Consider the following 494,019-nt stretch of genomic DNA (forward strand, 5'->3'; position numbering starts at 1 on the left):
ATGAGGGGTGAATGGTAAAATAATACTAGCATAGAAGGATGCGACATTGCGACATCTTTACGTATCACGCACCCTCGAGATTAAAGGGTGACATGTGTCTTTCAGTCAGTTGGAAGCAGGGGTGTTTTTATAGGCATGGTGTATAAACTACTATTAAGATCCGTATTATTGGTATTATTTTGACTCGCCCAAATGTGCTTGAATTTGAGATACCTATTTACAAAATTTACCCAAATTACAATCCAGGAGAGGAATATTGGAAACATGATCGCAGGAAGCAGCTACAATCAGAAGAAGAGACCGGTGCATTACAGATAGACATTGCCGTCAAATTAAATTTAACTAAATTTACCAACAAAATGATTATGTTGTTTATTTCTTTTAATGTATTTATGAAATATTTTCCATTTAACTGTGTTAAGCCTGTCGAGTATGTTTTAAAAATCTATATACACTGTCCATTGAACTCTCTTTTAAAGTAGTTTTCTTATCTAAAAATAAGTTTCTTTTATTTTAATAATGTTGTCTTTCTCGAAATGAGGTTTTTTAAACTTTGAGTTAACTCACTGGAAATAATATTGTTAGCTGCATATTTAAATATTGGCACTACAGTCGTTTGGTTAGCTCGTATGCCGCCAGAGGTGCACTTTGTCGGCCAACAGGGTAACTACTCCAGTTGCCGTGCGTATCGGCCGGTAAAGAAGGGATTGACTGGACCTGCTGGACACCCGGGAAGAGGCGGTCCCGGCTCCAATAGCCAACAGCGAACTTGCGGGATTTTGAACTGCGCAATGCGCAATATAACCTTACTGAATATTGGATGTTATTATTGTCATAGACCGTGAAGACAATATTGTATTTCATAATAACCATTTACTTAGCATTTTATTATTGCTAACAATAATAAATAACAGTAGTAAATGGTACCTATTGTTATTATTTTGTAATATATTATCACTAAATAAATTATTTTTAAATAAGATTGGTTATTTGAAATGAATAATAATTGATTATTTAAGAACGCTCTTAGTTGGCATATCTATAAAATTTTAGATAAAAAAAAGGATTCTATAGGGAGACTTCGGTGTACTTAAAATGACACAAAAGTATTAAAAAAAGGTTGGAGAGAGGCATTATCGACATTATTCGTCAGAAAATTTACAAGGTACAAAATTTCCATTAGAAGTGTAATATTCTATACATAAAGCACAATACAGGATCGACTCTTAAAAATCTCTTGACGAAAACAATCAATCGAATGGAAGATGAGAAATAGGGGAGTACTACGAAATAGTGAATTTGAAAGAGAGAAAATTCCTCACTTGGCATAGACCAGGGGTCGGCAACCTTTTGAGTCGGAAGAGTCCAAAATTACAAGTTTTTAAAGAGCCACAATTTTTTTCTTGCCAATAAATAAAGTTTTTTGATAAAAAAACTAATATATTTATTTGTAAGAAAAAATATCTATTTATGTATTCATATATAAGTAGTGTTTTTCACAGCAAATTAGATAATGTATGGTATTTTTCGGTAATTACTTATTATTTAAGGAAAAAATTAAAACAATTAAACATTTACTTTTAACACTAACTTGTACTTCCATAACAAACAATTGAGCAAACAAATTCATTGGGAGCGATGGCTTTGCATGGTTATTCAAGTAGAAAATTTAAACTTTACTAAACAATGTAACTTGTACTTATGTAAAAATAATAAAAACACAATAACATACAATTGAGCAAACCAATTCAACGGGAGCGTTGGCTTTGCATGGTTTTAGAGAGTTTGGATAAATTTGGCTCATAACTTGTTGTTTTAAGTTTCAAACACGGCTCTAAATTTTCATTTGTTAATTGGCTTCTTACTTTACTTTTAATTATATTCATGCAAGAGAACGCTTGCTCGCACGAATATGTCGATCCGAAGATAGTCAGCACTCCAAATGCCAACTTCTTCACCTCACTGTAGCAATCTGGAAGATTATTCAATACGTCTAATATAATTGCCTCAACTCGTGGCATTTCTTTTAAAGCTGTCCACTTTTGTTGCGTTGCGTACACACATTTCTGGATCTCCAACTTTTCCAACTTGCTTTTCAACTCTGTAAATTTTCCACTCCACAAAGCTTTACTTTTCAAATAGATCAATTGCATTTGTAGAGATCCAGTATCAACTCCAAATGGCTCAATGTGGATTTCATTACTATTTGTGTTGAGAGGATTTACTATGAATGCTAGAGTGCTTTTGTTGGTTTTGAATTGCTGAAATCTGTCATCAAATTCATCTTTAATTTTGTTTATAACTGTGCTGAAGTAATTCGTGTCAACAGTTGCACTGGTTTTATCGCGATATTGCTTTAGAAATTGAAAATGAAGTAATTTACCGCTCTGAATATCTTCTGCAAAAATAATTAATTTTTCTTCGAAACAAACCAATTTTTCTACCAAAATATATGCTGGGTTTCCCTTTCCTTGCAGTTTTAGATTCAGCTCATTTAATTTCCCTGTGATATTCACCATAAAGTAAAAATTTTGCAACCATTTGTCGTTCTCTAATTCAGGGTAATTTGCCTTTTTCATTGACGAATGTATTTATTTCATTCAAACACAAAGCAAAACGTTTCAACACCTTACCTTTGGAAAGCCATCGCACTTTATTGTGAAGAAGGAGGTCGGAATACTGAGTCTCTATTTTGTTTAAGAATTCTTTAAACTGACGATGGTAGAGTGCTTTTGATAAGATGCTGTTAACAATCTTGATTACCAAATTCATGACCTCAACTATTTCGGCTGGAAATGTTTGGGCACAAAGCACTTCTTGGTGTATTATGCAGTGAAAGGTAAAAATTTCGTGGTTTATTTTGCTCTGAAGAATCGTTGTTGAATATTAATAGAATATTGGCTATTCAGTTGCTATTGAAACGATTTTATTTAGATCGATCTTATTGTCTTCGAGGCATTTTTGAACGGCATTCGCTATATCTACGCCAAACTGTTGTGAGTCGAAAGCGAATTAAACCTATATAGAAAAATGCGATGACAGCGTTATTCGAGAGATTCCGACGGACTAACGACAGTGACAACGAGTGTCACGGGGGAGGGTGCGGTGAAAAGTGAGTACAAGTGGCTGAGAGATAGAAATGGCGCCTAATCCTCGTTCATCGATTGCATATGGAACTAAAGAGCCACAGCTTCACATCCAAAGAGCCGCATGTGTCTCACGAGCCGCAGGTTGCCGACCCCTGGCATAGACCAATCTTGGATCGAAGCTTTCACATCTCCACTGGGGGAGATGATGATGAACTGATCATTAACTAAAAACCCTCAAACATAGACTAAATTAGACTAGACAAGGCATATTCATTTAAAAATAACCCCAACACAGTTTTGGTTTGGTTCACATGCACATTTATGAAAAGGCCCACGCATTATGACGCAATGCGAAATGGACACTGTGCATTGCGTTTTACCTTTTGTTGGTCTATTTTGCTTCTCAGCTATGCTGGGCAAGTTCATTTTTTCAATCACAATAATAACCGAGTTTCAAATATTTAAATTTGAATTATGTCCATATTACAACTCCTCTGACAACAAATTCTCCATGGTTTCGCTTACGAGTTTGAACGCTTCTACAAGGAGTTTAAACAGAGTTAGGTTGTTAAGTTCATCTCCATATTTGTGACGTACGCTACGTGGCGTTATTTTTAAAATGAATTTAACTAGACAGGGCTAATCTAGTATAATACATCAATGCCCTCAAACAAATAGCTCTGACATCACAGCTTTTTCTTTCTGGAAATCCAAGGTCAATGAAACTATTTTCAATATGCTATGTCATATCTGTCATTAATAATAATAATATTTGGATGATTTGTATAGCGGCGTTTTTTTGTGAAAAATCACCTAAAGGATGACTACAGAGCTTTGAAATATTCATTAACCTGTAACAAACTATATACATAATTTTGTTTGTTCTATGTTATTGAAGAGCGTTGAAAAACTGAGTACATAAATTAGTTGTCATAATGAAATAAATATCATAATTTTTCTAAAATTGCTTTATTAAATTTGAAATACAGTGCTTTGGCTTCACCAAAACATAATATGACATACTGACATTACAAATTGTAAAAAGACACAAATTATTATTTTCCTGCAGTCAGTAACACAAACCACATACAATTCTACCAAGTAGTTTTATAATTCATCTTGTATGATTACAATAGGGGCCATCTTCATACGTTTACTTTGCGTATCGGTTCAGATTCAAAGGAAAGAAACCTCTAACATAGGTCATGCATCAAAATATCTCAAACACACTCTTACCTCTATAATTTACTCGCATTGCTTTCAATGTTTTTTCTTCTCTAAGCAAGAAACCTAAGTCAGTTTTGAAGTTCACTTCTACAGTCATAGATTTACTATAGACACAGGCTTCTGCCCAGGGTTTTATTATGTATGAGAATACGTCTAACATTGTGTGAATTTTTATAAAATAATAAGGTTGGGGTGTTTTGCACAAATCCAAATGTAACATTATCATGAAATGGCGAATCAGCGCCATTTTGTTGTTTATTTTTTTTTTAAGATCCCCGTTAAACGCAGATTCTACTAAAAGCACAACTGTCATGTTGTTATGCTTGTCGGTTGATCACAATTTGATATAAAGCTGAAAGAGACCTAGAATTGGCGTTAAATGGGGACCTTGCAAATGTCAAAAAACCCCCGAACCTAAGTGAACTAGTTTTATTATGTACTATGTAATATAAAATGTACCCTACAGTAGTTGAATGTATCACCTTTAATAATAAATGGAAAAGATGTTTTTGACATATTGTAGATGGCAATATATTTTAGAATTTAGTTATTTATTTAGGCAGTGAATTATTTTCTTTATTTATGATAGTATAAAAAAAATTATTTCGATGTACCCTGCGCAAAGTACTCATAATTTTCATATTGCAATAGACATAACTTGTTTTTTATTTTCATTGTTTTGTCGTAAATATTCTGAAAGTAATAAGTCTTTATTAGTAAATATTCAGAGTAATAGATGCTTAGTAATGGTATTTTTATTTACTTTATTAGATTCCGCATTGACCAGAGTTGGTGTGGAACTATGGCATCTCTAATTTTAAACTTTATGTGATTCCGCACTGGTCAGAGTTGATTTGGAACTATGGAATCTCCAATTTTAGAAGGGGATGAACGGGGAAGGTCGGACTTTTTAGATTAGTCAGTAACATGGCTAAAGTCGTTGTAGGCAATTTTTAGATTCTGAATGATGGTCTCTTGTCAGGACGATACTGAGAGATTTTAAACTTTGGAATGAGGTTCAAATGCATAGTGAATCGAATTAATTTAATTTTTTTAAAAATAGAAGATTTAACGACTTCTGCACCCAAAGCAATGAGCTTATTTTTTATGTGAATACCGCACAAGAGTCATAACTGCTCCCAATTTTCTGGAGGTAGTGAGACTATGACACCCCCAATTAGGGTATAATTATGAGACTGAAGGTAGTAGGGAGGGAAAAGAGATGGAGAAGAGGAAAGTGTGAAGTGCCTGTCTATTCAGATCTGGTCACCAAAAACTTCAAGCAATATTTTAATATTGAATGGTGGTTTTTCACAAGAGTATCTTCCACTCTGGAATGTGCCGCAAATATAATGTAATTAATTATTTTGGATTAATGAATTGTGAAACAACACAAATGAATTAAATAGTGTTTATTTTCGCGACCTCCTGATTCGTAGTCGAGAGTACGTACCCTCGACCACGGAGGGCGTCAATTGCTCACTCTGGAGGTTTTCATAGTTTTTCAGAATAATTTGCAACAAAACTACAAGGAATCTTTTATTATGTTTGCTTCTATAAAGGAATAGGGTTGGTCGAGTACTTTACACAGGGAATAATCATTCTGCACACAATAATGGCTAAATATCAACAGTTTACACATAGAAACTGTTTGGTGTTACTTTTTGGGTGATATTAACCAATCGGCTTGCCCATTAGGGTGGTATGCACTTTTTTGATACACACTACACAATGCGCCAATATCAATAAATGCGATTAGTTGTAATTTAATTAGTATTTCCACATACTAATTTAAAATAGAATTTACATGCCGATGGGTTAACAGATTTCATCCATATTGTAAATGTTAGAAAAAAGATTATCGCCGGTTTATTCTTGATAAGTATTCACAACAACTAGACAAACTACATTATAGTCTGGAAGTATCTATGTGAACTAAATGCAATGTGGCATTCAAAACCAAATCACCGCATACAATGAGAGCATCATGTTACTGAGTACTTTTCCAAAAGTGCATTTCCTAAAATACTCCACAGAATTGTTAACACTTACAACATAAATTCATTTTTACAATGTCACACTAATTGCCAATATCCCGAAGATGCTCACTAGAATAAATTAACCATTGCATGTTATATGTCACATTAGTAAATATTGTTACATTATACATGTCACAATTTTAAACACCACTGTGCACCTATGCCACATAGGTAAACGCACATGTACATTGTGTATCTATGCCACATTGGTAAACTTGGGTATATTATGTACATATGTCACATGGTTAAACACGGGTACATTATGCACCTATGTCACATTATGTTACTATGTCACATGGGTTTACGTGAGTACATTATGTATCTATGTCACATGGGTAAACACGGGTACACTAGGCGCCTATGTCACATTGGCAAACACAAATACATTATGTGACTATGTCACATGTGTACATTATCAACCTATGTCAGATACGTAAACATTGGTACATTATGTAACTATGCCACAAGGGTAAACACGGGTACATTATGCAACTATGTCACAAATACATTATGTTTCTATGTTGTGTATTATTTATGCAAACTATATGTAAAATTTCATGACACACAAGTAACTCTGTTTCATGAATGTCACAAGTAAACACCGTTACATTATTGTACTCACCTAATACATACAGAGATGTTACATTCACCTTAATTACTTGTTAATGTATATTTCTTCCATAAACTAATGATTATTATTATTTATCCAATAGTAAAGACAGACATAGACTTTATTGACAAGGTTCTAACATTAACTCGGTTAACAAACTAAGCAATACTCTGATTGGTATGAAACTATCTTTGTACATTTATGTATAGATTAAAATCATCGCTGGAACTTAGGTTATAGTTAATCGAGGATTGTTAGTTAAATAAACTAGGCTAGGAATTAAATAATTATATGTACAAAAAGTATTTGAATACACCCATTTGGCAATAGCTATACAACTAACACTGTTACTGCGATATTTAATATCCATTTTGTATGTATAACACATCACAAGAATCTATTTCTTAACATTTTTGGTCACAATTGCACCATAACATTCCTCATAGTTGGCTGGTAGTAATCTGTTGGATATAATATAATATGCTCTCTGAGAAACCAATATACACCGAGCTCAAATCAAGACTAAAGAAAGATGTAACATTATTATTAACATTAAATGAAACACTTAAACTTTGTATACATCACTTTATTCACACAAATACACCAGTCAGTTTCGGCTCAAATGTGTCTTTATCATTGGGGCATTTTGAGGCTAAAGGGAGAGGGAAAGGGAAAGAGATGGGGAAGAGGAAGGTGGGGAAGTACCTGGCTATTCAAATCTGGTTAAAGCCATTTCAAGAAACGTTTCAGTTCTGAATGGAGGTCTTTCACAGAGCTATACTGGAGTATCTACCAATCTGAATGTAAATACATATTATATGTAAACAGTTTATAAATAGCTGGGTTATACATATGACAAAACTGCATGTTAATATAAGTAAAGTAATGTACACAAAGGGTTTCATTTAATAATGCGCAATCACAAAATTACTAATATCCAAAACAAATAATTATACATTTATTTAATCTCTCAAAATTATTATTTGATAGACAACATATTTTCATGTTTTAGAAAATCACAAACTGTTCTTTGAAAAAATTATTATTGGATAGACAACATAATTTCATGTTTTAGAAAATCACAAACTGTTCTTTAAAATTATTATTGAATAGTCGACATAATTTCATGTTTTAGAAAATCACAAATTGTTCTTTGAAAAAATTATTATTGAATAGTCAACATAATTTCATGTTTTAGAAAATCACAAACTGTTCTTTGAAAAAAATAATAATTTGGCACTTCAAAATGTTTTCTTGAAATTCAAAAGATTTTATTTATTTCTTCAATTATGCACATAAAAGTAGACAAATTAATCTCTGTTTAAAATTATCCATGTGCATAATAAACCGGAGGTTAATTATACAAAATGAAAAGATCTAAATAGAAATTGAGGAGAGAAAAGATAACACAAAGGCTCTAGAGGATTATACATTCAACTATTATCATAATATCTATACAAACTGTGTATTATTATTTTGTTTAACTATTCCCTTTATAATTTGATCTGGGTGTATAAGGAAAAAAATTATTATTTTCTAATAAAAAAAAATTTCTTAGGGTACAATTCTTAATAGGTAGGTAGTCGATTAAAAATAGGGCGATTAGTACTTACTCAACACAAAATATTGGCAGATGTTATAGATGAGATAGAAGATAAAATGATTATAATGAACAATACATAATCAATTCTCTACAGTGACATAAGCCCATCGTACAAGGGGATATTCACAAGCGACTTGAGTTTTGTACACATATCTATTTTTCTAGGGTTCGTACACAATGCAACTGACAGTGCTAGCATACGCATCTGCTGTACTCGTTTAACAGAATGGCCTTCGAACACGATTTCAATGTTTTGAAGGTGGAAAAGTATCCATGTTTATAACTTTAATTTACTGGAATACTTAAGGATTTAGCGGAGAAGGCATTGATTGAGGTTGGAAAAAGTCAATTTGACATCATTCTCATATAGTTCCTTGGCGGCCACGTACACAGTTCATGTTTGTTTCGTTGCATGGGTTAATCCAAAATCTTATTTTAGATTGTTTTTTATGCCTATAATAAAAATAAAGATGGACTCCATGGCTAAAAAATATTAAAAAAAGGTCAGCATATTAATAGGCGACTTGTTGTCATGCAACATAAAATTTAGAATGGAATATTCTTTGCGCCAAATCAGTCGATAAAAATAGTTAATTTTTGTTATTTAATAAGAAGGCAAATAATCAAAATCGTTTTCATCACCTTCAACAGAAATGTCATCAAGCAGCTTACAGATACCAATGTAAGAATTCTAGCCAGCTACCATCAACATATATAATATATTTGCTGTATATTATAAGGGGGTATTTCACTATCTCTGATTATGTTCTGACTAAGCACTAATCCGCGGATTAGTCATTTTTTCGTTTTCACTATATCTGAATAACGCTAACGCTCGGGTTAAAGTTCGATTTGACTAATCAGTGCTCGAACCTCACGTTAGGCGCTATTCCTCGAATCAAAGATGGCGTCAAAACATTCCGAGTTTGACAGCGGAGAAGTGAGTCGAATTTTGTTGCGAATTATTATGGATACCGAGGTTTTCGATTTACAGAAGCAGGTGAAAGGGCGGCGATGCGAAGGCCGCGAGTTTTAAGAGCTTGAATGAATTTGAATGCTTGTATGATCCATCCTGAATTATTTGATCGTGTTCAAAATAAGAAAAAATGTATTAATTTGACACAAATCTATCTAAAATGACCTGATAATCAACATAACATAACCAAAAAAATGCACACTTTGCGGTGTGCGGACTGTAGCGGGAAACTTGTCAATTGGCGTTGACGTTACCATTCCATAGACATTGCGGCAAAACATGACAGCCGTTGTAGTAGATTGGGTAGCTGCAAACATTTGGCGATGTTGCCAGACTATTTCGAGTGTTATCTATCCGGAAGCTCGGCAACAATGGTGAAACGGTCGCCGTTGAATAACGAAGTTATTCTGATCTTTAAAGCCAGCCAACGGCTAGCTAGTCAGATATTTAGCCCGACATAGTGAAATACCCCCTAAATATAATGGTATTGCCAACTAGGTCATGTAAACCAACATATAACATGACTTTGAATCATTCCAGTTGAATATGTATTCCAAATCAAGCCTTGTTTGGATGAAAATGTAACTATTCATTAACCTTATCAGCGGCTATCCCCATATGCGGATGTTGCATAAAGTTTCACTAAAACGCGTACATTGTGTCAAAACATGCCACGTGATGGGTCCATTGCATTGAAAAGTCCAGCGTTGTAAAGGTTCATTCATTATTTTTTACATGAACTTTTTTCTTGTATACATATCCTCTATTATTTCTTTAAATATTTTATGTCAAGTAGTAATCACCCATTTGAATAGAGATTTGAATTTAATCACAGAAATGAACAAGATATAAAACACACTTGGATGAAATAATATCAGTTCACATACACATACAATGAAATAAATAGTTACAGTTAAATATACATTTATTTATAGAACTTGCTAACATAATCAAATATAAAAAGTGCAACACTCATTCCTAAATGAAGTAGGGAAATATGTAAATGCAACTGAAAATTTAATACAGGAGAAACAATTATAGATTATAAGCAAATTAATTATGTGTAATTATAAACATTGTTTGTGTGTTACATATTACCAATTAAGCTAATTATATCGCTCGCCATGCATTCCCATGGTAGTGTATGGCGAGCGATATGCTGAAATAGGCTAAGCCATGATGCGTATAGTGTAATGTGTCGCCTACCTTAACCTGTTATATATACCACCAATCTCCCCGCTCCTGTAATAACATCAAAGTAAAAATGAGACAATTATGTAAAACAACTCGATATTCGGGTTTTAAAATTTTTAAAAAAGGGTTTTAAAATTTCGGTCTGTAAAAATTTATCTGCAAAATTGATTACAGGTAACGTTTTTTTTAAACAGTAATAAAATCGTCATGTGAAAAAAATATAATTTTAGCAAAAATAAAGGCGATTTGCAATCCACATGGGTAGTCAATCCTGTGTGCACAGTAACAAAACGATTGTTTAGAGGTTTAAAAAAGCATATAAGAAGATAAATATAAATATTATAGAATAATTTCATATATTATGATATGCATATCAAATTTTGTGCGTAGTGGGTTACAATTGAAAAATGTTATATATGTAAAAAAAAAAAAACTGAAGAAATTGCATATTAAATGACTGAACGAGTGTTGCACCATTCCATATCAGTAAAACTTCTAGGAAAACAATATCAACTAAGCAATATAATGTACACACTTTAATAATATACAGCGTTTAAATAAGTTGAGTTATATTTGTACAAACTTTACGCATATATTATGTAGCTGTAGAATTACTATTCTTGGTGTTAATTCCAGTGAGAGCAGTCACTTAACATCTAGTGGTAAAGGAACTTTCTTTCTTCCAACACAGAATAATGTAATATCGATAGCTACTGTATGTCAATTGTTGCATTTGTGCAAATAGCTTATATACACATACATTCCCAAAAGATAGGTTAGGTTCCTAAGGATAGTGCCACACCTGATGTAAAATATGCAACAAATTTCCGGTGACTCTTTGTATGTATGTATTATCAGCCTATTCTGGTACCGTATTGCATTCTATGCAAAAGACAGATTGACAGAACAGATAGCCTAAGACAAGAATCGAGTACAGTTCCTAAGGTTTTCTATGGGAAGAGCCATCTAGGCGAGTGAGTGAATCTATACATACAAATAAACGCTATTCGAATCACCCTTCTGTCAAATGTAAAATATTCTTGTCAGAATTGAAGTAAATTTTGAAAAGGGAATATTATCATAATTTTTGAGGTATTTCTAGAAAGAAGGCTTCTTTACCAATGAGAACGAAGTTGATCTGCATATGATAATTATACAATATAACATAATTTAATAACATTATAACATTTTAAACACTAAATACAACAACAGTCACGATTTCACACATTAATTTAAACAAAAGGGATTAAACGCAAGGGGGATTAACACGAGGGAAGAAGTAAAGAAGAAGATAAACAAATCATACACAAGTTAGCTCGGAGCCAACACTTTACAAAGTCTCGGGTTTCCTTGCATATTGCTGTCATATTACTCTAAAGTGTAGTTATTTAAGTGTATTTCTATATACCTAGGGAACTGAATATTTCACAATTTTTGCGTGAAATAATTGTGTTTTTGGCAGAAATTCTTTAAGAAGGTGGCATTATTTTAGTATCCCTAATAATATGTTAGTATTTATTTATTTTTACAGTATATACACACCCAGAACATGACATTATCTAAATAGGAACCCAGCTATTTGTCAGTTTGTTTCTCATTCATTTAATTCTTCCAATACTAAACCAATAATATGTGTTGTTCTTTGGCAAGCCCTCATTTCTTGGATTGTGAAAAATGTAAACTAAAATCATTTTTCTACAATCCACCATACATGCTTACAAATAAATTCAACAATTCCATCACAATTCCTCTCTCGCAATGGATGTTGAATGCACGAGTCCATGTCTTTGAGGTGTGTTGTGCTAAATTGGATAGAGATTTTTGCATCAATTCCAACATTCCTCTTAACTTTTAAAAATAATAAGCCAACATTAAGCCTGATCAAGAACACAGTATCAGCAATGGAGAGAAATTGAGGAGTCGTGCCAATTCTATTTTAGCCTTCATCATAACACATCCTGTGAGCAGTCGTCGTCATAAAATGGCACCATCATACATTTTAAAATGAAATATGAATTAATTGCTCACCCTATGCTTCTATGGTGATGATATTTTAAGGCAATGTTAATATGATTGCTTGACAATTATAATGGTCCAAACGAGTCAGGCAACCATTCAATATATATAGAAACTTACTGAGAGAGCTAGTAGTAGTACAGATACAGTTGTTAGGAGAGGAAAACACCAACAGCTGTAGAAAATGTAAGAAACTCTGATTCATCTATGGTGGATCGGAACAAAACTCCGATACTTCGGGAGAGAAATAATCACGTCGCCAAACACCCAATGACAGTCCTAGTAAACTTTACTTTACTGGGCTATTGGCTTAGTGCTTACAGGAATGCTTGGGACCACCGGCTCTATTCTATGTTAGTAAAAATATTATGTTAAAAAGGGTATAAAAAAATGAACTAAAATTCCATTATAAACACTTTATTGCCATAGTAAATGAAAAGTGAATAAGAAAAGGTATAAAATAGGGAACATTCATGACAAAGGTTCTGAATGTTCTGTTTAAAATAGAGAGGGAGTTGTGATTGAGCGCCAAGCGCCGTCACGCTTACAAGAAAACAATCAATAAAATATAACCTAAATATTCATTATATATACATATATATTATAACAGTGTTCATAAAAGCAACGAAACAATCAATTCTTTCATTGAACAGAAATCAACGAGAGCTTTATAGAGAGAGTATAAATGTATATAAGAACAAAATTCAAAAACAAATAGTTGGATACCATTACATTACATTTAAATATAATAAAATAAGCATTGGAAGTCAACCAGATCCTCAAATTCTCTCCTTGGCTGAATATTTGATAGTAAAATGAAATGTTTTTCTGGCTAGATTCAGATGAAAGTATGAAGGAATCTACGATATACACACACGGGCTTACCTGGATTTTCTGCTAAAGTTGTACCATAATATTCATTATTGGTCAGAATGCAACAGAGAATATGCAACGACAACTAAAATCTAAAGAGTTTACAGCAGTCTACCAGAACTAATGCAGATTTAACAACATTACTTATCCAATCATGGTGCAATATTTGAAAATAACAAATATAAATCAACAAGTAAAGTATTCTAACGGGCTACCTTATACGTACAAGAACTTCTCTTTACACACTCACACGTACACACGCATATCTGCAGACTATCCACTGTATAAACCTATTCAATATATTGACAAATACAATAATACCTAACCTAGGGGTATGAAAATTCATTTGATTTGATCAATACTTTTAATATTATACACAAGCATTTTTCTTTTTAATTGATTGAAAGTTCGCATTTCATTTTACACAAATAATCTTACTGTAATTATATAATATAATAAATTCAGTTTCATCAGATATTGATGTTAGAATAATAATACATAAAAGTGACTCAACACTTTCATTTCAAAGGGACAACACAGACAGAATAGTTAATAAAGGCGGCTAGGGACCTAAATTGAGGCCAGAGAATTAATTAAAAAAAACATTAATTAGAAACAGCAAATCATTTATAAATATTATTGATAATGATAAACACATATTTTTCATTTATTGAATTTAGGTGAATATGAAATTTTGTAGAACTGTAGCATGGAGAGCTATAACTAATTTTGTAGAGTTATTACAATTCGGAGAGCTATAGATAACTAAAAATAAGTGCTAGTATCTTCAATAGTTCCATTAAAAAAAGGTTACAAACAAGAAGGTCATAAAAAAACAGTTATTGAGTACTTAAAACACAAAATTATCTATAAACTCTCTGGAAAAAAAAAATGACCACATTCAATCGTTCTTCATTTCCAGTTAATCGATGAATCTTTAATTTGTGTTTGTATGGAACCAAGACATTTTTGAAAAACATTTAAGTTGTTTTCATACCTCCAGGAAAGCTAAAAAGCGTACAAATATAAACACATTAATATACATACAAGTTTTCCAAAAACAGAAATAGTTTATTAATATCCTATAACAATGCTTTCCCATTGCGCTATGTTTTATTAGTACTTGATACCGATACGGGGTGAGGGACTACTCATTCTACAGACAATAGACACAATGACATAGCCTATGACATAGCACACGACTGACATGACCCTAATGCTGCGGTACGCCTAGCTAATAAATGCACAGGATCTAGAGTGACGTAACCAAAAAATACTGACATCCCAACTTCCCCAACCAAACAAATAGTCATCGAATTTGGAAGACCTTCATAATTTACTTCAACGTCCTGCCATAGAATTTTTTTAATAAAAATTGCGAAGACAGCATTTATAAAAAAAACATGTTTTTGACTTTGATTGCATAATTTTAATTAGATAGACAGCAAAATATTTATTTTTGAATGTAGTAAAATTGTAGATAATATGGTGAGACTGTAAAATAGAGTTACCAGAATCGTAGTTCAGATTTTGGGGTAATTCGTTCGGTTTTCAGTGGGAATGTCCCGATTTAGAAAGTGTAAACCTGGAAATCTAATATGATTTAAGATTTTCACGGCCAAAAGTATTTTTGTTATTTGTTTTTGGGGTATTATGCCGTGTTGCGCTAACTCCTTCTTTAGCCAACATTTCGGACAGCATTGCAGTGTCCATCATCAGGGCAGATGTGTTATGCAATGCTGTCCGAAACGTTGGCTAAAGAAGGAGTTAAATACCCCAAAAACAAATAACAAAAAAAACCTGGAAATCTGTTTTTCCTGATTTTTGTCGATATTTTCAAAATCGAGCAGTATAATCAGCGCCATTTTGAATTTTTGACATTTGAACGGCTCTCAAATGCCGATTCTCAACCCGTTTCAGCTTTTGATCAGCTGTCAAACATAACAGCATAATACATGAACCAAACACATTTTTTAACATATTACAAGTTTTATAGACAAGCAAATCAATTTAATTATATATGTATGTATATATATTTTTTTTGTAATTAAACTGGTTGATGGAATGAATGAAATAAATCATTTCCAGGACTTTAAGGTTTTTTAAACTAATTGTTTATTTATTGTAATAAAAATGTTTTTATTTGTACTTTTCTACTATAAAATCCTGATATGCTGTTTCAAATATCTGGCAACCCTGCTTTAAAGTTGATAATTAAATTGATTTGCTTTTGTAAAATATCTCATTTCAACCGAATGAATAATACAACTATATCAAAATAAAATAATACAAAAAGTATTTTGTAATTCTCTGAAAATAAAAGCGTAGAAAGATGGTCAATCAAAATGGAGAATGTTATTTCGCTTACGATAACAGTCGGTAAAATATTGGTGATGTTTATATATTCTGCGCTAACTTAATTATTTGTTAATGGCGTGTGTCAGGCGTATTCCATATTAACCTCTATTATAATTAATTGTTAATAACTATGTTTTTATAAATAATCTAACACCCAGAATGATGGCGGCATAAAACATTAATTTTGAAACAGCTAAAATAATGTTCATGGGGGTACTACGCCACATAATTTTATACCTAAAATATAATACTATGTATTTGACATGAGAGTTGTTTATTCCGCGATACATGCAGGTACACGACACACGTACATCACCGCTACTGTATAAAACATACACAAGTTATTTATTGTGTCATAGTGTTTCAATATAATAGCATTATTTAATTATTGATTGATTTCTAGGTACTGTCACTGCTCCGTTTGTATTGTTAGTTAACTGAAGACACTTCTATTTACCCGTAGTTTGGAACACATTCCTTTGTTCGTGTTGTTTCATTCACCACTGTTAAGTCTCCCTCCGTGTGACGCATCACCAAAGCACTGAGTTATTACTCATTAGTGGGCGCACTTCTGTCGGAGTACTTCTTCTTCTTGATCTACAATCTACGATTAAAGAAACACAGTAAAAGAGAGATAAAAAAGGTTGAATTCTCATTCAATAAAGGTGTTAAAAATGTCTCACTTTGTACACTAATAAATGTACGAAATTTAATATACATACAATGTAGAGTGAAGATTTAAGATTTAACATATAAATTAAGCAGACTGATAAAATATACAGTACAATCTAAACAACTAAAATCACATAGTAGAATATTCCTACCATCGATTATTCATTATAACTAGCCTCCAGCCGTCAAAATGAATAATTTGAAACATGATTTCAAATTACTAAAAATTACACTGTTCACTACTTGATGTGTTAAATTTGAATGCATTATAATTATTCTCACACACTCGAGTCAAATACTAGAATGTAAAGACGGAAGCAAAATGCCGAATTGATTCAGAATAACTTCACACATTAATTCCTTTGGCTCGTCGCTTTTGCTTGACCAGATTGCGCCTGGCAATACTGCCCAGTCACTGAGCGAGTGTTCCAAATGTAAACTTTTGTTAAACATGTTTTTATTAAAGAAAGATAAAAATATGTTCCTTGATGTTCCATAATGTTCCAGCTCAGTGGTGGCATTATTTGAGCTGACGTGATGTTCCGGCTCTTGGCCAGTCTGTGAGCAGACTGTCAGCAATCTGCCAACAGTGTGACAGGGGTCTGGCTGACGGTCTGCTCGTGCAGACTGCGCCATTACTTGATGAGCTGGATGGCGCTCTTGGAGCGACGGAACATCTTGGCGCCCCTGGGAGGGGGCGCCGGAAGCTCGTGCTAGTTGCTGTTGCCGTTGTTGGCCGAGCGAGGCGTGCTGCCGGGCGGCGGCTGCGGTGCCCCGTCCGTGGTGCCATAGATTTTGCCCGCCTTTTTGGCCATGGAGGACAGCAGCTCTTGGGAGCACTTGTGTGCTGAACGGAGTGAAGTGGCCCATTCTTTTAAGCCGATTTCATCCTGAAAGTGTTCACAGTTTCATTAAGATTCATTCTAAATATCCTTTATATACTAACCCCGTTTCTTATAAACGCGGTGTAATATTACGCATAACTTCAGAATAATGAAGAACTTGACTTATTACCAAGCGTTTGTTTGGTTAAAACAGTCTTAAACCAGGCTCAAGGCCGGCTTTACCACACCAGCGTTGAATGGGTGTGTAAGAATCTAATTAGTAAGACCGATATTATTTACTATTTTAAATTACATTGCAATGGCACTGCGAAGGAAACAGCGTTTCATTTTTTGATATAAGTGAGGAAGATGTATGATAATGACTGCATTTTTCCTTTTGATGAAGCAGACATACGCATATCATTCGTTTCAAAATTATTTAATATATAAGAAAGAGCTGCAGCATTATTGACATAAAGAACAAACATTAGTTGCCACCGCAGTGGGTAACCAGCCATAACCAAAGGAATTATAAAAGCACCCATTAGTAGGATGGCTAGTTAGTTAGTTAGTAGGTAACAGTAAACATAACGCACATTATTAGTCAGCACCAGTTTGGTTTCGCCCTTGGTCCTCAGTACGATGCACTGCTCGCCCTTGACCTGCGTGAGGTCGCGCGCCACCTCCTGCACCGTGTCCAGGAACACCATCTCGGGGCGCCGCTCCAGGGACCCCTCAGGGTGGAGCTCCAGGCGGTTGGGGTACAGCTTAGCGTAGCGTGTCTGCCAGGCCGAGGCGAAGGGGCCCCCGCCAAGTTTTTTGATGTAGCCATGCAGGATGCAGTCAGACTCTGTAAGTAAAAGTTTATTATATTTCTCATAGATCATGGGAGAGTTAAGCTGTCTCTGCAATTAAGGTTCTTGGAATCATGTTTGATACTAGGCTGACATTTGGACATCAGGCTCATATTTAAATAGGTTGTAGCACTTTATTGAGAATGCAGGGCTTTGTCCTGCGCACAGCAATGAATTTTAGAGATACCCATGTTCTCATAGTTTTATTCAATTCCTTAGTAAGGAGTGGACTTGAGAGTGGGTCGGTAATTTGGAGTCCCCAGCTGAGATTTCTCTACATGAGGTTAATACTAATAATCTTAATCTATCCTACCAAGTTTCTTTTGGGTATGCTCGAAATGAATATCTACGGGTCAGAAGGGATGTACACATCGCTATCAGGGGCGGTTCTACACTTTACTTGAGCTAAAATGTTAAGATTGAAAAATGCAACGAGGCAAAATCATTTTCAGTTCCAACCGATAATAATATCACCGAAAATCAAAGCAAATAACAGTAATAAGAGTAATACTATATTGTTACTCTAAGAATTAAGTTAAACTCAACCGGCTCGAATTTTTTTTCTTTGTATCACGTGTCATAAGTCACATGGTGCGAGCGAATTCCATATCACTCATCGAGAAATGTTACCTGGGAACATCAATCTATACAAATAAAAAGGTAAATGTTACCGATATCGCTGAAAATTTCAAAGTTCATTTTTATTAGTGCCACGAGTGTTTATACAGTGGTTTGAACGGATAGAAGAAGTTGGGAACACCCGAGGAATAGTTAATGCACCGGAAAACAGAAGCGAGTCGAAATAATATTGTTTAAAGTCATTTTTGCTCCTCTTTGTTTTGTATCTGGTTCATTCAATATTGTGAAATTTCAACTAATTTGACTGATGTTCTGCGTAGAGTTTTATTCAGAGACGTACGAAATATACAACATTTTTTTACCGCAAGCGTAATAATATCTGCCCTAAATCCTGACTAGAAGAATGTAGAGGCTTTGGTTTAGGAGAAACAAAATTAGTATAATGTATACAAATGGTAGGCCCACCAGCTAAAGATACTAAATCAAATTCGAGTCGAATGTAATCCATCTCTGAAATACAACATAATGCACCTAATTTTTGGAATGCAGAAAAAGGGTGAACTCTTTTTCTTGCACTACTAATGTAGTGCAAGAAAAACTCTCCTACAGAACGGCCCACTACAAGTGTAGTTTTTAGCATTTGTCATGTTCATCGCTAAATATTTAGTAAATTTAACAGTAACACTTCGAAGTAAAAAATCTGTTGCATAAAGTTCTTTATTTTCTACCACATCCTTTTATCAGATTCTCCTTTTTACGTATAGTTTTTTTACTAAGTTGTATCCTTTCTCACTTGATCATTTTATTCAGCGCACGCATACAGTCTTAGTTGTACTTTCGCCGTGTGAGTGTTGTGTTGCTGGCCTCTCAGCTGTACACTGTTTATTGTTATAATAATAATAATAATAATAAATTCTTTATTCCAGGATGTGGGGAGGTTAGTGCAATCCCACACATCCCATAGAGGATATAAGTACAAATAATATTTACATATAGTAAAATAAATAAAAAGAGATTAATAAATTAAAAAATTAAATAGAAAATGAAATTAAGTTAAAGCAGAGAAGTACGGGAATCCATCGGATCTGAGATTGTGGGAGCAAGTATCTTTCTCCAATGGTCTTCAATGCTCGATCCTGAAGTCAGATGGGATTCTATGATAATAATGTTTCTGGAATGGTTTATCCTTTCCCTCAGTCCTGCAATCCTGGTTCTTAACAGAGCTGTAAATCCTGGAACTCGCCCTTCTGCAAGTTATATTAGGGTGTCCGTTTTTTTATTACTCTTGGAGTGTTTGTGTGTTAATATTTACTTTTGTGAAGTGTTTCATTTGTATTTATTATTATACGGTGCATATTATTTGTGAATTCAACAATATTTTATTGTTTCTCATATTTGAGTGTTAGTGGAACTATTTACATTTTCTTTTTATTCCTTAAAAATCAATGAAGAAACCATTGAAAACTTTGTTTAGATTGCGATTCAGATTTTTCAATGAGTGATTACGAAGATTATATTCCTGAACATTTGGAGAGTTTAGAGGAATCTTCAGAAAAAAACGGAGATGATGAAATTAAAGAATTTGAATGCTTAGACGAAGATCCCTCCAATAATATTAATTTTACAAATTTCTCTCAGACATGGGGATGTGGCATTAACTTCCAGCCAGATGTAGTTTCATTCAACAATCAGGATTAAGAGATTGTCAACTTAACCAAGAGAGTTGTGAGGCTGATTATTTTGAGCTTTTACTAAGCTAAGATGTCGTGAGCAGTGTTGTAATCGAAACAAACCGATAATTGATACTGTGAAATTTCAAAAAAAATTTGCTCAAATTCTAAATTGCACAGATGGAAAAATGTTAATGTTGATGAAATGTACATGTTAATTTTTTTTCAATTCAATTCAATTAGTTTATTCCTTTAAAAACATTACAAAATTACATTTTATTTCGTTTTTAAGTACATTTGTAAAATGGTATTACATAATAAGTGGTGTATAAACTATACCAGCATCAATAGAGCTTGCCTTTTAAAGGCAGCTTCACCGATGCTAAATATGTCGATATCCGAATTAATTCTGTTCAACAGCAAGACTGCTCTCCCCACCGGCATGACCATTGGCAAGTTGGTCCTGCAGGCCGGGAGATAAAACAGTCTATGCTGTCGGTGACGGAGATAACCATCAGGAACATAGAGACTAATACTCTCCATGATAGTCGGATTTACTAACCATCCACGAATCAGTTTGAAGAAGTGTGATACAATATGCACATCTCTTCTGACCCGTAGATGGTTCATACCGAGCATGCCCAAGAGAAAGTCAGTAGGATAGAGCCACGGGTAGTAGCCATACTCCCTCAGGTAGAGGAATCTCAGAAATTTCTTCTGCACTCTCTCCAACATGAGGGAATACTTCACCTGATGTGGGCTCCAAACCACCGACCCACTCTCAAGCCTACTCCTAACCAACGCAATGTATAGCACTTGGAGAACCCGGGTGTCTCTAAAATTCATCGCAGTGCGTAGGACGAAGCCCAGCATTTTCAGTGAAGCACTACACGTCATTTCGATATGAGTATGAAATGTCAGCCTACTATCAAACATGATGCCAAGATCTTTCATAGTGGAGACACGTTTTAAACTTCGGGCATTCATGGTATACCGGTAAAACCAAGTATGACGTGCCCTTGTGAAAGAAAGAATGAAACATTTAGAAACATTGAATTCGATCCGATTCCGTTTACTCCAGTCAACAATTCTATTAATGTCCGATTGGAGTCGAATGCAGTCTTCTAAAGTTTTAATTTCCAAGAATAGTTTTAGGTCATCAGCAAAAAGAAGTGACCTGGAATGCAGAATATTTTCTGTAATATCGTTAATAAAAATTAGAAAGAGGAGCGGTCCTAAATTAGAGCCCTGTGGAACGCCTGAGAGTACAAGGAATAATTTTGACATGAATATTCCATGAGATACAAATTGCTTTCTTCCAGTAAAATAGCTTGCAAAGAATATGAGAAACCGTAAAGAAAAACCTATAGTTGACAATTTATTCAATAATATGTCATGGTTTACGGTATCAAATGCCTTCGAGAAATCATTATATGAGCAATCTACTTGGTAGCCCTTATCTAAAGATTTGGAAACATAATCTGTGAGTACCAGTAGGTTAGTATCTGTTGATCGACCTTTTCTAAACCCATGCTGTTCCAATATTAAGAAAGGCTCTACTTGAAACAGCACATGTTTATGAATTATCGATTCGAATAACTTAGCCGGGGCGGAAAGTATTGCCACTGGCCTTAAATTTTCGACAGATGTCTTTGATCCACTTTTGAAAATGGGACAAATTTTTGAGACTTTCCAGGAATCAGGAAATACACCAGTATCTAAAGATAGGTTGAATATAAAACTTAGTGGCATTTTTAAAAATTCAACACATCCTTTTAAAAAAAATACTGGAAGAAAGTCTGGCCCAAGTGAATGTGTATGTTTCATGTTATTAATTGAAGATTTAACATCTGATTCATCAATATGACTTATATCAATATTTTGGGCTCCCTTCACATTCATCTTGGAAGCAGAAATGGGATTTAGTAATGGAGGCTCATTACTGTACACTGATTGGAAATGAGTTGCAAATGCATTGGCTACATCCGCTCCTCTAACTTCCCGATCACCATGCATCATGATGTCTGTTATACCACCATCTTTGCGCAGTGATTTTACGTAGTCCCAAAATGCCTTGGGATCATGCTTGATATCACTCTCTATTGAGTCGACATACGTTCGGAATGCTATATGAACATTTCTTCTAACAACTGCTCTGAGGTTACTGAACATTTCATACTCATTTTGGTCACCAGTAGCTTTCCATTTTTTATGGTGAGCATGTTTTATCTCAATGCTCCTGATGGTATCTCTAGTGAACCACTTCGGATACCTACGTCCACCTCTGTTGGGAGGTTTCCTAGGGAAGCAAGCGTCAAATACATTATATATACATGAATAAAAATGGTGTAGCGCCTCATTAACGGTATCGAATTTAGAAAGTTCATGCCAATCCAATTGGCTCATCATCTGATAAAGTTTGACAAAATCACCCCTACCAAAAATCCACCCCCGCAAAGTGCCGTCTGTAATTTTAGGTAATTTGGTAGTCTTCGGAGGCTTTTTACAAGAATACCGGAACTCTAATGCGGGGTGATATTTGTCCTCATATACGAGGGGAGAATCGCTATGTATGACATTTAATTCAATGTTACACAAAACTAGATCCAACATCCTCAACTCAGAATTGGGAATACCATTATTCTGGGTGAGCCCAAACACTTCGCATAAAAAATTGAGGTCATTTTCAACATCCTTGCCGCTACGCACTGAATGGATGTTGAAATCTCCCAAAACAATAATATTAATTGATCATGCTTATGGCGAGAAGTAAAAAAGGCAAAATCAATCAATATTGGTCGGTAGACAAGTTAATTTCATTACCGATATTGGAGAAACAATGCCAAGAGATAGATATTTATCTATCCTAAGCATGCTTCATTTTTCAGATAGTGAAAAACAACAAAAAGGTAACACTATAAATAAAGTTAGAGATTTTGTGGATTTGGTATGCAGTCAATTCAAAAACTATTTTTATCGTTATGAGAATTTATGCATTGACGAGTCTTTGGTTTTATTCAAAGGCAGATTGTGCATCAAGCAGTATCTTCCGACGAAAAAGGCACAAATTCGGCATAAAGCTTTTTGTTATTTGTGATTATCAAACTGGGTTCGTTTTACAATTTGTTATTTATTGCGGTGATAAATCTAACATAGAAATACCGAATATGGAAGAAAATATATCTGGGAATCTACTGACTTCTGGGAAAGTGGTTGTTTCTTTACTAGCGGATTACTTACACAAAGGTCATACAGTTTACACAGACAACTGGTATACGAGTCCCTTTCTATTCAACTATTTGCACAGCAAAAAAACTAATGCCTGTGGCACTGTCAAAAAGCCCCTAAACAATATGCCACTATTTGGAAATGTAAAAAAAGGAGATGTAGAATGAAAAACATCTGGGTGCCTACTTGCAATCAAATGGCACAACAAGAGGGAAGTGCGTCAAAAACAGCTGGAAAACCAAAGATTCAAGAGTTAAACCCAATTGTGTAATTAATTATAATAAGAATATGGGAGGTGTTGATAGGTAGGACCTGTTAATTACATTCATGTAAAGTGTTCGCAAAACTATCAAGTGGTACAAAAAAAATTGCTTTTCGGACAATTGACGTAATTTTAATAAAGCCCACGCAATGTACAAGTTACGACCAAAAAAAGAAGTAAGCTTAACTGATTTTCATTCGGAAAACAACTTCTTACAAAACATCATGCTCCTGGGTTAGCAAAAAAAGTAAATCGAGTTGGCGATTATCTAACTTAATATTCTAACTGCCAATCATTTTCCTTCGGATGTTCCACCGTCTTCAAATTCTATGAGAAAATCAGTTTATCGGAAGTGTCACGTGTAAACATTCATCGCTAAATCCTAAACGCCGATTTCAGACACGTTATTGGTGTTACCGTTGTCAAGTTACCTAGTGCACCACTACATGTTTTCGTGTATATCAAACTGTAGAAAAGTTTTAATAATTAAAAGTGCCCGTGGTGCCCAACAATCTTGTGGTCACCCTTTCTAACGCAGACAAGTGGCATTTCGTAAGTGTATGTGTATCGGCTGAATATTTTTCTGCATTGCATTAAAACAATTATCATAATTACTGAGTATATAAAACTCATCATAAGAGTTGATAATTTAATGGCCAAAGTTACATTCTTCATGTGAAAAAAAGAATTTTTATGACTTGATAAGAAATAAACAATCTGTGAGTGTTCCATTCCGGGATTTTGTCATTTGAAGGAAATTTTTTTATTCACATTTCATCTAACACATAAAAAACATTGAGTGTACATAACAATTCTTACAACATTTAAGAATAGTGTAAAATAAATAAAAACCTTCAGGTACACCTAAATAATATTCCAAACCTGGAGTGAGCATAAAACATAATTTACAAAATCCTGCCGTTTTGAGCAGCCAATTCATGCGAAATGTGCTAGTCTTCTAAGGGTTAAATACCTCGTTACATCTTTAACTTTGTTCATTTCTAAAACTTGGTGAAACTTGGTGGTAGTTGAGGGTGTTCAAAATAAATAATGTTTGCATGATTTTTATGTATTCAACAGATAACGCAATAGAATCGTAAATTACGCATACTACCAAGGACTAAATACTCATTACTGTGACAGCAACCGACAAAATAAACCTAACTCTTTCCCCCTTCCGTGAAATGAAGAGTAACTCCGGAGTATCAGAGTAATTCCTTTCCACTCAACTTAAAGAAATACCTTGAGCAAAAATACTTTTTTGTTCCTTTTCCCTATAAAACTTTACAGACCAGAGAGAGAAGTCAGTAGTTTTTTGTACAAAGTACTTACAGCCTGTGATATTTACAAATGAGTACTTACTGGGTACGATAAATACGCCTCTCCTCTACTACAAATTGTAAAACTGTGCCAAAATGAACAATTTTGTGATAATTTAAAAATAATTAACTGAATTGAATTGAGGGTGGCTACATAGAAATTCAATGCCATCCGGATACCTCCAATGATACATCCACAGGGAACTGGAAGAAAAAGACTTGCCTTTCTCATCAGTGTCAAACTTTTGCTTTTGCTTGGACTTCTTCTTATTCTCCATCTTGTCGGCCTCCAGGTTGATGGTCTCGAAGACAGTCTCTGCCACTTCCTCCTGCCACCTCTCCGAGATCACGTGCGTGAAGTTCTTGTACAGGTCCTGGTCCGCTTCCGTCAGCTGGAAAACAAAACGTATTGGCTTTAAATCAATATCTACATAATACATGTGAATCGTGTAGTTGTCAAACCTGCTCAGGAATCTGTAGATAGTAGCGATGAGTGGTTCATGAACGAGCCGCACAATTGAGCTAACTCATTTTGATGAGCTGTATTCATATGACTCCTAATAAACCGTACCACGACTAAATTGAATGGTTGCTCTTTTTTATCAAGAGATATTTTAGATAAATAGTGCCATTAAAATTATTAATTAATTGCTATTTCATACTCAGAGATGTGACGGCATCCGACAGTCTGACATGTGGACTAAGACATATATACCTACACCTACTGACTAGCTGGCATGTTATTTTTCTGGTGGTACGAGGCTGCGTACTGGTACCAACAGTCATACGGTCATCCATACGCTTACGCTGGGAGCAGTATCGAGGGAGCTGTATCGGAGCAGGTGTATCGGGGGAGCCATATTGTGAGAGTCGTACCGAGGGAGCCGTATCGGGCAAGCACAGTATTCTCATTGCTCATACGCATTGAGCTTACGGTTGCCGTTCAATTAAGCGTTTTGTGGAGGTTCACTTCTAGAACGCTTTACACTAAATAACCTAACCTAATTACTACGCTTGTCAGAAATTAATATTCCTGGAAATTTAACAAATTTGTGTTTCATTCTTGAAAATAGTTATGTACAGGTTCTGTCAAAAATATATAATAAGGCCTGATTTTGAAGAGTAGGATAGTTTTCTCTGGAAATATTTTAGCAGAAAGAGAAGCTACAACGAGCTTTCAGCGGCAAGATCAGAAACCTTATCCATACAGGGAAATTGCAAATGAGAAGATCTAATTTTCGTCCATCAATCTGTTGCTGGAATTAAAATTAAAATTAAATGTTAAAATTAATTCTGAATATCATACCTTGATTCCTTTAGTGTCCTCTTCATCAAAGGAGCCGATATCGAAGGCATCCGCTGCATTAACCTCCCCCCGCGGAGGGATGAGGGGGGGAGTGTATTTCTGGTGGTAGACCTGTTGCCAGTCTATGCCCGCAAAGAAGGGGTGCTCTTTGACCTCGTCCGCACTAGAAAAAACAACGGTAATTGCATTAAAAAATTACTTTACAAAAGAAAAAAGTTCATCATTCGTCTGGTATGGAATGGCACAGAACTGAACCCATTAACTCTCCACCGCCAAGAGATCTTCGGCCCCTTGCACAGTGGAATTATTCTGTAATGCATGTAAAACAAATGATTGCATATTGAATAAAGAAACAGTTTTTGAAAATTGACACCCAAATCTCTGACTTATTGAACCAGCCTCACTCTATGTAACAAAATTCTGTCCAAATAAAAAAAAAAAACAAATGAATAAATATAGCGTGCACTCACTTCAACAACGATCGGTGCGAGACATTGTATAAAGGCACTGTCAAATATTTTATCAGAGAACAATAGCAGATTGAAAAAGCCTTTGGCGAAGCTTAATGCCAAATCAATATTTGGCATTAAGCTTCGATTAATGCCAAATATGATTAATCTTCATAACGAATTTTTGTACATTATGAATACCAAAAAATATGCATTAGATAAATTGGAAGTTTTCCTATCGCTTCGCTTGAGTAGAATACAAATACAAAATTAAATTACTCAATAAAAAATATAAATGCAAACAAATAAAAAATTAATTTTTTCAATAGAAATGTGTGAATGCATAAAGGAAACAACTTTAAAAAAAATACAGTATTATAGCTAAGATTATGTGCGACAGTTTCACTTGATTAACTTTTTTGCTTTCTTATAAAATTATTTACAAAATAAATAAAAACCAGTTTTTTTTTTTTTTTGTTTCTAGACTCCGTTTGTAAAGTCCGCCCAACTATTGAATTTGGGAGCCACATTTGGGCTGGTGCCCCAAAATACTTAATAAACCTGCTTGAATCTGTGCAAAGGAGAGCGATCCGTCTGATTGACAATCCGTTGTTAACAGACCGATTGCCTTCTCTAATGCATAGACGCAATGTAGGCATGCTGTGTCTGTTCTACAGGTATTTCAATGGAGCCTGCTCCAAGGAGCTGGCAGCATTGATTCCTGATGCACCGGTGCACGTGCGCGAAACTCGACGGACACGAACTGAACACCCGTTCACGGTTGACGTTGGCTTCATGAGAACGGGCCGTTTTTACGACTCGTTTTTGTGTAAGTCGGCTCGTATGTGGAACGAGCTACCGGCATCTGTTTTTCCTCCCTCCTATAATCTGAGCCTCTTCAAGGCCCGCATTAACAAATCCCTACCTACAGCCCCTGTAGGAAGGGATGTAAGGGATGCTGTCTGTACACTGCACAGACAGGGACACTCTTGTGAGGTGTCACATAAAAAAAATAAATAAAATAAAATAAAATAAAAAAAGCGATTTTAATGCCAATTACCTATGATATAAGGTATACCAAGAATATACACATTTTTGGCTTGTAGCTTCCTCTTAAAAGATGATTCTCTTAGCTTTCATGCATGAAAGGGAGAAATTAAAAAGATTCTCCTTGAAGTATTCAAATAAAATGTTACTTTTGACATACCCATTTCCTTTGCATCCAAGTCTTTTGTCGATATCTCTTTGCAAGAGTCCTTCTAATAAACTCCTTAGGCTGCCGCTAAAACTATCGGGTAATTCTACATTCTGAAACATAAAAAGGAAAATAAGAAGACATACAAAAAGGAAAAATCAAATCCCATGAAGAAAAAATATTATAGTACCATCGTGACCTTAACTTCGCCTAGAGACCCTAACTTCGCTGCTTTGGTTTAATTTATTTTTTGGTATTTGTTTATATATTATGATACAATCAGGTTTGTCTTTTAAAAGAACGATTGTTGAATATAAAAAAAAAACATTTTTCCACAAATTTGATGTTAATTTCTTGTGAATACATCAAACAATTGTTTAGAGATTGGCAGGAGAGTGGTGCTTATTCCGTTGTGAGGAAATTTGATTTTACTATAAATCTTAAAAATGTATGTAAGTTCATGTATAGGAGTTAAAAATAAATGTAAAAGATTCAGCCTTTTAAAATAGAAATCATTAGGTGCCTACCTACAATACCTCATTTTTTATTCAAATAAACCGTGTACTAGGGCGTGTTGCCGCTAAAGTGGTATGGCTTTTATTTATTACTTCAATCTTATTCAAATAAAATTAATATCCTCGTCATCAAGTCAATGACTTTGGATTGCTGTTTTTTACATGTGTTTTTAATAAAATAATTCCTAAACTTGGCTGGCAAGGAATGCCTAAACAGCGTGTGGATGATATTTTCCATTTTTTTTCTTGACATAAATTTCTATGATTATGGCAGAGCTCAAATAAGAGTGTAGAGGTATTTTAACTTTTGATAAAATTTGTATAATTCGTAAAACTTAACTTGTTAAAACTTTCATCTAAGTTAAATCCAGGTAAATTAGTTTAGGTACTGTAGAATGAGTTGACTTCGGACAAGTGAATTGTGCATGACATACATGTACCATGTACCTTTGAGAAGAAATGGTTAGCAGTTATCAGTTGGATGCCGGCGTCCGTGACCGATGTACGTGTGTTGTTAATATAAGGCCAGTCTTCATAAGTTTGCTTAAAAATTCAATTTATCAAGGTTTTAATTTTCTGAATTTTTAAGTGTGGTGTATAAACTACTGTGAATATCAGTATTATTATTTATCAATAATATTTGTTTTTTTTTTAAATAATAATTGATTATTTTAGAACACTTCTAAATAATCTTTGCATATCTGCAATTTAGTGTAATTTTTATATAAATTGTATTTTGTAAAGTTCATAAAGAAGATTGGAGGTTGGGCTTATTAATGTTACTCTCCAGAAAATTTAGAAAGGTCGTGTCAGAGGTACGAAATAAGAAGTTACCCATTAGAATCATAATAAATCATATGAATCATATTTTACTTAATACATTATAATGCCTGCATCTCTGCATTTCTATTAAGTATTTTTTGCATTTTATTCACTAAATCAATAATCATTAGGCATGTATGTTATGAGATGGTATATAATTTTCATACAATCATAAATAAATGTGTTTTAAATAGCAACTTTAAACCCCTCCCCCTCCCTAAATATTTGTTTCAATAAATTAATAAAAAACGTGAATATTGAATGCCAGTTGTCATAAGACTTGACCTCTGATGTTTAGTATGGTTTAGAGCAGGGGTGTCAAAGATAATGCCCGCGGGCCGCATGCGGCCCTCGGACCCTATCAATACGGCCCGCGAGCCGTATGCGGCACTCAGGTCCCATCATTACGGCTCGCTACCACGTGACAATATTATGTCACGGAGGACAGAACCGCACTCTTTCATTGTAGATTTTAGATATTCAGAGGACAGTCGATGCCTACGCATGTTTAAAATTGCAAGCGATTGATTTACAGTGTATTTTCAAGAGACGCGCGCATCGGACGCGGTGCGCCGTGCACCGAGCGTGAGCGTAACCTTTTCTCTTACGCCGGCTGGTGGCGCTGGTCTGGTGCACGACTCGTACTCACGACGCCCCCTCCCCCCCGACCCCGCACCACAAGGGTCGCAGTTGCCGGTCGCCGGCGCAGTCAGATTTAAGCCTTAGCATCGAGCGGTCGCGTCGAGTGTTTATATTACTTACGTACTCATAGTTTGTTGTTCATTCAAGTTCTATAAGTTGATAGTGAGTGCAGAGTTTTTCAGACAAAATGGGAAATTGCATATTTTTTCATGGAATGGAAAGGTAAATCACTTTGTTTGATTTGCAATCAAACAATTGCTGTTTGTAAGGAGTTTAATTTAAAGAGACATTATGATACGAATCATAAAGGAAAATTTGAAGGTTACACTGAAAAGATAAGAATGGACAAACTATTATCTTTAAAATCTAACCTTCACGGCCAACAGTCGATATTCACCAAAGCTAAAACTGAAAGCGAAGACGCCTTAAAATCCAGTTCATTATTGCATTAGAAATCGCCAAGAGATCAAAACCTTTCACTGATGGTGATTTTATTAAAGAATGTATGTTAAAAGTGGCTGATGTTTCATTCCCATCACAAAAATCAACCATTCAAAATATTCCGCTGTCAAGAAACACTGTTGCTTCAAGAATAAGTGATTTATCTCAAAATTTGGATTATTGATACTGCTCAACTTGCTGTCTTTATACGAGGTATTAATAGTAACTTTGAAATATGTGAAGAACTATTGAAGTGCGTTTCATTGACAGGCACCACTACAGCAAATGATATTTATTCTGCTATTGAGCATTTAATAGTAGAATATGAACTCGGCTGGAATAAATTTTGCAGCATAACTACGGATGGCGCTCCTGCCATGGTTGGCAAACATTCGGGTGTTGTGACTAAATTAAAACAGAAAATATCAGAAAATTTTGTGGGAATTCACTGCATCATTCACCAGGAATCACTCGCATCCAAATATTTAAAAATGGACCATGTCATGCAACCGGTGATTAAAATAGTAATTTTTATAAGGAGCAGAGGTCTAAATCACAGGCAGTTCAGGCAATTTTTACAAGATTTGGACGAAAAGTATTCCGATGTACCTTATTTCACGGAAGTTCGTTGGCTCAGTCGAGGGGCAGTTTTGGAAAGATTTTTTGAGTTACGTGACCCTATTCAAGCTTTCATGTTAGAAAAAGGCAAGCCAATTGATTATGACAACGACTGGTGGCTTGATTGTGCATTTTTGGTAGATATGACAAAACACATGAATGACCTCAATATAAAGTTACAGGGTAAAGACTTGATCGTCACTCAAATGTATTCGCATTTACAAGCCTTCGAAACAAAATTAAGACTGTGGGAAATTCACATAAAAAACCAAACACTCGATCATTTCCCTCACATGAAATCATTTGGCACAGTGAACCAGACTCAGTATTCTCAACTTTTGCTGAATCTGATCACAGAATTTAACAGTCGTTTTGAAGATTTTCGCAAAATGCATAATATGGAATTCCCACTTTTCAACAATCCATTTAATTTTGATGCTGCACTGGCACCAATTCATTTGCAAATGGAATTGATAGATCTCCAATGCGACAGCATTGTAAAGGATAAATTTAAGGAAGTTGATGTTACTACATTTTATACACAATATATCAAGAGTTTGAATAACTATCCAAGTATAAGAAATCATGTGGCACGTATCCTGTGTATGTTTGGTAGTACGTATTTATGCGAGCAGATGTTTTCCGTTATGAAAATAAATAAAAACAAACATTGCTCACGGCTTACGGATGAAAATCTCCAATCGATTCTAAAAGTAACTACGACGAATATGACACCCGACATCAATGAACTTGTCAAAAACAAGAGAAGTCAGGTGTCCGGCTCAAGATAATTTACCTTGTTACCCTTCTTTTTAACTTACTGAATTTATAATAAATAGATATCTAACTAAATAAAGATTTGAACAATTAAGTATGGGTTTTATTTTTTAAATATTGAGTCCGGCCCGCTTACGCACGCCAAATGTTATAAACGGCCCTTAAGAATATCCAGTTTGACACCCCTGGTTTAGAGAGATAATTACATAGCTGTCTGGAGTGTCCACACTTGAGGCGGTGACAATATTTATGCTTAAAGTATTATGTAATTTTTATTTGATCTTTCCAAATGCAAAAATATATTTTCATATCACAATTCGAAATAATAATATCAGTATTTTGAATTTTTTAAATTATTTTTAACTTTAAAAGGCTCATATGTCCAGATCACGATATGTATCAGAGCACTGTCTTACAGCAATCCCTTGAATAAAATTAGTTTTACCTTTTAAAGGCTCATATATGTCCAGATCACGATAGGTATCAGACCGCTGTCTTACAGGAATCTCTTTAATAAAATTAAAGAAACAGGTTATGGGTTGTCTTGTTTTCTTATAGGTTTATGACCTTTATAATGTGCCCTCGTGGGTATTTTGGCCTCAAATCCAAAATTAAGTCTTGTTATAAAAAGACTGCACTATCGTACCTCTTATGTGGTCTTAACCACTCAGAACATTAGAACGTCAAAAGACGTAAATATGATAATAGCGGTCAAGACATTAGAACGTCTTTTCACGTAAACGCGCGAGATTTTACAAAAATCGATTTATTTCCATCACTCGTATATGGATTGCCATGATTTAAAAAACAGAGTATCGATAATGAATAACGCTACGCGTCTGTATTCAACAATATCTATGGAACGTAGAACTGCATTATCTAAGCCGATTGAATCTGTCATCTTGTTCGTTCATAATTTATTGCGTTTCTAAATAATTTATTAAAAATATTTTAGTTTGAACCGTTAATATTTTGAGGTGACTAATAGTTTTTAATTATATTTCTTCAATATATAAAGTGTTATTTCTTTGTGATACTCAGAAAAAAGTACATTTTTCACGGCTTTGAAATAATGGTTATCGATTCTTACATATTTTTTACGTTTTCATAAAATATATATTTAGAAACACAAATATTTACTTATAACAACACAATGCGATATTGGATTTCATAATCTTTCCAAAACATTTTTTAGAATGAGGCTACGTTTCCCAAGACGTGAGTTATGATGCTTTTAGCAAAACTCGTAAATAACACAAAAATTATCACGTTTTGACAGTTTTCAAAGGAACACATTGTATATAAATGTCTTTGTCTGAGAGGTTAAGGGACCCTTGGTTATGTTTTTTTAATCCGCCCTTGTTACACATCTGCACTGTTCTAATATCAGATATTAAAAAAAAAACCCAAAATCCAGGTGAAGTTCAGTGTCAGAACGGTATGTAATTAATGGCAACAGGATAAAATAGAACACTGATAGAAAATAGGTTAGGTTTGTAATGTGTTCGTTCTTTACATTACTTTTCTTCAATGTTCTGTTTTGTCATTGAACCATTATTTATTTATGAAAATCAATTATTCAGATAAAGCAGGTTTATACATGCAAAATATTCACCATGGTGAGGGTCATCCTGTCAATCTCGTGCTTGTCCTTGGTCTTGTGCTGGCGGAAAGGTGAGTGACCCTTCAGCAGTTTGTAGAGCATGCAGCCAAAGCTGAACCAGTCGGCCGAGGAGTCGTAGGCCGTGCCCTTGGACAGAACCTCCGGGGCCATGTAGCCGTGGGTGCCCCTGGAATAATGAAACTTTACAAGTTAGGTCTATTTATTTATATTTAGCATGGAAAGGTGTAACTGACTTGGTGGCCCCCAAATTGCGCCTTTGTTGCGAGACAAACGGAAATAATTTAACATGTATATTATTTGTAGTCATAATCTAATAATTTATTTATATAAAGAAGAATATTTGATTTGAATATAAATGAGTCGTGTAATTTCTATACCCGCTATATCAACTTTCATTGATTTTGAGAAAACCGCAAAAAACTGTCACATCTCTAGCGTACATAAGTAAATGCATTACAATTTTTTATATAATGAATTGGAGTAATAAAATTTCGAAAAGCATTTATTTTTCTATATATGTCTAGCAATAATTAAGTTATTTCGATAAATAAAATGGATATAGCGGATTTTGATACTCACTTCGTGATTTTGAAAGTCAACTGAGCCGACATGGCGGGTTTAGAAACTCACGCGTAGATCATTTTGACACACAAGCGTGGCGTCAGAGCGGCGGCCATATTGTATTTTGGCAAAATAACTGCTTGTGATTCGTTGAATCCGATATAGCGGGTTTTGATAGTAACTTTCTGTATGATATAGCGGATTTGGTTTCTCACTCGCAGTTTAAACATGGTTTTTGGTCGCGATAAGGAGGGTTTTGAAACACAATTTTAGGCTCCTCTTGTTGCTCGCAAAAATGTGAACAAGATGTCATACTCAGATCATTTTGTCAAAAAATCGGATATAGCGGGTATAGAAATTATAGGATTCAAATCTACAGTTTTATTCTGAGATTAATGAAATTTTGCACACTTGACCTTCAAAACAAGATGAAGACCAGGCAACGCCGGGGACCTTGGTTTATCGGACAAACCGAGAAGAATAATTAATCATTAACTGACTCGATTCCTTTAGCGTAGGGAGTGTGGCGAACCCATCGCTCAGGGAGTGGAAACACGACCTGCAATAGCCATCCCAAGCTAAGGTGTGGGATACCGTGCTCAGGGCTGAATGACACTGGGGAACAGTGTCACGAACGGTTCCTCCGAGACACAAGGTCGCATCTCGGAGTATACAGACCTTACCCCGGCATTCGGGGCTCTGCTGGGGTGGACCTTTTATTTCCCTAGATACTCGTGGGACCAAATATGGACTGCAAAAACAAAGACAACACTGACGAGGGACCTTTAAGGAACCTAGGGGGAGTGGAAGGAGGAGTTGAGGCCGCCTCGGTGGACTCATCCCTCTTGGGGCCTTTGAGGAACCAAGAGGAAGTGGAGAGGAGAGATGGGACCACCCTGGTGGACTCTTCCCTTGAGGGGCCCTCTGGGAACCGTAAAGAAGGACCTCCGACGGACGCAACGCGGCGGGATCCCCCAGGGGATCCAGACGTGGAAATGCAGGGACCATCAGGGGACCTGGAAAATAGCGCATGTCGGGATAAGGAAGGCCACTTTCACGGTGCGCCCTCCTAACACCGAGGAGCGTAAATAGGAGGAATGACCCAAGGATTAGGCAGTAATGGCTAAAAACTTACAGTTCATTCAAATAAACTTGCACCGCAGTCCGGCAGCGACTGCAGTGCTTAGCAGTAGAGTCACCCGGGACAGTGTGGACGTCGCGCTGATCCAAGAACCCTGGACTTATAGGGGGAAGGTCAGAGGACTAAACATGAACCAAGGTCTACTCTATTATAACGAGTCGGGGGACAGACCCAGGGCCTGTATTCTCATCAGAGGGATACCTGGCACACTGCTACCCGAACACTGCAGTAGGGACTTAGTGGCTGTGAAGCTACAGGTCACGCTGGACCAAAGAAGCAGGGAAGTAGTTGTGGCATCAGCATACATGCCCTATGACTCTGTGGAACCACCACCCTCAAGGGAAATAACGAGACTCGTCCAGGACTGCAGGGAGAAGGGTAGGGAACTGATACTCGGAGCAGATGCTAACTCGCACCACACTGTGTGGGGGAGTACGGACATCAACAAACGAGGACAGGACCTCCTGGAATACCTGATGACAGTGAACCTTGAGATTCTTAATAGAGGTAGGGAACCCACCTTCGTTATAAGTAACAGACAGGAGGTGATAGACCTGACCCTAGGAACATTGAGAGTCTCAGTATGGAGAGTATCGGACGAACCATCCCTGTCGGACCACCGACACATAGAATTTAAACTAGAGGGAGAAACAAGCAAAACGGGGACCGATACATATAGGAACCCAAAAGCAACTGACTGGACTAGATACTCGGAGGAACTAAATATAGGAATGACAAGATTCCCAGCTAAATACGGCTGCCCCGAAGAAATTGAGGACGCAGTAGAAGTACTGAGGGACTCAATGATAAGGGCATACGAAAATAGCTGCCCTCTGAAGACAAGTACCAGGGACAAAACACCGTGGTGGAGCAGAAGACTGCAGGAGCTACGGAAAATAGTAAGGCAAGCTTTCAACAAGGCCAAAAAGTCAGGAAACTGGGATACCCACAAGCAATACCAGAAAGAGTACAAGGTGGCAATCCAGAAAGCCAAAACATGCTCCTGGGAGAAATACTGTGGGGAGGTGGAAACCATCCCACAGACTGCAAGAATCCAAAAAATTCTTGCAAAAGACCCAGGGGCAGCAAAAGGCCCATTCAAAAAATCAGATGGAGGATTTACCAACAGTTGGGAGGAGGAGTTGGAGGTACTGCTGGGGAAACATTTTCCCGGCTACAAAAAGTTAGAAGCAGATGACACTGGTCCACCACCAGCCCGAGTTACACGGGAATGTAAGGACTGGGACACTGCGGCTAAAATAGTTACTCCCTCCAGAGTTAAATGGGCAATCAGAGGGTTTGACCCTTTTAAAAGCGCAGGAGAGGATAGAATCTTTCCGGCACTTCTACAGAGGGGCCTAGATACAATCCTACTTCCGGTGACGAAGATCCTGAGGGCATGCTGTGCCCTCGGATACATCCCCATACCATGGCGGAAGACAAGGGTAGTGTTCATACCCAAACCGGGGAGAGCTGACTACGACCAACCAGGTGCATTCCGCCCAATTAGCCTCACCTCATTTCTTTTGAAGACAATGGAGAGGCTAATGGACAGGCACATAAGGGACGGGGCACTGAAAGAGAAGCCCCTCCACGAGTTACAATTTGCTTACCAAGCAGGTAAGTCAGTCGACGCGGCACTGCACAGGTTGGTGTACAAACTGGAGCAGGCACAAGCGACTGGGGAACTGGCGGTAGGGCTATTCCTGGATATAGAGGGAGCATTTAACTGCACCACTATTAAATCCATTGATGAAGCGGCAGAAAGACATGGACTCGACAAAACCACCAGAAGGTGGCTGAGGAACATGCTCTCAGGCCGGATACTTACGGTGACAAGGGGTGAGGTAAGCATCAAAGTGCTGGTGACACGAGGGTGTCCACAGGGAGGGGTCTTATCACCCTTGCTGTGGAGCCTGGTGGTGGACAACCTCATCCGGAAACTCAACAACAGGGGCCTATATACGCAAGGGTATGCGGATGACATTGCAACCATAATAAGGTGTTGGGATGCAGACACAACCCGAGGCCTTATACAGTCAACACTGGCAACAGTGGAAGAATGGTGTGAAGAAACAGGACTGTCAGTCAACCCAGACAAGACAGAACTAGTAATCTTTACGCGTAAAAGGAAACTAGAAGGATGGAGCAATCCAACCTTCTATGGAAAGGAATTAGAACCCTCTGACACGGTTAAGTACCTCGGAGTCATCATAGATGCCAAACTGAGCTGGAAAAACCAGGTGGAAACTGTAGGCAGAAAGGCCTGTGCTCTGATGTGGGCAACTAGGCGAATCTGCGGCAGAACGTGGGGTCTCAAACCTAAAATGATGCAATGGCTTTACACAGCCGTTGTAAAACCAAGGATCATGCACGCAGCCCTGGTCTGGTGGAGGAGAACAACACTGAAAACAGTGATGGTCACACTCAATCACATACAGGGACTTGCATGCAGAAGCATCACAGGAGCCATGAGAACCACTCCAATACTAGCCATGGGAGTGCTGCTGAACCTACCCCCACTAAACATAGAAATAGAGGGGGCGGCGATGGCGGCAGCCTACAGGTTACATTGCAATGGCCAATGGAGAGGAGAGTTGCCCAGAAACAGTCACACGGAGATAGGAATAAGACTGAGGGCAATTAGTCCGACGGCTGGGATGAAGCAGGACGGCAAGCAAGCCGAATACTTCTTCGGACAGCTGTTTAAAGTGACGTACCCCACAAGGGAGGAATGGGACTCGGTCCCAGGTCCAAACTCCAAACAGGAACTAATCTGGTTCACAGATGGGTCCAAGATGGAGGAAGGAACAGGGGCCGGGGTCTGTCTACAGGGATCTAAGAGGGAACTCAGTATACCTCTAGGAATGCACTGCACTGTGTTTCAAGCTGAGATGAAAGCCATCTTAGCCTGCGCACAGGAGAATATGAGTATCGGGTACAGAAATAAGAACATAAATATATGTTCAGATAGCCAGGCGGCCTTAATGGCACTGGAAAGTAACCGATGCGACTCCAGACTGGTGATGGAATGCAGGACTATCCTTATAGAACTGGCGACCATCAATAAAGTAACCCTGCTCTGGGTACCAGGACATAAAGGTATTGAGGGTAACGAGCGGGCTGACGAACTAGCAAGGAAAGGGGCGAAAGCACCACTTGCGGGATCCGAGCCGGCCGTAGGAGTAGCAGCTTGCCACACCAAACTACATATCAAGAGGTGGGTCAAATCCCAACACTGGAAGGAATGGAAGAAGGCACCCGGAATGAGGCAATCTAAAGTACTCATAAACGGACCGGACCCTAACCGAACCAGGCAACTACTCGATATGGACAGAAACTCACTGAGGGAACTGGTAGGACTATTAACGGGACACTGCCATCTCAGGAGACACATGCAACTGTTGGGAGTGGAAAACACCAACATCTGTAGGAAATGTGAAGAGGAGGAAGAGACTCCAATTCACCTATGGTGCCAATGTCCCGCTCTGCTGGGAATAAGGCTCAGATACCTGGGAAGACACAGTGTGGAACCAGAAGACATCGCCACATATCCAATGACAGCCCTGGTGAACTTCATTAAAGGGACCGGGTTACTGGCAAGGGAATGAGGTAAAATGGGAGATAGTACAATGGGCCTATGGCCTAAGTGCTCGCGGGGAACTTAAGTAAACCGCCTCCGACGAAAAAAAAAAAAAAAAAAAAAAAAGACTCGATTCCTTATCCAAGTTTATTCAGAGTGAAGAACTCAAGAAGATTCATCTGAAGCTGAGAAATATGTGAAAAGTCAACTTACACACTGGCGTGAGGCTTTTTCTTTGAGAAATCGCAGGCCAATCCCAAATCCGATATTCTGACGTGCCCATGCTCATCCAGCAAGATGTTGGCGGGCTTCAGGTCTCGGTACACTATGTGCCGTCGGTGCATGTGCTCCAAACCTGCAATCAAACAACATTATTATTATTTATTGGATAATTTGTATAGCACAGCTTTTGTGAGATATCACCTCAGGGGCGCTTTACAGTTGATGCAGGTATTACAGAAAATATAAATATTACAAAAATAGAGTGAAGTTAAGTTAAGTAAAATGAAGTATATGAACAGGTGACACGAAAATAGAAGATGGAGACTCTGCAGCAAGAATCCTAGGTGGTGAAGAAACTGGGCCAGCTGCTGCAGCGAAAGAGTCCACCGCGTCCACCAACAGTGCCAGCACAAGGTACGTCATCCGTCCAGGTATGTGTCTGCTGCTAATAAAGCGCTGACACACTATCCTCTCACAGATACCAGACCTTGGCAGCACCGCTGTGACGTTCTACGAAGATAGAAGATGGAGACTCTGCAGCAAGAATCCTAGGTGGTGAAGGAACTGGACCAGCTGCTGCAGCAAGAGAGTCCACCGCGTCCAACAACAGCGTCCAGGTATGTATCTGCTGCTAATAAAGCGCTGACACCTTACATAGATAAGAGACCCTGGCAGCACCGCTGTGACAAGTCTATCATTTATCTCAATGTAATCCTATTCCTGGTAATAAAAAGCGACGGTCGGGATAATAAATTACCCAGGGCTTAGTAAAAAAACTTGCCAGGGTTCAAACTTGCCCAGTTTCCGAGAATTTCGTTGAAAACATCTGGGGTGCATTTACCGATCGCCGTTCGTTTCGAATGTCCAATATTTTTGAGCAAATTTCCGAATATTCACTTTTAAAACACTGCACTCAAATCACATATTATAAAGTTCTAATAATTATTAAGTTTATTTTTATTTAAGTTCAAATGTTGATTGATTGATTTTAAAAATAATTTCAAAGGGATGTTGCCTCATTTCCCTTGAAAATACTAAAAAAAAACACAAAGCGGTTGGAGGATGCGTTAGGACATGTATTAATAAGACACGGCAAAGCACACTAGGTACAGATTATAACACAAGCTTCCTGCGTGACAGCACAGAATCTCCCTTGGGATGCATTAATGTCTCTTTGGTGGTCACACAAGGTCTCCTGTTTGACATGTCATGGTATTCATATCGATAACTCTTAGAACTATGCATTTCGCTAGATGTCATATGTCCTCACAAGTCATGGTATCTAGTGATTCCTAAAGGCGGATTTACATTATTGTGTCATGACGCGTTCTGATGTGTTGGAACGCGATATGCCATTTTTTTAATCAATACATCCGTGGTTTTCGTAGTGTAAATACGTCTACAATGTTTTCTTCCGACTCGGATAGTTATTTTGAAGAAAATCTTACGTTTTTGCTTATGTTGAAACTGCTTTAATGAAACCTACCCAGTATGACCTCGGCAGCATAGAACTTCATCTCAGGCTCGTTGAAAACCCCGTGCTGGCTGAGGTGGTAGTGAAGGTCGCCCCCGTTCATGAGGTCCAGGATGAAGCACAACTTATCGGGCGTGTGGAAGGCGTATGTCATGCACACTATGAAGGGGCAGTCCACCTGCAAATAATAACAATTTCATTATTATAAATATTCAGAAAAAAGTTTCGTGAAAATATAAATGGTTTATAGCAACTCTTCAAGAGTGTGTGGGACTACTTTATTTCCCCCCACATGTGGCAATACTAACGCGAATTAATCCGCTGCTATGCGCAAGCGAGCGTGACAACAGGAATCTTCATTCCCGTTTTAGCGTTCGATTCAATCGCCAGTACTACCTTTTTTCTGCCACCGTCACCGCGCTCTGCGTAAATTATAAAATTCGTTGAAGTGTGTTGAATTGCACGGACCATGTCATGGAATATGGAAGAGTATCAAAGAAAGGCCCACCCTTCCATGATCATCTCCGATGGGCTAAAATAATATTTGGAAGAAACACAATCCTCAATACAATTTTTTAAATCAGTCATAATCAAAAGCTTGCGAAACTGCTGAAAAATTACAACTTCAGATGAACATGAAAGTGAACTGTAAATAATTTGAAATGAAATGATTTTTGTTGGAATTGGCGTGTAATGTGTAGGAATGACCGAGGTATGGAAAGAAGGAAAACAGGATACCACTCCATCTCTGCGAAGGAGCACCCATCACAATCACAATACAGTGAGTTCCATAGCGATACCTTGAGGTAATTATCGCGACAACAAAACGTATGAGTACTTAAAACGATGCACTTTCAAGATAGTCAACGTAATTATTTTCAAAGATTATGTACACGAAAAACACAAACAACTTGCTTTCGAAGTAGTCCCAATCGTGTCCCAATCCATCAATCCTTCTTCAGTTTTTAAAACAAATGCATTCGAATTTACACATGTTCTTCTTGCCATTGTTCCAAATTTCAAATAATTTTCCAGCAAGGTGATGGTTAGGAATTTGATGGCGATGGTTGGGTTCTTATGGTAAGAACTGGATAAATGACATCCCGGTAGGAACTAAGCATATTCTCATTTCAAAACCAAACACGCGGAAATCGCAAGAATTTCGAGGAATGGTAATAATTTTATGACATATTCGAAATTTGATAGTCTATTGAAAAATTTTATATCAGGGATATCATTTTAGTGTTGAAATTCGATAAAAAATATGGTTGTGAATGAAAAGAAAACTATAAAAACGTTGAAGATTGCGAGGGAAACCCATTAAGCGCGTAATAATTAACGGATGAAGTGCCGACATCCCCTAACTTTTTTATATCCGCGGAGATGGCTACAGGGCGTCGAGAAAATACAACGCTAATATTGACGGAAAATTTGTTTTTTTCATTAAGGCGATGCCATACGTAGTAATGCAAAATAATGTGTTTTTGATTTGAAAATTTGGTCGCCTAGAAATGTTTTAGATGGTTTAATTAAATACTGCAAGTAGAATACATCTTGATCTTTGAAATAATCGAGTATTTTTTAGATCTTTTTATAAGCCCAGAAAAAAATAATGTATAAGGCCTATGAAAACTGCTTAATCTCCTACTTACGAACCCATTTTCGGTTCTGATTTTATTGTATAGTGTGGAAAATTAAGTTATCTATAAAATGATCGAAAAAAAATAAATATTTATGACTGAACATCCACAAAATAAAATAAAAGGCACTTTTTGACCATGTTTTTTCTTGCATAAATCAAAACAGGCGGATGGTGTTGGTGGAATTTAAACCTTATCGCCATCTACGTAAGGGTTGTTATTGATAGCGGCTCAATTTAAAATATTACTCGACGTAGTGCATCGCCTTAACTGTATTTGTAACCAGCAATTTAAAAAAGCACTCAGAATTCTAAAATTCAATCGATATTCTAAACTACGAATCGTAACAAAATTGAAAATTTTACAACCCTAACAAATAATACATATAAATAAAAAGTATTTAAAAAAATAAAGATATATCATACGTCCCCAGTGGTTCCAGCAACACCGTATATACGAGACGGAGCACGTACCACGTAATGTGTTGTGAAGTGTGGCAGTGTTACCAGTGATCAGTGGCGACGTGTGATAGAAATTTTTTAATTTTTTTTTTTGAAAATATTGTTTTTAATTTTTTAAATGTCTAAAACTGTGTCTAAATGTCTAAACTAAAGACCAAAATGACACCTTTTTGATAAACCAATTTCGAACCTGTTTGAACCACTACCGGTGTGCACAACTACATTCAAATGAGCCCTCTCTAAAATGATTTGCATTTACTAGGTGTCTATAATAAATTATTGATCAAGTGTTTGATATAATGTCCCTGGTAAAATATGACTCTATATTAAATTAGCCAAGTCCCTGGCGTTGCTTCGGCTTAACAAAGAGTTTTCAAATTTCAAATGTAGTAATTTTCCTCTTATTTTGAACCTAAAGTGTGCAAAATTTCATCAAGAAGTATCAATCTCGGAATAAAATTGTAGATTTGTTGAAAACAAATCCACAAACGCAAACTGGAACACTCTTCCGTATATATACAGGTGTAATAACACGTACCTGAAAGATTTGAAAAGATTCTGAAAGCGACTCCTTGGTTACGCTGATACGCACTCTGTCTCTTTCCCGGAGCATGGTAACAGACGCGACAGGGCGCGAATTTTTTTAGATTGTTTTTAATTGAAAAAAATATATCATCGCACAGCAAATGAAATCTACAATGCTCAGGTTGTTAAAAATCCTTCACACTATATGTAGATAAGTCCGTTTGTTTTTGTAATAAGTATTTTTCTCAAAAAGGAACATTCGAAATTTCATAAAATCACAAAGCTTGAGCGCCCTCATTAAATAATAATGTACGCCTGCTGCCATTTACTCTGACTACATTCACTTTTTATACTATGCCATTAAAAATGATTCACCAACATTTAGAGAGGAAAGTTTTAGTGAGCATAAAATGTTTATCACCCCTGCACACACACCAACTTGCGAGAAGTAATGCTAAGAAAGACTCTTTCAATTCATTATGAAGCCAACACTTCGCCAGCACTTCGCTCCACTTCGATCGAAACTTTACGCCAGGTGACCCGAGTTCGAAACTATACGCCTGCCTCTGAGAGCTCCGTTGTACATATCATTCTAGTCAAAGAGTCCGGGGTGTAAAGTGGACTAACTTTGAGATAGTAGAAGTAAAAACGATAAATAACTTTTTTCGAAATTTAATTGTTTTAAAAAAAATATTTTTCCATTGTAATTTTGTACAGAAACACCTTGGATGTATCGTTTATGAGAGGTTACAACTATGCACGTAAAATATAGTGTTTGGGTACCTACGTAAATCGTTATGAATGACAATGCAATATTTAGGCCGATTTTCCGATTTATAATTAAGATTTTTACATGTAAACATTTTTATCTACATACTAGCTGTACCTCGCCACGCGTTGCTGTGGGATAGTCTGTCTGTGCGGATAGAGAAACAATAGCGGGTTTTGCTTTTACGTCCAACAGATGGCACTGTTTTAAATAAAAAAATATTTTTTACCTGTCACGTGTGACATCTATATAACACAGGTATATAAAAACACACGCGTTTCCAAACCAACGTTGTGTCAAAATTTCAAAGCAAACGGTCAAGAAATCTCGTTGATTTTGAATAAACGAACATTAACATTTTTATTTATATAGATTTATTTATTTACGCCTTTTACATGTATACATTGTTTTAGGTAAGTTATTTAGGAGTACAATAATAAGTGTATAGTACATAACATAATAAGCTGACTATGAACAATATTATAAGCAGGTATACAAGTTATCATACTCTGTAGTTAGTAACGGAGCTAATTAAAAAAAAACTGTATTATAATAAGGTAAAATCTACGAAAATTCATGACACCGAGAATGACGCCAGAACACCATTCGCTTTTCTTTCGATACGTTTTAGTTGTAGTCAGATTGTCAGTTCGCTAATTCTTTTACCTCATAAGGATTAAATCATAGAATCAAAGGTTTTTATTACAAATATCAACGATCATAATACTATCGAAATATACAAGTATATTATTGTTATTCCCATCGCTAGTGCAGGGTTTTGGTCATATATTGTAGCCCGGAAAATCTCGGAAAACTGTTGTTTTGATAATGTAACGGACGTACTGCTCCGGGCTCGGCCGCGGTCGCGCGTAAGCCGTGTGAGCGTGGGACCACAGCCGGCGGCCTATAAAACGGGCACAAGCCCCTCAGAAAGCAGAGATAGCCAGTAACCATCACCAGCTCTACAACTCTCTCTCTGCTCTGCCCTCTACCTCGCTCCGACTTCTGCCTCTGCTCGCCTTCTTTTACTCTGACCACGGACTTGCCTACCCCTTCGGACCAGACCCGGGATCAGCATCCAGAACAAGCGATCGGACCAGCTCTACAACGGCTACAGAGACGCCCCGCTCTACCCCTCCACGCCACTGAAGGACGACATCTTCCGCCTCCACGGATTGGGATCACCGGCCCATTACAGTCTTGTGTATCTCACTTCTGTCTGATACAGATAACAAGCAATAACCGAATGTATTGACTTCATTTTCGATGGCGAATAAAACAATATGCGCTATCACCAGTGGCGTTACTAGTTATCCGTTTCATCCAGGGCTTCACCTCCACCATTGTCCGCCCTTCGTATCAGACCATGCAGAAGACCCCGCATTCTGAATTTCTACCGACACAAAACATACTTAAAACTATCCACCTTAACCAATAAACGTGTTTTAATTTTTACATGATACACTGATACACTGATAAATAACCATTTGCATCACAGACATAGGAATTAATAGACGAGAAGATAATGGCGAGGGGTAAAATCAACTGTTGAAGAACGAAGGGAGTAAGGCTGACTGTGATTCGTCAATAAATCAATCTGACAGTAAATAGGCATCTCGCATTATAATATCACCATTTACTTCTTAAAAGTAAAATCTGCTTTAGAATGAATAGACATTTTTACATGGGAGCGCAAATTACTCGCCACGTTATGAACAAATTTGCGAAGTCCAAATTCGGCAAAAAAATTCGGTTGCATTTTCAGAGTCGAATATTTCGTTTAAGTATTTAGTTAAGACACTTTTATAAATGTTCATAATTTACTTCCCAGCAACCAACCAGCTTTGTGTTTCACGTCCAGACGTTTCTCGATGTGATAGTATATGTTTCTAAAACTGATCTATATTATACGATGTGAATATGCTTAAAATAAAGTAAAATAATGCTTATATATGGAATGTAATACGACAATTGGGTTTATTCTCTTTTTCAAATCTATTTTTACAAGTTTTCATAGTACAAGTCAACATTTTGCCGTGTTATTTCGTAAAATGAACCGATGATGCCTCGACCATAGTTCGCACAAGAATGATGACGTCACGTTTTCAAATTTCACTTGAGGCCATATGCAAGCCCAGCCGGCTCAATGGAACCGGTATGGGGAGTGGGGATAATATGCTTTTAATCACTTAGGGCAGGTCTACTAATATTCATATGTCTATGATTTGCATAAATTATATGTACCGAAAAAGCCCTTAAAAATTAATAAAATAAGTATACATTGTAATTATCTTACGGTAGTAAAGGAAATCGTAATCTTTGACGGACAGAAGTTTTTTTTATTGAAAACTCCCGATCTTAAAGAAGACAATTAACAATATACCATTACATTATAATCTCTATTCAGATGCCGAGTTGAAAGAATAAGTATATGAAAAACCGTGATCCCACCTGATCTATTCCATAGAACGAACCATTTGAAAACGGAAAGGAACTGTAGCGCGTTCACACACGGAGAAAAATGATTACAGCGTTTTCTTAAATGTGACTGCATGCCCATTTCCTAGTAAAATATTAGTCATTCAGAATATATCTGAACACGTTTTCACACAGGTAGCTTTGTCCGAATAAATGTAATGGACGAGATACGAAAGTATTATTATTTTTAAGACCACGTGTTCCGACTTCCTCATAACATATTCGTGCTTAACTGATAGTTTGTTATAAAATTTGTCAAATCATTCTTTATGGGCCTCCAGTTCCGTTTTAACAGGAAAACGAATAATTTGACCAGACAGAAAGGTTTCTACGTGCACTTGCTCTATTATATGGTCGATCCTCTAATTCTATATAGAATAGAACGAAGGTTGAAGTTCTCAACATTGAGTTTATATTTCTATCAGGCGTTCTATGGAGTAGAAAGCCTGTTCTCACTTCTTACTAAACTATTTCATAGATTCTATGAAATTGATCATATAATAGATGAGGAAGGACGTGCCATTAGTAATACTTAATGCCTGTTACCACTGAATTTAATAATGTCAATACTAATATAAGTTACATAATCAATGAGCGCAGGTATAAAATGTTTGTGTCATATTATTATAATTATGTGTTTAAAAGCAACAATGTTTCGATTCAGAATGGTGGAATTTCATCACGGCGATACTGAGAGTAAGTGATATAAAACTGAGAGATGGTACGCAGACTAACTAACCCGGTCTAACCACGTATTTTTACGTCCTCCCTTTACAACCTTCACCTGAAGGAAGTAGGAAGGAAGGAAAATCCGCCACACTCCAGTAACTCTAATTAATCATTTACGAGTTCGCAAATTAAATCCAGACCTCCCGAGCAGTCCCGTGGAAGGACGGACTTAATAGCAGAAAGACTGGTGGAAAGTTTGGAGTCGCATATACTGCTACTACAGGTTTTCCAATAAGAGGTGTTATTTGATATTCAATCGTAAAAGATCAATGGTTTCGTTGCTTGTGTGGCACGTAGCGCCGTCTTGTTGAAAGTAAACGTTGTCCAGATCAATACCATCCAATTCCGGCTATAAAAAATCTTTAATTATCTCTCGATAGCGCAATCCATTCACCGTAACTGTTGCTCCAGCCTCATTTTCGAAAAAGTAAGGTCCAATGACTCCGCCGGACCATAAACCGCACCAAACAGTCACACGTTGAGGATAGAGAGGCTTTTCAACAATAACTCTTGGGTTTTCCGAGCCCCAGATGCGACAATTTTGCTTGTTGGCGAAGCCACCGAGGTGGAAATGGGCCTCATCACTCAAGACGATTTGCATTTGATTGACTCAAGTGAATTTTAATAATTTCAATGCGTTGTTGAAGCGTGTATCGTTCCATTTTTTTTATTAATGGCGTAGTTTCTACTTGTCAAATGTCAAAAAATGACAGCTCCAAAAGTAACATCTACCGAAATAGCGGGCTATTCAAAATAACACCTCTTATTGGAAAACCCTGTACTATATAACACGAGCATGTGCCTAGCATGGTGGTCGAAAAATCCTCAATGCATGTAACAAACAATTCAATGAATAAAGAAACTCAATTCAATGAATAAAATAAAAAAATAAAAAATTTATTTTATTTGGAAAACCAACAGTTTTTATTACAAGGTATGGTGTAGTAAGTGTTAAATTATTTAACCAATAATAGGTTTTCACTAAGGTATTTTAATTATTTAGTGAACATATATAATATTTATGTTAGAAAAAAAGTTACAATTAGCCTATAGGGATGGGATGGCGGAAGGGAGGGGGATGGGATGGATCTAGTCTGTGTAATGTGTAACATGTACTATGTGAATTAATAAAAAAATAATAATGATAATATAATTATTTATTGATTTTAGGTTTGAAATTGTGGGGTGCTGAGTTAAATAAGTCTAATTTACTGTATGAAGTATTAAAATTGTATGAAGCACGGTGAATAAAAGCATTTTGTTTTGAGTTAGTGTTACATTGAGGGATGTTTAATGTGTGATTTTGTCTGGTTTGTCTGATGGGTACTCTTAATTGAATTCTTTCAAGTAATTCCGGGCAATCTATCATCACAGAGGTGGCAATTTTTTGTAAAAATAGTACGTCTGCGGAGTTTCTACGACTTTCCAGTGACGAAATCCTGAAAAACGCTGCTGACTCCTCGTGACTCAGATGAGGACGATAGGCCCGAAAATCAAGGTATCGTAGAAAACGATATTGCACTTTCTCAATCCTTTCTATGTGTGACTTATACCTCGGATTCCAGACTTGAGAGGCGTACTCCAGAGAACTGCGTACGTACGCAAAGTACAGCATTTTCATGGTATTTACTTTTTTAAAATTTTTGCATGTTCTGAGTACAAAGCCAAGTACCTTGGAAGCTTTTGCAACCATGGATTCGATATGGCGCTCAAAAAGTAATTTTGAATCTAACACTACTCCCAGATCCTTAGCCTCTGTCATTTTGCTCATTATTGTGCCGTTAAGGGAGTAATTAAAAGAAATGGGATTTTTATTTCGGGTGAAGCTGATGGTGCCACATTTTTTTACATTTATTTGCAGGTTGTGTTCTGCACAATAAATATTTAGGCGATTTAGATCTTCTTTAGATATTATCCAGGACTTCAATAAAAGCTTCGACCAAAAGCTGAAATGGAGAAAACTGCAACAATCCAATAAGTATGGAAAGAGTCACAAATACTGAAGCAGTGTATGAAGCACGGAAAGTAATTATATCTGAAGTAGAACACATTGATTCCGGTCCACATTTATGTCATATTATACTCTTCAGTTCGATTTGGGAACCATTTATTGGATAACCAACCTCTGTCATAAATCACCCCGAGTGATTCGCTAAGCTTGGCGACCCGTTCAGGGTCTTGGCAGCGGATGCGTCTGCCCACCAACTGCGTGACGGGCCGAATCGGGAGAGGCCGGTTGAGGGAGGCCTTTTGACCTCTCCAGCAGAACTCTCTCGGAACATCGCCTTGCACCGCAATAGGACGGATCGATTCACACGTCCGTCACTCTTGGACACACTGACCCTTACGGCCGTTGTTCCCAACAATCAATCGATCAACCAATTTAAGCCAAACTACTGGATTAAGCTTGCCTCAGTAAATGACTAGTTCAAAAATATTCGCGACGCCAAGACATGTATTACAGTATTTAAAAAAAATATATGCCTTAATAATAAATACAATAATTAATTCGTCAATATTAATTTAGCATTAAAAGTTTTTACTTTGATGTCATTTTACTGTCTATGAACGTGGGCGGGGCCACTTAAGATAACCAACAGTAAAGATGTTTAGAAACAGGCGAATCGAACGTTACTGAACAAATCACTTAGCTGATCGGACCCTGAAATTGATCGTTCGAAATGATGGGAACAACGGTCGTTAGATTCCTACCCAGCCATCGTCTTCATCGCCTTTTGTGTGGAGCGAATGTAAAAAAAAAAAACAGAAATATCGTCCGGGCTCGGGTGAAGCCGGGTAGTAACAACAATGTTCTATGAGTTACAACTCGCATGTGCTAAAGATATACTATTGTGATTTTTTAAATTAATGGTCATAATAATTATGCGGTATAATTCCTAACAGCAGCACGTCATCGGTAGTCACGATAGAAGAATATATTATTATAACGACACTTTAGTTGGACTGGCGTTCAATTCTAACGGATCGAATTTCATGCGGTATGACGTACTTCATACTAGGTGTTTAACGTTTTACAGAGCTGTTAGAATTTCTGTAATATGTACATTGCAAGCATAATATACACGCCATAATATATTATAAAGTTCGTAATTAATGAATTCATAAAACATTACATTTAGTAGATAGTAGTAGTGACTCGTTTATTCAGAAAACTGGATAAAACAGTTTTTTTTACAGGAAGCTCTCAGAGCCTATTTCATTTTTGGGAATGCCGTTTGGAGGCTCTTTTTGATAAAATGTTGGAGTGATCATGTGTCTTAAAGATACCCATGTTGTAAGAGAGAGGAAACACAGCTGCCGACAAATCGTTCCATAGAAGGAGTCGTAGAAAATACCCATTCTCATGTAACAAATAATGTCTACGTGTACAAATGTTGGACGCGCATTTGGCATTTTTTCCGATTATATACCGGTAGTCCAGTAATTGGAAGCTGAAAAGGGGGTGTTTTAAAACAACTTCTGGTTTAGGTAAATCTGATTTTTTTCCACATTAAGGCGATGCCATACGTAGTAATGCAAAATCATGTGTTTTTGGTTTGAAAATTTGGTCACCTAGAAATGTTTCAGATGCTTTAATTAAATACTGCGAGTAGAATACATCTTGGCCATTGAAATAATCGAGTATTTTTTAGATAAGTATTTTTATAAGCCCAGAAAAAATAATGTATAAGGCCTATGAAAACTGCTTTTGAAGTTTAAAATCTCCTACTTACGGACCCATTTTCGGTTATGATTTTACTGTATAATGTGGCAAATTAAGTCCAATAATAAAATAAATAAAATAAAAGGTACTTTTTGGCCATGTTTTTTTCTTGCATAAATCAAAACAGGCGGATGGTGTTAAGCGGAAATTTAAACCTTATCTCCATCTACGAAAGGGTTGTTATTGATAGCGGCTCAATTTAAAATATTATACGACATAGTGCATCGCCTTAACATTTTTGGGGAGCTGATTACGAATCCGAGTTTACCCAACAAAAAAGGTCGGAATTTAAGTTGTAGTTGAAAAACATGAAAAATGTTATTTCCAGGTTTTTTTTATCACAACTCAAAATCAATCTGCATCAAGCATAGATGTCATTGGAAAGCATGTTGGGAAGATGTTGCTTCCGTTGAAAGGGACTAGATTGACAAAAAAATGAGAGTAGGTACCAGGATTACGGAAAAATCAAATAAACAATAGGAAGATAGAAATTAACATGTTGATGTTGGTATACGTATAATGTGTTTTTTTTAAATAGTTATAATAATACGTTGGTAACATAATCAAATAAAACTGCACAGCAATTGTTATTTTTTCAAGCGATATTATTATATCACCTACGCTAATTGGAAATATATGAGAAATTTCATCGACACAATTCATATTAAATTCAGAAATTTGATAATCAAAACGTTAAGCTAATTACAATTATTGATAATAACGACGCGGGGAACATAATTAAACATCATTTTCATTATAATTTATAGAGCGAATAATAGTGGTTTGATAATAATTATATTGCGCTGTTGATTAGCACGGAATAGGGGCTTCAAAAGTAATGTTATCGTGATTCAATTTTGGGATATTATACCGTGTTGCGCTTCCTTCGCCTTTAGTCAATGTTACAGTCTCCGTCATCAAGACAGATGTGCAGATTGTGGTGAATTGTGTGTTTGTGTGTAGAAGCGACACAAGAACTAAAGCTTAACCCGTCGCGACGCACAGAGGGGTAACTATATAAAGAAAGTTGGCCATAATTCGGAAACATTTACTTTGTTAAAAACACAATAAAAATTGTATATTATGAAAGGTCGATAGTCATCACATCAATTTACGTCGTTTTAATAATTCCACCCCACCACCTCCCTAACGTACTACCTTACCGATCGTTGTGTGAATCTCTATTGTGTGTTCTCGACGCTTTTGTTTTTTACATGTTATAAGGTTTTGAGAATGTTATAAGTAGAGTTACAATGAAATATTTTTGGATATATAATACATACAAGGCATGCAATTTATTTTAGAACATTAGATTCAATATAGTTTTTAAATTTCCAACCATACGCATTTATCGTTTTTACGACTCGTTTTTGTGTAAGTCGGCTCGTATGTGGAACGAGCTACCGGCATCTGTTTTTCCTCCCTCCTATAATCCGAGCCTCTTCAAGGCCCGCATTAACAAATCCCTTCCTACAGCCCCTACCTTATTCCGCCTCACAACGCCGCCCAACCGGGTGGTGACATAGTTTCCCTGTCTGTACACTGCACAGGCAGGGACGATCTTGTGAGGTATCACATAAAAAAAAAATTAAAAATAAAAAAAATTAAAAAAAATTAAGTGTTATTTTTTATCTCTGCATAAGCATCATCATTACACGCATTTAAGTAGGTACTAGGTTTCGTCGAGTTAACTTATAATTTCTATGGTACCATAAATTTTGGTTATTCCTGTTAAGATTTTTAAAAACACTGAATATTTGAGCCATTTTGTTTACAATCACTTTAAGCTTTTTTGTGTGTTAAAAAAGGATTTTCTTAAAATCCTATTGTGTATTATAAAAGTGTTTAAATGGAAATATTGATGAAAAGTGATAAATTCTTTTTTTATTTTTCGGAATGACTTTATTGAGTAAAACCTCAAATTGTAATATTTAAATATTGAAGACAATATTAGTGATTTCTACACGAAAATCTGAAACAGAAAAAGCCCAGCTGGTAGAGCACTGTCACGGAAAGACAAGGGTCCTGGGTTCGAGTCCCAGATGTGACCGTTTCCTTTTCTGATTTTTCTGTTTCAGATTTTCGTGTAGAAATCACTAATATTGTCTTCAATATTTAAGTGATAAATTCGTTCGTAAGGCCTGCAATCCCATTTTTAACCGGATTACCAATAATTTGAAGAGATTCTTAATTTTTTATTATTAGTTTCATCTTCATTTATAAATTTGTGTTAATAATATGACAATAATTAGGATTCGGAATGAAACAACATGCTTGGCTAGCCTAACGAAACGGAAGAGAGATTTTATTACATACGAGTATAATAGACAAGTTTATCATAGACAAGTTAAGTATGTTATACCTACCTAACTACATGGTTTGTTGAGGATATTATAACAATTAGCAATTCTCATTTAACTCCATGTAATTTGTGAAAAAATATAAAATCATACCTCTAAAATACCTATATAGCTAAATACCTAAATAAATATATTTTATTATGAATCAATTCACTCAATAGTTTTAGCCAACTTTTAAGGTAAAATACTCCTCTGTGCGACGTGTCCGTTAATATTAATGGGGACTTTTGTGGATTTCGATTGCCTCCGTAATAAGAGGCGTGCTCGATGCGTTTTGGGTCTTCCCACGACTTCAGCAACAAATCCAAAATAATGGCCGGTTTCAAGTGCTACGCAATTGCCGACAGGATGGCCGAGTTTACACGCAAGAAAAGGTTCCGAGCTCCTTTTATATCCGGATCAGTTTATAAACTTCATCTGTCTCAAAAAGAAATTTGGTTTTTGCGGGCAGTTTTTAAAAAGGGACGAAATGCAACCCGTCATAATACCCCAAATATAAATGCGACCCGTCATAATACCCCAAATATAAATGCAACCCGTCATAATACCCCAAATATAAATGCAACCCGTCATAATACCCCAAATATAAATGCAACCCGTCATAATACCCCAAATATAAATGCAACCCGTCATAATACCCCAAATATAAATGCAACCCGTCATAATACCCCAAATATAAATGCAACCCGTCATAATACCCCAAATATAAATCACCATATTTGGCCGTGAAAATCTCAAATCACACTTATATCCAAAAATAACGTTGTTTATAATATTCTAGTTTCGTGGAAATCATCAAAAAATAATACCTACACGCGGAAAAGCTAACGATGGGTCATAAAACGGTTTTCATTTTTCAATCTTCAATCTATTGACTGGGAAATGCTTACTAGGTCATGGCATAAAAATGGAGAATAGTGCGACAGATTCATATTATCTTCAAAAGTTTAAATTGGTGCCACGCGTATTTATTGCACGTCTGCGATATTCCAATATCCAAACTGACATTCAAACTTATTTTTATGATAATAACTTGGGAATTCGCGGTTACAATGCAAACGCGCCGCGGGGTTGTTTTGCGAATAACAAAAGATAAAATCAATGACTATTATTATGATGGCCTCCGTGGTTGAGTGGTTACGATCCTTGGCTACGAATCCGGAGGTCACGGACACAAACATCAAAGTGCGCAAGTAGATAAAATTTACTTGGCTATTTGACAATTTATAAATAATATATAGTCAATTTGTGATACGTTCCAGAGCGATAGATATTTTCGGAATTTCCCTGGTGAAAGACCACCATTCAGAAACCGAAACGTTGCTTAAAGTGGCTTTAGCCGGTTTGGTGACCAGCAAAGATATTAGAAGAACGAGATATGCTATGTTGGCCGCCGGACCGTAGGCGGAGTACTACCTAATTAGGGTACTTTGAACGGTATCGGGACGTGTACGCACAGAAATATGTTCTATGTATTAGTGCGGATACCTTAGCGTAAACGAAGGTGTGCAGTAGTATTGGTGAACAAAACCGGCGACACTGGGCAAAACAATTCCGTACAGTATGAACTGCTCATAGCACATCTCGTTTTTCTAATATCTTTGGTGACCAGAACACTTTGGTGACCAGTCAGGAACTTCCCCACCTTCACCTATCCCATTTCCTTCTCCTCTTCACTACCTTCAGCCTCAAAACATACCTCCAATTGTGTATGTCATAGTATAACAGGTCTCAGACGGTTGGGAGCATTTGGGACTCTTGTACAGTACTCACATAAAAAATAATCATTTAAAAATCCAGTTTTAAGCAAAAAAAAAAGCAGGTTTTCCTGCATCCTTTGCAATGCGCTGATCATTGTAGCATTATCAACAATACTCCTCCTACATAACGATAAAATAGGTCCAGTAATTATCCTCTGTTTAAATAAGTAAGTAATTACCTACGTGGCTTAGCAGGTCTATTCACCAGTGGTTTCACCGTCATTTAATTTCGATCTGTTCTTGATATTATTCTATTCTATAAAAATTGTGGAACTTTTCATGAGTCACTATTCTAGAAACTGTTCCAAAATACAGCGTTTTCTAAAGTCAGGTCTGGTGTGGATTCTGAAATCGGAATAATAGAATCCTAAATCCTGCCCGCTATCGGGGCCATCTTACCTCGAGGACAAGCCACCCACAGAAGACCTCTGCCAACATTACTTCCACACTAAAAGCCCGAAAAGTGGGTCAAAGGACCTATTTAATGAATCCTACACCATGCAGTGGCGGAGACAAGAGGATATCACTGCTCGAATACAGGGTATATCACTGGGAGAAACAATAATAATAAAATAATTTGTATAGCGCCGTTTTTGTGAAAAATCCTCTAAAGGGCGCTGTACAATATAAGTATTGATAATGTAGGCATTTTGAATGGAAATTGGCACCAAAACATACCGAAAAAACTGAAATTTATTTTTTGTTAAGTTTTGTTCGTTTTTAAATCATTATTTAGATGTACGCAAATTTTTTCATACATCTAGTAGGAAAATATAAAAAATACAAAAAATACAATGTACAAAAAATAACAGTTACATTTTAAGGGAAAAAGATAAATACACAAGTAATGTAAAGAAAACTTCCGATACGTGAGAGTACCATAAGAAGCATTGGCGGCTAGCGCTAAGGGGAGTTTACACACCCAATTTTTCTATCAATCTAAAAATAATAATTATAAACCGATAATAATATCACCGAAAATCAAAGCTAATAACAATAATAAATGTAATAATATATATTGTATATAAAAGTATTAAATTAAATTCAACTGGCTCCAATTTTCTTTTTTTGTACACGTGTCATTAGTCACGTGGTTCAAGCGAATTCCCTATCACTCTTTGAGTAACGTCACCCGGATACATCGATTATCTATACGGGTAGGGCGTGAATGTTGACCATAGTATTGAAAATTTTCCGAAACATGAACGGCGCTCGCCAATACCTCTTAGGATCTTCGGTGAGATGGCGCCACTTTAGTTAACAGTTCGCATACCGATCATTCCAGCAGGTAGGTGCGCTTCAAAATTGCTAGTTGCTTTGCTAGTATCCCTGACGTAGGGTAGGGATAAACTGGCAACATTTTTAGCGCACCACCATAGACATATGAATATTAGTAGACCTGCCCTAAGTGATTAAAAGCGTATTATTCCCCACTCCCCATACCGGTTCCAATGGAGCCGGCTGGGCTCGCGTATGGCCTCCCTTGAATCTCGAGAATGTGGCGTCATCATTCTTGTGCGAACTAGCGTCAAGCTATGGTCGAGTTCATTTTACGAAATAACACGGCAAAATAGTGGCTTGCGCTATGAAAACTTGTAAAAATAGAAGTGTAAAAGAGAATAAACCTAATTGTCGTATTACATTCCATAGGTAAGCATTATTTTACTTTGTTTTAACCTTATTCACATCGTATAATATGGATCAGTTTTAGAAACAAATACTATCACGCGATGGACGCGAAACACAAAGCCGTGCACAAGAATCAGGGATGTGCCTTCGCCTTTTGCGCTTTGATAAAATACATATAGTATCATTTGGAACTCCGTCGTATTAATAAAGGATAATAAACCAATAATTTTTAAATTTATTCCACTTTAATGGCGTTATTACTAAACGAGTTTCGAACTTTACACAACTCATAAACAACACTTAATATAGGATAAATGGTTGGTTAACATTTTCGGATATATCATCCAGAATCATTCTTCTAACGTTAACGCAGCTCCCATCCGTGTTCATGTAAATCTCATTGATGATTGAGATTGTCAACAATTTTTATTCGAATACATGCTTGAAAATAAAAGTGGAAATCATAATAAATATCTCAATATTACGTTGCGGTTTGTGTAAAAAGTTACTAAAATGTCACATGAGTTTCATCTGTCTTTGCTGCTTTGATTGAAAATTAGCGAAATTTCATTCCACTAGCAGCGGTCGGCAGACTTTCAAAGAGCCAAGATGTCAAGGAAACAGGATAACAAATGTATCAGAAAGCCATATAATAGGAGGGGGAGTGGTTGCTATAGAATTTCTGACAGTTTTCATGGCTAGAAGAAAATAGAGAGCTCTAGAATATCTGAAAAATCTATCTCTAAATGAACTAAGTTGGCTACACTGATGCTGTTTCGGGTTAAAGTTCGTTCGGCGGCTCCATCTCATGGCGCTGGTTGAGTGGAGGTGAAATTGGAGTTGAATATTTATAATACCCACACTCAGGCTTCGCCTTCGTGGGATTTTTTTTGATTATGTACATTTATTTCAATATTTTTTATACATTTTTCAATATTTTATGTAACCATGTATGATTAAAAAAAATTCAATAATAAATAAAAAAAAATAAAATAAATAAAAATCTCTCAAGAACCGCAAACGCCTGTGCAAAGAGCCGCGGTCTGCCGACCCCTGCGACTAGCCATAGGGTGAATTATAATAAGAAGCTTTGAATATGAGCTGAACACTCGGATATAAGAATGAACATTAGCGCTAGTGCAATAACACTAATTTCTAATTTTCAAACCGCTGACGTGCAAATTGCTGGTACACTGATTAAATTAATATAAATCTTAACACATAGGTACTGGGCGCCACTGTAAATCAACCATGGGTCAGAATAGACTATCCTGATACATCAAGAATTACTAGAATTTTTCAAATATTTTTTTAAAATATTGCTTTTGATATTATTATGAACATTCATATTCGGAAATCATTCCATCCTCATCGTTTCGACGTCATTTCGCAATGATTCACTCCGTATAAAAAGCGCACAGTATTTCCGAGAGAGTGTGTGAGAGACGGTCGGAGTGATGAGATCAGAATCGATCTGCATCCGGGGGATATTGGAAACCACGTGCAGCGAGAACGCTGATACATAATATATTAAACTGCTAAGGTCGGAAAAATGATTTTCATATGCAACCGATTTTTTTATTTTATTTTTTTTTTATTGACAATTTTTTTTATACATACAGACATACAGGTACATATAAAATTATATAAAACATAAGACAGTAATAAAAAAATTCCCACAAAGACGAAGCCTGAGTGTGGGCATTATAAGTTAAACGAAAAAAGAAATATATATATAGTACCTACATATAGTTAGATTAATATGATTTTACTGGAATTTTTGCGTATTTAATAAGTAACAGTTAAAGTTGAAGTTAAATAGAAGTTAATTTTTTAAATGTAGACGGTAATGACATATTTTAGGTATCATATTCGTAATATAAATTATATAAAAAATTCATTCACTTACAGATTTTTTCTTACCCAGCTTTTAACATTTATTTTATACAAGATTAGGTTTTGGCACATCTTGATGGAACTCGGCAAGGAATTAAACAATTTTGGGCCAATATAGTTGATGTGTCTTTGGGCTAGCCTAGTTTTGCAGTGAGGCACTGTGTACACGCATATGTTGTGTCTCTGGCTAGAACGATTTGGATTAAAGTTGTATTTACTATTTCTAGTCGCTTTTACCTATTCTGCATTTCTGGGCTTCGTAAATTTGATCCGAGTTCACGGGTTTAAGGCGATGCCATACGTAGTAATGCAAAATCATGTGTTTTTGGTTTGAAAATTTGGTCGCCTAGAAATGTTTCAGATGCTTTAATTAAATACTGCGAGTAGAATACTTCTTGGCCTTTGAAATAATCGAGTATTTTTATAAGCCCAGAAAAAAAATGTATAGGCCTATGAAAACTGCTTTAAAGTTCAAAATCTCCTACTTACAAACCCATTTTCGGTTATGATTTTATTGTATAATATAGAAAATTAAGTTATTTATAAAATTATCGGAAAAAAATTAAATATTTATGCCTGAACATCCACAAAATAAAATAAAAGGCACTTTTTGGCCATGTTTTTTTCTTGCATAAATCAAAACAGGCGGATGGTGTTAAGCGGGAAATTAAACCTTATCGCCATCTACGTAAGGGTTGTTATTGATAGCGGCTCAATTTAAAATATTACACGATGTAGTGCATCGTCTTAAGGGTAAACTTAAAATTATTCATAAACTGCTCTTTCATAGATGGCGCTAATTTAAAGGAACAAATACTTTTTGTTATTGATAGCGGCTCAATTTAAAATATTACACGATGTAGTGCATCGTCTTAAGGGTAAACTTAAAATTATTCATAAACTGCTCTTTCATAGATGGCGCTAATTTAAAGGAACAAATACTTTTTGTTAGGTTATGCTTTAAAATATTAAAATGTGTAAGTTATGCTTTAAAATATTAAAATGAATGTTTATTTTGCACTTGTACATACGAAATATAAATACGTATAGGTACCATTGTGTCCGTATAAAAACACAATTCTTTCAAGAAAAGCACACAAATACAATATTGTATTGGTTCACCAATACGAGATGTGTATTTGTTTGCCTTTCTTGAAAGAATAGTGTTTTTTTTTCGTATTCGGACAAAACTATTTATTCATATTCCGTATTTAAGCTGGCCTCTCAGAAGCTGGGCGTACTGTACAGGGCCCGCAGATACTTTTATAGTACACAACTGCTGACACTGTACAAATCGCAAGTGCGCCCTACTGTCGAATTTGGCAGCCATCTCTGGTCCGGAGCCCCTAAATACCTGAAAAAAAACCCTTGACTCTGCAAAAACGGGCGGTCCGTTTGATAGATTCCCCAATCTTAACAAACGGACTGCAATCTTTAGAGCACAGGCGTCAGGTAGGTATGCTGTCCTTGTTCTATCGGTATTACAATGGAAGATGCTTTGAGGAACTAGCGTCATTGATCCCTTCGGCACCGGTGCGTAGTCGGGATACACGCCAAACGCGCGCCCAACATTTGTCACATGAGAACGGGTCGCTTCTACGATTCGTTCTTAAGTTCAACAGCTCGGCTGTGGAACGAACTGCCGGCCTCTGGGTTTCCTCCCTCCTACAACATGGGACTCTTCAAGACCCATGTTCACTCCTTCCTCTCCACAAAAAGACCCTCCACACAGCATCCCCAAAGATGACACAGGCCCTGAGGGAAATTATTTTCTTCAGGGCCTCCTGTGTGGAGTTAATATAAAAAAAATAATAATAATTAAATTAGCGCCACCAATGAAAAAGCAATTTACGAATAATTTAAAGTTAATCTTATCCCTTTTTACTTTTATCGAATGGTTTTAAGAAAAGGCGTAACTGGTTATATTATTTTGAAAGTTGTCATCACCAGGGTATGGATTGTTGTTGCTTTACACGGAGATAAATGTTTATTGCCAATTTATTAAAATCCGGTTAAAAACGGGATTGCAGGCCGTTTCCTGTTAAACTTTTGGCTCATACCTAATATATCGGAACACGTGTCCCCCTGAAAATATAGTCTCTGCAGAGTCTCCATTTTCTATCTTCGTCGAACGTCACAGCGGTGCTGCCAAGGTCTGGGATCTATGTGAGGATATTGTGTCAGCTCTTTATTAGCAGCAGACACATACCTGGACGGATGACGAACCTCGTGCTGGCACTGTTGGTGGACGCGGTGGACTCTCTCGCTGCAGCAGCTGGTCCAGTTTATTCACCACCTAGGATTCTTGCTGCAGAGTCTCACCTATTCCTGTTCTTCATTTTACTTAACTTAACTTCACTTTATTTTTGTAATATTTATATTTTTTTGTAATACCTGCATCAACTGTAAAGCGCCCCTGAGGTGATATCTCACAAAAGCGGCGCTATACAAATTGTCCATATTATTATTATTATACGATGACGAAATGTGAAAATATAATGATTTTTATCCGACATCGCGATAATACATTCAAGTTTAACAGGAAACATATAAATTAATTCAGTGCCAGTTTTAACCGGATTACGATTAATTTTAAGAGATTCTTAATAAATTAGCATTATTTTATATCAGTATACTTTATCCGTTTACCTATGTATCTTCGGACAATAAAAACCGAATATACATCTACCAAATATTATCATTATTTTTTTCCGTCCATATTTTGTGGTTTTTTGTGCATCTTTTAACATTTATAAACAAAATTAAAATACTTATCATTCTTACTTCACTTTTCGAGAATATTTCAAGGTTTTTAGAGTACATTTATGGAGAATCAAGTATTTTAATACATATTTCAAAATTAATTAACGCATCCGTTTTCTTATAATACCATTTCAGTATGTAGTCATAACCGAAATAAGATCAATAAAAAGCACCTCAAACGAGTTTCAAAATAATTACGAATAGTTTGATAGAAAGAACCATTTCAACAAAACGGAAATATTATTATCTCCCATTTCTAGATAAGTATTAAACCAACAATATCAAGTGACTGCAGCAGTTTGTTGAATAAACGCAAACACTGCAAATGGGACTTTTTGACGCAACAAAATGCTATTTTCAATAAGCTGCCAGAGATTGACTTGAGATCCCGTAATGCCGAGGCATTGGCGGCGGTAAGCACTGATCACTGAACACTAAATACCTAGAAGCATCATCAATTTTCATTATTAAAAACAACAGCATTTTTTTCTAGATAAATTAATACGGAAACAAAAACATTTATATACTGATTTGTAGGAAAAACTGATGCCGTCAAATTACATTTTCTTCTTCTTCTTCATGTGCCGCATCAGGTCCCCCCGACGTTGGCGATCACTCTAGAAAATGTCTCTTTGTCTTGCGCTGCCCGGAATAGCTCCTCCACACTTCTAATGCAGGTCCACTCTCGTATATTTGGCAGCCAAGACATTTGTCTCCTACCAGGCCCTCTGCGACCCTCTATCTTGCCTTTCAATATTAACTGGAGCAAGTGATACTTCTCCCCTCGAAGTACATGACCCAGATATGAAATTTTCCTGATTTTTATTAATCTAAGCAGTTCTCTCTCTGCTCTAGCCCGTCTGAGAATTTCTGTGTTGGTGATCATGTCGGTCCATGGGACTTTGAGTATTCTCCGGTGAAGCCACATTTCAAAAGCCTCTAACCTGTTCATGGTATTTACTTTCAAGGTCCATGTTTCACATCCATACAACAAGACCGACCACACATAACATTTTAGCATTCTCTGCCTTAGTTTAAATTACATTTTAATACCTTTTAACTCCTAGGATCCAGACGCACTAAGCCGCTACCAAGTAGCAAGTAAGTTAATAATTACTTGAATATTGATAGGAAGGTCCGAGTAGACTATTATAGTCAAAATTGATTGCGTACCCTTTATTTTTCCCTATTGACTGCCTAATTATTTATTCGCTAGTTAAGAGCAGCTCAGTGCGTTGGGCGGGCATTATAGGGATGGTAACAATGAAATTGATTATCTGACCTTTTTTCATGTATGAATACCGTACAGATTCCCAGCTGCCTGGAGCCAGTGGCACTAGCATCCCCAATTGGGATATGTTGTAAGGTTGAAGGGAGTGAAGGTAAGAGGAAGATCGGGAAGAACATGGCTGTTCAGATCAGATCACCAAATAACACAGCGAATAGCGGCCTTTTAGCGAGCGATACTGACAGTGTCTACCATTCGGGAAACTGCCGCAAATATAAACGGAGAAAAATAAGTATTGCTAGTTTATTCAAAAATATCTTAAAATTATTGGTAATCCGGTTTAAAACGGGATTGCAGGCCGTTTCCTGATAAACTTTTATTAAATTGCTCATAGCTTGAAACACGTTTTCATCCACCTTGATAATATACAATGACAAAATGCGGAAATATTAGGATTTTTATGAAGACATCGAAATCGTGATAACACATTCGTATTTTACTAAAAAAAATATTAGGAAACCTATCAATTCGTTCATTCGTTAAAGGCCTGTAATCCCGTTTTACAGGATTACGAATAATTTGAAGATATTCTTAATAAATTAGCGATATTTAATAATAGTAATAAATCCTAGAAAATCTTTGGTCCATACGAATACCGATTTATAAAAAACCTTTCGACTCCTAGCTCCCAAACAAGCCAATAAAATTGATTATCTGTTCAAGAAAAAAAATCGACAATGTTGGACGACAACCAGAAATAAGTTAAGGCGATGCACTACGTCGTGTAATATTTTAAATTGAGCCGCTATCAATAACAACCCTTAACGTAGATGGCGATAAGGTTTAAATTCCCGCTTAACACCTCCGCCAGTTTTGATTTATGCAAGAAAAAAACATGGGCAAAAAGTGCCTTTTATTTTATTTTGTGGATGTTCAGGCATAAATATTTTTTTTTTTGATCATTTTATAAATAACTTAATTTGCCACATTATACAATAAAATCATAACCGAAAATGGGTTCGTAAGTAGGAGATTTCGAACTTTAAAGGAGTTTTCATAGGCCTTATACATTATTTTTTTCTGAGCTTATAAAAAGACTTATCTAAAAAATACTCGATTATTTCAAAGGCCAAGATGTATTCTACTCGCAGTATTTAATTAAAGCATCTGAAACATTTCTAGGCGACCAAATTTTCAAAACAAAAACACATGATTTTGCATTACTACGTATGGCATCGCCTTAAGATTGGGCTCATAACAAACACTGCACTTCTATCGATTCATCGGTTCGGTTGCCGTGTAGTGGCTATAAGGAGAACGCTTTCTATATTATTTCTCCAACTATCTGTTTGACGTAAACACAACACAGCTAATCCCACCACAGGCAATGAGGCAAGAATGGTAACCAGAAAGGTCTGAACGCCAGGGGAAAATAAATGATTATCGCATTCAATAATAAATAATGGCTCCCGTTTATTCAATCCGGAGGCATTCAAGTGCAGATTGAAATATTTTTTCAGTCGCCTCAATTATTGATCTAAATATTTACTCTGTAAATGATTTATTGTCCGATTAAATAATCACAGTCCAGTTTATAATGAGGGAAAATAATAGAGACAGTGAAGCTTTTCAGGAAGGGTGGTATATTTTAAAAACATTAATTCCACAAGAATTAAAACTAAGAAGTGATCCGAAAATTAAAAAAGGTTTTTAAAGGGTCTACGTTTTCAAATTTTGTTATTAGAAAAAAAAATGGCTCACCTTACTTTTTTGCAACTAACATTAACAAAGAAAAAATATATAAAACACACACGCATTTATTAATAAACGTTATTGTCGCCTCAAAGTCGTTTCGTAATTAATAATAATTTCAAATTGCGGACGGTCAAATTTCAATTTGGTTTCATAAGGCACACATTTTAATCCTTATGTGGTTAACTTCTAGATTTGATTATAGAGCATGGTGATTTCTCTTTCTAACACGGTTTAGATCATATTTGTCACCATGAGAGTGAGGGAGATAAAACGATTTCTGTGAGACCATATGAGTTGAACCCGAAAGCGAAAAAAATTGCCTTACGGGTTAAATACATTATAACGGATATCAGAAATCACATTAATTCTGCGGAGACTGATTGATACGCCCAGTTCTGCGACTTCTACGGAGAAACTCGATAATCTAGGCCGCAAACAGCTGAAAAAACTTACGTTATTAGCGTTGAAACATTTCTTTTTTATTCGCATTAAATAAAAACAGTCTGGTAAAAAGTGTACCAACTTCGGAATCTCCCCGGGAGCAGGCTGCGTGGGAGGATATCCTTTCCCACGGATACTAATTTAATCGGGTTTCCCCGCTTTCCCCTTTATTTCTTTTCCTTCATATTATGCTGATGGAATATTATTTTATTATCCATAAATGCGGCCCACTGATCTAGCAAGTCAAAAATGATACCTACACCAAAATACCTGCAAACACTATTTTAAAAAACCAACACACATGAATTTGTTTTTTACATTAATTTTTTAAGAATATTTTATGAATTTAATGAGGGTCAAATTCAAAAGAATAAGGTAGGCTACACATTTCGCTAAACGCATCGTGGCTTGGCGTATTTCAGCATAACACTCGCCATACACTAACAATGGGAATGTATGTCGAGCGATATGCTGAAGACACGAAAACATGTTACTAAAAGCTTGCATAGATAATATAAACAAGTCAGTGAACGCGAATAAGATTTGTAAATAGGTACTTAAATACCTACATACATAATTATAATGGGACTGACAGATTACGCTATACGCATCATGGCTTTGCCTATTTCAGCATATCGATCGCCATACATTCTTAATGTGAATGATGGCGAGCGATATGCTGAAATAGGCCAAGCCACGAGGATATATTACGCTTATAGCATGGTCTGTAGCAAGGCTTACACCATTTATTATTTTCTATAACATTTTTTTAAAATTTCAAATAATGAATTATATAAATGTTCCAAACAAATGTCACTATCTCAATAACAATTCTTTTTTCAAACTTTATACAGACCTACCATAATGTAAAAAAATGCTAATTCTTATTCACAGTTTAAAAAAAACACGAAATTTCACATTTGAAGAATCTATAATGAACCATAGTCAAAAGTAACCATCTAGTCAAAGTAAGGCTTGCTTGAATAATAAAATGGATGCTGCAGATTTTTGAAAACGGAAACGAAACACACAAACAAATTTATAAACAGACGAAATGCCAAACGGTCGAATTAAAACAGTACTTAGCTACGCTCAGTCAACAAAGGGAGATTATGGCATGGAAATGTACCGACTTTTGACGAGCTACGACCAAACTGCACGGACCATCAAACGGTGGAGCCAGTGAAGGCTGTGCGTTTGGTGTGTAGGTAGAAACAAAGTGAAAGATGCGACTTGCTGTGCGGGTGAACGAAGTTGGCTCTACTTTCAAGCTAATAATGGTTCATGGCCCATCTCCTGTGTTTCTATTATATAGTATATTATATACACGTGCAACACCTCTGTCTTCATTCAGAAGTGAGTACAACCATTAACCAAAAGCGGCCGCTACACTACTCGCTTCGACGCTTCGACGAAGTCCTCTACGAAGTTAGCCGAAGTTCGAAGTGCGTGCCCACACACTCGTGCAACTTCGCGAGTAACTCAGTCCAACCAGTCAGTGATTGGTTTATTTATGCCGTGACGCTTCGAGTCCTTTGACTCGGGCGCATTTACCGACAACAATCGGAAGTCGGGCGAAGCGAAGCGAAGTTCGTGACCACACTATCGTATTCGGTCAACTTCGATCAACTTCGCGAGTAGTGTAGCTGGGCTATAAGAGTCTAGATTTGATAACACCTTAATATTGTTATTATTACATCTAACCGCCTTCGTGGTAAGTGGATATTTATGAAGACTCCTTCTAATAGTTGGATGGATCGAAATTCGGAGGCCTGCCTTATAAATCTTCCAGTGCGTATAAACAAATCTTCTCTGTTAAAAATGTGTTAATTATTTAATTTCGTTATTACTAAACGAAATGTGTGCAGAAACAATGCACGTTGATGGAGGAAGTCCATGTCCGCCCAGAATAGCTGACAGGATCAAATTAATCAGACATTGAGAGAGGGCAACGTAACAAGCAACAAGCCGATGCCATGGAGCGCCCACTCTCATCAGCGTAGGCACTTCTCGGCTGATGTAACTCTGATAAACTAACTAACCAACTAACAATCACGCCAGTTTCACACATAACTCGGGGTCTTTCGAATATACGTAAATAAATACAGTTCGCGCCATGTCTTCGGAGCGGTATTAAATTATACTTTTTAACAATTGGAAAATTAACAAAATACAGGGGCACTGCTCTTCGCCAGTGATGCACAATACGCGACCCGCGAGACATTAGATAAATAAAATAAATGAATTAATTTATTGGTTCGACCATTCGCCAAAAAATTTTCGACACCATCGTTATCTTTGTGCCCGCGGCTGCCTTATGTACCCATATGACTAAAATGTAACCGTGTACTTTCTGAAAACGGAAGTAAGTATTGAAATTTCTTATTTAATCTTTCAGATTTCCGGGTGCTACGAACAATTCATTTAATGCTTTTCGTTGTGTTTTACAAAATACTTGAGCGTATTGCGACAAACTTGTCTGAATTCAATATTTTAAATCCGCCCCCAAAATTAAAAGCACTTTTTTTTACAAATTATTTTAAAATATTTTTATTTTATATAAATCGTCAGCGTTTTTTGGTTTGCTTTATCAAATAATGGTTACGTTTTTACAAACTACTAAAAGTCACTCACCTAAATTTTATTTAACAACCGTATAAATCTTGTACATTTTAAATATGACATCAATATTAATTTTTTTTTTTTTTTTTTTAACTTTATTTTTTTTTTAAACTTTTTTTATTTTAGCATTATTATTATTATGAAATTTGATATTTTAGGTAGATTACTCTGTTTTTTAAAAAATTTATAATGGGTATTTGATATTTTAGGTAGATTACTCTGTTTTTTAAAAAATTTATAATGGGTACCCCATACGGAGTCAGATGAGTATTGCTGATTTATTAAAATCCTGTTAAAAAGGTGATGGCAGGTCATTTCTAAATAAACTATTAGACTTTCATAATATATAGGAACACGTGTTCATGCAGCTGAGTTTATCCTGTTATTATATAATGACAAAATGCGAACATATTTGAATCACACGTGTATATTAGGAAATCTGTAAATTCATTAGTTAAAGGCCTGCAGTCCCGTTTTTTACAGGAATACGAATAATTTGAAGAGATTTTTTAATTAATTAGCAATATTTTACATCAGTAAGTTTTCTCTCTACTTTGCTTTGGGTAGTTGGGATGTTTGAAGGGAATTCGCATGCCACCACTACAAGGTTTATCAAATAAAGTTCGGCTAGCGAATATATTGAAATTTTGGCCCTAAAGGGGTTGTTCATCAGTGCTCTAGACGCTCATTTTACGTCCATCCGTTCTACATGTTCAAAATATTTAAAGCCAGTGTATTATAAAATCAATTTTAATATACTAATTTATCGCCTATAAATCACGTCGGTTCAATTATCATATTCGAGTTTTTTGTTGTTGTTTAAAAGCATCAAACATGTTACACTAAACAGTCCCTCCCTGACTCCCTGGAATAAACACAAGCGTGTTTCGCATTTCCCCTCTGAATCGAGGTGAATACATAATTTATGAAATTATTGGCGGAATGCTAACGATATTTGGCCACTTGTAAATGATTAATTGCATCACAAAACGTGCATGGGAAAAACAGAACGAATCATTTGCTGATTAAACGATGTATTACGATTGGGGCGGATTAGAGACTTTAATTACTGCATCAAAACGTTGGCATATAATGTTTTGTAATCAAAATTAATGATGTCGTTATGGAAAGATGTCTGACTTTCAGCAAATTCGTCATCCGGTAGCATTATAGTAGTAAAATAATGTTCAAAATAACATCACAATCAGCTTTACTACAAGCTTTTGTTTGCATATAAGAGAGAGTTGGTAGAACGAAGAGAGGGTGAATGGTATAAGAAGTCGGGGACAACCGAGGAAGACATGGCACTATTAAGACGAGACAATACCCTAAAATAAAGCCAGAATCTTAACGACGTAAGTGAAGCAGCCGTGCACAAAAATATGCGACGCGCGGTCCTGGTGTATCGCACAGACCTGCGATTGAATTTGCCCTATCAAATCTCTTAAGTAAAAACAACCTTCGTCGAGAGGAGTGTTCATCAAGAAAATATATGTTTTGTAAATGACAGACCTACTTATTATAAAGTACCTACTAATCTGATTGAGCGAAGCAGCAAATCCCCTCGAACGGTGAGCTCTAACGTCTCTAGGATGTATATCAATCCTTTGTTACAAAAAAAAGCTGCGATCGTGACAAACATAATATGTCGTCCTTACAGTTTTTTCTGTCTTTAATTTCAACGATACTTTAGAGCCTTTAAAGATTCCTATATAAAAACAGACGACCCAATATGATTTTATTCAAAAAATAGTGTCGAGAATTCGGGCAAAGCCGGGTAGTAAAGATAGATCACTTGAACGGTGAGCTTTAGCGTAATGAAAATCGTACAAAATTCTGTTCGCATGCGCTAAATCGTTCGTTCCATGTTTTTAATCTGTTCAATAAGAATATAGTTATTTCTTGTGAAGCTGGGTAGTAACTATATTGGTACGTATACATTTGCGAACCGAAACGCAAACCGAGCCACGAATTATTCATGAAAGGAACGAAGCAACTGCATGCGGCGTTCGCCATTAGCGGTTTCCTCGTTCCTTTCTCATAAGTTGAGGTTAAGTTCGGCAGTTCGGCTCGCGTATGTATACGTAGCATAATAACAACAAGCATCTACGAATATATATTTTAAAGTTATGAATGCTGACTTTTATAGCCCGCCAGTGTAGAGTGTAGGCACTTAAAAAGCAGGTACCTCTGCCAGTCCCGTTAAAGTTTTTTAGTAATATAGAGAGATACCTAAATACCGGTGGGCGAGGCAATATTTTTACAGCACGAAAAGAAAACAACTTTGTATCTGGCTTTGACTCAGGATGACGTCACCGCTTAAACTTTTCATGAAATAAATATGTGAAATTTAAAATTAAAACTTATGGTAAACCTTGAAAAAGAGTCCTTTAAAACAGTGCTCCTCAACCTTTTCTCATCTACGACACACCAAAAGCTAAAATATATAGATATTAAATTGATACACAAACATACATATAACTGTAACATATTTATTTTTACGCAGTCTTAATAATTATTATAAGTTCTTGGAACCTTTTAAGCATGACCGCTTATCATTTTTAATTAATACAAGCGTTGAAAAACTTTGCTCACATAAATATGTCGTTGAAAATGGAAGTAGTTTTAAAAATGCTTTGACGGAAATGTGAGGGTATTCTTTTTTAACGTAAATCCAGAAAACATCTAATTGATCTTCGGAGAAGAGAAGTTTTAATGTCATGTAATTATTTAAATCTGTAAATTCCACTCGAATTTGCAGAGGCAGTGCTTCCGTTGCTGAAAAATAGACAATATTATGAAAAATATTTTGTCATTGTGTATTAAATAGATAATGAAATATTGTAAAATGTCAAATACATTGAATTTGATCGCGGCACACCTGTGTCCGGCTCACGGCATACCAGTGTGCCACGGCATACCAGTGTGCCACGGCATACCAGTGTGCCACGGCATACCAGTGTGCCACGGCACACCGTTTGCGGAGCACTGCTTTAAAACATCGTATCATTTTTTTGCAGCGGAATAGTGACATGTTCCAAAACGTACATTTTACAGAGGAGCTAACTTAATATTTGTTTTGTGCAACTTTTAAATTTGTGTATCTATGTATTTTTATGAATTTGATGCAGCTGAAATAATGTATTAAATAATATATTTATACAAGTAAAAAATGAATACTGACATGTTCCGGAATGTCAGTATTGTTGGAAACTAGTGAATTCATTTCAACATTTCACTAATGTTTTTTTAACTGCAACTGGGTTATTCTATCCATTGGACTCATTGTTGTATACAGTATATACTAGTATAGACTAGTCAATGATTAGACTAGTCATTTTTATGCACACTAACGAACTGCCACAGATCTAACTAACGGCTTGAAAAAGTCGTTTTTGACAAATAGTGGATATGTCACTATTGTGTTGCGAACACTCGATATTGGGCCGTTAATGCAAGCGGTTTTTTAAAATGGTTCCATGATAACTCAACACAGTGACAATTCAACACACTTTTAAAAAGTGATATAGTCATTAGAAACGATGAAAAATTTATATAACTTTTTAAAGATGTGATGATTTGTCCGGTCACCTTTTTAAATATAAAATATATTATCTCAGGAGTCTGACCGTTTAGATATTATAAACATGTTTAATTTTCAGATTCAACAGTACTTGTCGCCTTATACCGAGGCTTGTATATGATTTTGGGATAATGCATATTAACGTCCGCCATTTTTTATACATGATATAGGTACACACATTTAGGAAGTTGCAAGATGAATCGAGTGCAAACAGTAACGTGATATACACACATTTCGGAAATTGCAAGATGAATTGAGTGCAAACATTAACGTGATACACACACATGTCGGAAGATACAAGACGAATCGAGTGCAAACATTAACATGATATACACACATTTCGGAAGTTGCAAGATGAATCGAGTACAAACAGTAACGTGATATACACACATTTCGGAAATTGCAAGATGAATTGAGTGCAAACATTAACGTGATACACACACATTTTGGAAGACGCATGATGAATTGAGTGCAAACAATAACACGATATACACACATTTCGGAAATTACAAAATGAATCGAGTGCAAACATTAACATGATATACACACATTTCGGAAGTTGCAAGATGAATCGAGAGGAACCATTAAGACTTTCAAAAAATTTCCATGGTTGTTCTTAAAATTTCTATTTATTAATTTTATTTTACCCATTTGTATGTAGAAGTTTACAAATGCTTAATTTATTATTAATTATATTTATACATTATAATATTTTTATTATTTATTACATTTTGGCTTGGTCTTTTTTTGGTAGCCTAATTTCGGTGCACGTTCTTGTATTATGTTTGTGAATGTCCTTGTTGTATATAATTTTCCTGCAAAAGTATTTTGGAAATAGGTTGTTTATTATTTTATGGATAAACATCATCGTGTTTAAGGTCAGCATCTGTTTCACTAATTATTTGTTAAGTTAATTCCTTTACCTTTTTAATAACTTTTGAAAATCTATTTCGACTTAGTATATTCTCGATGCTCTATTTTGAGAAAATTCAACATATTTTAGTCTCTGTCATTACACAAGAAAGGAATCGTAGCAGTAGTTAAAATTTGGAGCAATACTGGAGTCATACAGTGATGGTAGTTTCGTGGATATTTCATGTCGGTAACATTTTCAATATTTCAACCATCAATTTCAATTTTGCTTTCATGGCGTGTCTTCTTATGTCCAATTATCCTACATTTTGTATTTAATTTAAGTTTATTTATTTTTAGCCATCTTGATACATTATTCAGCTCATTCTCATTTATAAGTCACTGGCTATGAAACTTAGTTACAAACAACAAGTAATAAGTTTAATTCTGAGTGATAGGAAAAGATTAAATGCACAAATTAAGTTGTCACGGGCCCTTGGGGTGATTTTCTCACGAAAACGGCGCTATACAAATAATCCAATCACTATTATGATATATTATTATTGATTAAAAATATTTATTAATTCTTATAAGTTATCTGAATTATATTAAAAGTCACACTAAAAATGCTTTGCATTTTACTTTAAAAAACGAAGAACTAATACAATTTATGTAGGAACGTGCAGGACGAGGAGGATGATAGTTTCGTTATACTTTTGACGGCCGGCGTGGTCTAGTGGTATACGCTTTCGACTACAGATCCGAAGGTCGCGGGTTCGAACCCGGCGTGCGCAAATAAATTTTATTTGATTAATTTGTGTTATTTCACAATTAATTCATTTAAAATAATATATAGTATATTTGCGGCACGTTCCAGAGTGGAAGATACTCTCAGTATCGCCCTGGTGTAAGACCACCATTCAGAATTGAAACGTTGCTTGAAATGGCTTTAGCCGTGTTTGGTGACCAGATCTGAATAGCCAGGTACTTCCCCACCTTCCTCTTCCCCATCTCCCTCCCCTCCCCAATACCCTCAGCCTCACAACATACCCCAATTGGGGATGCCATAGTCTCACTGGCTCCAGACGGGAGCAGTTGGGACTCTTGTGCGGTAATACTGTAAAAAAAAAAAAAAAAAAAAACTAGCACAAACCCGTGAAATTACTAATAGTCCAGTCAGTGGGGGATAAAAAAGGGCTCCACCTTGCAAAAGGTTAGGTAGTAGCGATTTTCACATATGTTGTTAAGATTGGGACTCTAAAGAAAAAAAAAAGTTTTCGACCTTGGGAGGGTCGAACTCGATCCGCCATCTTGGATTGAAGGTGCCAAAATTTGTTTTTTTCAAAATAATTGTGAAGTGGTAGTTTTTACAACCAAATTGTTGAACGCAAACTTAAAGACAACTAAATTACCTACATTTTTTGTAGAAAGTTTTTTTTTGTAAGTCTAATAGGTAACGAGTTACAGCGGTTGAAAGAAGAAAATTTTGACAAAAAATTGTAAAACTCCAGTTTTCTTGATAAATTTTGTACGAACATATTACACAATATCATTTTAACGTATTTCTACGTTACAATATACTTATATAGCATCATCCGTGTGCTCGATGACGTTGATTTGTTATAGTGGGATCCTAGTCTACAGCTGACTTGGCAACACTGATTGAGTCGGGGTGGTTACAGGACGTTGCCTGGATGCTCGGTCACTCAGTGTGCTCGTGCGCAAAGGTACGAAATCATCATTTTATGGTGTTTTCGAACAACTTCCAGAAGGCGTGCAACTTGAAGGTAGCAAAATTAATGTTGTAGATGGAGGATATCTTTTACATAAAGTTGTATGGAATCGGAATGATTATTTTGGGTCAATTTGCGAGAAGTACGTTCACTATGTAAGAAATCACTATGGATCATATGCAGCAGTGGCGGTTTTCTCTAAAGTGCGTTTGTGCGGCGAACCCCCATTAAAAAGATGAGAAAATAAAACAAACTTGTTTTATAATAATATAAGCACATTATAGATAGCACGCTATTAAAATTTCGCCTTCAAAACCCGCGCCACCGAAAAATACGATACATATTCCAAATTTTGTGCGAGTTGAAATCCGCGCCAAACTCTTCATACAAAAGAATTTTAGCCGGTACAGATCCCTATGACGGTGACATATACAAAATTTGGTCTTTCTTTGCAAAAGTAAGACAAATTGTGTGCGCCGAACACGCGTTATGTTATCACGTGACCTCCGAACATTGACGAATGTAACCGAAGAAACCCGAGAACTTCGCGGTCGACGTTTGACCTTTAGGGAAGCAAGTGTTATTTTTTATGTTATATTATGGTATTTAACTTTGTAGTCATTTTTGTACATATTTTTGTTTTCTTGTTTCTGCATTTCTCCAACCGTTTGCTTATGGCATTTGCAAATCTACTACCTATTGAAGTAGACTTAGTAAATTTATTTCGTGCCACCTTTATTTGTTTTTTTTTTTATGTTTTAAATATCTATTATATGTATATTCTACGAAATTATTCTTCTCGAAAAAACAATAATAATTAGCAACATACATTGAGTGCTATAAAAACATTAAACAATTTAATTCCTATAAAACTTTTCTCATTATCTAATATTTGTGTCTAGTGAAGTGATTTAAAAACAAAAATATGTAGGTACCCCTCCCACTAACTTTATTTAAGTTGTGTGACTGCTGCCGTATTCGACTATTTGACGAAGGACAACAGTAAGTAAATTTTAATTAGATATGTTTATCTTCTCTTGAATTTGTGAACCCCCTGTTAAAAAGACCACGAACCGCCACTGATATGCAGTCATTGTTTTCGATGGATATCCGCTTGATGATGGTGAAAAAAATACGAAAACCGCAGAAAGACTTCGCCGATCGAAGAAGCACATGTCTGCAGATGTTCTTTTCGATGAAATAATGCCAGTTCAAGTTTCACAAGAACGATTTTTAGCCAATGAAAATAACAAAGTCCGTCTGATTTCGATGCTTACAAAGCAATTTATACAGGATGATTTTACAGTTAAGCAGGCTGAAGAAGATGCTGATGAGTTGATTGTCAATACTGCGATTTCCTTGTGTTCATCATATGACGCTGTTTTCATTATTGGCGAAGACGTTGATCTCCTAGTTCTGCTGACATCATGACAGCATTAGCACCACAACAAAATAGTATATATCTTCGCAAACCCGGTAGAGGCAAAACTTTTGAAAGATTGTATCCCGCGAATAGTGTGAAATACAAAGAGGCGGCTGAGAATATTCTGTTTCTTCATGCCTTTAGCGGCTGCGATACAACATCGTCCTTCTTCAACCAAGGAAAAAATAAATTTTGTTCGCTTGTGCAAAACGACACAAGACTCAATGCCATGATAAGAATCTTCAAACAACATGATGCAACACCAGAAAAATAGCAGTTGCAGGAACACGCTTTCTTGTTGCTTTATACGGGGGTGACATGGATAAGGAAACCTTGGAAGAAGTCCTCTACAAACGTTTCGCAAAGTCGACAACAAAAATCAAATTCAATCTTGCCTCTTTGCCACTAACGAACGACGCTACACGGTACCATGCATTTAGAACGTATCATCAAGTCCAAAAATGGTATGGAATCCAAAAAAATCCAGAAAACTGGGCCTGGAAACGTGACATCAACGGGCTTGTTCCAGTAAGAATGACAAAGAAACCAGCACCCGAGACTTTATTAAAATTTATTTCATGCAATTGTAAAAAAGGATGCGGCGTTGCATGTGGCTGCAGGAAAGCTGGATTGAAGTGTTCTATTGTATGTGGGTGCTGTAATGGTCAAACATGCCGAAATTCGCCAGAGGTTCACATCGATGTCGAGGACGAAGAAGAAGAGATTTTGTCAATGGAAGCCCAAATATCACAGGCAATGAGTTAGATGATGACATTGATGACGAAGACTGTTATTAAGTAACATAATTTATAGTAACATAATTCACAGTAATGTAACATAATTTACTGTAGCATAACGCTGGTATATCTGTGGAGTTGACCTACTGGGGATACCACAATAAAAAAAATGCGCAATGTTCTCTACCTCATGGTGGTGTGGAAATGAGTTAACAAAATTATTATAATTATGTAATGAATAACCCGCAAAAATTACAAAGTTGGGAATTTCATCACTTTTTTGAAAAATATTCACATTTCCGCCACTGTAACTCGTTACCTATTAGACTTACAAAAAAAAACTTTCTACAAAAAATGTAGGTAATTTAGTTGTCTTTAAGTTTGCGTTCAACAATTTGGTTGTAAAAACGACCACTTCACAATTATTTAAAAAAAAACAAATTTTGGCACCTTTAATCCAAGATGGCGGATCGAGCTCGACCCTCCCAAGGTCGAAAACTTTTTTTTTTCTTTAGAGTCCCAATCTTAACAACATATATCAAAATCGCTACTACCTAACCTTTTGCAAGGTAAAACTCCCCACTGACTGGACTATAAGGCTACAAGGCCAAACTTTTCAAAATAAAATCAAAATTGACTAGAGGGAATTTATTTAATCTAACTTTTATACAAATATTTAGTAAGTTAGTTAGTTATTTCACTGCAGTAGCAAATTAACGCTAAATGCAAGTAGGCAACGGCCACTTGAATAAAGTTTAAAAATAGTTAATCTTAGATTTGATCGAATATTTTCGTTCGGCGTGTTCAGCACAAACGAAATTGGAAAAACGATGACACGAATAACATTAAAATATGCATCGAATGCACATAGGTAAGTGCAATATCGTATATTATACCGGGGGGAGGGGATTTTTCATCCGTCGGGGCGTAAATGTCCGCCGCAATGAATTCATGCACATTTAAGCGGACATGTTATTAAAATTTTCAATTTATTTCGGCCGCTGGGCACTTGTGTGTGAGCGGCTGAAGTTCGACTTTCAAACCTGCCCATAACAATATGCAAAAATGGTAAATTTAATTTATGAAATCACTTTCGCAAAACGAACTCAATTGAATTTGGCGTTTCAAAAATACAAACGCCAGAGTAGTAGGATACTTTCAGTATCAACATGTAATCGACACATGAAATGGATAGAGCTGTGTTTCGTGACCAGATCTGAATAGCCAGGTAATTCACAACCCCCCTCTCCCCCATTCCCACCAGCCTCAAAACATACTTCAATTGGGGCTGCCGTAGTTCCACTAGCTTCTGACAATTGGGACTTTGATGCGATATTCATATAAAAAATCGATAAAATATGTAGACAGCGTAGAGCGATTTTTTACCTACATTGATATGATTTGACCGTGCTAGATCCTAAAACCAAAAACAGATACCAAAAAGTCAAATAGAGTCTGAATAAAAGAGAACAGCGTTAAAATAGATGCGTCAGTTTCATAATAATTATAATTAATAAATAACGTAAATGATTTTTTAATTAGACCTAATTGTATAGCTGTGCATAATCCACTAACGAACCCATGTCTCACGCCAGAAACTTGTAGGGTTTGCAAATCCTCGCGGCTGAAATGCCGACATGCAGTTGCCGCCGTGAAAATTATGCATGCAATTCACCTAAATCATTCGCCAACTGCAATTCGGGCAAGTTCCGCCATAAAACACAGCGGAGGGAGATTACGCCACAAAAACACAATGGCATAATATGCGATATAACACATATATGTGCAAATGTACAATATGCAAGAATTTCGTATGTGCGCCGAAACGGGAACATGCAATAATCATCTCGCAATGGGTAGCGTTTTGGACATGTTTCGGTTGAACGTTTCTCTTTTTGGCACACTACACGAGATCTACAAACACGCCACGACCGAGTTATATTAATGGTTAATGGAATTTTATTACCAATATCATTATATTCGGAGGCAGTCTCCGAAAACAGCTTAGCAATTTCTGGGTGATACTGAAAACATCCTAAATATCAATAAGAATAACTTTGTTCACTAACTTAGAGGAAAGGCAACCAGGGTTAATGTTGTTACACGCAATTTCAGATGAAATAGTGCCTTTGTCAGTGCCGGTACGGGTCAGCATATATCAACATGAATCGTAAATTCATTGATACTAATAATTCTATGAAAAGTCCAAAAAAGTCAATTTCGAGTTTTCTCTTATTTGATAAATAAATACCTAAATTTTCTCTGAAATCATAAGATTTACAAGTAGGTACTTATGTACACACCTACTTAATTAGAAACAATAAATACTATACGTAAGATTATGTTTCAATATCAAATAAGAAGTAATACAATTAGTCCAAAGAAATGTGACAATCTCAATGACAATTCTTTTTTCAAACTTTCTTCGTGTCGGTAGGTACAATAATATTGATTATTCCGATTTGACACCTCCTAGTGGGAACCACGATCGCGAGAACTCTGGCGAGATAAAAAGGTAGTTATCCCACATGGCCACCATCTTGAACCGGAACCGGAACGTAACAAACCAATTTAAATTTAGACAGATTAAGTACGCTAATGTAAAAGCTCCCTCAGAGCTTGAAGAAGCCGCCTTGGCCGCATCTAGGAAACCCCTCCACCTCTACCGTATTACTTATTAAATTGTTACGCGCCGGTTGTGCGTAAGTTGAGGTTGTGAGCCGGCCTTATGCCCGGTTTAACCATGCCTAAGTCGTGTTTTTTACTATTCCGACCTTATTTTTATTTTATTTTATTTTATTTTTTTTTCTTTATTCATGAAATATTAATGTGTACAGTTTTTACATGCTTTTCGAATACCACACTAGACACACGCCCGTATTATGGTAGTCGAAATTTATATACATAGGTTTATATAATTATATAAATGTAATATTTGATAACATGTTAATCTAAGTATTTTTTTTCTTACATGCAATGTATGTGTATAATAGGTGACACTTTTACTGGTTCCCAGTTCAGTAGATTGCTCAAGTTTACATCAACCGTATTTTAAACTGTTGATATTAATGAGATAAAATGAACACAATCAGCAAATAAATAGGTTACTTTACTTGTTAAAATAATGAAAATAAAGTAGAAATTATGAAAATGAACTTGTTGAAATAATGAAAATAAAGATTAATTAATTAATTATTAAACTTTTTGAAGTGAAACTTCTTTAGGCGCGTAATGAATTTTCGGGGACGGAGTAAAACCGAGTCACGATCGAAACGAAAATGCGGGTACCCCCACCACCGATTAAAGTTCATTTGATCTAGTCAAAGTTTTGAAGTAACATATAAATGCTTCTTAGCTCATCCCGACAACTGGCGTTGGTGGTGTAATGGTCAGCATAGTTGCCTTCCAAGCAGTTGATCCGAGTTCGATTCTCGGCCATCGCACATTATTTTTTTGTTTTTAACGCCTTTTTCATTCAATATCTTATTTTTTAGTAGGTCAGAACATTTTCTAAAAGAAAATAATATTGCAAAATAATAAAAACACTTATCTCACTGTGATAAAACATTACTCCGCTAGAGCGCGCTTTGCGTTATTGTGTTGGATTAAAATTATTATCTAATCCGTATATTATGATAATTGTATTACATTTATTTAATTAATTTATTTATTTTGATAATATGTAATAATTTTCAAAGTTTTGAAGTAACATATAAATGCTTCTTAGCTCATCCCGACAACTGGCGTTGGTGGTGTAATGGTCAGCATAGTTGCCTTCCAAGCAGTTGATCCGAGTTCGATTCTCGGCCATCGCACATTATTTTTTTGTTTTTAACGCCTTTTTCATTCAATATCTTATTTTTTAGTAGGTCAGAACATTTTTTAAAAGAAAATAATATTGCAAAATAATAAAAACACTTATCTCACTGTGATAAAACATTACTCCGCTAGAGCGCGCTTTGCGTTATTGTGTTGGATTAAAATTATTATCTAATCCGTATATTATGATAATTGTATTACATTTATTTAATTAATTTATTTATTTTGATAATATGTAATAATTTACAGAAAAAAAAATTAAAACTATCTCCCTCTGATAAAATATCCGTTCGCTAGAGCGCACTACGCGATCTTGTGTGGGATTCTATTTCTGTACATTGTACATTATTTTTAAAAATATATTATATTGAAGTGAAACTTCTTTAGGCGCGTAATTCGGGGACGGAGTAAAACCGAGTCAGGATCGACACGAAAATGCGGGTACCCCCACCACCGCTCACCGTTCACTGTCCCTCTCTCACCATATGCGCTTGTTGAGGTGGGGGAGCCGCTCACGAACGTTCTCTCTCTTCTCTTCTTTCCTCTCTCTCAGACACCAGCGAACTGCGCCACGCCAAGCATCAGCTGCTTGGTTAGTATACTGCGTCGTGAGTGTAATACGAGTGAAATACGTAATTGATTGTGGTTCATACGGTTTAACAAAAGAAGTTTCACTTCTGTCTTGCGTAGGCTTGACACACCCACTTTTTTTTTTTTTTCTTTACAGAATTGAATGAAAAACAAAAATGACTAATAAAGAAAATGAGCTTAATTTAATGATGGCAGGCATTCCTTGAAAAAGTTCCTTCCCTTTATAAATAACCAATTTTGAACACTTATGACATACAAATTGTGAGTTTTTGATTTTCTGATATCAATACTCAGCGAGTTGAATATTTTGGGAGCAATATAAGAAAACTGCCGCTGGGCGAAAGCTGTTTTCGTTTGGGGAATTTTACATTTTAGGTGTGACGAGTAACGGGTGTTAATTTTTTGTTGTGTTTTATTCACCAAGTCATTTTTCCGTATGTATATGAGAATGGTCTTAACATATAATTGTCGAATATCTAATATTCTAAGTTTTCTAAAAAGTGGTTCTGATGGGTTTGTTGGCTTACATTTGAATATTATCCTTAGTAACAGTTTTTGAATTAAAACCATGGGATGAAGAATCGTTTTTGCACAACCTCCCCATCCCACTATACCATATGTAGTAATTGATTGAAAAAGTGCAAAGTATACACATCTTAGTGTTTGTAGGTTAAGGATAGATCTGAGAGAGTAGAAAATGTAGCATAATTTGCGAAGCCTTTTTGTTGTAGAATTTATATGGGCCTCCCATCGCAGTTGATTGTCTATAATGACCCCCAAGTACTTAATTTCGTTTGATATTATAAGGTTATCGCATGAACAATTTTTGTGAGGTGATGTAGCCATGTTGAAGTTCTGTGAACATGAATGTATGGTAAGTTTATGATAGTTTTGAGGGAGATTAGGTTTGCGTATGGAAAAAAGTAAGTATTTAGTTTTCTCTATATTTAGAGTGAGGAGGTTGGAATCTAACCAGTGTTTTATTTCATTTATACCATGATTTGCTTTTTCAAATGCTGAATTCAAATTTTCATCTGCAAATATGATAACTGTATCATCGGCAAAAGATATTATAGTGCCACCAGTATCCAAATTGCATAACGAGTTAATGTATATTAGAAACAGAAGTGGGCCCAACACACTGCCTTGGGGCACGCCATATTTGATTGGCAAACTTGTACTTCTATACTCTTTAGCGGAGTTAATAATAGTTGACTGGGACCTATTTGTTAGATAGCTCTCAAACCATTTAAGAGGAACACCTTTTATTCCTATCTGTGAGAGTTTTTTCAAAAGTATGCGGTGAGATACAGTGTCAAAGGCTTTAGCCAGATCCAAGAATACAGCGAGGGGCTTGCGACTTTTATCGAGGTTATCAGAAATTAATTTAGTAAAAGCTGCAATTGCATCTGATGCACTAAGACCTTTGCGGAAGCCGTATTGGTTTTTTGACAGGATTTTATTTTCTTCGAGAAACTTGTAGAGCCTTTGTTTTACTGTTTTTTCGATTATTTTAGAGATTGGACTCGGTAGAGATATTGGTCTATAGTTATTGACGATTGATCTGTCCCCTGATTTAAAGATAGGAATAATTGTTGAATGTTTTAGAGTGTTTGGGAAAAGGCCAGTTCGAAAACTTAGATTTGTGATGTATACAAGGGGCTTAGCAATGATTGGTTTAAGGTGTTTAATTAGTTTAGTGGATATATTGTCAACTCCCGTGGAGTGTGTATTTTTGAGTGAATTGATGATTTCAGTGATTTCTTGTTCTGTTGTTAGTGTGAGATTGAAAGGGTCATAACTCAGATTATCGAGAAAGATGGTATTTGCAAGATTATTTTCAGACTTGCTATTTCTTTTTAAAATATTATTTGCTAGATCCGATCCGATTGTAGAGAAGAATTGGTTGAAGTGATTTGCGATTGTTTCTGAATTTTCGGTTGCATTTAGTGTTTTATTTGTGATGGTTATTTTATTTATGGGTGTGGTAATTTTGTCGGTGTAGCATATTTCTTTGACAATGTTCCAGATTTTTTTATTATCATTCGCAGCTTCCTCTATCTGTTTCCTATAATAATCTTCTCTGGCCGTACAGGTTATTTTTTACAGGCATTTCTGTATCTTTTATAAAATAAGAGAGATTCGTAATCAGTGGGGTTATTTTTACAATATTTATGAAGTTTATCACGTTTGCGGATACAGTGTAAAATACCAGTAGTTATCCAAGGTTTTAGTTTAATTGTACGACTACTTTGATTGTTGTGTGTGTGGGATGTGGCATTTTTCAGATGCTTATGTAGGATGTTGATGAGAGATTCACACGCTAAGTTTGGATCGCTAATTTTGTAGAAATTTGACCAGTTTTCATTGGAAACCAGTTTGAAGAGAGTGTCATAAGAAATTTTCTTTAGTTGTATAGTGGATGCTGGTAATTTTTGAATTTTATGAGAAATGGAGGTGATAGTAGCGTAGTGATCTGTCACAGTGCACTGATATATGAGAGATTTGATATTTAGCTTACATTTGACAAAGACGTGGTCTATGCAACTGGCGGATAACTCTGAGACACGAGTAGGGGCTGTAATAGCTGGGATAAATCCTTGAAGAGTTAATAAATTTATGTAGTCGTTTGCTTGGGGATGCATTGTATTTATAATATTAATATTTAGGTCACCAATAATTAGAACATTTTCATGATCTCTAATACATGCCAGAAACTGATTAAGCGAGTTTAAAAATGGTGTTATATTGGAAGTGCTCGGTGATCGGTATATAGTTAGAACAGTAACGCAATTTTCTATTTCAAGTTTAAGACAATTTGAGTGAGTTATTGTGATTTCCTTTATAGAGTATTGTATATGATTTTTTATGTATATAATAACGCCGTCATTTTGTAATTGGTTATTCTGAGTACTGTATTGATTATAGTTTTTTATGTTTTTAGGAATATAGTTATCTCTGATCCAGCATTCGCTCAGAATAATCAAGTCAAAGTCTGAGTCAAGTTCTGTAAGTAGTATCATTAGTTCATTGAAATTTTTGTTCATGCTTCTGATATTCATGGAAAATATTTTTAGGTTGGATTTATTTAGGGTTTTTTGAACTTCTACAGAACTACTTGTTTCGATACATGGAATCTGCGACAAATTGTCTAAAATATTATTTATATTATCTTCCATTTTTTAAATTGGTGTAGGGTGTTGGTAGTTAAACTTTGGATGAAGACTAGAAGCTGAACAAAACTTGGCGAGCAATTTAGAAAACAAGTTGTATGTAGAGTTTTTACTGTTGGCAATGTTAGAAAATAATGTTGATGTTTCAAAGCAATAGAAATAGGAATAGTATCTTTTACCGGATTCTTGATTCTGACACTAGTACAATATATGTGATACCTCAAAACAAGTACAATAAAAAATAATAATACGATACAATAAAAGTTTTACACATGATAATTTTAGAACTATAATTGTGATGAATTTGGTGAGAGTAGTGCCAGTGTCTCCGCATTGGAAACAAGAATTGCAGGTGTTCCGATATCTCTACGTACGTAGATCTGCCCTGATTTGATCCACGAATACTTAAAAAAAATTTCCTTTGTAGCTTTGCGGGCCAGGTACCACAAGTGGTTAGCACGAAATGTCAGGTGTTCCGCAACGTAGACTGGTGAGCTTGGTCCGGCAATCCCCAAGTTCAGAGTGTTGAGCTTCTCCTCGGGACTGGATGCTTGTTTGTGGAAGGCTTTTATATCCGATAGTAATTGTTCTCGATCGCGATTCGAGGTCAGTTTAAAAACAATAGGTCCATTTTTGTGTTTTTGTGTCCTGTAGGACGCTTCAATGTTTGAAGTATTTACTTTTGATTGAATGGTTTGGCATATATTGTGGAATATATTTTTCAAACTTTCTCCCTTTATTTCGGGTATTCCCCTCACCTCTATATTTTTGGCTCTTGCCGACCTTTCGACATTTTCAAGCTGGCCTTCTAGTAGGTCAATTCGGGATTCTAAAGAGGAATTTTGTTTTGTTAACACCATATTTTTATCTTCTAACTCCCGCACGCGGAGGAGAATATCTTCATACTGCTTGCTCATGAAGGTTATTGTATCCAGTATTTTATTATTTTGTAAGATGATTGCATTTTGACTTTTCAGGATTTCGCTGTTCTCCGATCCAATGGGTTTATCACAACTGATATCGTAAACCGGTGACTGCGCCTGGGAAGAAGTGCCAACCGCTACGGTTGCGCACTTCTTGCATTTAATTTGAGTGCGCCGTTCCATTGTCAGTCGTCGATAAGCGGTTTCTGTGATTCCACCGCAGAGAAGATGGTATGCTCCTTTACATACTAGGCATACAAATGTAGTTCCCGTCGATTCGGGACATGCTAAGCAGTTAGGCATAGTTAGAGGATTTTTAATATTTTTAATTTATTCAATTTTCGATGGATTCTCTGGGCCTTGAACGCGCCCCGCAACTTAACAGTCGTGCGTTAGAGATTAAATAAAATAAAAATAAAATATAAAATTTTTAGTTGGTTTGGTTGGGGCTCGAACGTACGCCGTTGATATAACTTTCAGCGTGACCGATTTATCCACTGAACCACTTCCGAGTTATGAGTAGGCGAGATAATAGATCTTCATATATTGTAATTCAGCTTGAGAGATGACAGTGCTGTTTTTGCTAAATCTTTCACTTTCAATATTTGATAGTTTTACTTTTATATTAATAGAATTGGATTTAAAACTTAAAAAAAAAAAAACTGGGTGATTTAACACTGTTACACTTAGCAAAAAACAAAATTGAGCACTTTTGATGTAGTTTGAACGTAATCTTGAAAACAATTAATTTTGACAGTTCCGTATTATTTAAATTCGTACACTTTTAATGGAATGCAATGCAGAATTTAACTTATTAATCACGTAGATTGTGGATTTTTAAAGTCTTTATCGTTTGATCACTTAAATATATAGGTTTGATTACTTTTTACTGCAATTTTTATAAATTTAACAGAGCTCAGCAGTTGTTGACAATAGCGTGCACTTGAGTGGTGGAGAGTCTTTAAAACCGCGTTATATTTACACCGCGTTTATGCGGTGTTTATAGCGCAGACCCGTAAAAATCAGGAGATGATTGGAATTATTGACAAATCAGTTCCGATTTTGAAAATGGAAATCATTGTTCAAATATAATATTATAGGTAGGTACTTAATCGATTCTTCACACGATCGGTGAGAAGCGGGACACGGGAGATGGGACAGAAGGTTGGTCCTTCGAACCCTTAACACAATCTCTTGGGATCCCATCCTACGATTGAACGGCAGATCAAAGAGGAGGCTCTCAATTTGACCGCTACCGTTACGTCGGAGTCGGAAGGCCGGTCAAGAGGATTAGACATGGTACAGGTATATGAAAGTGGTTGCAGTTTGGACTCACCCCCGTGCTGACGAGTGACAGCATGATGCGCTCGTTGAGGGCCAGCGTCTCGCCCTGCTTCATCTTGATGCGCTTCTTGTCCAGGCACTTCATGGCGTACATCTTGCCGGTGTCGGCCTTGCGGCAGCCGTATACCTCGCCGAACCCGCCGCGCCCGATGATGCGGTGCACGCTGAAGTCGTTCATCGTCAGCTGATACTTAAAAAGAGTTAACAAGTTACACACAACACACATATACGAGTACATAGAGTTAGACCGCTTATAACTGTGACTAATGGAGGCGTTGTCCGGGCTTTACGCACAATTATTTATTATTAGGGGAAGCTTTATTAGTGATTTATAAACGACGCATTACCAGAATTTTTAGAAAACAGTAATCAAATGACCTTCTTCTTTTGTTTCGAAGGTCATAAAATTTCATCTAACTCGGGTAAAACTGTAGATTTGTATAAAAATCAAATCCAAAAGACAATCTTTGTATAAAAATACACGGAGAAAAATGAGTAATGTCATATCATACTAATGAAATTATTAGTCATCCTGTTGAAAACGGGACTGATAAAGTGTTGGTAAATTCCTAATAATATTGGAACACGTATTCATCCACCTGCGCTGGTCTTAATAATATATCAGGACGAAATACAAAAATGTTAGGAATCGTATGAACACGTGTTCGGACATCGTAACAAAACATTGGTATTTTACGTAAAGTGTTTTTAGAATACCTATCAATTCATTCGTTAATGGCCCACAATCCCGTTTTTAACAGGAATACGAATAATGTGAAGAGATTTTTAATAAATTAGCAATATATTGTTATCCGGAAGTTTTCTCCGTATATATTGTAAATACTACACAGGAGATTTAGTAACAGGAATTAGAGGTTCTAAAGCAGGCTCAATGTTCGTAGGTCATGCCTTGCGGCAGAAGGAACAAGGAAGGAAAAGGTTAAAAGAAAGATAAGAGAATGGCACAGATTATTTCCCAAGTTTGAATATATTAATATGACGCTCACAAATCTCTTGTTGGTAGGACCATTACCCAACCTAGCGACTAGGCGGGTATACATCCCTGATATACCATACCCAAGATGACCATCAGTCCTGCGCGGCGACTACGTCCCCATAGCCCCTATTGTCACGCAAATGATCTCGGCTACGTTTATTAAAATGTTAATTGAAAAAAATTTGCACTGAAAAATAAAACGGAACTGAAATTTCGAAATATCCACCGGTAAAACTCGGTGAAAAAGGCAGAGTTTTCATTTTACACTTAAATAGTGGTGTCGCGAAGCTGAGACTCCACTATATTTTTTTATAGGTGGTGCAGAGCAAAGCCCTATGCCACACGCCCAAAGGACCAGTCCCAAACTACACCGAATGCTAGGTTATGGGACGATTTATGCATCCGACAAACCCGATGGACAGTGCAATAGTCAAAGGTATAAATCTGGGCTTCTGAGTAGAAAGTAAATAGAAAACTGCATGAGTAATTATTATTCTATTATGATAAAATTAATAGTTCTATGTTGACTACTGCAAGTTAATTATTTATTAGGTTAGATAACTAGATAGATGCTTTGGCTTCAACTTTGTAAGATTGTTCAAAGAAATGAATTTCATTAATTTGAAAGGTTCCAAATGCGGATAACTATAATATTTTCACCGCGGCAAAGGACCTTTACCTCAAGTTTATGCACACGTCGAGGGCTTAATGTCAATAAATGATATCTACAAAAAAATACAAAGAATTCTAGGGTTTAAAGTAAAACAACGTTTTCTACAACAAAAAATTACCAATTATAAGAGTGGGTATGTATGTCTAAGTGGATGTTAAGGTTGTTTGTCTTTGCCCTCAAATTATTGAATTTTTTTGTTGTTGAATACGTTGTTTGACATTAAGCCCTAAAATTTTTTATATATTTTTGTAGATAAATTTGTTGACTTTAAGCCCTCGATAAAATGGAACTAGTCGAACCATCGCAAAAATACACAGATCGACACTGGAAAGGCAATAGTGCGTAAGCGACAATTTAGTCAAAAATGAGCTAGTTAGTGTAGTTAACTCATTTTTGGTAAAATTATTGCTTACGCCCTTTTGCCTTTCCAGCGTCGAATATGTTTTGTCATTGATGCTTTGGGTGAAGATGAACAAAAGATTAGGTGTGACCAATAAATCTTACCTAACCTAACCTAAAAATAACATAGCAATCTCAGCTGCCAGAATTAACATTTGAAAAAAGAATTTGATATGAACCTGAAAATCTAATCAAGATACCATTGTGAGATTAATAAAAAGGAATTGGGTTATTGGAAAGTAATGGCTAAAATGAGTGCCCACTTGAAAAGGTGGATGAACTGTGTAGAAGAGGATTAGAGAAGACGGAAAGGACCTATAACTGAAGGCGAATAGCGAGAGACTGTAACGCTGAGACCATTTGTGGAAGAGGTCAAATCCCACACACAGATGAGCATAGTGATGAGAAGGAATTAGAATATTGGAAAGTAATGGCCAAATGAGTGCCTACTTGAAGAGGTAGATGAACTGTGTAGAAGAGGATCGGAGCAGGATGGGGAGGACCTATAACTGGAGGCGAATAGCGAGAGACTGCAACGCTGATACCATTTGTGGAAGAGGTCAAATCTCACCCACAGATGACCATAGTGATGAAAAGGAATGAAGTTAATACCCATGTGAATTTTTCCAATGAAAGATAACGCTGTGTACGTATTATTAAAAGTTGGGTATGTGAAAAAGGTAACTTGAGCAATATTTGTATGGTAAGTAGCAATATGATCATTATAAGTTACAACTCACCTGTATATTTAACTCTAAGTTTTTCCATTGGCAGAATCTCGTGTATTTGTCGCTGAAACAAATGGATAAAAGATTAAAACTTTGTATTAGATCTATATAATATAAAAGTATACAGTCTGGCATTATAATATGACATGTTTACCTTTCTAAAAAATTCTTAAAAGGTTCTTCCCGGAGATGTTGAAAAATTTCTTCTATGTAAGGCTGCAATGACAAAATAAAGTTAGTACAAACACATACAAAACATGCATATTAAAAATGACAGTGAAAGAAGTGCAACAAAATAGTATGTTACTTAAGTTGAGATAACAATTATTTTACAAGCAATAATTATTAGCCTGAAACACTCATCCACATTGAAAAATCTCCTGATAAAAGATACATGACGCCAACGGGACTTGAACCCGTGTCCTTTCTTATTAATAATTAATTATTGCTTGTAAAATAATTGTTACCCCTTGTGCTATGCATAAAAAATCTTGTCTTAAACATTAGTTTACCAAAAAAAATAATAATTAAGTTGAGATGTTTAAACCCTTACATGACTGACGATTGGCGTCATTTTGAAAATTCGATATTTTAACGGTCCCCATTTGATTCTGTCTGATTTCCATTTCGGCGTTTGATCGATAGTTAACAGCATCAGCGTTATGATACATCTGATCAAACTCTAAATCTGACCAAGAATCAGCAAAGGTAACGGTACGGTAAAAAATTGCGGTAATCAAGTTTTATTCAATTCTAGAAGCCACATTATATTCAAAGAGAAACTGCAACAATGCATATTGTAATATTATTTCATCAGAGAAAGAGTGTAAATAATATTGGTTTCCATTTTCTATGAATACCCCTGATTGAATTTAAACGGATCACAATTGCAAGGCTCCCGTGTTTGTCAATAGTTCGATACGCAGAGGGTGAATTATAACAGACATATTGAATTTTTAGTAAAAAATACGGCGCGAGGTTTTTCCAATGTTTATCAAATCACACTTTTTAACAAGATTGTCTTTTTTATACGCGCGCCCGGGGTGTTATTTTATATGATGGAAGGATGGGTGTGAGTAAAAATATATTGTGCAAAGATAAAATTAAACAAATAAATTGTGGACTTTTTGGTGAAAAGGGGAAATTCTTTGATAAAATAATTTTATTAACTTCACACAAGAGGCCCTGAGGAAAATAATTTCCCTCAGGGCCTATGTCATCTTTGGAGATGCTGTGTCAAGGATCTTTTTAAGGAAAGGAAGGAGAGGAAGGTATGAGGGATGGGTATGAATCTAGGGATCAGATCTTCTTTCCGCTGCGGATCAAGGCGATGGGTCGAGAGACCAGTTAAAGAGGTCAAAGAGTTTCCCCAAACCAGCCTCTTCTGATCTGCCACGCCGCTGGAGGTTAGGCGCATCCTGAACACACTTCACCCGATGAACCCGGGCACCCCTGCTAGATCACCAAACGTAGCGAACCACGCGGGGTGACCTATGCAAGGGGTGTTGGTTATCTAATAAATAGTTCCCGGGGTAGCGGTACCCAAACCCGCCTCCCAAATTGATAATTACAACAAGTATTAGTTGCTTTTAAAAAAATGGGAACACAGCGTTAGAAGAAAAATTAAAAGGCACATATTTATAACCATTTTGATGGCATCAGATAAGAACTAAAGAACCACTAAAATAATAATACCACTAAAACTTATATTTGGTGCACGTTTCGGCACTCAACTTCGAAAGATCAGAAACAAACTTTACCACAGATGTTACGATTACATTTTTCGGTTAGCAGAATGTCTTGGTATAACAAAATACGAGTAGATCTATGAACAGTAGACATCGCTTCGAAAAAAATACCAATGTTTCTAATTTTCCCTTATTTGATAAAGCAAAACCAAAATTTGCTCTGAAATCAAAAATTTTATAAGTAGTTAAATGCCTACCTGCCTACTTAATTAATTATGTATGTTTTTTAAATTTCAAATAAGGAATTATAAAATTTGTCCAAAGAAATGTCACTTAATGACAATTCTTTTTTCAAACATTCTTCAGGCAGGTAGGTACCATAATTTGAAAAAAAATGCGAATAATAAACTCCAAATAAACATAACGATTTCACATTTGAAAAAAAATCTTAACTGAATCATTAAAACCTCGACCATCCTGAAACGGAAGCGGAACGTACAAATAAATTTCCAGACAGACGAAATTCAAAACAGTCGACTGAAAACGCTTCGCTACGCTCAGTCAATAATAGAAACAGAAGAAGAAATGGCATAGCAGCGTGCCGACTGTCACCGAGCTAGGACCCAACTGCAGGAACTATCAAATCAGAGGAGCCAATGGAAGTTATGCGATTGGTGTGTAGGTAGAAAAAAAGGGAGGCGAAGCTGTACGCAGATGCGAATTTCAATAGAATGTTGAACGATGTTGGCGTCACGCGTTGTGTGCGGGGTTTCATACTAATAATGGTTAATGGCCCATCTCCCTTGTTTTTGTTGTCTATGGGAATAAATCAGTAAAATTAGTAATCGGATGATTTCTTACCTCGAATAAATTAACAGGTACCTCTTTCTTGCTTAAGTGTTTCTGAACGTGCGCTAGACACTCTTTTGAATAATCCTGAAAAATAAAACAATTAAATAAAGTACATTTAGGATACGATTTGACATTTTCACGACCAAAAGTATTATGACGGGTTGTTACAATTCTTCAAATTTCAAAGTTAATTTTCAGGTTCTGTGAAAGATTTTTTCAAGTTCTGTTTTTATTTCAGTTCTGTCAAGCAACTACCCTATGCTGATATAATAACAGAACTTGAATAGGACTTTCACAGAACCCGGAAATCAACATAGAAATATGATGAATTGTTAAAATCCTTAGTGATTTATTTTTAACCAAAAAACTTTTAAATGTGGTCACTGCTCACTCATCCGAACAACTGCCAAACCCACCACCCCGACGCTATCTGTCCACTGGTTAAAGTAAGACATGCACGTCTCTTAACATCCTGTATACTTCGTTTTTAAATGTAATGTTACGAATTCGGTAAAATTGCAACATGTAAAGAGTACAAATATAAGTCATCTTAAATCAAGAAAAGCATTGGAAGTACATAATAACAACCCTATGAACGAGTAGCAAGATTTTGATAGAAGATAACAAGTTGAGTGTTGATAGCTAAGTAGTGCGACTCTCACACCCGACGTGTATTTGTTCGCACCTCTTGAGTCTTGATCACATGTATCATTAAGTTTTAGCACTCCGGGGAAACGGAATTTTATGCCAGCCTCTGTTTAAGGCGATCCACTACGTCGTGTAATATTTTAAATTGAGCCGCTATCAATAACAACCTTTACTTAGATGGTGATAAGGTTTAAATTCCCGCCACCATCCGCCTGTTTTGATTTATGTAAGAAAAAAACATGGCCAAAAAGTGCCTTTTATTTTATTTTGTGGATGTTCAGGCATAAATATTTAATTTTTTTTCGATCATTTTATAAATAACTTACTTTGCCACATTATACAATAAAATCATAACCGAAAATGGGTTCGTAAGTAAGAGATTTTGAACTTTAAAGCAGTTTTCATAGGCCTTTACATTATTTTTTCTGGGCTTATAAAAAGACTTCTAAAAAATACTCGATTATTTCAAAGGCCAAGATGTATTCTACTCGCAGTATTTAATTAAAGCATCTGAAACATTTCTAGGCGACTAAATTTTCAAACCAAAAACACATGATTTTGCATTACTACGTATGGCATCGCCTTAAGTACATAGTGCGTAAAGCCCTGTTACCGCCGCAATCCTAATGGATTCGACACGACGCGTATATTGGTCTTTACCTACCACCGCTTGCGGGTTTGCTCGATCGAAATAAAATTAAACAATATCAATAACGATACGTAATCGTAATTATTATTGCTTTTATAGCGTTCGTAAATGGACCGCACGCTTTTCGGTATACACCGTTGGTCAGCAGAGGCGTGCGGTGATATTGCATTTTCACAAGTTTTCTGGATTAAATTAAAAATCTAAATTACATGTTTTGTCGGAACTGAATAAAATCCTAAAAAGATGCTCTCACACACATCTTCTGTTAGCAAAATTAATAAAATAAGCATTTTACTTTACCTAGCCCAATTTTTTAAAAATTAAACTCAAAGTAATCTGCCATTTTGTTAATCGTGTAGATCAAACATTACGATAAAACCTGCATTTATAAGCGTAAATCATCAAAAAAATCGATGCCCCCTTGTTTCTCAAACGATGAGATTTCAATAGGTAAGTTTTCCCCGAAAAAATAAGTACCTAATGTTACGACAAGAACATTTCGCAAATTTCGAGTGCATTATTTGTTTGGAAAAGACCAGAATTAGAATTAACTATTGGAAGCAAGTCGTCGATGTTTATCGTGTGTATCGGACATTATTTCGAATAAAAATTGTATTTGAAAATTGATCTCCGGTGACTTTAGGATGTTTTTCTTATTTTTTTTTTAACATTTTTTTTAATTCTTCCATATGTCGTCATTGTAACAATATAACAACATTATTAGTAATGTTTTGGGTATTTAGAGCAAATGAACGAAGAAAGAAGTGTAAGGAGAATATATGACGCAAATGTGAATGGCAGAAGAATTCGGGGATGCCAATCAAACGATCACGAAGACGTGAACCAGATACTTGAGTCGGACCATGTCAAGAGTCAGCATAATAGGTAGTATGAATTATTATGAATTAGACAAGGAGTGTGTGCCAAGACCGAGTTGTTTGGCGGTCAAGCAGCTGTAATAAGAGTGATAAAGACCTTATACGTATCCTTCGACGCCCTTATTTAAGGAAAAAAAATTGTTAGACGTAAGACAAATGCATATATATGCACTCATAATTTACTATACGAACAATCCCAAGCTTCATAGTCGTGTAGATCACAGTTACACGAAAAGACAAAGTATGATAGTACCAAAATATAATACATCGTTTGGACAACATTTCCGTGTAATCCTGTCTTCTAAGGTGTATAATGGGTTTAAGTAGCAATGCAGTAACGTTAAAAAAGACCCTCTTCAAAAGAAAATTACCGTACGGTTGATAGAAAGTGGCAGAATTAAATCGGAAAGCTTCCTGAATGAAATCATTGTCTGACTGAAGAAAGACCCGTAAGTGTAGTAATTCTTACTTTATCCCTATTATCGTGTATATATATTTTTATTTCGTTTTTGTATTACGATATATGAACAGCATTGTATTATTATTTTAATATTTTCTTATTTATGTTACCACCATAATAGGGGGATTTGCGTAGTTTGGTGTATTAAAAAAAATGAAGTATTTATTTGACATAACGTAATTAAGGCAAGACACATTAGTAAAATAATAGCAACACAGAATTCGCTTGGCCCTTCCCCTTTACGTACGAGTATATTTGCCGAAGGTATTCGTAATGTTAAGGAAATCCAAAATAAGTTTTTGGGCACTCTGCATTCGGCATTTACCAGAATCTGGCTAGTGTACAGAAGATATTCTCTCCACTAGATTAATTGTAGTCATAGTTATATTAAAACAAAAGCAAAATTAAACTGTTGAACAACTTACATGCGAGTGCGCCAATAATTCTTTCATAATAAAATTATCGTAGACATTCTTTGCGATTTTCCACCTCTCGTCTGGACACTCCTGTTTTTCATATAATTTAATCTGAAACAAAAGAAAAAAAAACATTATTAGTTATTATCACAAAGTAACAAAAAAAATTAATACCCACATTAGTATATTAAAGTATAAGTGGATAAACAGGTCTTTAAAACACGCGCGATTTTTCGAGCACGATGGCGTAGCCGAGTGCTCGAAATAAAGCAAGTGTTTTAAAGACCAGTTATCCACGAATACTTTACGCTATTTTTTTTATTGGTACACTTTGAAAACATAAATATTGATCAAATATGATTTAAGATTTTCACGGCCAAAAGTATTTTTGTTATTTGTTTTTGGGGTGTTATGCCGTGTTGTGCAAACTCCTTCTTTAGCCATAAAAGAAGGAGTTAGCGCAACACGGCATAATACCCCAAAAACAAAAAAAATAAATATTGATATTATTATTAAAAATTTGGAAATAAGAACTATTAATGAATTCGTGATGTGACATCACAATATCTTGTTGTCATGGAAATAAAAAACACAAACATTAATTTGCAATCTGTCACATAAGATTAATAGTTGGATTTATAGTTAAAAGTTGACATTTAGACTTCACATTTTGTTGATTTGTTGATGTTGCCATGGTAACTTTAAAAAACGCGCGTTCCATAAAGTGCGATTTAAACACGCTAGAGCGTACTTTAAATGAGTAAAAAAGGGCACCAATAAAAAAATAATATAATTTGGCAATATATGCGTTATAAGGTCGTCAGCAAATGGTAGTTACTGATAAAAACAAGGTTACATTATTATATGGCAATGATACTATCATTATTTGATAAACAGAAAATAATGAATATTTCGTTATTTATTCTGTATCGCAACTTCTACTTGCTACTTCTGATCGCGTCCGCGAATACAACCAGAGAGTAAAAATAGAATCACGAACAAAATATCCAAAAAATTCCGCCCTCAATTCAGCGAAATTGCAATCAAACGTTTTGTCTGCCTCAAAAAGTGTACGGTGCTCCACACGAGTGTTGGTTGAAAAAAGAATCTAATAACTTCTGTGAAAGCCTCGGCGAGGGGGGTTGGTGTGAAGAGCTCCAAGGAGGGGAGAGTGTAGAGAGGGGGGAGTCACGAGCTCTATAATGAATTAAGTCAATCAGAGTCCGTCGTTCAATCTGCTCACAATGTTCGTTTGTTTAGCCACCGCGCAGTGTCGGTTGAGTATCAAACTCGATCTCTACATTAGCTTTGTGCTCTTGTGAATGGAACTACTCTCAAACATTGGGTGAAAATGATTTCGTTTGTAGATTTATCGATAGAGGTATGTTTTACTATTAGTTCTCGTTGTGTTTTCGTCTTACTTCTTCTCCCACATGAGCAAAGGCTAGACGGCACAATCAGGTTCTTCTCTCATATGAGGAAAGGCTAGATGGCACAATCAGTTTCATCTCTCATATGAGTAAAGGCTAGATGGCACAATCAGTTTCATCTCTCATATGAGGGAAGGCTATATAGCACAATCAGGTTCTTTCCTCATATAAGTAAAGGCAAGATTGCACAATCAGGTTTTTTCTCTCATATGAGTAAGTCATAGCACAATCAGGTTCTTGCCTCCTATGAGTATAGGCTAGATGGCACAATCAGGTTCTTCTCTCATATGAGGAAAGGCTATATAGCACAATCAGGTTCTTTCCTCAAATAAGTAAAGGCAAGATTGCACAATCAGGTTTTTCTCTCATATGAGTAAGTCATAGCACAATCAGGTTCTTTCCTCATATGAGTATAGGCTAGATGGCACAATCAGGTTCTTCTCTCATATGAGGAAAGGCTAGATGGCCCAATCAGGGTAAATATCTAGGATCGCAACGCAGTTTTAGAACACAAATTAAGGTATTATCGCTACAAGCAAAGTGAATGCACGCCTTCTTACGCTATGTTATGTGGAAACCTTCCGAGACTTATAGACTAGATGACTGGCTCTTTACTAGGGTTGAATTAGGGTCGGTTTTTTAAGATTGAGAGATATTCGACAGTGGAAAGGCCAATTTCGCATACCACTAACCAATAAACTAGTTTAGACGAACACCGTTTGTTCAAGTTTCACATACATATTCAACTTCACATATCTCAGACACCGTGATATACCAAAAACCACCTCGATCACAAGGCCGGGACACTGGATCAAATCAGCCTTCTAACTTGTATGCGAACCTCCAAAAATTATTTTTTTAAACTAACTAAAACATTTTAAGGTGTTTTCATAAAGAAGAATAAATTTAAAAAAAATTAAAACGAAATTTTTTGCAAAATTCCATACAAGTTAGGAGGCTGCTTTGAATGAGTGTCCCGGCCTTGTGATCTATGGGGTTTTGGATAAACTGGGTTAGGTTGCGAGTTGGGATATTATGTACTACATTAAAAAATGTATTATTACGTTGGCACATTAGCGTTGGTTCATTATAAATTTTCTCCGTCGACACTGATATTCTAAAAACACCCGACGTCTTTTTCTAGCCATTGACAACTATAGAAAAATATCGCCAATTGTCGCCACGCAGTTCTCGAACACTGGGAGCGCTACGGAGTAATGAAAATTTGATCGCTTAGAAATAATTTAGATACTTTTACTATACTTTACTGCAAGGAGAACACGTCTCTTAGCCTTTGAAACTAAAGAGTTTTGTTTTGATAAATTGTTTTATGCCCAGACGAAAATTAAAGTATCAGGCTGCCTCTAAAGTTCAAAATTTCTCTACTAATGTATAATGTGACAAGTTATTTAGAAAATGGTAGTAAGGCATTCAAATATTTGTGTCTAAACTTCGCAATATAAAATAAAACACTTTTGGCGATGTTTTTTTTTCTTGCAAAAATCAAAACAGGAGGGAATTTAAATTTGTTATTGTTATCGGTCCGATTCCAAATGTAACACGTGGTGCGTCGCCTTAACTCCCAATATAAACAGGCAAAATAAATTTTTCACAGATAAAAGTAATAATTTTGATTCACGAGTATCTTCGGTTCCGCAGACAAAAGATTTAGCAAATAAAAAGTAAATTACGGGTTTCCACGGCACCAGTTACCTAATGCCTGGCATCTGTGTTTTAATATTATGATCCTCGCTGTGGATGGTTTACTGCCGGACGGTGGTCGAGTTGTGAATCCAGCGGCGGAGAAAGGCGGCGAGGCGGGCCTTTAGGGAGGCCTTTGCCTCTCTTGTGAATTGATTCAAACAATATGTCGTGATTATAGTTGTTCGTTTTCAGAATTCATTCTGCTAAACTCCGCTGGAAACATTGCGGAGGGGTTAACCTCGTTGTTGTTGGGATATTTGTGGATTATTATACCACAGTATTATTCATGGCCGTATTAGCATTAATTAAGGATAATTCCAAGAACATATAGAATAGAAAATTAAAACGTTTACTAAAATCACATTTATAATTCAACTTTTCAAAGATTGATAGCTTGTGGTATGTATGTTGTGCCGTGTAGGGACAGGTGAGGACTTTTAGGATCATTTAATAGTAGTTTCGATTAAAAAAGCAAAAGTAGTGTCTTGACTTGAAAACCGATAGAGGTCATCTGGTGCTTAAAACGGTTCGGGAAAGTGGTGGTTGCCCTCGACTGTCCAAAGTTACAGTTAGTTTTGTTAAAAGTGGTTACATTACATGTATCGTTACCGACGTTAAAAGAAAGAAGAAAACGTGGTGACTTGATTGAGACTTTCATCATTTTATCGGAACATTATAGTTGCCAGTAAAAATATAAATCTCCGTGGACACTCAAAAAAATTAATAAAACACTTTTTGCATCCAACTTTTTATTTATTTTAATATTACATTTAATTACAATAATGACGTATTGCCCATCTCACTATGTGTGTAACGCCTGCGTTGAGATTGAAATTTGCAAAGATAGGTTTTTGTTTATCCTAGGAAACACTTCCTTGCAAATAGAGTAGCGGATGCATGGAACAACACAACATGTCATCGATTCTAATAATGTAAACCAATTTAAAGCTCGATTGGATTCTTATTGGGAGAGAAGAAGGGATTAAATTATTTTTTTTTTAAACTCAGTTACTGTTAAACTTATTGTAAAATCAGAAATGAGCACATCAGCAGAATTCTGCCTGCTCGCTAAATAATAATAATGTACGCATATTCTGCGTAAGTGTTGTCGAATTCTAGGTTCATATGTTAAGTTTATATTACAAAATAATGTACAGATTATTTCCTATTTCTCTATTTAAAAAAAAAACTCAATATGTCAATAATCTGCAAAATCTTTTTTTTTGTTTGAAAATTTTATCGCTTTGAAATATTTAAGATGATTTAATTAAATACTGCGAGTAGAACACATGAAACTTTGAAATAAAGGCAAAGATGTATTTTTTTAAGCTCAGAAAAAAATTAAGTATCAGGACAATAAAACTAACTACTCACAAACCCATTTTCGGTTATGGTTTAATTGCACAATGTGGCAAATTAACTACCATTGCTTATCGCTTACTAGTTAAACGCTTCGACCTTAAACGCTTATCCGCCCGTACGCAATACTCTACCCGTAAACCAATGTAAAGAAACGCATTCTCATTAAACGCTTTCTCGTTCCCGCTATTGGCCGCCCGTAAACCGATGCAAAAAAACGATTATTTATTAAACGGTTACCATTACCCACCCGTCAACGACCAGCCGCCCGTGAACCGTTGCAAAGAACGCTTCCACCAGCCCGCGATTCCACCTGCCCGTAAACCGATGCAAAGAAAAGCTTATTTACTAAACGCTTTGTCGTTAGACGGTTACCAGCCTGTACGCAATTGGCCACCCGTAAACCGTTGCTGAAACGCTATCACCCCTCCGCGATTGGCCGCCTGTAAACCGATGCAAAGAAACGCTTTCTCGTAAAACGCATTTACATTAGCTCCACACAGAAGCCCTGAGGAAAATAAAATTTCAGGGCTTAAGTCATCTTTGGGGATGCTGTGTGTGGGGAGGTCTTTTTAGGGAAAGGATGTAGAGAATGTTCTGGGAAGGAAAAAGGTATGAGGGGTGGGTAGGAATCTGGGAGTGTGTCGATCAGCCATCCCCATTTTTTTCTACTTTTTTTTTCTTTTCTAAGGAGAGAGGTGAGTAAAGTTGGGAGCAAGTGTTTCCAGGAGTGACGGATGCATGAATCTATCCCTCCCAGTGCGGTGCAAGGCGATGGATCAAGTTGGATATTGTTATATTGGACACGGTTAAAGCCATTTATGGCAGGGTTTTTTTTGTCATGTCATTATTTTTAAACGGTTTCTAGTAACCGTTCATTTTGGGTAACCGGAACGCTTTCGGTTTTTTTTAAAAGAAACCGAAACGCCCACCTCTAATATGTACTCATTTGGCTGGAGTTTGAATGAGCGAATGCATTTCAACTTCTATTTTTTAAGACAAACATTCCTGGTTTACGAATACACAGACAATACGAAAAACTCACACTACACACCATCATTAATCAATTGTGGGTGCCTTGGTTAGCAGAGGAATTTATCTCGCGATGTCTGGGTAGCCCGATGCATTTATCCATTCAGATACTAATCGGTCACAGTATGGCGGAATTCCTAGGTGATAGAGAAAGAAACGCAATGTAACTGGAGTCCGGTACAAGATGTTAGTAATTTCATAACTTCGTTTCATGATAAAAATACACAGGCGGAAAATACACGTGAAAATTTACATGAGGAGAAAATTAATTACATATAAAATAAATGTAGAAAGTACACTGGATAAAAACAAACTTTACAGTCCCAACTTTCCGAAGCGAGTGGACTATGGCATTTCCATTGGGGTATGTTGTAAGACTAATAATATAAGAAAATGGAGAATGAAATGGGACGGGGAAGAGGAAAGTTTTTCCCGTCTTTCAACATCAAACACGGAACAGTCACATCAGTCACTCCAAGAAACGTTTCGACAAAGTCTGAAATCTAAGACCCGCGTGTGAAAGGATCCAATAATAAATAAATAATAAATACATAATAAATCAATAATTAATAAACAATAATAAATAAAAAATAAATAATAATAATGAATAAATCATAAATAAATAATATAAATAAATAATAAGTATTTAATAAATGTTCGGGAATAACTTTTTTCATTTGAACTATTTTGGTTATGCCCATCAGTGTAATATATCGTTGAAGAAGGAGATAATACTAATAAATCAAAACGAAACATGAAACAGAATAAGAAATAGAAATATAAAAAGATAACGGACACAACTGAACGGAATTGAACCGAAATTGAAAGTAATAGCCGTTTGTTGACCAGATCTGACCAGCCATTTTCACCTTTCCCGTCTTCTCCCTCACCAACTACCTTCAGCAGTTGGTATGGTATTCACATAACAAAAACATAATAGTAAGGTTGCGATGATGTAAGATAGATATATATATATACATATACCTTTAATGCAAGTGTTTAGGCAGTAAGTTTAAGGGGTAATCCATTAATAACATGTTTGAAAATTGCAGTCACGGTGAGTTTGGATAATAAATGGCTGCGGGGTGCGGCTGCAGACTGTGCCGACTGCCGACCTCTGTCAACCTTTTGTTCATGTACCTCTCTCCGTTTTAAAACGGAAGGAAGCTCCACCAGAAACTATATCCAACTTCAATAGACCATCTACTGTTAGTTTTAAAAGATTTTATCTTTACCCTTTCACTAAGAAGACCGCGTGTGCGATATTTTAGCACGAAAATAAGAAATTTGCCATTTTAAACAGAATAACGCCATATTCGCAATTTTCGGACATGTTAACTCTTTGTACTCCGTTTTCGCCGTCATGGCGACATAGGAAACGTTCTAACAACTCCGATGGCGCCGCACCGGCGATATAAACAATGGGTATGCATTTTATTGTTTAAAAAATAAAAGGGTCCTTTTACATGATTCTATTCAGTTGTATGATTACGATTGGTTGTGCTTTTTGCTCTGTTTTTCGTACACAACAATAATAATGCATTCATTTTATTTGAATATTTTTTACTGAACAATAAATATTCTCAGACCAGGCTCAATGGAAAACTCCATATTTTAAGAAAAGGTCCCAAGCGGGACTGTGTGGTCTGCTCGAAAAGGGTAGTAAAAGGTGGCAGACGGGAAACCAGTGAGTACTGTGACACGTGTCCTAACAAGCCACGTATGCATTTAGGTGTCTGCTTTCTAAAATACCACACGTTAACAAATTATAAAGACTAGAATATGCAATTTTTATTTATTTATTAACAGTCTTTTATAATAATAAATATATATTTCGTAACATAACTATATCATTTTATTTACTGGGTTACCAAAATTTTTTTTTCTTGTTTTCTAAAAATATCGTAATTTTCCACATATTTTTAAATTACGTTCTATGGAGTAGCTGGTATACCATATAAAAAAATAATTTGGAGTACAAAGGGTTAACCATTTGATTTAATTTTTTAATTTCTTAAAAAAATGGGGTTCCGCAACTTTTTTTCTGCAAAATGCTAGAAAGTTAACATAACATCACTTTTGTTGTAAAAAATTCACCGCTTTTGATGAAAAATAACACCACTTATCCCAAAAATAATGCAAATTTCACCAAAACAGTGCGAAATTTTCGGTACCCATTAGTGAAAATGAAAAATAAACAAATTTCCATTTTTTGTATCAAAAGCTCTACAGAAACATTAAAAATAATACAAAGTTTTCTTACATTTTCAAAAACATACAAAAGCTTATGTTAGGTTTATTATAACAATTGAAAAATATGTCAGAACTAATATGGAGCCCTTTCTTATTTTTTTTCAAAGCTTTAAGAAATTATGTAGCGAAATGAAAAAGGTTTTGACCCAGAAATTAGTGAACAAAAAGTGTGCATATTTCACGTTTTTCTGATCTGTACTTTATAATTAACGATAAATAAATAAAAAAAATATACAAGTACTTCGTATATTTTTCTTCTTAAAAGGCTGTTTTTTTATAAAATCGCCACCTTAGTTACGTAAGGTTCTAACTGACATTAAAAAAAATGACCTTTGAATGCAAAACCAAATTTTTGTTAGTTACAAATTTAACCAAAATACTTTACAGTGTTTTATTTCCCTATGACAAAGTTCTAACATCACTTTGAACCGTTTGCAATTGCCATTTTGTTTGCATCTGACAGTTGATCGCTTTTACGAGACGCAGTTTAGTTCGTCACTAGGTTTAGGTGAATAGGGTTCTAACTTCGTATCATGTTCTGAAATGTCAAAGTTTGCAAAGACGAATTCTCATAATCTATTTAACAATTTGGGATTTTAAGGTTTACTGTTGTGTATTTTATACTAAAATATTTAATTAGAACGCGGCCATATCTTGGAATGGCATTAGGGATAGGTAGTTAGAACCTTATGTAATGAATTATTATGCTGGTTGTATATTAGTTCCATAGTTATGTTAAGTTAAGTTAAGTTATCGGAGTGTCCGTTTGAATCGGGATTCAGGCCTTTAACGAATGAAATAACAGAATGCCTGGTAAAATTTTAGTAAATTTCGAATACATTATTGAACAAAATAAAGAAACACGCGCAAGGAAATTTTATTTGATTAATTTGTGTTATTTCACAAATTACGTATTTAAAAAAATATACGGTATATTTGCGGCAAGTTCCAGAGTGGAAGATACTCTCAGTATCGCCCTAGTGTAAGACCACCATTCAGTATTGAAACGTTGCTTGAAATGGCTTTGGCCGTGTTTAGTGACCAGATCTGAATAGACAGGTACTTCCCCACCTTCTTTTCCCCCGTTTCCTTCCCCTCCCCGATACCAGCCTCACAACATGCCTCGATTGGGGATGCCATAGTCTTATTGGCTCCAGACGATCGGGAGCAGTTGAGACTCTTGTGCGGTTTCACATAATTAAAAAAAAGTATTTAGAATTTCAAATAAAATTAATCACATGGAAAAACATATAAGTCATTTTTCTTATTTTATTTTTATTTTTTTAAGTATAAAATTTTTGGCTCTATGCATTGTATTCCAAAGAGTTAAGAAACTCGCTGTTTAATCGTATTATGCAGTACAGTACATTTTGTATAAATAATTAAAAATAGCAATACACAATTATTAACATTTACAATACGTTATTAATATTAAATCCCTACTTATTACAGAAACACATCAATTCTTTTGAAAAAAATTGTATACCGAGTAACCCGTGTGCATTGTGCAAGTTTAAACAGCGCAACTTTTTCACAAAATTTTCCGCTTTCTAATGCACGCGGCCGACCGACCCGTGAGGAAGTGATGTAAATTCTGTCAGAACCCGCCGACCAATCACAGGGCGTTTAAATCACTTGCTGTTTTAATCGTTTTTAAATGATGGTTTATTAATTCTACATATATGTAATAAAACTTATACATTTAGAATCAGCGTTTGTTGATGTATATGAGAATATATATATTTAAGCCATAATATTTTTCACTAAAGTTCTTATTGTATAACTAAATAAACCGAATCTTAACTTATGGGAAAGGAACAAAGCAGCCCCAAATGGCGCGAAACGCCGCTTGTAGTTGCTTCGTTCCTTTCCCGTAATTCGTGGTTCGGTTCGCTTTTAGGTTCGCAAATGAATACGCACCATTATCTTGACACTCATTTTTCTGACCATCCGCTGCACATGTACAAAATACTTAAGCGTCCCTTTCTTGACCTTATTAATAATTGTTTTTTCACACATATTCTTTTCACACGTTTCAGGAATCTCATTTCCACAACATTCAGTTTGCTATGCCTCACTGTCACACATCAGGGTTGGTTTTATAACTCCATTGCAGACTGCGGTCCTCCACTGACAGAGTTTACTTCGTCACTAAAATGAATAATGAAAAAAAAATGAACTTGAAGCATAAACCATAACGCCTGATTTTCACGAATTAGTGGAACATATACATACCTTGGAAGTCATAACATATTACTATTTTTGGTTGTATTAGATTCAAATGATACGGTGATTTTTTACGGAAATTAGAATATGTTGGCGGAGAAATAATTTAGGTAAAGCGGAAAATCAATTTAAGGTTCAGCACTCAAATCATATTTGAAAAATGGCCCTAAACATCACCTTTTTGCCCGCTAACGCAAATAATGATTTATCTGTGAATTCTTTACTGGTAGTTAGTTTTGCCTGTGGGGAGACGAATGATTTATTTTAAGCTAAATACATAGTTTATAATACAATCTCGGAAAGAAATCACAACATTAGAACTTAATGTTTGTCTCTCTCGGGTAATCTTTTGACCTTCTAACATCCAAAGTAAACGAAATGTCAGTATGTCACCGCTCAAATATACAAGCGTTCCGATCACGCTATAATTTCATCGAACACTGAACGACGCTTAAAAGATTTGTGCGGAAATGGGAGAATTTGGGAGGAGATTATTCAAGCCGGGATTATAGTCGTTTCACAAAATTAAAATTCAAGAATTATGGATTTGCGCGGCAACAATTTAGGCGGCAGCAGAACGTTGTTAAATTGCATTATATTACAGCAGGGGTATCCAACAAAACTGGAAGCGAGTTTTTAATTTAAAATATCAGGTGCTAATAAATAAATTGAAATTACACGATGGCTTATATACAAACACATAATATATATATATTCATTCTACAATCTATCAATTTAATCACCTTTCAGACAAGACATTATATATCCTTATTCCCTAACTTTGCGGTATAGTATGTACATAATTAATTAGTGTGATTATTATTTACTAATATTTTCTCAAATGTTTCATCTTCTTGTTTCATCTTCTTGAATTGTTTTCAGAAGATATAAAGAATCACGCGTACATAACAATCACCACAATGCATAATAAAAATTTAAAAATTGTATCGGTGAACTGCAGATCCGTTCGCAGCTCAGAAAAATTCATCCATGACCTGTGTGATACACATGATATTGTTCTAATTCAGGAAACTTGGCTACTCCCGTCGGACTTAGAATTCTTATCCCACATACACCCGGAATACAACAGCTTGGGAACCTCTGCCGTCAATACATCGATAGGGCCAGTGTTGGGCCGGCCACACGGAGGAGTGGGGGTGCTGTACAGGCAAAGTCTCAGGGCTGCCACGATCCCGTTGAATAACTGCCGATTGGCGGGTATCGAGGTAAGCCTAACTTCCGAAACTTTATGCATTTTCACCTTGTACATGCCGACTTGCACAGCAGATCACTTCGAAGAGTACGTTGACTGTCTCGCCACCGTGCAAGCAACTATTAACGAAAAGGATTACACCAACTCCATAATTATCGGAGATTTTAATGCAAATCCAGATTCACTTTTCGGAATAGAACTTAAATCCTTCTGTCAAGAATATGATCTTATATGTGCTGATACCGAAATGTTACCAGAAAATTCATATACATATATTAGTGACGCACACCACACCACTAGGTGGCTGGACCACTGCTTGGTGACAAAAAATATCTTCAAGCAGATTCTAGACATGAAAATATATTACGACGTGGACTGGACAGACCATAGGCCTCTCGAACTTACCATACAAACGGAAGGAATACCAACTACCGAAATATATACATGTATGAAAACTGACCGAGCAACTTGGAATCCAAAGAATGAACGTGACATTCAGAGTTATAATATAACCTCACAAGTTTTTCTACAAAATATTCAACAAGATTTTATATCGAATGAGAGAATTGGCAACCCTGCAATTGCGAACATCGAGGCACTATATACCCACATAGTGGACGCACTACGACACGCTGCGATTGAAGCATTTGACAATCGTAAACAAAGATCACAACGGCATAAACAAATATGTGGTTGGAATGACTTCGTCGCGCAAAAATACGCAGAATCGAGACGCGCTATGATGATCTGGATCGAAAATGGTAGGCCCCATGAGGGCTCCATCGCGGTGGAAAGAAAGTTAAAGCGTGCAGCGTTCAAACTAGCATTGAAAAAATGTCAAAACGACTCCGAACAAATTCAAATGGACAAAATAGCTGGAGCTTTACATAGCCGTGACTTTAAACAGTTTTGGAATAAGACAAACAAACACTGCAACATACGATGTAAAATTCCGTGCAATATAAATGGAGAAACGAACACTAAAGCTATTGCTAACATTTTCGCAGAACACTTCGCCACCTCTTCTCCGACCTCTCCAATCCCCGCAAGCGAACCACCACTGAGTCGTTTAACAAATGAAGACAGCGGCTTATTGATCACAGCAGACATGGTCATTACCGCCCTGAGACAAATGAAAACTGGGAAATCAGCGGGTCATGACGGACTGAGTACCGAACATATCAAACACGCTGGAGGACCGATTTTTCTACTGCTGGCGAGTTTATTTACCGACATCTTGAAGAACGGATACTTACCAACTAATATGACAAGAACTATTATAACACCTGTTCTCAAATCTAAATCGTTGGACTCTACCTCTCAAGACAGCTATAGACCTATCTCAATTGCCACCACCATCGCACGATTATTCGAACGTCTATTATTAAACAGTATCGGACCCAGTCTGGAAACCCATGACAACCAAATGGGATTCAAAAAGCAAACTGCTACCGATACTGCTATTTTTACGGTAAAAAGAACCCTGGAATACTACAGGAATAAAAAGACTACCTCATATGCATGTTTCTTAGACCTGAGCAAGGCCTTCGACAGGGTTTCTCACCCTATGCTATGGGCTAAACTCAGAGAAAGAGGCATATCATCGGAGGTCATACATATCCTCGACTCGTGGCACAGACAGCAGGAAAACTTAGTAAGATGGAGGGATGATTTTTCCGAACCTTTCCTCCTAAAGAGTGGCGTCAGACAGGGAGGATGCATGTCACCGATATTGTTCAATCTGTACATGGACGAACTCACCGAAAGGCTAAACAATGCAGGAGTAGGCTGCCACATCGGAGGACAGTGTCTGAATAACGTCAGTTATGCGGACGATATGGTCCTGATGGCACCATCTATAAGGGGACTGCGCATTCTTCTGAAAATCTGTGAAGAGTATGCTGAAGAAACAAATATGTTATATAACCCTGCTAAAACGGCTCTATTGGTCATAAGACATGGGCAAGGCCCGAAAAATATTCCTCCAGCTACCTTGAACGGTGTGAACTTGAAGGTGACCGAAGGAACTAAATACCTTGGGCACATAATCACCAGTAATCTGATGGACGATGATGATATTGATAGACAAAGGAGAGCTCTCAGCGTTAAAGCAAACATGCTCAGCAGAAGATTTCGCCTTTGTAGTACCGCAGTAAAAAGGACGCTCTTCCTTTCCTTCTGCGCAACGTTGTACACGTGCGAACTATGGGCAAACTACAAAAAGAGTAGTATAGAAAGACTACGGGTCCAGTACAACAACGCCTTCCGCACAATGTTTTGTCTCCCCAGATACTGCAGCGCTTCCCGTATGTTCACGGAGGGGCGAGTTCCCGGATATGCAGCCCTTATTAGATCCAGGGTGGCAGGAATGAGGGAAAGGATAAGAAGCTCTGGAAATATCCTCACTATGGAAGCCCGCCTCACTCCATCCTCCAGCATTGACGCACACTGGAGAAAAATACTAGCTCCTAATATAGTCACGGCTCCCTAAAGGCTTCAACTTTCTATTATTCTATTATTTTATCATTTTATTCTATTTTATTCTCAATTTATTCTGTTTTCTTTTCTTTGGTTTTCTGTTCTATCTTTTTGTTTTTGATTATATATTTTATTGTATCTCTATATGGAATGTGTGGGACTGCACTAACCTCCCCACATACCGGAATAAACACTTTATTATTATTATTATTATTATTATTATTATTATTATTATAATTCTCTAACTTCTCCATCCTCTTCTTGCAACCCAAACTAGCTATATATCATTTTCATTATTTTTCTTTTTTATGTTATAGTAATGTATAGATTCTATGTCCGCAAACTGTAAAACTGCCATAACACAGGGTCATCACTAGCATGGAGGGTGAAATATCGCAAAAAAACACATGTACTCTCTAAATCATGTATCAATAAAATAAATATTTTTTAAATTTATAGCGACCGGGACCTTCTACAAACGAGGCCGAAGAGTTTAATAGATAATAACATTTTTTAGATAAATTATATAATTAGTACACAACTGCTGACCCTGTACAAATCGTAAGTGCGCCCCACTGTTAAATTTAGCAGCCACCTCCAGTCCGGAGCCCCAACATTCTTGAAAAAACACATGTGCAGAAACGGGCGGTCCGTTTGATAGATTTCCACATTTTAACAAACGGATTGCTATATTTAGAGAATAGGCGCCAGCCTTGTTCTACCGGTATTACAACGAAAGATACTTTGAGAAACTAGCGTCATTGACCCTTTCGGCACTGGTGCGTATTCGGGAAACACGTCAAACTGTTCACTCCTTCCTACCCGGAGGTAAATTATTTTTCTCAGAGCCTCCTGTGTGAAGTAAATGTAAAAAATAAAATTGTATCGAGTTTTTTTTGGCAAAAGAACAAGGTGCAAAAATCGCCTTTATATAGATGGGGTCGTGGATATTCATTCACATTTCGTAAGAGGATTGTGGAAATTATTTAATTTTACTAACCGATGAAAAAAAATCTTCACACTCCCGCCATTGTGCATTTGTGTCTAATACCGGTGACCGCCTTGTTGACGAACCCTGTTACAGAGCATGGAAATTATATGATTTTGTCTAATACCGGGACCGCCTTGTCGACGAACCCTGTTACAGAGCATGGTAATTATATGAATTTGAATTATAAGGATTCTTGCTGCCGAGTCTTCGCCGAACGTCACAGCGGTGCTGCCAAGGTCTGTTATTTATGTGAGGATACTGTGTCAGCGCTTAATTAGCAGCAGACACATACCTGGACGGATGACGAACCTCGTGCTGAAACTGTTGGTGGACGCGGTGCACTCTTTCGCTGCAGCAGCTGGTCCAGTTTCCTCACCACCTAGGATTCTTGCTGCAGAGTCTCCATCTTCTATCTTCGTATCACCTGTTCCTGTACTTCCTCACCTGTTCATGTACTTCATTTTTAACTTAATTTCACTTATTTTTGTAATATTTATATTTTTGTAATACCTGCATCAACTGTAAAGCGCCCCTGAGGTGATATCTCACAAAAGCGGCGCTATACAAACTGGCCAATAAATAAATAAATAGTAGCTTATTAGAAGGGTTGCTAATTTATAAGCTTATAATGCGAGTCAGAGTAGGGGTGGGTGGGTTGCTGTTTGACCTTCGTTCTGTAACAGGTATTACATAATATTAATAAATTACTTTGTTCAAAACGTAGACGACATTCAAAATAAATATGAATAAAACATTCATCATTAACATCAAACACGTAACGCACATACATACTTGCTAATCCGTACAATTATTATTTACGTTAAACGCAAGGTACGATAAAATCTACGCATTCGCAGATGAAGTTAATTTAATTATTTAATTAAAATATATTTTTTGCAAGTTATGCTTTGAAATTTAAAGACGAATTATTTGTGTATCAAAATCGCAACAGCCAGAGGCCGTACCCAAAAAAATAAATCGCTTGCCCGGGGAATTAAACCCGCATCCTGCCGATTATAAGTCAAAAACGAAGACCGATCGCTCAAAGAGAAACCATTTGCCGATGTGAAAGAAATTAAACAAAAAAATCCAAAAACAATAAGAAACATCAAGATTGATGAGTTCAAACTAGAGGTGAGTAAAATAGTGTGAAACCGTTTAACTTCTGAAACGGGTGTAGTTTCCAAAATTGACCTACGTACACATTTGAGAAAAAGGGAAGTCAGATATATATGTATTTATAAAGTAATTCAAAAGAAAACAAAACCATTTCATTATTCAATAAGCTGAAACTAGAATCTATTGATATGAACTATTATATGTAATAAGAAAATTGGAGTGTCAATAATAATTAATTATTTACGTTACCTAATTTGCTTCAAAAGAAAGCAAAACACGAACACTTTACTATGAAAGTTTTACGAATATAAACCACAAACTCTTATTTTGCTGTCGGGAGTTATGAATTTGCAAATAAACCAGAAAGCCAAGACAGAATAAATAAATGAAATGTGCCACTCCGGACGTTTGTGCGATAAAGCCAGTATTTTTTATACAAACGGTTCCGGCTATGAAAAATCAAACAAAAAGTCGAATCAGCAAAAACAAACTAAGTAATATGTATTAACTCCAGCGAGGAAACCTTGTTACAGAAAACGTGTATTTTTCTTCACTATTAGTGACTCCTGCGGCAGTGCGGCCGTTGGGGTGGTTTGAACGACTGGATATTAGCTTACAGTGGCGTAGCGGGTAATTATATTTACCCCTTATTATTATTGAAAAACCTTAAAGCTCATGCTGTTAAAAATATCAATAATCTATATGTATTAATAAATAGAGTGCCTGTTGCGGGGTGTTTTTTTATATATAAATATTCAGTTTTATTCCACTTGACCTTCGAAACAAGAGGAAGGTGACTATATGAGATCTTTACATGAGATTTCGGAAAAACCACCCCAACCGCTTTCCTACCCCTTAAAGTAGAATTTTGACACTTGAAATTTTACACACTCGACGTTAAAAAGAGGAAAATTACTGTCTACATCTGATTTCGAAAAACTGCACGTGAAACCCACGCAACGCCGGGGACTTCTGCTAGTTTTTTTTAAATATAATATGGTAACACTAACTTAAGGTAAGACAAGCATGTAGAAGTAGATACTGACGTTGTCCTAATGCTGGCTGTTAGGCCGGTTTGTTCCTACGTGCTATCCATGTAAGTCCACGGTATTTAAATCAATTTTATTATTTGTAACCCCGTGCATACATTCAAAACCTTTAATTTAAAAGGTTGTTCATAGTGAAGCGACTGGCGGTGGTGACCGTTGATAATTATAGGTTCCAACCATCCCTTTGCTTAACGACGGATGAAACAACCGACCATTAAAGGGAAATCTAAAAACAAAACGCTTCATAAAAAAGGGAAAATCTTTAGAAAATCAAAATGAACGGATTTAAAACAAAAAATTAGGAAACCAAAAAACATGCGAAAACACAGAAATATGAGTACCTGAGAATCAAAATGTACATAACTCCAGAAATTTAATATTCGGCAAAAGTGAGGAAACTTCATTACCACGTTTTGAAATTAAAGTTGATTTTTAAGAAGCAATAAATTTTGGAAAAAAAATTAAATTTTAATATTTCACACAAAAATTAAAACGAACATAGTACACGCAGAAAATTTACTCCTACAATATTTTGTTAATTTATAAAAAATCTGGTCAAATTATTCGTTTTCCTGTAAAAACGGAACTGAAGGCCTATGACGAATGATTTGACAAATTTCATAACAAACTATCAGTAAAGCACGAATATGTTATGAGGAAGTTAAATATCATTAGTATATTTTGAAATTTAACTTGATTTTTAACAAGCAATAACTTGGGAATTAATAATTATTAAAATTAAAAATATAATTTTCCACATTGAAATTATCATAGCGAACATAGTTGCACTCAAAGTTAAAAACAGTGGAAATGGTGATTTTGATTTTCTGGTTCTCATGTAGGTACATTACCAATGTAATTTATACATTGGTATTTTTACGGGATCTAAATTTTGGTTCTGTTTTTTAAAAGAAAATTCTAATCGGTGTTCTATTTTGAATATTTAATAGCTAGTCCGTCCACCGATAAAACAATATTTCCATAAAGTAGCTAAAACGTGCTTTATTTTCTGCTATTAAAATATCTACCTAGAAGAGAGGCTCCCCCTCGGTTCAGGCGGACGAGCGGCCACTGTTTCCGTACCTTATTATTATCCGATCGAAGAAAGTGTGACGGAAAGTCGCCAACACTATCTCCCGACTCACGACTCCCAACTCAATAAAAGTCCGGCAGGAGAATGCCCTGCAAAGGATAAAGTTTTCCCATCGCAGGCGGCCAGGCCCGCCATAGAATAGTCACCACGACCTACGGCATGGGAGAACTACTTTCTAAGCATAATCACTTTTAGTTAGTTCCAGGGGCGGATTCCGGATTAACCATTCGGAGGGCTTACTCGAACCCCACAACTCTTTTAAATGTGAAAAGTTAACCATGGTAAAGAGATCGTAAAATAGAAGAAGTGAATGATACCTTTTTCAAATAATTATGGTAATTTATATTTCTAAAAGATGCTGTCAGAAAGTCGGAGTATTTGTGTGTATTTTCGCGTAATTCCAAATAAATGGTATATTTCTGAACGCATCCGAAAACTAATAACTATTTTTGAAAGGTGATGAAATACATCTTCAAATAATTGTACTATTAGAAATAAACATATGATTCGTTAAATACTAAAATTTTGAAATAAACGTCAAAATTTTAAAAATGACTCACAGGCAGTGGCGGCTCGTGACTTTTGGGTGTACTATAGTGCTAATATTTAACAAAATGGCATTTCTGATGTTTTTATAGCTGAAAACGATTTTTTATTTTTTTTAGAAAATCGATTTTTTGTATGAAGATTTTCAGGAAATTTCAGCATAGCGAATTCCTGAAAATCTTCAAACAAAAAATCAATTTTTCGAAAAAAAATAAAAAATCGTTTTCAGCTACAACAACATCAATAATGCCGTTTTTTGTAATATTAGCACTCTAGTAACCCAAAAGTCACGAGCCGCCACTGCTCACAGGTATATATTTTAATAATTCTTTGGTTAGCTTCTATATTTGAATGCAAAGCTTGGTATTTTTTCTTTCTTACGCCGTTTAGTTCATATTTCTAACTATGACGGTAAGAGGGACGCAACGATTTCTATGATACCATGTGACCATCCGAAAAGCGAACAAATCGACTGTACAGATAATAACTGATTAGCCTGAGGATTTAAGGAAAAGATTTTTTTAAGCGCAATTCTGCTTAACGGTTAAAACAAAATAAAAAACCATTATACTTGCCATGTCATATATATTTTTATCTTTTTGTATTTAGTTATGCTATTATCCATGTATTATGTTACACTTACATACATAAACTGTCAATTTACTCTGTAAAAGCCCGATAGAGTGTTAATGAATAATAAATAAATAAATGTCGTATTATAAAGTTTTTAGTTATAAACATTAGTTGAAACCGAGTACTAATTTAAGAAACAACTGTGGACAGGTTACCCCAGTGAGGTGTCCGCAAAACCTAACAATAAAAATACACATTTACAGTAATTCATTATCATGCTTACCACAAACGCGCGCTATATTATTTATTTAAATATTTTATTATTACATTTAATTACAGTAATGACGTATTGACCACCTCTTTAGGTGTGAACCGCCTGTGTTGAGATGGCAATTTACCGTGAGGTTGTTAGCTAGGTTTTTGTATGAAAATGACAGATAAAATAAAATCAGTATTTTTTTAAAAATTATACTATTCAAGTATGAATGTAGAAGCTTAAGACGAGGCGAGAAGTAATTAAATTTCAGTTTGACAAAAAGACATGGTGATAAATGGTAACAAAAAAGCAGGTGAAACATTAGTCAAATGTACATACATGTAGTACATAGTATAGATATATAAACAGAGTAGGCACAAATATAAATATGTTATAATATACTCCTAATGGATATGTTTATCGGAGGTAATCAATGATTTTACTTTTAATCTGTGATACTTATTAAGACATGCCTTTTTATAATAACAATAACCATTAAAAAAAAATTAAAATCCCAACTTACACTTATATAAGAAAATTTTACCAATACACATAAATACATGTACCATTTAAACATAACCACGTAAACATCTCAGCACAGGTTCTCCAAGTGAGGTGTTCACGAAACATATAACATTACCCACCACAGTGTCACCTACTCAAACCTACCTCACACCCAGCATAAAAAAAATATAAAAAAACACCATATTAACAACAGTTCTAAATTTATGTATTATAAACAAATGTAAATATTTGGTAGACACTGTAATGTATGTATAGAAATAAATAAATATTATTTTTTACTCAAGCATAACTAATTAGTCAATATTATTACCACGTCTCCTTATAGAAATGATATTTTACTGGGCCATTTCTTAGCCTATGGGTTCTACCGCTCGGTAGTAAATCCGGTCCTGTGTACTTGTGCAATAACTCCGTGAACTTATCCAATTCAATTTGAAAAACGCCGCGCGCTGGCAAGGCTCACGCTCTGCAGTTATCTGTTCCGGGAGGAAGTTAAGACACGTGCATTATTTTCCCTTTGACCGAGTTCCGGCTTTTGCTTCTATCCAATATCAGGCTATACAGTTTATCCACGCGCCCTGTTGCTGGACCAACTTCCAGGACCAAAATTCCACTTGGGATAGTCGCCGCGTTATTCCTAATCGGAACTGACGCGAAGGAAATCAAAATGATACTTTAATCTCGACAAATTTATTAATAAAAGTAATGAAGTATTCTGATGAATTAACAACATTTTGATAAGCATTATACGAGGATTTTATAATAAAATAAAAACTGCGTGTAATATAATGGTACGTATACATTTGCGAACCGAAACGCGAACCGAGCCACGAATTACGGGAAAGGAACGAAGCAACTGCAAGCGGCGTTTCGCCCCATTTGCGGTTGCTTCGTTCTTTTCCCGTAAGTTGAGGTTCAGTTCGGCCGTCGGGCTCGCGTATTTATAAGTAGCATAAGACATGTTATAGGTAGAAGTACGTAACATTCAAATTATAATATACGCTAAGGTTATCTGAAGACGTGTAATGTGCGTAACGTGTTATTTTCATTTTATTTTATATTATAGAAACAAACAGTACACAATTTACAGAGATGAAACAATGTACAAGAATAAGATACTTCATGTTGAGTACCTATGATATATTTCCTTGTAATGTCTGCTAAGTGGTATGTTTATTCCTTAATTACCAGGTGACGTGTGTAGTATAGGAGTGTGTGTAATGTATGTGTGAGTGTTTGTGTGTGTCTGTATGTATGCGCATTGAACAGTTTAAATTATTGACATGATGCCACGTTTGAATTTGGACAGTGAATCCGAAAAAATGTCAATGTTAGAGTTTAGACAAATATTATTTAGAGTATGAAGAGCTCGGTTAATTGGCGAATTTGATGCTGCATTTGTTTTATAATTAAGCGTGTTGAATAGCACTGTATGTCGTGTATGTTGAAGTTAATTTATGTTGCATATATGGAGAAATGATTACGTAAATAAAAGAATTATAAGAATATTTTTGCTGTTTACTTCAATAGATGTATAATTAATAAACCGGTAGAATAGCGTAGGTATAGCCCTCGCCTCGATATAGATACAGCATAATTTCCCGGAAAATGACTGTTCACACAGATGTAATGTTATAGTAGAATTGTAAATCTTACCTCTTCATAAAAGTGCAAATGTGGAACGGGTTCACTGCAGCACGTTTCACAGAAATCTTTGAAGAGAAGGTAACCTGAAAGCAACAAAAGAATACATATTAAAGTAGGGCGGATGCCAAGTGTTCACAGTGCACAGACAAATGAATTATCCGCCTCCGATTATTCTACGAGAATTCGGCGTATTTGTTTTAAATATTTTCAAGAAATTAACTTTTTAATTTGGTCGTAATGATCCAACATCTGACTTTGTCAGAAAAATAGTGTTTCAAACTCAAAAGTACAGCATAAAAATGGTTTTAAAGCTAGGTTCGCCCTGAATCTTCATCAGCGTTATATAAAAACAATATGTTCAGGGTGAACCGAAACCGGTTGGTTTTATATATTGAAAATATATACAATAAAGTGGCATTAAAAACAAAGTTATTGTATTTTTATTTTTTTACCCGTGTCAGTTTTACCTTCCGAAAGGATTATCAAACATTACTTTGGCGGGGCAACAAATATCAAAATTAACCGAAAACAATTGATAAATGAACACGCATTCACAAATACGATATTAAATAAATCTAAACATAATAACCCATCCTTTTTATCTCCTTCCACTCTCACTCCTTCAGCCTCACAACATAACCCAATCGAGGATTCCATAATCCCACTAGCACGGAACAATGGAACTCTTCTGCGGTATTTATACAAAAATTAATAAAAATAAAATTATGTATTGAAATTAAGTTATTGAGTAACTTAAATAGTCAAGGAAGTAACCAGTTTTGGTGTCAAGAACGGGTAAATATGATAAATATTTTCAGAGAAAACAATTTTATCGGAAATTTTTTTTTGATTGGTGTCATTTTTTACTCTGACGAATTCGCTTATTTTGAGGTATTCATTACTGTTACACGAGTACACCCTTTTATTTATTATTTTATTGAAAAATAAATTCGAATCACTCCAAATGCTGTGGAAAGAATTCGATTGAAATTGGAGAGAAAGAGAAGGCAGAATTTATTAAATTGAATACTCTCATATTTCGCTCGGAAAGATAATACGAAAATTCTTAGCAGAATATCAACATTCCGGTGATTTCGGAGGAAAACTAATATCGGAGATTATTTTATGCATTACTACACCAATAAAAACTATATTTTAGCCTGTTGAACATACATAATAGGCTAAACGTGTACACGACAAGATGTCTAGTAGTGTAGAGCACAAGAAAATGAAACCTATTTAACTAATTTGGTTTAAGAAGAAAAGATTGAATTGAGTGTGTAGTTTGTAAAAAGTCTTCAAGCCTCAATTGACTCAATTTTGCAGGAGACGATAAAAACCAATATTTACAAATTCGTAAAACTGATTAAAATCTTGAAGTTTATATGAAAATGGTTATTTTTTTTCCAGAATGTTGATGTAAATATTGGTTTTTATTTACATCAACAAAAACCAATATTTACATAAACATTTTTTTTCCAGAATGTTGATGTAAATATTTCAATTCTACTTATACGATTTGAGGGTTGAGCAATTTCATCTGCGGTTTCCTCGAAATAACCTATAAAAAATTTCCTCATAAATTTAGCTTTTAGTATTAAAAATTACTTTACCACTCTATGAAATAAATAAAATTCTATGTGGTATAAAAAACTAATCTGTAATAATATGAGATAAATAGATTTGTGAAAGACTGCGTTTTTTCAATGTTTTCCGTTAGTCCAGTAGTCCAGTGGACCAAAGGGACCCGCATCATCCATCGTTTAAGGTTCGGTGTCATTTATCACTCGCGCGGTGAACGTTTTCAAACTAGCCCATCTAAGAATTTCTGACAAATATTTTTTCTCCCTTCGCAAAAAATAATCAATATGGCCACCGCGAGACGGGTCCTTTTTGATCTCACCGCCGAAAGAAAGGGTTCCGCAAAAAGTACGACGTAATTGAGTGATAATGTGTCAGCGAGAAGTTTGCGACAGATATGTTTTATAACGAAATGTCTATTTAGTCTAAATTAGACTGTAAACCTTTCTGATTTGTTTATAATAAAAGTGATTTTTAAAATAAAATTTAACGAATATACATATTCGCTTACTAATACATAAGTTTTTTTATATTCTCGTGACCGCCGCGTAATTAAAATCGATGTGCTCTATGTAATGCCTATGCAAGCAATCAACAAATCTACGATATTATAAGATCCACCTTTAAAGGTTCTACTTTTTAAAACATTATTTAAAGGGAGCAGCGTACTAAAGATCCGGGAGCGTTCAACAAAAAATCAAAAGTTATTGTAGCAAAAAAAGGTAAACCCAAAAGATAAATTTACCTACGAATCTCGTTAAAGATCTCTAAAAAAAATTAAGTTCCTACCTAGTAAAAAAAAAAGTCTTACAGATTTTCTTTTTCTTTATTCAGTGTTTTTATTGTTTTTTACAATTTTTACAGGTGTTTTAAAACCAAGCTAGGCACGTGCCCGTGTTATGGTGGTTGATTAAATATACAGTGCAAAAAAAATAACAAATCAAGTATGAAATAAAGAAGAAATTAAAATAATATAAAAAGTTTACAATTTAAAAGGAAATAAAGAGTATATAGTTTAAGATAGCATGTGAAATACTTTAAAATTGATCAACCAATTAGTGCAATTAGATGCCACCCTATTATAGATGATATTCGTGGATATACAAAAAGATTAAAAAATATATAGCTTCTTTTGGCCGCCTGCACAGATATGAAAACCTGGGCAGATGCGAAAAGCGTAAAACTTATATTTTGCATCGGTTCGATTTAAAAAATTCATATTATATTTTTGACAGTGAACGTGGATGTGGTAAATTCGTCATGGGACGTTTTATGATTCAATAATGCTTTGCTATGATTACACTTTTTAAAATATTGTTGGTTGTTACCAGACCAATTTATCCCCAAAAGCGGTGACATAAACTGGTCGCCAACATCTACAGATTTAACCCTCCAGACTGCTTTCCACCCACGTCAACCCACGTCGCAGTCAGTTGAGAAACTAAACATAATATTAGAACAGTAAAAACTGCACCTAAAAGTGTTTCAAAGTTATAAAAGCTCGCATTGTTTATTCGCTTAAAATAAATGTATGAATAACTTGCATTTTAATTTCCCATAAGCGATGAATATTGCAATCAAAATGACCGAATACGCTGTAGTTCAATCTATTCTTAACCCTTTCACTGTTGTATATATGATGGGGGATATCATTTCCAATCAAAATGACCGAATACGCTGTAGTTCAATTTATACTTAACCTGTTAACCGGGGAGTTCAGTTTTGAATTACGCAGCATATAACGGGCGCGAACTACTTCATTAGGACGTATCAATACGTCACGCCCGGTGGACGATAATTTAATTTAATTTAGTTTTTTATTTATGCATCAAAAAAAGTGAAAACATCGAATTAAAAAAATAGAATATTTACAAACAATTATAAAGATTACAAAAAAATATAAAAAAAGTTATAATTACAGAACAATAAATAAAAGCACACTGATAAAAGAGAAACATTGAGTTTAAAAAATTAAAATATGTAAAAATTAAAAACTCAATTTCCGTGTGATATGTTCGGAAATATACGTCCCGCTCGTTTCAGGGCGCAACATATATTTCTAGGACATATTTATACGTCCTACCTGTACCCGATACTGTTTACGTTTGACGTATTTATACGTCCCGCCCGGTTAACACGTTAACCCTTTCAATGTTATATATATTTTTTAATCAAATATTCTGCATGTCATCTAAAAAAGATTTCATACGATTTACATAAAGTACACTGTACTTATAAATAAGACTTTTTGGCATATTTTTAAATGGCATACTGTGTACACCATTTAACAATGACATTTTTATTATAATAAGATGGAGTATTATAATAAATTAAAAAAGGGTTTAGAATTGAACAACAACATATTCCGTCATTTTGATTGTACATCACCCTACTTTGTTATATCCATAGTTTACGGGACACCCAGTGTAATTAAAACACTGTAAGGCTGCGTCTAAACAGGAGAAATTTTCTCCTATTTATACGCCGCATAAGAATTAAATAAAATTATTTTTGAATACTGAACAAAGAAAAATAATAATATTATTGCAAGAAAAAAACTCTCATTACAGCGTAAAAAGGAAATAATAACAAGAATTGCAACGCCTTTGTGAGGGGGGCCGGCACACAGTGGGCTGAAAATCGCCTTTCATAGTCATAGAGACTTGAATTTTCAAGGGTATTTTTTTTGGTTAGAAATGGATTCTGCTGATCATTACTATGCTATAAAATTTCGTACGAAGCAATTGCATGTACAAATGAAGGAGTTATCATTTTTTAAAGAAAAATTTGTATGGTACTGACATTAAAAATGACGCTATCTCTGGAATCATAAGGTTGGCCATTCTATCCTTACACACAGATCTACTACTATTTTTTTGACATACTTCGTATTGTGGCGCAATTTGCGATTTTTTTTTTTTAAATCCTGAAATTTGATAAAAACAATTTTTAATGTTAATGATTCATTTTATGCATGTACACGCAATTGCTTCGTACGAAATTTTATAGCATAGTAATGATCAGCAGAATCCATTTCTAGCCAAAAAAAATACCCTTGAAAATTCAAGTCTCTATGTCTATGAAAGGCGATTTTCAGCCCACTGTGTGGCAGCGCGGGAAAGCGCGTTGCGAAAAAAACTGAATAAATAAGCAGTGCCAAAGATAGGAGCACCGTCAAGATAAAAGATAAAAAAACAGAAAGGCAAAAAGGTTCGGAGAAAGACGAACGTGAAAAGAAGAGGGCGGGCGCACCATAATGAGATTATTCTACAGGGCCATCAGGAAATACATTACAATTGAACCAGTCAATACGTGGCAGTGTGACGCATGGCTCATCGCTCAAATGGAAACACGCATATTATCAATTATTATTTTTTTTGGTAAAAGGCGATGCACTACGTAGTGTAATATTTTAAATTGAGCCGCTATCAATAACAACCCTTACGTACACGGCGATAAGGTTTAAATTCCCGCTTAACACCATCCACCTGTTTTGATTTAAGCAAGAAAAAAACATGGCCAAAAAGTGCCTTTTATCTTATTTTGTGGATGTTCAGGCATTAATATTTAAAAAAATTCGATTATTTTATAAATAACTTAATTTGCCACATTATACAATAAAATCATAACCGAAAATGGGTTCGTAAGTAGAAGATTTTGAACTTTAAAGCAAAAAAAGTTTTCATAGGTCTTTACATTATTTTTTTCTGGGCTTATAAAGAGACTTATCTAAAAAATACTCGATTTATTCAAAGGCCAAGATGTATTTTACTCGCAGTATTTAATTAATGCATCTGAAACATTTCTAGGTGACCAAATTTTCAAACCAAAAACACATGATTTTGCATTACTACGTATGGCATCGCCTTAAGACAAGATTTTTTTATGCATAGCACAAAGGGTAACAATTATTTTTTATAAGCAATAATTATTAGCCTGACACACTCATCCACATTGAAACATCTATGTAGTCCCGTTGGCGTCATGTATCTTTTATCAGGAGGTTTTTCAATGTGGATGAGTGTTTCAGGCTAATAATTATTGCTTATAAAAAATACGCATATTATATTTTAGGTGGTTTATACTCTCAGATTTGAAAAGTTGCTTGTATTTGGGAGGGAACCATTTATTGAATAACCAACACCTCTGCCATAGGTCATCCTAAGTGATCCGCTACGTTTGGTGACTTAGCAAGGGTACCCCGGGTTTATGGGGTGAGGTTTCTCTAGGTCTACTGCGACCATTTGACCTCTCCAGCACGATTCTCCCGACCCGTTGCCTTGCATCGCAGTGGGAGGGATGGATTCGTACGTCCGTCCTCCCGGAACAAGCAGTGGCATGAATTGCTCTATAATTATAGTCTGTGCAAGTTTGGGCACGAATTTACGTACATCGGAAAATTACCACTTATTATTATCATCACCGCTGATTGTTGTGGCCCAATGAACAAGTGAGCGCACAAGTTCCATACCAAATTAATATTAATAAAATCATAGATAATAGAAACAAGGGAAATGGGCCATGGACCATTATTATTATATGTTATTTGCACAGTGACGCCCTGTATATGTTTGTACCAAACGCAAAACTATCATTGACTCCGTCACGCCCATTAGTTTGTTCGTGGCTGGGTGACAATCTTTCATGCCATATCTCCCATTGTTACTATTATCTATGACAAAGCCGTAGTATTAAAACAACATAATACGAGTACCTTACAGTGTTCACTGTACCCACGGTCAGTGGCGGCTCGTGACTTTTGGGTGTACTAGAGTAACTACAGTGCTAATACTAAAAAAAATGGCATTACTGATGTTGTAACAGAAAAGTATTCTTGTTTTTTTTTTCGAAAATTCGAATTTTGTATTAAGACACGGCCAATCTGAAATTTTCCGAAAATCTTAAAAAATGTCGAATTCTTCAAACTTAGCACCCTATCACGCTCACGCGTCACGAGCGGCCACGGTGTTCATGCATCCAGAATCTTTTGAAATCTTGGAGGCTAATAACTTTTCATAACCCAAGTTAATAGTATATATAATGTTCAGAAAAAAATTGCAGCATAAAATGTCAAGCCCTTTAATAAACGAAATTGCACGTACTACATAGACTAAATACATCAATGACGTACTAGTATAATATAATATTATTTTTTTATGTAACGTTGGCACCGTATTGTTAACAACCAGGTGAACTTTTGCACTTCCATTTACATGGACTCGCTGTGGTATAACTTTGGAAAGAAATATATTCTTACTATGGTACGTATAAATTTGCGAACCGAGTCACGAATTACGGGAAAGGAACGAAGCAACTGCATGCGGTGTTTCACGCCACTTGCGGTTGCTTCGTTCCTTTCCTATGAGGTGAGGTTCAGTTCGGCAGTTCGGCTCGCGTATGTATACGTAGTATTATGTTGGAACTATTATGTTACAATAATGCGTCACGAGTGGAGGTTTTCTCTGAAGTGCGTAAATGCAGTGAAATCTCTTAAAAAATAAGTCAAACTTGAATTATAATTTTAACACACTAAAGTTAAAAATGACGATAATAATGGTATTTCATGCCATTTTTGATTTGCCACGAAAATAACATGTTCGTGCGCAGGGAGATGTTTTGAAGTTTTATTGGCTGAAGGTAGTGGAGAGGGTAAGGAGATGGGGAAGAGAAAGGTGGGGGAGTACCTAACTAATCAGATCTGGTCACAAAACACGGCTAAAGCCATTTCAAGCAACGTTTCAATTCTGAATGGTGATCTTACATCACGGCGATACAGAGAGTATTTAGGACTCTGGAATAAGTACACTATATATTATTTTAAATGAATAGATTGTAAAATAACATAAATTAATCAAGTACAATTTAGTTTTTAAAGTTATTTAGGATTTTAACCCGCGACCTTCGGCTAGTCAAATAGCCCAATTCGAAAAAAAAAACTTTATTTATTGTACGAAAATGGAAAGAAATCTTTAAGGAATGCAATTTCAACTATCGAAAGAACTCTCATGGCAACACTGATAAAAATTACTAATATTGAATATTGAAAATTTTTTAAATCTCTTTAAATTATTTTTAATACGGTTATTAACTGGATTGCAGGCTCTTAATGAATAACTTGATAGGTTTCCTAAAAAACTTTTAGTGAAATAGGAATGTATTATCACGATGTCGGAACACGTGTTCACAAAAATCCTAATATTTTAGAATTTCGTCATTGAATATTATGAAGAAAAATGCAGGTAGAACACGTGTTCTCATATATTAGGATTTAAAAAAAAATTATCAGGAAACGGCCTGCAATCCCGTTTCTAACCGGATTACTAATAATTTGAAGAGACGTTTAATATATTGGCAAAACTAGCAACTAGCTAGAGGAACTAGCATCATTGATCCCTTCGGCACCGGTGCGTAGTCGGGATACACGCCAAACGCGCGCCCAACATTTGTACACGGTTGACATTTGTCACATGAGAACGGGTCGCTTCTACGATTCGTTCTTAAGTTCAACAGCTCGGCTGTGGAACGAACTGCCGGCCTCTGTGTTTCCTCCCTCCTACAACATTGGACTCTTCAATACCCATGTTCACTCCTTCCTCTCCACAAAAAGACCCTCCACACAGCATCCCCAAAGATGACATAGGCCCTGAGGGAAATTATTTTCTTCAGGGCCTCCTGTGTGGAGATAATATAAAAAAAAATTATAAAAAAACTCATGTTTCTCCGTGAAGTTACTGGTGCATGCAAATTGTTAATAATATACACATACATAAATATATTCGCGGTGGAAAAGTCTTATTAAAATGTGTAATTTATTGTTTTGTTCCAATCATTAAAATGAGCTAAATGGTTGCATATCAGCATTTTCCCAAACGTTTCCAGTGATTTTTCAAGTAATTTAAAAGCAACTTTATTATCATAACATTGAATGGTAGGAGAAGGAATATGAGTTTTTTTTCTTTAGGTTAAGATTTCGTAGCGCACCGAAATCTGACAATTATTAATTTAGCTCTATAATACGACAGAATATGATTGATCGCCCATTGCATGCAAAGTGGCTGATAAGAGAGTAAAGCATTAACCATACAATAACAATTCTTTCGCATACTCTATCATAATCTTCTAGCTTTAAAGCGCAGCAGGAGTCAATTGCCTACACGAGTTTACCACAGTGGCAGAGATTAAAATGTAAAACGAAGCTTGGGGGGTCTATGAAACCGAGCAGTGGTAGTCACTGGAGGGGCGCCATGGTGGAAATTTCAGAGGCATGAATACCATTTGGACAACCTGGTAGTCGCCCCGGGGCCCTCTCGTCAAAAGGGTCCTCGGTAGAATATTGATATTCATTTCCACACAAAAGAAGATACGACCAGTTGTCGGGAGTTTCTAATCAAATACAATAAGCAATATTACCGAATGGGCCTCCTACACGGAGAAAAAGGATTGTTGCTTATTTATAAAAAATCTCTTCAAATTATTCGTAATCTGGTTAAAAACGGGATTGCAGGCTGTTTCCTGTAAGCTTTTAGTAAATTCCTCATATATCAGAACATGCATGCTTTCACCCATATTTGCCTTGATAATATATAATGACGAAATACGAAAATATTAGGATTTTATGAAAACGTGTTCCGACATCGTAATAATACATTCGTATTCGTATCATTTTTTTTCTTGGTGTACGATTTATAAACGTGAATGAAACAAGGAGATTGTTCCAAGATAGAATGGTGTTTTGATATATCCTCTCTGCTTACCCCTATGAAAAAACGGTGTGATGGCTAGTCAGTTAGGTTATACGTACTATGTTTTAAGTGTATGCATTTTCTCTGAACTAAAAAACCATTCCTGGTTTCACCCGTGTTTTTTTTACAAATCCACACAGGAGGCCAAAAGAAAAAGCATTTTTCTCAAGGCTTATTTCATATCTGGGGATGCTGTGTGGTGGGTCTTTTCAAGGAAAGGAAAGGAAAGGGTGGGTAGGAATCTGGGATTCTTAATATATTTGCAATACTCATTTTCTCCGTGTAGCCTGTGTACGCTACTCATACAGTCTATGGTTAAACAAATAATTATTAGAATACAAAATACAGTAATCTGCATACCTCATAAGGTTCGTGAAAAACAGTTTTGCCGCGGGGCTCAAGTTTTCCGTCACGCCACTGGGCAACAGGGTAGTTGCACGGTACGTGCAGCCTGCGAGAGTAGTTTACGTAGACAGGCCACTTACTCTCTTTTTACACCCCGCCGCAATGCACACTGCACAGGGTACTCACAGAGTACACACAGAGCACCCACCCCCTACCCTCCCGTTGTTCCAACAACAACCCCGAAGAGGTCGCTGGATAATAACCTACCCCCGCACAAGGACGCCGTGCTTTGAGTTTGGGGAGGATAAAAGGAATAGGGAGGCCACGAACCGGCAGTAAAATATTATATACATCTCCGTTTATTTTGGATTCGGTAACGATATGGAATAAATTACTCTGCGAGTGCCACCGTGAGGGCATAAAGTATTCCATGTGCTACTAAATAAGCAGAGTAAAAATGGAGCTTTATTTTCATCAACATAAACAAGTCAAATTGAAAATGCATAAAAAAAATTAGATAGTAAATTATGGTAAGTATCTAATAATGTTGCAAATATATGTAATGTTGCAACGATTCTTACTTACACTGATGATTATGATTATATATTAGTTCCGTGAGGATCGTACGAGAGGTCATAGTTCTAGTATCTTCTGTCTTTTTCATTTTCAAATAAGACGTGTAAGAAGGAAGAGGACGAACATCAATTAATTTACTGGTTACATTGACAACTGTACATACGACTGTAATTGATTCAATAATAAGGAGAAATCTCTCTGAAGAATATATAATAACATATTATTTTATTTACTTATTACTTGCGTACATTATTAATATTTTTTACTTTTATCTTATTTATGGTTCTTACAATCCAGCTTGAATCTGTCAATTGGTGCAGACTTTATGGTTTCTGGCAGCGCACTATAATATTGTATTCCTCTGTACAGTAAACTATTCTGTGTATTAGCTTCGTCCATTTTGGTGGCGTAATTTATTGTTTATTGTTTATTGTTTATTGTTGTTGTTATACGCCCATAGGGGCTTTTACATAGATTATAAATAAGTTTTACATAAGTTATCGAGTTAGAATTTATACTAAGAGTTATAAAAGTGAAGAATTTTAAAAAAATATACAAGTAGTTTTTGAAGAATATGGCGTAAAGAAACATTTTAAACAACATAATATTTAACAATAACAAAGAACAAAATATAATATAAAACATTACAATAACATATCTAATCGTTAAATCTATTACAATAATTTGTATGATTCCACAAAGTGTTGGTTTAATTTGAATTTAAGATTATAAAGGGAATCATGGAATATATCTATAATACCACCAAACTTGTTGCCCAAATAATGCATCCTATTGGTAAGTGAGTTTGACTGATAGTTGGTTTTATATGTGTCGCAAAAGAATGTTGTATTTTGTCTAGTATTTCTTGTCGGTACATAGAGTTTAATAGCAGCAACGATGGCAGGGCTGTCAATAAGGTTGTTCATGACTCTGTATAATAAAATTAGGTCTGAAATGGTTCTTCTGTCAGACAGCGTAATTAAATTAAGTCCATTCATCAAATTTACATAATTAATGTTTTCTATTGGAATTTTAAGCTTGAAATTTAAGTACCTAAGAAATTTGTGTTGAACCCGTTCTAATTTGTTAGAGTGTACTTTATAGAAAGGAGACCAAATAGGTGAATTATATTCCACTTGGCTTCTAACTAGTGAAATGTAGAGTGTTTTCATGCAATCCAATGACTTAAAATCAGTTAGGGTTCTACAAAGGAAGCCAAGAATCTTTAAAGCCTTATTAGTTATATCATCTATATGCGCTGGGAATGTTAAGTTTGATTCGAATATAACTCCCAAGTCACGAATTTGTGATACTGGTGTTAATTTAACATTATTTAAATTATATTCATGTAAGATATGAGAATGAGTTCTGGAAAATCGTATTACTTGACATTTCTCAATGTTCAAAAATAACATATTTTGTTCGCACCATTTAAAAAATTTATCTAAATTAGCTTGTAAAATTAGGCAATCATATATATTTCGTATTCTTTTAAACAATTTTAGATCATCTGCAAAAAGTAGGACTTGTACATCTTTAAATATGTTTACAATGTCATTAATGAATATTAAGAATAATATTGGGCCAAGGTGGGACCCTTGCGGGACACCACTTGTGGCCTCGAATACATAGGATTCTATAAAATTAATCCTGACACAAAGAACTCTATTACTGAGGTAACTAATAATCCATGTCAATAAACTACCTTTGATGCCTAACAGTCGGAGTTTGGATATAAGAATATGATGTCGAACCTTATCAAATGCTTTACTGAAATCGGTGTATATAGAATCCACTTGTTGTTTCAGACTGAGCGATTCAGATATGTAATTATTGTAGATAGTTAAATTACTTAAGGTAGATCGACCTCTGATAAAGCCATGTTGGTTAGGAACAATAATATTGTTGATAGGTTTTACAATGGTATCTAATACTAATGACTCGAAAAGTTTGGGTAAAGCAGACATAATACAAATAGGTCTGTAGTTAGATATATCGCTTTTGTCGCCTTTTTTATGAATGGGCGTTAAATAACTCTTTTTCCACAGAGCCGGAAAACAGCCAGACGCTAAGGATTTGTTAAAAAGTTTATGTAAGGGATATATCAAACTATCAATGCAAGTTATTAAAAATATGGGAGGAATACCATCCGGTCCAGCAGATTTATTACTATCTAGTGCTTTTATGCTTCTTTCTATGGAATTTAATTTTATGAAACATTGACTTATTTCTTATTTAGTGTCTAATTTCATTGCATGTTCTTGTATTATATTTGTGAATATTCTTGTTGTTTATAATTTTCTTTGTAAAGTATTTTGGTAATATGTAGATAAATTATAAAATTAAAAGTATTAATTACTACATTATTTTTCACCCATTATTCGGATATGGTTAACGACTAAAGCCATTTCAAGCATCATTTTGATTCTGAATGATAGTTTTACAATTAAAGCTGGTTAACAGTTAAAAAAAGTTATATACAGTACCTAGTTCAAGTACAATTATGTACCTACTGATAGATGGCATAACAAATCGGAATAATTAGTTTCGCAATCTTCGCACTAGGAGACTCTAGTCACAGTTACTGTTGTTGTGGAACTCAAATATTGGCTAAAGTGAAATCAGAGGTCAATAATTCGCACACCTCAAGCGGAGGGAAAAGTTTCAATTAGGTTGAGGGAAAGATAAATGGATTGCGTTTGAAATGGAAGGGTGACTTGTTTACTTAGGAAGGATCAAATTGTCATTGGCTTTTGAGCACCAATCATTATTCTGTCAGCGACCATTCACAGATCGGGGTCAATGGTTCCAGCCTGTACGTAAATCCAAGAAATAGGTTAACGAGATGTTTTCGAAACACCGAAAATCAAAGTTTCGAAAAAAGATTTGAATGTGGATATCAAAAAAACGTCTGAACGAACTATTTATTGGTTAAAAAATACCAATTTCATGGTGGCTTTACAAAGTTTCTAAAGTAAATTTACATGTTCCCAGTCCCGACTGAAACATATATCGCCAATTTATATATACAAACCATTAGACTCCTGGGTCCCAGACAGGTCAATGAACTTGATTAACTGTGAAAATTTTTGATCAATTTCACCCGAAGTAAGATAAATTTGAATTTAACTTCAGGTACGCAGGCATAAGTAAAACATTTATATCGGCTTATCTCTTCAGTGGTATGCCCTGTCGTGTTTAATTAATTTGTGATAAATTACCGTAGAAACCCCATATTCGATTTAATCCATCTATGTATGTATTATGCACTTTACTTATTTGATTAAATATAATTGTAAAGCTGCTCATGTCGACACAGGAATTTCCTAGCGAGATGAGCGGCGGTGGATTCTGAGGATTCAGCCGATATATTTGCGGTCAGGAGTAAGTCAAGGAGGGTTTATGTCCCCCATCCTATTTAATGTATACATGGACGAGTTGTCAAGTCGCCTGGACATCAGAGCGGTCTGTCGTGTTAACAATGTATGTATAAACCATATAAGCTACGCAGACGACATGATCCTCCTAGCTCCGTCGATCAAGGGATTAAGATTACTTCTAAACATTTGTGAAGAATATGGAAAACAGCATAATATGATGTATAACCTGAAGAAGACGGAATTGATTGCGTTCCACCACGGAAAAAATCCAGATGCTCCCGTATACCTTAACGAGGCAAGAATAAATGCATGTTCGAACGTAACGTATACTTGGGGCACATTATTAATCAAGACCTATCGGACGATGGCGATATCGAACGACAGAGGAGAAGCCTAAGCATAGTGTCTAATATGATTGCCCGCAGATTTTGCAAATGCAGCAATACCGTTAAAAAAATACTGTCTAACGCATTCTGTACTGGCCTGTATACGTGTGAGACATGGTGACACTACCGAACTTGCTCGATGGAACGACTTCGAATTCAATATAATGACGCCTGTAGAATCATATTTGGATATCGAAAATACAGAAGCGCATCGACAATGTTCACGGAATTAGGACTTTGAAGGTACACCCACCCTGTCCCACCCCGGTATAGGTGACTTATGGTCACCCCTTCGGAGCTCTCGCATGAATCTAATTTTTTTGAATAAAAGGCTCTACAATTTATATAAATGAAGCTAGGCCTTCAAAGTCCCCGCATACGGTGTTATGAAGCGGTATGCAAGCGCTTACAAGTACTAAACTAAGGACAACACAGAAAAATAAACAACAAAAAAATCAAGATTAAGTGTCAGGCAGATAGTTGGTGGAGGGGACCCACACTCCAGTACCTGTAAACACATAAAAGTAAAATAAACAATAGAGTGAAGGGGGAGTTTCGCCGAACCACGACTGGCAGTCCTGTTGAGAAATTGGTGGTGGTTGGGGCGACTGGTGCAGGTCAGGACTTCCACACCCCTTAGCCGACCACCCGGTGGTGCCCTGAAGATAAGTATTGGAAAAAGAGGGATAAAACCCTAAAGAACCTAGGGGAAAGAAGCGTCAGGAGGTCGGAGGCAGGGTGGAGGTTACCCCAGCCCGCACAGTCACCCCTCTGACCACCAACGCTCATCAGGGGTGGCGCAGGTGATTGGCGGAGTCCCCCGGTAAGAAAGAATAATAAGAAGCTCCAGTCGTGCATGCGGGGACGAGGCCCGTTATCCAACCCCTAATGGGGAAAATAAACAAAACAAAACAGACAACGGATTAGGACTAAATGGATTTGCCGGCCTGATGAGACACCGGGTCACTGGAGCCAGGATGCGGCTAATGTCCTCCGCCAACGCGTTGGTCACCGCAGCCTACCAGCACCAAACGCCACTCCTGAGTGAGCGCTGGGCCCAAGCTCACTCAAGACCACTCCTTGCATAGTTCATTACTCTGTTTTATTTATTCTTCTTCGTATATTTTTTTTAATTTTTCACATACCTATTGTACAAAAAATATGTATATATATATGGGACGTGTGGGATTGCACTAACCTCCCCGCATCCTGGAATAAAATTTATTATTATTATTATTTTAATGTACCATTTTATTAATGAATAAATAAATAAAATGTTTTTATTTCTTATCTAAATGTAAATTGTTTTGTTTTTATGTTGCTGGGCATATTTTAAAATAAATCAACACGAAAAAGCAAACAAAGAAATAAATTATCTCACCAAAGCCAGACACCATTAAAGTAAGTCGTTTTAATGATTATTAAAAAAAGGTGTCATTGAATGAAAAGAAACGAGAATAAGGAGAGCTTTCGAGAACCCTTCGGCGCCACGAGTACTTAGAAGAGTAAGAACGTGTGGAGATATATTTTTCCCAATTATTTAGGAAGGGAACAAAAGTCTCTATTGAAGGGCTGACGCGGTTGACAAACTAAGTATATTTTAGATTATTTTGTCTCAAACCTGTTTGAAAGATCACAAAAAATGTGAAAACAGATGTTTTACGAGAGCAACCGAAACTCTATATAGTCTATATACTGTGGCTTCTTGGACAGACTATAAAATTATTATTTGTTTGTATTCAATGATGAAGACAATCATTTTACGAGTCGCCAAGGCTCTGAACACACTTCTTATTACAATTCTAAAATATGAATTCAACCATGAATTCTTACTGGACGAAAAGTCCAATCCGGTGTATCGCAAAAGTAACTTTTTCAAATCAGAGAAAATATTGTAGAATGTAGACAGTTATTTCGCTGTATATGGAATCAGAAAAGTTCAGTGAAAGCTCCAGGGAACAGCTCAAAGCTCGAGGAAGGATATGGGATATAGTTGCATGTATGGTATGTTGTGTGGGTGGATTAAAATTGGACTGTCCGATTCTTTCAGCGAACTTTCAAGTTTCTAGCGAAGCACTACAAACTCTAACTAACAGCGGTTACGGTACCTATGAGTGTACACACATAAACAGTGGTGTCATCATAGACATAACACATCTTATTTCCGTAACAAACAAATCTTCCGAGAAACGCTGTCGTCACAAGAACTATTTTCAATCAAAGGAATACATTAAGTTTGATTAAAATTTAGCATGTAATACGTACACGTACATATCCCTGGCAATCTGGGGTTTTTATCTGGTTCAATTTATCATACTTATACTAATAACAACATAATTAATTGTACATTTTTAATTAAATTTAACATTTTTCCCACACATCAGTGCAGTAACAAATAAGGCTATGAAATGTTTGGGATTTATTTTAAGGATAGTAAAAGATAGAAAGAGAAAAATTAGAAAAAGATACGGTCGCATATAGGAATTGAACCCAGGGCCTTGGCCTTACCAGGCCTCTGCTCTACCACTGACCTAATTCGACCCTATTTCCTAAGGTCATATTTAACTGTATCATACTTCGACTAAGAACCACCGACATTATGTTCATTTTTCTTAAAGAATTTCTCTTTTTTCTTCTTAACGCATTTCATAACTGTTTCAAATTTTCTTTAACAGTCGCTAATATTGTCTTTAAATGACTAAATATTACAATTTGAGGTTTAACTCGTTAAGTCATTCCAAAAATAAAATAGTAAAAGATTTTACGTCACCCTATTATTTTCACTGCTTTAGTAAGAAGTAATTACTATTCCACTATTAGGTCCCTATCCTATAAAGCACATCAAATAAAAATTGAGAGAGTTCACCATAAAATAAATTCACATACACGCAAGCGAAATTTTAGAAATAGTCAACGATATTCGGGACCTTGAAGTTATGTTTGACACTCAATTCAATTTTGTAAACCACTGCAACAAATAACTAACAAAAGGTATGAAGACGCTGGGACATTTATAATCAGAACCATCAAAGACTTCGACTCGTTGGAGGTTATACAAATAGTGTGGGCCCCATACTACCAAATTCATATCAAAAATATTGAACGTGTGCAGCACAATTTTTTATGATTTATTAACTTCAAATTACACATACCTATTCAACACATAAACTATACATTTTTACAAAATACATTCCCTAGAAAATAGAAGAAAAATAAATGACCTAACTTTTTATTTCAAATTATTCACTCCAAACTAGACTGTTGTGAACCCCTGCAACTTATAGATTTCAGATTGCCTACTCGAGCAACTAGGCAAAATATATTATTCTGCAACAATAACTTCAGTACCAACTACCACATACATGCACCTATTTCTCGCTTTCACACTCTTGGAAACAAATTCACCACAAATATCGACATATTTAATATAAGTTTGTTCAAGAGATAACCGAGTGACATTTTTATGTGGCATATTTAAAGAGCGATTGCGTTTATTTTTTGTTTTCTTCTTGTTGTTTTCTTATAGAATTTTTTTTACATTTTTATATCTAGTATAAACCTTTAAACTTATTTCTATTACATTAAGGATTCTTTACAATACATCTAAAACTTATTCTTATCGAATTTAGGCATAACCCACGAAAATCAGCAAGGCTTTTTAGCTTCTTTAACATCTGTCGGTAATTCATTAAAAATGTAATCCTTTAAAATAGAGATTATTTTGGGTTCCTGACAAATTTGTTTTTGGAAGACTAAAATCTCCACAGTTTTTCGTGGGGTAGCCATGTATTCCGAAATTAAAATTAACATTCTTAAATATGAATTTGGGGAGCATCTTATTTTTTAGCTTAAATATAAAAATTAGTGTATTGTAAATTATTCGCTGTCTCACTACTGTGTCTATTGTTTGCTTTAGTATCAAAATGGATAAATTAAATTGTATATGCCATTTATAATGTATTTGATAATATGATTATTTGTATTTTTATTCATTTTAATAAATTAAGGAGGCGGGTTTGGATACCTCCACCCCGGGAACCTTTTATTGGATAACCAGCAACCCTGCCATAGGTCATCCCAAGTGGTTTGCTATATTTGGCATGGGTGCCCGGGTTCGTGGGATGAGGTTTGTCTTGGGGGCGAATGTGCCGAATGGTGCGCCGGTTCGGGAGAGACTGCTTGAGGGTGACCCTTTAACCTCTACACCTGGACTCTCTCGACCTTGCACCGCAGTGGAAGGGATGAATTCATACGTCCGTCACTCCTGGACACACTGACCTACAGATTTCTACCCACCCCTCAAACCTTTTTTCTTCCCAGAACTTCCTCTCTTTCCTTTCCCTTAGAAGACCCTCCACACAGCATCCCTAAAAATGACAAAGGAGGTCCCAAGGGGATTTTGTCCCTCCTGTGTGTAGCTAACGTAAAAAACCAACGTAATTTATTAAAACATGTTTTATGTAAAAGCCCTATCAGCGTACATAAATAAATGATTACATGCTAAAATGATGATCATAAAGGTTTGTTAATTACAAATGTGCTTTACAACAAACTGTTCATATTCATTTTTATAATTATGTTAACAAATTTACTTTAACTACGTTATTGTATTACAATTAACATTAAACTGCTTTGAACAACTTTCGATATATCTTACATTCTTTTTCATATGCGCCTTTTATCGCTGTATTAATTTAGCTATGTTCTGTAAAACACCAATCTACTCGTGTTATTATATACAATTATTGTAACTCTTTTGTACAAAATAACGCAAAATAAGTTGTATTGTACCTGCTTATATCGTTCATACTCAGTTTATTATATTACTACAAACTCATTATTGTACTCTTGAACAACTTACATAATATAACAATGAAAAAGCATTCAAGACGTGAATAAATAAATAAAATAATATTATAACTTTTAATATAAGCGCCCGAAACAGAGGTGGATAAAATAAAACCATGTAAAGTATAACTTTTGGAATTTTTTCTGCAGTCACTAAGATATATATTTTTTGAAGACTAGAATTAAGAGATAGCTTTCTGTCCAAATGGTTTGTCGACCAGTTCGCATGTGACAAATGTCAATCGCGTACATATATGTTGGGCGCGCGTTTGGCGTATTTCCCGAAGGGATAAATGACGCTAGTTCCTGGGAGCATCTTCCATTGTAATACCGGTTTAACAATGACAACATACCTACCTGATGCCTGTGCTCTAAGGATTGCAATCCGTTTGATAAGATGAGGGAATCTATCAAACGATTCGCCCGTTTCTGCAGAGTCAAGGGTTTTTTAGGTATTTTGGGGCTCCAGGCCAAAGGTGGCTGCCAAATTAATCAGTGGGGCGCACTTGCGATTTCTACAGGGTCTAGTAACAGTTGTGTACTATTAAAGTATCTGCGAGCCCTGTATAGTATGCCCAGCTTCTGAGAGGCTAGCTTGACTCTGGCTTCAGTGGAGCCTCCGTGCCCGAGTTGGTCACTTAGAGTTACACCAAGCATATCAATGGAAGGTATGTTGGGAAGATTGTTTCCGTTGGAGGAGACTAGATTGTCATTTTGATTTCTTTTATACGTAATCAGACATGATTGGGTCTTTGAAACCCTCTCGAGGTAACCGTCCTACCTTTGCTTCAAAGTCCTCCGAGCTGTTGGAGTTTTTGTATCCTTTGGGGGCTTGTCAAACAAGAAGCTGTCATGGAATGTACTGCCATCCGCGTAACAATGAATTGGTGCACACGACAAAAGGTCATTGAAGTGCAAAAAAAAAACAAACTCGGAGACAGAACCGATCCTTGTGGGACGCCAGCATCTATTGAGTGGCGAGGGAGAGGTTAAACCATTAGCAAAAAAAGTCATAAACAATTTTGTTTAATACAAGCAATAGAATATTTAAAATAGCCTACTAGAAATAACCCGTCTATAAAAATAAACATTTTATAATTATAAATCGATATCGGAGAAGCAGAGACGAAAAATTAATTCTGGGTAGCGAATATTTAGCAGCGAGTACTTATTGTAATTTGTAATCGCAGGGGATTCTTTGTAGAGGAAAACAGCAGGCTTGGAAATTTGGCGACAAACTTCACGAATTGCTTTAATATATTGTTTAATTTTTCTTAGTAATAGTCCCTAGCGGTGCCAAAGACATGCTGCTGATAGATCTCTCACACTTACTCACAAACGAAGCCACTAACAGAAATTTAAAAGGGAGCCACCAGCGGAACTTCCTTATATTCGTTGTAACATCTCCCTCTTTTTAATAAACGACGCGTGTAGTTGAAAGAAAGGTCGCAACGGATCTCTCGGTGGCAGGACTACATCATCAGTGGCGTCAGTGAAATTTTCCCTGAGGTTTTAATGTAAATGCAGCGAAACTCATAACACACCTCCGTGCAAAGAGAGATTTACGAATATGTACCTACACCTATAGAAATATACCTATGCACTTACTTCTTTGTCGCGTACGAAGGATTATGACGATGTACGAAGTGAATTCTTTTGGAGTTTCAACGTTTGCAGCTAATTAGCAATGTCTTTACAATCAATAATTCACTTTTTGTACATACAAACACAAATCATTTCAAAAGTATTTCATGTTTTTGAATTCTGGCTAGTCATTAATTTTGGAATTTGTTGATTTTATGCTGTAAACCAACTAAATCGAGGTCCGTATGACGTCATGCGTATCTCGCCACACCTAGTTTGTGTTGGCGGGCTTTGAAAATGAAAATTATTTTAACTATGAAAAACCGAACTTATAAAAAAAATGATAAGATTTAAGTTAGGAAGTGAATATTCATAAAAAATATATAAATACATTGGCAGGACTTCATTATTGTATTCACTCGTTTTTTTAAATGTTTTTCATTTTTATGTTATTTAAAAAAAAACCTGGTAAGACGTCACCGGAGATTTAAATTTCGTTTACTGGTTAAAATAAATAAATACATAAAATAAGTCATGTACGTCCCTTAACACCCTGTATAACTGATTTAAACTTAGTGAAGTGCGAGATTTCATTGTCAGTGAATTTCACAGTCACAGGATTGTGAGGCCCGTGATAAATAATACGAAACACGCTTAATTAACGAGAGAGAGAGAGAGAACGGTCAAATTATGCTAGACAAGATGTGACCATTTTAAAAATGGGCACGGAAAGCTTTATAAAATGCCCAGTTTTTCATAAAATATGCACCCCTTGTAAAGCGATATTAATTGCAAATCATTTGTTAGGAACGCGAGAGGGGTAAATTAATTAAGGTAAATTGTAAAAAAAGACCAACGCTTTTGATGAAGTAACTAAAGTTGTAGCGTTGTTACGCAATATAGGAGAGCTTTATAAAATACCTTTGATCTGTAATGGATAGCCATTTTTATACCCAAGAATTTTTATTATGATTCTAATTGCTGTGCCGCGTACCTTTATTTACGTATAATAGCTTTAATTGAGCATTTGCCTGGATCAAGTGAATCAGATACTTGAATCGGGCCACGTCGAGAGTCGGAATAATAGAAGAGCGTGTATGAGATGATGTAAGAATGTGAATGAGGCAAGGAGTGTGTGCCAAGACCGAGTTGTTTGGCGGTCCGTCCTCTCTGCATACCTCTGCGGGAAACGGCGTGATGGTTAGTTAGTTCGTTTTCTTAGAATTTTTGATTTTTTCAGAAGTCAAATAAAGAAAAACATTGTTGGTTTTTTTATGTTTTAAATTACAAAGAGAGCGTTTCTTATTAATTTTATTTCTGAAATAACATTTTTCAATTTTTTTTTAATAAATGGATTATGTATCTGAATAATCGCTTATTTATTTTCCATCGAAAAATTTAAGAGAATACATTTTTTTTAGACAATATATAGATAGTCCCACGAAGCTGCCACATGGCTGCTTGTCTGCAGGTTCTATCTCAATATACAATTATAATACAATATAAGTCTCCCGATATATAAAATAAATAACAGACTCTTAAGCTGCTGCCACACGCAAAGCTCACATCAAAAGTTAATGTACAGCGCATCATCTTTTCTACCGACACACGACGCTATCAAATATTTCTTCCTATGGTAGGAGAGGGGGTCAGTTGAATTCGAGAGCGGCCGAGGAACATAATTTCATCTGTCAAAGTGACAACTTTACTTACTGACAGCTTGAGCACGTTTTCGAAATGGATGATACTTGTCGCCTATTGCTGGATCTGTTGGACAGCTCATCCTCAGATGATGATGCCGCCAACTATATAATTATAAATGCTATTTATAAACTTTTTAGATTTTAAACAATCTGCGCGTAAATAGCGCATTTTCACATAACCTGACATAACCTCTCCGTCGAATCAGGAAATTCGCAGTTCGCACGCCGATCGACGAAAGCGACATATAATAAATTATTGTAAAATAAGCTCACGTCGATTTCCAAAAATGTCGAAGGCAAAGGCGGCAAGGACCAACACCAGGGCAGGGAACGAGAAGAGAGCACGAGAGCTGACGAGAGCAAACCAGATTACCCAGGAAAACAATTGAAAACAATCAACAAACGAACAAACTAGAAGCTTTTCTATGTAGGTATCAGGAACTTTATCAAAAAACCGAATGATATTACCATATAAACATACTGAGTTAAAAATATGATTAATTTTGAAAGGGCGAAAATTTGTTTACTTCAAATTCAAATATTGATTATATTTATATTTTAAATATATGTTAAGTATGTTTGCCAAATAAAGTTTTTTTTTTAATGTTTCTAAATTTACTAGCACACATGACGATATGAGCTAACATAATAAATAAGAAATGCATTATTAGGCTGCTTATGTCATAGCTGTCAAAGGGAACACGGAACTTAGTTGGTAGCTCCGTAATTAAAATGACCCCCTCTCCTTTTTACGGCGGAGAGGGGGACGCATAACTTTTCAAACATCGCGTCGGGAGCGGTTACGTAAAATAAAATAATTTCACTCATATCGTCATGTGTGCTAGTAAATTTAGAAACATAAAAAAAAACTTTATTTGGCAAACATACTTAACATATATTTAAAATATAGATATAATCAATATTTGAATTTGAAGTAAACAAATTTTCGCCCTTTCAAAATTAATCATATTTTTAACTCAGTATGTTTATTTGGTAATATAATTCGGTTTTTTGATAAAGTTGGACGGCCCGATACCTACATAGAGAAGCTTCTAGTTTGTTCGTTTGTTGATTGTTTTCAATTGTTTTCCTGGGTAATCTGGTTTGCTCTCGTCAGCTCTCGTGCTCTCTTCTCGTTCCCTGCCCTGGTGTTGGTCCTTGCCGCCTTTGCCTTCGACATTTTTGGAAATCGACGTGAGCTTATTTTACAATAATTTATTATATGTCGCTTTCGTCGATCGGCGTGCGAACTGCGAATTTCCTGATTCGACGGAGAGGTTATGTCAGGTTATGTGAAAATGCGCTATTTACGCGCAGATTGTTTAAAATCTAAAAAGTTTATAAATAGCATTTATAATTATATAGTTGGCGGCATCATCATCTGAGGATGAGCTGTCCAACAGATCCAGCAATAGGCGACAAGTATCATCCATTTCGAAAACGTGCTCAAGCTGTCAGTAAGTAAAGTTGTCACTTTGACAGATGAAATTATGTTCCTCGGCCGCTCTCGAATTCAACTGACCCCCTCTCCTACCATAGGAAGAAATATTTGATAGCGTCGTGTGTCGGTAGAAAAGATGATGCGCTGTACATTAACTTTTGATGTGAGCTTTGCGTGTGGCAGCAGCTTTATGATTGATTCAGCGATATGGCCAATTCAACGGAGCATTCTAATCCAACAATTTACTTCAAATTCTCGCCGCCAGGATTTTAGAAAAAAATCTCGGGTTATTTTCGTGGTTCCTTTGTTTACGAAATTGTTTTCGAAAATGGCCGAGTATCAATAAAAAATAAGTACAAAATATAAGCTACATTATTTGGTATCTACGCAATAATGCAATCCTTTTAATTTTTCTGATCGTCTCGTAAAAAAATCAATTGAAATATGTATATTTACCGATTTCTGTAAAATAACAGAATTTATTAAGATTATTAGATATAATTTGATGAATTGGTATCCAAAATTCAACCTTAATAGAACACAGAATCGAGCGTGGATTATAAAGAAATAAAAATATGTTTTTTTTTATTATTTCTTTTTATTTAGGAAGCAAACAGTCGTACAGTAAAAAATTATAACAATAAACATTCATATGTTCTAGACCAATTAAGTTCCATTAAGTTAAATGTTGATTTAGTATTTTTTACCTACACAACATATTAAATGGCAAAAAAATAAACATAATAAAGAAATACATAAAATTAAAAACAAATAGAAAAAATACAATTTTTCGCATAGCTATACTATAATAATGGTAATTGAAAATAATTCAACCTACCCTGAGATCAATGGAGATAATGGTGAGCCAGTTAGTTCAGAAGACCAACCAAAAGGCTAACAGATGGACTAAATAACATTAAGGTTTAAGACAAGACTGAAAGTATTACTTTCAAATGAAGTAACCGATGGTTACAAAATTTACAAAATTTAGATTTACAAAAAAATCACCAGTCGTTCAAGAAACAAAATAAGAACAAAGAAAGACCTCAACTAAGAATATCTGACTTTAATTGACCTAAAACAAAGCAATAAAATTTCAGTACGTAATTTATCAGAGATTCCACCTTGATAATAATCATTTATGAAGGTGGTCATCTAAAGTTACCGTTTTCTCCTCGTCGGCGTCAGCATTCTAGGAATTTATTTTCTTATATGGTACAATTATTTGGAAAGTTTTTTTCTATTGGTTTATGCCCCCCATTGCCTTTAGATTTATTGAATAAGTAATTTTCGTTTATTTTACTTAGGTTAGCATTTAAATTCCGCCGGGAACAGACGTTATTTGTGCTGGAAAATTTAATTTTGTCTGTCTGAAATTTATTTAACCCTTACCATTGATTAGTATTTTTTCGAATGGATCTTTCAATTTAATGAGTAACTAGTATTTTCTGGTAATTGGGGTATTTTTAAATGTTACAACTCATAGATGTATTATATAATAATGTTAATTTTAATTAACAAAATAATGTAATTTATTACGACACGTTTTATGTAAAAGCCATAAGGGCGTAAATAAATAAATAAATACAAACTGATGAATGTTGGAAAATATTATATAATAGAATATTAGATAAAATGGTTTTGCTAAATTTGAGTTTTGATGCTTACAGGTTTATATCACCGCGATGGAAGGGTTTTATAAAAAATAAACATTTTCATAGACATTTTTAATAAGGAAGATTCTCGACTATTCGGGTAAAGTTCCCACGAAGCTATGAGAATGCTACGAAGCTAGCGAGGGGCATAATCGAGTACACATACGTTTTGAAACAATCGTTTCAAATTTAGTCGAAAAAGAATAAATGAATAACTGACATTATGATTTGAAATATATAACATTTCATAATACGAATGAATTCATTTTACACGAATTGAGATAGAACCTGTCAAAATTACTAAGGTTTATCAAATGTTTTGCTTTCATTAATTGTTGAATTTCAATTAATAACTAACTAACCCCAATTAATTATTTAGAAATATTTTATTTTAGGGTGAAATTAAGGTTTTTTCAAACATTGCATTATCCGGGGGGATGTGAAAACATTGATAGTCGTATTATCACAATAACGTGCATTGAAATCACATCTGCATAAGTAATACAAATTTTACGTTATTTCGGATAAACTCAAAATAATAATCGATTATTCAAAAATTGACATCACTAGTCGGCGTCTATTTCGCACAATGTATTTTGCACATAAAATATCATGACTAGACTCGAGACTTGATGGGTCTGATCGGATTCATTACGTTCGACGTTACGGGGGGTCGGACGGTTGATACAGCGGAATACAGCGGGGTACAACGGGTCAAGTGAAATGGAGAGAGACAGGGAGATTCTTCTCTCACATTTAAATAATGATTCACATGTAAGTTTTTGAAGGTGCGTCAGATAGGTGATTTTTTTTGACCAAAATATCGCCAGATTTTGACTCCGAGACAAAGCGATACCAAAAACAATAATGATATTTTACAGGTAAATAAACATAGATATTATCTTATGACTATTGAGCTGAAAGTCGTTTTGTACGGAAATCAGGGAAAACTATCAAAAGGTTATACACCTCTGAAATCATGAATGTGGTTCAGATTTTCAGGTTGAAATTCGAGTGGCAAGTAGTGGTCCACCATTTAGAAATGAAACTTACTAAACATTACCACATGGGCAGGCAGAAAAAATAGAACGCCACACAACCTATTTTTCACATTCATACATACTCGTGGTTTATTCCGACTCTTGATCCCAACCGGAGAATTTAAATTGTCTATTTTTTATAGGTTGGTACCCCTATACTATTAATATTTCTTATTTCATACCCACGTCATTGAGTTCCGTACTTTACATAATATCAGAACAGGCCTGGATGTCTGGCCTCACAGATAACTCGACATTAGTATGTAAAATAAACGTCACGAGTAACAAGTGACAGCGGAGCCTTCATAAAGTAAAGGAGCGGATTTTTCCGAGGCATATTTGGACGGGGCAGACGGGAATATTATATATAGGGTAGGCCAATAATATGTGGGAATATAATCTGCCAAGGAACACTGTAGAGGCGGGATTGTTATGTTCGGTAAGGGAAAAAAAGCGGGAATATTAGGTATATCGGATAGGTCACAAAATCAGCAATATGGTGTAAGGCTGTAATTTTTAAAAGTGAAAAACAATAAAAGAAATAATCGGAGCATCTTTTAGCCCGACGAGGCTAATTTCTACCCGGAAGTATTGGATTATCTCCAACATTTTGGTGAAATCTCGATTTGGTTGATGTACACGCTGCTTTGGACATGCAGCATTCATGTGAAGAGGTTCTGTCCTGAACCAAGGCCAATTCACTGCCTTTAATCTTGGATTAAGGATCGACAAGATCATTCATCAAAGCCTGAAGTAATGACTGTTGTACCACCACATGTGCATTCGAGAAGAAACCAGAAGTGTCTACTACGTTTGCTGCTTCTGTCAATGAATTAAGTCCTGAGAGCCATTTTCAGGTTAGGTCGTAGCTTATTTTTTACGTATTTTTTATAACTTTTCACAATATGTGTGCTGATTGCAAAATCTGTGTTTTAATATGAAACCTAAGCTGCAGTACCATTAACGTAAGTTACCTAATTATAAATACAAGACCTCAGGTAAGATTGCTCAAAGGTTTATTAGTTTCTTTTATCTCTAAAAAGGATGGCATTCATTACCCATTACTATTAAAAATCCACTATATTTACCCAAACATTTTTCATGGTGAGTGAGGACACAAAAGCGGAAAAATTATCAAGTGCCCACAACAGTAGGATTTTCTAAAATACTAATATGTATTTGCATAATATGTATATCACATTTCAAAAAGAATTCGTAACATAATTTACTACCATCTTCCAATGATTTGAAATAATCTCATTCCAGAAAAAGACAATATCAAAATCATCAGGAATTTGTATTTTATAGGTAGATATTTTAGAAGCTGAATATTTTCTAGCCCAACCGAAAACTACCCAAAATCAAGTCTTTATGAACATCAAACAAAACACCATAGAAATGCGCATTTTTGGAAAACTCTTCTCTTCGTAAGTTTAATATTATCACTAATAAATCATCGAAAAAATTTGTCATACTTACCACAGTTAATAACTATTTATGTAATTACTGTCATCACAGCACCCAGACCTGGCATCGTAAACAACACTATACCCTACAACCTATAGTATAAAACCTAACTTGATGCGGTGGTGTGTACCAGCATCCCAATAACAGACTGAGGGTATTCCTACACATTCTGATATCCCAGCAGAAAACTGACACGTTTCTAACAAGTCTCTCACAGTGCCAGTGGAGAGATGATAATAATACAAGAGAGTTTAATACAATTTGTTCCCAAGTAGGTTACAGTACGGCTCGCGAGAATTGGAAAACCGTTCCAATACAATTCCTGAAAGAATACGGATACGCGATTACTCCTGAAACTTGGGCCATAATACGGCGAGTTAGGAAGATAAAAGCATTATATGTTTGCCGGAAGAAAAGGTACATTAGGGCGAAATATACGTACTCGAATGAGGATGAAATAGATTTGCTCTGATTGTATTGGAAGCTGTATTCAATTTGACAAATGAATACGTATATAAGCGCAATGAGTATTATAGTGTTTGTACGAGCGCTAGTAAGAATATTATAAACTTTAGACTCATTGTAAACTCCGATGAGATGGTTCCTGCAGTACCTACCTACCTACACTCTATGAACTCTATGCAAATCATAGCGTATGTTCCTCGGTGCCAAATTCAAAGCATAATGATTTTTTAATAAATATTTATAAAAATTACAGATATTTTGTTAGCGGGACTTATACATAAACTTAACCTCTCAGACAAAGGCATTTGTATGCTATGTGTTCCTTTGAGAACTGTCAAAACGCGGAAATTTTTGTGTTATTCACGACTTTTGCTAAAAGCATCATAACTCACGTCTTGGGAAACGTAGCTTCATTCTAAAAAATGTTTTGGAAAGATTATGAAATTCACTATCGCATTGTTTTGTTATACGTAAATATTTGCGTTTCTAAATATACATTTTCTGAAAACGTCAAAAATATGTAAAAATCGCTGACCATTATTTCAAAGCTGTGAAAAATGTACTTTTTTCTGAGTATCATAAAGAAATAACACTTTATATATTGAAGAAATATAATTAAAAACTATTGGTCACCTCAAAATATTAACCGTCCAAACTAAAATATTTTTAATAAATTATTTAAAAACGCAATAAATTACTAACGAACAAGCTGACAGATTCAATCGACTCAGATAATGCACCTCAAGATTCCATAGATATTTTTGAATGCAGACGCGTAGCGTTATTCATTATCGATACTCTGTTTTTTAAATCATGGCAATCCGTATACTAGTGATGGAAATAAATCGATTTTTGTAAAATCTCGCGCGCTTACGTGAAAAGACGTACTAATGTCTTGACCGCTATTATCATATTTACGTCTTTTGACGTTCTAATGTTCCGAGTGGTTAATGCCTTCGTGGTGATTTTAAAGAGATTAGCCAAGAACCTATTGTGTCTAAATATCAGGAGGCTGTGTACAAGATTAATTCTTTGTCAAAAGAAATTCATTAACGCTCTCAAAAAACAGAAGCAGACTCAATACAATAGTGCAAGCAAGGGGGATTTTTTTGTATATACACCAGTAGATGGAAGGTAGGTAGGTACTGAATACACTGAAACAACAGAACTGCACGGTCAAAGTATCACGACATCGCCAACAAAGGATCCCCAAGTAGAGAGAAAGGTTGGAGGAGAGCAAGGGGATAGGGACAATTTATCTTCAGTATTTTCATTAGGAGCAAAACTCCAAATCCGGGCCGGGCTGAGAACCAAGTCACAAGAACGGGGCGAGGAGGAAACAATGACGATAAAGACGTGTGCGAAATTCTACTTCCTTATTAAAATGACTAGCTGGATTCTCCGGCTTTATAATAATAATAATAACATGGCATTTATATAGCGCAGTTTAGTGTCATTTCACTTCAAGTGCGCTTTACTATAACAAACTTAAAAACGGTAATTCAGTATTAGTGGTCATGTTCTTAAAATTATTCCTCAGTGTGTCTTACCTTTTTAACACTACTCAGAGTTTTTTGAAATCAGATGTTGACAGTAAGTTTCCTCTCATGTTGAACGTTGAGTGTGCAAAGTATAATAATTCTGCTTTAAGGGGTGGTAAAAGGGGAGAGGGGGCGGTTTTAGAAATCTCATGTATACAGTGACCTTCTCTTGTCTTAAAGGTCAAGTGTTCAAATTTTCATCAATCTCGGGTAGATTTCTATAAATATCAAATCCACGCCGCCCGCCCGCACTCCATTATATAGAAGATATAAGAATACTAGATAGAAGATAGATAGATAGATGGATGGAAGATAAAAATGATTTAACGTATTTTTTAAGCTAGCTAGCCGCACAAAAGTCCCAACAGCACCCAACCGTGCGGAGGCAATGGGAATATGGCGTTTGGTGTATATGTTGCGAGACTGAAGGTAGAGGGGAGTGGAAGGAAATGGATAGAGGAAGGCGGGGAAGTGCCTGGATATTCAGATCTTGTCACCAACCACAGATAAAGCCATTTCAAACAACTTTTCAGTTCTGAATGATGGTCGTTCACCAGAGCGAAACTTAAAGTAATTGTTACTCTTGAACGTGCCGCAAACATACTACATATTTAAAAAATATATTAATAAGTTATGAAAGAATACAAATTAATACGCGACCTACGGATTCGTAGCCAAGGATCGTAACAACCCAACCACGGAGGCAATCAAATGCAGTTTTAATTATTTCATGACAAACATGAAAAATAAATCGAACTTCAACCATTTTATGATCGTCTTCTATTTTGTTTTATCCAGTTACAGATTTTAACCCTTTTAGACCTAAATCAAAACTGTCTGTGGTAATACACATTTGAACCTTTTTTGGGTTGTGTGTTTTTTATAGTTTAGAAGTTATTGCAACTTTCATTTGAAAGAACCTTAGGTTTATCAGAGGGCGTGTTTCACATAAAATGACAAATCTGATACTGTATACCATATACACTACATTTTATTTAATTTAAAAAAAAAAACATAAAAAATAAACATTGAAAACTTACATTTGTAAAAATTCGGTCGAGATCAAACAAAAAAAAATTCAAAATATAAAAAAGGTTACCGCCGGAACTAATAGCTAAAATCCAATTCTCGAAGTCAGTTGTACCAGTAAATGGAAAATAAAAATCGTTCATTTTTATTCGCTCTAGATAGCGAGGAAAAAATATGAAATCTGCCCGCAGCTAGTGAAACTATGGTATACCAAATTTGGGGTATGTTGCGTGGTTGAAGAAAGTCGAGAAGGAGATGGGGGAGAAGAAAATTGGGATGTACCTGGCTATTGATAGCTAGTCACTAACTAGTAAATAGTGCTAATGCCAAATCATGTAGACTCTGAATAGAGCTACATATCTAACACTCGTAAAATGCTTTACAATATGGTGGTTAATGCACAGCACACTGCACATTGACCGATAAATATTTAATGTCATGTTTATTTTAAATCGATAGAAGCTGCACGGAGAAAAATGAGTATTGCCGATTTATTAATATCCTGTTAAAAACGGGATTTCAGGCCGTTTCCTGATTTTAGTACATTCATAATATATCATAACACGCGTTTATGCTGATAATATACAATGACGAAAAACGAAAATATTATAATACTCGTATATTTTGTGAACACGTTTTCTTTCTGACGTCGCGATAACACATTCGTGTTTTACTGAAAATTTATTAGGAAACCCATCAATTCATTAGTTAAAGGCCTGCAATCCCATTTTTAACCATGTTACGAACCATTTTAAGAGATTCTTAATAAATTAGCAATATTTTATATCTGTTTTCTCCGTGTGAAAAGAATCAAGAGGATTTGATTTAATAGAATTAAGTAGATTATTTTGTATTGCAGGAACTTGAAGCCTTTGGAGGTTGTAAGTTGTAAAGCTAGTAAATAAGCTCAAATTTAAAAGGAAGGAAAATAATTATTTGAATAAATCGATAAATATTCGATTTGTAAGTAGGTACTTAATTAGAAGCCATAAATATTAGATGTACCATTCTTTTATTTCAAATTAGGAATTATACAATCCGTCCAACGAAGTGTCACGTTCTCAATGACAGTTCTTTTTTCAAACCTTCTTTAGACCTGGCAGAGATATAATATTGATTTTACAGCTCGTAATGGACAGACGATCCTACTAACTCTGGCGGTATAAAAAGGTAGTATACAACACTACCATCTTGAACCGGAACACGCAAACAAATTTTCAGGCAGAAATGCAAAACGATCAAGTTAAAACAGGACTTCGCTACTCTCAGTCAATAATGCGAGTAAATTGAAAGCATTCAATTTTTAACCATCCCGATAGCAAACCCCTCCACCAAAACCCATAAAAAATGCAAATTTTAAAAAGGTATGAAAATGTGAAAAAAGCGTCTCGCGAGTTTCGGGTTCAATTTTAGTCAATGTCTTTTCACCTTGAAGGAGGCGCTCTAGCCTCCAGGAGTCGGGCAAGATAACTGAGTTCTTGAAAATTAGGCGATACATCGCCCTCACTTGGCTTTGTAGTTTTACTTGAAGCCAGTGGCGGAAATGCATGATTCAAGACCCCGAGGCTTAATTTGAAATATTATGTATATATTAGGTATATATATTTTTAAAACATATTTTCCATTTTTTTCGGTTACTAAAGCGTTTAAAGTGGAACATTCCTCCACATTAAAACTTCGAACCACAGTTATCTCAAAATAATGTGTTTAGGAAATCGAACATTTCTCCACATTCAAATTTCTAACCACAGTTATCTCAAAATAATGAGTTTTGGAAATCGAACATATCTCCCCATTCAAACTTTGACCTACAGTTATTTCAAAATAATGAGTTATGGAAATCGAACATATCTCCACATTCAAACTTCTAACCACAGTTATCTCAAAATAATGAGTTTTGGAAATCGAACATATCTCCACATTCAAACTTTGACCTACAGTTATCTCAAAATAATGAGTTTTGGACGTACAATATCTGTTTTTCAAACAATCGACATACATACGTATTTCTTTGCAGAGGTTTTAAAATGCGTGGGAAAAGTTTTAATAGTAATAATTTTATTCCAAAAGTGATAATACAATGCAACACATTTCACAATTCAGAGTAATAAAATAAAAGAAACAAAATAACAACACATAAAATAAAATTTAAAAAAAGAATATAAGCGAATAAATATTAATTAGAAATTAAATTTAAATAGTCGTTTATGGAGGATATTTGACGGTTTCCAGAGGCCAAGGGGGCTACAGGAAGCCACGAAAGTAATGATGGAGGTATCTCATGTATGTATACCGGCTGATTTAACTCGTCTCCCATTCAAAGAGCACGTGCTCCCATTCCTAACGAATCAGTGCCCCCTAATTTACAAGGCGCACCGGGACAGGAGTGCTCCTGTCTGGGGTGGTACAATCGCATCATACCTTAATACTTAATTAGTATAAAAAAGGTATATTTTTTAGATTAATTCCACACAGGAGGCCCTGAGGGAAATTATTTTCCTCACGGCCGATGTCATCTTCGGTAACCGGGTAACTCAGGATAGTGGCAATTCAACACACTTCAACACATCCTTGAAAAGTGATATAAGTCATGAAAAGTGATGAAAAAACAAGGGTACATACGTTACGTTAGGATAGGCTTATAGAGCTCTTTTCACCACTTTTAATTAATTTATATCACTTTTCAAAAGTGTGTTGAATTTACACTGTCCCAGTTGCTATGGAACCGTCATCTTTGTGGGTGCTGTTGGGGAGCTTTTTGAAGAGAGGAAAGAGTGAAAATGGGTCTTTTTTAAGTGGGGGCAGAATGCAAAGTTACGCCACTGCTCTATACTTCTCGCATCTTGCTACTTGCCCTTATCCGTGTAATCTCCCTCCCAGGAGCAAGGAGCAAGAAGTAAGTAGCGAAAGAACTCTTCGGCGCAGCGGCCGGTGTATAGAAATAAAGTAAAGTTTTATAGAAGGTGTGCAGGTACAGAGAAGAGAGTGGCAACTCGGCGAGATCGATCGCAGCCGTGACTCTATTGGGAGTCGAGTTCCACCTGCCGAGAGGGCACTTACCCGAGGATTTATGGCCCATTCAAGAGATTCGGGACGGAGGAAATTGTGAGCGCGATTAAAATCCACAGCGAAAACAAGCCGAGGAATCAACAAACAGATAAACAGTGTTGTGTTTTCCTTACTTCTAGCGAAAATGATCAAATACTCTATTGTTGTTCTGACTCTGGACATTTTACCTATTTGATTCACTTGATAGTGTCACGTCTTCCTCGGAAGTTCCCGATTCCTTCTACCATTCACTTTCGCGCCACGTATTCTCCTTACACGTATTTCTTCATTCAAACCAAATAAGCGCACCCATCGTATTCATCACTTTTCATAACTTTAAAACACTTTTTATAGGTGTGTTTGATTGTCATTTTGATGAGTTATCCGGTCACCATCAGCTTTGTATAATTTCTGGTTCGAACGAAAACGATTTTCTACAGCATTAGTCTACTTTCATATGCCTCCCTCTAATCATATTTTTTTATTATTATTTATTTTACAATTTAAACCTGCTTAACTGCTTTTGCAGTTTGTCATCAGGTACATACAGACAACACTTCATACAATGACACGGTTAAGTTAATATAACAGAATATAAAAAAAAAAAAAAAAAAAATATAGTTGCAGTATAAGCGTTATATATCACACAAGTACAATTGAAACAGTCACATCGAAAGAATATCCATATTTAGCATACATAGGTAGGTACAATTTACTATATATTTTTGAGTTACAATGTGATAATAGAAGAGTGTGTATGAGACGATGAATGAACATTAATGAAGCAAGGAGTGTGTGCTAAAACAGAGTTGTGCGCCGGATCAACCTCTCTGCTTACCAGGCGCGGTCCGTCCATACATGCTGTGGACGCTCCGCATCCCTTGCATCTTGGAGTAAAAAACCCTAGTGGGCTTTTCTTAAAAAAAAATACAAGCATTTTGTATCAGAGTAAACACTTAAAAATTAATACAATAAAGAAGAATGTAAACATAATGGCAAAAATGAATCCTCACGCATATAATTGAGTTTAAAAGATTCAACAAAACAAAATAGTAGAAGCGGAGAAGTTATATGGGTACATAGGTCTATTTGTGTCCAGAAGAATAAAAGTGATAGAATATACAACATTTATACTGATTAGTTTTCAAATGAAATACCTATATCACCCAGATCAGAATATTTGTTTCCGAGATTGTGAAGTCTCGGAATCGGAGAATTTTGGTAAGCTAGTGTCCTGGTGTTATTGAAGTAAAAAGGTAAGAAATGTCGGCATGATTTTTTGGGAACATGGATATTGATACATTGAAGTAATTCGTAATTTCGCGATGCCACCGGCTCGTTATTGTTACCGCGCGTGCAGGTAGTGCAGTGAGTGAAGCGGATACCAAATTAAGTGGGCCTCCAACTACAAACTATGCCGCTATTTAAGACGAAATAAGATCCTAAAAAAATATCAGTTATGGGCGTGAACGCGCTTAAGTGGGCGAAGCCAAAAAAGTTTCACTTGCGCTCCGCGGCATCGAAACAAATATTATAATGTTTCGGGGTGTGGAGGAATGAAGTAAGTTGGGACGGGGAACACGACACGTTGAGTTGACCAAGCGCGGTCAACTCGGTTCGAAGTAAGAGCAGCGATGAAATCCACTAGATGGTACCCATGAGTAAGGTTTGAACATGAAATGCTTAATAATGGGCGTCTTTCAAACTATGTGAATAGTAATATTAAGTTGAATGTGCATGTTTTAGGTAAATTTCGATAGAAACGTTACCTATTGCAGAAGGAGCTCATGATTTTATGATTCTTATCGACTAATTCATCAAACTTGTTTGATACCATCAACCATACTGCTAGACGGTAGGCAGTAACTTATGACTCGTAACCGACGTGTTCTTCATTGACAGATGTCAAAGCAATACGGTATTCAATCACGAATCATTTTCATAATATCTGATCATAATTATATCTGAATATAATGACAAGATAAATAAAATATCAGTAATTTTCAATATTTATTATTATCGTTTACAAAAAGTTACATAAAACAAATAATTATGTAATGTAAAAAGCATAAGATGCAACTTTTTGTATAAAGGCCATAATTTATTATAATATAAGTTAGAAATAGTAAAAATAATTTTATATAAAAAACGAAAATAATTATTCAATAAACTAGCATTTCGTCGAAATCTAAATGACGCTTTCCAAATTGACGTTCTTTACATACAATATCTAAGATATGTAGAGGATCACGAACATTCATAGACCTTGTGACTCCAGGATCGATAAGCTCGACAAGAATGCAATCCATTTAAAAATTAGTTAATTTATTAAGCATTTTTTCTTCCCAGAACTTGTCATCTCGAAGTATACGCTCAACTATCTCTAAGTTAGATAATTACAATCATAAAAAGAGTCGTGCTGCGAAATTCTATTTAATACATTTAAAGAAAAAATATGTCTAATTTCGCATGTTTTTAATTATTAATGATTTTTTAATTATTTCTTGCTAAAGCAATCCCGATGAGTTACAAAACTCACTGAAAGACGGGAGGAACTTACAATACATAGGTGGGAGTTAATAATTACAATTTTACATTGATATTTTGATGTCAAAATTACAAGTTGCACATACGAAACAGTACAAAAATAGAAAAATATAATATATTTACTAATAAAACTTTTACACAAAAAATAGTTTTTACATTACAGTTATTTTACATGTCAGATTGTCGCCATAGATATCATGTCTCAGCGATCACTGTACGAGTCGGTCGAGCGTGCGAGCCCACATACAATTTAATACTTAATGACATTTTTCCTATTTACAGAATAAGGAAATCTATTTTTAAATCAATATTTAGCTTCTAAATACCTAATGTATTTTATTATAATATGTATGTTTTATTGTAACAGTTAGTTTTAATGGTTAAAATATTTTTTCTAGTCTCGGCAAAACGCACCAAATCGTCACAAGTAACAAGGAGCTTACCTTTATTTTCGACAGGGTAAATTTAGTAACTAAATAACTGTTATTACTCAGAACCGATACGCTTTTTTATTAATTAAATAAATCGATTTTAATTGACTAATGCGTTGTAAAATATCGGCATCTCGTCACAATTTTTATTAAATGATGGCAGTATGTAAAAATTCAACTTTTACGCAATATATTGAATTTTTCCTTTTTTTTAACCACTCTGCTATTTTTGTGTACTTTACAGACAGCTCAAACTGCGATCGATTCATCAACGTCGTTCTATCTCCTTTTGTATTACGGTAAGATATATGTGATTTAAGCAGTATTCGAAAGAGGAAACATTTATTTAAAAAAAAATGTTCATCTTTGCAGATTTAGCAGATTTCTGCCTAAAAACTGCTAGTAATTACTAAAATCGACGATTGAATCAATTGTACCGAGATCGTTATAATATGGACTAATAGGCAATGCTTGTAAATCTTCTACATTATGTACAGTACCAGTAGACAATGCTGCTTCTGCTTCGTTTGGAAAGATCAAATGTTCTGCGTTGACAAATAGCTTTTCAGATTCATTTGGTTGGCATTGTGTTTGTTTCGTAGTGGAAGTCAATTTACATGTCTTCGTATTTATCCTACTTTTTTTAAGTTGGCGCAATTGCATAGCTTCAACTATAAACTGAGGTTCTTTGATTGGCATATTTCGCATTAAACGGGAATCAAGGAGTTCCGGTAGTAGACAATCCATGTAAAATCTTATCAACTTTGTTTCCATACATTGTTTCCAAAATGCATCGTCCTTTCTGATATATTCTACTTTCATTGTATTTTCTTTTCCAGTCCAAAGGCCGAACAAACACTTTTCTTTGCCTGTGACACGGAGTTGTCCTTGTATTTGGTAATACCACGAGTGTTGTTTATTGATGACCAGCTGGCCTTTAATTAATTTCCAAAAAGTTAGTTTTCTTTTACGTATAGCTTCGTCTAATCCCATTTTAAATGCTGTTATTGGACATTTTACTTCTACAACCATATCCTCGGTAACGCCGTCCGGCGAAGCGCCTAAAAACGGGTACTCCAAATCAATGTACAGTCCACAAGGACTAATTGTCACATTTTCTTGAACGGACAGTTGTTGAAGAGCCACCTTTTCACTGTCGATTCCATGCCGAATGGCTGCTACATTTAAAAGACTTTTTGGATTTAACAAGTTTTTCACTAGCGGTCCGCAGTTAATATCTTCCCTTCTTTTGACTACAGTTCCGAATAAGGAAGCCGTTAACATATTCCGCCTTAGTTGCAACCATTCACCAGAATCTCTCTGCAAAATGGTTTCTTTTTGGATTTTGTCCCGGTTTATAATATTTTCTCTTAAATTCAAAAGAAATTCTTCTTTGCTCTTCTGGAAACATTCTGGTAGTATATCTGGTTGCTTGACATTGACACCATGAATTTCTTCATTTTTAGACATTTGTTGAAGAACACGATTCTTTTTCCTCATATACCGTTGTGTATTCAATACTCTTTTTTGACGTTTGGCTTCAAGAATTTTCACACGTGTGCTAGGATTATGATAAAAAGATTTTTGTAAATTGCACAGTGGGGCTCTTGTATTAAAAGAAACCACAGCACCATGGCATCGTGCCTCATAGGACTGCCTCATTGCAAAATTTATCCTCTTTCCACCTATGAACTTGGCGATTATGCCATTAAATCGTTCAACGACATTGCTATCCACATCGTGTATGAGACTGCGTGCATGTGCACCGACAGCAGATGTTATCAAAACGATTCTTAGCCACAGCGGGCTTCCTTTAAGCATCTTCAATAAACTGGAGTCACCCGTCTTTTCCGCAGAACAAAAATAATTTCTACACTTGTCATGGTTTCCGAAAACGTGATAGGGTGAATTTATAATGTCTTTATGCAAATTTTCGATTTTTTTCGACAAGGGAATGTTAGAAATTTTATTGTATTTGATTGAACAGGTAACAGCCTTACGGAGAGACATAATATTACTAATGCTCAATAATTTTCTCAAATTCTTGGGATATTTTGTGTCAGTGACAAGAGAGCGTAGTTTTGTACAAAAGTTACGTAACACGTGATTTCTGCATTCGATCTTTTCCACTGTATTGTCCAAGTAAGGTCGGGCCTGCAATATTTTGGAATACGTGCTGGAGTCTCCATCTGATACTAGCCGAGCATAAATTAAGTTGTATTCTTTAATCGATTCCCTAAAACCCTCGAGAAGAATATCTGACTCCATGCCGCTTGAAGAGCCGGTGTAATTTTTAAAACATACATGTCCTTTAGGTTCAGTGGCTTTTTTTTCTGCTCGAGCGCAAATACAACAATATTTGTTACGAACTGACATAAACAATACCTTTCCAAACTTCTTTCCAATAATTGCCGCTGCTCCTGACAAAGAGGAATAGTTTGTTCGGTATGATCTCTTACCCCAGGATCCATCTGCAATCACGTCAATCATGGCGGTTCCATTTTTGTTGACTCTTCCTTCTTTTAATGCTGCATCCCTTTCTTCAGCAGCTGCCAACGCCATACAATCGATAGAAGTTTCCTGCCATTTTTCAGATACTTCTGAATGTATTTTCGTATACAGTTTTGGAGACATTGTTGGTATGTCTACTGCTGCTAAAAACTCCTCCAACTGGTACTGTCCCCCACCAATTGCCATAATCCCAGACACCGCACATCTATTAAGATCCAAAGATGCGCAATCATCATCGGTCGAAAGAAAGCTTTGATAATTGCAAAAATTGCATTTTATTGTAAATTTAGAAATAAGACCAGTTCTTTTTTCGCTTACTATTTCCAAATTTCTTAGACTACATCCAAAATTTTCGCAATGTTGACTAAATATTTTGAGTTTTTTTAGAAACATATCAACGTTAACCAATCTACGGCCTTCAATCAACATCTCAGTCTTGAACGGTTGACAAACTTCCACCTAAAAGAAAAAAAAGTATATTTTCACATTACTTCTTCAGCGTAAAATGATTCATCATTCAAACATATAAAATAGAATTTTCTATTCAACTATGTTTCTCTTTATATTGCTTTTACATACCTCGTATGAAATTGGGAAGGAATCAACTTCAATATCATGAGTGCTAAGCCCGAAAGTTGAGGAATCCCAGGCGTTTGTATCTGGTGTAGTCTCTTGTACATCCTGTAAGAAGACTATTTGTTGGAAGCTTTGCATGTAAATATGTACGGTCATTATATTATATTTGGCAAAACAAACAAATGGCTGCCTTCAAGGTAAATCTGCGGTGGCTGGTTTCTACAAACTGAGCTAGTCTTGTTTTAAAATAAAGTGTTCTTACTTTAAGGTTTGGGCTGGAAACGGCATGCACGTTAGTGTCATAAGAACTAGAGCCAGCAAATAGTGAAAACTTTTCAGGTTCATTCATCTCTGGTCCGTGCTGAAAAATAATGTCAGTTTTTGTTAATTTTTTTAGAGCGCTTATTTAATCATATAAAATTAATATTATTTACTTTATATTTACAGAAATTGTGAAAAAATTACCATGTTGAGTGTCGGTATAGCGTTTAACACAATACTCGTATTTTCTTTATTATTTGCAATATTATCTAGATGAAGTCTTGCGGAATTTTTCCTAAAATGAGAAATACTTGTTAATTATTTAAACTGTCTCTATTCCCTAATTATTTAGAGATGTATTAAGACATGCCCGACAAACTTTCACCAACGATTCCTGAGCTTATTTGGTGTAAAAACTGCATTTCGGTAAAAATAAAAAATATGTCACCGGAAATCAAAATTAATTTACTTCTTATACTCCAAATTCAATATGCTCAGAAGTTTATCGACTGCGTATATATGTATATATCTATATATATAAAATTATTTAAGCTGACATTGTACAATTATGTTCTGTAAAAAATGTATCCCAAAGATCTACTTTTATGTGTGTATTTAAGTAGTACCTTCTCCATTCCGCTAAACATTTTCCTTGGTGCCGTAATTTTGTTCGGGATAAAACTCCTTTTGTCTTCTGTTTTCCCATATTTAACTGAAACGTAAGTATATATTAGCCAAGAGATTTATTATAAATTGGTTCAATTTTACCTTAAATTTGAAAATCATTTCAACGTAAGTAAGTGCAGTAACTTGGGGAGATAATTGCACAATTCTATCTACAACAAATGATCTAACAATCTAAACTTAAAAGATTAATGACTCTTTTTAATATTCGAATGACTTTAGGTACTTTATAGGTGACATATGTCTAATTTTCTGTATGGAGAAAAACTTTCGATGTAGAGTTTTTGTTTTATGGAAAAAAAACTTTCGAATTTCAAAAATTTGTTTTTGGGTAATTTAACTGGTTTTGGTGGATTAGAGCTTGGATACGTATTAGAGTTAAAACACATAAATTAAATACCTATTTATTTTATGAAATTTTATTTTCTACAAAATTAGTATCAATAATTTTTTCACAAAATTGTACTGGAAACGAGATATTTACAAAAAACCAAAGCTAGTCGCGCAAAAAACTTGTTTTTTTTCAAAAATATACGCACCTTTATGACTTTCTACCTCGGTACCTATTAGAGATTGAAGAAAATTGTTTTCTCAAAAGTTGTAAGTAATTTTATTTTCTACTTTAATTGTCTAGCTAATTTGGCCGAAATTTGCATTGGGAATGAGATATTTTGGAAAAACTAGATTTTGGAGCGATTTCGGCTGGTTTTTTTCAAAATGGCGGCGCGAGCACAGGTGTGCCAAGGTCGGAAATTCATATTTTACATCAGGGGACCAGTTTATAAAATATATAAAAAAAATTGGGACTACCGGAATAATTACGATCGCGAATCGTTAATTGCCCTGGAGTATTAGTAATGAAACGAACTCTTCACAAACACTTAATTGAAATATAAGAGAATACCACTCCTTAGTAAAAAACTCCTTTTATTTTACCATAATTTATTAGATATACCATTGTTACAACTAACATGACTGTATAATTAGAAATTTATGTAAAAGCCCAGTAGGGCGTAAATAAAGGAAAACGATTCTAGTGAAGGGGCCACTCTATAACATTCTGTGCCGCTGATTGCCAGCCAGCTCGCCAAGTGTCGTAAAAAACGGATTAATAGTAAAAAAGTCTACTTGGGCTAGAAATGATACATAATAACATAACGACAATACTTTAGTGTCATCTTTTTTCTCAAGTGCCTACACATTTACGCATTTAATTTTTGTTAAAATATTATATTAGGTATTTATAGCATGTGTGAGTTCTTCACAATCAGTTCCAATTTTTCCGTGCCCAAAAATTGGTGTGACTGAAAGCCAAATAATATAATTTATATGTAAAAAGAAACTACACTGTTTATAATTATTATATTTGAAATACTTTTTACGAAAAAAAATATTTAAGGTAATATTTAACTATTAAAATAAAGAAACTTAAGAATTAAAAAACTTCTACTAAATAAACTGTTTTCATATTTTTTTAACAATGTCTAAATTTATCTGAAACATAACCACTGTACACATTTTAAGAATAAACAATTGAAAAAAATATAATGTATTCTTTTATATTGGTGAAACATATACTCACTTGAGGAAGAAGTTAAATTATAAAAAACAGAAAATTTCACTAATAGATTTCAAAGTAATCGTTTGATTAAATTATAAAATACGTAAAAGAAATGACCGAAGCGACGGGCCGGGCGACACACAACCTTACAGGCCGGAACTTTGACGGCGTCTGAATCAATACGTAGTAACTCCTTGTCAACGCGCACACAAATATACTACGCATAATCCAGAGTTTTGAAGTTCTGGCGGTTGATTTTTGTGTATCTGGCCAGAAATTGAATTTTCGCGCGTGTTTTTATTTTAATTAATTCGTATGAATACATTAATAAAATCTCTAATCTTTTTTGAGGGATTCGTCGGGAAGTTACTAATTCATTGTCTAGAAAAATAAAATCTGGTACTTGCCGCTTATCTTACAACATTTTACATTTAATATAATGTACTTATCGTTTTACATAATATATTTAATAGTAAGGTCCTGTTTTTATTCATCTTAAATATAAATAACTTGCATCCCTTCGAATCCCTCGAGAAACATTTAAGATTTTAGTAATAAGCTCATCAGAAATAATTAAAATGTGAGCGTCGGGGCAAATCCCCGTTATCAGGGTATTGTGTCGCCTTAAGGGGCCGAAGACCGATAGGTCTCCCGGCCAAGGGGAGTCAAAAAATATCGGGGAACAATTAAAAATATTGTCCCTGAATATTGAGGGAACCTCTCGATCAAAGGTGGATTTTTTATTAAAAATACTCACTGACAGAAATATCGATATTTTGCTACTCCAGGAAACTCATATCGTAGAAACCGACTCACCACGCTTGGATATTCCCGGCTACCTTCTAGCGGCAGTGCGGGGACACCCAAAACATGGGCTTGCAACCTACATCAAGCCGGAGTTGCAGAATATCACCCGAAAAATCACTGATGGATATCACGCGATCGGAATTCAGGTTGGAAAACTCGCTGTATTTAATATCTACAAACCTCCCAATGAACTATGGCAGTCACCAGCTCTTCCTGCATACAATCACCCGGCGGTGTATGTGGGAGATTTCAACAGCCACCACTTCCTATGGGGCTACTCGACGACCGATAAAGCTGGAGAGCAGATCACGGATTGGGCGTCAGCACAGGATTGCCAACTTATTTACGATGCTAAGCAAAAGGGAACATTTTTCTCTGCGCGATGGCGACGTGAATATACGCCAGACTTGTGTTTTGTCTCTACAGCGCCGGACGGAAAACCTATGAGGGCTTCGAGAACTATATTGAACAGTTTCCCACATAGCCAACACAGGCCAGTCATGCTAAGCATAGGCATACAGATTCCGTGTATTTCCAGCAATCCGTTGCCGCGATGGAATCTAAGAAAGGCAGAATGGCGAGACTTCTCGGAATATGTTGACAGGGTTGTGGATAACATACCACCAAAGCCGAATTCCTACGACCGTTTTTCAAACCTTTTATTTCTAGCCGCAAAGAAATTTATACCTAGAGGCTACAGAAAAGTGTATATTCCAACATGGAGCTCAGAAAGTGAACAGCTTCTAGCCGAATTCGAGAGGACGAATGACCCAGACACTGCCTCTGACCTTCTCCAGTCTCTGGACGACGGGCGTATGAAACGGTGGAATGAATTAATGGAGGAAATGAATTTCGAGCACTCGAGCAGAAAAGCATGGCAAACACTAAGGCGACTTGGAGCTGCAGATCAGCCAACTAAAACAATGCCCAAAGTGTCACCAAATGCTGTTGCTCAGCAACTACTCCGTAGTTCAAAAACGACAACAAGGTCTAACATAAACCACCAGGTCCAAAAATCTCTGAAGGCGGCGCGGCTAAAATGGCCGGTGAACCCCAACACTGTGGTCGCCGTTACAGCTGACGATGTAGATATCGCCCTCACTTCAACAAAAGCTGGGAAAGCAGCTGGATGTGATGGAGTTCTTCCAGACTTTCTGAAACATGCTGGACCACGGACAAAAATATGGATCGCAAAACTATTTACTGAAATTTTCAAAACTGGAGAAATACCAAATACCTGGAGAAAGTCTAAAGTTATTGCGATCCTCAAACCCAACAAGCCAGCAGAGGATCCGAACAGCTACCGGCCAATTTCACTTTTAAGTACCATGTACAAACTTCTTGAGCGAGTTGTGCTCCGCAGACTTACTCCAATTTTGGAGAAAGTGGTCCCACAAGAGCAAGCTGGCTTCAGACCAGGCCGTAACTGCTGCGATCAGGTGTTGGCACTGACAACACACATTGAATCTGGTTTCCAGAAACGGCTGAAGACTGCGGCAGCGTTCATTGATCTCTCTGCGGCCTACGACACGGTGTGGCACAAAGGCCTCCTTGTTAAACTGTACGACACCATAGAGGATGGCAACACAATACGACTCATTGAGCAACTGCTAACTGGCCGTACCTTCAGGGTTTTTCTAGGAGGGCGAAAAAGCAAAAAAATACCCCTCAATAATGGCCTTGCCCAGGGCTCAGTGCTGGCCCCATCGCTATTTAACATCTACACTCGAGACCTCCCTCACACTGAAGGCAGAAAATTTGCTTACGCAGATGACATCGCCGTCACAGCTCAAGCCAAAACCCTTAAAGCAGCAGAAGATATCCTCAATTCTGACCTAAAGGCTTTGGAAGAATATTTCCTCAATTGGCGACTAAAGCCAAATGGGTCGAAAACAGTTGCGACAGCTTTTCATCTTAGCAATTCACAAGCGGATGCCAAACTCTGTGTTCAGTTTGATGGAAAAAATATTTACCATGACCCCCACCCCCGCTATCTCGGAGTTACTTTGGACAGGAGCTTGAACTACCGGCAACACATGGAAACAGTGGGTAAAAAAACCAGGACAAGGCTTAACTTAGTTAATAAGCTAGCTGGAACTAGCTGGGGATGCGACGCCAACACGCTCAGAACAGCATCCATTGCCCTGGTTTTCTCAACGGCTGAATACTGTGCTCCAGTATGGGCTAGAAGCGCCCACACTTCCATGGTAGACGTTCAGCTTAATGCCACAATGCGAACCATCAGCGGGACTTTAAAATCTACTCCTCTCCCTTGGCTCCCCGTACTTGCAAACATAACCCCGCCAAACATCAGGCGAGAAATTGCAACACTGAGGGAATACAAGAAGGCGCTGCAAAAAAGCGCAATACCTCTACACGAAGATGTCGTCTCCCACCCGGCATGCCGCTTGAAGTCCCGAAAGCCCTTCTGGGTGGAAGGAGAGAGACTCCTCCGACTACCTCTCACCCCAGAAGATAGGTGGAAACTTGAGTGGCAAACGGCCAACGTGGGAAATGCCCATCTCATACAGGACCCCACCGAGAGACAGCCTGGGTTCTCACTGCCTCGCAAAACCTGGTCCGCCATCAATAGGTTAAGGTGCTCCCATAGCCGCTGTGCCCACATGATGCACAGATGGGGCCTTAAAGAGTCGGCGATGTGTGAATGTGGTGCGGTGCAGACTACCGAACATGTGGTCAACGAATGCCCGCTCCATTCATTCCCCGGCGGGATTGATGAGGTCCACATGGCGACGCCTGAGGCCCTAAAATGGCTCGCAGATCTAGATGTCCCCCTCTGACCCCCCACCATACGAAAGAAGAAGAATTCGGGATTAATTATTAATTATAGTAAGACATCGAGCATATTATGGTCCCGCTTCTGTGTACGCACAACGAACGACACGATACAAACAGCGCTGGCGAGTCTAAATACACATCCTACATTCTCAAATACTGTGAAACGCGTAAAACACACTGTGGTGTGGAAGCGATCTGTAAACCGTATCCAAGAATGTTAGAACGTACGTTCTTTCCGCGCATGCGCACTGAGACCCGCAAGCCAATATCTTCGTCAACTTTAACGATATTAATGACAGCATCCGACGTAGAAAAACCGTCTTTAATGCTCATATGTATAATGCACAGAATCGTATACTCTATTACTAATCCATTGGATTGTATGCGCGCGCTGTTTTGACAGTTTGCTTTGAGCTTGAATACTGAAGTCGAATTCTTATTGAATATTATTAACCTGCGATTTACTTTTTAATCATAATTTAAATATATAAAAACTGAATACCCAAAATAAGATGGATACTTCGCCAACGTGTTCTAAATGATAATAGTGAATTGTGTGGTTGCATTATTTATTTATTTATAGGCCCATTGGGCTTTTACATACATAGTTCATAAAAAAATAATATTCTGAAGATTGCAAGTTCACAAAAGTAATAGTAAAAATACAAATAACCATATCCATTTGACATATTATAACAGCAAGTAAATAGTACACAAATAAGAATTGAATAATTAATATTGAATAATTAATGCGAAAAAGTTTTGTGTCTCGGCCATTTGCGGAAAAAAAACTTATTCTGGATACTGAAAAAATTGAGTTATGGAGCTTAATGGATTTATGGAGATAATTTTAGATGGTACCTAATTGTATCTTGTTCGTGGGCTAGCGTCTAGATGTGCACATTTAGGTAGTAAGTACGAGTATAAACATTTGACGTCCAGCATCCCTTCTACAAAAAGTCACCGACCGCCACTGCTGTTTAACCCTGCGGGGAAACGGTGTGATTTAAAAAAAAAAAGATGTGTAACTGCACAAGAGTCCCAACTGCTTCTAACCATCTGGCGCCAGTGAGACTATGGCATTCTCAATTGGGGATGCAATAGTCTTACCTTTTCGTCTTTTTGTCCCATCGAAAAAACGAGGAGCACACAAAACCAAAAAAATTCACTCCAGCCGAAATGACGACTTCTCCAGCCCAGTGCTTGGCATACTTGGGGAAAGGTAGCTGTACACGGTTCAACCGGCAGAATTCGATACTACAAAAACTAACCCCCTACAAGATCAGTTCGGTTTCTTTTGGGTACCCCCTCGAATCATTAATTGTTTTCTGGGTAGAAAGTAGCGGTGCTTTTAGAATAGACATGTTTTGTAGCAGACATCGTTTGATAGATTGCCTCAACTTATATTGAACATACCTAAAAATCCTCCTTTGTACTTTGTCCAAACGATGTAAGTTATAAGTATTAATTTATTATCCTTTTTATTTAGTCGCTAAACTGGCTATAGAAATCATGGTTGATACCTAAACTCACTGGTTATAAACTCAAAAAATGGTGTACACAAAGATATTTTTGGATCTTAAAAAATATAATAAAAAATTTAAGCATCGGAGAACAACATTTACTCCCGACTGTCGATTTCTCACGTTATAATAATATCCCAATAGACTTCATTCATATGCTGATTTGAGATACAGAGAATAAATAAGATTCTGTCGAATTTGACACGTCTTTCAGCGTCAAATTTTAATATTATGTATGAGATGTGTCAGTTTCATATCGCCGTAATTTTCCCGACAAAATAAGGGATTTACGAATATTTGTTGATCATATGAATAAGGGAAATATGATTCCGTGATGCGTATCGTACATGCCATGGTTATTATACGTCTAATTTTTGATCAAATCCTTTTGTTTAAAATCCTAAATAATGATCTGGACTCACCAGAACTTACCAATTTAATACATTTTTATATTGCGTCAAGATTAACCCGACAATCTGATTTATTTTATTTACCCTCGTGTAGAACAAATATTAGAAAAAATCCCCAATTCCTCGTGTATGCGCACAATATAATAAAAAATTTCACAGCATTGACATTTTTAGTAATAACCTAAAGAAATATCGATATGAAGTAATACGTACGACCGATTATTAATATGAGAGTATGGAATGTATCGGGAGCATCTCCTATCCTCTTCCTATATTCCTCTTCCTCCCCCCTTCCTATAACTCAAAATTAATTTTAAGATATTGAAACTTCATTTCCAATGAACTTTAGCATAAGAAACTTCTGTGGCTTGACTTCAGTTCAATTGTATATTTATCATTGTATATTTTGTAAAAGCTGTTTGTTTCTTACAAATACATAAATAAATTATCATACTCCACCTAAGATACCTATTTAATAAGGAGTATGAACGCTCAAACATCGGATCAAAAGTAATATATCGAGTCAAGTAGGCTGAAGTCTGCAGTACTCTTAGGTTAGTAAAATGTATATTTATATATATCACTTAACAACAAAAGTAAAAGTGGTCAATAGAATTACATAATATAGAAAATTGTACGCATTAGATATACCCAAAGATATTAGAAGAACGAGATATGCTATGTTGGCCGCCGGACCGTAGCCGGAGTACTACCTAATTAGGGTACTTTGAACGGTATCGGGACGTGTACGCACAGAAATCTGTTCTATGTATTGGTGCGGATACCTTAGCGCAAGCGAAGGTGTGCAGTAGTATTGGTGAACAAAACCGGCGACACTCGGCAAAACAATTCCACTCAGTACGAACTGCGCATAGCACATCTCGTTCTTCTAATATCTTTGGATATACCTAAATCGACACCGGAAAAGCAAAAGGGCGTAAGCGACAATGTAGTGGAAAATAAGTCAATTATACAGTTTTGATTACAATTTTGTTTAATAAAAATTGTATGTTTAGCTATTATTTTTTTACAAAATTGTCGCTTATGCCCTTTTACCTTCCCGGCGTCGATATATTGCATTGTAACAGATGCGTTAAGCAAACGGAATTTCGTTATAGTTAATTGAACTATTATTTATTACAGTGCACACATTTTTGTACAAAAAACAATGATATGATGTCAAAGGAGATTAAAAAACCAAGACCCTATTATTATTATAATTATTTCTAATGATAAACTAACGTTTAAAAGACAAGGTTTTTTATGCATAACACAAAGGATAAAAAATTATTATAAGCGATAATTTTTCGCCTGAAATACCCAAACACATTGAAAAAACCTACTGAGTAAAAATAAATGCCGCCGACGGGATATGAACCAGCCGCCTTCTGACTGTCCGGTATTTCAAACGAAAAATTATTGCTCATAATAATTTATTATCCTTTGTGCTATGCATAAAAAACCTTGTCTTATAAATATTGTAAAATAATTTACGGTTTCATACAAGTATATACTACTATGCTATTAGAATTATGTGCAATAAATAACATTAATAGATTTTTAAAAAGGAGATTATTATCAATAAACACTAATTCATAAGTATAATGTATTCAAATATATCTGAACATCACCAGAAGTTACCACATTTTATTCGTTAATAAATAAAGTTTATGAATCAATAAACACATTTTTAATCAATAAAACAGACTAAGCCATAAATATAATTTTATTAAGCACAAAATTGTTAGAATTAATTAAGTAACTTGATATGGAAATAAAAAGTTTTTTTATTAGATGAACAACTGGTGGAATAAAAACACTTTCCTCACATTTTTACCATTTTTTTAAAGAAAGAGTTCCTTTATGTGACCTATGGGGAATATATAGCCATCCGGTTGGATTGCGTCGTGAAGCGGATTAGGAAAGGGTCTGAAGGAAGGGATTCGTTAAGGCAGGTCTCTAATATGACACGAATGCCGGTATTTCCTTCAAAGTGAGAAACGTTTAATAAAAGAAGCAGTATGCGAAAAAAAATCGTTCTTATCCGACATCAAGAAACGGTGGATAAAATACTGGCTCCCACAAGAAAATCTAACTATAATTACATGCACTTATTATCATCAATGTCATACATAATTTCAGGAAAAGAGATTTTTCCCTGTGCGATATATAATTTTTTTTAAAGAAAGTAAAAATGCCGTAATTTGACACCAATACAAAAAAAACTTCTTCTGTTTTTTTCCAAACAAATGCATTCAAAATTTGCAGTGTTCTTGTCATTGTTCTAAATTTCAAATCCTTTTCCAGCAAGGTGACGGTTGGCGATAGGTAGGAACACTAAAAATTACATTCCGGTAAGAACTATGCATATTTTCATTTCAAAACCGAACACATACGATTAAATGAAGTAGCAATTAATTGTGGTACCTACTTGGATTTGTTGTTGTCGTATGAAACTTTAAAATAATATTTAAATAAACTCCGATTTATCGGCACCAAAACTGAAACATATAAATTATTGTAAAAGCGGAGCATACAAACAACGCAACACCTCGTAGAAGAACGACCCCTTCGCTGGTTCTTGAAATCACCCGAGCTGAACAAAGTAACTACCGATGCCGTCGACTGAGTGAATAACCTCAGAATTCAATTTTGACCTCCGCTAAACGAAGAAGAAATGCTAAAAATATGTATAAAAATTCTATTTAAAATATGCACGTATCTACGTCATACGCGATAAAAGATTTCCCTTGTAAAAAAAAGAAAGTACACACCTTTTAACACTTACAACTATGTATGTATACTATACCAAATCCTTAGAAGTCTGCAGCACCGTAGCGCTGAGTCCCGTGTCCCGTGTGGGCGAACCTCTCGTATAAAGAGCTATCGATTCGTTTCCGAGCCAGGCGGGTGGTTTTAGGGGGTGAAGGTGGGGCCTGTGGCAGGGCTGCCCCGGGCGCGCCTCCGCCCGTGAAAAGTTCCCGTGTCCCGTAACGATTGCAACCGCCCACTCACTTGTGAGTGAGGGGCCCTAGATTTTAATGATATTATTCAATGTAAGATGATTTCTTAGAAGTGAGATGTGTTACCACACATACACGACTTAGGGACGGTTTTTCAGTATACTCAGGAATGTTATGAGTCGGATTGAGTTGTCAAAAAAACCTACCTTTATTGGTAAGTAAATATCTCTTAAGCCGAGCTTAAAAAAACAACTGAAATGTCGGTCCTAAGCTACTTGTAGAAGAGAAAGGCCATTTGTGCTGAACTGCACTGAAGATATAACTGAAAGAAGCGTGTTGTGGGCGTATCGGTGTACTCGAAGTAAGGTCAATACGTCTTTACTCCTAGTGAAGTTGGTAAAACGTTTTCAAATATCATAATGGGCTATTTTCACAAACTACGAATATCGTTAAAAATGTGTGAAAATTTAAGTTGTTTTTATTGTTAAAAGTACCATTCCCGGTTTACGAATAACCTGAAAATATTTTTAAATCTCCTACCACCACCACAGTAAGCGAAAAATATTGTTTGTGTTGTGATGGAGGGCTTAGCCAGCCGAGGAATTAAACACACTATGCCTGGGTGGGACCCAAACGCGATGTCACCTCCGTCAGCAACCGGTCAAGGTTATTTTTCTTATTATAATTATCGCACTAGGAATATGTAATTTTAATATTTTCATCCATAATTTTTTTAATGTCAAAAACGATCTAAAACCGCACATTCCGACTCGGTTCCAACTGGGTACAACGTCATTAAGACATAGAAACCGCCAATGTCCGTTAAGACGACTGTCACCAACGTCACCAGGCGTGACGTCCGAATAAAAACGAAAATGTCGTTTTGGAGGCAAATCTGAAATGGAACATTTTCTATCGTTTCAAAAATTAAAAAAAAACGGTGAAAATACCCCTTTCTTGAACAGATAATCGATTTAATTAGTTTTCTCCTTGTAATTGACACTGATGGTCCACTAGGACTATTAGTGTCAATTATGTAGTTAATTATGGATTAGAATGCCGTAATTTGAAACAAATAGAAAAAATAGTCGCCACGGGAGGCCTGGCAGACGTGAAACACCGAAATTAATTTATTTTGAAGGAAGTGAAAATTAAAGTAAAAAAGTCTTAATATTTTTGATAAAAAAACAAATATTTTATTATAGACAAATGAATATTTTACAAATTAAAAATTCTATATCAGAGAACTGAAGCAAATATACGGCAGAGTTTTGGCGACTAGGCGAAAAAGGCCGAAGAGTCTGGCCGAATGAAGAGCGTTGCGTTGCCGTTGAAGAGCGTCGTCCCGTCTTGCCACGCTTGCTACACAGTTGGTTTTACCCCCTAGGCGTGCCAAAAGATGTTTCTCATCAAAAATCAACGTTTTCAATCAAATAAAACAATTTTGTTAAAATTACATTCCAAAGTAGGGTTGGCATGGATACTAAAAATGATACCAACATAATATGCAGTCCATTACATTTTATAAGTATTCTCTTGGTCGATATATGATTTGGTACCTTGCCAAATCTGTCGGATTCTCTTCACCATACAAAAATAAAGGGGTTATTAGAAACGTTCATATACACTGGTATTTATCACAACTAATAATAATAATATATGTTAATGATATTGCAAGACTTTGAGAACTTCGATAAAAAAGGCAAAGCACCTCTAAAATAAATGACGGTCAACAGACCAAAGAATACAGTGTGGCTTCAATGCCAACGGGACGCAAATAAAATAGGTCAACGAGTCAACTCAATGTTGAATTGTCAAGCGATGGTCGGCAACACGGAAAGATCGACAGTAGAATAGTTGTGACAAGTAGAATGCTTTGTCCTTCGTACAGTTTAGCAATAAGAATAAGGAAATCAGTACTAAGGGGCTATTTCACACACTCAGTAAGGTTTTCAATAGCGCTACTCATGGAATAATAATGATAAAATCGTACGAGTTATTCTGCAAGTAGCGCTACTAAACAGCTCGCTGAGAATGTGTAAAATAGCCCCTATGTTTCAGATAGAAGTATTGCCAGTGTATTGACCGCCTTATCTGATTTCAATTATTAGTAGTTCTGTGTAATAAAATAATAATTGGATGACTTGTATAGCGCCGTTTTTGTGCAAAATCACCTCAAGGGCGCTGTACAAACTTATAATACATTTCTACAGTGATCTATGTTATTACTTAACTATTTATGGAGAAAATATACAGTACAATACTTACCTGGTAGGCCACTTGAGATTAACACTTAATTAACATTATCTAATTGTTTATTGGCGAAATTTAGACACAGGATTTAGGACTTAATTGAAAAATTGAATATAACTGGACTTTCTCTTAGGAATGGTATATTTAATCTAAGGGTGCGACAGCTTAAAAAGGTAAGTTTTTAGTTTAGACCTGAATTCTGTTGGACTTTTTATGGATCTTAGTTCCGGAGGGAGTTTATTCCAAGCCTTCGGCCCAGATACTCCGAAAGCGCGATCACCAAACTTAGTATTTGGCTTGCGCTTAGATTCAGTCTGCCTACAGCTGATGACGTTGCTGATCTAAGAGTTGACTGCCTCAGACCAGTGTTTTCCGGGACGCATAGTTCAGAGATGTAGGGTGGGGCCATTTCATTGATGGATTTAAACACCATCCAGCACAGTTTGTACTGGATTCTTTCAGGGCACTTGAGCCAGTGAAGGTTACGAAGGTGTTCTGAAATGTGCGAATATTTTGAAACCCCGGTTATGAGCCGTGCTGCTGCATTAAACACTGATTGAAGTTTGTCAATTTGATATTTTGGAAGGCTGGCATAAATGCCGTTGCAGTAATCGAGACGTGAGACTACGTAAGAGTTGATAAGTAGTTTTGTTGCTTCTGTAGGAAGGTTTCTTCGGACAGACTTGAGTTGTCTTAGGTAAAAAAAAACCGGTGCTTACAGTCCTATTTATTTGACTTTTAAACGAAAAGTCTGAAACAGTATGTGTACAGTAGACTTCGCGTAATATTGATTGTTCCGATTTGACAGCTCGCAACTCGCAACAGTCGCAATGATCATGCGCTTTTTATTTATTTTTTTTAAATATAAAAACCGAACAAGAGTCCCAACCGTCTGCAGCCAGTAAGACTATGGCATCCCCAATCGGGTCATGTTGTGGGGTTGAAGGTATCGGGGAGGGGAAGGAGACGGGGAAGAGGAATGTGGGGAAGTGTCTCGCTATTCAGATCTAGTTGCTTAACACGCCCAAAGCCATTTTAAGCAATGAATAATGGTGGTCTTACACCGGGGCGATACTGAGAGTATCTTCCACTCGGAACACCCTTCAAATATACTATATAATTTGAAATGCGTAATTTGTGAAATAACACAAATTAATCAAACAAATTTTAATTGCGCACGCCGGGATTTAAACCCGCAACCTCCATTTTGCTGGTCGGAATGTCGGAATAATCTTGAAAGGAATAACCGGACACCGGAACAATAATTTACAAACAGATACTTTGCATTTCATCTTAGAGTTCGAGTAAAAAAGGTCTTCGCTACGCGCAGTCAATTGTGTATTTTGAAATAATTGAGGAAAAAAAGAAAATTAAAGATGAAAAATTTGAAGAAAATGGCTAACGAATGGATTTTTCTTTCGCAGAACGGCGATTTTTTAATTTGCGAATTAATTTATCGTGTAACCACTCTGTGTAGCCGTGTAACCGAATTACATACATACCTTCGTGTTTATTAATCATATTATTCTTTGCGTATGCACGTTTGAACTTCTTTGGCAGTTTATATTGAAGAATAAAAGGAAAACTATACTAACATTTGAATGGTATGTTAAAAATTAAATTAAAATACTCTTGTACCACCTCATAACTTTACTTATTGTTTAGAAATATGTTTTTGCCTTTTAAATTCTTTGAATCATTTATTAACTAACCTATATTTTTATTACTTTTATTGTTATTTTTTGTTTTATTACTAATATTTTTTGTTTTATTACTAATATTTTTTGTTTAATTTAAACAAATGTTAAAATATTTTTGTTGTCCTCTCCTAAACACAAGCAGCTGCTTTATTAGGAGAGTGATTGAAATATTTATGTTTATATTGTTATAAAATTGTAAATCTTGTTTATATGTTTCAATAAAAAAAAAATAAAAAAAATATACAGAATTATTATTCAATTGACATCGTAATCTATTGATTGTGACATTGAGTTATGTTATGACATGTATTCAGAGATGTGATTTATTTCAAATAAATCCATTTCAAATGGAAATGCAAAATGCAAAATGGGTATTTTCCATTTTGCATTTTAAATGCTTTTCTAAAAACCATTTTGCATTTTGCATTTTAAATGCTTTTCTCAATGCATTTTCCATTTTAAATGCTTTTTTGCAACATTCTTCCTACTATCTCCACTCATCTTTTTTTCATAAGCCCCAAATATTGAGAAACCATTTTGCATTTTCAATGCATTTTGAAAATAGGTATTTTGCATTTTGCATTTTAAATGCTTTTCTAAAAACCATTTTGCATTTTGCATTTTCAAATGGAAAAGTTTTGACCCATTTCCATTTTGCATTTCAAATGGTTTTGGGTACCCATTTTGCACATCTCTGCATGTATTGTATGTATAGTTATGTTATGTATTGGAACGGGCTAACCCCTAATATACAATAAAAACAATCAATTCAGTCAAATATAGTTCCGTCGGATCGCTTCCGTCCGTAACGGCCTATGAGATCATACTTATAATGTGTGTGCACGGAGAAAAATGATCCTATTGAAAAAGTGGTAGGATGCAAATTTCCTGATAAAATATTAGTCATTCAGAATATATCGAGAACACGTGTTCTTTTCCTAATAAATATCATCAATAGTAGATATCAAACTTTGGTTTTAATACTATTTTTGCAAAATAAATAAATGAATTCCTCTGCTTATTTGTAAACCGGATATGTTTGTTTTTCTTATTAAAACTAAAGGGCTCTACAGACCATTCAATTTGGTTGAGCGGTTGTATCAATCTAGTTGAGTTGAACGTAAAGTTGAACCGTGTGGAAATGCCCTGTATGCGATAAGGGGGTGTGGCTATCAAGTTGGACGGTTGTACCGCAGAAGCATCCAACCATGGTCCAACTACCAACCAAGTTCAACCGTCTGTAGCGTGGTTGAGCGGTTGAACCACCTTTAATCAGTCTGGCTATGGGGCCGTCTTGCGTAGTTGTTTGTAGGAGTACATTTAACGAATAAAAATTAATAAAATGATAGGCATGACTAAAACTGATCGTGATGTTTTGACGGATTTTTTTAACATTATTTGAGGATTTAACTTGCTTATGGGACACTACATACAAATAAGCGCCCTTGAGGTGATTTTGCACAAAAACGGCGCTATACAAATTATCCAAATATTATTATTATTATTAAGATGTATTTCTCCGGTCAAGTCCCCATTAACTGAATCCTAATGGCCAATCCCTAGAAGCCAGTACGATCGATTCCCACTACAAATGTGCATAGCTGTAGTATATACGCCAGGCCTATCACCGGGTCATTCATTCTCCATAGATTCCCGCAGGACTCGCATCCGAGTCCACATTAACTGTGATCTATAATCCGAGCACCGGCTTTTCCGCAGCTTCTAGAATTGTCGGAACGGCTCTAGAGGCGCAGGCTTATACAGGGTGTATCGGCACGTACCCGACAAACTTTAACCAGCTATTCCTTAGCACATTTGGGTTAAAAAATGCTGTGGGCACTTTGCTGTCCGGTAACATTTTTTGTTAATAAAAAAATTATCATTCATATTTTCACCACATGTCACCACTGTTTTATCCTTTATCACAGTTTGAAAACCCATCTGGCAATATTTTATTCGAGTTTCGTTGAAAAATATACGTACGTACCTACATTGGCGCGCTTTTACAATCACAACGAAATGGCATGGCACCATTCGTCTCATTTTTAACTATTATTATTTAGTGTGTATGAAAGAGCGAAGACGCTTTTTGACACACTTGCTAATAACAGCTGTTGAACACGAGAAACAATGCCAATGACAGTGACGGAGTGTGGATTTTTTTATATTTTTTTATGTTTTTAATTGAAAAAAAATGTTACCGGACAGCAAAGTGCCCATAACATTTTTTACTCCAAATGTGCTAAGGAAAAGCTGGTTAAAGTTTGTCGGGTACGTGCCGATACACCCTGTATAAATGCCATGTCTGCCGCCGACTACTCAGTACTCAAACACAGCCTGTCAACGGCTCACACCGACTTGCGACCGGAGACCCTAGCGTCGTCGGCCCTTCGTCGCGTCCGCCGTCCTAGACCGATTTATCTCCGGCTTCGCGCACCATCAGCTGACTATTTCTTCACTAAGTCTCCGCCCGCATGGCGTCAAGCAACAGCCCATCGCTTCGACCACACTCACCCACCATTCATCACCATCTATCTCCACCACCCACGGTCGAGCATCGGCCTGGAGGAATTCACCGCCGTTCATCTTCAAGGACCAGGAAGATACGTGATCTTCGCCACCTGCTGACTACATCATCAGAAGCCTCCGCCTGTACGGCGTTGAGCACTGATCCACATCCCGACGTGATGTGACCTTCGTGCATATGCATCCCATGGTGATACATACACAAAACTGTATGCGTAATAAAGTCTAATAATAAGCACAACTCTAATAATGTTGGAGTCAGAGTCTAACTTTACCCAGCATACGCCAGTTAGTAACAACTAGGTTCTAACAAACCGATGAGATATCTCGTTACCGTAACACGAGTACGGAAGCCTATGACCTTTGAAAGGGGTAATATTCAAACATGTCATTCAAGTGCGAGGGGAGAGCTTTTCCAAAATGGTATTAATGGGGTTAACATTGATTCAAAAGGAAAAAGGTTTTAGGTCAATAATGAGAACTTATTAAAATTTTATTGTTTGTTTCACACTCAGTACTTGTTTATCTAGAGGCTTGAATTCGATGGATGCCACCCACGAGTCTTGGTCTACCCAAGGGTCACTTCTAACACAGGTGTTCCCTAAGGCCATCATGGTAAACGTCTTATGTCTATTTAAGACCAAATCAAAGTTTCCCTAGAGAGGTAAGCAACGGAGAGGTGGTTCATGAGGTGTACATGATTCTGTCCCGAGAGTTGTCTGCAAAGTTAGAGCTGGAAGAATTTTTTTTTTTCATATGATGTTAATTTATTTTTAAAAATTTGTTTCACACATGAGGTTCGGAGGGGCGATTGCGGCTCTACTTAAGGATAAGGAACTATTATCCTTAACCTTAACTGTCATAGAAATATTTTTTTAATAATAATATATACCTTTATTTAAGAAAATTTGCACATAACTACTAAAATGCATATTATGATGTATATTGTACATTGATTTGTAACCTTTTTTTACGGTTATAAAATTAACAGAAAAATACAAAAATAATATGATGAAGGTAAAAAAGAAAATAAAAGTACAAGGCTAGCCTGTGTTGAGGCAAAAATTTTCAATTATTATTTTTTTTAATGATAAACTTACGTTTATAAAACAAGGTTTTATGCATAGCATAAAGGATAACAAATAATTATAAGCAATAATTAGTCATCCGAAATACTAATATCATAATAATACTAAAAGTTCATTGAAACAAATACAGTGTTATGCAAATATTATAAGTTCGTATGTATACGCAATCAATATCATCTAGAGAAATTTTTCGGTAAAGTACCAAGATGAAGTAGTAGGATCAAAATAACGAAACACGAACATCAAACATGAAAAAGAGTTTTTAAAAGCCTACTGCTTAAAAATTAAATGTACAACTACTTAACTCGACACAACTTTCAGGAGTTCCTAAAACTGATTATAATGTAAGGCGTGGGTACTAACAAACCTTATTAAAACGGAGTCTCTACGTTATAGAGATTTATTTTTGGCGTATTTTGATTTATTTCGCTACCTCCTTCTTCAGCCAATGTCTCGGACAGCAATACATTTTTTCGATTTTCTAGATTCTTATATTCCATGAAGTGGTGAATCATTTCAAGCAGAGGTTCCCAAAGTGGTCTATATGGACCCCCAGGGGTCGATATCGGCATGCTGGGGGTCAGTGAGAAAAAAATTTGGGGGTCCACGAGATTCAAATGTGGGTACATACGAGCGGACCCCCATTTACCTCAAGTCAACATTTAGGAGTTCCGTGAATGACACATTATACCTAACACAAATATAATAGACTGAGAAATTACTTATTTGATATTTGTATTTTTATAATTCGTAAAGTTGTTAATTGAGGTATATAAATAGAGTCTACGTTCCCTTTCTCGTCAGAATTAATATATTCAAGCAAAACATTGCACATTGGAAGCCGTGAATTTTCAAACGTCCAGGGTAATAATGACGTTCAACATTTAAATGCACTTCACACAGACTTCAAAACTAAGTTTGAGGACATTTTGACTATGGAAATGCAACGTTGAAGAATCAGATATCATGTGACAAGAAGAACTGACCGGAATAAGCACTGACAAAGAACTTAAGGGGCAGTTCTGTAGGGAAAGAAATACAGAAAGAAATTCCCGTTGCTTATCCTGCTTCATTTTCATTTGGTGTAATACCTCACTAGGGTGACCCTGTCTGCACAATGTAAAGACAGAGCAACTATACCGCCACCCGGTTGTTGATGATTATCACATGGGACGTTAATAGTTTTAGGAAAATTCAATATTCGGCAGGCAGGGGGTCTACGGAAAAAAAAATATTTGGCAAGTGGTCTACGGGGCAAAAAAGTTTGGGAACCTCTGATTTAAAGTAAATTTTCTTTATAATTTTAGTAGGTGTTTAAAATGTTCCGTGGCTATTATAGACTTAGAGGAATTGTTACCTAAAACTCCTACTAAAATTGCATGTTTTGGAGCATCATATTCTTTTCTTCAGCATCACCAGCAACCGACAGAGGCTATATACTACATACATCTCTGTTGGGATCGGAGGGGGGAGAGTCAGCTGCGCCTTATTGTAGGGAATTCCTCCGCATTTGCCTGTGCGAATATGGGAAATCGTAGAAAATACATTGTGCTTAAGTATGTAGACGCGATACCGTGTTGCCAATTCCATTCCTTTAAGGGCTGTTATTACAGTGTGATTTAAAATGATTTTCTGGGTTAGGTTTTGGTGTAGCCATGAATTACCGGATACCAAGAACTATTGAACTGACCCGTCTTTATCAATATAAATGGGATTTTTGTGAATTTATGGCCGTGAAAATCTCAAATCGTGTCGAAGTCTTTACGTTTTCACTTACGGAATTAACTATGAAATTAATCTAAAACAATCACGGTTTTAATTTTGAGAAAATTTTCGAACTCGGGTTACCATTGATGGACATAATATTACCATTGATTGAAAAATACAATGAATATTCAATTATGAAGAAGGAAAAAATTATGAAAGTTTTTAGTTTAAAACGTCACTTCCGTAACGAGATATGGAAGCTGAAATATTAAGTAAAATATCAGAATATAAGTCAAGACGCCATATTGTTTTTTTTTAACAATCCAAAAAATTATTGTTTATTAAAAAGTAGGATTTAAGCCGGGTAGTAAAACTGGTAAATGATCATAATTTGAAATTAAGTTAGTGAGATTATTCCCGAAATAACACGCGGCAAACTGCTAATCGACTCTGCAAGAAGAAATAATACTGTTGTTTGACAAATACTATTGCACATTTCACAATGGAGCTAGAATACCAAGGAGGTGTTTCACTTCAAATAAGATTTGCGGTTTTCAAAATTAAATGTAGTCTCGATCAGCAAACTGATAAAAATTATAACCAACTACTAAATTCATACAATGATAGAAAGCTCTTCTCAAATTGGGAAATACTTGACATAGACCGTAGAGCTAACAATACAAATTTACAAAACGTATACTTAATTGTACAAAAATACTGGAGTACTGGAAGCTAGAAGGTTATAGCATCACACATCAATTTGGGAGGCGGATTTGGGTACCGCCGCCTTGGGAACCATTTATTGGATAACCAACACCTCTGCCATAGGTCACTCTTGCCAATTGGGTCGCTAAGTTTGGTGATTTAGCAGGGGTGCCCGGGCTCATCGGGTGACGTGTGTTCAGGATGCGCCTGCCCACTAACTACGAGGCGCGCCGGATTGGGAGGGTGGTTTGGGGAGACCCTTTGACCTCTCCAACTGGTCCCGAGACCCATTGCCTTGCGCCACAGTGGGAGGGATATATATATTAATGTGTCCGTCACTCCTGGATACACTGATCCCTAGATTCCTCCCAAACCTCACATTTTACCTTCCCAGAACTTCCTCCCCTTCCTTTACTTAAAAAAGACCCTCCACACATCATCCCAAAAGATGAAGTAGGCCTTGAGGGAAGGGCCCCCTTTTCCTCAAAACCTCCTATGTGGGGTTAATATAATATAATTTTAAAATATCATCATTAATTAATGATGATATTTCTCATGGTTCTTTTTTTGTTATTTTTGGTTGTGATACACAAAATAATTGTATGTTACTTTTAAGTTTAAAACTACTATTATGTAATGATATTATTTTTCTTACTTTTGTACTCTATTATATGTTTATTTATAAAAGGCAGTATTGCCGTTTATATATTTTAAAATTAAAATTAAAATTAAAATTAAATTAAAATTAATGTAAAAAATCATAATCTATCGCTTACAACAGGAAAGTCGTAGAAATTAACCAGACGTACTATATTTACAAAAAAAAAACTGTGTTAGATTGCCCTGCATTACTTGAACGAATTCAATTAAGAGTGCCTATTAGACAAACTAGACAAAATCACACATTAAACAACCCCCAATGCAATATTGACTCAAAACAAAACACATCCATTCACCGCGCTTCTTACATTTTTAACATTTCATACAGGGAATTCGACTTATTAACTCAGCACCTTCAAACATACACGCGTAATAATAATTACACAGCAGAACTTGTTTAAATATAAACTGTTTTTATAAACCCAATAATAATATTATTGTATATATAAAAAAATAAAAAAAATAAAATGGAGTTCTACAAATTAAACTTAATAACAATAAATAAATACCTTTATTAAATTATTCCACTACTTGATGAAAAAAACTTCAATAGGGTATGCTTATAATTGAAATTTATGTACTAAATATATCAACAACATCGTAGTATTTGTTTCCTAGCTGTTGAATCCGTCGCATAGGAGTGTGATATTGGGACGTTGATATAGAATTGCTACAATAATATGGTAGGTACTGTCTTGTAACCGACCTGCTTGGAGTATGAAAAGAGATTACATATAATAAATCAGGGGTATCAAACATTGAATTAATGATTTTATACAAACAGGTTAAATCGGAAATAATTCTACGATACATTATAAGATATTGTAACTCTTGGTTTTTCTAATAAAATAAAAATGAGAGAGCAACTCTACAAAGCCAGAGATATGCATCAGGCGTGAACCACATTTGTACCAGGATAAGATCCATATGGCATGCGAAAAAGATGTACTCGTATTACTGGGTAGTTTCCTCGTATTACTAGGTAGTTTCCTGAGACGTGAAGGTAATATTAAAAAAAAAAAAACTAAACCTGTCCATTTTTTACATCCGCACCAAACGTCAAACATTCGCTAAAACAGGTCACCAATAATATTGCTAGATATGAGCAATAAAATTTAATAATTGCTACCGCGGTAAATCAGAGTGTATTTATCGGGTGCACCGCTAGTCACTTCCCGATGTAAACCAGTAAATTCCTGCAATGAAACGCGCGGCTAGAACAATGGACGGCAAACGAACGAAGCCGGACGGTGCTGGTGTTCAAAATTAAATGCCCATTGTCTATTTTCGGAACAAAGCGAAAATTACATAGGAATATTTTTGCTGCATTAAAATAGCCGACTGTAGCCGTACGTAAACCCATTGTTGTCAGGTTTGATGCTATATTGATAAAGACACAGTAACTATGTCATCTTTGGAGATGAGATGATGTGTAGCCCCCTGCAACTGAGTAAAACTATGAACTTTTAACACCTTGAACAATTTAACATAATTAAAGTGTAAGGAAACATAAGTAAGTATTCTTTTATCTTTCTATAGCTAAGCACAAGAACGAACCGTGTACAAATATTAAACACGAGTTTAAATGTGTCTCAAGTTCTACGGAGCACTTTGAATTATATAAATATTAGTAGACAAAAACCATATTTTATAATGTGAATACAGAGTATCGAAGATCGTAGTCCTTCCGCTAAATATGGGAATCTATCGAAGATTGTAGTCCTTCCGCTAAATAGGGGAAGCTATCGAAGATTGTAGTCCGTCCGCTAGTAGGAATCTATCGAAGATTGTAGTCCTTCCGCTAGTAGGAATCTATCGAAGATTGTAGTCCTTCCGCTAGTAGGAATCTATCGAAGATTGTAGTCCTTCCGCTAGTAGGAATCTTTCGAAGATTGTAGTCCTTCCACTAAATAGGGGAATCGATCGAAGAATGTAGTCCTTCCGCTACATAGGGGAATCTATCGAAGATTGTAGTCCTTCCGCTAGTAGGAATCTGTCGAAGATTGTAGTCCTTCCGCTAGTAGGAATCTGTCGAAGATTGTAGTCCTTCCACTAAATAGGGGAATCTATCGAAGAGTGTAGTCCTTCCGCTAAACAGGGGAATCTATCGAAGATTGTAGTCCTTCCGCTAAATAGTGGAATTTATCGAATATTGTATTCCTTCCGCTAAATAGGGGAATCTATCGAAGATTGTAGTCCTTCCGCTAAATAGGGGAATCTATCGAAGATTGTAGTCCTTCCGCTAAACAGGGGAATCTATCGAAGATTGTTGTCCTTCCGCTAAATAGTGGAATTTATCGAATATTGTATTCCTTCCGCTAAATAGGGGAATCTATCGAAGTTTGTAGTCATTCCAGTAAATAGGGGGATCGAAGAGATTGCTGAATTTTGCAGTCAAGAATTTATAACCCGGTTACAGGTGATCAACTTTATCATTAATTATCGATCATGAATCTGATGATTCTATTCAATTATGGTTAGCAAACTATTCCACTGTTAGAAATTTTTCGTAGATTTCAAATATCTGGGAGTTCTTCTGAAAATCATGGTCAGAGTAGCATGCAAACTGTGTTTTGTGATGGCGTGCCTACGCCATTGGTTCCCGGTAGAGTTGAATGAATGGAGTTGAGGTGAATGTTGTGTACCAACGGCAGAGCTAGGATTTTTACCAATGTTCAAATCCATACCTTGAGAATCCGTGTATCTAAACGAACGTGACTGGTCTCCCAGGTCGACGAAATTGCCGTGTGTAGTTCAAATTGTTATCTAAAGTGATGTTCGCCCGATGAAATCAATCTGCGTCTGTGATATACCATATTGTGCAAGTTAAGTTAGGCACCCAATTGCGGGGCCCCGCTAAAGCGAAGGATATACCGTCTGCGTTAAGTACGCTTCCTTTGTGTAAATACCTGTTTTGGTGTGTTGCATTCGTGCTTCTTTTGCGATCACGGGCGTTGGAGGCAGAGAAGAGAATAACGTAATTTTCTATACACGTTTGATGGCGCAAAAAACAAACCGCGTCAACTAACAAACTGCAATAGTCAATTTAATATTGAGTTCTTTTAGATTTCACGAGAAGCACCTACATAAGATTCTATCCATTTCGATTTTGCACTTTTTCGAAAGATGATTTGAATAAAAAATGTATATTCTTTTTACAGATCTTCTTCACCTGATCTGGCAAACCGTTTTTCGAGCGCCAAATAAAAATTATTTCGATAGTACGTTCATGAGGTTTGGTAAGAAAATTCCAATAAGTCAGTGGAAGAAGTCGTAATGGGACGGCCGGGCCCCAGAGAGTTGGGGTCACGTCCTGCCTAAGTCGGCCGGGAACTATTCGGCCGGCAACTATTCAGCCGGGAACTATAGGCCTGGGACTATCGGCCCACGGAGGGGAAGGACTGGAATTCTCTAAGGGGTTACTTACTCCCTAATAGAAATAAGCCGGGTCCGATTTACGCGCCTGGTGTCTGAAAAAGGACGTCGCGGGAAATGGCTCCCGTTTACGAGGCGCCTAAGTAAATCTCTGTGTCAAAGTCACAGAGTAAAGAATATCTACAGAACCGAATAAATGGGGTGAGGTTGAAAATATGAGAGGGATGAGGAATAAAACACGAGGCGTTTGTTGATGATAACGTGCATCAAATTCTAAAGCCACGTGTGCACGTAAACAAGGAATATTCTTAGCAATCATAACTACTATCAGATATTATTGTTATTGCCTCCTTTGTTTCTTCTGCCTAAATACCAAAATAATGCATATTACAATCTTATCTTATTATAATCTTCCCGCGGTACATGTTGTTCACGCATTCAGAATATATTAGAATGCACATGGACGTAAGAGAAAAACAGACCGATTAGCTTCGCTTTGTTCAAGTCGAAGCAGTATTTTTAAACATTTTCAACCCACGGAAACAAAAGACCAAAGGATCAACATTCTTCAAAACTCAGTTATTATATATATTTCCACTGTCCTGAACAAAGGTTGAGTGCAACCGAAACCGGTTTACCTATATAACTCAAATAAAGTGGTTTAAAACAAAGTTAAAAAAACTCATTTATATAATGTCAAGCCGCAAAGTGTTTGCTTTCTTCGATAAGTTAAGAAGAAAAAGTATTTGCCCCATCCTATTACAAAGAGGATCTGCGAGAAAATTACATCACCAAATGAGAAGATCCGCTTATATTGAACTTACTTATCTCATTGCAAGTTTACTACGGAGCGCGAAAATTAAATGAGATTTCACTTGCACCCACAGACATATGAATATATAGACTAGAAATTAAAGGTGAGGGGTAAAATCAACTGTTGAAGAACGAAGGGGGTAAAGCTGACTGTGATTCGTCAATAAATCAATCTGACAGTATATAGGCATCTCGCATTATAATATCACCATTTAGTTCTTAAAAGTAAAATCTGCTTTTGAATGAATAGACATTTTTACATGGGAGCGCAAATTACTCGCCACGTTATGAACAAATTTGCGAAGTCCAAATTCGGCAAAAAAAAAAAATTCTTCTATTTTCAGAGTCGAATATTTTGTTTACGTATTTAGTTAAGACACTTTTATAAGTGTTCATAATTTACTTCCCAGTAACAACGATGCGCACACTTTAGAATCGCTACATTCAACCAATGTTGGAGGGTTGTCACAACCGCTTTGTTCCTATTAATAATAAAATATTGAAATCTTTAAGAAAATATATAACATTTCACTTTTAAGAAGATAATAGAAAAGTAAAACAACTAAAAAAACAAATGAAATTATATACACACAGTTTTTACCAGCGATTCCTAAGAGTATTTGGAGTAAAAATTTGGACATCATTTTGCCTTCCGATGACACTTTTTCAATTAAAAACAAAAACATGATTTTCTATCACACATCGCCACTCGGTATAACCTAGCGCATTACGTGATATGCACTCCTTCTCGTTCCAGCAGTACCGTACATACGAAACAAGCGCGTACCTAACACGTGGTACCTAAAGCGCAAAAGGCGAAGGCACATCCCTGATTCTTAAGCAACGGCTTTGTATTTTGCGTCCAGATGTATCTCGATGTGATAGTATATGTTTCTACAACTGATTCATATTATACGATGTGAATAAGCTTAAAATGATGCTTACATATGGAATGTAATACCGCAATTGGGTTTATTCTCTTTTTCACATCTATTTTCATAAGTTTTCATATCACAAGCCACCATTTTGCCGTGTTATTTCGTAAAATGCCTCGACCATAGCTCGACGCTAGTTCGAACAAGAATGATGACGTCACATTCTCAAGATTCACGGGAAGCCATACGCGAGCACAGCCGGCTCCAATGGAACCGGTATGGGGAGTGGGGATAATACGCTTTTAATCACTTAGGGCAGGTCTACTAATATTCATATGTCTATGCTTGCACCTCTAATCAGGGGATCAGCAGCGATCGTCGGAAATGAATTATTCCCCTTGTTGACAGTGACACTACGACTCGCGTAACCGGATGCGCGGGCTGGTGGATTAAGATTAAATAATAATAGAAAGTCGGCGGTTAATACACAATTATTATCGCACTTGTACAGTAAAACGGGCTTCCGTATAATAACCGATATCAACAATATATCATTGATAAAGAATTACGACATAACACACTATGAGCGGGAATGGTATTTATACCCGCGCGGCCGACTGGTGCTTATCGGCGGGACGGGTAAAAATACCCTTTACGCCGGCTCCACTTCAAAGGCGAGGAAGGAAAATTATTATTATTGTTTCCCGTGTCTATTTAATCTAAACGCTTGAAGACATTACAAACTACACACACATATAACAAAAAAAGATAAGCCGTGGTTTCTTTTATGTACACACATACTCTTGCAATAATTAGGCAATTTTATCGTGTTAAATTTCAAAGATTGTTTGTTAGTTGTACTGGGAATATGAGTACCTATTATATTTTTATGACGTGTTATAAATTCATTGGACCTTTACTTTTATGAGAAAATCCCGAGGATGTTATTACAATAATCATTTCCTGAATGAGAGATAACACAAAAATCGTTTAGCAATTGGATGTATTCCCGGAACTCGTTACTTGTGAAGATAGAGTGGCGCTAATATACATGTGCTTTAGTTATGATATACAGAGTTACAAAACAGACGTGTTTTTTAGTGGAATTTATTTAATTGATATTTTCTTTTACCCTTCAAAAATGTCTTCAGATACTAAAGAAAGGGATGAGGATATATTTTTGCGCTAATCGCGAAAAAAACCCGCTATAGGCTAGAGTCTATTGTTTGAAGCTCCCGACTACAATGTGTTTAAAGTCGGAAAACAAAGCAAACACGAAGAGGATACGTCGGAACCATTTATTGGATAAACACCTCTGCCATAGGTCATCCCAAGTGGTTCGTTACGTTTGGTGATTTAGCAGGATTGCCCGGGTTCATGGTGTGCGGTGTGTTCAGGATGCGCCTGCCCACCAACTGCGGACGTGCCAGATCGGGAGGGGCTTGTTTGGGAAGACATTTTGACATGTATACTTCACTCCTGGATATACTGAAGATCCTCAACACAGCATTAATCATGAGGCCTCCACTTGCTTTCTGAGAAATTTTAGTAAATTTTGACGGACGGCATAGTCCAGTGGTAACGCATTGGACTGCCATTCCGAAGGTCGCGGGTTCGAACCCGGCGTGCGCAAATAAATTTTATTTGATTAATTTGTGTTATTTCACAATTAATTAATTAAAATAATTTATAGTATATTTGCGGCACGTTCCAGAGTGGAAGATACTACCAGTATCGCCCTGGTGTAAGACCACCATTCAGAATTGAAACGTTGCTCCAAATGGCTTTAGCCGTGTTTAGTGACTATATCTGAATAGCCAGGTACTTCCCCACCTTCCTCTTTCCCTTCCCCACTTACCTTCAGCCTCACAACATCCCCCAATTGGGGATGCCATAGTCTCACTGGCTCCAGACGGGAGCAGTTGGGACTGTTGTGAGGTATTCACTATAAAAAAATAAAATAAATAAAAAGTACGAAAATTAAAAAAAAAAAACATGGGAAATTATGAATTAAGGAAGAAAAAATGATGAACGCCAATCTTAAGAGTAACTAATTATGATAATAATATATTTATGGACTAACGTACAAAATAGAAATAACTATAATAATCAAATTAAGGCTTCGTAAATTTCCGAGATGATACCCAGTTCCCTGGTATTTTGCGAACTGTTGTAAATCGTAAAATTTTTGAAAAACATCAACTTTTGTGAACAGTGATAGTGCGGTTAAAACGTTTTTTTTTTACTGTTGAAAAGAATGTGACCTTACTGGGGTACCCCGTTCTAAGGTCACATCGTACATGGTTATTTTTGTGAATTACAAATTTGGTCAAGTTTTTGTAGTACGTGTACGATTAAATTAATTTTAGTACAATCCAATTTTCGCAACCCTGATTGTGCATAAAATATATTATATTATAGGAACAAACAGTACATTGGTTAAAGCGATGAAACAATTTACAGATATTTCATGGTGGGTGTACATAATAATAATATGTTTCCTTGTAACGTCTTATAGTGTGGTATATATATTTAGTAATTACCGTGTGTTGTGTATAGGTGTGTGTGTGGGTGTGTGTGTATATGCGCATTGAACGCAAGTCATTAGAAACGATGAAAAAAAAATTAAACCTAACCTAAATTAACCTACTTAACCCAGTTAAGGCGATGTATGGCTACATAGTAATGCAAAATCATGTGTTTTTGGTTTGAAAATTTGGTCGCCTAGAAATGTTTCAGATGCTTTAATTAAATACTGCGAGTAGAATACATCTTGGACTTAGAAATAATCGAGTATTTTTTAGATAAGTCTTTTTATAAGCCCAGAAAAAAAAATGTATAAGGCCTATGAAAACTGCTTTAAAGTTCAAAATCTCCTACTTACGAACCCATTTTCGGTTATGATTTTATTGTATAATGTGGCAAATTAAGTTATTTATAAAATTATCGAAAAAAAAAATAATATTTATGCCTGAACATCCACAAAATAAAATAAAAGGCACTTTTTGGCCATGTTTTTTCTTGCATAGATCAAAACAGGCGGATGGTGTTAAGCGGGAATTTAAACCTTATCGCCATCTACGTAAGGGTTATCATTGATAGCGGCTCAATTTAAAATACTACACGACGTAGTGCATCGCCTTAATATGCGTGTGGCATAGCGCTGTATGTCGTGTAAGTCTCGAAGGTATGTTAAAAATAATTAAACGGTACAGTTGATGTTACTGTTAAAAATTCTATGTACACTTGTTAAATCAGCTACAGATCGCCTTTGTTGCAAAGATTGAAATATTGTAATTCAAAGTTATTGTTGAATTCAAAGGTAAGATATTTTATAAATTTGTTTTGAATACGTTCATCACACAAAACCAGATTCAAATTTGAATAGCGCCAAAACACTATTTGTAATAGGGAATTTCTACAATATGTATTAATTATAATATTAGAATCACTTGATTACAATAACCGTCAGCCACCGTTTTTTTATTAATTTGTTTTGTGGATTCGAACGTAATTATACGTTTTTACTGTAATATTGGAATCTGATGATTACATTAACCGTCCATCACCGTTTCTTTTTAATAACAACGTCAATTTTGCGCTGGAAGTTATTGTCCCAATAAAAGTGGGTATAAATTAAATTCGTACACGTTCCTGTTAATCCAATTAGATCGGGGACTAGTCTGTAATTAATTGAACGCCATACCCGACACATAAAGTTGAGGAGGAAAGTTAGCGGCGACGGTAATCTCTTAATTCCTCGTCCTACATCCAGATAGGGGCCTTTTCTAGCTTCAGTTCTACTTTGACACTTTTATAACGTTATTATACAACGGTAAGATATATTTGCATTTTAGATTAGGCAGTGTGAGTACTGACTTTCTCACTCTATGTGTTGCTGTAAAATACTGAAAATTGGTACGTCAGAGGTTTTCTGGTAAATGTCAGCAAAATAGTTACGGAAAATGCGGAAACGGAAGCGTTATAGCTAACCTAACCTAGCCGAAACTTTTTTGTTTTTATAAATTTAAATATTGACTCAAATTTACGAAAGCTAACAACATAACTATTTCGGCAGATACTTAATAATTTACCGATAAAACCTGAAATTTACCAATCCCCTGAATTGTCAAGAAATAACTTACATAACTAAACAGAAATAAAATTATTTTTAAAACTTACTAAGACCACTAAGAAAATTGGTAAAACATAAGATTACATAATTATTGTCTCATAAAAATTACACCGGGAAATTTCATTAGATATTTTTAAAACTCATTCATTACGTTAGATATATCCCTTTCAGACCCTGCACTCACAATTGTGAGGGTACATTCAATTTTTTTTTCGGATGGTGCAAGTGCTTTTATAGGCTTGGGACCGGAATCGATCGATTATGAGCATGGCTAACTACTTGAAAATAAGATGGGTAAATTATACCTTATATAACTAGAGGAATGTTCAAAGCGATCTCGCACCAAATGCACAAAATGTGACAACTACTTATGTCTATCAAAAGATGTCAACTGTTTCTTGAAATTTCATCGCAAATAATCAGTGACTTTTGTCAACTTACCTATAAATATTTTGTTCCTACCAATACATTATTTTGACACTGCCGAGACTCAGTACTCACAATTGTGAGTATTACTTTTCACAGGAAAATTGAAATATATTTTTTGTTGCTTATTTGTTACCCTTATACATTTTTTTTTTTTTTTTAATATTTTTATTTATTTTATAAAATACAGTATAATGTTTAAATTTACATAGTAAGAACATATTTCAATAAAAATTAACATGTTTACCTTTACAAGAGTCTAAAACTCGTGTGTAAAGGGGAAATAATAAAAACTTAACATACATATGTAAATAGAAGAAAAAAAGAATCATAAAAACATATAAAGTGAAGAGATTTTAGTTTTTTTATACAATAATTTATAAAATAATATAGTGAGATATCATCGTCATTCTAATTCGTTAAATTATTTATTGTAGTGAAGTTAATTTTATTTTTAAATTTATTAAAGTCCGGTTCTAATCTCATCTCAGTCGTTAATTTATTAAACCATACCACTCCAGTGTACGTGTAATAGTGTTGTGCAAAACTGGTATGCATTAATGGAGTCCATAAGCGACCCATTGTATTTTGCCTATTGCTCTCGACACGAACCATGGCATGGTGTGACTTCTTATACAGATCTTTGTGAATTTGAAGTAGCGTATTTTTCGTATATGTATTTTTTAGTGATGGGACTTGAAAATCTTGGAAAAGTTGTAAGGTTGGGTAGTCTGATGGTTTTTTTATTAAAATTTTTATTAACAGCCTTTGAGTGATTTCCAGCGGTAAAAGTGATGATTTGTAAGCTCCCCCCCACGCAACGATACCATACTGTATTATTGAATGGGCTAGAGCGTAGTAAATATTTTTAAGAATTTTTAAGTTAAGTATATTTCTTAGACTAATAAATATGTAAATGAGTTTTCTTAATCTATTTATGATATTGTTTATGTGAGTTTTCCACTTAAGTTGACTATCTATTATTACACCTAAATATTTAATTTCATTTTTATTTCCTATGGATAAACAGTCATTATTTTGGCAAGTAGATTTTTTTGATATGCATTTTTTTGAATGTATTTTAATATTTAATGTAATAAAAGGGTTTATTTTGTTTATACTAAAAATTATATAATATGTTTTTTCAATATTTAATGTTAATAAGTTTTTATCAAACCATTCTTTTAACGTATTGATATCATTGTTAGCAATTATTTCAAGTTCATTCAATGAATTCGCTTGAAATATAATTGCAGTATCATCTGCATATGAAATGAGTTTTCCTGTTAATGGTAATTTAAAGATATTATTAACATATAATATGAATAGAAGAGGGCCCAATATGGTGCCTTGTGGTATTCCAAAGTCACTTGTGTTCATCACATATTATCACAATAAAAATAAAAACTGTTTGTTAATAAAGAAAGAGATGTGTACTCACAAGGTTCAAATGTTTATATTTATTTAATTCCATAAGTATACTTTTGCAATGTAAGGTTCAAGATTGCTCATTGTTAGTAACAAACAAGGGTCACATTTAGTGGTGAGTTCATGAGCAAAAGATTAAAGTTTAAACACGAAATGTTTCTAATAGCAAAAACTATGTAGAATTTAGTTATTTGAAACTGTAAACAATCAATTTTAATTGTAAAAAAAAGTTATTCTAGAGCGACTAGTTGTTCAGAATTCAAGCAGGGTTGAATTAGATTTGCCAAGCTAATCACGGCTCTGTCACGTCCAATAGAAAGATTACCTCTAGATACATAATGAATACCGGTCATTCCCAGGTGTATCGTGTACCTCCCATTTCGTGTGACAGACCAAGTGATTTCGTCATGTTCTACCGGTGATATAGATACTGTAGGTGTTCTACCCCCTACAATGATGACACAATATTACCTTCATAATAAACAAATACTTACTAAAGTTACTGTAAAACAGAAATGGGATTGTGTTAACCAGCAAATCTCGCTGTCTGTCGATTTTATTTTGATCACATGCGTAAATTTAGAACTTAAAACATATTCAGTGGATTGAAAGATAAAAGGTCTAAAATAATTCAGTTTAGAGCAATATTAAAGCAAGTAATGCATTACTGAAAATACAAAATTGAATAAAATCAACTTTTAGATCAGCAACATCATTAGCTATCGGATGGTTGAAGGAAAAAAAACGTCGTCCACCTACTAAAGTGGAAGATAGGGCTTTCGGAGTATCAGTCCCTATTACTTGAAAATACTAAGAACAACCAAACTAAATACTCAGAAAAATGTCTGTAGTCGCAATATTGTATGACAATCAGTTTGTGTTTTTTTTATTGTCGACTGTAATCAATATTTGGAGTAGCTGTGGTTAACAGATAGAATTGGAAAGGATTCTGGTTTACCCTTGATCTTTTCAATCGATATTATGGACTTGAGGGACACTGTTTGGTCACCACTGCAAAAGCTGCCGCAATAGACTCGAATTAAACGCACTGAAGGGACAAGGGCATTGTACCGGTTTTCTTAACAGACTGGTCATGTATAAATAAATTGTTGCAAGTGTCACTGATTTAGATTCTCCACACTGTCAAGACAGGTTGGGTGGGGGAATGCAGGAACATATGTTAGATGGAGACGCATATAGTTGCGTGAACAATGTCAATACCTTTATTTTAAAAATATGCAGTAACATTTAGTCTATGGGTTATGTTATAGGTAGATCATATTTCTTTGATGGGCGGACATAACAGTATAACTGCATTTTTGACCATTTAACGATTTATATGAGAAAATGTGCCTTGTGTATGCCGGCATCAATGGTATTAAAAGTATAGTTACTTATATCTATATAGTTATTATGTTTTGAGTACTGGTGTAACTATACTGTTAATACCATTGATGCCGGCATACACAAGACACATTTTCTCATATAAATCGTTAAATGGTCAAAAATGCAGTTATACTGTTATGTCCGCCCATCAAAGATTTGTCTTTGCCCATTTTTTCAATCTCGACAATGTATTGCACAAACCTGCCCTTTCACAGTGACGGTCAATAAATAAGTACAAATCTTGTTATTTAGTAACATCACATTCTACGTGAATAGCTAAATAATTTGAAGAATTTTATTATTATTTAACTAGGCACACGCTTGGCAGTAAATCATTTAAATTAAATTCAAACAACGAATGTCGGGACCTTTCTTCGTTTTGGTGTTGAATGTATCAACACTTCACTAACAACCCCCTTTTCTTAGAAGGTTCCGACCGTTTTCCAGGGCGACAAGGACTCCAAGTCCTTATAAAGGTATGCCACTGATTCAGCTTCTTTCTCATAAACGACTATGTAAAAGAAGGAAAGGGGAGCTCTTCTCGGCAAGACCGTAGCCGTAACCTAAAACTGGGCTAGAAAATGAGGAAATTGGAAGTGTTATTGATAGGAAGTTGTAAATTCCGTGCTAACCAGAGCAACAGTTTTTTGACCGAAATTTATTTGTAAGCCTCTCACGAGATTTGTCCTCATTGCGCGACATCTACTAATTTGCGAATTTGAAACTACCCTCGATGGTTGGCAGTATTTTACATTGTAAACAACGAAGCCAAAAACATGTCTATTTATTTATTTAGACGCCCATTGGGCTATTACTGTACATAGTTTTTAAAAAATTGTAAAGATTATAGGTACATAATAAGTAGTAATAACAATAACATATATGACATATACAAGCAAGTAAATACGTATATGCATACAACAAACATTTATGGTACCCAAAAGAAACCGAACTGAAGTTGTGGTGGGCTTATTTGTTGCAGTCTCGGGATCTAGCGGTAGGACCATCTACAGAGCTACCTTTCTCCTGCCAGTATGCCAGGCACTGTGCTGGAGAAGTCGTCCTTTTGGCCGGGGCGAATGTTTTGGTGACACTTGTTTTGTGTCCTCCTCGTTTTTTGTTTAACAAGGCTGATTCCTAAATGACCCAAACTTTTTACTTCAAGGTTATCACAGGTGATGGATCATGGTACTATGGATAAGACCCAGAAACAAAGCAACAATCAATCCAAGGGAATACTTCAAAATCTCGCCCAAAATATCCTATCAAGTGAGATCAAACATCAAGACAATGTGGATTTGTTTTTTCGATGTGAGAGGAGTCGTCCATTCAGAGCTTGTTCTTCATTTTTCGCCATAGCATCACCCTCGTAGGTCGTTTTTAAGAAGAATTTTCTGTGCTGGTTTTTAAAACTTCACGGCCATGCAATGGCCCTTATATATAAATATATATATCATGCATTTTGAAATTCGTGATATGTTTGATTTTTTTTCTTTTAAACAACTTATTTTTCTTTTAAACTCTTACAACTATTAGTTTGCGAGGAAAATAACAATATATAAAAAAAAATTAAAGTCATTCATCTCAAAAATTTGCTTTGTGAAGATGCAGCATATGACACATCAAAGACAATGGTAATGGCAAAACAGCTTATTTGTGGGGTTGTCCTGACAGAATGCTGTATTTTAAGTTATGTAACTCGACAAATTGAATGGATTTAGCGCTGAAAAGCCAAAAGGCTGTATCTATAGATATAGCTTTTTGCCATAACACGGGCGGAATGTTCATAATAAAATAAACTCATTGTACCACAAACGCGAATCTAGTGTTTCTTATATCCGCGCGTTTTCTTGCGAATTTTTAAATCGTACCTGGCCCAGCGATCCGGCCAGTACGCGAGAGGAATGACTAAATAACTCTGGAGACGGAGATATACAATATACAGATACATTTGTATGCGGTGCGAGGGAGCGAGGAAACATGAAATAAAAATAGATAAAGGTAAAAAAAAACAATAAAAGTCCTAGGAGGGCTTTGGAACAAGTAGCCAAAAGTAATAAAACCCATTGAATAATAATCTTAATCATTATGGCCGCCATAAAAAATATGATGGATGAGAGAAAAAAATATTATTGTCAATGTATATCTTGGTGGAATAACACAGGGATACATTATGTGGGTAGGTACATTAATATCTTTTTATCTATAATAATAGTTAGTTTTACAATATTTCAAATTTAGGCGTATTAAATTTGAAATATTGTAATTTGTTGATGAAAAAATAAGAAAATACACAGATTTAGGAAATGAGGTAAAAATAATTTGGCATTCTCAGACTATAAAAATATTACCATTCGTTATTTCGACTACTGGCATTATACCTAGCTCTCTCATTAAAAATTTAGGCGTATTAGATCCATCAAAAAGTTTATATATAAAAATACAAAAATCCGTCATATTAAATATATGTAGGATTACGAAAGATTTTTTAAATATTTTATGTTGAGGGATCAGTAGGATTTATAGGCCCTGTTAGGAGTTCTACCGAGCCGAACCCTCTGATATGAAAATATCTGGAGTCCGTGAATTATTTTCCCATTTGATCTCTGGTGAGTTGACGTGTTGTTCTTGTATTGTTTTGTATTTATTTTGCTTATATAATGCACTTGCATAATGTGGATTGACTAGATGATCATTTGTGGAAAAGTGTGTGGAAGGGTTTAGATTTTCTTGTGGGGAAGATTTAACCCGGACATAAAGTCGGAAGAAATTTTTTTATTTTTTATTATTTTATTTGGGGAAATCAATAGTTGCAATGGGGTTGGTTTATGCGCGTGCGGTTTGTTTGACTGAGAGGCCAATCGTGAATTTCATTTAAACTGATACTTTGTATTTAACAAAACAGTATATTTAATAAATTAACAGGTATTGCATATATGTATAATTATATACACAAATATCGACTACCATAATACGGGCCTCTGCTTGGTGTGCTTTTCGAAAAACATATCAACAAAAAAACTTATAATATTTTAAGTAAAGAAAAAATACGTAAAATGACTATGTGAAACCAGTGAAGTAGATAATGCCATTGCCCATTACCTACCGTCAGTGACGTGCTCAGATTTTTTGATCAGGATAGGGTAGGGTAGGCAATGGGAAAAGCAGCGAACTAATAGATTTTAAAAAAAAAACTTGCGACAGACAACTGACTAAAGCCGATGATGGTTGGGATTAGATACCTAAGCTACTTACTTACGTATTCCAAGCTAATTACTGCATATAATATTTCCACATTTTCTCGTTTTTTTTTTTGTTTAAACACAAATAACATTTTGAAATTAAACCAAGTGTTCGAGGAACGAATAAGGGTTGGGATAGCCGTACTTTAAAGGGCTATTCCACACAGATAAAGCATAAATGAAGTCTATGGCTTGTGACAGGCGAATGCGAAAACACAATTCGTAAGGTTAATTCACAATCAACTTACCGGGTGGCGAATGAAATCTGCATGGTGAGACTCATCTGTCAGCACTGGGACGGTGATCGTGGTTCGTTAGCACTCGTTATTTTAAATTAAATTGCGATAAAATCCGTATTAAGTGATTATTCCGATAAACAACCGGCGATGGTGTACACATTGGTTTTGACAGGACGAATGGTTTTTGTGCGACTGAACTAACGGCACTCCGTGGTTATAGCTGACGTGTGCGAATTTAAACTGTACAGTTCAAATTCTGACCATACTATTGGTTAGCACACGGCCTGTCAAAAGCAATCGGCGTGACGGAACACCAAGATACATATTATTATCATAATTTCGCTAGGAAACTTGTACTAATAAAGACCCTGACAGATCACACTGAATGCTCTATTTGCTGGCCGTTGCAATTTGATCTGAAAAGCACTGCCTTTTTAGATTCTAACACAAACGCGGCATCACTTCAATGCCCACACAGCACATCTGTGATATAGTATAAAGGGGGCTGTGATTCATAGTAGAACTTCGCGCCTAATTTAAGAAAATGTAGATTTATTTTTTGCAGTCATTTCATAAATTTTAATATTATTTATAGTATTCCTACGCGGGTAGGGCAGGTACTGTAGGCAGTGCTTATGTGCCCATATGGATGGCACGCCCTTGCCTACCGTAAACCTGTCGTACCTAGTTACCTTCTACTTAGCCTAGTTAGCTCTTGGCTCTGCATTATGAGAAGCCGACACGATAGCATCACGGAAGTCACAAGAACGATTGTTCATTACAGTACCTACTTATAGAACTATAATGGTTAGTACACACGCAAAGCTCACATCAAAAGTTAATGTACAGCGCATCATCTTTTCTACCGACACACGACGCTATCAAATATTTGTACCTATGGTAGGAGAGGGGGTCAGTTGAATTCGAGAGCGGCCGAGGAACATAATTTCATCTGTCAAAGTGACAACTTTACTAAGGGAACACGGAACTTAGTTGGTAGCTCCGTAATTAAAATGACCCCCTCTCCTTTTTGCGGCGGAGAGGGGGACGCATAACTTTTCAAATATCGCGTCGGGAGCGGTTACGTAAAATAAATTCGGTTAGCGAAGTTCAGAACCACACTTATAGCGCGTTATCTTTTTACGTGTGTCGGGTCTGTATGGGATTGTATGGCGAGCGCTATTGTGCTTTATATTATCTGTTGATGTGAGCTTTGCGTGTGTACTAACCATTAATCTTAACTCTTGGCTGTGTGAACACCGCAAAGGAAATAGTGCCAATGAGGTAATCAGATTACTCACGATACATCGTAGTATAAGGCATATAAGGCGTAGTATTGTGAGAATCCCTCATTCTAAGAAAACTTAATAATCCCAAAGATGTCGCAACTGAGATTGTCCAATAGATTTTCATCCAGGCAGTTCCCAATTGTCAAATAAATAATAAGGTAGCCAAAAGGGCAAAATAAACTAATAAAATCAATTATTAAATGAAATAACAATCTTTATTTACAACAATATTTAAAAAAAAATAATAACATCGCTTCAAAACCATGTTGATAATTTGTGTAAATATTTGATTATTTAACATTTTAGTCTGTAATTTTAAGTCGTAAAAGTTAAATTTTTAATACAATAATTATTTTATAATATGCTATTTTCACATTCTGTTTGTTTACATTCGCCAAAAAAAGAAAAAAGTTAAGATGATGAAGCATTTTTATTTTATTTTATGTTGACGAATACATTATTTTCTATAACGATTTAAAATACGCCATTTTCGATTTGCTGCCAAAACGACATGATGAAAATTTTTTTTTGAAAATGTCGCTTTGGCAGCAAATCGAAAATGGCGTATTTTAAATCGTTATAGAAAATAATTTATTCGTAAACATAAAAAAAAATAAAAATACCTTCATCGTCTTAACTTTTTTCTTATTTTTTTAGCGAATAAAAAAAAACAGTGGCGGCGTTGATGTTACGCCAGGCAACGTTGGTGGCAGCCGTCTTACCAGCCAGTGGCGTTTTCTATCATAATGACGTTGCAGCCAGTTGGAACCGTTTAGGAATGTGTGGTTTTAAATGGGTTTTGAAATCAACAATTATGGATTAAAATATTAAAAATACATAGCGCGATAATCAGAAAAAAATATTTTTTTAAAGGTATTCATAATTTGTGAAAACACCCCATTATTTTCATAATAATAACTAATTAATCACCGCTTATTATAATATTTATGTCCATAGGTCCTTATATTCTTAGATATTTATATAATTTTTCAGTATACTTTGCACCCTGAATAAGAAACCATTTTTTTTTTAAATTTTGATAAATTTAATTAAATAGTGGTGTAAACAAAGTTAGTTATTTTATTTTATAAAAATGACGCCACAAAATGATTTTACTATTATTACACGGAGAAAAATGATCCTGTTATAAAAGTGATAGCATGCCAATTTCCTGATAAAATATTAGTCATTCAGAATATATCGAGAACACGTGTTCTTTTCCTGATAAATATCACGACGGAATGCGACTATATCAGTATTTGTATGAACACGTATTCCGCCATCCTGATATTTATAATGAAAAGAACACGTGTTCCGATATATTCTGAATGTACTAATATTTTATTAGGAAATGATTTGCCATCACGTTTTTAGCATTTTGATAATTTAGACGTACTTGTTTGTCTCCGTGTACTTGGGTATTAGAACTGCGAACTTTGGAAAACTCTATTATATTATTAACACCTTGGATTCTGAAACACCTTGAAAACCCTGTGGTCTCCCTGTAAACATATGGAAAATATTTTTAGAACTTCAGTGCATATTTATATTATCACACTTGTTTACGTTGAACACGTAACCGCAGAAGAAAACAATACTATGATAAAGCGGTGTCCGTAAATATATGATCCTTGGTCTGCGGTGAACCAAAACCACCTAAACCAAGGCCAGGCGACTGAATTGAATGGGCCTGCTATTTATATAAGTTTATCTTATATAGCTATGTAATTCCCAGCAGGGGTAGTTAAAGAGGATGAACCGCCACACATCTGTCTTCACACACACTCCTTACTTCACGTAAGATAGTATTCAATTTAACTGGAAACTTGATATTGGACTTTTTCAATGAAAAGTTAGATTTATCGAAGATTTTCTTCTCCTGTTAATTATTTTCTTCTTCATTGCTCATACTTAGCAGTACTCACTTATTAAAACCTTTTTAAATAAATATTATTTTTTGTTCATTTATACTTTTAGATATTTTAACATTTTATACTTGTTACTTTATACTTTGAGTTGTTGTACTTTTACATTTTATACTTTTCTTTGAGTTGTTGTACATTTACATTTTATACTTTTCTTCTAGTTGTTGTACTATTACATTTTATACTCTTCTTTCAGTTGTTATACTTTTACATTTTGCACATTTCTTTGAGTTGTTGTACTTTTACATTTTATACTTTTCTTTAAGTTGTTGTACATTTACATTTTATACTTTTCTTCTAGTTGTTGTACTATTACATTTTATACTTTTCTTTCAGTTGTTGTACTTTTACATACTGTACATTTTTTTGAGTTGTTGTACTTTTACATTTTATACTTTTCTTTCAGTTGTTGTACTTTTACATTTTATGCTTGTTACTTTATACCTTTCTTTGAGTTGTTGAACTTTTACATTTTATGCTTGTTACTTTATAATTTTGTTTGAGTTTTTGAACTTTTGTTGATGGCAACGTTATGGCGTATATATGAAAATATAAAAAATAAAATAAAATAAATTCACTCTTGTCATTTATGTACAGTAGAATTGTTAAAACATGTATTTATATACGAGGATCTTACACATATATAAATATAGATAGCAGGCCAAGTTGATTAAATGTCTTGGCCTGGTTTTAGGTGGTTTTGGGTGAACCCAACACAGAGGTACTGGCAGCGGGGAAATCTATTATTAAGTGGAAATCGACTTACGGAGATTGGCCCGCAACAGCCAGTCAGCAGCATTTAACGATATTAAGAGGAAAACCGCACATTAATTTGAGAATTTCACGGAACTACTGCTAAATGCTAAAATCAACCCGATAAACTGGAATAATGGCTCGACCATTTGCCCCGTATTGAAGAATGGTTAAATCGGATTTATACGATCTTGCGATGACGCATACAAAACCAAATCAGCAATGAATAAGAAAAAAAATCAAAACCTAATTAAGATTTCAGTGCTGAATCAAGCAGTCGAAAGAAGGACTAATATATTTTTTATTTAAACTTACTGATAATTGCTAATTTATCAAGAATCCCTTAAAAATTATTCGTAATCCGTTTAAAAACTGGATTTCACGATCTGAATTGATTATCGAATGAATTGATAGGTTTCCCAAAAAACTTTTAGTAAGATACGAATGTATTATCACGATGTCGGAACACGTGTTCATAAAAATTCTAATATTTCCAAATTTGGTCATTGTATATTATCAAGGTAAATGCAGGTGCATGAACATGTGTACCGATATAATAGGAATCTACTATTATATCAAATTTTTTAATATATTAGTAATACAGAATGTCTAGTTTTGAAAGGGCCGGTACATCCCGTGTGGTGGGGCTAAGAATCTGGGAGGGGTCTCATTGTGTCGGTAAGGTCGTGCCGTTTTCAGTCGTTACCATGGTTTTGTCCGGACGACACCAGGGCTTCGCCGTCCGCACGTTTCTTGAGAATGGCTGTTCTTCCGACACCGCCCTGCGGGGTCCGGCTGCAATTTGCGACTTCTTCTTCTACCTTAAGGAAAATGTTTTTAAACATCGGCCTCACACACTGGGAGAACTCAAGGTTCGAATTCGGGAGGAAAACTTCTGAATCGCCTTCATCAATGTATCGCTGCTGGGGGCTATCATCTTTCTGTTGTCGTCTTCAGGACTTGATGCATAAAACGGCATGATGTACCGAAAAGATCACATCGACCATACAATAAAAAGAGTTAGGAAGTTAATTCATATATTCTTACGGATACGAAACTTTTTATCAACGAAAAACCTATACTCAATATACTACGCATTAGTACAGTCTATTCTTCAGTATGCCATTATCAGTTGGGGAGCAGCTTACAAAACTAATCTGACCCCCATAGAAATTGTTCAAAAACTAATAATAAAAATTATACTAAAAAAACCTCCAGACTTCCCAACTGACAGCATATTCGAAGAATTCAAAGTTCCAACATTTAAAAACTTATTTATAAAAAATTCAATTATACAAATTATAAAAGAAAAAGATAAATACGCATTCATAACTGAAAATCGTACTAGACTTAAACATGTATTTGTGTGCCCCAAATTAAACACTTCTTTTGCACAACACCATTATACTCACCAAGGAAAATTCTTTTTCAATAACCTACCAATAGAAATCAGAAGCATTAGGAACAAAATTCAATTGTTGAACTCCATCAAAAAGTATTTTAGAGAATGTCACACTAAAAATCTTACTTGTTTTTCTTCTTACTGAATACATATATGTTTACATACTTTAGTTAACGGGTCTGATTGCCATGTTTCTATATTACCTACACATACATATATATTGAAATACATGATTATAGTAAATAGTAATTATAATTATATGAAATGTATTAACTGTATTAACTGCATTGTATTATCTGTACACGTGACTTTATTTGTACATAATATGTGAAATGTTAACTCTTCTTCCATCCACAAGCTAAGGCTTTTAATGGAAGACCAGTAAAATTATAATATAAAAAATGTAACTAACTAAAAAAAAAAAAAAAAAAAAAAAAATAAAAAAATAAAATAAACTCCATTTCTGTAAGTTGCGCCGTTTTTTTAACAGCCCTTCAAAACTGGCTGTTCTAACGCACCCAGTATCTATAGTAGCGACATCGACTGCACAAATAGTTATTTACATATTTAAAACACATTTTTCTTGTTTGTTAATTAATGTACCCGTCTGAAATTATAAAAATACATTTTAACTGAAAATAGTTGATAATATTACCCACCTATATGTCTTAACTCTTCTTGAATATGTAGATATTCGAAAAAAAAACCTCAGGTACAGACATAGATTTTCAGCAGTACAGTTTGTGTATTGGCTTTGTCCTTTTTGGTAGCCTAATTTCATTGCACGATCTTGTGTTATGTCTGTGAATCTTTAACTTGGAGTGCGAGATCGAAGTTTTTGAACGTGTATAAATAAAGCCTTGCGCGTATTTCAGACTGACTGAGTACAAAGCCCATTATAATATTCTTTGAGAGAATTTCACGAAACCCGTGATATTTCTTTTTTCAAGTTTTCCACGAAACGTGGTGGGTGTTATGGAGTCCGTAAAATAGCCACCCCGTAGACTCGGCCGATGTGATGCAGCGAGATGGAGCTAGATGGGGTGAGTGAGACGCGGGACGTCTGCAAAGGGTACAAAAAGCACTAAGCTAGATTGATTATGCGATTACCCGCGGGCTTCCAGATGTCATACAACTGGAGAGGACGAAATACAAATGGATACATTGAAGAAACTAGTAGATGTAGGTTGAATACGCGTAATTCCACAAACAAATGTACAGGTATTTTGTAATATAACACCATCAACCACTTATGTATTCGATTGTAAATATTTATAAATGCATTTGATAGCCCAGAATTGATTGCATTCATAAACTTTCATATTCCAATACGCAATACTAGAAGTCGGGATTTATTTCAGCGCACAAATTTTGGGACTAACTAGCATATGTATTCCTCTCTGCCTATAAAACTAATGGAGGGAAATAAATTATACCAAGTCAGTCCACATTTTCAATTTATCACTAAACAAATACAAAATTTTATTACTGAAGTAGTTCAGTTATATATAATTATTGACAATGTATAATTATTAATTGTATATTATAACTGTGCATAATGTTAAATTACTATTCACATGATAAAGCCACTAAAAATTATAAATTAAAAAAGCACGTAAATCTTTTAGACACGTAGAAAACTATTATAAAAATTAACCCTTGGCTACCTATTGACTTTAACTCAATCTACAATATTGCCAGTGTCAGACGTTCGGCAGGTATACGATAAAACAATCCTCAATCATCTTTATACAAACATAAATAAATACTAAGATAATAAATACTAAGATAATAAACACTAACGGCCGTTGTTGCCAACTTTTGGTCGATCAATCTGAGTCTCCAATCAGCCAAGCCATTTATTCAGTAACGCTCGATTCGCCTGTTTCCAAACATCTTTATCGTTGGTAATTCTTAGTAACCCGGCCCACGTTCATAAACAATAAAATGACATCAAAATAAAAAAAAACTTTTAATGTTAAATTAATATTGATGAGTTAATAATTTACTTATTATTAATACAGATAATTTGTTTTCAGTACCGTAATGTATCAACTGAATTTTTAAATATTTTTTTACAAACGCATGATAATATTATATTAAAAATAGAGCATTCGCTTGACTTTTACTAATGCTCCGAAAGCGCGAAAATACATTAATACAAATTTGACGACTGATGTTTCTACTCCGTGTGTTAATATGAAACTAAGCAAGCAACTTGGACGAAATAAAAACAAAAAGTAGCAAGGAATTCAGGCAGAATGGGTAAATTAATATTATGGAGTTAACATTTTTGACAAATCGAAAACGGTTAAAGAAATCGTTGTCATTCAATGTTTGGCTGTCGCCGCTTGTGTAACTCGATATTGTCGACCATTAAGTTCGCCCACTCCGCAATGTCTTTTATAAATATTATCATTAATATCTTCATCTTCACTGTCCATATTAATTTGATAAGAAAAAAATGACGTTCAACATTTCGCTGTCATTTTTCACTAACCCTTTTACTGAGCCAAATGTTAATCCAGCTGTTTGGTTCCTCTAGATTGATAGGAGAGTTGCATTGGCAAGAGCGCAATTGTACATTTGAGAAATGTTGAGCCAAAATTTTGGTTCAACAGTTGATCAGTAGGATTGGGAACAACGGCCATCACTCTACTCGAAATACTAAGATTTACTCCAAATTCCCGATTAATTTTGGTCAAAGTGACTTTAGGTACTTTGGGACAACATTATTTCAGATAGCGTAAAAAAAATTTAAACATTTGTATCAAAAGTAATGATAGAGCTTTTACCGATGCACTCACCAAAATTAGAAGTAATTGATTTAATCAAATCATCTTGTGAACGTATTTTATTATAAGTGTATATTCATAGGTATTATAAAATAATGTACAAAATTACTGCCTCCAACACACTCACAGGCTAGCGGGAAATGAGGCGGGTTAAGAGAAACCTCAACTTATAAATATGCATTTCTATTGCTTACATATTCCCTACTGTTATATATTATTTTCTACTTGCTGTATCCCGCCACTCGTTGCTGTGGCTCGGTCTGTCTGTGCAGATAGAGAAACAATCGTGCGTGTTGCTTTAACGTCCAATGTTTAACGGCGCTGTTTAAAATTAAAACATGTTTTACCCGTCACAGGTGACATCTATATAATGTAGGTATATAAAAATTACACGTATATTCGAAAGCAATGTTGTGTCAAAATTTCAAAGCAATCAATTGGTGAAGAACTTTAGGAGATTTAAGATTTTGATAAATTGTTCATTTCATATAGCTATCTAATTTATAAACCACTGTCCACTATATTTAACACGTATTTTTAGTTATAGTTACTAATTTTTTGCAATAAATATATTTATTTTTATTATAATGTATAACTATTCCCTCCTTTATTTCCCAAGACTTTCTGCGGAGATCCTTAGATATCACAGTCCCGAAAAGCACTCTACTTCAAAGTCTTTCAGTTGGAAAAATAATAAAAAGTCAATCTTCCAAACTTCTTCTGTCGCTGAACCAATCAAATTGAGGAGAACGACACAGACGTGGGCTTTTCGCAGTCGGACAAATCCGAAATGACCACGGGAGATTGCGAATTGCAAAAATGGCTATTTTGTAGCAATATCAATTTCATCGCCGGCGTCGTCACAAAACTATTTTAGCTTCGCCTCTAGATCTAGATGATACAGATTACGTATTGGCTTAGTAGGATATACGTTGCGAAAACTACTTTGGTTATCTATTATAAAAAAAGCTTACAGAAAAAAAACCGACATAAAAATGACAATCGGTGACCGGTGTATAGATTTAAAAAAAATGTAATACCCCAGTTCTAACCAAAAAAATAAGAACGGATTGGTAACTGTTTAGAAAATATTTTAGAATTCTAAGCGTTAATTGTTTTGGCTAAACAGAACACTTGGCTGTATGACAAGATTAATGCATCGTTTGCCCATTCTTTAAGCGATTAATTTATTGGTGTCTGCTTTTTTGACGTATTCAATTGTGGCGGTTATGTTTTATCGTTTTATCGTCTTGATAATGGATAGGACGCCGAATCTGGTTAATTTCAGTATCAGTGGCCATTGTTAGTATTAATTTAGTACTGTGAGTAAGCATTTATTTTTAAAAATTAACACGATAATAGCAGGCCTCGAGTAATGTTCCACTAGGAACGACAACAAGTGCACGACCATCTTAAGATGTAAATTATGTATTTTCAGTGGTGATTGTAAGTTGAGACATAATCTAAAGCAAGTAGCATATTTATTTATGTCTATTCTTGAATACACATTTTACAAATGATTACAGTGGTTTATATTGTAGTACAGAAAAAAGGTACAAAAAAATAGGTTGATATAGGTAAAACTGTGTGTGGGTGATATTGTATGTTACGTGAACACCTCACTAGGAGAACCTGTGCTGAGGTGTTAACGTGTTTGTGATTAAGCGTGACAGGTATTTATGTGTTGTGGTAGAAAGTTTTTTTTTTCACAGACGTATTCAAACATGAAAAACACACATTTATATTTGAGTGTATGTATTTTTGGATAATTCTTGAAGAACGTGTATAATGTTTAATTTTACTTATTATATTTTGGTTATTATGTTTGGTTTGGAATTATAATCTTTTAAATAAAGTGAATATCTTGATTTTTTATCCAGGCTACGATGTGTTTTTTGAGAAAGTTTGTAGATGTTTTTTTAAAAAAAAATTTTTATATTAACTCCACACAGGAGGCCCTGAAGAAAATAATTTCCCTCAGGGCCTATGTCATCTAAAATTTGGATGTACTTACAGTCAGTAATTGTTTCAAAGTAATGGGCATACTGTTAAAAAGTTTGGTTGCGTACTATTGAAAGTGTCTTTGTCCGTGTGTGATGTGTGTCATCGGAATGTTCAGTGTTTTATTTTTTGAGGACCTGGTTTTTACTATGGCTTTTGGTTGATTTGTAATATGAAGATTGTTATAAATATATTTATTTATTTATTTATAAATAAATAAATTATGGATGAGGTGTAGGAGGGCAGTTTTGGCGTAAAGTTGTGTTATTGACATTACGTCTAGTGTTTTTTTAAGAATTTGGTTGAGTCTGTGTAGAATGGTACTTGCAGTATGAGTTTTATTGTTGCCTTTTGAACTTTTTGAATTGGGTCAATTGTTGTGTTTGTAGTTCTTCCTCAAGCTAATATTCCATAAGTGGCATTGGTACATATTGGGACTCGGGTTTGGTACCGCCGCCCCGGGAACCTTTTATTGGATAACCAACACCTCTGCCATCTGCCAAAGTGGTTCGCTACGTTTGGTGTCTTAGCAAGGGTGCCGGGGTTCATCGAGTAAGGTGTGTTCAGGATCCGCCTGCCCACTAGCTGCGTGGCATGTCAGATCGGGAGAGGCTGGTTTGGTGAGACCCTTTGATAAATTCATACGTCCGTCACTTCTGAACGCACTGATCCCTAGATTCCTACCCAATCCTCATACATTTTCCTTATCGTAACTGTCTCTCCTTCCTTTCCTTAAAAATATTCTGCACATAGCATCCACAAAAATGACATAGGCCTTGAGGGAACTAAAAATCACTGATTACGTTATTCTGCTTATGATTGCGTTATTCTTACATAAAATTGTGAACTGCATTATTGATTCATCATATCTATTAGAAAGCATTGCATTTCGTTGCCCTGAACACCATATCAAGAATGCTCTAATGGGACTTATCCGAAAACATCCAATACAATACCCATACGAGATGTAGACATTTTCAACTGCCCTTTGAATACATAATATAAAATCAAACTGGCTGAATCCATCTCTTGATGCATAAAAATTTACATACATATTTTTACCGTTTTCACGGTTCTAATTGTTTATTTTTTCTTATGCTGTTGTTTACATTGTAGTTACATCGAACACATGTCGATGAGTACCTAGTACATAGTACCTATAGTTATTATTTGTTTGTATATTTAGATAACAATGGAACATAATTTGTTTATCATTTATTTATTTTATATTGTACTTATCGTATAAATAACTATTGATTTTATATTCTAATTATCGTATAAATAACTATTGATTATATATTGTAATTATCGTATAAATAACTGTTGATTTTATATTGAACTTATGGTATAAATAACTATTGTTTTTATATTCTAATTATCGTATAAATAACTATTGATTTTATATTGTAATTATCGTAAAAATTATAATTATAATTTTCGTATGAATAACTATTGATTTTATATTGTAATTATCGTATTAATAACTATTTGATTCCTAAACACAATAATTTTTTAACAAAATAATAGTTTCTTTAATTATGCCGCTCTTTTGTTAGATTTTTTTTTCCTTAATATGTTTTTGCATCTAAATGCACGGATAAGAACAAAGAAAGGTGAAAAGGGGGGGGTGAGGGCGTTGTAGAAAACGGAGAAAATTGCAGCTAAAAGCTATACCGAGAGAGTGCATTCACAAGGAGAATTCTTGGATATAAAATGCACCTTACCTTAGGTATGCATTTCACTTATCGGCACCGAACGTTCGGTTTTATGTTTCAAGTTTAATACACATCGAATACTTTTATTTTACTACTAGCTGAAAGTCCCCGGCTTTGCACACAATTTTTCGAAATAAAATGTAGAAAGTGACCTTCCTCTTATATTGAAGGTCAAGTGTGCAAAGTTTTATCAGTCTCGGGAAAAAAAATCATACAAATATACCTGTAGATTTGTAAAAGTCCACGCCGCCTGCCGGGTGTCCGCATGCCACAGACACCAGACACTCGTCTTTATATATATAGAAGATTAAATTAAATTATGTTACTTTCCATTTCACAGTATGAAGGAGGAATTTCACATATTAAGATACATCCGACACGGCTAACTTTGCAGCCGGTGGCGTCACCATTGAAGATATTGAGATTCCAGTGCAAAATAACAATTTTATTTTATTTTGTATGGACCTGATTTGATTATTAAAATTTAAATTGGAAATATAAAAGTATGAATACAATTATTATTAAAACATTAAACCGCGTCGATATTTATTGATGGCATATAATCAATCAATAGAAAAAGAAAAGTTAATAAAATACTGAAACAAATATGGCATGAAATATAAATATTTATATCTTCTCATGGTGATTCATCGGTTCTTATAGGTTTAATTCCAGATGTTAGCCAGATAACAATGCTGCGTACATCATTTTACTTAGGCAGGAAATGGTGCCAAGCCTAACGTCGGTATAGCGTAGCGATATCGAGCTGGACCTATGGTCCCCGTACGCAGCGCGTGACACTAGAGCTCTTCATTTATTCGACTATATATTACCGACCGACGTACGCGACCAACGTACGCGACCAACGTACGCGACCAAGGTACGCGTGTCACTATTTCCAGCCTTAGATTTTCCCATATACATCGCTTTCAAACTATCATAAAAATAAAAATAAGCTTAAGGAAAACCATTAGAAAAAAAATGACATGCGAATGTTAAAAAACATGGCGTCGTTAGTTCCTCTCTCGCATACACTATTTGAATTACGTTATTTAAAAACATTATTTTTCTTAACTTCACCTTGTGATGTTTTGAATATCCACAAAAATAAACGATAAATAATAAACGAACGTGCTCAAAAATTTTTTTTGTTTAGACAACGACGGAAGATTTATTGACAGACAGGCCTGGAGTAAACAGATTCCCACGGGAAAGGAGAGACCGGAGGGACAGTCGAGTTTTGAACTTGGGTGCATTGACAGCCCCGAGAAATGGATACAAATCAGAAGTGTTGTTTGAAGTTACAGTTAATTATTGAATTCAAATGGTATTAGAGAATATTGTGGAATATTGAATTAAAGTGAAAGATTATTGATCCGGTGTTTGTGTGAAGTGAAAGTGGTTCGACTCAGTGGGAAAACAATTAATAATAATGACAATAATAATAATTGGATAATTTGTAGAGCGCCGTTTTGTAAAAACCCACCTCAGGGGCGCCAGGTGTTGTGCAATCGAGATTGTGTTATAAAGTTGTGTTGATTTAAACGTGATTTCGTATACAGTTCGAACTAGATTGCTTGTCTTAAAAACATGAAAATAATAAAAATAATGATTGCGTTTTTAAAACGGAGTGAATGTACTTAAAGGCAGGAAGTGTTTAATCGGGCTAAGTTATTGATTTGGCGAGATGGCATTCTATCCACGGAGACCGAAAACCAGAGAATCAAATAGATTATTAACTGTGGGTTCGAATCCTAACAGATTAGGGAGGTACAATTTTATTTACAGGAATATTTAATTACCCTTTTATAAGCGTAGGGAGGAGGTCGAAAATTAAAGTGATTTAGCTATATAGTGTAACCAGGTAAGCTTCACGCTGAGAGTGAGAGGTGACTAACTGGGTGAGTTTTTTATATTATTTATTAAATTTCAGAGGACCTTTTTAAAAGACGGATACAACCGAGGTACAGGAACTAAGTTTACGACACCTGCCGCCCAAATAATGTTATCATTAACAGGGATGTGCTAGGCGAACCGTCAATCAGCTGTGAGCGAGAGACGAGTCAACGACCTTTTCATATATAGGACAAGACGCAGGTACAGTCAGTCAAAGGGGGAAGTTTTGCTAGCGTATGCCGTCCCAAATTGAAAGCGATCGGATGCAACCAGACGGAACAAAATGAAAACTTTTCTTCTGTTATTTGACTTTCTAATTTAATACTTTTCATCTATTGTTTGACTTTCTAAGTTACGAATTGGGATGCACAAAAACAAATCTAAAGTCAAAAGAGGGAGATGGTAATCTCCGAAATAAAACTACCAACCGAACAACTTTTCTCAACAGGTACCTTTCGAGAGGTAGGCAGCCTCTTTAAATTAAATGCAAAAATCAAACCAATTATCCGGTTATACCTACCTGAGAGGATAGGTATTCAGTAGGAGTTACCCATACCTAATACACGAGGATGCTAGTAACCTCATAAAATAATTACTAGAACCGAATATTAAAATACAGACAGTCCTCATCCTAAATTTGGCATTTCGAGTAGACCTTACATATATCTCACATGATAATTGGCTGAATGGGTAGGCACACAACCTATCGTTAAAAAGCGGGCTAAATGTCGACAAGATCGTCGTGTGTTATCTATGTATTGACCTAGAAAGGGATGTAAATCCCCGACGGCGTGGGAGTTACAACGTTTTCTGGAGGTGGCACGTAACTTAGGACCTTGCGTGTCACATTTTCGCGACTAGATTCGTGACAAGGGATGTCATGGTTTTCCCCTTCTACACTCAGTAAAGTAGATTTTCCTGGAGGTGTTTGAGATTGGGGCAATTCTGAAATTGGTGATGAGACCTGGTTTTCTTTATTCTGGCGTGAAGGTTGCCGATTTGGAACAAGGGGAGACCCGGCCGGTTGTGATATCCAGACACGCAGATATCGATCGCCTTGCTCAAATTATCATCCATCAGTTTTGTTTGGTAAGAGGAGGAGTCAATCTTAGCTTGAAAAAAATTCATTTCCTTTCCTCTCCTTCCCCTCCCAAAATATATACATGGATGGCGCCGACAACTAACACCATAAACTTATCGTATGTATATCACATATATAAAATCTAACACTTTATTATATTCACATTACCCTACGATAGGTAGAATCGAGTAGCTAGTGGGGGGGGAGCAGGCGACTTAGAAGATAAGGTTTATAAAATGGTTTTAAAACACAGCGGTAATGGATTCAACTCACTCTATCTCAAAAGAACCAAGGGATACCACACATACATAAATAACTAGGTTTCTAAACCGAGAAACAAAAACCCAACACAACGTTCGGTGAAGCCTTTTTATACTGAACCGTCACGTGAAATGAGTACGTTCAAGGTCGTACGTCACGTAGACAAACTAGGATGTACACACTTGAAGGGGTGTGTAATAAAGAAAAGACGGCAGGGAGGACCTTCCTACCCCGGATATATATATAACCAAAGCCTTATGGAAAAGTTACCTACGGGACTTAAGGAAAATTATCGTAGAAAGAAGAGAAGGAAAAGTTTGAAGTAAAAAGGGCAGATCATTACAACCTTAACTACTTAGTTATAAAACAATAGCAATGCAGGCAAAATTTAAAAAAAGTCAAACAAACAAACATTTGTCTCAAATATACTCGTAATGGTGGAGCTTACAAAGAGAATTTTTAGTATCAATGGAGCCAAATATGTTTATAACCTTCTCTCACAAAGTTCTAAAGTCTTTACTAACTTATTATCGAACTTGCAAATTATGAACAGTTATTATGGGATTGAATTTAATTTAAAAATTATATTGACGCAGCAAGTTGAAAAACCCGGACTTGGTGGTAAAATAAAAATGTAAAATGCATTCTTACTACGAAAGAGGGATTCCAATCGAAATACTCGATCGTGATGCTCTTTCATCTTCAGTTAGAAACGAAGAAGGATTGTGTAGGACTAATGTAGGATTTTGAAGAAGGGAGAGGCCATAGCTCATCAGTCTCATTACGATCCAAGTAAAAAAATGATAAAAATGATTAGGTATGTATCTACGTACATTGTATTAAAAAATAAGTTTTAAACGATTTGATTTTTTTTTTGAGACCCGACTCTTAATCCCCCGGAAATTTGACCCACCGACAGTTGATCCCTGAGTCACTTGGTCCCTCGGGCACTTGAGGTTAAACGAGCAGAGCCTCAAGATGACGAAGACGACATCTCACGCTCCCCCCAGGAGGAGGAACCACCAAGATTCCAGAGAACATTTGAAGAAAATAACACCGGTGAAACGAGCAGAGCCTTAGGATGACGAAGACGACATCCCCCCCGCTCCCCTCCAGGCGGTGAAACCATCAAGATCTAAGGCTGGAGGGACTACAACAGGGGCGGCCAAAGCTACTTAAAAACCCTCTACGAAGTCGACTGCACGGCGTCCATGCCCTTCTATCCAGGCGTTTAACGCACTCCAATAAAGGATTTATTAATCTAACATGATTTACTATTTTTGTCAGTAATTGCATCTTGTTCGTGGGCTAGTCTATATATTTGATTGTAGGTATATATATATATATATTTTTTTTTAATTTATAAAAGAAAGACAAACATTCCCAGGTTACGAATAACCCAACAATGTTTGAAAATCTCCTACTACCACCACAGAAAGCCGAAAATGCTTCAACATTCCTTATACATAAGTCACCGACCAACACTATTAAATAGGTACCTGTTATTTTAATATTCGGGTAGATAAGTAGTTACCTACTTTTTTGATTTTCATATTATGCGGGTAGGTATTGGAACACAAAAACATGCGAAGTGGAAACCATCCAATAAAAATGAAATAAAATCATGTTTGCACAGATAAACTTCTGAATTAAATTTTATTCAAATTGCTAGCGGTTCGCAGTCGGCAGTGAGAGCCATAACGAACGCGGAAGAACTCGGCAGAGAAATATAATAAAAGCAAGTATTTCCGTCGCGATGTTTCGCCAACCATTTATTAGGTCTCGTGACGAACGACTTTTTACCACGGCGATATTTTGTATTTCATGACATAATATTATTCACTAGATGCTACGTGAGGGTAGCTGGAATAGGTAGAAGCCACTGTTGGTACACGGTGTCTGGAAATTTGAAGTAACTTCCTAAAGCCAGAATAAACTATCGTAATACGTGCTTCGAGCGAGTAAATGACTCGAATGAAATACTCAATTTAAAAAAATCTAGTTTTTATATTTAGCATTGATTTACCTACTCTCTGCAATATAAATCATATTTGTGTATCGACTTATCCCCTTTCAAGACAAGTTATGTCAAGACAAATTACTTAGTGAAAAGGACAGACTGAGTCGTGTATCGACTTATCCCATTTCAAGACAAGTTACTTAGCGAAAAGGACAGAACTAGGAGTTTTAGTGTATCGACTTATCCCCTGTCAAGACAAGATATGTCAAGACTAGTTACTTAATGAAAAGGACAGAACTATACAGGGTGTATCGGCACGTACCCGACAAACTTTAACCAGCTATTCCTTTGCACATTTGGAGTAAAAAATGTTATGGGCACTTTGCTGTCCGGTAACATTTTTTTTTTAATAAAAAATTTATCATTCATATTTTCACCACATGTCACCACTGTTTTATCCATTGTCACAGTTTGAAAACCCATCTGGCAATATTTTATTCGAGTTTCGTTGAATAATATACGTACGTACCTACATTGGCGCGCTTTTACAATCACAACGAAATGGCATGGCACCATTCGTCTCATTTTTAACTATTATTATTTAGTGCTAATAACAGCTGTTGAACACGAGAAACAATGCCAATGACAGTGACGGAGTGTGGATTTTTTATAATTTTTGTTTTTAATTGAAAAAAAATGTTACCGGACAGCAAAGTGCCAATAACATTTTTTACTCCAAATGTGCTAAGGAACAGCTGGTTAAAGTTTTTCGGGTACGTGCCGATACACCCTGTATAGTCTTATGGTTTATAACTTAATTTTTATTTACACTAACCCCACACAGGAGGCCATGGAGAAAATAATTTTCCTCAAAGACTATGTCATCTTTGGGGATGCTGTGTGGAGGGTCTATTTAAGGATAGGAAGGAGAAGAAGTTCTGAGAAGGAAAACGATGAGGGGTGGGTTGGAATCTAGGGATCAGTGTGACCAGGAGTGACGTATAAATATATCCCTCACACAGCGGCGCAAGGCAATGGGTCAAGAGACCAGTTGGAGGGGTCAAAGGTTCTCCCCAAACCAGCGTCTTTCTTGATCTGGCAAGCAGGTGGTGGGCAGGCGAGAAGTAAATATAAGAATAATATCTATCTATTACCTGTACAATTAAAAAATAATGCTGGTTTTAAAATAAAATTCATTATTCTTTATTTATTCCCAACTTAAAAAAAGCTTAGGAATACTTTTGGGCGTAAACAGTACTAGGTACTGCAATTTAATGATAACAGACATATAATACAACGTATTCTCAATGGTCGAATGCCGCGTAAATACACAAACACCAGCAACAGTGTGAAGTGGATTCTCTATTTCATTCCGTACCCACGAAGCTGGAAAGAGTTTGATATAGCAAATTGCTATTGCTATTGCTATAGCTATTGTAGCAAATAGAAGAAATGCCAATCGAGGTAAAACAGGAGTTTGCTACCCTCAGCCAATAAGAAATTATTACAGTTACAATGATGACAGATACTTTCGAGGGTAAAACGGATTTCCCTTTTGATTAGGCGCTTTTAAAATTCTCACGGCAACGGTACTGTGATGCACAGAAAAACATCAAAAGTACGTTATTAATCACAATAGTGCTCCAGTTCTTTCTAACACAATAAATAACAATGCGACAAACGATGTAAGTAAGCCTGCTTTCCCCAGAGGAAAAATATCATTATCATACATCTCCCTCACTCCTATTAAAGAAATGAAACGCCTTTGCCGTCGCGTGCCGCTGCCGTGGGAATTTTAATAGTGCCCAGTCTCTCTTCACTGACAAAAAACACATCTTAAACACTGATTCTGATCATAAAAAAGAGAACTCAAAGTAATGAGTTACATACCTATTTTATTATTGTTGACAAGAGCGTCCCTGTCTGCACAGTTTAAAGCAGGTGAACTATATAGCTACTCGGTTGGGCAGCGTTGTGAGGTTAGTCATGAGTCATGACTAACCTCTATGGGGAGGAAGTTCAAACTTACCAGCGTTGTGAGGGGTCAAGGTAGGGGCTGTAGGAAGGATTTTATGAATGCGGGTCTTGAAAAGGCCCGGATTATATGGAGAAAGAAAACAGATTCCGGTAACTCGTTCCACATACGAGCCGTCTTAAACGGATGAAACAAAAACACGATAAAAATTTAATCGTAAAAATAAAACTAATTAAAACTAACACGTATGTTTTATATTAATTTGAACTGCTAGTGTTCGAGCACCCTGTATATCGGAATGTCTACTACTTTTTACCAAAGGAAAAATACGAGCGTGGAAGCGGTGTGTATAAGAAAATAAAACTAATACTGCCTTTCAAATGAGCCGCGAAATTTATTCCACGTAAATCTGTCAACGTGCTTTTTTTACCAGCGATTTCACCCCCAACGAAATTCTTCCAATAAAATACTCTAGGCAAATGGAATACCTATGAAATTGAATGCCTCGAAGTTAAAGAAACGGGTCACGGGACCCGTAAACCAAGTAAGCGAGGTTAAAACATAATTTCTAGACCAAACAACTTCGTTAGAATTTATTACAAATAAAACATATTATTAGGAGATGGGAAGAGGGAGGTTTTGAACTCGACATATGACTCTGAATCACAGCTACGACTTTCGTACGCTATTTAAACAAGTATGTATAGACAGTAATATTGCCAGTCGGAGGTTACCGACCAAACGCTTCCGATTGCCAGGGTTAATCAGAGCGAAACCAAATCAATACCAACTAGGTAATTTCCATATAATGTAGTACACTAAATTATACTGTGCATATACAGATAATAATTGCGTACTAATTAATATGCGAATAATATTGCTGGTACATTCCGAATGGCAAATTATGTAACGGTATGAAGAAAAGGTGCAAAAGAATTTACTTATCACCCATAAAAACGGTATGACTAATAGAAAGTGGCAGATCAGAATCAGAAAGCTTCCTGATAAAATCATTGTATCATCCTGATAAAGAAAGACATAATTTTGGAAATTGGGGAAAAGATGACCCATCATTCCCTCTTTATCCTTTTTATCGACCAATCCTGACCAGAGATGTGCAAAATGGGTACCCAAAACCATTTGAAATGCAAAATGGAAATGGGTCAAAACTTTTCCATTTGAAAATGCAAAATGCAAAATGGTTTTTAGAAAAGCATTTCAAATGCAAAATGCAAAATACCTATTTTCAAAATGCATCGAAAATGCAAAATGGTTTCTCAGGTCAAACAATTAAAATAATTATAGAATTTTTCAACAATTTTGTCATTTAATAATGGACATCAATGTAGAACAAACATATTACATGATGGTAAATCCAAAAACACCACGACTACAGATTATGAAACCACAAAAAATTTGCGCGGGACTAATGTTGCCAACGTAAAAACATAGAAACTGCTATCTAACATTTAATATTACAGCGTCATGGCCCCATGTTCAGTATTTGAATCAATATTTTTTGTAATGGTATCACTCAATTGCCAGGGATCCTACCAGGGAGCAACTTGACAAATGTAAATTATCTCTCATAGCGAGGTTGAGGACCGACTGATATTTGGGACTTATGAAAAAAAGATGAGTAGAGATAGTAGGAAGAATGTTGCAAAAAAGCATTTAAAATGGAAAATGCATTGAAAAAAGCATTTAAAATGCAAAATGCAAAATTGTTTTTAAAAAAGCATTTAAAATGCAAAATGGAAAATACCCATTTTGCATTTCCATTTGAAATGGATTTATTTGAAATAAATCACATCTCTGATCCTGACACTATGACAATCCTTTTATTGAGATGTGAAGGTTATAAGTATACGAAAATGAAAATGAATGAACTGGACAGGACTGAACTTAAGGACTGGAGGAGGCCCACCACTTCCTCGCTCTGTTTTAGGTACTGATGGTACCCCTTCAGAGCTCTCGCAAGGACGCTAATTTTTTGATATAATGAGTCTACATTGAAAATTTCAAAACGAGACCCCCAAAAATGATTATATCTTTTTATATTTACTTAATGATTATATCTTTCTATTACAACAGTCGTTATTTAAACATTGCTTATTATGTATAATATTATGTATATACAATTGAATTTGACCCTAAGTACCAGAAAGTCACCACCTACACCAATAAAATGTCATTGAACTCTGTTATGACAGAACTATGTATGGATACTGTAAAAATTTCTCACTACCATTATCATCTTTAAACACCTATGGCACCACTTACTCAAATAATTCATATCATTTTACCAGGTTCATCCATAAATACAAAAACATCATAGCTATAACCTCAAGTGAAACTAATCCCTCACATATCAGTGCTCATAACCACAATAAGTCATATGTACACCACTTACCCTTAACACCAACGCTTACGTTCCTTACTTGCGTAACTCTGATTATACATGTAATCCATTCCACCATTATAATTATCTACATAGTTATAATCAAACAAATAAATCTCATACTTTCATTGCATTTAATAACCATTACGATTGTAGATCTTCTATGTATACTTACTTGTTTAATTAATGTTAATCTCTCAAGAACTGTAAAATTCACCCTCCATAACACAGGGTCATCCCTAGCATGGAGGGTGAAATATCACAAAAAACCATATGTTCCCTCTAAGTCTTGTATTAATAAAATAAAATGTCCATGCATACAATGTTATTCGCAGTATGCAAGTGCTGCGTATTAGTGAACTTAAGGACTGGAGAGGCAGATTTCTTACAGTCTGCTGTTATCCAACATGGCGTGTCCGGATTTGCAAAAGAACACCGAGGCATATATACACCCAAATCCGGCAACCACCCTTTGGACAGCTGCCCAAATAATGGAAAGGAGATGTCGAATAATTATTTTTTTTGTTTTTATATTTATATTTACTTACTTTATTAAAATATGATATCAACAAATATGACGCTTAATAAATAGGTCCCAATGATCGAGTGTTTTAAAACGCCTGTCCCAATAAGATAAGAGATACTGGGTTCGATTCCTGGTTGTGAACGTCATCTTTTTATTTTTCTATGTCTTGTTCTGTTTCATGTTTCGTTTAGATTTATTAGTAATATCTTATTCTTCAATGATATACAGGATTCAGTTCAAGCTCTACCGGATGGCATTTAAGTCACTTAACGGAGCGGCACAGGCTTACTTACAAGAACTGTGTATTTCTGAAAATGTCAATTCACGACAGTCAACCCTTAGGTCTGCAGTGACATCAGCTATCGGAAGGTTGTAGAAACCAACGGACATACAGGAGTTCAACACTAAGTTCGGTGAGCGTGCTTTCGGAGTGTCAGGACCTGAAGCCTGGAATAAACTGCAACGCGATTTAAGAATGATCACAAACTCGGCAGAATTTAGTGCTATAACCTAGAACTCATCTGGTCAGATAATCTTATCCACACAGTCAGAAGAAACCTTTCAGCTTCGCAGTTAATAATTTAACGTGTAAAAAATGTAAATAAATATTGATAATTTTGTATTTAAACCTACGTAGAAATTAGTTTTTTGATGTTATTTTATAAAAATACTCTAGTCCTTAAAATTGAACAGTAAAATATTAATATTTCAAATAAATATCAAATCTAATTTTGCCACTAATCCTCTAAATACATGCAATAACAATAGTAATGGGGAAGACGATTTTTTATTTATTTAAATGCTATATAATTAATTTTACGTTTCCCATTTAATTCAGTTTGCCAAAACAATAAAATAGCTAAACTTTACAAAACCAAAAAAAAAATAGTTTCAGCAAATTGAACGCAACAAAAATAGGTATTGCAATGAATTTTATTGAAATACCTCTGAAAATGACAAATAACCACAACATCAACAAGGCTCGGTGAAAAACTGTGAATAATGAATGAAAAAAATAATAATAATTAATTCAATCCACGTCGTCCTCTGTTCACAGAATCTGTATTATCTCATGCAATATATAAACAGGTCCTCTGAAACTGGATGCTGCCCGAGCATTTAAATTATAAAGGCCAACACTGCTGGAGAGTGGCGACTTCCGTCAACAGAGGGGAATATAATCAGATTATATTAGGTTATACTATGTTAATGTAGACTGTTAGTCCATAAACTGTGCAATATAATATTATGTAATGTTCCCACGTGTTGAAACTACAACATACACATACAAACTGTAACATACCGCTGAGCGCGATTGTAACCTCTCTCTCTTTCACATTAACAATGCATGTTATACGAGAGAAAGAGAGGTCACAACGTACCGCTTAGCAGACAGGATCAGACTTACATCTGTGCAACCTAGATGAGCCCTACGCCATTCTGTTATAACAAGATGTTATGTTGAGATAACTTTTATGTTGCTAGAATGGCGTATGGGCCACAGCATTCCGTTTGGGATTCAGGGACATCGAGCCTATATCAAATGGGAGAATACATTTATGCAACATGTACAAATACGATTACACCAACCTAACAAGGAGTACTCCTCTCCCGGTGCGACCGGTATAACACCAGGGGCACTGGATATTTACGAATAATTGGAATATCTGATACGAGGATGGGAAGTTTGTTGAAGTTTAATCAGCCGTTATACAAACAGCTAATCTTTAAATGTTGAATAAAAAGGAATCAAGAGATGGAAAATAGTTTTTTTCTTTCTTCATTTTATTTTTGTCCATCTTCATGGTTGTGTAAGGTGGGCTTTGTTGCCTGGTGGCAATTTCTTCCGACTAAGATTTACATTGAGAATAAAATTATGCATTATGGAGTGCAGAGATTTTGCGAAGAACAAAAGCTAATTAGAACATCGCGCACGTGCCAATTATTGATTAAAAGAACCCGCTAAAAAAAGCAGTTTGTCCGCAATAGTTAATAATATTAGCAATAACATCTGATGTTAAATGCATTATTATTATCCGACGTGGAAATGAATTAAGAAGAATGTGGGCTACCGTCGGCTATGTTAAAAGTGTATGAATTAAAGCTATAAACTGATAAAAAAAAATTATAAATTTAATTTAGATTAAATTTGATAATATTATTATTAAGTTCTGCAAGTGTTTTAGTTTTTTATTATTGTGACAGCTGTTTCGGCTTACAAGGCCATTTTCAAACTGTGGTTAGTCCACATTGAGACGACGTATTTATACTATTTCAAATGTGAATTTTGAAGGTGCATACATTGATTTATTACTGTTTAAACCGATGACATGATATATTGTTGGTTAAACCAATCTATGTTTTCCCCTCAGTAAATGGTAATGAATTCTTAATTATTTACTAATGACTTTATTGCTATGAATTATTTGGGTGCATTATACTGCTTGGGTTTTGTGAAAATACTGAGAAGTGGTGAGTAAATTATTTTCCGTACTTTATTAATTAGTGTTAAATTTGGGTCATTCGTTCGTTTATTGATTTCTAATTGTTCAAGTAAATTTAATCTAATGCCCTTTTTTTCTATATGCAATGGTTTAGGACCCTTGTTGTTAAGTGGGGTATGATTATTTACCAAGAGATGTTCTGCGAATTTTGAGGATGTGTTTTTATCTAAATTAAATTTATTAAAAAAATTAAATGGAGTTCTACGAATTAAACACAAAAACAATAAATAACTGATAAAATGCTATTAAAACACAGATTAATGCAGATTTGAGTTTCAGTGAACATGTTAAAATAAAATTGTCTAAAAAGTGCAAAGATCAGTTTTCAGTGGACAAATGCGTCGGTTTCCCACCCAGACGACGCGAGTTCAATACTCTGATTGTTCTGCCAAGTTCTCCATCATCGCACACCCAACATTTTTCCACTATAATAATAGGAGGAAATCAAATATAGTACGGTTAATAACGTAACCTGGGAATGTTTGTCCTTTAAAACATATAATAAAGATGGAAGCGGAAAGCAGACGATCAAACTCAAATAAACTTTAATTAAAGTAATCATTAGCGGAAATCAGGCGCATTTGAGCGATACTCTAATAAATGGCCTCTATTTTTTTCACGCATGTTTGGGTGAAAAAAACAGTCATTTATTGAGTAATAATAAAGCATGGGTATTGAGTAATTTATGCCATCTATTGAGTAATAATAAAGCACGGGTATTGAGTAATTTATGCAATTTATTTTATTTAGAGTAATTCAAAGGCATTGAGTAAAAATTATGCCATTTATTGAGTAATAATAAAGCATGGGTATTGAGTAATTTATGCCATTTATTGAGTAATAATAAAGCACGGGTATTGGAGTAATTTATGCAATTTATTGTATTTAGAGTAATTCAAAGGCATTGAGTAAAAATTATGCCATTTATTGAGTAATAATAAAGCACGGGTATTGAGTAATTTATGCAATTTATTGTATTTAGAGTAATACAAAAGCATTGAGTAAAAATTATGCCATTTATTGAGTAATAATAAAGCATGGGTATTGAGTAATTTATGCCATTTATTGAGTAATAATAAAGCATGGGTATTGAGTAATTTATACCATTTATTGAGTAATAATAAAGCAGGGGTATTGAGTAATTTATGCAACTTATTGTATTTAGAGTAATACAAAGGCATTGAGTAAAAATTATGCCATTTATTGAGTAATAATAAAGCATCGGTATTGAGTAATTTCTAATAGCGTATCGTCCAATCTCACGTATTCTTTATCGATGGTGGGTGAAAATTGAAATCTAGGCAATCCCCGATTGGGAATTAAACCATAAATATGGATGGTGGGAATTGATACCGTGCACCAAAACTAATAATAATACAATGGATGCGAAATGCAATAAACATTTTAACAAAACTGAAACAATTCCACGGGGTCATTCATTCGACTGTTTGTAAAGTGACAAAATATATTCAAATGAGGGGATATTCACCGAAGTCGTAAATATTTCACGTAATATTGAGTCTTTCTAACCTCGAATAATAATGGCAAAAAATTCCAAACTTGGTAACACGTTGCTAAATGTTAAAACATTTAAAAATAATATGCCTAGTAAATACGTTTCGTTTTTTGAAAAGTACACACACAAAAATAATAATAATTTAAAAATATAATTTTATATAAAAAAATATATTTGGAAAAATATAAAAGACAAAAATATATCATTTCTCAGTGTGTCATAATAGGTAATGGGCGTAAAAATCGTTTGGCAAGGGGAGTCTAGAAAAGGGTGATTTAAGATCAAAAGTGATTATTATCTATTTTGTGAATAATTTATAAGATAAAAAAAAATTAATCAAGGGAAATTGTCACAAATAATCTAATAAAAAAAAACGTATTTTAAAGAGATGTTTCTTACATGTGAGTTCATAAGTTAAAATTATTTTGTAAGTAATTAAAAATAATTTATAACGTAATCAACAATTTTATTTTATTATTTTTGAATGATAAACTAATGTTTATAAGACAAGGTTTTATTCATAGCATAAAGGATAACTAATAATTATAAGCAATAATTAGTCGCCCGAAATACTAATACAAATTGAAAATGTCTCCCTAGTAAATTTTTTTTTTCAATTCCCGTTGGCGGCATTTATTTTTACTCGACTCGACTCGGTGACTAATTATTGCTTATAATTTTATTTTATTTTATTTTAATTCTATTTAAGCGATATGCAGAAAATGCTACAATTTATGCAAAATATATTTTGTTAGTATTCATAATGTAAACAGATTCGCGGTAAAGATTAGTGGAAAATAGTGATTTATTTTTCTGATAGCTTCGCCTTAACATGTTTTATAATAACAATAATAAATATTTTATTATCATCCTTTTTTGTAGTAAAAAGATATAATGACATCCCAACTGGGATCTCCCGTGCTGAGGATGTCATTTATATATTATTTAAATTGAGCAGTATGGATAGTATGAAATAATCATAAATATATTAAGTAGTGTTTTTTCTGAAGTAATCATAAATTTATTATACTTATGATGTTTTTTTAGTGTAGTTGAGTGGTGTCGGTGTCAGTATGTATTTGGTGTCAGTATATTTTCTATTTCTGATCACCCTGTATAGGAAGCTTTTGTGCCCTTTTTCAAACATCAATGATATAATGTTATGATATGATAAACATTATTATCGAACTAATTCGTACTACCAAGTTTTTTCGGGATTCTACGACTCAAACTAAAGGCCTCTGACCGCCGAAAGACTAAACCTAAATCTTTTGCCCCGGGAGTTATACCAAAGTTTGAGAAGGGCTACTTTAGAATATAAAAAATGATTTTGAATGGAAAAAGTGATTTCATTAATGATAAAAAGGAAACAAAAATCAGATTCTTTTTGATCCACAAAGTATTTAATGACAACAATGCACGCAAATTACACAACTAGGGATACCTATAATAGTAGATACCTAAGCAGAAACCAAATTCGTACACGGCCTTGTTAAACCAATTATTCATCATGAGCTACGGAGTTTTTAAAATTCCATTTAAAAATTGAAAACTAAAAAAGAGTATTAACTTTCAGAGAGTAAGTAACTCCTACGAAAAGCAATAAAAGACGCTCCAACTTTGTTGAGCGCCATACTAAAAGATCCTTAGAGGTATTCACCGTTCCCCATTATTCACTCGACATTTTTAAAAATGCGCCGGCCCGACTCCAGGGCGGGGAAGACAGGGCGGGGACGGGGGGCGGATCCGCTCCGCAGCCCTCAGAGCAGTGCTGACCCAGTTGCAGCGGTGTGGCAGGTTAAAAATCCATTAATCCACCTCCCTCCCGCTCCTGCAGCCCGGGTACTCCCGTACGTCCAGCGGGGCATATTACATTGGGAAGAAGATCATCAGTAATAAATAAGATTAGGGTGTTTGAAAACTTTCGGCAAATTTGACGTACATCAAATCGTGAATCTGCAATTTTTATTTTTTTTTCGTTCTTATTGTTTTGTGTAAACTTCGATCTCAGCTCGTCACAGCTTTGCATGAAATCGTGATCAGCTGTCAAGGTTTTCAGCTGCCCACAATTATTTGATTTAAAAACCTGAAACGGGCAGACATAAATTTCAAAAACTCTAAATGGTGCCATTCGTCGATTGGATTGTGACAAATTACGTACTTTAAAAAACAAGTCACTTATTATACTAGATTGTGCGTCACTATTATTTTTCTTTTCTTGTCTACTTTATTGAGTGATAATTATTTCCAATACTTTTTATAGTAAATTTTCATGTTTTCCTTCATTGTCATTAATTATCATACATTTTTAAAAACATGTTGATATTTTTTTAATTGAATATATTGATTACGTATTACAATTTATTAAAGTTCTCTCGATTACCATACTAGGCTCTTTCCCATATCGTCCATATATTGATATACCCAATAAACTTGAATCTCTTTGATCCAATGACATGCAAATTTGTATTACCCAAACATAGGCAGTGCCTTAGTGGGTTCCCATTACTTACTTTTGTTTTATATATGTATTATTATATTTTACGGTTCCATGATAAATCAACAAACTGACAATTAAACATACTTTTAAAAAGTGATATAAAATCATTAGAAATGATGAAAAAAAAATTAAACCTACCCTAACCTACTACTAACCTAACCTACCTACTACCTAACCCCAGTAAATAAAGTTTTTGTTTCATCACTTTCCATGACTTTATATAACTTTTTAAAGATGTGATGAATTATCATGAGTTATCCGGTTACCATATTTTACACGTGACTAGGTAATTTTTTTTAAAGTTTTATATCATGTAAAAAGAAAGAGAAAAAATTGATCTTAAAAAGTACACTATAATAATAAATGCGCGTTTCATACGGTATGTACAGACCATAGATAATAGAATATAAGGGACAGAGCGTACATTTCCATAAATAATTAATAGCTATGTTAACATTTTACTACTAAACAGTGGCACTTTTGCGCAAAAATTAAATTATTTATTATTATTACAGTCGAGTTGAAACATTTTTAAAGCAGCAAACATTAAAAACATTTTTAAATTGAAAATGTTGAAACGAGGAGATGATAACGGATAACAAAGTTTTGATGCCAAGAGAAGCCGAGAAGAGGGAATCATTGAAAGTTAGAAACAATAATTAAATAAACGATCCGGGCAGTTAAAGCAAGAACTGAGAAGTGGGTTAAGGAGAAGCCTTATTGCTCGGTGACACCAACACTCTGGGATACTGCCTGTTTACTGGGGGTATAGCGTTTCTACAGCTCAACCGAGGAATAGTAGAGAGAACGTATCGAATTACGTCAATGCATAAGAATAATTATAAATGATGTATTCACTAAGCTACTGAGTGGTGAGCGAACTATCTATGTTAATAATATGGATTACATGCAAGACGATAAACCTCGTATGGCGTACGTAACGTTTACGAGAATCTCGCGGAGAACTTTTATCATGATAATAATCATATTGGTTGTTGGGTGGGTAAACCGTATTTAAATACTTATTTTTCCTTCCATTGCGTATTAGGTGCTCCTTTAGTAGCTGAGTTGACAAGAATTCGAGAATTCTCCAACTTAATTTTGTTTAAAATGCATCTAATTTCACCGTTATTATGTTTCTTTGCCATATTATAATTTAAAATATTTTAATCATACGTATTTTTTAACATTTGTATATTGCACATGCTTGATTTTGAAGAAATATTTGAAAATTCGTCTAATAATCTTCAGACACCATTTTCTCAAAACATGGGGAATGCAGAGATACGTTTCTTTTGCATAACATGAGCGAAATGCGAATACTACTGCCCTAAAAACAAACAAGAGCAGTACATATATAAAGTCGATATTAAAAAAAATCACGCTTTAATACTTAATAATCAAAATACACGCTATAATAATCCGCGTGACTTTCTGTGTGAAGAAGAACGGCCCACGTCAATTAAGTTTGTCAGTTAAAATTAAACGAATGGGATAAACTAGATTGAAAATTATTATGAACCTTTGACACCTACAACACGTTATGGCTCGTGATCAGTAGCGAATCGTGACTTTTCAGTGCGATAGAGTGCTAAGTTTTAAAAATACGACATTACTGATGTTGTTGAAGCTAAAAACAATTTTTTTTGTGAAGATTTCAGGAAATTTCGAATATTAGAAAAAAAAATGTTTTCAGCTACAACAAAATAAATAATGCCATTTTGGTAATATTAGCACTCTAGCACACCCGAAATTCACGAGCCGCCACTGCTCGTGATCATTGTCACTATACCCATTACCCATCATCCGATATGCATGACTCTAAACTGGCTAAATTGGCGTCAACAACTCTGCGGAACTGCGAGTCTAGCGATAACTTCTGTACTGTGTGCATTGTAGATTGTAGCCACATTGGAGTTGGTTTACGACTTTTAAATTACTTACCAAGGAAATCTATAGTGCTCATAACGTAGGACATAGATGGATTTGATTTAAGATCCTCACGACAAATAGCATAATGTTTGACTTTTGTGGTAGAAAGCTTGGATTTCTCCTTCTTGTCTTGTTTAAAAGAAGATTTGTTAAAACCAGGTTCCGATGTAAATAATTATACATGCACATTTTATGAAATCGCGTCATAAAAACTCATTCATTCCCAGCATATATTAATATTATTTTTGAGAAATTGAACAATTATTGCTAAACCAAAATGGAACCCATTTGAAGCAATGTTCCCAGTTCGATTAGAAAAAAAGGATAAAACTGTGCCAATGGCAATTTCAAATTGAAGCAATGAGATACAAATGAAAAAAAAATACTAGAAATTGACGTTATAGGCGATTTGAGGTTCACAGCAGACTCGTTGTAAACGAGATTCACTGCATACGTGTAATTAAAACATGCAAATTAATGACATAACTGTTTAAAAACTTAACATCGCGCGGTAAATTAATATTTATAATGAATGAGATTAATTTTGTTACAACGTTTTCCTTTTAATTGTACATTTCGAAAACGAGAAGGTAGACGGTTATCTACAAAACAATGAAAATAAACACAATTGAGATTATAACCTAATCGTTATTCCAAACACATACATTATACGGTGTTACAACCGAGATTCACTGCATGCACGAATCTAATGAAAACATGCAAATTTTATGAAATCCTGTGACAAAATATTGTCAATAAATAAGATTAAAAGTTATATCGTTCGTTTTTTGCTTGCGTGCATCAACACGATGGGAATATACCTCCTTCGAGTGGAGGCAGCTTATTCCCGGGCACGCGCGCGTGGACAAACTTTAATGAGGGGTGCCATGCACGGATAAAGTCATTATCATCTTCTGATAGATGCAGCCGTCAAATCTAATTTCTAAATCCCTACCTTATTTAGAGTGCTTACGTAAACAGGGGGAGCAGAGGTCAGGCGAGGAGGCGAGCTTACCTGTAACAGAGAACACGACAATTAAGAGGACGGAATTTTAGATACACTGTGACACATTAAGTTGGTGAAATATTGATATATATATATTCATACTATATATATATATATATATAATGTCTAACCACAAAGTAATTGCTTCTTATGAAAAAAATATATCTTTTAATAAATATTTTCAGCTTCACAAATCATACAATAATTATAATATCCCGATAAATTAAAACAATTTTAAACTTTTATCTCAGTCTGAAGATGGGCTATAATAAGATGCAACCGGTAACGGTCAAATATAAAATAATTATAATTAAATTCCGCCACGAATTGTCTTTATCAAAAATAAAAAATATAATAAAATCCAGTGATATTCACGGGTCTACGCCAGTACTCATAATACTGGAATTTTCAAAGGCTCTGCAGAGAATATTGATAATTTTCTAACCTTTCCCATCATTAGCCGATTGTCAGGTTCGGTTAGGTTAGATTGGGTTAAGTTAGACTAGGGTGGATTGAGTTATATCTGCAATAAAAGCAAGCAAGTGACAATATTAAAAGACTGACTTAGGAATAATCCAGATAAAGTTAATATTTCAAGGCGCTTTGGACAGGCGGGAGTCCGGGAGTAAGCAGACAGGAGATTATCCCGCATTATCTCTGGCTGGAGACTATCATATTATTAGGTCGGGAGGCTTTCTTTAATTAAACTGTCACTGCTGAGGAATAATTCCTTCCGACCAGTGGCGAACAGTCTACCCGGGCCAAGCGGGAAACGAACATATATTGAAATCTGGTTCAATATTTCATTCCGTTGACTAAATAGCTTATTACGAGCGATGCGGAAAATTATCAGCGACGAATAATTGTCAACATAGCTGACAGCCGAAAATAATTTCCAAAATAATGAGAGAATAACAGGATGATGGCACAGGTAGTGCGAATAAAATAAAATAAATGCGAAAACGCTACAAATTATATTAACAAGTAGGTTCAGAGAGTAATTTGATTTAAAAAATAAGTTCTATGTTTATTTTTTTGTTTTAACATTTTACGACCAAATAACTGTTATATGACAAACATACAATTAATTACACAGTATTTAAATGTAAATTTTATTCCAACATATGTTTATCAATATGTAAATACACAAATGAAAAAGCTGCGTTGACCTAGACATTTTAAACAAAAAAATTAAACAAGATGTTTTTAAATTTAGATAATATTGTTGCAATCTTGATATCTGTCTACACAAATTCAATGAAAAGTCTAATAATGATACGTTGTGTCGAAACTGGTAGGGGTATATAAAGAATCATATTTTTTTAAAATTAAATGCTAATCCCGGAGTTTTACGAAATCAGATGTGGACGGTAATTCTCCTCTTTGAACGTCAAACGTGCCAAATTTCATTAGGAATCATCAAAATTCTACTTTAAGGGTTGGGAAATGGGGTCGTTTTTCGAACTCATTATGTAGACAGTGACCTTTCTCTTGTTTAGAAGTTCAAGTGTGCAAAATTTCATCAATCTCATAATACAATTGTAGATTTGTGTAAAAATCAAAGCCAAGCCGCCCGCAACAGACACTCTTACATAGATAGATTTTTTAAAAACGTGTTAAATTGATGCACAAAAAATAATTGGATTTCCAATTTAACAACTTAATTTACATTCTAAGCTTGCCCGGGGGCTTGTAACGTTCTCCTTACGTCACTGCTAGCATCGCAAACCCCTCACGCCCATCAAAGCAGTATTTACAGCGAAATATGAAGCACAGCGACGTATCGTAAAACTCGATAACTATAATTCGAGTAACGAGAATAACGAAAGAAGTGCAGAAGATGTGTCGCGTATGTCATTATCAGGTTAATAGCGGAAGAAAAATAACCATAGCCTCAGGAGAATAATCACCTCTTGACAAGTATTATGCCCTGGGATTAGTAAATGATTGAACTAACTAAAAAATGTATGTTCTTAACTACTCTACCGCTTGCATAAAAACTTAAGGGGTGACCAATCGAAGTTACGGTTTCGGCCGAAACTATTTATTTTTTAATATCAACGGTATAAATATACCATTCACAATAATTACATGTCACAGAAAACAAGCATAATCAAAAACTAGTAATAATTTAAACAAAAGTAATAATTAACTGCGGCACTAGCTCTAGAAGGAGAAACAAATACACACAAAATATTATAAAGAAGTATGAGTAGACTTACTTTAATTAATAATGATTTAGAAGATATGATAGTATAGCCTTTTTGTACCTAGCTTCTGTGCATTTAAACAGATCCGCTACATCTGCGTACCTATTACTAACTTCATGTAATCTAGGTACAAGCGAATGTTTGAAATGCTCAGTCCTAGAATTGTTACAATTAAACAGGGTTTTAGAACGAATGGCTCTTATGGGTATATGAAAGTCAACGAGGTTAATTAAATCAAGGCTGTCTACACTACCATTTACAATTTTGAACATAAATATTACGTCGGATATAATTCTCTGATCTGAGAGTTTTAGTATATTTAATTTTTTATTAATTAATTATAGTTTATACTTTCAATGGGAATACCGAGTTTAAAATTAATGTGTCTTAGGAATTTGTGTTGAATTTTTTCTACTGAATCTGAATGTATTTTATAATGGGGGGACCAGATCGAGTTCTATTCGAGTTGACTTCGAACTAAAGATGTATTACAAATTTTCAAGGTTGAAATATTCCTGAAGCCTCTGGAGTTTCGAAGAATGAATCCATATTTAGGTATATTATTATAAACTAGCGTAGACCCGTGAAAAATATGCTATATTATAATTTAAGGATTTGTGAAGCGCAAGTATTTATAAAATACTTGCCTCAGGATCATTGTCTTTAAAAAAATATATAGTCATTTATTTCTCAGATTCGATCATTTTCGAATGAAGACTGGAAAATTTGAAAAATCACAAATCGTAAAAATAAAAATAAAATAATTTGAAATATAGAAATTATAATCAATAAAGAAAAATAAAATAATTTTCCGGTAAAAAGCAGGTAGATAAAGGTACCTTCTTTAAAGTTTATGTGAATTAGTTCTAATTTTGGAATTTTGTGGATAATTAGACATCATATTTAACATCACGCACCGAAAACCGAATTTACTATTTTCGATTATTCATCAATGAGCAGCATTCTCTTATCTAAGTAATGTTAAATAGAATGAAAGCAGATAAGATGATATGACGTTAAAGCGGAATTCAAATCACCCCCTCACAAAGGTGGCGCGGCCATGAATCATAAACATGCACATTCCACATTGCACTATTGCACATTCCGTTATTATAATCTCTCATCATTCAAGGGCTGTTTGGCTTTGAATTTACAAGAGATAATTAGATAACTGTTATGGTAGTGTTGGAATGCGATCTTCGTCATTCAGTTTCCATTAGGGGTGACTCTAAAGAAGCCTGTACGTCGAAGTATGTGAGTGTACGTAAAAGCATTACGCACACTCATTCGATACACTACATTCTATAATAATTGATTAATTCGATGTTAAATTCATAAAAAAATATTAACTCTCTTGGTAATCTTTTAGGACTTAATAGGATTTTTTTAAAATAACAATTCAATTCAACTTTATCACTGTAAAATATAACTATTTACGTCGGGGAGATACTAAAAGATGCATTAAATTTTTGTCAATGTACGTTTCAAAATTTCATGCATTTTGACAGATCGGGATTATTATTTTTTTGTCACGTATTCGTATTAAGTGTGGGCACACGAGAAAAAATAGTATGGCTGATTTATTTATTTAAATGTGATGGCAGGCCATTTCCTGAAAAAGTATTAGTACAATCAGAATATATCGGAACACGTGTTCATGTAGCTGCGCTTATCCTGATAAATATAATGACGAAATGCGAAATTTTATGAACATGTGTTCCGACGTCCTCATAACATATTCGTTCATGTTAGGAGTCTGTCAATCCATTCGTTAAAGGCCTTTAGTCCCGTTTTTAAGAGGAATATGAATAATTTGACCAGTTTTTTAAATAAATAAGCAATATTTTATATCAGTAAGTTTGCTCCGTGCAGTTACTAAACTTTAACATTTAAATATATAACTATATTTAAATGTTAAAGTTTAAATATAGTTATATATTTAAATGTTAAAGTTTAAATATAGTTATATATATAAATGTTAAAGTTTAAATATGGTTATATATTTAAATGTTAAAGTTTAAATATAGTTATATATTTAAATGTTAAAGTTTAAATATAGTTATATATGTAAATGTTAAAGTTTAAATATAGTTATATTATCTTTGGGATGCTGTGCGAAAGGGTCTTGAAGAGACCCTATGTTGTAGGAAGGAGGAAACACGGAAGGCCGGCACATATTTCCACATCCGAGCTGTTGAAAATAAGAACGAGTCTTAGGTCGGGTTGTTTCACAGCATTTGAACATTTCATAAAATTTCAAAGTGAAAATTCATGTTATGTGAAAGTTCCACTCAATTTCCGCTATTATTACATCATGGGCCGGTTGATTAGCAGTAATAGGATAATAACAGAATTAAAATAAGACTTTCACAAAAGTTGAATATTAACACTGAAATTTGATCAATTGTTCAAATGCTGCAATTGTGCAAACAACCCGTCTTTAATTATTAAAAAAATATTGATAGATTTTCGAAAAAAAAAAAAAAAGATTTTGGAAAAAAACATCGAAATTTTCCTTGAATAACTCATACCTGCCATGAAATTTCGCGGTATAAAATGTCGTATAATGATATCAGTTTTCACTTTCAACTTTCTCTGATTATTTTAACGATACATTATTTACTCAGCAGCAAAAGACAAAAGTACCCGGTGGCGATTCCGTTCTATTTAAGGAAGGATAAGGAATTGTCCCTAACCATAAAATAAACTATATAAGCTGTACCGTAATCGCCCCCGGTTAGCGAAAAAGTGGTTCTTTTTATGGTTAAGGTCAATTTCTTAGTAGGCCCTGGACGTCGAAGGCTGCATTACTAAATAAAAAATACATTTCAAAAATCTGCGCTTCAAATTCAAAGCACGCGTCATCATGGTATGGGTTGCATGTTTATTGCAATAAGACCCCATTATTATTATTGCACTTGTCCTCGCCGCTGCATTTGAAAGCTCTTAGAACCACATTTTAAAGAAGTCGTACAATACAATGTACATTATTGCACAATGCCACAGAGATTTACGTTCGTAATAAAAATGGCAAAATAAATCCTGTTTTCATTTGAAGATTTAACTACATTGAATTCATAATGTAGTAAAACGACTAGAAGAATAATAAAAAGTAAATAATAAAGTGAATTTATATATCTTTTCCCCAGTTAAGGCGATACACTACGTCGTGTAATATTTAAAATTAAGCCGCTATCAATAACAACCCTTACGTAGATGGCGATAAGGTTTAAATTCCCGCTTAACACCATCCGCCTGTTTTTATTTATGCAAGAAAAAAACATGGCCAAAAAGAGCCTTTTATTTTATTTTGTGGATGTTCAGGCATAAATATTACAAATTTTTTCGATCATTTTATAAATAACTTCATTTGCCACATTATACAATAAAATCATAACCGAAAATGGGTTCGTAAGTAGAAGATTTTGAACTTTAAGGCAAAACGGTTTTCATAGGTCTTTACATTATTTTTTTCTGGGCTTATAAAGAGACTTATCTAAAAAATACTCGATTGTTTCAAAGGCCAAGATGTATTCTACTCGCAGTATTTAATTAAAGCATCTGAAACAATTCTAGGCGACCAAATTTTCAAACCAAAAACACATGATTTCACTATGTTTTTGTTTTCTTATAGTTTGTAGTCTTTTCTGTGGCGTCTATTTTTTCCGCTCTGTTAAAATCCTTATTCCCGCCACAACAACGATAAATATTTTGACATCTGCTGATGGTGAGTTTCATCGAATTATTTATTTGCCGTCATTGATTACTTATTTTAAGGTGATATATCAATATTTTCTACTCGAATTACAAATATTTTAACGCATTAATTATTATTTTACAATCTAGCGTTTGTAAAATAACAATAAAAGTACAAAAGGACCAGACAAATAAATATTACATGAAATATAAATATGTATTTCAGGCAAACTGTTACGTATTCCAACTGAGATGGAAATTGTGAATTAATCCATAAGTACGTTACGTCGGCTCCGTTGAATAATAATCCTCGGTCTACATTGTCTGTAGTGAAGTACGAGTTGCTCGGTGCAAATAACAGGGAAGGCCAACAAAGGCTTTAAAAGCTTTCGACAAAAATCTCCAGAGAAGATTAACGGATTTGGGGAATTTCTCGAAACACCAAATATATATCGCCATTAAAATTTATTAAAATAAGCGAATGTTGAGTTCAAAGCGACGTATGTGGGTTAATGTGTTCACGAGAGAAGGACACATATTATATGAATTCATCTATCCAAATGGATTTCGCGTCGATCGAGAGAGTCCGGCAGGAGGCGTCAAATGGTCTCCCACATTCGGCTACGCAGTTGGTGGGCAGAAGCATTCGCCGTCAATACCTAAACAAACCTCATCCAACGGACCTGGAAAATCCACCAAACGTCACAAACGTGGCGAACCACTCGGAGTGACCTTTGGCAGAGGTGTAGGTTGGTTATCCAATATGCTTTGAATATAGTATCATTTTCGAAATAATTTCAAAAAAATAACATTTCCTCGGAGAAATAAAGCCGTTTTCAAATTATTAATAACGGTCTAAAGCGTTATAAAAACATAAGCACAGGCAAATACGAGTAAAAACGTACACACGCACGCAATTAAAAACAGACTGCCATTTAAAAAAAAAAAGCAAATACCTATAGAAAGAAATTTAATATTTTTGTAGTACACATTTCCATCACTTATTTTATTAGATACGTTATTTGGGAAATAGAAATAAAAGATGATTAGGTTAAGTTATAGGTAGTTTAGTTAACATATTTTTGCTTAACTATATGTGCCGACAAAATCAATATCATGCACAAAATCACTTTTTCTCAATTCTCCAAACATTCAGTTGCCAAAGAATGACTTATTCTTGAGTGTTTGAAAGTTTTGCTTTCTACAATAAACAAAAAGTTCCATTTCAGCAGGGGGCAATAGTTGAACGTAACCCTAAGTTAAAGTGGGTGATGTAGGAAGGGTTGTATAAAGATGCACGAGGGATATTTTAATTTTTTATGGTTTTCTGCATTTTCGAAGTCGCCTGTGGTCATAACAGCACCTCAAAAAAAATCACATGAAGAAATATTAGATCAATGCATGTTCTCTCCTACTCAGTTAAAAAAAGAAAATTAGAAAAATCTTACTTTATAAAAGATCATTTTCCAATAGATCTATGGTCATACACAGAAAGAAAGAAAAAAAATTGTCACAGAACAGATATTAAACTACATCACCTTATTTATATTTTTTAATAAAATATCTAAATAATAAATTATTGTTTATTGTTTATTGTTGTTGTTATACGCCCATAGGGGCTTTTACATAGATTATAAATAAGTTTTACATAAGTTATCGAGTTAGAATTTATACTAAGAGTTATAAAAGTGAAGAATTTTAAAAAAATATACAAGTAGTTTTTGAAGAATATGGCGTAAAGAAACATTTTAAACAACATAATATTTAACAATAACAAAGAACAAAATATAATATAAAACATTACAATAACATATCTAATCGTTAAATCTATTACAATAATTTGTATGATTCCACAAAGTGTTGGTTTAATTTGAATTTAAGATTATAAAGGGAATCATGGAATATATCTATAATACCACCAAACTTGTTGCCCAAATCATGCATCCTATTGGTAAGTGAGTTTGACTGATAGTTGGTTTTATATGTGTCGCAAAAGAATGTTGTATTTTGTCTAGTATTTCTTGTCGGTACATAGAGTTTAATAGCAGCAACGATGGCAGGGCTGTCAATAAGGTTGTTCATGACTCTGTATAATAAAATTAGGTCTGAAATGGTTCTTCTGTCAGACAGACAGAATAATGACGTAATATTATTTTTTAAAACTACTTAGAAGAATGTACTTTGAAAGAAAAAATGTATTTATTAAAAAACATGTATTTGAAAAAAAATAAAAATAAATTAAACTATGCTGCTTGATAAATAAAATAAAATAATTTAATTGGTCTAATTCAATTTGATTATTATCTATATACAAAATAGTTAAAAACAGACAGTATCTTGATTCCTGTTCATAATGCGAAAATCTTCCGCCATGAACGGTCCTTTCTGACGCTCTGTTCTGTAAGGTTGTGTTAAAAACACTTTTTCGTGTAATTTGAAAGAAGCGGGTCAAAAGGATTCTCTTTAACGGTTGTGGCCAATTCACAGACGGTCGCATCCTTGTAACTTTCGCGTGTTGCCTTATATGCAGCAAAAGTTTTATAAGTCTGTTATAAAACTGTGCATAATATAATATTTAAAATATATTATTATCAAAATAGGGAATTGCAAGGGAAATTTCCCTACATTAAAGGGAAAAATCTAATTCCAGCGTTCTACGGAAACGGGCAAGATCAAACATGACAAATTTGTGTTCCGGAATGTCCGTTGTAACTTCGGATTTAACGATGGGACATACTAGGATTAAATCCATTTCAAGTAAATATTTTGGTGGAATTGTCTTCAAAATGCGATGAGAGCGACACAAGCAACATTTTTTTTTACAATTTTAGCCAATCCGGAAAGTATCGATAGTCCTTTTACACTCATAATGCGGGTCTTGAAGAGGCCCGTAAATGAAGAAGGAATAACAAAACTGTCGACTCGTTCCACTTGCGAACCGACTTGCGTTGCATAAAAAACGAGTCGAATAAACCACCCGTTCATATGAAGCCAATAACTACTAATGTGAACGAGTTTTCCCCTCGTGTCTTTGCGAGTTTCGCGCACGTGTACCGGAGCACAGGAGATCAATGCTGCTATCTCCTTCGAACAGGATCCATTGACATACCTATAGAACAGACTCAGCATATCTACATTGCGTCTGTGTATTAGATATTGCAATCGGTCTGTTAACAACAAAGCGTTCGAGCGGACAATCATACCTACGTAGATTACGAGATCTAAAATCCCCGGACATAGGAAAAGTTTTGTAACGTCCACAGTCCGTGCGATGCCATAAAGTTCGCAAACTAATTCAAATTGCCAGTGTGCTTGTGCAACGTTCGTACATAAAGCAGGCTTAATTACGCGGCAGAGAATTAAGTGTAGCTGCTGAGACAAGTTCTAGTAACGTTGCGATACGGTACACGGTACAATATTATCGCTTGAATGCAGCAGCGTCGTTGTAGTCTGTCTGTGAATGCCCCATTAAAAGCGGTCACCCTAGCATTATCACTGCTCAGAGATTATGAGAGACGAGCCTTGGAATGGGAATTAGTCTCCTTGAAGCTTGGAAATCACCGTTTTAACATCCGAGACATTTGCGTAAGCGTGAGGGCTGTGAACTAGTTACGAGCTGTTTGAATAAATCTACAAGAAAATCATGGAAAAAGTTTATTGATAAAATTATACAGTTTAAAAGTAATTTTCAACTGAGAACTAAAATAAGATAAAGTGACGATAAAATCCTTGAAGTTTTATTATGGTTTCTTCTAAAACATCAATTAATTTATATTTAATTGTGATAAAATGTTAACTTATCGGTATTCAAAATGGTTATTGAGACACATATTAATTTACCGGTATTCAAAGATGGTAATGGGACAAATGTTTAATGGTATTCATAATTTTTATTGCAACAAATGTTAACTTATCGGTATTCAAAATTTGTTATTACGATAAATGTTAACATATCGGTATTCAAAATGGTTATTGCGACAAATGTTAACATATCGGTATTCAAAGTTGTTATTGCGACAAATGTTAAAATATCGGTATTCAAAATTGTTATTGGAGAAATGTTAACATATCAGTATTCAAAATGGTTATTGCGACACATATTAACTTATCTGTATTCAAAATGGTTATTGCGACAAATGTTAACGTATCGGTGTTCAAAATTGTTATTGCGACAAATGTTAACTTATCGGTATTCAAAATTTGTTATTGCGATAAATGTTAACATATCGGTATTCAAAATGATTATTGCGAAAAATGTTAACATATCGGTATTCAAAATTGTTTTAGCAAAAAATGTTAACTTATCGGTATTCAAAGTGATTATTACTGCGAAAAAAAATTGACAGCAGCTGGAGAAATGTGTACATAATAATTTATTTTTATTAAAATTTATTACATTAGGTTACAATAAATAAGAAAGAAAAGAAAGAAGAAACGGGCGATACAAGTGTGTTTACGCACTAAAGTCTTAACTGCCTGGGGCCAGTTTGACTGAAGGACATTCCTCAAATTGGCATCTCCAATCTGAGGAATGTTGTGAGGTTAAAGTACTGGGGAGAGGAGAGAAATGGAAGATGGTGAAGTACATGGATATTTAGATCTGGTCACCAAACGCGAGTGAAGTCATTTTAAGTATTTGAATGAATATCTGCAATAATTATATTATATACAGGAAATAGTAAAACAAAACATAAAGAAGAAGAAAAGTGTCAAATAATTCATAATAAACACCTTGGATACCTACTACTCGATTTTTGCCTTCACGATAAATTGACAGGCCTTATTTTTTTTTAAGGGCGGAGACGGTTTACACGTAGTTCCCGTGAGCACTTAGGCCATAAGCCCATTGCGCTATCTCCAATTTTACCTCATTCCTTTAACAACAACCCGGTCCCTTTAATAAAGTTCACCAGGGTTGTCATTGGATATGTGGCTATGTCTTCTGGTTTTACTGTATGTCTCCCCAGGTATCTGAGCCTAGTTCCCACCAGGGCAGGACATTGGCACCATAGGTGAATTGGAGTGTCTTCATCCTCTTCACATTTCCTGCATCTATTGGTGTTTTCCACTCCCAATATCTGCATGTGTCTCCTGAGATGGCAGTGTCCCGTTAGTAGTCCTACCAGTTCGCTCAGCGTGTTTCTGTCCATATCGAGTAGTTTCTTGGTTCGTCTAGGGTCTTTTTGTTGTTTTAAAGTATATTTTATTTAGTTATAAAATTTTACATCTTTTATTTAACATATTCTTTTCCAGGACTACTATAATATTATTTACTACTTACATACTAAAATTGGAACTTCACAACATTGAGACATAATCCACGAAAAACTGCAAGACTTTTAGCTCCCTTAACAATTACCGGGAGTTCATTGAACATTTTAAAACCCGTTTAATAAATATTGTTTTGTGTTCCCGATAAATTCGTTTTAGGAAGCATAAAATCGTTGCAGTTTCTCGTAGGATATAAATGAACTGTACTATTAATTCTAACATTCTTTAATATATAATCTTTTTCTTGTCTCTCCTAAGACAAAATCGAGGAAAACATAATATATTATCTAATAATAATCTATTATTTGAGTAGAAGCTGTTCGATGAGAAACCAGGCATGCGATGTACAGAGGCCACAGAACTAGAGAAAGCATAGCCTTGTCGAAGCCATGGGTTCCTGACCCAACTACTAAAAGAGGAAAATGCTAGTGTCAGCACAAAATACCCACACTCTAAATGGATTCCGCACACATTCATACAAAACAAATGAATTACAAAGGGAGTAGAATGTTCTAGAAGGGTGGGTGTTTGTACAACAGTCAACGGTACAATAATAATTGTTGACATGAAAGCAAGTGCAGTGTAGCAATATAAAAGCTTGCCAATTTAATTGCATTGCTTGTTGTGATTGCCTGGCGAGCTTTTTATCACGTCGGAGAGTTACTTAATTGACTACGTGGCACCGACCAACTACGGCGGGTACATTACATCATATGCTCTACTGTTACTGCACACCATAATATTATAGACAATGTACATTGCACATGATTACGAGCGACCACGTAAATTGGAATTTGAAAAATAGAGGAAAAAAAGTATAATTTTCTAATAAACAAACCACGGGTATCCATTTGCATTGAAGTGATTTTTATTGTGAAATCAGTAACTGACATACGAGGAAAGACAATATTTTTATTTTATTTAGAACGTACAACAATAAACTCTTGTAATTTGAAAAGGGGAGAAAAATAAAAAAGAAACCACGGTTATATTTGTATTCCTTGCATTCAAGTGAATTTTATTGTGAGGTCTGTAACTGACTGTGAGGTCTTAACAAAACAATATTAAAAACATATTCATTTAGAAAAAAACTACAATTCATAATAACTTATGTTAAGCGCCCTCGTAGGAGTATTGCTAGTTTATTAAGAACCTCTTCAAATGTTGGTAATCCGGTTAAAAACGGGATTGCAGGCAGTTTCCTGATAAACTTTTAGTAAATTCCTAATATATCGGAACGTGTTCACGCGCCTGCATTCGCCTTGATAATATATAATGACGAAATGCGAAAATATTAGAATTTTTAAGAACACGTGTTAATACATACATATTTTACTAAAAGTTTATCAGCAAACCTATGAATTCATACGTTAAAGGCCAGCAATCCCGTTTTTAACCGGATTACGAATAGTTTGAAGAGATTCTTAATAAATTAGCAATACTCATTTTCTCCGTGTGAATAGGGTGATTAAATCATTAAATAGCGTTATATTAAGACCGAAAGTAATGCAGGAATTGATGAAGTGGGTACAAAATAATAATAACATCCACCCACTCCCTTTATACCATTCTGGTACCTACAAAAATGACGGTGACATAGGTCCAGTGGGCCCAACTCGCGAGACAATACAATATTAATAACTGAATTTGCCCGTCCCTTTGTCGAGCGAAGAGCCCCTCTAGTAGAAACTGTTGTTGCTCATTTAGGTCACTAACTAATAACCTAAAAATATTTTTAAATCTCCAACACGGTAAGTAGAAAATGTTGCTTTTGTTGGTGGAGGACTTAAGGCAAGACCAAACCGCCGCGATCATTTTGCGTCCGCGATGGCGTGCACGGTGAACGTCCTGTGCAGAACCGTTGCAACATTTGCAAACCTTTAATGTTGCACAACCGTTGCAAACCTTTAATGTATATTTTTAAAGAATGAATTGTATATAGGTATAAATGATCTAAGCTTGCGTTATAAGTTTTTGGATTTTTATGTGCGGAATTGAAAAAATAGTAAATAAACACGAAAAACCTGCTGTTTTAATCCACACGTATTTGCGAGTTTCGAGTCACGTGATAGGTATATCAAAATATTCTTAAAATACCTATTACGTCATGTTTTCAACTTATTTTTGTAATATTACTAGTACTAAAGATGAATGATACGAAAAGTCCTCTTTAATGACTTACTATGTTACCTTTTCTATGTTTTTTTTTTAAAAATAGTATACTAGATCAAAGATAATTAATACCAAATAATCAAAAATGTTGGCATTATTTCAATATAATAACTCCTTTATAAAAATCCCAAAAATCCCGCGGGATATTTCTATATTCTATCCAGCGAACCCGCGGGATTAGAAAAGGGTGCGCGTATTGCAAACCCTAACTCCATCCTTCTTCCACGTAGGTTCACCTCTTCCTCGGTCTGCCACTAGATCGCTTGCACTAATCACATGGTCTGATCAATTATGATCAATCAAAATTTTGGATCCTTCCATTTGGCATTCTCTCTGCATCGCAGTCTTTGGACCAGTAACTTTTTTATTTATATATAATACGCCCGTACATGTGATTAACATAATAATTTAGTGAAACAGCAATAACGACATAAAATTGCTATTAAAATTATATAGAACCCATGCAGCCATGTATTATGTATTATGTATTTATGCTAACCTTAATTATTATTATTATTGAGGTATGTTATTATAGCCGTCTTGTAACCATAATCCGTGCACTTGAATCATTTACAATTTAAGTATTGCCAATTGCATGCAATCTAGTTACAAGCGAGTAATAATTCCTGATATTGTTACTGCAATTAAATATAATTTTCGATCGAGTAGTTCTAGTTTGTTGAAGGGTAACTATTTTAAACATAAAAGTCAAGTTGGAAAAAAGTCATCTATTTGAGAGTTCGAATAATTTAAAAAACTTTATTATGGATTATTAAATATTATTGTGGTTTCATGCTTTTGAGTGTGTGGTTCATTTGAATTCTGTAGGTCCTATTCTCTAACGTAGGTAGAAAAAACGTTCAAAGACGAGTGTGTGGTTCATTTGAATTCTGTAGGTCCTATTCTCTAACGTAGGTAGAAAAAACGTTCAAAGACTGCTTATTTATTCTGGTTTTGACGTCATTCTCAACATTAGCTAACCGTGGTCTTATTTCGCTTTGTTAAAATAACATTTTCCTCATTTACTCATTTTGCTTAACACCGGGTACTTTAGCAAAAGTAATAAGTATATCGATAAAGTTTTTATCGAAAATGTCGGTAATTCCCGAGTTCCCGAGCACGAGTGCAAATTACCAACGAACAAACAACCGTTTACATTGACTAAACATGCTACATATTATACATAACAAACGTGTTTTAAATTTTACACTACTGATAAATCATTAGTTTGTCGTAAATGATTCTTTATCAGTTGTGTAAAATTAAAAATTATTAGTAAGGCTAGCTTAATTTAGTCCACGTGAACTTTTGTTTATTCGTTGGAGATCTGCAGTCGTGCTCGGAAACGTTGAAAAATTACAAACATTGTGAATGAGGTTTTATCAATGTGTTGTGTTTGGGGCCCTGCAATCCCTTCCAGGAGTGTACTATGTATATTATAATGTTATGCAAACTATTATTTACGTGAAACGTTAAAAAAAACACATAAGTGAATTCAAGACGAAAAAAAACGTGGAGGAAACTAAAACATGTGAAGAGTATTTTATTACCATTTCGCTAATAAAGGACGAATTCGGAGGGGAAAAGTTTCAGCGGTATATTTGATGGGGGAAAAACTCGCATAAGCCCGGGAATAAATTATTACACGTTCTTACATCGCATCGTCTCGTATATTCACTGCCGAGGAGCAGGCATTGTTTTCGTGTAATCAGACGGTAGAAAAAACAATGTTGGAAGAGGAAATGTTCGTCCCTGAAGAGGAAACACGAACTTATCTCAAAGATGACGACCCATTGCGGAGTCAATAGGGGGGAAGAAAGACATAAATATATATTTTTTATATTGTAGATCTAATACTTTCGGAACTTGATAATAACATTATTAAATTTGATTTACTTAAAATTGAAAAATAAAATATGTACACTAAATTTATGAATTAAGGTCGATATTTTATTTTTACGTGTATTTTTCATAACAAAGACACAAATTACTTTTACATTTTCACAGTATATTTATTGTAAATAAAAATTAAAAGGTTCTTGCTTTGGTGAGGAAATCAAGAACAAATAATCGAATAACAAGAAATAATTAAATAATAAAGAAATAATAACAAGTGACGTTGTGACGAATATAGCTTTCGCATGACACTATTTCCAAAAAAATAATTTTATTAAAATAAGAAATAATACATTCCCGGGTAAAAAATAGTCTGACAATACATCAGTGTGAGCGGAAACTGTAGTTTGCGCAATGATGGAGGCTTATCTAGCAGAGGAATTATACCCACGACAAGGCCTGAAATGTCTTAACCCTTCAGTACATTCATCACATTTGTTCAGTTTGCAACGTTTTCTGTGTATTCAATGGCGCTTTATACATCTTATTTTTAAATTATCCGTAAAAACAAATACTGTTTTAGAAACCAGATAAAATTATCTTTCCGCATTTAAAATAAACGTAACTATTTCTAAACAGTAACATTTTAATATCAAAGGTAAAAAATGTTGTCAAAAACGCTGACCACATTTTTGCTTATTTTTTTACTCAATCATAGACAAATTGAGAGAACTCGATATTTCTGAGCACATTCGTTTTGTTTGGGGAATTTGGAAGAAAACTGTACCTTAACTCTCGTTCATATAATAAAAATAATTTTTAAAGTTAAACCGATTTTTACGATAGCGGCGCGAAATATGAATTATTCATTTTGGATATTTTTAGGATTTTATTAATGGATTGCAGTATTTAATGGACTGCAGTATAAATATTTGAGGCAAACTGGAAAGAATTATTATTTCTCTTTCTAACGTCAAAAATATTTTTGCATGATGAAAAATAAATAAAAATAATTTTATAAAATATGGACGCCCGGTCATATATGACCCTCAAAAGCTGGAGGGGTTAAATTGACAAAAACCTAGAAGAAAAGCCCATCCCTTGCCGAAGATCCGTTTGTTTATAAAACAAAATCGCCATCCGTGAACTCTGGCGTCATGACATTCGCACAACTTTTGACGTATAGAATTTCAAATTTATTTTCACCCGCAACATCATTTTATTAAGAGTAGCTACTAATTATCCACTAGCAGATTGTAAAATAATACGTATTTTTTTCAATTTATTGTCCAGTAAGAAAAATTAAGGCATTCGGCACTTGTACTTCGGGAAGTAGCTAAACAATAATATTTTCAACAAAATAAAAACGAAACAAGAATATGAAATAATGATAAACAAAAGTAAAATATATATGTAAAACATGTACAAGTATTGTACAGGGATTGTGTTACAAGCGATTTAATAATATTACGTACAGTTTTCGTAATTTGAATAAACAGGCCCCGGCGCGCGGCGCCCGTCTGCCTGGCCGAGCGGTACGCCACAGAAGTAGAAGAGACACTATACAAAGTACGCCCAACCCTCGGTCCACGAAACTGGAGCGTTTGAAATAAATAAAACGCAAACAGAGGTAATAGAAACTCAAGATGGTCGAAATCGCCGTATATCACCGGGCAACACCGGGTTATGTGTTTTATGTCATAGATAGGAGACAACGAGACGCCTTCTATATAAAATAAACAGAGCGTTAAAGGACGTACTTGACTTACTTTAGCAAGTGATTCTTGACTTAATTTGGATTTTGCTCTCCGGTAACATTTATTAAAAACTTAAAACATTTAAAATCAGTATTGGACGGCTAGGGTCTATGTGAGGAGTTGGGCAGTTACTCGGCTGAGTGACCAAAGAAATTGGGAACACGTGGAAGAAATTGGTTTTGAAAAAAAAACATTAGAAAGTCACCGGAGACCAACATTTAATTTTCATTTTTTACTCCAAACAATGTAATAAATCACTGATTGTATAAGTCACAAACGTCCTTTACCACCCTGTATCTATACAGGGTGTATCGGCACGTACCCGACAAACTTTAACCAGCTTTTCCTTAGCACATTTGGAGTAAAAAATGTTATGGGCACTTTGCTGTCCGGTAAATTTTTTTTTCAATTATAAACAAAAAATGATAAAAAAATCCACACTCCGTCACTGTCATTGGCATTGTTTCTCGTGTTAAACAGCTGTTATTAGCAAGTGTGTCAAAAAGCGTGTTCGCTCTTTCATACACACTAAATAATAATAGCTAAAAATGAGACGAATGGTGCCATGCCATTTCGTTGTGATCGTAAAAGCGCGCTAATGTAGGTACGTAAGTATATAATTCAACGAAACTCGAATATAATATTGCCAGGTGGGTTTTCAAACTTTGACAAAGGATAAAACAGTGGTGACATGTGGTGAAAATATGAATAGTAATTTTATTAAAAAAAATGTTATCGGACAGCAAAGTGCCCATAACATTTTTTACTCCAAATGTGCTAAGGAATAGCTGGTTAAAGTTTGTCGGGTACGTGCCGATACACCCTGCATATACGGATTCTATAAACATACTGCTGATGATATATGCGCTGTAACCTGTCTCTTTTATGGTGAATATTGGAAAAGAGTCCCAACCGAAAGAAAACAAAATAATTTTTAAAAAATCTAACGTTTTCGAAGTTTTAAAATGGGTATTCCAATAATTTTCTTGAACTACAACACTCTTTCAAATGATATGAATGTACGGTGACCGGATAAATCGTCACAATGATAATTCATCACATGTTTAAATAGTTATATAAAGTCATGGAAAGTTATGAAACAAAAACTTTATTAACTGGGTTAAGTAGGTTAGGTTAAAAAAAAAAATTTTCATCGTTTCAACAATTCCGTAGCACATTATTTTGATGTATATCATAAGGTTTTTGCCAGCGTTAACAATGTAGTGCCCAAAAACATATTTTTATGACTTGATTTTAAACATCGACTTTTCTGTACTTTCTATAAATTTAATATGCATGTATTAGGGTGACCGGATAAATCATCAAAATGATAATTCATCACAACTTTAAAAAGTTATATAAAGTCATGGAAAGTGATGAAACAAAAACTTTATTAACTGGGTTAAGTAGGTTAGGTTAGGTTTAATTTTTTTTCATCGTTTCTAATGACTTTATATCACTTTTTAAAGTGTGTTGAATTGTCACTGTGTTGAGTTATCATGGAACCGAATGTACTTAACTCTTAAACCCTACCTGGGGTACTGGAGTACCCCCCTGGTGTTTAAAATATCAACAATTTTAACAATATTGCACTGTTGCAAAAATCGCTCTAGCTAATCTACTCTCGATAATTGGCGCGTAAGTACGTCAGGAAGCCGTCACCGCCCGGCAAGTGCATTCGCGTACACAGGTGTTCCGGGGTACCCCAGTACCCCGTGGTAGGAATACTGTTAGTTATTCCTTCCAGTTATACTTGAATTACTGAAGGTATTTTTCGACATCTCTCTGGTAAGTTTACACATTATTTATGATTTACTTTACTTTTTGATAATGGTTATGGAGTACAGTGTTGATAGGGAGGGCCTGTGCCCAATAACGAGACATTCATGGACTAATAATGTGTTATGAATGTAATGACAGTGTATGCAGTGTAATGAGGTGTCTGTATTGTTTTCAAATATGGCATCCCAGACTCGAAGTATTGGGGGGGAGGGTTAAATTGCAGCTGCTTTGTTGGTATCTGATGACGAAGAGCTCAACCTAGGAGAAGATTCAAAAGATGAGCCCGACGGTGTTATCGAGGATTTCCGGGACCATTCTGAAGTCGCACCTCGTGAAGACGGTGATCAAGATAGTGTGGAAGGAGATGAAGAGTATTTAGTGCCTGAAAATGACTGGGCTGGTATAAATGAAGACGGTAGGCGCTTGGTTGATTCTCCATTAGATATGTATGGAAAAGGTCATAATAATCGACAAAAGTGGACTGGTGTTAAGCCTTCTCGCTCAAGAATGCCTCGCCGCAATATTTTGTTGCACCCACCTGGTAACGTCTTAACAGAAACCTGACATGTGACAATTGGTTCACGTCTATACCCACAGCCAAGAAGTTACTGGAAAAAGTTATAACATTAGTTGGAACTGTAAAGAAGAATAAACGAGAAATTCCTCCTGTTTTCTTGGACACTAAAAATCGAGAGCAAATGCACATCAATGTTTGCCTACGACGGACCTCTCACATTTTTGTCGTATTGTCCTCTGAAGTCAGCTAAGAAGAAACTTGTAATCATGCTGTCCACCATGCATGACAGCCCTGACAAGGATAATGAAGTGTACCTTCCAGAAATAATACATTTCTATAGTAAAACCAAATGCGGGGTGGATGTGTTCGACCAACTTTGTAAGAAATACTCGATGTCCAGGAACATCGAAAGGTGGCCCATGTGTCTCTTCTACGGGTTGCTAAATGCCGTTATTGTCAACTCTTGGGTCTCATTCAAGCTGTTAACTAACATTGATGAAGAGAAAATAACCAAGCGGCGTGAATTTCTTAAGAGTTTGTGAATGGCACTCATAAAGCCTCATATGAGAGCAAAATTACAATAGCAAAGTTTACCCTGGGATATCAGAGAAACTATACGTGCAGTCTTGAATATTCATAGTGAAGATCATAGGCCGGTCCCTAATAATCTCAAACCTGGTCGCTGCTGTTTTTGTCCGCGCACAAAGGACAGAAAATCTCGATCCGTCTGTAACACTTGTCGCCGCCATATTTGTGTTGACCATCAATACAAAATCTGTCCTTCATGTAACGACAAAAATGTCTATTAGTTTTTATTAATAAATTTTATTGTCTTTTCTTATTACTTTGCCATAATAAAAAATAATATTTTAAAAAATATCAAAGACTTTTATTTTATTCATTTTTTTTGCGCGGGGTACTGCAGTACCCCGTGGTAGGAATAATTACATTCCCAGAGTGGTAGGGTTTAAGAGTTAAATTGTCGGCCAAAAGGATTATCACTGAATTGGTACATCTATTTAAAAATCTAAATGATAAATTTGATTTTTTTTTAAATTTTTTTCTTTATGTGACACCTCACAAGAGCGTCCCTGCCTGTGCAGTGTAAAGACAGGGGAACGATGTCACCACCCGGTTGGGCGGCGTTGTGAGGCGGAATAAGGTAGGGGCTGTAGGAAGGGATTTGTTAATGCGGGCCTTGAAGAGGCTCGGATTATAGGAGGGAGGAAAAATAGATGCCGGTAGCTCGTTCCACATATGAGCCGACTTACACAAAAACTAGTCGTAAAAACGGCCCGTTCTCATGAAGCCAACGTCAACCGTGAACGGGTGTTCAGCTCGTGTCCGTCGAGTTTCGCGCACGTGCACCGGTGCATCAGGAATCAATGCTGCTAGCTCCTTGGAGCAGGCTCCATTGAAATACCTGTAGAACAGACACAGCATGCCTACATTGCGTCTATGCATTAGAGAAGGCAATCGGTCTGTTAACAACGGATTGTCAATCAGACGGATCGCTCTCCTTTGCACAGATTCAAGCAGGTTTATTAAGTATTTTGGGGCACCAGCCCAAAGGTGGCTTCCAAATTCAATAGTTGGGCGGACTTGAAACTTGTACAGGGTCAGCAGCTGGTCACTGTTGAAGAATCAAAATAGTCCAGAATAATTGCTTGCATTGATAAGCCTAAGGATTTCAGTACGTAATACTAAAAGTCAGGATTTATTTCTGCGCAGAAATTCTGGGCATAACCACCATAATATATTATGTATTCCTCATTGCCCAGGATACTATAGGAGAGAAATAATTATGCCGAGTTAGTGGACATCTTCAATTTAACAACAACCCAATACAAAAGTTTGTTACCGAGGTAGTTCACTTATGTATAATACTACACAATTTTTTATTATGTTGGTATTACTACGTAAAAGCATCCCTAATTTATTGGGGTATTTATTTATTTATTAACGGACATCGTCCAAATTACAAAATAATAACACGAATAAAGTAAAATGAAAAATACAGGAGTAGACATAGGTACATGAAAGCAAAGACATATGGTAGATATTTTAATCTTTCCCGACGTGTATGAAGTATGTATAGTATGCTGTGAGTATGAAGGTCGTAGGGGATAGGGAAAAGAAAGGTTGGGAAACACCTGGCTATTAAGATCTGGTCATCAAACATGGCTTAAGCCATTTAAAGCAAAGTTACGATTCTGAATGGTGGTCTTTCACTAGGGCGATTCTGAGAATATTTACTACTCTCTGTAACAGGATTAATGCGCGCTGCAAGGTATCATTTCTATATAAATAAACACACACTTCACCATAATCTACACGAATTCCCTGATGATGGACACTGTGACGCTGTCCGAAACGTTGACTAAAAATGAGGAATAAACGAAAATTGATTCACAATTGGAGAAGCAGTAGACTTGAAATTAGTTTGAAAATTAAAAATAGTGGACAGAATAGACATCTCTGGTCAGTTTTGTATAGATTTTGCTCTGCAGGTAAGTGATAATGAATTACAGGCATCTATGCATTAATCAGCTGGATTCGTCCGAATTATATTGTTTGACAAGAGAGGGCACCACTAGTTCTGATTCTTAAATATTTCTGTCATCTGTCATCTTCTGATTGTTAAATATTTTTGTCACAAGTGACAGTACTTTTTGAATTACAATATGTTAATTCAATATTATTCTAAATTCTACTCTCTTGAGAACGTGTCGTGACAGATCATAATTTCATGGTGCGAATGCAAGTGTTATTGTGCTGATTGCCGTCCGCTGCCGAATTTGGAGATTAAGGAATCGCTGCTAAACTCAATGCGAGTGATATATTCGGTGAGTCCTCTGTTTTTTATGTATTTGGTGGCTGGATTATAATTTGTTACGCGGCCTGCAGAGTGAATTTTTGTAATCAACCCATTTTTTCATAGGGAATTAATTATTCCCTGATGGTCTGTGTGGCTTACAAGCCAGATCATCACCACAATAATAGTTCGTTCATAATAAAATGTCAAATCTATTTTAAAAATTGCTTTTATCCAATTTTTTTTATTTCGCCGCCTGCAAAATGAATCGTGTCAGGTTGTAAGTACATGGAGCGCCGCTAGGTGTCGGTAGTTAAAACTATAAAGGAGGGATTTATAGTAAAGATATTATTGTAGGCGAAACACCATCAATCTTAATGTATACAGTTTACAGCGGTGACCTTTCAGGGACTAAAGTTAGGTATAAAGTTGGCGCTGATAAACATTAGGTGTTGCCCTTCTATTAGAGGTAGTCTTCTGTAAATGAGATGTCAAACATGTGCACGAGGGTTGTAATTAAGCATAGAAAGGCGATTAAACGGGTAAACACGGAGGCATCACAGGCACAAGAGCATTGGGCGGGTACAAATGAATGGGCATAACTCTCCTCAATTTCACCCAGATGTGAACCTGTACATAATAATATTATCTCAAGTCAGAGCCTCCTAATCAGGGGACGCCACAATTCTGCCATCTCGAGGGTTTCCGGAAAACTTTCCTTCAAAATTTTAAATTCCGTTTCTCCATGTTACATATATAAACGTGTTTTACTATTGGAGCAAGAGGTCAAATTTTTGCATCTGTGACTTCAAAAATAAACTTTTGAGTTTTTGAAATATTGGTAGGTAGGTACTAATGGAAAAATTTTGAGAAAAAAAAATTAAGTTATCTTATTACCCCAGAAAAAGGCATATAAAGTAAGTACCTACCCGGTGTTGCCAGGTGAATGGTTTTTAGCATGTTTTCATGGTCTTTTGGGTCATTTACATATGCAAGGTTTTTGGAAAAAAAATATATTGAACTATTTTTCTTAATGTTAGTAGGAGATTTTCAAATTTTATCAGGTTTTTCGCATCCCGAGAATGTTTGTCTTTCTTTTAAAAAATATGGTTTTTTACCTGTCATCTAAAATATGGTTCCACGATAACTCAACACACATTTAAAAATTGATATAAAATATGTTTTTAAGGTGAGTTCCGCACAAGAGTCCCCCAACCATCATCTACGTAATGAACCAGTGAGACTTTGGCATCCCCAATTGGGGTATGTTGTTAGGCTGAAATTAGAGGTGAAGGAAAGGAGATGGCGAAGAAGAAGTTGGGGGGGGAGTACCCAGGCAGTAAACACGGCTAAAGCTATTGGAAGCTACGTTTCGATTCTAAATGACAGCCTTTTACCAGGGCAATATACTGAGAGTGTCGTCCACTCTAAACACATCTTTGTACATAATGATCGTAGTTAATGTTATTTAAACGTGTATTCTGGTCACCTCGGGCTGGGGGGCGAGCGGGCCCGGATTATCACGTTCATTTGCCAAATGTTGGGTCGGCGCAAACATTTACACGCGGCCAAGGACTTTATAACGAGCTCCGGCTCGTGCTCGTAGTAATCTCTACGTAATGAATATCGCGGGCTTTACGCAAACCGAAAATACAGGGCCATCGATATAATATATACTAACACTCGATTAACCTACTTGCGATTTTTTTATAATTCCCGACGATTTTGATCGCAGTATTTATTAAATTTTAGTAATTTTATAACCGAATTTATAAACATCGTATTATATGCACTATAAATGCCAAAATATGCACTAATAATTTTTTTAATTTTTATTTATTAATTTTGTTTTATCCATTTGTACACGCATACATTATTATATTATTATTATTTATTACATTTTATTTTGATAAATATGGCTCTTAAATCCACCTTGTACCAATGTACCAATCAGTGGATACTTTATAGTGAAACATTTAACATTTCTAAAATATGCACTAAAATGCCAAAATACTTGCCTAAAATCTTTAAATAATATAAAATAAATTCGCTATCTGCGTCTGTGTGTTTGTGCTTAGTCGCTTAGTTCTAAACTACGCAACGGATTGATACGTTCTCCACTGTCATTTAAAGAATTTCTTCCGGAAGGTTTACATATATAATACATGCATATTATATTTATAGAAAGTAGAGAAAAGTCGATGTTTAAAATCAATTCGTAAAAATATGTTTTCGGGCACTACATTGTTAATGCTGGGTAAACCTTATGAGATACACATAGACATATGAATATTAGTAGACCTGCCCTAAGTGATTAAAAGCGTATTATCCCCACTCCCCATACCGGTTCCATTGGAGCCGGCTGTGCTCGCGTATGGCCTCAAGTGACATTTGAAAACGTGACGTCATCATTCTTGTGCGAACTATGGTCGAGGCATCATCGGTTCATTTTACGAAATAGCACGGCAAAATGTTGACTTGTGATATGAAAACTTGTAAAAATAGATGTGAAAAAGAGAATAAACCCAATTGTCGTATTACATTCCATAAGTAAGCATTATTTTACTTTATTTTAAGCTTATTCACACCGTATTATATGGATCAGTTTTAGAAACATATACTATCACATCACAATGTAGCGATTCTCAAGTGTGCTCATCGTTGTTTACTGGGGTAAGTAAATTATGAGACATTTGTAAAAGTGTCTTAACTAAATACTCTGAAACTAACTACGACTCTGAAAATAGGAGCTGCCTTACTTTGCCGAATTTGGACTTCGAAAATTAGTTCATAACGTGGCGAGTAATTTGCGCTCCCATGTAAAAATGTGTATTCATTGAAAAGCAGATTTTACTTTTATGAACTAAATGGTGATATTATAATGCGAGATGCCTATTTACTGTCAGATTGATTTATTGACGAATCACAGTCAGCTTAACCCCCTTCGTTCTTCAACAGTTGATTTTACCCCTCGCCATTATCTTCTCGTCTATTAATTCCTATGTCTGTGGAGATACATCAAAATAATGTACTACGAAATTGTATGTCTTAAAAAGGCCTACAGAAAAGTCCACGATGGTATATCTTCTAAGGATAACCCCCAGCAACGTCGGGTACAAGTCAGCTAGTATACAACAAAAAATACCAAAATATGCACGCTCAATTGAAACTCTAAAAAGAGAAAAGATTTTGTATTTCCATGGGGTGGGGGAGGTGACCGCAAACTCACCGGAATTAGGAACGTGTTTAGTTCATTACATCAAATACGAGTATGCCCTGCGCATGTTATCCGATGACACTTAATTCAATGACGATCACCTCTTTTCCAATCTCAACGTTCTGTAATGAAAAAACTTCATTTTGTACAGATTGCACGCTGCCAGTCAGAAAACAATTTGTTCTGGAAAATCGGCAAAAGGGGGAATAGAACTGGGTAAGGTATATATCGGTTTAAACTTTAACCCTCACGTTTTATATTTTGGTATAAATTCTTCGTATAAGACTTAAAAAAACAAAACAATGTGTGTAGAAGTTATCGGGTCAAAAACAAGTTTAGGAAGCGTTTAACAATGACCAAAGCCCCGCGAAGGGAGATAAATTGTTATTTTTATAAGTAATTTCTTGCCAACCGTCTGGAGCCAGTGGTATTCCCAATTGGGGTATGTTTTGAGGCTTAAGATAGTGGGGAGGGGAAGGAGATGGAGAAGATGAATGTGGGGTAGTACCTGGCTATTCAGATCTGGTCACCAAAAACGACTAAAGCCATTTCATGAAACGTTTCAATTCTGAATCGTGGTCTTACGCCAGAGCGATACTGAGAGTACTGGATCGTGCCCCAAATTACCATATATTATTTTAACAAGTAATTTGTGATTTAACACAAATTAATCAAATAAAATTTACTTGCGCTCGCCGGGATGTAAACCCGCTACCACCAACTTGCTAGTCTAGAAGCCTCACCCCTCGACCACGGAGGCTTAAAAAAAGTCCTTCAAATTATTGTAGGGGTAGTGGGGAATATTATTATAGAAGAAAAACAAACCCTTAATGGTGATATTTTCCAGAAATTGTACTAAAACTGAAAAATTCATGGGATTTTTCGTATTTTTACTGTTACTCTTCTCTTCAGCAAAGCGGATTTTTTTAATTAGGAGCTATATTTTTTTATACCCGTAGGTACCTACAGTCAGTGATTGAAATGTAATTACAGGTGTACCGCTGGTAGCACCGTTTTTTCATTAACGACCCAGTAGAATTTAAACGAAACACTATGATGCCAAAACTAAAAACGGTTAACAGCTAAACTACTTCCACTCTTTTACTTTCGTCTATTAAATTTGCTAAACTTTCTAGTTAGATGGTTTGGACGAGTGGAACGGATGAAGGGAGAAAGGGTGAAAATAGAATAAGACATGAAATGGTGCATGAAAGCTTAGGAAGTGCCAATACAGAGTTGTGTGGAGGTCAATCATATCTGCCTACCCCTTCGAAGAAACTGCGTGAATATATCAGAGAAATTTCTGTTTCCAGGGATAACCAGAGGCTGGAACATCAGAACCAAGGGCAAAATCGACCACGATCACTCGGAGAAACTCGGGAACGACATGACTAAAATAGAAGAAATTAAATATGGAATGAAATATTCAATTTGAATTGTAAATATAATATTATATTGTAATAATAATAATAATATTTAGAGGATTTGTATAGCACCGTTATTGTGCAAAATCACCTCAAGGGCGCTGTACAAATATATAATACATTTCTACAATGATCTATGTTATTACTAACTATATATGGAGATTTAGGACATAATTGGAAAATTGGATATTACTGGACTTTCTATCAGGAATGGTATATTTAATTAAAGGGTATGACAGCTTAAAAAGGTAAGTTTTTAGTGTAGACCTGAATTCTGCAGGCCTTGTTATGGATCTTAGTTCCTGAGGAAGTTTATTCCAAGCCTTCGGCCCAGATGCTCCTAAAGCTCGATCACCAAACTTAGTATTTGGCTTGCGCTTAGGTTCCATCACTCTGCCTACAGCTGATGATGTTGCTGATCTCAGAGTTGACTGCCTCAGACCAGTATTTTCCGGGACGCATAGTTCAGAGATAATTTATTGTTAAGAGTAATTTATTGTTAGTATTTATATCTCATGAGTGTAATGCACGTAGGTCGGAGCTGTCTATTGAACTTGAACGTATGTCTCTGATGAATATACTTTGCGAAAGAAGGATATAAAAAGTAGGCAGAATTAAAGAGTCTCTCCCATTATATATCCGTCATACCAGTTTGTAAAAATATATCAAATTATTACCTATGTAAATTTCTTTAAGCCTATATAATTAGATAGAGCTTAGGAAGTCATATTCGTACAGCGCCCTTGAGGTGATTTTTCACTAAAACGGCGCTTTATTTTTAAATTAACCCAACACAAGAGGCACCGAGGAAAGTAACTTCCCTCGAGGCCTGTGGACCTAGATCATCTTTGAGGATACTTTGTTAAGCGTGTTTGTAAAGAAAAAAAAAGAAAACAGGAAGTTCTGGGAAGGAAAAAGGTACGAGGGGTAGGTAGAAATGACCTGAACATACCCGCCTCCCAAATTGTGGTATTCAAATTATACAATCATTTTTATCATACTAAATATCGTAGTCTGTATCTGAAATCAGAAGCGGCTCACTACTGAAATTGCCAGCAGTGCACTTCTCTTTTAAAATGTACAAATTTTAAAATGTACTAGGTGTAGCAAATTAATTAACGATGTCAGTATATAACATGCACACTATAAATTCAATATCTATATTATTTCTGACGGGGGCTTATTTATAGCCTGGCCGGGGATAAAGATTATCCTGTGCAAAAGTGAGAAGTAATCATAATAAATCAGTTTCCGACATTTACGGCGTCACATTTAGTACAACCGTTACAACAGGCAGCAGTCCCGGGTTGGCGTAACACGCGGCGAGTAATTTTACGGGTGAACGAAAACGCGAACAGTCAAATATCATAATGTTGTTAATAACTGACAAAGGGTACTAACTAAAAACGAGCGACATTTTGTCAATTAAACCAGACAGTTGAAATCAAACACGGATAACTGGGTTTAAAATTCAATTGAAACTGGTACGTTGACAGAATTATTCAGATATTATGTTAAGCTACATCCAGACGGGAGGGAAAATTGCGAATTATAATAGGGACGTGTCATTTGCTTTAAAATATTCTAGGCTGCTGCCATTTGATAGTGGCTGTATAACATTGTTTTATCCTGAATGAATTTATAACGTAGCATCGTTATGCCTTATACCTTTCCTTTTGATATCCTTGATGAATATTATTGTTGTTCACCTACCTAATTGCTACTTCCCTATGCCAACTACAACGAGCGTGTAGTTCAGTCGACAGTTCATCCTGTCAACAAATAAAATGTGTCTGATTACGGAGCCCCCCCCCCCTTGTTCGACCGTGTCGAAACTGTAAAGCCATCGTGAGCTCGCGAGTTTTTGGTGGTAAAAAAGTGCAGTGTATTTGAAGTAGCGCAATTGAGAAAAGCGAAAGAAGAACAGAAACGGTAAGTCGGCATTCCAGAATTCCAATCCCCTTCTTACCTTGATTCCGTTCGCAACACGCGTAATAATACATATACAGGGTTTTCCAATAAGAGGTGTTATTTTGAATAGCCCGTTATTTCGGTAGATGTTACTTTTGAAGCTGTCATTTTTTGACATTTGACAAGTAGAAACTACGTCATTAATAAAAATGGAACGATACACGCATTAACAATGCATTGAAATTATTAAAATTCACTTAAGTGAATCAAATGCAAATCATCTTGAGTGATGAGGCCCATTTCCACATCGGTGGCTTCGTCAACAAGCGAAATTGTTGCATCTGGGGCTCGGAAAACCCAAGAGTTATTGTTGAAAAGCCTCTCGATCCTCAACGTGTGACTGTTTGGTGCGGTTTATCGTCCGGCGGAGTCATTGGACCTTACTTTTTCGAAAATGAGCCTGGAGCAACAGTTACGGTGAATGGATTGCGCTATCGAGAGATGATATTACGATTGAATATCAAAATAACACCTCTTATTGGAAAACCCTGTATCATATTAATTGAATTTAGCAAACGTTTCGGACAGCGTTACAGGGTCCTAAACGTAGGCTAAATCTAAAGGAGAAGTAATAATAGGAACCTCAAAAATTAATAACGATAATACTTTAAAATTCCCTTTTATTTTATTTTTCGCAGCCAGAATTTCAACCCATTTTTCAACAGCGATCTTCATCAGCCTTTTACCAAAATTAATTAAGTACAAAATAGAATTCTGAACAAAACGGCATTATTAGTTTGTTTTGAGTAAACAGCGGACCATCCCTTTGTTCTCTACACCCTTCATTTTAATTTGTTACCGTATTTACATAATATATATTCGATTCCACTGATTTCCGAGGGTACAAATATGATCAGCCATCGTCATTCGATATTGATCTTCTACAGTAACAGTGATAACTGAATTTCTATGTTGTAGAGGTCCGGTCCCTAGGGAGCAGACGGTGATTCAATTCGGAAGTCGATAAGTATACTGTGTAAACGGGCGAAAACAACGAATAACACGTAATATATAAATTTATTACAAATCAATCAAGTTTTTTTGAGGAAAGCAAGTCGTACTGTCTAAGCCAGTATGGAACCACCGATTGGAATTGATTTGTTTATATTTTTTGGAAGTGGTCAAAGAATTTACAGTTTCTATCTTAGAAACAAGCGTGTAACTAAACTAGAAATATTTAACTGCACTAAAACCCCTTCACCAATACTTAGTAATCTATTTTCATCGAATTTGATTTCACCGGCCGGGTCTAGCTATCACCAATCACCACGTTACATTACTTAGGGGTTGCCATCCGTCCCGATATGTCGGGACTGTCACCATTATCGAACTTGTCCCGACGTCCGTGATAACACCTGTAATGTCCCGATTTACGATTTATAATTTCTATTTAACAACGCAGCAAGGCTATTTTCTAACGAACATTTTACGGAGCGACCGGGCGACGGAGCGAGGTGACTCAGTTCGTGTAGCATTTTTTAATGTCAGTTACAGCAACCCTACACATAGGGTTTTATGGTTTAGAGCAGAGGTTCCCAAAGTGGTCTATATGGACCCCTAGGGGTCGATGTTGGCATGCTGGGGGTCTATGTCAGCGAGAAAAAAATTTGGGGGTCCACGAGATTCAAATGGAGGTACATACGAGCGGACCCCCCGGACCTAACACAAATATGACAGACTGAGAAATTACTTATTTGATATTTGTATTTTTATAATTCGTAAAGTTGTTAATTGAGGTATGTAAATAGAGTCTACATTCCTATTCTCGTCAGAATTAATATATTCAAGCAAAACATTGCATATTGGAAGACGCGAATTTTCCTAGTTCCCCAACTTGTTTTTGAAAAACGTCCAGGCTAATAATGACGTTCAAAATTTAAATGCACTTCACACAGAATCAAAACTATGTTTGAGGACATTTTAACTATGGAAATGCAACGTTGAAGAATCAGATATCATGTGACAAGAAGAACTGACGGGAATAAGCACTGCCAAAGAACTTAAGGGGTAGTTCTGTAGGGCTAGCTACAGAAAGAAATTCCCGTTGCTTGTCCTGCTTCATTTTCATTTGGTGAAATACCTCACCAGGGTGCCCCTGTCTGCACAATGTAAAGACACATAGCAACTATACCGCCACCCGGTTGTTAGGCAGGCAAGGGAAGGGAATATTTTTACTAAAAAAATTAATGATTATCACATGGAACGTTAATGGTTTAAGGAAAATTCAATATTCAGCAGGCAGGGGGTCTACGGAAAAAAATATTTACAAGTGGTCTACGGGGCAAAAAAGTTTGGGAACCTCTGGTTTAGAGAAACGTGAATAATAATAATAATAAACGTCGTACTTTTTAACTGGGTCTATATATTATTTAGTGAAGCTGGGTCTTGAAGAGAAGAGACTAGTGTTAAAGAATGGAGAAAATACGAGAGTCGGTAAATCGTTCCATAAGAGCACAATAAAGATTCCTTCTAATGCTCTCAGCATTTATCCTTGGTGCATGCAATGATATAATTCGTGTTCATGAGAATTTAGATCAATGCCCCCAGAACGTGTTATCAGCTCGGGCTAGGCGGATCTGGCGTGATTTTAATTATCAAATTTCCATGACGTCAATGTTTAATATTATATCAATTAAACACTACCAAACCGCTTATCAATGCTCGAGCAATTTCCGCCTATGTCTTCAGTGATGCGAAAATAATAATATGAACTTACATGATGCAAATAGTAGGTACAACACACGAAGGAAGAAAAATACGTAAAATTACTACGAACCACTAAATAGAATAATAATAATACACGAGAAATGCCTTCTATGAAGGTTTAAATGGAAATCGAAGTCGCCACTGACTTGGTACCTTTTGGTTCTAGCCCATTTAGCACGCGCTCTGTCTATCTTACATCATCGCCTGACATCTTAAATCGATATTCAATTTGATGAAAATAAAATTTTTATAATGATGACAAAAATGAAATTACTGAAATGGTCAGCCTCTTGAAGAGGTCTCTGATTTATATATATGTATATTATATGTTTTTATGTGAATACCTTACGAACTAGAGTTACCATTTTCTAGAGTCAGTGGGAATATGGCATCACCATTTGGGGTATATTTTGAGGATGAAGAAATTGGGAAGGTAAGGAGATGTGTAAGATGAAGGTTGATTTTGAGATGATTTTTTCCAAACGAAATCTAATTGGTAGGCGTTCAAAAAGAAGAAAAAGATTAATGAAGATGATTTATGTAAATACAAATGATAAATTGAGCGCGCTAATACTAAAATTAATAGGTGTTATAAAATATTTAATAAAACATTTAAAATAGAGAAAAATCTCTTGACATATGAGTTAAGTAGCGTTTAAAGAAACACTGATTTTTTTATACATAAACGATTACATGTAAAATTACAGAATCAGATGTGTTTCCAATAGTTTTAATAATTTTTATTTCCATCGGGGGAATTACACATATGTAATTACTTTTCAACTCGGCATCTGAATAGACATTATCTTCTTAAATAAGATGCATTTCATAAGATCTTAAAAACTATTTGTAGGAAAGTAAAGAATGAAGTGTTGAGTTTAGGAACTGCCATATATATTTTTTTAAATATGTCGGTCAAAATACAGAATGCGGGGTCGACTCCCTGGTGTTAATATATATATATGTGTAATGTATAGTCTACCAACAACAACCCGAGTCAACTCCCTGGCGTTCTGAACTCAATATTGGTATATTTATTTATTTTTTCATGTTCTCCATGAAACGGTTATACACCAATATATCATGGAGAAGATTACAAATTAAAAGGTTTACACAGGCAGTTTTACTATTTTGTCACATGCGTTATAAGATAGTTACTGAATTGTCTGTAGGTGACATTGAAGATGTCGATGGCTAATGCAGAATCGTTAAGCAGTTGAGTCGCTCTGTTTATTGGCGCGTTCTGATAGGCAGAAGTCCTCGCTTTCGGAGCATATAAGAGTGCATGGGATCTCCCTCGAGTATAATTTGTTAGGGACAATTATACTATATGTAACGTATAGTCTACCAACAACAACCCGAGTCAACTCCCTGGCGTTCTGAACTCAATATAGGTATATGTAACGTATAGTCTACCAACAACAACCCGAGTCAACTCCCTGGCGTTCTGAACTCGCCGTTAGGTATATGTAATGTATAGTCTAGCAACAAGTCACGAGTAAACTCCCTGGCGTTCTGAACCCAACGTTAGGTATATGTAATATATAGTCCACCAACAACACCCCGAGTCAACTCCCTGGCGTTCTGAACTCAACGTTAGGTATATGTAATGTATAGTCTACCAACAAGTCACGAGTCAACTCCCTGGCGTTCTGAACTCAACGTTAGGTATATGTAATGTATAGTCTACCAACAAGTCACGAGTCAACTCCCTGGCGTTCTGAACTCAACGTTAGGTATATGTAATGTATAGTCTACCAACAAGTCACGAGTCAACTCCCTGGCGTTCTGAATTCAACGTTAGGTATATGTAATGTATAGTCTACCAACAAGTCACGAGTCAACTCCCTGGCGTTCTGAACTCAACGTTAGGTATATGTAATGATAATCTACCAACAACACCCCGAGTGCTGACTGAAAATTATCCGAGCGAGCAATGCTTCCGTAGTTTTAAACTGATAGTCCTAGGGTCCGCGCGTCACACGTGACGTCACTGGCTAATTATCCGGCCAAATATTGAAACAGCGGACTCGGGACAGATTGTGATATCAGAAGGTGCCGAAAAAACTGGATATATGGTCTTACCATTTTAACCTCCTTTTTTTGTGAACATAATCTTTCTTCATACTGTACTTTGCGTATGTACGCAGTTCTTTCGAGTACGCCTCTCAAGTCTGGAAACCCAGATACATAATGCACATAGAAAGAATTGACAAAGTACAAAATCATTTTCGACGATACCTAGATTATCGGGGCTATAGTCCTCATTCTTTAGGATTTCGACGTAGAAAATCGCAGACGTACTATTTTTACAAAAAATGTGATGGAATGCCCGAAACTACTTCAAAGAATTCAATTAAGAGTTCCCAACAGACAAACCAGACAAAAAGCATACACGAAGCGTCCCTCAATGAAATACTAACTCAAAACAAAACACTTTTATTCACAGCGTTTCATACATTTTTAACATTTCATACACTGAATTCGACTTATTTAAAACAGCACCTCACATTTCAATCCTAAACTCAGTAAATAACATTTACACAGTACATATTACTCAACACTGACAGAACCATCCCCCATTCCCTTTTCCCCCCTTTTCCATCCTCCCACCCTTCCACCACCCCACCCCACAGGTGAGTGTAATTTTTTTTTCTTTTATATTCACAAAAAAATTAAGATTCATCAGTCAAAACCTATTATTGGTTTAATAATTACACATATTATAAAATATAGTAACTCGTGGTTTTCCAAAAAAAAAAAAAATGTAGAGAAAAATGGAGCTATAAGCGGTAAGCATAACCCTTTCAATACCAGAGTTCTTCCTGAGGAACCTCAAGAAAAAAAAATCTCTTGATTTTGTGAAACAAATAGTCCCGTTTTGTGCGTATCGCTTGTGAAGGATATTCCTCATAGCAACATATACCTACTGTAAATATTGGCTGTCTTGCTTTGAATGGGATCCATTATCGTTATTGTTTTTTTCAATGTTATCTTTATATTTACGCGTATTTCACTGTAAATCAATATTTTCCTCAATTAAACAATTGTTTGTGTGAAAGATTTTTTCCTTGCTAATATATAAAATCCATTTTTTTTAAATAATCAATTCAGGTTTTTTCTATTATAAAATATGGTATTCATGTGAAAGCAAAAGTGCGGTACTGAAAGCGTTAAAAGCAGTGGGCGACTGCGACTGGCCTCAAGAAAGACGAAGAAAGCGAGAATGTAGCAAAATATTTATTTTATGGGTGAGGAATTTATGCGAACCTATGTGGAACACCATTATTATTTGTTGAAAAATCATTCTTACATCCTTAGTGTGCCAGCTAAAATGCCGAGCGGCCCGCCATGTGCCGACGACATTATTTTCGCAATAACTTAATTGTTTTTTCAAAATGATATTATTTTACTATTATGACGGTACTATTTTGCAAATAGTACCATCTTACCGGATAACGTGTTTATATAATTATAAAAATCGTATATATCTATCCTATGTAGTTTCCCAGAGGAAAATCTCTCTAATATTATTAAAATATGATATAATGCAGAAATACGAAAATATTTTCGATATTTTCTAGCTGTGCAGGCATTCTTCATAGCAAAAATAAGTCAAATGAGACTTTTCTGTAAATAAATACAGTACTATGATTTTTGAAAATCATGGCATTTGATATAGAATTAACGACGTATTTTTAAAAATATGGTAATGTTCCGAGGTTAGTTATGTGGCTTCTAACATGATGATGTTCACTGTAAGGATGTTTTAAACTTTGGCAGAAGGAGGAAATTTAGTAATAAATCATCACTAAACAAACATTTGAAAATCAATATAAATCGAGATCCAAAACTTGAAGAAAAAATTAAAATATATAATGATTTTTTTTTTTTAAAGAAAGACAAACATTCCCGGGTTACGAATAACTTGACAATATTTGAAAATCTCCTACTACCACCACAGTAAGCTGAAAATGTTACTTGTGTTGTGATGGAGGACTTAGCCAGCCGAGGAATTGAACACACTACGCCTGAGTGGGACCTAAGCGCGATGTCAACTCGGCCACCGACCGGTCTAAATATTAATATATAAATATTGATGTATTGAAATACCGATAGGATTTTCCTGGAAAAACAACACATAATCTTTCTAAAATTTACACTAATTTTCCTGTAGGTTTGCCGAGAAAGACAATAATGAACAAGTAAGAACAATGTAAGAAACTTACCAGTCTGGGTACTTTTAATCCAAGTGATGTTAAATAGCGAGGGAGCTTACCTGCAAAAAGAGAAAAACATAAGAATTAAAAAATACAGACATTTATCAACCGTAGGATTGATGTAACCCTACTCATGTTAGTAATATTTCAATTCTAAATAATTTTTTTCTCCAAAGTGACACTAAGAGTATCATCAACTATGGAACAGGGTGCCAATGTCAAAAACATTAGCCCCACACAGGAGGTCACATATGTCATCTTTTGGGATGCTGTGTGGAGGGTAATGAGGAAATTCTGGGAAGGTATGAGGGTTGGGTAGGAATTTAGGGATCAGTGTATCCAGGAGTGACGGATATATGAATATATACCCCCCACTGTCCCACTACGACGCAAGGCGATGGGTCGAGAGACAAGTTGGAGAGGTCAAAGGGTCTCCCCAAACCAGCCTCTCGCGATTTGGCACGCCACGCAGCTGATGGGCAGGCGCATCCTGAACACACCTCACCCGATGAACCCGGGCACCCCCGCTAAATCAACAAACGTAGCGAACCACGCGGGGTGACCTACGGCAGAAGTGTGGGTTATCCAATAAATGGTTACCCAAACCCGCCTCCCACATACTAAAGGGTTTTCCAATAAGAGGTGTTATTTTGATATTCAATAGTAAAAGATCAATGGTTTCGTTGCTTGTGTGGCACGTAGCGCCGTCTTGTTGAAAGTAAACGTTGTCCAGAACAATACCATTCAATTTCGGCCATAAAAAAATCATTGATCATCTCTCGATAGCGCAATCCATTCACCGTAACTGTCGCTCCAGCCTCATTTTCGAAAAAGTATGATCCAATGAGTCCACCGGACCATACACCACACCAAACAGTCACACGTTGAGGATAGAGAGGCTTTTCAACAATAACTCTTGGGTTTTCCGAGCCCCAGATGCGACAATTTTGCTTGTTGACGAAGCCACCGAGGTGGAAATGGGCGTCATCACTCAAGATGATTTGCATTTGATTCACTCAAGTGAATTTCAATAATTTCAATGTGTTGTTGAAGCGTGTATCGTTCCATTTTTATTAATGGTGTAGTTTATACTTGTCAAATGTCAAAAAATGACAGCTTCAAAAGTAACATCTACCGAAATAGCGGGCTATTCAAAATAACACCTCTTCTTGGAAAACCCTGTATTAGTTCTGTGAACAGTTAGGCTAGTTAAGTTAGTTTTATTATCACGTAAATAATAATAAGTTTTCTCTTATTTTAAATCAAAACCAAAATCCCTCTGACATCATAAGAATTTGTAAGTAGGTACCTACTTACATACATACTAAATTAATTAATAAAGATGACGATTACACAGTGCTTTTATTTTCGTAATAACTTACTTATTTTTGGCAAAATTGTGTTTTATAAATTATACCATCGTAGCATAAAATGTGTTTATATATAGAATATATATAAATATATTTTTTTTTATAAAATTGCCACAGGTTAAAACGGTCACCACATTGAAACCGGAACATAACAAATAAATTTACAGACAGATGAAATGCCAAATGTTCGAGTAAAAATAGGACTGCACACTTAGGCAATTAGATTGAATTGAATTCGAAAGCCCATGTATTTGCCCACAAGTTTTGAAGCAGCAACCGCAATTACTATGCCTGTATACATTCCGCAATTACTATGTCTGTATACTTTCCGAAATACAAATAATATATATATTTAATTAAAATGATTTACGTTTTATGACTTTCTCCCGGTGTGGTCGACCTAGTTAATTTAGGTGAAGGAACGATTACACGAACCAGGTGCGTAAAACTACAGTCTTTCAACAAATACTAGATAAAAAAAGAATTCGCTGCGACCGTTTAAATAGTTTTAAATGGAAACACTAAGATGGTTAAAAGGAAAATTTGTAACTTGCATTAATACAAAAAGAAACAAATGGTAGGTATTTTAACATATAAGGTATCATATTCTAAACATGTAATTTACTAACACTTGAGATAATCTATATCAATAAAGATGATAATGTTCGTTTGTTCAAAATCTTAAATTTCCAAAAGTTCTTAAGCGATCGCTTTGAAATTTTGACATAATGTTGCATTCGAATACCTACAATAAAAAGATGTCACCCGTGACCGTTAAAATCTGTTGCCTAACGTGCTTTTTTTAAACGCCATCTGTTGGGCGTAAAAGCAATTATATCTCTTTCTGCACAGAGAGACTGAGCCACAGCAACGCATGGCGAGGTACAGCTAGTAGCACATAAATGTTTTCATTTATACATACACAACGCACAAATGTGGTAAGTGTAGTTGTAAGTAAAAACAATTACGTGTTTTGTAAAGCATTTATCAAGATTACTTTCTTTGTGAATAGAAATTTAAATTACTTATTTTATGTAGGAATGGATCAAAAGTGGATACGCACATTGATTTTGCTGTTTTACATCTTATAACTAAAGATATTTTAAATCAAGGAAGGCATTTATGAGATGTTTAGTCAAAATACAAAGTATGTAAAAGAAACGCACAATTTTAATAAAAAATTGAGTTTTTTTCCTATCTAAGTCAATGAATGTGTCAGATTCGGAAGTCAAATGAATATAATATATTTTTTATCTAAAATCGGTGTTGCCAGATAGAGTAAAAATGTTAGTTTCCATTCTATAAATTTAGTTGATTGACTATACCCGGTTTGTGAACATGTGTGGCAGGTACTGTTATAACCCCGTGCAGGTGTGGGAGGTGAAATACCTTCTCGCCTGAACGTAACAACGTAGCGGAGAGCATCGGGGAGGTTTATTTTAGGGCGAGGGGAAATGGGTCAATGGGCGGGGGCGGGAGAGGCGTCAGGGCGATTCGGGACACTTCGGGAATTCTCGGGAACTGTCGGGAAGAGGCGAAAGCCTGGCGGCTCGGCTTAGTGAAATGACACCGAAATGGTTTTCGGAATATATATTTTCGCAGTTGTTGTTGGCGTATCTCGCCTATGTGAGACGCTATACGCACGATGAAGAGCGTTCCCAATTCAATTCGAACCAAATTAGTAGCAAAACTTCCTAGTTCAGTGGCGGGCATAGCTTTGTGACCAAGGGTATGGCAATCAAACTTCAAAATTGTTTAAAAAAAATGTTCAGCAAAGGCAAAAAAAACACATTCAAGCGTTGCCTACATTCGCTGTTTCATTATTATATAGCCTTACCCTTAGGTAAGCGACACATTACGCTATACGCGTCATTGCTTGGCCTATTTCAGCATATCGCTCGCCATACACTAGCAATATGGCGACCGATATGCTGAAATAGCTACGAAAACATAGCTCGCTTATTGAGTGGTTTGTCACAGGCTTCATGTGAATTGATTTCATACAAACTTTCAACAGGAATGTATTATTTATTTATGAAATACATGGTATTTAATTGACATTTACAAGATATTGAATCGCCATACTAGACAACTACCTGTTTCATGGTGACCAATTATGCATATTTTGTATAAAGTGTAAACAATATAATGTAAGATTTTGGGCCTTACTAATAAACGTGTTTCAAACCCTACACAACCGTAACCAACCCTTAGTGTAAAGTAATGGTTGTTTATCAGCTGCCTAAAATCTAAAACACGCCCATCATAACTTAATACATAAACTACGGAGTGTAGTGAAGGGATTAAAAAAAAATGTATCCTTTATTAGGTTTGAAATTGGACAGTCAAATGGCTTTCGTTGCAGAAACATTAATTATATCGGAGAAAAGGAAAAGCTTCTGAAGCGAGATATATATTTATTTATTTCACGCCTATTGAGGCTTTTACATACACATATATATAAAAAAAATATTTACGAAATTATAGATGAAAATAGTGCAGGAAACGACTATTTAAAACAATTGCAGAAAAATAAATATAAAGTCAAAATATCACTGAACTTGATCTACACAGTATGTAAGCACAAAACATAAAAAAATCCAAATTATTTTTCTGTTTCAGTTGACAAAATTATTATATGTTAGTCAAATCAAATTAAATACCTTTATTAAAATATTCCATTATTTGATGAAAAAAACTTCAATAGGGTATGCTTATATATTGAAATTGATGTACTAAATATATCAACAACATCGTAGTATTTGTTTCCTAGCTGTTGAATCCGTCGCATAGGAGTGTGATATTGGGATATATTATTTATTATATTTAACCCAAATCAAAATAAAAAAAACCCTATATTTCAGTACCTACTTAACTAATTTTACACCAAAATTGGAGGCATAATATTTTAACCTAAGCCAAAAAGAATGCTAGTCATATGGGTTTTAGGCTCAGATCATAGAATTCTATCATCGAAGGTTTTATGCGTACCTAGTTTGAGGCTTGCAGCTTTTATAGATTTTCCGGAGAAAAAGAAGAATGTTATTTTTATACACAAGAACGCTATATTTTGCTTCCACACAAACATGGAATATGCGACGTTTTCGGTAATACTAAATTATAATGATTTTTTATGGAAAACTGCGGAAATCGGATAAAAAGTGACGGCAAGTTATATTAGTTTGATGGATTACAGTAAAGCTAAATTTCAAAGGTCTAGTACATATTCCGCACTGAATCTTGTTAAAAACGATTAGTATTATACTAGGTAGGTATACGAAAAAACAACGATCATAAATTATGATAATACAGGGTGGGGCCTAGAACTTCCTGTTTTTGAAGGCGAATAAAATAAACAGACAACATTTATTTGTGGATAGAAAACGTAAGGCAGTGCCCACCGTTCTCTATGCACTGATGAATCCGATGTCTCGCGGAATCTTTTTATTTGGGCATTCCAACCCGTGAAAACGCGCCTATCAATTGTCTCGCCTAGTACGATGTAAATATTAAAACTAAACATAAAAACCGAAGCAAATCTTACGTAAAGTTTAAATATCACCTAACTGCAGCCATGTACGATTGCAAATAATTTTTCACAAAAACTAAATAAAATATTTTCCAACAACCATAATTTAAACTCACGATGAAAGAGAAATGGCCCTTTTGGCCCGGAGCTCTGTATGCCACTATATCAAAAATTCAAAAAAGATGAATCCGATTTGTAAAGCTCCTCTTTACCCGTTCCAAATGTCCACCAGAATTCGGACTATTTCTTGAATGGTAGAAATTTGTTCTTTATTTTAAAATAAATCTGGATAAAATCTTTCAGGTACGTGCTGATTCACCTTTACATGACTCAAGAATCATATTTTAACTCGACCGTTTGGCATTTCATCTGTTTGTAAATTTGATTGTTATGTTCTGTTTCTGGTTCAAAATTGTGGCAGTGTTGCGAGTTCGCATGTTTTATGGTATCATCGATATTATAATATCTACCGTACTGAAGAAAGTTTGAAAAAAAAAAAATCGTCATTGAGATTGTGACGTTTCTTTGCACAAAGTTTATAATTACTAATTGAAATAAAATAATGAAACTTACAATATTCATGGTTTATTAAAGTAGGTAAATATTTTATCTATTTATTTTATTTATTACAAAATAATACAAGATATCAATTTAAAACAGTGTGCAAAAAAAATCCTTATTATTTTACTACTCCATAAGGTGAGCTTTCGTGTTTATGAGAGGAGTAAGTATAAACAAAAAGAAAATAATGCTTAAAAGGTGATGTGTAAACAGTATTAAAAGTCTTATTAAATAACAAAAAAAGTATTTCAATACACAAATTAACATAATTCAATATTCAAATTAACTACAAACATAATTCAATATACACAATCTTAGAGGATTAGTATTATAACAATAGCCAAAGTTTTAATTTTTTTTAAATGCTAGATTGTTAAATTATTATCCAATTTCATGGAGTTAATTTGATTTTTGGATTGTTCATGTCTCAACGTTTTGGTTACCTTAATTTTGTTTTTGGACAATAATATATTGTACCATTTCACACATAAATACAAGTAGTGGTGCTGAGCCATGGTCGTTCTTAGTATTGGGATGGCTATTAGGCCCTTTGTTTTGAATCTATTGCTTGGGTATAAGGGGTGAATTTTATTGATAAAATATTCTTTATAAATTTGATATAAGGCGTTCATTTTATACAATTCTGTGATACTTGTTACATTAAAATAGAAATATCTTCAAAGTTGGGAAGTCGTAAGGTTTCCTATAATTATTAGATAATTTTAATAATTATTCTTTGAATCTTTATTATGGGCTGTAAGGTAGCTTTAAAAGCCCCTCCCCACCCAAATATGCCGTGCTGCAATAGGGACTGTGTTAATGCATAATAAACCATGTTAATAGTTTTCTTGTTTAAGGCGATGCACTATGTCGTGTAATATTTTAAATTGAGCCGCCATCAATAACAACCCTTACGTAGATGGCGATAAGGTTTAAATTCCCGCTTAGCACCATCCGCCTGTTTTGATTTATGCAGGAAAAAAACATGGCCAAAGAGTGACTTTTATTTTGTTTTGTGGATGTTCAGGCATAAATATTTAAATTTTTTTCGATCATTTTATAAATAACTTAATTTGCCACATTATACAATAAAATCATAACCGAAAATGGGTTCGTAAGTAGGAGATTTTGAACTTTAAATCAGTTTTCATAGGCCTTTACATTATTTTTTTTCTGGGTATATAAGAAGACTTATCTAAAAAATACTCGATTATTTCAAAGGCCAAGATGTATTCTACTCGCTGTATTTAATTAAAGCATCTGAAACATTTCTAGGCGACAATATTTTCAAACCAAAAACACATGATTTTGCATTACTACGTATGGCATCGCCTTAACATGTTACGTACGTTATAGAAGACATATGTGAGTTTTCTTATTCTTTCCTTCTGAGTTTGATAGGGTCTTTCAATTTAACATTTTTATCTTTTAATATTCCGAAATATTTAACGTTTGATTTGTAATAATATTAGTATTAGAACATTCGAAACATACTTTTGTGGATGCGAGGTCTACTGCGCATAAAACTACTAGTAATATACATATAGCACCAATGTAAAATATATAGTACCCACATAAGAAATAAATAGTATATTGGTTGACAACATGTACGGTACGGTTTGATTAATGTTCGTTCCCCGTAGTTAGGTTACTCATATTACTATGTTGGCAACTCGTGTAGAGGTAATTTAAAGTACACACAACACCGCGTGAATGATTATCAAGTAACTACATGGACGCCATGGTCACTGGCTACTGTTAATAGGGAGCAGTTGGGACTTTGAACTTGTCATTTCTGAAGTCGGATACCAAGTTTGAATCATGCCGTAGGCAAGCAATGCATCTGTGTGAGTACGGTGTTCGCATCAACCGTAGCTGCGATGCCTATTAAACTAGTAACTCTATAAGCAAGTGGATTACTTATTTCCATACAAAGCCCTCGTGAATAATAATAACAGACAATTTGGGAAATAAAGTCACGTTCGGCCCCTCCCTAGATGTTTTCTCAGCCGACTGTGAGGTCTCCAGTATTAAGCTGACTATTCACAGGCGAGCGACGAGCATTTCTGTAAGCATGTCTACCAGATAGATGCATCCACACTTAAACGCGCTATATGCTGAAATAGGCCAAACCGTGAGGCGTATAGCTTAATCTGTCAGCCCCATTATAGGTATTGCGAGAGTTGTTGACTTCAATAAAAAGCTGGGCGAAGCTTAATGCTAAATCACTATATTGATTAATCTTTATAACGGATTGGTGTACATTATGAATACCAAAAAATGTGCTTTAGATAAATTGATGGTTTTCCTATCGTAACACTTGAGTAGAATACAAATAAATAAATAAATTACTCAACAAAAAATAAAAATGTAAACTACTACATTTTTTTTTTAATAGAAAAATATGAACGCGTAAAGGATACAACTTTTAAAAAATACAGTATAAGATTATCTGTGACAGTTTCATTTGATTAACTTTTTTGCTTTCTTATAAAATTATTTAAAAAATAAATAAAAACCAGTTTTGTGCTTGAAATGGAACGTTTCTAGACTCCATTTGTCAAGCGATTTTAATGCCTATTACCTACAAATAAGGTATACCAAGAATATACACCTTTTTGGCTTCTAGCTTCCTCTTAAATGTATTTGTAGATCGGTATACGCTTCCACCGGCGAGTAACAGCGCGTGAACCCATGTCTTGTCAAAACCAATGTACTTAGCGGAACAGCAAGTCTATATTATGACTGTTAAAGAATATTGTTAAGAAGTTTACAGCGTGTCCTATTCATATCGGTTCCAGTAGATGCGGGTGCATGATAACGCGAGTGAAATAATCACACTTTTTATTATTTTTAGTTATCAATAAATTTATTTGCGTCAATTTTTCTGCTACAATTTGATAATTTTACTTTACATCTCATTTATCCATTGGACTACGTATACTACTAATAAATATAGGATGTAGACATGGCTGATGCCGATAATACATTTAAATTTCTATCAATACGTTCTTCATGAACCTAATGATTGAAAAAATATATTTGTTTACCTTATTGTGACTAGCGGAAAAGGAACAGCAAGTTTATATGTTCACTGTGTTAGAATATTCTAAGTTCACATACCCTGTCATTGTTTATTACTGATTTTGATTCAATCCCGAAGATATTACATTAGGAAAAACTGTATATTAAAAACAATTAAACACCACAATATTCGGAAGGCCAAAATACCTTTATTTTACAATCGACTTCAACACGATTTGGCTTCGAACCCTGAATTGTGAAATAATCATTAATTGTTTTTATTCTTATTTCAGTCTAAAAGAAACACGCTGTATGCATTGTATGCATCCATGTGAGTACTGTGATGAAGTCAACTAAGTTTGATAGAGCCATACGGATATGCTCGTCGCTCGGCCTGTGATGCCATGGTCGCCCGGACACGCTCGCCTGTGAATAGTCCGCTTAAGCAGTTGAGAGGCAGGTACGGTGAATGTGGTATACACTGAGCCGGTAAACAGGGCAAGTTAGCAATATTAATGAATAATTCAGCAGCGATCATATAATATTATTTCGCGGCATAAGCTCCCGGGCTCCGCTTGTTACGCGTACGGATCGCTGATCAGTAAACATTGGGAGTCCCTCGTAAGAAAAATCTATACTTACTCAATTTTGATAAAGTCTTCTCTCACTTGTTATGGTAATGATCTAACCCATTTAAAAATAATACATTTATATTATTTCTAACATTATTTTCTTATAATGTCATATGAGTCTCAACCGCTCCTGACTGTCAGGAGCCGGTGAGACTATGGCAGCCCCAATTGGGGTATATTGCATGGCTGAACGTAGTGGTGAAGAGGAGACTTGGGAAGTGCTTTGGTATTTAGATCTTACGGCTATTGCCATTTTGTTTATTTTTTTATTGTTCTTAAAGTATTATCCAGTTAAACTACAATTGAGTAGTTTGTCAACAGGATGTACATGTTCAATTACTATGTAAATACGTATTCATAATATTATTACTAATTATTAAATGAGATTAAAAGAATTTGGCATTCTCAAAGTATAAAAATATTACCATTTGTTATTTCGGCTACTGGCATTATACCTAGCTCTCTCATTAAAAATTTAGGCGTATTAGATCTATCAAAAAAATTATATATAAAGATGCAAAAGTCGGTCATTTTGAATACATTTAGGATAACGAAAGATTTTTTAAATATTTATGTTGAGGAATCAGTAGCATTTATAGGCCCTGTTAGAAGTTCTACCGAGCCGTACCCTCTGATATGAAAATATCTTGAGTCGGTGAATATAATTATTTTCCCATTTGATCTCTGGTGAGTTGACGTGTTGTTCTTGTATTATTTTGTATTTATTTTGCTTATATAATGCACTTGCATAATGTTGATTGACTAGATGATCATTTGTGGAAAAGTGTGTGGAAGGGTTTAGTTTTTCCTATGGGAGAGATTTAACCCGGACATAAAATCGGAAGTTGTTACGTAAGATATTAAGATTACGATTGGCACACATAATCTAAAATAACACTAAATCTACATGCTAATAAATAACACCATTGATTGATAGTGATGACTAGCATATATCTGAATCTATTTGGAAATTTACAATTTTGCATGTTACTTGGCAACATGTTGAACATTTTGGGCACGTTATATTCTAGGATTCGCTGTTCGTATTTACTATTATATTTTGGAACAAGCATGCCTTCATTGTTTGTGAACCTCGTGTTGTGTTTATGTTACAATTTATTTTTATATTTAGAATCAGATATATGCTGAATCAATAGTTTTTCCCATAGTAAGGGCTGCACAGACAAAGTTTCAATCAAGCAAAGTTTCTATCCTGAATGGTGGTCTTTCACAAGGGCGATACTTAGGACAGGTTGTTTCGGAGAATTTGAACAATTCTTCAAATTTCAACGTTAATTTGCGAGTTCTGTGAAAGACATTTTCTTTTTCTGTTATTATTTCAGTTCTGTCAAGCAACTAGTCTATAATGATATAATATCAGAAATTGAATAGGACTTTCACAGAACTCGCAAATTAACGTTGAAATTTGATGAATTGTTCAAATTTTCCGAAACAACCCGTCCTTAGAGTATCAATAATCGTGTGACTGCTATAAGATAAGGATAAAACAAGTATAAATTGAGACAGTTAAGAAAAGCAAATGTTTTACTTATAAATGAACAAAGCAGTGTTTAATAAAATGTTTACGTTTCTAAACCATCTATCTTATTGAACATACAAAATGCTTTTTTTGTTATTTGTTTTTGGTGTGTTATGCCGTGTTGCGCTAACTCCTTCTTTAACACCCCAAATACAAATAACAAAAACACTTTTGGCCGTGAAAATCTTAAATCATATTATACAAAATGCTGTCTAGTCTTTTTTATACATTCAAATGGATATCTAAAAACTCTATAGCTCACGATGGACATGTCAAAAAGAGCATAAAACAGTTCCTTAACCCTTTGAAGCCGGGTAATATTTTATAAATATCTCAAAGTCAAATATAATATCGAATATTATTTATGAAATAATTGACAGGCATCTACAATGTCAACGTTTTACTTAGGAATTTTCATGGACACTATTGAAATGCGTTCAAAACTTATAAAACCAAGCTCTATACACTGTACATTGCAGTGCACCTGAAGGTAGTCATGATTTCACTGAACTGCTATTATAGTTGGTTGGATCATAAGCGTTAAACCTAAAAATTCTAGATAGAACAATCTATGAAACTTTTATGATGCATAAAATTACCATTCGAGAAGTTCAGTACACAGATTTTATCAGAAGAAAATATTTTTACAAAAACTGAAATCAGTCTAAAACAGAAAATCTGTGCACATTTCATGACGCTCACACAGGTTACCAGATACTAAATACTATACATAAAAATGACTACAGAAATTTTAAAATTCTTAAGCGATGTTTCTTATATATATATATTTTTTTATTTTTTTTTTATTTATTGTTTTTGTGTTTAATTCGTAGAACTCCATTTAATTTTTTTATAAATTTAATTTAGATTAAAATTGATAATATTATTATTAAGTTCTGCAAGTGTTTTAGTTTTTTATTATTGTGACAGCTGTTTCGGCTTACAAGGCCATTTTCAAACTGTCCGATGTTTCTTACTTAAAATATGAACAAAAAGGCAACCCAAAATCCAAAAACCTTCTACTTTCTTACGATAAAAGATGGAGAGGTTTTTTTAAGGGCAAATATTGTGCTATTTCACGGTTGATTGTAGTAAAACTCTCAGCTAAAATATTGACCGGTGCGGCCGCCCGCTGAAAAGCGAAGTACGAATTCCTTTTACGCTAATATCTAAAAATACAACCCTTTCATCTGACTCCATACTCCTCGGAAGCGGCCTACCTACTTATTTAAGTCTTGCCAACGAGATATCGACATGACCCATAGATAAAATAAGTTCGAGTGATATGTTTGAGGATCTTCAATTTAATTTGATAATGCCAGCTTTACTACCCGTATTAAAGAAAAAGAGATGAATAAAATTTGAAAATATTAAAAAAAAGGTTTTCAACCTTCCTCTTCCTCGTCTCCTTCCCACCCACACTCCCTTCAGCCTCACAACTTACCCCAACTCGAGAAGCCATAGTGCCACTGGCTTAGGACAGTTAGGAGCAGTTAAAACTTGGGATTTTTGTGGGGCATTAAATTTTTTTTTTAGTAACTTCTAATTTTTTGACTCTTGAAAAATTATCTGAAAACAGTTGCGAAAGGAAATAACTATGCAATTTTCTTTTTCATTTTTTTTTTAAATTCATCTAAAAACTTCCGTTTTATGATTTTTTCATATTTTTTATTACTTTATTACTTTAGACACGGAGAAAACTTGCTGATATGAGATATTCTTAACTTCTTAAAAAATCTGGTCAAATTGTGCGTTTTCCTGTTAAAATGGGACTGAGGGCCTATAACGAACGAATTGAAAGAGTTCCTAACAAAGTATCAGTTAAAAGCGAATGTAATGAGGACGGTGGAACACGTATTCATACAACTACTGATATTGATATACTAATATTGTCGCATTCTGTAATGACATCTATTAGGGAAAGAACACGTGTTTTCGATATATTCTGAATGACTAATATTTTATTAGGAAGTTGGCATGCTGTCGCTGTTTTAACAGGATTGTTTTTCTCTGTGCAAATGTCGTTTCGAGTATACAGCATTCATCGCCAGGTGTTGAGAATAAACTACTTATAAAATACTACCTGAAATCCCCAGCAGTGCCCCGGCTTTACACGGAGTTTTTTCGAAATCATAATATACATAATATAAATATCTGTCATTTTCCTCTTATTTTTGAAGTGTGCAAGAGTATCAAAAATTAAAAAACTCTGCTTTAGGGGGTGGGAAAATGGGATGGGGAGAGGTTTTTTTACAATCTCACATAGACAGTGAATGACCTTTCCCTTTCAATGAATGAATGAATGAATGACAATTTCACCAATCTCGGATTAAAACTGTATATTTGTATAAAAATCAAAAACAGGCCGCCCGCCACAAACACTCTACAGTCTACATTACATAAATACTAGCAGAACTCCCCGGCGTTGCTCGGGCTTCACACAGAGTTTTTCATAATTAGACTTAACTTGCTTTTGTTTTGAAGGTCAAGTGTGCAAATTTTCGTCAACCTCGGAATAAAACTCTAGATTTGTATACAAATCCACGCCGTCCAATGGCAATCAATTTTCTATAATAGAAGATGAGAATATAGACATATACACGAAATACACGTGTTACTGATCTTTATGTGATATTGTGAAAAATGCGCATATACAGAATGTCCAGGAAAGTGCACAAACTTCGAGAGGTGATTCTACATGATAGTACAAGTAAAAATAAAAAATACTTTTTTCGAAATTTTAACGTTTTAAGGTGATCCCTTTTCCCGTTTGAATCCCTCCTCCACCGAAGCATATGCACTCTACCCCCGAACACCCTGTATTATTATCTAATTCAATTTTTAGGTAGGTACGTCATGAATCCGCAATTCAAATTACATATTATTTTAATATAGCAAATTGGAAAACACTACGCAATCCATGAACTTACATGCAAATCATTTTAAAGGTAACACATGTTTCAATGTAATTGTAAACCAAAAGTTTCAAAAACAAAAATTAATAAAAAAATTAATAAGTATCCGAAAATGCCCAAAGGTATTGGGCGCAAAGCGACGTTTATCAATTCCAATTAAATTGATACTTGCGATTCAATTTGATCACCTTCTATACAAACAAAAAAATATTATTAAATTACCTACATTAGATATTTTTTATTCATCCAGTACACCACTAAACAAGCAGGGGTCTATTTAAAATGATTTACATGTAACTAGATAAAAAAATGTATAGAATCTGCTGTTATTTCGGTAAGGTACAAAACAAAGTAAAAACAAACAAGAAATGTTGTTTTAAATCGAGTTGTTTTTCTACGTCCATTTAAAAGTGAACATATTTGAAATGATCAATTTCCCAACGTGGAATCAAAGCTAATTTGAAAATGTTAATAATTCCTCGAAAATCATATCGATATTAACATAAAGATTATTAATTGTATTTGAGAGTAATACAATTTAAAAGTGAGGTGTTTTTTTACTGAAAGGAATGATTGATAGAGATATTTTTTATTTATTTTTCTGCTTCTGCAATATGTACGGTGAAAAGGCATTCTGATGAAATGACACATTCTGGATGGATTTGGATCAAAACGAATTTTCCGAATATAACCAAAGCTTTCGCTAGTCAAACCACACCTTGGTATTTTTTACAAAATGACAAGGCTGTTTTTCTTTGAATAGGAACTACGTGAAATGAATATTTGATTCCCAATACATGGGTAATTTACAAGAAAACACACTTGGCAACTCAAATATCGTTTGTTGAAAATGGTTGAATATAGGTTTTAGCGCGATTAGACGTAGCAGAATTATTTATTAATAATACAACCAACGAATTATTCATGACATGAACAAGAAAATCTTACATCATCTATACGGGGTATCAAAACACGTACCTGACTTACTTTAGCCAGTAATTCCTAAAATAATTTAAAGTAAAATATGTAGATGACATTTTGCCCTACGGTGACAATATTTATTTCAACTAAAAACATTTAAAAAACCAGTAGGCATTGTTCTTACCATAGAACTGCAATATCCCAGTGGACAAACTAATACGCCATTTTCATTCCGCAGCAAAAAGTGGCCCAATCCAAGGTGAAAATGCGTCACGTGTGGCATTCCCGGACCGAACACAAAAGTCAATAGCAAAACAGGCACTTCATCAACAGAACATATCAATTCACCATTATTTTACTATACGATGATTAATTGGGTTAAAAGAATTTGTTCCTTTTTATGACGTGCCGAAACTCAATAAGAAGACACTTCATCAAAAACCACATTTCTATTAACAGGAATAGTGTTTGATTGCGATAGTGAACTTTGTTCTTTTTTGCGAGGTATTTAATAGCAAAAAGAAGACAAGTGTTCTAGGTGTCATTTTGTTAGGATACTGAACTTTACGATTTTTCGTTGGGTTCATTATTCGTGGTGAGGTGCCGTGTTTTTAATTAGAATTGCGAATATTTTGTGTATTGGACATGCAACTACGTCGTCATCGAATATATTTTTAAGGTTGTATACTTTAAGGGGGGGTTTAAGTCGCATCGAAGTCACCCCTCGAGGCGCCATATTTACGTAGTTAGAGTATTGTGGCAGTGGCGTGCGGTGCTTGTTGATTTTCAGAAAAGAAAACGATTTATATTTACCTACACATACGTGAAACATTTACTGTATTGAAAAACATCACTTTCATAGATTATTAGAATTCTTATCATTAGAATTCTTATTAGATTCACGCGGTAAAATTCAATTAAAAATTATATGTCTGAAATAACCTTTCTTTTTCAAGACGGTAATTTCACTTCTCAGTCTGCTGAAAAGCGACGTTACCAGTTTTCTCTGGTACAGATAAAGATATTTTTTATTAGTACCAACCCGAATCTAAACTTTTATAGTCTTTAAACAACATGTTACAAAAAAGACCGTTTAAAGGTTGTGAAGTGATTTTTTTAGTAAGGCTGTTAGTACCTATCGTATACACCAGCTATGAACTTTCCAGATCTGGCAACAGTGTCTAAAAACGTCTCGCAATAATTTTTAACTCGACGTAAACTTTTAACACATTTTAATGACTTTCAAAAACCACAATTTTGTGAAACCGCCCAAGAGTCCCAACTGTTCCCATCAGGCTGGAGCCAGTAAGACTATGGCACCCCCAATTTGGGTATTTTGTGAGGCTGAAGGTAGTGGGGACGGGAAGGAGATGGGGAAGAGGAAGGTGGAGTACCTGGCTATTCGGATCTAGTCAACAAACACGGCCAAAGCAACGTTTCAATACTGAATGGTGGTTAAGACCAGGGCGAAACTGAGAGTATCTTCCAGCCTATATCTAGAAAGTGCCGCAAACATACTATGTATTATTCAAATGAGTAAATTGTGTAATACACAAATGAGTCAAATAAAATTTACTTGCGCACGCCGGGATTTGAATCCGCGACCTCCAGCTTGCTAGTCGAAAGCCTCACCCCAAATGATTTCTAAGTGCCTTCACCGAGTCTAGGCAAAGGCACTGAACAGTGAACAGGTACGAGACCAGAGTTGACGCAACGTCGGATATCAAATATTAGACGATATTGCAGGCGACGCGATTACCGGTGAAAAAGTGATGGTATGTAAATCTACCTGTCTGTACTGTCTCTGCCGATATTGCGAGGAAACTGGCGTGCAACGGCTGCGGAATTTTAATCATGTTTTATGCATGACAGTAAGACGGTGCGGGATGATGCGTGATCTTCATAATTAACATTAAACATGCCATCTTGTCATGTAAAGGTAAATTGTGCTCATGCCATAGACATATGAATATTAGTAGACCTGCCCTAAGTGATTAAAAGCGTATTATCCCCACTCCCCATACCGGTTCCATTGAGCCGGCTGGGCTCGCATATGGCCTCAAGTGAAATTTGAAAACGTGACGTCATCATTCTTGTGCGAACTATGGTCGAGGCATCATCGGTTCATTTTACGAAATAACACGGCAAAATGTTGACTTGTACTATGAAAACTTGTAAAAATAGATTTGAAAAAGAGAATAAACCCAATTGTCGTATTACATTCCATATATAAGCATTATTTTAAGCATATTCACATCGTATAATATAGATCAGTTTTAGAAACATATACTATCACATCGAGAAACGTCTGGACGCGAAACACAAAGCTGGTTGGTTGCTGGGAAGTAAATTATGAACATTTATAAAAGTGTCTTAACTAAATACTTAAACGAAATATTCGACTCTGAAAATGCAACCGAATTTTTTTGCCGAATTTGGACTTCGCAAATTTGTTCATAACGTGGCGAGTAATTTGCGCTCCCATGTAAAAATGTCTATTCATTCTAAAGCAGATTTTACTTTTAAGAAGTAAATGGTGATATTATAATGCGAGATGCCTATTTACTGTCAGATTGATTTATTGACGAATCACAGTCAGCCTTACTCCCTTCGTTCTTCAACAGTTGATTTTACCCCTCGCCATTATCTTCTCGTCTATTAATTCCTATGTCTGTGGCTCATGCCAATTTTTCACATGGTGATATTCGAGTGTTAAGAGTCGGTTTGATGACCATTTTACAAATCCCCATAATAAGGATAGAAACGTCTTGCATTTGAGTTTAAAAGACAACACCAAATAAATTAAGGAATATCGGAAAACATCAACCGAACGGGAACGGTTAAAAATACATAACTGCTCGTAGAATAGGGCATTTTTACAAACTATTAATATCGTTAAGGCGATGCACTACGTTGTGTCTTATTTTAAATCGAGCCGCTAAAAATAACAGCCCTTACGTAGATGGCGATAAGGTTTAAATTCCCGCTTAACACCATCCGCCTGTTTTGATTTATGCAAGAAAAAAACATGGCCAAAAGTGCCTTTTATTTTATTTTGTGGATGTTCAGGCAAAAATATTAATTATTTTCGATCATTTTATAAATAACTTAATTTGTTATATTATACAATAAAATCATAAACGAAAATGGGTTCGTAAGTAGGAGATTTTGAACTTTAAAGCAGTTTTTATAGGCCTTATACATTATTTTTTTCTTGGCTTATAAAAAGACTTATCTAAAAAATACTCGATTATTTCAAAGGCCAAGATGTATTATACTCGCGTTATTTATTTAAAGCATCTGAAACATTTCTAGGCGAGAAAATTTTCAAACCAAAAACACATGATTTTGCATTACTACGTAGTGCATCGCCTTAAACAAAAATGTGTGGAAGATTTAAAGTTGATTCTGATCATTGTACGGGCCCGTTGTTTCGAAAAAACTGAACAATTGTTAAGATTGCTCTGTTCTATTCAATGTGTAATTTTAATATTCTCATTAATAATTATTGATCTGAAAAAGGGAACATTCCGAAACGGTTACCATTGGTCAAATGTCGGCTAAGACCGCTGCACCGACGTTGCCCGAGGTGACGTCAACACCGACCAATTCAAGAATAACAACCAAAGTGTCGTTTTGGCGGCAAATCGAAAATCGCATATTTTAAATCAATAATATATAATTATTGACAATATTAGCGACTCTCAAAGTAAAATTTGAAACGGAAAAATCAGAAAAGTTCCGATCGCATGGAGGAATTGAACCCAGCACCTTGTAGGGGCTTTTCTCTACCACTGAGCTAATTCGACGCTATCCGGCTATCCCATTCAGTCATATTACATAAGTATCATACTTATTGACTACTATCTTTATATATGATTGCAAGATTCTTCCAGAAGTAAATGCAATCTAGATAGTGTCTTGGACAAACTCTCTGACGTACTGCTTCTACACAAAATTATACATACATCAGTTGATACACCAAACATTTTATCCCAAATTAACATCAATATACCATTAAGAAAATCAACAAGCAGGATGAAAGACATTTTCTATATTAAAGCCTACCACACAAATACAAGATATTTTTCCCCTGTACCGCGAGCATTAAGAAATTATAACATTATACATGGCTCTAATAATGAAATAGACATTTTTCATGACCAATTTAAACACTTCAAAAAATACGTATTTATTACCTTTAATCATATTAAGCTGATATTGTGATGAAGCCGTTTATTTAAAGAGAAGCAACATTGTACCTACCTAATCAGTGTCTCACCAGTACAGGTGTGACAATAACAAATCGTTTATGAACATATTTGTATTTATCTTTTACCCATTCTTATTTGTTGTTTACTTCTGCATATTTAGCTTATTCATTTTGTTGCTATTTTTTATTATCATTTTGTTATTATTATGTATTTAAACACCCATGTATGTAAATTTTTGGTCACGATGCCTGTTTTATGTACTTAAATAAAAATAAATAAATAAATAATAAATAAATAAAACATATCCATTTTTATTTTAATGTGCGACAACTATTAACTTTTATACAAGCGTAGGATTCATTTTTTAATAATAATTGTTCATATTACAATTTGAGGTTTAACTCATTAAGTTATTCCAATAAATACAATACCTTCATTATAGTAATTTTGTTCGAAATAAATAAAAAAAAACGATAGAAATATTCTGTTCAGGGAAAATTCTTTCTGGGAGTTAAAACCAAATAAACTGTCTCCGAAATAGGAAATAATGAAACCACACTGAATGAATAACATTCAATACGTAAAATCTGAGATAATTCCAAGTAGTGCTACAATAATAAATCCTTCTTCCACAATAGGGAATTCTTACTGTTTTTGAATCCTCGAAAAAATACGATGGTGAAGGTATTTTTATTTTATTTTTAGGTGAACGAATACATTTTCTTTAACGATTTAAAATGTACCATTTTCGAAACAGGTTCGTATTTATCATAAATTCGGCGGCGGCGTTGACGTCACGCCGGGCGACGTTGGTGAGAGCCGGTTTACCAGACATTGGCGTTTTCTATGCTATTATGACGTTAATAATAATAATATTTGGCTAATTTATATAGCGTCGTTTTCGTGAAAAACCGTTTTGGAATTTGTGGTTTTAGATTGTCTTTGAAAAAAATAATTAAAAATAAATTTTATCACGATAATCAAAATAAGAAAAGTAAACTTTAAGGATGGGTTGTCGCACAGGATTTGAACAATACATCAATTTTCAACGTTCATTTTCGGGTTCGGTGAGAGTCCAATTCAAGTTCTGTTATTATATCATTATAGGCTAGTTGCTCGACATAACTTAAATAATAACAGAACTTGAAAATTAACTTCGAAATTTGAAGAATTGTTCAAATTCTCTGAAACAACCCGTACTTAATCATTCACACATTTTTGACGTTATTCCTAGTTTGTGAAAATATAAGAAATTGTAGGTTGTAATTGAGTCAGAATACTATTTTTTTTAATTTACCAATAAAAAACCAATGGCATCTTGTTTACAGATGAATGGATATTGCAAAGCTACGCAGCTCACGATGAAAATTATGTTACGAGAATTAGCGTCTACTCTGAACTTCTCATAAAACGGAAAATACTAAAAAAATATAAGACTTTACCTATAATAAATTATAAATCATTAACAGGTAGACGTGAAACATTAAATAAAAGGAATACTAGAAGCTAGGCATTTCTACCAGGCACTCTGTGTAATAAAAGATTTGAGTGGAAATTCCATACGGTTCAATGATTATCCGAAAGCAATCGGCCCGATATTAGAAAACAGTTAAGATAAGCTGATCTACTCATTAGGGGCGCAAAGCTCACAGGGGCAGCGCGAATAAGCAGCGAGGTACGACGGTACATGGCACATTAAAGCCCGCCCTCCCTGATGAACGTACATACGAAAATAATCACATTATTCTAGATAAAATCTAATTAAAGTGGCACGATAATGTTCACGAAGTTATTTACTTAATAAGAACACCTACGTGGCAGAGCGGTGAGATCGTGGGAACTAGGCACTTATTATAATTAACTAGATATATGTTTTTATCGCAATTGGTATGGTTGATTATATGAATACCGCACAAAATTCCCAACAGTTCACAGATAGTAGGGAGTGGGGATGGAAAAGGAGAAGGTTGGGAAGCACTGGAATTTTCAGATCTTGTAACCAAAATCGTTTCGTTTCGGTTCGGTAAACGCCATTTCAAGGAACGTGATTTAAAATGGTTGTCTTTCACCGTGGTGATATCGAGTGTCTACCAAGCTGAAGGTTCTGGGAATATTCACCGCCTACAATTCACCGCACAGAATAGATAAAATAAATATTTTGCGTCCTACATAAATTAATTAATAGTAACGAGTTAATCTAAACTAATCAAATCTAATCTAATCTAGCCCAATCTAATCTAACCCAACCTAACCTAACTTAATCTAATCTAATTAAATTTAACGTAATCTAAAATAACCTAGCCACTGATATTTTATTTATTTCCTTTTAATACATGGCTATTATTTGTACTATATTATTTCTGAAAAAAACACACTTACTAAAACACTAAATAATTTTCCCCGCGGTTGATTGTTGGTGGTGAATTTTCTCCGCGGTGAATACTCCGTGGCGAAATTACCGCGGTCAATTATGGGTGGTGAATTTACCGGATATCCACTCTGAAAAAATATTATCGAATGAACAAATAATTGTTTGTGCACCTCGATCCAGAGTGTTAAACACTCACAGTATCGTGCAAGTGAGATATTATTATTCAGAATAGAAACGTTGCTTGAAGTGGCTGTAGCTATGCTCAGCAGTCAGAATCTTCCCAACCTTCCTCTTTCCTTTGTCCTACATTACCCTCACAACGCCACTCTTCTTTACAACAATCCGCAGAATTGAGGATGGAATACTGCCACCTGTATTGGGACAAACTTATTTTTAAAAGAGTCTTCAATGAATAATTATTTAAAATATGGTAAACCAGCGCTAAATGGTTTAATAAATACAGAAATAAACGTCAGTTATCACACAATTACGCGCATAAGAATTCATCATACAGAAAAAAGCATCAGTTACTCACACAATTACGCGCATAAGAATTCATCATACAGAAAAAAAGCATCAGTTACTCACACAATTACGCGCATAAGAATTCATCATACAATAAAAAAGCATCAGTTACTCACACAATTACGCGCATAAGAATTCATCATACAGAAAAAAGCATCAGTTACTCACACAATTACGCGCATAAGAATTCATCATACAGAAAAAAGCATCAGTTACAATTCATCATACGCGAAGAAAAGATATAGCAGCGATCGTGATTTGAAATTGGAAAACTGTTAAAACCAACGAGTAATGATTTGATTTTTATGTATTTATTTATTAATGTTACTAACCACAATGAAGTCCCATTAAACTGCTAGAAAGCAGATTGTCCCATCGGGTTAATGCTGTAAAACCTGCCGTAAGGTACAGAATTTGAACAATTCTTAAAATTTCACAGTTCAGAAAGTTATATCCAAGTTCTGTTATTATTTCACGTATAGGACTTTCACAAATATTAACTTCGAAATGTATTAATTGATTAAATTTTGTGAAAGAATCCGTCCTATACTATGTCAGACCAAAATAAACTACTTTCTACTATATAAATATCGCCATTATCATTCTAAGAAAAGAAGCAAAAATCTATAAATCTACTCGGCACGTTTCCAGAAAGTCAATAATACAGAATCAATTAATTTGAGGAAAAATAACTAATAATGCTAGAATTACGTAAGTAGATATGCCAGCGGATCAAAGAGCTTAATTCCTTGATCTAATGCCGGGCATAATAGAAAATTGGATTTCTGAAAGAAATGTTTCGAGACATAAAACAAAATTATTTTCCGACATCATTCCAATGAGGTGGAGAGAGAGGGAGCACGTAGCTAGAGGGAGGGAGTCAGAGCTTTCTGCATCAGCACACAACAAATTATCGTATCAATCACTGAAGAGATAATGCACACTAGAAATGCCTTCCATGTAGATTTGAATGCCACCAATTTAGTACCTTTTGCTTCTAGGTTCTAGTGCATTTAGCACGGGCTCTGTCGCTCTTACGCTTGTCTGACATCGTATATCACCATCCATTTGAATTTCACAACGATAATGAAATACAGTTCTGTATTTGAAATTTTAGGCTAGATTGGGACCGCCGTCCTGGGAACCATTTATTGTATAACCAACACCCCTGCCATAGGTCACCCCAAGTGTTTTGCTACATTTGGTGACTTAGCAGGGGTGTCCGGGTTCACGGGGTGAGGTTTATCTAGATCTTAGCGGCGAATGCGTTTGCTCACATACTGCGGGTGAGTCGGATCGGGAGAGATCGGTTGAGGGAGACCTTTTAACCTGTCCAACCGGACTCTCTCTCGACTCATCGTCTTGCACCACAGTGGGAGGGATGGATTCATACTCCTGGACACATTGACCCCCATAATTCTGCCCACCCCTCAAAATCTTTTTCCTTCTCAGAACATTCTCTCCTTCTTTCCCTAAAAAGACCCTCCACACAGCATCCCCAAAGATGACATATGACCTTTCCTCAGGGCCTCCCGAGCGGAGCTAGTGTAAAACAATCAATTCTGTCATAAATATCTTCCATGTAGAATTTAATAAAAACTGACTCGGTACCTTTCGGTTGTAGGTTCTAACTCATTCGCACGCGCTGTATCTCTCACACTTGCCTGACATATCCATTTAAATTTCATAATGATGATGAAACAGAGTAGTGTATTTTAAATTTAAGGCCAGATTGGCCACACTTTTGGACCACGAAACACGCCCGCATCGCATTGCTTGTGTTCTTCTTTATTCTATGGTATCAATCTTGACGTTTATTTGTTTTACGAACGCAATGACACGGCACTAACAGCGTCAGATCGATTTTATAGGAACAATAAATGCCAATATAGCCGACAGACAAATACTAATAACACCGCTGTGAAGTATTACCATTCGTTTAGAAGCGGGTAAGTGACAACATTGCTAATTTTATTGTATTATCCGGGGTAATTTCCGACATTTAGAAACGAAATATAAGGATAGATTGCGTTTATGAATGAGGTCATAGCGCAATTGCCATAATATGAATAATTTTTATACATATTTAATTAATAATAATAAGAAATGATCAATAAATTGTTATGTAACGATCGTAACTGTTTCATAAAGATCTTCTAGAAATTTTAATACTAGAGTTAAGGATCACCAACGGTGTGTTAAAAATAATAATTACTTTGAATTTGCAAACAAAATTTGAAAACAAATCATTCTTTTGACATAAATAAACGTTTATTTTTTTAATATAAATAAAAAATAGAATTTGATAACTTAGGACGGGTTGTTCCACAAAATTTGAACAATTCATCAAATTTCAAAATTAATTTTCAAAGTTGATGAATTTTTCAAATTATGTGAAACAACCCATCCTTAGAAATTAGAATAAGGACGGGTTGATTCGGAGAATTTGAACAATTCATCAAATTTCAACGTTCATTTTCAGGTTCTGTGAAAGTCCAAGTTCTGTTATTATATCATTGTAGGCTAGTTGCTTGACAAAACTGAAATAAAAACAGAACTTGAAAAAATCTTTCACAGAACTTGAAAATGAACGTTGAAATTTGATGAATTGTTCAAATTCTCCGAAACAACCCGTCCTAAATGTCAATCAATTAAATATTATTAATAAACAAATATTTTTTGATACAGCCATTGTAACGAAACGCACTGCGAAAGCTTAAATACTTTCTCGTTCACTCCGTCCGTATCTACGAACACAGGAAATGCAGAACGTAGGTGTCTTACTGGTTACGCAAATTATAAACCAACTAATCAGTGGCCGACTCCACGCTACCTACTGAATTATGTACTCCAGACGACCTATGGAGACGGTCAATGTGTTTACGCGATTGACAATTGCAATGCAATTTGGGAGGCGGGTTTGGGTACCACCGCCCCGGGAACCTTCGCTTCAAGTGGTTCGCTACGGTGAATTAGCAGGGGTGCCCGGGTTCATCGAGTAAGGCGTGTACAGGATGCGCCTGTCTGCCAGCTGCGTGAGGTGCCAGATCGGGAGAGGGCTTTGTTGACGTTTACAGAAACAGTTCCCTACAGCGTTCAAATATAGGGATAAACTTTTGATTTGTCTTTTTATAACTCAGGACAGCCGCGATATAATACAAATAGAAGTGAAAAATATCTTTTATTATTCATATTTATTTTTGTATTTTTTGTTCGTATTCTGTTACTACGCATATCTACATAGTGAAAGTATTGTTGTTTAGCATGTTAATACTTACGCAATACTCAATGCTAATCTTACAATTACATTTATCACGTTAATACTCTGTAAATATTCAAAAACGATAAAATAAAATCTCGTTCTGCAATTAAAAGGAAAAAAAATCGAAAGGGCTCAATGGGTAAAGCAATTGATCGAACGAGGGATTGTTAATCGCAATCGAAGTGATCATTCCGCTTCGTCAATGGCGCTTGTCAATGCACTCAATCAAAATTTCCATCTTCCTCGTCAACGGGAAGTCGCAATTGTCAATCGCTTTAATTGCCCCTGCAAACGATAATTTATTTAGCCATTGTCAATGTCATCAGTGAGACAAATTGACGTAACCATTGACAATTGATTTCTACCGTCTGCGGAGTGCTTTACAAAGAATGATTTTATATATTTTTTTAAATTTAAAAGACTTATAAAGAAATCTCAAAATGTGATTTAAATTGATAATAGTTGAGAAATTAATAAAGGTGGAAATTTGCTGATGTTATTCGTAATTGATAAAATTGATTTTAAAACTTTGAGGAAATGTTAGGCTTTGCAAATTGATTGAGCAAACTTCCAAAACGGATAAAAAAACATCCATCAAATTGCTTAAAGTCCTATCCTAAGCAATTTCACAGAAAAAAGTCGAGATTTTGTAGGCGCTTACATTTACGTTTAAACAGAATATTGGTGAGTCGATAAGATAGAAACTTCAAAGGAAAGAGTGTAACTTTATGTAATGGGACTAGGAGAAAGAAAGGGACATAAATGGCAAAATTGTATTTACTGACCGGTCTGATCAAGCACTCAAAGCCACAAATGTAAGGTGTCGGCAAACCTAATCTATTTCCATTCATGTGAAATGAATGAGATTGATATCTGTTGAAATAAAATTGACCCAATATATAAAAGAGTCTAGTGTAGTAGTTTTGAAACTTTATTAACGTTATTATTCGCTTCCCACCCAATTATCATTTTAATGTAATGTAAGTTATCTCGGAGTGATAGGCGGAGAGGACGGACTGCCAAGCAACTTGGTCTTTATTCACGTTAATACATCGTCTCATTTGTTATTAATAATAAGTTACTATCAACGATTAGTTATTCAAGAAAATGCAAGACATTAAGGACGGGTTGTTTCGGAGAATTCGAACAATTCATCAAATTTCAACGTTCATTTCCGGGTTCTGTGAAATTCCTATTCAATTTCTGTTATTATATCATTATAGGCTAGTTGCTTGACAAAACTGAAATTAAAACAGAACTTGAAAAAATCTTCCACAGAACTGGAAAATGAACGTTGAAATTTGATGAATTGTTCAAATTCTCCGAAACAACCCGTCCTAAGGAATGCAAGAAAAACACAAATTCTAAGCTGTTCATTTAATTAACACCCCCTAATTGAGAATAACTCGTGTTTAGAGAGGGAAATATATACCCTTCTACTGGTGACCGGACAAAACATCAAAATGATAATTCATCACATCTTTAAAAAGTTATATTAAGTCATGGAAAGTGAAGACACCAAACCTTATAAACTGGGTTAAGTAGGTTAGGTTAAAAAAAATGTCATCTTTTTTGATGACTTTATATAACTTTTTAAAAGTATGTTGAATAGTCACTGTGTTGAGTTAGCATGGAACCCCTTCTACTATCTGATTCTTGACAAGGCCAAATAATGTCCCGGATAATTTCACGCGAGGCCAACACAGGCTGATGATTCTTCCCAGGTGCAAAACTAACTTAGCAATGCCGATGCGGGATGCCCCTGGGAAGAATTACTAGATTAATTAACTGTCTCGCGGTAAATGTGGATACTTTCCACGTGTCCACAGAATGCCAGGAGTAAAATGCCAACTGTCCGCCGTACGCCAGCTGACGCTACGTTACCTAAAATTACGTGTTTTCCAATAGTTAACAATTGCTTGTCAATCGAATAAAATATATTTTAGTATGCTAGGAGCCTTCAACCTTTCCTTATCTGTGGTGTGTATTTACTACAAATTGCTTCTAATAACTTTAATAACTCTATAAATATAATAAATTCTGGCTTCAGATTTTAGGTATTCCTCCGTTATACATTTATGCACTGAATTAAAAAAATAATATATTACATAGTTTTCAAATTCAATTAAAAATCACAGTTTTTTGTTAAAAATCGGGAACAAATACATCGATACAATCAACCGTGTAATACTCATACGCGAAGAGTGTGCGAGGAAATGACACGCTATTGATGTCCCGCTTTAATTCGCTATGCGGGAACATGAGACATCCACACTTCTGCAGTTGTAGTTTTTGATTTAGACCATCGATACCTACGACCGCACAGCTGTGTTTGTGCCAGCCGCCAGCCGCGCCGCTAGCCAGTTGGCGGCGAACCGTCGTTAGATGTGGACCCCTCGCACGTTTCTTTAGCATCTGCCGATGGTTTTTTCATGTTTTCAGCAATTAAATTAAAAATTATTATCACTTTTGATATAAAATATAATAAACATAATCAATTAGCTATGAATATTCATATTTTTCCGATATTAAATCGCTTATTTTGAGATGTGTATTGACTACACAGCACCGGAACGCGTGTATTTTTTTAGCACAGTAAGGGAAAGGTTAAGGTTCAAAATAGCATAAAATCGAGGCGGTGAAAGTGCGGTGATTCGCCGGCATTCCAAGGGTTAAGAGTCAACGAAGCCCAGCGAGGTATATAACATTAGTTTCCCGGTAGTGCGGGTTCATCACGTTCACCTTTAGGAGTCGCCGACTCTCCGTGGATTGACAAGACCAAAACTAAATTACTTTTATATCCAATCGTATTTTATGGCGGTGACATCTGATTTTCCACACATTGGCGGTGGAACTCCATTTCAAAAGCGAGTAGTAAGATATATTTAACGTCGGATTCGCAACATAAAGTTGTGTTTCACGCCATGAAGTCAGACACAGATGTTAAAAAGAAAAATGTTTCTCCTACGATATTGATTTTCAAAAATCACTTTAAGAGGAAGCTACAACTCAAAAATGTGTATATTCTTGGTATACCTCATACTGTGGGTAATAGGCATTTAAATCGCTTGACAAACGGAGTCTAGAAACGTTCGATTTCAAGCACAAAACTGTTGTTTATTTATTTTGTAAATAATTTTATAAGAAAGCAAAAAGTTAATCAAGTGAAACTGTCACAGATAATCTTAGCTATAATAATGTATTTTTAAAGTTGTTTCCTTTAGGCGTTCATACATTTCTATTGACAAAAATTTTTTTTTAGTAGTTTACATTTATATTTTTTATTGAGTAGTTTATTATTTCATTTGTATTCTACTCAAGCGAAACGATAGGGAAACCTTTTTGGTAATTCTAATTCGTTATAAAGATAATGAAAATAGTGATTTAGTATTGAACTTCGCCTGAAGTTTTTTTTACATTAGCTCCACGCAGGAGACCCTGAGGAAAATAATTCCACTCAAGGCCAATGTCATCTTAAGGGACGCTGTGTGGAGGGTATTTTTAAGAAAGGATAGGGAGGAAATTCTGGGAAGGAAAAGTTCTGAGGGGTGTGTAGCTCATTTAAAAAAATTGTATTTCAAAAATTAAACATAGATATATAGAGCGGAAAATGTTGCATGTGTTGTGATGGAGGAATTAGCCAGCCGACGAATTGAACACACTACGCCTGGGTGGGACCCAAACGCGATGCCAACTCAGCCACTGACCGGTCCATGAATCCATCCCGCCCACTGCGATTGCAAGACGATGTTCCGAAAGAGTCCTGCTGGAAAGGTCAAAAGGTGTCCCCCAACCAGTCTCTCCTGCCAGGCCAGATCTAGCCTGCCACGCAGTTGGTGGGCAGACGCATCTGTCGTCAAAAAACAAACCGCACCCCCATGAGCCCGGACACCAAACTTAGCGCACCAATTGGGGGGAACCTATAGCAGGGGTGTTGGTTATTCAATAAATGGTTAATAAGTGAAAATACTCTCTATAGCGCCGTGGTGAAAGACTACTTTTCAGCATCAAAACATGACGTTGCTATAAATGGCGTTGTTTATGTTTAGTGACTAGATCTGAAGATCCAGGTACTTCGCAAGCTCATAAATCCCATTTTCTCCCAACTTGTGAGACTACGGCATCTCCAATTGTGAGGCCTAAAGGAGTGGGTAAGAAAATGATATCGGTAAAAGGAAGGTTGGGAAGTACCTGGATATTCAGATCTGGTCACTAAACCCGTCTAATGCTGTTTAAAAAAGTATCATATCTGAACGGTAGTCTTTCACCAGGGCGATACTCAGAGTATCTTCCTCCTTGGAACGTGCCAGAAATATACTATTTGTACAATATGTTGTAAATTTACTAAAAGATTATCAGGGTCATTCAACAATGGCCTGCAATCCGCCTTTTAACCGGAATATCAATAAATTTGAAGAGATTCTTACTAAATTAGCACGACTCATTTTTCTCCGTGTGCAGCCCACAAATGCTCTCAATTCGATAACAATTATATGTGAAATAAACTACCTAGCCATAACGCCTTTTCTCCGCAGGGGTAGGCAGAGAGGACGGAGCGCCAAACTACTCGGTCTTGGCGCACACTTATTGCCTCATTAACATTCATACATTATATCATAAATACTCTTCTATTATTATGACTCTTGACATAGCCTGACTCAAGTATCTGATTCACTTGATCGTGCCATGTCTTCCTCGGGCGTCCCCGACTTTTGCTACCATGCCCCAAACCATCTAAGCGTCTCTTTCTTAATCTTAATCTCATTACGTTTACATCAGCCTTGCACTCCTGCGGATCTCCACATTTCTCACACGATCATACATGGTTTTACCACATATACGCCTCAGGGATCTCATTTCTAAAGCATTCAGTCACAAAAATAAATTAAATGAATTTGCGCAAATAGGTCTCGAACCTCTGGCTAACAATTTTAACCATTGGGCAACGTGGTAGTCTTTTTCTCGAATATACAAACAACAAACAAAGAAAAAACTTTGCACACACAAAGTAAGGTGTATCGGTAAAAAATACATTTATCATGTGTCACATTAAAAATTGACATGTCACATAACAGCTTCCAGATATTTCCGGGTGGGATTCCAGGGCGGGTCATCATTATAACGTCACGGGTCGCGGCCGTACTTTCATTGATCTATAAACTATAAACAGGTCCTTTATGCAAAGGTTGACTAAGGCCCCTTTATCTCGGCGCTCCCTCGAGTTCCCGGGCAGTGCTGGCTTTTTCAATAAGGGCTGGATTCTAATTTTATCTATCTCTTCGCAACTATTACTATTAGTCTCCGGGGTGAATACTGAATTCGGAGAATTGGACTCTTGAGGGGAAGCAAACATAAGATATAGAAGAATACCATGTTTAGATATGGAGGTCGGTTGAACAAGTGTCTCGCGGGCTGGTGAAATTTGTCGAACCGATCGGAATTCTTTTTAGGGCAATCTTTGACTGAGAACATTATTTGTGAAATACGGTATGCAGCGGACTGGTTATAAAACTAACTTTAAGATAGGTCGGTATAGTGTTCTAAAGAAACGTATGCGTAGACGGTATGCAGGGATGGGGACTGGTTATAAAACTAACTTTAATTATTGAAGACAATATTAGCGATTTCTAAACGAAAATCTGAAACAGAAAAATCAGAAAAGGATACGGTCACATCTAGGACTCGCACCCAGGACCCTTGTCTTGCCGTGACACCGCTCTACCACTGAGCTAATGGGACCCTATCCCCCTCGGTCAATTTTAACTGTATCATACTTTGAATAAGAACTACTAACAATGTCTTCATTTTTTCACCGCACATTTTTACTGGCAACTATCTTTATGTATGATCGCAAGATTCAACCCGAACTAAATGCAATCTAGTCAGCGTCTTTTTAAATAAACGTATCTTATTTTCCAATTAGCTCAGTGGTAGAGCGGTGTCCCGGCAAGACAAGGGTCCTGGGTTCGAGTCCTAGATGTGACCGTATCCTTTTCTGATTTTTCTGTTTCAGATTTTCGTTTAGAAATCGCTAATATTGTTTTCAATAATTAAATATTACAATTTGAGGTTTTACTCAACAAAGTTATTCCGAAAAAAAAACTAACTTTAAGATAGGTCGGTATAGTGTTCTAAAGAAACGTATGCGTAGACGGTATGCAAGGATCGGGACTGGTTATAAAATTATCTTTAAGATAGGTCGGTATAGTGTTCTAAAGAAACGTATGCGTAGACGGTATGCAAGGATGGGGACTAGTTATAAAACTAACGTTAAGATAGGTCGGTATAGTGTTCTAAAGAAACGTATGCGTAGACGGTATGCAAGGATGGGGACTAGTTATAAAACTAACGTTAAGATAGGTCGGTATAGTGTTCTAAAGAAACGTATGCGTAGACGGTATGCAAGGATGGGGACTAGTTATAAAACTAACGTTAAGATAGGTCGGTATAGTGTTCTAAAGAAACGTATGCGTAGATGATCTGCACATTAGAGCGGACGAACGGAAAAATAATTACATCAACTTTTATCTGTTTTTTTTTTTTAAATGTGAAACGGCACAAGAGCCCCAACTGCTCCCAACAGTCTGGAGCCAGTGAGATTATGCGTTCCTCAATTCGATAAGTTGTGAGGCTGAAGGAGTGGGGATGGGAAGGAGATGGGGAAAAGGAAGATGGGAAAGAGAAAGGTGGGGAAGTACCTGGTTATTATGAAAGTATGAAATACAAAACAATATTTCTAATTTTCTAAGCCATAATTTATAAGAAAATAATAAAATCATTAGATTTGTAAGTAGATACATATATTTTACGTAACATATTTCTTTAATTTTCAAATAATTATACATTTTGTATAAGGATTTATCACCATTTCAATGACAACAGTTTTTACAATATTTCTTCAGGCAGATAGGTACTATAATATTAAAATGCGAATAAAAAAGTTCAAATGAACAGGTCGATTTCACATTTGAAAAAAGAATCTTTATCTGAAACTGAAAGAACAAATAAATTTACAGACAGACGAAATTCAAAACGATCGAGTTAAAACAGGACTTCACTACGCTCAGTCAAATATAGGATCCCCCATTCGGGGAATAAGATTAGCTGAATAGCTCTAGTCACTAAAAATTTCGGAATGTAGTGTCTCACACAGGCGACATTAAGGTTGTGCTTCCAATCGTATAGGTAGTGTTACATCTCCCTTATATACTACTAAATCTATTATTTTTTAATATCAATTATTGAGCGATGAGCTACCCAAGTCATATGAATACTTGTTACGTAACTGTTTTGGTTTCCGCATCTATTATTAAGCCTTCCAATTATCGGCAAACCCGACTCAAACCCTACGTCCAAACCCTAAGCACCGGGGCGCACATTTACAAGGCGTGATCCCTGATCACTGATGGAATTGCCAGTAATAGGCCGACGCTATGCGATACGCAGCGGCAAGGAGAGGTTTGCCTCCGCTCGTATCAATACCATCGCGGGGCCAACCAACCAACCGGGGCAACCCGGACTGGTATCAAGAGTAATTAATAATATTATGCTACGTATACATCCGCGAGGCGAACTGCCGAACTGAACCTCAACTTATGGGAAAGAAACGAAGCAACCGCAAATTGGGCGAAACACAGCTTGCAGTCAATTCGTTCCTTTCCCGTAATTCGTGGTACGGTTCGCAAATGTATACGTACCCTTAAGGGATCAAATAAGAAACGCAATCTCGTAATTTATGCAAATACTTCAGGATTACTTTGGCGGATTTGTGAAATAACAGGCATGGGTATTTAATGTAATGCTATTATTTGCGTTATAATATTATAACTAAAGTAAAAAGTGTAATGAAAATCCTAACAAAATTAAATTTTTAATATTTCCTAATGTAAATAACATTTTGACCTCCGGTGATTTTTTTTAAAGTAAAAACATTAAAAAAATCAGTAGGAATTTACAGTTAGGGTCGGGTGAGAGGTTGGGCGGTTATGGGCGGAGTGCCCAGTGACATGTGAAAGATTTTTTGTTTGTTTTTGAAAAAAAATAACAAAATGTTACTAGAGACCAAAATTTCATTAACATCTTTACTCCAAATAATGTGCAGAATCAATGGTTAAATTAAATTAGTTGTCTGTTAACAACCTGTATACACGAGTATAATCAGTAAAACGATACATTTAATATGGCGTCCACCCTAATAGCGTTTTTTAAACAATGTGGGTACCTAGCCGGAGTAACCTCTTCATGCATTTAATTCCTGCGGGATGTTAGTGACCTTTGGAGGGGCCTTACCACTTTCCCTTCGACGACATAAGGAGTATGATTCTTTACCTCCTTCGTCGCACTCGTCAAGACTCTAAGTTTTCAATAAAACTAGTAATGAGTAAAACCTCAAATTACTTAATTATTGAAGACAATATTAGAGATTCCTAAACGAAAATTTGAAACGGAAAATCAGAAAAAAGATACGGTCACATGTAAGACTTGAACCCATGACCCTTGCCTTGCCGGGGCACCGCTCTACCAACTAAGCTAATGGAACCCTACCTCCTTCGGTCATATTTAACTGTATCATATTTCGAATAAGAACTAACAACATTGTCTCCATTTTCTCACCGCAAATTTTTACTGGCTGCTATCTTTATGTATGATCGCAAGTTTCAATTCAAACTAAATGCAATCTAGACAGTGTCTAGGTTGCATATCTTATTTTAATTTTAATGTGCGACATCTATTGAATTTTTCTGCAAATCTAGGATAAATATTTTATTTTTCGAGTAACTTAATGAGTGTTTCAAAATTTCGTTTAGGAATCGCTAATATTGTCTTCAATAATTAAAATGCTATATTTAATTATTATGAACGACTCTAGACCCTCCAGTAACCCTGCATACAGCGTCTACAGCGTATACATATTTACTCTCAATAACAAATTTCTCCTCCTTATTGCCGGAAACTAAACTAAACTAAAGTTAACAAAAATAAAGTTGGTTGTTTACAGGTGGAAAAAATATAATAAGCAGTAATTGTTGATTGAAGTACCAGTACATATAGAATTATTTGGCGGGTCGGAAATAAACCGACGTGGCTCGGTGGTTCAGAGGGTCTGACCGGACATCAGAAGGCGCTGGTTCAATTCCCGTCGGCGGCATTTATTTTTACTCGGGAGATATTTTCAATTTGTATTGATATTACAGGCAACTAATTATTGCTTATAATAATTTATAATTTATTAAAAAGTTTATAATTAAATTTATTTGCACATTTATATGATGACCAGTAAATAATATGGACTAATATCCAATCATTATATTTTAGATACAATATGTACGCATCAGGATATTTTTCATGTATTTTGTTGATCGGTTGTTATTTTTATTATAAACTTATAAACATTTTATTCAATAACAATTGATGAAACGAAAACTGATGTGGTAGGATTTGACTAAATTGGATTAAAAATAACATCCCTTCTCGAGTTGTACAATCGGGTGGCGATATGCATTGTATAACAGAAAAGTCAGGGGAGCGCTTGTGAGTTGTCACACAAAATAATAAAAATTAACTTCTTCGACGCCAGACGTCCTAGACAATCTAAACAATCTCACTGTTAACAGTCTTAATTACTGCAAAATGTTACAATTAGCGAAGCTATTAGAGATATATAAACAAATAGCATACACTTAATTTATTATCACGAAATACAAACATGCGAAAATCACAACGTGAAATCGCTTTTTTTATCTAGATAAAAGAAAATTACATTTTTCACTTATTTAACTAGAAATAACAGATACATTACACATAAATATATTACACAACGATATTATTCATTTTCATTGTTTTGTTGATTGAGCATAAAACTGAACAATTTTTTTTAAATGTACCTACACTTTTTTCATTTTTAATTTCGTCTGGGGGGCAATTATATATGTTGCTCCCCTCGTAACCAATGGATTGCTTGCCATAATCAGTATGTATGGTGTTTAAATGTATTTTATCGTGTTGCCGTGTAAAGTTTGTGTGTACTTGGGACGTTTTAATGAGTTCTGTATTTGTATGTTTGAGTTTATTATTTATTTTGTAAATAAGGAAACATGTAGGTATTATATTCATATAATTTTTTTAAAATTTTAATAGTTTTGTTTCCATGTATATTTTTTTTGTTGATGTTCTAGGTTTGAAATGAAATAGCTTTTTGATTACTTTGTTTTGTGTTACCTGTAGTTCATATGATTGTGACAGAAATAAAATAATAATTTCGAACCGTCAGTCAATGAGTAGGGATTGGTTGCCCGCTTCCCTTTGCAAGAGAGAACAATTTTTTAAACACTGGTTGTCTGACATATATCAAAAGCGATAAAAAACGAGCAAGAGTTTTTTTTTCAGAAAACCTAGTATTCGTGACAATTCTGAGAATCTCATAGTATAACTCATACATATTTTTGACATTCCGTGACAATTCCGAATATCACAACAAAGCCGTTAAGGGGTCGATATTCAAATACAAACAACACATCATATTCTTGTTTACCGCGAATTCCCCGAAATATTAAAAACAAAATGATTAAATTAGCATACATAATATGTTGTAATGGGTACAGAATTGCGTGCAGCGCCAACATGAACGGCGGGCAATACGGCGCGGCAGTTATATTACGTGATATTAGAATTCCTACCAACCCTTATGATAACATCCAACTACAGGTGGCCGATTAAGCAGGTACAAATTGCGTCATGTAGTTTCGGCATATTTGTAGTTTAGTAAAAATTGCGATCAAAATTTTAAGCAATATTATTTGTTTTGAAATCAATTATTAAGAAAATTTTAGCAACGTATTTTATATAGATAAATATTTGTGGAAGACAAGCGGATTACGAATACAATATAATATGACGGTCGAACCCAGGCGTAGTGTGTTCAATTCCTCGGCCGGCTAAGTCCTCCATCACAACACAAGCAACATTTTCAGCTTACTGTGGTGGTGTTAGTAGGAGATTTTCAAATATTGTCAGGTTATTCGTAACCTGGGAATGTTTGACTTTCTTTTTAAAAATATATATTTATATGTATTACAAAAAGATAATTAATTGATTAAATCATCTACGTCTGAAGGTTTTTATTCAAATACAAATTTATAGTATACATATTTGTAATAAGCATTTACTTTGTGGCTCATCATAATTTACAATAAAAGATATACATTTATTTTAGACCACTTTAATTTTAATTGTACTCTACCGGTTTCGGAAGCACCCTTCCTTCGTCAGGAGAATATTAAAACTAACCTATGATACAAAATATTGACAGATATATACACAAAAAATATAATTTAGGTGTTTGAGTGGGAGGTTAACAAAAGGGGACGGGTAATTGGGGGAATTCCAGCAATAACAGAGCGGTTTACTGGAATACACACTGGAAAAAATATACACTTTATAGTATACACACTGGAAAAAATATAGTACAAGTAATTTATAGAGGGTAATCGGATAAAACCGAACATTGACAATTTAAAAAAAATCAAGAAAAGGAAAAAAAAACTAGGCTAACGAGGCTGGGTGAATTTATTATTGTTTTTATTTATCTCTATGACTTCAAAACAAGAGGAAGGTCACTTTCTAAAAGAGATTTCGAAAAACCTCCCTCACTTCCTTTATTTCATGTCGATATTTTATCTTTTACGTATTACAATTTATTTATGTTCTCTCGACTGTCATACTAGGCTTTTCCTACTACCATACATATATTTACTTTTCCCATCCCTTAAAGCAGAATATTATTTTTTTATGTATCTATTAAACGCCCGTAGGGCTTTTACAGACACGATTTAAGTCGAATAATACATAATAATGCACAAATGTAATATGTTACTTATGTTAGTACTTATAATAAATATCATAAGTTACAATAAATACTTTTTGAAATTACCTTTGTAGTTAGTGATACTTGATGAAATTTTGCACACTTGACATTCAAAATAAGAGGAAAATAGTATTTTTTTTAAATTAACTAGACTCTGCAGCCCTGAGAAAAAATAATTTCCCCTAGGGCATAGTGCTGTGTGGTGGGTGTTTTTAAGGAGAGGAAGGAGTGAACATGGGTCTTGAAGAGACTCATGTTGTAGGAGGGTGGAAACACAGAGGGTCGTAGAAGCGACCGTCTTCATGTGACAAATGTCAACCGGGGGTGTCAAAGGGATCAATGACGCTGGTTCCTAGGCGCATATTCAATTACAATACCGGTAGAACAAGTACGGCATACCTACCTGACGCCTGTGCTCTCAAGATTGCAATGCGTCTGTTAAGACGAAGCATAATGCCAAATCACTATTTCGATTAATCTTTGGTGGTGTAATGCCAAATCACTATTTCGATTAATCTTTGGTGGTGTAATGCCAAATCACTATTTCGATTAATCTTTGGTGGTGTAATGCCAAATCACTATTTCGATTAATCTTTGGTGGTGTAATGCCAAATCACTATTTCGATTAATCTTTGGTGGTGTAATGCCAAATCACTATTTCGATTAATCTTTGAAATTGGTGTACATTATGAATACCAAAAAAAATGCTTTAGATAAATTTATGGTTTTCCTATCGCTCCGCTTGAGTAGAATACAAATAAATAAAAAATTACTCAATTAAAAATATAAATGCAAACTACTAAAAAAATATCGTTTCAATAGAAATGTATGAACGCATAAAGAAAACAACTTTTAAAAAATACAGTATTTTAGCTAAGATTATCTGTGACAGTTTCACTTGATTAACGTTTTTGCTTTCTTATAAAATTATTTACAAAATAAATAAAAACCTGTTTTTTTTCTTGATATCGAACGATTCACTCCGTTTGTCAAGCGATTTTAATGCTCTATTACATACGATATAAGGTATACCAAGAATATACACATTTTTGGCTTGCAGCTTCCTCTTAAGATAGGGGACCGCCCGTTTCTGTACAGAGTCAAGGGTTTTTTTGCTGTTCTGATTTTGAAAAATTCTGCGTAAAGCGACTTAAAATATAAAAGAGAAAAATTATTTTTCGTCATTGATCATAACATAACTCATAACGTAAACTTTTTAGGTTAGTAAAAATTGTGAATAGCGTAAAGCATAACGATTTTTTTTTATAAGCTGAAACACACCGATAAAGTTTGAAAACACCCCAATCTGAATCTACATAACTTATAATCATAAATATTACACTACAATCTCAAACCGGTGAAAAATTACGGGATATTATAATTGTAGGATTTGTAAAGCTGAATCTGTCAATTATTTCAAATATATTTTTATTAATTAACTAATTAAAATAAAATCATGTTGATATCTACTTTATAGTTTGTCTGAATTGTTCCCATGATCAGTTCCAATTTTGAAATAAACTCAAAGCAAACCAAAGTTCTAGAGTTCATTGAATCGGATTTACAGAGGCGTATGGAGATATTTATTGATGAAATGTCTTAAAAGGTTTAGCCATTCATTAAAACGTATTAAAGCCCGAAGCAGTTACTTATTAAACTTCAGAATAGCAATTCCCATCGCATTTTTGCACAAGGTGGATGTCATGTGCAGATAGATAATTACGAGAATGCAATAAAAATGCTAGCAACAGACTATAATAATACATAATGTATTTTCGGCTGCACGAGACACCTGTGAGCCTCGTCCATTGAGACAGACTGTAGGTATCCATAAATGTAGACAGACTGTAGGCATCCATAATTCATGAGATAAAGACTGTAAATACATTGTGCGGAGAGGAATAGCGCATTACATACAGTCTGTCAACAAAATCTAAAAATTTAATAAAATGGAACTAAAAAATTTCATTATTATTGCAACGCCGATTTTAGAACAAAAAATATGATAGATTCAAATGTTAGGTTATGTTTGACTTCCTAATTTGACACGTTGAGTATACGATAAAATAGACGTGACTCAATTCAACTTATTGTTTCAATTGATATTATTTACATGTTTGGCAGAGTGGTTAATACTCTCAGATTAGTCCTGGCGAAAACCTCATTTAGAATCTGTTGGGAAGTAAGAGCTTCATAGATGGCAGTGCATAGAGCTTGCGTGGAAGTCCGCAAGATGGAGCCAGTGGCCAGTAGTCGCCAGGGCCAGTGGGTAGGCTCTCAGAGAAACTTACTGTTTCAGATTCCAATTAGCCATATAGGTAGTTAGGTCGACTATCGAGTCACCATTATATTACGCGGAGTAATAATAAATCCCTGATTAATCTAAAACAACAAATTATTTATAAACTCTTTCCAAGACGAGTTAGAGACGTGTTTGTACGAACACAACAGAATCGAAACTTTGTTTAAAATGAATTTACCCGTGTTTGGTGACCAGATCTGAAAAGACAATTACTTCCCCAGATTCCTCCTCCCCATACCCCAATTTGGAATGCCATAGATTCACTGACTCCGGTAAGCAGGGAGCATTTGATCTCTTGTGCGGTTATCACATAAAAAATATAAAAATGAACTTATTCGATATCCCTGTAGGTACATTTCACAAATACAAAAAAAAACTTTTAATCAATTATATAGCTTTCAAGTGTTAAAAAATAACAACAATTCAAATAGGTAATAAATTTCTGGAAATATGATGTAGAATTCATAGACTTTCAGAAATATTACCATTAATTGCTGAACACCGTTTGATATTGAAATTATTCACTTAGGACGGGTTGTTTCGGAGAATTTGAACAATTCTTCAAATTTCAACGTAAATTTTCAAGTTTTGTGAAAGATTTTTTCAACTTCTGTAATTGTTTCAATTCTGTCAAGCAACTAGCTTGTAATGATATAATTACAGAACTTGAATAGGACTTTCACAGAACCCGAAAATGAACGTTGAAATTTGATGAATTGTTTAAATTCTCCGAAACAACCCGTCCTTAGGTTACGTAGGTTAGGCTTATAGTTCAGTTTTTTTACATCACTTTTTAGAGGTGTTTCCTATTGTCATGGCATACATTATTTTTCCTTCCAAGCAGCGCTCCCCGTTTTTGACTAAATACTAGGTTGATTTTTGACTAGATATTTTAATATGGGAGGCGGAAATGGGTAACGCCGCCCCGGGAACCATTTATTGGGGAACCAACACCTCTGCCACAGGTCACTCCAAGTCGATCGTTACGTTTGGTGACTTGGCAGGGGTGCCCGGGTTTATGAGATGAGTTTTATCCGGGTCTTGGCGACGGATCGGGAAAGACTGGTTGACCGAGACCTTTTGACCTCTCCAACAGAACTCTTTGGGAACATCACCTTGCACCGCAGTGAGAGGGATAGATTCATACGTCCGTCACTCCTGGACTCACTGAACCCCAGATCCTACCCATCCCTAGTACCTTACTCTTTCCCAAAAAAAAGTATTTGCTGACACTGTGCGGGGAGTAGAGCATTATAATACAGCCAGCCAACCAACACAATAAATTATCCGATTACCGGAGATGCTATCAATTACATCTCTACCGCTAGTTCCACCACTTCCGCATATTAATTTAATACCACAATGAGTCCAGTAAAAGGTGCTTTGCTTTTACTTTCAAGTATTGTATCTATGGCTGAGGATATTGCTTAAAGTAATGAAGAAATAATTAATAATTTACGGATGGAGTAAAAGCAGGTCATAATAATAATAATAATAATTGGACCGGACAGGGCCTTTAAAAACTACATTAAAGTTAAAAATATCATATTTACGTTTCCTTTTTTGGTTATGGTTTTATTGTAAAGGTGGCAAATTAAGTTGTTTATAAATTAACGTGAAAGAATGAAATATTTTACGTTCAAATTCATTTAATTTATTTCTTAAATAATCAAAACAAACGGCTGGTATTAAGCGGGAATTTTAACCTATCGCCATCTTAAGGAGTGTAATTGTTAGCGGCCCGATTTCAAATGTTACATGACGTGGTGCATGGCATTAAAAACCTTTTTTAGATTTGTTGTCATAACCAATTATGACCACAAATCAAACATTACGGTACAATTTGTATTTGCGGAAATCATTTATTGGATAATCAGCATCCTTTCCGCGCCCCAAACTGACTTATAAGGGGTGCCCGGGTTCATGAGGCGTGGTTTGTCCGGGTTTTGGCAGCGGAAGCGTCAACCCACCAGCTGCGTGGCGGGCCTGCTCGGAAGAGTCCTGTGGAGTAAGGCCCTTTGACCTCTCCAGCCGGACTCTCTCGACACATCGCGTAGCATCTCAGTGGGAGGGATGAATTCATCAGGACACTATAGGTGGAAACACATTATTAAAACCCGACGCGACCCGATGAAACGCGATGCGTGTTGAGTCGAATCAAATGTATTGTTTTCTTATGACCAGAATCACACTATGAACATCCGACGCGACGCCATGTCGGATGTTCATAGTGTGATTCTGGTCATAAGAAAACAATACATTTGATTCGACTCAACACGCATCGCGTTTCATCGGGTCGCGTCGGGTTTTAGTAATGTGTTTCCACCTTATGACTTCCAAATTCCTACCCACGCCTATTACCTTTTTCCTTCCCAGAATTTCTTTTAAAAGACCCTCCACACAGCTTCTCCAAAAATGCTTGTGTCATGCCTCTAATGCCTCCTGCGTGGAAAATTAAATTTACAATTTTTTATTCCTTATTCAAATAATATCGGCATAAAAGGGTTGCTTAAACCTTTTTTTAATGTCGTGCGTTGAGAACAAAGGTGGGTCACTTAAATTGTATTTATAATTATAACGACAATATCGTGTTTCCGTCGCATGTACCAAAACTGTACACACTCTACTGGAAATAACTAGAACTACTTACTACCTGGCTTCGCCAAATATATTAACATTATTATTTCTTGCTGAACAATTTAAAAATATTAAACAATGTATCGGCTAATCTTACTTTTTGACCGTTAAATGGGTAAATTGTCCATTGCTTTTTATGGAAATGACGTTGGGAGCTGACAAAAGTTGTGCTGACCCAGACATTCTATTTATAAAAGGTAAAGGTGGAAATTAACTATAAAAAGTAATAATGGCCCTGCCTACGTGAAACATCAAAATTATTTTTTATTGAAGGAAGTGAGAATGAAAATAAAAAAGTCTTTTTATATTAATATTATTATTAAAATATACACAAATAAATATACTACATATAAAAAAATAATCATAATTTAAAACATATTTGTTACTAATTTTAGTGAGAATAGAAGCGAATACACTTGCACACAGTTTTGGCGACCGGGCGGAAATAATTGACGAGTCGCGAAGCTGGTCGAACGCAGCGTCGTTCCGTGTTAGAGCGTTTTTTCCGTCTTGCCACGCTGCTACGAAAATTACTATGAAAAGTTTTCTTGCCAAGAGTTATGTACTATATATGTTATCTGTACAGTCAAATATTTTAATGATTATTGAGAACACAAGCGGGCAAACTGGTCCCTTAGTCGTAGATAGAAATTATAATCAAGAAAACGTTATCTCCGTTTATCTGTCCCACGCATACAAATGATTTACAATATCATAATTAATAAAAACCCTTTTTTTTCATTTACAGCGCTATTTTGAATTCTGACTTGACAAAATATCTTTGCTGGCATACGACTTTCAGTGACCTCAATGGTCGGTACCAGAGAATATCCAATATCCACCCTTCAAGTACATACCACGTACACGTACATGTCGTACATACATATACAGGGTGTTAAGGGACGTACTTGACTTACTTTCACCAGTGATGACATTATTTGGAGTAAAATAAGTGAAATTTTGGTCTCCGGTGACTTTTTAATGTTTTTTTCTCCTACAAAAACATAGAAAATCAGTAGGAAATGGACAGTTAGGGTCGATGTGAGCGATTGCGCGGTTACTCTTCGGTGTGAAAAGTGTCGACATGTTGAAGATTTAAAAAAAAACTTAAACAAAAGTCAACAGAGACCAAAATTATATTTGTTTTTTTTTACTGCAAATAATGTCAGGAATCACTGTTAAGTAAGTAAAGTACGTCCCTTAACACCCTGTATATTATGTGCCATTATTATTCAGGTAGGTATGTATGTATGTTCTAAGGTCCACACGCACAGGGATCGATTGTACAAACACCGTTGACATTTCACTCACGACTTTCCTTGGTCGTGTTTCAATCAAGAGCAAAGGAACGTGTATGGAAGAAGTCGCTAGATTATTCGGAATGAACCCGATACTTGTCATATTTTCATATTCGAGATCAATTCAATTTTTCCGTATCAGATATAAAAGAATAAAAGCAAAAATAAAAACACTGTTCATTCAATGCGAACAAAACTAGTTTTAAATTAAAACAAATGCAAGTAATAAAACGAGATGGCATAATCTGAAACTGGATATTTTATTTAAGAATCGTGGTTGATGTGAGCGTGCACGGAGAAAAATGATCCTGTTAAAAAAGTGATAGCATGCCTTCTGTTAAAATATTAGTAATTCAGAGTATATCGAGAACACGTGTTTTTTTCGTAATAAATATTATGACGGATAGCAACAATATCAGCATGTTAATATCAATATCAGTATCTGTATGAACACGTGTAGCGTCGTCCTCATAAAATATTCGCTTTAAACTGATACTTTGTTAGGTACTCGAAATTTGACCAGATTTTTAATAAATTAACAGTATTTTATAACAGTAAGTTTAAAAAAAAAATTTATGCATTATCTATCGCAAGATTCTTAGTGAATGACCCGGATGTGTCGAAACGGGTAGCAAATAAATAAAAATCAAGCAAGTAACAAGTAACAAATGTACATGTGAACTAAAATAGTTTTATCTTTATTCTAACCTGACAATATTTGAAAATATCATACTAACACGACAGTAAGCGGAAAATGTTGCTTGTGTCGTGATGGAGGATTCAGCCAGCCGATGAATTGAACGCACGCCCTTGGGGGAACCAAAAGCTACACTAACTCGGCCACTGCCCGTGTTAAATAGTGAATGCCCAAGAAATACAAAAAATATATAGTATAGCCTAAAATATATATATGCATATAGACCATTAAACGCCGATTCTGAATATGTAAATTTTATTATACGGAAAATGTATAAATCGTAATTTAAAAACGAATAAAAAAAAATAACAATAAAATTAAACACCGTCTGGTTGGTACGATAGAATATGCTGATTCTGACATCACAACCAGTCTACGTGAGTAATATATCTATGGTCTAGAATGTATTTTTCTTTCGTAGTAATGTGGGTATTTAAACACCGGTAAATTGTTTATCAGGTGCTGTCGTGGTTGTATTTTGGCACTTTGGTTCAATACAAATACATTAGTGACAATATGCTAACATTTTACCCGAGACCCAAAAAATAAAAACTTTGAAAATAACTATATTTAAGTTAGAAGGTTATTTATCATTGATAAAAATAAAGATAAAAAGGAACTTGAGTTCCTTAATTGCGGTATGTGCGGAGGCTAAAAGGTATGGGAAAGGGGTATGTGGGGAGGCTAAAAGGTATGGGAAAGGGGTATGTGGAGAGGCAAAAGGGTATGGAAGAGGGGTATGTGGAGAGGCTAAAGGGTGTGGGAAAGGGGTATGTGGAGAGGCTAAAGGGTATGGGAAAGGGGAATGAGGAGAGGTTAAATGGTATGGGAAAGGGTTATGTGGAGAGGCAAAAGGGTATGGGAGAGGGGTATGTGGAGAGGCTAAAGGGTGTGGGAAAGGGGTATGTGGGAAGGCTAAAGGTTATGGGAAAGGGGAATGTGGAGAGGCTAAACGTTATGGGAAAGGGGTATGTGGAGAAGTTAAAGGGTATGAAAAAGGGGTATGTGGAGAGACTAAAGGGTATAGGAGAGAGGTATTTGGGGGAATTACCTACCTATTACTATAAATACTGCAATTAGCTGGATAAAAAATTGTCAGAGGACGAGAAAATTATTATGACCAAGTGGGTGCCCCAGAGGCAGACCGATAAGAAGAGGTAGATGGACTGCGTGGAAGAGGATTGGAGCAGGACGGGAAGGACTGCGGTGTGACTGGAGGTGAATTAATCATTATTAGTGAGGGACAGCAGTCGGTGGAGAACATTCATTTGTGGAGGAGGCTAAGTCCCATCCTGGGATGTAGCGCCGTGATGATGACGTATGAAATCAAAACTTGATGCCACTGAATGTAACGTAAGCGCGAGTGTTAAATTCCTTGATTGGCCGAGCAGCACAAGCAAAGTAGGTACAGGGTGTTCGCGTAGTAAACGTTTATATGGTAGCAAAATAATTTGCATGCTAAAGCTGTGAAATTATTAGAGCAATAATTTATTAAAATACATTAGGTGTTGTCGGTACACTTTCCGTGTAAGCGAACTATTATAAAAGTGACGAGTCTGGAAGTAAATAATTATATATATTTAATCCCGGGCGTTTAATAAAACTCCCTAACCCCTCAGGCCTCTGGCATATTGAGCGTCATATTTCTTAAAACCGCTGTCAGAAAGTCGCAGAATTTGTGTTAATTTCCGATTCGCAAATAAATTGAATATTTCTGAAAGTATAAAGTAACTAAAAACTGTTTTTGAAAGGTGATGAAATACACTCTAATTTTTTTTTATTAGATATAAACCGGTCGGCGGCTGAGTTGACATTTCGTTTGGGTCCCAGCCAGGTATATTGTGTTCAATTCCTCGGCTAGTTAATCCATCACAACACAAGCAACATTTTTCCGCTTACTGTGGTGGTAGTAAGAACTTTTCAAACATTGTCAGGTTATTAATAACCCGGGTATAATTTTACAACTCAATTACTGTCAAACTTGTTGTGAAATCAGATATGAGCGCATCAGCAGAATGCTGCCTGCTCATTAAATAATAATAACAATAAAATAATTGTTTTTCATTTAAAAAAAATATATACAGGGTGTATCGGCACGTACCCGACAAACTTTAACCAGCTATTCCTTAGCATATTTGGAGTAAAAAATCTTATGTGCACTTTGCTGTCCGGTAACGTTTTTTTTTAATAAAAAAATTATTATTCATATTTTCACCACATGTCACCACTGTTTTACCCTTTGACAAAGTTTGAAAACCCATCTGGCAAATATTTTATTCGAATTCCGTTGAATAATGCACGTGTGTACCTATATTGGCGCACGTTTACAGTCACAACGAAATAGCACGGCACCATTCGTTTCATTTTTAACTATTATTATTTAGTGTGTGCGAAAGAGCGAATACGCTTTTTGACATACTTGCTTATAACAGCTGTTGAACACGAAACGCAATGCCAATGACAGTGATGTAGTGTGGAAATTTTAATTTTTTTTGTTTTTAATTGAAAAAAAAATGCTACCGGACAGCAAAGTGCCCATAACATTTTTTACTCCAAATGTGCTAAGGAATAGCTGGTTAAAGTTTGTCGGGTTAGTGCCGATACACCCTGTATATATATATATATATATGTCTTAATTTTTTATATACATTTTTTTTAAATGAAACATGAAAAGTTTTAAAAGTGGCTTAAAAAATACTGAACAAAAAATTACTGATAGCAACATAAAAAAATATTTTACTCCAAAAATGTATTATAAACACTATTAATTAATTAATAATTGATTATTGCCACCTCACTTTTTTGTCGTTTCATATAAAAATAATGATAAAAAATTCACAAAACACATTGACTCTAAGCGTAATAGCTATTTGCTCGAAAAACTTAACAAATTAGCCCGAGGGGTTAAGTAATAAATGCTCTTCCACAACAATTAGCATTCATTTACGAATAGTTAGTTATCACTGGAATCTGAACAGTTGAAACACACTCGATATAATAATACCGTTGTTATTTTTTTATTTTGAAATTAACTCCACAGAAGGCTCGGAGGAAAATGATTTCATTTAAGGTCTATGTCATATCTAGGGATGCTGTGGAGGGTCTTTTTGAGGAGTGGAAGGAGTGAACATGGGTCTTGAAATGACCCATGTTGTGGAAAAGAGGAAACACAGAGGACATGTACTAGTTGTAGAAATGTGACAGATAATAGAGAAATTTAATTAATTGAATTATGTAGTTTCGTATATTATAACTTTGTCGATTATTTAAAGGTGTTTTGGGTGAGGTTAACCTGAACCATCCTATGCCCTTGGATCTTTTCGGAAATAAATTCTCACTCTATGAAAATCACCTAGGTATCTATCTACACGGTTCAACGCAGAGGGCATAAATGTGCGCTCCATATCGATCCGGGAATCGAAGTCACTTTCCCGGGCAGACACTCTTACCAAGAACTACGCACTTTTAAACTGAATGAAATATCACGAACAAAAAAAAACGTTATTTTTTACATTTTGCACAGAAAATTCATTGTGATGCGCATTTGTGGGTTCCAGGACGACCAACCGATCCTGATTGGTGGCAATTGAGGCACGAAACTGTAGGCAGACGAAGGATTACGCTACAGTGGCCGACGGAATACATGTTATGATTCCGCAGATTGTATAATGCAATTGTGACCAAACTATGTCGGTAGATGCTACCTACTGAGAAGGTCGGATATAAGGCCGATTTAAGTGTAATTAAGTAGAAGAAAGAAGCTTCGATGCTTTGAAAACGTAGAGAAAAAGGACAGAGGAGAATATTTGCGCAAAACTGGAAGGAAGAAGGAGTCGGGGACGCTCCAGGAAAACATGGAACTACCAAGTTAATCAAACCACTAGTCGGTCATAATAGCTGGAAAAACAGAATAACACCATATTTCATCATCCATCCCCCAGCAACATATTTTAATGAAGTAAGGACTAAGTAATTTCTGAGATTCCTTTACATGAGGGAGTATGGCTACTACCCGTGGCTCTATCCTACTGACTTTCTCTTGGGCATGCTCGGTATGAACCATCAACGGGTCAGAAGAGATGTGCATATTGTATCACACTTCTTCAAACTGATTCGTGGATGGTTTGAAAATCCGACTATCATGGAGAGTATTAGTCTCTATGTTCCTGATGGTTATCTCCGTCACCGACAGCATAGACTGTGCCATCTCCCGGCCTGCAGGACTAACTTGCCTGCAGGTCATGCCGGTGGGGAGAGCAGTCTTGCTGTTGAACAGAATTAATTCGGATATCGACATATTTAGCATCAATAGAGCCTTGCCTTCTTGCCTTTAAAAGGCAAGCTCTATTGATACTGGTATAGTTGATACACCGCTTACTTATTATGTAATACCATTTTACAAATGTACTTAAAAACGAAATAAAATGTAATTTTGTAATGTTTTTAATGGAATAAACTAATTGAATTGAAAAAAGAACAGATAGGCAATCTCTAAAAGTGTGATCTACACCAGTTTGAAAGAAAACTGATGTCGTTAATTTACATAAGACCTTTCGACTCCTAGGTCTTAGACAGGCCAACGAAATTTATTATCTGCTAAAGAAATAATGTCTGCATACGAACATGGGTGAACTTCACTAGAAGTTCAAAAAAATAAGATTACCTCGGGTACACGGAAACGCTTACAACACTTGTAAAACTATCGCTTTATCACTTTAGTGGCGAAGACAGAATTGTATGGCGTCATTTCCTATTTTCTTTGGCCTTGCGGAAACGATGGTGAGTTAGTTGGTTGGATAAAGAGGAATACAAACAATTTCTTCTTACATATAGTAGAACAATTACAATTAAATCTTTGTTCAGAAGTTTTTTCAAAAACACGCCCTCAAGTCAGTAGCTACCCCCTTGAAAAATAATATTAAATTTACACACAATTCATTGCGATTTGTCGTCATGAGCGAATTGCGAAAGGCAAATAGAATATTCACAGAGGAAAATCACCGACAATAACAATACATATGCAAAACAGTACGGCGGAGAATGACACTGATGCGTCTCGCCCGGCATACTAAACGAGCTCGTTGAAATTGATAGCAGTCTCTGAATTATTCACATAAATAATAGGTAAAAAGACTACTAATTTAACTACACTCCGGTGCAGAGGATTTCATGTATGGCAAAACACAATTATATCTCTATGTTTTTCAGTACTGATAATAATGACAATGAGTACTCATAGTACTGACAATTAGTTCTGATAGTACTGACAATGTAAATACATATGTCATTAGGACAGCCCCAGTCGTTAGTCACTAGATAATAAGTCTCAGATGTAAGTCACCAGTTATTATGAATCCTAGTCGTAAGCCAGCTGTATTTATTATTTAATAAATATATTTGTATAGCGCTCCTGAGGTGATGGTTCACGAAAACAGCGGTATATAAATTAGCTAATTATTATTATTGTTAATTCGTGGTAGAATTCTATTAAAATGACACATTGACCTTTATAAAAAAGATTCAATATTACAAATTTTCAAAGAAAATGTAATAAAAAAAATTTTAACTCATCATTAAGACATGAGCATAACATCCAAATTCCTCTATTTTCAACACAACAAATGCACAATAATTATTTTTACAAAGGCATAAAATATTTCAATAGTCTTCCCGAAGAAATAAAAAAATAACAGATTTGGAATCATTTAAAAAATTAACAACCATAACATCACCAATCACTTCAATTCACGCCATATTATAAATTTTTAACGTTACAACATCCTAGTATTTAAGATTATATTTACTGAACACTATTTTATAGTATCATTGTACACTAAAATATAGTAAAATTATGAAAAACTCCTACACCAAGCTCAAAATCTTAATTGGCGTAGAATCCTTGTAAATGTATTTCACTATTTTGTTTTTGCCATATATTATGTTTATTACTGTAACAAATTATTATCACTTCGCCCCCATCTTTTACATTCCTTCTTGAATTGTATAATTTAAAAATAAACAAAAAAATACTGATTTTATTTTATCTGACATTTTCACAATACTGTATAATCTAAAACCGAGTTAACAACCACTATGTAAATTGCCATCTCAACACAGGCGTTACACACCTAGTGAGATGGGCAATACGTCACTATTGTAACTAAATGTAATATTAAAATAAAATAAAATAAATAAATAAATGTTATAATTTAAGCAATAAAAAAAATAAAAATAAATAAAATAAAAACTTTTTAACACCGACTTAATTGTTTTACCGTTACCGGTATCAGCTTATTATAGCCATCTTCACACTCATAACATTTGGGGGGGGTGGGGATTAACAGGGATAGAACAGTGATTTTATTACAATTATATGTAATAAAATCATAATTCATAATTGTAATAAATTCCATGGATACTATCCCTGATAACCCCCCCCCCCCCCTCTTTCCCCAAATATTGTGTACATAAACCATAGTTTAAGGAATAATTTTACCAGTCTGAAGATGGCTATAATAAGCTGAAACCGATGACGGTAAAAAAATGGAAAGAGTTTAAAATTGTTTCAATGATATCATTTTGAATTTAATATATATATTTTTTTATACATAAATTCCAAAAACGTTGCTATATCGGACGCTTGTTCATTACAATTTAAGAATGACTTTATATTGTTTTTGTTTACATCTTTCGCTACTATTTACTACGATAAGAAATAAATAAATATTGTTTGCGTATAATGTTAATCCGTGGATGTGACATTAATAAACTATTTTGAAATTGTCCACATTCACGGAACTCTGCATTGTGTACCTAGCTTTAAGATTGTCAAATTCCTGGAAATGTAAAAAATGTAACTTGTAAAAGAATAAACAATAAACAATTGGCCGGCGGGTAGAAATTAGAAAGTGTGGGGTCCAAGGCTAGCTGGTACGCTCCAACGGCTATAAAAATCCGTCCAATGAGAAGCCATAAACTGGCCGCCGGACCTCGGCCGACCTTTTTTTATGTGCCGTTGTCGAGTCGCAACTTTGACAAAAAGTAGCATTTTTAAATTCTAAATCCTCTTTCTCCATTGGATCACCCTCGCCTCGGACCTCCGCATCTACGAGCTACCTGCCGCTGCCCCTTTCTGCCAAGTTCTGAGAATTTTATTGGCCTTTCTCCTTCAACAGAAGAATCCTGCATCGACAAGATTCCGGCGGGCACCACGTGGCTTAAGAAGCTGACATACTTAACTGCCTTTTTAAAGGCAATCTTTCATTTATTTGCATTTGCACAAAGTCGTCTATATACCAGAAACGTCCTTTTCAGGACGAGGTTCAATTGATTTGCATTTTGCACAAAGTCGTGTATATTCCAGAAACGTCCTTTTCAGGACGAAAGTCAATTGATTGGCATTTACAAAGTCGTTTGAGTCGTGTAACTAACCCCTATTTTTTCAGTCTGTATGCACACGACATTTAGTCGGGTACAGTTGCCTACGCTAACTTTGGGGATTCTGTATGGATGGTATTTATGAGGAGAGGAATGAGTGAACATGGGTCTTGAAAAGCCAGGAAACCGTTCCACAGACGAACAGATGAACTCAAGAAAGAGTCGTAAAAACGACCCGTTCTCATGTGAAAAATGTCAAAAGAGGACAAATGTTGGGCGCGCGTTTGGCATGTTTCCCTACTATGCACCCGTGCCGAAGGTATCAATAACGCTAGTTCTTCTTAACATCTTCCATTGAAATACCGGTAGAATAAGGACAACAATCCCACATGACGCCAGTTCTCTAAAGATTACAATCCGTTTGTTAAGATATGGGTGTATCTTCCAGAATGCGACTATTACATATTGCTCAGTAAAATTTAACCTTCTGGCCAGTTCTCACAATTCGTATTTTTAAAGATAGTGTAGCTTCCCACATTTGCAGATTCGACCCTACAATAAAACAATTCATTGGCCTGGTATTTTTATAAACATATTGTCTTGTTTGTGTATCATTTATGATTTAAGAATTAGTGACATTTTACTGCAAGCGGCGGCAGCTTTCAAATAGGGCTGTTCGCTTTATATGTTTATGATGACCCTAGTTAAACCATTATGCCTAAAAATATTTGCCAATACCTTTCCCACCCCTGTCCCATAGTAATAAAAACCCCAAATAAAGTTTCATCTCCTTTAAAATAATTCCTTTAAAATATTTGTATTGTTTAAGTCACGTCTGTATCATTAATAATAGTTAAGTGCATTTTATTTATGTTAAGAGTGTTGTTTGCCAACGAGCGGGTGGAACATCTTTATTTTTGTAAAACGTCCTTCAGAATTTAGTTTAAATACAGATACCTCCCAGAAAAAGAACAGTATTAGAGTATTGCTATAACGGGTAGGTACAGACGTACCTACGGAGGAGCGAGTGTTGAAATAACTGGTAGGTACATACGTACCTACGCAGTCAGTCGTGAGATAATTACTAGGTTTATGTAAACCTAGGGAAAACTGAAGAATAGAGGAAACTAGACCTTTATTTCTTTCAGTTTAAGTTTTAGCAGAGGAAAATAAGATCCTCTGCAATTATATTGTGAATTGATAAATTTATATGTCAAGAAGAAGAAGTGTTTTCCTGCATTCCATCTGACGGCGTGTTCTCGTACCACGATAGCAGAAACAATGGGAATCTATCAAACGGACCGCCCGTATCTGCACAAAAAAGGTTTTTTCAATTATGTTGGGGCTACAGACCAGAGGTGGCTGCCAAATTCAATAGTGGGGCCCACTGGTGATTTATATATGTAAATATCTTTCATACTGGTAAGTTCGTCAATAATGACAAGGAAAAATAAGAATTTTATTTACGTAACAAATTCAGTATATTTATTTATAAATTTGTTTTGTTTATTTTTTTACTAAATACCTGATTATATTCTACTAATGCCATTACAATAAACGGAAAATTTTGTGGCAATGCTGGAGAACTTAGGTAAACTAGTCCCAGCGTAAGCTAGTACGGACGTCCTCACCTCATTCTCACGCGTCTTATATGAAAACGAAAAAGACAGAAGATACTAGAACGATGACGTTAAGTACGATCTCACGCTGTGACTAGCATAGGTAGCAGAGGATTGAAATATCGAAGCCTGGATGGAAACCTAAAACGCGATGCTTGGATCGCTCGACCAACAAATTGATTACAAAAACATATCCTTAGTATCATTTTCGTAGTTAACCCTAGATTCATAACCATTCGTCCCACAGACCGCACAAAACGTAAATTTGTTTCTAGTGTCTCGAGTGAAAGAGATAGAATGATGACCTCTCAAGTACCTTCCTAGATCGCTTGTTCATTAGTAACGCGGGTGCGTTTGCCTCGCAGTGAAGTCTTGTGGACAAGTTATAGACCTTTGAACGTCTGAGAGACGAATGTTTATGAATAGTGTAACTTTTGAAGAGACTGCTGAAGTTATTTTGAAAACATTGTTTTTGATGAGTTCTGGTTATACAGAGTAAAAGTAAGTATATGATATTATTCTATATGAGTTATTATTTATAGTTACATCTTATTTTATCGTTCAAAATGTATTATTGTGTGTATTTTACATGAAATCTTTTTATTTTATTTTAGAATGGATGATCGGAAAATTGATGACTATTTGAATCGTTTATCTGATTCTGATGATGATGATTTTACCATTCAGCAAAAGGATGTAGAAATTAGTGATGTCGAAGATTATGTGGAATTAGATGAAATGGTCCCGACAGATTCCGACAGTGATAACGACATAGTTACGTAAAAGACACGAAATGCCATCTTTGAAGAGATGCCTAAAAAGGAAAATCGCCGAAGTTTTAGATGAAATGCCTACCATTGCCACATTTGGTCTAAGTGGTACTCAAAAAAATGTTTGTGGTTATTGTGATTATAAAAAACGGCATATGACAAGGTTCCAATGCAAGCAATGCAAAAAGTATATGTGCATGGACCATCGCGGCCTCATGTGTGTGGAATGTAGCGATGAAATTTAATTTTAACTCGTTTATTATTTTTTTTTGTTACCTAATTAAACATATTAAAGAGTGCCATACTTAATTTATTTATTTTATTTACAAGTACCCCAAAACTCGTCACTTAAATTTAGTCGCCTGTGAGACGAATGTTTATGAATAATGTTCCTCTTAGATAAGGTTATGAATCTAGGGTTAAGCAGAATGATTTTAAAGTTATACAGACACAATCCAACGTAACGCGGGTTAAATTAACGTTAGGCAGACTGAATTTAACATCAGACACATTCAAGGTAACGTAACGAAGTAACAATTAACGTAACGTAATAATTTAACAACAAGTAAAACTCATTCCATGTTACACAGACCAAGTTTAGACCGATGCTATTAAACCTTACAAACACAAATTTACGATACAAACTACAATAACGGGTAGAAAAAATCCAATGAAAATATTAATTTATTACCATTTTCATATTGTCACGAAAGCACATTATTTCACGAAAACAAAAGCAGGTAAGTGCCCGTAATACAGGGTGCTAAGGAACGTACTTGACTTATTTAACCAGTGATTCCTGACATTATTTGAAGTAAAAAATGTTAATGAGATTTTAGAATCCGGTGACTTTTTCAAAACCAAGCAAATAAAATTGTCAAATACCTACTGATTTTTTAATGTTTTAAGTTGAAATAAAATCATCAAAAAGTCACTGGATTCCAAAATTTCATTAATTTTTTTTACTCCAAATAATGTCAGGTAACCCTTTATAAAATAAGCCAAGTACATCTCAATCTAATAAATACAAGTGACGACCTCTGTTATGTAGTCGAGAGGTTATGATCTACCAATCCAGAGGTCGAGGGTTCGGATCCCGGCGTGGGCAAATAAATATGATATTTGAGTGTTAGATACTCTCAATTACGCTCTGGTGAAAGATTACCAGTCAGAATACAAATGTTGCTTTAAATGTATTTAGCCGCGTTGTGCGACTTAAATAGGTGAATAGAGAGGTACTTCCCAACCTGGTAAAAATACAAACTTTATCCGGGAAAGTAATAATATAAAACCTACAATGTCACATATTATTTTTTAAATGAAATAAGATAGTATAACCTTGCCTTACTTAACCAAGACTTTGTATGTATTTATTACTGACTTTATTACCGGCTACGTCCGAGATATTGTAACGATAAAAAATTATGCAAATTTAAATTGCCAAAGTAGTGCCCCATTATTGTTTTGTTGAAAGTTTTTCGGGTGGCTGCCCTGCGATCGGTTGTACGGAGCGGGCGAGATAACGCGGATAGAAAGGACCGGTGACAATACGGGGGAAAAACGAACGGACGAGCGGTTTTTTTGGAGGACGATTCCGCGGCGCACAGTGGGCTGAAAATCGCCGTTCATAGACATAGAGACATGAATTTTTGAGAGTATTTTTTTTGGCTAGAAATGGATTCTGCTGATCATTCCTATGCTATAAAATTTCGTACGAAGCAATTGCGTATACAAATGAAGGAGTTATCATTTTTTAAAGAAAAATTTGTATGGCACTGACATTAAAAATGACTATCTCTGGAATCACAAGGTTGGCCATTCTATCCTTACACACAGATATACTACTATTTATTTGTATTTTTTGACATACTTCGTATTGTGGCGCAACTTGCGATTTTTTTTTTAAATCCTCAAGTTGAAAAAAAAACTTTTATATGTTGATGATTCATTTTAATGCTTAAATTCTTTACATATGAGTATGCTTTGTCTAGTTTACAATATTTTATTTACACTGCAAGCCTAAAATAATTTAAGCATTTAAATGAATCATCAACATTAAAAAGTGTTTTTTTCAACTTTGATGATTTAAAAAAAAAAATCGCAAGTTGCGCCCCAATACGGAGTATGTCAAAAAAATAAAAATAAATAGTAGTATATCTGTGTGTAAGGATGAAATGGCCAACCTTACGATTCCAGAGATAGCCTCATTTTTAATGTCAGTGCCATACAATTTTTTCTTTAAAAAATGATAACTCCTTCATTTGTACACGCAATTGCTTCGTATGAAATTTTATAGCGTAGTAATGATCAGCAGAATCCATTTCTAGCCAAAAAAATACCCTTGAAAATTCAAGTCTCTATGTCTATGAAAGGCGATTTTCAGCCTACTGTGCGGCGCTGAGATTGGCTTGACTATTTAATTAATTAAAACGTAGACGAGTTCCAAACGCGCCATTGGGGCGATTGAGTGTGTACGTTGCGTTTTGCCAGATAAATTTATATCAAAAAATGAAAAAAGAGCACGCGGATACCATCAACCGATCCTTCGGAGAATGAAGGATACAGACTTTGCGTGTAAACTAACCAAACATAAAACAAACGTTTTGACTCCTGCGCGAGATCAGCCTGTTCTTTGTTCGAGTGTTGTTGTTCGGTGAGATTAAAATATACAATCAGTTATTTGGATTATAAAATAGTTTTATTTGTGAGTGTTTTTGAAGTATAATTCCTTGGAGACTACACTGGATTACCAAGCATGATGTCAGGGTGACACAAAGATGAATCCGCATTGTCCCGGCGTAGCCTGCCAAACGTTCAATGGATGCTGGTTAATTGAGGATGGCCTCGCGCACTCCTTCCCAAGAATCTCTACCTGGAGCTAACTCATTCGGATTTCGCGTGGACCTGTAGTCCTTTTCACCGCTGGCGGACTCTCCAGACACCCTCAGACAGGACAACATGATCAAGGTTCTTCAATGCTTTCACATATTCTGCCCTCCTTGCCTTAGCCCCATCATAGCCCTGGTGATTGACAAGGGTCCATGCTCATCAGACATGACAATATCGAGAGAAATATTGATAAATAAAGAAAAATTGCATCTTGTGATATTATTTGTCAGATAAATTAATATGTATTGAAAAGCTCAATGGCTCATGTTGTAAATAACGTTGCTAGCTGAAAATAATTAAACCAATAAATAAATCTAGTGGAGGGAAGCACACATATGAATCTATTAAATATTTAACCAAAAAAGTTGTGAAAATTTGGTGATAGCGTATGGAATTTTTTGCAAGATTTATTTTTTACCAAAATAGTTTTAAAGGTCAGCACATAAAAATGGCGTTTAGACGCCATATCGTAATTTTATCATTTTTCATTTTCACTGCCAATAAATTTTTGCTACAACAAGCGACACTATGAATAATTTATCTGTATTTTCTAAACGGGTGGTTGGGAATATTTCTATTAAAACCGCAATCTTTTAAATTCTACGATAAAATTTGACTGAATACAAGTTTCATCGCTTTGACTGAATACAAGTTTCATGGCGTTACTCAGTTAATATTATAAAAAAATATACCGTAGTGGTAGATCAAATAGCATGAAACATGATGCATTATTCATCCGAATCCCAAACTTTGCAAACAGATCAATAACAGAGCGTTACTAACGTAGATATATCCCTACGAATATTTGAAAGGAATATACGAAACTTTACCAAACTTACCATACTAACAAACTGACAGAGATAGAATCATTTCGAATAAAAATTTCTTCTTCCATTAGTTACTTATAACTCTTTATTATATCTTTTCCTGATCACAAAGTAAAGAATAAGAAGACCTGGGAGGAGAATATTAAAATAAAAAATGAGAGACAAAGGTTTGGAAATCAATCTACCATTGGCTGAATCCATAGATAATAGAAACAAAGGAAGATGGCTTGGAGGCGTGCCCAAGTCGCCGAGTTACAACCAAACTGCACGAACTATCAAAGCGGCGGAACCAATGAAAGTTGTCTCTGGTGTGTAGGCAGAAACAAATGCGTGGCGATGCCCGCTGTGCATAGATGCGATTTGCAGTGTAAAGGGTGACCTAGAGAATAAGAATAAACTATGTTGGCGACACGCATTATGCGCGCTACTTCATATTAACAATGGCTCATGGCCCACATACTCTGTTTCTATTATCAATGGCTGATTCGTACATTAATATCGAAGCGAGTCTAATGATGTTTTTGCGGTTGTCAAAATTTTGGCGTAAATAAATGCAATCTACAAATAATTACCGACCATTAAAAAGCAGTAAGAAATATTTAATTGGCTAATTATGCTAGGTCAAACATATTATTTTCTTATAAAGCAATACTGTGGTTAGATTACGAAATTAACTGTACGAATATTGTTAAGTAGTTCTTAAATTTCTCACGAATTATGACTTTCGATGGAAGGTGGATAAGTTTGTTGTATTATTTTTAAGTGGAAAAATAAAATAAAAAATTACAATTATAATAAATTATAAAGATATTATCTTTATTGTAACATAATTTTATTATTACAGTCACCGATGTTTTAAAATGTTTTAGAAAATACAACAAATTGTGGACACATTTAGAAGAGTTGTATGATTCTTGTCTCTGGACCTGGAGATTTCGGGATCAAAACCTAGCGTAGGAGAAAGTATTCAAATATGCGAAGAAATTAATTACTTCTAGTTTAGCCCTGGTAAGAGTAGTTCATTTAGAAACAAATCGTTGCTTGAAATGACTAAGATCATTCGTAGTCGGAGATACTTACAAGCGACTCGAGTTTTGTGCCCGTAGAATAGCGCCGCTCGTAAATATCCGCCATACTATTTTGTTAGTGTTCGTACACGATGCGACGCGTCGACTACGGGTTCGACCTCAGTCGCATGCTACTGACAGTGTTGATAGCACGCTACGCAAGTTGCATTCGCATCTACTACTTGTTTGACAGAAATGACATCCGAACATAGTTCGAATGTTAAATTTGTTCTGGAGGTGGGAATCCATGTTTATATAACTATTATTTACTGGGATACGTTAGACAGGATTTAGCGGAGAAGAAGTGGATTGAGGTTGGAAAGAAAAGTTAATTTGACCATTCCGTCATTCTCATGTAATGGCGGCGACGAGTACCCTACAATTAACTTTTTTTTCTAAGTTTAATAACTATTATATTATTTAAGTTATATTTTTTATTTTTTAGTTTGTAATAAAATTTCTTATTTTCTTAATTATATTATAGTGATATCAAATTTATCATCTAGTTTTATAGCTATTTGTTAATTTTTAGCTACATCAACTAGTGAAATTTTACAACCTATAAACCATAATGACTCACAAGACTCCCCAACTCAAACACGAGAAATAATTTCTCAATTGAGTTGGGCAATTTTTTGTTAAAAATTTCTAATTTTTTCGCAATCAGCCTCGAAATATCTACAAAATATCTACTGTAAATTATTGTAATGTGTTTAATATTCAATAAATAATAAAAAAAATGCTGTATGCGTGAACCCAAAATCTTTTAGTTCTGTTTCTTGTAGAGAATAGAAGTTTGATTTTTAAACCATGTCATAAAAGTCCAACAAAAGAGCTGAATTTTTAACTGCGAAGAAGGGCATAGCTCGTTTTCATCTGTAGAACTTACACAAAATCTGACGACGCGACGCTTGTTTACGAGGAACAAAACTTAATATATTCTCTAAGCAAGTCCGTGAGAAATTGTTTGATAAAATTTTGACGCGAGGAATCGATATCGGTGTAAAAATATACACGCTCAATATTTTCATGTACAAGTTGTTTTAATTTGTAGGTAAAAAAAAAACACGAACAAAAAAATTATTCAGAATTTGAATCAGGACTATTTTCTACCACTTTTCAAAATTCTAAAGTATTTTCCAAGGTAGGTACAAACTTTGCCATTACAAAAAAGATGGATTTTTTTTTCTTTTTTAAAACACCTGCATTCATCGCGCATATTATATAAGGCCTTTGCGAGTGTATTATTGTACTATTTTACACAACTACAGAAGCTGACTTGGCAGTGTAGATTGTAATATACATGCCACAAGAACGCTCCTCATCTGAGCGCTTGGCAGTGTTGATTATAATCAACACCGTAATTATCACTGATATACTGAGTTATGTGATGCACGAAGACTCAATCTTTGTACAGTAATCAATACCTTGATTATTTGTCACGTATTAAAAAAAACTGATAAATCGACAAAACATTAAAACAAATAATGCAATACACACTTAAGGCGAAGCCTAATGCTAAATCACTATTTTTATTAATCTTTATAACGAATTGGTGTACATTATGAATACCATAAAATATGCTTTAGATAAATTGAAGGTTTTCCTACCGTTTCGCTTGAGTAATACAAATAAAATAATACATTACTCAATAAAAAATATAAATGTAAACTACTAAAAAAAACTTTTTTCAATAGAAATGTATGAACACGCTAAGATCCAACTTTAAAAAAATATAGTATTATAGCTAAGATTATCTGTGACAGTTTCACTTGATTAATTTTTTGCTTTCGTATAAAATTATTGACAAAATAAATAAAAACCAGTTTTGTGCTTAAAATCGAACGATTCTATATTACGTTTGTCAAGTGATTTTAATGCCTATTACCTACAATATAAGGTATACCAAGAATATACACTTTTTTGGCTTGAAGCTTCTTCTTAACAGCGCCATCGTACTGCGATTAGATATGCACGCCATCTTGCTTTACAGATATCTTACTTGACAGATATAATCTGATCTTTATAATTACCGCTTCGAGTTAGATACCGATTAAATTGTTGTAATTCTCTGAATAATTTGAGCTACAATTTAAATAAGAAAAACTATGAATGTATGTTGTAATATAAGGCGGCGATACACATGCCTGTAAAATGGAACAGTAGCTTGCATGCATGTTAATGGCATGTACAAGTTACTGGCGCAATGAGAATACACATGCAAGTTAAACTTGCATGCAAGTTGCGTCCTTGCATGCCTGTATTTGCAAGACGTATACACATGCCAGTCACTAGACAGTACGTGTCTCAAATCACTCTGAGACTGAGTAGTCTCAAGCTTTTTGGCAATGGAAAACATTCGAAGTGAATTAAATATCATCGTATTGCAATTGGCAGTACAATGTGTGGCTAATTTAATGAGAGAAAAGCTACTGGCATGCCCGTACCTGTCACGACGTTCACACATGCCGGTTTCATAGCCCCCCTCGTCCCCTCCCTCAACTTGCATGCCAGTAAATCAAATGTTGTGCAATCTACTTGCAAGGCAGGTACAGGCATGCAAGTTAGCGTATACACATGATAGTAGCTGGCATGTGCAAGGAGCTTGCATGCAAGTGTGCCAGCTACAGGCATGTGTATTCCCGGCTATACGCTGCCAAGTTAAGGGAGAGACAAGTAGGGCAGCTAATCCAATCTGGCTTAACTCCGCAGGTGGATTGTTTCGACCTAGGGGCCGAATTACTCGGGACTGGAATTATTGGAAATCGGAATGTCCGATTTGTGGATTCGGAGCGAATATTTCCGCTTGATTGAACGGCGGGAATCAACGTATCCGACAATGGAAAATAACATGTATTACGAATCCGGTTGGTGCGATAATGAAATTAATTGCAATTACAGCGCCATTATTGAATGTGTTCATTTATGCTAGTTTGTCAGAATATGTGTAAATCGAGAAATAAATATACGGCGTTTATGGAAATTATCACACAATAATATATGATATTTATTTTGTGAATAGAGGATTAAAGTAGAAAAAAGGAAATTTGGCAGGCGGTTTACCTTGTGACGGGGAAAACAAGTTTTTTTGAAAAACAGCGCCATCTATTGGACATACATTTTTTTTAAAACAGCGCCATTTGTTGGACGTAAAAGCAATATTTTCACAGACAGACTGAGCCACAGCAACGCACGGGTTACAGCTAGTTAAAAATAAGAAAATAATCATGAAACTACGTGTATAAACATATAAGTTTAATATAATATTAACATTTAATATGTCTACCTACCTAATTATATGTTGGACCTGACATGATAAATTGATGTAATGTTTCACAAAAACGCGTTCATAAAACGAACGGAGTGTAACAAATAATGACTTATTAAGCAAAGCGAAAAGAATTAATTAATTAACTTCAAAGAATTCATAATCTGCTCTTTCATACAAGTAATGCTTTATAATATTAAGACGAATTTTTTGTTTGCATCCGTACACACGCAATATATATATATATATATTTTTTTTTTTAATTATATTTATTCAAGAAATTTTTTTACAATGTGTGATATAGGTACATATATATTTACTAGTAATAAGATAAAAGATATTATGATATGATTAATATTTATTATTTTTCAATGTTCTCCCATAATAAGCAATTGCTTGTGTGTATGGGATGAGGTATTATTTGTTTAGTTTCTTAGATTTATTTATTTTTTTAATTTTTGTTGTTTTAATTTTTTTTATTATTTATTTAATTTTTTTTAAATTTAGTTTAGGTTTTCAGTATATTTTTTTAATTGTGTTTTGAATTATTTGAAACTATCATTTAGTGATCTTATATTTTCTGGCAATTTATTGAAGAAATTTGTCCCTAAGTATTTGTAGTTTTGCTGACCCAAAGTTTTTTTACAAATCGGAATTGGTAACATGTATTTTTGCCTGAGATTTGCTGTGTTTTTGAATGGTACGGTTTTGTTTAGGATATCATCATTGTAAACTTGTAAGGTTGAGTGATACAGGAAAAGAGTATTTAATTTTCTGACTTTAATGAATAAATAGTTTTGCCCTTATAAAAACTCAATTCTTTCAATATAATACTGTATCGGTGATTCAATCTGTAGTGGTACGCAACTACTTCATTCGAACGAAATTCTAGAAGTCTCGATTTTTCCAAACAAGCTTCTTGGATGTTCTTTTATTTATTTGTTTGGAAAATTCTACATAGCAACCAAATTGTTCCAGAAGCTTCTTCACCTTTTAAAAGCGACAGTATGAAGAATCTAATCAGTCAGTCATCAATTCGCCATCAGTTAACAAGGTGCTCAACGAGTGATAATCCGCGCACCTCACTTGCGCGAAGGACATTCATCACGGCTCTGCTCATGGACTCCATCGGGACATCATCATAGCGCTTTGGCCCAGATCGCCGTTCCTGGCCAACGCTACATGGATTACAGCGCCCTGGTTCCAGCGTATCTGACCAGCGCTTCATCCACGCTCCATGACCACCACGAGGACACGCAGCATCCTCACTGGTCTACCAGCTCCCCCTTCAACCGCCTACAAGGTCCATCGCACCTTCAGCATTCTCGTCAGCACTGGAGTACTGATTGCCAAGATCGCCAGTGCCTGACAGACAACGAGTCCGGTCACCAGCGCCCGGCGTCGACTCACAGACCCGCGCTTGACCTGCCATCACCGTCTGCATCCGGAGAATACCACATCTGTCCTACGTCCACTCTCATCACGGCTACCTGACTCCTCAAATAAACACTCTGACCTTCACAACATCTTTCATTCCGTGCCTCCTCACCAGATCACCAAAAATCCAATAATGTATTGGTATCCCTTTCTTGAAAGAATTAAGTTTTTACAGGGAAAAAACTTTTTATTTATATTTAACTTATACATGGACGAATTAACCCACAGGTTAAACAATGCTGGAGTGGGCTGCCACATCGGAGGTCTATGTGTTAACAATATGAGCTACGCAGATGATATGGTTCTGATGGCACCGTCAATACGGGGATTAAGAATTCTCCTGAAAATCTGTGAGGAATTTGCTCACGAAACCAACATGATCTATAATGCGAAAAAAACAGCACTGTTGGTCATAAAACACGGGGAAGGCCCAAAAAACATTCCCCCAGTCTTTTTGAATGGTGAGATTCTGAAAACAGTAGAAACCACAAAATATCTAGGACATATCATCAACAACAAGTTAACGGATGATGAAGATATTGACAGGCAGAGGCGTGTACTGAGTATAAAATGTAACATGCTCAGTAGAAGATTCCGGCTCTGTAGTCCACGAGTGAAAAGGACGCTCTTCTTAGCCTTTTGCACCACCCTGTACACATGCGAGCTCTGGGCTAATTTCAAGAAAAGAACAATGGAAAGGCTTCGGGTTCAATATAATAACGCTTACCGATTGATGTTCGGACTCCCCAGGCACTGCAGTGCCTCCTCGATGTTAACAGAAGGGCGAGTTCCAGGATTTACAGCTCTGTTAAGAACCAGGATTGCAGGACTGAGGGAAAGGATAAACCATTCCAGAAACACTATTATCATAGAATCCCGTCTGACTTCAGGATCGAGCATTGAAGACCATTGGAGAAAGATACTTGCTCCCACAATCTTAGATCCGTTGGATTCCCGTGCTTCTCTGCTTTAACTTAATTTCATTTTTAATTTTTTAATCTCTTTTTATTTATTTTATTTATGTTACTCTATGTAAATATTATTTGTACTTATCTCATCTATGGGATGTGTGGGATTGCACTAACCTCCCCACATCCTGGAATAAAGAATTTATTATTATTATTATTATTATATTCATATTGCGTATGTACAAGCGCAAATAAACAATTCACCTTCATATTTTAAAGCATAACCTGCAAAACCTGTATTTAAGAAAAATAATTAAATTAGCGCCATCTGTGAAAGATAAGATGCATTAGCAACAATTCCTACGACAACGGCACAAAAAAGCATAAAATTACGTTCTTTATCACAATAGTGCTGCAGCTCTTTCTTACACACTAAATAATAGTGAGAAAAGTGTGTCTGCTTCCCTCAAAGGAAAAATGAAATCATTATCACACATCTCCCTCATTCGTATCAAAGAAATGAAATGCCGTTACCGTCACAGTTCACAGTTGCCGTGCCGTGTCGTCGCCGTGAGGCTTTTAAAAGAGTAACCTTTAAGTAACAGAGGTGAGTTTTGAAATTTCTTCTTCGAAAAGCATTCGATTGAATTTCTGGATGCCATGATAAAAACTTTAAACGAGTTATATAGTGATGTATTTTGGGGTATTATGCCGTATAGCCTTTTCAACGTTTCGGACAGTTTTACAGTGTCCCAAAACTGCAAGGTCATTTATGTCAGGATTTATACAAGACAGCATTTTTTGGTTTGATCTTAATGTGGAAAATTCGCCTGTGACGCCTTTTTTAGCTACAGTTGGGGAACTCCCGGTATAGACCAAGGAAGTGTGGTAAGATAAGTGGAGCGAGAAACCAGATCTGGCTTATCTATAACGCGCATCATTTCCTCTGTAAGCCACCCCCACCACCGACCACAGTTCACCCCAACCCCACCTATCGTTCACCACCCAACCCCACCCAACCCCACCGCCCACGACCCTTCAAGAGCAGTGTTTATGTCCCTTGTCTTGTGGCAGTATCCACTGAATGTCGGCGAGAATCCTGAAACTAACAAACTTGTAATATTATGTGAAGCTTTATTCGTAGCTTTAAACATAATAAGTAGTTATCAGGTTAGCCAAGTGAGTGCACGCTTTCACACAATGTTATCGATCTGAGTTTGAAGTTAATTTTAAGAAGAGATCTTATCGGTAAACACTTTTCAAAACTTGGGGTGAAAAGAGAGTAAGTCGGTATCAACCGTAAGTACCGAATACGGTTCATCCGACAGCTAGCCGAGCGTCCTATCAAACCAGGCCATTGACCACCACTAACTCTCAGTAATTCGAGCAAAAAAAAGTGAAAAGTTTCGGTCACTATCTTCTGTGGATAACCGCAAATTTACCATTTTTACACTTCAATTTTAGGTTTTGCACTTCGCATTTCAAGATATTTAAGATCTTGGTCCATTTCACCCGATGTCTGCGCCCAAAAGTTATTTCGTAAACCAGGACGGAAACGGTTAATTTTTTTAATACTCTTCTTGATGATAAACTGTGCTCACTTGATGATCGGGAGATTTCAATAATTACTTCCGTTCGTCTGAGATGACGAGTTTATTTATTATTGTGAGATATTTACATCTAGGACTTGCGTCCATTCTATAGGAAGTTCCAAGTTAATTTGTTGCGAGAGGGAACGGCTAGCATCAGCAGTACTCGTAACCATTCGGGTTTTAGAACCAAACGGCCGACATGTTGTCTCTGTCTTGTGGTATTAATATAGCCATCAAGGGAGACATCTTAAAAACACAAACTAAATATCTTAACCTAAATCTACACACTCTAATGACGGTATTAAAACTACATATATTTACCAACACTACAAATCAAAACGCTCTTCTGCGTGTATATATTTAAGGAACTCTCAAAAACGCTGTATATAAACTAGCCCAATCGTGCTTTTCACTGTACCTCGGCCTTACTCTGCTGATATATCAGACAGCCTATTTACTAAAAGTATTCTGAAGAGCAGATGATTGTTTGTTTACGAAGTTTTCCCTCACACTATTTGTAAAATTTCTTATGGTTTAATTTTTTTTATTATTAATTAATGAGTTCCGAAATGCTACCCGATGGGACGTGCGCCACATGTTGAGAAACACTGATTATTTCATATAAGGTTCATTCATACTAATATATATAGATAAAAAGAATATTCACACATTTAAAATAATACATTTATTTACTTTAATAATATTATCTATTATTTCAAAATTACTAATTATTGACAAAATAGACGTCGTTGTGTCGATATGTCGTACGACCAACAAAGGATGGGAATTTATTGTTAACATCAAATTCATGAGAGTTATATTTGAAGATAATGATGATGACGGAGATGGAAAAGGAGGCATTGGTAAAAATAAATCATTTTAAAGTCCGCGGTGGTGTACCGATGGATAAAATATAATTTTGTTTTTGTTAGAAAGCTGAAGAATGAAATAAAAAAGCATAAAAAGAGCATTGAATTTAAATAAAATTGATAAACGTAGCTACGCACCCAGTAGCTTTGGCCTTTGTGGGGTAAGAGAGGACTGCGGGCGGATGTTCCAAACTAACTAACTTTTTTTAACTTTCGATACCATCGGTGTGTGCACGTCTCTTCAAAATAATTTGCCGGCGCATTTTAGGAATTACAAAAGATTATTAAAATTAGTCAAAATTTTTGGTTATTTTCTACAGATATTTTAATAAAATATTTTCCAGAAGCCAATGCCATTGAAAAATAAAATAACCGAATTTTTTAAAGAGTACCAAGTTTGCAAAACCGTCCAAAATCTGTTGGACTCTGGCATCCCGAATTGAGAATCTGAAGGGAGTGAGGTGGGAAGTACCTACCTGGCTGTTCAGATCCGGTCACCAAATACAAGTAAACCCATTTCAAGTTTCATTACTGAATGGTAGTTATTCGCCGGGGCGATATACATACATAGATTATATACCCTGATTTATTGTCCAACGAGCAATATAAACGCTGGTAATGTTAATGTGACAGCAATTAATTCCAATTAAGGCGACATAAGACCCTAACAACGTGGGTTTGCTCGCCGCTCACATTTTAATTATTTGTGATGAACGTATTACTAAAATCTCAAATGTTTCCAGAGGGATCTCTACGGATATAGATACAATTAGGACCTTACCGTTAAAATATTTTATGTAAAAACGATTTGAAAATTTTATAAAACGTTTTTCACCTATAAAATAAGTAGTAAGCACCAGATTTTATTTTTCTAGATGATGAATCAGTAACTTCCCGAAGTAACCCTCTAGAAACATTTGAGATTTTAGTAATACGTTCCTCAGAAATAATTAAAACAATAATTACGGAAATATCGATTTTTTATGTCTGCTAAGGCAAAGTCCACCGTAGGTCTATCCATTATGCCGGGCCGCGCGCCGAATATTGTTTTTACACGACTTCATCACTGATGTTATTAAGATTCCCACTTTATTAAAGAGATTTGACAGGGCCAATTCTACAGCAAGTCTGTCCAATACACCAGGGCCGCGCGTCGCATATTTTTGTGGACGGCCGCTTCACTTAGGTCGTTATGATTCTGGCTACCGAGGGTATTGTCTCATCTTTGCACAGCGCGCATTACACAGTGGCCGCCTGCGTCATTCGAGGGACACATCCGACTTGGGAAGCAACACTATCGCGCCATATCGCGGTCTATACCTAATAAAACTGCGGTATCTACTTTATACGCACAATAAAAGTGTGGGGCCTATCTAATATTCATTTACTGGCTCGCAATCGCGAAGATAAGGGAAACGCTCCCAATTTAAACATCCCCATAATGAACAAGCTAAATGTTTACTCTGATTACTGAGAACAAATTATGTTCACAAACAAAAAGTATTAATGAATTGTGCTGTTAATGTCAGTTTGATGTCCAATTGATTTCTCCTTGACATTTTTTTTATTTTACCTTCCATCCAGCCTAGCTGTATGTAATTCATAATAATAATTGGATAAGGGTATTTTCACTGGTTTTTTTTATTCTTTAAAAAAATGAGAGAAAAATTACGATAGTGACTGTAGTTTTACGTTGACGAATAAATTTTCTATTACTCTGGCAATTTTCGCAGCCTAGTAAATTTAAAGATATTTCAAAAAAACTACAGATCCAAATCAATATGGGTACGATATCTGGCGGTATGTACTTTTATAACACTATATAACTTATTGGTAACCTCATATGATAGGGCATAGTAAAAATTAAAACAAATACCTGATTTGAAGAAAATAGTATCAGTAAATTTATTAAGTTTATTTTTATTTTTGGAATAACTTAATGAGTAAAACCTCAAATTGTAATATTTAATTATTGAAGACAATATTAGCGACTTCGAAAATTTGAAACAGAATAATGTGACCGTATCTTTTTCTGATTTGTCTGTTTCAAATTTTTGTTTCGAAATCGCTAATATTGTCTTTAATAATTAAATTATTAAGTTTATTTATTAGTTATATAGTTTGGTGCTTTTCATTTTTTTTAAATGGTTAAGTGTCGCAGATACCGTGAAACATTTTAAATAATAAAAAATGTCTTAAAAGACCTGTTATGTTTAAAAGTTAAAGAACCTTACCAAAAATCATCAAACAAAAAAGAGTTCGACTTATGCCGCTATTTGACATATCGTCTACAGGTACCAAATATAAAAGAAACGAGAGAATTGATATCTAAAACATCCGATTTAAGAAGTACTGAGTAAATTATTGTATTTAAAGAAGTCATATTTAGTACCTTCAACGCCGATCAGAACACGTATAGAATAGACAAAAAGGCCTAGAGTGATTATGAAGGTCTCGCTTTGATTATAAGTGCCAAGCTCAGTCGCTAACAACATAATTTTACAAGGTAAAAAGCTAGAAAGCTAAGAAAGAAAGCTACCCTGTCACTTCATAACGATCACGACATCTTCAGCACAAGTAAAATTGCAAAACTTGATAGATTACAAAGTTGAGCGTTCAACCCTTTCACACTTGTATTAAAACTGGCAATGATAAAACATATTTGATCGTTAGCAGTAGCTAGTAGAATTATTCGAGAAATTTTGGTGCAGTTTTTTTTTTCAATACTTTACAAGTTATTGCTGCATTTAATTTGGAAGAATATTAGGTTTCTAAGGGTCTTTCATACACTATGTATCTGTATAAAAATCAATATTACCCAAAAGACTACATCAATATCAATGAAATAGCGCAACAAAATAAAATGTAAAAAGCGAAACTTTATAAAAAAATATCTATTTATATAAAGAAGAGTATCTTATTATGAAATTTCTAAAAACCACTGCCGTCTTTTTCCCACCCCTTAAAGCAGAATTTTGATAGTTCTTGATGAAATTTTGCACACTTAACGTTCAATACAAGACGAAAATTAATGTCTGCATCTAAAACTCCAACCGGGGACTTCAGCTAGTAAGATATATTTTTAACTTATATTAATTTTATTTATTAACTTGTTTTACAGTTTTTTTCATGCAATGAATTCAACACACTATATTATATAGTCATTTTACATCCTACATCAGACCCGGTTCTACGTTTCGGCGCTGATTTTGACCCCCTAGAGACCGATTTTGTTCAAATTTGACCTAAAAAACTCTTAACTTCGGACTCGATTTATTCGAAAATCAAAACTCAATTAAAAAAAGTTAAGATTCATCGGTTGCCGCTTGTACCACTAATTTCCGGACACCACGTATTATTATGGTTAATAAAACATACAATCCTGTTGTTATCGATTGGCGAAAATAATTTAAAAAATAATTCATTAAGGAGATAGCTGGGAGACAAAACAACATCGAGTATCTACGTCAATAAAACACTGACAAAAATAATTATAGTCTATCGAAAATAAACCAGCTATTTATAAATGGAGCGATTGATAAAAAAATATACAAAAATAAAATCAGAATTGCGGTCGCTTGCGATTAGGTCAATTATTTATATAAGAACAGTTACGTCATTTGTTTATTTTTAAATAACGTCTTGCGTAATATAAATAATCTAAATTGACAAAAAAAATTGTGTGCTAACATAGACATATTAATTCCTATGTCTGTGTGTGCTAAACAAGATTCAATTTAATGTATCTTCGTGCTCCACCAAAACCTTCTAGATCACAAGGCCGGGACACTTAATCATTTCAGCCTCCTAACTTGAATGGGAACCTTCGAAAATTGTATTTTTATATATATTTTTTAAATTGACTAAAACATTTTAAGATGTTTTAACAAATAAGAATAATTGGAAAAAAAATTAAAAGGAAATTTTTGTAAAATCCCATACAAGTTAATTAGGAGGATGCTTTGAATGAGTGTCCCGGTCTTGTGATCTAGGAGGTTTTGGCTCCATACGCTCTTCCATCCTGTTCAAAGTGGATCAATGCAAAAAAAACTATAAACAAAATACTTCCTTGTGATAATTACAATAAAACGACATTAATATGCGAGCTGAATACGTTTTTAAAGTCCATTAAAGAGTGTTATTCCGTCATGGCATTTCTTTATCGTGAAATTTTCTGCTGTTGATTATGTTACATGGTTTTTATTTTATATTTATTTTGGGTATGGGTACTGCCGCCCCGGCAACCATTTATTAGATAACCAACACCTCTGCCATAGGTCATCCCGAGTGGGTTGCTACGTTTGGTGACTTGGATCGTGATCTTGGCGGCGGATGCGGTTGCCCACCAGCTGCGTGGCGGGCCGGATTGGGGGAGGCCGCCTTTGGGAGACCCTTTGATCTCGCTAGCTGGTCTTACACCGCGGCGGGAGGGATGGATTAATACGTTCCTCCCTCCTGGACACAATGACACCTAGATTCCTATCCAGCGCTTATAAATAACTATTTCCTTCCCAAAACATCCCCTTCTTAATTCCCTTAAAAAGACCCTCCACACAGCATAACCAAAGACGACATATATAAATATTATAAAATTTTACCGTTAATTTCTTGAAAACAAATACATACTAATACTATATATTATTATACTACGTACTTACCTAATACTTGATTGAAAATTTTGTCGAAGTTGATTTCGTTTTTCTTCTCCAGGTATTTGTGCATCACACTTCGTACACTGAAACAAACAATACAAACATTAGTTTCAAGGATTTATATATTGGATTAAACAGTACAAAGCAAGATTAAAAAATCATCTCAGGTGTGACTGCTGGGCTCAACTTATTCCAAGGCGCTGGCCACGCGGCATTCAGCTGAGATAGGGGATGAGAAACAGAGGTCTCCCTCAAGTGAGATGGGCTGTAGATCTGAAGATGAATCACCGACTCCGACGGGTGAAAACGGCCCTAAATCAATGAAGTTGCGGATATTTGAGGGAGGTCTCCGTGGTTGAGTTGAAGATCGCGGGTTTAAATCCCAGCGTGCACAATAAACTTAATTTGTATAAATAATAACATAACTTATTAAGAATATGCAAAGTTTTCAAAAGTGCTGAGACTCTGAAAATGTTGTTTTGTTCATTGGCCAGAAGTCCACTGGAGTATGCTTCCACAATATAAGGTATACATAGATTTAGTAGAAAGTATACACAATAAATTTTCAAAACATTTACTCAAGAAATACAACAAAACTACAAATAAAATGTTAACTTTACAAAAAAGACGCACATTGTCAGACCCGTTGTTTCTACATAATCTGCTAAATAATAAAATAGATAGTCCCGAATTGCTATCCGTCATTGGTTTAAATGTTCCAACGAGGCGTACCAGGCACACTACACTATTTCATATTGAAGCCAACAATACCAATGCAGCAAACTCAGTAATTACTCGCGCAATCACAACATACACCCATTACGAAAAATTACTACATTTAGACATCTTTCATGATTCCTTTCTAACATACAAAACTAAATGATTAAATTTCTTAACATGACATATTTCAAAAATATTTACACATCATTTTTCAAAACTTCTATGTATCAACAGCCAATTACAATTCGTGAGCTTATTATAATTCTTGTTTTCAATTCATTTATTATTATCTATCCACACACTTCCTTCCTTTTAAAACAATCTCAGGCGAAATTACGTAATGATATTTTATGGACATACGTAATAGGTACTACAACTATGTAAGAACCAAAAATATCTAACTGTATCTTATTGTACTGTGTATGTCTTGACAAATAAATAAATAAAATAAAATAAAAATATATATTTACAAAATTAGATTCACCGTTCAGAATCGAAATGTTTGTGTAAATGGCTTTAGCCGTGTTTTGTGACCAGTTGAGAATAGCCAGGTACTTCCCCACACCTTTCCCCTCGGCACTACCTTCAATCTCACAACATATGCCGATTAGTGGGAATGCCAGTCTCACTGACTATAAACGGTTGGAAGCAATCAATACATTTATGATATATGTATTTGATTTTATCATTATTCAGGCTGGATTTCACTGGGTTAGGTTTGGTTGGCTTTTGTAATTTTTGGTTGGTATACAAACTATACATTTATGAAAACCAGTAGGGTAAATAAATATAACAATATTAACATCATTTTTATGGAGTTTAAAAACTTAACTTAAACAGTATAATAGAACATTAAAATTAAAAGAGGCAACTTTTTTATGTATTCTATTTTAAACTCCGTAAGGGTTTGGGGCGTCACCGGCTATGTTTTAATATTTTAGCAGCACCTGATTAAAATCTCCTTAAATTGTTGGTAATCCGGTTAAAATCGGAATTGCAGGCCATAAACTTTTAGTAAAGTCATAATGTATCGGAACACGCGTTCATTCACCTGCGTTTACCTTGACAATATACAATGACGAAATGCGAAAATATTAGAATCTTTATGAACACCTGTTACGATAGCGTGATAACATATTCGTATTTTACTAGGAAACCTACCAATTTAGTCGTTAAGGGCCTGCAATCCCGTTTATAACCGATTACATTTTTAAAGAGATTTTTAATAAATTAGCAATATTCAATATTAGTAGTTTTTTCCGGTTGGAAAATTGAATAAATATTGGTATGGTGCCTGATTCGACTCTAGTACCTACCTAACAAAATACAAATATTATTAATTTATTAATCGAAAAAGCAGGTAAAATAATTACGCCTTTCGTTCGCATTCGCTTTCCGAATGAAGGAATAAGTGAGTTTCAACAAGTTGTCTCAATTTATGCGGAAATAAATATAAAACATTTTATAAGTCTCTTCAAGTCCCATATTCATTCATTCGTCTCCTCAAAAAGACCCTCCACACAGCATCCCCAAAGATGACATAGGCCCTGAGGGAAATTAATTTCTTGAGGGCCTCCTGTGTGGAGTTAATGTAAAAAAAAATTCACACAGTTTACACACCCCCTCACTAACCCTTTGCAACAAGCCCAAAGTGCGGTTCACATTCGTTCTCTAGTAAATCGTAAGGGTTGTCACTATACCAACATATAGTTGGCTCTGCCACACGAACGCTTCGGAGCGGCGGTACCACGCGCCACTCCAGGCCGTCGTGCAGAAAAGTTCGAAAATAAGGTAACGGTTTACAGAGCAGTCCATTGTGAGACTTTTCTGCGCGACGGCCTGGAGCGGCGCGTGGTACCGCCGCACAGTGAACTGAAAATCGCCTTTTATAGACATAGAGACTTGAATTTTCAAGGGTATTTCTTTTGGCTAGAAATGGATTCTGCTGATCATTACTATGCTATAAAATTTCGTACGAAGCAATTGCGTGTACTAATGAAGGAGTTATCATTTTTTTAAGAAAAATTTGTATGGCACTGACATTAAAAATGAGGCTATCTCTGGAATCATAAGGTTGATTATTATATCCTTACACACAGATATAATACTATTTTTTTGACATACTTCGTATTGTGGCGCAACTTGTGATTTTTTTTTTAAATCCTCAAAGTTGAAAAAAAACTTTTTCATGTTGACGATTCATTTTAATGCTTAAATGCTTTACATATGAGTATGCTTTGTCTAGTTTACAATATTTTATTTACACAGCAAGCCCAAATACTTATATTATGTAATTAATAACTGTATTATAATGTGTATAATGTAATTCATGTATCTTTTTTTATTAATAAAAAAAATAATAAAAAAAACGTATTGTGTATCAAAGCACGTTACGAACAGCGTGCAGTATTAAAAAATCTATACATTTGGCTGTGGGCGCAGTTATTACGTAATTATCATTAATTGAGCCCGTATAAAAATGTTGATTGAAGTTTTGGTGCAAATCGTGATATTTTAACGGGGAGCTTGCCTGGAGACCCTGAAGTTTGTTACTACGCCACTGATGGTTGATAAGAAAAATAATTTAATGTATGAATAGAAATAACTTCATAGGTAGATAGGTAGTTTCGTGCATTCGGTAATATATGAGCCTGGCTCTTAAGAGGTGATTGACAGTTAAAGTGGTGATAACGAAAACTAGGAGTTATTTCATAGTACTCAAGATAACTCCACAGCTAAATAGCGATTTAGAAAAGGATAATATACTATTTACGATATAAACACGCGTTTCATCGTCCCCATTCAACTACATAATACTATTAATATATTAATATGGTATTTGATGTAAAATTTTGAACAAAATTTCAGCGAATATAATAATGATAAAACCTCGTTATTTTTAAGCGCTATTTTTGTGAATTTTTCACATTTTCAAAAGGACACTATAAAGAGCTACGTAGTTCACACAGCAAATGACAACTATTTAAATTTTTATTTATAGATATTATAGCTGTGTAATTTGTGATTTAAATTAGAAAAAATGATTTGAAAACACGTTAATAATAATTGATTTGAGACATTATGATTGCAAGACGTGGGATTTTAGGATGATCATGCATTTATTTTATTTTACTACTATTCTTAAATTAATGTTAAATGTAAATAAATATATTCTTAAATTTATTTACTGTGTATCTAATTTAGTAACTGATATTAAGTATATTTTCATTATCTATACTTTTGTTATCATGCTATATACATTTTGTTCATTTCTTACTTTATAAATAAAAACTTTCTTTCTTTTCTTTACCCTATGTATATTGTATATTGTAATGGCACTACTACCCAACTCAAACACGAGAAACGTTTTTCTCTATTGAATTGGGTAGTTACGTTAAAAATAAAACATTTTTGTTGGAATTAGTTTTTTGTAGTATAACATATTTATGTGTTTATATAAAAGAAATATATTAAATAAATAAAAAAATTTCAAACAACAAAATTTTCCAATTTCCTATATTACAGCTTTTAAAAAATAGTATGTATTTCTTAGGTATACAATATGCAGATATTTGGTAAACTTGTTTGACACATTGATATTTAGATTGATTGATTTTTGATTAAAGATACTATCCCTTATCATAATCGAGGAGATTATTCTACGAAGCAAGGCGAGGGAAAATGTAATACAATATTGCTAATATTTTATTTATTTTATTTTTTATTTATTAATTTCAACGCCCTGGTAGGCTTTTACATAACAAGTTTTTTACATAACAAGCTTTTACATAACATAATATACAGAAACATTTTCAAAATGGAAAAAGATAAACTATGAAAATAAAAATAAAAGTAAACATAATATTATATAGGAGCTCCACTTGCCGTGAAACAGGGAAGTATGTATTGCATTCCCATTTGGGAAATGGAAAGGAGTGGGAAGATGACGGTTTGGAAGAATCCGAAACTAAAGATAACTAAAGACATTTTAAGCATTTTTGTTCTGAATGGTTGTATTCCACCAGGGCGATATTGAGTATGTCTTCCACTTTAGAATGACGTGTTTGCGCATAAAACGTATTTCAATTCTAAGTAAGAAAACTACCACACTAACTTAAAATAATACACGTAACTAGCATCCTCTGGTACAAACGCCAGTGGGCTTAACGATCTGCAGGGATTTGCACTTCATTAAGCATTTTTTGAACAATTTAAGTTTGAAGCTTTTAAAAAATATATGTTATTTCTGAAGATAATCTCTGTACATTTGCCGAGCCGAAAAATAATTATATGAAATTTAAGTATCGGGTTCTGTTATTTAACATGTCATAGATATGAAACAAAATCACAGTGTTTCTTTAAATGCTACTTAATATATTTTTTGAGATTTTTGGACATTACAATAAAAAAAATTAAACTTCCGATTTTATGTCCGGGTTAAATCTTCCCCATAGGAAAAATTAAACCCTTCCACACACTTTTCCACAAATGATCATCTAGTCAATCAACATTATGCAAGTGCATTATATAAGCAAAATAAATACAAAACAATACAAGAACAACATGTCAACTCACCAGAAATCAAATGGGAAAATAATTCACCGACTCCAGATATTTTCATATCAGAGGGTTCGGCTCGATAGAACTCCTAACAGGGCCTATAAATCCTACTGATCCCTAAACATAAATTTTTAAAAATCTTTCGTTATCCTACATGTATTCAAAATGACCGACTTTTGCATCTTCATATATACATTTTTTGATAGATCTAATACGCCTAAATTTTTAATGAGAGAGCTAGGTATAATGCCAGTAGCCGAAATAACGAATGGTAATATTTTTATAGTCTGAGAATGCCAAATTCTTTTTATCTCATTTCCTAAATCTGTGTATTTTCTTATTTTTTCATTAACAGTTTATATTATATTGTTTTTTATATTAGTGCGCTTCCTCTAACATTCGTATTTAAATATTAAATACATTTCTTTCCAACCATATTACTCTCCTTTTTGAACGCCTAAACTGTGCTTGTAAAAAAATATTAATAAAAAAAATTATTAGATTTTTTTCTTAGACATTTACAGATTTCAATAATACTAATAATACAGTCAGTCACGTCTAGTGAATTCGTTCTTTCGCACATGATCAATGTGCGAAAAAAAATTAAGTACATTTTTTTTAATACACCTATTGGTCAAAGAGCTCTTTCATATGTATTAACACCCACACAGACGGCCGACGGGAAAATTATGTCGGATCCGTCGATGAAAAAAGTCAGAACTGATCTATCCGCAGTACGTCTTTGGCCTATCAATCAACTCGTGGTTTTAATAAGGATCTGGACTTGAAGAGCTTCGAAGCGTACTAATTAATAAGACGTACTCGTAGCAACATATAAGTATTGAGAAATAATAATAATAATTGGATAACTTGTATAGCGCCAAGTCAAGGGCGCTGTGCGACGTGTTAAAAAATGAATGATGACTTTTATGGTAAGTTGGGTTTTTAATTGATTCGTAAATTTAGATCACACATTCTAGAAAAGTAGGTACGCGAAGTGTGCGACCAAATTGTGCCAATTGATTAATTAATTGCCAACTTTCAATAGTTCCGCTGTAAAATTACGGAATTAAAATTTTGGTGGTATGCATGACTAAAAATATGGTTAATTGGTGGTATGCATGACTAAAAATGTGGTAATTTGGTGGTACGCATATCTAAAACATTGGTGATTTGGTGGTAAGCATGACTAAAAGTGTGGTAATTTGGTGGTATGCATGACTAAAAAGGTGGTAATTTGGTGGTAAGCATGACTAAAAATGTGGTAATTTGGTGGTATGCATGACTAAAAATCTAAGCGAATTCTTGCAATATGCATATCTTCAACGCTCACGTTCTACTAGAGGAAGTGGCATAAGTCATAAGTAATAATAATATTTTTGTGTAGGAAATAGGTGGTGGTGTATATGTATATATATCTACGAGCACCATAAGACGGACATGTGCCTAGTGTGGTAGTCGAAAAGCATGTAAAACAATAAATAAAAAACTTATATTATGAAGAAAGAAAAAAAATCCTACTAGCAGTAGTTATTTTTTCATGTTGACAGCTGTTTCATCATTTGGAGTCACTTTCAAAGTGTAGTCACTATAAGTTGATTTAAAAAAATATATATCTTAAAAGCTAATAAAATTGAAGGTTAACATTCATAAATAATGTGAGCCTGAGCCCAATCATTGGGTCCAATCAGCCTACTCGAAATAATCGAGAAGTGCCCAATTTTCTGTCATTTGGATATGGAGTAATTCATTACTGTCTGGTCAACATTTGAGTTCGAATTACAATTTCACGAGGTCATAAAAGGTGATACGTCTTACTTATTGGCAATAGAACACGAGAGGTAATTCAATGATTAGTTGACGAAATTCCTAATACAGTTATACTATGCTATGTTATTTATTATGGCAGAAACTTTTAGTTTTAGCCACCGCACGTCTCTCGTATATAGTCCCAGGCGTTGTAAAACAGTAAAAAGAAAACAGTTTGGAAAGAAAAACTAGTGTGATTCAGCTCGTCGGGATAACACTTCTTGAAACATGAGATCAAAACAAACTCTGAACAAAGGAAACACACAAGAGAGATCAGTTGTAGATGCTGCGGGGCTCGACGCAATTATGTCAAGGATTCGCTCACTTTGATGAATTAAATAAATAAATTATAAGATAAAGAAATACGTATTTAATAATTCCATTTTAGAAACGGAAGTATTTATTTTTTTTCGAGGTGCAATTGCTAATAAATATTATTATGATAAGAACGTAATTATAACATTTCATCGCTTCGTTATTATTGATCGGACCAGTTTTAACCTAATACTCGTACTTACTACACGGAGAAAAATAAGTATTGCTAATTTATTTAAATCCTCTTAAAAACGATTTTGTAGGCCGTCTCCGAAAAAACTTTTAGGACATTCATAATATATTAGAACATGTGTTCATGTATCTGCGTTTGTCCTGATAATATAGAATGACGAAATTCTAAAATAATTGATTTTTTTAACACGTCGGGCGTCCTCCATTATTAGAATACATACACATACATAGAAGAGAATTAGCGTAACAAACCCAAAAGGAAACACGTCATCTGTACCAAAAAAAAACAACGAAGCGCTGGTCTTTAAAAAAATACACAAATAAAATATTAAAGGACATCCTTTCAAGGAGAAAATCAGCGAGCAAAGAAAATCCAGTTTAGACGCTCGAGAGCAGTTCCAGAGATGTGGCGTATACCAGAGCGGCCGCCTTCGGAATCAGAGAACATCAAAAGTAAACAAATAATAATAACACAAGACCGCCAGCAGCCATGACTCCAGCAGCAAGTAACCACTTAGCCAGTAGCCAGCAGTCAGTAGCAGCGACAAGTGCGGACCACTTGACACCAATGGAGGAGCGCTGACCCAGTGACACGACCGGTCAAACTACGTAATACCGCTAACAATGCTTGCACAATACACAACACAGCTTGTGGTGTTTTAACTCAATTATTAAATGTGCCTGTCTGTGTAAGTTCTGCAATGTTCCACGTAAACTAGGACAAACGTGGAATACAGGATTAAGGGTGTGCCGTTGACCCATTCTACGGGTAGTTGTCAGTGGAAATAATATCGCGGGTGATTTTAAAAACTAACTCAATTTAGGTTTTTTTTAAACATGGTGGAAACACATCAGAGTTTTCTCAGCATGAAGTTATTTTTTTATATTAAAATTAAGTATTTTATTATCTTTCCTTTTGAAACAAATGGATATAATGATATACTCACTGAGATCTCATGTGCTGAGGATTTTATATACATAGTACTAAAATTGAAGATTATGGATAATATAAAGTAGTTTTTTAGTACTTTTTTGTGTATTTGGTGTCCGTATATTATGTATTTCTGATCTCCGTACGTTTCGCATCCAGCTTTTTATTTGAGAGTTAAATGTTAAAATATTGTTTTGAGTGTTTATAAAATACGTTTTAGTGTTTATTTCTTGTGAATTTAATTTATGAATGTAAAGGAGTATTGTTTTATAAGATTTGAATTAAAATTTTAAAAAGAGCTACCCAATAATTACCCGTACCGGCCAGGTTAGTAAGAGTACAGAAAAATACTTTTCCACATTTGTGATATATCTGGTATGGAGCAGAAAGAACTGAATAAATTTTACAATTTCAGATTGGTATCTAACTCACGGAAGCTTAAACTGAAAGATTATTTTCTAAATTACAGCTATAAATCTCTGTTTATAAGGCCAATAAAAGTAATCTGAACCGATACATACATTCAACATGCGTTATTCTTATACAAAATTGTGAAGTGTCTTATTGATTCGTCATACCTGTTATAAATGATTGCATTTCGTTGTCATGAACGCCACACAAGATCGAACGAGTTATTAATTATATCATTTTAAACCTAAGTATGCGTAATATTCAATAATGGGACGTATTTGCAAAACATTCAAAACCCTACGGGTGTAGACATTTTCTACTGTACCTTGAAAACAATAACACATAAAATCAAACTGGCTGAATCTCCTGATGCAAAATTATAGATACTCGTTTTTATTGTTATTTTTTTCTATTGTTTTTGTTTACATTGTAGTACCCACAACATCGACTAAATATCGATGAGCTTCTATGTATAATTTGTTTATACATAATATATATAGGTAATTAATGGAACTTAATTGGTTTATCATATTTATATACATTTCACCATGTAATTGTCTTAATGTTCCGTGTTCCATGTAACTGTTTGATTCCTAAATATAATATGAAAATCGGCGAATTAACTTTCGCTCAATAACAAGAATTGACAAGTCAAAGCTTAACTACGTGATTTATTTATTAATTTACGGGAAATCGACAGTCTACATTTATTTCAGTTTGTACATTGGTATTATATAGCCAAAATAAACCAATTATGGATTTCCTCCTTGTGACTTTACCTCTACTGAGACAGCATAATAAGGAATAAGTTAATTAAATTAGTAAGAAAGGAATATGTTTCAAAAATTTATACAAAACAAAAGATTATACCTATAAAACGAAAAATTAAAAAAAAAACAAAACATTTATAGCCATGGAGAGAGGTTGTAGATATAAATCAAATCATAATAGAAATATAAACAATAGAGACATACCATTATTCACAAACCATCAGAGAAATATTCTTTTATAGACCTCTTGTATTTTGTAAGTTCGCAATTGAAAATATCCACCTTGGACAATACGCGAATGATAACACAGATGACCGTCAATTGACAAGCCAAAGCTTAACAACATGGTAACACAGATGACTGTCAATTGACAAGCCAAAGCTTAACAACATGGTAACACAGATGACTGTCAATTGACAAGCCAAAGCTCAACAACATGGTAACACAGATGACCGTCAATTGACAAGCCAAAGCTTAACAACAAGATAACACACAAGACCTTCGTTTGGTTGGTAAAAAAAAACCTTAAAAAATTGATAGTAGCTTTTGGATATTTTACTTTGAAGTCTGTTGGTTTTAGAAGTAAGAAGCTGTAAGAAACCATAATTAAAGTGCTTTTGTAAAACATAATATTGAATTATTAAGGACCACCAGAAAGAAGATTACGTACATACATAAATTATTATGCAACTTGGCATTTGGATAAAAGAACATTAGGAATTATTTTTTAAATTGAGTAGTGTTTTATAAAAGCAAGCCCGCTGCTGGCAAAGTAAAACTTTACGAGCGTCTTCCACTACTACAGAATACAGATCAAACGGTTCTATCGGTAGAAAAACAACATTGAAAATGTTTCATAAAATGGTTCTTTCGGAATCCTATAATAATTAGATTACGGCTAGGAAGAAGCAGACGGACCCGGCCAGGCAAAATGAGTTGGTTTTTTTCTAAAAATAATAAACGAACTTCGAAGATTAATAATATCAAAGTGATTCGCTAGATTTTCAAGAGGCTGGCGAAAAAATACATATGATATTTTTGTAGGTTAATATCATTTTTTTTACAAAAAATTAAATAGGTGAGTTAGTAAAATAGACTTAAGCGCAGTAATTGCAACAATATATACTAATACTAGCCTTGTGTTGGGAGGATGGGAAGTAAAGCGGAAAGTCGTATAATGAGTTAGTAAAATAGGCCTAAGCGCAGTAATCTCAGGCGACGCATTTTAAAGGTGTATTTTGATACAAATTCCAAAGGATCTGGGGCTAAATATGTTTATACCTCTTGCACAATATATACGAATTCAATATAAACAAATCTGTATAGATAATATATTTTACAAAGAAAACAACAGGCACACTGGATGCCAAAGCTCTCCGACTCTGTGGGCAATTAAGACTCTTGAGAGTAATCACACAAAAAAAGTACCTTACTCGAATAAACAATGTAAACCAACTCTCCGGATGTATTCTGAAAGTAAAACGAAATCTAAGTGGGCGTAGAAACTGCAGGGATGGGGGGAAGCTATTTAAATATTTGCATTTCCATTTCAAAGAGATGTGTTAAACAGTGCACAACCATAGAAACGGTGGGGAATTTTTAAAAGAACAGAAAAATCTTAGATAACAGCACAAAAGGCAGGAGAATTCAAGCCCGGGGGACCAATAGAACAACGGACTTGATGAAAAAACATTCCGGTATGCGAAATGTTTATTTGCTCGCAAAACCAAGAAAGTTATTCTGGGTGTCATACAATATCTTGATTCTGCATAGGAGAGGAATTTCAAAAGGTATTGAATTTTGCACAAGGGTCGATCGCAGGGCTAAATTTGGTGGATCACAATAATATTACGATTGCGATTTTGGAAATAATTATTACTTCCATATTTTAAATTTACAACCATGCTTCAAAAAAATATATCCTAGTTGTAGGACAAATCGGTTTTGCCTAATTCGTGCTAACCTGTTAATGAAGGGGGTTATTTGTTCAATGTTTTGAAAAACAGCAAAAAAGCACAAGCAAAAATTCTTGTAAGATTCTCGATAGTCGTCGATCCATATGAAAAGTAAAAATCGCTGTTTTTTATATGTGTAAAATTAAAAAAGAACAGTAATAAAATAACACGATTTAATAAACGAGGAAAATAATTTCCTCAGGGCCTACGTCATCTTCTGGGATGCTGTGTGGTGGTTCTTTTTAAGGAAAGAAAGGAGAGGAAGTAATAATAATAATAATAACATGGAATTTATATAGCGCAGTTTAGTGTCATTTCACTTCAAGTGCGCTTAACTACTCGTATAACAAACTTTAAAAAAATGGTAATTCAGTGTTAATAGTTCTTAAAATTATTCCTACAGTGTGCCTTACCCAATACAGATCTAATATTATAACACTAAATACACTGTTTATACAAAGTGATGACAAAACTTAGAATAACAATAACAGTAGGACAGGACAAAACACGAATATTAAAACTAAAACATAACATAAAACAGGAGGCAGTTTGTGCTCAGAAATGAGAATTTTCTGAGCAGACACTAAAAAGGTACAATAAGGAGACAACCGAAACCAAACAATTACCGGAAGTTTTAGAATATGGCTTATTATAAAATATTGAAAAGAAGTTAAAATTTATAAATGGTAAGATTTTTTAAATAATTTTGTTTTTAAAGCTCGTTTAAATTCAGCCAAATTCTGGAGATTAGTAAGAGCTGAGGGAAGTCTATTCCAGATGAGAGGGCCTGTTACACTAAAAGAACGATCATAGTAAACAGCTCGATTTGACCTAGAAAGTTCGATTAGACGATTACTAATATCTAGATCTGCTGACCTTAGAGTAAGCTGTCTATTGCTTAAGTTTTGTCGGATACATAGTTCCGATATATATGCTGGCGCCATTCCTTGCAATGCTTTGAAGGTCATTAAGCAGATCTTAAACTCTATTCTTTCAGGGCATCGAAGCCAGTGAAGGCGATCCCTTAGAAGTGGGGTTATACGGCAATACTTAGATTCACCAAAAATCATTCTTGCCGCAGCATTAAAAACTGACTGGATTCTATTGATTTGTTTCTGGGGTAGGCCGGCATATGCACTATTGCAATAGTCCATACGTGAGACGACGAACGAATTTATGAGTGACTTTGCTCCATCAGAGGGAAGGCATCTCCTGATTGATTTTATCTGCCTTAAATGGAAAAAACCAGAACTCACAGCTTTTGAAATTTGCGATTCAAGAGAAAGAATATTGTCCATAGTGAAACCTAGAAATTTTATTTCTGCAGAAGGGATTATATCCGTATCCTGAATACGGATTGGACTGAAGTCAAGGAGAGCTTGCCTTCCAGGGGAAGCTATCCACATAAATTCTGTCTTTGTGGGATTTAGTTTAAGTTTATTGACAGACATCCAACTTGAGATTGTGTTAATGAGGCTAACCACCTGGTTTTTAAGGACGTCTTTTTCGTCCGGAGAACAAAACTTGAAAATCAAACGATCATCTGCGTAGCCTTGTGATTCAAAGCCAGCTGAGTGAATTAGTCGTTCAAGACGATTCGTATAGAGAATGAAGAGAATGGGGCCTAGGACAGAACCCTGGGGAACTCCAAATTCTATGGGAGTTTCAGGTGATGTACATTTATTGAAAGTTACTGAGGCTACTCGTCCAGACAGGTACGATGTCATCCATTGGAGTGCATCACCTCGAATGCCAAATTCGGTTTCAAGCACATTTAGTAAAATACTATGATCTACTGTGTCAAATGCCGCACTCATGTCAAGAACAGATATCAAACCCAACTTACCTGCTTCCATCCCGATGATCAAGTCTGAAACAAACCGCAAAAGAACAGTTTCCGTTGAATGAAACCGTCGATAAGCGGATTGATTTTTGGCAAACAGACTAGCGGAGTTCAAGTACCCCACTAATTGTTTGGCAACGATTTTCTCAAGCACTTTTGATAGGAATGGTAGGTTGGATATTGGCCTGTAATTATCTGTATTATCAGTATTAAGATTTTGTTTTTTTAGTATTGGAGTTATAATTGATTTTTTAAGTGATCCCGGTACAAGTGAATTTACAAGAGACTTCCGGATAATTTCGGTAATTACAGGTGCTATATCCGGGAGACATTTCTTTAAGAGCCAGGTCGGTATGGGGTCTTGAGCGCATTGCTTGTTTGGGCAAGACTTCACAGCACGTACGACATCTTCTTCAGTTACTGCTGCAAAAGTAGTGAAGTTACCAGTGAGCGGAGTTGTTGCTGCGACAGAAGGCAATCCTACCCCACCGAGAGCCCGAATTTTTTCGACTTTACTCCTAAAATATGTCGCAAGACTATCCGCTTCAAGAGAGGAATCAATCTTGATATTGCTCTCTCCACATAAAGTTTTTATATTTTGCCACATTTTTCGAGGGTCCTTTTCTGCCTCAATTTGTTCACACCAAAAGTTAGATTTTTTCTGCGTTACTTCTTCCTTGTAAGCATTTTGTTTCGCAATCCAAAGTTGCCGATTGCTGAAAGTCGGGTTTCGTCTGTACAACCTCTCGAATTTTCGCATTTCCCTTTTCTTCTTGAGACATTCAGCATCGAACCATTTGCAGCCATTTCGAATGCGGCAGACCTTCTCTGTGAAAGGCGCATTTTTGTCAAGTAATGCCAGTAGCGTAGAATTATAAAGAATTACTAACTCTTCTACCTGGTATTTACAAAACTTTTCCTTATCACAGAGCGGTGAGATTTTCAGTTCATTGCAAAATGCCTCGAAGTCGAATTCTCTCCAATTTCTAGAGATAACGGATTTAAACTCCAATTTTGGAGGATCGAAGGCAAACACGGATGTGACGAGACGATGATCCGATAGTCCAATGTCAGTCACGTGAGTTCTATTCGGGGGAGACCCAACTCGGGAAATGATTACATCAAGTGTACCTCCTGCATCATGAGTAGCTGAGTTTACCCACTGCTCGCAGCCGAAGTCACACAGGATTTTGGTGAATTTTTTGGACATGAGATCAGTTTTCTTTTCTAGGTGAATATTTACATCTCCTAAAATGATAACATCACAGTTGTAGTTGGAGGTGCATTCTAGGAGAGACCTGAATTCATTAAAAAAAATTGCAGTCGGTGCGCACGACCCGGGACGGTAGATGGAGATTATGACGAGGGATGCACCATTGGCAGAAGCCTTGCAACTGATGAACTCGAAAGTAGTATAAACCTGACGTATCCCTATACTGTCTAAACGAATACCACTTTGCGCTACAATTGCAACTCCCCCATGATTTGTAAAATTAATGTTCGTTGTATCATCTTTAATGGGCCTTGCAGCTTCATAAACCGAGAACCCGCTTGATCGAAGGTTTTTGATTGAAAGTGAGTCTGCATTTTCGTGCCAAGTCTCCGATAGCGCCAAAATGTGAATACCTTTGTCACGTATCAGATCCACAATATCATCGTGTTTGTTTCCAATGGATCGCGCATTCCAGGCGGCAACGGTTAAAAACTTAGGCGGACGAGCATTCCTGGTTTGTGCTAAACGCAAGATTTTAACTAGCTTAACTTTCCTCCCGGCTCTACACCCTCGTTTTCTTCCCTTACGTCGGGGAAATAGTACACTATTGTTATTATCATTATTACCATGGTTTTTGTCATTATCACTGCCATTATCACTATTAATATTGTTTTTAACTGGCAAGGGTCGTAAAGCACACAATTCGTCCAAAGTATATCTTATCATGATTTATGACCCTTACGACCCATTTCGAAAGTTCACACAAAAAATACAACGTACCCTTATATCGGTCATCGCACCGTCCCAGCAGAAAACATGTGGCATGCATCTGTGAACTCGCACTGCACCATTCAACAAACTATGTCTGCTAAAAAGTTTTGAATAAAACTTTTACATTCAATATTTGAAAATGTCATATCTATCAGAATTTACACTATACAATTATTTTAACATAAAAAACACATAATTTGGCATATTTCACTTATAAGGACACACTTTAAGAACACTAGTATAAGAACTACCCTTTCAGGAGAATTTCAATCTGGGAGCTTAAATAGATGCGTGTCTGCAGCTTCTAAGCGCGAACAAAGTACTGGGAAGGAAACCAAACCAGCCTCTCCCGGTGTAGCACGCCATGCAGCTGATGGGCAGGCGCATCCTGAACACGCCTCACCCGATGAACCCAGGCACCCTGCTAAAACACTAAACGTAGCGAACCACTTGGGGTGACCTAAGGCAGAGGTGTTGGTTATCCAATAAATGATTCCCGGAGCGGCGGAAACCAAACTCGCCTCCCAAATTGAATCCCTCTTGGACACGCATTGTCTTTTTTATGTGAAACCGCACAAGAGTCCCAACTGCTCCCAACAGTCTGGAGCTGGTGAGACTATGGCATACAAAATTGGGTAGCGGGGAGGTGGGGAGGGGTAGGAGATGGGGAAGTACTTAGTTATTCAGATCTGGTCATCACACACAGTAAAAGCCATTCAAAGGAATGTTTTAATTTTGAATGGTCTTACACCAGGGCGATACTGAGAGTATCTTCCGCTATGGAACGTAAAGTATGTAAAAATGTAAAGGTAAAGTGCACAAACTTCGGGGGGTTTTATCGAAATGTCAACGTTTTAAGTTATTTTTTAGGTAAAAAAAAATTGAATTGTTTGTATGGGAAAATAAATATTCTTCTATGGAAAAATATTTTAGTGTGGTAAAACAAAGTTGGAATTTGAAAAAGAATTATTTTTCTTTTTTACTTCTACCATCAAGTAGAATCACCTCCCAAAGTAAGTGCACTTAACTCCCGGACATCCTGTATATTATTTTAAATGAGTAAATTGTGAAATAACGGGGTCTTGACTGTGATTGTTCAAATTTACAAATATAAAACAAAATATGCCGAGGCGTTGTGGGATCAATTCTGCTAGCTTCATGCATCAATTCGCAAAGCAATATTTTCCGCTCAGAATGACGATAGTAAGAGTTTTAAAATAATATCAGGTTAGTTGTAACCTAGGAATGTTTGTCTATCTTTAAAAAAATGTTTATACATGTAATATACAGGGTGTATCGGCACTAACCCGACAAACATTAACCAGCTATTCCTTAGCACATTTGGAGTAAAAAATGTTATGGGCACTTTGCTGTCCGGTAGCATTTTTTTTTCAATTAAAAACAATAAAAATTAAAATTTCCACACTACATCACTGTCATTGGCATTGCGTTTCGTGTTCAACGGCTGTTATAAGCAAGTATGTCAAAAAGCGTCTTCGCTCTTTCGCACACACTAAATAATAATAGTTAAAAATGAGACGAATGGTGCCGTGCCATTTCGTTGTGATTGTAAGTGTGCGCCAATATAGGTACACACGTGCATTATTCAACGGAATTCGAATAAAATTTTTGCCAGATGGGTTTTCAAACTTTGACAAAGGATAAAACAGTGGTGACATGTGGTGAAAATATGAATAATACATTTTTTATTAAAAAAAAACGTTACCGGACAGCAAAGTGCACTTAAGATTTTTTACTCCAAATATGCTAAGGAATAGCTGGTTAAAGTTTGTCGGGTACGTGCGATACATCCTGTATAGAGAGTGTAAAATCACGTACCCGAAGGTTTTTAACCAGAAATTCCGAGCATATTATTTGGAGTAAAAAATGTAAATGTTATTTTACTGTCCGATAATATTTTTGTCTTTTAAAAACAAAAAAATATATTTTAATACCACACGTCGTCACTGATCACACTGCTACACGTCGCAACGGATCGCGTGATACACGCTCTGACTCGTCTGTTACTGTGCTCCTCGAACGAGACTGCCCAGTGGCGAGATGGATGTAATTTTTGTTTTTTTTAATTGAAAACAAAAATCCATATGTTTTATATTTATTTATCATATATATTACGTAGCAAAATGAACAAAGCTCAATAAATTCCAGGTTAACAAAACACAGCACCTATCCCATATTTTGCATAAACATCAATAAACCTAGAAGCAGGTTCTCACCGACCGTTCACTAGTGCCACCACCCCGCCTGGCAAAATTCCGCTTCGATTACCAGCACCACCACGGGGCGAGTAACAGGGGCGCTCCAACTCCAACTCAAACAGTAACTTCGGAGTGTAGAGGGGACTGATTTCCACGGACCCTCGGACCCGGACCTGGACCCGTACCCTGCGAACCTACACAGTACATGCCACCTGCCGACCTAATGAAATTTTCTGTCGAGATCTCCTTCAGACCTGAATTAAAACCGGCAGTGGGAAAACATATTTGATGCTCAACAATTGGTAGAGATATTTGAAGAGATTATTGGTAGAGATATTTGATTTGGTATTTTTTTCACTTAACTCGAAAATCATCTTTCAAAATATAAACATGGCTACCGCCTGAATTAATAACTAAAATCTAATTTTAAAGATAGCGCGTGGTGAAAGACGACCATTCAGAATCGAAAAGTCGCATTAAATGGCTTTCGACGTGCTTGGTGACCAGACCTATAAGAACAGCCAGGTACTTTCCAACCTTACCTTACCCATCTCCTTACCCAAAATAGGGGTGCCATAGCCCGAGACGGTTGGGAGCAGTTGGGACTCTTGTGCGATATTCACATATACAAATATAATATATAGATTTCGGAAAACTTTACGTGAATTTGGTCGCTTATGTGGTGGTCTGTCAACGTTTATTCGACGACGTGCCACCAACGATTGCTTTATTAATATACTAGCAAAGTCTTTCGAAATCAGACTTAGACGGTGACCTTCCTCTTTTTTAAAAGTCAAGTGGGCAAAATTTCGACACTCTCGGAATAAAACTGTAGATTTGTATAAAAAACCGCTGCCAGCCCGCCACAGGCAATCTTCTATATATAAATAGAGTATGGCATTACGACGATCAAACAAAATATTTAATATTTAATAATGTATGTATTATGGAGTAATCGTCTTGTGATCTGGGCTAGATTCAGAACCGTATCGAATGTTTGTGTAAAGCAGTCAATCCAATTAAAGCGTAATTAATTGTATTTGGATTATCTTGTAAATACGCCACTTGAAAGTACGCCATCAGCCACCGACTGATGAAATGATGGTGGGGCTACGAATGACAGGGTTGTAAGTGCGAAAACCTAGTTCTAAGAGAAATTAGAAAATATTTTGAAGCCTTAAAATACACGCAAATTTAAAAGGAGCTAAACACAATATAACTTAAAAGCATCGCAATTCTTACGTTCATCTTAATTCTGTGTTAACAGCAATATTTTGGAAAAGAGGCAAGTATAGTGTATGTTATTGCGTACAATACATTATTGGTCAAAGAACCTTAGAATACAATGTCCGTAGAATTTACAACACGTTACCCAACTCAATAAAAAATTTTGAACTAATTATCAGAAAGAGATGGATTTTCTGTATAAATTTTGTATTTTCCCTGTACTTTATTCTGATTCCATGCAAACTTTTTGTTGTTTTTAATTTTTTATTATTACGAATATCTTCTGTCTAAGATTAAAATTTATTTATTTTTCTTTATTCAGTGTTTTTATTGGATTTTACAGTTTTTAGGTGTGTTAAAACCACCAAGCTAGGCACATGCCCGTGTAATTTATTATGTACCTACTGCTGTCATAAACAAAAAGGCAGCTAGGAATTTACAAAAGTACTCATATACTGATATATTCTGACATACGATATGACATCTATTTTAATTTTAAAAAACATCAGAATGTGACTTTTCTAAATTTTTAACTGTGCCTTTTTGCGTATGACGGCAATGCATCTAAAAGTACCTAGATTGTTATTGATAACTCGTTGACGAACATCTATATAGCAGCTTAGCGGGACTTCATTGTAATTAACATTAATAAAAATTATAAAGAAATTTACAAAAAAATTGTAACCCCATTCTCTTTAAAATGAAAGGTTTCAATGGAACTCTTAGTGGCAAGCATTATAAATAAACACAGAAAAAAACGAAATTTCTTATTGGATTCGCCGTTCACGTATGTATTCATTGTTCACACCAATACGATAACATGCTTTTGACTTTTGTAGGCCCTCAAGGAACATACTCCTTTTGCCGCAATCCGCAGTTTCTGCGGTCATAAGATAACCATGCCAGAGGTAAAAGGAAAGTAAAATAATAAGTGTTCGCAAATAACCGAGAGCAGGATGACAAAAGGGGTCGCCTCCCCACTAACATTGTCGGAAGGAATTATGTCAACATCAGCAGCGGTACACGAGAAGCTGGAAAGATGGAGTTAGAAGTAAACAACGAGGAACAACTACTAACTAGTACTACAGTTAGCAGAGACTGGACCACTTCCTGCCAAGAGAACGTGAATAGGGAACTTGAATTCATGTTGTAATTGAATAATATATCATTCCGCATGAAACTTAACTACAATTGTATATGTGAGATTATTTATTTTGCTGCGTGATATCGCAGATCAACAACCCGAGTTGAGTAGTGAATACATTGCTTTCCCGTTTAGAGAACGGTTGCGGCAAAAGCGTTTCATACGAAAGCGTTTTGTAACAACGCCAACGGTCGGCGACGGAGTTTAGGGAGAAAACGTTTCGGGCGAAGGCGTTTTGTAGCAACGGTTTACGACGGGTGTAGTAGTTTTATTTTATTTTTATTTTTTTTTATTTACTTTTTTATGTGACATCTCACAAGAGCGTCCCTGCCTGTGCAGTGTACAGACAGGGGAACTATGTCACCACCCGGTTGGGCGGCGTTGTGAGGCGGAATAAGGTAGGGGCTGTAGGAAGGGATTTGTTAATGTGGGCCTTGAAGAGGCTCGGATTATAGGAGGGAGGAAAAACAGATGCCGGTAGCTCGTTCCACATACGAGCCGACTTACACAAAAACGAGTCGTAAAAACGGCCCGTTCTCATGAAGCCAACGTCAACCGTGAACGGGTGTTCAGCTCGTGTCCGTCGAGTTTCGCGCACGTGCACCGGTGCATCAGAAATCAATGCTGCTAGCTCCTTGGAGCAGGCTTCATTGAAATACCTGTAGAACAGACACAGCATGCCTACATTGCGTCTATGCATTAGAGAATTCAATCGGTCTGTTAACAACGGATTGTCAATCAGACGGATCGCTCTCCTTTGCACAGATTCAAGCAGGTTTATTAAGTATTTTGGGGCACCAGCCCAAAGGTGGCTTCCAAATTCAATAGTTAGGCGGAGCTTGAGACTTGTACAGGGTCAGCAGCTGGTCACTGTTGAAGAATCTCCTAGCCCTGTACAAGACGCCCAACTTCTTGGAGGCCTGATTTACTCGGGCTTCTATGGATCCCCGATACTTGAGCCGGTCTGATATAGTAACTCCAAGCATTTCAAAGTCTTTATTGGGGAGAGTGCTCCCATCAAATTGCACCAGACAGTCATTGATCTCCCTCTTTGCCGAAATCAGACACGCTTGGGTTTTTGTGACGTTGAAACTGACCAAGTTGGCCTTACCCCAGGCACGAACCATCTCGAGGTGGTGGTCAATTTTTTGCTTCAAAACTTCCCGAGCCTTTCGAACATCATAGGTGGAAGGGGGCCTGTCAAAAAGATAACCCTCGTGAACGGTGCTGTCATCAGCGTAGCAGTGAATTGGTGCACATTCAACGAGATCGTTGATGTGCAACACAAACAGCGTCGGAGACAGCACAGATCCTTGAGGCACCCCCGCATTGATTTGGTGCGGTGAGGAAGAAGAGCCGTCAACCACGGTTTGAATTGTTCTTCCCCTCAGAAAGTCCGCAATCCAACTATGCAGGGTTGGGTGGATCCCATACGATGGTAACTTCCCGATAAGCGCCCGGTGCCAGACTCTTTCAAAGTCTTTGGAGATATCCAACCCAACGGTTTGAGTTTCTCCAAAACGCTCCATGTACCGCCCCCAAATATGCGTCACATATCCGAGTAGATCGCCACACGATCGGTTTCGACGAAATCCATATTGCCGATCGCTTAGGATATTGTTATTCTCGAGATATGTGAGCAATTTGTTGTTAACCACCCTTTCTAATACCTTCGAGAGTATGGAAGTGATGGCTATGGGGCGGTAGTTAGAAGGGGCGGAGTGGTCCCCCTTTTTTGGGATTGGGTGGACGATTGCCTTTTTCCAAAGATCTTCAAAGTTTAGGAAAGAGTTGCGGGAGCAGTTTTAAAGGTTTCGCGCGTAATTCTCAAACGAAGTACTGTGCTCTATTGGAATATTTTTTGTTTACTGGGGGCGTAGTTACACGTATTTTTTAAACGGTTAACCCAAAATCCGCGAAACTGTTACAACCGTTTCGAAACTTAAACGGTTACGAAAAAATGCTTTCGCATTATTTTACTCAGCTCTAGAAGGATGTGGGGAAGTGGAAGGGAATTGGGAAGTAACTGTTTATTATTTAGATTTGAACGCTAAGCATAATAAAACCCAACATAATATTATTATCTAAGTACGTGTCAATCCTGATGGTGCAAAAAAAATATTCTCTAGGTATCGGTATGTTAGCTCTAACCAGAGCGATAATAAAAGTTTAAAATAAAATAATTTGAAAGCGGAGCTCTCATTAAATTTGCACGTACAAGAAGCACTCTATTACGAGCTACGGAGTTTTTAAATTTTAGGGATTCATCAAAAAATAATTTGACAGAACTGAAACTCGGGCAGAGCCGGGAAATATAAATGCAAGTTAATTCTTAATAATAATTTAAGATAGGTTAACGCCATTTAAATGACATATATGTGTCACTTCAGAAGTAAGAATCTTCGTTTTATTGGTGTTTAACATGAATGGCGACGGAAATCTGTCAAAATTCACTCCGGCATTCTTGATAAATTTAATGCTCTATTTATAGAATTCAAAAAATTAATTAAGATTTATTTTAGGGAAATATATTAATAACAATATCAATTATTTGTGTAAATCGTAATTAAGTCTGCAGATGACAGATTCAACAGATGAAAATTACTTATCCATATTTGATATTTATAGCCGGCCTTGTCGTAACCAAAGATATTATATTCTAATATATTTAGTCGTAACGTATTTTTAGAGCAAAGTAAGAGACGGTTTTATTTGGGTTGTATTGTTGATACCATTTGAATGTTTTTTTTTACAATAACACAATCAGGAGGCACTAAAGAAAATATTTTCCTTCAGAGCCTATGTCATCTTTGTAAAAACGACCCGTTCCCATATCAACTGTGCACTAATGTGGCCGCGCGTTGGGCGTGTTTCCCGGCTATGCACCGTTGCAGAATGGATCAATGACGCTAGTTCCTCAGAACATCTTGCGTTGTAATATCGATAGAACAAGGACAGTAGTCCTACATGACGCCCTGTGATGCAATAAAGATAGAGAAATCTATCAAACAGACCTCCCGCTTCTGCACGGAAGTCTAAGGTTGATACCAATATTTTTATTATAAAACGGAAATCTGCCCGTTTGTCTAAATTCTAAGAAGCAAGCACTCGCGATTGGTGTATTGAGTAAGTCAGAATGTTTTCTCCGTGTAGGAAATGCACTTGTCACCACTATTGATCAGCTGCATTAAAGAGCATCTCTGGTAAGGGGTCCTACAACTGAAGGACATGCCGCCGAATGCAGGCACTCCAGAGTTACAAACTTGTTAGTCACGTAGTGAGTCACGAGCGCTTTAAATGACTTCGTACCCGTAGTGAAGAGGCGAGGGAAACTCAGCCCTTGTGACCCATAGTTTTGCACTGTAGATAATGCACTACTCAATGTGAATAGGAGCTAACTGATTGTAGGACCACTTAGGACATTACAACTTAGAGAAACATTGGTCGCTGTTGGAAATGAAAGCATCAATAGCTGTAGGAAACGTGGATAGGAAAAGAAAATCCAATTAATTAATGCTGCCGATATCCCGCCTTCATGTAAAGAAGGCTAATAACTACCTAGAACTTTTTGTTATCAACTAGTTTATATATCTATCTTATCTAGTTTATAACTACCTTTTGATGGCATCCGTGGTCGAGGGGTAAGGATTATGACTATCAATCCGGAGTGCGCAAGGAAATTTCACTTGATTAATTTGTGTTATTTCACAATTTAAAATATAGTAGATATATTTGCGGAACGTTCCAGAGTGGAAGATAATTTCAGTATCGCCCTGGTGAAAGACCACCATTCAGAATTGAAGTTTCAGAATAACTAATACGTCAAACAAGAAAAACAAAAAACATGGCTGAACTGTATAATTTTTTAACTTTGACAAAAAATTTAACTTTAATGCATATTTTACATTCTATCCAGAAGTAAATAGTTTTATTTTATAGTAATGAAGTTAAATCGAAGTGTTACTTCTAGAAACTATTTGTATTGAGCATATACAGCTCTCCTCAAAGATTACCGAAATGGCATTGGCCGTAGAAAAATAACCTAAAAAGCCAGATACTTCTATCTTTCGTCTTTTAAATCTCCTTCCCTTCCCCACTACCTTTAGCCTCACGACATACCCCAATTGGGACTGCCATAGTCTCACTGGCTCCAGATGTTTGGGAGCAGTTCTCTTGTGCGGTATTCGTATGAAAAATACATATACAGGTTGTAACAGCACGTTGCCGAAGGATTTTAAGTTTTTAAGTCATTTTGTTGTCCGATGATTTTTTTTCGTTTAAAAACAACAACAAAAAAGTTTCTATTACACGTCACCACCGATTACTGTTATGCGTCGCGACGGGATCACGTTATACGCGTTCTCTCTCTTTTACCGTCCTGCTGGAACGCGACGGAGTGCGTATCACCCGCTAGGCTGAACCCAACTAGTCAGTTGCGACATGTGAAGTGTGCTGTTACACCCTGTATATATGATTATGATTGTGATTATGTCCGTATAATTTTATTACGCACCGAGAATTCAAAGTTTCAAAGTAGGAACTCAAAACAATATTTTTTTCAAAGTAAAACTATTTAAAAGTTTAACCTCAAATATTTATCAGCGACGTGATCGCTTCTCAACCTTGACTTTATCTTCTTACGTCACTGCATATTAAATATAACCGGATAAAGAGACACCAAAAACTCGTTCTAATTGGTTATCTGAGAACAAAGAATCTGCATGACGTACAAAAGCAAGTTGGACCATGTCCCCACTTGTTAACAATTATACTTAAAATATAATTTTGTAAATACCTAATTAGGTGTAATTTTACTTAATTTCGATTTGTTGAAACCCAGTCAGCACCACAGAACTACATTACCTAGAATCCTTTGAAGAAGGTTACAGTACAGGGGAAGGCGATGAAAAAGCTGTAATTATTATAAATTTTCGTACCCTCTAATCAAGTTCCATTCTACTGGAATTTCGATCTGTGGAAACGCAGACAGGACAACAGACTAGAGTTAATATATTACCTAGAATCCTTAGAAGCAAACGCCAGCCAGTCTGCGAATGGGGATGAACAAGTTGTAATTATTAATTAAGAGTTTTAGAGACATTTGCATTGTGTGCTCTGATTGTTGAATTCGGAGTGCGGAATCGTCTAAATTATGCAGTGAACAGTTTCGTGTGCAGTCGGGATTTCTCGCCAAATGACAATTGGACATCGCGAGTTTCTGTGGGATATTGCGTCCTCTTTCAATTTAATTGCATTTAAGGATAATATCTTGTGGAACTTGCGATGGTTAACTAAAAATAATCTCTAGTTAGAAGCATAATTGAATACAACTCAGTAGTTTGGTCTCCCTCTTACAAAATTCACATTAATAACATTGAGCGAATACAAAAAATAATTCTACGTTTTATAAATTTTAAATTAAATATCCCACTAGAAGACTTACAATATCATTTCTCATTAAATACTCTAAAAATACACACATTGGAAGACATGCGTAAAATAAACGACTTAACTTTTTTTATTAAAAATTCTAAACTCTAAATTCGACTGTCGCGAACTTCTGCAACTCATAAACTTACGATACCTACAATAACAACAAGACAAAATACACTATTCCAATGCAACACACATAAGCTCAATTACATTGTGAACTCCCCAATACAACGGTTTCACACTATGGGAAACCAATACTTTCATCCACCAGTAATGTCGATATATTTAATATTAACTTTGCGAATTTTGTAGATCACGTAAAAGATTTATTTTGACACTATTCCTAAATGGAAGTTGTATTTTTGTAAACCAGTCTAATCGCTGTATTTTTTTAATTTACGTTCTTGTTATTTTTATTTTTTGCATATATTATTTTTTAATGTAATTTTATTTTATTATTTCTTTCTCATGTTTCAAAATTAGATGTCATCAAAATTGTACCACATATATATAAAAGCCCTCTGGGCGTTTAATAAATAAATAAATGACCTTTTTGTGATTCAGAGCTTCAAAATACCGTAATTATTTTTATTAATGTATCCAAAATAATGTACGCTAGATGTTAAAAATAATTTTTAAAAAGTGATCATAAAAAAGGGAAACTGCGTTAAGAGGAAGCTACTAGCCAAAAAATTGTATATGTTTGGTATGCCTTATATCGTCACGAATATAGGTAATAGGCATGTAATAGACATTAAAATCGCTTGACAAAAGTAGTCTAGAAACGATCGATTTCAAGTAAAAAAGTGGTTTTATTTATTTTGAACGATTTTAAAGGAAAGTAAATCAAGGGAAACTGTCACAGATAATCTTAGCTATAATATTGTATTATTTATAATTGTTTATTTTATGCGTTCATATATTTCTATTGAAAAAAACATTTTTTTGTAGTTTACATGTATATTTTTTATTGAGTAATTGAAATTTTTATTTGTATTCTACTCAAGGGAAACGATAGGAAAACCTTCAATTTGTCTAAAGCATTTTTTATTATTCATAATGTAAACCAAATCGTTATAAAGATTAATCGAAAAGAGTGATTTAGCATTAAACTTCGCCTTAATCTCAAAAAATAATCAGTAAAATAATAAAACTAGAACCAAAGAGTAGCTACAAAATGAGGGACGAACGAATAAAAATATATCAAGATGGCTCATAACAACTTTTCTATAATAGTGTATAACATGTAAAAAAGTTCAAGGCGTGAATAAATAAATAAATAATTAGAAGATGCAAATAAGTTTAAATGAGCACAATGGTTCGAGTGCATATTTTTAACTTTAATCAAACGGTGTTATAAAATTAGTGATTCTTTCCGAAAGTAGATGATTCCACATACAATGCTAAGTTATTTAAATTAAATTAAAAATGATTTTATAAAATAAGATAAAATTTATGTAACGAAACATCCATGTATCAGATATTAAATAAATACATAATTAAAAAAACTAAATACAATTCACTGATCGAAATTATAAATAAAAACGTTTAAAAAAATGTTGACGTTAATTAATGACGTTATTGTTTGTTTTTCAAATAACTGTCAAACTCTAATGCGGAACATAACTTTAAATCTGAATTTACATTTGTTAAAATTGTTTTAAAATCGGCAGAAATTTCTGAACATATTCCGAGTTGGACACGAGATTCCTAGCTCGAAAATCAGCTAAACAACGAAATACGCAGTAAGGCACTTCACGCACTCCACTCTTGTATTGGTTTATTTGTTTTAAATAAATTGAAACAATAAATAGATACACAAAAAAATTACATTTAAATGCAACGATGTAAAATTAATGCTTGGACACATCTGTGTCCATCTTCAACGACCTTTGATTGAAACTTTAAGCTGTAAATAATCCAGTCTGTAGCACGTTTCAACTAGTTATCGGCAAAATTCTATTCATAATATAGCAATTTAAATAACACAAATAATTTTTAATGTGGGGTACTATGGAACAAGAGGCCCACGATGAAATAATAACAGAACTTTCACAGAACATGAATTTTAACTTTAAAATATGATAAATTGTTCAAATTCTGTGAAACAACCCGTAATTAATGTGTAATTCAGCGGTATAAAGTGATGCCTTTATGTGATTGCTTAAAATTCTGAGAAAGAATTGACGTATTTTTCCGATAAATCAATAATCTCACCTCATTGAGTCATCCACTTAGACAGAAACTCTATCTTCAAGAATTAATTAGAAAAAAGACATATTAGAAGGCGGGGTTTTTCCGTAGAGTAAAGAATCATCGCATTGTTTACTTGTGCTCTTTTGTCTTTCGACAGAAATAGGAAAACATTTGCAAAAAATCACAGATATTCTAGTTTATTTTTAATAAAGCCTGTGGGTCATTATGACGCAAGTAAAGTGCAGTTTTATTCTATTTTCATATGCTGTTGTGTATACAGTAGAAACAGGATATCGACCAATGAATGGAATATCTTTTATGTAAATCCGAGTTAGGTTATCAGGTGAATGCCTCCTACGTAAAAAAATATGAGTTTAGAAATTTATTGCAATAACAGATTTATTCCAGCTGTAATATTATTTATAGACACGACTTGGGAGTAATAAATTAGTTGAATAGTACCTTTAGTTGAATGGAAAGCGCTTAAATAATAATGGGCAATAGTGAAAATTTCAATCAGGCAAAAAAACTGCGCAACTTTTGATAATACACTTTTTTGAAAAATATTATCTCAAGGATGCTCTACAAAACTAGAAAATAAGTTTAAATAATAGTTATTAGTTATTACACTCAAAACTCTTCTCCAGGATTAAATTAGCAGAAAATATCAAAAATTGAATTAATAAGGTAGGCGACACATTACGCTATACGCATTGGGGCTTGGTCTATTTCAACATATCGAATATATAGAATGTATGGTGAGCGATACGCTGAAATAGGCCAAGCCACGAAAATATAGCGCGCTTATAGCCTCGTCTGTCATAGGATTAATACTCATTTTGATCTGAAACTCGTAAAGCCTTGCCCATGCCCTTCATGCCCTTTAATATCTTCTAATTCCTGAAAATTCACATTCAAAACACGAGGAAAGTTGTTACTGTCTGCATGACGGCGTTTCGAAAAATCTATGTAACAGTCAATTAAAGAAAAAAAAAATTTGAGCGTCGGTTTGCGGAAAATCCAACGATGCCAGTTCTTTCGGAGCTCAGTTAAAGATATTTTTTATTAGTACAAACTTGAATGTAAACTTTTACAGTCTTTACACAATGTGTAACAAAAACACCCTTAAACGAATTTGAAGTTGTTTTCTGTAGTAAAGCTGATCGTGTACAATTATTTATCACAGTTCTGCTACTGAGAGCTCCATTGTCCTTTAAAGTTTTATTTCATTATATTATTTACCCAGTGAAATTTGTTCGATTTTGAGAACAGCTCATATGATCTCATGGAAATCGTTGCCTCCATTATGGGGCTGACAGATTCGCTATACGTATCATGGCTTGGCCTATTTTAGCATATCGCACGCCATACACTACCAATGGGAATGTATGATGGGCAATATGCTGAAATAGGCCAAGCCACGAAAAAAAAGCGCGCTTTATAGCGTGCTCTGTCACAGTCATGGTGAAAATATAATCTAAAAGTTGTTAGAAAGAGAAAATACCACGCTTTATATGCAAATCAATCAAAATAAGTTAACCACAGAAAAATTAAAATGTACACATCTATGAAACCTAAGGTTCCGACCGCAATTTGAATTTTTTGAACGCCTAAAAATGTTTCAGATGATTTAAATAAATACCGCGAGTATAATACATCTTGGCCTTTGAAATAATCGAGTATTTTATACATAAGTCTTCTTATAAGCACAGAAAAAAATAATTTGTAAGGCCTATGAAAACTGCTTTAAAGTTCAAAATTTCCTACTTACGAACCCATTTTCGGTTATGGTTTTATTGTATAATGTGGAAAATTTATAAAGTTATTTATAAAATGATCGGAAAACATTTAAATATTTATGCCTGAACATCCACAAAATAAAATAAAAGGCACTTTTTGGCCATGTTTTTTTCTTGCATAAATCAACACAGGCGGATGGTGTTAAGCGGAAATTTGAGCCTTATCGCCATCTACGTAAGGAGTGTTATTGATGGCGGCCTTATTCAAAATATTACACGACGTATGGCATCGCTTTAAGGCCTGTTCGTGAGGGCAAAAATCGATTTCACCCCGTGTAAATAATACAGATGTTAATGGAGGGAAATAATTACATGATGAGTCAGTGGACATCTTTAATTTATCACTAAATAAATACTAAATATTGATACTGAGGCAGTTCAATTATGTATACATATTATCCTGTATAATTTTTACTATTCCTAAAATTAAAGTCTGCTATTTGCACACACACGTCTGATAGACATAGAGCCAATTATAAGAGACGATTGAATACAAAATCAGGTTAAGCTCGCATCAATCACGTTAGCTCGGAACTAATAATAGAATTGATAAACCAATAATGGGAACGGCATTGTGGTCAATAATATAATGAATATAACACGTGAGCACCACATTGTTTCACGTTGGGGTAAACTTAACTTATCAGTAGAGATGGCAAAATTTCGTTTTAACTAAAAACGCGAAAAAATATTTATGGTTTGAAAATAGGGCATTTATAAGTTTTGTTTGCGTTTCGAGGCATTTGAAAGTGTTTCCAGTGATTTCTATTTCGCGAATTAACGCGAAAAACGTGATTTTGGCCGTATTTTAGCTAAATTATTCTATTTAGCGAAATAGGCGCGAATTTCCCGAAAATACCGGGTATTAAAATTTTATATTATTATATGTGAGAATTTAAAAAAATCGATATTTATCAGCGGAAATAAGTGATTAAAAATCATCTCTAACTTCAGCTCGCGCTCCACCGACTGTGTGCGTAAACGCTTTCCGAGAATATAGCGTATTTCAGAAGTCAAAGAACCATAGAAATTGGAGAAGCTGATACAATAATATTTAGTCCAGTACAACTAAAGAAGAATTGAGAAAAATGCATAAGGAAGGTAGTTTCATGTGAATGTGCAGGGAAAAGTATTATGCCTACTTTATTTCATTTTTGGAAGCCTTTCCTACGATTTTTTATAATTTTGTTACTATTTTATTTGTAAATATTTCATATTTTTGTACTGTAGGCTAAAATTGCTTTTTGACATTACACAAATTGTGCGAAATAAATTACGCCTGTTGATGTTAATCGCAATCTGCATTTGTTGTGTTTGTGTTCGACCCGTACTTAGAGTTTCCTTCCTCATTAATTTAATATTAAAATTAATTATTTATAATCTTTCACATGGAAATACTTGCAAAAGAGTTTAAAACGGATCATTCAGGTGTACCTGAATACCTATAAACTCAAAAGTAAGCATATTGACGCTATTAGTCACGTCCGTGGACGGAGTACCCATCTGAATATAATTTTATCAAGGTGAAACATTATAACAGATATGATTAGATAATTAATTATATGATGAAAAATTAAATTAAATAATTTAATTAAAAAAAAAATTTTTTTTAAAGAAATTTTAAAAGAAAGAGCCAGGTGAATCATCATATATACCAATACTATAAATCAGATGTGGGAATCTGGATCAACATTACCACAAAATTAAAAATATACGAGATACCAACCACATCTCGCAGAGTATTCACGGACAAAAATATATTAGAAATAATTATAGTAATTATCTTAAAATAATTATTAAGAAAGCAATTTTTAAAATAGAAACACGGCCGAGAACGCTGATAAACAGAGAAAGACCCCCATGAGCCGACATAAAATAAAACCTTTATCAAGCCAGTTAAAAATGTCACACGTCAAAAATTATTGCCAACCCTCAATGTCAAAGAGATCGAAAAAAAATTAATTAAATGCCAACCGGGTTTAAACACGTTGGAGCGCCATTGAAACGCTACAATATTGGCCATCCAACCACGTTGGCGCCATTGTAACGAGATTATAAGGTGAAGGGCACGTTGCGCGCCGATTATCTCAGGATAAGTGGTAACATAAGTGTAGAAAATAAAAGATAGGAGGAAATGATTCCAAAATACAACATTTATTTCTACATCTTTTAAATAACATAAGAACTCTTTAATCAATAGCAAATGTCTCAGGCGTGTGCATCAACCGAAGGTTGAATGCACGATTGGAAATTTAAAGTTACATTGAGAGTGACAAAAAGATGGTGACATTTAAAATTTAACTAACCTGATAAATGGTAATAAGGGGCGCCAAGCAGTGCCATCGGCAAAGCTAATATTTTATATGTAGAACGATGGATGACCAAGGCAAAAATAGCTAATCTGCGTCGTCATCAAAACTCGTAAATTATATGTCGTGTCGGCTCATGAGGTGGCTCGTGTCTTCTCTGCTCCACAACGTTCTGGTACCGCCGCCTGTTGAATACTGACGCCTGGAAGTGGCTGTGCTGACCGCCAACCCGTCTCTCCTTGTGGCGAAGTTGCCATCCTTTAAAACAGCCGTAAATCAGAGATGGGCACTGATTGTTGCTATGACTCTGTAGCGGGCTGGAAATAACTGCTACAAGGTTAAACATATATTTTACCAAAAATACTTAAAATATGCGGTAAAAACATTTAGGAAATAAATTTTATTCTATTTTGCTACAAAACGCTAAATTATGCCTCAAAATGCTATAAAACGCTAAATTTCCAATTGTTTATGCTAAAAAATCTGAAAATTAATGCTAAATTTTGCCATCTCTACTTATCAGGTAAGGGGCATTGGAACAATTAAAAACTAAACAACTAAATTAGGGCAATTTACATGCATTGCGTAAAATGTAACAAAAATAATTATTGGTTGGTTTATAAGAGAAATTTCACTGGAAATAGTGCCATGCGTACGTCAGTCGGGTACGTCGCTTGCGGTAATATGTTATATGCGAATGAGTGAAGAGCTGTAGTGCCACGCGACACGCTACGCACCGCGTCCGAGGACAATCGGTCCAGCTGGTCAGCGCTAGGTACGAGTGACACTACTTCTAGCCTTACAATTACAATCGCGTATTTTGGTTTTTAATCGATTTTATTCAATACCTACTTGGCGGAATCTTAAAAATAAAGCAGAAATCTGATAGCAACTAAATAAAATATCATTGAACGGTGAGCACTGGCGTCATGAAATTAGTTTTTCAATAACAGTTTTTTTTCTGTATTAAATTTTAAGACTCTGTTTTAAATTCGAACCGTGATTTGTATCACGAGCTACGGAGCTGTGAACAATCCACATAACTGTTGAAAAATAAGACATGATGCCTACACCTGTGGTTTGATCAAAATGTTTCAAATATTTAAGAAAAACTGTTTTTAAACTTGGGCGACGCCGGGTAAAACAGCTAGCACTGTGAAAGTCGAAACAATCACGATAGCTACTACCGCTATCTAAACAAAAATAGATAATTTTCTGAATTATGAATTAAGATTAATGTGGCCTGAATGCCTTAAACCATATTGCGTTGTTTGACTGCTGGGTTTATACATCCGGCCTGATGACGGAAGGTGCAAGGCAGTCCGAAACTTTGGCTCAAGAAGCAGGAGGAAGCACACCACAGCTCCACATCCCAAAAGTAAAACTACCTAACTGTCTATACAAATTGGAGTTCTAAACAAAACGATCACCATTCATTACACTGTGTTCTGTTAACCCTTCTTGGTAGTGCACCCTCCACGATACGCCAGCCGCGTTACGTTGCCCGCGATACTACCTACGACCCACTTTGGCGTAACTCGATAACGCACCCGGCCAGTTGGCTGAGCCGGCTAACCGCCACTAATTAATCTAATTTCAGCCCGGCATTCCCGATACGCTCGATTCCACAGACGCTCGTCGGAATCCGGATTTACACAATTATTATTACAGCAGATTTTAAACGGATTTTTTCTGTTCGGCAAGGACTTTTTATTCTTTGTCAGAGATTTTTTCTCCACACATGAGTCATATTTGGGTATGCTTTGCTTAGCAGAGTACCTTTTTAAGGACACGAAGGAGTAAATCTGGGTCTTGAAGACCTGTGACGGGTTATGCATTTTTTTTTTAAATTTTCGTGAAAGCAAATAAACTTTTTTTTGAAATCTAACTAAATGGAATATTTCTAAACGAATCCGAAAACTGTTTTTTAAAAGTAATAAAATACGCTTTAAAACATTATTATTATAAATAAACGTATTGTTTTTTTTAAATTAATATTTTCAAATTGCGGTGTCTGTAATGTTAAACTAACTATGTAAGTACTTGCATACTGCTTGCTAGCTCCGTATGCAGGGACTTGGGAGGGTCTAGAATCGTTAAAAAAATGTATATATATACCAGTAGAACAAAGACAGCATTCCTACACGATGGTCATTTTTTAAAGTCTGCAATCCGTCCGTTAAGATCGAGGAAATTTACTATAATACAGACTGCCAGTTTTCAGCAGGGACGAGAGATTTTTTCATGTACACAGGGGCTCCAGAGGTGGCCCAACTCAACAATGGAGTGGAGATTGAAGCCAGAGCTCACCATCCCAGAGTTTTCTCATTAAAGTTAAGAAATTATGTATATTTTGGATTACGACCAATCACAGTATAACAGTCAAGTTATTACATGGTCATTGGATATTACAATTTAGAATTGAACCCAAGAGGGTAAAACGCACAACCAGAAATCAATGCAAAATTATTCATAATTCAAATGGCGAATCCTTCGACGTAAGAAAGTTCGTCGAACGGATTTGCATTTTCTATAGTCAATGAAGATACCTTTGAAGTTAGAAACGGCTTTTAAGTTATAATCAAATGCCATTGATACCATAGAGCTTTACAATTAGAGGCGCTATTGCGTACGTAATAATATCTTCTGGAAACGTATTCCACTAGACTTTGTAGTTTCCTGTCGGTTGGTCAGTCTGTCGGTAGACCGTTGGAGGCCAAATCGGACTAATTGAACCTAATTTTTCACTGAATGTCTCATCTAAATATAATACATAACTTTTAAGGTAAAACGAGATGAGCGTAGCGGTAAATATCAACATTTTTTACTTGAACATCGGGAAGTGTTGGTGGTAATGTTGCACTAATTCGTGATTGAAAATGTGTTTTGTCTTCAACATTATATGGACTAATTGTCAACCGACGTGTTCTCTCATTCTAACATAACATTGTCTCATTCAATATTATAGTCGTTAATATAACCCAATGCCAGCACGATTATACCACATGATAAGCACCGTCCCATTGGACAGAAAGGGCCAGTTGTTTCACAGAACATGAACAATTACAATCAAATTACAAAATGTATATTCAAGTCCTGTGAAAGTTATAGTACTATTTTATGGGCCAGTTGTTTCACATTACTTGTATATTAACTTTAAAATTTGATGAATTGTTCAAGTTTTGTGAAACAACTGGCCCGGTGCGTGGTAAAGGCGTGTTGGCCCAACTGTCTTGTCGCAGGCAACAAGTGAAAGAAATAAAGTTTTTTTTTAAATATATTTTTTATTGAAAAATGTCACTGAAGATCGAAATGATAAATCTACAATTTTACTCCAATCAAGGTCAGGAATTTCTGGTTAAAGTCTGTCGGGTATGCCCTGATAAGCACCTGTATAATAGTTATGTGAATAAAATAATTTTTATAATCAATTTAATTTGTAAGGCATAAGAATTTTAGAAAACTCAGAATATTAGATATTCGACAATTATATGTTAAGACCATTCTCATATACATACGGAAAAATGACTTGGTGAATAAAACACAACAAAAAATTAACACCCGTTACTCGTCACACCTAAAATGTAAAATTCCCCAAACGAAAACAGCTTTCGCCCAGCGGCAGTTTTCTTATATTGCTCCCAAAATATTCAACTCGCTGAGTATTGATATCAGAAAATCAAAAACTCACAATTTGTATGTCATAAGTGTTCAAAATTGGTTATTTATAAAAGGAAGGAACTTTTTCAAGGAATGCCTGCCATCATTAAATTAAGCTCATTTTCTTTATTAGTCATTTTTGTTTTTCATTCAATTCTGTAAAGAAAAAAGTTTAATAATTAATTAATTAATCTTTATTTTCATTATTTCAACAAGTTCATTTTCATAATTTCTACTTTATTTTCATTATTTTAACAAGTAAAGTAACCTATTTATTTGCTGAATGTGTTCATTTTATCTCATTAATATCAACAGTTTAAAATACGGTTGATGTACACTTGAGCAATCTACTGAACTGGGAACCAGTAAAAGTGTCACCTATTATACACATACATTGCATGTAAGAAAAAAAATACTTAGAGTAACAAGTTATCAAATATTACATTTATATAATTATATAAACCTATGTATATAAATTTCGACTACCATAATACGGGCGTGTGTCTAGTGTGGTAGTCGAAAAGCATGTAAAAACTGTACACATTAATATTTCATGAATAGAGGAAAAAAAAAAAAAAAAAAATCAATTACACATATCAGTTTACATCTCAAGACCACACAATCATAATTTGATATAACTTGAAATTAACAAATTTAATATGCCTACAGCTTATCCACCTCCCTTAGAGATGCATGGCTGGCCTAAATTAATTCCCCTGCGCCAGGAAGCAGAATCGGCAGTTACCTGGGAGCGTGATTGAAGTTGTAACTCAGAATGTTGTCAGGGCGAATTCTACCCTCTACGTTCTACGTTCTACGCCCACAACCACGGTGAAAATTCCAAATTACGTTCTAGGAGAGGGATGGCGAACCTGCGACACTTGGACACATTTTGGTGGCACGCTGTAAATTTTAGTATTTTGTATGACAATATAAAAAAGATCTAATTTTTCAGCGATTCGCTGGTTATGATGGTAGTGCCACTAGTGATGTGCACCTGGGAATATTCGCCGACTTAATATAAGTTATGCAGTTAGAGGTTTTCTTATTTTGATAAAAATGTGTTACATTTAAACAGTCAACAACGACAGCAAAATTAGTTTAACGATATCTCCAATACTGACGAAGTTATGAGCTTTCAAAATGAACTTGGGTAAAACGTATACAAGCGTGGCACCGTCGCTCCGAAGTGTACGTATGGCAGACACTTTTGCGTATACATTGGCATCGGTAACCGGGCAACTCAAGACAGTGGAAATTTAATACACTCTTGAAAAGTAATGAAAAATAACTGGATTAAATAGGTAACTTTGGGTAAGGTTTCCGTCATTTTTTTTCATTACTCTTCATGACTTTATATCACTCTTCAAAGTGTGTTGAATTTCCATTGTCCTGAGTTGAAATGGAACCATTGACATCACATGCTTATCGGCCGGCAGCAAACGTCAACATTTTGACGGCTTATATCTTCGGTACTATTAAGAATTTCCCAAAAATTCTAAAAAGCTCTGTACTCAATTATTTACAGGAATTTACCCATCAATCCGTCGCTGAACCGAACCTAACCAACGTATGGACTGTCAACTACAATTCGCGAATTACTAAATTGGCTTCCGAAAAAATATGTTACTGATATGTAAAATACTATTTAAGTACAATCCCAATAAACAATGTAAACGCTTTATTTAAATTTTATTATTTACTTGCCTGACGCGCGAGGTTTTATTTAAAGAATTGGAAAAATGTTTTGACATACCTACTTGAAGAAAAAGGTTCGCCATCCCTGTTTTAGGGCACCAAGGTTCTACGTACTCGTAAAACATACGAAACTTTCGACACTAATTAAAATGGCCTCGCCGATAGAATGGAGGAAGACTACATAATTATTGTAAAGATTGTATATAATTAATGTAAAGAATGCAAGGACGACTTGCAATGAACGAAATTAAGAAAGAAACGCTTGGATGGTTTTAGTATTTTCAGCTGACACTGAGGAATAAATAAGAAGTAGAATAATCGGGAACGTCTAGGAAGAGATGGCATGATCAAGCAGCGAATCAAATGCTCTATAAGACAGGCACAAATGGATACATTTCCTATACTGTAGGACCTACATATAGGAGACCAAGTCAGCACACTTTTAAAAAAAAATTAACATTTAGAGGGATATTTTCATATCAATTGTAGTACAAGCAAGAAATTGGTGAAACTATATCACATTTGAAGTCGATTTGTAAAATAACTTTAGTTAGAATTTTTTAGGTAAAATTTTAAAATATATTTTAAAATGTTTCGAAGGGTAGACTCGGCTCTACAAGTTTTGTTAACCTTTTAATTGCCAAAAAAGTATTTTTTTAAATGCTCAGATAGAAAAATAAGTTTTTTGAGTTCTCTACATGATTTTGATTCACCAGTACCCCGCTTGTACTACGAGTTTCCGGACACCGTGTACAGTACCATATTTAACATAAGAGAATAGTTTTAATATGAAAAATAATTAAACTAAAATTACAATATATAGAAAGTACATGAAACTAAAATAATATAAAAATACAGTGATCTTACTGAAAAACAACAGAAAGTTTAGGAATTAGGAATAGGGTTATAAGTTATAAGGTAATAAGTATTTTATGCGGTCCACAAAAAATTCACCGAATCAAATATGTCAACGTCACTAAATATTGGTCTCCGCGCTGCATCGGGGAAAGAGCAATGAAGTTGCGCTTACGCACTATGCAGTAGAATAGTGTGGTTGTTGTAAGCATGCTTATTACTTAGGTTTATAAGTTGCGGGAGATATTTAAGGCGAAACTTAGTGCTAAATCACTATTTTGATTAATCTTTATAACGAATTGGTGTACATTATGAACACCAAAAAATATGCTTTAGATAAATTGAAGGTTTTCCTATCGTTTCGCTTGAGTAGAATACAAATAAAAAAATAAATTACTCAATTAAAAATATAAACCGAAACTTCAAAAACATTTTTTTTCAATAGAAATGTATGAACGCGTAAAGGAAACAACCTTTAAAAATACAGTATTATAGCTAAGATTATCTGTGACAGTTTCACTTGATTGACTTTTTTGCTTTCTTATAAAATTATTTACAAAATAAATAAAAAACCATGTTTTGTGCATGAAATCGAACGTTTGTAGACTCCGTTTGTCAAGCGATTTTAATGCCTATTACCTACAATTTAAGGTATACCAAGAATATTCACATTTTTGGCTTGTAGCTTCCTTTTAATAAAAAGGTAAAATCGTTGATTTTATGCCTTATCTTCCCTATGTTCCTAGCCTTTAGCCTCCAGTTCTCAGGACTTCCCAACAAATAAGGAAAATCCGTGAAAATTAATAAATATCAAAGGCTATTATCTCAAATACTTACGTCAAGAAATATGAGAGTGTTGTTTGAAAGCGATAAGAATTCAAAGGACGATAAGAAATTAAGCTATTTATCGCTCGGCTGTGACCATAAAGTTGCCAATTGACCAAATCGAAATCAGAGTCTTCCATTTGTTCTGAAACGTAAGCGAAACCGAACCCTTAGGCCTGGTATTATAAAACAATACTATTTGGGCCCAGGCACATATTTTCCGAAATTAAAGAAATTCCCGTTGCTTATACTGCTCCATTTTCATTTGGTGTAATATCTCACATTTTTATTTATTTTTTATTGTTGATACATTATTTTTACAATATTTCATATTTTAATTCAGTAATGTTGGCCTCACTGGGTTGTTTACCCGTGCTGAGGCCCCCATTTTATAATATAAGAATTTATACATTTAAAAAAAAGAAAAACAACATTAAAATAAAGATAAATTTAAACTAAAAATAAAGATTAAAAATTAAAATATAATTATCACACTAAAAGAAAAATATCAAAAGAGAATGTAAATCGGCATTTATAATGATTTATGTGTTTGTGCGTGTTGGGTGTTTTATATATTTTTTTTGTGTTGCGTGTATATGTTTTATTATTTTATGTCATAGAATTTTGGTAATATTGTCTTTTTGTTCTTGACATTGACGTTCTTTTGACATTGGCGCCCCTGTCTACACAATGCAAAAACAGAGGAACTATATCGCCACCCAGTTGTAGAGCAGGCAAGGGAAGGGAATGTTTTTACGAAAAAATAAATGATTATCACATGGGACGTTGATAGTTTTAGGAAAATTCAAAATTCGGCAGGCAGAGGGTCTACGGAAAAAAAAAATTGGCAAGTGGTCTACAGGGCAAAAAAGTTTGGGAACCTCTGCTTTAGACATATATTTGTGTATTCAGATGTTTCAATGATTTAAAATGATACTGGTTATAATTTCATTTTGTTACTAAGTGAATCAATAATTCATAAGATAAACATATAATCTAAATATTATTTTTCTGGGATTTTGGCTTGGCATCACAGGGGCCTAACTACAAAATGTTTTGAATTAAGCTTGGTTTCGGTAATGCCAACATCATATTATAACATCATAATACGGGCGTGTGTCTAGTGTGGTAGTCGAAAAGCATGTAAAAACTGTACACATTAATATTTCATGAATAAAGAAAAAAAAAAAAAAAAAAATATTTACTAGTGAAACGAAGCTATATCTCATACATACAGCCGTTTAAGCGATACAGTTGGGCATATCAATTAGGTAATGGGTATACCGTTGGGAAAATGAGCATTTCAATCTTTATTTGCGTTTATCTCAAAACTATGTGTTTATAGATCCTAAACCTAAACCCCGAAATCAAGACCGTATTACAAGATAATCGTCAAGTAATATTGCTATTTTCGGGCACGGCAGTATAAAAACAATATTTTTATTATATAATGCACCATCGTAAAAATATTATCTAAGCAACAAAATCTTTAAAGTTATCGTAATCGACCATTATCTATATGATTATCAGTAAAAAATTACTTCGTTTCTCACATAAATACGTGCATAAGTGGAATAATGTGTGGAAATGAACAAAAAAATACACCCAAAAATTATTAAAACATTATGGTGATTTCTTGCGAGACAAAAAATATTACCATCCGTTCCAATATTACCGACCATTTAAAAAAATCGGCTTTGCAATTATTTTAGCTCGGGTATTACTGATAAAACATTGTGCAGCTGAACTATAAAGTCGATTATCTCAGAACCAACATTTTGTCACTTAATGACTTCTGGCAGTAAACAAAAAAGGGCATGAAGCACTAACGAAAAATTCCTAGAAGCTTTATTGCATGAAGAAACAAATTTGTTTTCCAAATTACTAGTAAATTTATCCATAATACCTTGAACAGCATTGAAAATTAACTCTAATAACAGCGGGCACATTTCAGTAATAAAAAATATTATTTTGAAGTACAGCCACAAATATTAGACGTATTAAATTAATTGAAAGGACTACCTTAGCTACGAGGAGTTCATTACGTCCACCAGTGGCGTGTCGACTCGAGGAGCGCGTGCCGAGAGTGGGCGGTGATCGGCCCTGGGGCGCGGGCACCACGGAAACTCCACTGATTGATTTAGTACAATTTACACGGGGGTTGGCCCGCCCGTTCTCGCAGCAGATTATCGGGCCCGTTGTCGAGATTGCCTGAATTATGAGGTGTATCAAATTAAAGGTGTCGGGCGTGAAAGTTGATAAAAAATAATTTATTGCGATTGTGATTTTAAAATAAGTTTTAGATATTTCAGTTTTTTTTTTCATTTTTGGTTCCTGAAGAAACTCTTCAGAAAAAAACAGACAATCTGTGTCTGAAGGATTAAAAATCCTGGAACGGTGATTTCTAGCGTCGTGAAATTTGAACAGTTTTTTTGTTTAGGATTTCTAGGTAAACGCGACCATTTGGATTATGAGCTACGCAGTTTTGATACACATATATAGTATACAGCTTTGGTAAACACTTATGTATAGAGATATACATATTTAAAATAAAAATTATAGTATTTATTTATCGGGATTTATTTCAGTGCGGAAATTCTGGGGCTAACTACCATGTGTATTCCTCTTTGCCCATAATACTAATGGAGGGAAACCATTAGTCAATTTATCTTTAAACAAAAATAAAATGTTGTGAATGAAGCAATTCAGTTATGCACAATAAATAATGTATATTTCTTAATATTCTTATGTAAAAGCCCCGAAAAAGGGCGTTAATTAATAAATAAATAAATATTTTTTAACTATCAAAAACATGAAAAGACTCTATTTTTAAAGTCTTCCACAGTAACAAAAAATATAGAAACATGGGTAAAGACGGCTATTAAAAGCGCTTATCGGAGCGATTCATTCAAGGGTCATGACTAGAATTTTCGGAAATCTGATATTCCTATTTCGCTTATCATTTATCTTATCACATATGCGAGATTAAAAATCTTCATCCACCCAAATGCATTAAATGTTCAATTCAATGGCTCGACAGTCGACATCGTTGTCAATTAAATATTTTTTTAAGTAATTAAAAGCCGCAATTGCGATTGGCACTAAAAATAGCATTATTATTACGCTAACCATTTACGTCATAGGTCAATTGAATTCTTAAACGGCGGCCGAAATAAAATAATAAAATTATGTATGGCGTAGGCAATGTAGGCATTCGGTTTGCGTCACGGGCCTAGCGAACAACACGGCCCAACGAATTGTCAATGAACCGGCGCACATAAGGCGAAGCTTAATGCTAAATCAGTATTTTGATTCATCTTTATGAAGAATTGGTGTACATTATGAATACCAAAAAAATGCTTTAGATAAATTGAAGGTTTCCCTATCGTTTCGATTGAGTAGAATACAAATAAAAAAATAAATGTAAGCTACTAAAAGAAATATTTTTTCAATAGAAATGTATGAACGCGTAAAGGAAACAACTTTTAATAAATACAGTACTATAGCTGAGATTATCTGTGACAGTTTCATTTTATTAACTTTTTTGCCTTCTTATAAAATTATTTACAAAATAAATAAAAAAAAAACAGTTTTGTGCTTGAAATCGAACGTTTCTAGACTCCGTTTGTCAAGCGTTTATAATGCCTATTACCTACAATATAAGGTATACCAAGAATATACACTTTTTTGGCTTGTAGCTTCCTCATAAGGACGACCAAAGGAAATTACAGCTCCAAAAAGAGGTAAAATCATTGTATTCAAACTAATCATAAATACTTTTGAAATTTTCTCTATAAACCAGTTCAAAATGAACCGCAAGAATTTATTTTGTGAACGCAACCCAATAGTAGCCTGCGCATGCGTGCAAAGTTGAGTTATTTTTCGCGCGGTCAATTGACGGATTAACTCAAAACCTCCTAGATCACAAGGCCGGGACACTGAATCAAAGCAGCCTCCTAACTTGTATGGGTACCTCCAAAAAAATTATTTTTATATATTTATTTAAATTAACTAAAACATTTTAAGATGTTTTAATAAATAAGAATAAATTGAAAAAAAAAATTACGACGAATTTTTTTGTAAAATCCCATACAAGTTAGGAGGCTGCTTTGAATGACCATCCCGGCCTTGTGATCTAGGAGGTTCTGGTAAACTACGCTCGTCCTATTTTAAAATCAGAATTTTTTAACGTGGGTATTGATAGTTTTATAAAAAGTTAAGTGAATTATACTTCTACCATGCAACATTACAAATTTATAAAAACTATATTCAAAATAAAATTGCACCCTTTAAAAATAACAGAAATCTTAGACAAACGTCAATACTTCCTACTCCTAAATGTAAAAAAAACAATAGGACAGTTCAACCATGAATATCTCGGAGTTAAATTTTTTAACTCATTACCAGAAAAAATTAGAAACATGAATGCAAATATAAACGAATTCAAAAGCCACCTTAAAAAGTATTCCGAACAGTTGAACTGAATCATATCAAATATAAACCAATATAACAACACCCCCATACACACAAGCCCTGCTTATTTATGGGGGTACATCAAATAATAATATTATGTAATTAATAACTGTACTATATTGTGTAATTATATTATGTAATTGTTATATGATGTAAAATAAAAAAAATGTTCTTACTAGTTCGAAAAAATATCTTATATTATATTATATTTTTGTTTATTGCAGAAACAAACAGTACATAATTACATAGATGACAATAGTTACAAAATTATAAAAGTTAGTACAATAATTGGTACCAATGACATGTCGCTGACATATGCATATGAGGTATATTATACATTTTACGGTTAAGTTACATTTTTAAGTTAAGTTAAATTAGTGTGCTGGGGAAGGAGAGAGGTGTGTGTGAGTGTTTGTGTGTGTGTGTGTACGTGTGCATGTGTGTCTGTGTGTGGTTGTATGTGTTATGTGGGCGAATTCAGTGTGCTAAAAAAGTTTTTCTTAAATAGAGGGAGAGAATCAAAAAATATATCGGTATTTGTGCTTGTTTGAATTGAGTTGAATGTTTGAAGGATGCGAGAAATAGGGGAATTGGCTGCAGCGTTTGTATTATTACTAGTTGTGTAAAAAAGGTTGGTGTGTCGAGTTCTTTTAGATGGGGTGTTAAAATTTATTTGGGATAGAAGTTCTGAGCAGTCTATTTCGTTGTGTATTATTTTATGGAGAAATGTCATGTCAGCTACCGTTCGCCTGGATTTCAGGGATTGGAGAGTGCAGATATAATTATTGTTGTATTTATAACCTAGGTACTTAATGAATTTATTTTGTATGCGTTATTAATTATTAATTTATTTTATTTATTAGTAATATAAAAATGTATTTCTTCCTTTGTTAAATCGAGCGCACTCTTTTCAGGTAGTATTGGCGACCCCGCTCGAAAGGAAATTAAGATTAGGATAAAATAGCTATACATTTATAATGTAAAAAACACTTTTACAGTTTAATCATAATAATATGTTATATTGACCAATTTCACTAAATAAAAATAGAGGAATAATTTAATCCTAGTATCAGAGTGTCTGTCTGTTTCATATTTTCATTGAGGATTGTTGATATTATCTTCGTCAATAATTAGAATGAAAAACTATCACGATATATTGTTTAGTTCAATTATGTGCGTAATCAACAATAAGCTAAAATATACATTGATTCTGCTTAATTAATTGTTTTGTCGATAATCATTCGGGAAGGGCAAATCTCAGTTTGTCATCGCTTAAAACGAATTTCAATCACAATATTTAAACAAAAAATACAGTAATGTTCCAAATTCCAATAAATTATAGTTATATAAATATTTTCCGACCTGCAGAACAAATTTAACATTCAAATCATTCTCGGACACCATTTCTGTCTAACGCGTAGTAGATGCGTATGCAACTAGGGTAGCGATCTACCAACACTGTCGCGAGCAACTGACATCATACTCTTTGTCGACGTTTCACGTTGTATACGAACACAAGCAACATTATATGGCGGATACTCGCGTATGCTACGCGCATACACCTCTAATCGCTAATTCTATATATAAATTTTAAATCAGCTACTACTCACCTTTACTGCAAAGATTGAAATGTACATTCAAAGTAATTGTCATCGATGCAACAAATATAAATCAATTCAAAGCTCTATTGGATTCACATTTGGAGAGAAGAAAGGACTTAGTTCAAACTTAAAACAACTCAATTACTGTCAAACTTGTTGTGAAATCAGATATGAGCGCATCAGCAGAATGCTGCCTGCTCATTAAATAATAATAATATGACGTGTTGTTCTTGTATTTATTTTGCTTATATAATGCACTTGCATAATGTTGATTGACTAGATGATCATTTGTGGAAAATTGTGTGGAAGGGTTTAGTTTTTCCTATGGGGAAGATTTAACCCGGACATAAAATCGGAAGTTATAAAATTTTTTAAAAAAAATGGAGGTAAGATCTCTAAATTGTATAAAATAAAGTCACTATCCACGTCTGTCTGTTTGTGCGCTTAGTTCAAATCATTTATCACTATCATTTAGAGAATTATTTCCGGAAGGTTTATATATATAAAACATGTATATTATCTTTATACAAAGTAGAGGAAAGTCGAGGTTTTGTAATCAAGTAGTAAAAAAGATATTTTCCGGCGCTTGCATTACTAACACTGGCTAAACATTATGAGATACATCAAAATAATGTACTACGGAATTGTATATCTTAAAAACGCCTACAGAAAAGTCCGTTGTGCTGTATGTGTATCTCCCAAGAATAACACCCAGCAACGCTGGGTACAAGTCAGCTAGTATTTCATAAATTGTTTTGAATGCGTTCTATGTTATCTATGTGAAGTTTATATTGTGGATTCCAAATAGGCGAAGCATATTCCAGTGTACTTCTGACTAATGCGAAATAAATATTTAAAATAGAAAATTCTACTTCCACGTAACGTAGGACGAAAGCAAGAATTCTGAACGATCTATTTACGATTGAGTCAATGCGTTAATTCAATATAAGTTTGCTATCAATGTAAACGCCAAGGTATTCAAATTCCGTTTTAGAGATAACACGTTCGTTGTTAAGTTAAAGAGAGTATTTAATTACATGTATATTTCTGGTGAGTACCTATCTAGGTCTATTTGTAACGCTTCACATTCAGAGAGAGAACGAATAACTTTGAATATTTTCATGACATCAGCGTAAAGTTCATACTCGGAATTTTGAAAACATGATCCAATGTCATTTATGTAAATGGTTATATTGGCAGACCTAGGTGTGATCCTTGGGGGACACCAGATATTACCTCGATATACATTGAGAAGACACCATTTATTAAGATTACCTGATTAGGTTTGCTTATGTAGGATTTAATCTATCTAAACAGGTCACCATGTATACTAAGTAGGACGAGCATTTTCAAAAGAATTAAGTGTATTACGCGGTCAAAGACCTTAGTGTACATAGTAAAAACCTGCTCCTTGTCGCCCTTGTAAACTTATAATGGTGCCGACACATTACGCTATACGCATCAAAGCGTTTTTATAACACCATATCGCTCGCCATACAGACCTGTCACACCTGACAGATGATGTGTCACAAGTGTGGACGTAGCGATAATGATGTGCTGTGAACTGCTAGCCAGGCGATATTTGAAAATGATGCGGTCAGATCAATTTAAGGAGCTGCCGTGGTCACGCAGCTGTCAGCTGTCGAGGTTACAGATCCCGTACAAAGAAATGATATTCCGTGGCAGCTCCCTAATTGATCTGACCCCTTCTCATGCCATAGGGAGAGGAAGATTATAGCGTAGCGTGACACCTCAACATATAATCTGTATAGGCCACGCCCAAAAAATCGTTGACGCGTGTATATATATATATATATATATATATATGGCGTATCACACGAGGACAGTGCAATACTGACTTGACCCAGCTTCAGACCCATTGTCCAAGTGTGAACAATAGTTTGGAGGACAGGACAATAAACCTCGACATTGTCCCAGAGATGTGACGCGAGCAGGGACAGGACAATATTATCGTAATATCTTCTGTATTGTCCTCGTGTAATTCCGGCATTAGGCACGATAATTATCCAATTCAAAAGAAACGTACGTTTGCGAAATGTCTGTAGGAATGTGATTGAAAATATTCAACATTCTTATAACTTATGTCTTCTTCGTTTTCCTACAAGAGGTGTGAGAAGGAAGATTTCACTAACGGCCAGAACGATCGTCGATGACGTGGATACATTCTCTTTCTGGGAGTAGTATATGTGTTGCAGAATAATATAAAATGAAAGATAAAAGATTTACGATTCAGATACTTCGAAATTCACATGATTCGTCAATTGGTCAATCGTGGAGAAAGGCGAGATCCGATAAATGGGTAAAATTGCATCAAAAATAACTACCGATACCGCATAAAATTACAATACCCAGTTCAGATAATCGAGTTTCTACTGAATCAACAAAGAGGCACGTTCGACAAATGCCCGCGATCGGAAACAGTAAAAATAGAATGATTGCCGGCCTGATAAAAGATTAATGCATTCGACTCGAGAACGCATAAACATTCAACAACAATCATTATTCTAAACGGGCGAAACAAGAAGGAATATATAAATATTTTTGGCCATTATTCGGCAAGTTTCATAACACGTTAATTTATTATTATTTATTACGATGCTAATTATTGTAACACTGGCGGTATTGTAAACACATAGAGCCTGGCAACTACAGCTCAAAAATAGTTATTAAATGTATTTTGCTTCCCAAATACACATTTTTAGAAAAAAAAATGGTTTCTAGGAGTTATGAAAAACGTTCCCAAAAGTGAACTTTACTTTTGGGGTGACGAGGTCATATCATATGTAATAATGTCACAATGCGCATTTTTGATAAGAAGCATACTTTCATGCAAAGCTCGAATTTGATGTCATTGTTTGGCCATAAATATTAACGTGATTGACCGTTTTGCGATCGGTAACGATAGGACATACATATTCAAATAAATTTTCACACCAGTTCTTTAGACATGAACCTACAATTCAGTTCAAGAATTCCATCATGTAATAATTGACCATTGAACCGAACAGTGAACACGTGAGGGAACGTCCCCAACTTCCCTCGTAATAATATTATCATACACGGAGAAAAATGAGTAGGTATTGCTAATTTATTGAGAAGCTCTTTAAATTATTGTTAATCCGGTTAAAAACGGGATTGAAGGCATTAACGAATGAATTAACAAGTTTGATAAACTTCGACAAACTTTAAGTAAATTACAAATATCAGAATATTTTCGCATTTCGTCATTATGATGTCGGAACACATAAAATATCATGAGGAAACGAAAAAAAAAGGATTTTCATGAATACATGTTACTACATCATGAAAATATATTCACAAAAATGAAAATATAATATGCGATGCAAACACCAGTTACCTACCTATATGTTTTAATCCTTTATAAATCGTACCTATATTTTACTATTATTATTATTTCAATAAGTATGCTAAACAAACATTAGTTAACTTTATGTTTTAATTTATTTTTTATTCTTTTACCTCTCCTCTTCTTTTCTTTTCTCTCCTTTTTTGTACAAAATATATGTGCTACTTGGTCCAAATTTCGAATGTCCTAAAACGGGAATTCCTCCTAATTGGACAGTCGAAACATTTTACAAATGTACACTATGTATTTCATGTTCTAAATAATAACTTAAAAAATACTAAAAAATTACCAGGAAACCTGTTAATTGATTCGTAAGGCCCATAATCTGTTTTTAACCGGATTACCAATAATTTTAAGAGATTTTTAATAAATTAGCAATGCTCATTTTTCTCGGTGTAGCATAGAGTATTATTTTCTCAGATGCGTAATATGTTTACTCTACGTCAGCCTGATTTTAAACCGGAAGAATGTGGAGGTAGAAATTTAGAGGATATTCTATTACGTAATAGCGAATAGAATATTATTTTAAAGTTCGTAAAATTTGACCAACGCCGAAGGGAGTATCGGCGGTTATTTGAAGTGGCAAATTAATAAAAAAATCATTGATAAAAATGGCATTGATAAGCAAGTGTCAAATGTGACGTGGGTTTAGAAACAACTAAGAAAACCAAATAAGATTTCACTAAATATTTTAATATTGTTTTCCATTATTTTAAAGCAATCATTCGCTTTGAATTTTGAAAGTTCAATAATTAATTATTGGAGGCAAGCTGGGAGTTGTGAGGAAAAAAGTAAAGGGTTAGCGCAGGTTTGAGGTTGTTTGGAGATTACAGGTGATGTTGATTTGTAAATATCGTAATTTAGGCATAAAAAACAAGAGAGGAAGATTATGGGTGAAATAATCATTTCGACGTGCAAATAAATGCGTCAGAAAACGATAATATTATATCTTTGGGTAATTTTTGAAACAATAAATTCGACCAATGATCATGTTGCCGAGCTATATTTTTAAATATGTTATTTTATATCATAATGTAGTTTTAATGGCTTAGTTCTATACAGTTACATGATCTAAGGCGGATAATATTAATATTCGTGGTTGTTCAACCATATCTGATATAAGATACAAACAGAAGCAGTGGACACGGAAATAAGAAAGATAATGGATGGCCTCGGTCTTACATGTAACGTATATTTTTATTGCACTTAAATCCGGAATGGACGATAAAATTGCCGAATTCTACCGAACCAAAAGAACAAATCTGCGGCGCATTTCGTCAACTAATAATTACTGTAAACTTCTTCAAGAAATATGCCAGGCATCTCGAATGTTGATGAAATATACAGGGTGTTAAAGGACGTGCCTGACTTATTTTAACTTGCCATTATTCGGAGTAAAAACTGTAAATGAAAATATGGAATCCGGTGACAATTTATATGTTTTTTTTCTTCAACTTCAACAGGTATTGGACAGTTAGGATCGGGTTGAGGGGTTGGTCGGTTATTAGGCTGAGTGACCAGTGACGATATGTGGAAGTTTTTTTTTTGCTTAGTTTTGAAAACAAAAAAACATAAAAAAGTCACCGTATTCCAAAATTTTATTTACATTGTTTAATCCAAATTTTTGTTTGTAATCCATGTTTGCTATTATGTATTACAAATTATTTATTTGCACTTATATCTACATGGTGTATTTCTAAAAGGATAATTATATTTTTACACATATTTGTTTTTCTGTATCTGCTAGTAAATAATAAAATTAGTTAGATCCTCGGAACTCATAATAAATTGTAGAGCGTCCTGAGGTGATCTTTCACAAAGACGGCGCTATACAAATTATCCAATTATTATCGTTCACATACAATTCATCTTACAGTAAATAAAATTTTTATCCATGAAACTTATCATAATTTCACTATTTGGGCAACTTGGGCAGGAGAGCTCAAAGCTCAGCTTGTTTCATGACTTTTAATGACTTCACCTTCACTTCACTTTTAATATCACCTTTTAAAGGTGTGTTGAATTGTCATTTTGAGGAGTTCTAACATAGGTAGGTACTATATATTTGTATTTTCCCGTTTCCGTAGTATTCCGTAGGTTCCGTACTAACACATGGAGAAAGGCGAAACGCCCCGAGGCGCATACGTAATATTGGCATGAACAGCATGAGGGACCGTCCGCCACACTGTCGTGCCTCCGAAAGAGTGCATGTTTACCTCCGCGCCACCACATCGAAGGGTAAACATTTGGGGCGCATTTTCCATTTTCTTGCGGTGTTTGTACTATATAGATACTTCCTCCTTTAGCGGGATCGGGGCCATCAGTCCGCGGTAACGTAAACATTTGCATACTGGGAATATGTTTATTCCGATACGTTACAAGTTACAATAACCTAATGCACTGAATAAAATATTACGTTAACAGGAAGCATAGTTACTTTGGTAAATATACAGAAAAATGGGACACTATCAATACATATTTTATTTTAAAAACACTTCGTATCAGTTAGATAACAACTATTTCAGTAACCATATTCTTTTAGTGTACCTTCTTTGCTAAACCCAATAGCTTGGGTAAAATAAGAGAAGAAAAAACTAAAGTTAAGACTTTCGGTTCCATGATAACTCAACACAGTGCCAATTCAACACAATTTAAAAAAGTGATATAAAAGTCATTAGAAAAGTTGTAAAAAAATTAAACCTAACCTACTTAACACAGTTAATAAAGTTTTTGTTTCATCACTTTCCATGACTTTATATAACTTTTTAAAGATGTGATGAATTATCATTGTGATGATTTATCCGGTCACCGAGACTTTCACATCAATAACAATGGCCACCAGGTGAACAATCGATTTTAATTTTTAACGAATTAACTATTAATATGCATTATATTGCCATTTTCTAACAACTGAAATATTTGTTTCTCACTTATTAAAAAAAAAATAATAAAAAAAAAATTTTTGGAGGTTCCCATAAAAGTTAGGAGGCTGATTTGATTCAGTGTCCCGGCCTTGTGATCTAGGAGGTTTTGCTTAAATCCGCCTTCATTAAAAAAAACCACAGCAAGGCAAAAGGTAATTTGTCGCTAAATGCCATTTTAAATATGCATTTTTCGATAGGGCAAAATGACGTAGTCATTCTCGAGCAGCTGTCAAGTGGTCAGGTAGTTGCCAGAGGAATATTAAGACTCTTAGTCGAGGCGGGACAAACCTTGAGCTTATAGTTTGAGGGATCAAAGCGCGACGAGGACAAATAAAATTGACGAGGACAAGGCATGTTACTAGAGGGACCCGGATACGCTATCGCATTTATTTGTAAATTTCCAAGTTTGTTCCAGAGACGCTCATTTTATGAGTTATATTATAATAAGGGGGTATATCACCATCCCCTTGATGGATAACGTATACTTTTGATTAACAATTTATTTATTTATAAAGTCCGTGTTTACTATTCGGTACACAAACCTATGTCGCTGTTTTTGGATAAGTTAGCCGAGGTTTCTACCTATTGCGAGTATTTGCTTTTTTTTATTTATTAGCGTACGTTATCCTATGGATAAACTATCAAGAGGATGGTGAAATATGACGTTGAATGATCTGTTGGTGAAGACTGACAGAAAATTGATTTTCAAACTAAATACAGGGGAGAGGACACTTTACAATGTTTTTTCGGAAACTTCTATTATCTTCATATTATTAATAATTTTTGCGGGTGCTCCAGACAGATTGGACTAACCGCGTTTATAACATAACCCAAGATCATAGATTCCCAACGGGGGCGGTACCGCCCCCCCTACGCGCGCTGAAGCCTCCCATGAGGGCGGTAGCGGATCGAAATGTAAGCATACATATTAAAGAGGAAGCTACAAGCCAAAAATGTGTATATTCTTGGTGTACTTTATATCGTAGGTAATAGGCATTAAAATCGCTTAACAAACTTAGTCTAGAAACGTTCGATTTCAAGCAAAACACTGTTTTTTTTATTTATTTTGTAAAAAATTTTATAAGAAAGCAAAAAGTTAATCAAGTGAAACTGTCACAAATAATCTAAGCTATGATACTGTATTTTTTAAAGTTGTTTCTTTTATGCGTTTATACATTTCTAGTGAAAAAAAATATTTTTTAGTAGTTTGCATTTATAGTTTTTATTGAGTAATTTTTTATTTATTTGTATTCTACTCAAGCGCAGCGTCAAATTAGCCTCCTAACTTGTATAAGAACCTCCAATAAATCTATTTTTATTTATTTTTTTAAATCAACAAATACATTTTAAGATGTTTTAATAAATAAGAATAAATAGAAAAAAAAATAAAACTATTTTTTTTGTGAAATCTCATACTCATACAAGTTAGGAGGCTGCTTTGAATGAGTGTCCCGGCCTTGTGATCTAGGAGGTTTTGATGGAATAGGCAATAAGACAGACAATAGTCCCTCCGTATTCAAATTCTTTGATTTAAATCAAATGGATTGTTATATTAATTAATCAAGTGTTCAATCAATTTTGGGATAATTGCTTAATTTACAGGGAAACTTGTGTAAATCCGCTTGTGGATTATCTGCGCAGTATCTACCTAATTCGTATTTAAAATTAAATGGAATTAATTGCTTTGAAAGGTAACGTAATCCGCACACATTTGGATTTCGGTTAGGATTCGATTTATCGGGTCATGAATCAATAAAAAATAATATAAAAACTTTTTGTACACTTTTGGCCTTCGTAAGTATATTTAACTATTCTTACTTAATTCTGAGCATAACCTAATTATAGTAAAAGTTGTATACCCACAAAAATGTGTATTGTTGATCAAAAATTCAATAGGCAAACTTTTCATTTTGACGGTTCTCATTTTTCAAAATTGTATACACACACAAGATTAGTACTTATATAATTAAGGACGCTTTTCAGAGGCAGAAATACACTACTCGTAGTTAAATTACATGCACTTAAATATATATTTATATATTAGCTATTATATATTTATTGATTTAAAGAGGAATTATAAAATTAACGAAACACGAGTAATTTATAGTTTTATAAAACAATAATATTGACTTACACGATTGTAAGTAGGTTGATTATATTGCGTATTCCCCACACTTGTAGTGATGTAGACCCGGGAATATTCCCCGACCTGAAATAAATTCCCGAAAACGGGGAATTTATTTTATTTTTAATAAAATGGTTTCTACAATTCTCTTGGATGCTTTATTGAGTGTTAGCATGTAAAATAAGCCTGCAAACATTTGCAATAAACGAAGCTGCCTCATCTTTACCTCGTTCAACAGCCTGTTGAACGATGATGTTTACTGGACAAGAGTGACATCATTAGCCGATGTTCTGCGACCGATTGTTTCCTGGATTACACAGCTAGAGGGAGACGATCCACTACCACACAAAGCATTGTATGCTTTTGAGGATATTGAGAGCAGTCTAAGTAAAACTCTTCCAGCGTCTCTACTGTCACATGCCGAAGAGAAGCAAATACTGGAAAAGGCGGTGCAGTGCAAAGAATTTGCTATTGCTCCAATACATCTGCTGCCCTACTAGATCCAGGTTCCCAAGGACATCTGCTAAGCCACGCACAGCAACTTGAAGCACTTGAATTCATTGACCAAGTAGCAAGTCATATGGAGACTGTTGATAGTGCAAATGTTCTTGTTGATTTAGCCAATTATAGGGCTAAAGAAGAATCATGGAGCAAGGCATTCCTATGGAAGTGTGTCGATAAAATCACGCCAGTGACCTGGTGGAAGGGGATGTGCGGATGTTCTGATTTGTCACAGGTTGCCATAAGAATATTGACTGCTCCCATTACTTCAGCAGCCACTGAGAGATCTTTTAGCATGTTTTGTCGCATTCATACAACACGGAGGAATCGTCTAACAACTCAAAGAGCAGGGAAAATAACATTTGTGGCACACAATTGGAAACTTCTTTCCTCTGAAAGAGGCTCTCAAGTTGCTCCCAAGAAAACCCTTTCTTCCACGGATGAGCAGATTGCTTCGCATCATAACGTTTCAAACCTATCAGGTACTCGCAAACGCAAACATCCAATTGACTGTGCTGAGGAAGAAGAAAACGTAGATAATCCTGAGTCGGCAACAACTTCGTCCGGGTCGGATGAAGAAGAAGAAGAAGAAGAATATGTGAAAGTGGAAGCGAAGTTGATAGTGTCAGTGTCCAATCGGTATCATCAGATGAACAGTAACGATCTGTGAAGTTGTGTCATTTTTACAGTTTTACGATTGATTTTTTACATGTACCGTTTACTAGCATAAAGTGTATATAGGCTACTAATAATGTACAGTATACAATTATATAGAGATACTACTCACTTAAAAATAATTTTGATCTGTGTTTTTTGTTATTTTTCTCTTGGATCCTATTCCTTTGTATATGGGAATAGTTTTTATGGATCTATCCTGCTCTATAAGTACCATATGTGTATATATTTTATTTTTTATTTAATAAATATTATTCTTTTTGAGGTATTATGTTGTTAAAATCAAAATTCCCAAAATTCCCCGTCCAGGGGAATATTCCCGGGAATGTTCCCGGGAATATTCCCGAGAAATAAATTCCCGGGAATTTATACATCACTACACACTTGGGAGCAATTTTATGTTAAAGTAACCTTGAAATGTAACAAAGAAAATGTAAGGTAAAATAGAAGTTTAGCTTAGAGTTAAGCGCACCTGGGAAGAAATAAATAATAAGTTATATAAATTAAATGCCACCATTACAATCATAAAATAAGGAAGAAGCATTATTATCACTGAATGTTAGATTAGATTGGGTTGAGCTAGGTTATAAGTTATAAAAAAGCCCAACCGAATCTAATATAATCTTCAGTGATGATTTTTATAACCTATATACGGTTAGAACACTACATAAGCGTGGTCTAATGTTGAACGTATATAGTATATATGCCACAATACGATGTATATGGTACAATGTACTTTATTTTTACGTGTGCATATAAAAAGTCATAAGCTTTACTGTAAACACATTCGCGTAGATAATAAAATTCTTTTATTGGGTAAATTGCTTTTTTAACAATACCCTTAACGACGACAGTAAAGCCATCGTCGACCACTTCAAACACTTCAAATAACAGTAGGAATAGCACCCAGACAGAAAAAGTAATGTTGATAAATAGATTTAAAAAAAAAACACGAGAAGCACTTTGACCAAGTTACCACAAAGTCGTTTTATTAACAACTATGTAAGAGCGATTGAAGTTTGTTATGTAGCGGTGGTTAGAAGAGCCAAATACATTGACTACAGAGCGATTCCTGGAAATGAGCAATAGTAGAACAAGAAAACTTTGGCTACAGAGCGTTTTCTGGAGAAGAGCAATAGTAAAAACAAGAAAACATTGGCTACAGAGCGATTTCTAGAGAATAGCAATAGTAGAACAAGAAAACTTTGGCTACAGAGCGTTTTCTGGAGAAGAGCAATAGTAAAAACAAGAAAACATTGGCTACAGAGCGATTTCTGGAGAAGAGCAATAGTAAAAACAAGAAAACATTGGCTACAGAGCGATTTCTGGAGAAGAGCAATAGTAGAACAAGAAAACTTTGGCTACAGAGCGTTTTCTAGAGAAGAGCCATAGTAAAAACAAGAAAACATTGGCTACAGAGCGATTTCTGGAGAAGAGCAAAAGTAAAAACAAGAAAACATTGGCTACAGAGCGATTTCTGGAGAAGAGCAAAAGTAGAAGAAATACATTGGCGGCAAAACGATTTCTGGAGAAGAGCAAAAGTAGAACAAGAAAACTTTAGCTACAGAGCGATTTCTGGAGAAGAGCAATAGTAGAACAAGAAAACTTTGGCTACAGAGCGTTTTCTAGAGAAGAGCCATAGTAAAAACAAGAAAACATTGGCTACAGAGCGATTTCTGGAGAAGAGCAAAAGTAAAAACAAGAAAACATTGGCTACAGAGCGATTTCTGGAGAAGAGCAAAAGTAGAAGAAATACATTGGCGGCAAAACGATTTCTGGAGAAGAGCAAAAGTAGAACAAGAAAACTTTAGCTACAGAGCGATTTCTGGAGAAGAGCAATAGTAGAACAAGAAAACTTTGGGCACATAGCGATTTCTGGAGAAGAGCAAAAGTAGAACAAGAAAACTTTAGCTATAGAGCGATTTCTGGAGAAGAGCAATAGTAGAACAAGAAAACTTTGGCTACAGAGAGATTTCTTGAGAAGAGCAAAAGTAGAAGAAATACATTGGCTGTAGAACGATTTCTGGAGAAGAGCAATAGTAGAACAAGAAAACATTGGCTAAAGAGCGATTTCTGGAGAAGAGCAATAGTAAAAACAAGAAAACATTGGCTACAGAGCGATTTCTGGAGAAGAGCAATAGTAGAACAAGAAAACTTTGGCTACAGAGCGTTTTCTGGAGAAGAGCCATAGTAAAAACAAGAAAACATTGGCTACAGAGCGATTTCTGGAGAAGAGCAAAAGTAAAAACAAGAAAACATTGGCTACAGAGCGATTTCTGGAGAAGAGCAAAAGTAGAAGAAATACATTGGCGGCAAAACGATTTCTGGAGAAGAGCAAAAGTAGAACAAGAAAACTTTAGCTACAGAGCGATTTCTGGAGAAGAGCAAAAGTAGAACAAGAAAACTTTAGCTATAGAGCGATTTCTGGAGAAGAGCAAAAGTAGAACAAGAAAACTTTAGCTATAGAGCGATTTCTGGAGAAGAGCAATAGTAGAACAAGAAAACTTTGGCTACAGAGAGATTTCTTGAGAAGAGCAAAAGTAGAAGAAATACATTGGCTGTAGAACGATTTCTGGAGAAGAGCAATAGTAGAACAAGAAAACATTGGCTGCAGAACGATTTCTGGAGAAGAGCAAAAGTAGAATAAATACATTGCCTGCAGAACGATTTCTGGAGAAGAGCAAAAGTAGAATAAATACATTGGCCGCAGAACGATTTCTGGAGAAGAGCAAAAGTAGAATAAATACATTGGCTGCAGAACGATTTCTGGAGAAGAGCAAAAGTAGAATAAATACATTGGCTGCAGAACGATTTCTGGAGAAGAGCAAAATTAGAATAAATACATTGGCTGCAGAACGATTTCTGGAGAAGAGCAAAAGTAGAATAAATACACTGGCTGCAGAACGATTTCCGGAGAAGAGCAAAAGTAGAATAAATACATTGGCTGCAGAACAATTTCTGGAGAAGAGCAAAAGTAGAATAAATACATTGGCTGCAGAACGATTTCTGGAGAAGAGCAAAAGTAGAATAAATACATTGGCTGCAGAACGATTTCTGGAGAAGAGCAAAAGTAGAATAAATACATTGGCTGCAGAACGATTTCTGGAGAAGAGCAAAAGTAGAACAAGAAAACTTTGGCTACAGGGCAAGACCTGGATGGGAGTAATAGTAGAACAAAAAATTATACACTTTTCCCGTGTAAACGATAAAGCCTTTTTGGAATGCGTATTGTTCTTAAAAAGATGTATTCAAATATAACACAATGATATGGATCAACAAAATTACCCAAAATAATGCGTCATATTTTTATTTTATTTCGAATTATCACGATAACTCTATGACTCTGATTTCTTCAACAATCGCAAATTTATAGAACGAAAAGATGTAACATAAAATATTATGTTACATCTCCTATAATAATAATGTTACTTGGGTTTTTGTCACCCGAATCCACCCCTGAAGAAGATAATGGACAATAATTGAAAAACATGGAATTATTTCACAGCTGCATTGGAAATCACATTGCGAGCTTAAAATTGTTGGGTGGACCAGACAGAAAAGCTATAGGTACCTATAAATTTTATGACACCACAACTCTACGTTCTAATTTTGACTACTTCAGAAAACAAAGGGGTTTTTTTCCATTATTTCTGGCTTTCACCCTTCAAGGGTGTTCTTGGCCATCATTTAAAATTATTGAGAAATGAAAGGTGAATTTAAATATTAAATTTATTTAAATAGGCAAATTTCAAAATTATAATGAAAATTGGAGTCGAGTTCAGACTTAGAAGGGATGAGATGTTGAATGGAGGGGAGGCAATTTTAGATAAGGCTTGATAGAAGAGAGGATATTTGTTTAGAGAGGGACAAGCAAAAAATATGTGATCTAAAGTTCCCACTTCTAGACCACAGAATGTACAATCTGGGGAGTCAAGGACGTGAATTTTAAAAAGATGGGAAGGAACGGAACAATGTCCGATCCTCATTCGAGTAAGTGAAGAAATTTCTTTTTTGGAAAAATGAGGAAATTGCTGAAACCACGGTTTTGATGGAATAGTCCTTTGTATTGAGGCATAGCAGGCTCCCTTGGATTGACTAGCAATGTGCCAATACTCCGACCAAACATTGCGAGATCTATCTTTGATGATGGAAAAAATGTCAGATAGGGGAATGTGATTTACGAGGGTAACAACAGGGTTGGACGCTCCTTGTTTTGCCAAGGCATCCGCAATATCATACTCATGACACCAACATGTCCAGGAATCCAAATCAGAGTTATAGTTTTACCAGAGCTTTGAATGGAGGCTATATCTTCTTTAAAAAAAATCATCACTGTACAGCTTCATTGACACAACATATTACACGAAAAAAATGTTATAAAATTCCAACCAAAGGTTTTTTCTTTAAATCATGAAAATATACAAAATCACGGTACGCCCCTTGTACCTCCACTCTGAAACAATGCTGAAAATGGTTAGTGGGACTATCGGCGCAGCATCGGTAGGTGTATGACGTCATTACCCCACTGGAACTGGCAATGGCCCCATCATCGATTAATCAAGACTGTATTGTACGCAGATAAGTATCGACCGCCGATAGGAGTGCGCCGAGGGATTGAGAACGCTCGCGTCACGCGTCATACCGAATTGAATATCTATCTAAAATACGCACTGAACAGATAATATAATATAACGAATTATACTATATTATAAAGAGCTTAACTCCTATTGAAATCATAGGCCGGGTCGATTTGTTGGAACTGGTCTGCTGCTAATACATTGGTGCATAACATGTCAAGTAGAGTAACAAGGTCATTTGGTCATTAATTTGGAGCGGACCAAATGTACCAATAATTAAATAATAATTGATCCACACCATCTGCTACTACGTCAAAACACCAGCTTCAACTACGCTCTATTTTTTTTAAACCACTACCTACAGTAGCTTCTCGAGAGTTTTTTCGAGAGAAAAAAAATCTTTATAGACGGTGGATATTCTCAGTTTTATTGTGGATTGTTTATTTTTACAGTTGATTAGGTTCAATAAATAATACGTGATTTGAGTCAACTGGCAAAATTATGCGATTTTTTTTTAATATAAAATATATAACTTTTCTTCACATTAAGTACTCAGTTCTCGGGAGGAAGAAGGTTTTTAATGACCAACATCGTGGCGAACAGTGGATTATTTTACCTCGAAAGTTGGCCTAAAATATTAAAAATTAATATTCTAAAATAAAGTGCATACCTTCTACTAATATATCCAAAAATATATTTTTGTAACTACTGACATTCTCAGAATGTTTATGTAAAAAAACATAAGCGACGAGTCAGTCCACGCACTATCCGGTAAAATATTCTATTAAATCATCTGCCATAATTTAAGAATAACATTATTCGTAACTTAATCAATGCGCACTCATAACTCTCCACTACATAACACAGTTTAGACACGTAGGTACACATACAAACTCAAACACATACACTTACACACAACATACATTTTTCATTTTGTATCGTTTATCTTTATCTCAAATCATTCCTTATCGTGTACTAATCCTGCCCGATAAAAACTAGTTAGAATCAATCACTCGCCAGGTATTTCATAGAGATATATCGTTTGTACCGATCCCTGTAATAATTTCCAAAATCTTGTAAACAGTTTACCACTCCCTTCAATTATGTACCGTTTGTTACTAAAATAAAAATAAAAAATGTTGTCGTAAAATGATATAAACAACAATAAGAATGAATTTACACATTGACAACTGTTTCAATGTTGGAAATGAAATACACAAGAACCGAGAATAATGTGTGGTGGTATGCGAGTACCTACCTAAAAATCATTGTTAAAAATCTAAAAGGGAGCCTCTCAAAAACGTTAATTGCACGCCACTGCTTTATTCATGACTGGAGTCCAAAAGCGTGCAGCATTTGCAGTATTTTGGGGCCTTTTAAAGAGCGGCCCATTCCTCGTAACAACATTTGATGACTCTAATGAAGGCAGGGTTCAAAGAAAAATGCCGGAAGGAAACACCAAAAATGCGAGAGAGCACTCCGGAGTTGAGAGAGACCTCTGTAAAAAGGGAGCAAAAATATAAAGATCTGCTGATTGATGCTATTAATGCATAGCACAGCTTAACCCTTAGGGGGTATTTCACTATGTCGGGCTAAATATCTGACTAGCTATCCGTTGGCTGGCTTTAAGGATCAGAATAACTTCGTTATTCAACGGCGACCGTTTCACCATTGTTTCCGAGCTTCCGGATAGATAACACTCGAAATAGTCTGGCAACATCGCAAAATGTTTGCAGTTACTCCATCTACTGCCACGGCTGTCAAGCGTCACAGTCCGCACTCCGCAAAGTGTGTATTTTTTTGGTTATGTTATGTTGATTATCATGTCATTTTAGATAGATTTGTGTCGAATTAATACATTGTTTCTTATTTTTAACACAATCAAATAATTCAGGATGGATCATACAAGCATTCAAATTCATTCAACAAAATTCGACTCACTTCTCCGCTGTCAAACTCGGAATGTTTTGACGCCATCTTTGATTCGAGGAATAGCGCCTAACGTGAGGTTCGAGCACTGATTAGTCAAATCGAACTTTAACCCGAGGGTTAGCGTTATTCAGATATAGTGAAAACGAAAAATGACTAATCCGCGGATTAGTGCTTAGTCAGAACATAATCAGAGATAGTGAAATACCCCCTTAGTGCGCCAGCTAAAATGCAGAGCGGCCCGCCATGCGTCGGCTGACACTATTTTCGTAATAAATATTTTTTTTGAAAAACATTGTTTATGTTTATAAAAATCGTATATGTCAGTCCTATGTACTTTAACCAGGATAGCTACTTATATTCAGAGGATTGATTTTTTTCTTTCTAATGTTGTGTACACACACATGAGAAAAAAGCGCGAGTTGAAACACGAATTGAGGGATTCCTTTCACATAATCCATGGTTCGGTTAGCGCTTTTTTCTCAAAGATTATATCCAGCATTATGTTAAACAAAAATTTAATATAATAAAGAAATACGACAATATTCTTGAGTTTTCTTATATTTTCCAGCTAAATTTATTATACACTAAAAATAAGTCTTACGAGACTTTTCTGCAAATAAATCAATCGTCTACCAGAAGAAATCAGAAGCATTAATGATAAAACCCGAATACTACTCTCTGTCAAGAGACACTTTAAAAATATTCTAAAAAAAAAAAAAAAAAACTACTGTCACTTAAATAATCTCACAAATATCCTTTGTTTTCCATAACTTCCTTTCATTTTTTAAATTTATTATATTAATATATTATCCTTCACTACTATCAAAAAAATACTACAGCAAACATACATTTATGTACAATGAATTATTTAAGTACTAACTAACCAACATTTATGTACCCTCCCCTTCCATACACAAGCAAATGCTTTCAATGGAAGAGTAGTAAAAAGTCCCAAGATGTAAAATGAATTATGTACCATGTAAACTTATTATTAAAAATAAAAATAAATTATAAAAAAAATAAAAATACAGTGGGGTGTACAATGAAACAAAAAAAAGTTAATACATTGCGACGCGCTTTTTCACAGATGAAAAATCAGTGTAAGTAAGTGACGAAACGACAAACGAGTAATGGTAAGCTATATTATTTCCTTACCGAGCGAATAAAATTTATTTTAGTATGCAACGAGATTTTTTTAAGGTTCAAAACACCGTAAAATCCGCTACAGATTCGCTGGCATTCCGAGCGTAAACCCTACAGTTTCTGCAACAGTATTCTGACACCTAATGCGATTTGATCTGATCCTGACATAATTTTGAATTTTGTCAGGATTGCAGTGTAAATAAAATCTTGTAAACTAGACAAAGCATACTCATATGTAAAGCATTTAAGCATTAAAATGAATCATCAACATTAAAAAGTGTTTTTTTCAACTTTGAGGATTTTAAAAAAAAATCACAAGTTGCGCCACAATACGAAGTATGTCAAAAAATACAAATAAATAGTAGTATATCTGTGTGTAAGGATAGAATGGCCAACCTTATGATTCCAGAGATAGCCTCATTTTTAATGCCAGTGCCATACCAATTTTTCTTAAAAAAATGATAACTCCTTCATTTGTACACGCAATTGCTTCGTACGAAATTTTATAGCATAGTAATGATCAGCAAAATCCATTTCTAGCCAAAAAAAATACCCTTGTAAATTCAAGTCTCTATGTCTATGAAAGGCGATTTTCAGCCCACTGTGCGGTGGCGTAGTGGAAACCGATACCCGCTTTAATATAAAGTTCAATTTTTTTAATGTTTCGAATCCGTAAATATTCGTTATTATCGTTTCCAGTAAAGTTTTCATTTTGTGGCTTGAGGGATTTTAACAAACCACAGTCGAAATATACATGCAAAAAACTATTTTTAAATTTGTATGCAAAAAAATCAGATATCAGTGACGATGAGTGGACGCCATCGCCCCCTGGGGGCTCTGGAGCAGTTAAGTGGGGTGGTAGCGTCAGTGGCAACAAGGGAGGGGTATTAAACGGCAGTAAGGGGGAGGTGAGGCAAGAATAAAGCGACAGTTATGCATAGTCGCAAGAATCATGCATATAAACTGATAGGCGTATGCTTCAATATGCCCTATTTTCAAAGAAAATTTACATAATGCATTGATTAATTTTCTATACAAAATCAGGATGGCCATATTTGCATTGTGCTAAAGGAACCCTTTATGTACGTTCGTGCTTTTAAATTTTTCTTTAAAAAATGGTTAGTTTACTTCCTTGGCAAAATTAGTGTTCAAAGTTGCTTTTTAGTATTAAAGCTGGTTTGGAGGTCTTTGGCTGCCCCCAAAATACCTGAAAAATTCCTCGACTCTGCAAAAACGAGCGGTTTGTTTGATAGATTACTCTCTCCTAACAAACGGATTCCAATCTTTAGAGCGCAGGCGTCAGGTAGGTATGCTGTCCTTGTTCTATCGGTATTACAATGGAAGATGCTCTGAGGAACTAGCATCATTGATCCCTTCGGCACAGGCGCATAGTCGGGAAACGTGCCAAACGCGCGCCCAACATATGTACACGGTTGACATTTTTGGAATGAGAACGGGTCGTTTCAACGACTCGTTCTTGCGTACAACATCTCGGCTGTGGAACGATTTACCGGCCTCTGTGCTTCCTCCTTCCAACAACATGTGTCTTTAGAAGGATGCTTTTTAACATTTTCGCGATACATCTCTTCTAATTACTTTTTACTAAGTGACTTTTAACCAGATACTTCATATATATATGGCTGTAAAATGATACAGTAGGTTTATACACACAATTTCCGCATCCCTTACATCCTAGTTGAGTCCTCCAGAGTTCGCACGATAAAAGTTTGAAAAAAAACTCACCACCTTTGGGGTAAACGCTTGGTCCCGCGTGACCAAACTTAGTCCATCCATTCCGGGCAGGCTGGTAGTAATGGACACCGTGGGTGTCGTGAATATTCCACGCGGCCGGTGAATAACTGACAACAACTTGCCCCGACTTTATTCCTGATGAAAATATTCTACTCGTAATGAGCGTAATGAGGGTTCCTCATTTGTTTTTCGCCCCGGGGTGCAATTTCAACTCTGGCAACACAGTTTTTGAAACAACGAGAACGCGGGAAAAAATCCGTGTGTGGGATGCTAATTTGGGTGAAGCCAGAAGCCAGACGAACAATGTCACTGGAAATGAAAAGTTTATTTATCATTTTGTTTACCACATTCTTCATGGCAGCTGTATTCTTGCCATTTTAGTTACTTAACAGTTGACATTAAGCCGCCGCATACACAATTTCTACCGATTTATAACAAGTTTCTCGTCAACTCTTTAAGTTCCAGAAAAAAGGTTTTTTTTAAGGACGGGTTGTTTCGGAGAATTTGAACAATTCATCAAATTTCAACGTTCATTTTCCAGTTATGCGAAAGATTTTCGAAAGAAGTTCTGTTTTTATTTCAGTTCTGTCAAACAAATAGCTTATAATGATTTATTTACAGAACTTGAATAGGACTTTCACAGAACCCGGAAATTAACGTTGAAATTTGATGAATTATTCAAACTCTCCGAAACAACCCGTCCTTAGATAATATTATGTAATATACACTTGTTATGCCGAAACGTTAATTATATGAAATTCCCTCGATACAAAAAAATCGCAAAGTAAGCTCCGAAAATGATTAAAAACACGTTTTGTTCTGTTATTTAATATGTCATAGGCATGAAAAAAATCAGTGTATTTTTAAATGCAACTAAAGCATTTGACGAGAGATTTTTCCTCTATTTCAAACGAGTCGTGTTTTATTAAATATTTTCACCATTTTCGCTTATTTTCATCGTTTTTTTAAATATTAGCGCGCTCCCTCTAACATTCGTATTTACATATTTTCCTTTCAAATCATCTTTGAACGCTTACTACGGGGCCTTAAAGCATCCAAGCTAATTCATGTAAACATATTAATTTGTCGTATCTTGTATTATGGCACGTTCCCACCTGATCTATACGAAACAACGGTAAATTTATAGAACGAAAGTCAATTCAACGCGTGGTTTCCATTCTGTAGACAAGCCCATTCTCCCCGATCTATTTCATTCTATGAAATAATAACAAGCTTTCTTTGCAATATTTCTATAGAATCGAATTCGAATTTCGTTCTATGAAATCGCTATATTAATTAAATCAGTATTCTCTCGTACGTAGGTTACAAACCTACTCTGTAAAATATTATTACATAGATAATAAATAACATTTAAATTGTTTTTTTAGGAGTAGAACGTTATTTTGGGTTGTGTGATGTATTTTTAGCGTTAAATCATACCAATAACTAAAACATTTTAACTGGTTTATTCTTGAATAATTATAACGTAGTAATTACTAGAAACCTAACCTACATAAATAATTTTAATATCATTGACATTATTATGGAAATCAGAAGGCCTGTCGGATTTCCATTCCTAATAACTTCTAAAAAAATTGTTAAGAAAATTGTCAGGATAAGTAGTTGATACTTATTCAAATGTTATAATTTATTTGTAAGTTACCTGTAAGAAATGCGTTTTTTTCTCAAAGTTGCCAAAACATTATTACTGAGAGTGACTGTTCTCATAACTTCTCAAATATTTCAATGTTTAAGATGGCACGAGGGATATTTCAATATTTTATGGTTTTCTGCACAAGTCCTTTATTATGTCCATCATAATAGACTATAAAAAAATTTTACACGAAAAAATGTTAAATCAATGCATGTTCTCTCCCACTCAGTTAAAATCAAATATATATTTTTTAATATTTTTAATTCATAACTGTTTATAAAAGGTCATATGTTCAATAAATTGTAAAAGTACTACCGAATGTTTTTCATCTGTGCATATATGAAAAGAAAAAAATTAAAAACAAGTAATATATTTTTTTAATTTTATTCAATAAAACAATATTTAAACTACGCCATTTAAAAAAATATATATTTATATCAAAAGTAAAAGACCGCCATGAACGGACGTAATAATAGTATAATTCCCCTTCGTAATTATAGTATAACTTCAATGGGTCAAAAGATGCCTCGTTTACTAGGCTTGAATATATTGTGGAGTGTTTACTTGAAGCGCACTTGAAGTGAAATGACACTAAACTGCGCTAATTAAATGCTATGTTATTGCTAATAACGCACAAGAGTCCCAAATGCACCAAATCTTTTAGAGCCAATGAAACTATGGCATCCCCATTTGGGGTATGTTGTGAGGCTGAAAGTGTTGGCGAGGTGAAGGAGGTGGGGAAGAGGAAGGTGGAGGAGTACCTGGCTATTCAGATCTGGTCACTGATGTGGACATACATGGGTTAACACACATACGCCTCAGGGATCTCATTTCTACAGCATTCAGTATACTTTCATCCTTTCTCTGCCAGTTCCATGCCTGACTTCCACACATCACCAGCAGTAGGCACCAGCACTCCATTGGGGACTGTGTTAAAATAATTTCCCTCAGGGCCTACGTCATCATTGGGGATGTTATGTTGCGTGTCTTTTTGAGGAGAGGATGAAGTGAACAAGGGTTTTGAAGAGACGCATGCTGTAGGAGGAACGAAACACAGAGGTCAGCAAAATCTTTCCAGAGCCGAGCTGCTGAAATCGAGGACGATTCATAAAAACGACCCGTTTCTAGTGACAAATGTCCAATGTCAATGTTCCCAATATTTCGTTATAAAAATCGCAGAGATATTTTCTTGTTCGTTTCTGTCTTTTTTTAAATTTTTCCTTTTTATCGGCAATTAGAGGGTTAAAAAATGTTTGGAGCCAGCCACGGTTCGAGGCATTTTAAGACAATTGTGAGTGACAGTAACCTCGTAGCAACCGATTTTTTTTCAAATTTAACATAAAAATGTTTCATCTTCGAACTCAATTTACTTGGTATCGAAAGATTAAAACCAAAAAGTTATACCTGCCACAAAATCAACTCCAATTATGCCGTATACTAACCGATTTACCGCTTGTATATTCCACTAATAATAAATAAATACTAAATAATGTTAATAATGCTTCAAAAATAATCCTTTTTGGCGCCAAATGCCAATTTGGCACTACATGCCAATATATTACAATTTGGGAGTCGGGTACCGGTACTGCCGCCCCGGGAAACATTTATTGGATAACCAACACCTCTGCCATAGGAGATTTCGCGTTTGGTGACGTGCTACGTATACATCTGCGAGCCGAACTGAACCTCAATTTATGGGAAAGAAACGAATCAACCGCAAATGGCGCGAAACGCCGCTTGCAGTTGATTCGTTCCTTTCCCGTAATTCGTGGTACGGTTTGCATTTCGGTTCGCAAATGTATACGTACCCTTAGAAGGGGTGATCATGTTCATGGGGTGAGATCTTTCCGGGTCTTGGGTGACAGATGCGTCTGCCCACTAACTGCGTTGCGGGCCGAACCGAGTGAGACTGGTTGACGGCGACCTTATGACCTCTCCATTAGGACTCTCAGGACATCGCCTTGCAGCGCAGTGGGAGGGATGGATTCATACATCCTTCCCCAGTTTCCTACCAAACCCTCATACCCCTTTTCATTCCTATAACTTCCTCCCCTTCCTTTTCTGAAAAGACCATCCACACCATGCCATAGGCTCTGAGGGGAACTATTTTCCTCAGGGCATCCTGTCTGGAGTTGTAAAATATATATGCCTAATCTCAAATAAAAATGCTTTTATACCCCTGAAAAGTAAGGTTAATGGGATAGACAAAAATACAGATTAGAATAATTTTACAGTATAAATGTAAGTTATATATTATTTTGTACTTATTTGAGTGACAATGTCTTCAAGAGCAACTAGGCAAATAGGAGCACTCTATTCGCGGATAAGAACGCCGTTTTAAAGGTATTTGAAGAATCGATTAGTTTCTCCACCCGAGATAAGGCGAGTGTGGGAACTTGTAAACCAAATCAAATAGTATTCGGAAAACTGAAGCATTCTACTTCCATGTAGTCGATAGATTATGTTCAAATTATTGAGACACCTGACGACATATTATTATAATGTGTTCCGGGCCGGACTGGCCCAAGGGTAAATCGGGCAAATGTCCGACAGGTCGGGTCGATCTTTGATGTAACTTTATACAGACGTTCAAATTATACATATTATGTAGATAGATAAATGCATCATCGCAAGAATAATACATGAAGGCACACCGCTGATAGTGTAACATAAATAAATCTGTAAAAGAGCCATAGACCAGTGTATAGTGCTTCATAGAAAAAATAACTATTTTTAGCCTTTAGTTTCGGTGTGTGGAGATCCGGATCCTTTACCACAGACATTTGGGTGTTGGTAGTATTGGTTCATTTTGTGCGGCAGAGTTGTCGAATGAGCATCACCCGAAGTCTGGAGTCTCGAAAGTTAAAGATCATTGGCCACAATAAGTTTTAAGTTTACCCATCTCCGGGGATGGTGGCTCTCTCTGGAGACGGCCAGCCAACACAGAGCCTATGTCATCTTTTGGGATGCTGCGTGGACGGTCTATTTTAAGGAAAGGAAGGAGAGAAGTTCTGTGAAGGTAAAGGTATAAGAGTTGGGTAGGAGACCTGTTCAAATGGGTCTCCCCAAACCAGCCTCTCTCGATCTGGCACGCCACGCAGCTGGTGGGCAGACGCATCCTGAACACACCTCACCCAATGATTGCCAACATGTGGTGGGTACGCCAATACCACCTTATGGAGAGTGCTCCGCCAGTCTTCGAAATCATCAGGTCGGATAACTCCACATCCTGTATTTCGTTAATTCAGCCCATTAGCATCAGTATAGTTTTAATAGTATCAAAATAATTCATAGTTCCCACTGTAATAATATATCTACCCACTTGTCCTTTTCAATCCACAAACCTTGCCATAACGGTACCTTTTGCTATCCCGGGTAACTAGGCCCAACTCTGCGATTTTATTTGTTTATTGCTCTCCGACATTGACGTGTTTCTATACCGTCTGGCGCTAACCCTGAATTAGTTATTTGGGGATTGTCGGTTCAAATCCGACATCTGAAAACACAGCATTTTCTGTATACCTAACCATACCCTTCGTTCTGCTTAATCTACCTGATACACTAAGTACCTATGCATATCAACATGACGCCCAACGAATTAACTAGTTACAAACGAGAGTTCTAAACTGATAATATATGTGGGCTTGGCCTATATCAGCATATATTATTTGGTTATATATCTTGTGTGTGACTAGCTTTATTGTATCAATAGCTCTAACTAACACAGTGGTGCACAACCCGCGAGCCCTTCACATGCGGCCCGCGGGCCTTTTAGTGCTCAAAATCAACGGCATTCATTTTTAACCTTGGGCCTAGAATAATTGTAGCCTGCGGCGCTTTTTTTGTGCGCGCTTTAGATAATATTTTTTCAATGTTCCATTTTACAAGGGGACACGACCAAATGTTGTTTCTGAGAATATAGAAGTAAAGGAAGTGAGTTTCATATTTCTTATTTGACAACAATCGTTATCTGGTGCAATGATCAAAAACAATAAAAGGTTTCCGTTCTATTTTACAAAATACGAAATGGAAAGCGACAAACTTGTCCATTCCCAATACTTTGATTCAACCACCCAATTTGCATTTCCTTGGAGATAATTTTTGCCTGTGGCGTTCTTTTGTTAAAAAAATGTTAGGCTAAATATTTCGGTACATTGTAGCGCCCTTCGTCGCAGCCGGACGCGTTCTCGCGTCCTCCAACCGCTTTGTGTTTTTTTTAGTATTTTCAAGGGAAATGAGGCCACATCTCTTTGAAATTATTTTTAAAATCTGTCAATCAACATTTTAAATAAACTTAACAACCAGCAATCAGAACTTTATAGTAATGTGATTAGAGTGTAGTGTGTTAAAAGTGAATTATCGAAAATGCTAAATAAATATTCGAAATTCGCTGAACTTAAACTTGGGAAGAGGATCGGTAATTGTAGGTACACCAGCTGTTTTCAACGGAATTATCGGAAACTCTGAAGGTCCTAACAAGTGTTTCGCTAAGCCCAGAGTAAATTATTATCCCGACCGTCGCTTTTTATTGCGGGCACAATGCACCACTAACTAACACAATCACCAGGAACAAGATTACATTGAGATGAATGATGGACTCGCCGATCGACACAGCGGTGCTGCTAAGGTCTGTTATCTATGTGAGGATAATTGTGTCTTAGCGCTTAATTAGCATCAGAAACACATCTTTGGACGGATGACGAACCTCGTGCTGGCACTGTTGGTGGTCGCGGTGGATTGTGAAGAAACTGGACCACAGCTTCACCACCTAAGATTCTTCTGCAGAATCTCCATCCTCTATCTTCGTCGAGTGTCACAGTGGTGCTGCCAAGGCCTGGTATCAATGAGAGGATATTGTGTCAGCGCTTTATTAGCAGCAGACACATACCTGAACGGATGACGAACCTCGTGCTGGCACTGTTGGTGGACGCGGTGCACCCTTTCGCTGCAGCAGCTGGTCCAGTTTCTTCACCACCTAGGTTTCTTGCTGCAGAGTCTCCATCTTCTATTTTCTTGTCACCTGTTCCTGTACTTCATTTTATTTAACTTAATTTCACTTTATTTTTGTAATACCTTCATCAACTGTAAAGCGCCCCTGAGGTGAGATCTCACAAAAGCGGCGCTATACAAATCATCATCATCTTGCGTTTTTTCCCCGTGTGTATACAGAGCATAGGGAGGGAACAAAAACTGCTGTGATGCGAAAACATGTGAACGATTCTGTTACGTTGACGATAATTAAAATAAAATTATATAATAAGTAGATTACATATACCCGGCGTTGTTCGATTTTTCTCTACTTTAAATAAATATAATATCCATGTATTATATTATATATAAACCTTTCGGAAGAAATTCTCTAAATGATAGTGGAAACCCCATTAAACTCCGTTGCATAGTTTAGAAGAACTAAGCGCACAAACAGACAAACGCGGATAGTGACTTTGTTTTATACTATTTAGAGATACCAATGTATTGTCAAGTTTATCGGGAAACAGCATGTAATTTTTAGTTCATTGTGATCAGGGATGTTCCCTAACGTTGCAGACTATTCCCAAACATTCCAGAATGTTCCGGGATGTTCTGGAATGGTGTGGAATGCTCTCGAATACTCTCTAATGCTCTGGACTGTTCTAGAAATTACGAGGGCGAAACTCACAGCTCTTATATCTTCAAACGCACGCCCTCCATGTAAAAGCTGGAGCCTTCTTCATGGATGGGGGATAGAGAGCGACCACACCATATAAACTCCCTTGATCGTACCGAGACTCGTTTTTGAGCTTTAGCGGCACGCACATTGTACACTTATTTTTATAATATAAATTGATGATTATTAAAAAAACACATTTTCACACAAATTTTTGTTAAAGACTAAGGGACGGGTTGTTTCGGAGAATTTGAACAATTCATCAAATTTCAACGTTCATTTTCAAGTTCTGTGAAAGATTTTTTCAAGTTCGGTTTTTATTTCAGTTTTGTCAAGCAACTAGCCTACAATGATATAAAAACAGAACTTGAATAAGTCTTTCACAGAACCCGAAAATGAACGTTGAAATTTGATGAATTGTTCAATTCTCCGAAACAACCCGTCCTAAGGATGGGTTGTTTCACAGAGTGTTGTTTTAGGGTAGTTGCTTGACAAAACTGAAATAATAACAGAACTTGAAAAAATCTTTCACAGAACTTAAAAATTAATTTTGAAATTTGAAGAATTGTTCAAATTCTTTGAAACAACCCGTCCTAAGTACCTTTCACAGAACTTAAAAATTAATTTTGAAATTTGAAGAATTGTTCAAATTCTTTGAAACAACCCGTCCTTTTGCAGAATGTTTTTGTATTATTTTTTTTTGCGAAATTAGCGTAATTCTTAAATAATTTTAATAATACGGTATCACAATATAAATAAATAAAAAATATACAAAAAAATCAGTTTTTCTAAATGTGAGTAAATTTAAATCTTCTTCAAAATGCCCGTGCTGATTTCAAGTTCATGTCCGGACCTGCATAAGTTAGTGAGAACGGATTAACCGTTCAAAATGACTGTTTAAATTCATGTCACAAAATATAGTATCAGTCAAAGTTTAATTTCGTGTAAATTGAGGCTAATGTTTTATTAATCTATAACCGTAGTAGCTTAATTCGGGATTAAAGGGTAAACCATAATTTACCGGTGTTTCTGAAACAATGAAATAATCAAATGAATTATTATCGATTGTCAACTTAATGACGTGTAGAATTTAAGTAAATCGATTATTCAAATTTGTGATATTTTACCTTGATTATGACGATGGCCATCACCAGGGGCGGATCAGACCCAAAAGGCAGTCAGCAAACGTATCAAATGGGTCCTTGGGGTGGGGGGTTGGAGTGGGCAAAAATGAATTATGAATTTGATTTTAATGAAAACATATATTTTTTCACGCAAAACTTAATGTTGGATTTGAGGACAAAATACCTATCCTTTAAACAGAACAGATTTTTTTTTTAATATAAAGGTGTAGGAAATATCTAGTGCTTACTGCGGACTTTAACCGTATCGTCGTCATGCATTTAGCATATTATGTAATGCATCGATATTGGGTATTTTAGAACACATAATACCCACTGGCAGTGCGTGGGTTAATTTTTCTATTTTTTGTGCACGCTGCGTGATGCACAGGGAGTAGAAAATTTGTTCCAACTTTCGCAAGGATACGGAAAAGCGCTGCGGGCGATTTTTTAACTATAATCCCCAATCGGCGTACCTATGTGGTGTGGGAGAAGGGGGTGGAAACTTTGTTGTAACCCTCTCAAAGACACGGAAAAGCGCTGCGGGTGATTTTTTTTAACTATAATCCCCAATCGGCTTACCTATGTGGTGTGGGAGAAGGGAGTGGAAACTTTGTTGTAACCCTCTCAAAGACACGGAAAAGCGCTGCGGGTGATTTCTTAACTATAATCCCCAATCGGCTTACCTATGTGGTGTGGGAGAAGGGAGTGGAAACTTTGTTGTAACCCTCTCAAAGACACGGAAAAGCACTGCGGGTGATTTCTTAACTATAATCCCCAATCGGCTTACCTATGCGGTGTGGGAGAAGGGAGTGGAAACTTTGTTGTAACCCTCTCAAAGACACGGAAAAGCGCTGCGGGTGATTTTTTTAACTATAATCCCCAATCGGCTTACCTATGTGGTGTGGGAGAAGGGAGTGGAAACTTTGTTGTAACCCTCTCAAAGACACGGAAAAGCGCTGCGGGTGATTTTTTAAACTATAATCCCCAATCGGCTTACCTATGTGGTGTGGGAGAAGGGAGTGGATACTTTGTTGTAACCCTCTTAAAGACACGGAAAAGCGCTGCGGGTGATTTCTTAACTATAATCCCCAATCGGCTTACCTATGTGGTGTGGGAGAAGGGAGTGGAAACTTTGTTGTAACCCTCTCAAAGACAAGGAAAAGCGCTGCGGGTGATTTTTTAACTATAATCCACAATCGGCGTACCTATGTGGTGTGGGAGAAGGGAGTGGAAACTTTGTTGTAACCCTCTCAAAGACACGGAAAAGCGCTGCGGGTGATTTTTTAACTATAATCCACAATCGGCGTACCTATGTGGTGTGGGAGAAGGGAGTGGAAACTTTGTTGTAACCCTCTCAAAGACAAGGAAAAGCGCTGCGGGTGATTTTTTAACTATAATCCCCAATCGGCGTACCTATGTGGTGTGGGAGAAGGGAGTGGATACTTTGTTGTAACCCTCTTAAAGACACGGAAAAGCGCTGCGGGTGATTTCTTAACTATAATCCCCAATCGGCTTACCTATGTGGTGTGGGAGAAGGGAGTGGAAACTTTGTTGTAACCCTCTCAAAGACAAGGAAAAGCACTGCGGGTGATTTTTTTTAACTATAATCCACAATCGGCGTACCTATGTGGTGTGGGAGAAGGAAGTGGAAACTTTGTTGTAACCCTCTCAAAGACACGGAAAAGCGCTGCGGGTGATTTTTTAACTATAATCCACAATCGGCGTACCTATGTGGTGTGGGAGAAGGGAGTGGAAACTTTGTTGTAACCCTCTCAAAGACAAGGAAAAGCGCTGCGGGTGATTTTTTAACTATAATCCACAATCGGCGTACCTATGTGGTGTGGGAGAAGGGAGTGGAAACTTTGTTGTAACCCTCTCAAAGACACGGAAAAGCGCTGCGGGTGATTTTTTTAACTATAATCCCCAATCGGCTTACCTATGTGGTGTGGGAGAAGGGAGTGGAAACTTTGTTGTAACCCTCTCAAAGACACGGAAAAGCGCTGCGGGTGATTTTTTTAAACTATAATCCCCAATCGGCTTACCTATGTGGTGTGGGAGAAGGGAGTGGAAACTTTGTTGTAACCCTCTCAAAGACACGGAAAAGCGCTGCGGGTGATTTTTTAAACTATAATCCCCAATCGGCTTACCTATGTGGTGTGGGAGAAGGGAGTGGATACTTTGTTGTAACCCTCTTAAAGACACGGAAAAGCGCTGCGGGTGATTTCTTAACTATAATCCCCAATCGGCTTACCTATGTGGTGTGGGAGAAGGGAGTGGAAACTTTGTTGTAACCCTCTCAAAGACAAGGAAAAGCGCTGCGGGTGATTTTTTAACTATAATCCACAATCGGCGTACCTATGTGGTGTGGGAGAAGGGAGTGGAAACTTTGTTGTAACCCTCTCAAAGACACGGAAAAGCGCTGCGGGTGATTTTTTAACTATAATCCACAATCGGCGTACCTATGTGGTGTGGGAGAAGGGAGTTGAAACTTTGTTGTAACCCTCTCAAAGACAAGGAAAAGCGCTGCGGGTGATTTTTTAACTATAATCCCCAATCGGCGTACCTATGTGGTGTGGGAGAAGGGAGTGGATACTTTGTTGTAACCCTCTTAAAGACACGGAAAAGCGCTGCGGGTGATTTCTTAACTATAATCCCCAATCGGCTTACCTATGTGGTGTGGGAGAAGGGAGTGGAAACTTTGTTGTAACCCTCTCAAAGACAAGGAAAAGCACTGCGGGTGATTTTTTTAACTATAATCCACAATCGGCGTACCTATGTGGTGTGGGAGAAGGAAGTGGAAACTTTGTTGTAACCCTCTCAAAGACACGGAAAAGCGCTGCGGGTGATTTTTTAACTATAATCCACAATCGGCGTACCTATGTGGTGTGGGAGAAGGGAGTGGAAACTTTGTTGTAACCCTCTCAAAGACAAGGAAAAGCGCTGCGGGTGATTTTTTAACTATAATCCACAATCGGCGTACCTATGTGGTGTGGGAGAAGGGAGTGGAAACTTTGTTGTAACCCTCTCAAAGACACGGAAAAGCGCTGCGGGTGATTTTTTTAACTATAATCCCCAATCGGCTTACCTATGTGGTGTGGGAGAAGGGAGTGGAAACTTTGTTGTAACCCTCTCAAAGACACGGAAAAGCGCTGCGGGTGATTTTTTTAACTATAATCCCCAATCGGCTTACCTATGTGGTGTGGGAGAAGGGAGTGGATACTTTGTTGTAACCCTCTCAAAGACACGGAAAAGGGCTGCGGGTGATTTTTTAACTATAATCCACAATCGGCGTACCTATGTGGTGTGGGAGAAGGGAGTGGAAACTTTGTTGTAACCCTCTCAAAGACACGGAAAAGCGCTGCGGGTGATTTTTTAACTATAATCCACAATCGGCGTACCTATGTGGTGTGGGAGAAGGGAGTGGAAACTTTGTTGTAACCCTCTCAAAGACAAGGAAAAGCGCTGCGGGTGATTTTTTAACTATAATCCACAATCGGCGTACCTATGTGGTGTGGGAGAAGGGAGTGGAAACTTTGTTGTAACCCTCTCAAAGACACGGAAAAGCGCTGCGGGTGATTTTTTAACTATAATCCACAATCGGCGTACCTATGTGGTGTGGGAGAAGGGAGTGGAAACTTTGTTGTAACCCTCTCAAAGACAAGGAAAAGCGCTGCGGGTGATTTTTTAACTATAATCCACAATCGGCGTACCTATGTGGTGTGGGAGAAGGGAGTGGAAACTTTGTTGTAACCCTCTCAAAGACACGGAAAAGCGCTGCGGGTGATTTTTTAACTATAATCCACAATCGGCGTACCTATGTGGTGTGGGAGAAGGGAGTGGAAACTTTGTTGTAACCCTCTCAAAGACAAGGAAAAGCGCTGCGGGTGATTTTTTAACTATAATCCACAATCGGCGTACCTATGTGGTGTGGGAGAAGGGAGTGGAAACTTTGTTGTAACCCTCTCAAAGACACGGAAAAGCGCTGCGGGCGATTTTTTTACGTGATATCCACAATTGGCGTACCTATATTGTGGGAGAGAAGAAAGTGGATATTTTTGTTATAACCCTCTCAAAGACACGGAAAAGCGGAAAAATTTTTACACGGTGTCCCCAATTAGGGTAACTATATGGTGCGGGTGAAAGGAGTGGAATCTGAATTATTACATTCAAAGGAATACGGAAAAAGCACAACAGGCGAAAAATAGTTTGGGTCGGAGGGCAAAGTAACCCTTTTAAGTCATGTGTCCTCAATGTGTACCATTTTGGCACCTTGCCGGGGCCCCCTCCGAGGTTAGGGCCCTATGCAAGATTTGATTTATTATTTTCCGAGTCATGTGTTCTCAGTGTGTACCATTTTCACAGCGTCCCCAAAGATGACATATTATGCCATAAGGAACTTATATTCTATCGGGGCCTCTTGTGCGAAGTTAATGTTAAAAAGTTATGTCGATAAAAGTATAGACTTTGTATTATTTACATTTAAATTGCATGACAACAAAATTATTGACGTGTTTGCTATCTTTCAATTTATTGTACGTGTCTTAATAATAATTTATTGTAATTAGATGATGTCCAGTTGTACAGCGGCATTCTTTGACAAAATCATTTCAAGGGTACTTTAAATATTAGTAAAATATTGCGATTATTATTATGGTCCGATGACTTATACACCCTAGGCGGCCCCGTCTATGGGCATGAAATCCAGGCCCCCTCGGGTCGGGGGCCCTGGGCTCGTACCCATAGGACCATGCCCATTGGACGGAATTGCAGGGGGCCCGAGTTATCATTTGCTAAAATCATCCATCACCATTTTAAATAGCGATTTTCCTGAATATAAAATTGAAATTGGTATTCATACATGTGAGGCCACCCCTTTAAACGTTGTTTTTTTTTTTAATGATAGAGAATGAAAGAATAATTTGCTTCCATATAAAAACGAAGAGATTGGAAAATCAAAATACTATCGGGAGTAATAATGTCAAACAAGTTTCTTATTATGGAAAATCGGTAAAAAAAGTGACGGCTTGCCTATGCCCTGAAAGTTTATTCACTCACTATATATAAATGAGCTAGAATTTCCTCACCAAACACAACAGCCTTGTCTTTTTTATTGTAAGGAGAGGCTTTATTTTATTTTCCCATGTAACACCGTATAACATATAAAAATTGTACATCTGTTATCTATTGTACAAATACAAATATTAGATAATAAAAAAATCAGTTATCGCGTATACAAAAATGGATAGGTTTGGAAAAAAGTTATCGGGCGTAAAAATATCAACCTTATTACCGATAATTCATAGCTTGCCAATGACTGTATATAATAAAATATAGAACAATGATAAATAAACGCTTTTTTATGTAGGGTACGTGGATTCATGATATTAGCCAAATGAGCAAATACCTAATTACACTTATTCGCTAATCTCACAATTATGTTGATGCGTTTTATCTCGGCCTCAGGTATATTACCAGCTTAGTACCTACTGCAAAGGTACATTTTAATGTAGCTTACCAAAAAATTAATATAAAATAATCACTACGCAAATATTCCAGTCAGAATTGAATGAAAACAACTTTACTCGATGATAATACAGTGGAAACAAAATAACCGGGATTTAATAAATACACATTCATACCGGTTTCTGATCAGAATAAAGTGATTCATAATAAATACGGGATAAGTGTTAAATGTGAAAGTGAAGATAACGATGTTTGCGAAACGAGGCTCTACAATGTTAGTTGTAGGTACTTTATACGTACAGGTGCTTAAAAAACATTATACATGAAAATGTCTTAAAAACGAATAATTAATTATATTATCTAGTAGATATAGAAGCTTTTCGCTACACGCGCATTTTCCGGCGTCTTAAAAAATTATGGTAAATATTTACCTACGACTACCGTTTTTACTACTACAAAAAATTGCCCCTTTAATAACGCCTGCTCGCGTCCCCTTTAGAGTTATATCCCAGTTTTCAAATAGTTTGTGGGCTACGCTAGGTTTGTATAGACTGGTTTGTGATTTAATTCTACCTAATCCAACCTAACCTAACATGTACGGAATATTTTCTCAAACGGTAGTCGTAGGTAAATAATTGCTAGGTTTGTATAGACTGGTTTGTGATTTAATTCTACCTAATCCAACCTAACCTAACATGTACGGAATATTTTCTCAAACGGTAGTCGTAGGTAAATAATTACCAAAATTATTTCATGTTAAGTTTTGAAAAAAAAAATTATTAGTTTCATATGTACCTATAATATTATTGACTTTTATTTATAACAAATATATATAGGTAGTTATCGGTGTGTCACTTTCAGCTGTCAATTTGCGCTCCATACATGGTCACGCATTCTAATTTTTGACATATCCTGACAACGTTTTCAGCCATAATTCACGATTGTTGAATATAAAACATTTTTTTATAGTGTCGATTGGGGGACAGTGGAATAAAGATGTTTTTAGTACGCTGTTTGTTGCTAGTGTTGTGGGTAAACGAGGCCAAGATTTCGCCCCAGAGGATAGGACGGAACGGGGGACATTCTAATACGAGATGGCGGCGGCATACCTCGGGTCCGGCAGGATGATTTTCTTGCTGGCTCTGGCCGCTGGTGTGCATTTAGACTTCTCCATCGCCATGAGATAGCTCACATCGGCCAAAACTGCCTCAAGGTCCGCCATCTTGAGATATCACTGGCACTCACTCCTTTTATTACAAAATAACACTCACATACACCGATTCAATATAACTTTTCACCTATTTGAGGGGAAGACATAACCTTTTTTAACGTAGCACATATACAACGCATTATATTATTGTCTACCATTTATAAACACTGATCGCGTACAGAGACACAACACTTTCGTAAATAATAAACATTGTAAACGCGTGACAGCGCGAACTTCGCGACGAAATGTCACAGTGCAATGAAACTCTACTTCGCTGCTGATCGGATTCAAAACAGCCTACATTTGAGCCATTTGCTCACGCCTCACACCCGCTGACTCTAAAACCAGTGTTGCTATTCATTATAATGGATTCCCGACATTGAGCTATTTTCATAAACGATAGCGATATAAAACATCGGATTACCAACTTAGTAACTCGAGATGGCTCTCTTTTGTGGGTATTTTTTCGGTAAAAGATTTGGCAACATTGTATCTGTGGTCTTGGCGCGACAATTCAAAATCTTGTTTGTTGCCATTTATCTTTTACAAAAAAAGTGTTTGCAATGGAAGTTAAATAGTTGTTATTCTTGGTTTTATGATAGTGAACCATTTTGTAGCCGTGTCACTACTAAGAAAATTTAATAGTTGGGCAGAACATCTAGCTAGAAGTCAGATTTACTTAGGTTTCAATCTAGCCCAAATGCTATACATTAACAGCTGATTTAAGAAGCCATTAGGCCCATCCACACGCACACTTCGGAGCGATGGTACCACGCGCCTCTCCAAAGTCTCACAATGGACTGGGCTGTAAACCGTAAGGGCCCGTTCCCACTTCCGTTTTCAAATCGGAGGCGGGTCCCGTTTTAAAAACGGATGCCCTAGTGGCTGTAGTGGTTGTATGGAGCTGTTCACACTTGTCCGACACGATTTGAAAACGGATCCGACATTTTTTGTCGGATGGCTCGCCTACGCAGCGCGTCCGTTTTCAAATCGTGTCGGAACACGCTCGCTCATAGTGTTGTATGAAGCTGTTCACACTTGTCGTCTACTCGTTCCGGCAGAGTCCCCGCCAAACCCCGACCCCTCCCCGCCCGCTCCCTGTCGCAAGGAAGCAAGCACGCTGCGTGCTTGTATTTGGTTATTTTGTTAAGTAAATAAATCAAAACTACAATAATGGATAAGGAAATAAATCCCGAAAATTTAATACCACTGGTCGAAGAAAGAGTATGGTAATATTTTATCTTTAACTAAATAAAAACAAAACACTTGGTGTACACAACTTTCGTACATCAAAATTTTTATTTTTTTAAGTTTACTTTTTTTAAATTTTAAAGCTTTAATGAGATGCACGGAAGAGCGTATTAGTTAAATAAACACATAATAAAAAATATTTGAGTGTTTATTGTTTTCTTACTTTAAAATATCGATAGCCTTTCTTCAGGACAAATGCACTTTCTCAATTTTGTATTTTGATATGTTAAGCTCTCTGAAACTCATTCCAGTAGATGGTTAAAGGAAGTGTTAGACATTCTCTTAAGCCATTAAGCGCCCTTGAGGTGATTTTTCATGGTGAAAACGGCGCTATATAAATAATCCAATCTTTATTATTCTAAAATAATTAAAGAACTTTAGTTCATCACTTCTCAGCTCACCAATTAACACTTGGAAAATTCCTACAGAAAATCATTCGGCTATGATTGGGTGTACCCAAAATTTTCTTTTCACTTTTTTCCTTCTTTTTAATAAGTACCACATGACAACAAGAGCTTCATCGTCGTTCATTGCGCACCATTACTGAAGAATGAGCAAATAACATGTTTTTGTTGAATCGACAATTATTTTTTTTCGTAGAGTATGGTCCGTTTTCAAAACGGAAGTGTGAACAGGGCCATTGGCCATCCGTTTTTAAAACGGGACCCGCCTCCGATTTGAAAACGGAAGTGGGAACGGGCCCTTACCTTACTTTCGGACTTCACTAAACTGCGAGCGGCCAGGAGTGGCGCACGGTACCGTCGCTCCGAAGCGGGCATGTAATAGCCGCCACTGTCAAATTAATAATATTTATTAATCCAATAAGGGCTGAAAAATACTTCTTCTCTACTGAAACATATTTATTCTATGGTCATTGGAAAAATAAAGCATGTTATGTTGAAATCTTTATTTTGATCATCATTTCACAAAGGCACCAAACCTCACCATATTGATAGTAAAAAAAACTCACCAACACAAAAAATAAATAAATGTAGGTTCCATATATTTTGTCCACATCAAATTTTTTCATTTGTTACATATCGGCTGTATAATTTTACTTCCTAATAAAATTGCACAATTTATGGATAAAATACGCCTCACTGACGAACTTCAACATATAAAATCTAAAGTCATCATTTCTATAAGGTGTGTGGGGGTAAATGTAGTAACTTCGAAAGTGATTCTGCATTATAATAAATACATAGGTATATAAAAGATAAATAACTTTGTTCAAAATGCCAACATTTTTAGGTTAACTTGTTTTTTTGCAATAATTGTTAATACATCAAAACTCTGGACTTTGCCACTCTTCAACCCCCGTGTAAGCAAACTACACATCTTTAGTAGGTATGACTTTTGAATGGAAATACAATGGAATTTCGAAAAAGATATTTATCTTTTTTACTTGTACTATTATGTAAAATCACTTCCTGTAGTTAATGCATTTAACCCTCAAACACCTTGCATTCGTTGATTCTTCAGGCCAGTTATTGGCCGAAAGGATTCAAAGGGTTAAATGGATCTGTGCCCAAAGAAAGGTATTTATTTTACTTTGCTGAAATTGATCAAACATTGTCAAATACCAAAATCCTTCTTTTAATGGTTATCATTGGTCTGTCCAAAGATCTGATGAACAATTGAACACAACAATTTTCTTTCATTTCGGTATAGTAGATCATGTTCATATTTATTTTCTTTTTAGTGTATGCATACAAACAATACTATTTAAAGAAAACGGTAATAATAATTATTGACGCATTTTAACATTCGTAAGGAGAAAATTATGCTACAATGAAACATTTCAAATTTCATACAAAATTAAGATTTGAATACATATTAAAAAAAATGAAGGACAAAAATTTTACGACATTATTTTAGGAAGGGACTACTACATCTATAAATAAATTATGTAATTTATGTTAAATACATAATATGTATGTTATGTATTTGAGGTTAAATACACAATATGTATGTAATTTATTTTAAATTAAATACACAATATGCATGTAATTATTGGTTTTAGAAAGATTAAAATATGTTTGGTTAAAATAGTATTTTATCATTCTAAGGACTAGGAATATTGCCAAAACAAGAGGGTTCATAAAATGTCAAATTTTCTAAAAAATGTGATCACAGGATGATTTTCTTAAATATATACAAGACATTATTACAAAAATTATAGCTTAACAAATTAATAGCTTTTTTCTATTTAAGGTTCTGGCAAACTTGAAGTTCTTGCAAAGAGCATAAAAATGGTTATTTATATTTCAATAAATAAAATATTTTTAATACATAATATTACGAACATAATGTATACATCATGTTTATTTAAGCATATCGTTCAAATGTGAAAGAATAACAAACTTTGTTAATTATGTATTTCAAAAACAACATAAAAATGAGCAACTGAAAAACTTTCTTGTAAATCAGTCTTCCCATGTCTGGTTCTACCGTCAACATTTCTGCTCTCATATGAAAAGAAAAAACATTATAATTTTTTTTCTTCTTTCCTTTTATGTATACAAATTATAAAAATACCCTTCACACAAATCCAAAAATACTTACTCTATACTAAAAATTGTCGGTAGACAAAAATCTTGGTTTCTTATAATTCAATGAATGAACAAAAAAGATGCCTTATGTGCAGTACCATAGATTGAAGTATGGAATTCTAACTTCCTCAAATTTAACACTTAACAACTTTTCATAATTTATTTAAACAAATAAATAGTTTTTCTTTACTTATATCATAATGTTCTGTCTTTTTACTTACATTACAATTCATTTCGTTCACAGAAAATATCATTTGACCTCTTCAGGCCCGGGGCTTAAACAACACATAAAAAAAAAAAAAAATAAGTTTTTTATGTGTTGATTCCTAAAACACATATCAATGAATTAGAAAAGAAGGACATTACATAATACATATAACAAGTGAAATAAATGAATTCATTGTGATTACGGGTATAATCACAGATTATTTAAGTAACAAATTTATATTCAATTACTTAACACAGAAAATGTATATTCAATTACTTAACACAGCAAATGTATATTCAATTACTTAACACAGCAAATGTATATTCAATTACTTAATACAGCAAATGTATATTCAATTACTTAACACAGCAAATGTATATTCAATTACTTAACATAGCAAAAAAAAATGGATTCAACTAAATATTTTATTTCAATTGAGAAAATTATTCTCATTGTGATTTAAAAAATGATTCAGAATGGACATAAAAAGCCTAAATTAACAAATGATAAAAGGACTACCAAAGCCCAGTTGTTTTGCAGATTTTTTTTTTTTGAAAGGTCCATGCTAAACGCCGATTCTGGGTGTGTGTCAGCTTCCTATCAAATTGTAATAAGCTGACAAGCTTAATAACATAATAGTTGTCCTCTTCCGCTGAACATAATTTGTTCAAAAACTGAATCGGAGTTAGAATAGGAATTTAACAGGAAACTTTCAACTGTCAAAAAAACAAAATGGCGCTGAATGGCCATTTGTTGACAATGTTACATTTGAATTTCTGGAAAACAACTAGGCCTAAGTGATTGATTTAAATAAGATATAAAAAATGGAAAAAATAGTTCCATTTATTGAATTCGGTATTTAAAGTGACACTTACGCAACCATGTAGGTACATACAAAAAAACGTACATACATAATTTGTAACCAACATAATAAATAACATATTATTGGTAAAATAACTAAAATATAACCATTAATCAATAGATAAACTTCCTTTTAACCCTCCCCTGACTCATTACAGCCTACGCCTTATCTTATCGCTTATAAGTAAAATTCTCTAAATGCAGAGGTAAAATTTACTAAGCGCTTTCCTGATAACGGTTGTATGCGGCAAGTTTTGTGACATTCACACATTTTATATGAAAAATGAACGCATACAGGGCACAGTAAATAACATAATTTTAGTGTATTTCATTAAAATTTGATATTGGACACCTAGTAACATGTTTTAAGTGGATTTTAATTGAAAGCAGATGATTTAGTCCACTGGATGGATTCATTAAATTGAAATTTCAAACGAAGTCAATACGCAAAAATATGATATTGAAAGAAAAGGAGCAAATGTCGAAGACAGAGAAAGTGTTTTTATGCAAGAATCAGTGCGTTTTTAAGATAGTTTGGGGCAGGTCTAATATAGGAATATTACACACCACAATTCACGCTTATACTGCGAAACTTTAAGGGTTCATGTGAGGAAAAAACGTTAATAATTTCTTGAGGAACAAATAAAATCATTATTTTATTTGTGACCGGTTGGTTGAGTTTGTACACATTCAAATATTTATTTTGTTACTATGTAGTAATTTTACACATAGTCAACAATTCAACCTTAAAACGAGGCTAAAACTACATTTTTTCAACAATTTTTTTTCACCTTGGAATTGGTCTGTTTGAAAGTTATTAACGATTGTTTCTTAGATTGAACACCCGAAAAATTCACAGTAGGAGCATAAAACATGGTGCATTCATAAATTAAATTTGATCAGGAATAGAGGCAGTGATCGAGAATACTATCAAAAATTTAAAGTTCAGGTTATTTCTTTCTCGACCGCTCTCTAATCAGAAGCGATAATAAATCAACGGTGGCCATGTCCGTGACCGAATGCGGGAATCAAGTCTTCATTATTCTCTTTAATTAGGTCGGCATCGCTCCCGCTTGACGTTAACTCCGCCGGGTTGTTCTCCAGCTGCTGCTGCCACATGTCATGATAGATTCCATTCGAGGCCAGTAGTTGGTCGTGCCTGAAAATTGAACATTTTGTTTAGTATTTTGATAATCTAAAATATAGGGTGCAGCAAAATGGACAGTGCAGTTTTGAAGGGCCGATACACCCGTGTAGTTGGGGTAGGAACCTGGGAGGGTCTCACTGTGTCAGGAGGGTTGTGCCGTATTCATGGTTTGGTTCGGACAACACCGGGGCTTCGCCGTCCGCATGTTTCTTGAAAATGACCATTCTTTCGTCGCCACCCAGCAGTCTTTCCGGCTACACTTCAATCTTGCGCGTTGTGATACCGTCCTTCACCGTAATTTAATCTTGAGTTAGGTGTGTACAACCGAAGCAACTGGTACCACACAAAGACATAGGGGTTTAGGAAGACCCAAAACAATAAGAACACCCAATAATTTAACGAGAGTGAGAGAAGCTATCAAACGGTGGTCTAGGCGCTCTGCCCGGAAGCATGCAATTGCATTGGGCATTGCTGACTGCTGACTAAGGAGGATTTTGCATCAAGACTTATCATTCCACCCCGACAAGATTATGATTGTCCAAGAGTTAAAACCTCCTGCTTCGAATGTTGAACCGGATTCATGCGAGATCAACTTTTTTAGTAGTGATGATCACTTCCATCTCTGTGGAGCGGTGAATAAAAAACAAACGTTGGATGAACCGTGACTGTCAACGCTCAACGTAATGTTTCTAGGAGACATCTGGTTTCAACAGGACGGTGCTACTGCTAGATTTTCAATGACTAAACCGCGACAGATGTTACCTGCCTCATCTCTCTGAAGGGTGCCGTGGAAGGACATGTGTGCTTGCCTGTTTTAAGCATTTGCGACTTCTGTGGAAAATGTTTTTAAACATCGACCTTACACCATGAAAGAACTCAAGAATCGAATTCGGCAGGAAATGGCTGCTATACCCATCGAGATGTGCCAAAATCTTCAGAAATCGGATTCATCAATGTATCGCTGCTGGGGGCCATCATCTTTCATCATATTCAGGACTTGATGTATAAAACGGCATGGTGTATTGAATAAAATATAATAAACCCCATTTCTGTGTATATATATATAATAATTTCTTCTCGTTGCCAACTGGGGTAACCAAAATCACTGAAATTACTATCCTTCACGGTGGATTTATTTTTTTTATTCCCACAAAACTATAAACATGGCTAATGTTGGTAACACAAGTTTTGCTTTGTGTCTTCACATGTCAAAGTATTCTTTTATCTTAAAATGCTCTAACAAATAGATGAGGCAAACCAATTCTGGCATATGAGGCCCTGAGGAAAATAATTTCCCTTAAGGACCTATGTCACCTTAAGGAAGCTATGAGGAGGGTTATTTTATGAGGAAAGGAAGTTCTGGTAGGAATCTGAGGGTCAGTGCATCTAGGAGTCCATCCTCACTGCTGTGCAAGGCGATGGATCAAGAGAGTTGGGCTGGATTTGGAGAGGTCAAAGAGTCTCTCTTTACTGGTCTCTCCCGATTCGGCCTGCCACGCAGTAGCTAGGCAGAAGCATCTGTCGCCAAGACCTGGACAAGTCACCCCATAAACCCGGGCACCCCTGCTAAATCACCAAATGCGACCTATGGCAGAAGTGTTGGTTCTCTAATTCGAAATAAATTATTTTGTTGCGAAATTTGCACAAATCAGAAACTGAGTCAAATAAGAGGCTAAAAAAATAAACAAAAAGCTTATTATTAAGAGGTTAGTTTTAAGGTGGGATTGTAAATTTGGAAGATTAGGTCACTTGAACTAACAGGCTTTTGCTCTATACCATGTTTTCATTAGTGTAGAGAACAAAGACACTGTTGTTTTCATTAGAGTAGAGAACAAAGTCACTGTTGTTTTCATTAGAGTAGAGAGCAAAGACACTGTTGTTTGTGTAACCCTTAAATGCATCTTGTGATACTACTACAATAACGTCTACAATTTTTTCTCGATTCAAAATATCACCAAACCGCATATTGTTGCAGAAAAAACTATGATTAAGAAAATATATTTTTTAATGTGTTTCTACATATTTTTTAAATTATTTTTGATAATTTTCCGAATGTTACACATTACACAATTTTGGAAACTTGTTTGTTGTTTGGAAAAATTACATTACATACCTCTTCTTGCTATTGTTTATTATTTATTTAATTATTATATTTTCCTGGAAAATATGATTTTTATGGAAAATGATAGTGATTGAGATTTTTCCTGTCATCTGACCACACACAAACATTTTTTTTCCATATCTTCAAAGTCATGCATTTAAGGGATAAAAAAACCAACAATAACTCCATTGAATATGGCCCAAATACCAACCTTCCCCTCTCTACAATCTCTCCATCCTTTAGAACCAATATCTCATCAGCGTGGATGATGGTGGAGAGCCTGTGGGCGACTATCAGGGTGGTTCGGTTGGCACACACTCGGCCCAGTGCTGCCTGTAATCAAAAATATTATTTGATTGAGTTTGTTTTAACTCAACCATTTTTCATTTTGTCTGTCTGTAAATTTATTTGAACCATTTCCAGATGGTGGCTGTTATAATGGTTCGGAAAATATTATTTTTTCAAATGTGTTTATTTGGACTTTCTTATTTGCATTCTTTCAATATTAAAGAAAGTTTTAAAAAAGGATTGTCATTAATATAGTGACGTTTTTTTGGATCTCAATCGAAATTTTTTTTAATATAAATATAACATGGTTTATAATTACTTAGGCAGGAATTTAAGTACCTACTTCCAAATCTTATGATTTATATTATTTTGGTAAGACAAAATTAGAAATATATTTTTTGGATGTGAGGTCTACTGTTCACAGAACTACTGATACATATATCTATTATGAGTATATAAAGAAGAGTGTTTGTGGTTTTTTTTTTTACATACAAACCTACAATATTATTCTGAGATTGATGAAAATTTGCACACTTGATCTTCAAAACTAGAGGAAGGTGATTATCTACACGAGATTTCGAAAAAGCACCCACATCCCTTTTTCCCACACATAGAATAAAGCTGGGTGCTTCAGCTAGTGTGTAAAATATTTTACATACAGTAAAATACATTATTTAGTTACCAAGTAGTGAAACCATTTTAACTGATTACTTATATATGTAATGTATGCATAAAGAAAAAAAAAATGGACAAACCTGAATATTTCTTTCTGTTTTGGTATCTAAAGCAGATGTGGCTTCATCCAGCAGAACAATGGTTGGGGCTTTCAAAATTGTTCTGGCAATAGCAATGCGCTGTTTTTCCCCGCCACTTAGCCTCAAACCCCTCTCTCCCACCTATCAACAATAAGCCACAAAAGTCAGTAACAATTTCATAACTAAATTCACAAAAGTCAGCATCAATTTAATCACTAAAACAATGAGTCCACAAAAGGCAGTAAAATTTTAAATATGTTTAGCCTCAGAGTGCCGATCTATAGGTGCACCATTCTCACCATCTTCATAAACCATTCTCTTGGTGCAAAATTTAATGTACAATACGAAAGACAATGATTGAGGAATCATTGTGACATAAAAAAAAAGTTCACGCAAGTAACTCTTTGTCATCCAAATATATCCATTCATCATCCAATATTATTCTCCAAAATTTTGTTATTTTTTATTGAAAAAGCTGAAGACCAAAGGGTTAAACACTGAAAAAAAAGAAGTTTTTATTAATAAAATTAACCTGCGTATCATATGCGTCGGGGAACGTCAAAATTTTTTCATGAATGTCGGCATTTTTGGCTGCGGAGATCACGTCCACATCGGGTGATTCTATTCTTCCATACTGGATATTGTACCTAAAAACAATGTCAAAATTGTAATCAAATCACCATTTCACAAAAAAATTCCACATATTTTAACAAGCAGAAAATCTTTCTGTACTAGCAAAAAAATCCCAAACGTTAACTATTTTCAGTTCATAACATTATTTTCGTCTTGAACTACATTATACAATGAAGAATCCAAGACAAGGTGCCATAATATTCTCTGTTTATATTTTTTTTCAAGCGCTCAATACACAAAATGACTTCAAGCATTCAATACATAAAATTACATCAAGCATTCAATACACAAAACGACTTCAAGCATTCAATACACAAAATTACATCAAGCATTCAATACATAAAATTACATCAAGCATTCAATACATAAAATTACATCAAGCATTCAATACACAAAACGACTTCAAGCATTTAATACATGAAATGTCTTTCATAGTTCCACTGGTAAGAGCTTACTTGATAGTGTTATTAAACAGGACGGTGTCCTGAGGTACAACTCCAATAGATGCCCGGAGCGACTCCTGGGTGACAGTGCGGACGTCTTGGCCGTCGATGGCAATGGAGCCAGAGTCCACATCGTAGAACCTGAAGATTAGCCGGATTATTGTGGATTTTCCCGATCCAGTGGGGCCCACCTGGTGAAGATATGAAATAGTCAAATTTTACTGAATTTTATACATAAATATACAGTTATCTCCATAGAACATATCAAGTACTGTAGCATTATGTAATATCCACATAAATTAAGAAATTTATTTCAATGTTAGGAAAGGCACCAAATAAAGACCAATAGGATATCAAATGTATGTGCATTAAGATCCTAATACTTCTTGATTCTAATACTTCTGAATCCTAATACTTCTTAATCCTATTTCCAAAATTTTATTGTAAAAATGAAAAAAAAAAAAGGTTTCTTGGCTTTTATGTATGAACATATTTTGTCAAACGTCAAATGTTTAATTAAGAATTTTACTTACTTTGCAAGAGCACAATTTGTTTTTCATTGCTTTGTCATAAAATATCCCAAAAACTTGAAATCATAACTAGAATTATTGCTTGCACAGATACACATAAATTTAAAACCCATTTTATCCTCCTAAATGAAGACAAAAATATTATGAAAATGACTTCAAAATTTGATTGTGTATGATATGTACGAGGCGTATCCAGAAAGTAAGTGTACTGAATTTTTGTAGGTTACAAATCTTTTAATTGAAACAAAAAAATTACATGGTTACCGTAGTACATATGTAAGCTATTTTTCGACATAGTCACCATTCCTCTCAATGCAGGTGGTGAAGCGGGGGATCAACTTTTTGATGCCTTCCTCGAAGTAGTTTCCCGCCAACACCTTCGTCCACTTTTCCACCTCCTCCTTTACCTCCTCGTCGGTTGAAAACCTTTTTCCACCCATGTACAGCTTCAGGGAGGTAAAGAGATAATAATCTGAAGGTGCTAGGTTAAGGGAATGCGCGGGGTGGTTCAGGATATCCCATTTAAACGAAGCAAGCAGTTCCTTCGTGGCGTTGGCCGTGTGTGGTCTGGCATTGTCGTGCAGCAGGCTGACTCCCTTTGTCAGCATGCCTCTCCTCTTGTTATGAATCGCCTTCGGCAATTTTTTTAGGGTCTCACAGTATCTTGCAGAGTTGATGGTCTCCACTTGAGGCAGATATTCAATCAAAATTATGCCTTGACAGTCCCAAAATACGGATGCCACGATTTTCTTGGCTGAAATTGTGGTTTTGAACTTTTTGGTGGAGGGTGAAGAGGTGAGAACCGTTTTTAAACTCGCGATACCACTTGTACACACTCGTACAATTCATAGCTTTATCATCATATGCAGTTTTAACCTCATTATAAACCTCAAACGGAGGTTTTTCCTTCCAAACGAGATAACGGATGAGCCGCGTATTTCGCATTTGGCGGGAGATTGGATTGACATTTTTCACGAAACGTGTTGTCGCGTTGACACTTCTCAACGTACTGACCTTGAACAGGTCTCGTTGTGGAGGGGAAGAGTCAGGCTACACGTAAGTGTAGCCAACATATCGAAAATATAATTCATTCGGTCGTGAGAGCCTCAGTACACTTACTTTCTGGATATGCCTCGTATAATAAATTGAAATATATCATTGAAGAAGAAAAACTAAAAGAAAAAGAAGATACAAATCTAAACGAAACAGAGTTTGATTCCTAGTAGTGACTGTTGTTTTTTCGTTTTGTGTCTTGTTTTGTTTCATGTATCATTTAGATTTGTTAGTATTATCTTCTTCTTCAATGATAACTTGAAAGATAGTTTAAAACTAACGCAAACCCTCTATGATGTGAATAATAAATCTACCCACCAAAGCCATTGTCTTTCCTGGTGGGACATTGAAGGAAATGTTCTTGAGAATAACCCTCTCCGGTACGTAGCTGAATGACACATTGCGGAAGTCCAGAGCACCCTTTCTGGCGAGTAAGGCAGGAGCTCCAACGGCGTCCTTCACCTCCGAGGTGTCTTTAAACAGCTCAAACATGTTCTCCATATCCACAAAGTTCTTCTGGATGGCCCTGGAATATGAGATTGACACAATAATTGAAGGATTGAGTTTACTCTGATAGATGTCTAATAGAAACTAATTACTTTATGACAGCATTGGGTAATTCACTTTTGATCATAGACAGAGATGTGCTTTATTTCAAATAAATCCATTTCAAATGGAAATGCAAAATGCAAAATAGGTATTTTCCATTTTGCATTTTAAATGCTTTTCTAAAAACCATTTTGCATTTTGCATTTTAAATGCTTTTCTCAATGCATTTTCCATTTTAAATGCTTTTTTGCAACATTCTTCCTACCATCTCCACTCATCTTTTTTTCATAAGCCCAAAATATCAGTCGGTCCTCAACCTCGCTATGAGAGATAATTTACATTTGTCAAGTTGCTCCCTGGTAGGAGCCCTGGCAATTGAGTGATACCATTACAAAAAATACTGATTCAAATACTGAACATGGGGCCCCGGCCATGATGCTGTAATATTAAATGTTAGATAGCAGTTTCTATGTTTTTACGTTGGCAACATTAGTCCCCTGCAAATTTTTTGTGGTTTCATAATCTGTAGTCGTGGTGTTTTTGGATTTACCATCATGTAAATGATTTACCATCATAATATGTTTGTTCTACATTGATTTCCATTATTAAATGACAAAATTGTTTAAAAATTCTATAATTATTTTAATTGTTTGAATGAGAAACCATTTTGCATTTTCAATGCATTTTGAAAATAGGTATTTTGCATTTTGCATTTGAAATGCTTTTCTAAAAACCATTTTGCATTTTGCATTTTCAAATGGAAAAGTTTTGACCCATTTCCATTTTGCATTTCAAATGGTTTTGGGTACCCATTTTGCACATCTCTGATCATAGAACACAATGGAAAAACAATTCAGTTCATTAGAGAATCATAAAAGGGATAATTTGACTACAATGTTTGTACAAGGATTGTGAATAAAACGGACAATGTAGCTATTTAGATGGTTTGTGCATACACAGGGAGATAAAATTTATGAATAATGAATGATAAGATTTTATGAAATATCACCTACACTGGGTTAACAAACAATCCTTGTGACAGTTAAAAATCAAAATGGTATCTATAATAAATATTTAAGTCACCTGAGACGTAACATTGTAATCCTTAATATACAGGGTGTCTGGGGCAAAGTGCACAAACTTCGGGAGGTGAGTCACGTGATTTTAGAAGTAAAAAAAAATACATAACATTTTAAGGTAGTTTTTTTATATACAAAAGTTGAATTGTTTGTATGGAGAAAATAATATTCTTCCATGGAAAAATATTTTTGTATCGGAAAAAACAATGGAATTTATCACTTTTACATCTACCATCATCTAGAATTACCTTCCGAAGTTAGTGCACTTTACCCCCGGATACTCTGTATAAGAGCTTTGTTTGAATTTGAAGATACAGTGAAACTCTCTTAGTTTTTCTAAGGGACCAAAACAAAACTGTGCGAAAACCTTAAATGTAGGTTAAATTATTGGGCCATTTTTTCATAAATAAAAATGTAAATGTTCATTTGTTCAAAATCTTAAATCACCAAAAGTTCTTCACCGATTGCTCTGAAATTTTTGCACAACGTTGCATTCCAATACGTGTGTTTTTATATACCTATATTATATGTGTAGCGATGCTACTAGAATATTCAGGAACGTTCGCCAGCTAGAACTCTCTAGATACGATGCTAGCATTCGGTGCACACCTACCTACAAGTATGAATATTCTCGACGCACTGGGCGCATCGAGATGTACTCAGTCAGTCAGCAGTTACAACAGTGATCGACCTGCGGGTCCTGCAAATGCCCGCTGCCATGGATTATCATGGACTCCTTGGGATTACATTAGCGCCCTAGCCCCGGATATCATCCCTGGCCTGCGCTCCTCATGCGCCTAGAACTTGCGACAACTTAGCCGATCTGGGCGTCAGCCCCGCGGCATCGTCGCCGGCCTGCATCTTCCGACCAGGTCCATTACACCTTCGGCTACGCTGTTTCACACTGGAGTACCCGGAAGACTCCAAGTCCACCAACGCGGTGTCGACCCACTGACTACCGCCTCGACCACTCCACTGCCGTCATTGCCGCTTACACCTGCTATCATCATCATCGGGCCGGAGTCATCTCACAACTGCCCTACTGACTCACCCCAAATAAACGCTACCGACACAACCACCACATCTTTCATTTGTCTCGCTACCAGATCCACCTGTCACCGGTGACAGGTAAAAACAGCGCCATCTGTTGGACATAAAGGTAAAATGTGCTATTGTGTCACAATCTGCACAGAAATACTGAGCCACCGCAACGGGTGGAGGGGTACGGCTAGTATAAAATAAAGTCGCTATCCGCTTCCGTCTGTTTGTGCGCTTAGCTTTTCTAAACCACGCTACAGATTTTGATAGGGTTTTCACTATCATTTAGAGAATTACTTCTGGAAGGTTTGTGTGTATAATACATGCATATTTTATTTATAGAAAGTAGAGAAAATTCGATGCTTATCCTAGAATTCTCAACCTCAAAACTTTACTCCAAATCATTCACAACCCCGAACAACGCCGGGTACACGGTACATGTCAGGTAGTAGTTAATAAATGTATGTTTACCTGTAGAAGGTACCGAACCAATTGAGTGGAACATACAACTGAATAATGTAGCTGGAGAATAGGACGTAATCTCCCACAGTCAGGCCATCTTTATCCACAACCATCTTCAAGCACAAGAGGGAGCCGGCCAATAAACCTGTAGAGAAACAAAAATTATTAACTGCAATAATTAATTGAAGAGAAAGCTTCTAGAGTTCTGGACGGCTGTTCCATATGTGATCCATGATGGTTTACTAAAACACATACACCGTGTCAAAACGGTAGGACAGATTGCGTTGCCAGGACTGGCCAAAGTTGTAAAGGTTAAAAAGAAATAAAGTTTATAACATTAAATAAAATTAATTCTTTAAAAATGTTACAGAGTTAAAATAAAAATTGGCTCACCTCCGCAAACAATTATGTTTTGCATTGTATTGAGAATGTTGAGTGTGATTGTTGACTTCCACTCTTCAGCCTACAAATGAAATTATTATTAAAAATACATTATTATTATGTTCATAACCATAGAAAAAAAAGAACACAAGAAATGGCTTGTGGACGTGTTTTGTGATCCAAATATTTGCCTAATCAAGGCTTAAATTTTCGACACAAAACTGTGTTTACGAAATTCAAATGGGATGGAGATCTACAAAGATGTATGTAAGTGAGACAGAGGCCTGAGCTATTTGGCTAATTGGAACATTTGTTTCCATTCAACTTTGTATGGAAGGCACTACTCGTTTTCTGCTTTATTCTGTGTTCGTAACAGTAAAAAGCTTGTCAAGAAAATGTAGAAATTGAATAAAATACACCGAATAACCGATTTTAGAACAAATTGTAGTAGATTCAAATGTGAGGTTATAGTTGACTCCGAAATTTTAGTTGGACAGAAAAAATTTAACTAAATCATGGGAATATTTTTCTTTTTATTATCGTGGTTTATTACAAAATTATTTTGGGATGAAAAAAAAGGTTTTAGAAGTTTTTAACGCGTTTTAATACTGTCCATGAAAATTCCCAAGTAAAACGTTGACACAGTATATTAAAAAAAAAAAAAAAAAAAAAAAATATGCCTGTCAATTATTTCAAATATAATTTTCAATATTACATTTGGCTTTGAGTTAGTTACAAAATAGAATACAGACCTGGTATTTGTCTATGGCCTGTCTATAACAGTCCACTTCATATTGCTCGGCTCCGTAATATTTGACAGTTTCAAAGTTGAGGAGAGAATCGACGGAGCGCGCCTTCTGTGCGTTGTCAGCCAGGTTCATCCTCCGCTGGAATTTGGTTCGCCATTCCGTCACGGCAATAGTAGCAACTGGAATACAAAAAAATATAGATATCAGAGAATAACAAATGGCTAGTTTGCATAATAATGGAGAGACAGAGTGGTAGATGCTCTCAGTATCGCCCTGGTGAAAGACCACCATTCAGAATTGAAACATTGCTTGAATTGGCACTTTCCCAACTCCTTCCCTCCCCATACACTTCAGCCTCACAACATACCACAATTGGGGTTGCCATAATCTTACTGACTCTGATGAGCAGGAAGTCATTAGAACTGTTGTGCGTTATTCACATACAAAAAAAAAAAAGACGGTTTGGTTAAAAATGAACATTCGCACAAATGGACTGCACTTCAAACCGATACCTAACTTTAGCAAACTGTACTTTTGTGCGCACGGTCTGGTTATTTCAATGTGCACCCTTCGGCGGTCAATGTATGACTGATGTTGTAGTTTGTTCAAAGCATTCTCGAACCTTCCTGGTGCCAAAAAGATAGTCACGTGGTTTGTCTCCAGCTCGTCGAAATGATACACAGGCTTGCTCTAACCTAAAATCTATCTTTTTTGTGGGAACTATCTGATTTTTACATAAATATATGTATGTACCTACATATTAACAGCATTATAGCTGGTTCATTTATCAGCATTCACACTGTCCTAGGCACTGGCTATGTGTGAAATAGCCATTGATCCCGGTATCTGTTCCGGGTATTTTGAGAATGTGACTATATTTCTTACCTATATAGAGAACCATGGTAACAAAGACGATAAGGCCGAACCAGGCGTTGAAGGAAGTGATGAAGAACACCACGGCGATGATGATGTCAATGATGGTGGGCGTGATGGAGAACAGGATGTAGGAAAGGAGGTTGTCGATGGAGTCAGTTCCTCGGTCCATCACGCGCAGCACCTCTCCCGTCTTCCTGTTGAGGTGCCACCGGAGAGGGAGGCTGTGGAGATGGCGGAATAGTTCAACCTAATAAAAAGAAAACCATCCTTATTTACGTTGATTAAATCATAGACATTCAAATTGATAGGCCAGCGAATCAGGGAAAGGGAAAAACCAAGTGCGAGGAGCGCGGGAGGCAGCGTGACAGTCGTCTCTTTTTCTGTGATTTGTCAATAAATTAATCTGACAAGCAGCACGTATTGTAATATCAATATGTATTAAGTCCTGGAAAAGAAAATCTGCTTACAAATTACTAGTTCTTTTTGTAATAACGCGCAAATTGCTGGCTGCGTAAAAAAATAAACTGCAAATCCCAAATTGCGTAAACAAATGTTTAGGCTCATTTCCAAAATTGAATATTTTGTTACACTATTTAGACACTTTTACAGATGAGCTATAATTTACCCACCTCATTCATTTTAGTGTATTTTACTTTTCTGCATACGGTCTGGCATTTGAAAACTAACTGTTAAACGCCGATTCTAGATCCATTTCAACTTTCTGTCAAATATTGATTAGCTGACAGGCATAACAACATGACAGTTGTGCTTTTCTGCTGATCACAATTTGTTCAAAAGCTGAACAGATCTAGAATAGGCGTTTAACGGGGACCTATCAAATGTTAAAAAAAGGTGATAATTATCCGTGTGATGATACAGTTGAATTTGTGTGAAACGCCCCAACCTAAAAATAACCTAAACGCCCCAACCCAACCTAAGACTATCCAGATAACAGATGGCACTGACCTCGAGCTCCCTGGTGGTGTATTGCTGTACGCGGATCCAGAGGAAGGAGCGCAGGTTGTTGAGCAGGCCCATGCTGCCTGCCCCGCCGCCCTGCAGGAACTTGAACAGCACGTAGATTAGCACCAGATCCCAGCGGAACTGAAGATTTTGCACGTCGGATATGCTCTCCACTGGAAATTAAGAATAAGCATTTAATTTCATACATTCTACAATTTTACTCACACTAAAAAACTCTCCGTGCCACATCTCTTCACCTCGTTTGCTTTTCTAATATCTCTTAATTGCTAAATACCTACTGACATTAGAAACACGCAAACCAAAACTTCCTTTAAGGCGATGCACTACGTCGTGTAATATTTTAAATTGAGCCGCTATCAATAACAACCCTTAAATAGATGGCGATAAGGTTTAAATTCCCGCTTAACACCATCCGCCTGTTTTAATTTATGCAAGAAAAAAACATGGCCAAAAAGTGTCTTTTATTTTATTTTGTGGATGTTCAGGCATAAATATTTAATTTTTTTCCGATCATTTTATAAATAACTTCTTTGCCACATTATACAATAAAATCATAACCGAAAATGGGTTCGTAAGTAGGAAATTTTGAACTTTATAGCAGTTTTCATGGGCCTATACATTATTTATTTCTGGGCTTATAAAAAGACTTATATAAAAAATACTCGATTATTTCAAAGGTCAAGATGTATTCTACTCGCAGTATTTGATTAAAGCATCTGAAACATTTCTAGGCGACCAAATTTTCAAACCAAAAACACATGATTTTGCATTACTACGTATGGCATCGCCTTAAAAGTAAAATCATTGATTACCTCCAATAAACATATCCATCAGGAGTATTTCTTTCCATATTTTTATTTATGCGTACTATGTATATATTCATACTTGAATTGTATAAATAAAGTTTTTGTTTCATCACTTTCCATGACTTTATATAACTTTTTAAAGATGTGATGAATTATCATTTTGATGATTTATCCGCTCATTGTCGAAAATACATCACGCAAACATGTACATACTAAAAATAATCCGGTTGATTCGTAACAAGGTATGCTATTCTGAGCATTATACTTATAAGCATTAAAGTCGTTTTTTGTATGTTGGATGCTCTTGTCAAATATGTATTTGTCATTCAAAGATCTAGGTAGGTAAATACACATGCACAAAATTCGAATACTTTTTTTTTTTTTTAGCTTTTTTGATACTGGATACAAGATAGCATCCAAACTGTTGATGGTATCTGTGTATAATACTCGAGTTGGGCCATGTCAGGAGTCAGAATAACAGAAGAGTATCTATGAGAAGATATAAGAATGTGAATGAAGCGAGGAGTGTGTGCCAAGAAAGAGTTGTGAGGCGGTCTTCTATGTTTACTTTTGCGGAAACGGTGTCATGGTTAACTAGTTATTTTGGGTTTTGATGGTTTCGTAACCATTATTCTAAAAATTTGTGATAAGCCTTCTTATCTTATTTTTTAAATTTTAAAGTGTGTAAAAAAGAGTTTGAGTGAACCTATATATTTGCTGTATATGGGGACGTAGAGGTTGATGACTCTCCCGGCGACAAGTGCCAGTACGCAGATCAACACTTGAATTTGCAGGCGCATATCGTTCTTGGGCCACATGAACGGCAGCAGCGTGCGCAGCTTGGACCACGCACTGCGGAATGTTGAACGATTTTCATCGTTAATCTGAAATAAAACAACAATGATGTTAATTAAAAAATATATATAACGTATTATATTTATATTATAAAACCTGACAAGAGCCCTCTGTCTGTATTGTATGCAACTAGGATACTATATCACAGAGTTGTTGGGCGACGTTGTGAAAAGGGTGAAGCTATTGATTCAATTCAATGATATACACAGTGAAACCGTAAATTATAAAAATTTGCAGGTCGTGGTAATTTGTTAGACTGATTTCTTACTTTTAGAATAAATAATGAATAAGTAATTTAACAGGTATTTCTCTAGCTGAATCCGGCTTGATAAAGATAATGTCTCACTGAAAAGCATTTTGTTAATATTAATTTATTAGTTTTAAAAAATTAACACAATGTGGTCAGCAACCTCAATGGTGAGACTCTCGATTGGACCAGCAGGAATCATCTTATTTCGTTTCAAACACAATAAAAAGTGTTTGCACAATCGACATTTTAAACTTTTATCAGTTGGGGGCGTCGCTACAGTAGATATGTTTTGGGGTTACCAGGGCAAAATAAATTCCTGAACTTTATTTGAACTTAAATTCCTGCGTTTGAATGAACCCCATTGCAATTTTCAACCCCTCAGGCCTATTGACCATTATATTTCTTAAAGATGCTGTCAGAAGATCGGAGAATTCATATGTACAGGGTTTTCCAATAAGAGGTGTTATTTTGATATTCAATCGTAAAAGATCAATGGTTTTGTTGCTTGTGTGGCACGTAGCGCCGTCTTGTTGAAAGTAAACGTTGTCCAGATCAATACCATCCAATTCCGGCCATAAAAAATCATTAATCATCTCTCGATAGCGATCCATTCACCGTAACTGTTGCTCCAGCCTCATTTTTGAAAAAGTAAGGTCCAATGACTCCGCCGGAACATAAACCGCACCAAACAGTCACACGTTGAGGATAGAGAGGCTTTTCAACAATAACTCTTGGGTTTTCCGAGCCCCAGATGCGACAATTTTGTTTGTTGACGAAGCCACTGAGGTGGAAATGGGCCTCATCACTCAAGATGATTTGCATTTGATTCACTCAAGTTTTTTTTTTATAGTGAATACCTCACAAGAGTCCCAACTGCTCCCGTCTGGAGCCAGTGAGACTATGGCATCCCCAAATGGGGGATTTTGTGAGGCTGAAGGTAAGTGGGGAAAGGAAAGAGGAAGGTGGGGAAGTACCTGGCTATTCAGATCTAGTCACTAAACACGGCTAAAGCCATTTGGAGCAACGTTTCAATTCTGAATGGTGGTCTTACACCAGGGCGATACTGGTAGTATCTTCCACTCTGGAACGTGCCGCAAATATACTATATATTATTTTAATTAATTAATTGTGAAATAACACAAATTAATCAAATAAAATTTATTTGCGCACGCCGGGTTCGAACCCGCGACCTTCGGAATGGCAGTCCAATGCGTTACCACTGGACTATGCCGGCCGTCATAAGTGAATTTTAATAATTTCAATGCGTTGTTGAAGCGTGTATCTTTCCATTTTTATTAATGGCGTAGTTTCTACTTGTCAAATGTCAAAAAATGACAGCTTCAAAAGTAACATCTACCGAAATAGCGGGCTATTCAAAATAACACCTCTTATTGGAAAACCTGTATTTCTGCTTGGCAATAAAATCTGAATAAATGGAATATTTTGAATGCATTCAAAAACTAAAAACTGTTTTCGAAAGGTGACGAAATAAGCTTTCAAATGTATTGTTGGAAATAAACAATTTTTGAAATATTAAATTTTTTATGCAAAACATAAAAAATCGCTCCGCTTACGTTTTTTCATCTAAACACTGAACTAAAATTACGGATAACAAAAAAAAATACAGATTTTATTAGAAAAATGTATTATGAACTAACTTTTTTGCCATTTGATATAAAAATAATTTATAAAAAATTCACAAAGTTTCATAAATTTTTCTAAAATTGCGGTTGAAACTATTGGTTTCATAGAAGTGCACATTTAAATTTGTAGATTGTAACTTCTAGATTTGAATATAATTTATAGTGTTTTCACTTTCTAACGCCGTTTAGAACTTATTTCTCACTATGATAGTGAGGGTGACACCACGATTTCTATGAGACCGTATGAGCTGTTCCCAAAGCCAACAAATGGACTCTATGGATAACAGCTGTTTGTTCGCAAAATCAAACAAATTAACCCGAGGCATGATTAATTAAATTTAAAAAATATATATTTTTAAAGTTCTGCCGTGATAGTACAATGTGACTGCAGTTCACAATTATGCACTGCAGAACTTTAAATAACATGTAATATTGAATATGTACTCACAAGTGAAGATATGGGCACCCTGGCTGAGCGTTCATTATTAGTGTTGAGATATTCATAGTACTGCACGATGCCCGGCGCCCGGAGACCAAGCACGAATATCACCATGCACGATATGTATCGCGCAACAAACAGGCCCATCTCTATGCGGTCTTCTAGGCTGGAAACAAAAATATGTTTATTTATTACTGTTTTACAGGCCCATTGGACTTTTACATTTGGTACATATCATTACAATTTTTTATACGACGGTTAGTAATAAATAATGGTTTACATATGGATAAAATTTAAAATATATAATAATGTTAATTTTTTCAGAAATAATATTTTGACGAAAGATTTTTTTAGGCACGTACATCGAATTTGTTATGTTAAAAATGTCGATGCCATATATTCATTTGGTAAACTATGTAGGTGAGGAATTGGCGAGTTTGCTACATAATTTGTTTGTGAACAGTGACAGTAAAATAGGTTCTTATGCCTAGTGTGTCGAGTAGGTACTCTTATATTAACTAGACTCAGGAGTTGGCAACAGTCGAGTTCCGAATTTACAATTTAAAGAAGGTAGCATAAGTCACTTATCCTTCGTCCATCCTATTTATGTATTTTTAAGGTATTTAATAAAAAAGTGTGGTTTATTTATTCTGATGGGGTGTTTAACGTAAAATTAATAAATCGGAAAAACTTTAGCTGAATTTTTTAACGTGAATTTTGTGGCAAGGTGAACAATGGAATTTTACTGTATATGGCTACGAACTTTAATATGAACATTACTATGTATTAATACATGTTTTTGGGGGTTATTTTTAAGAACCCTGTATGGCGCAGTGACTACTTTATAAAAAAAAATTGAAGGGCCTAAGGAATAGATCTTAGCCACCTGAATTAGGTAAATATTGGAAAACTTAAGGAAAGGCCTTAGCCAACTGAATCAGTAGGTATATGTTGGAATCTAAGGATAAATCTTAGTCAACTGAATTAGGTATATATAGGAATCTAAGGATAAATTTTCTTCTTCTTCGATGGCGCTACAGCCCATATCGAGCTTTGGCCTCCTGCAACAGTCGCCTCCAACTCCTCCTGTCCTCAGCGGCTGACTTCCAGTTTGTCACCTGGAGAAGCTGTGCTGCATCCCCTCTTACCTCATCTTCCCACCTCAGTCTGGGTCTTCCCACTTTTCTCTTTCCACCTGGGTGACCAGTCAGAATTCTTTTTGGGACGCGTGTATCCGGCATTCTCTGTACATGACCAGCCCATCTCAGCCTGAGGAGTCTCATGTGTGCAGAGATGCTAGGGGCCTTATATATATCGTACAATTCTCTATTGTGCCGGATACGCCACTGTTCGTCCTCTTTCACCGGTCCACATATTCTTCTCAGCACCTTTCTTTCAAAAGTATCCAGCATTTCAGCCATCTTTACTGTCAGTGTCAGCGCCTCACATCCATATGCCAATACAGTTCTTACAATGGTCTTATATATGGTTATTTTGGTTTTTCTGTGGACACTACGTGACTTAAACACTGGCACCAAAGAGAAGTATGTTTTGTTGGCTGCTGTGATTCTTCTTCTGATTTCTGCTGGATCCTCATTGTTCTCTGTCAGGCTGGAGCCCAGGTAGGTGAATTGATCGACCACTTCAAGGATAAATTTTAGTCAACTGAATTACATAAATATTAAAGGACCTAAGAATCAATCTTAGCCAACTGAATTAGGTAAATATTGGAAAACCTAAGGAAAGATCTTAGCCAACTGAATTAAATCAATGTTGGGGGATCTAATAAAAAAATTTAGTCAACTAAATTAGGTAAATATTGACATTAGTACTGGGCGTTGACGATAATTCCATCCAACGCCAACGTCGTTGTCGTTGGCCATTTTCAACTGTTGAAAATAACTGTTGAAAATAACGCCGACGTTGACGCAACTATAATCGATTATTTCTAGTGATTTATATAACTCAGGTCTGTTTTTAGTGCTTAATTCTCCATACTCGATGAAACCTCATTCATCACATATGTTATTATATTTTTTTAGATAATTTAGTAATTTAGCATACATATCCAAATTATCATAAGGCATTAAACGTAATAAAAAAATACGGTCCAAGTATTTCGAATTTTGATGCTTATTCAGCTTAGTTATTTGTAAGAATATAATGTCCAGTTTTGAAAAATTAATAAGATCGACGTTTTTTAAGAAAAAAAAATGACTTACATTATTTGATAGGTTTACTCCAAGCTCAATCTATTTAGGGTCCCACTTTTTTTAGCACAGTTCAGAAGTTTTTACACATCAAATTATTTATGTACAATATTTACAAGTCATAGATTATTTACAGATTGTTTTTTTACACATTTCTATATTTTAGAATTCATATTCAAAAACACCAGCTGTCGCACTTTTCCAGCCTTAAGACTGCACCTGCGGTCGGATATAATTTGTCCAGTCTTGGAAAAAATTCGTTCACAAGGAACGGATGTTGCTACAATACCGCATTGTTCTATGAAGATATTTTTCAAATTCGGAAAATATACTCCATGTTCCTTCCACCATTTCAGGGGACAACTCTTTCTATCAAGAAGATCCATTTCGAGATACATGTCCAGTTCTTTGCGGAATTTGTTATGTGGATTATTCACTGGCTTAATTTTTTCGACTACTGAATTTACTGCATTCCAAAATGATAACGGTTCGTCTGAAGATTCTGTTTGATTTTCAGAAATATCTTGCGAATAGTCTTGTTCTTCCGAGGGAGTAGGTACCCCCCTTAACAAAAGTTCGTGAACTATGTTTTTAACCACATTAACAGTGTTGGGATTCGAGTAATAATTCCCCTTAAAGCGTGGATCCATGAAGGTGCATAAAGACAGACATTGATTTTTCTCCAAATCGCCAAACCGGGTGCTTAAACCTTCACATAGTTTGTTTGCGATTTGTTTTAAAACACCCGAGAGTGGCATCCCATCTATCTTCTCACAAACAATGATCAATCCCTTTGTCAAAACAATTGGCATGCTGCCTGTTAAATACTTTTCGCCACTGATGGCACGTGTGACTTCTTCAAACGGCCGTAATATTTTGCATATTTTTCCACAGGCTTCCCACTCTTCTACGGTTATTAAAGGCAGGTCAACATCCAATATTGCTAAGGTAGCACGGACAGCTTCCTTTAATTCCACAAATCTCTCGATCATGTAGAAAACCGAGTTCCACCTTGTGACGATCGATTGAATTAGCCGCTTTGGTTTGGTTACATTTGTTCGCAGCTGATATTGTAAAAATTTCTCTGACGAAATTGTACTTTTTTTAAAATGCATTACGATTCTTTTAACTTTTTCTATTACTGGCTCAAATAACTTTAGAGCATCAGTAACAACCAGGTTAAGCGAATGCGCATAACAACCAAAATGTGGAATTTCAAGATGATTATGAAATGCGTTTTTAATGTTGGAAGCATTATCCGAAACTCCAAGTCTGACACGGTCGGACAGTTGCCAATCTGACAAAATGCGTTGTATTTCATCAGCAAGGTTTTTTCCCGTGTGGGATCTATTTAAAGGTGCACAATCAAGTACAATGGATTTGAACTCCAAATCATTTGTTAAAAAATGTATCGTCACAGCTATATAAGACTCTGTAAGACGAGAAGTCCAGCAGTCTGTTGTAAGGCACACATGTTTAGCCTCCTGTTTAACAAACAGTAGGGTTTTGTCAAAACATTTTTGGAAAGCTACCGGTAACATCGCATTGGAAATAGTTTTCCTAGATGGTAATACATACGATGGATTCAACATTTTTACGAATTCTCGAAATCCAGCATCCTCAACTAAACTAAATGGTTGCAGATCAACAAAAAATAGTTTTAAAATACATTCGTCAATCCTTTGTTTGTCATCTCGAGCCAATTTTCGAGGAATAAATGAAGTGATATTTTGTTGTTTTCTTTTTATTCCAACAACTGAAATACAGGTTGTAGATGTTGCAGGATTATCAGGCTCAGAACATCCTGGGGTAACATGGATTATAGGAGATTCTGCGTGCCCAACATTAGAAACCGTTCTGTGTTGACCACCTTCGTTGGATACATAAGCTCCAAGCGAAGAAAATTCAATCGGGTGCTTGTGCTTTAAATGGCATTTTAGATTGGAAATTGTTGATTTGTATGAGAGTGCACGCTTACAAACATTACATTTTGCAGTTTTTGTCTTTTCATCAGATTGGAAATATTTCCACAAATCACTCCGATTATTGTTCGCCATTGATATTTGATATCTATTTAGGAAGGCACTTCAACTGTTCAATCACACGACACTAACACTAATAATTATTATTCACTTAGAAATTGGTTTAGTCATAAAATTTATATCAAACACTTATGTATTTTTACTTCCTAAGTAAGACAATTAACGAAAACAGATTAAATAGACGCGCGACAAGCCAGTACAATCAAACTAAACGTATAGGAGATCGACACGACACTAACAAAAAAACAAACAAAAAATAGATCCAAATCGTATTAGGGAATCCCTATTAACGGGTGGTTCCCCTGATCATTGATGTATTATTATTATCTCTATGCCCCACAGACGTAATAATAATCCTACGATAAAGTTGAAAGTTGAAACTGTTGGAAGTTGGAAGACGTTGGTTTCGGTGTTGAAAACATTACCCTGTTGAAATATCAAAGACGTTGAAGATATATTTTGCTGGTCGTTGATAAATTAGATTGTCCCTTGGCGCTGCGTATCGGCCGTATTGGATGGGAAAATCAAAAAAAAACGTGCAGTAGGTACGTACATTACCAAAAGACCATTTCAAATTAGGCATAATATCGTTCACGAAGTGTAATCTCTTGACCCTTTTGATTTAACAAGCCAAACTGTTGAAAACAATAGGTACAAAACGTAGCTAGGCGGACGTTGGTTATTTTTTGCTTGTCGTTGATAAATTCGATTGTCCCTTAGCGCTGTGTATCGGCCGTATTGGATGGGAAAATCAAGAAAAACGTGCAGTAGGTACGTACATTACCAAAAGACCATTTCAAATTAGGCATAATATCGTTCACGAAGTGTAATCTCTTGACCCTTTTGATTTAACAAGCCAAACTGTTGAAAACAATAGGTACAAAACGTAGCTAGGCGGACGTTGGTTATTTTTTGCTTGTCGTTGATAAATTCGATTGTCCCTTAGCGCTGTGCATCGGCCGTATTGGATGGGAACATAAAAGAAAAACGTCTAGCAGGAGTTACATAACCAAAAGACCATTTGAAATATCGAGTAATGTTGTTCACGAAGTGCAAACTCTTAACCCTTTTATTTATTAGGCAGTTGAATCGTTGACTGCGTTGAATAATATTCGCAAGTAGGTATTATATTTCAACTATTGGCGCTAATTATTATCAATAGCGTTGGACGTTGAAACAATATAACTATTGTTTCCAACGGCTAGTTATATTTTGATACAGTACTAATTGACATGTTAATTATAAGATAAGATATGTTCATTTGTGAAAAACAGTGAATCCAATAATATTTAACAACATTCACAATTAATCATATTCAAGTAAATTAATCTATTAAATCAGTTTTGAGCATCATTGTGTTAAAAAAAATGTATTATTCTAATCTTGAATTCATTGAGGTTTGACCGAAACAAGTCTCTGTGAAGGAAGATGGTTTAAAAGCGTAGTCATTCTCCCCAGAGGCGTGAGCATTGGAAGGTTGGTTCTCCCTCTTGGCTTGGAAAAATAAAAAGCATCTGCTGCCTATCTCTGGAGAAGTTATTGGGGACATAAAACGTAATTACGCACCATAACATCAGGATTGCGAACATGTCCGTTGAGCAGCTTATGTGCTACTACCACCATTGCTACTTTTCTCCTAACGTCTAGGCGATCTAGTCCTAACATTCCAGCGCTAAAGTAAGAGGGATATAACAAGGGGTAGTACCCAAATGTATGTATGATAGGTATGTATAAATATAATAATATAAGTGACATGGTTACGAATTGTAGCCTTCATGAATAAGCCAGTATAATTTAATAATGCATTCACAATGATGTTTGTATCACATTTAAATTTTTTCAGTAATAACATAATTGAAATATCGGGTCATACTGGTGAAAACTAGTTAAGTTAAATATGTATTTTATTTACATTACAGTATGATAAATAAGCCAGCATAATTTAATAATGCATTCAAAATGATGTTTGAACCATATTTTAAAATTGTTCAGTAATAACACAAATGAAATATCGGGTCATACTGGTAAAAACTAGTTAAGTTAAATATTTTATTTACATTACAGTATGGTTATCATCACTGAATTGATAATACACCCAAGAAATGCCTTCCATTTCTTGGGTGTATTATCAATGTTTCCATTCAAATCATGTAGATTTGAATGGAAACCAATACATATTGCCACTGACTTATCTTTTGGTTCTAGCCCATTTAGCATGTGCTCTTGCCGTCTTCCTACGGGCTGTTATATTGCAGGCGGGCCACGCTACGCCAATTTTCGCAGAAGAGCCCGTGCCTCAAGCAAACCCGGGCCACCTTGGGGGGCACTCTTCCCACTGCGCGTCTGAACCCGAGACTTTAACTATCTCAACCAACGAAGCAACAAGCCACTAGCATTCCCAAAATGACAAAATCCCTAAACACCAAGCAAAAATTGACAAGTTCTCCTGCGCCGCTACGGGCGTCCACAGGCCACACGCATTTGAAGATATCAACTCAATTAGGATTTTTTTTTTTTTTTATAGTGAATACCTCACAAGAGTCCCAACTACTCCCGTCTGGAGCCAGTGAGACTATAGCATCCCCAATTGGGGGATGTTGTGAGGCTGAAGGTAAGTGGGGAAGGGAAAGAGGAAGGTGGGGAAGTACTTGGCTATTCAGATCTAGTCACTAAACATGGCAAAAGCCATTTGGAGCAACGTTTCAATTCTGAATGGTGGTCTTACACCAGGGCGATACTGGTAGTATCTTCCACTCTGGAACGTGCCGCAAATATACTATATATTATTTTAATTAATTGTGAAATAACACAAATTAATCAAATAAAATTTATTTGCGCACGTCGGGTTCGAACCTGCGACCTTCGGAATGGCAGTCCAATGCGTTACCACTGGACTACGCCGGCCGTCTTTTGTTGTATTTTTCTTAATTCTTTGGTTATCAGTAAGTTTAAATTAGGGGACGTTATTAAGTATTAAGTAAGTAATACGTAAGCAGATTTATTACAATTATTTACCTCCTCTTCCCCCTTGTCACCAAAAGTAAGCAAAGCTCTTACCCCCCCCCACCCCTCCCATGCTTACGTAAAAATTGGTACCTATATGCATTTTTCTGTTAATGTATTCTGTTTTTTAAGCGAGTACCTAAATGTATTAATTATTTGTGGGAATCCCCGAATACGTATTCGGTTTTCAAACATAGACAATGTGTGGATTGCCAATGTGTAAAAAAAAAATAACTACTGCTGAGCAGTGCTGACGTAATCACTATCTCGACCCCCCCACCCCCCCATGTCATCAAAAATAAGCAAAGCAAAGACCCCCCTGCCCCCCTATAGTGCTTACATAATACTTGAACGGCCCTTTAATAGCGCTGTGGAAATAATAATAATAATATTTGAATAATTTATATAGCACCGTTTTCGTGAAAAATCACCTCAAGGGCGCTGTACAAATATACCTATTAAATAATTAATACTAGAACTAGTGACTTACATCTAAGACTTATATCTAGTGACTTACAAGTAAGGCCTATAACTACTATCTTAATGACATATAAATTTACATATGTAGAAACATACAACTAACATGAACATTAACAATTTAATTTAACTAGCGCCAGAAGAAGAAGAATGAATAATGAATGAATTATTTACCATTTAATTAAAGTATTTCACAATATTGTGTAATTCTGTTTGTGTTGAATCACAGTAACATAAACCACATGCACATTCCAATCACATGCTTATGACTCATAATAAACCATCATAATATTTATTTTAAATAGTAATGAGAACTTTCCCACTGACGCACTTTGAAAATCATAACATTTCTGGGTATCACAAATTCGCATGAAATCAGGGCAAAAAACTAACCGAATTTATTGAAAATCTAATACTTTTTAAATACATCTATTTGAATTTCACCTTTTTTTTGAGAATGAATGCATACAAATCTTGGAAGCACAAATTAACCCACTTGCCGACATCCAATCGAGCTGAAACTCAGCAGATAGACTCGTTGTCAACGACAATGCATTCTATCAACTCTGAAACCGGATGACATTACAGCAGTTAATACTAACTAAATTAATGTCGTTCCTACCCGATAGGCAGCTCCTGGGTAGGAAGGTTCAATACTAAGTCAAACCAAAAAACATTTATACGTATATATATATTCTTTTAAAGTTTTAAGACATTTTAAAATAGATGAATTATTGTAAAATTGTTTTGTTTAAACCAATCAGGAAAAATAAGTGTAGATACTTAACAATATTATGTAGTTCTAAATTTACCACATAATATATAATTTGGAGTTAAAACATAAAATGGCTTAACTCTTTATCGTATAAATTAATTTAAATATCAATAAGAAAAAAATTGTGGTGTAATTTTTTTGATGGTACACTAGGCGCATTTGAAAATTTTCTTTATATGTAATATATTATTGTTTGAGCTGTTATTTTACAAGACAGGCATACAATTTGAAAACAACACAATGGTTCCTAAAATAAAAATAATTGTCACTTTATATTATTTTTACGGGGATAATTTGTCAGACTTGTTTCCTCCCTCCAAGGCGATCTCTTCAAGACCATACGGTCTTACAGAAATCGTTGAGTCTTCCTTACTGTTGTAGTTAGAAATATGATCTAAATGGTGTTAGAAAAGAAAACACCACGCTTTATATTCAAATCTAGAGGTTAACCGCATAGTAATTAAAATGTGCACCTTTACGAAAGCAAGGTATTGACAATAATTTGAAAAATTATTAATAATTTTTATTTGAATTGACAATAATAAAGTGAGGTGACGATAACGTTTTGTAATACATTTGTCTAATAAAATAAGTTTAATTTTATACATTTTTTAGTTTCAGTAATTTTAGGTACAACAAACGTGAAAGTGAGCAATTTAATTTTTTTTAATGTTTGTAGTCAAATTTTAATATTTCAAAATATATATGTTTATCTCTAAATAGTATAAAACAAAACCAAGTCGTTATCCTCATCTGTCTGTCTGTGCTATTAGATCTTCTAAACTATGCGACGGATTTTGATAGAGTTACAGAAGCTTTATATATATATACACGGTGTCCGGAAACTCGTAGTACAAGCGGGAAACTGGAGAATCTACACCACATGGGGAACCCAAAAAAACATAAAGTTTTTTGATTTGAGCATTTTCAAAAAAAAAAAAAAACCAAAAAAAAATATTTTTCGGCTATTTTAGGGTTAAAGTTTTTTCTGGTGTTTAGGGTTGAATAACAGATGTTTTAACCCTGCAAAGCAGAAATATTTTATGATTACACCGGGTTAAATGAAGGGTGATTTCAAAATAATGCTTCAAATCCGAGTTTCTTCATTTGTTTTACTTTCAAATAGTTTTAATTAGTTGGGTACTTTGATCTTCAGTAATAATTTATAAGAATTTGATTAAAAAAAAAAAAAAAAAAAATCAACTTCAAACTCGATTTACTCGATAACGAAAGCTCAAATAAAAAAAAATATATATGTACTACAAAATCGACTCCAAATGTGATGTAGATTCACCAGTTTCCCGCTTGTACTACGAGTTTCCGGACACCCTGTATATAGTATATTTATAGATTGTAGAGAAAACGAGCAACGCCGGGTACATGTCAGCTAATTTCTAATAATTAAATATTTAAGCGTATTTTATCACCTTTTATTTTTCGGATATGTTAAAAAATATTCCATTTATTTTGATTTTATTGCAAAGCGGAAATACTCCGACAGTCTTACAGAATATGCCTGAGGCCTGAGGAGTTAAATGTAGAAAATTTTTCCCCTTGGCAGCACAGAGCTTTTTTGTTTTTTAAATGTTTATAAAATAATAAAAGTTTTCTTGACTACCTCTGGTTTAACTTTCTGAATAATAAAAATCATTTATTGGTTTGACCTTGAACCAAGCAAAATTTTGGCAAGTGACGCTCTCTTTGTGCGATTTGTAATTGAAATTTTGCATAGGTTCAATTTTATAAGGGTAGCTATTCACTGATGTCTCTGAAAACATTTAAGAAACGGAAGAGAGTTTCGATATGTCTTAGTTTCAGCAATTGTTCGTCTATTTTGAATCAGCGGCCCAAAATTGCCGCTTGTTCTAATAAGCACGATTAAAATCTACAGCATTTATTGGTTTGGCTTTGGAGAAATAAAATTTTCATATATAAGGAATTAGACGGAGACTGCAGGATAAACCGAGGGATTATACCGAGGGACGAATCACATTTAGGAAAGTGAATTCTGATCAAAACCTTGTTCTGTAGTACCACCACCATAAGATTTGCTTTTCTTTTCCTAAACACGCTCATTAAAGAACATAGATGTATAATATTATTAAAATAAATACCGGAAAGTCCAATATGTCCTAAATCCTGTATCTAAATTTCGCTAATAAACAATTAGTTAATGTTAATTAAGTGTTAATCTCAAGTGACCTACCAGGTAAGTATGGTACTGTATAGATCATTGTAGAAATGTATTATATATTTGTACAGTGCCCTTGAGGTGATTTTGCACAAAAACGGCGCTATACAAATCATCCAAATATTATTATTATTAAATGTCCGGGAACCCTCTAACATTGCAAATGCAAGCGCTGATAATTTGATTTTAACTTATGAACTTACTTCCGCAAATGCCACCACCAGCCCTCCTTCTTGATGTTGATGAAGGACAGGTTCTCCGTGATGAAGATCAGGGTCCAGAAGATGAGCAGTACGATGCCGTGGCCCTTGGGCGGCACAGAGGGCAGTAGATACCTCCTTTCCAGTCCCATCAGGTAGGCGGAGAAGGGGAACATTATGATGGTCATTACGAGGGATAAAACCTGAAAATTTCATAAATTACAGTCAAAATAATAAAGGGATACAAACAGATTAATTTGTTATAAACCCTTAGCTACGTACCCCCGGTCTCACAGACACCAGCGATATTATTTTTGTGAATAACTAAGCGTGCAGGCATCTTTACACTTTGTGCGTCCATGTACCTTCCTCCGTCACACGCAGTGGCGCAACTGCATTTGTCGAGAACACATGTGCGTGCGTTTGCATTTGGTGATAAAAAAACTTCATCACCGGTCAAATAGTAACCAGAAGTTCCTATAATCATGGATCTCATTTTCTAAATATGTTGTTTTGTCAACCTTTTCTTGAGTTTATGAAAAGATTTTGATTTATCTAAGAAATAATATCAATTTTTAATGTTTCTATAATTTTAACTAATAGTAAAAACCCTCAAAATAATTAGTTTTATTTTGGGAGAGCGATAAATCGCCAACATCTCACCGAGAGTAGGTAGTTACGTGATTAAAATAGATGAAGGTGTTTACAGTGTAACTCTCTTATAATATTTTCCAACGAACTGGAAAGAAGTGAACATGCTAGAGAGAGATGATATAATGGAAACTTGGGATGGATTAGATAACCCCGGGATGGGAATGAAACTTGGCTAGCAGTTCGACGGATTGAGTTTGATGTTAAAAGCAGTTAAAAAACATACTCCCTTTTCAACACAAGTTATTAGACAAAGGTCTGTGTCTTAAGGTTCATAGCTTATTTATAAAGGATCTAGCTTATTTATATAGCATCATCGGAAGAGTTCATCACACATTGTCATTGAGGGGTGCCTGAGAAGAATGAAGAGGGCTAAAAACCTCCCTCTTCCCACTCCCTTCAGCTTCAACATACCCCAAATTGGGGGTTCCACTAGTTATTTTTAAAAAAAGCTATTGGATTGATAAAGAACCAAAATTTAAGCAGAAAAACGGGCCAGGTCTTAGTGGTTAGGCGGCAATATTCAGAAATTCTTACCATATATCCGTATATGTGGCCATCTTTATATAGAGTTGCTTGGAGAATGAAACGTGTGATTGCCAGAATAGGGACGTATAATGTGAAACATATTTGAACAATATATAATCGCACATACTGGACATCCATCACTTCAGTAGAGTATCTGGAAATAAAATAAAAGGAAATCACATAATTAATTCCTAAGTACTGGATATTAGCTGAATTGAGAAATGCGTTAGGTCCCCACGCTCTATCCCTACCAAAGATCAGGTACTTTCCAAAGGTCTACCTATATGCCAAACCAAAGTACCCTGTCAAAGATCGGTTGTTCTTGTTTCATTTCTTTTTTCTGTGTTAGGTAGTACTATTTTCTTGTTTACATATATTTCGTGATTTTGCGGTGTACAAATTTGTGCATTATTATATTCTTAAAATTAAATAAAAATTTTGGAATAATAAAAAATTATAAGCTGGTGCTTGTGTTTTAGCAGGGCTTCCCAAACTTTTTTCAACTGTGACGCCCTTGGGAAGTTGCCATATTTTTGCGACGCCCCCCCCCCCACCCCCAGTGACTAAAAATCTTAGCCCCCCGCCGCTCATTTGTACCAAGCGTAGTATTTTGAAGCCCTTCTCTTGAACGGGTCACGTAGTATGGGTACGTTACCTAATAACAATTTGTCAGAAAAACTCTAAAAAAAAAAGCAATTTTTTTCTTTGGTATTAATGAGAAGGATGTGCTTGTTTTTCTGAGAATAGTTTCTCAAAACGAGGTTGAAGTTTCGAAATCGCCACTCTAGTCTCTGCCTCTAAATTTATTTTTGATCTGTACTTATTTTTAATTACTGCAACTGCAGAGAAACCTGTCTCACACAAGTATGATGTCGCAAACGGTAATAAAACCCTTAACGTTGCAGGCTGATGGAACGATATTCTCGCTATAAAGATTGCCTCACGACGCCCCTGGTATGATCCCGCGGCGCCCCGGGGCGTCGCGACTCACAGTTAGGGAAGCCCTGAGGATATAAGTGCTATTTAATACAAGAAAAAAAAACATACATACAATGATAAAAAAATACAGGGTGTCTGGGGGTAAAGTGCGCTAACTTCGGGAGGTGATTCTACACGATGGTACAAGTAAAAAAGATATATAACTTTTTTAGAAGTTTCAACTTTTATTTCCCATACTAAAATATTTTTCTATAGAAGAATTTATTTTCCATACAAACAAATTACCTACCTGAAAATACCTGAAAATTACCTTAAAACGTCGAAATATATAATTTTTTTTTTTTTAAAGTGTAGTAGGAAAGGCTTTGTTAGTCTAAGTTGGTTGTTTACAGGTAAAAAAAATATAATAAGCAGTAATTGTTGATTGAGGACATATTGAATTATTTGGCGGGTTGGAAATAAGCCGACATAGCTCAGTGGTTCAGAGCACTTGACCAGACATCAGAAGGTACGGGTTCAATTCCCGTTGGCGGCATTTATTTTTACTCGGGAGATATTTTCAATTTGTATTGATATTTCAGGCTACTAATTATTGCTTATAATTATTTGTTATCCTGTATGCTATGCATAAAACTTTGTCTTATAAACATTAAAAAAATAACATTTAAAACATAATTTTGGCTTAGTTCGATCAACTAAAATGGATTTCTTACCTCCGGTACATAATGATCTGAATGATACCAAGAATGAGCAGGAAGCCCCCGATGACAGAGGCTCCCAGGGTCTCCATGAAGCACTGCGAGATGCCATGGTCTACCCACACTTCATCCAGGGTCACATTGGGCGGGCAGTATAGCATCATGTTGCTTGTGGTGTCAGCAAACTAAATAAACATGAATACAACCAGATGTAGGTACACCTCACAAGAGCATAAATACAGTGTCTATATATTGTAAAGACAGGGGAACTTTGTCGCCACCTGCTTGGACAGCGTGGTACGGCGGGTTGAGATAGGGGCTGTAGGAAGGGATGAAATACAGATGCCAGTAGCTTAATCCACATTTGAGCCGACTTCACAAAAACGAGTCGAAGAAACAACACATTCTCATGAAGCCTACATCAATTATGAATGGGTGTTCTGCTCATGTCTGTCTGGATTTACTGGAATCTTTAAGAAACAAATGGAACTTCGGAACATTTGAGAGTTTTCCGGAACCTTTTACAGAGGTACTATTACATAAAGGATGTGTAACAAGTAGTGATGTATAAATTTCCGGGAATTTATTTCTGGGCAATATTTCCGGGAATATTCCCCTGGACGGGGAATTTTGAGTTTAACAACATAATACCTCAAAAAGAATAATATTTATTAAATAAAAAATAAAATATACACACCTATGGTACATATAGAGCAGGATAGATCCATAAAAACTATTCCCATATATATGGGAATAGGATCCAAGAGAAAAATAACAAAAAAACACCGATCAAAATTATTTTAAAGTGAGTAGTATCTCTATATAATTTTATACTGCACAGTATTAGTAGCCTAGATATACTTTATGCTATTAAACGGTACATATAAAAAATCAATCGTAAAACTGTAAAAATGACACAACTTCACAGATCGTTACTGTTCATCTGATGATACCGATTGGACACTGACACTATCAACTTCGCTTCCACTTTCACCTTCATATTCTTCTTCTTCATCCGACAGGGACGAAGTTGTTGCCGACTCAGGATTATCTACGTTTTCTTCTTCCTCAGCACAGTCAATTGGATGTTTGCGTTTGCGAGTACCAGATAGGTTTGAAACGTTATGATGCGAAGCAATCTGCTCATCCGTGGAAGAAAGGGTTTTCTTGGGAGCAACTTGAGAGTCTCTTTCCACCAGGTCACTGGCGTGATTTTATCGACACACTTCCATAGGAATGCCTTGCTCCATGATTCTTCTTTAGCCCTATAATTGGGTAAATCAACAAGAACATTTGCACTATCAACAGTCTCCATATGACTTGCTACTTGGTCAATGAATTCAAGTGCTTCAAGTTGCTGTGCGTGGCTTAGCAGATGTCCTTGGGAACCTGGATCTAGTAGGGCAGCAGCCAGATGTATTGGAGCAATAGCAAATTCTTTGCGCTGCGCCGCCTTGTCCAGTATTTGCTTCTCTTCGGCAGGTGACAGTAGAGACGCTTGAAGAGTTTTACTTAGACTGCTCTCAATATCCTCAAAAGCATAAGTGGTAGGGAAGTCCCTAGAACAGGGGATGTCGTCTTAGATAACTACTAACACTCAATAAAGCATCCAAGAGAAGTGTAGAAACCATTTTATTAAAAATAATATAAATTCCGTTTTCGGGAATTTATTTCAGGTCGGGGAGTATTCCCGGGTCTACATCACCAGTAACAAGGTGTGTGGATCTTTCTACTTATTTTATATCTACGGTTTCGGTGTGTGGCACCTCCAGTATTTACACATTAAATATTGTGAATTGGTTAGATTGCCAACCCTGGAATTTTTTGGCACAGATCGGTTGCCACACCTGCGATCGAATCAGAAAGCCTGATGTGTTTGAATCGAAGCAGAAGTCATTTCCTTGTTCAACGGCCCAGAGCAGTGGGCATCCTTTTGGTTGGTGACCAACGGATCTGCTCAATTTCGTCATCATTAATTTTATAAAACTGGAGCCTTCATCCTTAGTAATCGAAAAGTATCTTCCGATCCTGCACTATCACGGGCTTTTTGTCTTGGGGACAAGATTGACAAGGCAATTCTAGAACTGACAAGAAGATTATTGGTTGCAATTCAAGCTGAGATGAGTTGCTGCTACAAACTGTCTTTAACCAGATTATTTGTTGCAATTCAAGCCGAGATGAGTTGCTGCTACAAGCTGTCTTTAACCAGATTATTTGTTGCAATTCAAGCTGAGATGAGTTGCTGCTACAAACTGTCTTTAACCAGATTATTTGTTGCAATTCAAGCCGAGATGAGTTGCTGCTACAAGCTGTCTTTAACCAGATTATTTGTTGCAATTCAAGCCGAGATGAGTTGCTGCTACAAGCTGTCTTTAACCAGATTATTTGTTGCAATTCAAGCCGAGATGAGTTGCTGCTACAAGCTGTCTTATTACCAGATTATTTGTTGCAATTCAAGCCGAGATGAGTTGCTGCTACAAGCTGTCTTTAACCAGATTATTTGTTGCAATTCAAGCCGAGATGAGTTGCTGCTACAAGCTGTCTTTAAGCATATTATTTGTTGCAATTCAAGCCGAGATAAGTTGCTGCTACAAGCTGTCTTTAACCAGATTATTTGTTGCAATTCAAGCCGAGATGAGTTGCTGCTACAAGCTGTCTTTAACCAGATTATTTTTTGCAATTCAAGCCGAGATGAGTTGCTGCCACAAACTGTCTTCAACCACGATGCAATCAGTATCACATCTTTGCTTATTTAAGAAAGCCCTTTTTTGCCAGACAGTTTAATTTAGGATGCAATTTTTATTGAATATAATTCTTAAATGCCTTAACTCCCTTTTTTGTTATGCAAAAACCCCCATCCTTTACAGAGCATTAGTTTATACTTTACAAATCAATTTTATTAAATGTTGCCACATAATTCCTTTTAAATCGGATACTGTGGGTGTGGATTTACCAATGTCATATTCCTTCGCTAACTTGGTACAATTCTCTCCACTATTTCCGGTATGGGTTGCTTTTAGGTTCAGCTTGGTTGGAATGTCGAGCTTAGCACACAAATCAGTAAATAGGTCGTAAACTACCAATATTACACATATAAGTAAAATACTAATTTAAATTTAGTGGATTTGAACATTATTATGCATCATGAAGTCATCCAGGTAATTATTTATGTAACTGCCGCACTTTTAGGCGCAGATTATGGAAATTACACTTTGTTTCAACAATTTTTACAGGAAACAACTGTTTACGTGCACAAAATAGGTTATAGGTTGTTATTTTGGGTTAATTAAGTAATTTATACGCATTTAAATTGAAACGAAACTTTCGCAAGTGTCACCACTTACTAAAAAATCCAAAATGGCGGCAAAGGGATCGTTTTGTAAATTTTGAATAAAAATGAAATTATAATTCCTCTTTCACCATCTCTCCCGACGTAAATGGTTGTCTTGTAGAAATTAAGTTGAAACGAAATGTAATCTCCATAATCGGTGCATATTAAAAGTGCAGCGGTTAGGAAAATATTTACTGTAATCCATATTTAGAATTCGTTTTTCGATATTCAATCAATTGGATAAAATAACTTTACAATCCCACCAATTGAAACGGACTTCCAAACCTCACAAAATATTCACATTTGAAAATCAATTCCGAACAGCGGCAAATATATTAAAAGAAAAAACAAACAATCGAATAATTAACTGCGTATCACAAAATAAATTATACAAACATTTTACCACAGTATCAAGAAACAGAAAACAGACGTAACTAACCTGGAAATATTTAACCGGTTACGTTTGATGTCTTTTCAAACACTCGGTGAACAGGTCACAGATAGAAACATACTCAAGTAAGTTAAATATTTTTCCAATAACAATTTTATTATTTATCACTCCAATTTCTGCACTTGCAAGTCATTACACATATTTTCATAAGCAACTACAAATCAGCTGTCACCTGCCAGAAGTAGAGATGGCGATTAGTAGATGTCACAGATCGATGATATTTTTGTCCCGGAGTCCCGGTTACAAGGAACTGGTTCCTTTGCCGTCATTGGAACCGCTGGGATTATTATTTTTTTTAGGTCCCGGTTTCGAATCTTTTTTCTTAGAATTTCTCTAGCCAGTGGTGATGATTCAATCAGGAGATACAGTGATATATACAGGGCCGGCCCTGATCCAAACGGTTCCTGGTTCGAGTAAAATTTTTACTTTGTTTTTGTGAAACAGAATCTCAATAGTTAGGTATTATCAGCGCCTTGGCGTCTTAACGATTCGGCGCCCGAAGAGGACTTGGCATAAATAAACCACTTGGACTTGGATACATATGGTGTGAAGGTTATGAGGGCTGGGTAGGAATCTAGGGATGAGTGTGGTCCAGGAGTGACAGACGTATGAACATGTCCCTCTCACTGCGGCGCAAGGCGATGGGTGAAGAGACAAGTTGGAGAGGTCAAAGGGTCTCCACAAACTAGCCTCTCTCGATCTTGCATGCCACGCAGCTGCTGGGCAGGCGCATCCTGAACACACCTCATCCGATGAACCCGGGCACCCCTGCTAAATAACCAAACGTAGCGAACCAGTTGAGGTGACCTATGGCAGAGATGTTGGTTATCCAATAAATGGTTCCCGGGGCAGCGGTACGAAAAGCAGTCTCACCAATTGAATAAAGAATTATATGGTATTAACAACTGTAGGTAGGTAGCAATTTGCTATAAAAATAACCCGCTAGCTACTTACTGGCCACAAATGCACAAGAAGAAATACGAATTTTGGAATATCGACAAATGATAGCAATAAAAAAACAGAACTTTTATTCATTCCTTAACTCCTGCTTGTTAAGTTCACATCATTTCATTCGGTTCTTTTCCCTATAATATTTCCATCCATATTATTTTCAACTTCCGATTTCATGTCCGGGTTAAATCTTCCCCATAGGAAAAACTAAATGCTTCCACACACTTTTCCACAAATGATCATCTAGTCAATCAACATTATGCAAGTGCATTCTGTAAGCAAAATAAATACAAAACAATACAAGAACAAAACGTCAACTCACCAGAGATCAAATGGGAAAATAATTCACCGACTCCAGATTTTTTCATATCAGAGGGTTCGGCTCGGTAGAACTCCTAACAAGGCCTATAAATCCTACTGATCTCTCAACAAATATTTAAAAAATCTTTCATTATCCTACATGAATTCAAAATGACCGACTTTGGAACCTTTATATATAAATTAAGAGAGCTAGGTATAATGCCAGTAGCCGAAATAACGAAAGGTAATATTTTTATAGTCCGAGAATGCCAAATTCTTTTAATTTCATTTCCTAAATCTGTGTATTTTCTTATTTTTTCATTAACAGATTTTTGAATATTACAGGAATTTGGAATAGTGACATCAATGATATTAGTTATTTTTTAAATTTTGTCATGTAAAACTATATCGGGTCTATTATGACTAATCTTTCGGTCTGTTAGTATAGTTTTATCATAATATATTTTATAAAATTCGTTTTCTAAAAATAAATTTGGTTCGTATTCATAATATGGTACTATATTACGGCAGTCAATCAAGTTATTTTTAATTACCAAACTTTGGTGAATTATTTTTAAAACTTGATTATGCCTAAATGTATACTCGGACGGTGCTAATATAGAACATCCCGATATAATATGTTCTATAGTTTCCGGAAAAGCCAAACACTTTCTACATGAATCATCAATTTGATTTGTATATTTGATTATATGCTTCCTATAATTTTTAGTATTAATGACTCTATCCTGAATGGCAAGCATAAAACCTTCTATTTCTGCGCTCAACTCTCCAATACTCAACCATTTGTTTGACGAAAATTTGTCAATATCCGTTTGGTTGAGATAATTGAAGTGTTTTGCGTGTAAAATTTTATTTGACCAGGAATCTTATAATTCCTGGTTGGGATTTATAAAAATATTGGCACTCTCGTCGTATAAATTTGAAGGTGTAATGTTTCTATCTGCCTTGCAAATTATTTTGTCTATTTCTGAGCTATGAGTTTTCCTATGGAAAAAAAATTCTTAGCATTTCTACCTGATTATATTTCAAAGAAGTTATTTTGACTATACCTCTTCCTTCTATATTTCTAGGTAAATTAATTCGTTCTATAGCTGAATTTGGATGATGGCAATTAAATTCGTAATTATAATCAGTTATATCAACATTGTACATACTATAATAAGCCACTACTATAAACTTCTGTGAGTCATTTAATTTTAATACGTGCCTCTTTGATCTTAAAAATATTTTCAATTCACAACTATAGGAATGTACGAATCAACCTCAGTGTACCTAAAAATACAAATAAACATATTTTACTAAACTACATTAGATTTGTTTTTCCCTACCTTTTTCATTTCACAGATTACTATTAGAACCCCCTCTGCATAGTTATATCACCGACTCCAAGAGTAGCTGGATAAAAAAAACCGGTTCCATGTTGATCCCAGGTAACTGCAAACGCAGTGACAACCCATTTCAGGTATCCACATTTCTAGTCAGAAGTGGCTAGACCATAGATATAACAATATTTAGATAATAAAGGTGACACACCGGGCCAACAGTAGTGATGGGCCGGAACGAAACATTTATATGATCGAAACATCGAAAGAATCGAGTGATTAATCGATTTAATCCGGTGAGGGTGTTATAACTATACTAAATGGGAGTTTAATATTAATACTATTCAAGTTAAAGAAAAGGAGGAACGAGTAAAAAAAAGAAGTTACTTAGTTACAAAACACTCTTAAAATTTATTTAATAAAATGTATAAAGAAGGGTTAGTCTTAATCTAGGCTTAATAATAGTCGTAAATTATAGTTCTTATATTCTCCCTGGTCGGGAGAGCCTCGGCACCGCTCCAATGGGGGAGAGCAGGAAGTTTCTCGGCGGAGGCGAGACGGTAACTTCTGCTAGGGCAGCTTCCTGGTCGGCAGAGCCTCGGCGCCGCTCCAAGGGGGAGGGCAAGATGATGACTGTCGAGTGCGGAATGGGAACTGTCGAGTGCTGACTGGGAACTGTTAACTGTTAAGGCGAGATGAGAACTGCCGAGAGGACAGATTCCTAGGTGGAAGCGCCTCGGCGACCGCCGCACGGGGCGGCGAGATGATCACTCTCCAGTGCCAAAAAATCAACTGTTGAGGAATCTGTCTTCAGCTGCTCAATCCGGCGACCGTAGCGCGCCTGTCGTGGGGTGCTGGAACTAAAGTGGTTCCGCTTTACCCCACTTCGGTACGTTGTCTGAATCCGTGGCGCTGGCATCGCCATCCTCACCGCTAGAGTTATTATTATTTTAAAATATGTTAAAATGACATTTGTACAAAAGACCTTCAAACAATTACAATATAGTCTAGCCTTGGGCGAAGGTTTTTATTGCCGGGTCGCTAGCTTAGTGTGTATTTCTAAGTTGGCTTTCTAATTTTTTTATTACGGGACCGGCGAAACTATTCACTAAATACTTAAGGTCTAATAATTCGAACTGCCGCCTCCATCTGCGTGTAAAATTACAGAGACAGATGCGGGAGCACGTGTTCGCTTTGGTCTTTCTGTGAATTCAAGTCATGTATATACCCAGGGACATATCAAGGGGGTGTGTCATCAAAATGACAATTCAACACACCTCCAAAAAGTGATATAAAGTCATGAAAAGTGATGAAACAAAAACTACGTTAAATAGGTAAATATTAAAACTTGTTTTTTGAAGGTGTGCTGAATTTTAATTTTTATGAAATATCATGGAACCAGTTTTACATGACAAAATTAAAAAAATAACTTTTATCATTGATGTCGCTATTCCAAATTCCTGAAATATTCAAAAATATGTTTCTGGAAACATAAGAAAATACACAATTTAGGAAATGAGCTTAAAATAATTTGGCATTCTCAGACTATAAAAATATTACCATTTGTTATTTCGGTTACTGGCATTATACCTAGCTCTCTCATTCAAAATTTAGGCGTATTAGATCTGTCAAAGAATTTATATATAAAAATGCAAAAATCAGTCATTTTAAATACATGTAGGATTACGAAAGATTTTTTAAATATTTATACTGAGGGATCATTCGGATTTATAGGTCCAGTTAGTAGTTCTACCGAGCCGAACCCTCTGATATGAAAATATCTGAAGTCGATGAATTATTTTCCCATTTGATCTCTGGTGGGTTAACGTGTTGTTCTTGTATTTTTTTTGTATTTATTATGCTTATATAATGCACTTGCATAGTGTGGATTGACAAGATGATCATTTGTGGAAAAGTGTGTGGAACGGTTTAGTTTTTCCTGTGGGGAAGATTTAACCCGGACATAAAGTCATTATTATTATTTATATTTTAAGTTAATTATTTATTATTTAAGAAGTATGCAAGATATACGTATGAAAAAAGGCTTCCGCACGGATTTATGATATAAGCGACAACATGGGTGATCCAAAATCATCACTCTCAGTTAGTACAGAGATTTTGACCATTTTCTTGAATGAATATAACTTACCTATAGTTTTTATATTTTCACCAAGCATATTATATAGCAACGGAGCTTTATATAAAAAAACTCTTTTGTCCAAAGGAGGTTCTGGTATACACCGGCTGATACATTAAAGAAGAACCCATTCTAGTGTTGCGCACTTGTTGGGGTCTTTTGACAGTAATAATGTTGTTGAAAAATTTACAAAGAGCCTGTATTATGTACAACTGCCTTACTGTAATAATTTTGCTTTCACTACGTAATAACTTTGATGGATACATAAAACTTATCTTATACATTTTTTTGTAATTATTTTTTGCGCAACATTTAAAGGCTCTAGGGTAGCCTTGTTACAAGAACCCCAACAGACAAAATTATATGAAAGCATTGATTGAACAAGAGCATAATATACAGTTTTTAGTGTAACTTTGTCCAATACATTTCTAACATTCTTGAAAATATGGCCTAGCCTTCTTATTTTGTTTGTTAATATAGTAGTGTGATTGTTCCATTTTAAATTTTTATCAATAATTAAACCCAGGTATTTGATGTTGTCTACTCTTTCTAAAGATTGACAGGTACACTCCTGCACAAAACAATTTATTTTGAATGAACGGTCCAAAGATGGTTGATTTACAGAGGACAGCTAAAAGTAATATATATTTAGTTTTGTTCATGTTTAAGGTAAACAAGTTTTGATCAAGCCAATTTTTGACTGCCCTTAATCCTGCCTCGAACTCAGCATAAGTTTCATCCCTATATACCATAACTATTAGCAGCATAAATAAACCACTCATATTAGCAGCAAACACCAAGACAGTGTCATCTGCAAATACAATTGAAGTACCAGAAAACGTCAGTTTACAGAGGTCGTTAATATATAACAAAAATCAAATTGGACCCAGAACACTACCCTGAGGAACACCATATACCTACAATTGATTTATTTTAACTAATGTGATCATTAATTATGACTCTCTGTGTTCTATTTTCAAGATAAGTTCTGAACCAATCTAAAGCTTTATTAACAATACCCATTGAACTGAGTTTTTTAAGAGTAAACCGTGGGATACGGTATCAAATGCCTCAGAGAAGTCTAAAAAGCCAGCCATTGCTTTATTGCCAGTATCGAGAGCTTCTACAACCGTGGTGATCATTTTTAATGCAGCATCACTGGTTCCCATGCTCTCTCGGAAACCAAATGGATTATCTGCTAGAATTTCATATCTTTTTACATGAGACATCAACCTAGTTTTAGATAATTTCTCTAGTATTTTTGATAGGGTATTTAGCAAGAAGATAGGTCGATAGTTATTCACATCTATGTTATCTCCTCCTATAAGGCGATGCACTACGTCGTGTAATATTTTAAATTGAGCAGCTATCAATAACAACCCTTACGTAGATGGCGATAAGGTTTAAATTCCCGCTTAACACCATCCGCCTGTTTTGATTTATGCAAGAAAAAACATGGCCAAAAAATGCGTTTTATTTTATTTTGTGGATGTTCAGGCATAAATATTTAATGTTTTTTCGATCATTTTATAAATAACTTAATTTGCCACATTATACAATAAAATCATAACCGAAAAAGGGTTCGTAAGTAGGAGATTTTGAACTTTAAAGCGGTTTTCATAGGCCTTAACATTATTTTTCTGGGCTTATAAAAAGACTTATCTAAAAAATACTCGATTATTTCAAAGGTCAAGATGTATTCTACTCGCAGTATTTCATTAAAGCATCTGAAACATTTCTAGGCGACCAAATTTTCAAACCAAAAACACATGATTTTGTATTACTACGTATGGCATCGCCTTAAATAAATGAATAACTTTGGCATTTTTGCAATGATTAGGAAATAAGCCATTCTCAAAACTAACATTTCCAATGTGTGTAATAGGTATAACTAGTTCAGAAGCATTTTGTTTGTAAACCATTGCACTTATACTGTCATTTCCACTCGAAAAACCTGATTTTAGCTCAATTTAGCTGTGATTTGTCATGTTTTATGAGGCAGTAAACAATTCCAGATGTTATCCATGGTTTCATACGTCTAATATGTAATTTTAGACGCCTTACGAAATTATCAGATGCAGTATTGACATCACTTGTGGATAAGACTGTATTCCATGTTTCCTCTTTCAGTGTTGAATTTAGTATGTACCTACGTCATTATCCACAGTTAGTCTAAGCTTTACGTCTATTTTTTATTTTGTTACTGTAGATTTAGGATATTTCAGAGTAGCAAAATGGTCTCTTATACTGGTCCTGAATACAGCACTCAGAGGATTATCTTCCGACTTAACCATAATGTGGTCAATACAACTCTCAGTACTTGATGTTACTCTAGTCGGCGAAATAATAAATGGTTTTAAACCATGATAAATCAAAAGTGAAAGATATTGTTCACTTTTTATGTTGTTCATATCCAAAATATTTATATTTATATCACCACATAAAATCACTTCGTGGTTATGTGTTGATACCGAACGTAGTAAATCATTTAGGTAGTCAAAAAAGGTATCAATGTGTGCTTGAGAGGGAGATCTATAAACTGCTATAACACACACATTATTAGATAGTTGTAATTTAAGACAATTTTCATGTGGAATAGTTATTTCTTCAACAGAAACTATGAAATCATTCCGAGTGTAAACGACAACTCCACCATTTTGTAAATATTTTTTTTGGTGCTGTGTGAATGTCCAGTAATACCTGGGATATAGATTGAATCTTTCAACCAAGCCTCACTAAAAACGATAATACCAAATCTATGTTGAATTGCGTCGAGAACAGCTACAGTGTCATCAATTTTTTTATGCATCTTATATTCATAGAGTATATAGAGATAGCATAATGGTTCAGCAATTCATTACATATTGATGGGTCATCTATGTTAATATTGAGATCCTTGTCGTCATTTAGTTCTTGTTCCAATAAAAAATCCATATTATCGGGATAATAAGATACATGATAATATTAATATTTGTCAATTATTCGCCAATCCCGTTTGCAGAATTTTCGTTTGATAGTTTGAAAAGGTCATCCTCGTGATGATGTTAAATGCTTTTGTTTCATCATTCTTTTTAATCAGAATCTTACCGTTTTTGAGCCATACGTAAGAAATGTCAAAGTTTTACTTTTTGCTGACGATATGAAGCTGTTTAGGGTCATTAATGATGTGTACGACTGTATAATCTTGCAAGAGAACCTTAACAACTTTTTCAAATGGTGTTCTAGTAATAAACTGCAACTAATTATTGACAAATGCCAAATTATGAGGTTCCACAAAATCAAACACCCAATAATGTATAATTATTCATTGTGTAATGTTGACTTAATATCTGTAATCGAAATACTTGACCTAGGCATAATGTTTGATCAGAAACTCTGCTTTGTATCTCACATAACTTCTATCGCTAACAGGGCTATGAAAATGTTAGGTTTTATAGTAAAAATTTCCAAGGATTTTAAAAATATAAACACATTCAAAATTCTGTTCACATCTCTCGTTAGAAGTATTCTAGAATACAACTCTACAATTTGGTCACCTGTCTTTAATAATCACATTAAGACGTAACCGGGCGTTGATTTTTCCATACAAACGTAGTCCCCATTTATCTTTCTGGATTTTAACCCTAGAGCAAATATTTTTTTAACATAAAATAGATATTGGCAACTTGCGTGTCGGTACGTTTTGTTTTTTTTTTGATAAATTGCTTCTTATAGAAGTTATGACCTTCCAAAAATCAATAAAATTGCCTGATTTAAACGCAGTCAAAAGACGTTCAGTCTACAAACTAGATAATATATTTTGAAAAAAAGCAAAACGGTCCAACATAGAGTAGTTTCTTTTTAGGTAGTTGGTAAAAAAAAAATGAAAATCGGTTGACTTTTAGAGGAGAAAAATGGGGAATACAAAACCTCGATTTTGAAGATTTCATTTAGGTATTTGTAGCCCGAGCTGCATGTGTCCCTTTCGCTCAGTATTCGGGAGGTAAGGGTCGGGGGACAGGGTTTAGATAAATACGTATGTATTTGTGCGAAGTGATGTCACGTAGTCATAAATCGATATTCGATATTCTAGTGTTGTGTTGTCCCGAGTAATCGATGTTTTTTTATTACTTTTTCCGTTTGGTCACTTTTGTGTTTGTTTGGTGAAGTATTCCGATATTCTTACTTTAATTTCATATGTTTACGTAAAATAATATCTGTAAAAAAAACATCCGTTACGGCCAGACCGACTCCGAGGTGATTTCGTTCCGTATTGCCAATATGGATACAAAACACTCAAATGGATAATTTTTTTTTAAATAACTTTTGGGTAACTAGCATAATATTATAATTCTTCAATAACCTATAATGTATATTGTTATTTTATTTCTTTAACTTCTATTTCGACAAATAAATATACAGCAAAGTGATGTAGCGTAGTATATCGAATTGTGTCAGTGCACTAGTGTTGTCTTTTCCCGAGTTATTGATATATTTTGTTTGTTTTTTTTTTGGTTTAGTGACTTATTTCGAGTATACCATACTTGCCGATCTTACTAAAATTAGACCAAATTCAATTTGTATACGTCAAGTACTATAATAATTTTCAATTGGTTATGGGTACCGCCGCCCCGGAAACCATTTATTGGATAACCTCTGTCATAGGTCACCCCAAGTGGTTCGCTGGTAGTAGGAGATTTTCAAACATTGTTGGGTTATTCGTGACCCGGGAATGTTTGTCTTTCTTTTAAAAAAAAATTTTATTAAAATTAAAATTAAAAAAAAATATATGCATCGGTCCGCCAGTTGCGTGGCAGGCCAGATCGGGAGAGACTGGATGAGGGAGACTTTTTGATCTCTCCAGCCGGACTATTCCGGAACATCGCCTTGCACCGCAGTGGGAGGTATGGATTCATATGATGGTCATTCATGAAGACATTGACACCCAGATTCCTACCCACCCCTGATGCCTTTTTCCTTCCCAGGACTTCCTTTCCTTTCTTTCCTCAAAATACCCTCCACACAGTATCCCCAAGGATGACATAGGCCCTGAGGGGATTTTTTTTCCCTCAGGGTCGGCCGTATATCCTCTCTCCCTTTGAGAACATTAAGCTATATTATCTATAAGTAGATATAGCGTATTCCATCCCTACCATTGTGGTGCAAGGCGATGGTTCGAGAGGCAGGCTGGAGTGATCAAAAGGTCTCCCTCAACCAGTCTCTCCTGATCTGGCCAGCCACGCATTAGGTGGGCAAAGGCATCCCTCGCCAAGACCTATACAAAATAATAATAATTACACAATAATAAGATTCGTTCCGGCGTGGTCGAGTGGTAAGACTCGAATCCCAATCCGAAATTCGCGAGTTCGAACCCGGCGTGCGCAAATAAATTTTATTTGATTAATTGGTCTTATTTCACAATTAATTAATTAAAAAATGTTTCAAATGAGATTCGCTTATATTGTCTTCAGTGATTAAATGAGATTTTTTGTTTGTTAAAGGTTTTATTGTACAAAATTTTAAATGTTTTTCAAAGAGATAATGAAATTAAAACAATTTATGGTTTAGATCTTTCTCTCGCCGGTAAATTTCTTGGTATGCGACCGTCAATTATTTCTGGTAAAAGGCATTGGTGGTAGAAGTCGTCCAACAGTGGTTCGATTTTTTTCCAGATTGAATCGTCCCTCTCAATTTTTTCATACAGTAAACCTTTAGGACTCCACACAACAAAATAACAGTAATTACGACGAGTAATATGTAACTGGCCTTGTACTTGGTAGAAGTAATTGTGATTCCTTTTTAATTTTAAAGCATTATTTTCAACTTTACAGTAATCCTTTTGTTCAATTCCCTCTTCTGGTGACATATGTGCTATATTATAAGGGCATTTAACTTCAATTATAGAATCCTCACCGATGAGGCCATCCGGACTTGCCGCTAAAAAGTTTTTGTTTTCATCGATAAATAGTTCACAGGCGGATACCTGTAATTTCGTTTCTTTTGTAAATTGCTCTATTGCTTGGTTTTCATTTTCTTTCCCGTAATTTGTGGCCATATTTCCTTTAAACGGCAAGTACAGTAACGAGTTTAATACTCTCGCTACTGCAGTTTTTGGCCGCAGCTTACATATTTTTCCAAAGTTAGATGCTGTTAACCTCTTACGCCTTTCAATTGCCCACAAATTATTATTGCTTTGGCCCACCGTATTCCGTTCGAGTTCTTTCTTATTCGATGTAGATAATTCTTTGAGAAATTCCTCTTTTTTCATTTCAAACAATTCAGGTGGCATATCTGGTTCTAATTCCAATTGACCATAATTTTCATCGGGCCCTGTAACTTTTTTTCTCTTTTCTGTCGTGTTTTCGTTAAACCTTAGTTTTCTTTTTCGACACCTCTGTGTTTTCTCATTCGAATGTCGATTTATTTCTATAAAGTGCTTCGTGTATTTGCCAGGACTGTGGCCTTGGATTTTTTTTTTGAATTCGTGAATGGGTTGCCAATTCACTATTCCATGAAGTTACTGCTCCAAAACATCTTGCTTGGTAAGATCCCCGTTTGGTAAAATTAACTCTTTTTCCGCCTATAAATTTGGCAATAACGTTATTGAATTGCTCCACAGTATTATTTGTGACGTCAATAATAAGACTTTCTGCATTTCCTACTAGAGTCAACAACAATTGTTGGATATCAGTCCATATTCCACAATCTTGAAGATCGCTTACTAAATTCGGATCATTAGTATACTTCTCCGACTTGCAATAGTATGATGAACATTTTTTATGGTCACCAAACACATGGTTTGCGGCATTTTTTATGTCCATTTTCAGATTTTTTACTTTATCACAGTGTGGCGTGTTTTCTTGCTCTTTTCTGTAATTTACTGCTCCAACTATAGCTTTTCGCATGCGTAAAACGTTTGCTTCAACCTTTTTTCTTATGTAAACTGGTACAAAGCCTTTAGCGTTGTTGGTTTTTTTTCCAAGTGCTTTAATTTTGTTGTGAAAATTGCGGAGCAAGTGATTTTTGCACTCAATTTGTTGTACTATGAGATTGGACCCATATGGCATTTGCTGCATTATTTTTTTCATGATGCTGGAGTCGCCATCACCAACTAGTTTGTTGAATTTCAAACCATGCATTTCCATGCTTTTCGAGAATCCTTCTGCTATAATGTGGGCTTCCATGGCATTAGCACTGTTACTCCAGTTTTTGAAGCACCTGTGGTCAGATGCTTCTACATGTAGTTTTGTAGCTCTAGCACATATGCAGCAGTATGAGTTTCGCACTCCCAGAAATAAAACCTTTTTAGTTCGCAGTCCAATTATGCACCCCGCACCAGATGAGGAGCTAAATCCACTTTTATATGACCTCTTTGCCCAAGAGCCATCTGCAACTACCGTCACCAGAGGATACCCACCCTCGTCTACGTCACCATTTAAAATGGCTAGCCTTTTTTCTTCTTCACCAGCTTTGATCATTTCTTCTAAGGCACATTCTTCAATTGTTGGCGCTAAACTTTGTTCTATGTTTGTGTAAGTTGAACGATCCATATTTGGCATATTTAAGACACCACAAATTTCGTTCCATTGTGAATATCCATTTCCTGTACATACTACACCTTCGACGACAGCAGTATTTACGGACACTTTCAGTTTCGGATCTTCGGAGTGTAAGTATTCTATTTTCTTGCACATTTTGCACTCGAAAACATATTGGCTTAGAAAACCATTTCGTCGTTCCTTCACAAATTTTAAATCTGAAAATGTGCAGTTGGTGTGTTCGTGCTTTATATTTGAAATCTTTGAAAACAAATATTTTATATCAACAATTCTGCGACCCTCTTAAATATGGGTTTCATCAATATGGTCTGGTTCCATCAGAAAATCATCAAGCGTTATTGATGATGAAGAACTTGCGTTTTCTTCAATATTTGAAGAAAATGATTCATCCCTGGAAGTTTCACGTATTTGTGAAGATGTATCTAAGTTACTAGCAGCATTATTGATGATATCCATATCTCTGTAAATAAAAAGGTACCTAATTATTTATATTCGTTATACTTATACCTTATACGTAAGACAAAATGTTTTTAGAGTTCCATACGCGAAGGGATCAATAGACCCTATTTGTTCTCATCAAAATGTAATGATCTATATTTATTCTATTCCAACTCCCCGTTATGCATGCTACATAATACAGGTTTCTCATAATATAAATCATTAGGAGGAGGGTTCAGTAGTTAGAGTAACAGTAAAGCGATATTTCTCGTACTTACCTAGAGATCGAATGCGGTGCAACATGAATCTGTCGTTTGATTTTTTTTTTTTTTTTTATAGTTAATACCTCACAAGAGTCCCAACTGCTCCCGTCTGGAGCCAGTGAGACTATGGCATCCCCAATTGGGGGATGTTGTGAGGCTGAAGGTAAGTGGGGAATAATAATAATCGGTTTTTTTCGTCTAGTAGACGAAAATAACCGACCTTTGTATCCATTTCTTTTACCCATTATTTATCTGTAAGAAAAAGATATCACATTTTTTCAGTAGAAGTTAGGTAATGGTACCGGTTTTTAAATAAATAATTTTCTAAAAAGACATACTATCTTATGCTGCGTATTCATTTGCGAACCGAGACTCGAATTGTGTAGTACTTGCATATTAACCCCTTTGGCTAATTTGTTTGCTTTTTTGAACAACTCATACAGATCTCATAGAAATCGTTATGTCTCCCTTATTACCAACGTTATAAAAAATAATCTTAACTTTGTTAGAAAGAGAAAACATCAAGCTTTAAATTCATATCTAAAAGTTAACCAGAAAATAATTAAAACATAGGTAAACCTTTATAAAAACAAAGTTTCCGATCGCATTTGAAAAAAAAAGTAATAAAACCGGGATTTTTTTATTACTTATTTTTACATGAAACGACAAAAAAGTTGGCGACAACGTTTATTTATTTATGTATGTTTATATCTTATTTCACGCCCGTAGGGCTTTTGCAGACATTTTTAATACACATGTCTGTTTTCAAACATTTTTATTTTGAAACATGTCAATTTAAACACATAATCCACACAATACAATAAATACCATTTACATTCAATTGCCTTACAAAATATGTTCGTGTTTTTATATCAGTAATTTTAATCAGAAAAAACGTAAGGTGAGTTATTTTTAAAACATTTTATGTTTCATTATTTTTTTTCTAAATAAGTTTATTTCGAATTATAGAATTTTAAAGCGTATTTCATCACCTTTCAAAAACAGTTTATAGTTTTCGGATGCGTTCAGAAATATTCCATTTATTTGGATTTTATTGCAAAGCGGAAATATTTTGACAAAACAGGATCAAGGCCTGAGGGTTAATACTAATTTTAAATAAAAACCAATGTGTCGTAGCTAATAATCAATATAAAATGTAATATGTGGCAAACCGAACCATTATACGCCGATTATACGCCGAGACAAAATCAGTAACGGAGAAATAAGTTGGAAAGATAACCAGATAACAAAACACCAGATACATGTCGAAGGACGAAAGACGGGTGATGCGGGAGGCGGAGGAGGCGGGATGCGGGAGAGGCGGGAGTCGAGCGTAACATGCACACACACACTCTTAGTTGGGTGGGTACCTACACATCGATAGCGCGCTCGATGAGCAGAATGAAATAGCAAGTGATTTTTAAAATACCTATTGTTCAAATTTCTCAGCGCCCGTGTTTCCTCTTAATACCATTGAAAGAGTCCAACGCAAATTTTTGAGGTGTATTAATTTTAGGCATGGAATTCGTTTAGAAACAATAGATTATTATTTCTTATTACATTAATTGAAATTGCTTAAGTTAAGTGATAGAAGAAAAATTATTAATCTTATATTTTTATACAAAATTATAAATTATCAGTTGGATATCCCTGATATATTAATGTTGATTCAATTTCATGTACCTACCATTAGATCAAGGTCCTTTAGTATGTATTATTGTGACAATTATACCCCAGTATCGGGATATAACTCAGTTATAAATAGATTGCACACACTTGGGAACTTTTATGCTAAAATCGCAGATACTTTTAATATTCCCCTTGTTAAGTATAAAGCTGCACGAATAACACATTTTAACGCCACTTATTTTAATGAGGTCACTACATAACAGGCTATTGTCATTGCTTCTTGCCTTACTGTTGTTTTATTTGTTATGTTTTAACTAAATTTGATTTTTTAATTTTTCTCATCAAAATTTAATACTGCACTATGTATATGTAAAAAAATAAAATAAAAATATTTGTATGTAAATGGCACTTGTGCCGTAAATTCTAAATAAATAAATAAATAAGTTGTGACTTTTTGATTTTAGCTTTGCTTTCCACATGAGCTTTTTGAAGTCATGGGTCATTTTTTCTCCAATAAAATTTTTGTTTTTGCTGTCGACATTTTGTATCTTTGCTTTGGCTCTCAGAGCTAGTAGAGAATGACGCTTAGTGGATCCTGTACTTAAAAATGTAAAGCATTCAAATGTATAGAGTTTCCAGTGAAATAAGATAATCACCTAGATTAACCCTTAGTGTTCCATGTAAACTACCTTGGATTTCTGACGTATATTTTAGTTAGTTATTTATTTATTTAGTAAAATATTATACATTTATATACATTACTTAAGAAATGTTTTGACTGCCCAACTAGGAGGATTCCCGTTTTAGGACAGTCAAATAAGGATGAGTATTAACATTTTGATAAGTTGTTTGATAAGTATAGTATTAAAATAATAGGTATATGTACTTTTAACTGGTGCCTAAGCCCACTAACATATTTTGTATAAATATGAATAACAAAGAGAAGAAATATAATAAAATAAAATATCCAATTAAACATAAGATTAATTGCTGCTTGGGTAGCATTCTAATTTAAAAGTACTAGGTAGGTACATATATACACATAATGATAAAGATTAGAAAATAAAGGTATCTTTTACATGGTTAATTTTTTGTTGGAGTTTTAGTTGTTGTTTTTGGTTTGTGTTTGATTTCATTTTTTGTGTAGTAAAAGTTCACTCTCCTTTCTACCTAATTGATGAAACCAATTAGTGGTCAATTTATGAAGAACAGCTGTGTTTTCCTTTTTCCAAGCATCAGGCATGAAGTTGTATAGTTTTGCGAGAGATGTTTTAGTTGTGAGTGGTACAATTGGATTTCTCCGTGAGTGGCGGGTGTCGTGAGAGTGGTTAATAGATGGGTAGAGGTGGCGTTGTTGATGGGTGTTTAAAATTAATTTTCTCATGTATAGTTGTCTAACATCCAGAACTCGGAACTCTTCAAATAGTGCATCGCTATGATATCTAAATGGTTTTTTGAGGATTACCCTTAGTAGTGATTTTTGAGCTTTAGCTAATTTGTCCAAAACAGTTTTTGCACACCCACCCCAACCTAAGGATGCATATGTATGAATAAATGACAAAACATTTTTTTATAAATGTATATGTTGCATGTAAGTATAAAACCTGACTTTTATTTATTTTAAATTATAGTTATGGATAACATATTGCAATTCTTTTAACTCGGCCCCTCCCGAAGACAATATCCCGGGTGCGCCACTGGGTGCGGCGAGTGGCGCTGTGGTAGGTGTTAGGTTATTATCAGCGCCTTAGCAAGTCGGCGCCTTTGCAAGTCGGCGCCTGAAGCGGACTGCTCATATTGCACCTGCACAGGACCGGCCTCGGTCTAATCGGCCTCTAATGTGATATAAGTCCACGAACTGGCGATGCCTATGTGGGATTTTTTGATGTTATACATATATGCATACTATTGCATACTATTATACATAAGTAAACAAAAAACACAAACGCCCTACGCCATTGCGGCGAGCACCCCGATGGGTTAACTAATGTAGGTGTTCAGTTTTTTTATTTCTAATTCTGTAAAACTCAACCGATTGACATTAATTGTACGCTTTTTGAACAATAAAGAAAGATAAGATAAAAATACAAACATGAAAATATTATTTCTTATCAATCGAGAGAATGATAAAAGCAATACAAGGATGTATCAAAACCAAAAATATCACTAGTTTACACAGAACGAAAACATCACAAAACAGATGCTTTGTATAAATTATTTAGAATAGGTGCGGATGTTGATAAATATATTTTGTTATTATTTTTTTGGTAAACTAATGTTTTAAGACAAGATTTTTTTATGCATAGCACAAAGGGTAACAATTATTTTACAAGCAATAATTATTCGCCTGAAACACTCATCCACATTGAAAAATCTTCTGATAAAAGATACATGACGCCAACGGGACTCGAACCAGCGTCCCTTCGATTTCCGGTCGATAGCTCTGACCACTGAGCTATGGCGGCTTATCTCTTATCCGCGAAATAATTCAATATATACTAATGTTTCATTCAACAATTACTGCTTGTTACATTTTTTCACCTGAAAACAACCAACTTTATTTTATATGAGAAAGGCATTTAAGTGCTAACTCTCTCACTAGATATCACTATAATTAAACAATTAGAAATAAAAATTTCAGATATGGAGTACAAAACCCGCTCTAATTATATTGAAATAGCAGGCATTCCACAAAAAAATGGGGAACAGCAAATTGAATTGGTTAAAAAAGTGACAGCGGCGGCAGGAGTGGACCTAAAATACGGCGAAATTATAGAGGTAAAAAGGATACCTGATAGGCGAATCAATGCACCACCTAAAATACTAGTGCAATTTTCAGATAAATTGACTAGAGACAAGCTTATCGCAAATAGAAAAAAACATCAATTATGCTGCGATCAAAGATATTTCAACTGAAACAATATACATAGCTGAAGAACTGAGCTCTTACCATAAGGAACTTCTTTGGAAAACCAAACAAATCTCAAAAGAAAAAAACTATTCATACGTCTGGCACAAAGAGGGAAAAATAATGGCAAGAAGAAATGCAAACGAAAAAATAATTTACGTTAAACATATAGACGATTTGAAAAACATCATATAAATACAATGACTCATAAAAACAACTATTACAAAAATAAAAATAAATGGCTGACACTACATTAACCACGGAACCTAGTGCAAAAAGAGCAAACTTACCTAACCTATCAACAATGAACAAACATTTTAACATACTGCATCAAAATATTAGAAGCATAAACAAAAACTTTGACGAGCTTTAAATATTGATTAAAAGTTTAAATTTAACCTGGGACATAATTATACTTACCGAATGCTGGATAACCGATAAATACTCTGCTTTACAAATTGACAATTACATCCCTCACTCAACGTAAATGAACAAGGGAAAAAGTGATGGTGTAGTTGTATACATTAATGAAGATATAGAAGTTAATGTTAAAGAGATCAGTATAAATAATGCTAACTGCCTAAAATTATCAATTGGGAACGATACAGCCATACTAGCAATTTATCGATCGCCCTCAACCAAAAACATAAAACCTTTCCTTCATTCTCTATCTCAAGAACTAAATCAACTCAAAAACATTAAAAACGTTTTCGTTATTGGTGATATCAACATTGATATTCTTCAAAATAGACATCCAAAAAAATTTGACTATATGGAGACGCTTGCTTACCATGGATTCAAAAGCCTCATAAATGAACCAACTCGAGTATCAAATGAATGCAAAACTTGCATCGATCATATCTTCAGTAAGACCAATAAACAAACTCAATCCATTATATATACATCCACCATTACAGACCATTACTCAACAATTCTCTCCATTAACAAAAATAAAACAGGAAAAATTCAAAATCATAAAATTACACTGCAAATATCGGAAACCAATTGGAAGGAAGTAAAAAAAAAGTACAAAATCTGAGTGGACAAACCTTTATGAAACAGATGATACAAATTCTGCTTGGTGCTATTTTAACGAAATTATACAACATACAATACTATCGAATACCACATTAATATAAAAAAGATATCCCATAAAAATAAGCACATCAAACCTTGGATTACACAAAACATCATCAACTGTATAAGGAAAAGAGATGAAATACATTTAAAAGTTAAAAAAAGACCCTTACGATATATTTAAATTAAGATTCTATAAAAGATACAGAAATATAAGTAAAAATGTTATTCGCAACGCCAAACAAAACTACTATAAAAGGAAAATAGAAGAATGTAACAAAGACTCCAGAAAAATATGGAAGATTATAAAAGAAATCACTAACTCTGAACCCTCCTACAACAAGAAAATGATTGGAGAATTAAACATTGACATGATTCCAACTTCTTTTGCAGAGCATCCTGACAAAATTATGGAATATATTAATACTTTTTTCACTTACATAAGCTCAAAATTTAGCAAATAAAATCACAAAACCAATTACTAATGAAAAGGAAATAGAAAATAATGAAGTCTCAATCCAAGATAGCACACTAAGGACGGGTTGTTTCGGAGAATTTGAACAATTCATCAAATTTCAACGTTCTTTTTCGGGTTCTGTGAAAGTCCTATTCAAGTTCTGTTATTATATTATTGTAGGCTAGTTGCTTGACAAAACTGAAATAAAAACAGAACTTGAAAAAATCTTTCACAGAACTTGAAAATGAACGTTGAAATTTGATGAATTGTTCAAATTCTCCGAAACAACCCGTCCTAAATCTAAACCAAATAACTAGCAACGAACTAAGAAAAGTGATTGCTTCACTAGATAACAACCCTTCTTCAGGAAATGATCCTATCTCAATCAAAACTATAAAACATCTCCAAGAGGAGTTGATCCTCCCCCTGACATACCTTATAAACCTCTCTATATCAAAGGGGATATTTCCTTCTTGTCTAAAAATGCTACAGTTTTACCAATTTATAAAAATGGAAGCAAAAATGACATAAATAATTATCGCCCTATAAGTATCCTAAGCACTTTCTCAAAAATCCTGGAAAAAATTTGAAAAGCCAAATCGTCCACTTTCTGGAAATAAATAAAAAAAATTCCCCGACACAATATGGATTTCGGGAAAGTTTGAGTACCGTGGACGCAATTGAACATTTTACAAGAATAGCCATAAAAAATTTAGACGATGGAAAAAAATATCTAGCTATTTTTATAGACCTAAAAAAATAGCCTTTGACACAATAGATCATAAAATTCTTCTCACAAAATTTAAAAAAAATTGGCATATCTGGCACTCCACTAAATTTACTGATGACGTACTTGACAGGACGAACACAACAAGTACAAATAGGCCAACAAAAAAGCAATCCTCTTCCGATAAACTACGGCGTCCCTCAAGGAAGTGTCTTGGGACCAATCTTATTTCTCATATACATAAATGAAATTACCAAACTTCCCATCAATGGAAATATAATTAGTTTTGCCGATGATACTGTTATGTTATTCCACGAAAAGGACTGGATGGACACTTATAAAGAGGCTGAACATGGACTAACTGCACTTCAAAATTGGCTTCGGATGAACTCTCTTACGCTCAATATAATTAAAACTAATTATCTAGCCTTTTCAATAAACTCAAGAGGTCAACCGGGTAAAGAATACACTCTAAAATTGCACGAGTGTCAAAACAATAAGTCACATTGCTCTTGCCCTATTATAACAAAGGCAAAAAGTATTAAGTATCTAGGAGTGGAAATAGACGAAAACCTCAGATGGGACATACACATAAATGAACTCACTAAAAAGCTTACGAGACTTGTATATTTCTTCAAAAACCTAAGAAACATACTACCTAGGAAAGACATCAAAAAAGTATTTTATGCTTTAGTTCATTCCCGTCTTGAGTACGGAATTCTAGTATGGGGATCTGCTACAGCAAATAATATGTATCACTTAGATATTGCTCAGAAGAGCATTATAAAAACCTCAAGTTTTGGCCAAAGAAACCACATATATCTGGCAACCAAACTTTACAACATCCTTCCTCCAAGTTTGAAAAAGATAGAAAAGATAAATAAGCTTAAGGAAAAAAAATCAAAACATGGGTGAAAGAAATTAATGCAGACATACTAGAAAATGTACTAAAAACATCATAGAAACTAAATAACAGAAAATCAAAGAAATCTACCAGTCCGCCTCAGCACAGGACTACCTAGTGAGGAGGACTAAGAAGAAACTATATGAATGAAATATTATAGATTTTTATAACTCTCATCAAAACTTATTAAATAGACACTAATAAAAAATAAAAAAAATAATAAAAAAAGATGGCGTCGAGACAAATTGTCTACATTTTTAGGTGAAATACTAGAACTTGTCAAATATTAATTATTATTTTTTTGGTAAACTAATGTTTTAAGACAAGATTTTTTTATGCATAGCACAAAGGGTAACAATTATTTTACAAGCAATAATTTTTCGCCTGAAACACTCATCCACATTGAAAAATCTCGTCTTAACGACGGTTGTAAAATAATTGTTACCCTTTGTGCCATGCATAAAAAAATCTTGTCTTAAAACATTAGTTTACCAAAAAAATAATAATTAATATTTGACAAGTTCTAGTATTTCACCTAAAAATGTAGACAATTTGTCTCGACGCCATCTAGTGAGAGAGTTAGCACTTACAATGCCTTTCTCATATAAAATAAAGTTGGTTGTTTTCAGGTGAAAAAATGTAACAAGCGGTAATTGTTGAATGAAACACTAGTATATATTGAATTATTTCGCGGATAAGAGATAAGCCGCCATAGCTCAGTGGTCAGAGCTGTCGACCGGAAATCGAAGGGACACGGGTTCGAGTCCCGTTGGCGTCATGTACCTTTTATCAGGAGATTTTTCAATGTGGATGAGTGTTTCAGGCGAATAATTATTGCTTGTAAAATAATATATTTTGTATTTTAATCTTAAACTTACAAAGGTTTCTTACAACCAAACGTATACTTAAGTAGGTGCCTACCCAATTTTACGAGTTTGAAAAGACTTTTGTTTGAATTTACAAAATTTATCACATTATTAACGGGGGTGTTGTATTAATTTTTTTTCCATCTATCTAAAACCAAAGAACTTTACTAATAAAAATCAATTTCCAATCGTTAAACGGTGTTTTTGTTACACACTGTATGAAGACTATAAAAGTTTAGATTTCGAATACTTTCTCAATCCCACATCGCTTCGTCTCTTATACCCCGTTCAGACAGGGCGATTTTAGTTGATCAACTCTGTGTTGAATGGCACTTGAAAGGTAATCGACAAGTGTGAAAACCCTTTCAACAGAGTTGATCAAGTTTTTAGCTGAGCGACGAAAGTTGAAAGCCCGTCTACTTTTCTTGTTCAAGTATGAGTCATCGTTCGATTTTCTTGCCGAATCGAAACGTGTGAACATGTGTTTCATGTCGCTTGCGATTTTTAGTTTTTAGAAGTAGACGTTAGACGTTCCTAGTAAGTGGTTTATTTATGCGTACCTAGTACCTACCATCATGGCATCTACTGAAATGAAAAAATGTATTAAGTGGTCGGATGATATGATCTTTAGATTTATGGATCTATACCAAAGCCATCACTGTCTTTGGAATCAGAAGCGAGAAGTTTACAAACATAGGAATGCCCGTGACACTGCAATTAATAATATTATTTTTGAAAAGTTACTGTAACTTATTAGTTATTATTATTAAATAGCACGTTTCTGAATGTTAAGATATAATTTTTTTTACCATCATAACAAATTTTAGGGCATCAACTATTGTAACGAACACTTATTTTATAAACAATGATGTCGTATTTTTTTGGAACTTTGTACATATAAGCCAGACTTGAAAAAGAATTCCCCGTTGCCAGGTATCTCAGCGTAATTTGTTAACTTAGTTTAACTTAGTTTTTGTCAGGACGGCCGAGCGCATAACGGTGTCCTATTTTTGGATTTTTCTTAAATTTTAGATAACAGTAATATATCTTACATCAAATGGTTCTTCAAAAATTCGCAAATTATTTCGATAGCCTTCGGTATCTTCTTACGCCATCTCTTTCAATATAGTGTTAGAAGCACACAATTCGTTTCTCCTTATAATCCATTTTCTGGCCCACATACGACGTTTTTGACTGATAAAAGTTGTTCAACTAAAATCGCTATGTCTGAATGGGACATTACAGATAATATTAGTTAGTTTTTTACCCTGCCGCTATGGCTTACAGGTGTGATTCCTGGAAAGGATATGAAAATTTTTGAAATAATAAAAAATGTAAATTCTGGAAACTAAAAAACACTCCGACCTACTGCATAGCATCCCAATGGCATAAACAAAAGGTTACTTTATAACGCCGATTAACTCTATGCCAATAATACATTAATTTCCTACCCTTACTTAATTAGTAATTACTAATTAATAATTATTAATATTACTTAACGTATTACTCCTATTACTTATGCCTACTATATCGGGTCCCAAAGCACCTTCTATAGCGAGAGTGAAATGTTTGGAGTTTTGGAGTTTGGAGTTTTGGAATTTTTTTCACATTCTCAGTTAGCGAAATTAACTGCCAAAAATTTAAGAACAATTAAATAATATCTTAATATTAATTTAAGAATAAATTAACAATTCAAGAAATTTTAATAAAATAACCTAAAAGTAAACCGCAAACTTAACGTAAAAAAACTGTAAAATATCGATTAAAAAAAATTGGAAATTTTTAAATCTGCAAAATAACTTGTTACATCCCTGCCCCAGTGGGTGCTACCTTGAACTTTGTACGCCGGCTGATGGGCCAATAGTCAATCAGTATAATTAATTCACACCGCGGCCGGTGGGACATTCAGTTACACAACAGACTACGACAGCAACAAACATGGTCAGGGCAAGGAAATACGTTCTCGTCAAGCATTTCCAGGGGGAACCCAAGAAGTCCGACTTCAAGATTGTGGAAGAAGAACTCCCCCCGCTACAGGATGGAGGTACTTACCCTATTTCATTACATGGTTCTTTAATTCTATTTTGCCGATTTTAGAAATGTTTTTTTTTCTCTATGATATGGGTACCTACTTGATAACTGTTTTACGTAACATCATATTATCATGACCAACTTTAATGATACCTATGTCACCAACTAACTAAGTAGGTTATGTCACGAAACTTCAGGCGGTATTCACGCAACTAATATTGTTTTGCAAATATTCAAAAATTGATAGCTCCTATAAAAAAACTTCTTATTTTTATTTTTTTATTTCGTATAAACGTAGCTTTATACTGTTTTAACAATAAATAATGTAAACATGAGAAAAAGGGGTCACACCTCGTTTTCCGATACATAAAAGAAATTTATATGAATATTGACCTGTTAGGTGTCTGGCTTGACTCATCCATCACGATCAAAGCGACATTTTCCGTTTACTGTGATGGTAGTAGGAGATTTTCAAATTATTGTCAGGTTATTCGTAGCCCGGGAATTTTTGTCCTTCTTTTTAAATTAAAAAAAAAAACCTGCTCTGTAGGTAAAATTATCTTTTAATCCGTTTGAAAAACATTTAAAGAGGAAGCTACAAGCCAAAAATGTGTATATTCTTGGTATACCTTATATTGTAGGTAATAGGCATTAAAATCGCTTGACAAACGGAGTCTAGAAACGTTCGATTTCAAGCACAAAACTGGTTTTTATTTATTTTTTAAATAATTTTACAAGAAAGCAAAAAAGTTAACCAAGTGAAACTGTTATAGATGTTACATTTATATTTTTTATTCAGTAATTTATTTTTTTATTTGTATTCTACTAAAGCGAAACGATAGGAAAACTTTCAATTTATCTAAAGCATATTTTTTGGTATTCATAATGTACACCAACTGGTAATAAAGATTAATCAAAATAGTGATTTAGCATTAAGCTTCGCCTTAACGATATTTTTTTCAAAACTTTATCAAGTTTTGTGGTCTGACTGCAAAATACAATAAACCTAATCATTTATTGGGTAGGCATAAAAATATCATAAAGAGGTTTCACGAATGAGTTAAAATTGTCAGTAGTTGTTTACAGAAGTAAAATGCCCACTTATTTAAAATTAAAATCTCTATGTATTTATAGAGAGAAGTAGTTGTATAGGTACCTAGTTATGCTGTAATTAAAAAAATGCAGAAGAAAGTACCTACGTAGGCTTAGATCAATTAATTAATAGATTACCATGCTAACCATAAATAAACCACTCAGATGCTAACCTTAAAATTTAACATTACTCGGCAGTTAAACAACTCTGAACTCGGTCAAGTATACAGCGTATCATCGCCTTGAAAGTATTTTAAAAATTGTATCTGCTATGTAAATTTAATAATCATGTAATTAATTGCATTCCTGTCTAGAAATTGGAAAATTATTTACATACTTCACTCTAGTAAAGCACAAAGGTCAAGGTTAAATCATGTATATTTTGATTTTTTATATGATTTTCATTTCCAAATCATAATGAGTTGATAAGACATTGTATGTATTATTTACGAAAACAAAATAAATTATATTTGCTTCTGATTTTCGTGTTTAATTTGCAGAGCTCAATTTTTGTTTGTTAATATTCTGTAATACTTGGTTTTTATTATTATGATGTCTGATAGCTGACAGCCATTGATGTATTATATTTAGATGAGCAAATGACCTACAACTCCCTAACTAAAACTACCTAATCCTACTTCCCTAAAACTAGTTATAAACTCTAATTGTAGGTCTACACAATTTACGTGTGTTTTGTTATACGATAGGTACCGGTATCAGAAAAACATTTACCGCTTACCGTGATGCTAGTAGAAGATTTTCAAATATTATCAGATTATCTGTAACCCGGGAAGGTTTGTTATTTAAAAAAATTGCAACGTGTCAAATTGCCAGTTTGTTTGACAGAATTTGAACAATTCATCAAAGTTAAAATTCAAGTTCTGTGAAATTCCTATTCAAGTTCTGTCATTATCCAAGTAATGCGAATACATCGATGGAAACAAATAGCCCTTGGTGAAATAATAACAGAACTTGAATTTTAACTTTAAAACTTGATGAATTCTTTAAATTCTTTGAAATAATCAGTCTATTTTACGATATATGAAACTATGAAGCCAATCACTTTTGAATGTAGGTAATCAAAAATGAATCAAATCATCGTTATCTGTAATGATAACTATTGATCATAACTGATAACATAATGATTCACAAAGATCGCTATCTAATAAATAAGTTTTGAGATATCAACATGAACCTTGGCTTAGTTCGGAAATTGGTTCCTTGAAAATTTGGACTAAATATTTTGTGAAATAAATAAAATGTAATATTTTAAAACGGTTTTAACACAGTTTTATCTTTTTCATTGTTCATTTTATGTATTCAAACATGCAGCAACGAAATAATTTCGGGGTAGAGAGCACAAAAGAAAATGATATGTTGACTTCGCAGGCACGATACTAGCACTAAATTATCGTGGTACGCCAGCTGATTCTATTTTCGTAACAACTTACTTGTTTTTTGCAAAATTATGTTTTCGTAAATTGTACCGTCTTATCAGATAATGTGTTTAAATATTTATAAAAATAGTCTGTATTATAACATGAGTAGTTTCCCCAGAACATCCATTATATCCATAGAAATGATTTTTTGAAAATATCCTGTGGATGGGACATCGGTGTCCTCCACCCAAAAATTGATTTGAAAATTTTTAGTGATCTTAACCTTATGTACAAAGGAACTTTATGAAGAATAAGTTCAGAATCGCTTACGCTAAATATTACTTCAGAAAATATTTTTTATTTGGTGTATGCAGCTTCTCTGACGACTTTGGAATAAACCATGCATTGTGATTGGTTTATTTATGCATGCATTGATGCAATTCTGCAAAAATGTATCGTTTTTTGTGCCACAGAATATAAAAACTCTGGATACGAGTACAATGGCTTGTATTGCACACATGTCTGCATGAATAGCTTAATTTACTGTTAAAAATACGTCATTATTATAATAATTACAGCGGTGGGCTGTATTATGGGCTGTTCAAATATCACAAAAATTTTACGATTTTTTGACGTTGTATCAAATATCCCATACGCTAATTATCCGAACAACTTTTTTGTTTCATTATTTTTAGTAAATATAATCGATTTTAGAGTGGGATTTTAAGATAATTTTAATAAGTAGATTTTGAAACAACAATTGGCATTTCAAAAAAAAAGACAAAAAAAATCAACAAAAAAGTTCATACAGCGTGGTTATTCTGATTATGTGTGTTTTAAATAACTACACTCTCTTCGTTTTTGGGAATATTTGTCAATGAGCCCTTTGAGGTTATAAGTTGACACCTTTTTAGAAAAGTTATAAGTAAGTGATAAGAAATAAGCCTTTCATCTTAAGTAATATTTAGGAACATACACCCATTCATAGCTTTATTTTTTGAGAAATGTAGCATTAATTATTGAAAAAATAGCGTTTATACCTTTAATTTTTCGTTTTTCATAGCGTTTATAGCTAAATAGGATAACTCCGAGGAATGTGAGTCGGCAAGAGGGGAAAAACAATTGAATTGGCAAATTCACTTGAAATATGTTTATTGTATTATTGATTGAAACTCAACATGGCACATTTTTCTACAGTAGTGTGTCATGTTCGTTCTACGATCTGTTAATACAAGATTATAGCGACTAAAAAATCTTTTTTATTATCGCTAAAAACACTATTTATCGCTTTAATTCGCGAAAATATCGTTAATGCCATGAATGGGTGTCTCTAATCATTAGTAATTTGTTAAACACAAGTTATTTATTACGAGTAGATATTTTTTTAGTTACAAATTATTACAACTTCTGATGGTTTACAATAACAGCATTATAAAAAAATTAAATTATTATTTCTACTTTTTATTTAACTTATTTTGAAGGTTATGCTCATTAATGTAATGTATATCATTGAAGAAGAAGACAATGCTTATAAATCCAAACGAAACATGAAACAGAATAAGACACATCAAATAAAAAAGATAACGGTCACAACTAGGAATCGAACCCATGATCAGGCCAGATGATATTGTTAATTCTGAATTTGAAATATGAGATCGACAAATATGACATTTTATAAATAGGTACCAATGGTCTAGTGGTTGAGATGCCTGTTTCGGAAAGACAAGAGATCCTGGATTCGATTCCTAGTTGTGACCGTGATTTTTTTCTATGTCTTGTTCTATGTATCAGTATTGTCTTCTTCTTCAATTATTTTCATATTTCGGAAATTACTAATTTGGAGATTGAACACTATAAAAACAAATTCTTTTAAGAAAGCCGAAATGTTCAATACATACAAATCAATTTCAACACCGATGATAATAATTATCAATATTATGTAACAAACTAAGTCAATCCTTAAATAATTTCAAGATAAATGATTTAGAGGAAGTTAAATAAACTATTAAAATTTTGTTGTTTTCAGAATTCCTTTGTAAAGCCGAGTACCTGAGCGTGGACCCATACATGAGGGCTTACATGATAAGGTTCCCGGTGGGATCTGATATGATCGGATCTCAGGTTGCTAGGTGAGCCTAATCAATATATTATGCTACTCGTATGTTATTTCACTATTACAGATTGGGTTATAAACTAGATAACAAAAACATTTAGAAGGACTATACAGTACTTCTATCTAAAACCTTATAGTGCTGGATTACTACAAAATAATAATGTATTTTATACTCCCCAAACGAACACAAAACAAATGCAAACACACTGCAGTTTCATTGGACCTCGTACATTCAATCTTTTACCGAAAAATATTCAAGTGATTACTAAACTTCCTCAATATTTAAGAGTTAAAATTATGGCTTTTCGACACAGCAGTTGAAACTTTTTTTAATTTAATTTGTATCAATTTATGTTTCTCATAAAATATTCACCATATATTACACTAAACACTATTGTAAACACTTTTTATACAAACCGCTTAGACAAAATATAATCTTGTTTTTGTTTTATATGCCCACAGTTTGTTTATTTCTAGGTGCAATAATATAATAACTTAAATATATTACCTACGCACAGGCTGCGCCTTAGTGGGTTCCCATTATTCGTATTGATTTATATAATATTGTATGTATTTAATGTAAAAATTGGGAAAAATAATGGAATTAAAAAAAAATAAAAATGGCATCAAAATATATGTATTGATGTGGAAACTAATTGACCGGTCAGTGGCTGAGTTGACATTGCGTTTGGGTAGTAGTGTGCTCAATTCCTCGGCTGGCTAAGTCGTCCATCACAACACAAACAAAATTTTCCGCTTACTGTGGTTGTAGTAGGATTGTTTATAAATATTATCAGGTTATCGCCACCCGGAAATTTTTAACTAAAAAAAAAAAATAATAATTCTGTGCAATTTTCATGACTTCAAAGTTCACTGTTTGAGGGTATTTGCAGCTATATAAAGTCATCAGATTTGTGTTGAGCGTATAGGTACTTGAATGACTCAAATATTTCTGCAAATCATCATTATGTCATTGCATACATAAATTATTATCTTCAAAGTTTTTGTGTTCATATCTCAACTATATGATATTATCATACACGTATACACCTCGTGGTGTTATTCCGTTTGTCAGACATTATTTTTTTTTACGTACGCATTACAATATATTAAATTATAATTATTATATAAAGTATCTGAAAAAAATGTCTGTTTATAAAACTAGGATGGATGCTGGAGAGCATGTAGCGAGGATGAAATACTGTTGACCAACTAAGAGGCTTGACTATTTTATGCCTGCAGGATACAGAGTACATGTTAAGAGGCATGAACTTGGTGACATGGTGACTGGACGACAGTGAGGAGTCGAACACTGCTTTAAGAGTGGGGGCATTAATGATAATATAATATAATTAAATGGTCCAATACAGATTTAGATAACTTAGAATGCTTAATTAGAACTACACTAACAAAGTGTAATTGCCATAATCCAAATTCAGCTATAGAACGAATTAATTTACCTAGAAAATTAGGAGGTAGAGGTATAGTCAAAATAACTTCTTTGAAACACAATCTGGTAAAAATGTTAAGAACTTTTTTCTATAGGAAAGCTAATAGCTCAGAAATGCACAAAATAATTTTCAAGGCAGATAGAAACATTACACCTATAAATTTATACGACGAGAATGCCATTTTTTTATAAATCCCAACCAGGAATTATTAGATTATTAGAATTATTAGATTCCTGGTCAAATAGAATTATTTTTGAAGTACACGATTCGAGAGTGCGCCCAACTCGCCACCAGATGGCATTATTAACTAATTTAACGTTTTGGGTTGACTATGTTCTTATTTCCCCAACCCGTCATACCTGAACACCTTGTTTCATCAATATCTAGAAATATACTTACAGGTTTTCTTCCATTTGGATAAATAAACCATATTCGTTTCTCTCGACAGAATCGCCGAGAGCAAAAATAAAGATTTCCCCGTTGGACGGTTGGTGGTCTCAAACTACGGCTGGAGGGACTACACTATCGATGGTGGCAAGAACTTCGACAAGCCATCCCTCACTGCCCGAACCTACATCCTTCCTGACCTAGGAGACCTCCCTGCTTCCCTCGGAATTGGAGTCCTTGGCATGCCAGGGTGAGAAAAATATAATGAACATGGAAATAGAGGGATATATGACATGGAAGCGTGCCAATAACTGTACGTGCTGAGTTACGACCAAATTGCACGGACTGTCAAAGTGGCTGAGCCAATGAAAGTTATGCGCTTGGTGTGGAGGTATCAAACTGAGCTTGAGCCTGGCTAAAATATACCAATGCTGAACAGACGTACAATAATAATCTAATAAAAATACAGTATATATGTGTATGTGTTCGTGTAGAGTAATGTTTTATTTTTCTTTTATGCATAGAAACACCGCCTATTTCGGTTTACTAGAGCTGTGCCAGCCCAAGGAAGGAGAGACTGTCGTAGTAACAGGAGCTGCAGGAGCCGTTGGTTCTCTCGTTGGACAGATTGCCAAAATCAGAGGTTTGTCAGTTATAATTTAAGGTAACTTGATAGCGCTAACCCGAAACCAAAATGTTTTTCAAGTGGGCATTTCTAAAAAAATAAAAATATTGTAATATTTCTTAAATTGTGCCAAGTTCTTGAAAATGGTATTTTTTTAGAAATGCTCACATATGTTTTTATTCAACAGCAACAGTACGATTTGCTAAATAAAATGTTAAAAAGGGCATTGATGTATATATGTATCTTATTTAGTCAATGGCTGAAGGGCAATTTCTGTTTTATTGTGATTATTGGTTTTTACACGTGGGAATGATTTTCTACTGAAATTGTTGGTATTCCTATAATTGCACATTACGTGTGCTCGTGTTAGTTCTCTCAGGAGGCTTATTAATGTGTCTAAAGCATATTTAGAGTATTAGCTCTATTTAGCCTCACAACGTACCAAAATTAATAATGTAATTTTCCTAGTATTATATTTTTCCATATTGCATGGTGGAGGGTCTAGTTTCCACTTTATTTCGTTTGGACATTGTTTTGTTTAAGAAGTTGTGTTTTATTATGTCTTCTATTTTCTTTTTGATTTTGTTTTTTGATTTTACTTTGATTTTGTTTTGTTTTTTATTTTGTTGTGTTTATTTAGATGTTCTTTGTAAAAAAAATAAGAAAATAACATCTAAAAGCCGTAGTCGCCGTGCGTCATGGTGCACAAATTAAATTATGAATCGCGTGACTACTGTACATACAAGCTACACAACTAATGGTAGAAGAATGCCCACTTCACCAGTATCTCAGAGGCACATCTGCGCTGAATCAAGTGAATCCTGGTGCAGTTGACTAACAATAACCTCATCTTTCCATTATGACCTCCGACAAATCTTCACCAATATTTGAAGAAGAAGAACAGCCGTCGGGACTACATATAAATGAAATTGTGTCTCTGATAGTATTATTATATTAATAACTGTATGGTTTAGGATTGTTGTAAACAGATGTGGCGCCCTCTGTTATTTTCAAAAACTGTTGAGTTTTTATCTGCTAGTGTTTTATAATATTTCTTTGTGTAATGCAGGTTGCAAAGTCATCGGATTTGCTGGCTCTGATGCCAAATGCAAATGGCTGAAAGAAGAGATGGGTTTCGATCAAGCCTTCAATTACAAGACAGTAAATGTCACAGCAGCTCTGAAGGAGGCCGCCCCCAACGGAATAGACTGCTACTTTGATAATGTAACTATTTTTCTTTTTAAAAATATAAAGAATACTTATATTTTTTATAGTAAATTTTATAAAGTTTTTCGGGAATAATCGATGAACTTTCACACATACACTTCGGAGCGTCGGTACGATGCGCCGCTCCAAGCCGCCGAGCAAAAAAGTCTCACGATTACACGTTACCTTGCTTTCGGACTTTAGTTTTCTGCGCGGCGCACGGTGGGCTGAAAATCGCCTTTCGTAGACATAGAGACTTGAACTTTCAAGGGTATTTTTTTTTGCTAAAAATGGATTCTGCTGATTATTACTATGCTATAAAATGTCGTACGAAGAAATTGCGTGTACAAATGAAGGAGTTATAATTTTTTTAAGAAAAAATTGTATGGCGCTGACATTAAAAATGAGGCTATCTCTGGAATCATAAGGTTGGCCGTTCTATCTTTACACACAGATAATACTACTATTTATTTGTATTTTTTTGACATACTTCATATTGTGGCGCAAGATGCGATTATTTTTTTTTAAATCCTCAAAGTTGAAAAAAACCCTTTTTAATGTTGATGATTCATTTTAATGCTTATATGCTTTTAGGCTTGCAGTGTAAATAAAATATTGTAAACTAGACAAAGCATACTCATATGTAAAGCAGTTAAGCATTAAAATGAATCTTCAACATAAAAAAGTTTTTTTTTCAACTTTGAGGATTTAAAAAAAAAAATCACAAGTTTCGCCACAGTACAAAATATGTCAAAAAAATACAAATAAATAGTAGTATATTTGTATGTAAGGATATAATGGTCAACCTTATGATTCCAGAGATAGCCTCATTTTTAATGTCAGCTCCATACAATTTTTTCTTAAAAAAATGATGACTCCTTCATTTGTAGACGCAATTCCTTCATACAAAATTTTATAGCATATTAATGATCAGCAGAATCCATTGCTAGCCAAAAAAAATACCCTTGAAAATTCAAGTCTCTATGTCTATGAAAGGCGATTTTCAGCCCACTGTGCACAGTGTTTTGGCTTGCAGTGTAAATAAAATATTGTAAACTAGACAAAGCATACTCATATGTAAAGCATTTAAGCATTAAAATGATTCATCAACAAAAAAAAGATTTTTTTTCAACTTTAGGATTTTTTAAAAAAAAATCGCACTTTGCGCCACAATATGAAGTATGTCAAAAAAATACAAATAAATAGTAGTATTATCTGTGTGTAAAGATAGAACGGCCAACCTTATGATACCAGAGATAGCCATTTTTAATGTCAGCGCCATACAAATTTTTCTTAAAAAAATTATAACTCCTTCATTTGTACACGCAATTGCTTCGTACGACATTTTATAGCATAGTAATGATCAGCAGAATCCATTTCTAGCCAAAAAAAATACCCTTGAAAATTCAAGTCTCTATGTCTATGAAAGGCGATTTTCAGCCCACTGTGCGGCGGCCTGGAATGGCGCGTGGTACCGCCGCTCCGAAGCGTATGTGTGATAGAACCTATTGAACCATAGATCATCAATTAAAAAAAAAACGCTACAAGTACATATGTAATTCAATAACGGATTTCCGGCGTTTATTAAATTTAAAAAGCGATTAATGGAAATACGGGTTGTACCTTGATTCTAGGTTGGAGGAGAGTTGAGTTCTATAATTCTTAATAAGATGAACCGTTTTGGAAGAATAGCAGTTTGCGGTTCCATCTCCACCTACAATGAAGATCCTGCTAAACTTCCTCAAGGTAACTATTTATTACTGTGCATTCATTACTTACTACCTGTACCCCGCCACGCGTTGCTGTGGTTCCTGTATGTGCAGATAGAGAAACAATAGCAACAATGCTATGTTTTGTCTAAATTTATTTATTTATTTATTGACGCCCTATTGGGCTTTTAAGTACATAAAAATTACAAATTTCATTTTTAGCAACAGTATAAAACAAACAATAGAAAATCGAAATAAAATATAATGATTTCTTATACATTATTTACATTTAAAAAGTGGTAGACTAATTTGGCTTTAAATGTATTAAAGTTTAAATTAAATATGTCAGCGACATCATTTAGTTCATTGCCCAACCTATGTATTCTTTCTAACACAGAATTCGTGGCGAAGTTATTGTTGTAGAATAAAATATTCCGTCTAGTATATTTTGGAGGTATATGTAAAGATAGCAAGTTTATAGTGTCAGGGCAGTCTAACCTTGAATGCACAATTTTATATAATAAAAGAAGATCAGATATTTTTCGCCTTTCAGATAATTTCAATAAGTTAAGTTTACTGCGTAAATTGACATAATTGATTTCAATAATAGGAATACCAATTTTGAAATTAATAAAACGTAAAAATTTATTTTGAATTTTTTCAATTTGTAAACAATGAGAGTTGAAATGAGGACACCAAATGGTTGCATTGTATTCAACCTGACTTCTAACCAGAGACGTGTACAGTAATTTTATAGTTTTTATGTTATTAAAGTCTTTAGCGATTCTGAGAATAAATCCAAGCATTTGTAATCCCTTACTGGTAATGCTATTAATGTGATTCAAGAAGCGTAATTTGGAGTCAAAGATAACTCCAAGGTCATTGAATTCAAAAACTCTTTTTAGATTGGCATTGTTAATTGAGTAGTCGAATAATAAAGGGGTTTTAGATCTATGGAAACTGATCGTTTGGCATTTGTTGATATTAAGATGTAATTTGTTTACGATGCACCATTCATAAAGTTTATTTAAGTTCATTTGTAGAGTTAAACAATCAGAAGAATTACCGATCGATTTAAACATCTTTAGATCATCGGCGAATAGAAGAAAGTGAATATTATCGAAAATTAGTGAAATGTCATTAATAAATAGTAGGAAAAGAATTGGTCCTAGGTGGGAACCTTGGGGGACCCCACTTAAGGCAAAAAAAGTATAAGAAGTTGTGGAGGTAATTTTTACAGATAATTTTCTGTATGATAAGTAACTTCTAAGCCATTCGAGAAAGTTGCCGCTTATTCCCAAGTGTTCTAATTTTTCCATTAAAATGCGATGAGAAACAGTATCAAAGGCTTTGCTAAAGTCAGTATAAATTGTATCAACTTGAAGACCCTTGGAAAGTGCATTAGAAATAAAATTTTCGTAAAGCAATAAGTTAGATGACGTAGATCTGTCTGGCATAAAACCATGTTGAAATGTTGATATAATTGGTTTAATTTGATGCATGATTTTACTTAATATAATCTTTTCTAAAAGTTTAGGTAGTGATGACATAATACATATGGGTCTATAATTTTCAATTTGACATTTATCTCCTTTTTTAAAAATAGGTGTTATAAAGCTACTTTTCCAAATTTCAGGAAAACAACCTGTAGATAAGGATAAATTGAAAATTATAGTAATAGGAAGAGCTAGAACATGAATACAGTTTTTAAGTAATATTGAGGGAATCATATCTGGCCCCGAATTCGACCTGGTATCCAGCTGTTTGATAAAAGTCACAACATCATCTACTACCACATGGATGTTATGCAAGTTGAGTGAGCTTTCGGTAAATTGGGGTTTATCAGATAATATGTTGTAATTGTCTTCAACATATACACTCTTGAAGAAATCTGCAAATAAATTTACAATATCGTTTTTGTCATGACCCACTTTTTTCCCATAAAACATTGTACCGGGAAAGTTAGAGTTATTTTTCCGAAAGGAGTTAGCGTAATTCCAAAATTTATTAATATTTGTTAAAATAGAATTTTCAACATTGTTGGTGTATTTCTTGAAACATACTTTCGATTGCCTAAACAATCGGTGACGAACTTGAGGAGATTTAAGATTTTGAACTAACGAACATATATTGTTTTTACTTATATAGATTAATTACTCCCATCCTGAAAATCAGTAACGTTATTATTTTGCCAAACAGAGAATGGCAGTGTTATGTCCATGATTTCTGGACTCACAGATTGCGGGACTAAATCTTGGCTTGGACAAAGAAAATAATTTAAATTTATTTGTTTTTTCACATAATATATCTTATATTTTTTTATTAAATAATATATTTTTTTTTTTTTTTTGCAAATTTAAAAAAAATCTCCTGATATAGCTGATGCTTGTGATCGGGAGAGGAGAACTTACACAGGGTGTCCGGGGGTAAAGTGCGCTAACTTCGGGGGTGATTCTACATGATAGTATAAGTTAAAAAGATAAAATAACTTTTAAGAAATTCCAACGTATTAAGGTCAAAATTATTTTTATGGGAAAATAAATATTCTTAAATGGAAAAAAAATATTGTATGAGAAAATAAACATTGGAATTTCGAAAAAAGTTATATTTATCTTTTTCACTTTACCCCCGGACACCTTTTATATTACAACTACTTTTGAAAAGTTATGAAAATGTTATAGTGAAGTTTAAATACACTAAAATATAATACATTGAAACTCTTTCCAGGGCGGATATTAGTATCGGTCTGGTGAATAATTGAGAATCGATGCTTGAAATCGTTTATGTTTAGTAACCAGATTTGAATAACCAGATACTTTACAATGTTTATCTTCAGCCTCCCAATATTCCCCAAACAATGAGTGCCATAGTCCTACCGATTATGAACACAGCAGCATCAAATATAAAAATGCAAGTTTTGCATGGCTGTAAAATTTTGGAAAATGAATATCCAAAAAAAAATTGTAAAGCATAACTCACAGTTCGACCAAAATCAAAAAACATTCCCTATCGTCTACTTGAACGAAGCGCTATGCAGGAGGCGAGTGCGGCATGGCGAGCCACCAACGAACGCTAGCAAAATACTAATAAATCACGCCCTTTCTGTGAATCGTAAGAGACGCACGTCTGCATACCTTCTTTTGCATACGGTCTAGCTACAGCAATGTTTTTGTAAATGTTTTTTTAGTTGCAATCCTGCAGCCCACCTTTGTCTTCAGCGAGTTGAAGATGGAGGGCTTCCTTGTCAATCGCTGGGTGTCCCGCTGGACCGAAGGAATCGAGCAGAACCTCGAGTGGATCAAGGAGGGAAAACTTAAGTACAGAGAAACCATCACTAACGGATTCGAAAACATGTACGAAGCATTCGTCGGGATGCTCCGCGGAGAGAACACCGGAAAGGCCGTCATCAAGGTGTAAATCTACCATATAAAGCCACATTTTAACTGTCAACCTCTCTTATAAGGTTCCCACAAACCTTATAAGAGGGTTTTAAAATTTTGGTTGTTGTTAGAGTATGTTTAAATTTGATGTAATGATGATTTGATGATGATACATTAAAAATATTGAATTTACAAAATCTGTGCTGTCAATTTAACTGACCTATTTATTGGATTAAATACCTAAATAGATACTAATCAATATTGCACCATTCGATTGGATTTCTTTTGTAGATACGTAATATCTCAAGTACATCTCATTTTGTTATGTTGATTATTTGTATTAATTCGGAAAACAGACAAGTAAGTAGATTTTTACGCAAATGTTAGGTCCTTATCGTTGAAAAATTATCAGATAATATCCATTTTATAGAGAAACTATTATACAACTATTTTTTAGTATTGATTGTTATAGGCCTCCGTGGTCGAAAGGTAAGGCTGTTGACTAGCAAGCCGAAGGTCTCGCCAAGATCTGAACAGACCTCACCCGATGACCCCGGGCACCCCTGCTAAGTCATCAAACCACTTGCGGTGACTTATGGCAGACGTGTTGGTTCGCCAATTATTCAGTGCTCCAGAGTGGAAGATACTCTCAGTGTAATGGCTTTAGCCATGTTTGGTGATCAGATCAGAATAGCCAGGTACTTCCCCACCTTCCTCTTCCTATCACCTTCCCCTCCTCACAACGTACCACAATTGGGGATGCCATACTCTCACTGGCTTCAGACGGTAAAAAAATTAAGATTCTCATCGATTAAGACAAATTAGTTGAAAATATAAATGGATGAATCTTACGAATGAGAGACTTAACCCAAATTATTTTCAATTTGACCGAAAGTTTAAACCAATTAAAAAATTATTACCTCTTCAAAGCACTTTAAATACTGAACCTTAAGCATCCTCAAAAATTTAAACGCAGCAAGATTTTAATTTTAATTGTGAATTTAAAAAATACATACATGTACTCGTATAAGCAGTTTCTAACAACTTATTCAATCTCAGATTTGTTTGTAAAGATCTCACGCCTCATCATTAGTTGCACAAAAAATATAAATAGGTACACAAAGGTAGGTTGTTTTTATGATATTCTATTGCAGGGGTCTCCAAACTACGGCTCGCGAGCCAACACCGGCCCGCGAGCACAATTAGTCCGGCCTGCCAGGGTTTATTTTGATTACATCGTAACATTTACAATGTGAGTAAAACATACAACATAATAATCAGATGTTTTTATTTAATAAAGACAATATCTGACATACATAACGACATTAAGGCGATGCGATACGTAGTAATGCAAAATCATGGGTTTTTGGTTTGAAAATTTGCTGATGCTTTAATTAAATACTGCGAGTAGAATATATCTTGGCCTTTGAAATAATCGAGTATTTTTTAGATAAGTCTTTTTATAAGACCAGAAAAAAATAATGTAAAGGCCTATGAAAACTGCTTTAAGGTTCAAAATCTCCTACTTACGAACCCATTTTCGCTTATGATTTTATTGTATAATGTGGAAAATTAAGTTATTTATAAAATGATCGAAAAAAATTAAATATTAATGCATGAACATCCACAAAATAAAATAAAAGGCACTTTTTGGCCATGTTTTTTCTTGCATAAATCAAAACAGGCGGATGGTGTTAAGCGGGAATTTAAACCTTATCGCCATCTACGTAAGGATTGTTATTGATAGCGGCTCAATTTAAAATATTAAACGACGTAGTGCATCGCCTTAATGAGATTTATGTACCTGTAACTTTCCACTGACAATAGTTGGCAGTTGTGGAATTTTCAGAAAAACGCAATATGTATTTAGTACCTATAGAAAGAAAGGGTACCCATTGATAGATTATGCCTTCGATTTTCAATGGGCGAAACGACTGTCATGCAAATGAAATTTAAAAAACTGGCATGACCTACCTAATGATCTATTACTAAAAATATATTCTAAATAACTGAGATCATTCAGATAAGTATTTTTCTTAAGGCCCCGTAGCAAGCGTTCAAAGATGTTTTGAAAGGGGGAAATATAAATATGAATGTTAGAGGGAGGGTGCTAATATTAAAAAAACGATAATAATTTAGCGAAAATGGTGAAAATATTTAATAAAACCCGACTCGTTTGAAATAGAGCCAAAATCTCTCGATAAATGCTTTAGTTTGTGATGGACCAAGGTCTTTCCCGAGGTAAATGATATAAACCGTCATAGTAGAGCCATCTATCGGAACAGACACATATAATTACAGGGAACTGCATACATGTGTGGGAGGTTTCCTTTGGGGTCGCAACGGGAAGACTGGATTGCCCAATCATGATTACAGAGAAAAGGGGGCGCGACTTTCTGACAGGACAAAGAATATTTAAGAGAGGGGGTGTGTTTAGGCTTTGATTTATATGGCATCGACCTTGGAAATATTCCCACCAAATGATTAGGTGAACGCACGAAGCTGGATTCAAGGCTGAACAACTTGACATTTTAGGTGTTCAAAACCTTTTTTTGAGGCGTAGCATCACTGGAACGGAGCGAGATTTGTTGGCAACAGATCTGTTACTTGAGGTTAAAAAAGGGAGAAAGGTGTGCGATTTCTGACACTCGAACGGGTTAATTTTGACCCTAATAATCATTCACGAAAGTAATAAAATTAATACAGGGCTTATGGAAGAAGAAAATACATTAAAATTAATGGGTTAACCATTAACAGAGGAATTATGAGCGAGTACATTCGGTTTTGTTGTGACGGGGGCTTGAAGTCTCTGATTAATGTGAGGTGAGAGGAGAGACAAAGACAAAAGATAGGCGTGTGGCAGTATCATTAGGGTTAACACCCATAATTGCAGAGAGGAATCGTGAAAATCCAGTAATAGTTCTTAAAGTAAAACTGGCCGGAGGAATAAACAGGATATCAAATCGAAGCGGTCTCGGACGGAGGACAAAAAAATAGCTTACATAATGTGTACTGGGACATTTCAACTAGAACGAGTACCGAGGAGGTTGAAATAGTCGGTGAAAAGTGAGATAGTTACACTAAACCAAGGAAAAGAAAGGTGAATAAATGTGCAATGTAGGAGACAACCTTACGCAAGGGATTTAGCATACGGTGGAATGGGAATGATTGTTAGAAGTGATCGATTCGGAAGGTAAAGGGAGGAACGGACGTATACACCATTTAATTCGACAAGAGGCGAGTTGCGAGTTCTATTCTCACACAGAAGATAGGAGGCAAAAGAGAGGCTGTAGGGAATGTTCACGAAAACGGAGAGTTAAGAGGAAATTTTTGGCTAGTTACGCGTAAGGGGATGTCTTAGCGCACTAAGGGAAATGTCATCAGAACACACGTCACGGACCAAATAGGAGCGCGAAAAATTTAAATTAGAAGAAACGGTCAATTCTGACGGATTAGAAGACACCTACCAGATGAGGCGAACTTGAGAATTTCACCAGTACGGGCCTGTGCTGTGAAACGGCAAATGCCCGTTTTTTCTGAGAAACGCAGAAGTATAGACCTGATAAGTTTTAAGTGACACAGAGGAGATTGGGCGAGAAAGATAGGGCCGTAGCGCTTCGATAAAGGTGGGATTGCAATGACAAACATAATTAATTACTGTTTTAAAACAGCGTGCACGGGCACAAATCGATAGTTCGACACAAATCGCCGGGGACCTTTTAAGGAAGATACACGTCGCGCTACGTATTAATACCACTTGGTAATTTATTCTGGACTTAGAGAATTTTTCTGGTCAAAAACATACGGTTAAATTCAGTGTTTGAAGAAATGATAAACCGGACCTTAAAGAATTTCGAAACTACGAACAATTAGTTAGACTCAGTGTTCTTGACGTAATAATTAATTCAGGTTGAAAAATTTAATTGGTTTAAATTCAGTAATTAAAAGTAATAAACCCTGAAATTCCTTTTCGAATAAAATTAAACGCGATTGTTATGGATTTAAATAAAGTCACGGATTATAAACAAAATTGTAATCAAAAAATAATAAACCCAAAAATTCCTTCTCGAATAAAATAAAACGCAAGTGTTAAGGTCTCTCGTTGGGATTTTGATGAAGTCTCGGACTAAAATTAAATTTATAAATGAAAATCTATATACCTAAGTGTCTTGCTTTCGCGTGTGTTAGGCTCGATCGAAGCCGTGTTACAACAATTTTTTTTTCAATAATTATTGGGTTAGGGAGGGGAGATCGAAGTACATTCATTACGGCAAATAACGAGGGTAACACAATCAAAATTAGGAAAATAAGATTGAGGATATCTCAGGTAAAGATAAAATATTAGGTATAAACTCAGGGTAAATCTAGTGATATTTGCGGACACCCCACCCAATGGCAACGGTTGTGTAAAATCCCACCTGGATGTTGCTAATTAGCGGGTAGGGGCTTGGTAAGTGTTTTTTATTTCCAATTCAATACAACCAAATTCCCAGATCAACTTGGAACGCGCGGTGCTGACATCTGTCGACTGACAGCTACTACTAATCCACTTTAATATGTATATAAAACCAACATGTCAATTTTCAGGATTCCCCGACAAGATCTATATTAAATATATTAAAATTTATTGATATTTTTTTTTGAAACTTAAAGACTTATCGAGAAACTTGTTATAAATCGGTAGAAATTGGGTATGCGGAGGCTTAAGACGACACAATACACTAAAATAAATTCGTAAAGTAGTAAATACCCTAACCCCCTAAATACCCTAGTATTAGTTACTAATGGACCTGCAACAACGGTGATATGATGTGAAGTGGCGTGGCGGGGTTTTCATGGGAGGTGTTCTTTCTGTATTGTGTGGTATAGTGCGATATAATGTGAAGTGTGAAGTGGCGTGGCGTGGTTTTCATGGGAGGTGTTCTTTCTGTATTGTGTGGTATAGTGCGAAATGATGTGAAGTGTGAAGTGGCGTGGCGTGGTTTTCATGGGATGTGTTCTTTCTGTATTGTGTGGTATAGTGCGAAATGATGTGAAGTGTGAAGTGGCGTGGCGTGGTTTTCATGGGAGGTGTTCTTTCTATATTCTGTGGTACAGTGCGATATGATGTGAAGTGTGAAGTGGTGTGACGTGGTTGGAAGTAAATTAGCGTGGTCTAGTGTGGCGTGGTTTGACATGGTGATGGTCTTGTTGCATTGTTTGGTGATATGGAGAGGTATAACGTGGTATGGTGTGGTTTGGGGTGAAGTAGTATGGTGTGATTATAAATAAACAAACAATTGTAACCGACCTATTGTGGTAGCGAGCACCCCGATAGGTTAACTAATGCAGGTGTGTCAGTTTGTTTTTTAAAATAATTCTGGATTGATACATTTTAATAGAAGAAGGATAAAAGGTACTCCACCGATTGACATTAATTGTACTCCTTTTGGACAAAGATAATAAGATACAAACCAAAATATTATGTTATCAATCGGCAGAATGATAACAGCTATACAGGGATGTATCAAGACCAATAATATCACTTTGGTTTACACAGACAGAAAAATTTTCAAACAAATGTTTGGCATAAATGTAATTTAGAAGTGGTGCGAATGTTGAATGCTGCTGCTTTTTAATTTAGCAAATACCCTATAATATTAATAATACCTCCAACTTCTGACGTTTCCCATTCATTCTGATGGCAACCTGCTACACTAGCGCCTCCTAATAATAAACATAATATTTGGGCGCTGTCCTAGCAGCATGACAGCATGAGTTGTACGCATTCGTTTTCTCTATTTAATTTTAATGGATTTTATCTGAATTTATATTCCTTATTTTAAGTTAATAAATTAAGGATGAAGATTTTTTTAAATTAGATATCCCTGCTACTACTTTTTTGATCATACATTAAAACAATATTAAAGCGGCTGTTCATTCTGTCTTTGGTGACGAAAAGTAATATAATACTCGAGAAAATTTACAAAAAGATATAAATATATTTAATAACACGAATATTCAATTACATTATATTTTCTTGGATTTAACAAAATCATTTCACGAACTATTATAACCTGTCAATGTTTTTTGAAATCTTGAAAAACGACTTGGGAGAACCCACCTTTTTAAACATTTAAAAAATACAGATTATACAAATACGAAAGGAATGTCAAAAGTCAACATGCTACACTAATTCCCTCTAGCGGCTAGAGTTGTTGATATTGCCACTATTTCACTGGAGTTGGACGTATTATTAATATTATAGGGTTTTTGCTATAGAGGTTTCTTACCACCAAACTCACACAAAACACCTTCTCAATTTTATGTGTTTGGAGTGATTGATTTTTTTATTGAATTTTACAATTTTTCTTATATTACTAGCGCAGACGCGTGAACAAATATAGGATATACGGGATACGTATACATTTTTTTAATAAAAATAATAGTAGAAATTTTTAAACACAAAAGATTAGCAGTCGATCTAACCACGATCAACTGCTTGGAAAGCAACTCTTCTATCCAATGGTCAGCCATTATACCACCAACTATTGTAAAAAATCATTTTTTAAGCCAAAAATGTGTATATTCTTGGTATACCTTATATCGTAGGTAATAGGCATTAAAATCGCTTGACAAACGGAGTCTAGAAACGTTCGATTTCAAGCAAAAAACTGGTTTTTATTTATTTTGTACCTAAATAATTTTATAAGAAAGCGAAAAAGTTAATCAAGTGAAACTGTCACTGATAATATAAGCTATAATGCTGTAAGGTTGTTTCCTTTGTGCGTTCATACATTTCTATTGAAAAAAAAAAATTTTTAGTAGTTTGCATTTATATTTTTTATTGAGTAATTTAATTTTGTATTTTGTATTCTACTCAAGCGAAGCGATAGGAAAACGTTCAATTTATCTAAAGCATATTTTTTTGTATTCATAATGTACACCAATTAGTTATAAAGATTAATCAAAATAGTGATTTGGCTTCGCCTTCATAATTAACCTCCTAGGGTCGTAACCTTTTTTTCCGCTGACAGGATAACACAATACACCTTTATAAAGTGATATAAAATCATGAACCCCTGTTTCCACAATCTAAAACTTTTATTGTAAATTTTAAAACAGACCACTAGGTTATAGGTACATATATGTAGGTATATATATAATATTGGGTGTAGATATTACAAACAGAACGTATGTGAACGAAAGTGTAATCATGAAAAAGAACATTTTAAAGTGGGACGCAATTATACACAACATAAAAAATGACAACTGTGAAATCCTGTACTCCATTGCCGAATTTGACATGGCATGGAATCACTTCATTAACAAAATTAATCTTCACACCAATCACAAAGAGGTCTAGGTCACAATTAAAAAAAAACGCCATGTATTACACCCGAACTATTGAAATGTATTAGAAAGAAATATATCAAAAATTTAGTAATATTCCAAATATTTACTTCCTTGAGAAACTTTACAAAAAATATAGAACCAACATTACATATTAAGCCAATTAAACATGTATGGCATAAATACTGCTCAAGGAAAAACGTGGAAAGGAATTCTTAATCTTTATAACTTACTCAAAACAGCTTTGTATAAAATAATAATGATATTGTT

At 35.2% G+C, this 494,019-nt stretch overlaps 3 protein-coding genes across 5 annotated transcripts; 1 reads left to right on the forward strand and 2 right to left on the reverse strand.

The window, feature by feature from the left end:
- Positions 1 to 4,061: 4,061 nt before the first annotated feature.
- Positions 4,062 to 410,408, reverse strand: Gprk1 (G protein-coupled receptor kinase 1). 3 transcript variants are annotated; one of them, XM_089636618.1, is made up of 16 exons: positions 409,977 to 410,408; positions 331,040 to 331,116; positions 115,613 to 115,686; positions 94,119 to 94,220; positions 91,068 to 91,142; positions 88,673 to 88,734; positions 88,531 to 88,582; positions 85,714 to 85,905; positions 40,776 to 40,941; positions 39,281 to 39,422; positions 33,774 to 33,948; positions 28,356 to 28,456; positions 26,700 to 26,862; positions 25,617 to 25,785; positions 18,078 to 18,331; positions 4,062 to 17,547 (listed from the first exon to the last, which is right to left on the reverse strand). In XM_089636618.1, exons 1-16 carry the CDS (start codon positions 410,087 to 410,089, stop codon positions 17,371 to 17,373), a joined length of 2,094 nt encoding a protein of 697 aa, XP_089492744.1. In that variant the 5' UTR covers positions 410,090 to 410,408; the 3' UTR covers positions 4,062 to 17,370. The 3 variants fall into 3 exon arrangements, with proteins under 3 accessions (XP_089492744.1, XP_089492741.1, XP_089492743.1); XM_089636615.1 differs by having other exon boundaries at positions 33,759 to 33,948; XM_089636617.1 differs by having other exon boundaries at positions 85,714 to 85,911.
- Positions 410,409 to 415,648: 5,240 nt separating this feature from the next.
- On the reverse strand, positions 415,649 to 449,685 carry Hmt-1 (ABC transporter ATP-binding protein/permease Hmt-1). Its single transcript, XM_089636619.1, has 17 exons — positions 449,495 to 449,685; positions 445,740 to 445,909; positions 444,097 to 444,241; positions 442,912 to 443,111; positions 432,020 to 432,176; positions 429,530 to 429,707; positions 428,000 to 428,169; positions 427,043 to 427,280; positions 426,161 to 426,336; positions 425,421 to 425,490; positions 425,037 to 425,172; positions 422,218 to 422,425; positions 420,329 to 420,507; positions 419,773 to 419,887; positions 419,241 to 419,381; positions 418,409 to 418,530; positions 415,649 to 416,108 (listed from the first exon to the last, which is right to left on the reverse strand). The coding sequence occupies exons 2-17, from the start codon at positions 445,886 to 445,888 to the stop codon at positions 415,943 to 415,945; spliced, it is 2,550 nt and encodes an 849-aa protein (XP_089492745.1). The 5' UTR covers positions 445,889 to 445,909; positions 449,495 to 449,685; the 3' UTR covers positions 415,649 to 415,942.
- A 23,246-nt stretch (positions 449,686 to 472,931) lies between these two features.
- LOC149420334 (prostaglandin reductase 1-like) lies at positions 472,932 to 486,611 on the forward strand. The gene is made up of 7 exons (XM_089636089.1): positions 472,932 to 473,088; positions 477,573 to 477,675; positions 479,559 to 479,747; positions 480,022 to 480,140; positions 481,192 to 481,346; positions 482,963 to 483,074; positions 486,225 to 486,611. The coding sequence occupies exons 1-7, from the start codon at positions 472,983 to 472,985 to the stop codon at positions 486,452 to 486,454; spliced, it is 1,014 nt and encodes a 337-aa protein (XP_089492215.1). The 5' UTR covers positions 472,932 to 472,982; the 3' UTR covers positions 486,455 to 486,611.
- Positions 486,612 to 494,019: the final 7,408 nt, after the last annotated feature.

The sequence above is a fragment of the Hesperophylax consimilis genome, chromosome 10 (assembly GCF_061612785.1).
Source record: "Hesperophylax consimilis isolate HC1 chromosome 10, BYU_Hcon_1.0, whole genome shotgun sequence".
Taxonomy (NCBI): domain Eukaryota; kingdom Metazoa; phylum Arthropoda; class Insecta; order Trichoptera; family Limnephilidae; genus Hesperophylax; species Hesperophylax consimilis.

Excerpts from the sequence above, each read along its gene's own strand:
- Gprk1 (XM_089636615.1), bottom strand. The coding sequence starts at position 410,089 with ATGGCGGACCTTGAGGCAGTTTTGGCCGATGTGAGCTATCTCATGGCG. Across the intron at positions 331,117-409,976 it reads ATCATCCTGCCGGACCCGAG|TGTACGAAGTGTGATGCACA; the intron begins GTATGCCGCCGC and ends TGTTTGTTTCAG. Across the intron at positions 39,423-40,775 it reads TGCTGCCGAGGTCATACTGG|GTTTGGAGCACATGCACCGA; the intron begins GTAGGTTTCATT and ends GTTTGATTGCAG.
- Hmt-1 (XM_089636619.1), bottom strand. The coding sequence starts at position 445,888 with ATGATGCTATACTGCCCGCCCAATGTGACCCTGGATGAAGTGTGGGTA. Across the intron at positions 432,177-442,911 it reads TGGTGGTGGCATTTGCGGAA|CCTAGAAGACCGCATAGAGA; the intron begins GTAAGTTCATAA and ends TTTTGTTTCCAG. Across the intron at positions 426,337-427,042 it reads TACCATGGTTCTCTATATAG|TTGCTACTATTGCCGTGACG; the intron begins GTAAGAAATATA and ends TTTGTATTCCAG.
- LOC149420334 (XM_089636089.1), top strand. The coding sequence starts at position 472,983 with ATGGTCAGGGCAAGGAAATACGTTCTCGTCAAGCATTTCCAGGGGGAA. Across the intron at positions 479,748-480,021 it reads GGAGTCCTTGGCATGCCAGG|AAACACCGCCTATTTCGGTT; the intron begins GTGAGAAAAATA and ends TTTTATGCATAG. Across the intron at positions 483,075-486,224 it reads TCCTGCTAAACTTCCTCAAG|TTGCAATCCTGCAGCCCACC; the intron begins GTAACTATTTAT and ends ATGTTTTTTTAG.